Source organism: Cydia pomonella, unplaced genomic scaffold, assembly GCF_033807575.1.
Source record: "Cydia pomonella isolate Wapato2018A unplaced genomic scaffold, ilCydPomo1 PGA_scaffold_203, whole genome shotgun sequence".
Classification (NCBI taxonomy): Eukaryota; Metazoa; Arthropoda; class Insecta; order Lepidoptera; family Tortricidae; genus Cydia; species Cydia pomonella.
In genome coordinates, this window is record NW_026907843.1 from 1 (window position 1) to 531,687 (window position 531,687).

Consider the following 531,687-nt stretch of genomic DNA (forward strand, 5'->3'; position numbering starts at 1 on the left):
ATTCCGGCGGCGAGGCCTGACTCCAGTCGATCGGTAGGAATTATGTTTTTTTTATACTAGGTTGGTGGCAAGGCATACGGTTCGCCTGATGGTCGGCAGTCTCCGTAGCTTATGTACGCTAGCAACTCCAGAGGAGTAACATGTGCGTTGCCAAACTTAACACTGCGCACTCTCGTTGAGTTCTGGCAACCTTACTCACCGGCAGGAACACAACACTATGAGTAGGGTCTAGTGTTATTTGGCCGCGGTTTTCTGTAAGGTGGAGGCACTCCCCCAGTTGAGCTCCACTCTAGATCTGGAATGACATCCGCTGTGCTGTGCCCTACCACACAAAGCGAGATGACATTCACTATACCCATACCTCTCTTTTGGACGTAGTTTAAGGACATACCCAAGTCCAAAAGCACCTCACAAGTGTGCAAAACTTTGCACAATTTGAGTACCATCGTAGACTGCTTTTCCACTCAGGCGGAAATGAGAGTATATGAGATGAGATGCATGAGAATCAACCAATAGCATTGCTTCTCTTCTCCACTCCGCTGGATTATAACCACTCAACTCCGCCTGTCAAAAGGCAGCCCTCAGAGTTAGTGTATCTCGTGCTCGCTAAGTGATTGCAATGACACTCCTATTTTGGATCTAGTTTGGGTGTTTCTGTCAGCTTGTCTAGATAAATGGTAAGGTGTTGCGAACAGGGACTGAAAAGGTACCCTTAAAAACGGTTTTGACCGGTCTTTTTAAAGGGTACCCGACCGTTAAACTAGCATTTCGGTACCGATATCAACGCTTTGGGTATCCAAATAAGCTTCCGACCAAACGGTACCGTTAAATAAAAGTACCTTTAAAACCATTTTGAAACGGTACCCGACCGCTGAAATAGCATTACGGAAGCGGTATCAATACTTTAGGTATCCAAACAAGCTTCCGTTCAAACGGTACCCTTAGACTTTAAAACAATTTTGAAAGGGTACCCGACCGTTAAAATAGCATTCCGGAAGCGATATCAATACTTTGGGTATCCAAACAAGCTTCCGTCCAAACGTTACCCTTAAGTAAAAGTATCTTGCCACGCGATCGGATACCCCAATACAAACCGGTCACTCAATTTGAATGATCGTCCGCCATCTTGGATTTGGGCATATAAGCTCAGATTCAAATGTAAATCGATATCTGAGGATCCCAGAGGACCTTTATTATGATTCCGAGGTCAATTTTTTAGAAAACGCACGCCATTTTAAATTTCGGCATTTAAGCTCAGATTGAGATGAAAATCGATATCTGAGGATCCCAGAGGACCTTTATAATGATTCCGAGGTCAAATTTTTAGAAAACGCACGCCATTTTAAATTTCGGCATTTAAGCTCAGATTGAGATGAAAATCGATATCTGAGGATCCCAGAGGACCTTTATTATGATTCTGGGGTCAAATTTTTAGAAAACGCACGCCATTTTTGTTTTCGGCATTTAAGCTCAGATTGAGATGAAAATCGATATCTGAGGATCCCAGAGGACCTTTATTATGATTCCGAGGTCATTTTTTTAGAAAACGCACGCCATTTTAAATTTCGGCATTTAAGCTCAGATTGAGATGAAAATCGATATCTGAGGATCCCAGAGGACCTTTATAATGATTCCGAGGTCAAATTTTTAGAAAACGCACGCCATTTTAAATTTCGGCATTTAAGCTCAGATTGAGATGAAAATCGATATCTGAGGATCCCAGAGGACCGTTATTATGATTCCGAGGTCAAATTATTAGAAAACGCACGCCATTTTTGATTTCGGCATTTAAGCTCAGATTGAGATGAAAATCGATATCTGAGGATCCCTGAGGACCTTTATTATGATTCTGAAGTCAAATTTTTAGAAAACGCACGCCATTTTTGTTTTCGGCATTTAAGCTCAGATTGAGATGAAAATCGATATCTGAGGATCCCAGAGGACCTTTATTATGATTCTGAGGTCAAATTTTTAGAAAACGCACGCCATTTTTGTTTTCGGCATTTAAGCTCAGATTGAGATGAAAATCGATATCTGAGGATCCCAGAGGACCTTTATTATGATTCCGAGGTCAAATTTTTAGAAAACGCACGCCATTTTTGTTTTCGGCATTTAAGCTCAGATTGAGATGAAAATCGATATCTGAGGATCCCAGAGGACCTTTATTATGATTCTGAGCTCAAATTTTTAGAAAACGCACGCCATTTTTGTTTTCGGCATTTAAGCTCAGATTGAGATGAAAATCGATATCTGAGGATCCCAGAGGACCTTTATTATGATTCTGAGGTCAAATTTTTAGAAAACGCACGCCATTTTAAATTTCGGCATTTAAGCTCAGATTGAGATGAAAATCGATATCTGAGGATCCCAGAGGACCTTTATAATGATTCCGATTCCGAGGTCAAATTTTTAGAAAACGCACGCCATTTTAAATTTCGGCATTTAAGCTCAGATTGAGATGAAAATCGATATCTGAGGATCCCAGAGGACCTTTATTATGATTCTGAGGTCAAATTTTTAGAAAACGCACGCCATTTTTGTTTTCGGCATTTAAGCTCAGATTGAGATGAAAATCGATATCTGAGGATCCCAGAGGACCTTTATTATGATTCTGAGGTCAAATTTTTAGAAAACGCACGCCATTTTAAATTTCGGCATTTAAGCTCAGATTGAGATGAAAATCGATATCTGAGGATCCCTGAGGACCTTTATTATGATTCTGAAGTCAAATTTTTAGAAAACGCACGCCATTTTTGTTTTCGGCATTTAAGCTCAGATTGAGATGAAAATCGATATCTGAGGATCCCAGAGGACCTTTATTATGATTCTGAGGTCAAATTTTTAGAAAACGCACGCCATTTTTGTTTTCGGCATTTAAGCTCAGATTGAGATGAAAATCGATATCTGAGGATCCCAGAGGACCTTTATTATGATTCCGAGGTCAAATTTTTAGAAAACGCACGCCATTTTAAATTTCGGCATTTAAGCTCAGATTGAGATGAAAATCGATATCTGAGGATCCCAGAGGACCTTTATTATGATTCCGAGGTCAAATTTTTAGAAAACGCACGCCATTTTAAATTTCGGCATTTAAGCTCAGATTGAGATGAAAATCGATATCTGAGGATCCCAGAGGACCTTTATTATGATTCTGAGGTCAAATTTTTAGAAAACGCACGCCATTTTTGTTTTCGGCATTTAAGCTCAGATTGAGATGAAAATCGATATCTGAGGATCCCAGAGGACCTTTATTATGATTCCGAGGTCAAATTTTTAGAAAACGCACGCCATTTTAAATTTCGGCATTTAAGCTCAGATTGAGATGAAAATCGATATCTGAGGATCCCAGAGGACCTTTATTATGATTCTGAGGTCAAATTTTTAGAAAACGCACGCCATTTTTGTTTTCGGCATTTAAGCTCAGATTGAGATGAAAATCGATATCTGAGGATCCCAGAGGACCTTTATTATGATTCCGAGGTCAAATTTTTAGAAAACGCACGCCATTTTAAATTTCGGCATTTAAGCTCAGATTGAGATGAAAATCGATATCTGAGGATCCCAGAGGACCTTTATTATGATTCTGAGGTCAAATTTTTAGAAAACGCACGCCATTTTTGTTTTCGGTATTTAAGCTCAGATTGAGATGAAAATCGATATCTGAGGATCCCAGAGGACCTTTATTATGATTCCGAGGTCAAATTTTTAGAAAACGCACGCCATTTTAAATTTCGGCATTTAAGCTCAGATTGAGATGAAAATCGATATCTGAGGATCCCAGAGGACCTTTATTATGATTCCGAGGTCAAATTTTTAGAAAACGCACGCCATTTTTGTTTTCGGCATTTAAGCTCAGATTGAGATGAAAATCGATATCTGAGGATCCCAGAGGACCTTTATTATGATTCTGAGCTCAAATTTTTAGAAAACGCACGCCATTTTTGTTTTCGGCATTTAAGCTCAGATTGAGATGAAAATCGATATCTGAGGATCCCAGAGGACCTTTATTATGATTCTGAGGTCAAATTTTTAGAAAACGCACGCCATTTTTGTTTTCGGCATTTAAGCTCAGATTGAGATGAAAATCGATATCTGAGGATCCCAGAGGACCTTTATTATGATTCTGAGGTCAAATTTTTAGAAAACGCACGCCATTTTAAATTTCGGCATTTAAGCTCAGATTGAGATGAAAATCGATATCTGAGGATCCCTGAGGACCTTTATTATGATTCTGAAGTCAAATTTTTAGAAAACGCACGCCATTTTTGTTTTCGGCATTTAAGCTCAGATTGAGATGAAAATCGATATCTGAGGATCCCAGAGGACCTTTATTATGATTCTGAGGTCAAATTTTTAGAAAACGCACGCCATTTTTGTTTTCGGCATTTAAGCTCAGATTGAGATGAAAATCGATATCTGAGGATCCCAGAGGACCTTTATTATGATTCCGAGGTCAAATTTTTAGAAAACGCACGCCATTTTAAATTTCGGCATTTAAGCTCAGATTGAGATGAAAATCGATATCTGAGGATCCCAGAGGACCTTTATTATGATTCCGAGGTCAAATTTTTAGAAAACGCACGCCATTTTAAATTTCGGCATTTAAGCTCAGATTGAGATGAAAATCGATATCTGAGGATCCCAGAGGACCTTTATTATGATTCTGAGGTCAAATTTTTAGAAAACGCACGCCATTTTTGTTTTCGGCATTTAAGCTCAGATTGAGATGAAAATCGATATCTGAGGATCCCAGAGGACCTTTATTATGATTCCGAGGTCAAATTTTTAGAAAACGCACGCCATTTTAAATTTCGGCATTTAAGCTCAGATTGAGATGAAAATCGATATCTGAGGATCCCAGAGGACCTTTATTATGATTCTGAGGTCAAATTTTTAGAAAACGCACGCCATTTTGAATTTCGGCATTTAAGCTCAGATTGAGATAAAAATCGATATCTGAGGATCCCAGAGGACCTTTATTATGATTCCGAGGTCAAATTTTTAGAAAACGCACGCCATTTTTGATTTTGGCATTTAAGCTCAGATTGAGATGAAAATCGATATCTGAGGATCCCAGAGGACCTTTATTATGATTCCGAGGTCAAATTTTTAGAAAACGCACGCCATTTTAAATTTCGGCATTTAAGCTCAGATTGAGATGAAAATCGATATCTGAGGATCCCAGAGGACCTTTATTATGATTCCGAGGTCAAATTTTTAGAAAACGCACGCCATTTTTGATTTCGGCATTTAAGCTCAGATTGAGATGAAAATCGATATCTGAGGATCCCAGAGGACCTTTATTATGATTCTGAGGTCAAATTTTTAGAAAACGCACGCCATTTTAAATTTCGGCATTTAAGCTCAGATTGAGATGAAAATCGATATCTGAGGATCCCAGAGGACCTTTATTATGATTCTGAGGTCAAATTTTTAGAAAACGCACGCCATTTTGAATTTCGGCATTTAAGCTCAGATTGAGATAAAAATCGATATCTGAGGATCCCAGAGGACCTTTATTATGATTCCGAGGTCAAATTTTTAGAAAACGCACGCCATTTTTGATTTCGGCATTTAAGCTCAGATTGAGATGAAAATCGATATCTGAGTATCCCAGAGGACCTTTATTATGATTCTGAGGTCAAATTTTTAGAAAACGCACGCCATTTTTGTTTTCGGTATTTAAGCTCAGATTGAGATGAAAATCGATATCTGAGGATCCCAGAGGACCTTTATTATGATTCTGAGGTCAAATTTTTAGAAAACGCACGCCATTTTAAATTTCGGCATTTAAGCTCAGATTGAGATGAAAATCGATATCTGAGGATCCCAGAGGACCTTTATTATGATTCCGAGTTCAAATTTTTAGAAAACGCACGCCATTTTAAGTTTCGGCATTTAAGCTCAGATTAAGATGAAAATCGATATCTGAGTATCCCAGAGGACCTTTATTATGATTCTGAGGTCAATTTTTTAGAAAACGCACGCCATTTTGAATTTCGGCATTTAAGCTCAGATTGAGATAAAAATCGATATCTGAGGATCCCAGAGGACCTTTATTATGATTCTGAGGTCAAATTTTTAGAAAACGCACGCCATTTTTGTTTTCGGCATTTAAGCTCAGATTGAGATGAAAATCAATATCTGAGGATCCCAGAGGACCTATTTTATGAATATAACATAACTTACTTTTACTTTTCACTTTATCTAAATCCACGAATTCCATGGTGAATGTCTTGCACTCGCGTTTCAACTCTGGCCTTGTCGGTGTCAGTCTTACTCATGGGGCGACACTTAGAAATTTAGTTAACATTAGTTAAGATGGAGGCGATTTATATTAATTGAAGCGAGACATCTCTAACTTTTGCTTAAAGTCGACTTCCGATTATGCAAACTACGCCACCAGATGTCACTATAAAATTGATACAATTTAAATATGGAAGTCGGACGTAAGGAATACAATCTCCATGTACCTACCAAAAAATGACCGTCCGTCCGTCTCTAGTTAGGTGACAAAACGGCGCACGGTGGGCTGAAAATCGGCCTTCATAGAAATAGAAACCGAAGTCTTAAATTTGAACTTTTTTTATTGGAATAGCTTTTGTTGGGTTTTATTATGTCCCAAAATTAATCTATCGTAAGTAGCGTCTAAGAATATATTATTAAAAAATAAAAAATAAAAACTACATTAAAATATATCTTAAACAAAACTACATAAAGATAAAAAGGAAAAAGATTCAAAACTAAAACTACAACTAAAGTTATAAGTAAAAAGCGGCCAAGTGCGAGTCGGACTCGCGCATGAAGGGTTCCGTACCATTTAAGACGTATTAAAAAAAATCTACTTACTAGATCTTGTTCAACATTTTACCACTTTGGACACACATTTTACCACTTTGGAAGTGTCTCTCGCGCAAACTATTCAGTTTAGAAAAAAATGATATTAGGAACCTAAATATCATTTTTGAAGACCTATCCATAGATACCCCACACGTATGGGTTTGATGAAAATTTTTTTTTTTAATTTTATGACGTATTAAAAAAAAAACTACTCACTAGATCTCGTTCAAACCAATTTGGAAGGTGGAAGTTTGCATGGTAATGTTCTGCATTCTGTTATTTTAGAAGTTACAGGGGGGGGGGGGGGGGGGACACACATTTTACCACTTTGGAAGTGTCTCTCGCGCAAACTATTCATTTTAGAAAAAAATGATATTAGAAACCTCAATATCATTTTTGAAGACCGGTTTGATGAAAAAAGATTTTTTGAGTTTCAGTTCTAAGTATGGGGAACCCCCAAAATTTATTGTTTTTTTTCTATTTTTGTGTGAACATCTTAATGCGGATCATAGAATACATCCACTTACTAAGTTTCTTTGAACAATATAGCTCTTATAGTTTCGGAAAAAAGTGGCTGTGACAGAATCGGACAGAAAGACGGACATGACGAATCTATAAGGGTTCCGTTTTTTGCCATTTGGCTACGGAACCCTAAAAATTGGCTCCAGCTCGGTGCCTTGTGGCAAGGTGCCTAGAAGGCTGGCGGCATTGCCGCGCTGGACAGCAATGCCAATGCGTTGTGCGAGGTAAGAGCCAGCCCTCTTGTCACCCGTTGCCTACACGAGGCGCTTCGAAAGCTCTTTAAAAATGTTGTGAGCGCCAGGTCCCCACGGGCCAAGGGTTTCCACCCCAAAAGGCTCAAACATATAGCTCAAATCTTAGCTAATTTGGTTGGAAAAATAATTAGTTATATTTTTTTTTCAAAATCTTTGTATGGCGCGTATCAGAAAAATCGAGTTTTCTCCGAAAATAAAATTTTACCGTAATATCCTGACAGATGATTTTAAAACCAATTATTCTTGATTTTTCCACATAATTAGAATTTTCCTACGGGGTGCACTTTGTTTTAAATCGATTTTTTTTAATACGGTTATATTCGTTATTTTGACTACAAAAAATGAATTTGAGTTTGATCGAACCAATAACTTACGCGTAGTGAATGATGGATGTAATGGTTTTATTTTCAATTTTCTACTTGTAACTTGTGTGTTTATTATTTATCTACTTAATTAAAACAATGAGCAAAAGTTATTTCAGCATGAAAAAATAAGTTTTTTTTATTTTTTATTAGATAAGTGCATACGGTAGAAAAGTTCGCGTTATGTCAAAATATCCTTAATAATTGATACAAGGTTGGTACATCTGCAAGGATATTACGGTATACAATTAATTTTTGAAAAAAAAGAACCGTTTTACTCGTACGCTCCATACATTTGGTTAAAACAAAAATTCACTACGCGTAGATTATTGGTTCGATCAAACTCAAATTATTTTTTTGTAGTCAAAGTAACAAGTTTAACCGTATTACAATAAAAAAATACAAAAAAAAAATTAAAAAATTACATCGATTTAAAAAAAAAGTGCACCCCGTAGGAAAAATCTAATTATATGGAAAAATCAAGAATAATTGGTTTTAAAATCATCTGTCAGGATATTACGGTTAAATTTTATTTTCGGAGAAAACTCGATTTTTCTGATACGCGCCATACAAAGATTTTGAAAAAAAAAAAATATAATTAATTATTTCTCCAACCAAATTAGCTAAGATTAATTTTTGGACATAATAAAACCAAACAAAAGCTATTCCAATAAAAAAATTCAAAATTAATACTTCGGTTTCTATTTCTATGAAGGCCGATTTTCAGCCCACAGTGCGGCCGCCATCTTGGATTCCAAAATGGTCATCATTTTCGAAATCTGCACTCCCTAAAACCTATGAAACGATATCCATGACGACTTTTATGACAGTGCACGGCCGCCATCTTGGATTCCAAAATGGTCATCATTTTCGAAATCTGCACTCCCTAAAACCTATAAAACGATATCCATGACGACTTTTATGACAGAGTGCACGGCCGCCATCTTGGATTCCAAAATGGTCATCATTTTCGAAATCTGCACTCCCTAAAACCTATAAAACGATATCCATGACGACTTTTATGACAGATTGCACGGCCGCCATCTTGGATTCCAAAATGGTCATCAATTTCGAAATCTGCACTCCCTAAAACCTATAAAACGATATCCATGACGACTTTTATGACAGAGTGCACGGCCGCCATCTTGGATTCCAAAATGGTCATCATTTTCGAAATCTGCACTCCCTAAAACCTATAAAACGATATCCATGACGACTTTTATGACAGAGTGCACGGCTGCCATCTTGGATTCCAAAATGGTCAATATTTTCGAAATCTGCACTCCCTAAAACCTATAAAACGATATCCATGACGACTTTTATGACAGAATGCACGGCCGCCATCTTGGATTCCAAAATGGTCATCATTTTCGAAATCTGCACTCCCTAAAACCTATAAAACGATATCCATGACGACTTTTATGACAAGAGTGCACGGCCGCCATCTTGGATTCCAAAATGGTCATCATTTTCGAAATCTGCACTCCCTAAAACCTATAAAACGATATCCATGACGACTTTTATGACAGAGTGCACGGCTGCCATCTTGGATTCCAAAATGGTCAATATTTTCGAAATCTGCACTCCCTAAAACCTATAAAACGATATCCATGACGACTTTTATGACAGAATGCACGGCCGCCATCTTGGATTCCAAAATGGTCATCATTTTCGAAATCTGCACTCCCTAAAACCTATAAAACGATATCCATGACGACTTTTATGACAGAGTGCACGGCCGCCATCTTGGATTCCAAAATGGTCATCAATTTCGAAATCTGCACTCCCTAAAACCTATAAAACGATATCCATGACGACTTTTATGACGAGTGCACAGCCGCCATCTTGGATTCCAAAGTAGAAGTCTACTTGAAACGGTACCGTACGGTACCCTTTCAACTGTAGCGGTACCGTTTGAAAAATGTACCTATTACATTTTATTTATTCGGGTACCGTTACAGTTGTATAGCTTTTCAATTGATACCCTTAGTTTAGGTATCGGTCTTGTGCGATTTTATTCGGGTACCGTTAGCTTTGGATACCTATTCAATTGATACCCTTTGTGTAGGTATCGGTCGTTTGCGATTTTATTCGGGTACCGTTACAGTTCTATAGCTTTTCAATTGATACCCTTAGTTTAGGTATCGGTCTTGTGCGATTTTATTCGGGTACCGTTAGCTTTGGATACCTATTCAATTGATACCCTTATCTTAGGTATCGGTCTTTTGCGATTTTATTCGGGTACCCTTAGCTTTGGATACCTATTCAATTGATACCTTTATTTTAGGTTACCGGTCTTTTGCGGTTTTTCAGTCCCTGATACCTACATCTAAATAAATTCGTTATACTTCATTTTTTTTTAAATATGAGAAACAATGTTTGTATTTGTTCTAAGTAAGCTTACAGGTAGGCTTATCGGAGCGGCCAAGGTTATCAATATCTGAACACCCACTCTAGAGTGACGCTTTGATAATAGAGGCGTGTACAGATATTTGTGAGCACCTTGGCCGCTCCGATATATCTGATGGCGATCGTACAAGATGAGATTAACCCACGACCTCCAGTTGAATGGGTTATGGGTTAGTCCAGTTAACCTATTGGTTAAGAAATGCAATTACTGTCCATTAAGTAGGTTATCCCTTAACTACAGTAAAAAAAAATTGCATTAGAAAAAAGGTAAACAATCTTGACGTGTCTTTTTATTGAAACACGCTTATTTAAAATTAGTACAAATTAGGTACTTACGAAAGCAAAATAATGTAAATAATCGTATAATATTTATAATTGTTATTTTTCCAAAGTGTTTTACATAAAAAGACACGTCGAGATAGCTTGTCTTCTTTCTACTGCAAAAAAAAAACGAACTATAGGTAGGCCAGTGAACAGTGGATCTTATTACTTACCTATGTCTCTGTTACCTATGTTATCAATATCAATGATGTCAGTTAATAGCGTGGTACGACTACACAATATGGCACATGATCGCACCCCGCAGGGCGACGTTCACAATGTTTACATAACCGAGGCGCCGGCGCAGCGCACGGAAGGCGGATGTTTGCGGCGAAAGTACGGGAAGGCGCACTTTCCGCATTCCGCTCGTCGACTTGTTGCAATCAAATGTCTAGTCTAATTTAACCTTACTATGGACTGGATGAATCGGGCACAAGATCGACAGGTGTGGAAGAAGAGGGAAGAGGCCTACATCCAATATTGGATCACCAAAAGGGCACAATGATGATGGTTGTTATAATACCGATAAAGGTATTTAAAAAATTTAACAAATGTCGGTGACATTCTTTGTTTAGACATATTTAAAGGTTAAACAAGCAATATATGCCATATGTAACTAATATGATACGGGTATGACGAGTTGCAAAATTGCATGGAAACATAACGAATGAATTCATTCATATACAGAGTGTTTTTTTAGTCACCTGCAATATTTATTATTTGGGGACCGAGCCCGAAATCGCGAAAAAAAATTTACTCTCCCATACAAAATTTTAACATCAGCCAGCCAAAACATATGAAACAGAAATTCTTTTTTTTTTTGCGATTTCGGGTTTGCTTCTATAGTAAAAGTGGCTCAGTAAGGCCTATTATATTCACCACGTAAATTGAAAGGTTTGCAACAATACAGCCAACATAGTTACAATGGGGATTTCGCTGTCAAAGCAAGCCGTAGGTAGTTTCATAGTTTGACACCCAAGTCCCAACACGGAGCATTCGCTTTGCACTCTGAGTGCTGCAGTCAGCTATTTTGGGCGGATTAAGGTGGATTACCTTGTCTACTCTGTACGAGCTTACATGCGAGTTGAATGACGTTGTGCTAATACCTTTTTTAAATATTTCATACAGTCTTGATGTGCGTAGCGTTCCCACACAGTTTCCAAGTGTGAGAGTGATTCGCTTAAATTGATAGAGTCTATCTATTCTAACTTCGCGCCGATTTGAATAGAACATAGTGTGAAATTTGACAGTATTTACGACATTGTGTAAGCATCACAATAGTTAATATCCTGTATGTGTCTTTATACTGATAATAACGTGTAGTATGCACCTGGCTTTATACTTTTTGGTTGTTGTGTTTATGGTCATTTTAGTTTATATAGAGAATTGTCAGATTTTGGCGGAATGCCGTCGACCGATGTTACGAGTATGTACGATTTGATCTTATTTAGTTAATACGGTGTATCGATTTAATAAAAGAAATATTAACTGGATGCAGTGGTTTGTGTGCTAAACCCCATTTACTGAGCATTAAATCAATGGATGTTAACAATTGCCACACTTTATCATTGCAAATGCCATTCGACTCTAGGCACTTGTGATAGGTTTGTAAAATTGACGTGACATAAAGCTTTTTAAATTGTTGCAAACTGGTCCGGTAGCGAGAAACAAGGAGAGATATGTATGACTGGTTTTAGAAACTAGTAGCTCGTCAATTAGATTGTAGGTACACTAGGTACCTACATAAATGTGTTGAATAAAACTGACAGGAAGGCTATAACCGCTCACGTCGATCAAGCAACGACGTAAGCCAATTTTCCAACCCCACTAACTTTATTTCCCTGTTTTGCATCACGCCGGTGTTGTTCATTATTTATTCAGCATCGTGCACGGTATAGATTTTCTGCTACGCGCTTGCGTTATAAAAAACATTCGATCAAAGTAATTTCAAACTTGTTTTGAACAGGGTTAGCAGCGCCATCTTGTGACCAGACTCTGTACTGCAGAGAGCGCGCCATCTGTGTAACGGCGAAAAAATGTCGACGCGACGCGGTTGAGGTTCCAATTACATTCCGTAGATGGCGTGTTTTTACTTTTCAACTAAATATAAGCTCATAATTTTAGAATTGGAATAATGGGATCTGTTGGTAGATAACGCTAATTGATTTTAGCATTCTTTCACGACACTTTACTTCGCACTAGCATGTGAGGAGAGGATAGCGGGTTGGTCGTTTAATATATAGCCGCTAAATACCACATGCGGTACAAGTAAATACCTGCTCGAGAATACTTGCAAATTATTGCGAATACACTGACCTCAAGTAAGTGTATTATCTTAAAATTAAATTACCTATGCCTTTGTTGTTGTAATACTTATATGACTGTATTTCAGGCCAAACCAACCAAGTAACGCAGCCGTATCTAAGGGTAACTAGATAAGTAGATTATTATATTTATATCTTTTTGTGTTTTAATTTCTATTATTCATTCATTTATTTATATGTGTAGATTAACAATAACAAATCAGTATTTATTCAATAAAAAAATATATATATTCACATTTTATATCATTGACTTAAATATTTAAGGACTGACCTTACGGGCACTAAGAATGGCGCTAGTTCAGTGGTGTCACTCACAAATTCGAGCCAATCGTGCAGTCTAACGCAACTAGTTGCGACCAATCGCGCGCGTGATGCGAAGTCATCAACCAATCGCGTTGTGGCGTTCGACTGCACGATTGGCTCGAATTCGCGTACGTGACACCGTTGTACTGGCCCTATTCTGATTGCCCGTAAGGCCCGTCCTTAGATATATATGTCAATGATTTATATAGACTCTTTGGATCCTATTTGTAGCTACATATTTTAGGATTGTCAAAAATATTAAGTCCAAAGAAAAAACTATCCTTTCTCCATGTGGTATATGGCCCGGATGTAGGTAAGTACCTACACAGAATCGGATAGTACGTACTTACTGTTTTTTTTTGTATTCAAAATTTACCCCTATCACCGAGCAAGACCATCTTAGGATCATAGGAAACTAGAGAAAATGGTCCGAAATAGAAAAACTAGAGGACTGTGTCCCACTCGCAAAAAATTAACATAATGACTTATTGTAATAAGATAAGATACTTATACAATCAATGTTGGAATTATTGTCTAATGACGTCATTGCTCCCTTAATCAAAACGAGATGCGATGCGATCCTCTAGTTTGACTTCTCTTTCGCTCACACTTTTATGACGATGTACTCAGCAGTCCGGGTATACATGTCCGTGGTGGTATGACGGCCATGGTGCGTGGTCGATGGAATAACTATAACTTGCAACTACCCCGGGAGCGTGACGGACACAATCCGCTGCGCTCAGTTGCGCAATGTGCATTTCGCCCGTGACCTCACCTCGCCTCCCAAATGACGTATCTGACTGTAATGTACTACTACATGCACCTTTTCAGACGCAACCCTGTAAAATGCGCCGAGTTCAGTTGTAAGTTAAAGATGGTTAAGGAAATTGTAACTTATGTTCTTTAATTGTTTGATATACGAATATCAGCCGAATAGATTTTGGTAGCAACGCCAGGGTGACTGGTGCCTATGGTTCCCGGTAGTTTTGTATCGTCCTGCCGAATGTGCTTAATAAATCACATATGTTCCTTCGCATTAGTCTGATGCATTTTTAGTTCTACGGTTTCTGGTAGTTTCATCAATAGGAAACGCCACATATTTTCTTTTTCAAGTATAATCTAGCTTATAAAGCGAAGTTAATAAAAACTAACTATTGTTTCTCAGATAACCTATCATGATGCACAATGATCAACTCCTGAAGGTAAGCAATTGCTATCGATTAAGATTCAATATAAGCGAGGCCATCGCTTATTGTTGCACGCGACAATACAAAGCCATACAAAGCTGTTATAAGGATGTGTAGCTGTAGATATATAAGGATGCGCGATAAAAGGCGAGTTATGTACCAATAGCACATAGCGCCACGTACTGGCACGGCATGGCGTAAACAGTACCATGACTTCATACAACTTTGAAACGCGGACTTGGGACTCCGTTTTGAGACTGGTCAGACGTAGCTCAAAACAGGGACGAATGGAAGAGGAGGGAGGCCTTCTCCCAGTAGTGGGACACAATAGACTCACAATAAATAATAATTATAATAAAGATGCTTGCATAGCAACAGGTCAGTACGAGTAGAGCAGTTACTGTTATACTCGTACTTTGATGATTCTTTCTTTATAAGGATGGGATGATATAATTGATATATTAAACAATCATCCAATTATAATAATTATATTTTTGGACATACGAAACTGCATAAGGGGAAAGTGCGGGCGAAGTGTGCCTACCGTCTAAGTGCGCCTAACTTTCATAGATATATAGGTGTAGGCGCACTTCGCCCGCTTCATCTTATGATTTTCAACTTCTATAATTTTAGAATAACACCTTATTTTTGACTAAAAATTTAAGAAATATCCATCACGTAGGTAAAAATGACTATGCTCTTGTCGGTCGAATAAGGATTATACAAGGTATAAAACTCAGTGAAGAACAGTGATACAGTTATTGTCGTTATTGTTTACGAAACTTAAAGATATGGGAATCAGTTCCCTATATTGGGATTTAACCAGAAAGTATGTTTTTGTGTGTCGGCATGAGTCTGACATGAGTCCCTAATACCCTAAAATCTATTTGCATCCAACCAATTGAACAGTGTAATCGCTATCTTAGCTTGTTTAGAAGTTAGTCTTTTCCGCTCCGATGGGGATGGGGGTTTAGGCCCATACTTAAATAGGTACTTACTTAAAAAGTCTCGACCAGAAATTACGCTATTTAAATAGGTGTATATGGCCCTAATACGAATGAATTGAGAAGTTTCAATGCTACCCTAGCTTGTTAGACGCTAGCTAGGGCTAAATTTTCCTTACAATTGCTTTAGTAGTTTGTTATGGTGTTGCTCTAAGTAACTACGAAATAACCGCATAAAGATATGGGGAACCAATTACTCTACGTAGCGAGCGGTTTATGTCTACAATAACCAGAATTTAGACTTTTCCATATTCGTATCGAGCCTGATATTACAAGCAAATTCAGCAGTGTAAACGCCAAAAAGGATAATTATTATTGTAGCTTTCACAGTTTTCATGGAAATGAATGTAAACTAAAAATAGGGATATAAAACTGGAGGCAGTGTTTCTACTTCTATTTAGTCTTGTAAAAGCTATATGCATGCCAAGCCGCAGAAAGCATTAATCTTGGCAATGCCAAGTTACGTGCTTTCTGCCGGAAGGACCATAGCTGAAGCTAAGAAGCCGCACTATATCCAAACTTATTACTCTTATTAGACATTAAGGTTAAAAATGTCTACGTAAATAAATAAACTTGTTCTATTTGCTTCTCTTCTCTCAATACATCAAACGAAATTGACGCAGAACGAAAATATGGATATGGGAGAATGTCCTATGCTGCGCTTTATGCCCAACACAAGTAATAAGGAGCAGCTTATGCCCATAATGGCCAATATTTAGGCTTTTTTATGTCTTTATGACCCCAATACAAACGGAATGAGAAGTGTAAACGCCACGTTAGCTAGCTAAGGCTACTGATTACGATACTGCGTGCCGGCATGTAGCCCTGACACGGTTCGGCGCGGCTAGGATCCCTTACAGGCCATCGGACACGATAACGTTGTGACATCAGTGGCACGTGCTGTCATTGATACGATATGATTACTAATCTGTTTTTAAATTCCCGGGGGCCTAGCCAAGATGACAACCATATATCGACAAACGCCATACGAAAATGAAATACCTCAGTATCGGGATGACAGATGCTACGAAAAATCATGTGACATTTCGATACATTAATTCAATACACGGCGGGAAGAAGTTGATAACTCGAGATATACATACAATTAAAGAAATTTGAACTTAAAATACAAGGTTCAAATTTCTTCACTTGCGTATCGAGATACGCAATCAACTTCTTCCCGCCGCCGCCGGGTACCGATTTAAGGTTCGATTGGGGTTTTCTATCAACGATTGTCATCTTGGTTAGGCCACTGATACTAAAATGATGTATCAGCCAATTTACTACCTGTAGGGCTAAGATGGTCGGCTCTTTATCATTTGTCACCATGCCTGTCACGTTCTAACAAGTATGTAAACGCGAAAGTGACGGGCATAGTGACAAGTGATAAAAATGGAACCATGTTGCCACCGCTGGTCCCTTTTTTGTAGCAATTTTGTGCTGTAATGACAGAACAGCCGTAAAAATTGGGGCATAGAACTGTCGTTTTAGAATCTGGAATATAATAAAAACACAGCCTTTAATAATGATCGATTAATTTAGGTTTTGAGAGATGAGTTCCTAAAGTTGTACTAAAGGTAGACTCGGTGCCTAACATAAGTACCCATTTTACAAGCTTTTATTTACTTTCACCTGACCGTTGTCTGTTTGTAATCAAATCTTGCAAGTTAGATTTGATCCACTTCCCGGTTTCCGAGCTGAAAATTTGCATACATATGTAAGTCGGGTGACAATGTAATATTATGGTACCATCGAGCTGATCTGATGATGGAGACAAGAGGCGGACATGTATGTACTGTGATAAAACAACGCAACCTAATTGTGTTTGGGGTTTTTAGAATTTGCTCGATGAGTATTAGTGGAAAGAAAAGTACAGTCAGCGATAGAAGCTTGTACCAAAAAAGAAATTTTTGCCAAAAACTTATTTCTATACATCTTAGTATGATGACGTGGGTATAGGTACTTAAGTTGAGGCACTTCCTGTACATATATTATAGATGAAAGCTGGAACATGCTTTTGATGAAGATTATGAACAGCTCGATGTACTTACTCGTATTACTCGTTAGCTCTTTCGGTTGCATAGTCTAAAAAGGCCCGGTAGGCTATGCAATTGTGACATTTTTAACCTTTGCTCTGAAACTTAGTATTTACAATAGGATATTAAGGCACATCTATGCCTGTAATTATCTTCAGATACCATAGTTAAAAAATACAGCGAATTCAATTTTTCATACGAATCTTGTTTTTGCTCTATTTCGTTTGTTTTATGACTAAGCTGGAGCTATATAAACGAATTACACACATAGATATACTTCATGTCATTGTATATGCAAAGTTTCATTACAATCCAACACGTAGTTTTAAAATGAGAACGAAACTCCGTCTGTATGGGAAGATGAAATTCGGCCGAGCTTACTACGGACTCTTAAGCGACTGACGATTCATTTGGCCCTCCAACTCAAAGAGGAAACCAGATTTTGGTGGGGATAGGCCCATTTTCAGGGAATAATTAAACTAAGTAGATCGTCGTATCAGTAAACTTTATATAAATTATTACTGATCCCCCTGCGACTTGTTTCGCGTAGTGCTCGTCAAAGTGATCCCACCCCACCCCCTTGATATTACTCTCGTGCTAAATTGCAATTCCAACTGCATCCCCTTACAGAGTTAATTCCAGAATAAAGAATATCCTTTTCCAGGTTTAAAAATCTGTGTTGTAAAATAACAAGTGCCCTAATGTAAAAAGCGTTCATATTTATGAAATATTAGAAGGATAGAATTTTGTATACCTAAATGCAAGGCAACATATGAAATGTGGATTCCGCGAAGTCACTTATCCTCAATGATTTAGTAAGATAACGATTGACTAAGTGGTAAGTGGTCTTATGAATGACGCGTCCCAAGGCATCCCCAACTATTTCCGCAGCGCATACATATGACTAACACATTGAACGACGTGCAATCTCTACCTTACCTCTCTATTGCATCAGGTCTGCAGAGTCACACTTGCATTCCATAGATTAGTGTTATATTATACCATGATCGAAGTCTAAAAACACAACAAGCCTGATGATAACTGTGGTCTCTATTTTGTACGGTGATTTTTCCTCCTTAGGATGAAAAATTGCTTCGCTCTACCCCTGCCCTTAGGGCAAGCGACAAAGTGGGACGTTTTGCCGGCCGCGGTCACATATTTCGACAAGACTAAACAAATCGGCGGTATTCTCCGTATCTCTTCAACCGCTGACGTATCGGTGTCGTAACTGGCGGAAGCAGAGGCTACTTGGAGGGCAGATCATTCCGTCGATCTGGTCCCGGAGGAAAAGTCAAGCTAAGCGGCGTGGGACGTTATTAACGTTAAACTACGACACCAGCTCCTCGTGCGGGAATCCCGTGACCACCATGAGCGAGCTAGACTACGAGTACGAGTTTGCGGCGCTTGAAATGGAAACATTGGGTGCTTGGTCGACCGACAGCAAAAAAATTGTAAGGTAAGTGTCGGTTCGACTGGTAGGCGTCTCGGGCGACCCAAGAGCAGGCTCGTTCTTTTCCCAGATGCTAGGCTTGGCTATTCAGAGGGGGAATGTCGCTAGCATTTTGGGGAGTTTTCCGGAGGCGGGTGATTTTGGGGAGGTTTTTTTTATTTTTAGTTTATTTTTGTTTTTTTTTTAATATTTTCATTGTATCTAGTTATTGCTTGTTTAGTTTTATGATTAGTTGTAAGTTTGATTTGTGTTTGTTCTTTTTATTGTGTTCGTCTGTAAATTGTATAAGTACCCATGTAAATAAATAAATAGGTACAAGTAACAAACTAATGTTGGCGAAAATTAAAAGTCAAGCCTGTGGCGATTTACACGATTAAGAAAATCTTTCTTATTTATTTATAATAACCCTCATAAATAATTATTGTCACTTTCAACAAAATCCCTTGTAATGAAAATTCATGTAAGACTATGTTTATTTTATACATGCTATGGCGACACAGCCATGTTTGCTTAGGTATAGTTTTGACCAATGTATTTTTACGGTCGGCACCTACTTTATTGATATAAGAATAACATCCAGACATAGTTTTGTAAAGTATTCGGAATTCAGTTTTATCGTACGCCTCAAGCGTCCACATACCAGACATACTTAATGTAGTAAACATCCTCGTATTAAAAGATATGCCGATAACGCCATATTGAAAGGTCACAAGAAAAATCAGTCTTTAAACTGTTAACATTCCGGCTAACCATTAAAATGTATTTAAATAAAGCGTGGAAATTTGTGTAAGAAAAATGTAATTTGTATGTACAAACATAAACAAGTACAGACCGAGAGTCTTCATACAAAGTTGTGTTTGTCATCACGAGTAAATACATATACTGGTATGTAGAGACCAAATGAACGTGATCCATATACATGAAGGGAAGACCACTTCCGTCTAGTCACTTTTTTTTTCATTAAATGAGTTTTTAATTTCAATGAGCCATTACTTATATTTTCTGTCACCACTGCACAATGCACATTGTATAATATATGTTTTTTTTTTTTACTTTTAAAAGCCTGATCAGTCGGAATCAACGTACATTTTTACATGGATCCAAACTTAAGAAACACGATTACTTAAATGTTACTAAAGTAACTATTAGACATGTTCTTTCACATATTTTGTATTAAACTCCGATTAGAGCTCAAAATCGTAACGTAATCCATTTTTTCTTCCTTAGATAGTTTTTAGATTAGCATTTTTATAGCATATTTGAGGAGTCTCGACTTTGTATGGAGATTCAAAGTCTTTATTTTCAACTTGGCTCTGGTTAAGGCATTCCAACGTGTGTTAGAATGATCATGAACGGCTCAAATAATTTGGAGGTCGGTATCGTTAATATTGTGCATTCCAATCTTGTACTCGGACGTGCTAATGACTGTATTATACCTAAGGTTTCGTTGGGTAGTTTGATCCCAATTAAGGATTCATGCCATATGTGGAATATGTACTTATTATGATAAAACATACACTTATTCAGCATATTTAATCTAGTTCGAAGTCAATTAGTAACAACTGCGACTTGTAAGACGTCCCGAGTCCTCTGGGAACTTTCTAAAGCTTTTGATTGTGTAGATCACCTTAATAACCGCCGCCTGTTGTTACCTAATTGTAATTTGTGTTCTCTTTGTATTCTCCTTTTGGATATGTGGTGTACAATAAAGAATATTTATTATTATTCTCTTTATTCATTGCATATCTTAGATTAGGTTTTTTTATAATATGAATATAAAAGTAAAATATAAAAACACTTACAAAACAATACAAAATACATATAAACACATTATAAAAAACCAAACCTAGGGTGCCGCCAGCAGCGGGGCAGGGCCCAAGCTGCCGGTGGTCAGGGCCGCAGAGAGAGGAACCGACGTACTATACGCGTCGTGTCCAAGATCACCGCTTTCTGCATCTGATCCTTGATCCAACCACCTAGCGAGAGTCTCTCAAGGTGTTGGTCGAGACTCTTCGCTATGAGACCGTTCGCTGAAACGACTATCGGGACAACGATCGTCGAATCAACATCCCACATGGCGGTGATCTCGTGAGCCAAGTCTAAGTACTTACTGGACTTGTCCTTCTCGGCTTTCACGAGATTCTCATCGTGGGGGACGGTGATATCGACGAGCACAGCCCGGCGTTGCGATCGATCTATTAACACGATGTCAGGCTTATTGGCTACAATAGTCCTGTCAGTGATAATAGATCGATCCCAATAGAGCGTGGCACGACCATTTTCGAGAACTGATTATTATTATTGTATTATTAATAAGTGAACTTAGTAGTAAAATAATTTTTACCACACCAATTGGTAAAGACTCTCTTGATTGTTCATAAACAGATGAGAAAGTTACATTTTATCCAGATGCATAGTGATCAGATGCAAATTTTGAGTTGTTTCCTTGATTTTTTGAGCTGGTAGAATTGACTTTTAAATGATGATTTTGAATGATAATTCTTTATTAAGTTCATTTGGATTTGATTTGGTTTAATTTTTTTGATATTTCATAGTTAGCATTTTCCTCGCCTTGGTGAGGTGATTTTTTTTATGTTTCACTCGGAGGCAAAGTTTGTTTAACCCTCTTGCCTTGAAACCCTCGCAACGCTCAAGATTCCACATCTCGAACCACTCGCTACGCCCGTGGTTCAAATTTGGAATCTTTCGCTTGCTCGGGTATCAATATTAGCACGAGCGGTTAAACAACAACTTTGCCCCCTTGTAAAACAACAACTATACGTATTACATTGTATCCCGATACCCATAAATAATATAATTACTTTAATGAATATTTTACACCACAGAGAGAACGATATATCAAGTGGTATCAGAGAGCTGTTAGAACTGGAAATACTCCAAGGATCAATTTTAGGCCCATCCTTTTTCCTTTTTTTGTAATTAATTTGCGAAACAATGTAACATCTGATCAGACAACGTGCGACTAGCTAAAATATCCGTACTCTCACTTCGTCAACGAAATGGAATCCGTGGCTATTAGAAATTCTACGTGATGACTTCATTGGTATCGGGATGCCAGCGATGCGTGCGAGTGCCCGTGTCACCTGATCACGCCACCTCGCATTTTTGCTATCACACTGATCAATTGGCGAAGGAATTTACTAACGACAAGCTTTCATGTTTGAATTACGTTTTTGTGAACAATCCATATGACATGTTATTTGGTGAGGGAATGTGTGAGCAAAGATGTTAGCAAGACACGATGCTAGGTCGCGTAACTTGAAGATGTATCAGTCATGTTTGTCTCGTAACTCGTATGTGTGGCTAAAAACTATGTAGTGTTTCTGGACTGTGTGTCAAGTAAAACATTCTGCTTTCTTACCAAGCCCCATATAAGTGCATAAAAAAACTTCCCTTCTCTTCAAATCCCAAAACCTCCATAACTCGAAATGGACCCGGGTACGTCCTTAAACTACGACCAAAAGAAAGGTATGGGCATTGTGAATATCATCTCGCTTTGTATGGTAAGGCACAGCACAGCATTCCAGATCTCGAGCAGAGCCCAACTGGGGAAGTACCTCCACCTCACAGAAAACCGCAGCCAAATAACACTAGACCCTACTCATAGTGTTGTGTTCGCAGTCTACTCTACTACTCAGAGCTCAACGAGGATGCGGAGTGTTAGGGTGGGCAACGCGCATGTAACTCCTCTAGAGTTGCAGGCGTACATAGGCTACGGAGACTGCTTACCATCAGGCGGGCCGTATGCTTGTTTGCCACCGACGTAGTATAAACAAGAAAGGAAAAAAAAATACCTCATTAGGACGAAGTAACCAACGATGAGAATCGTTGGTTACTTCGTTCACGACTAACCAGTACAATGTTTATCTCTATGACTCGAAAAAATAGGCGCGTTGCGTTATCCCCTCTACCTAGAACCACGCTAGATTGCATTATACAAAGTAAAATGTACTCAGAAATAATAAATAAATATTATGTGACAATCTTACACAAATCGACCTTGCCCCTCAGTAAGCTCAATAAGACCTGTGTTGTGGATAACTTAGGAATAGGAACAAATATCTGTGATAAACACACAAATAAATGACCTTACCAGGATTTGAACCCGGGACCTCCTGCTTAGTAGGCAGGGTCACTACCGACTAGGCTAGGAGGCCGTTAATAATAGATATATTACTAGTATTTGGTTTCGATTCTTTTATTACATCGTCAAAACAGCTATTAGGTATCTTACTTCCGAAGCTCTGGAATTAGCCCTTGGAAATCCCTTTAAAGTTCTCCGCTGAAAGTTATGACAATGTTGATAATTTTTCACATCTCAACTTTATGATCAGTAAAGAGCGATTGCATGCCTGTGAATGCTCGTAACTGTAGTCGGCAAGTCGGCGCAACCTACATTCTGCATTCTTTCCGAAACCGTAACACGCCGTCTCTGCGTACCGGATATATATGTACATGCCACATTCAGTTCAATATCTTTCACAATAAAACTCACTTCTCTTACCATTTCCTACTCTGCCTAGAGAGTTATCGTGGTGTTTGGTCGATAAGGATATTGTTGATTAATTTGGTGAATCAATAGGTATTTGAATTGTCGTAAACAGATTTTGCAAAGGTTATGACCTCAAATTTGGCCTGAAATTTAGAGCTCATACTCATAGGATCGCAGGCATGGATTTATATCAGTGTTAGTTATTTGGTCCAAGTATTTATAACTTGAATAAAATATGACAAAAATATAATGACATTAAAATGCGTTTAAAGAAAGTGACAAAGCCAAAAACGAGAATGTCAATCTATCAAGTGATATGAGAGGGATAAATACTTCATTTCCTTGTCACTCGATAAAAGCGCCCAGGATTTTAAATAAATAAATATTATAAATAAATATTATAGGACATTATTACACAAATTGACTAAGTCCCACAGTAAGCTCAATAAGGCTTGTATTGAGGGCACTTAGACAACGATATATATAATATATAAATATTTATAAATACTTAAATACATAGAAAACACCCATGACTCAGGAACAAATATCCATGCTCATCACACGAATAAATGCCCTTACCAGGATTTGAACCCGGGACCTTCAGCTTTGTAGGCAGGGTCACTACCCACTAGGCCAAACCGGTCGTCATTTTATTACGAAGTTTCAAAATGATATTGAATTAAATACACAGAAACGAGTATATTAGGTATAGTCTCCCATTAGATGGTTAGATCAACGAAAAATACTCTCATTTATGTAAATTTACTCCAAGTATAGATCACCCAATGATGACCAAGATCCTCAAATCAATCTTGACATTCGTGACAAAACGACACGGAAAAATATTATTTTTATAGGATAATTTGGCAAATTTCGTCATAACTATCTATCAGATTCTTATTAAAAAACATTGTGAAATTGTGCCCATGTTCAACTCTGTGGGACGATGTGGCCCGACCAAATTCCTGAGCGCTTTCTCTGGCCGCGCACGAGCTATGCGCGCGCAACTAAACTAACGAAAGTGAGCGCCCGCGACGCGCCACTGTCATCGCGTTGCATAATTACTCGCAATCTGACCACTGTTTGTAAACACAAATAAGTGAGCACGTATCGCATGATCGTATTTGATAAGTTCATTATTTATGGGCGTAGTTGGGTTTTGATGAGAAGACGTGTAAATTTTTCAAAGATGAGGAGTTTTATTGTTTTCACATTAAGTGAAGCGTAGGTGCTATGTAAATAAAAGCAGCCAGCAGTAAGTTTATCTGCTGGAGAGTCCAAGTAAAAGGTCAGCTTGTGTAAAGGAAAAATATGAAGATTGCATATAATGTCCAAGTTAGGCTTGTACCTACTTGTTCACTACAAAGAACGCTCCGCTCTCGGTCAATCGGTCAAACGAACTAGTTCGGTCTTTTGGTTCCTTTAGTTCAGTTCGGTTGTTCAGAGCCAGGAACATTAGGAATCGGTTCAATCTTTGGTAAATGAATATAATTCAAGGTGCAAGATATATTAACTCACCTTAGTCATAACTCAATAAAAAAAATATATATGGAAAAATATTAGATTTTCCTTCATACTTTTCGGGCTTTGGCGTGTCTCGTCGTTCTTTCGTTCTTAGTTGAAGACCGACTCAAGCCTAGTCCAAGTGTTAATTTTGCCTCGGTGTTCCTAGTGCATGAACTTATTAAAAGAAGGAGAAGAGTGCAATTAATAGATTGCAACCTACCAATAAAATAAATAAATTGATTTTATTTCAGGCAAGCACCCATATATTATAAAATAAAGTGATACATAGAGAATTTACGATTTAAAATGACACAAAAGTGTAAAAAGTAAAATAACTGTAAAACAATATTATATATATATATTTTTAAATTACAATTTAAAATTCAAACTAAAATAAAATAGCATAAAATAACTACTTCCGGTTCGCATCTTGATGCAGAGACAGCCAAAACCTACAAATTGGACTGCAAATCCTCACTAATCTTGGCTAGAATACAGTTCTCAGAGCTGCGCAGCCTACTCCAAAAGGACGCTACTCTAGACCGAATTACGGCAAAGAAATCGGGGACACGCACGAGCCTCCGCAAACATACTCGACGCACTACACCACCTTGGCAACTTCATCAGGATTCTGAAGGCGTCGTTATATTGAACCCTTAGGGTGTTAATTGCTTTCCTGGTCAAGTTGGTCCAAAGTTGGCCTGTGTAGAAGCTTTGACAGTATGCTCTAAAAAGCGTCACTTTGACCTCGTCAGAGCATCTGCCAAACCTGCGCGCGAGCATGTTGCACCTTACTGATAAGGCTCTTCTCTCTCGCTCGATGTTTTTGTCGTCCTTCAGGTTTTCGGTTAGGATATGTCCGAGGTATTTAAACTGCTGCACCCTTCGAACAGGTAACCCGTTTCAAAACACGTCAAGTATCCTCTCCGGACCCTTTCCCGTTTTAAATACAAGGTATACAGTTTTAGAGCTATTATACTTCATTCCGTGAGAAATCGCATATTTCTCACAGAAATGAAGCAACCTCCTGAGGCCCTCAGCCGAGGGGCTGAGGAGCACCATGTCATCCGCATAGCTTAAACTATTAACGCAGACGCCACCTATGTGACATCCGACTCTGGTACTCCTCAACCCCACAATCAGGTCATTCACGTAGAGGTTGAAAAGGTCCGGAGAGGTTATTCCCCCCTGGCGAACACCGCATTCTAACCTATACTCCATAGAAGTCGCTTCGCCCCATTTTACGTAGTTCGTTTGGTTCTCGTACCAGTATCTCAACAGATTGGTGACCTCTGTAGGAACTGTAGTGTTCCTAAGTTTACTCCACAGTAAGTTATAATTTACCAAGTTAAAAGCCTTACTGAGGTCGAGAAAACATGCATACACTGATGTTTCTCGTGTAGTGTAATAGTTGACCGTGTGCTTTAGGCTCATTATGGCTGAATCCGTTGAGAGACCAGGACAAAAACCAAACTGAGCGTCATCTTTACACCCCTCCTGAATCAAAGGTTGCAGCAGCCGCTCAAACACTTTACCGACCACTGTACCTAGAGATATTGGACGATAATTGCTGGCAGATCCCAGGTTCCCGGTTTTGTTCTTAACAATAGGTTCGGCATAAAATTATACCGAATACACATATTAAACAAGCTGAATGGCCTAGTAGCAATCCACGGTCCTGCATGGAGAATGTGCTCAATACTTAAACCGTCGTATCCTGGTGACTTGCCTTTGGTCATCGCTTTTAAAACGCTAATAATATCATTAATACTGAATTGCTGAACATCTGTCCTTTTAAATATCTTGTCTTTTATACTAAGTTTGGGCACATTCTCCACGGTCAAGGGACTAACCCTGAATCTGTCCGCAAACATGTCCGCTATTTCCTTACCGTCCTGTAAGCCCTCCACTGAAAACGGTGACTTTTTAGTGAAATTTATTTTTTTAACAGAAGTAGAAAGTACCTAAGTAACTGTTAATACTTATACCTGTTAAGTAATTGTCCTAATGACCAATTGACCACGATAGAAAAAGCCTTTAGGCGTTAATTCCGCCGTTGGTATATTTTTTTATATTGAACTAGATCTCAAAATGAATCATGTTGGAATTTCAACAAAACTCATCCAAGATAATACGAGAAATTGAAAATATTAATGAGACGAAACAATAAACATATACGTGCAACGTTATTGGGCACTTTTTTCGCGCTGTTACTAATGTTGCTGATCTGAATTACTGCTTGTACAATAACTACTTGTAGAGACTAAGTCTATAGGAGATTCTCATCCAGGATGTTTATTCGTGCAGATCCGTAGAGGTAAAAGACATGTCAACAGGATGTCGCAGTTAGTAGGGCGGCGAAACGCACAAGGGAGCGCGGGACGCTCCGGCTCGCTTTCAGCTAGCTTTCTAGACAACATTTACTGCCATTGTTCAGAACAGAGAAAGGAAGGTACAGTGAGGAGCAAAGGGTTGTCACTTTTCCACTTTATTGTCATGCCGTTGTGGTTCAAAACATAAGTTAGGTATCCTAGACTGTACAAAGCGCATTCAGCTTCGCTGATCTGTTGTTCTTGCATTCATTTTCATGCACGTGTTTTAAATAATTTGCTATTATACCGAGTGTATTTTCAGTTATTGACACGCTTCAATCTAAACTCACTGTTGTTTTTGCTGCTAAAAATCTCCGTACGGAATTTATATCTACTTACTGAAATACGATATTTTCATTGAATAACTAGGTATTTGTTAGACTCAGTGAATTGGTTGCCTATATTGAGTATACAGACTATACATACTTTTAAAGAAAATTGTTAAGAGTTTTCGGTTTTCAAAAATTCCATTGATACGCTTTTGAACGCTCAATTCAGTTCGGTCTTCCGCGCATACGTAAATATTCCGTACCTATTGTAATTGTATTTCTTACGAGTAAGTATTTTAACTAAGTTTGATTTATCGCATTGTTTGCTAAAAGTCAGACAATTTTAAATAAGTTCAAATCGTCGCGAATTTCCTGTAATCCTGGCTCACTCGGATATATCGCTCGGCTGCGCATCGTCATATAAAAAAACAGCAAAAAAACGCGACGGTCATAATCCGGCAATAGAGATCGGCTGTGTTGCCAATGAAGCATTTCATCGTGAAACCAGTTCACAGCAACAATGGCGCATTGTTAAGAGCGGGAGTCGTGAACCCTGTCGAAGAAGCAGCTAGAGCCAATGTCTTTCACAACTGTGTATTATTCAGCGTCATCGGATTAAAATCAATTGCTGCTCATCACATAGGACACCTAAGTTCTTCGGCTATTAGATGCAGGGGCCTGGATGGCTTTTAGGTCCTATTCATTGATGTGTTCACCATCCCTAGACAGCAACATGCCGCCAATTTGCTTTCCAACACTGGCATGCCGTTATTACTGTTATCCATTCAGCTATGGAAGCTTCCACCATATGGAAGAGGTCTCTGCTTAATTTCTAGTTTTTAAACCAGATTTGTTTTTGTAGAAATATCAGAATCACGTGCTCTGCGACGCCCGCAGCGGGTAACTATCAAACAATACGAGATGGAATCTGGAATGTGACCCGCCTACAAGGCCGTATCGCATCTCAAACAAACTCCAATATCAGAAAACGCCGTATCTACATTCGAGTCTCAACTGGACAAAAGACGTTACCGTGGCGCGAGTAGGTAGATTCCATTGCCATACGGTAGCTGTTGAATTCCTAGACGATTCATTAGTGTTCGTTGATTAATCGATAGCATAATAGCCATGTTTAATGCATGAGGACAAGTCAATTCGGAATATGTAGCCGGAAAATATGCTACTGGAAAAATTACCCGACATTCTGCTACGCGGTTTAGACATGCGACTTAATGCTTTAATTACTTACCGAAGCCATCAGAGTCACTGGCTGGATACGCCGGGCATGGTTGCACCATAGTCGCAGCTCGGGACAATACGTCCAACGGGGATTCAATCTTCTCCATTTTATGTACCTGAAATGAGAGCGGGTTTTAAAACCATTGTCTTGAGCGAGTATTTAAAACATTCAGAAAACAAAACAAGCCAAATTGCCCGCCGATACTGACTCCTACTTTAATAATATAAAAATATTTGAGCATTGTTCGACTCGCACATCATAATATGCTGTCATTGTTTTGGGCTGTAAGTACGTCATTTGCTAAATATATTTGACACCACTGCTGTTCGGTAAGCTAAACAATGACTGCTTTAAACAAGGGGTCTTAGCGACCAGTATTATAAACTGAAACCGCTTTGATCGAGCGAAATATCCAAAGAATTTATCGGCAGACTTGTCTAATGGAGTATAAATATTTTTGGCGAAGGGGCAACGATGTCTATTATAGTATAAATATTTCTGGCGACAAAGCATTGCAAACATGTCGCAAAGGCCGCATGCAAATAGTTCGACGGCGGAAATTCCTAATCGCACGTAAACGACTAGACGGTGGACAGACGCGAGCCAAGCCGTACGAGCACTCACGTAAATAAGGCGTATCCTGGTAGCGCAACGTCGTATCTATTTATGTGTTAGAGGCATATGCGTCTTTATTCTCCCACGGGCAAGAGGAGGCAGATCGGATCAAACAAAGAGTTGTGAAACGTGGATCGACCGCATACCGTGGCGGGATCGGGAACGCGGCCAATGGTCCACGCTATGGCAGATAAGACATTCTCACTGCGTTGTAACGGATTTGATAGATGGTACGGTTGAACGGTTGAACACTATGGCTTTCTATTAAATTCCATATCGTTATTTTCTTCGAATGTGACAGTTTTGTTTTATTAATGTGGCAAATTAGTCGCTCCTCTAAGAACATATTAGTGTGTTGTACCTAATTGATTTGACAGAGTGTCGACGATCCATTTAAAAGAATATATTTTAATATTAAACAGAAAGCATTTAATCAAATAGACATGTAAAATTATTTGAATAGTTTGCTTCGATCAAAAATTAATATTTCATTTTGGCAATGTGTGGTAAGCTAGAGTAAATGAATAAATATCACAGAGTAAATTAACCAACTAGGTAGTAATGGATTTTTTTATCCAGTAAACATTAGGATAAACAACAACATCATTTATTATATTATCTCTTATACCGTGAGAATGCGAATTCAGACGATATTACAGATATGAGCACTGCAACAAACTGACCTTACTAAAAGATTCAGAGATTGAATTGTACGGAGCAATTACTATCATTATAGTAAATGAGTACGGTGGCAAAGTTACGGATACAATTGACCACCATGAAGTTCCCAAGCACACGACAGAGTTCGTATACAATAAGAAAGATAAAATTCCCATATACAATATAATCACAGATCTCATTTCACTAACTAAGAAAGCTAAAGGTAAATAAACTTTGAATATTCATAGCTAAATCAAAACGGGATTGTTAGTTCTTTACTGCATGATACTCGCCAAATATTGTGATAATAATAAACGAGATTCGCATGGTTAAATTGGCATACCACGCGAAATATTTCTGCGAGGGCCAAGCGAGGTGATAAATAAAGAAACATGCTTATTAAATGATTATCATTAGCTAAATCATTCAGTTTTACTGTTCACTTATTGTGTTAAGGCCCGAATAAAATATAATAAGTACTACGTTCTAGTAGTCTTGTCTTCATTCTGTCTATACGGGCCAAGATATTTTGAACCATTTGTTTCCTTTGTAGAAAACCACAACAGTAAAACATCTCGATTTTCGTTAGTTGTGAGCCTGAGAATCTTGAACCGTGTGGTGTGAGTGTCAGAACTTTCTTTTATCACATGTCAGCGACACTGCATGAAACGGTCTACGATTAAACGGATTCCACACATATCTGTAACATTTCAACGGATCCTGATGAATCATAATGAGCACAATAATGGATGTCAAATTCCTGGAACGCAGGATGACATTGAACTTACAGAAGTGGACATTCCTTTAGACAATCTTGGACAAATAAGAGGTTTGGATGAGTGCGGGTAAACAAGATTCTGGTATGACGAGTGATGGGTACGTTAATGATGAAGAATTTGGTTGATACATTAGGCACAATAGAATTTTTCTGGCCAGAGGCGAAGTCACGAATTGTGCGGGCACGCCGACTGAAGAATTTCGTTTCGACACATAAGTACCTAATGTTTTAGTTACAAGGCAAAATGAAACTTATAGTGCAGATAATAGTAACATAAAGGCCAGTGTAGATGGTCACGCAATTTTGGGGAAAAATGAATTAGAATGTAATTTTAATACGTCGCTAGGAAAGCATCAATCATTGGAAGTTTGACATCAACATTCAACAAGCGAATTAACAAAATGAAATTCATGATTTTAATTGATATTTATTCCTTACGTAGCACTCTTTAATTGAATGTCTAACAAATAAATGTGGGTTGATTATAATTAATTTAATTTGTTGACATTTCATACCTAGAGTCATTAACCGTTCCAGAAAACGGGGTGTATCCTGTAAACTAAATAACACTTAACTATTTAGATACCTATATTTTACAAATGCCTTCATCTTAAAGCTTTTAAGAAGTTCAAGTTCTTTCGATTTTATCTTATTTCCTCCACTAAGTATTTCCTGTATTAGGTAGGATAGGTGGTGTGTACATAACATATAATTTCCATTGCTTATTTCCATGAAATAAATTTTAATAACTTAAATTCTTTTATGACGACCGGTTTGGCCTAGTGGATAGTGACCCTACCTACGAAGCTGATGGTCCCGGGTTCAAATCCTGGTAAGGGCATGTATTTGTGTGATGAGCATGGATATTTGTTCCTGAGTCATGGGTGTTTTATATGTATTTATAAATATTTATATATTATATATATCGTTGTCTAAGTACCCTCAACACAAGCCTTATTGAGCTTACTGTGGGACTTAGTCAATTTCTGTAATAATGTCCTATAATATTTATTTATTTATTATTATTTATTATTTTATAATCAGTTGTTACATCTGAATGATATTTAGATACCGTGCGTCTTGGTCGCGCCAATACGTGTACACTTGTACAGATATCAGTGTAAATTCGAATTGGCCTGCCATTATGTTCGATTTAAAGGCAATAAAGATTAGTTGTAACTGAAAGGAATTTTAACATAGGGATATTCTACCTAACTGGGTGTAATTATGTGTGTTGTCTGTATAAGTGTGTGTTATTTTAAGTGCAAATGACAAAATATACAGTCAGCATTAAAAGCGTGTATAAAGATACAGAAACTTGGTTTGTAATATTTTGCAGTAATCAATATATCAAGTTAAGGAAATATCAGTTAGGCAAACTCGTGAATACCTAACTTAAAATCATGGGGAGGATAATATACAAATGGAATGTTAAGTTATAATAATATTTAGGTACTTTAAAGTAAGCACCTAGTTACCTAAGTACAGGTAGCGTGCCAGTGCGTAATTAGGGTTCCGCAGCCAAATGGCAAAAAACGGAACCCTTATAGATTCGTCATGTCCGTCTGTCTGTCCGTTTTTTTTTACAGCAAGCTGAAAGTAATTTGTCACTTTTTCCATGACCTGTCGTAAAAGCGCTCAACTGTTTTAAAATCAGGCAAGCCGATGGGTATTATTATTTTCTTACCTACACCATAATTATAAGCCCTGCTTGAACTGACGGTCGATTATGGTCGATATCCGCACCAAATTTGCGCGCATGGTTTTCTGATAAATTTCTACAAGAATGTCTTTTCAGGACAGATGTTCGTTTGCCTAAAGTTTACGTAAAACGTTATCACCTGCTAGTCTCCTGACGAAAACCACATGGTGGTCGAACCTTGACATTCCGAAAGTTAAAAATAATAATCATTCTCCTACTCCAGTCCGATGAAAATGCTACCTTATTGCCTTACATTTAGGTAGCATTTGCGTTGTTATCGGTAGTCTTATTAGGGCTAGCCCGCATTTTGGGGTGCGGTGCATTTACGCCGGTTGGTAGGCTACCCCTGCTGCGTAAGTGTTTAGTAGAGTAATGTCGTAAGTATTTTTAATTTTGTATTTTCATTCCACGTTTTCATTCTGAGATGGCAACGCGCACGTGGCCGGAGGGGCCGGCGGGAACGAGCAGATGTTCCCCTTGAAGTAGGGTTGCCTAAATTCTGTATAAGTAAGCATCCCTTTTATATCTGCATGGTCGCCTAGTAAGGTCTCAAATTAGATGGGTTGGTAACGCGAAAAATACATTCTAAAATGCTACTTTCGTAAACCACTTGCCATGTCCTGCAGTTTCAGTTTAATAAACTGTAATGTAGTTTGGCAGAAGAGTTGTTTTGTAAAATGGGGTATATTTATTCTAAATAAATGATTTTTTATTTTTTTATTTGTATAAATTAGTTGAATTACTCGTACTAATCACAGAATGCTGGTAAACTCATTCAAATGTTGCCTATAAGAAAAATATTGAATAAATAAAATATTATCCCTACTTACTTTTTTAAAATAAGGTGGTAAGTAGGAATAAGAATGTATTAATCCAAGAATTAATACCTACCTATGTTTAAGGAACGTAAATGAATTATATCGTAAACAACTAAAATAAAAATATCCCAAAAAACTTCAGTTATATTTGGGTTGCCAAATCGAAATACAAAGATATCTGGATGCATTTTCTAAATTTCTTGATTCTGGAGTCCATGGCAGGATCAAGAAAGGTTCTATGACAGGAATAATAAAGATTCTCGGCTTTAATACTTTCCCTTCCCAGACGCATTTATCGGGAGATTTTTATTTCTCGCCGGGAGGCAAACGCTGGGAGAGTTCAGACAAATCACAACCATCAGTTCTGCTGCTGAAAGTATGAGCAAGACGACATTCCACCGAGGTTTGCCAGATAGTCAAGAATCTGCTGAAATTTTGCGTGGTCTTCGATTCCAGGGTCCATGTATGTAACATATATTGGTATGCAAATAAAGATCTCTATGTCTAAAATATAATTAGGTATATTATATGGTATTGATATATGAATCTCCTTGATGGCAAGATCTATTGCAGATTTAGAAGATTTGTATGTTTAATACTAGATTCATAGATATTTAATTCCCGCGAAACTGACTCCAGCTGAACTTATATATTCTATCCTATATCCTATAGATATTTTGGGGCTTCCATCTAGCAATCCTAAAGGCGTGATCTATAAGTAATACGGCAGATGCGACCTAAGGCATATGGGAAATGAATCTGCCGGGTCACATTGGCTAATCAGGCGTTATCGACGCGTTATCTGCCAGTGCCACATGCGTTCGCACAGGCCGAGCATTCCAATTATACAAGCGAGTTCACGTTGTCCCCAGAACCAGTATATTGAAACCTCTAGAACCGTAACAACTATGCGAGGATCGGAGCGTGCTCTTATAATGGTTAGCATGAAAATTTTACTCTGTAAGCGATCGTAATGACACCCCTATTGGTCGCATTCCGCGCTATTATGTTCGCGAGATTCCACGCTCGAAAATAAGGCCATTACATGCTCCTTACAGCTTTGACATAAGGTCGTACTCGCATGAACATTTTTTTGCGGTAAGTAGCGGCGAATTTTTTGCTCGCACTCGCAAATCAAACCGGTAGGTAAGTACTAAGTACGTTGTGAGTTGTACAAGTAATGGAAATCAAAACAGTGGGCGACTTGATCTGATTATGGCGGCGTGTTATTGTAAAACATAGAAAAGTATTATCAAGTATAAAAATTCATGATTTTAAATGATTAAATTGTATATTATATTGAATAAGCAACAAGTATACGCTGCATAATTATACATTTTCAAGTAAACGCTATGTATTTTTGTATTGTATTTTTTCTTACAGGTGTTTTAAGCTTGGAAAATAACAGATTATCTACCAAAAGCTGTAAATACCAAATAATAAATAGATATGTATGAACATGGCAATCATAAACAAACATGGTCCTGAATAAATATGTGCCTATATCTTAGATATGAATTTAATCTATAATTGTTTAACTACTTCTTAATAAAGGTTGTAGAATGCAATAAAATCTGTATAAATCCATATCTGGCATAAATGTAAACATCAAGGAATTCAAGTAGGTAGAGAAGGTACTTACTTAATTTATTCCCAATTCGATATCCCGTCCTCGATAAGCACCACTTAACAATGTCCTCGCATAAATACAAAGAACAATACGTTAATCAACATTAGATTACGACCAGTAAAGTGTTTTAACTCGAATAAGTTAGGAAAAAGTTCATAACAGCGTAACAAAACCGGTGACGAACAAAAATCAATACGGCATTGCAAAAACTGTTTAGTTTCACACAACTCGCTACCAGTTCACTCGGCGCAAAAAAACACACTGGATCTTAACGTTGAACATCCATTTTACTTTAATTGCACTGCCGTATTATTTGTTGTTATTTCATAAAACCCAACTAGCGCGCCACGACACTGTTGACGAAATAATCGCGTTTGACATTTGAGCCGAGCCCACAGCTATAGGAATGCAGGGAATGTCAAATATTTTCAGTGCCGCCATCTATGCAATGGAATGTTTAACGTTACAACGGCGGCGCACTGGAGTGCTTGCTTCTTTGAGCATAAACGGCATACACTTATTACAAAGCCTGTTTTAAGCAAAAACATTGAGCAAAAACTGACAAAATTAATAAAACTATAATCTTATAATGGATAGCCGCAAGGTAGTACTAATATATATCACTGAATACAAAAGTAAAGTAGCACATTTGCGAATCTAATGGAATGCGACCAAGCTAAGGCCGCCGTTCCTACGTCACAGCCGCGCAGGCGTGATGTTAGTCCGTCTGCTGCAGGGTTATCGACACACGTTGGAAAGAACCAGGGTCAGGCTTCATTCCTCAGTGCACGTAGCATAGCGAATAAATGCTTGGTTTCGGTTCGGTACTTTAATAAACATTTATAAGCTGTAATTAAGTAGACAGATATTCTTAGAGTTTTGCTACGAATTTAAAAATGAAAACTGGCATGAAATATTCATGTAATTATTAGTCTCATTAATTTTCGGTACCAGTACCTGCTACTCACTAAAGTTCTTTTTGCAAGTTCATTAAGTAAAAAAAAAATGTGCTTGTAAGCATTTTACATTACGTTGTACTACCATTATAGTTTTTAGCGCCATCTGTTAGAAATATGTGATAATAGCAGCTAAACTTGGTAGCTTTTCTTACAAACATTGCTGATGACATTTATTTAATTCAATACTTTTTCTCGAGATGGCACTATAGACCGGCAAATATTTTTTTAAAATTCATAAAAGTTGAAAGTCGTTGGATAAATCAGTTTTACTTTAAAAAAAGTAACGTTTATAGTTTAATGTACTTATTTATTTCTGTTTAAAATATTTAATTTGATTGATTTAATAGCCGTTTAAAATATTTTAATACAATTTTTAATCGTGGCTGAATGCCGGATGGGTCTGTGCTTCGTTGCCACAGAAAACTTCGTTGCCAAAACTTGTCAAAAAATGACAATATGGCGGCCGAATGGTTGAAAACTGAAATGTCCCGTATTAAGAAAAAAATCGTTTAAAATTTAGTATTTTCATCGCAAATGTGACAAAAAACATTGTGTTCAACTCTGTTGTAAACTGAGTCTTTATTTCACGACAGTTGCAGGCTGGAGTGAATTGAGCCTAGGTCCGCTTGGCAAACTAATCCCGAGAATAGTCGTAAGCACTAGTTTTTAACTTTTTACGAAAGCACAACTGCCATCTGACTTTTCAACCCAGAGGGTAAACTAGGCTTTATTGGGATTAGTCCGGTTTCCTCACGATGTTTTCCTTCACCGAAAAGCGACTGGTAAATATCAAATGATATTTCGTACATAAGTTCCGCTAGGCCGGATTAATCCCATGCTCATTTTCTCTTGTAAGACCTATATTATTCAGTTCGATGATATTTAAATCATATTCAATTGGAACAGAGTTGCATTTGAATGTTTCTTTCAATTATCAAACAAAATAGAATCAACTCTATACCTTGCACCATGGGTTCCAATTTCAGTGGCAAATTTTGGATTTTTCATTCGTATGGCTGGACCTTAGGGGGGTATTAGACACTGTGGGTACTGTAGTCATATGAAATGAAAATCTTTATACATGACACAATATTTATTCCACCTAACAAAACACTCGTTATAAACCTCAGTACAAATCAACAGATTTTATCAACATAAAACAAGGGTATGGATATCTGCATCCCTACTCAACAACTGAAATATAGTGCATTTCAGTAACTAAATTCAAAAATATTTTAGATGAACATTATTTTACGAAATCTGTCATGGCCATTTATTTGATCGTTCTTACCTAGACAGTAAGGTTGATTTTATAATAGATTAAAAGGATTGGCCACGGCCGCTTTTCCATTCAGACGTAGTACCCATTTTTCTCTCTGGATATTGATATTATGGAAAAGGTTTTTTTTATGTTTTGATGTATACTAATATTACTAACCATAGCTACTGTGTAAAAATTATGAGCGAAAAACAGATTTCATACATTTTTTTTTACATATTCAACGCTGAGCGGTCATGGCTTTACGTCGTAGCCGATAACATAGGTTTCCCGGTACGTAGAGGAAATGCTTCGTACAGGCGAAACGACAACGTGTCGTGATAAGCGCTGAATGATTTAAATGATCCTAACTTTAATAATAATAAAAGATTCGAAAAAAATTAACATAGGGGCGTAGTTTGATATACAAAATATTATTTAATAATGTTGATATCTAGAGAGGAAAATGAGCACTACGTTTGTATGAAAAGGCGGTTTCGGGGTGGCTGTGGCGTATCTCTTAAGCGACTCGATTGACTAACCCTTTGCCGACTTGTAGGTACACCTACCTGTAAGTGCATGGCCACGTTATGAATGAGTTTCAGTATCGATACAGTGTCATCCACAATTTTGTTTTTGAATGGCGCGGTACGCGGTAGCATACCAATACGTGCGAGTGAGATGCCTTGTGACACGACTAGCAGCGCATTTCGCGCGCACAAATAAGCGCGAGCATTTTTATCATATCGAACTCCCGCCCTGCACCGCGCCGAACTGGGGGCCTAGCCAAGATGACAAACGTACATCTACAAATGCCGATCGAGAATAAAAAATGTAATATCGGGATCACAGATGATACATATACATGATTTCACTTCCAATTGGCGTTTTTTACCAACTACTGTCTAGGCCCCCAGACTCATGTCGCCCCGTTACTGCCAAGTTAAGGGATTAGTAATTTAAGGCCTGTGTCATAATGTCCAAGTAAAGTTCTGGATAAACTATTTGCCACTTATCTGACGAATAAAGTCATTGTTGGCGTTTGTCAATCTTCAAATAAGCTTAACTGGTAGATAAAGTGCTAAGTATTGCAGGAAGTTTTATTTGGCAGTAATACTTTAATTGGACATTGTGAAACAGGCCCTTAGTATATCTATGTTTTAATCGGACACTTTCTCCTACCTTGCTGCTAAGAAAACATATAGGTACCTTATATCTTACTCTGTCCCTCAACAAAGCGTCCTAAAAAGGATAGATGTTACCCCTTCAGCAAGGGCCTTATTCCGTTCTGTTCTGTTCACCTCAAATAATTTAGATCATAAATACACAATGTAAATAATGTTCATAATTTGATTTTCCGGAAGGTAAATAAAGTTTCTTGCTAATTAGCAACCTAGTAAAGATTTAAAAACCGAACGGATTAAAGCACCTAACCTAACAGTGTAAGTTACAATAATAGCTCATTGAAAAATTCGTTTTAAGACCTTACTCTGACTAAAGATTCAGTAAAATAAATCTGAGCATGATATCTGCCCGGATAGACCACAATTAAAAAATTTTACAATAGTGCAAAGGCGAATGAATAATTGATTTTCAAATCAAGCAGATATGTGTGCACTATTATGTAACTCCTTGAAAACGGGCCTATAAATCCCGGTGTTTTGATAGGCTTGCGTGGGGATATAGATCCACCACGTAGAGGCCTCTTGGAGAGCTTGAATGTCATGTAGAACGCCTGCTTGAACCCATTCACAGGCGCAACAATAGACATCCATATATCGGTCGCAGCAAGCATTGGGGCATTGTAGAAAAAGTGAACAGTATAACGGTCTATGGATTGATGATTGGGTGGACAATGAGACTGGGTTATTGCAGAGACGGCCGGACACCTGCCATAACAATGTTTTCACATCGAGGCAGGCGGTGACTCGCCGCCCACGAGATGGCCCCTGAAACTGCTGTCATGAAGACGACCAGGAGCAACACCGAAATTTGTTTTCATTGAAATATATGAAGGTTTTGTATTATTGTAATCACTAATTTTATCTCACGTTACTTCATCGTAGATTTAAGACTTTTACGGTGTTATCAATAAGAACTAAAAATGTAGGCCTTTTAATAGAAGCGTGTGAACATATAAAGTAACTTTAGTGAGAGAAAGGCCAGTTTTAAAGTAATGATCACATTCATATACTATTTTTTTTATTACATGTAAGTATATAATAAACATCTCACTTGGGATTCTTAATAACTATACTATACCTAAACTAATAATACTCGTAAATACATAAATAGGTATTTTTGGTAATAATTTGGTTCCGTTAGTTTATTCCAAAAATCGTAAGGTATAACAAAAACATTATTTAAATTAGAATTAAACAACATAGTGGACATGATTTATTAAATACTTAAGTAAAATTTAAGGGCTCTTATAAATAGTAATAACATGTAATTTGATATTTTTTATTCTATTTCACAGAAAAATACAGGGAGGTTTAGGCAATAATGATTTTGAATCATGGGTAGATATATTTATTTCATAAATATAGTATATTATATCCTTTCAACACATCCATAGGCATTCTCTAAGTATATGTATAAATAAGTTATAGGCAGATGAATAGATATCTTTAATCCATTACAAATGTAAATACAAATACCTATCAGAAATATATGCCTAATAAATTAAATTCTGTTATCAAACTAAATACCTTAGAAAAAAGTAAGTACCTACCGGAAAACAGTGAAAGGGTCCGAACCTTACGAAGTTATTGCAATGACGAGTTTTTAATGTTTGTACCTACCTCTTTTGCATAGTGGCGTAGCATGAACTAATCTAGCCGTGGGCATAGTCGCATCTGCGAGGCCCTTTTCATTCAATGTGTATTCCCAAGATAATGAAAAGAGTTGGCTCCCGCGAGGCCGTGGGCGAGCTACGCCACTGTTTGCTTCATTTCAAATGTTTAAAAAATTATGAACGGTAAGGGATTCAAGATATCATTCATGTCATGGGAACTTCTTAGGTATCACATTCATACGTTTTCTATCTAACTAAATACGTTTATCGTACTTTGTAAATAATCTCCATAGTTCTTACGTTACGTGCTCTATCATACTCCGGTTAACGTCCTACTTGTATATTTTACACTTATTTTAACTTGTAATACAATTGGGGGACGGTTCGTATCAAATTAAATATTTTACGATAACTTATATGGATTAGTATTAGTTAGATCCTGAGTTAGAGAACCTGTAATAGGTACGAAGTTAACAGGTTTCCTGAAGGCTTAAGAAGGATTTGTGCGGATGAGTCGAAACACTTTCAAATCAGTACTTAGGTATATTTAATATTAGGAAGGAATATTGAAGATTGTATTGAGCTCAAAATTATTCTAGTGAAAGGACAAATGTCTACAAAGCAAAAAAGGAGAAATGTGTAGTACGAAAATTTTGTTTTTGCATGAAAATCTTTTGTGAGGCGATTAAATGGCATTGGTTTGTATCTTGCTCTTTCTTTAGCATATTTTAGATGCTGGTGAGAGCTCCACATCTTCATCAATGCCATCGCCATTATTATTGAACTTGTTCGCCTTAAATGGATGCCGAAAAACGATAGGTAAGGTTGACGTCAAAAATATGTTTGTGAAAGTGTAAACATATAATTGACGTCGACTGTACCTACCTACCTAGTTCAACAAAACATTATTTAAGAGGCGACATGTAAATAATGTAAAAGTATGCAATTAACATGTTTATCGATGTAATCATAGGTTGCATTCCTAACTAGAAAGTTCTACATAGTCAAGTTGCTAGAAAAAAAACAAACATGCTACCACATATTAGGAACGCCATAGTTTATAGAATGGGCGACTATGAAACGTACGGTACCACTACAAGTAAGTGGTACCACATAGAGGCCAGAGACCACATACACACAGAGCCATGCTTGTTGGAGAAAAAAAAATCGGGCTTAGTTTATAACTTTCTGATAAAGGCTGGAGAGCCTTTTTACGATAACGACCACAGTAGCTGCTGCATTCATTCTGCTTCTCTGCTTAACTTTACGGAACTACCCCTTCCTTATTTTTTAATTAGTTATCATTACAGTGCATTAAAAAGGTTTTCAAACCCTGCGCAAAGGAGGTGCTGAGGACGTGTCGTGACCTATAGTGTATCTTTAGGTAATTCAATAAAATTCAATAAAATCTACCCTCACATGGCTCCTTAAGCCAGTTGAGGGTAGATCAAAACATTACATGATCATTTAATGAAGGTTAAAGTCAGGTCGTTCAGTCACAGATCCAGGCGGTTTTGTATTTGGTTGGTTAAGCAATAAAAGTTACATCTACCCGAAAATTTACAAATTGTTTGTTTACTTTTATTTAAATACCTAAAGATACGGAGTCATAGGTACAATTGGGGCACGACAAAATGTTCAGAAAAGCCGTTCTGTCAAATCTACCTACACATGACTCGGTAGTCAACCATTCCAAATCACACACATCGAGCAGGTAATCTAAATTATTTTAACACCAACATTCCGACATAAAGTCGTTGGGCGAAGGCCTATCTAGTGCTCCGGCTACCTGGTGCAGTCCACCCACTAAACTAAAGCTAATGAATATACCGATTTCATAAGCAAAACCGCAGCAATGGGACCTAGGATCACATTAAGTTCTATATTAACTATGTAATAAGCCAGCTTGTTTGACAGTAATTAAAAAGCCAGCTGATTCGTCTTTTCAATTTCAGTCAATAAATTGTTTCTAAGTAAGTAATATTGATATTATTGACCCATTTCATATTGGTATTAAAACCAGATGGTATTAAAATAAAGACGTAACTTTAAAGAGCATTGTAAAATTTGTAGGGTTCTCGCATTTAATTACCTACCTATACAAATACATTCTTTTTTGCCACTTTACCTCACTATATAAACTTTCGTTGTTAATCGCTCATTTAGGTAATTAGTCCTAAATCTCTAGAAAATTATGTTTTCAATAAAATTTTACTTTTGTCTATAGCAAGAACACAGAAGTATTATAATACCAAGTCCTTCTCTGTTTTCCTCTAGAATTAAAACAGCAACGTTGTATTATGTACCAGTTTGGCTAATGTTCAAGAATGTCGACCTACCGAGAGCGCAACTAACGTGAAACGTTCCGTTGAGATTTTGTCAAGACTTTTTTATAGAATATTTTATTTTATAGATAAAATCAGTAACCGGTAATAGATAATCGTTATTTAAGTTAATCGTATTACCTTGATTGGAATGTATTACGAAATTAATATCTTATTACGATAAATTAGTGTAAAAAACAACTCAAGATGCGAATTCAATTTATTGAATATACAGGATAACTTTATCTATTGCGCGTTGAGTTCAAAGATTATAGCGCAAATTCTAACTGTAGGTGTAGGTACTACGTATACAATAAATTTGCTTCCATCTTGTTAAACACGAGCTTACTTCATAATTCGTGTTTTCTCTTTGGGTCTTGGAAACTATGTGTTTCCTAAGATACCTACGGGTTGTTATTATTATTGACGATTTGTTAATTGTGTATCGGCAATGCCGGGCCAAACAGGCACGATTGAATACATCCCAACGTTACAGCATGGAACAAGTTTTAATAAATTACGTTAATATAATCTATGGACTGTTCTTGATAACTCTATTAGCTCCGGAATATGTGGACTTTTATTTTTTTATTTGAATGATGAATTGAATTTCTGTATCATTTAATTTGCAAATATTATGGTACAACGGGCATAAGTAACTGTTGTTAGGCTCAGCTTAGCATATTACATATTAACCCATTAAATTAAGCTACTGTGAAGTAGATGTAAACTTGGTTGTTATAAAATACATATTAATATATATATATATATATATAGCTTTATAAATGGGCCCGGATTCATATTAACTTTAAAATAGGTTTTGCTGTTCCTTATAATATATGTATCTCCATTCCTTAATTCATAATAAATGCTATAATTATATATTTAAATTTTACAAAACTTGTAAAGCAACAAAAATGTCTTTTAAATTAACCTTAACTTTACTCTAATTAATAACACCTTAGGTTATCACAATACATAATTAAGTAACTATAATAATTTTTAAAATGATATGTTACGAAAGTAATTAAATATAATCACGCATAAGTATATCATCTCCCTTTAGGTATAAATATAAAAATACAAGTTCGTAAATGTATGGCAGGTAAAAAATAACTCTGTATTGAAAAGAACGTATTTCACAAATAAATTAGTACTTAGGTCTCCAATTCAAACATTATCTAATTCTGCCAAATATGTGTAAGCTAAGAGGTTATCCCTCAATTAAGGGATCTATTTGCACAGTGTAACTAAATATACCTAACTAAATCTTTTGATGCCGATCTTTATCCTATTTCTAATCTAACGCGTATGTCTTTAACAAATAATGTAGGTATGCTACTGAATTAAAACTAATAACTGTCTGCACAATCTTCAACTTGATAACATGTCAAATTTTTTACCTTCCGCTTAAAAACGGGTACTTTCCATTTGTTCCATAGAACTACGGCAGCCTTAGAGTTTTAACTCGTACAAAAAGTCTTAGTCCTATAGCACTAATGAGAATTACCCCAATCGCATTGAGAAACCCTGCAAGCGCTCCGCCTAATTCCTACCTTACAGCACGTTGACCCCAATGCCGTAAACGTTATATAATAAAACTTTCCAAAAAAACAGCCTTAGTATTAATAAGGTTGCGATGCGATTAATATTAATTCGAAAACATTTCGGACAGAGGGGTGCTTCCCTATTTAAATAAAGAGTTGCCTAAAGAAAAGTAGAGGGCGTTCACGTGACATCAGAGGACGGTTGCCATCCCAGTCGAGATCGTCTTGCTCCTGAGCTGTGCCAGCACATGGCTTCATCTTTAATGGTCTAGTAGACGAGGAAGCTCCGCATCTTCGGCATTGAGCACGTCTAACGCCTAGAGGCCTGCGCCACCACCAATAACCTTCCATAGATTCTTCGTAAGCTTTATCAGAAGTTGAAGGTCTATCTTCGTACCGCTTATCAGAAGTGGAGGGGCCTTCGTACCGGGTGGTCGTCGCGCCCTCGTAGCGGGCGGTGGAGCTCGGCACCTCATAACGCGTGTCTGAGGTGGAGGGTAGTTCGTAGTACTGTCTCTCTCGGCTGGATGAGGCTCGGTCAGACCAGGTGGAGGTTTCGCTGTCGCAGGGGGTGACGGGAGCACTTTGTGTGGGTTTCGGAACGTAGAGCGTATGAGTTTCTTCGGTGAATGATCCGCGTTTCTAGAATTTGAAAAACCTAGTGTTAGTAAGTGGATTTTTACATACATCTTAATTCATTGCCATCTTATAGTATAATGATCTAGCCGTGGAATATTCTGAATTTTCTGAAGCGTCACATCTTCACGTCATCGTCACGTCCTTTACCAGATAAACGTCCATGCGGTTATATTAATATGTAATAATAATGGCTAAATAGCCTGAAGTCTTAAGGATAGTCTGTCGCTTCCTCTCTCTGCAGTCCTGACCACCGGCAGCTTTGGCACTGCCCTGCTGTTGATGGCAGCCTAGGTTAGGTTTTATGAAATATTTTTATTATTTTTGTATGTTTTATATGTATTTTTTTAATTTTGAAAACATGTTTAGCCTAAGATTAAAACTAAATAGAAAACGGGATCAACATACTGTCATGAAATCGTAGTATGATCTTCTGAAGCGTCACACCTCTTGTAGGAACTTGATCGGACACACGCCCTGACGGTTGTCGCCCGATCGGATCATGACCATGCCGTCAACCTCGTCGCCCACTTGGATCACGATCTGGTCTCGCAGGAGCATTAGACCATTGTCGCCGTCAGATACCTTCGAATTTATAAAACATTATTATTTAAGTAAACGAAAACTTTGTCACGAGAAAAGTGTAACATATTTTAGGATGTTTTTGAAAATTCCGTATAAATCTAACATGATCGTATTTATACCGGATTTACGATCTATTGAAAATTAGTATCTACATTTATATTAACCGTAAGATAAGAAAGGATATACGTTATTAATAAGAGAATATTATATATATTGGGCTCCATACACCACCGTGGCAACACCTGCTTGCTGCTGCAACACTGTCTTGTCATAACAATAAAATTTGTGGATCTCCAGGGTCTGATCATTATGCTCCATAATTATGCATATATATGGAAAGGTCCTTATGCACATTAAGCATAAGGATCCTTCTCTGGGCAAGCCACATTCAAGTGTCATACATATTTGTAAACATAGTATTTTATATGAATGTTTGGATCATGTGTTGCCTGTTGAAGCTCAGTGGCGCCCTCAATCGGTTTTAACAATTTCTCGTAGCATAATAGAGTCAGAACAAGACATGTCTGCAACGATTTTGATAGCACACGCAGTGCAAGCGTTATTTATACGTCATAATTTCATAGAAGTTTGATGTTACTTGCACTGCGTCTGCTATCAGAATCGTTGCAGACTTATTGTCTTGGTTTGACTCTAAGTCTGTTTTTATTAAAAAGAGGCATGAAACCTAGGTATACAGAAAATCTGAATATGTGGATCAAATCAAATTCTACATAATTTTCGAGTTCAATATTGGCATTGTAAAGGGTGCAAGCTTAAGATGGAAGTATACCACAATACTCGTCCATACAAAAAGAGCAAATGTTTTTCCACTTCTTAATGTTTTCCAATCTCCATGGTTTTTTAAATATGTTATTGACATATAAAAACTAGGTTTATTGGTTTTTCTTGTTTTTCAAAATTTGCAATACAAAAAAAAATGTTTTTGGAAGCGAAACCTATACCTAGAAAACATGCTGAAGCGACATCAAAATCAAAGTGATTTGTTAAGATTTAGTTAGTGGAAACTGTTTACTCCCAAAATGGAAATTTCATAGAAAAAGTACCGTTATTTCGTTAGGATCGTAAAGCTATTCTTCCCTCTTAACACTTAAGCTGTCACTGTGGATGTGGATCAGAATCTGGCAGGCGCCGTTTACTAAAGCAATAAATTACTTGTCATTTTCCTAACCGCTTTTTACTCGATCGAAAACTCGTCAAATTTAAGACAAAGACATTAACACGATTCTTAGTAACTATAAGTAATTAACAACTAAATACTTAAGCACATATATTAGTGAAATCCCATTGTTAGGAATCCGTAGCCAAATGGCAAAAAATGGAACCCTTATAGATTCGTCATGTCCGTCTGTCTGTCCGATTCTGTCACAGCCACTTTTTTCCGAAACTATAAAAGCTATACTGTTCAAACTTGGTAAGTAGATGTATTCTATGAACCGCATTATGATGTTTACACAAAAATAGAAAAAAAACAATAAATTTTGGGGGTTCCCCATACTTAGAACTGAAACTCAAAAAATCTTTTTTCATCCAACCCATACGAGTGGGGTATCTATGGATAGGTCTTTAAAAATGATATTGAGGTTTCTAATATCATTTTTTTCTAAAGTGAATAGTTTGCGCGAGAGACACTTCCAAAGTGGTAAAAAGTGTGTCCCCCTCCCCCCCCCCCCGTAACTTCTAAAATAACAGAATGAAAAATCTAAAAAAAATATATGATATACATTGCCATGCAAACTTCCACCGAAAATTGGTTCGAACGAGATCTAGTAAGTAGTTTTTTTTTATACGTCATAAAAATTTAAAAAAAAAATTTTTTTCATCAAACCCATACGTGTGGGGTATCTAAGGATAGGTCTTCAAAAATGATATTTAGGTTTCTAATATCATTTTTTTCTAAACTGAATAGTTTGCGCGAGAGACACTTCCAAAGTGAAAAAAAGTGTGTCCCCCCCCCCTGTAACTTCTAATATAACGGAATGAAAAATCTAAAAAAAATATATGATATACATTACCATGCAAACTTCCAACGAAAATTGGTTTGAACCAGATCTAGTAAGTAGTTTTTTTAATACGTCATAAATGGTACGGAACCCTTCATGGGCGAGTCCGACTCGCACTTGGCCGCTTTTTTAAAATAAGTTAGGTAAAAAAACTATACTAGTATCAATGTTTTCCTGTGAAGGCCATTTCAGCATGTTGGGCTATGCTCAGTGTAGGGTTCAGTAGTTACCCGTCCATCAAAATAGGCTGCCTTGAACGTGGATTATTAGTGGGTATCCTGTATTACATAACAAGCATAAGGCGGGCTTTGTAGCTTTTTTACTAAGAAAGGAAGACTTTGTAAAAACTCTAAAACGGCTTAACCGATCATATTTGCTATAGTTTTCCTTGAGTCTTTACTAAGCTTTACTTTCACGATTTCGTTCATATTTTTTCAAACCGTGGTACAAATGTTAGAGGGGAACAAGCATTTTTTCGGAGTTATTATTTCCGAAAATATTGTATGCAATATTGTTTATCTTTTTTTTAATTCACTTATTCAGCATAAATTGCAGTAGACAGACGGACATGGCGAAATTATAAGGGTTCCTAGTTGACTACGGAACCCTAGAATGGGGCTTATAACGTTACGTTTGCCTGACGATGGGTTACCTAGCAGTGTTTCTCTTAAACTTTTTTACCCCGCGTGCCCTTATCAATTTCTCAGATATCTCTGAACCACATGACGAATAAAATAACACCACTGTATTTTAAAAAGTGTGGTTATTCTAGTCGCTGTGTCAGCGAACCCCTTTACGATCGCTGGCGGTGGCGAACCCCTGGGGGTTCGCGTACCGGACTTTGGGAACCCCTGTCCTTGAGGTTATTAGCCGCGCAAACTGAATATGATGGTTTGTATCTCATCTCGTGCACTTTTTCGTTAGAGTATTTTGACATCAATTTCGTTCGAATCTCTGTAAGGACACAAATATTCTTCTTTGTTTTGCGTTTTTTACAAATACTCGTATTCGTTTTTATTTTTTAAGTCATGGAGTAATTTTTTTCTACATATCTATTTTTGTTACTTTATTAGACAATCGTAGATACTTTTGAGGCATAGTGTAAACTTTTAGTTTATAGTTACTTTTGACGACCGCCGATGGTCCCGGGTTTAAATCCTGGTAAGGGCACTTATTCGTGTGATGAACATGGATATTTGTTCCTGAGTCATGGATGTTTTCTATGTATTTAAGTATTTATAAATATGTATATATTATTATATATATCGTTGTCTACGTACCCGAAACACAAGCCTTATTGAGCTTACCGTGGGACTTAGTCAATTTGTGTAATAATGTCCTATAATATTTATTTATTATTATATATAGTTTGATCCGATACTTTTGATGCTGACTGTACAAGCTTTACTTAGCTCGGGACTTGGTCGATCTGTCTAATGTTGTCTATGCTTGTCCCCCAATATTTATTATATTTACAAACTGACCTGTAAATTATGCGTAACTTGCAGCGGCCGCTCCCCAGCCTGCAGCTTCGTGCAATATTTGGAGGGGAAGTAGCCGATCTTGCCCAGGCACTTGCCCTTCCACCAATCTGGGTCCGAGGTGTCGATGACCGTGACCTTGTACCCCGCCTTCAGATCGAGCTCGTCGGCGTGCCGCGATTTGAAGTTGTAGAGGATCACGTAGAGGTTGGTTGGTAGGAGGCGCTGATGCTTCTGGAAATGAGAGTTTTCTTTTTTAAGTGATCAGTAATGCACTTTTTTGACAGATGGAAAGTGGTAACAGAGCATAAGATGAAGTTTAGAGTCAGGAACAGACTAATGACTTATTAGATTTATGTTCTCATTTGATATTTACCACTCTCAATCCATTTTGGAGATAATCATTGATTTATATCTGATATTCTACGAGCGTGTACACTTGCCTTAGGGTCTGTTTACTTATTGATTAGTGTTTAGTATGAGTTCATACATTTGCTACTAAACACAAGTTCAGTACTATCTCGGACGATCGTTATTCGAAATGGTATTTATATGTCATAGTTTTCAATAGTTTGGTGGATTTAAACATAATGTCCGTGTTACAACAGCGCTATTAATCACTTTTTACAAAAAACTATAAAAATATAGATTATTTAAAATAAAATAAAAATACTATGCCATTCGGTTTCCTTAAATGTACATAGCTATTGTTAATACCCCAAAGTTAATGGAGTTTAAAAAACAAACACCGTTCTTATATTATAACACAAAAAAATTTTGTACATTTCAATCCACACTGCGTCGTAAACGAATAAACGTGTTAGATTACTTATCTAAAGGCTATATGCACAATTTTATTCGATCATGGTAGCTAAAATCACCATTGGAAATTCGACATCGACATCCAAACCTTTTCCAATTTATCAATCAGGATTAGCTACCCTAATCCTAAGTTATTGACGCAGGCACTAGTTTTCAATCACGAATACCGATGTAAAGAGGAAACTAGATTGAAACATTATTTGTAAAACAATTTGACTGTTAAAAATTATTATTCTAAGCGAAAACCTTTTGAATTTCTTGCAACAATTATTCAGAACTGATACGGGACAATGGGGTAGTGACGGATACGTTTTCACATGGCTTTAACTCACATAGGTGAGGAAGCAAGGTGGTTAAACAGAGAGGATTGTGACCATTTGTATATATACTCTTTGCGTATTATGCAGAGGTCTTGATATACGGGACGGGTAATAATACGGGATACTTAAATACGGCGACAGTCCCGTATTTACGGGACGTCTGGCAACCCTACCTATCCATAATCAACAATCGCTAAATATTGCACTATTTTTGCTGTATTTGTACCTACACCAAGCATAACAAAAGCTCATAGAAGCTGAAAACAATTTGCTTAGTAATACGCCAGTGAATTTTAAAACCTCGTTTCAGCCAGACGTTAAGCTTATTCCTTATTCCTAAAGTATATTTTGCAAAGTGCTAAGGAACTTGATATTCCGAAAGTAAAATTTTCTTATAGTTTTTGTAGTTAAGGGGCTGTCAACACCCAATTCGTGTAAGGTTGGTGTTACTTAAGCAGTTTTATAAGAAAAACTATTTGTTTACAGCAAAAAAGTTGATATTAATTATATTTTAAAGACCGTGGCCGTACTCGATACAATGATTGGACGAAATCGGCTCGATAGAAAGTAATTGCAAAGATTAGTCTTAAAGTCACCATTAAACGGTTCTATGTATGTCTTTATATTTTCCACTTATGGATCTGCAATTAAAAACACAATTTCAAAACTTACGAGTATGTACTGCTAACGAGTAATATTACACACATAATCCACTTTTTTTATTTTAATAGTTTTCTTTTTAATTCCCTTGCCCAGTGACAGTGATAGTGCTATCTCATTTACTCCGATACAAATTAAAAGCCTCTTAATATTATACCGGCAATATACTTATAGTAAATGGAACTATCACTTTTTCTTCCCTTACAAGCAGTTAGTATGGATGACCTTTAAATATGTAACAGCGATCGCAGGAGAGGGCTGCTATAAAAATCAGAAATCCTATGTATTTTATCATCATGAATCTAACAACTTTAGCGCATCGCTGCACACTAACTTATACCGACTGCACGTCAACTGCAACGTCGGCGTGCAGTTCCAATACAAGTCGCAGTCGGGTTGCAGCCCGTCTGTATCGTCCCTTAGTAGTATAGCCTGAAGGGTACAAGCTTAGGTACTTAAAGAATTTATATACAATTTCTTGTAAGTTGGTAATGTCGTTAATTGTGGTTAGGTCAATATGTGAGACGTTTGTGATTAATAATATTAACTGACAGTATTTTAAATACAATAATCGACATAGATTTCAGATAATGATACTAGCTACTGCGAGGATTGCGACTATGAAAAGACATGTAGTAAAAAGTTATTGACGTCGTATGTGAGTCGTGAAACACGTCAACGCTTATATACTAGTTATACACTTACACTAGTCTGCTTGACAGGCGACGGGCAAGGGCTCGCACTGTTCGACGAAAGACTCTTGTCAGGCTCATCGGGCAGTTCCACGCTACTCATTCTTCCCCCACGAGCGCTCAGCAGCCGCCTGCTATGCACCGGTGATGATGGCGCTACAATTCAGAACGAAAATCAAGAACCGCTTCCATTGTCACCACTAGCACAACTTTTTCATGCTATTCTTGCTGTTACTATTTCACACCAAGCTGTTCTAGCTAGATCATTGATGAGTTGCACAGACAGTAACATATTACCAAAGAGTTATTGCTTGTTATAAAAAGGTAAAGTCCAAAAAACGTGCCTCTCAAGTTTGACACCCGAAACTGGCAGAAACAGATGGCGATGGCGCTGTACAAACAGCAACACTCTTTAACTGTCCGTCGGTTTAACATGCCTTTTGTAATAAGGTCCACCGAATGGACAGTTAACAGTGTGGGCAATGATACTGCGGCGCTGTATTTCAATACATGTATTGTGGTTACTAAATTGTCAAACGTCAACATTTGATAATCAAAGTTACCTTATGATTTACGGAGCCGTATAGCAGTGAGAGTCAGAATGGCGGGTGTACCTAAATAAAATTAAATGAAAACCATACCATATTTTAGTACCTAATTTGTACTATTTAGCACCTCCTTTAAAAAAAATTGTACCTCACGGTACTTAAAGTTATCACCAAAAAAACAGGTCACCCGCCATCCTGACAGTCAGAATGGCGGGTGTACTTTATTACGCTATGTTCCCGTGGTTATTGATAAATTCTATAAAAGCCAAATTTTTGTACCTTTTTTGTACCTTCATATTCAATTATAATACGAGTCATTTTATTTTTGGTTTCCAAGTTTTACTCATTTTATATTTTGCTTGCTATTACAATTTTAAAGCGCTATAATTTTTCAAATTATCGATTTCAATTTTAAGAAAAAACGCTAAGGTACAATTATGTTTATTACGCCAGGATTTAGTACCTTTAATGTTTAATCTGTTAAGTTCAAATAACACAGTAAATCATGTCTTAAAGAAGGCTAGGCGCCAATTCAAAGAAATCTTCCTAAGAAAAATCATTTTTAAGACATGATTTTCTGAGCTATTAGAACTTAACAGATTAAACATTAAAGGTACTAAATCCTGGCGTAATAAAAATAATTGTACCTTAGCGTTAAAAAAGGCTAGGCGCTAATTCAAAGAAATCTTCCTAAGAAAAATCATTTTTAAGACATGATTTTCTGAGTTATTTGAACTTAACAGATTAAACATTAAAGGTACTAAATCCTGGCGTAATAAAAATAATTGTACCTTAGCGTTTTTTCTTAAAAATTAAATCGATAACTTGAAAAATTATAACGCCTGCAACATTGTAATAGCAAGCAAAATATAAAATGAGTAAAACTTGGAAAGCACAAATAAAATGACTCATATTATAATTGAATATGAAGGTACAAAAAAGGTACAAAAATTTGGCTTTTATAGAATTTATCAATAACCACGGGAACATAGCGTAATAAAGTACACCCGCCATTCTGACTGTCAGGATGGCGGGTGACCCGTTTTTTGATCATAACTTTACGTACCGTGAGGTACAATTTTTTTTAAACGAGGTACTAAATAGTACAAATTAGGTACAAAAATATGGTATGCTTTTCATTTGATTTTATTTAGGTACAACCCGCCATTCTGACTCTCACGTATAGCATCATCTCGTTTAGCTTTCAAATTCTAAGCACGAATTTATCTTTAGACTTTACACATCTTACACAATCAATAGATCTTTATTGGTATTATCTGCCTATGTGTAGTTAATTGGTATAAATTTAAATTGGAGCCGACTGAAATCTTTTGGTTCACATTACTTGAGAATTGTGACAAAGTTTTCTTACTTGATAATTTCTGTGCTGTGTGGCCATATGTTATTAAATGGGCATTGACGTTTAACAAAAGACTCTGCTGATTTTTTTATTTAAACACCGTAATTATTTTATAAATATGCTTATAGAATCAAAGACAAGAGAGTCCTTTGAATTTGAACGTACACATTACTTTGAACTTCAACAAATTACTTACTTTCATTACGATCAACAAATTTTACGATCTGCATTTGTCTAGGAGTTTCAATAAAATATCAGCATACTCGTATTATTTTTAATAAAGACATGCAATTAAAGTATGGAAATTATTAATTAGAGCTCATTTACATTACACATTTTTGAATGTTATCAGAATTTCACCCAAGTTTCAAGAAGTGTAGGTACGCAGCTACGCAGTATCGAGAGGATTGAGAATTGAAGACTCTAAAGGACTTATTTATGCTGAGAAGTTATAACGAGTTCTTCGCAAAATGTTTTATTAAATTTGAATTACGTGGAACCTGTAAATAAGCCCTTGTTAATGTGTGTATTGGTGCTAAATTCTGTCTTTCCTGTTCCAGAACTGTAAAATTATTATGTTGGTTTCACTTTTTTAGTTTATCGTGTCATTCAATTATCTCGCTCATATATACTTCTTAGCAAGTGACAACCACAACAGCCAACAGGTTACCTTGGGCCCAGATTTAAGTGGGAAGCGATTTTTTAGCGCATAAAAAAATAAATTCTTAGGTACCAGGTATTCCAGTGTTATCGAATTTTAGGAACAGAAGGGACAACATTTGCTTTTCTGTCTGTGTGACTAACTTTTATATTTTAGTTAAATACGATACATGCGGTGTTTAATATGAAAGATTATAAAATTTATAAAACTTAAGTGTCTTATGAGATTACGATTGCTTATCAATCTATTGTTCAATGGACAAACAATGTTGTATCAGTAAATCGATAGCCGACCGTTAATGAATACTTTCATCCTTGACTCGGGTTTCATATTGCCCGTGTACCTAATGAGTAACGTCAATAATGTCAATATGTTCTGATATTTTCTTCATTGCTGTTGGACTGGAAATGGTTGCTGATTTTTTCTCGTATCAAATTATCAGCAGATTAATATCGTTGTCTTATTATCAGTTGTTTAATGTAAACTATTGAGCACCTCTCAGATTTTTAGCTTACCCATTACTTACAGGTACGTGTTTTGTGTATGACAACTGTTTGAAATTAAAGGGGGTAAGAAAACTGTATGCACATGTAGTTTTTGTCCAGTTATTCGCCTTATCAGATGATCACAAAGCCATGATTCAGGACTTTTTCTGCGCAGGAAATTTAAAATTTTGCTTAACTTTTCTAGCGGCTTCAAACTTTTTAGTTTAATTTGTTTTGATCCAACAATTTGTGAATTATTTAAAATGTTATAAAAGTATGGAGACATTGAATAGATGTCGCCTATCGATTTACTTTTACAAGCGTTAGGAAACTAACATACACGATCGTGTGGTATAGTTATGTATCATATGCTTATTAATCTTAGTAAAGCCATGCCTCGTGCAAAGTGCCTTGCTCGAACCTAGAACCAAAAGAAGAATCAAAATGACATGCCCGTTAAACCAAATTGAATGTTGTGTAGAAATTTCGGACATATAAGTGAGAAATCATATAAAATGACATAAAGGTGTGATGATGACGATCGTATGGCAGTGATGAATAAGTTCGATCAACGAGGGTTTCAAGTTTATTTACAGCCAACCCGAACATGTTTTACGGAAAGGTAAAGCGAGGTGGCAATGTAAAACATAACCTCATTTTAATCATGGATGATTATCTATATGCAATGGTTAAAATGCAAGTACTAAGCACATTTATCGTTCCGTAAAATACAATTATTTTCGGGTTATTAATACAAAAATATATATTTTCTCGTTGATTACAATATGCTCATGATCGATTATCATCAATATAACATTATCGCAAAGCTCATTTCGTCCATCCACATTGTACAACAACAATGTACGCAATAACAGAACTTTTAACGTACAATATCGTGAATCACCTTAAAAACGTCGAATAACACCACATAGTAGTATATCTAAACAGTACAACAGTCATAAAGTTCTATACACACGCACACAAGCCAAGCTAGAGGGTAATCTGTAAGGATAACATCGCCTGTGCGAAAACATAGCTTGGTTGACATTTAAGTACATTTATAATTTTATACATTACCCGAGTCCAAAAATACCAAGAAATCACTAGTAACGTCAAGTTTGTAACAAATTCCTGTTTGCAAACATAGGCAGGTAGCAAAAGCGGGCAAAGAGAAGTATTTTGAAACAGTTACCCTTAGTACACAATTTTAGTTGCCAGCATAAGTTTATTCTAATAAGAAACCCCTAATATATTGTAGAAGAATTTTTTTATCGTCATTTTGCGTTGGTTTAAAAGAAATCAAATAACTTAAGTTATTGGAAGTTTGTAAATACAACATTAAAATATTTTAGATGTACATTTAAATTAAAATAAATCAATCTATTCGAAATTGATTCAGAATATAAATCACTTCTTTTTATTATTTTCATTTCTTTAAAAAAAGGAATACAGTACTGTTCATTTCATTCCAAGTTCTGATTTAGACGAGACTTATGCAAGCAACTATAGAAATCTCATTTATAGTTTCTAACAAAACTACTTATAAGGAATCTTTGATTTGCAGTAGGCAACATTAAGCACGCTTTACATTTCCCATGAAACCGCATAAAGTGGCTGAAAGCGGAGTTTATTTCTGCCGCCGAGAGCATGACAGCAATAAAATCTTAGAATGTTAAGATCTGGTGGATGTATTTGTACTGAAGGCATTAATATCAAGGTGATCGAATAATCTTTTACACCATATATAAGAGTGACAGAATTGTATTAGCTTAAATTTGACAGATCGGCTGCATAAAGGTTATTAAAAACAAAGGAGTACTTTCACCTCTCTTGCGTGAATCAGAGGATATGTAAGTAAGAGACGTCGTTCTGGTTGGTTGGACCCGGGCGTTTAGAGTACTCGGTGTGCGTACAGAGGACGCGGCTGCTTTGCGAGGGCTGGTCTCTCCCCGGTCGTCGCCGCAGTTCCCCGCACTCCGGAGAATCCAGCGACAGGCTCTTCATTCTAAGGTTCAACTTTTGACGTCTCGGCGAGTGCGGCGCTATAACAGTCACGCATGATGAGCACACTTACCCTTTGAGACGCTGGGGTAAACTAGCGTTACAGTGAATAAAAGGGTTTTGAGTAAGTAGGTTTAAGTAAATATACCTATTCAAACAACGATTGCTAATGTAATGTGGTTATTAGTAAGTGGGGCATAATTGGTTACGGGATTATTTTATGTTTTGATAGATAATGATAAATATAAATATTACAGTTAACACTTAAAATTTTATATGCAAAATGTGACTATTGAAAGATGTTATGTATTAAAAATATCACACGATAAGCAACAAATATAAAATAGTAAAATACAACAATCAAAAAATAATGTGCGTAAGCGTTGCAAACAATTTCAAATATCTAAAATGAAGTAAGAATAAGAGGAGAGAAAAGATAGATAATAGAAAATACATAAGAAAACGTATCAAAACCCTGCCTTATTGTTAGTTGAGCACTACTGCACCTAAGAACTAATTCTACTCTAATTTTCTACGGTTTTTACGGATGTAAGCATCCTACTTGAACGGACTATGGTTGCGGCGTAATCATAGCCCTATTACATAGTGAATGAAATCTATTAATCGGCCCGTCATCAGCAGCGTTCATTGGATAGAAACAAACAAATATGGCTTCGGATGAGGTAGCAAAATGCTCGTTGATGCAACGAATCTTCGAATGAACAAAGAAGTCAATCTACAGGGAATCGCTTAGATACGATGTCATTGTCGGTACCAGGTAATGGACTGGCGCGGTCGGCCTGCCTCAACATTTGGGCACTCTTCGAGTTCTTCATCGACCCTGTATGGACAAAGTAAACAGCAACCGTCTATAAGTGATCAACTACTGAGTTAACTCAATACCTCCGTACTGCCCTGTAAATAGGTAAGTAGTTGTAAAGTTTGTGAAAAGAATAAAAATAGTGATAGGAAGGTGTTAAGAAAGCCAACGAAACTAAATGTTAGTCGATTGGTTAGTCAAATAATGAGTGTTGAACTAGATACTCCGCTGGTGGCGTGAGGTGAGTTGCTCGCCGCGTGAACTAAGCTAAAGACAATTGTAAGTCACTCCGATTTCGCAAACAAGGAAGCAATCTTCGAGTCCTCGACTGTTATTTGTTCGTGCGTAAGTATAAGAAAGTAGGTAAGTTAGCGTTATCGTGTCAGATGTGTATCGACGATATAAAAACGCATGCAATCGTGAGCGCGCCGCCAAGCCATGCACCACTCATCTGCGGGTAACCAGAATAAAAGTAAGCTGCTCAGTTCTGATTTTTATTGTAACAAGTAACAATATACATATCACAGTACGCGGGGCGCTTCGGGGTTTGTAATAAGGGAGTCCGAGAAGCGGCTGAGAGCTACGTCGGGACTGTCGCCTATGCGATATGTCGAAATTGTCTGATCTCCGCGGGTCGTGAGTTAAGGAATCATTTTTTCTTGCGCACGCTGCCGGTGGACTTAAGGATGGAGGGCGGTGGATCACCGTTTTCGTTTGTGAAACAAAGAGGCTGTCCGAAAGGCCGGGAATGCGTCTCCTCCGATTCTGCAAAGACAACGGGCAAACAAAACAAAATAAATAAATATAAATAAATAAAGATACCATAAAATAAATTGTAATAAAATAATAAGGGGTTAATTACACAAATGCAAATAAAATTAATAACAGTTAGGTAGGGGGTTAAATTTGGAGTATTTGAATTAATGTCTTAATTATCTGATTTATCGTAAAACGATCAATCCAGTAAAGGATGGGTACAAGCATCTAAAGTGTATTGCCGAGCTTTGTCTATTTATGACTAAACTAACACAGCAAACGCAAAATAAAAGTACATAAGTTATAACATAAATGACGATCGAACACACATCGGATACGAGGCACTGTAATCCACTTAGAGGACAGGACAAACAAAGCTCATTTCGCAGCTGTGAGACAGTGAGAGAACGATGCGCTACGGCAGCCGTGGGCGCATACTTTCCGGTAGAGAAATGGACCGGTGCTGCGGCGAGCAGCGGCGCGAGCGCGAACCCCACATGGACAAACTCTTGACGCCGGCGAACAGGCGCCGCCGCATGCCGCCGTCGGGCCCGCGCGCCGCCTACGACAAGCACCGCTCAGTACCGCGCCCGACACCCCGCAACCCGCCCCCGCTTGCGCCCGCGACTATATTAAATGCGTGCAAAAAGAATTCGACACTACTGAAAACGAGTGATAATCTGAGTGAAGCTGCCGGTCGGCCGTCGCGCGCCTCGTCGGGGCGGAGCGGCGCGGCGGCCGGCGACCTACGGCGCGGCTCGAGCGGAGAAGCGAGCGAGCTCGGGTGCGGCGCAGACCTGAGCTGGAGGCGACGGGCTGCGGTGCCACGGCCAGCCCGGCCAGGCCCACGGCCGGCCGCGCCGGCGAGCGCGCGGGCGCCTCCTCGGGCGCCGCCGACACGCGCACTACCGGGCCCCCGCCACCCGGCTTCGCGATTTCGTTGGCTCGCTTCAGAACTTGGTAGGTCTGATCCACTTCCTCCTCTGAGCATCGAGCGAAATGCGGTTAGAGACAGATTGCGATCGCCACATCGACCGGGACAACATGAAACTCGTCATTTATAATAACACATGTGCGTTAGACTAGAATAGTATTATTTGTTAGTAGGTAATGTTTGTGGCAAACCTATTTGTGGTAAAAGATTTGGAATGTTAATGTTCTTGAATGCTCGGCTCAATAAGGTGCAGAGGGGTCACTCCTAACAGTTCAGATCATACTGTACCCTCGTCATAGTAGCTATCAAAATCATCATCGAACTCGACCGATCCCTTGAAGGAGATCTTGGTGAGCCTCTGTCCCGGTAGCCACCCGTCCACTGGTGAATAACGTGAAGTTAGCTTCAACTAAAACTTACAGTAGCAGTGTCGCATGTAGGTAGTGTAGCTTGGCAAGCTTTATGATAGTGTAAGCGTATTAAGTATGTGGATGTTATGTCGCATAAAGCTATACCTTTGAGATATGTTTAGCCAATCATAGTTATGGAGGTAATAACAATAGGTAAAATAATTTGCCTAACTAATATACTTACCATTGCTTCTGAAAGTCTGATCTGGGTTAGAATTAGTATAGAATATAAAAGAGATAAAACTACAAAGGTATCGTAGTTTTTTTTTTTTCAACATTTTTTCTGTGTGTATTTAGTTTAAATTAATTATGCGCTTTGTAAGTCTAGTACGACCATCTTGAAAAATTATCGTCTTAACATAAACGATAACGGTCCACTGTAGCCTAAATCCTAAAGCTTAGGTAATTCAAAGGTTCCAACAAACAAAACACAGAATTCATTTATTATACCACTTTAGGTTTCCTCACAAATTGCTTTTTAGTGTTAGTCTAACCAACAAGAATGGTTTTTATTCTTACATTATACACGTAACGCTTCAGAATTTTGACGTTAAGCTACACATTAAGTCCTCAATTAAGTCTTAGACGTATTTGCTGTTTGGTCAAATCGGGCATAAGTAGATCGTATTTATAATAAGTTCTTTTCAAAAGTGAATGCTTACTATCTTCATCGAAAGCGGCCTCCTGTACGCGGTGAGACTCGATCTCCGAGGTGCTCTTCTGGCGGCGCAGCAGGCGGGACTTGGTCTGACATTTGCCGACCTGCGGCATGCAGTCCGCGTGCACGTTGAGCTTGCACAGGCGACAGCGGAGCCCCTGGCGCGTGTGCCCTGTGGGAGAACAAGTTATCTGAAGGATCACATTCATCGCACATATAATATTTAAATAGTTTTTATAATAATAATAAATAATGAAATGTTTTATTGCAGGCATAAAAAAACCCATATATGTCTTTTATACTCGTAGTATTGCTCTTAATGCGGACGATCTAAGCTATAAGTCCGAACCCGTAAGTGTCAAAGCCAGAATAATCAGAAGCAGACATAGTTTAGTCGACCGAATAATGGAGCCAAGTTGAGGAAACGGAAAAAGGAAAGATCCCGTCGTAATAGATAGATACCCAACTGAATTATTAGTCTGACATAGGATAATGGACGGAAATCTAGGGCGGGTTGACGACACGGAGAAATTTTAAGATCAAGGGTCACGACCCGAGTAAGAACAAGCGGAATCCTACAAGCACTTTTAGATTTAGATTTCCATTCATCTTTCACGGTTGCATCTTGTACGAGCCCGGAGACTTTAGAAACCTTCGTATACTAGCTTGTGTGTTTTTTTTGTAACAAACCCAAATAACTTATTTGAAAGTATGCGAAGTATGTTATAGGTATCTTATACAACTCGTCTCTGTCTCTACCCTCTGGACATAGATGAATAGGGCGTGTCGATTAGGGTATTTCTAACCTATGTACAAAGTCTCATTCCAACGCCACAGTATTATAATGGAGAAATTAATGATTTACGATTTAATATACTGTACTTCGGAACAGACTGTATGTAGATACACGGTAATTAAAAAGTGTGGTATGTCACTAATGTCATGTCACTTTAATCTTATCGTCATTGCGAACGGCTAATATAGTATCCTCCTATTTATTGATGATTTATTTGTTGTAATTAACCTTTTAATATTTTTTTACGTTTATCTAATCAAATAATTTAACATATTAGAACATGCCTTAGAAGGTACTCTACTCGGGATCTCGGTCAATGTCCAGAGAGTAGAGACACGTTGTATATTTATGTAGATACGTTTATCAGTAAAAAGCAGTCGGTAGTCAGTATTGATTATTCCCTTCTATTTGACATGTTGTTTACCTTGTTACGATGAGCACAATTTGCCGTAGAACCATGCTACCCATTAGCTACAATCACCCCCAGACAATCTAGCATCAGTCGTAATCACTTATCCTCTGTTGAGGTTGAGACCAAGGTCAAACGCATTTAAATATCAGTAAAGCTTTAGCCACTAATTGCAGGAAAGATCATTAGGCTAACGATAGACCATCGGCGGTCACTGAATTTATATATTTCTAAGGCCCATAGGATTGATTTAACTTGTTTTAATGAAAGATGAAGATGGCACTCGTTTTACATTAATGTCAACAAAAGTAAAATAAAATTTTAAAAGCGGCAGGTGTATTATGGTTGACTTTATCCACGTGATAAAATAACCTGCACTTTTTAACACTGCGGGATAGAAAGTGACGGACATCGTTTTATCACGCTATCACTTAGACATAAACGACCGTCATATCCGTACAGGACTTAAGGATGACTCACGCTACACAGTGCCAGGGCCGGGCCGGGGCGGACCGGAGCCAGCCGTCACACGGACTTTCAGGAGCGCCACCGTCGCCGGACCGTTCCGGGGCCGGGGCGACCGGGCCATCATCTCTATATTATAGTATCTCTATGCGTTGACACTATCGTTGAGTCTCCGAGCGCGAGACAGGCCGGGAGTTTACACATAATATCAGCCAATAATTTGATTGTGATTTTTCGATAACACAAAAAAAAACAGTGTTGGTATTAAGGAAAAAGACAATCAAATGTACATATTTATGATATATATCCGCCATACTATCCGAGATTTCTGTAGGCTAAGATGCACAATTTACATAAATTTCATGATCGAATTTTATTGGAGCCTCACCACGTTTAATATAAAGTAGCGATAACAATTATTCAGTGGCTAAAGAAACAAATCCCATTTTAACTGAAGTCATTAATTAATGTGGTAAAAAAATTCACCATTAACGGTTAACACATTTATTTCCAGCATTGACTTACATCGTCACTGGGTGGGACGTATTCAAAGTTCCATATCGGTTTTCGGTTTAACGGCATGAGACAAAAGGTCTAACCTATGAAAGGCACAATGTGACGATTCAACATTTAGTTCTACCACGAACTCGTATAGAAATTGATTGAAGGTCGCGGTCGGCATTAACTCACTATGCAGTTAGTGGGTAGTGACACTAGTGACCCTGCCTATGAAGCCGATGGTCCCGAGTTCGAATCCCGGTAAGGGTGTGATGAACACAGATATTTGTTCCTGAGTCACGGGTGTTTTCTATGTATATTTATAATATATTTTCTATGTATGTATTTATCTGTTTACGTATGTATATCGTCGCCTAGTACCCATAGTAGTTACAAGCCTTGCTTATTTTGGGGCTAGGTCGATCTGTGTAAGATTGTTCCCACATATTTATCTAATTTTTTATTTTTTTGCACGTATTTACCTATAAATATAAATACTATTTTATTCCTTGCAACATAGTAGCTAACTGCAAAGCTATACGGCTACCACCAGTTTGACACTGATATATTCGATAGCATGCGCGTAACTTACTCTCTATGCAACTCGCTCGTACTCGCATATTAGTGCGAGCGAGACGGATAGACAGTAAGTTACGCAGACGTTACCGAATAGGTCAGTTCGACACTGCTAAGGCAGTCGTGGTAAGGCTACTGATGGTGCCTTCAAGTTACGTTGATGTTTGAAAATGATGATAAAAATAATAGAACATAACCGTTGTTCGATAAAATGTTTTTGGGCAAATGAAATGAATCATCAAGTGAGCCATGACGATTCATGGTGTTAGTCACGTAAACTATCACTTTTCCACTCATAAAAAGTATTACTAATGAAAACTTCTTTTATACGCTTTTCGCGAATTTGCTTCAATAAAATGTCGCGTGATTCACTATGACCCACTACAATTCATCGTTACTTTACTAGAATCATGAGATTAGCATTCTAAGCTACATACTAACTATGAAAGTCTTTCATGTCCTGAAAAGTGCTTACAAAAGATGCTTTCTGGGTCACAGTGATGACATTGCCGATAAAACCATATCCGAGGTTGGAATATATAATGAAGATATTGTAATTTGGCAAATATGATCCAGTTCCCCTTTGTAAAAAATAACAAGTATGGTATGACTCTGTTAATATTGTAATCAGAGTTTTAACTCGTCATCCCGTCAAACATAAAAAAAACGGTTAAACACTACCTACTGTATAAATGTACCTTTTATTGCAGGTAGAAGGCTAAATAAAACAACTAAGTGCAAGATGATATTTTTTACAATTAATATAAAATTAAAATAAATAAGTACTCATGACCATTTTGAAGTACTTAACCGTAAATTTACATAAATGAAAATATGATTTCTGCTTACTTTCAAGTTCACTTCAACTTTAAAATGAGTTTTAGTTTTAAGTTTTGATTTATTTCCTTTGGACATTGAACAAAGCAATACGCTCAATCTAAGTAAAGTCAACTGCAATAAAATGCTGGATTATATTCTGTAGACTTTAAGTTTTTAAAGAATGGGTATCGATACAAAGTAAGTAAGTAAGTAGTAAGTAACGAAAAGGCTTCGCATGCTTCGAAGCTCAAGTAATAGAATGCTACAGTTTTCTGTCATACTCGTATCTCAGGAACTTGAGACCTTTTTGAAATTAAGGGGTCAAAATAATGGTTCGTCGAACCTCAAGTCACGATCGTCGCGGCTGAGCAACAGTTCGTACGGGTTGGTGCGAGGTACCAGCAAAAAAAGTCTTTCTTTATAATGCCATTGTCGAGGTTAATCGCTTGTACGTGGCCACCAGAACGTCGGTAATCGCTAACGATATTGTAATTAGTCGACGAACCTCACTTTTATGGTTTAGCCGTAAAAAAATTAAAACTGGGTAGGTAAATAGGCGAGGCGCCAACTTTAAAAAAAAAATATTGCTTTTTTGTCTTATAATCTATTTACATCTGTTACAATCAACAATAAACATTAAAACTAAATTTAAAAAACTTGACAAACTTAATAAGACATTTACACAAAATACTTAAAATGATCTGTACCCCTAGTGTGAATTTATTCGATAGCGAGACGTGACGTACGCGTTTGCATTAAGTCCCATTTTGTACGGGATTTTGAGTTACCAAAACGTCCCGCTTGGCGCGCTGTTTCTAAATGCCATACTAAATGAGACTTAACACAAACGCGTACGTCACGTCTCGAAATCGAATAAATTTACACTAGGGGCTCTGAAGATGATATTTATCCGGTTAATTTTGACGACCGGTCTGGCCTAGTGAGTAGTCTAGTTAGTGACCCTGCCTATGAAGCCGATGGTCCTGGAATCCGAGTAAGGGTATTTGAGTGACGAGCACAGATATTTGTTCTTGAGTCATGGGTGTTTTTTTGTATTTAACTATTTGTATATTATATATCTGTCTGAGTACCCACATGACAAACCTTCTTGAGCTTGCCGTGGGATTTAGTCAATCTGTGTAAGAATGTCCTATAATATTTATTTATTTATATTTACGATAAAATAAAAAAATTAAATTAGATACAAAAAAAAATCATTACTAGAATTTAAATAACTGAGCATTTGATAGTTAATAAAAAAAATTAAATCATTTGAAACTTATACGTTATCATGAAAATACTGTAAATGTAGGTGTATAAAATATTGTCAGCAATCACAGTGACACTATATAATTTGTTAAGACATGACAAATGAAACTAGGCTGCCGTAGGGTAGACCAGGGACAATTGAAACATGTTATGATTTAAACAAGTCATATTTCTCGAAAACTAAAATAACTATACGCATATAGAGAGACGCCACCCTCAGGCCACGACATTGATTTAAGTGTAAAATTCGTGTCCACGTGTCGGCTAAGTGTACTTATAGGTATTAACTCCATTTTATTTATAGTATTTTGCCCTTACATAACTAGGTGATAAGCCTTTTTAGGGTTCCGTAGTCAACTAGGAACCCTTATAGTTTCGCCATGTCCGTCTGTCTGTCTGTCTGTCTGTCTGTCCGAGGCTTTGCTCCGTGGTCGTTAGTGCTAGAAAGCTGAAATTTGGCATGGATATATAAATCAATAAAGCCGACAAAGTCGTACAATAAAATCAAAAAATTGAAAAAAATCTTGGAAGTAGAGCTTAAGAAAGACATTAAATGAAAACTATAGCGGATATGATCAGTTTAGCTGTTTTTGAGTTATCGCAAAAAGTTTCCCCTTCATAGTAAAAAGACGTACACCCACAGTTCATCCCTTGGTTAACAATCTACCATACTTTAAGCTCCAGTTTAGCTCATTGTGACAGAAGAGTAACTACGAAACCCTACTCTGAACATGGCCCGACATGCTCTTGGCCGGTTTTTTAATAAATTGAATGACCTTTACCCTCGAGGATCTACTTTAAACCACGTTACGAACGTTTTTTGATGTTACATATTTCCTCTCTACTGTTAGTACCTACTAACAAAAAACTTACATGCCCTTTCTTGGCATCTTGTAATTCAATCAATTATTACCACCAGAAAATGTAAAAGCGAAAAATTCTTAGTTCGTTAAGTCGTTATCACAGTGTACTCACAATAGTCTTAGGCCCCAAATACCTTATTGGCGCTTAACTACTTTATGCCAATTTTCGCATTTTGAAAATTTTCAAAAAACTAGATCGACAAAAACAAAAATCATAGAATTTGGTCACATAATTTCACGAAAATCGTAGAATTGCGACCTGTAGAGGAAAGCATCCGGACATATGGCCAGGTCAAAACGGAGAGCTTCGCTAACGCTACGGTCAATTAGAAATAGTTGGGTAGAAATTTTAAGCAGGCATAGCATCAAACGTTCGATATTACGAAAATTATGAAAATGTTGATGAAATAACGGAGCATCATATACTCGTAATTCAACTTGCTTTAGTATCGCCCGAAAAGCGAAGCACTTAAGGCTTAATCTTCTAATTCGTCAAAATGAACAAATGTTAATAGTAGTACAGTGGAGCCCTAAACAACAGCAATTGGTTAATGAAGCAATAATAGGGTAAACTGGGGACAATTGAAACAATTTATGCTTAATGGCCTGTAACTATTTTATTTTTACAGTTAGAAAGACATATGCCTATGTTATCCAAGGTTATTTAGCCGAGAGGTGGACACGAAATCTACACTTAGATCAATGAGAATAAATGACGAAACATGTTGAAGAATCTTGCAGACTATGGAGTCTGTCAAACAATGCATTTTGCCAGTGTGATACTAAGTATTCAAGATCGGCAATATTCACTACACCCTTCTGATGAATATAAATATAAATGGTATACTTAAATATGAATATAAATATCACTTTTAAAAAATCTAAATGACTCAAAACAGTCTAGTAAAATATGTCTACAATATGTTTATTTAATATAAATTATTCTTTATTTCCTAGTTGTTAGATTTAGTTTTTTTTGTTCCATAATAAATTAAAAATACACACATATAAATATTCATATTATAAATTGCAGATTATGTCAATCTACAAGAATTCATATTATGATCATCAAAACAGGTATGAGTACAAAAATATAATCGATTATTTATCGATGAAAAAATTTAACATTTATAGAATAATACGATTTCAAAATAATGTCAAGATATCGCCTGTCTGTGGATTATCTAAATCTATAGATCGTTAGGTAAGTATGTTTTTGTATTTTGTTATTGAACGAGTTTGTATATTTTTTGTTTCATGGTCACTATCAGTAACGGATCAAATATAAGCAAATTTACCTCTAAGAACTTGCGAGCAGACATCGCAGGGCGTTATCTTCTTGTAAGTGTACTCCTGGAAGTTGTGCGCGTCTGAGTCACCGCGGAGAGCCTCTCTGCCCGCGCCGTTCCTCCTACAGTAACACGAATCCATTTAATACCTCGAAAGTGTGAGCATATTTCAAACATGACATATAAAGATTTGACTTTAAAACCTTTCAGATATTCTACAATAAAAAGGGCTCAGAAGGAAGACGCTGATAGACGAAAAATTATATGGTAATAAAATATGACGCAAACATGTTGCTTAAGTACAGGATATAAGTTGATATAGGGGCTAATAAAAATATTCCTTGAATATTCGCAAATTGTTTTTATTGAAATTGGGCGATGCCTTCAGTACTTTATCATTTGTACATCCCTCTATTTTACTAAAAGGACATAAGTAAAAGTTTATATAAGTTAATTTTTCACTGATTGCCTACCTTTGATTGGTAGCAACTCTAACAAACCATGTCCTATAGGTTTTTCATAAACCAATCAATTATTATTCAACTGCAGTTGTTATCAATCAAACCATGTATGCAGTCTGAGCCATTTACAACATCGCACTTCACTAAAGTGGTTATAATACGTCAAACATATTGATCGATGAAGTTCAAGGGCAGGGGGGCAGATAGATCAGACTGGGGTAGTCAATCTAATACTGATTTAACCCTTAATGACACCCATTTGTCTACCTTGACGTTAAAAAATATCAGGCAAGCAACAATCTTATAGAAAGTGTTTAATGACTAAAAGATAGGTTCGAGGTAATGGCGTTTTATATCCCCAGACAGAAAGCTGAAAGCGGTAGTATTGTGAAGCGAGTTTGCAGCTGCAGGATAGGAAGCAAGAATTAAGCTGGTGTTTGAAATCAAGCTATAATTATCTGAGTGCTTACTAACATTTGTTCTTTTAAACTAAGGATCCCAGAATAATTTTGCTAAGGAACTGCCCTAGCTGAAGCGCCATTCACGGCAACTCTATGCAGGTCAGCAAAAACCTCAACATTGATTGAATACATTTGTCACATAGTAATATTGTTATGTAGTTGTGTACCTAGATGAATTTGCAAAAGTGCATGGGTCGCTTTTGGCGCTCAGCTTGGACAACGGGTGAGAATTCTATCAGAACAAATGAGAAGCACTCGATTACGTGTATTAACTCTGTATTTATGTCATGCTGTTTATTGAATATCTGTACGAGACTACGTGTGAAGGGTCAGGCAGTATCCAACATGTTGACGGGTAACAGTAACACAGGGCACACCTACAGGGGCACATTTACCTCATCGCCATAATCGTCGACACCGCGTGGTACATTTGATTTTTTCTTTATTGATGCAAGAAGAGAGAAACATCAATATGAACACGGCTTTTGAATAGTGAACACACAATTAAAACAATGGATGTTAATGAACCTGTGATAGATTTTTATTTACACAAGCCAAAAGAATGCGAGTATCGAAATCGCAAAGCATGACGATGTATGATTACAATGTTTTTTTTAACAAAAACTTCTCGAGTAATTAAATTTTCTCATTCTCTTAAAAATCATTCAATAATACTTAAGCCGAGTGTATCTTTTTTGTTTGACGACAATCTTATTTCAAGCTGTGTATGATTCCTTTAAACTACACAAGTTCATGGAAAATGCAAACTTGGATTAACCAACCATAAGTATATGTTTAAGATAAACGTAGAATTTATCCTAAGTAACTGATATTAAGAAGATATAAATAACTGAAACTATATCATGAATTGCGATTTCAGCATGAAACCGTGTTTAATTCTACAAATATTTGATTGTCCGTAATTGTAAAGGTCTTTTACATAGAGCATTGAAGCGTATTATTCGTGGGCCTCTATCACAGATTGTATTTGTACAGGTGTAAATAATTCAATGTCAGAAAGCAAATTAACTACGACTTGAAAGCAGTAAAAGCCAATAGCTGTTTAATATTTCAACATGTATATTGAATAACTTACACCCAAAGCATTCAACTTAAATTTTAAAGGATGATGTGACAATACGATACGGCGTTAGACCTAAATGCGAACCGTTGTGAATATTGTGATAATAATGTACATGTTTGTGTATAAATTAGACTGCTGTACAATGGACGAGAAGAGCCTCCAGCGCTGAATATTCTGAAGTCGAGTGCATCTCGTTATCTCAGAAAACTACCTATATCAATATTTACCAAGCCGAGCGCTCCAAATTTGCAAGCCTCTGAAATTTCCTACATTTATTCACACTTACATTTTGTGACAAGTCACTGCCACTTCATACACTCAGATGAAGAAATCAATTTCTGAATAGTTGTTTTTCAGATACAGTGCCTTATTACTAAGGCAAACATTACTAAGTTTATTAAAAAGTTCCCGTCATATATGAATTCTTAGGAAAGAAAAATCTTCCAAAGAAATATATAACAAAGCAGTTTCTGTGAGTGCAGGTTTGAGTGGCTACCTACTTACGTTTGAAGAAGCCGTACCAAATACGTGCTGGGACCTATTTGCCATAATCTCATTTGCGAAAGACAACGAGGGTAAATATTCTTTGTCTAAATGGAACTTGAAACCCATTCTAAGTCAAATACTTTGTATATCTACGTTTTCTTTCCACTTGACTCTAGAGGGGAGCGAGTTGTTGGAGACATAACATTATAATAACAGACACGGAAACGTTAGTTACGACATGAATATGAATTTAATTTACGTAATGCGAAGCGTATTCATAAACGTAAAATATGATATAAACGTCATACAACGTGTTGTATTTTGATATCAAATTGAAGTCATAGTTTAGGCTTCTATTAAATACGCCTCTAGGTGTCGTAAGTAATCCTAATAATATATATGTTAAGTGGACAATATTGTTCAATTACTCCAGCATAACGTTATAGTGGTTAGAGTTTGGCTAAGATAAGTTGGTAGCGATTTTGACAGCCCAAACAGTGCATGTGTTATTTTAAACGTCACGTTCGATGAAATTATGACGTTTACTTAACAAGTGTTAAGTAAACGTCAATCTATCAAAATCGCTGCCAACAGCTTGATCTGAATTTAATTAATTATGGATACTGCAACCTGCATCCCAATACGTTTATTGCCATCAGTGTTGTACTATGAATTCTCTACTAACTTCATTCACCGATAAAACACTGGTTTACAAAAACTACATAACATAATACTGATTGACACCGGAGTCATAATATTTTAGGTGTCAATCATAGGCAATTAAATTTATTTTAAAATGCAAGTATAACGTAATAGTCTAAATTTATTACGATTAATATTATAACTGCGACTAAATTGCTAAATTGGATATGTAGTTGAAAATTATTGAATAAAGATAAATGATATAACACTACATAAGTATATGTTATATTGCCTACCTTTCATTTCTACCGGCTGGCCGCCCGGTGAGGACCTTGGAACGTGGTTGATACAATAATTACAACTGCACCTCTGGAGTTAATTGGAAACTGTGATGCTCTACACAATATTCTCGCTAACACGTTACATTACAACACCATATACTTAGCAAGGGTGAACGTGGCTGAGTAGGTATTTAATCAATTTCCTCTTGCAAACACATAGGAAGTTACCAATTGCCCTAAATAACAAAAGGTAGAAAAATTATTTTACAGCACGTGTTTTGAAAGCAATGTTAAGGATTTAAAGTCAGCTATAAAGCTAAAATGTAACCTCTTTGCTTAGTAACTACATTAACTTCGTAAGGCGCTTTACTGTGGCCGCGAATAAGTACATATTACTTAGTTAATCTGCTCTTGTTTGCAGCCATAACTTTTCATGCTTAAGTTTTGGAAAGTAGCTAAGTAAAACAGCTCTTATAACAATTATATTTATATAAAATTAAGAACAGTTGAATTCAAAAATAATAGTAGCCGAATTTCAAATAGCTTTACACTTAATAAAAAAAAATATATTTCAAATTGTTGGCTTCTTCCTTTATTTGGCACTGAAAATCTGGCAAGGGACAGTCTCGTCGTGTTTCTTTTGTTTGAGCGCATGTAGGTTAAATATCAATGGGGTGGAAGTGCGGCAAAATTGTGACCACTAATAGTGTAAGTTACCTAACAGTATACGAGTGGGTGTGATGTGTAAAAGTTAATATTTTCTAAAAGAAATCGAAGCTTTTCCAGGTAGGTAAATAATTAATCGACAAGCCGTAATCTCATTAAATGTGGCATTACACGTTATAACTTCGAATTTCTTCCATATTATCTAAACTTGCAATTAGCTTGGCACATGTAGTATTGAAATCTTACTTGTCTGGTGGCGCAGCATGGGGTGGGGGAGCGCTGGGGGGCTTCAGGCTGCGGAACGCTTTCAACCATTTATTCTTCATGCTGCCGGCGGATGACGAAGAGAGTTTGCGATCGACTGCCGCTGTCCCGCTATCTGCTTTCGCTGCGAATAGCTCTCTCTGTCAACAAAAAAAAACATGGTTAGCTAAAAGAAAGAGGGAAGGGGATGCGCTAAAAGTGAAATTTATTCCTTAACTGTGAGTTATGTCGGATGGTGAACCGAATTTATTTAGTTAAATTAGAATAGATTTCTTGTGCTTAATTACTGTTTTTTTTTAATAATATAAGAGTGTCAACACCAGTGGGGTTGCAAGTTGCAAGTGCGTGGCCGACATTTAAGATGAGAGTACGCTGTTTTCTTGAAGGTTTAAAAGTCGTATCGGTCCGGTAATGCCACGGGTGACAGTCATTCCACAGTTTAGCTGTGCGAGGAAGGATGTACAGTCAGCAAAACCATTAGCACCTATGCAAACAAATATGTATGCAGGGGTTCCAAGCCAATAGCTTAGCTGTTCGTGGGTAATACGTACTGAAAGTTTATATAATAAGCCTCATAAAAACCACGCAGTGAAAGAAAAAGTTTATTATTTGAAAATATCTCTTTATGTATTTTTTTAAGATACAGTTTATTTAGGTGTATACACTGTATGTATACAGCAATTTTAGGAATACTAGCAATATACAATTGTATGTTGAACGTTTTTATAATTGTAATCCCAGAAATGTATCAATTTGATAATGTTAGAATTTTATACGACATACGCCATTCTTATGAAGCCCATCTTTCGTGCGGCTGTTTGTAGTAGGCTTTATAATTTGTCTGTCAACAACGAGGCTCTAACTTAAAATAGTAGTTTTGTGCGGAATGACAAAAAGTTCCAAAAAGTATCTACTAAGTTTTACATACCATAAGTACGCGTTTTATAACACAATATGTAGAAACAGTCCTCAAGTCACTGCTATTTCGTGCAAAATACCTAACCTGCATACCGTTTCTGATATCAAGCGAGCACAACAATTCGATTTACACTATTATGCTAATCTCAAATGCAGGCTTGTAACAGCTTTGCAGCCCACACTGGCTATAATCTAGTTCCAGACTGACAACTTGACTACCACATCAACAAAGTTAGGTTAGGTTACAAATTACCGCCCCACAGAGAACAAATGGACTTTGACCTTCCCTTAACTTTTTATTTTGTGTGTGTAAGGTGACACAGCAAAAATATATAAAGCAGGGCTTAATGAATTGATAGGCCTCTTGGGTATGCACGGTTTGGTCAATTCGAGTGTCTGTATTGGCTTAGGATCAGGTGAGTAGAAACGTAAATGTACCTACCTAATGAATGTTGTGTCTACGCGTACCAATATATACATAAAATAAGATAACAATAGGTACGGCTGGAGGACAAATTAAAATCTTGATTTTACATTTTCTTAGCTCTGTATCTAATTAACTCATTATCAATTATTTATTTAGTGTTGCACAGCGACGAATATAAAATGAAACATAAATTAAGATTGTATTTAGACTGGTAAAATATCTGAGCTTCTTCGCAAGCTAATCTAAAAATTTACGGTTTCACTACAAGTTTAGTAAGCTTGATACGATCATGCAACTGCACTGTCCAAACCACATGATACTACTAAATACTAGGAAATACTAGATACTAGGTAATTCTAGTATCTACAAGTATAGTAAAACATACATTTTATTTCATCTTGGAGAGTACGCTGGAAACAACGACGGTAACGTCTCGTACAACAGTAATGCTTTTCGGCAGCGCTTTTGTTCTGAAGCGAAACTCGACTATTTATTTGGCAGTTTGGAATATTGTCATGATGTCATAAAATTCTATGAGTCAATCCATTTTAAATGCACATTCACGCTGTTTACAAAGCTTACTGTATTGGCTGTGTGCGCGACAGCGGCCTCCACTTGGCGGCATTGGACACATTGGCAGTTGACGTAAATATTATGAAAATTTGGGTCACGAAAGTTACCACATCATGCTCGATCTCCTTTTTTAGTTCCTATACCATGGACTTTGTTCATAGCTATATAGACAAATAATAAGCTATAATAGCCGAGTGGGTCAGGCGTTTTCAAACCAAAGGGCTAGCCGGTTTCAACTCCTTGTTCTTAAAATTCGAGGTTAAGGTGGTTGTCTAGGGATGTCACGCCAATTAGAGATCAAAAGTTGGTGCGAGTGTACACAAATTGTGGATTTTCACCGTTTCTCCTAAAACCCAAATATTTTCTTAAGATGTGTTGGTATTTGCGCAAACAATTAAGATCACTTTACAAATTTTTCACGTTTATTTTCCTGAAAACTAGGAAAAGGGTGTGTTTCATGAATTAAACCTAGTTACCTATATTTTCTAGTTTGCTTATTCATCGGACCCCATACTCGTAAACCCAGAAACGCCGCAACAAACATTTATAAGAATAACAGATGATGTGGCCAATGATGATGAGGTTATCCATAGATATTGTTAGGCATTATCGATTGATATTGTCACATCTGTGTTTGAAACTGATTTATTTATGTATTTTATTTATTTAAAGTTTTAGGAAACAAACACAACACATATAGTTTATTAGATGACATATTCACAAGCCACATAGTTTCCACTAATGAACTATAACAATTATGTTTCTCAGAAACTAACATTAATATAATTCAATTTAACAATACATATATTTTTAAACAAATTCTGCTCGTTGAATAGAGTGTTAATATCGTGATATTTTACTTATATTATTTAAATGTAGTTGGCAACGATTAAAAAAATACCAATGCTTCATATCGCGTGCACGATATATATTAAGGCAGCGTGATTTGGGCAAACATTGAGTAGGCATGCCTATTTGTACGCAGTTCATTTAGATTACATCGCAATTAATTAAAAAATTACATATAAATGATTTAGATTCTCAGTAGGTAAATAAGTTTATATAAGGTAAAAAAAAAATACGGAGAGAGAAATGCCGACAATTTAATATTCTGACAGGATGTAATTATTTTGAACTTATCTGTGTCTCATTTTTTTTTAAATTTAATCCGTTAAGTAGGTACTAGATATATCCCCATGCTTTTTGGTTAACTCTTTTTATGATTTTACGAGATACAACTTTTGGACGGGGCAAGTTATAATATAAATAGATTAGGAATGAAACAGAAACAAAACTTGCTTGCTTTTAATTATGAACAAAGTATTTTTAGGTCTTCAACTCTTCAGACCGGCTAGCATGAGTTGCGTTCTCGCGCGCGAGCCCATAGGTACTTGAAGTCGCACACGATGTACATATGTAGTCGCGCGCGAGAACGTTACTCATGCTAGCCGATCAGGATTAGGTTGCATTATTACATGAAGCCTATTTAAATAGGTTTCCGCGGCACCACGCGCTAGGTTTCCGCGGCACCACGCGCTTAATGATATCCTGCGGAGAGCGCTAGTTTCTACAAACGTCCCGTGCGTGCTGGAACCTCCGGGCCTCAGTCGCTCTGATGGGAAGAGACCTGATGGGTTGACGTTGGTTCCTTGGGAGAAGGGGAAATGTTTAGTGTGGGACGCAACGTGTGTCAGCACTTTCGCGGCGTCGCATATTGGCCGTACGGTGAGGATGGCAGGGGCAGCGGCCGAGTTGGCTGCGGTTCGCAAGCGGGAGAAATATGAGGTCCTTGCGAACTATTTATTTGTCCCGCTTGCTGTAGAAACCGCCGGGTGCTGGTGTGCCGAGGCCAAGGCCTTTTTCGAGGAAGTGGGGAGACGCATGCGAGAGAGAGGGTTGGATCCTCGCTCAGGGACCTTCCTGATGCAAAGATTATCCATAGCCGTTCAACGTGGGAACGCGGCGAGTGTCATGGGTACTTTTGCGTCGGGGGGGTCGTGGGGTGAATTTCTAGTATAGGGTGTTATTTAGGTTAGGTTAGTAGTAAAGACCTGAATTTTTTTTTAATTGTGTAATTAGTAATTGTTATAATATCGTCCTGTAATCTAGTATTAAGTTTCTTATGTTTTTTTTTACTTGTGTTTTGATTTTAGCACACTTGAAAGTTTATTCTAAGACGAAATGTATTTGTGTAATAATTGTAAAATAGAATTTATATTAAGTTAAATCTGTTACTTATGTCAATTTGTAATAAAGGTTTAATAAAAAAAAAAAAATATATATATATATATATATATATATATATATTAATAAATAAATAGTATATCATTTCTGTTTGCTGATATTTAATGACAAGAAATTACTAAGTATCTGAATATGCCCCCTAATGTTTTAAATACATAGGTATATTGATTTGAAGTGAAGTGCATTCAAATATGTATGATTTAATATAAGTTAAGAATAGAATTACAAAAAAAAACATAGTTAAGGCCTTCAATTAAGTTTTAAATAGTCTATAGTTGTAGTACATACATACTTATTTCGTTTATATTACTGTTACTAACACGTATATGTGTCATACCTGAAAAAAATAATTATTTACATTTATTGTATTATCTTGCATTGTATTTACATACACCTACAAGTTACCAGCTATCGTCAACACACTTACATGTAACTTAAAGAAAAGCTAGTTCATTTCGTAGGACAATGGAATCAATCCACTTGATACTAATCAAATATATATTTTTAAGTTCTTAACTACGAACTTTTTTTGTTTTTGATTTACCCAAAGATCAAATGGCATCAAAACAAAATATTTCTTCAAGCACGCTTCAAAGCCCTGTTTGACTACCGAACTCCAAAAACAATTTTGTGTAGGTGGCCATGGCGCTGGCGTGATAAATTTGTGATTGAATTTTGCCGGTTTGTTTGCACCCAATAATGATTAAAGTGGTATGAGTAAAGAATCAAGTGGAATTTGATGACGCAGGCAGATATTACCTATCTACTATTATAAAGAGTTTTACTTTAGAGGTATATTTGATTCAGTCTTTCGATTTCAGATGAGCAAATGTGGGCTTTTTAAAACCAGCCACCAGCTTCAGGGTGTCTCCAATGTAAACCGTACAAAAGATGGGAAGATGACTTTCCTCAAGACTGTGGAAGACTTTGATAAACCCACGAGAAAGGGCTAAGACAGACTAACAAAAATAAGAAACAAAAAAGCGGCCAAGTGCGAGTCGGACTCGCCCATGAAGGGTTCCTTTATGACGTATTAAAAAAAACTACTTAAACTACTAGATCTCGTTCAACATTTTACCACTTTGGACTTGGACACACATTTTACCACTTTGGTAGTGTCTCTCGCGTAAACTATTCACTTTAGAAAAAAATTATATTAGGAACCTAAATATCATTTTTGAAGACCTATCCATAGATACCCCACACGTATGGGTTTGACGAAAAAAATTTTTTTTTAATTTTATGACGTATTAAAAAAAAACTACTCACTAGATCTCGTTCAAACCAATTTTCGTTAGAAGTTTGCATCGTAATGTATATCATATATATTTTTTAGATTTTTCATTCTGTTATTTTAGAAGTTACAGGGGGGGGGGGACACACTTTTTTTCACTTTGGGAGGTTCTCTTGCGCAAACTATTCAGTTTAGAAAAAAATGATATTAGAAACCTTAATATCATTTTTGAAGACCTATCCATAGATACCCCACATGTATGGGTATGTTGAAAAAAAATTTTTTTTTTTAATTTCATGACGTATTAAAAAAAAACTACTTACCACATCTCGTTCAAACCAATTTTCGGTGGAAGTTTACATGGCAATGTATATCATATATTTTTTTTAGATTTTTCATTCTGTTATTTTAGAAGTTACGGGGGGGGGGGGACACACATTTTACCACTTTGGAAGTGTCTCTCGCGCAAACTATTCATTTTAGAAAAAGCGGCCAAGTGCGAGTCGGACTCGCCCATGAAGGGTTCCGTACCATTTATGACGTATTAAAAAAACTACTTACTAGATCTGGTTCAAACCAATTTTCGTTGGAAGTTTGCATGGTAATGTATATCATATATTTTTTTTAGATTTTTCATTCCGTTATTTTAGAAGTTACAGGGGGGGGGACACACTTTTTTTCACTTTGGAAGTGTCTCTCGCGCAAACTATTCAGTTTAGAAAAAAATGATATTAGAAACCTAAATATCATTTTTGAAGACCTATCCTTAGATACCCCACACGTATGGGTTTGATGAAAAAAAAATTTTTTTAAATTTTTTATGACGTATTAAAAAAAAACTACTTACTAGATCTCGTTCGAACCAATTTTCGGTGGAAGTTTGCATGGCAATGTATATCATATATTTTTTTTAAGATTTTTCATTCTGTTATTTTAGAAGTTACGGGGGGGGGGGACACACTTTTTACCACTTTGGAAGTGTCTCTCGCGCAAACTATTCAGTTTAAAAAAAAATGATATTAGAAACCTCAATATCATTTTTAAAGACCTATCCATAGATACCCCACACGTATGGGTTTGATGAAAAAAGATTTTTTGAGTTTCAGTTCTAAGTATGGGGAACCCCCAAAATTTATTGTTGTTTTTCTATTTTTGTGTAAACATCATAATGCGGTTCATAGAATACATCTACTTACCAAGTTTGAACAGTATAGCTTTTATAGTTTCGGAAAAAAGTGGCTGTGACAGAATCGGACAGACAGACGGACATGACGAATCTATAAGGGTTCCGTTTTTTGCCATTTGGCTACGGAACCCTAAAAAGTGGCTGTGACAGAATCGGACAGACAGACGGACATGACGAATCTATAAGGGTTCCGTTTTTTGCCATTTGGCTACGGAACCCTAAAAAATGATATTAGAAACCTCAATATCATTTTTGAAGACCTATCCATAGATACCCCACACGTATGGGTTTGATGAAAAAAGATTTTTTGAGTTTCAGTTCTAAGTATGGGGAACCCCCAAAATTTATTGTTTTTTTTTCTATTTTTGTGTGAAAATCTTAATGCGGTTCATAGAATACATCCACTTACTAAGTTTGAACAGTACAGCTCTTATAGTTTCGGAAAAAAGTGGCTGTGACAGAATCGGACAGACAGACGGACATGACGAATCTATAAGGGTTCCGTTTTTTGCCATTTGGCTACGGAACCCTAAAAAAGAGTAAAAACATAAATAAATAGATACTTGTATAACTGTAAATTTGTAAAAAGCTATGTCAAGAATAAAGGCTATTCCAATTTAAAAAAAGGTGGACTGTACCGACCGCATCTGGCGGATTATAAGGAAGCCACATAGTGTAAGTACATATTTAAACTATCCTAAACGTTAACCTAAGCGTTATGTGTGCAAACTACAATTTTCAAACTGCTAGAATTTGTATAATTCAATAATTCAGTATTGCACAATGAAGCATTTTCTATTCTAGCATCAAGAATTTGGTCGAACGAACGCCGGAAGTTTTTGGGATTGTGTTGATCCAAATATACCTTTTGGATTCCTGAAAAAACCTTTGCCAGGAAATTGCGGCTAAATTTGCTTTTCTCTTTAAGAACGCAACCATCACAAACCTATCCAAATACGCGCCACTACATCAGTCTATGTTCCAAACTTATTGCAAGTTAAAAGGATTGCTCGAAAAGTTGCATGTCTATCGCACACTTAGTTAATGAAATCCTGGCTTACCTATTTCTTAGTTCTCTGCCCACACTCAACTTGATCGTGAGGGAACTGTGGTATTTCTGTACATTGTTAACACTTAACTAATCTTTAAGTAAATGTGGAATGCTGAATGTACTTGTTGCTAAATTTAGCATACAATACGGTCTAAAAGTACCCAAATATTTTTATAAAGATTCATGAAAACTTGTAGGTTACCTACCTGCTTTGATTTAAATTCTTACACAAAATATCTACGTACACCTAAAAAAAAAACAAAGTATTCTTATATGCTAATCAGAAAAAAAACTTTCGTTACAAAGTTATTTAATTGTTCGTGAGTAAACATGAAAACTTATTACGTATGTAAAAATGCAACAAAACTAGGTAATGTCACTGCAAAAACTCAACGATCAAGATAAAGTCTGATTTGTGAAATGGAAACAAGGCCATGGCACGCGATTATGGCACAGCACAGAGTTACAAAAGTGTTAAAACTTGGCATCTTATAGAGGGCTAAGCAGTTTGGACACTATGTACGTATGCAAGCAACAGGGATATCATTAAATATTGAGAAACATGTGCGTTATGTTTGGACTCTGGCTCTTACTAATTCCTAGTAAAGTAACTTAATGTGTGGAATGACTTAAAAGCAAAGAAAATACGACATTGTTCACACATATATGACCCATTTTCAATCTTCTAGATTTTGAGACATAAGCTTTTCGATAAGATTAATGCTTTTTTTTAAAGTTCCATAGTTCAATGAGGAACACTTATTTTAAAACAAAAATAATATTTTGCTCATCCGCGAAAAGATAACGTGCTAGTCAATCAGAGAATCAACTCTTTTGAGTTTTGCCTTTTGGTGGTGGTTTGTTATATTTATTTGCGTATTTATTTTTGCGGTGGGAGGATGGCAACATTCATTGCATGTAAAAATACGCACTCAAAATCTTTGAGTTATTTACTTTTAGCGGTGATTTATTATATTTATTTTTGCGGTTAATTGCATGTAAAAATATGCTAGTATAACGGGCACTGATTGACTAGCACGTTATCTTTTCGCGGATTAGCAAAGTGATATTTTTTAAAATTAATACCTATAGATTTCCGAAAAGTAACGTCTGGCAGAGCGAGGATGTAACCAAGGAAATGCTTAGATAAGATAGAGGTGAAAGCATCCACATTGCAGCACTTTTATTACGTGAATAGTAGATATACTCATGTTTTAAATTTAGGAAAATGTAAATCTGCCTTTAGCGTTGGTGAAATCGTAGCATGACATTTTATTCCTTCTATTCAATTTAAGGGCCAAGCGAATAATATAATGCGTGACCGACCTAGATTCAATCGTGTGGCACTCAACTCAACTGTTCTTAGAATAGAGCATGTAATGTTGACTTGCTGGAGACGCAGGTTACGAATCGAATTGGACATTTTTTTACCCACTCATTTCTTATTATATTTGCGTAAAAGCCTAAAATCATTCCTACAATAAAATTAATGTTTGACGTAAGAACGAACGAAGTTGAATAACGAATTTTGGATAACATAGGTACCTGTCTCATTTATTTGTTTCATACATATTTACATAATAATAAATTTAGTCTCTTTTGTAATCGAGTCTCATTTCTGAAATAATTATCTCTCCAGATAATTCTAACAATCCATGCAGTCATCAATGCATGCATTGCTCAAGCGGTGCCCTCTCCAGAACCCGTTTGCTTCGGTTTGTTGATTATATGGCCGAAAAATGGTTCTGTTAGATTTTGTCTATTTTTATATTTGCTATTGGCTGCTGCCCGCAACTTCGTCTATATAGAATAATTTCTATACTGCTTCCATAGTAAGTTCCACCCCTCTTTTAACCAACTTTAGTGATGATTTCCGTCACAAAAACTAGGTATCCTATGTCTTATCACGGGACTCAAAATATTTCATACCAAATTTTAACTAAACCGATTCAGAGGTTAAAGCGTGAAGATATTAAAATTATTTTAAAAGGGTGTAAAGTGTGGATAGGTAAACATACAGTAAGACAAAGTTACGTTGGCATATATAATCAGTCATAAGTTATTTATTCATAAAGTTAATATGACATCAAATTATTTCTAATAATATAAAAATAAGAATTACTTGACATCCTTTTTGTGTTTAGGTGATCGTCACAATCATAATAATGTTTCACATGCCGCAGAAGATACCACATCAAAAGGACGCTCAGCCCGCAGCGGAGTCAGTAATTTGTTTCAGTTTCAACAAATTCGAGAAACGTAGAATTTTTCTGATTTTCACAGTTGTAAATTAGGTGTCCTCACGATGTCGCGACAAGTGGATACAAAGGATCCTGATTTGAGAATGTGATGAAAATTTCTTATGTCATCCGTTTCTACTTATTCAATGATAATCAAGAAATAGGTTAAGCATGCTATTTGATAAACATTAGCAAGCTTAACATATTTCTACCTATACTTATTGATATTGAATATTATGTACCTAACAATATACCCACCCTAAATTAAACAGCTAAATTGTAAACGTAATTAAAGCTGTTGTTTTAAAGTCCTATTAATATACTCAAAACAACCATGGCAGCCCTGGGAAATGATCAATAATGTATCAATCGGATTTCGACTATTTGGCATGCCTAACGCAACAACTGGGGATTCCCGAGGTACTGCCTTCTATGTCTTAACACGTCGTGTTATGTTTACGGGAAGTAGTGCCTCGTCAGGAATTTTACTTGGCAGTTACATATTCGTTTAAGGGCCTGTTTCACATGTCCAAGTAAAAGCATTGGATAGTTAATTAACAAATAAATACCTAATACGAAACTTAGCACTTTATCTACCAGTTAAGCTTTTTTGAAGATTGTGAAACGTCAACGATGACTTCATTCGTCAGATATTGTGAAACAGGCCCTAAGTGTCGAATTCTCCCACTAGTTGTGGTTTGGATCTTAGATGTTCTTGAATTTGTAACGTGGTATCAAAGACCAACCAAATTTATTAGAAAAAATATGAAAAAAGTCTCAAAGTAGTTTTTTCATCTATTTGAATTACAACAAAATTATTCATAAACGCGTTATGGCGGGACAGGGCGGGCATCAATGTTTGGGATTTTTGAAAGAAATCTGAGTATATGGTCCATTACATACGTTTTAAAGGACACATTTACACACAAATGTACTCCAATACTGAGTTTGTGAGTATATAGATTTTATCTTGGTAGGTATCGAATATGATAGATGCAATCTGAAACCCATTAATGTGAAAATCGCACATTTTACTGACGTGTTCAAGCTGCGTAGCGCTGTCGAGGCGCTTCAAACAATCGAACCAGATGAATGCCAAATGGAATGAAAAAAACGTTGATTGTTTTTAGTATACTTAGTTATTGTTGATGCTCCGTTGATGGACATGCTCCGTAAAAATACGCCACCTATATATATATATATATATATTTACCTATATATATATTTGAAATGTAAGTTAATATGGATCCTGTTCTTAGTAAAAATTAATAGGGATCGGTATTTGACATATTTTAACGAATACAAGATTCCTACTAAACTTTGGATGAAAGGCAACAATTTAGAATATGCATTAAAATGTCAAAATAGCGTTTCTATCTGTCTACAGCTGCAATTATACATATAATCCTAATCGTTAATTCTTCTCTTGCCTTAAGCCTTATTTACACATTGATTAGTGTTTAGTGCGAGTTCATATATAGACCACTTGGGATAACTAGCAAATGTATGAACTGGCACTTAACACTAATCAATGTGTATATGGGCCCTTACAGTGGGCGTTGGGGGTAAGAAAAACTAGTTATAAAATATGTTATAAAATGCAAGGTTCACAACTTTCACAAGACAGCATAGTCTTATCACGGTAAGACTAGGGAAAAGTTAGTTTACGAAAGTGAGCACGGATGTATTCATTCGAGGGGCGTAAGAGCGTGAACCCTAATGAACACTTCAACGTTGCCGCGATCCAGTATAATTCCCATGTGATACAAGGCACGAGGGCAAGTCAAGTTAGCAGGAAAAACAGCGTAGCCTGACCGAGTGATACGTAATAAACATAAGTAATCGTAAAACGCACTTAAAACTGGTTTTCTTGAACTTTCGAGTCGCTAATGCTTAGCAAGCGATTGTAATTTCGCTCTTGATGCTCATAATACTGGCCACACCTATAGTGAATCTGATTTAGAGAGATGCAGTAAGCAAAGATTCTATGCTTACTTTACGCGAATTTTCTATACAGTATAGCCAATAGAACTTCATCAAAAATATTTTGAAAACGATTGTTTATAGGAACAAATACTTACTAAAAAGATTGACGTATTTAAGTAAGTAATAACAATGTTTAACTACGACGACAATTGACGCATTAATGTTCGATGTTATTTGTAATTGAATGTATTTATCAAACAACAATATTTAACTAAGCCTGTAAATACCTAAATTGTTCATAATAACAATTTAAAACTAACTTCGGCAACGTAAATTTGAAGATCCCTATTTTAAAAGTAGGTACGTTTACGGTAGCAACAGCGAGAAAACTGAGGGATGCAAATTAACTCATTTACATGTCTTTCTATAGAGAGCTCCCTTTCAAGTTAGAGGGCCTATTTACCTGATATAAACTTTTTTTTCTTTTCGAACTCTTGTCGTATTATTATTTTACGTTCAATTGCTGATTGTCTAGATATTGGATTTAAATATTAAGCTGCGGCATTGACATTACATCGACAAGGTCAGCTCAGCTCATTGAAACAACACAGTTTCAAGGACTGACACTGGTTTTTATATAAGACTAGTGGACACCATGGTAGATATGCATCTCGGACGTGTTAGTATTTATGAGATCCGGTCTGTTGATTTACAGCAAGGACGCTGCTACCTGAAAAACTTTACGTTTGGTGCTTTATCAACTTCTTACTGACCCTAGGGATCTCAGATATGAAAAATTACTCCGAATGGTGAAAAAGGTATAAAATTTTCTTGTAAATAACGTATTTCAACTTTCAAGTGAAAGTTTAGACTTTTACAGAAATGTTTATTCCATTCATATTTATGATAATGTATTAAGCGTAATGTAAAAATTAAAACAAAAATATTACTTTGCTGATCCGTGAAAAGATAACGTGGTAGTCAATCAGTACCAAACTCAACTTATTGTTGTTGTTGTCTTTGAGTTTTGTACTTGGTGGTGGTTTGTTATATTTATTGGCGTGTTTATTTTTGTGGTGGGAGGGTGGGAATATTAATTTCATGCAAAAATACGCAAGTAAGTAGGTATAACGGGTTGGCACTGATTGACTAGCACGTTATCTTTTCATGGATTAGCAATATATTATTATTTGTATAGATTTCCGCAAAGTAACGCCTGATCCTATTCATTATTTCTCAAGGGAGATTAATCACCGACTTTTGTGAATATTATATTGCTAATAATATATAACTTTTACATTCTCCATTTATATGTATTCTCCAATAAATTTTAGTTCCTAATTTTCTTTTCCATGTTCTTAGTAAAAATTAAAAGAGAAAATGGTAAATATAAATAAAATGAGATTCATAAGATTATTTCCATATTGTAAAAGGAAAAAAAGGAAATTGTTAAAGGAAAAAGAGGAAAGGAAAAACTTAGTACATTTGCTTAGAGAAATGGCAATACGGATTGAACCTAACGGGCAAGCTCAAAGTAGTTCACTACCAGCAACCTAATAGGTTACTTACAGAGATTATAAATATAGAAAATTGCGGGGTTAAGAACGTATCAAGCCGTTAATAATTCTAGTATTTGGTGTATACAAGTTTGGGATATTTATTGGTAGATAGGTATGGATAAAACTCGACTGTGATTTACATGTTATTCACATCGAAACGATATAGCTGCACAATTTGTTGTAATTTGGCAATTACAAATATTCGTATTCGTGTCTGTCTGTTTGTCCGCAATAAACACAAAAACTATTGAACGGATTTTCATGCGGATTTCACCTACTACAATGATTCTTGAGGAAGGTTTAAGTGTATACTTTGTTAAAGTATACCCGTGCAAAGCCGGAGCGGGTCACTAGTGTAGGTAAGTATAAGTAGTACCTGCATACTAAGAGATTCCTGAAACGTTAACATGGTCAGAATCTCATATGAAATTGCTCCATTTGGAATATCACCCTTCAAGAATTCGGCCGCAACTGTTCACAGGAGGTATGAGATTTGTGGTGGGTAATACCCAGCGGAGACAACTCAAATTGGATTGCCTGTCTAACTAAAAAGCATTCCCGTTTTGACCGCTAGAAACGCCGATATTATTCTTCTCCACTAACTTTAAAGAGGAGTATGCCACATGCCGAATAAGTGATATTTTTGCTATGTATTTTCATCGTAATTAATTGTATTGAAGCAATAAGGCCAATATTTCATATACCTACCTTATAAATTAACATAAATATTACAAAATTAAAACTAAATACTATTTTGGCGACGGTGTGGCTCCATTGAAACGAAAGTGGAGGACCCGGACATTATTGAAAATATTTTGACACACTTCGTTGTATATCGACCACAGCTATGCCCCTATGTTTGATATTGATCGATTTTTTTAATTATTATAAGAGTAGAGCGTTTAAAAATTTGTACGAGAACTCTTTTTCGCTCCAAAATTTTACAATAACCAAAAAATCGACCAAAGTTAAACGTAGGGACATAGCTGTTATTAATTAATACACATTGATAGTCCGGTCTGGCATAGTGGGTAGTGACCCTGTCTACGAAGCTAATGGTCCCAGGTTCAAATCCTGGTAAGGGCATTTATTCGTGTGATGAGCATATTTGTTCCTGAGTCATGGGTGTTTCCTATGTATGTAAGTATTTATAAATATTTATATATTATATATATCGTTGTCTAAGTACCCACAACACAAGCTTTATTGAGCTTACTGTGGGACTTAGTCAATTTGTGTAATAATGTTCTACAATATTTATTTATTTAGATTTATTAAATTATGTTAAAACATTTTTCATAATGTCAATATCCAGAGAGGAAAATGGGGACTACGTTTGTATGGAGAAGCAGCCGTCCCCTTTCCTCTTAAATCGTTTGTTTTTGTGTAGGATTCGGCAGTTTTGCCCCGGAACCTCTGAAACACGACACCCTTCGGCAAGAATTCATCGCCCTCGATGGTCCCTTGCGGCGGTCGTGGCACGCGTACCACAAAAGAGTTGATGCTACGAAGTACTAAAAGTACCGAACTAGCCACACATGGAAACACTTTTACAGAATGTATACTTTAAGAATGGCTCAACGTTCTTTGTCAATTGCGCAACTATGTGCGATCACACAGTTTTTAAATATTTATAACGTAAATATCCGATAACGTGTCAGTCTCGTCTACTTTCCATCAAAATTAAGAAATGATGAAATCGAAGCAAGGAAGAGATAAACACAAGTGCATATTTATACATAGTAAGTCCTTTCAAAAACAGCATAAGTATTCATGAGCCTTTTCATCAAATCCGTCGACAAACATGGAAGACAACTGTAGTTTAAACTTCATTACATAACAATACAAACGACTCATATCCAATTTAACAAAGAGTTATCGAAACGAAATAGTTTTGGACAACCGACGAGATTGAAAAATAAATTGACTCAACTACACGAATAGACACAGACGTGTACATACACAAACCAAAGAAAGGTCGGAAAACTATCGCCTAATCTTTCGATTTTTGCATGTCTTAAGGGTCAATGGACTAGTTCTAAAGGCAGCGTGTCTAATACGTTTGGTAACTAAATCTACTTCTAAAAGCCACTTAACTAAGTACCTATTAACTTGCTTCAGGCAGGGTCTGACTCACTCGCCCGCCAAAGTATCTTAGTAGGTACCTATAGTATGAATTTTAATAAATGATTTTTGCAGCTGGGCCCTAATCTGGTAAAAAAAGCCTTTTCACGTCAGCGGCTCGAACAAGGGTAATTTTCTGCTTTAAAACAGTGAGAAAAATCGCATTTTGCTCACTGAGTGAGACAAAATAACATTCAAGTGACCTTTATGTTCGAATGTCATTTCAATGTGAGGGTCCTAATACAAGTTCGAAATATTTGGATTCTATTCTTTGTCCCTTTCACGTCATTAGCAAAAAAATACAACAAAAGTGCAAATGCAGTTTTTAAATTATAATAGACCCCCGAAATAAGTCAGTCCGCATCATTCCAACACACCCTACGAGTCTTCATTCGTAATAATGAATTAAAGAAATAAAAGCTTAAAATTTAATAATAACACCATATTTTACGTATTTCATTATAGGTACAATCAAAACAATGTACCTACTTAAAAAAATACGCAATTGTTACGCAAAGTAAATAATTCTAATTTTAACGATCTTTACTATAAGTTGCCAAATAGTTGTATCCGCAATTCAAACCGTGTATTACAAACTTTTTATTTAAAAAAAAGTTGTCTATTGAACTGTCAATTGATGTTCGTTATTTAATTATTTCCGTATTATATTATTGAATTTTTTTTCGTTTTGTTGTATTGCGGTCCTATATATATGGTTCAAATTCATCTTAAACCTCATTCTGTTACCTGACATGCCACACGTAGGCGACCGATCGTCCTACATTACCCAAACTCGTTATCTCCAAATGAGCTGTTACATAAATCTGAACCTTAATACTATTATGATAGTAGCTTTTTAACTACATCGTTGCTTTGGCGCGCCTAAGACGCCTCTTTATAAAATAAACAAAATTCATACCATTATGCGAAAATATTCATTTTGTCCATCACTTCATCCTGGGCACTTTTGTGTCACAAATAGAGTGTGGACGTTTAAGTACTTCCAATTTACAGTGTTCAAGTAGATCACAAATTCACCGCTGAGCTAGGGTCGTAGCGCTACGTCGTCGTTGCCGATATCATAGGTTTCCCGGTATGTAAAGGAAATGCTTCGTAGAGGCAAAACGACAACGTGTCGTGATTAGCGCTGAATATGTTAAATATCTAAAACTGTGGTACTAAGATATTTGTGAAAAATCTGCATTGCATATGCTTTTTTGCGAAGTAATTCGGAATAATAGTGTGGTTTTCCCAATCTGTGTGGGAACTGGTAGAGTTTAAACCCTCTTGTACAATGAGTGGAGGCCTGTGCCCAGCGTGGGTCGTATCTTTTACAGGGCTAGAATGGGCACTAACATATCTAACCTTAAGCTTATTTGAAATTGCAAACATAAGAGAACGTCACCATTGCAAATTGAAGGTATTTTTAATCGTTGCACGACTCGGTGAATCGGTGGCATTTTATAATAACCTATACTTATTTCATAGAAGGAGCAACGGTAAAATGAGGTAGGTATTAAAATATTATAAATAGTTTGAATAGCCAGACTCATATTCTTGCTCTTCCCTCATCTACTTCAAAATTTTATAATAGCTCTTTTACCTTCCGGGCTGTTCGGTTGTGGAATGGTTTGCCAGTAGAATTAAGATTACCTAAATGTCTCGTCATTTTCAAAAATCAGTTGAAACTGTACTTTCTATCTCTGCCTTAAGTTGCCATTTGATATATTGTATATATGTAAGTATAAATATATATTATATTATATATTTATTAGTGTATTAAGTATTGTGTTAATACTTATATAAATAGTATGTAGTATGTGTGTTTGTGTTTAATAGTCTCCATTTTTAGCTCCTTGCACTACCTGGCCGCGTAGCCAACGTGTCTACTGTTCACGCTCCGTGGCGAACGAAACGCAACTGTCACAGTCGCACTTATATGGAAGAGTGATGGAGAGAGATGACTACGCTACGCTACAGAGCGTTAACGATTGTAACGTTGGCTACGCGGCCTGTTGACTTTTGTATGAGTTCTACATTTCCTGCTATCTAAAGGTTGTCTGGAAGAGATTGCTTTTTAGCGATAAGACCGCCTGTTATTACCTGGGCCTATTTTCCTTTAAAATTTATTTGTGGTTTTACAATATGTTTGTAAAATGTATAATTGTTGGTGCAAAAAAGAATATTTATTTACTTACTTACTAATAGCCATAGTCTCGTAAATGGATAAGCTTATACACTGTTGCGTGCTTTCCTGCTTCCCCTGCGTGGCAGGCGTCTTGTGATAAGGCTTTACTATGTCACTACGGCGATTTATCGCAGCGTTTGGTATGCTTAACGATCCTTCTATATATTTTAAGTCGAAGATAGGTCGGAATGTCGTGTCGAGTAGAAATAAAACTTGGCCATAAAAGGCTGTTATCAAATGATGGGAAGCCGGTTATCTGATCCATCTTTTTATTCAAAGCCCCAAAGGAACTACCTTTTGGAAAGGCTATTTTGAGAATTATTCTAATTGGTGCGCCGGCTTTAAATTAAGTATAAGTATTACGTTATTTCGTAAAATAAGTATTAATTGCCTGATATTTAATCGTTGCCTTAGGTTACGAAGTAACGCGTGTAGACCGAAATATTAGCGCTAATAAGAACAGTATTATGTGTAATAAGGGTGTTATGTATTGAAGATGATCATGCTTCATTTTAGGTATTAATTTGAGTTTTATTTTATTCACGCAACCATCGTTTTTAAATTAAATAACTATTTTACGAATTTTATTTACATAAAAGGTAGAATTCCTCTATGATTATAAAAAGCGAATTCCGTGACTGTACCTTCGGCTACGCTCAGCTCAAGCTAATAACAAAATTGCCCCCTTAACGGGGTTAAAAATCGGTTGAAAGTTTGAATGGGAAATGTTAAAATTTTAGAGTTATTTTTTTATGCATCTACGGGTTAAAAATGTGTTTTAAGGTGGTTTAGGAAATACGAGTATGTAGGTAATTATAATATAAAGAAAGAGATCTGGATTTACGGCCAAGTGCATGGGTATTTAAATATTATCACAAACCAAAATATATACATATTTTTACATTTAGTTATTAATCTCTTAACAGGATTAATCCGTGACAACAAACGCAAGTTCAACAGTGTTTAATAAATTATACAACTTACATCATTAAAGTAAGCCTGTTCAAGTCGCTGCCTGGTTTTGTTGGCTTTGCTATATTCTGGAAGACTGGACTGCCGCCGCACGCGCAGCCTCTGTTCCCTCTCCATAGTCATCAAATCCGACTTCTGAGACAGCACCAAGTAATGCAACCGGTGCACTAGATCCATCTTGATACAATCTATATTGGAGTTATGCACGAAAATCCCGGCAAATCACTGTAGGTCGAGGTTGAGCGAAGGTTAAAGTTACACCGAGTTAATTACCTACTTCGGGTTGTTATGAAGTCAAGTGTCTGTTAAACGAACAAACGAAAGGCAGAACATTAAAAATATGGCCCGGCGGAATCGGTAGTTACAAAAACACATAAATTCACCGTAGTTGATTTCACTTTACAGTTAAAATATATTGTCTAAATTATAGAAATTGTCAGAGAATACTTTCATTTATTTTAAACTCTTGAAAAAAATACATCTTTCGAAAGATATATTGTCTAAAGTCAAAGATGAAAAGCACAACTTACTCAAATGGAACTGAAAAAACTATAACGACCACGAAATTACATTTTAACACTATTAAATACCGCCTTAAATTATCCTATTTTTTTCTAGTATAACAAACGCATATAAACATGAGTTCACGAATGTGTTATACTCGTACACAAAAGGAAAAGGACGTATGGTTTTCCGTTTTCCGTAGCAGTGCGTTGTATAAGGCGGGCGGAACGTGACTGAGGCTAGGCCTTGGGTTACAATCGCTCGAACGTTTGATTCAGGCGATTCAACGTAACCATTGACCTCTCAAGCCATAGCGACTATCATGTGATCGGAGATCACAATTATACTGGTTAGATTTAGGAGATCGCTTGCCTTATAACAGCCTAGGGCGGATAGAAGCGTGTCTCGAGTCTCGTGGCGTCGCGCGGCAACCGCTGGCAAACATCTCAACATGAATACTAAGTCAGAATTCGCCATAACTTTGAATATTAAATATGTACCTATATTTGTATGTATTTACGTTTAAAAAACAACTTGAATACCTGCTTACTAATCAATATAGTTCTTACAACAAAAAGTGACATACAATACGTTTACAATACGTTTTGTAATAGTCATATTAGCAAAGTAACATTTGCTTCTGAAAGTTGGCAACATTCGTGCTAATAAGAAAATGGAAATGCGCAGATTAGATATAATATAAATTTACATCAAATTTATTAATTGTTTTTCTATATATCAAATTAAGTATCTAAATAAAATATGTTTAAAGAAATTTGTAAATAGGTACATACGGCCCGATTCGAAAAATGACATATGATAACGATAAGTTCTGGTTTAGGTAAGTTCTCATTTAGGTATCGTTTGTATGTCGTATAATTGGCAGAAGCAGCTCGATCCGGCAACCAATGTCTCTTTGACGTTAGAAATATCGTAGATAGATCTTATTGGAATCAGAGCGGAATCGAAATAAACGTCAATTTTGACATGTCGTTTAGTTATCGATCTTTCCAAGATCTTAAACGTGTCTTAATCATTGTTCGAATCGGGCCGATTACTAGTGTTGGATGTTTCAGTAAGCTACATTTGGAATAATTTGGCCCATTTAAAAAAATCGGCCCAGAGCATGTCGGGCCATGCTAAGTGTAGGGTTCCATAGGTACCATTCTTTCAGAATAGTCTAAAAGTACTTTTGAGCTTCGCAGCTTTTTACTAAAAAGAGAAGACTTTTAGCAATAACTCAAAAACGGCTGGACCAATCATGTACGGTATAGTTTTCATTGAAAGTCTTTATTAAGGTTTACATTCATTATATTTTTCATATTTTTTGGACCCATGGCTCAAGAGGTAGGCGGGTCATTTTTTTTCCTTTCGGAGCGGTTATTTGCGAAAATAAACAATTTTTCAGAAACTGGTTGTTGGAGACCCTTATTCATTTTGATTGACCTATCCAACGATATCCCACATTATTGAGATAAAACGAAAACACAACTTCAAAACATGTATCAGGTACCATAAAAAAATTACAGGGTTTATTTTGCGACTTTTTCGGCTTTATTGATTTATACATGCCAAATTTCAGCTTTCTAGTGCAAACAGCGTGATTGTTAGCAAAGCCTCGGACAGAAAGACAGACGGACATGGCGAAACTATAAGGGTTCTTAGTTAACTACGGAACCCTAAAAATGGCTATTTGTTTTCACAAGTATTTAGGCATTTATTACTTACTTATTGATATTGATAGAATCATGGCATTTTTTTTATATATTTACTGAGATTTATGCGTGTTTGGACTATTAGGAAATATGGCGATGTATACAAATATCCACTTCAATAATTTCGTCCCTGTATAGTTTTGACAAAGTATAAAAATGTACACAAAAAAACTGAAGCTCGTAAAAGTTGAGTCTCGCAATAAAAGGAATAATAGTATTTTTTCTGCTCAATTTCCTGTAACATCAATAAATATTACTAATTATTCCGATAGGTATGCAATTTTCTATAGTCGAAAATATAAATGTAGCTTTTAAATTTGGCCAAGGCTGTATATTATTATGATCCTGGTAAGTAAAGAAAATAGACATGTTTATACATCGTCGTTTTTAGGGTTCCGTGGCCAAATGGCAAAAAACGGAACCCTTATAGATTCGTCATGTCCGTCTGTCTGTCCGATTATGTCACAGCCACTTTTTTCCGAAACTATAAGAGCTATACTATTCAAACTTGGTAAGTAGATGTATTCTATGAACCGCATTAAGATTTTTACACAAAAATAGAAAAAAACAATAAATTTTGGGGGTTCCCCATACTTAGAACTGAAACTCAAAAAAATTTTTTTATCAAACCAATACGTGTGGTGTATCTATGGATAGGTCTTCAAAAATTATATGGAGGTTTTAATATCATTTTTTTACTAAGCTGAATAGTTTGCGCGAGACACAATTCCAAAGTGGTAAAATGTCCCCCCCCCCCCCTGTAACGTCGAAAATAAGAGAATGATAAAACTAAAAAAAACATATGATGTACATTACCATGCAAATTTTCACCGAGAATTGGTTTGAACGGGATCTAGTAAGTAGTTTTTTTAATACGTCATAAATGGTACGTACCCTTCATGGGCGAGGTTTTTACAATAGTCCTACCCAATGCCTATTGCGACCAGTTCATGGGTGTCTATTGTTGCCCTGTGAACGGGTTCCAGCAGAAGTTCTACATCTCTCTAAGTGGCCTCTACGTGTTGGATCTATATCCCCACGCAAGCCTATCAAAAGACCGGAATTTATAGGCCCGTAAAATCCAAGGAGATACAAAGTATCGTAAAATGTTATAGTATATGAGTATTTTTTCACACCTCTGAAATAATTCTCATTTTACTATTATTACCCGTTATAATTATAAGCTTAAAAAAAACATTATTTTAGATGACTCGTAGAAAAAGTATTTACGTAAGTGATATAATCAACCTTTTCAATCTCGTACCTTACTTAGGCAACTCTGCAAGCTTCGTTGCCTAAACACGGTACTCGACTGAAAGCTCTCTATTATATCACGATTGTATAAAATCCTATTATCTGACAGATAGTTTTAACTGATTCCTGTGATGATTCTGAAATAGTAACCTCAACCTGAAAAACTTCCTGTCTTGACGATTTATCTGCTGTCTGAACTCAGAAGAATTATATGCCTTAACCTAAAAAACTTGGAGACTATAATTACTAATTTATAGCTGTCCTGGGTGCGTAGCCAACATGCCAATCGTTTAACAAGTCTCCGTAGCGAACAAAACGCAACTGTCACTATGGCACTAATATGATAGAGAGAGATGACTACGCTACGTTACGTAGTGTTAACGATTGGCATCTTGTCTACGCAGTCCCAGTCCACTTATTTATTTACCTACCTGTAAAACTTTTACAAATAAATTGCTTTCGATTTTTCTCGCCTCATAAGTAATTGCGTGAGGTAATGGATAAAATGTCTCCGTACGGAATGATGGATGCTACGCTTCAAGGTGAGCGCGACGTAATCAAGAAACTTTCTTAACCTATAACCGCCCAGATACATATTATCAAATTCCATTCGATTTAAAATTTTAATATTGACAAATCAAATTGCATTTATTGCAAATTGTATCTTAGCAAGTTTTGACGCGTGGGCGGTTAGAGGAGGTTGAAGTATTAGTACCACATAGGCGGCACCCAAACATATACAGCCCGCTCTTTGGCCCTCCAGACTCTCCAGAGAGGTGTATTGCCTTTTTTCCACCCCACACAAGAGTGAAAAGAGAATACCTAATGTTTTCCGAGTGGGTACTGTAAAAAGGCGCAAAAAGAAAAAGACCTCTTGTTGACTATACAATACAATCATTTAATTACAAGTAAGTACAACTGTTATAAAGGCGACAATACCGTAGCCGAGCCGAGTACCGGCCAGACGTCATGTTTCTCGGAAAAATCCTATGATTTTCAACACACGGTACAGCGATATCTAGCAGACAATTTGACAACTTAAATTAACTTCTTGCAAATAAAACTAAGAAATATACAGGGTGTTTGGAAACCGGATGCAAAGCCGAAAGTAGGAGATAGTCTAGGCCATGTAGAACATTTTTAGCCATACTTGTCTTAGACAAATGTTATTAGTTTTTTTTTTATTTAAATTTTAAGAACAAACAAAGCATAGGTTGGACAGGTACTGTAGGTAAAGTAGAAGTACTAGTGCTCGACGCTGCACTAGTTACCGACATGGGCACATAGAAATATAGATTAAATTTGAACAACCAAGATTTTTCTGTACCTATTCGAACTTAATCCTTGTCATTTTGACATAAAGTGCCCATGTCGAGTACTAGGTGCAGCGTCGAGCACTAGTACTTTTACCTTACGTTTAGTCTCACCAATTTAACAGTTTTTTTTTATTTTAGGCAAATTTGTGACAACATTATTCACCATATTAACGCGACAAAAATTCTTACGGTATAAAGTAAAATATCCAACAAAAACAAACAAAATATTCGAACATGTATCATTCAAAATTAACATTTAAAAGTCAATTCTACCAGCTAACATAAGGAAATAACTCAAAATTTGCATCAGATTACTTTGGCACACATGTAGTAACATACTCACCCCTTTTTAAACCATCAAGAGAACCTTTACCAGCGGGTGTGGTGAAAAATAATAAAAAGCTCCACATAATATAAAAGGTAAATAATGTATTTTCCAATCTTTCCAGAGTATATTAACTACTCTGTCGAGCAGCCTTTTACAGTTCGTTGGATAATTCACACTTATTGAACTAAACTGATAAGAATAGGTTGCTGGGTGGGCGGGCTGGTTACTATAGGTAAGTAACAGGTTTATTTTGTATAATTTATAGTATCTGGCTTTTTCTCAACTTTTTGCCACAGTTTATGGGAGCCTGGGGTCCGCTTGGCAACTTATCGCGAGAATTGATATAGGCACTAATTTTTACGAATGCGACTGCCATCTGACCTTCCAATCCAGAGGGGAAACTAGGCCTTATTGGGATTAGTCCGGTTTCCTCACGATGTTTTCCTTCACTGCAAGCGACTGGTAAATATCAAATTATATCTTTGCATAAGTTCCGAAATACCTATTGATATATATGAGCCAGGCTTTGAACCCGTGACCTGCGGAGTGAAAGTCGCACGCCCTGACCGCTAGGTTACCAACGATCTTTAGGGTTCCGTAGTCAACTAGGAACCCTATAAAGCGTTATTGACAACCTATTTTACTCGCCATGTCCGTCTGGCTGTATTTACGAGGCTTTGCTCCATGATGGTTAGTGCTAGATCTATCTAATTAGCCATGCCAAAAAAATATTTTTGTGGTTTGCTATTTAACGGTCAGTTATGCTAGCCCCGCTGGGCTACCATGGAATCATATTAAAATGACGAATATAGATGCTAAGGAAAAAAGTGACAGCACTCCAGTGGCGGAGGCCGGATTCGATGTCACCCATACGTACGAATTTACAAGTGCGACAGAGAAGCAACACGTTGAACGTGGTTCGCGGTAGGCCCTCTAGGCTACCCCATACCCATTTCTCTACTAAATGCCATCTTAGAAAGACTAAGCGTCTTTGACCTACTCTAAGGGCGAGTAGTATGTGCTTGCACCTCTTATATGAATCCCTTACGAGATTACACAACATATCGAGAGATGGTGCATAGGTATGGGAGCGTGCACGACTGTCACGCAACCTAGTGTCCGCAAGTCTAGGGGAAAACGTCAATTCACTACATCTTATAAAACTACTCCAAAACTAAAAACTACTGAACGGATTTTCATACGACTTTCATCTATTAATAGAGTGATTCTTGAGGAAGGCTTAAGTATATAACTTGTTAAGGTTTTGTGTAAATTGTTTGAAATATAACGATGTTGTCGGAAAAAGTCACGCTGGCTAGGAGCTTTAATCGAAAACGCTGCCTAATCCGTTTGAGCTATAATAACACATTGTATGGTGGGGTTGTTTCTCATTTATAGGTCTACAAAAAAGTCCGCGATGTTAAATGTCTATCTTTTAAGGATAACTTACTATATCCATTCTTAACTTCTAGAAAAAGATCACGTAATATGTGGCATTTGCAAAGCTATTTACATGGATACATTATTAACAATTATCAAAATAAATACGTTAGTTATATTAAGCATTTCATACAGATTACAATGGTCCCTTACACTATTCAATTTAAATGAATATTTCAGGAGTAATCGTAAATCAAAGTTTCATTTCGAGCCATATAATTGTACGAAATGTTAAAGACGCTATCCGCAGTTAGCTCAAATTTTTACCACCTTATGCGCTGGGATCGCTTTACTTACCCCCATCATGCACTTCGCACGGTCCCAATAGGAACAAATAAAATTATTTTATAATTTAGGTATATATAGTGTGTGTTACTATAAATCGAAAATAATTTGATTTGTTTCCAAAGTTGTATATATGTTTGTTAAGGTACTTTGGGGGGGGTGGAGGGTGTAGGTACGCCCAGGTATGCGACGCTGAGCTATTGGCCAACACCTCAAGTCCATCATACACGTCCCCGTCGTCCCTGTATCTGCCGCCGCGGATCAGGGGCGAACCCACCCAGGGTTTCATTGGTGGGTGGGTCGTCCCCCCCGGGCAATGCTAGTGGTCGGAACGGGCGTCGCTATTTTTACCAACTTACCCCGGACCACTAGTAGCTAAGTATGAGGGCCTCGCCTGGTGTGGGCCACGCCAAGTGATGTGGCATCCCCACCCGCCAGGTGTTCCTTTTCCTATCCTAGAATTCCAGTCTTAATCCTGTGTTCCAAGATGTCACTTCCAGTCTTCTATTCCCGTCTCACCTCTCCTTCTCCTGGGGTTTGCAGTCCGGAGCCTGAATGTGCGGAATGATATTTCGCACACTTGGGACCCGGAATGCAAACCCTAATAGGTTTCCTTTTACACCATTCCTATTCCACTCCAAGAGGAGACAACCTCTACTAAAAAACCCCAATCTAAGGTGGACCAATCGTGCCGAGAGATGCGTGGCTGAGGGGGAGCTCAGTCGCTAACGATGACCCTCGATACCGGGCAACCTCGAGGTGTATTTTGCCTTGTTCCGGCAAGCGGGGCTCTGCTGGAAACTGACCACATTTTTCCCTAGCTTCTCGTGGGATTTGTATGGAGAACGAAAACAAAAAAACTGAAGGTACCCTGGAAGACCTATGCCAGGAACTAATGCCCCTGATGGTAGGTGCGGAAAACTCTGCCCAAACATCGGAGCAAGCCATGGAGGGAGTGGAGAGCGCCGACACGGCTGAAAGGAGCGATACTCATTGCCCAAACAACCCAACGGAGGCTCCCAACCCTGAGACGCGTAAGTCCGTCAAGAAATTGACGGGCTCTGCGAAGGGCCGCTACAAAGCTCTTAGAGGACTAGGATTAGCGAACGAGGAAGCGCTACAACTGTCCGCAAAGAGCTTTGCGGAACTTAAGAAAATGGGGTACAAGTTCGGGCCCACACATTCCAGACCCGAGCCAAAACCGGCCAAACGGCCGCGCTCGGAGGAGACGTCGCCGCAGGGTAACATGTGTAAGAACCCAAGGGTGACTGTGACCCCCCCAACTCAACCCCAACCTTCACAACCTTACAACGAGGTCCTCAGCCAAGTCCGAGTCGGAATCAAGGATTCCAAGCCGATGAGTGTCGCGCAATTGGAGTCTCTCTGCAACAACATCTTGCTAAAGATTGCGACTCTGGAGATGGACGAGGGACCGAAGTTCAAAGGTTACGCTTACAAGCCAGGCTGGTTACTCATCACCTGTAGTGACCAAAGATCAAAAGCCTGGCTTGAACAAATAACACCTTCCCTAAAACCATGGCCGGAAGCCAACCTCGGGGTCATCCCTGAAAATGAGCTTCCCAAGCCGAACATAGGGATGGTGTTCATTCCAGAGATAGACGACTCCAAGGTAAAGCAGTCGCTATCTCTACTCTATGCACAGAATCAGGGGCTGTACACAGAGTACTGGAAGATTCTCCACACCAAAGTTGAGAAGAGCGGGGTTATGGTAACCCTGTCTCTAGACGACTTGTCTGTGGAGAATCTACAGAAAAAGGGCCTAAAGGCAAACTTAGGTTTCCGGGAGGTCCAGTTTCGGCTAAAGGGCCAACCAAAGACCCAACAGTCCGAAACTCAACCTACCCAAGACCCGCCACCGCAGGCTGCAAACCCTACCCCACCCACCACCTTATCCCAAAAGCCTGCCCGAAAGGTGCCTTCTGGTCCAAAACGGGCGGCTCCCTCAACCTCCAATCCCACTCCAGGACCATCGGGCATGCAGCGGTTTCTCGCCAACCGGGGAGGCTACAGGGGCAATAACCGCCCAAGGGGTAGTGGGGACCAAAGACGCCACCAAGGGCACACCAGTGCCCAGCGCGGTGCCAAGTAAAGATGACGCTCTAGAGGGTAGGGGGGTGAGGTTCCTGCAGGCCAATTTACACCACGCCATAGCGGCCACAGCAGTCGTGGAAAAACTTTTTGGCGAAAATGGCCTGGACATCGCCCTCATACAAGAACCATGGATCAACACTAAGTCCATGGCATCAGGACTGAACAGAGCAGGAAAGGTACTGATCTACGAAAAAGGTGCCAAACCGAGAGCCTGCATCGTATTTAACAAAAATATTAACTTCTTGCCTGTTACAGAACTATGCAGTGAAGACCAAGTAGCTGCCTACGTCGATCTCAAAGGGAGAGGAGCACTCAAGGTAATAGTCTGCTCCGCCTACCTGCCCGGAGAGAAGCAAGATCCCACAGAAGAACTGACTAAAGTGCTGGAGTACGCTCAAGCACAAAAGGCGGAACTTATTGTGGGATGTGACGCCAACGCCCACCACACCATCTGGGGGAGCACTGGAATCAACAAAAGGGGTGAGTTACTATCCCAATTCATCTTTACCAATTGTCTGCACTTGTTGAATAAGGGCAATACGCCCACCTTCGTAACTAGAGCTAGGCAAGAAGTATTAGATATTACCCTCGCTACTGGAAAGGCGGCAAGCTGCCTAGCCGACTGGCGTGTCAGCAGCGAAAATTCAATGTCGGACCACAGACATATTTTGTTCAGTGTTAAAGGCTCTCTAGATAGGGAACCACTTACGCGTAGAAATCCAAAAGAAACGTCATGGGAAGCCTATAAGGCTGACCTCGAAAAACGTCTAAAGGATGTCCCAAAATATGTCAAAACACCAGACTCTCTCAACATGGCAGTTAATTTAATATCTGAAGGCATAAGTAGGGCCTACGAACAAAGCTGTCCGCTGAAAGAGTCAAAAACTACTAACACAACGACGTGGTGGAACAAAAGGCTAGAAAACCTCCGTAGGTCTACACGTCGCATATTCAATCACTCGACCACACCGAATGAGTGGGGAAGGTATGGTAGAGCGTTGACTGAATATAATAAACAAATCAGGAAGGCAAAAAGAAGGTCATGGAGAAGGTTCTGCGAAGAGATTGCCCAAACTCACAAAGGAGCGAGAATTCACAAAATACTCTCCAAGACACCAACCAACTATCTCGGTCTCCTCAAAAGACCAGATGGCACATTTACGAACACAGAAGAGGAAACTCTGGACTTGCTCAGAGGCACCCACTTCCCCGGTTCGTATTCAACCAGTAATACACAGCGTTGCGCCCAAAGGAATCCTCAAATCCACAGGGCAAGCAATATCGACTGGAATTTGGCAACTAACATCTTTAGACCAAACAAAATTAAATGGGCATTGGAAAAATTTAAACCATTTAAATCAGCGGGAGAAGATGGAGTGTTTCCGGCGCTTTTACAGCAAGGACAGGAGCTCCTCCTCCCGCATCTGGCCAGAATATTCCGAGCAAGTTTCGCGTGGGGAATTATACCAGATAAATGGACTCGGGTCAAGGTACGATTTATACCGAAAGCAGGGAAAAAGGACTACTCACAGCCTAAATCCTTCAGACCTATCAGTCTAACATCGTTCCTACTAAAAACGATGGAAAGAATAGTCGATCAGCACATTAGAGGCAAATACCTGGTGGAAAGACCACTAAGCGTAAATCAACATGCTTACCAAAAGGGAAAATCTACGGAGACTGCCCTACTCGACCTGGTTGACAAGGTGCAGAAAACCCTAGAGGACAAGCAAACCGCTCTATGTGCGTTCCTTGATGTAGAGGGTGCTTTCGACAATACGCCCACAGAGACCATACTCAATGGTATGAAATCAAAGGGAGTTGACGAAACCACCACCAGATGGGTACATAACATGCTCTCGAACAGAGTAGCCACTCTGACCCTCAATACTATAGAGCATGAATTTTATACCACAAAAGGGTGCCCACAAGGAGGCGTTCTTTCCCCTCTATTATGGACCCTAGCAGTGGACCAACTTCTTGCGATTATGTCAGGCCAAGACTATGACACACAAGGATATGCCGACGACCTTGTAGTCATTATCAAAGGCCCTTGCCTCCACACGATATCCAACCTAATGCAAGGAGCTCTAAACACAATATTCAAATGGTGTAAAGAAAATGACTTGTCCATTAATCCGAGCAAGACTGTGATAGTACCATTCACAAGGAAACGAAAGCTCGGAAAACTCACAGAACCAAAACTTAATGGACAAATAATACCGTTCTCAGACGAGGTCAAGTACCTAGGGGTCACTTTTGACCAAAAGTTAACTTGGAACCCTCACCTGAGAAATATTACACAAAAAGCAAAAATGGCCATGTGGTCATGCTGTCGAATGGCAGGAGCAAGATGGGGCATAAGACCCAAAATTGCTATGTGGCTATACACAGCGGTAGTGAGGCCCATTATTACCTACGCCTCCGCAGTCTGGTGTAACAAAACCAGCCAAAAGACGGCAATAGAAACTCTAAACAGCCTGCAACGCACGGCTTGTTTAACAGCAACAGGTGCCTTCTCCTCGACACCGGGGGCGGCCCTAGACGCACTGCTAGACATTATACCACTCCACTTGCAAATGCAAAAGGAGGCCAAACAGTGCGTCTATAGAATATGCACGCTAAACAGGCCGAAATGGCGCTCTCAAGCATTAACCAAACTAAAGGCCTGGGTTTTTGCAAATAGAACCCTTAGCATGCCCACGGATGACACGCATACAGAATGTCATTTTACTAAACTGTACACAGTAGAAATTCCTCCTAGAGACAAATGGATTAACGACCAAATGTACGTCGAAGAGGGAAGCCATATTTGGTACACTGATGGTTCCAAGAAAGGCAGTGATATAGGATGTGGGATCTATGGTGAGAGACCTAAGTTCAGTGCTAGCGTCAGCATGGGCACACAGGCCTCAATCTTCCAGGCAGAAGTCTACGCCATCAACAAATGTGCGGAGATTAATCTGGATAGAAACCTAAGACACCAACATATCTACATCAACTCAGACAGCCAAGCTGCTCTTCTGGCACTAGAATCCCTGGAGTCAAACTCGAAACTAGTCCAGAACTGTAAAACTAACCTAAATGCACTGGCTAACTCCAACAAAGTCATACTTAGATGGGTACCAGGGCACTCCGACATTATCGGAAACGAAGAAGCGGACGAACTTGCTAGAAAGGGCGCAGACACACCCCTGGTCGGCCCAGAACCGTTCTGTGGAATCACAAAACGGGATGCATATTCTCTGCTCAGCAACTTAGAAAAAACAAGAGCAATCGATTGGTGGAAATTCGTCAAAGGACAAGAACACTCGAAAGCTCTAATCAAAGGGTTCAACAACAAATTTGCTAAGGAGCTCTTAGAGCTCAAAAGACATAAAACCTGCGCGGTGACCAGAATATTGACTGGACACTGTAAGTTGAACAAACACATGTTTCAAATTGGGAAGAAACAAGACGCGACATGCAGGTTCTGCCATGAGTCAGAGGAGACTGCAATGCACATTCTCTGCTCCTGTGGACCACTAATGTCAAAAAGAAGTACCCACTTAGGGCGGCACGTATTGCAACCCTATGAGGTACAGAACATTACGGCCCAAAGAATCTGGAATTTCCTGGATTCAACGGGCATCAGTAATGAACTTTAAAGGGCTGTCACAATAGATCACTACCTGGTCGAAGTGGCACTCAAAGGCCCGAAACCCCAATAATAATAATAAGGTACTTTGACATAGTTCTATGGTTTGCAAGTAGGTCTGCCATCTCGATTTTCGCCAAACCCGGACAAAGATTAAAAAAACCCGGACATTTGGCGTAAAACGCATTTTTTCCCCGGACGAGTCCGAAAATAATATTTAAAAAAAAATGTAGTTTTAATGTGCTTCCTTACATGAAAAGTGTGCGGGTTTTCCCCGGACACTTCTTGACGCCCCTCCCGGACGGCCTCCAAACTAGGACAAATCCGGGAAAACCCAGACGGATGGCAGCCCTATTTGCAAGGAATGCAAGGATTCCATTTAATTTACGAAAAATGTAACTAGGTTCTAACCAAGCTAACTCTATTTTGCAATAACAAAGTGGAAGTGTCACTATAAATGTCAAATTTCTATAAAAATATGTATTTAAAAGTATTACAGTGAAACCTCGTTAACACGAACCGAATGCTAGTACCCTTCCCTTCAAAGCCCAAAAAGTTCGTGGTAGTACTGGTAGGTATTCAAATAACATTTTTATTTATATTAACCGCATTAAGACGAAGCAACCAACGATGATTCCCTTCACAGCAACCCAGTACAAATTCAACTCCCATAAGTCATAACCCGAAACCAGAAATTTGACTTTATAACTCGAAAAAATAGACGTATTCTTATATTACCTCTATACTCGTTTTTAATTGGTATGTATGTGGAAATTATTTATCAACAAACCTCTGTAACTCGAAGAAAACTACCTAAGACCTTACATTTAATACGAAATTTTCATTCATTTTATCTCTGTAACTCAAAACCTCTTTAAGACGAATAAAAACTAATAAGAACTCCCCATGTCCAAACTATAAAACAAAAACTCCTTGCCACGAACTTTTTGTCGTTTTCCTTCAGATTCATGCTAGAGTTAGACCATGCTAAGTTGGACGCATTTGATAGCCCAGACTGTGTAAGTGTTATTTAAACTTCATAATTTCATAGAAGTTTGACGTTTAAGATACTTAACACTTGCAATCTGGGCTTTCAAAATCACTGCCAACTTAACTTGGTCTAACTCTATCGAGGTTCCACTGACATCCAGGCCACGCAGTCAGCTGATGGCGTTAGGTGTCAGATTAAAATAGAATATGTTTATTGTGTCACTAACACACTTTGTCACGTCAAAGTTTGTTTAAGTTGACGACGGTTTGGCCTAGTGGGTAGTGACCCTGCCTATGAAACCGATGGTCCTGGGTTCGAATCCCGGTAAGGGCTTTTATTTGTGTGATGAGCACAGATATATATTTATTCTTGGATGATTGGTGGTTTCTATGTATTTAAGTATTTGTATATTACATATACTCGTATCGTTGGCTGAGTACCCACAACACAAGAGCTTAGTCAATCTGTGTAAGAATGTCCTATAATATTTATTTATTTATTAATTTTAAGTGGGCGCAACTTAGATTGAGCCTACTGTCTCTGCTAGGTAAGTATGTTAAATAAAATAAATAATGTTGTTTAGTTCACAAAGTTTTATTTTTAAGGCAGAAATTCTTACCTTATAGGTACAATCTCGAATTTTAAAAATATGTATACCTAATATTAAACATAGAAACCGAGACTCAACTTAGTCATCGTTTCCGGCAAACAACAATCAGGTTTTGTAAATATGTAAATACTTTTCTTAATTGACAACTATATTAACACAATTTCATTACTTTTCTTATAACAGATATAGTTTCCTTTTCACTTTATTGTGCAGAAATGGAATCACAGAAAGTCCATTAATAACATTTAACTACCCCTTACACAATTTATGGACCGGGAAATAAATTTTGTCAAAAATCTGCTTTTTTTTAGTATTAATTACCCTACAACAATGATAGCATGAAAATCGTGGAAAACAATACACAAAAAAAAATAACCATAACATGTAAAGTTTCACCAAACGAAAAGTATAGATGACTTTTTACTTTTCATATTAATACTAAGTCATAGTCACCTTTCAAGTCTTAATAGGAACAAAAGTGACAATTACAAAAAGTTTGTGTCATTGAAAAATTATTCATAGACAAAGGAATGATTGACATACACAGTGCAACGATATTAACATAGGCCTGCCATATAAAATCGAAGTTTGCCCTTAATAATCTAGTTATCACAAAGCAAAGATACATTGATTGAGAAAGATGCGTCAAATCTAAGACAATTTCGTGCTTCGAATTTGACAGGTAAAGGCGATGGTGCTATACAGCTCTATACATTTTGCGGTAAATCTGACTGTCAAAAGTTGACATTTGACAATTCAGTGACCGAAAAATATATGGCCATCTGTTATGGATGTCAAACTAAGGGCACATTTGTTTCTTAGACTATAGCTCTCTATTACAATCAACCCGCTTTGTCACAAAGCGACCATACAACGCCATCTAGTTTAACTCTGAAACCTGTGCCTCACACTGTCTTATAATTCCATCAACTATGCATCTGGTGAAGCTTTACGTCTTTAGAAAATAAATACGACCAAAAAAATACATATAAGTAAGCAAAGCTTGTGCGTTGATAACTAAAATTTGTATGCACATAAAACTTAATTAGCTGAAATTTCTGTAACAGCACAAGAAAAATAACAATTAGCACAATAAACTTGATATGTAAGAAGGCTTACAACAACCAGAAATATGCAATATCTAGTAAATATACTAACATCATTCCATAAGTTCAATATATAGCACTCAGACAAGTAGTTTTTTTAATGAAAATATGTAACAAATAAATTAAACGTGAGACATGCATGACATTTCCTTGGATGTACTATGCCTTAAAAATAAATATTCAGTTTCTGTACTTATGAGTTATTATTTTTGTAATTTTTTTAAGTGTTACTTAGGATGGTATTCCACCTATCCAATTTCTTGTTCCAATGTGTATATGCAACCCACCTTTTGCTTAATGAGAGAGGGAGATACAATGCACATTAGACAAAGAAATTGGACAAGTGGAATACCATTCTTATATCAGTGACAACTCCTTATCACTACTCATATGTACAAGTACATACCATGTATAAATAGTTACCTTTAAACTACAAAATAATAAGGAAATGGAAATGTGACTGAACACAATATGTTACAATATTTGTTGTGTATACAAGGTGAGTTAATTTATAACTTATTAAAACTCTGTGAAAAACTATTATAATATTAAGAAAATTAGGCTTGTGCGAGTCACATTCAACAAATTCATTGGGATGTATGATCTTTGCTGGAAAGCAATTTACTTGAGCTAGTTGTTTATTATTATTGCACAAGTTCAGTCAAAGTAACATTATTTTTGTTAAACATTCCTTGCTTAACCCATGAGCGCCCACACCAACTTTTGGGTACCCACCATTTTTCAAATGCTAGGTTACAGAGTTAGAGTTACAGTAGAAAATCAAATCAAACACCATACCCCGGGTGTACCCAAGTGGGTACAATGGGCGGTAATGGGTTAAGTTAGTAAGTTTCTCTAAAACATTAATAATCAATTTCTTCAAACTCATTCATCATGTTAACTTAATTATACAAGGGTAACTCTTAAAATTAATTTTAAGATGCTATTGTTACTGTTCTAATATTTTATATTTACCATTCAACTTGGACAGTTGTCCTAACATGAGAACAGTATTAATTAAGTTTTCTGAGTAAATCCGTTGGTTGGTTTCCATTTTCCTTAACTTCTGAACTACATACTTCGAGAAGAATTCTAGATCATTTTCATTTCCTTGGGACCTGCCATCAGAGTCATCACTGCTGTGCTTGCGTTTTGTGCCTTTAGGACTGGTTTGAGTTGTTAATGAACGGGACTTCCTTTTAAACAAATCACTTGATTTGCTTTTAGTTATAGCATCTTGCTCAGTAATTGCTTGGTTTAAGTCCTCGCCAAGATCATTTGCCTCTTCTTCATTAAGATGGATAGTCAAGTCATCAGGCACAGTCACCATTGGTACATGGTTATCAGAGAACAACGGGGAAGGGAGAAATGATACCCGTTTGCGTACCTTCACAGCAGAGTTCTTCGGTTTATCATTTAACCTTTCATGAGATGACACGGCTACTGTGTGCCTGCGATTTGAGCTTTCTTTTTTTGCATCTGGTTTGCGCATACGGTTGAGAGATTGTTTGCTGCTCCAAAAGTTAACTTTGATTTTCTGTTTGGGTTTCTTATCTACTGCTAGATTTTTTACTAAAACTTTTGGAAACATGTATCGAATACCATCATCAGGTTCTACATTTTCTTGTTTCTTGTTTGGCTTTATTGCAGCCTTGTTAGTATTATTAAAGAACTCTGTATTCAGCTTGTACCGCACGGTATCGTCGTCAGACTGGTAGCCATTGCTCCTGGATGCCAATTTAGAAGAACTTTGTTTCATTATGATGCTACTGCTTCAAGGTTTCTTAGAGATGAAATATGTGGTTGTTTATATTAAAAGGTTGTTTAAGTTTTGTGTACCTGAAACATCCAAATAGACATTATTGAAGACACGTTCTGAGTGAAAAGGTTTTCCCGCCCAAATTACGCTAATGAATAAAATTAGCTAAAATTTACAGCGTTTTTAACAGAGAGATTATGACAACTGTTTAATTATCACAAATTAGGAAATTTACACTATTTAGATAAATATATTAATTAGAGCGGGACGTATTAGTGACTAATCAAGCGTTACGATAATATCGTTTGAGGTTATGCAGATAGTCACTGTAAACCAATAAGCGTGTAGATACACGTTACTGACACATTAAAATCAATACTTCGCAATCTTTAGCATTATTTTTCAAAGTATTCCATCTATAAAATGACTCTATCCAACAAAAATATGTCTCGTCATCATACACTTCTCGTATCTGTTAACAATTACATAATCAATATTTTTAATAAAGTAAAACATACCTGGTAATCTCTGCATTCTCATCCAATTAATTCACAATCACTGTATATTCCGATAAAAGCTGAAATATTACAATTTCGTACACAAACACGAGTCCACAGTACATAGATAGCCTTCATGACGCAAAGTAGTTCCAAATTTATCCGCAAGAGGCAGGGTAAACGCGCGGGAAACGTTATGGTTGCGTTCGTAAAAATGTAGGCGCGATGAAGTATTATTAATTACAGATTAAATTGCGTTTGCGTAGGTAGGTAATGCAAAAAATAATATTTTTACAGTACATATGGTGCTACTTTATCGCACTAGTGCGAAAATTAGCATATTACGTTACTGTGTCGAACATTTAAAGGGCCATATGTAGTTAGGTAGGTACTGTAAAACGTTGTACGATACATGTGCGAATAGGTAATTCAAACTCGTGTCGATTTAAAACAATCCCTTCGGTCGTGTTTTAATTTATCGCCACTCGTTTCGAATTTCCTATTTTTCGCACTTGTATCGTAATCTACTATTACAGTATAAGGTGCTACTTTTACGCACTAGTGCGATAATTAGCACTTTATATACGTGCCTATGTCGAAAACTTAAAGGGCCATATGTACTGTTGTACGATACACGTGAGAATAGGTAATCCGCAATTCGTGTCGATTTAAAACTCGCGTAAATTTATCGCCACTCGTTGCGAATTTCCTATTTTTAGCTCTTGTATCGTAATCGTACTATTTTCGTGTGTACCTACTATTCTCCAATATGCTCGGAAATGTTCACCTATTTGTAGCAAAATTAGTAAGGGAAGATCTTCATTAATTTCATTATGGAAAAACTTAAATTTTAAACTCAAAATCATCTTGGTACTAAGAGCCTACCGCCAACAACGAAAAATCGAAAATCGTGATCTGCTTCTCTATCGCTCTTGTGTGTGAGAGAGAGAAAGATAAGGTTTTTTATTTTTCGATGTTGGCGGTAGGCCCTAGAGGGTCTCCGGGCTAGAGCCTGTATAGCTTTATATCATCTTAAAACATAATTATATTGACAAAAAAAATCAATGCAAACAACCTCGTCTATAGCGAGCTACATGCTAAACTGAAATAGGGAGATCAATGTCCTTAGATGTCTCGTTCTTACAAGACTGTTGTGTTGTGTAACAGGCTAATTCGAAGGTGCACTGAAATGAAATCAAACCGATATTTGCATGATATCAGTTGGCTGTGATTCGCGCGGGCGTCTCGCTCGCTTATGCTCCGACTTGCTAATACTTGTTTGTGTTGACAAGACTAGAGAGTTAACTAATATGATTCCATTATCATTCAAATAATATATCGGTTTGATGTCAGTGGATGTAAAGTGGAATAATGTTAATATCATGACGTTATAATAAAAACTAGCCAAGTGCATTTTCTTTATAACTATACCATAGTTTATGTTTCATACATGACATGTTTATTCGTTTTAAAGATATATACCTATAACAAAATAAAATTTATAAGTTAGTGGGTCATACACAGCTGTGTAACTGCTATTAGGTTCACGTCTCTCCTGTAGGCAAACTACATTTTTTAAGTAATAGAAAATGTAACAAAAAGAATGGGGATCCGTTTGAGGCTCTACACATACATGCATAGCGCTGTCTCGCTTGTACATGTCATTGTAAGTCGTTTGTCGCATGTCGTCTGCGGCCAGTGTAACATATTCGGTATCGTGTTCTGATTAGTAAAAACGTAGAATAAAATTTTTTTTGACGGTAATTTTTTTTTTCTATGGGACGTCGTCCAAGTCGGCCAACCCTACATATAAAGGCCAACATTTTTTGGCGTCTACAAAATTTCTACCTATTTATTTAATGTACTTACTTACATGTAGCGATAATTAAATGGCACTAACAATATTGTATGGAATTTTAATACGAAATAAAGTTTTTTTTTTTCTAATCTGAACATGATAGATATCTAATATCCGGACAGGACAATGTATTGTATAGTTCTTATAAAGATCCCCACTATTTTTGTTACATCCTGTATAAAACCAATTTTTCTGCCTTTTCTATTGTGTGATAAAATCATTACTTATATGCTCATAAATGTAGGTATGACCCTTGTACCAAATAATCCCATACAGTATATTATTGTATTTTTTTACCACTGTTCTAGTAAACAAATACACTAGGTACTTGGCCTACTTATAGACACGAACTAGATTACTAACTACTGCGATTTGTGGTTAAAGATTTTTTTATTGATCTCAAAAGAAATATACATTTCACTTAATGACTACTGCGATTTTTTTAAATTCTGTGGCCCTCAAAAAACTGTCAGGCGGCTGTTTCACAACACTGACAAATTATTTATTGCCTGACATTGACAATTCACCGTACACTGCGGGTTGCGTATTCTGATTGTAATAACAGGCTAAAATTTTTTGTGGATTTATTAATGGATAGCCTGGAGTGGCCTGGATATGACCTGTCAGTCTCAAAAGTGACGTTTCCGGTTCAAGACATGTCAAATTCATAGCCTGTTATTACAATCAAATCAAAATGCGCCTCCTGGTCCAACAAGTCGGTCCCTACAATATGTAGCGTCGTTACCTACCCAGATCCAAAGGTATCCTTCCATACCCAGAGGGCCTCTTTCTTGCGGGCATCTTTCTCATTTACTCCAATTAAGGCATAATTAGGGTGACAGAGAAATATGCCAATTTGCGAACTTCGGTGTTCTCGGTAGTCGCCAGAAATATATGACATTGTTAGTGTCAGGTGTCAATTGTCAAGTTGTTAAATAAGCCCCTGGGAGTAAGTACTATAGTTTTTTTGGGTACTTACTATACCTGACGCGGCGAATGTTGACCCCTATGACAATTCCTCCAAGTCGATTTTGGATAGACTTAATTTAAAATATACATATAAAATTGGTTTTTACCGTACCTATTTTTATTAGGTGATTAACAGGTACCTAGTTGGTTTCATTTCTAAACAAAAAAATGTGTTAAAATACCAAAAAAAGTCAAACATTTGTCATCGACAGTTACTCCATATAAAAATGAACTGTCATATGGATCATCATTAGCCGCGTCAAGTACCGATAGGTATAACAGACTATTAAGTTTAAGGAACGGTAAGGATTTTTAAGTTCAAGGAACGGTTCGACAACTTAGGTATATTTCGGCTTTCATTTAAGTATTTTAAGTTCCCGAAGCTGAAGAAATTAAATTATTACGAAAAAGACACTGTCAGTTCAAATTACATCTAATGCCAGTGTTGTATGTATTATATATGTGCACAAAGTATAAAAACATTTTTTTTTAGAAGGAATGAGGCAAAAGTCAATTATCTCGCTATTTCGCGCCTCTTTAACACTCAGCTTAATTATTTATTTTCACTGATGTCGTAATGTCATTTTGTTACGGAATTTCTTTGTAAATTTAATTGTTTTCTCACTAGATGACAAAATGAAATGTAAAACTATACATGATAATTAACTTAAACAATCAATAAATTAATCCGATTATTCGTAATTCCGTATCTTTTAGAGAAATGAAGAGCGTTTTAGGTTATTTTTCATAAATATGCCTGTTGTTGCGGAATAAATAAAGTATGTCTAATAAATCAGTTGGTACCCTTTTTGTATAACCATGTAGTATATGTTGTTATTGAATAAAATATCGTTATATGAAATGTATTGATAGAAAAGTCTTAGTTACGAAAAACTTACCATATGATTCTTCATAGATATCCAGCCCATTTTGGCTCGGAATTTAATTTTTAGTTTATTTTCCGTGGTTGCTGAATATAACTGACGTTAAAGGACGGAAACACGTGTATTATAGATACTGGCGAGTGCTTTGTTATGTACACGGACAGCGTCGCAAGGTTATGTGTGCCTGCGAGATCTCTTCTCAGACTGAATGGGAGGCTGTGCGCAATGCGGCAATCGCACGTACGGAAAATATTAAATGTAATTGTTTTATCATACATTTGTTTACTTAATGGTATTAGTAATATAATTTTAATAAATAAGTCAGCAAAAAAATACATATTAAAAAATATTAAAAAATAACTAAGTTTTTTTTTTTAAATACCTATGGTAGTTTACTGTTTAACACTTACTTACCAGAGTTTGATGGTTGATCTAAATCGAAAACAGCAAGCACTAAAAAAAACTTCCTAACAGCTAAAGCTCCGCAAAAGAACTTTCAAGCACTGAATTAAAAGCGGGAAAAGTTGAAACTATTGATTCAAGCTGCCGGTTTCCTGCACATGTGCAAAAGGCTTTGGCGCTTGCGCTTTCGGCCCGAGCCCAGCAGCCTGTCGGAATGTAAACACTTAGAAGAAAGAGTAGTTGGCCAGCAACGAAATATTTTAGTAGCCGCCTCAGAAGCCTATAGTCTGATGTATATAGGTACTTTGAATGTACATACGGTAGAGTCTGTAGATTAGATGTACCTACAGACAGTGCATACAATATCAATTGTATAAAATGTAGCATTATATGTATTTTCTTATAGTAGATAGAGTAATTTGATAATGGCAATATAAAATATTGCAACATTTCAATTGTATGTACTTTGACGACGTCTGAAATCACGCCCTTAGCTGAAAAGTTGTCTGTTGTCTGGGGTTCCAGTTGGAATCATTATAGGTAGTTCGTGGTTTTTAACTTCATTGACAAAATTTCAAAATATATATTGAGAGCTAAACAGAGAACCAACTCGATTAATATGATGATTGTAAGTAAGACGACAATAGGGTACTTTTCTACTCAAATCGTTTCTTTTTTCAAACGGTCAAAACGATTAGCTCCTATGGAACTTATTTGAAAACTGAACTGTAAAGTCACGTCAAGTCACCATATTTGTTTAGTTCTATCCAACTTATTAAATAGAAATGGTGTCAAAAATATTTGCTCTCTACGTTTTTCCAATAATTATCTTGTGCTTTATTTCGTCCATGGTGTGAAATAATTTATTTTAAACACAGGAAACAACCTTATTGCGCCCAAGTGTAAACCGGAAGCGTTACGCTACTAGTGCTACTACAGCGCTTTAAAAGTTAAATAAATCCTGTGTACTGTTCATTTAAAAATATTATATTTTGATCACTTCCGGCTATCGATTTCAAAGATACTACAGTTATTGCTAGTGCCCAGATGTATGAAGTACTTACTGTAAAGGTTAATGAGACGTGTGTGCAGCTGCAGCAGTGGTTGTCTTGCTTGTGGTTGGACTGCTGAGAACTGTTCCCCGCCGTATGGCCTTAGCTCAAAAAAACCCTCGTGTGATAGGACCTACTTATTAACCTACGATATAAGAAGTGAACTGTGTGATCAGACATTATTTTGGTTGTCACCTAATGATATAATCACCTTAACCTGATAGGTAACAAGTGGTTTTAGCGTAACAAGGCTTGTGATTCCAAGAAAGATTTCATGGGTATGCTGCACCTGTGTTGCATCAACTTTTAATGTTGTATATGCACAGTAGGTAATCAATATCTAATTACTATAAAACCATGTTAATAGCGCACCGCCAACAAACTGTTATGCAGTTTGGTGAAATTTTTGTTACTGTTCATGTATTATGTGTTTTTTTTATAAACAATAAATTAAAAACAAAAAATGTCTATATGTGTTGACAACCCTGCAAAATTCTGTCCGAGAAAACTTCTTTAAATTCTTTTACTACAGCAGCCAGAGCGTGCGCGGGAGAAAATTCCTCTGAAACCACACAGTGCTCGAGGTTTCGGGATTTAGGGTATGAGGATGAACGCCCTTCCGAGAGCAAGCTGTACGATGGTAGAGAGCAGCCGTGGACATTATAAAGTGTAATTATTCTTCCGAGCAGTAACCATTATACTGCGAAACTAATATTCCTCAAGGAAGACTTTTCGCTGGACAATCTACGACGACACAATAAGACAATCATTTGGGGGACAAACTTAAACAGACCAAGCTATGAAATATAAAGGTACTTCCTCAGAAACATATCATACATTTTCGTGAAAATATAAATTTACATGAGTAGATAATTTATTTACCTCGTTTTTAATATTAATTATTAAGGAATAGGACTTACCCGAGCTCTTACTGCAGCTAGATAAAGCTGTGTCGCCCTGTCATATTTATGACCGAGGCGTTAGCGAAGATTATCGTTTTAATGTGTTCTCCTCTACTGGTCGTAATTGTTCTTAACCAATTCTCGTTAAATTTTGGGGCTTGATACTGAGAACTAAGTTTTTTTTGTCGATCCAGGTTTTTAGTATTTTTTTTTAATGCGGATATTGGCATGAGGACTTAAGCATCAATAGGGCCTATGGCGCTTGTGATAACGTTTACATATGTCCTAACGCGTAAGTCCTTGGACCCGGGTATGTCCTTAAACTACATCCAAAAGAGAGGTACGGGCACTGTCAATGTCATCTCGCTTTGTGTGGAAGGGTACAGCACAGCGGATGTCATTCCAGATCGAGCAGATCCCACTGGGGAAGTACCGCCACCTGACAGAAAACCGCAGCCAAATAACAACGGACCGGGTACTCATGTGATAGTGTTGTGTTCCTGCCGGTGAGTAAGGTTGCCAGAGCTCAACGAGGGTGCGGAGTTTTAGGGTCGGCAACGCGCATGTAACTACTCCGGAGTTGCAGGCGCAAGTACATATAGGTTACGGATACTGTTTACCATCAGACTGGCCGTATGCTTGTTTGCCACCGACGAGTATAAAAAAAAAAGAATTAATATGATTCACTTTTACATTTTCTAAGGTTAATCCGACTAGTTTCATACTTTTTCGCTAAGATATAATTTTTTATATACATGAGTAGATAATTTATTTATCTCCTTTTTATTATTAATTATTTAGCATCTGCGGGACTTACCTGAGCTCGTACTGCAGCAAGATGAAGCTGGGTCGCCCTGTAGTCATATTTTTTCATAGATATGTCCTCCTGCCAAAGTAAAAATATATATAAATCCCGTTTACCGATATAGTTCGTCTCATCCACGATGACGCGCCGATTTGTCAAATCTAACCTTTCATAACATAACATTATGAGTCAAGCTCGCGTCTTCGTGAATGACACAATCTATAGACGGGTGACAACATGAAACTAAATAATATAAAACTTAAAACCTAAAATATTTTTTTGACACTGACAGATAGGTATCGTATCGCTGTGACATCTTATAAGAATTGAGCCGTTAATCGTAACCTAAAACTTTTATACTTCGGGCTAGAGTGCTGCCCCCTAACGGTTTACGAACACTCCTTATAGCTCGCTACGGGTGGACATTGTTAGCTCAAGTTAATAATAAATTTGAGCACCCTTTAACAGATGGCGCTATTTTCAAAACTTTTAACCTAAATAATGTTAGTTGCAAAAGTCAGATGTCGCTTGAGTCTTGATCGTGATTTTGTGAAACAAACTTTTATAAGAAAAGTTTGAAAGCAGCTTGTGAACATGACTCATCATTTGGACCGTTTATGAAACATTAGGCTAAACTTAAAAAAAGTTCGTTTTATTAATCAAGCATTCTGATGCCTGCTTAGTGCTTGCCATACCAAAGTAAATTAAGAAAGTAGGACACCAAAATATTTTTTACTTGTTATAAACCGGATGCAAGCTGGACAGTCCTTAAGAACCGTGAGACCTAGTGGCTGGACCTAACATCATGGGAGAAAGTTCTCCTCAAAGCTCACACACTCCGTTGGTTGGGCCACCTTGAGAGAATGGATCAAGATCGGAATGCAAAAAGAGCGTATCTGGGTCGCCTAGCAGGAAAACGTCCTATCTGACGCCCTAGGTATCGCTGGAGCGACGTAGTGGAGGTGGATCTGCGCGAACTTCAAGTCAACAATTGGCGAGAAGTCGCACAGGACGAGAAAAGTGGCGCTGACTTGTGTCGGAGGCCAAGTCTTATTTTGGGTCGCTGAGCCATCGGAGTAAGTAAGTAAGTGTTATAGACACCTGCTGGGCTAAGATGGTCGGCTCTTTATCATTTGTCACCATACCTGTCACGTTCTAACAAATATGTAAGCGCGAAAGTGACGGACATAGTGACAAGTGATAAAAATGGAACCATGATACCGCCGCTGGTTTTTCTCTCTTATCATTACGAACAATACGAGTGTGTTACCAACAGTCTATTCGTAATGGTACCTACGTACGAATTACTATTCAAAAGAGGTACCGACCCATTTTAATTGAGTGTACATATTACAGGTTTTTGCATAATTCCGTTCGTGTTAACTAATTCCGCAAGCTATTATTTTCCGGAATATTTTAGGCCACCGCTTCAATAATCGGGCCAAGTTGTTTGTTTTAACCGCAAAATCAGACTGAGCGTGAATTTTTAATGATGTTCTACTACCAGCATTTGTTTTAGCTTATCCGTATTTAAACTAACGGTACCTACCTAAGTTTTTTTATAGAATTGAGAGGAACGAACGATGGATAAAGTTAAGTTTTTTTTGCTAAGAAACAAAACGTTTACAAAACAAAATTTAAGAGGGAAGAATAGCTTTGCGTTCCTAACGAAATAACGGTACTTTTTCTATGAAATTCCATTTCGGGAGAAAATGGTTTCCACTAACTGTAACGGTAACTAAATCTTAACAAATAACTTTGATTTTGAATTTTGAGGTCTGATGATAATAGGTTTATATATTTCGTGTTTTTCTAAAAAAAGGTTTCATTGTATTGAAAATTTTGAAAAAAAAGTAAAACCTATAAACCTAGTTTTTCATTTGTCAATAACATGCTAAACAAATATGGAGAATGGAAAATTATGTAGAAATGGAAAAACATTTTTTTCTTTTTGTATGGAAAAGCACGTATACTTCCCTCCTAACTAGGTGCTTTGGCATTTTTATAGCGACAGTCATTAAATATGCACTGTCTGAAAAACATTTTGGCACATAATAATTTGATGAGGTTTATCATAAACGTCATATAACTTACTAAGACACTTCAATATCAGTGCGTTACGCTCACACTAAGGTATAACTGCTTCTGACTTTCAAAAATATTCTCAAATCGTCGGTAGCTACTTATTATCAATTGTATTTATCCGTGGTTGTAAGCCATGATTTTAATTTACTTGTTAATAACAGATTGTAATTACGATGACTGCTTACGGTACGTACTTGTATCTCGTTGACTTTGCTGTACATGTTTGTCTCCAACCCGCGAGCCTGGTGCCGGGCGAGCACCTCCAATCCATCCTGTGGACAAAATCGTCTTGTAAGGCGGTTATTACACGATGCGGTTCCGCTACTTTTAATCTTGGACTTAGTTAATAGGAAATCATACACATATCGCAACTTAAGAGGCTGTCAATACCTAAAGCGCGCACACTGTCTATTTGTATCGGAGTAAATGAGATAGCACTGTCGCATGTTACTGGGCCTGGGCAAGGGAATAATAAGAAAAATATTTAAATAAAAAAAGTGGATTATTAGTGTAATATTTTACTCAACCACGGTTTAGATATAAATGTTTTGAAATTGTGATTTTAATTGCAGACCCATAAGTCAAAACAATAAAGACATAAAACCGTTTAATTGTGATTTTAAGACCAATCTTTGCAATTATTTTCTATCGAGCCGATTTCGTTCAATCGTGTATCGATCGAGTACAACCACGGTCTTCGAAATATAATTAATATGAACATATATTTTTCTTACTTGACTAAAACAAATAGTCTTTCTTAAAAAAACTGTTTAGGTAACATCAATTTCAAGGACATTGGGTGTTGACAGCCTGTTAAAGGTTTTTTTTGCAAAATGTAAAGCTTTAAAGGGGTTCTACATTGCACGTTTTACCTGCGCCTATCGCGCGACAAGGGATAGGGACTATATTGCAATAAAAAAATCACGTAGGTAGATTCTATTAGTTTTTTATACGTCTCGCGTCAAATGATGGTCTCCCTGACAGTACGAGTACCTTAGTCTCTTTTGCTTGGAGTTAATTTAATGTTGCATTCCTAAATAAATAAATGTGCTAAACTTCCGAAACATTTCTACAAACATGTTACGTAACAGAGCTATTCCATATAAAATTAACTGCCATAGAACGACTGCCACTGCCATACTACGAAATCATGCGCTGCAGCGATATTGTCGCGCGACTGAGCTAATATGGAAGCGTTCATAAATATTTTATTCGTCACATAATTTTTCATTTCTCTTCTTCGTAATAACATTGATTTAAAAATCAGTAAATGGGGTTTAGCACACAAATCACTACTTCCCGTAACATTTATTTTATTACATCGCGATATAACGTATTAAAAATAAGATCAAACGGGACATAGAGTCAGACCAACACAAGTCTGCAACGATTTTGATAGCACACGCAGTGCAAGTAATATTGTAATCCTCAAACTTCCATGAAATTATGACGTATAAATAGCACTTGCACTCGGTGTCCTATCAAAATCGTTGCAGACTTATCTTGGTCTAACTCTAACATCGGGCGACGGCGTCCCCTCAAATGTGACAGTTTTTTTTTTCTTTTTTTTTTTTATAACGATAGGCAAGCGTTTGACCACGATCTCACCTGATGGTGAGTTCTCTATACAAACTATAATGACCATAAACACAACACAATAACCAAAAAGTATAAAGCCTGGTGCATAATACATGTGATTATCAGTATAAGGGTGGTCTTATGCCGAATGTAAGTGTATGTGGATACACTTACATTCGGCATGCTAACTTTTCACATGTAGATAGTCGAGTTGAAAATAGCTTTTTTAATTTCTCAAGCTCTGAAAGTGCGTCATTGTATTATCTATGAAGCGGGTTGAAAGATATACCCTGTCCTGTCCCATAGGAAACTAGGTGAAAACAAATGGAAAAATATTGTCCTATTTCCCCGCCTGGATCAATTGGAAATAGTTCTAATTTCCCGCATTGGATATACATATTTTATAATAATAGTGTTTGTAAGTAGATTGTTCAAATAAATTATTTTGATATATATTTTTTGTTTAATTGTATCCACATCGAGATCATAAGGCGGGAATCAATAGTAGGTAATTCAACAAAAACATTGAGCAACGGCTGTAACTATACGACCACACTAAAACGTTTTTAAAACAGTATGTTTTTTTTTGTCAGTTATTTAACATCGCACTCAATAAGCTACTGGACATTTATAAATGAGAGATGTGCCTCAGGCACAATGCTAGTAGATTGTGTTTTGGGTAGTTAGAGGAAACCTTGCTTACTTTTTCCTGAATGCTTTGTTAATTAAATTTCACATAAGTTGGGCGCCGAAGGGAATTGGGTAAGTACAGAATGTACACATGGGACTGGTAAAGTTTGCATTTTACGAGTATGTTTTGAGAACAAGGGGGGTTAAGAAGTGGTTTTGTTGTAACAAACAAAAACATGGGTAAAGTTGTTCTAATTATAAGTATTTAATTAGTGTCAAAAGCATTCTATGTGCGTTGGATATAAACGTACACGTAAACGTACAGCTTTTGAGCAAAAAGAAACTGGGCTCGATCATCCTTAGAGGCTTTATATGTATTATTACAAAGGGTTTTTGATTTGCTTCAGTACTTAAAAGGTCAGTGAAGAGTTTTATTAGTTTATTTTTATTTTTACCATATTTATGTGGCTTGTAAGCAGGTCTCAATTATTTTTCAGTTTGACAACATGTACTAAAAAAAATTTTTTTGTTCATATTTAATTTTCTACCTTTGTTTATGAGAAACTAAACCTTTTCAATTACAGAGACGAGACGTATTCAAATTATAACGTAATTCCAAAACCTTTCGCCTTTCCCATCACGCGTCGCTTGTCGCAACGCAATTCATCCAGCGTAATGGAGGTTTCCGTTGAAGTGATTTACAGGGAAAATATTCGTCAGGAGCACGCCGCCCAGTCGCCCAAACAAGGCAGATTCAAGGAAACTCGCCTTTGTAGGAAATGTTGCTAGTAATTTTGTTTAACACAAGCAAATCGAGGATTTATATATTACGGTATTTCATTGTCAATTTGGTTGGTTAAATAATCTATCGGCTGAGCGAGCGGAATCGTTGAACTGGAAGTTATTAGTTACATATATATTCATTACAATCCACGCTCTAGAATTAATAGCTCACATTGACACAATCTATTGAAATATTTATAACAACCGTTTGACTAAATTACGCGGGAGCGGTCAGCCACCTCGTTATTCGAGTCACCTCGAGTAAGGACACACATATAGTTACTGTACAAGATATTGGAGCTAAAGTACCAATAGTTATTTGATCTGCATGTCCTTTCGCAGCTGCTCGTAGCTCACGTGCGTCTGGCCCCCGCTCATGCGGTCCAGCAGCATCTTCCCGCGCAACAGCGGTGTCATCTCCTGTGCGAGGTTACAGAGCTAACGTACCTGTAGTTGCTTGATCTGCATCTCCAGGTCTTGCGCATCCTTGCGCAGCTGCTCGTAGCTCATGCGCACCTGTACATCACCCATGTGATCCAGTAGAATCCCCCCACACAACACGGTGGCATCTCCTGTGGGAGGTTATAGAACTAACGTACCTGTAGTTGCTTGATCTGCATCTCCAGGTCTTGCGCATCCTTGCGCAGCTGCTCGTAGCTCATGCGCGCCTGTCCGCCGCCCATGCGATCCAGTAGCATTTCTCCACGCAACACCGGTGGCATCACCTCCTGTACACAATGTTCATATTTATTATATTATAACATGGTTTAGCAAAAACCTACATTTCGATTATTTTACTTCTTATTCCTAATGTATTGTAAAATCTACAAATCAACCAAAATATGCATTTTCTATAGTATGCATCATCCACTGACGTTGAATGTTGCTAATTGTGTTATATACGCAAGATAGTATGAACTACAAGTATCCGTACCACGAGTTTGACAATGACATGTTTCGCTAGCGAGTGCGTGCATCATAATGCATGTCCATCGTCCTGACATAAGCGCAAGCGAGATACACTGCGTTTATTGTTAGCGTGTCTATTTATGTATTCATACAAAATAATCAGATTACCTAGTCTTCCTATATTGCAAATTATAAGAGCTATGTCTTTTTCTCGACATATTCAAGGCGGGTTTACAGTTCTACACTTGGCGAACACATTATTAGACAGTGCTAAAAGTGTGACACTATCGACTTAATTTAGCAAATTAGTTTGAATTCAGTTTTAGCTGTTCAATATCCTTAATTCATACAATAGGCAGTCAAGACTTAATTCGGAATACATGTATTTAAGGGGCTTTGATTTAGTCTGCTATATGAGAGCCAATATTTATTAAAAAAAAAATTATTCATGAATATTATTTATTGGGGAACACGATTTCAAATTTTTCATTCAGTAGGTGAAATACCTAAATGTATATTTGACGAAAGTTTCAATATTTGATAGCTTTGTTGGTCTGTGGTTTGTTTGGTTACTGATTGATTCGAATTGGATATGGGCGTTATTTTATAAATAACTACCAGTTGTACATTGGCATGCAATTTCAATTTGACAGTACAAAAAATAGAATATGTTATTATTTATATTTAATTTTCTACCTTTCTTTAATAATTATCAAAACGGATTTGGCAGGCTGCATTTTCACATTATATACACGGTGTAACACGAGAAATCCGAAAGATTTTAACTACGCACTTTAGAAGCCAAAAGAAGAAAAGAATGTTATATAAGTACAGATGTATGGAGTGAGCAGTGAACACGCTGTTTACTTATTATTTCTCTATGTCAGAGTCTAGATATTCTTGCGTATCGATTTTTTCATGTCACTATTTTTATTGATCTACCTGTCTTTTATCGGTATTTAACTGGTTTAGTAATGTGATCTCGGCTCGACAAGTACGTTTATTATATCTGATGGTAGATCGGTTTGGATAAAAACAGGGTGTTTTCACTTATCCCGAAAGGGTCCGAGTGGCCGATCCTCGAGCGAATCTATTAGGACATTTAAATAGAATAGCCCGAAGATATATAGGGTCCAAATTGACCCCGTACGGTAGCTTCCGTGTGAATCTCTTTTAGGAGATCTCTCTATTTATTACAGTAAAAGTACGCTATATACTATACCTCCGCTTTTCCTGTTTTCAAATTTATTTAAACAGATTTTTAGTAAGTGCTTCCTCTTCATTTTCGGCATCGCCTTTTAAGCTATTATAATATTAATATTTTTTCTATGATAAACCATATGAGTGGTCTCCAGCTTCATCACGACAAACATAGATTTATCTATATATTGACGTCAAACATTGAACCCCTACATGTAAACGGCATCGATCATGGGACATTTAACAGAAAAAATCTACTGCTTTATGCGCTAAAAGTGTGTCCTATTCGTCCTTTATGTTTTCGATGTAGTTAAGTACTTCAGTTGGTTTCAATATTATTAATAATTAAAACTGTGGTTTTGCTCCAGTGATGGGATGTATGACGCCATTAATTTGAAAACTAACAAAAATCTATGAAAATTAAATCTTAAGCATCTCTACTATGGAAGGTAGAGGTAAGGGATAAAGACTGTATCGTTTATTATAAATACAGATTGAACCTGGTCTAACTGTTGACTTGTTTATTATTTTGTATTACTATATTCTTAGGGTATTTGTACGCCATATCCGATATAAGAAGGTTTTATATTTTGTTATTTTAGGGACTTTATGATGCTTTCAAAATCGTCTAGCAAAAATATTTCGAACAAGCCTATATCGAGCTTAATTTGAGACTATTTACCGACTCCTTGGTACGATTTAAAGAAACAAAAGGTTAATATGCTGCCAAAACATGTTATCAAGTGTCCTCTTCATGGTTGCTCAATTGAGCATCTGCGAAATAAATGTGGTGAATTTTTATTTTTACTTAAAAGCAATTTTTCACGCAACATTTTGGATTCCCGACTATTTCTGATGCAACCGAAATGAGGGAGACAGCTAAAAGAATCAGCTAAAAACCATCGCTAGAGCGGGTCGATAGAAACGCTCCATTATAGTTATATTGGATGTCAAAGTCGGAGTTGTCGTAAGTTACATGCCATTTTCTCTAAAAGGCCACATTGCACAGATCCTAAACTTTCTTTAAAACTAAAACATATGATTAGACTATGCCCAGATGTTTCGCTTTACAAATCATGTGTAATTGCGGTTCACATAGTACGATTTTTTTGTGTAATGTTGTCTTGTTCGCAATCCGTAATTTTTTTTGTAGTATTTGTCCGAAATCGTTATTGTTACTCGGGCGGATTGGGTAAATTCTGTCTAAACCATATGCTTTACGTCGAGCTCCAAAAGAGAAATGTGTACCTTATTAAAGCACTAATAAAACACTAAAGGTATTTTTTAAATAAAAATGTAATAAGTACCAAAAAAAACGGCTAAGTGAAGTTGTATTTTATAATAAACGATACAGTCTTTATAATCCTCATGTACCAAAAAGTGTCCGTTCAAAAACCTTAAATAGGTAGCGCTACAATACCTAGAATATTTGAAAAAAAAAGACAAATCATAGACAGCGCACTTCATTCCGTCAATAACGCCTACGATCTTAGCTACTCTAGCGCTACTCTGCTCTGGAGAGATTTGGAACTATTATTTATAGCTGACAGCTGGACACTTCTGCAACAGTTCTTTCTATGGAGATTGTATTCCTTACCTCTACCTTCCATAATCTCTACGGTTCTTAATTGAGTTATTTATGGTAAAATGTTACCAGAGTGCTTAAAAACTGATGATAAATACTTATTTTACAGGATTAGTCTATATATACCATTCCATTACTGGTGCCAGTTCCATTATAGCCATTATAGGGGTGGTTACTATAATGTCATTGCGTTCAAAGTTTTGTGTATAAAAGCAATTAGCATTGTAAAGCACAAAGCACCCACAATGAATTGTTAGAGGCATTGTATGTGGCACTATATCAAGCGTAAAGTTTTTGTTAAATACAAAATATTTTGCAAAATTTTATTGAAATAGGAATGGAATTGTAATATGGTCGTGAATGTTCCAGAACTCGCCTAAATCATTACCGAATTTTATTACTACACACAAAGTTTGCGCAGCGTCTGTTGTGTGTATGTATGTTCACGATAATTTCAAAAGCTACTTAACGGTTTCTCATGCCATTTTCACTTATCAGTAAAGTGATTATTGAGGAAGGTTTAGTTATATAACTTTTTAAGGTTTTGTGTAACCCGTGCGAATCGGGGTGGATCACTAGTTCTAACTAAATTGGAAAGAAACAAATTGCTGCGGAGCGGAGTAAATCCTCACAATAATGCACTTGTTACATATTCCTTTTCCACCTAAATTCTTCCTTTTTATATTTATATCCTATTGGATATCGTACTACATGTAAACTAGGTACTACGTGTATGCAGTCTAATATTAGGTTGCGACAGTTTTTACCTGAATAAATCCGAATTCAATATTTTTCGGGCGCATATGGCATAGACGAGATATGGAATATTACTAATGGAACAATAGGGAAAAAAGGAACAGTTTTAGTTTTGATTAGCTTCTGTCCGCGACTTCTTCCGCAAGATGATTTCGGTGGCAAAAACGGATCTAAACTACCTCCATACGGATTTTTCTCGAAATCGGTTAAACAGTTGAAGGGCGGTTTATATCTTCTACAGACATTGAGCATGCCAGCCACGTCCTGTGACAAAAAAATAATAATAGTCTACTATATAGTGTCTTTTAACTTTTTCATATTTATCGTTATACTGCCGCGCAAATACTGATACCGACAGACAATTATTTAGAAAAAAATATATATTTAGCATTTATAGAATCAGTTAGAATAGCTAATCTCGTATGCAAATGCAAGGCATCAACATAGATATTACTACATATAGAACTCTAGAGTTCCTAATACTATTATGTAGATAATCCTTCCTCACAAATTGAAATACCGGCGATGTAATAGAGAAATTCAATTTTACCGTAAACCTTTTCATTCGCTACGGAAAATTATTTCAGTTTCAAGTTAAAACTTTGATGAACTGTACGTTTTTTCCTTAGGGGATAAACTATTATCCGACGATCCAATTCCATTATACCCTTAGGAAGATTGATACTTTAATCCACATACATATACGAGTAAGTCTGCTTTTAGGCAGAGTCATAGTATAATACCTAAATTCATTACAAAAATAAAAAATAAAATATGTGACTGGAGCGCAAGAGAAGTGTAAGAACAACTTTTAATACAAAAATGTATGGTATGATATAAAAAAAGTTTCCTTACAATTAATATAATTATGCTTACATCTAAACTCAACGGGATATTGTAATCCCACAAACATTGATACAGTAAAAATCAATTTCTGGCTATATTTGATAAGCGCTATACAATGTCATATCGTGCCACTACAAATACGGCTGTATAGATCTTAATCCAACTCACCTGGCAAGACAAACAACACCCGAACTATAGTTTGTCTTTCTTGGAATGCGATAGTTCGCCTCCTGGGATTTAGATGCAGACCGCACTCCAACTGGGACTAACTTTGTTGCATTATAAAGTTAACTCAAGTTGGGCGGGAACTTGATGTTTGCCAAGTAACTTGCTTCGATGGGTCGATTTTAAGGTAATATGATCAACTATATATTTTTTTGCAATTAAAGCAAATATCCAGTATTGTGTATTAACATAGTTTAAGGTCTATGACCAATTCGTGGCAAAAGTTGACGTTTGATAATTCAGTACAGCGCCACCTGGTTCGGGTGTCAAAGTAGGAAGCATGTACGTATTTCTTTAACTTTACTTCTCTATTACAAATCACTGTTCGATTTAGATAGATGGGTAAAGAATATACGATCATGTAAGTGCTTATCGTGCCCTTAAGGGCCCCTTGCCGGAAGATATTGGCCTGTCAGATTCGTGATTGTCAGCTTTTGCGAAAAACTGACAGGCCGATATCGTCCGGCGAACTGGTAATCAGTGGGCCTCTTTACGTAAGTATATGTATAGCCGAACTCGCTCTCCATACAGGAACATATCGACTTATAAATTATAAGTTATGATATTATGAACCTACACCGTATTTTCTTTTGTTCGATCGTAAAACAACTAAATATTTACGATCCAAATTTGAATTTATTATTGCTTACCCGAGTTGTGTTCTTTGTAGCTCCTAAGCTCTGAAGTATATCCTTTCTTGGTAGCTATCGTTGTGTATTTGTAGGCACCTGGTAATAGGACAAAGACATTTTCCTGATGGGAATTCCCATTGGGACACGCGAACTGACTGCTGTATAGATAGATAGAGCTTACACGTGTTACTAGATCCGAATCTTTTCAATACGGAAGCCTATGTGTTAGGCGCTATCAGTGATATTGGTCGAAGCAGAATGTTCGCGTAGCGACACACTCAATATTGCGGTTTCCTGTCAATAATTTATAGTTTTATTTTATTTTAGAGTAGCTTGTGTTACGGTATTATTATGTTTTAATAACCCACATTCAACTCAAATAAACACTTTTACCAAACAAAACCGAACGTCTTTCCGTTGTGTCTGCTGAACGCCAACAATACCGCGGCAGGGTTCAGTGTTTAAGTACCTACCCATCTGATGTCCCAGACTTAGACCTGACGAAGATTGTATTGCTATTTTATTAAATTCACATGTCATGGCACGAAAGTTCATAAAGCCGGACTGAATCGTTATGGGTTCTAAAACTTATTTTGCATGCCATTTCTATGACCCGAAGGACACGGACCGCACGCTGCAAGCGTCACGAGCGTGCAAACTTGCTAACCACCAACAACGTTTTTTGCTGTCGCAATGTTTTCTTTCATTATTTATTTTAGGTGTAAAATTTAATGCCATTTGTCGCTAAACGTGTATTGCTACTTAATATTATTGTGATGATGATGATGTCCTCCCAGACGTATCCGTCGACGGCGATATCCTGACAAATAAAAGGGTCTTAACTATTACGTGCATGGGCGCGGACGTGGCTTGCGAATCCAAATTTTGTTTTAAAAGTCCGGCAACACGAGACACAGTAGAGCTGCCCAGATGCGTTGTATGTGTAATGGTAGGAGGGCTTGGGCCGAGTTTTTCGGAGTCCATCTTATGTATACCATGTTTATCGCAATAAAGTATTTCATTAATTACCGCAGCAACGTCGAGTGGCGGGTCATCAGGTTCAGGTGGGTACGGCGGCAAGAACTCGCGGCGGGGCGGGCGCGCCGGCGGTTGAGACGTCAGCAGAGCGCGCGCCAGGTGCGCGAGGTCCGCTGTACTCGACACTGCGCGAGCTTGCGCGCAGAGCGACTCGTAGCGCCGAAGCTGCTGGTTCGACTGCTCAGAAAGTTAAGTTGTTTAAAATAGCCGTACATGTAACGTTTTTTAAAGAGTTCCTCCGTAGGTACACTAACGAGTATGGCCAAAAGTACTGTCGAATGTGTTAATTTGGGATCCGTGTTTAGATCTGTTTATTTATTTAAACTTTATTCCACAATAAACATAAGTGCAAATAGCGGACTTGATGTCTTAAGGCATTCGCTCTACCAGTCAATCGTAAGGCAAACGCAAAACTGAAATTGTCGTGGGTGCAGTGAGAAAAATACATCAAATTAAAGCCGTCATGTTACTTGGGTCAAACTTAAAACTGTGTTCACGTCTTTCCTGTAGACATACCCAAAAGTTAAGGGCTATAATGGTTATTTTTCTTTTTTAACCCTTATCCACATGAAAAGGTACTCCTTTTATTTGGATAAGTGTGATAAAATCATTACCTACATGCCCACAAGCAGTTAACTATTGACGATAGGAGAACTGTACCCCTAGTGTAAATAAATTCGATTTCGAAACGTGACGTACGCGTTTGCGTTTAGTCTCATTTTGTATGTGATTTAGAAAGAGCGCGCCAAGCGGGACGTTTTGGAAACTCAAAATCCTATACAAACTGACACTTAACGCAAACGCGTTCGTCACGTTATGATGTCGATTAAATTTACACTAGGGGTACTGTACAGTTCAGACGAACACACAAGTTTTCTCTCCTCAGAAGTATCTTTTTATGTGGATAAGGGTTAAAAAATTAAATTAACCGTTATATCCTTTAACTTTTGGGCTAGTCTACAGGAAAGACGTGAACACAGTTTTGAGTTTGACCCTCTATGCTTATGACGTTACGCATTGGGAAGTGTATAAGCACTTTTGGTATTATCAACAGTGAAGTAAATGCATACTCGCATCTATGCCTACATACAGACATACTGAAATATCTAGGTCGGCTTAGTTTATATTTTCTGAAATGCTGCAAATATTATGTGAAAGCGTGTTTTCGTTTCAAAGTACTATGTTTTCATTGTTTTCATTCAAAACATACGAACCTTTTTTTTGTTAGAAACAAATTCATCTATCTGCTTCGGAACTAAGAGCTTTTGTTTTTCATTATATTTTTAATTCAAATGGGGGAATTCTGGGTTACATTTTTTATAGTTATAATTTAATTTAGTATTATATTTGTTTATATATTTTATGTTTATTTTCAATAAAAATACAGTTTACATAAATAAATAAATATATTGGGGACAGTCTTACACAGATAGCCTAGAGCTACTAGGCGATGAGGCGATGACATACATGCTTGTTATAAGTAGATACAATATGAATACAATACGAATAGATACACATTAAGTTTATTTGGAGTGTTAATAGACTTTACTAAATAAATCAATAAAAATTTACATTTAGATATATTTATTTGATTTTATTGGTCAATTTTGTGGTGAAGGCCATGACAACATGCTGTATCATAATGTCCATTATATACAGAACGAACACGATATCTGTATGAATTACCTACAATAAATTAGCTATTGTTGCTCCGTCGTATCGATTTACATTTGGTCGTTCATTAGGTATTTTCTCAATTACTTTTTCCTTAGTGTTATGCTCCCAAAATGATCAACGTTTGTTTGTTATTGCGATTCTCGTTAGTTGTGCAAAATACGAAAAAGTATTGAAGAACAGATACTTTCAAAATGTATCGGTAGTAACTATGAAGCAATATTCAATCAAAAGTTGTGAAAACCCGATGATTACTTAATAGCGGTAAACATGACAACGGAAGGTTCGTTATTGCATTTTCTGCAATCCACGTCATAGGGCTTACCGCGAAACACGAAAATCGAAATTACGTTATCTACCTCTCTATCAAACTTGCTTATTCGAGCGACAGAGAGCCGATAACGAAATTTTGATTTCCGTGTTTCGCGGCAGGCCCTCGTATCTTGACAGGGCTTATATCTTACCTTATCCGTGATAATCCCCCCTTCATTACAAATGGCCTCGCTGACTGCCGTGGTCACGTCCGTCAATATTTCCTCCAGGTCCTGAAATATTAAATATATATTTAGAGTATTTAGACCACGGCTGTTACTGTTACATACATATTAACAAAAAAAAGTGATTACGTACATATTAACAAAAGTAATATAATAAAAAAACGTAAGAATAGAATCCATAATTTCATATTCTACAACTACAACAACTACTACTACTATATGGGCATATAAAACATTTCTCATTAATAAAATGTTCAATGACAACCTTGTCATCATTTCCCCGAATCCCAGATTGTAATTAAGGGTTTTTACTCCGATAAGCTTAAAGTAAAGATAAAATTTAATTAAGTTTACATTGTAATGTAAATTAACATTAAATATTTCTAAAATGCCATTACTAAACCGTTATATAGTTACACACCCGTTTTCCGCATATATTTAATACTACTAAAATCTAGTTTTATTATGAATATGTATTGTAAGTGACATCTCCAGCATAACTCATCAGGCAGTTTAATTAAAACCAGACTTAGTACGGATGTCCGTTGAACAAGTCTCATGAATGGCAGGATTCCAATTTTAGGGTTGCCAACTAAATGCACCAATATAGGAAACGAAATATAGGTTCAAATTAAATGAACATCCGAAACTATGAGTATTTACGTAAAAATCGAGCTGTAGCTTTTATTTACATTTCATATTCGTAGCAACGTCTGTGTAAATTGAGAACATATTTCGGCACAATAGAGTTTTTAAACTGTGTTTAATCAGTGTTTCAATCAGAAAATCTGTTTTTCTTTTGTAAATAACATGACAATAAATTAAATGTCCCATAATAAAGAAATCTCATCAAGACTAACATGGTGTATACATAAGTGTCATAAGTGACGTTACGCATTGGGAAGTGTATAAGCACTTTTGGTATTATCAACAGTGAAGTAAATGCATACTCGCATCTATGCCTACATACAGACATACTGAAATATCTAGGTCGGCTTAGTTTATATTTTCTGAAATGCTGCAAATATTATGTAAAAGCGTGTTTTCGTTTCAAAGTACTATGTTTTCATTCAAAACATACGAACCTCTTTTTTGTTAGAAACAATAGGTATAATCAGTTTATACCTATCTGTTTATATCTGCTTCGGAACTAAGAGCTTTGGTTGTTTTTCATTATATTTTTAATTCAAATGGGGGCATTCTGGGTTACATTTTTTATACTTTTAATTTAATTTAGTATTATATTTGTTTATATATTTTATGTTTATTTTCAATAAAAATCCAGTTTAAATAAATAAATAAATATATTGGTGTTTAATCAGTGTTTCAATCAGAAAATCTGTTTTTCTTTTGTAAATAACATGACAATAAATTAAATGTCCCATAATAAAGAAATCTCATCAAGACTAACATGGTGGTGGTTGGTTGATTGAAAGAGGATAATATCACAGGTATATTTATGCAGCAACAGTTTTTAGCGGGCTTTAAGATCTAGTCGGCAATAGGAAATAGGCACCTAGCCGACCCGAACACATAAGGGATTAAAAGATTGGTAGTAAAGATCAGTTATATAACTTTGATTACGTGACTTTAGACTTATCTATATTCGAAAACAGCGCAAACGTCCCGCGGGCTCCAGAGAGCCATTTGACTTATTTCGCTGGTTATATTTACCCAACTCCATTCTATTTTTGTTACCTAAGCGAATATATCTTTTCGAGTGTCACGGGAATTGCAGCCCTAATCGACCTCGTTTCGTTTGAGGCTTGGTTTCATTTCGGTCCGTAGACAGCCAAGTACTAGGTGAAAACGTCGTATAGGCGATGGGCGATGATTGGTCATGTGCCTTTTTGGTTTATGATTGCAAGATAACCGTCCGTCTAGGCAAAGTTGGATGGGAACTACACAAAAGCCGGGAGTTTACCAACTTAGATTGAATACTCGTTCCTGAATTGCAGTAGAATGTTGTGACAGGTACGTCTCAATTGATTGATTAATGAACGGAAATCGAATTGCGACTGTGGAGTTTTACGACTATTCGAGTTTTGAAATTGCTGCTATTACTCCCTTAATTACACACCGATCAACCTCAATTGGATAGAAAATTGTTACTCGTAATATTTTCAATATCAACCTATAATAATTTAGGCAGAAACGTTTCTGGATTTAATTCAATGGTAGCAACGCATGATTTAATTACATTGCTAATACCGTCGTTCGTTCTTCCGTACGTCATCGTCTTCCGTTCTTCCGTCTTCCGTTCGTTGTTTCTTCACTTCGTTTATCCTGCCTTTGTTTGTAAGTATGAGCAGTCGTATGATTCGGAATACTTTAATTATATGAATTGCATATTGCAGGGTGATAAGGGAAACTATACCTGTAGTTGGGTGGTAATTCGCCTGTCCAATTTTTTGTTCCAATGTCTATTTCCGCTTCACAACTTGATTAATAAGAGAGTAAGAGAGTGAGACGCAATGCACAGTGTTACGCTTAGGCAAAACGTAGTGATATATCTTTGCATTGACCGGTCGTTGACTTGCTAGTTTCGTGTTCTCAGAAGTTACCAGACAAGTGAACCCGTATGTTTAATGTTCATACCACTTTTAATGAAATGAATATGTGTTTGTTTAAGTCTAATATATTCCCAACTAAAAGGAGCTTATGTAAGGTAAAGAGTTAGTAGTTTGGAGTAGGTACAACGTAGCAAGTTTGTTCTATTTGTAATCACCCTCTAGGGTATTTAGCTCTTCTGAGTCTGATGATTCTGAGTGTTTAATAAAATCTGTCTTTTAACGGAAATTTATTTGTGTGTCTGAAATTTATGTGGTTAATTCTTTTTGAAAAAAAAAAAAAAAAAATTACTCTTTTTACCGCTTAGAATTTTTCATCGAGCGTGCTCGTTTTGCCGCCGGTATTTATGGATTTAAGCATTATTCCGCAAAACATATTGAACGAGACATTTTCTACTAAACAATCTGGTTGCAAAGTAGGCAAGATTGTAGACTGATCATTTAACAATCAAACTGAAAGCAAAATAAAAAATCAGTAGGTACTGAGATTAGCACAAAACAAATAGTTAAGCTTAATTAAATTTTTTAAATATGACTTCTCAAGGTAAAATAAATTTGCCGTATAGATGGCCAATATATTTCCGTCTTTTCTGATATGTATTATTTCCAGGTGGCAAGAAATATAATTATATATTTAGGTGGTATATAGGTACTCACGTCACATATAGTCACGTTCAAGTCATACTTTAGGTTTCGAAGCATTGGATTTCAAAGATGTTTTTACGGGTTTTTCAATACAATTAACACAAAAAACTTTTTTCTTTAAGCGTGAAACACAAACAAGAATCTATTTTAGCTACGGAACCTTACAAGTTGAAAGCACAAAAAACCCAAAGGTAAATATAATATTACGCTACAATTTAATAAAAGCCAGTAAAAGCCTTGATGGTATAAAAGCCGTTAATTTGACAGGTTGATATTAAAAAGCCACTTTACTTATCGAAGAGAATTCCCACCACTTTGTGATTGATATTATTATTTTCCCCCTCACTCGACCGATACAAACCTGTGAAATAAATAAACTTGACGTTTCCATTTGCTAAATTATAATTTGTTCGATCATTTAGGATAAAATGTTTTTTTTTTTTTTTTATATAGAACATAATTTCTTAACGTTCTTCTTCCTCGCATTGTTTCGACATTTTTGCCACGGCTCATGAGAGTCTGGCGTTCTCTTGGTAACTAATCCCAATAATTGGCGTAGGCTCTAGTTTATACGAAAGCGACTGCGGGCTGACCTCCCAACCTAGAGGATAAACTAGGCCTTATCGGGATTAGTCCGGTTTCCTCATGATGTTTCTCTTCACCGAAAAGCGACTGGTAAATATTAAATGATATTTCGTACATCAAGTTCCGAAAAACTCATTGGTACGAAGACGGGGTTTGAAACTTTGAACCCGCGAGCTCGGGATTGAAACTTGCACGCTCTTACCGCTAGGCCACCAACGCTCATAATATAATTTCTTAACGTTATTTTTTTATAGATGTATATATTATGGATATACTTTATTGATACAACGAAATACAACTGGTAAACATAATAGAAATAAACATACAAAACAAAACAAACATATTAGAAAATGAACATATACTGTAATGGTAGCTTTATAATTCAACGAAGACCTAACGCCAATTCAAACTTACATTTTGATGTCAAAATTATATCTATATGATGTCATTGACCCGTGCGTCTCGCTTCCGCCAACTCATGTACGAACAAGTGCGAGCGAAATGCAGAATTTTATGCAGCGTACCTATATGCAGTGACGGATGGCGGACTTTGATCTTGAAGAAAGGCCAGGTCAAGAGCACCCTAAACCGTCCAGCGTGTATAAAGAATGTTATGAAAGTGAAGGAAGCGAAAGAGGTATGTCAGGATCGTAGCAAGTGGAAATCTGTGGTCTCTGTCTAGCCGTCCGGGAAATAAGCGTGATTATCCGCCTTATTCATAAACGTCTACTAAAGTTGACAAGCCGCTAATAATCGTTTGTCCCTTTCCGACGTATTGGCATGATGGAAATGGACAAAGGATTATTAGCGGCTTGTCAATTTTAGTAGACGATCATGAATAAGGGGGTATATGTATGTATGAATATAAACACTATTGATAGCTCTTACCTGTAATATAGTAGGTAGAGTGTATTTGTGGTACTGGTCCAGCATGGCGTTGGTGGCTGTCAGCTGCTGGACGTAGGTGTTGTGGGAGTCGTAGTAAGCGGCCAACGCGCTTGGACTCGGGCTGTTGCAGTAGTGCACGAACGCCGCGCGGTAGTCCTGCCGGCTCTGTGGAGAATTGATGGCTATATATAGTTCGTGTCATCTACGATGACGCGCAGATTTGTCAAATATAACCTTTAATAACATGGTATTACGAGTCAAGGCATGCGTTGTCGTGAATGACACGATCTATGTAATGTGTAAATTCAATACGGGCAAACCTTTAAACGGTGGTTACCAGGGGATCTAAGAGGTATGTTGAGATAACGTTTGCTTAGAAATACAATGAAAATATTAACCATACAAAATAATACGTCCCGCAATGTAAAGCAACACAAGTTAGATACGAGCTTTTTATAGTAACTGTCAACGCTTGTTAAGCTTGTATCTCGTTATGTCACGTTATGTCTCGTAATGTTTACATTAGATTGCTGCTCGGTAAATTTTATAAAATTAATTACGGGTCGTAATTAAGTGTAACTTAAAAAAAGCTTCTTAATTCATGATTACACGGTTAAAATTCCAATTCTGGTTTCTTTTATTGTCCGTATTGGATTTACACACTGTATATATAAAGTTAGATTAAATCCAAAGTGTTTTAATGTATATACATAATATAATACAATCGTAATAGAATTAATGGAATGAAAAACATATATAGTTACTTTCAATATAAATTTAGATTTATTTCCTGATAAAAAATACATTACAAATTTGCACCAATATAAAAATAAAAAATTTCACCACACCAACTGGTAAAAGCCCTCTTGATTGTTCAAAAACTAATGAAAAAGTTGTATTTTATCCTAATGTCGGGCAAAGTAATTAAATGAAAATTTTGCGTTGTTTCCTTATGTTTGCTGGTAGAATTGACTTTTAAAATGGTGATTTTGAATGGTAATTTACTTATTAGGTACGTTCATTTGGATTTAATTTGATTTGATTTTTTTGGTATTTTATTTTTCCTCGCGTTGGAATGGTAAATTTTTTTGTCGAAGGCAAATTTTGTATAAATACTTTTTTTTGCCTTGAAACCCTTGCAACGCTCCAGATTCCACTTCTCGAACGACCAGCGTAGCGAGAGATCAATTTTGTAATATTTCGCTTGCTCGAGTATCAATATTAGCACGAGTGGTTAAACAACAACTTTGCCCCCTTGTAAAACAAATAAATATTCATCATCCAAACATTACATCATTTAAAAATAAACATACACATACGGAGTGTTATAATTATAATACACTGGCGACTATTTGTCCCCCTCACGTTCGCAACATAGTATTTGGCAAAACAAACGAGGCGTGCCCGTCCACTCAACTTTAATGTTTCCATGTGTGCAAGAGCAGTAAAATGACGTTCACGCGAAATTTAAATGACTATTTTCGCCAGGATTATGGTTAATTTGAATTAATAGTCCGAGACATATAAAATCGTTTATTGGTCACAGCCGTTCAGTTACAGTGTATTAACGCCCCCATGAAAATCTTATTTGTTTGTGAGCTGTCGGTTCCGTTTTGCTGTCGTAATAGTTTTGTTACATGTTCTGTTTCAAAATATTGTGTGATATTATAACACAAACTATAATTCATCGTTAGCTAAGTGCGTTAGCAAATAGCAAAGTTTTTTATAAAAGGCATAACAAAATTCTAACCCCCTTATTCATAAACGTCTACTGAAGTTACGAAGCCGCTAATAATCGTTTGTCCCTTTCCGACGTATTGGTATGGTGGAAAGGGACAAACGATTATAAGCGGCATCGTTTTTTTTACATACTTGTGTAAGTTTTTTAGTACGTGTTTTAGTTCTTACATTCAACTTTGGACGTTATTTGTGTCAGTCCAAAACAAAAGGGACCTTATGGCGGTATTTTTAGGTGGGTTGACTGTTGTATTAATAGTTAGGTATAAGTTTCTAGATTTATATCCCTTAGAACCTTAGATAACTCAATTTCCGCCAAGGTCCCTTTTGTTTAGGACTGACACATATATGTACACTTTTGCAGTTGCTTTACGAGTTGTACCTCCCGGATATGATTATATAGGTAAATATATTTCGTACATAAATTCCGAAAACTCATTGGTACGAGCCTGGGTTTGAACCCGCGACCTTCGGATTGAATGTCGCACGCTCTTACCGCTAGGCCACCAGCGCTCTTCGCCGTAGATGCTTGTAATTTAGTTTAAAGTACGTACGATAAAAGTTCTTAAATAAATCAATTAATAAAGAAAAACGTACATTGCTTAATGAAACCATTAAGCATGCACAACTAAATTAAGTATAAATATTTAGTGAGAACATTACATATGCAGTGTCGTAGAACAAAAAGTTTATTTAAACTTTCAGCGACCGACCTGTAAAAGCGTCAACCGCCTACCACGAAATAGAAAATCGAAATTTCATCATGTGCCTCTCTATCACTCTTGCATATTCGAGCGATGGAGAGGCAGATAAAGAAATTTCGATTTTCGTATTTCCCGGTAGGCTCCCAGTTCACTATTCTGGTTTATAGCGTGTTCGCAGTTTAACGTGGCAATAAAAACTGCCGACTAGTGAATTGACGACAGTAGTTGGATTTGTTTGTAAACTTTTGGGTTGCAGTTAGTTAAAGTTTATTAGCTAGAGACGTGACAAAAGTGATACAGAGTAAATTTCGAAATAGTACTCGCTGGATATTTGATATGATTATATTGAGAGTTAGAGTTGGTTAAAGGCGCCTAGCCTTTCAAAGATAGTATTCACTAGAGTATTTAGGACGGGTACCGCTGTAGCCGGGTGGTTTAGTGGTCAGGACGTTAGCCGCGTAAGCTGAAGACGCGAGTTCGATTCCCGCCTCGGCCACCTGGACTTGGTCACATTTTCTTTAGTGTATGATAATGGTATGATACCTATTTCAGTTTATGATTATATTGATTGTTTTTAAATACTTAAATTAAGAAAGCAAGGAAGTATTTTGGAGTAATGACGATTGGGTATTCCTCGTGGCTACCATTGTAGTATGAAAACTGGTGCTACGCTTCTTAAATTAATTAAAGCTATACTTATTTTGTTACCGATTTTTTTGTAAATAAGCCTAAAACGTAATTATTTCTCGTTTGCTAGGGACAAATATCGTATCAATAGTCAGGCCAGCTAATTAATTAAGTACTATATGTATAAATACAACAACCCTAATATTATAAGTTAATCATATAATTTAGATTAAGGTACTATCGTTGAAAATGAGTGCCTCATTTCGCCGTTAAACGTAAGTTTGGCGAACCTAACACAAGTTTAAAATGTACCATACTATTTGTGAAATAAATTAAAAAAAACTACTTTATAACACGTAGATAATTGAATAAATTAACCTATAAAGTTACACAATAACCACTTTACTGGGTGAGGTCATTAAAAATACATTTGATACTTCAAAATACGCATGCGTGCCAACAAAAATTAAAAGGTAATAGCAACCAACCATGAAAGCAAAATAAGGAAACTACGGCACTTAAACAACTACCCAAATCATAATCAGTTAACTAATATGTTTTAAAATAATTATATTGCTGAATAATGTGAAACAATACTAGTCACGTCTAAAAATATTGATACGGACAATGTGCGAGAAATATGTATACACTATCTTAATATATAGACAATAATGTCGTGTATACATATTTCTGGCACATTGACCGTATTGATATTTTTAGACGTGGCTGTACCATATAATATGTTATACAACGAAGACTGAAAAAATATCTGACACGATCTTATTTGGAGAGCCATAAAAGCATGTCACATATTTTTGCGGCCTTCGAGTAGAGTAAAATATTATTTTTCAACACACTTGCTCTAAACGACGTTTTTATTCCACCGATTTTTGGCTCATAATCTTAGATATTAAACAAACGTGCTTTTTCAGTATATTATAACACTCGTGCTTTTTCATTATATTATCCGACTGAGTTAAGAAGGTAACTGATTGCTAATAATATGCATGGTAACGGAGCCTTTTTAATTTGGTTGAGCAATACATTTTTTTAACCAACTATTAGGTTTCAAATGTTAGTTCAAAGAGGTTTTATCACACCAAACATATTTTATAGATTAAATTATCTCGTAAATTACATTAATGAATAAATATGATATTTTATCGATTTGATATCCATCCGTCGAATTAGTACGGTCGCCAAATCTCAAAAGCCCTCTAGAAACACGATTTAATTGACTCGGCTCGGCCTTACCCACAACCGGTATCAATGTGTTCGGACAGTTCTCCTGATCACCGTACATGCGGTAGTAAAGCGGAAAAATGGTGGAGGGGATAGTAATGACGTCACAAAGATGGCGGCCGGACCTATTTTTTTGGCGGTGTATCTCGAAAACCACTTAACCGATTTTAATCATCGAGGTGTCAAATAATAGCTTATATTATGCAGATTATTTCCTTTTCTACAAACATTTACGTGAAACCTATAGGAAAAAAAATAATCACAAAAAACAGTTTTTTTATAATATTATTTTTTTTTATTTTGTAAAAATCTCCGTAAATATTAGCATTTCGCAAATTTTGTTTAATATAAAACATATTGCTTCATTATCAAGGAATATAATGAGCCTTAAAACATACAGATCGAGTAATAAACAATGAAGCTACACTCATTTATTTGCGCATGGGTAACGATAACTGGCTTTTACCGGTCGAAACTGTGGTGACTGTTACGATACGTATTGAATGGAATTTATAGAGTATCGGTTTTAATTACTGAAATTATAATGACAATTATAAAAACCAGACACAATAATGTTACCTTACTTCGACGTTTAGTCTCTTTTTTCGTCTTAATCATAGGTAGGTACATATTTCTTTTTGCTTAAAAATTTTATACAGGGTGAACTTTTAACCACCAGTCATACTCTGCGCAGCGACTTTATAGGTCATACTGAACAACTTTTACTATTAGTAGTCCCCAAGCCGCTCCGAGGCCAGATTTAATTGACTCAGCTCGGCCTTACCCACAACCGGTATCAATGTGTTCGGGCGTTTCTCCTGATCACCGTACATGCGGTAGTAAAGCGGAAAAATGGTGGGAGGGGATAGTAATGACGTCACAAAGATTGCGTCCGGACCTATTCTTTTTGGCGGTGTATCTCGAAAACCACTTAACCGATTGTATTCATCGAGGTGTCAACTAATAGCTTATATTATGGAGATTATTTCCTTTTTACAAACATTTACGTGAAACCTATAGGAAAATAATAATCACAAAAAACATTTTTTTTTATACATTTGGTTGGTAGGTTTGTCTTATGTTTTAAAGCAGTAAAATCTTTCAAGTCGAAACACAGTATAAATATACATTTTGTTGTCTAATCTAAAAGTATGATGTTCATTGTTTAAGACTGATTAGTGATTACTGAATTAAATAACATGCTATTTGTTATTTTTGTTTTATTTTTTAAATCAGGTATTAATTTATTCACTATGTATCACTATACAGGCAAAATGTGTATCATAGTTGGTCTGTAAGTACTTACTACTTGTGTCGAATATAGGTATAAGATGAAATTTTAACCACCAGCCATACTCTGCGCAGTGACTTTACAGGTCATACTGAACAACTTTTATTATGGGACCAATGCCGAATCACGCAAGAAAATTTGGATCTGGAATGACACCCACTGGCTGTGCCCTACCACACAAAGCGAGATGACATTCACAATGCCCATACCTCTCTTTTGGACGTAGTTTAAGGACGTACCCGGGTCCATGACGCATGCTCGCCACACCGCTGCTTAAAATAAGCTGACGCACCGTAAATTGAACTGCGTAAAAATCGCAAAAAATATTACACGGAGATCTTATGGCAGACACCGTACCGGTGACGTAAAAGACGCAACTGTTTTGCGAACAAAAAAGATTCGCGTGAAGCACGTCACTGCGATTCCGTACCGTCACCGTTTTTTAAACAGCGGTGTGGGGAGCATGCGTCAAAAACGGTACGCATACGACGCATCACTGCGATTCCGTATCGTGACCGTTTTTTAAGCTGCGGTCTGGTCGCACCTTGTATTGTATTGTATTGTATTGTATTCGGGCGATTTTTCCGCAACTCGACGACTTGCGCCTATTTTGCGTGATATGTTGGGGGTGGGCTAGTCCTGCCAGCCCAGCTCCTCGAGGAATCCTATCAAACCTTTGATGTTGAGTAGGACCTCGGGGAGGTCTCTCGGAGATCCGAGATGTTTAGCCCTGTATGGAGTCACTCCGCTGCATTCCAGCACCACGTGAGAGGCTGTTTCTTCTGTCTCCATGCAACCTCGGCACAGGGGACTGTCTGTGACACCTGTTGTGAAAAGATGTTTGTTAAATAGTCCATGACCTGTTATGACACTGGTTACCATACTCAGTCGGACCTTCCCTAGTTGCAGGAGCGCCCTTGTGAGTTTTCCGTTGATGCCAGGCATGGCTTCTTTTGCCTGTCTGCATCCAGTCTGGTTCAGCCAGTGTTCTGTGTGTAGTTTCCCTGTACGTGCCAGCAGCATTGAGCGTACCTTGCTAAATGGTATCGGAAGAATCGGTTCCGGACCAATCGCCCCCGCATTCGATCCTTGCCTGGCAAGCTCGTCCGCAGCATCGTTACCTCGGGATCCACTGTGTCCCTTGATCATTGTAGGGTGATCTTGTTATTATGACATACCTCCATTAGTCGTTCGTGGCATTCGTGTATAAGTTTGGATGTAACTATATGGCTATTTAGAGCCAATAAGACTGCTCTACTGTCGGAGAGTATGCGGATGGAGGATCCTACTACCTTCCTTGCAGTGATGGCAGCCGCCGCGTTTATGATGCCCATGCACTCAGCTTGGAATACCGAGTTATGGGCTCCTAGCGGAGTGGTGATCGACATGTTCAGGTCTTCTGAGAAGGTTCCAGAGCCCGATCCGCTGTCTGTTTTGGACCCATCAGTGAAGATTCTCAGCTCCCGGGGATTGAGTCCTTCATGAATGTCGTCCTCATATAACTGTATTTTGTACCTTTTATCGAAGATAGCTTGTTTGTGAATCCGGTCCGTGCCTGACCTAAGCACTGGAAATTCGTCATACACCTTTTCCAGGCATTTTGTGTGAAGAGCTCCTGTGATGTTAGACCATATCTTGAGGATTCGCAACCTTATCGCTGAGAGACTGGCCTCTTGCTGTATGTGTAGGTGCAGCGGTGGAAGGTTTAGCATGACCTCCATGGCTGCAGTCGGGGTAGACCTCGTGCAGCCAGTGGTGGCCGCGCATGCGAGCCTTTGAAGTCTTTGTAGTTTGTCTCGTACGTTGCCTAGGTTTGTTCTTGGCCACCAAACCAGAGCACCGTAACAGAGTAAGGGGCGGATTATCGTCTTATAGAGCCAGAGGGTAATTTTCGGGTTGAGTCCCCACCTCTTACCAATCATCCTTCTGCACTGCCAGAAGACAACTCCCGCCTTGTCTATCCGTTTGTTGATGTGGTTGTTCCAATTGAGTTTATTGTCGAGAGTTAGTCCTAAGTACTTAATTTCATCGGACAGCTGTAGCTCAGTTTGGAAAAGTGTTGGTCTGGTAAAGTTGGTCGCACCTTTATATGGGACAGTCAAAATTTTTTTCGCGATTTCGGAATTGGTCCCATAGTAAAAGTTGTTAAGTATGACCTATAAAGTCGCTGCGCAGAGTATGACTGGTGGTTAAAAGTTCATCCTGTATAAAATTTTTAAGTAAAAAGAAATATGTACCTACCTATGATTAAGACGAAAAAAGAGACTAAACGTCGAAGTAAGGTAACATTATTGTGTCTGGTTTTTATAATTTTAATTATAATTTCAGTAATTAAAACCGATACTCTATAAATTCCATTCAATACGTATCGTAACAGTCACCACAGTTTCGACCGGTAAAAGCCAGTTATCGTTACCCATGCGCAAATAAATGAGTGAAGCTTCATTGTTTATTACTCGATCTGTATGTTTTAAGGCTCATTATATTCCTTGATAATGAAGCAATATGTTTTATATAAAACAAAATTTGCGAAATGCTAATATTTACGGAGATTTTTACAAAATAAAAAATAATAATTTTATAAAAAAACTGTTTTTTGTGATTATTTTTTTTCCTATAGGTTTCACGTAAATTTTTGTAGAAAAGGAAATAATCTCCATAATATAAGCTATTATTTGACACCTCGATGATTAAAATCGGTTAAGTGGTTTTTGAGATACACCGCCAAAAAGAATAGGTCCGGCCGCCATCTTTGTGACGTCATTACTATCCCCTCCACCATTTTTCCGCTTTACTACCGCATGTACGGTGATCAGGAGAACTGTCCGAACACATTGATACCGGTTGTGGGTAAGGCCGAGCTGAGTCAATTAAATCTGGCCTCTGAGCGGCTTGGCGACCGTACTAAATAGAAATACGAAAATATTCGCTTTTTACATTTTTTTTAATTGGCTGTTCGTGTGTAATGATCAACTTAGCACACTTGTATCATAATGTTCTATTACGTGACACGTGACTGTACAGTCAAGGCATAAAGTATCGATACATATAAAGGGAAAAAATATCTATACGCTACCTTAATGTCTATTTTGTAGTCATTTTATAATTGTGTAAATAACTTTTTTACGATACAGGAGGCAAACGAACCAAACGAATCGCCCGATGGTAAGCGATTACAGTTGCCCATGGACACCCGCGACACCAGAGGGGTTGTATGTGCGTTGCCGGCATTTAAAATGGGAGTGCGCTCTTTTCTCTCCACTAGTCTTATTAATATTCAGCGCTGCATCTATTTACCCAATTGATGATATTATTCATGTATGCTAGGTAAAAATAAATGACAACAATAATTGTATCCCATATATAATAAATGACAACAATAACAGTAATTTTTAAAACTTAGGCGAATTGCGAATCGCATCCAGCAGCGGTATCATAGTCGTATTTTTTTTATCACTTGTTTCACTTTCGCACGTATATACTTGTTAGAACGTGACATGCATGGTGACAAATGATAAAGAGCCGAATATTATTAGCCCTGCAGTACGGATGTCGTTAACGTGATAATTTATCACGCTGTCTTGTAGACAATATCACTTCTCGTCTTGTAGATAAAACGGTGTCGGTCACTTTCTATCCCGCGGTGTTAAAGATAAAGATATTTTATTATTCCAGTAGGCATATTAAAATGCGCTTATGAACGTCAAATAAAGCTACACCGGTTCTAATCTCTGACCCGAGAAAATTTAAATCCCCCCTCAATTGGAGGAGGGTATCCCAACATGGATCGTCAAGAAATTCGGCGGGACACATCTTTTCAAAACATTACATCTTATAATTAACACGCATTAAATAAGAGACAATATAATTTAGATTACTATAGAAATCATGCGATTACATACAGTAGCTACTTTTTATTTATTTGCTATTTGCTTTAAATGTACGAGTAGTACAATTGTGGTGTTACAATGGTTGAGTGGGTGAACATTCAGACTTTAATAAGTCATGTCAATTATTTCCTTAATATCTAAATTTTCGTATATGTATCGCCATACAGCGGGGAAATACGGCCAGCCTTCTAGGCCCCTTGCCCATTGACGGCGATTTGGGCCAATTTTTTTATCTTTAGTTTAAGGTTGTTAGTAAGTTTTACTATGTATGTTTATTTCTTTGTTTTTGTATATTAAAAGTACCATTCAATGGTTATATAACTTATAATTACTATTTACATATTTAGCTTAATTTTTAACGATAATTACATGAACAAGGAAGAAAAAAAACCATTTTAAAAACTGAATTCAAAATTCTTTATTTTCTTTTTTATCGAATCCTTACAAAGGGAAAAATTAATAAAGAAATGAGAATGTACATTATATAAATCTGACTGATTGCTATACCTACATAAAATAAAGCATGACAGTTATTTTATCATGTAGATAAAGCCATCCATAATACGCCCGCAGGATAACCGCCTTACCGTCTAGTCTAAAATCTATATTAAAAAGTTATTATTCAATAATTGTCATAATTGTAATTGTAAACTACTATCAAAATGTAAATATAGTAAAACATTCAATTACATTCTGATGCGATATGGTAGCACAACTTGTGTACTGATACTACAAGTACATCCTTCGTTGGTAACAGGTTTCCATTTGTTTGAAAATCTCGTGCATGCGGAATAGAATTCAGTGGAAAATGGAGCGCCAGAGTGAGCACCAAAGCTAAGGACGACCTCTCACAGATACCGCACTATGACGTGTTTACGAAGATTTGCGATCAACACACTGTTGATCTGTTATCTAATATAGTCCGCCTCTAAGTGAGGAGGTGTAATTATGAACGTCATATTTTCATAGCACAGCCATGCAAAAGTGAGCTTGGTCTTGATATGATGACAATTCCACACTTTATAATTGCAAATACCATGCAAAGTGACTTTGGTCCGACTACAGATGTACATACGAGTAGTGCATCATAGTTTGCTATAGTATTTTCTCGGAAAAGTTCGTGTTTGTCATGTACTTCAGTCAACCTTAGTATTTACGGTGGCCTAAAATACGTTGACTACAAATTAAATTGACCATTGAATATTTATATATAACACACAAGTGTTTTTATGTATCAAACTTTTTAATTACACGGTGTCCTAAAATACGTTGACAAAAATTACTTACACGTATTTTACAAAATGTCATTAAATATTCTCAAAAAAATATTATTTGGCTACACAAACGCCAAGGTTTGTTGAAATTATCAATAGTATGCACATAAAAAAAGCTTAATTTAATAATAAATGTTATAACTTATTTTTGGGCCAACTGTATTATCTGGTTGTATCTAGCCTACGCTACGTGTTCCACCCGGCGTGAACACGTACCTAATTCGGTATCACACTTTAGATAAAATGCGATAAAGCACGGTATCGCGATAATATGTCGTTGGCTGTCATAAGATACGTCAACATAAAGGTCAGAGTTGATTGATTTACGCAAACTGTAGTGTGACCAAAGGTTTTTTTATTATTTATGAATTAATTGAAATAATAATAATAATACAATTCTTTTAAATCTAACATACTAGGTATACCTGTGGACTTAGCAAAGATGACATACATCTATTAACTCCAAACAAAAAGAAGCAATTTATCGAGACGACACATGCTACGAAAAGTCACGTGACTATTCCATATTCTTTAAGTTTTGATTGGCGTTTTTATCAAAGATTGCCATCTTGGCTAGGTACCGTCTTGTCCGCATTAAAATGTATGCATAACTTAATCTTCTTTTTATTAGAAGTATAAGTGCATCATTTAGAGTCGTTTAGAGTTCCGTAGCCACCTAGGAACCCTTATAATTTCGCCATGTCCGTCCGCGGCTTTGCTCCGTGATCTCTAATGCTAGAAAGCTGCAAATTAGCATGAATTACATAAATCATGCATGGCGACAGAACGGTATAATAAAAACTACAAATAATTTTTGGGTACTAACTCCCATAGAAAATGTTTTATTATTATTTTTGTTCGCTGTTACGCAATGGTGTACCGGTTCAGCCGTTTTTTGAGTTATTGCAAAAAGTCTTCTTAGTAAAAATACGTAGGTAAAAATCGCTGCGAAGGTATTATACCACATACCCTGTACCCTATACCCTTATGCTTACTGTAATGTCATAATCTTATCTAATACCTTTAAACGAGGAATTATTGTATATATATTTATATATTTCGGGATCTCGGAAACGGCTCTAACTATTTCGATGAAATTTGCTATATGCGGGTTCCGTTTTCGTTGGCGAAAAATCGATCTTATCTCTAGGAAAACGCGCATTTTCTATGGAAATTACTTTCAGGAATAAATTAATACCATTCATTCATTCATTCATTTTTGAGTTTGTAAAGGTTTTTTTATTTATTTACTTTATTGGGGAAAAAACAGATACAGGCTAAAAATATTTACAGGTATGATTTAAAAATGGTAGATATAGCCTACATCCTAAGACAATTCCCATTATGAGGTCTGAAAGTAGTTTTAGGACAGCATTGTGATCGGAACTAAATAAACAGACTTATACTATAATTACACTCATACTTCATAATAACGACATTTATCATTTCCAAATTGGTTTGTTTTCCGAGCAAAGCCTGGTCTCCCAGATATTATTAATTAGCCCGTTTAGGTCTACGGAACCCTACACTGAACATGGCCCGAAATGCACTTGTCCGATTTTTTATAATTATTTACTAGTTTTAAACATTTAATCGTTACACGATAGTTTAATGATTTTTAGTATTTTATTTATTTAATGTTTTATAGTTTTAAGATTTGGTATATACCCGAGTGCCTATGCTTCCACGTGTATCTGATATACGGTTTATATTTTAATTTAAGATTAAAATAAAGAAATAAAATAGCGCTATAGGGTAGGTACCTACTGTCATATAAAAAAGTGAACTTGAATAGTGAATATGTTAGTAAAGCTTTTCATAAATCAGATTTTTCGTATTAAAAAGTGGCGCATTAGTTATATGTCAAACAAAGTTTATTACTTGAATATATCTTTTTCGAAGAAATATGAAGGCTTATAATTATTTATTTGTTTGCTTAGGCTACACGAGTACGTGACCCGTTTATCTAAATAATGTGCGCCTAAAAGTTTGCTCAGTCGTTTGTTTGTAAGTATTTTACAAAGAAGATTAAAGTTTAATTTTCACTGGAAATTGGAAGATTAAATGTATCATAAATTTTATTAAATTATAATCTGCTTTGGTAAGCTTCATTTATAACCTGTGAATGGGTGAATTAACATTTTTTTTTGTGTAGTTATCCTGTCCCGTTGTCCAAGGGACAATACTGGCATACATTATTTGAAAAAATATACGGCCCGATTAGAAGAATGTGATATGGTAACTATAAGTTTTGGTTTAGATAAGTTCTTATTTAGATATCGTTTGTATGTCGTATAATTGACAGAAGCAGCCGATTCAGGCATCCAATTTCACTTTGACGTTAGAAATACCGTAGATGGATCTTATTGGGATCACAGCGGAATCAAAATAAACGTCAGTTTTGACATGTCGTTTATCTTTTAAAGATCTTTCCAAGACCTTAAACGTGTCTTAATCATTCTTCGAATCGGGCCGATCGTATGCGGTTCTATTAGCATCCTTACCCATAAAAATGTGCTCTAAAATACCCTATGATTATATGCGTATCAAACATAGACGCTGTATACATACTCGTACAGTCACCATCAGAGATATGGGAGCGGCCAGGGTGCTCAGAAATATCTGAACACGCCTCTATTGTCAAGGGGTTAGAGTAAGTGCCGCTCCGATATATTTAATGCTGACTGTACTTAACGCCGGTGCAGCCTGAATCCGAATGTTTACTCGTACTTGTGGCGTTATTCATAAACGCGTTACAGCCTTTGAATTAGCTATGAATCGTTTGTCTTTATCTGTTATTTTGACTTATGTATTTGCAAGAAAGGGATAAAACATAATTTAACTGATTCAGGCTCGAAAAATTTTATGAATAAAGGGGTTAAAATTTTAATTTTATTCATTTGACTTGATTTGTCTCGTATTGACTAAAACATTAACAAGTATTACTCGTATCAGAATCGTCATACACTAGTACTGTATTAGACCCGTCGTTTCACATAGCGCCTTGATGGAATTAAGGAATTTCCTTTACACTACTGATACCGGTGGATCACTAGAGCCTAAAATGAGCAGGCAAATTCGATTCCACATTGCCGTGGAGCGTTTGAGCCTCGGGCTTGTTCGATTAGGCTTGATCCGATTAGTTACGTTTATAATATTACTAATGCCTATAACGCTAATATATATAATGTATAAAATAGGTAAGCTTAAGTACAGAATAATCTATAGTATTATACATTTTTCATACAGTCTGGAAACACATCACCCCACGCAGAATAGAAATACCTCATCCGCGACAGCAGTCTGGCAGTTTAGTATGTTTGTCAATTTGAAGTAAATATCTACTTTTTTTTGTACAGTTACGGATTTTAATTGATGAGCCATTTAAGGTTTACTTTATATTGGAGATTTCATTGCGTTAGTATTGACAACCATATTAGCTAACATCATAGGAAACATCATAATCTATAATACCTATATTGTACTAGTTACGTATACACTGCCTATATTGTTCTTCACTTGTATGATGCCAAAAAAAGCATTTTAGATTTAGATTTTTAGTTTTATATAGTAGTTTAGTTAATTGTATTACTTATGTAATTTTTTTTATTAACTTGTCTATAAAATTGTATATGTTATTCCAATAAAAACTAAGTTTTCTTGTATGATTCTTTTTTATCTCCTTGAAACAATAGTACATTCTAGGAGAGGCCGGAAAATCGCAAGAAGATGGACAAGTGAGTTTAACGCCCATCTTTAACGTTTCCGGCCGAGGCATTACATAGTGCTGTTCACGACTACTGCGAGGAAATAAGAAAACATTTGCATAACTGTAAGTAGTTTAATAGAAATTAATATTTATATTGGCGTGAGGACAGTTGTTGAAAGAAAGCGACGTGTTCTGCCAGGATCATTTATATTTTCTTCACTAGAAGAACTCATTTTTATAGCGTAGATACGTGTTTCTTGTATTTTTTAGTCAAATACAATTTACACTATCCAATTCAGTAAGTATTTTCCGATCCCGCCTTTTTTACTTTTTTTAAGAGGCGTTTTCTTGTTGTTGCTTCAAACCGACTCTAAACTTAGAAGCGTTTTTGCTAAAAAACCACAAACAGCTACAAAAGTAAAAACGCCTCAAGCATGAACTGAATGGTTTTGACCTTTATTTTTTTTTTAATAAGTAATTGGTCCTATAAATAACCTTATTTTATTTTTGAAGGACCTTTTACCATTACCAATGACGGATCATGATAACAATGAAACATTGTAGTAGTGGTGCTACAGCTATTGCCTACTTTCCAGTTTGGTTTTAGACTATCTATTTCCGAGCAGTGGCGAGAAAAAATAAAAATAAAATGAGACCTTAAACGGCTCAACAATGAAAGTTCGTGACTGTACCATTACTTACGCCAAAATATTTTCAACTGACTACCTGCCCCTACCAGACATGACGTGAGCAAACATATACGGTAGAACCTCGATTATCCGAACCCTTAATTATGCGGACGTTCGCTTAGTTTATCCGAACCCTCAATTATTTGAACGCTTCAGTCGTTTGTCAGTAAAAAAATGACGATTTTATAAACAAAATATGTGTACAAAAAATTTCAGATTCTTTTTTATTAATCCAATTTTATTATACTTACTGTACTGTTTGGTGGTGTTATTGAATTGTGTAATCTCGTCAAAAAAAAATCGATTATCCGAATTGTTGACTACCTAATTCGGATATATAATTGAGTTTCTATTTATTACTGCGCTCAATCGAAGAAACGATATTTAATATAGCATGTACAGTCGACGTCATAGATAAGTTTACTTTTTTCGCCTCATTACAAAGGAGTATGATGCAATAGTTATTTACGATACAAGTGCAGAAAATAGGAAATTCGCAACAAGACGACCGAAGGGAATGTTTTAAATCGACACGAGTTGCGAATTACCTATTCGCAGGTGTATCGTACAACGTTTTACAGTACACACTTATGGCTCTTTAAAGTTTCGACATTTGCACGGAAAGTGCTCATACCCGCACGCGTGCGGGAAAGTAGCACCATATGTACTGTAAATATATATTCGACGTCGACTGTACGCCTAGTGGCTTAAGGTGTAAAGCGGAAACATAACTTGATTGAGCACTATTGATTAGCAATATTTGGACATGATATGAGGGCGCAATAATGTAGTCGGTGTTGGCAATAATAGGCGTAGTTGAAATAAAACGTAATGCAAATTAAAGGCAGGACGTGCGATTTTTCTGAATTTATTTAAATTCATATGAGACAGACTTGGGAACTAATGCTTAATTTGCAATGGTATCATCTCATCTTCTATTATATTTGAGGTAATTGTTTCGATTAACTGCAGACCGGGTACCATCCTGGTAATTTATGTAAGAAAAATTAGCTTTTCTGTTATTGAAGCTATACACATTTTTATTTATATCTTACGGTGACTTTTGTTACTGTACAATCGACAGCAGATATATTGCAACGGTCGAGGTGCTATCAAATATCTGAACACAACTTTATTATAAGAAATATGTATATTTCTGAACTCCTCGCCCGCTCCAATATCTCTGATGGTAACTGTAAGTGTTTGTTTGTTCCTAGCTAATTTTGGCTTAAATTCGGTAAATTACCACATTTTAAGTATTTACATTTTCGACAAATAGTCTCATCCGCTACCATTGACACTAACGGCCCGATTCGAAGAATGAAATACGATAACGATAAGTTCTGGTTTAGATAAGTTCTCATTTAGATAACGTTTCTATGTCGTATAATTGACAGAAGCAGCTTAATTCGGGCAACCAATGTCACTTTGACGATAGAAATATCGTAGATAGATCTCATTGGGATCACCGTGGAATCGAAATAAACGTCAATTTTAACATGTCGTTTAGCTATCGATCTTTTAAAGATCTTTCCAAGATCTTAAACGTGTCTTAATCATTCTTCGAATCGGGCCGTGAATGTGTGTACCTAAAATGAAGTTTACAGAAAATTGCCGCTGAAAATACAATTTACTTCAATAAATTAGTAATGTCGCACTTCTTAAGGACAATCACGATCTACAGTTTATCTATTTATATCAATTATTAGTTAAAATATATGTTAATTAGTAATATTTCACAGAAAAAAGTTTGGTTATATGTAGGGTAGGCATAATTACTAAGAACTGATACCAGGTTCAAATACGGGACGCGATCCTTTAATACGGTAATAGTCCCGTATATACGAGACGTATGGTAACCCTAGTTATATGTCAATTGCTATCAAAATCTGTCACGTTTGTTTACAATATTTGCTATTTCTATTGATCTCCGGTACACCAAATACATACTAAATGTAACTAAGTAACAAAAATATATTATATCAACAGTAAATAAAATAATTACTTTGTAGCTGTCTTTGGAGTTTCATTATAACATGCGCGATCCTACTGCAGGAAACTAGATTTATGATTTTCGAATGATCATATTTACTCGAACGATGGAAATAGCATTCCGAGTGACTCCCTCATTCTACATTTCCATTCCGTACTTTAAGAACCTCGTATCTCGCCGAGCGATATTATTGAACAAGCAGTCTTATCTTTCAAACGTTACGGTTCATTTTGAAATATCATAAAAGTTACATATGAGGTAGAGACAAGTAGCAGTCAGAATGCATTATGTAGGAGTCACTCAGAGTTTCTGCTCCTGAATTATTAAAGCCGTTGAGATTACGAAAATTATTAACTCTGAAGCGGGACGCTTGACATGCGAAATTAAATTTAAGACTTTGACGGATAATTAAATGCCTTTGTATTCCCTACAGTATAACTATTTGGATTTGGAAGTTAAAAACAAGGATGAATAAAAGTTGTGACAAAATTTATACAATTAAGCATGCCTCTGAATATAATATATTTAAATTAGAATAAAGTACCTACAATAAATAATAATTTTGATTCATTTGAAAGCCGGTTTAAAGTTCAAAACCTTCGCTTGTTTGGTGTGTCCAATGTCTGCTTACCAAATGAGAATATATTTCTTAACTATAACTCATGAGGGAGACGGGGCAAAAAGCCAGGAAATTAGAAGGGAACAAAAGATATGGCACTCCGCGCGATATAACCTCACCAACACTGAACACACCGTGGGCTGATAAAACCCGACGTATTTAAGCCACGCATTCCTGAGGTCATAAGGAGGAATAAATGTTATAGGAGTTTTGGCCAATCATTAAATTTTTTGGCATAAATATTTTTATTTTTTCGTATTTTCTGCACACAATATGTTACTTCTTACATCTTGGCAAAAAACAACATTACAACGAATAAGTTTTTTTTTACAAATTAAAATTGCAAGTTTCCTTTAAAACTTTAATATATGTCAGTAGGTATGTAACTAAACCAAGTCACATAGCGGCAGCGTCGCAGTCAAATGGACATTTTTCGCTATAAGTTCATACATAATCGAATTTTGACTAGAATTGTCACTATCTCTGAAACAAGACCGATTTCAGAAAACTTTGTATGGCATGTAAGTATCTAAATTCGGTCAAAAATATACCTTTAAAATCTGACGGGTTTGATCAGCCCACGGTGTATATTTCCTTGTGTTTTTCATGGCCTTGATTAAAACTTGTATAGATTCAATATAAAAACTATATATTTAAATATAGTATATAAAAACTGAAGCGCTGATGGCCTAGCGGTAAGAGCGTGCGATTTGCAATACGGAGGTCGCGGGTTCAAAGTGTTCAAACCCGGCTCGTACCAACGAGTTTTCGGAACTTATGTATGAAATATCATTTGATATTTACCAGTTGCTTTTCGGTGAAGGAAAACATCGTGAGGAAACCGGACTAATCCCAACCAGGCCTAGTTTACCCTCTGGGTTGGAAGGTCAGATGGCAGTCGCTTTCGTAAAAACTAGTGCCTACGCCAAATCTTGGGATTCATAGATTACTTTATATTTTTAAAATTTACAACAAATAAAAACTCAAAACATGATATCCTATAATATAAACTAAATATAGTTAAAAATTAAACACAAAATGTATACTTCTTGCTCAACCTGTACCTACAGGTGTAATGATTTAAATTTCAGAACGTCGCGCGAACCAACGTTAAAACACGTTTTGCGTCTAAGTAAATAATCCAACGAATTGAATGAACTCTCCATGCCATTACAGAGACCATCGCAGTTCTACAGTTTCAGCTTCAGTAATTCTCAAGTTATTTGATTTCCTGTTTCCCAGAGATTCTAAAAGCATAATTTTACTCCATTCATATCCGGTTTAGTATTTGATATAAAAGAGATCGCAAAAATCTAATTTTCTCATTTCCGGGTTTTCCGGGCTTTGGTCCCTACGAGCCAATAAAGGTTAGACGTAGAAAGCCCACCGCCTACATTGAAAAATCGAAAATCGTAATCTGTCTCTATCGCTCTTACATATTCGATTGATAGAGAGGTAGACAACAATTTTCGATTTTCTATGTCGCGGCAGGCCCTCATCAAAGGCTTATTGGGTATAAAAGGTATCGCGAAATATGTTAAGGAAAACTTTGGTCAGTTGTCAAAATATTTCGTCCTATTATCATCTTCCTCCCTAATTCCGTGGAATCACATCTATCAGCATAGAGCCACATTATATGTATGAGAAATCGCTCGTTGGTATGAAGATGCGTACGCATAGGCATGCTTTGAACAATTCCACTCTTACCTGAGGGCCTACCACAAACCACGTTCGTCGTGTTACCACTCTGTCGCACTTATAAATTCGTACGTAAGTGTTACAGGGAGGCAACACGTCGAACGTGGTTCGCGGTAGGCCCTCTGATGCATGCACGGAAAACTAATAACGCCGGCACTATTTTTTACGAAAGTTACTGCCACTTTTCAACCCGGAGCGAAAATTAGGCTTTATTAGGTTTCGTCCAATTTCATCAGGGTGGCTGCCTTCACCGGATACGGACTGGTCAAACATTAATTAGGTAAATTAGTTCTGAAAAATTCATTGGTCGAAGTTTGAACTATACAGTTTTTTCCTCCGACTATCAAATTCATCAGACTAAGAGAAAACTTAATTCTGAGTTGTTCGGCAGACCAGATGGTGTCTCCTTTTTCTTTTAATCGGATTACACCGAGTCCCATTTGTGTGTTGTTTGAATCTCCGGGCTAGGTATGTTTTTTGATCCCTGGTCTAATTGGTACGGGCAATTGATCAATGCAAAAATACACAAAACAAGAAAGACATGAGTAATGTTTACTCCAACCGTATAAAAACTTGGGTTTGATTTGTTAATCTCTTTTTCTTTTAATGCACTTAACCATTTTTTTTAATGCACATATAATTTACTTTTCTCGTATTCGATACGAGAAGTAGATTTTTTAACTCGTGTGAAAGGCACTATTTCATTCTCGGACTATTGGCGCTCTCACTACGTTCGCGCGCCAAACTACGAGTATCTCGACGGGAATGAGTGTCTTTCATCCCTTGTTTAACAATCTACTATTGTTCCCTAGTTGTACTCCAATGGTTATCAACTTATTGTGGAAAGTGGGCAAAATAAACATTGTTTATATGAATGGGCCGTAATATAATGGCATTTGCTAAATTAAAGAGACTCCCTAAATCGTCCGTCTCAAGCCTGAAAATTACTTCATTATTCATCTCGACAGTAATTTACTATTGTCATAACCGTCTAGAATTCGTGTCATCCACGATGACGAGCCGATTTGTCAAATCTAATCTTTTATAACATGACAATACGAGTCAAGGCATGTGGCTTCGTGTATGACACGATCTATACTTAATAATAATAAAACAACGAATAAATAGAATGCTGCGCTGCCTAATTTATCCTTTACTTAATGGATAATCGAATTTTGCCTTCAATGGTAATGTAACACCTGAAACATTTCAATCTAATAGTATTTTGTGTTCATGTATGTTTTTTAAAGTTATAATAATAGGTATAAAATAAATTTCCAAAGTAAACACGTTTGACCAACGGTAATATGGACAATTAAGAACACAAGGGGTAATTAGGAACGGTCTCCTTTCCGTTGTTCCTGATTACTTAAGGCTTCCATATTGATTGTAACGATATTTTTTGGTATAATAAGTGCCTACTTAAAATTTATGAGGTTGAAAAAAAAGTGTTATTGGATTATTAAAATTGGATTATTCTTTTAGATTTCTTTCAATTTACATTTATTTATTTTAAACATTATTGCACAAAAACAAGTAAAAAGTACAAAAGGCGGATTTAATGATATAATTGTCTTGAGGCATCGAGGTCTTGAAGCGTGATTGTCTAAAAAGTTTGATCCGTTGCCGAGCCTGTTGCCGAGAGTTGCCGTTGCAATTCTTTCTTTCGCGCACGGCAGACAATAAACGAGTTATTTTTGTACTTATACAAGTACATAGAAAAAAAACGCTAAAGTTCTACAACAAGAACAGTTTAAAAGTTAGTTAACTACAGACTTGCGAAATTATCTCTTAAGAGACTGGGGTAGTTAAATATTCATGGGCATTCTTATTCTCTTTATGAAACCTTTAGACGGGACTTCATGCAAAAACTAACTCGAAAATGTAATATCACTCTTCTGCAAGCAGCATATTTTTTGCGTTACAGTCTAGAAGGTTCTACGAGTAAAACGATAATCAATTTGCATTCTAAATATTGCGTAATAAGTACTTATTATAATTAATAGAATCAGGCGTTACTTTGCGGAAGTCCATGCCACCGCAAAAATAAATACGAAAGTAAATAAAACAACCCAAATTGCATGTAATACGCAAGTAAGTATAACGGGTTAGCACTGATTGACGAACACGTTTTTTTCTCGTGGATTAGCAAAGTAATATTTCTTGCTTTTATTTAGTACTAATTATTACAAATTATTTCGTGAAATTATATTTATACGTAAACCGTAAGCCTAACACACTCATTGTTATTATTCCGATAAGATAAAATAGAAAAATGCAATTAAGGTTAACTAAAATTGTTCAGACTTGAGGACACCAGATTTCGGATAATTATGTGTAAATAAGCAAATGTTGCATTCACATGGTAGTAAACAGCCAAAGTAAACGATATACAGGGCGCCCCCCATCCTTTGAGCGTTTTCACAGTGTCCGATCCGATAGCGGATATCGGATGGAAGTAAATTGTACCTCTACCTAAATCTAAACAATAACATAATTATGTGTTTTTCTGTATTCGTAAATTATTCGTTTCATAAATTTTGTTAAAAAAGCGACACCTTAGCGACTTTATTGCCAAAAATGTCGGACTTCGTGCTACAGGGCAATCTTTAACAGTTTTTGTTCACTTCACAGGTCATCTGAAATCCAATAACGGATTGTCACTTCCGATAATTTCAGACATATCGGGCCCTATTCAGTTATCGGACCGATCATTTTTATTTGTATGCGTAAATATGTAGGCATAATGTTTGCATAATGGTTGAGTGTGCATAACCGCTGAAGCACACGCGGCGCGCCATTGCAAGTACACCCCGCGGTCCGACGTTGCGGATGTGGGATCCTCGGATCATACATCTGATATCGGAGCGTATAATATGAAAACGCTCTTAAGCGGCAGAATGAGATTGCTTTATTATTATTTGCTGTTTACAACCATCATGTAAACTTAGGCCCAGTGGCGCCCTCAGTATCATCTATTTTTGTTCGCGCACTGTAATTAATTACAAACCAACGTTCATCGTAATAATATGTTGCCCCTTTGTTACTAAAGCGTCTATTTCTGGGCTGGATCGATATCAATGTCTATTCGAAATACTACATTAGTGACATCGTTATGTCTGTCAATTAGGTCAGTATTTAAAATATTACAACGACAACAAAAGAACAGTAGAATTGCACCTACATATATTAGGTAGTTTATTTCTGGTAATTTTGTGTCGTAATAAACAGAGGTCCTATTAATAATTATAAAAAAGCAGTTTTGATTGTGGGCTTGGTTAGAATTTAAACATTATTCCTTTTTTTAATAACAAAACTTCCGTGAGACACCGACAATATTTTAATCTCACTCACGTGTATAAAGTCGATAATGGACTTCTGTACCCCTAGTGTAAATAAATTCGATTTCGAAACGTGACGTACGCGTTTGCGTTTAGTCTCATTTTGTATTGGATTTAGAAAGAGCGCGCCAAGCGGGACGTTTTGGAAACTCAAAATCCTATACAAAATGAGACTTAACGCAAACGCGTTCGTCACGTTATGATGTCGATCAAATTTACACTAGGGGTACAGTATGTGACTCGACTTCGATGTCGACTTTATATACGTGAGTGACCCAGGTTAATATATTTAATATATCATTCCTCTGGTCCAAGATGTTATGGTACAAAGTGACAAACGTAACGTGTGAATAAATAAATAAATATTATAGGAAATTATTACACAAATTGACTAAGTCCCACAGTAAGCTCAATAAGGCTTAGGGTGTAGAATTTTAATTTAAAAATAATCAAACAGAACAATTTTAAGCATAATGGTTACAAAGTAGATATTTTCCTTCGGCTTAAACGTGGGTGTTCGTTTAATTATCTGACGATTAGCTTTCACAAATTATGTATCAAAATACAGAAATGGTTCTCTTAGCTGTTTTGGTATATTAATTTGGTAGGTATCTTATTCAAACAGTTCAAACAAGGGCATATACACTCATGCATAATCACATGATTGATGACTCAATTGACTTGTTATATATATTTTTTTATTTTTTTACTAAGTCCCACAGTAAGCTCAATACAGCTTAACTACGGTGAACTATGTACATGTATGTATTTTAAAATCAACCGAACTGATTAACCCACTAAATTAAGCTATCTCTCGATCATTTAATTAAGAAAAAATATTCCACGTGTTTAGACAGCAGAGTCACCTAGAAAATTAAGTGACGTCAGCGCCGTTAAACATTGTACGGTTTTGTACCCGAAAATCACTACTACCTAATTTAATATAATTATAAAACCTATAAAGTTAGTTTGATAACCCTATTGAGTAATGTTCTGTATCAGTATTACTTTTCTACTCAACTATTGTAATATGTAGTAATATTGTAAATTAACAGAAACTAGGCTTTTTTTAGTCTTTATTATTCTCAAATTGTACCTTAGTAAGTTGATCATCAGCCTTCGCCAGAATGACTTCGCATCCTTCTCGGTGCGCGAACAGCTTCCTGGCCTGCACCTTCATATGGAACGTGCGGTCCACCAGTGGCGCGGCGACGTTGCGTTCCAGCGCTGTTGCCGCATTGTTGTTGGCGATCACATCTGCTTCCACTTCTTGCAGTAGCGTTTCCCATGTGTGGAAGAGAGATGACGGGCATGATGCTCTGTGGACAATAGTGTTGGTTGGTAAAGGATGGTTGGAACTGTCGATTAAATAAGAGCGAGGAACAAGTAGTCTTTCTTTAGTTGTGCCATGTTGGCGCGGACACCTTTGGTGATGCCCAGCTTATAAATCAAATACCTTTGCAATAGGTAGGTACAGTCACGTCTGAAAATATCGATACGAAAAAAGTACCAAAATAATGTATTTAATATATGGGCAATAAAGTCGTGTATAAATATTTTGGGACTTTTTCGTATCGATACTTTCAGAAGTGACCGTACAACTCCCGGGGGTTTGTATGAAATTGTTATGAACTGGTTTTGATACGACCTTGACGATCGTCTTGGTGATTGGCGCGCGTCTCACGCACGACTTTCTCACCATTTCTCATGCATCCATTGGAACATGCGTTCTATTTTTATCACTTGGCACTATGCTCATCACTTTCGCGCTTATATACTTGTTAGAACGTGACAGGTATGGTGACAAATGATTAAGAGCCGACCATCTTAGCCCTACTTAGCAATGTTCAAGGTCGTGTCAAAATAATATCAAAACCGCAACAAATTGTTAAATCTGAATTGGGCTGATATTCGTACACGGCGGGAAGAAGTTGATGACCCGAGATAATCGAATCTTCAATTTTATGAAGACATTAAACCTGATCTACCTAATTATATTTTAAGTTAATTTTTTTTCAATTTTATATCTCGAACTATCCTTCTTCCTGCCGTGTACGGACATAGTTAGTGTAGTAATATGAGTAGTTACTTAGTTACTCGTTTTATTATTCTTCTATGTACCTACCACATTTTGTTTATATTAAACTAATTATTACTTTGGCCTTGTATACAGTGTAGCCGCACGTAAATTCATTAATGTGGACGCTTTAAACGCACATACCTTTTTAACACCTACACATTTCTAACTGTGGGTAAGTAAATGCAAACTACAATATCGTTTAATCATAATAACTGTGTAGGTGTTATAATATCATGAGCTTATGTGCTAGGGCTGCAATTTTTTACCTTGATATTTTTCAGAAGCATCACCCTATAAAATTGCCAATGATTGGAGAAAGGTTCATAATTATAAAGATAAAGTAGGTATTGCGCAGCTTTTAATATTCTTGATCACGAAATGGACCGCTTTTACACTCGGAGCCATCGGTGGAGACCCGTTTATTTGGCAGCCCTACTGAGGCAACCCCTCGAAATTGTGTCTAGTCAAGAAAATTAACCGCACCTCGTTTGTGTTCGCGTGACAAAATAAATAATGTTGAAAGACGACAAAATGTTATCCTATTTTTTTTGTAATAATTTGAATTCCAAATTACCTACGTTTGTATTAAGATATCTGTAGGTGTAGGACTGTAACTTGTCCCTCGTGTTACTTTGTATAAACTGTGTTTTAATTTTGCATAAAACACTCTGGCACGCATTAATGAACATAAAATAAATTCAAAACATTCGGGTACTAAATTGGCCAATATTTGCTCAACAAAGTGTTTCTATTTTGATACTATTTCAATAATTAAACGGTCGTGTATAACATCGATATCCAATTATAAACAGCACTAAACTTTTGATATTTAATAATTAATCATATTTTAATTGGCGGTTGGTTGCACTTGCAATATGGCGCCATTGTCCTTTACAGTTCACCCGATGCATTGAAATTATACACATGGCGCAGATCATATTTTAATAATGAGCGAAGCCACATCGACCATTATGCTTTTCATTATAATACAGTTAAGAGCTCAATTCTAGTCGATAAATAATTAGCCATACTAATAAATAGTTTCTTCGCTTCTGTAATAAACTGACGTTACATTAGATTGATCTTTGCACTGGGGGTTGATTTTTCAATTTCGAGCGAGCGCTCGAATTCGTCACTTGAAAATCTGTGGAAAATGGCGAATTGATATATTAGAAATACGGGCAATAGAAATTGGGAATCTAGTCAATTATATTAGTAGAATTTAAATGCCTAGGAGTGGAGATAAATTGAAGGGAATTACACGAAATCGAGCACTCGACATTCAAAAATCGGCCCCCAGATCGACAAATAATTCTACTTTTCTATTTTATCCTTTCTTCTAAGGGATAGTTTGACAAAGTCAGAGTAAAGTATTGGATAGCTTATTAACTAATAAATTAACCGTCAGATAAAACTTCCTGAAAAAATGAGCACTTTATTTACCAGTTAAGCTCATTTGAAAATTGTGAAATGCCAATGCATAATGACTTTCTTAGATAAGTAGCATAAATAGCTTATTTAGGACTTTACTTGGACATTGTGAAACAGACCCTAAATAATCTATCTATTGAATTATCATATCATAGCACCTCAGTAAGTACATCTTTTTTTCCATTTACGTACAATTGTTGTTAGCAAACATTTATTTTTGCAACATTAGAAAAAAAACCTGTCTTATTATTATTAAATTTTTGCTTAATTTGTGCTTTAGTTATAACAGACATATGGATAGGAGTAGTTAAATTTTTTTATTCAAATTGTGCGAGGTTGAATATAATGACTGCAAGATTTTGTACTTCACTATGATGATGGAGATTTTTATACCTCCGACTTTATCGCAATTTATGTATGCTTTATACGCGCCAACCAGCATGTGCATCCGAGGCACGCGACACCTTTAAGTCCGCTGCCAGGTGGTTCGACGACGGTGCCGCCCTTCCACAAATGGATTGAAACCCCCATTTCTACACTAAAATTTTTCAATTTGTATTTTTATCCTATTGCTTATATATTAAAGTAAGCAATTAAATTTGAGTAAGTACTTCTAGGGATAATGACGCTCATCCTATGTGCATTGAAGAAAACCAGTAATATGTACCGTAAAGAGGGGTTAAACTTTATCAATATCAGATAACGTGTAATAGGTAATATAGTGTCACCTGGCTTTTGACACCGCCTGACACCGATGTACAGCGGTTAAGTGGGTGGATTGTTGAAACGGGGTCACAGCGATATCATATCACCGATTTAGGGCATAGGAAATTGACATGTTAAGTAAAATTATCGTTTTTTTATCATGAATTACGGCTGCATATAGTGCTATCTGAAATGTATCACTTACCTACTGTTGAAACCGTATATTTTAATCTTATGGATTTCTGTCGTACTTCACAGTTTGACTTAATTCACCGATAGATGGCATTAGTAGAAGCAATATTGGAAATTTATTTTGTTTGTTTTTGGTGGCAATTAACACTATAATATTTGTAAAATTATTTAAAATAACGTATATGTAATATTTAAAGACACAGATTAGCAATTTCTTGTTAAAGATAATGAATTACCAAATAAGTCAAAAGATGGCACTTTGTTCCCAACGCGTGTTTTGTAGAACGCGGTGTTAAGATTTTTCCGGGTTTATATATAGGGTCCGAAGAACAACAGTTCGTCATATCCCCTGCCTGGTTTTTCCGGTCGACTCTGTTTTCCATGTTAAAAAAAATGTTCGTCAGTTCAAAATCAAATCATGAGTGTTGTAATTGTATATAGTGTGTAGTTTTAGTGTATATAGTTAATAATGTGGTGATTTTACAAAGTATAGTGTTATTTTTGGACCTCGCCGACTTACGTATTAATGAAAAATAATTATTAGAAAATACTTGGATCCTACTGGCGAAGGTGCGATACTTATTGTTTTGCCATTGTGTTTATATGTCTAGTGTATAGCTCGCCCAGCAGCTTAAATGGCTACATGTATTTTTTGCCTATTTTCATTAGATTGGCTGAAAATATACTTTTTTTATAAATACATATCACTATCTGCATAGCCCGCTTACTGGAATGGAGGTATGTATGTAACACTTAATCTTCTACATACATAGTTGTTACTGACTCTATTAAAGAATAAAAATACTCACATCTCGCTTTAACTATGTAGGGGCGAATAATATTAATATTAGGTTAAATTTAATATGTGAGTCCTACAGTTAGAAAAGTGATTATGAAAACACGAGACAATGGAGGGCTATGGCTTAATAGGTTGCGTGATGTTATGCTACAAATTGTGGGGATAAACCTATTACTATTTAGCAGAGATCTATAGCACAGTTAAACCAAGAAAGTGTATACTAGAAATTTATTCAGTGTTTACATGAGAACTGTTATTGACCGACTGACATACATAAAAGTAAACAAACAATTCATAGAACCGTTGCTACACAAATACAAATTTGACAGGGTTCCGTCTACTGCCAGTACGGTGGCCCCTTAAAATAGGCGTAACCAGATTCTACAAATATCACATTAACATAATATTTCAATACGCCCCCTTAATGTGCATATTCAAAATAAACGGTAACACAAATAAAACATATAAAACAAATCAAAGTGGTATCAAAGAACAACTATAAAAAAATAAACAATTAACAAGCAATGCCCAAACCGCGCATGCACATATAGTGCTTTTCTCTAGGCAGAGCCTTCGTTAATATGTCGGCGAGCATTGAGTCGGTCGGTAAGTACTTTAACTCAATACTCTTATTGTCCTTTAATACACTTCGTACAAAGTGGTACCTTATGTCAATGTGTTTACTCCGAGAATGAAACATTGGATCGTTCGCAAGGCAAATCGCCCCCTGATTATCTACATGTAAAGATAATGGTGCAAACTTACATAACCCAACTTCAGTAAGTAAGCTGTTCAAGTAGATAGCTTCCTTCATTGATGAGGCTAGACTTACATACTCTGATTGACAGCTTGAGGTGCTGACACATTTCTGCTTCTGCGACTTCCACGACACACATCCACCTCCTAACATGAAAACATAACCGGAATAAGAACGCCTATCTATCAAACATCCTCCCCAATCAGCATCCGAGTAACCATGCAAAGATTTACCTGTCTTTTTGTAAACAAGTCCATATTGTTTTGTATGCTTTAGGTATTGCAGTACACGCTTTGCAACATTCCAACATTCCTCATTAGGGCAATCCAAGAATTGACTCAATACAGCCACGGTATTCGTAATATCAGGTCTTGTTCCCGTAGAGAGATACATCAGTGAACCTATAATCTCACGATATGGGTACTGTTCACTGTCACTGCACTTATTTACAGATTTTTCAATCTTTTGCTTAACTTCCATAGGCGTAGATATTGGTTTACTTTTATCCATATTAAATTTGATTAATAAATCATCAATGTATTTTTCTTGTGACAATTTCATGCTTTTGTCACATCTGTCAAACTCTATGCCTAACATATATTTCACAATGCCATAATCTTTCAATTCAAACTTAGTGGCCAGTTCCTTTTTGAAATCTTCGATGCATTCACCTCTTTGCGAAGCGACGAGAATGTCATCCACGTAAACTAATACAAAGAGTTTAGTTTGCGAATCTATATTTTTAAAATAAAGACAAGGCTCATTTAAAGATGCTTGTAATCCCATGGACTTCAGCTGCTCGTCCAGTCTGATGTTCCATTGTCGACCGGCTTGTTTAAGCCCGTACAGCGATCTTTTGAGCCTGCACACACTGCCTCCAGACCTCAGGTCACATAACATCTTGCTAGCTCTTTCATGTATAAGTGAACCTGGCTGCTCCAATCGTGTTAGATCTTGCAAACATTCATCTAGGAGATCTGGCACCTTCATATATATCTCCTCTTCTAATAATCCATTTAAATATGCCGTATTAATGTCCAACTGATGAATTTTAAGATCCAGCTCCACTGCAAGTGCAACTAATAGTCTTATCGAGTCAAGCCTAGCGACTGGCGCAAAAGTTTTCTGATAATCGATGCCGTAACGTTGGCTAAAACCTTTTGCCACTAGTCTGGCTTTCTTCTTCTCAGTTCTATCGATATTCAACTTCTTTGTTAATATATATCGGCAACCAACAACATTTCGACCCATAGGTTTCTTGACAACATCAAAAGTATCGTTTTTGATTAAACTTTGAACTTCTGAAATTATTGCGTCTTTCCATCCTTTTCGTTCGTTACCGGATAAGGCCTCCTTTAGAGTTATTTCGGCGACTCCAACGAAATCCACACAGTCTTCATACTCTCCAGTCGACTCAACGCCTTCTTCCGTGGAAACCTGTGGCTCTACATCAACCATGTTGTATATCTTCCGTGGACGCCCAACATGACCTCGCTCCAGTCGTGGTCGCCCTGGACCTATCTTTACTATCCTCCCCCCATCAACATGAACATCGTCTTGATGATGATCGTGTTGAGATGGTCCCATGACAATATATGGATCGTCTGTCATTTGGCGGGTTTCAACGGGAACATCATCTCCTCCTTCAGGTTCTGTATCACGACTACTCGATGACTCGATGCACTCATCCTCGTGATTGGAGATATGTATTACCGGATTTTCACTAGTTTGAGTCGGATGGAACTCTACATCTACCGATACAGGTTGATTTTGAACATTTATCGATTCTCCCAAGTCGATTTCAAAGGGGTCAATCTTCAGGTTCACGTTTTCTTTACCTTCACTTTTTGCTTCGTGAAATTTCACATCTCTTGACATGATAACTTGTCGTTGTTTTGGCATCCATACTCTGTAACCCTTGCGATCTCTAGGATAGCCTACAAAGATTCCTTCCAGGCTTCTTGGTGCGAACTTATCTTTCCCGGTTGACTTGTCCAAGACGTGTACCTTAGATCCAAACTTGTGTAAGTAGTCTAACTTGACAGGTCGTTCAAACCATTTCTCAAAAGGTATCTCACCTTCAAGACTTCTGGTCGGACAACGATTTCTTACATGGCAAGCTGTTGCTACAGCATCTGCCCAGAAACCCGGAGAAAGTCCTGACGAAATCAGCATACATCTCGCCATTTCTAACAAGGTCCTGTTTTTTCTTTCCGCGACCGAGTTCTGCTGGGGTACTCCAGGAATTGTCAATCTTCTTGCTATTCCTTCTTTCTTCAGGAACTCGTCGAAATCCCGATTACAGTATTCGCCTCCGTTATCTGTATGGAGATAAGTTATTTTACGTCTGAATAGATTCTCTACGTGATTTTTATATACCTTGAATGTAGTGAAGACTTCACTTTTCTTGCTAAGAAAATATACTTCACACCATCTCGTATGATCGTCGATAAAGGTTACGAAATATTTCGCTCCATTTATTGACGTATGCCGCATGGGTCCTACGAGGTCAGAATGTATGATTCTCAACTTTTCATCGCATGGCCCACTCGATCTAGAAAAAGGCAACCCTACTCATTTTTCCTTTCGCACAAATATCACAATCGTACAACTCGGCTACATCTGTCATCTTTAAGTTCATGCCAGATTTTTTTAAGACTCGGACAAGATCTTTCGCATTTAAGTGACCTAAATACTCATGCCACGACCATACGTCAACCTTTCGCTCAGAAATCGCTGACACTCCATCAAAATGTTCCTCGACGTAATATAGATTACCTTTACGATTCGCGACAAGTTTAGTGTTACCATAGCTATCTTGAACACTAGCTATGTTTTTCTTGAACGTAACGCTATACCCTTGATCAGTAATTTTAGCTACTGAAATTAGGTTACATCGCAAATCAGGAACAAATAGAGTATTTGGCAGTTGCACTTCAGTTTTAGAACCATTATTACATGAAGAAAATCTTACTGTCCCCTTACCTTGTACGTTTGTGCTCGAATTTGTCGCTAAATTTAGCTTACCGGGCAACGGTAGTAATGTAGTACCAAATTTATCTGTATCGTTGCACAAATGTGACGTACACCCACTGTCAACGATCCAATTTCCATTCTCGTTGCAAACAGCATTAACTTCTGAAACACAATTGAATGTTACAAAATTGGAATCAACATCTGGTAATTCATTTAAGTTCGACACATACTTTGCACTATCATTACGTTGTACTTTCATCTTCTGTGTACACTCAGAGGCTTTATGTCCATGCTGGTGACATTTGAAACATTTATACTTAAATTTCAAATTAGCCTGCTCAGGGGCATCATATGCGTGTTGACGATGCTCTATTTGTTTCTTAGGCTTAGAAGATCTCTTTCCTTTTACAAGAAGTGCCTTATCTACACTTTCTTTAACATTTCTGGAATGTTCCTCTTCTAATATCTTAATTTTCAATGCGTCTGGTTTTGGCAATGCATCTCGAGATTCTATGGCACATCTAAAATTGTCAAAACTGGACGGCAAACTATACAGAAGCATTATAGAGATCAAATCATCATGCATTTCAATATCCATGTCCGCTAATTGGCTTACTACATCGAAAAATCGCATGACATGTTTTCTTAAGTCACCACCTTCATCCAATTTACGCAGTAACAACTCTTTTAATAGCGTAGCCTTTCTCGCAGGTCCCTTGGAAGCATGAATGTTCTGTAACTTTAACCATACGTCACGCGATGTCTTACAACCTCTCAAATGTCGTAATTCGCTCGGGGTTATGGATAAAATTAGGTCAGACTTAGCTTCAGAATCGCCAATTTCCCATTTTGCTGCTTCGGCTACCTCAGCTGGTTTCTTGATACTCCCATTAACGTATCCCCAGGCGTCGTTTTTTATTAACACTGCTTCAGCTTGGATCTTCCATGTTTCATAATTACTCTCGTTGAGTTGATCAATTTTTACAGTACTACTCATTTCCGCTGAAAATTTCTTTCTTTTACCGTTAATTAACACTATTCTTGAATCGTGCGTAGGCTACATAACCACTGTGGGGATAAACCTATTACTATTTAGCAGAGATCTATAGCACAGTTAAACCAAGAAAGTGTATACTAGAAATTTATTCAGTGTTTACATGAGAACTGTTATTGACCGACTGACATACATAAAAGTAAACAAACAATTCATAGAACCGTTGCTACACAAATACAAATTTGACAGGGTTCCGTCTACTGCCAGTACGGTGGCCCCTTAAAATAGGCGTAACCAGATTCTACAAATATCACATTAACATAATATTTCAATACAAATTATAATAAATGTTTATTGTTTATTGCAGCTGCACGCGTACATTATTGTGTTCAGGTCACGAAATAATGCAGAATGGACTGAGTTAAGATGATTTCACTGAACCAAACAAAGCTTATTGTGGCACTCTGGATTAGTGATGGGCAGCTTGAAAGTTTCCTAAGTGAAACTTACACTTAAATTTTATGTAAGTTTCTGTAAGTTTCAAATGGAATTTCTTTTAATTTTTCTTGGTTTTGGAGTTTTTAGCAAACAGACAGATAGACGGGGCGGGGCGACTTTGCTATATAATATGTCTAGATAAAGAATTTGTTAAAGCTCTGCCTGCTTTACTGTCTCAAAACTGTTCACAATTATTTTTATCGGAATGAACAGCATGCCAAATAAAATGAAACGTCAAGCGGAGTCTATAATGCTCAATAAAGACATTACGAATATTATGGTGTATTAGGTTAGGATAACGAATAAGAGAAAGTAAAATGAAATTTCATGTATGAGAGATTAAAATGAAACGAATGTAATATACACATACGAAACAAAGCAAATAGCAGATATGTATAAAAAATGAAAAAAAAAGGAATAAAGGCGCAGTGTACCTAACGTGGTCTTGAATTTCCGTCCATCGAATAACGACCGGGTACGATTACCCCATGATTACCCCTTAGCCACGCGTCTACTGTCACATATTGTCGAATTTTGCGATCACAATCCGTCCTACTGACGTTAGGCGTAGCGGAAAGGCTGCATGAAATTTAAGTGAAATTCATACGGTAACATTTCTATCAGAAAAATTTCCTGTCAACTATGCTTATATAATTTTCAACAGTTGAAATATGTCACCGTTAAGGAAATATGTGAAATGTTTCAGAAATTGCGCATCGCTACTCTGGATAGGCTTTAATTAATTTAAATGCATTCAGCAGCGGTTAAACGGACTGCGAGGATTTGCCGGGTGAGTTATATAGCCGGAGGCCTGTGTCTATAAGGTTATATGTATCTAAGTATATACATTTGAACATAGAAAGTATTTATTCCTCGTTGTATCGCACATGCGGATTCGTTTTGCGAGGAAGCCACCAGCCAGCTCTTCGGTCACCAGTTAGTCAACCAGACGCTTCGCAATTTCTGCAAAAAAGTTGTGCGCGCTGGGACCCCATGGACTTAGAGTTTCAACGCCAAATGGTACAAAATGGAGAAGGTGCCAGTACCAAGCTTAAGTTTACCTACTAAGTTTCGAGTGGCGTTTTCTATCTACACTTGTCATCTTGGCTAGGCTACCAGGTTATTCCTACAACCAGAAGTTTGACACTGACAGATTTTATCCATAACAAATCCAGGTCAAGTTTATCATCTGTTATTACAATCAGAAGCCACCACGACTGCCTTAGCAGTGTCAAACTGACATAAATATTCGCTAACGTCTTATTTCTATACATCTCGTTCGCACTAATATGCGAGTACGAGCGAGACGCATAAAAAGTAGCACGCAGTGTCGAAATGGTTGTACCTGTACTAATCCCGTTTTGAACACATGTTACATATTCACGGCGTAACCACATCCTTTAAAGTTGAATGGCGTAACATAAACAAAATATACATAATATAAAGTTTGTTATATATGTATGTACCTACTTGTAACGCGGATAAAAACTTTTTAAGTATAACAAGAAAAGTCTACAAAGGGATGGCAAAATGCGGGTGGAATCAAAGTTTGTTCCTTACATGTCATTAGCATAGGAGCTTTCTGAAATCTTCAATGGATTGAGAGAAAATTAACTTAATAAGTAGTTAATTATTTTGTTCAATTTAAGACGAACCCGTGCGAAATTGCCTTTCCATACAAACGTAGTCCTCATTTTCCTCTCTGGATATTAATATTATAGAATATATTTTGACTCAACCAAAGCTATGCCCCTACGTTTGACATTTTCGATTTTTTATTATTATTATAAGAGCATTTAAAAATGTGTATGAAATCTTTTTTCGCTCCTACTTTTTACAATAATCAAAAAATCGAAAATAGTCAAACGCAGGGGCATAGCTATGGTTAATATACATAAAATTATGTAAAAATATTTTTCAAGCGGTTTTCCTCTTAACAATGTAAAAGATTTCATTGTAATTTAACGGTATAAATGTATTTTCTTATCAACATGTCAACACATGTAATATTTTAAGAATATTATCAATAAATGAGTATGAGTATGAGTAAATATATCTGGGAATCGTCTTTGTAGGTAATAGGCATAATGACATATATAGTGATATATATTATATTAATATCTGGGTGACGATGGATCCGAGTAGTCAAAATTATATATTTATTTAATGGGGCTAATGATTATGATTAGGTATTTTGCTTGCTTGCTTTCACAGGAAAACCTTATTCATATGTCATATGGTAAATTATATGGGCACAAATATTTAAGGAATCTTCTCTGGTGGAAAGCCACATATATAGAGCTTTAATAGTGTTGGTTTATATTAGAAACGACGAGATATCGCGTTGAAACTATGTGGCAGAATTTTCGATGTAAATACTCATACACCGTCTTTTTATTTAATTCCGTTAACTTCGGGGTATGGGTAAATACGTTTAAGGAAACTCAATGGCATAGTTTATTGAATACTTTTATGTATAGTTTTATTTATAAAAGGTAATTATATGTTGCATTGCATATAACACAGCGTTTTTGTAGCATGGGCATTATACATTTAACTAAATCAAACAACTGAAAAATGTAACATATCAATGTCATTTCGAACATCGATCGTCCGAGATAGTACTTACGCCCAGTAGTAAATTTAAAAACTCGTACTAAATCGTACTAATAAATATGCAGACAGGCCCTAAGGCAAGTGTACAGGCTCGTAAGGGCCGTATCAGATAAAAATAAATTATTGATTATCTCGGAAATGGAGTGTCCTGTGTGACCGGTGTCTTTGAGAAAGTTAGTTAATTTAAGCTCAGGAATGCACCCTTGACATAAATGGAAATAAAATAAAAAATGGAGATTGCATCTACTTAGCTATTAACTTCACCCGTTCATACAAATAGCCATATATGTATAGTGTTTGCCATGAAAACAAGTTAAACCTAGCCTTTGGTCTACTCACGAGGGTACGCCCCGAACGTGCCGAAGTGGAAATTGGCCCGGCTTCAGATCTATCTTCAGCACTTCTAAAAACCTTTCAAACCCGATAACTTAGCTGTTATCTAAAACCACTCATCTATTATATCTTGGTAAATGACTCAATTATAAAATAAAAAGATTCCGTGTGTATAACGTCATTTACACTTTGTAAATGGCGATCCAACACGTCCCCAAGTTGTTATAAACTTGTTTGCATCAAAATGTAAAAAAAAATGCAAATGACTTTACAAAAACTCGTTTTCACAAAGTTTATACACGAGAGGACTATGTACTACGGGATGGCTAGTACCAACGATCCATATTCAATTTGAAACATTCATATTTAATATCTCAGCAGGATACTCAGTTTCTGTTAACATGTATTATTTATGAGTTTAATATTGAATGAGGTTTTTCCGCAGAGCAACGCCTCTAACTGGGTTAAAATTTATGTTTCACGCCTTAGGGGCCTAAACCGTGATTCAGTTTACCTACTCGCGCTATGCCCTTGCGCCATTTAACCAGCCGCAAAAAATATTTTCGTACAACATAAAACTATATACAAATTAAAAAACCGGACAAGTGCGATTAGGACTCGTCCACCAAGAGTTCGGTACTTTTTAGTATTTGTTGTTATAGCGGCAACAGAAATACATCATCTGTGAAAATTTCAACTGTCTACTTATCACGGTTTATGAGATACAGCCTGGTGACAGACGGACGGACAGCGGAGTCTTAGTAATAGGGTCCCGTTTTACCCTTTGGGTACGGAACCCTAGAAAACACAATAGGTGTAACATTGTAAATAATTTTGTCAATGTACAAAATTGCTTATAGTTGTTGCGTTTTCCGAAATGTTTTTCTCACTGCACCCACATTCGAGAATCTCTGTTTATCCCTATGGTTGACTGGTAGAGAATGTTTAGGCATTAAGTCCGCCATTTGTACTTAATATGATTTTACAATAAAGTAGTAATATAATATAATAGGTGTAACATTGTAAATAATATTGTCAATGTCCAAAATTGCTTATAGTTGTTACGTTTTCCGAAATGTTTTTCTCACTGCACCCATATTCAGAATCTGTGTTTTGCCCTATGGTTCACTGGTAGAAAATGAATTTAGGCATTAAGTCCGCCACTTGTACTTAATTTTATTATGCAATAAAGTTTATATAAATAAATAAAATTGCTTAGGAAAAATTTAACACTATTGTCCACATGTAATAAAAGTTGTAAAATGAAGGTTAAATGCACCTAAGTATACTGTGAAAGTCTTATTACCCGCTGGACGCATGATTTGTCGAGGTTGCTTGAGTTGTAGATTAAATAAAAAAAATATGCCCTGACTGCACTTTATGCGGTTATGAAATAGGTAACTATATTCTGCCCGCAACTTCGTTTGCGTGGCATGATGATGCATGATGATAATTAATAAAAACTATCCTATCTCAGGCCTCAAACTATATCTATACCAAATTACATCTAAGTCGGTTCAGCGGTTTAAGCTTTAAGAGGTAACAGAAAGACAGAGTTAATTGTGCATTTATAATTATATGTATACATATAGTTAGTAGCGATGTCGGTCAGAATATAAAAGTTATGGAAATGTACATTTCATAAGAATACAATGAAACCTTTATGCCCCTTTCCCCGGTGATGAAACTATTATTGCAAGACAATTCTGCACTTTCTGTAGTCTGCATAAAGTTGCCTTAAGTTAGTGCTTTTTACTAGAATTCCTAAAATCTTCTTGTATCGAAAGTTGAAAAATTCTCGTTACATAGACTTACTAATTGAAAATACAGCCTTTAAGATACGAGTAGAACGACCAATTATTTTTTCACGTTTTTAAAGTCACTTCATAAAACCACTTTGACTCAATTTATTACCAAATAGAGAAATATGTCAACCATTGTTATTATTAAGGCCATGTTACCCTCGGGTGTCTTGGATGTAAATTTTGTTAGCAAGGAGATGGCCGCTTCTCCATACAGACGTAGTCCCTATTTTCCTCACCGAATATTGACATTATAGAAAATATTTTTAGATAATTTGATGTATAATAACCATAGCTACTTATACTCGTATTATTCGAATAAAATCAAACGTAGGGATATAGCTGTGGTTGATATTCAACAAATTGTGTCAAAATATGTTCGTTAATATTGTCAATATCCAGAGGAAAATGAGGACTACTTTTGTATGAAAAGGCGATTTCGTACGGGTCCTCTACTTTCATCTTTGACTTTTAAAAACAGTTGTATCCATCTTACTGTAAATTGATAGATATATTTGAGGTTAAGGTGCATTGGATTACCCCATAAGTTGGATTGGATTACCATCGAAAGCAGGGTAATTTGAAAGTCACTAATAACTGCTTTTTAGGGTTTCGTAGTCACCTAGAAACCCTTATAGTTTCGCCATGTCCGTCTGTCCGTCCGTTCGCGCTTTGCTCCGTGATTGTTAGTCCTAGAAAGCTGCAATTTGACAGGGATACATGAATCATGCATGGCGATAGAACGGTAAAATAAGAAGTAGAAAAAAATATTTTTTTAATGTACTCCCATAAAAATATTTTTTATTTTTATTTTATTATTATTAATTTTCGCTTTAATGCAATAGTGTGGGGTATCGTTGGATAGGTCTTTCAAAACGAATGAGGGTTTCCGAAAACTATTTTAGCCGATAGCTCTGAAATAAAAAAAATGCCTCTCGAACTTTTGAACCATGGGTCCAAAAAATATGATAAAAATCGTGAAACAAAAACTTAGTAAATACTTTCAATGAAAACTATAGCAAACAGGATCGCTCCAGCAGTTTTTGGGTTATTGCAAAAAATCTTTTCTTCTTAGTAAAAAGACGTACAAAGCGCTGCAAAGGTACTCCCCTTAGTCCCTTATGCTTGTAATGTACATGATACTTAATAATAGTCCAAATTTGGCCTGTTTTGACAGAATGGTAACTACGAAACCCTACACTGACCGGGGCCCGACATGCTCTTAGCCGATTTTTAGTCTCTGGCAAGACTTACACTACTAGAACTCATACTAAGGCATTTTGTTTACTGTTGATACAGTAAAAAGTGCTTTGCAATTTTCAAAATTAACCCATTCTTCCAACAACTCCTTACAAAACCTTACATTTTTTTTCACGTAATTTATTCCTTACCATCCATAGGTCCATTACTCTACGGCCTATCTCCGCGTCGCTTAAACATCCGTCTGTCTTCTTAAGTGTCCGTCAGTCGGACGTGGGTCCGAGACTCCTGAATTAAGAGTATAAATAGGTTTGCAACGAGCTCGTGTTTTTCCGTCGTCGCTGTAATTTGTTTAGGTAAAGAGATTAACCTTTAATTCGACTGTAATGTAATTCTTCTTGATTGTTTTGGCTGGTTGATAAATATTGGAGGATAATGATTCTTCATTTCTCATTCCCTGAAAGTGGGTCGTTGTTGTTCTAAAAAGTATGCAGAAAATGATACCTTTTACTTTCCCAATACGTTTTTTAGGGTTTCGTACCCAAAGGATAAAACAGAACCCTATTACTAAGACTCCGCTGTCCGTCAGTCTGTCTGTCTGTCCATCTGTCACCAGGCTGTATCTCATGAACCGTGATTGCTAAATAGTTGAAATTTTCACAGATGATGTATTTCTGTAGCCGGTATAACAATAAATACTAAAAAAGTACGGAACCCTTGATGGGCGAGTCCGACTCGCACTTGTCCAACTTTTCATTTATACTAGAATAAGTAATTAAAATTTGATATTGAATTGATTTGATATACAATATCCATTGTAATATTTATAACCCCATTCTAAATTGTTAACGGAAAGTACCTTCAAGAAATACTATAAAAGTTTATACTTAGTCATGTATTTTTAAATACACATGTATTTCCTCGTATTCGAAGTTTACTTGGGTGAAAGGCACCATTTCAGTCTGGGCCTATTGGCGCTGTTACTGCGTTCGGGCGCTAAACTACCTCGACATAAATGAGTGCCTTACATCCCTTGGTTAAAACAATCTACTATTTGAGTGTACCTAATGTACCAGTTTGTTTCCTTCGCGCTCTGCAACTTCACAATTTTTAACATTAGTCATGTACTTACTGACGTGACGAACATCTTTAATGTATAAACATTACGTAGTAAATATAGTTTAGTAATATGTATTTTATTGTACATTTGTAAGTATCATCAGAGTGTATACTAGTAAATGTTTACTAGCCTATGCTATTGCCTCTACTTGGCAAGAGATCGATCAATCATTGACAGCCTGTTAAGGGGCGAACTTGAAACTAATCACCAGCCGAAAGGGCCCCAGATAGAAACTATTTATACTTCGGTAATAGCTTCAGTTATTGTTGATGAGTCCTTGTACTTGTCCTAAATTTGGAGGTGGATAATAGAGGCGGTTGAGGTAATACGTGTTAGAGTAAATGGTTTTAGTTGCCTTAGTTTAACGCTGGGTTTACCCTGGGTTCAGGTAAGAGCATACTCGTAACTTTTTAACATTAGCTTCTGGACATGTTAGTTATATGTAGTAAAAAATATATTGTTTCAAATACCTATACGGTGTTTTTTTAAAGTCCGTCGAGGTATGGTCAAGTATACATTTAAGGAAACTGAATGGCATAGTTAATATATATATATTTTTTTCGTAAAAAGTAATTAATAGGGTTGTGGTAACACGGACATTGAATTTTTAAATCCATCGAACAATTAAAAACTATGACATATCAATGCCATTTTGAATATCGATCTTCCGAGATAGTACTCGAGATATTAGCAAATGTAAACTCATGCTAAACACTAATTAATATGTAAACAGGTCCTAAGGCAAGTGTACACGCTCGTAGGGACCTTATCAGATAAAAATATATGACTGATTGTCTCCAAAATGGAGTCAATTAGAATACCTGTTTATTTGAGAAAGTTATTCATTTAAGCTCAGACACCTTTGAAAGTACCGGATTAAAAAAAACACCGTGTGAATTAAACGAAAAAAATCTGAAAATGTAAAAATACCCTTCCAGCAATTATAAATGTAGTAGTAAGGCTGCCTTTCTACTGAAGCGGAGATGAGAGGTAACTTGGAGGAATCAAGCAATAGTGTTGGGTGTAATCCACATCTCTTCGCTGCTCTGCTGGTACAACCCATGCTATTGGTTGATTCCCGCACGTCTTCTCACATGTCCACCTCAACGGAAAAATGTTTGTTTACAATTGAATGTTACATAACCTACTATTTATCAAAGAAAAGGTAAGCATTTAACCCCAATCTCACCTGATGATAAGTGATACAGTCGAGGATGGAGCATGTTAACTGAAAAGGTGTCCTTTCGCTTTAGATTTGAAAAGATCCAAGTTATAATGGGCTGATACCTTCGGTGGCCTTTGATATAAATTACTTACCTACCGACCTATTGAACGAGAATCACAATATCAAGAGAAATTCAAATGTCGACTAAACCGAGCCTGTCATAATCCCAATTAGATAGGAACATTAGCATCTAACTAGTTACTCCGCAGTTGCCACTCAATCTTCTCAATGTCTTAATTAATGGATTCCGGCATGTCATGTATGTAATAGTTCTAATACAATTCGACGATTTAACTGTCCTATTATTAATTGATACACATTAGAGGAATTAAGCCTGTAAGCTCATTAGAACTGCGAAATTCTCTAACAAAATTACATTCAATTTGATATCAATGTCAGTGCAACCTTCCCACATATGCACACTAGATCGAACCGAATTATGCATCCAATTTTCTTTTCATTTGTTTCAATACGTTAAATTTTCCATTTTCCAATGAAGGCCCTGTTCAGTGCGGACCGTTAATAGGATTTAGTTCGAGCCGATTTGCTTTTAACCACTAAATCGTCTGTCTGTATGTCTATATGATTATGTAGAGCAATGAATACGTATTATGTATAATGTGTGTTTTTAAAGTAGTTCGGCCCCTAAAGTAATTATAGTTAACCCCTTTAGTAAGTAGTTCAGTTTTCAGCCGTTCAAACAATGTATGAAACACACCATGAGCGGGCCCCGCGGTGCAGGCTTGCTAAGTGCGGGGTCCCCTAAATGTATTTAAAGTTTAGCCTAATATTCCTACTATTGCAAACTTCTCATTTCATGAACACTTATGTTTACCAACTTTTAGCATTGTAATTTATGCTCATCGTGTAACAAAGTTTTATTTTCATTGTTCATACTGTGTCAAGAAAAACTCACAAGAGTTAACACTCCTCTATGGTTTTGGGATGAGACCGCGTATATGTATATAACGATATAACTTAGATATTCCTAATATATTCAGGGCCCACGAAAATAATAAACTGATATTGTATTGTACCGTTAGGACCTTAATGTCCTTCCAGAATTAAGTACTAACCTTTATAATTGTAGACATGAACATAGATTTCCTTAATTGACTTGGATAATACTACGCAGCTATCTAATACCAATTAAACCCCTTTCCTTGTAAATCTTAGTTGAACTTTTTTTAACCCTTTCAATTCAAACGTTAATTATACTATAATTTATACTCAAGCCTCGAGAGTGACCCCTAAAACGGGTGATCTTATCGTCTGTCGCAGATAGCGCAGTGTTTATTTAGGCCAGACCATTTGGATCCATTTCCCTAGTGATGCCTAGTTGAGAAACTAATTTGTAGCGCAATAGTCCAACATGCATATTTCTCAAGCTAAATATTTAAAGTTTCATGAAAATTTAAAAATCATAAATATTCAGTCAGCAAAAAAACACTTCTAATTCATGAAATAACTATACCTCTTGGTGACTGTTATCTATTTGTGTTACTATAGCTAGACCTAAGGTTTCAATTCAATGTATAACTTAAACTTATATTTTAAAATTTACCCATAACATCGTCACAAAGTCTGAGGAGTTATTTAAGGCCCTCGGTAAGACCTAAACTAAAAGCATGTACGAGTATACAATAGAGTTACTATTTACTAAACGCGTGTTCCCGTGAGGGACAGAACATATAATGCGACGAAATTAAAAACACGTTTTAACGTAACTGACAACATACCGAACTCAAATTACGTAATTTAGTCGGGTTTATTGTTGCCCACCAAGCTTTGGTAGGGAACAACAAGACGTCTACCGTTTTACGTGGTACTTAGGACTTTTTAGTAATTAAATAATATTACTTTAACGACGAAAAACGAAAAAAGCGTTTTATCTGCTAATTTCTATTTAAAGTTCCATAAGACGATCCCGTTCGGAATTTGTATTACTTTGCCATCTCTGTGGAATATTTGCTTTTAGGTATAGAGTTATGGTACATATCTTGCAGTGCACCGTGTGGGCAGAGCTTCTCGACGACGAGCCGTCTAGACGGCGTGGGATTCATCACGATGCAACGCCTAAACATATTAAAGCTGTAATGAATTTTAAATCTGTTTCTAGGTATAATAATTTAATAATGCTTCCTAAAGCTAAAACTAGCTTTTCGAAGATTTAGTAACTAAGTCACCTGGGAAACTTCGAAAGGTGTATAACTTACTTAAGATAGATAATATACTACATGATTGTCCATACAAAAAATGAAAACGTTTTTCCACTTCTAAATATTTTCCATTCTCCATGATTTTTAATAGGTATATTTATTACAGGTCTTCCTTTTTTTCAAAACTTGCAAAACATTTTCTTTTTTCAAAAATGCGAAACGTATAAACCTAGATTAATAATCTATTATGCTGAAGCGTTCGCCATCAAAATTGAAGTGATTTGTTGAGATTTAAATAAATAAATAAAATAAAAATTAACTTAACATAATTACGTATCGGTTATTACTTTAGTGGTGACAGACACTCAGGACGCCCACTCAAGCGTTGGGCTGATGACATAAAGAAAACTGCCGGAATGGGGTGGCATTATCTAGCCCAAGATGGAGATGCATGGCAAAAACTGGAGGAGGCCTATACCCATAAGGGGATCCCAAAATAAAATAAATAAATAAATAAATCTCATGTACTATAATATTTTATTAACTATGTTTTTATATTTGAATACAGTTTATATGTTATACCTTGTAAGTGTTTAGCATGCAACACAGAAAGAAGAGGTCGCAAATAAAGGCTATTTTATTTTATTTTATTTATTACTTTAGTACTTTTGTGAAAATGTGAACAAAAATAACATATAATTACAACGTATTATTTGAAGTCATAATCATAATACAATGACCTGTGATCAATAACAGTATGTAATAACCACTCGGAAGTTTAAGTTTTAATATACATACGTATGCAAAAGCGGCTATAATTTTATTATTAATATTTATTATATCTACTAGTTGATGGAGGGTAGATTTAGTTTTTTTCTGCCAAGAAACTGTACTGCAGTTTGGCAGATTATTGTATTTTTTTTTAATTCAAATAAATTAAAAAAAGTATGATTACTGGCTAGATACTCAACTATTTTTAAATGATTGCACTCATAACTGTGCAAAACGTGTATCCACATTAATTTGTAATTTATAATTATGGCATATCTAATACATAACAAAAGCGTCGAATATCGGAAACTCATCTTTAAAAGTAAAGGGCAAAATCTTATAACAGGCCAATTCGAACATAGATTTTAATGTCACATATGTCACATGCATGCGCCTGTGCATTTCGCTTGCACTTGTCTGTACATGTATTGGTACAATCAAGACGCACGGGCGATAACAAAACAACATTATTAGGATATCATTTCATAATGTAAGTGTGAATTGGCTGCCAGGTTGTTTTAAAATGAATAAATACTCGTAAATAGATATATTTTTTAAATCGTATACATGTATTTTGTACCCATTGTAATGAAACAAAAAAATCTGCCGCGTATACACAGATAAAAAAAAAGTTTTCCGTTTCACGAGACCTTTAAGGCATTTTCGCAGAATGATAACAATAACGGTAACGACATCGCCCACGGCGAGTCGTGTCGTTGTCTCTAACAACCTACTCGGGCTATATTTACTCGCTCACTGGATGGTGGTAAGCGGCTAATGTGCATATAACGAGTGAGACAAAAATAAAAGATAAATATTATTAAATTACCGTCTTTTAACCTATGGTCTCACTGTTGGGCAAGGGCCTCCCCTCTTTTACTTCATGCGGCCCTGTCGTGTAGAATTCATCCACATCATCTCGCCATTTCCCCTTGTGGTCTGTCTTTTGTGGTGTTCTTGGGTCTCAATTGGTAGCCATTATGGCCCACATATCAGAGTGGATGCGGCAGACATACCAGATCAGTCCCACTTTAGTTCAGCGGCCTAGATGTGGGTATCTAACAATTAGAAATCAGGAGCACAGTTCTGTATTTCTGATTTGATCGATCCTTCGAACACACTATTTAAATGAGTCAAGTGTTCGATTTGAATATATATTGACGACTGCACCTGCGTACAATCGCCATTAAGATGTATGGGAGCGGCCAAAGTGCTCTAAAACATATGAATATTCACTTAAACGTCTTCTTAATTCCTTTTAAATAAATAAATAAATATTTTAATAAATAAATATTATAGGACATTATTACACAAATTGACTAAGTCCCACAGTAAGCTCAATAAGGCTTGTGTTGAGGGTACTTAGACAATGATATATATAATATATAAATATTTATAAATACTTAAATACATAGAAAATACCCATGACTCAGGAACAAATATCCATGCTCATCACACGAATAAATGCCCTTACCAGGATTTGAACCCGGGACCATCAGCTTCGTAGGCAGGGTCACTACCCACTAGGCCAAACCGGTCGTCGTACCTTTTACCTTTTAACAAAGGTGAACTTTTCTCCACTTTATTTAAAATTTAAATGTTTGTCATAACTTCTAGCAGCGCACCATACAAGAAAAAATACAGACAAAGTTTAATTAATGTTATTAGAAAATGGAATAAAATTTGTTTTGTTTTGACCCAGATAACCCTAAAATTAAAACTTACTCCTGGATTTTTTATGATTTTTCGATTTGGTATCAATTAACCACTACAAAAATCCAAAAATATAAAGCGGTGTTTATAACACCTGCAGCGGTATCATAGTCGCATTTTTATCACCTGTCATGTCATGCGTCACTTTCGCACTTACATACATGTTAAAACGTGACAGGCATCGTGACAAATGATAAAGAGCCGACGATCTAGCCCCTCTGCGGTGGAATCATGGTTCCATTTTTATCACTTGTCACTATGCCCGTCACTTTCGCACTTATATACTTGTTAGAACGTGACAGGCATGGTGACAAATGATAAGGAGCCGACCATCTTAGCCCTACTGGTAGGGTTAAATGGGTTAAAATCGATAGAAATAAAACAAAAGCAACTCTGTTCCATTTAATAATGATTCAAATTTAAGTAATGGTACTAGTATTAGGACGCTAGGACGCTATAAGGGTATCCAACACCCAATATGTTAATGGATGAAGGTCGAACCATTGTCTAAATAATTCTGTTATCCAAGCTGTATTAACAGCGACACACTTACTGAACATTGGTAGGCTTTAACTCCTTGCAATAAGTTTTACGACATGTCAATTAATTGTGTCAACGATGGTACAAGGAACCGGCATCCTTAATGGACATTAACCACAGCCGTTTGAGAGTCAGGATGGGGCCGTAAAATGTAATTCAGTTGTAATATAAATGACATACAGAGTAAAGTGGATTATGTTTATGTATATTGAATTAAAATCATATTTTTCACTGGTTCTTTATTATGTAAAATACGTTATTTTTGTAAAAATCTCAATCAAAATGTAAAACTATTTTTACATATTATTCAAATCTGGATAAAACGAATAAATTAAAGCGCTTAAAGCTTTTAGTATGGGACACAGAGAAGGCTCAAAATCAAATACCTACGTCCATTTTTTAGGGGAAAATGGCTGTAAGAACATAATAAGTTACCTAGTATATCTTTAAACAGTAGGTACTCTTGTGTATATTTTTATTATAACACTACACTAGTACCTACTAGTATGCAACTTACCGTAGAATGTACCAATTTGCTCCGTAATTCGAAATATAAATTAATTTTGTATTACTATATTGTGATAGGTATGTTGGTATACAGGGTGGAAAAAAAAGAGCCCTGGAGGGAAAGTGCCATAAAACCTTAAGTTAAGAGTGGAAAAAAATAATGCGGATTTTAAAATTTTTTGTAAATAAACAAAACTGCAATATAAGATTTTTTTTAATTCGCTTGTCTCGCCCGAGAATTGAACCGATAAAAAAAACACTACCTATTTAATTCCACTTGTCGATACAGTTCATATTAGTATTAAAATTTCTTCAAGATACATTAGGTCTTACACTCGTCTGTCATATAAAATATCCAAATAATTGAATATTTTTGTGATTTTTAGTCGGTTCGATACCCAAGCTAGACAAGCGAATTAAAAAACACATGAATGCAGTTTAGTTTCATTTCAAAAATAAAATAAGTTTAAGTAAAATGAGCTAACTTAAGGTTTTAGAGTACTTTCGCGCTTGGGCCCATTAATTTTTTCACACCGTATATACCCAACGGGGAGCAAAGTAAATAGGCACATTTTACGGTACTGTATAATGTTTTATTGTCGTTTTAATAAACCAATTCATAAATTGCTATTTTTAGCATATCAACTGATTGAATGTGCCGGGAATAGACACTAATCAATTTCACATTTTAATATAATACACATGGAATCTGCAGCGTAACCAACCACCTGACCTCACAGAGACAAAACACTTGAGTTTAAACCGTAACACTCATAACTTAAGACTTAAATTGGATAAAGAAGAGCTGAGTCGGTTACGTGTGCTTGAATTTGTAGCTGGTAATATCCAATTAAATTTTCATCTACCCACTGAAAGGAAGGAACCATCAATTCACTCAAACGATCAATTTTTATACTTGATTGATGTTTTCTGGAAGTATTCAATGCTTCTTTTTTATGAGACATGGTTGAGTAAAGATGGCGCGTAAATATATACAAGGGTTTAAAATTTAATTCGGTTGTTAAATATTAAGGTCAGGAATAAAAAAAATATCGATTTTGTAGTATCATGATGGTTGATCCGTATAGGTGTGGCAAATCTTTAGAAATTTCATCTCTTCTTCTTGCTTCCCTTAGTCCCAGTTTTATCTGAGGTCGGGCCTTCTTGTACGGCGGCGCCAGGACGCTCTATCCCGGGTTGACATAGGGGTTAGGTTCTGGGCTTTCATCTCCCTCTTGATATTGGACCACCATGTGTCGGGAGGCCTTCCTCGTCCCAGGGATTTTTAGGACAGGTTTAACTGAGAAACTATCATTATGAGGCCGTACCATCTAAGCCTGCTTTCCTTTACTTTGTCAATAATAGGAGCCACTCTGAAAGATCCTCTCACGTGTTCATTGCGTATTCTATCAAGACGGGTAACACCGCCTGCCCAGCGCAGCATCTTCATTTCCGCTGTATGCAACTGCTGTTCGTGCTTTTTTGTGTGTTCGGGCACAGGCACACAGAAGGGATGGCGGCGGAGGAGCCTAGTAGGGCCAACGGCGGCGCCCACATCTTGTGAAGATGAAAAACTTCAGCCAATCATTCTCCTTGTACAATGACAGCACAACTTAAAGATCTTTGGAAATTTCATATTAATAATAAAACTAAACCTAAAGCCCAATCGAATGAAGTTATAGTGAAAGTAGGTAGTAGTTATTTAGGTATATCTAAATTTAGATGTCTTTACGTTTGTATTTATTTATGTTGAGATAATTTTAGGTTTAGGTAAATAGTAAGTGTAAATTATAAACGTCATGTTGATGAAATATTATTGTTTCAATATTATTATTTCTCAAGGCATCTTAAGGCAGTTAATAGTTAGGCATAGTTTGGTCACTTTGATCAATTATATGGAAAAGGATTTTCCCAAGTTTCCAAGCACAAATTCGACCCGCGTCCCGCGCTCGTTTAGTATTTTCAATGGGAGCGCGGTGGCACGTGATTCGTATTTTTTTATAGTTGACTACAGCATATCGCAAGGAATCTTATAGTTGAGTGGGAGACTAAACATGAAAAGTACGCAATTATAGTTTGGTATACGAAATCTTAATTTAACCATTACAGTTGACGAGTAAAAAAAATATTTTATAAAATACTATTTTTCTTGTCTGTTTCAATTGCGAGAGCACGTATTTACCTTAGCAATGTAGCTCACGGCGAAACGGATTTAGTTATAGTCGAAGTTGCGCATTTATTTATATCGGTAGCTACACCACGCATAAAGAATTAGGTTACTTTAATGTTTAAATTATTTATTCAATCTGTAGTTCACAAAATAAACAAAATGTATAGTTTTTGCTAACTGATTTTACCTTAAAGTAAGTAAAGTAACAAATTGTTAAAATACCGCAACTTAAAAAAAAAAACGCTAAAATAGCTAAGTTTTATTTTTAATCGATATTTTTTCAAATGGAAATGATGGAGTTAAACTTGTCACCAACATAAGGGGAACACGGAAATTGCCAATAAGGCGGGGATCACAGCAGAAATTACACCATTAATTTTGTCAGACAAGTGTCACAATAATTGCTTTGGTGTCATTTAGGATTCAGACAATTACGTTTTCGGGTTTGATCATAAAATTAGAATCTTTTATTTCGCTTGTAATGTTAGTTACATATTAAATATTCTATTGTAGGATATTTTTTACGACAGACGAGTGTAAGACCTAATGTTTCTTGAAGAAATTTTAATACTAACATGAACTGTATCGACTAGTGGAATTAAATAGCGAGTGTTTTTTTAAAATTATTAGTCGGTTCAATTCTCGGGTGAGACAAGCGAGTAAAAATAAATCTTTGGTTGCAGTTTTATTTATTTATAAGAATAAAAAACGCATCATTTTTTTCACCCTTAACTTAAGTTTTTATGGTACTTTCCCTCAAGGGCCCATTATTGTTTTTCACCATATATACCAACATACATATCACGATATAATAATTTATTAAATTCATTAAAATTCCGAATTATTGAGCAAATTAGGCATATTTTACAGTAATTTGTATAAGATACACAAGAATACTTACCTACTGTTTAAAGATATATTTGATTAATAATGAATTACTGATAGACGTAACTTATTATATTATTATGTTCATACAGCCATTTTTTCCCTAAAATATGGACAAAGGTATTTGATTTTGAGCCTTCTCTGTGTTCGATATTAAAACCTTCAGGTGCTTTAATTCCTTCGTTTTTCTAGATTTGAATAATGACGTAAAAATAGTGTCACATTTTGATTGAGATCTTTACAAGCTTTCATTTAACTTGTAATGTAAAGTTCTATGTATGTTTGTACGGGTCAAATCTTGCAAGATAAATTTGACCCAATTCCCCGTTTCCGCTACAACTGAAAATTTGCATACATATGTAAGCCGGAGTCGAGTGACAGCAATATTATGGTACTACGAGCTGATCTGATGATGGAGACAGGAGGTATATAGCCATATGAACTGTGTGATAAAACAACGCAAGCTAATTATGTCTGGGGTTTTTAGAGTTTTCTCAACGGGTGTAAGTATGTGGAAAGAATATTACAGTCAGTAATAAAAGCTTGTACCAAAACTGAAATCTTTGCCATAAACTTATTGGTAAGATACGATGTGGTTTTATCTTTATCACGCACTTAAAAGCTTACACAGTATGCTCGCACCATTTTATTCCATGCTTAACTCGGTCGCCTCTTTCCTTTAGAAACCATTAAGTTAAAAGAAAAAAAAAATTAAACTCCATCCTTACAGGTGGGATACATTTTTTCAGTACTTGAGACTCAAATAAGAAACGTGTGATACATATATACAGTCGATAATAGTAGTCGAAATATAAGTAAGTACTTAATCCATCGCAATAAGGTGAACAAAATTAAATGTATACTTATATATTTATGAACTCGACTTTATGAATGCTTCTCCAAACAAACGTAGTCCCGATTTTCCTCCCTGGATACATAATGAAAAATATTTTTACACCTTTTTTCGTATTTTTAACCATAGCCATGCCTTTGTTTGATATTTTTTAAATTTTTCGAGTATTAAATATGACTTAGGAGCGAAAAACAAATTCCATACTTACAATGTTCAAAACCTGACTCTTATAAAAAAATCTAAACTCTTATAATAATGATAAAAATCGAGAAAAATCAAACTAAGGGGCATAGCTATTGTGAATACATCAAATTGCGCCAAAATATTTCCTTTAATGCTAATATCCAGAGAGGAAAATGGGGACTACATTTGTATGGAAAACGCGGTCACGTGACTTCGTCCAATTTCGTCTTTACTTTTGATCTTTTGTCCGCTTAAGTGACCTTTTCTGAAGTATGTTTAACCCGGTCAGACCTTCAATAAATATTGGTACCTATAAGATTTGAGCACGAGAAATACAGCAAGTCTTTTATAAGTTCAGATTTATAAAGAAACTCAATTTCCTGGGCCGGGTGAAGATGGCTTTAAATACACGTATCTAAGTTAAGATTACTCTTTGATTTAAAACTACGCTTTTACTCAAAAGCCGACATATAAAAGATGTACGTACCTATTTACTTGATAACCTTTGATATATGTTATGAAAAGTTTTGTAAAATGCCAGTGTTAGTAATGACGTTAAGCGGGAAAAAAATAACCTTTTGGTAGAATACATTACAAAGCAATTTCAAAGCAGGCTCAATGTATCATGTGCGGTTTAAAACTTTAAAGAGTGAGTACTATTAAATTGTCGCCATATCCATTAAACCTTACGAAACGAAACTAAGTAATTGATAACTCCTAATACTTTATTACAAGAAAGTTTATGATAAAATAGATCACCTAGAAATAAAGAATTGTTTTTCTAGAGCACGACGAGATAATTCTCGGACATAACACGAAAACGGTTACAAAAGGTGAACTTTTTTTACACTGGCATATACTGTCACTAAAGGAACTTTTTGGCGAATTTCTCCACTGACATGACTTTATCTGATTTATTAAGAATCGCAATGTTTCAAGAAAAAACATATTGGTTTCCTGGTATTGATTTAAAATCAGCCTTCCCATACGTTTCGCTATCAATAATTAAGCAGCCGTATTTTGAACCAACTACATAGGTGTCCAATGATCCATAAAGCTCCTTACTGCTCGATTGTACTGTTATATTGTTTTCTTTGGGTCTTTTTGCTTTTTGTTAGTAGTTATGCCGCACCTTTTTTTAGTTTTTTCCTAGATTGGCTTCGCAATATTTTTGAATACATCTGGAGAAGAGATCGACGGATTATTATTAAACAGCATACACACTTTGGTTTCTAATTTTCTGTTCCGTTTTTTTGAAGGCTGAACTTCTCGCTGTTTTCTATCAGTAGTTCCACCTTGCCTTCACTTTTTTTGGCCCTTTGCATCGTCCTCCAACTCGTGTTGTAAGTATTCACAAGCTCCGAAGTAAAAACATTGGAATAAAAAAAAAGTGTGCGATATTAATAAACTAACGCTTGTCTCTTTTGACGATATATTGACAGATAAAAACCAAAGTAATGTTTTTTTAACAAATACGTTAAAAAATATTGTAAATTATATATTCACCAGAGTAAACAAAAAGGTCGCGTGACAAAAAAAATTACATAAAAAATTTGACGACGATTTAATATTAGGTACTCATCTTTTATTTTGATATTCAAATAACATTTTTATGACAAAAAATATCGGCTTTATAGAAGTTAAATGTTATATTAACCGTCTTTTTTTTCGGCGAGTGAATTCCACCTTAAATGATGTTTTGCGTTATCTAAATAAGTCAGACATATCGTTTAATTGAATGAGCGTTAGCGAAGGTCTCCATTTCAGCTTGCGCAAAAATGCGTTTGTATGTCCGGATGTCTCTTCAGGCCGCATTTCTCAACCGATTCTCGTGAAATTTTGTGATCAGGTTTGGAAGTGAGATATCATTTTTCTATCGTCTTTTTGTAGGGATTTTTTTTAAATGGTGTAAATTGGCATAAAAGTGCCAGTAAGGTTTAAGGCACTTAAGGCTATTGTGAGAATGTGAGATCGCTGTGATAATGACTCAACGAAGTAGGTACCTAATTTTTTTAAATATATTGTTTTAAGCTTATGAAGCTTATCAAGTTATCACAGAGCCACTAGTAAAATAAGATATTGGTTAACTTTTGACAGGGGATCAAAATTGAATAATCAGGCCTTTGATGGGGCTTTTTCTAAGAAATCCGTTCAATATAAAGTATAACAATAGGCACTCTAAGCTACTGTTGTTAAGATATCTCTATGGTTGTTAACGATATCAATGAGGCATATTCAAATAATAAAAATAATCGAGTGCAATTTATTACAATAGCCGGTTTTTTATTAATCCTACTGTATTACCTTTTGCACCAATTTAGGTAGGTATCTATACGAATTAGGTGCACTAATTAAAATATATACGACTACCTATACTTCATGAAACTTTTTAAATATGAAGGTGACAATTTTGCCAGCACAGTAGACTCGCTAATCCGGACCCTCAAAACTCTCTAATCCGGTGATCGTCTCGACGCTCGGCACTCCCTTTTTGATAGTTACCAAATTTTGAAATTTATTCCCCGACTAAGAGTGCCTTCGAAATGAAGTGCAAAAACGTAAATCAGAGGGCTTACCGCGAACCACGTTCCACGTGTTGCCTCCCTATCACACTTACGTATGAATTTACTAGTACGACAGGGAGGCAACACGTCGAACGTGGTTCGTGGTAGGCCTTCAGAAACCTAAACTTAGCTGATTTTGTACTGCTAATTATTTTTTTTCCATAGTTTATGCGCTAAGTGCTTTTTATAGGTAGGAAGTATAAAAAATATAGATGATAACAACGACCAGTGTTTTGCCTGTCCGAATAGGAAGGTCCTACTACTGTCCATAATAACTATGGTAAACGAACAGATCACTTAGCTACATAACTTGTCAGAGATATTTCTCGCGCTCTAAGTCGATAATGCTGAGTGGTTCGCGTGTAATGAAGTCAGGCCGCGAGGTGACGAGACGGGGCTCCGGGATGCAGGCAACCAATTAAGCGCCTACTTCAATTCACCCTGTAGCGTCGAAACGAGGAATTTCGTAGTTATACGTCTCCGTGCCTAGAGATTTATATTTTTCTTTTTTTTCATGCCGCATAGCTGCAATTGTTGTGGTGTGATGAGCTTTCAAAGTTGTTAAAGATTTTTAATGTACAGTCGCCGTCAAATTTATCGGAGCGGCCAAGGTGCTCAAAATAGCTGAACACGACTTGAACGTCTTGATAATAGAGGCTGTGTGATCACCGGTATGTCTGATAGATATATATCGGAGCTGCCGAGGCGCTTACAAATATCTGAAAACGCCTCTCTATTGTCAATGTGCTAGAGTACGTGTTCAGATATTTTGCGCACCTTGTCCGCTTTGATATATCTGGTAGGTATTATAATTTTTTATCACTGAGTAAAACGTTAGCTACGTTCAACGGGCTTCACAAAAAGATAGACCGCCATTTCCGTACTAGCAAAGAGAATTTGAAATAGAGGTGTATAAAGAAAACTTTGTATGGCGCCACTTTTTGATATTTAACAAATTTAACGCATATCAATAAAAGAATAAGGATCAAAGTCAACTGGCGTTCTAAAAGTTTTAATCACGTGTCGAAAGATGGCAGTAAATTTATGTGGCTACAAAGTTTTCTTTGACAATACCCCTCTATTTCAACTTCTCTTTGGTACTAGCAATACCCGTGATAAAGTTTTTATAGCGTTTAACCGGTCTGATTTTTGAAAACTACATTTTGTATTTACAAATGACTTGAGATGACAAACCCCTTGCACGGCATCACAACATTTGGCGCTGGCAAACTGCATGCTGTACAGTCGTGTCGCTCGCGGTACAATACACGTGGGTTCATTTTTAAGCTTCGTTGTTGTTAGTTTAATAAGCATGGCTCATACATAATAAACTTGTTAGTTTGTTGATGTTGTTACATGAACCTAGAAAACTTAACATTTCTGGACATGTCTTCAGAGCATGGAAATAACAGGCAGAGGATTTAGCTACGTATTATATATACCTGCTCTGCCTTTAAGCGTTAAAAAAAGTCGAGTGGTTCTGGTTCCTTAAAAGCTGCTAGAGAGCTGCGGATTCCGTCGCTCGCGCTCGTCCCATTTCCGCACGTCGATATGGCCGCTAGCGCTGCTCTAGTTTTATTGCAAAAAGGCATATACTTAAAAGAAAAGTCTGACTTATATAAATAGTTACCTACCTATGATAAAATACCACAGAAATGGTACTTGAACTTTTTTGATTTACATATAACTTGCTGCTCCACGTTTGCAGGCATATAGATAGTTAGGTACCTACTTAAAGTAAAATAAATACAACATTCGATAAAATAAACAGACTACATAAATTCGAATGTAATGTATGTATTAAAAATCATTCGATGTTTTAAAATCAGATTTTTAATTTAAAGCGGAAATACATATTTAAGAAAATAGCTAAGAATAGAATGTGATAAAAGTCGGAAATTTTAGCGTGAAACTCAACAGTAACTTATTATGACAAAGTAGCTTATAATTTTATTTGTCTTAGATATTATTGCGCCAATTCGATGAAGATGATATTCGTATTCCATTTAGATTTGCAGTAATTGTATTCCATTCATAATATTTAGTTGACTCTAAAGAATTATAATTTACCTAAAATAACACTAAAATTCTACCCCTATAATACTTCTTTGAAAAACAAATGCTTAAACTTGAGACTTTAGCACTTTCAGTGCCAAACGCCCCATTTCCAATACAATATGAACACACTTAGTAAGTTACGCAACAGAAGAATAGAAAATAAAGACGGAACACCATTAAATTATTGACAAATCCGAATGTTATTATTAAATCCGAATAACGAAAATAAATAATGCTAGCCCTGCCAGAGACATCGAGGAACAATCAATACAATCATGCAAACGTACAAACTTTCACATCTGTAATATTTATTAGTAAATACATATATATATTCGGTATAATTGATGGAAATTGAGGAATATTTTAACAGACAATCATTCAGACAAACATAATTGGGTATATGAAAATCCGTGCAATGAAAATAAAATATGTTGTAGGCCCGATCTAAAATAATCGGCTATTCGTTACAATCGAGGAAAAAACGGTTTCTTTTTACATTGGCCAATATCGATACGGTATTGTTTGCAGACCATTAAGTTGTTTATTCAATTGGATCCTTAACGAGCTTGATCATTAGCAATTTGATTGACGTTGACTTTGTTAATTAAAAGCCCCGATATTCGAGATCTAGGGATCTATTATTTTAGCCAGCTATGGCCGTATTGCTTTGCATCAAATTCTATTCTACTATTGTTGAAATAACCAGCAAATGTTGTCATGGTATAACTAGAAACTTAAACAGTAGACGGCCGATCGTAAACATATACAACAATAGACTCGGTTTTATATGTCATCTTAGGTGATGAGATGAGAAGTCCCTATGACAGCTCAAAAATGCTACGAAAATTTCGGGCTCTGGTAATAAGTAACAATTCGAAATAAAATAAACGAATTAGGTGTCACCTAAGATGACATCGAATATAAAACCGAGCCTATTCGGCATGTTCGGCCGTCTACTGTTTACATTAAGTATGTAATGTAACGTAAGTACAAACGTGTAAATACATTGCGATTGTGCAAATACAAGTAGAAATGTTTTGTAGATGTTAACTAATCTTAAGTCTAATGAAATGGGCTCAACGCTTTAACGACAAACAATAACAAAGTTGAAATGTATTTATGCTGTTTGGTGAATACTCCAAGTAAAAGTGCATTTCCTAAATTTTCAATATCTAGATTTCTCTATAAACGCGGCGTGTACGTATTAAATAAATGCATTTTATATTAACATATCTTGTTTGGTAGTAAATCAGGTAAGATAGAAGTCTACAGAAACCACGAAAAAAATCCTGTATTCAAAAAAGTTTTGCTTCATGTAATTACTACCTATATGTATGGGCCCGATTCGAAATTTTTAGATACGTCAGACATTTGCTAAAGATACGTTTCTTCAAACAAAAACTTTTGTTTTCATTTGACACTGACATATCTAATTCTTATCGTATCTTTAGCAAATATTTGATGTACCTATCATAAAGTTCGAATCAGGCCGTATGCATGTATTAGACGACCGGTCTGACCTAGTCAGTAGTGATCCTGTCTATGAAGCTGTTGTTGGTCTTGGGTTTGAATCTCTGCGCAAAGGCATTTATTTGTGTACTGAACACAGATATTTGTTCATAAGTCATGGGTGTTTTCTATGTAGGTATAAAAGTATGTATTTTTCGATTTATGTATGTATATATCATCACCTAGTACTTTACTTTATATAATACCTTACAGCATTACTTACTTATTCTGTTCAATATTTTATAATGTTTTGGAGAATTACTGGTAGCCTGAATAAGTAAATACAAAGTTATCAATCGGGAAAACAATCGCTTAAGTCCAATTTACTTATCAAACACCAAAGTCCCTCATGAATTACAAACGCCTGACCCCAAGTTTCGCTGGAAGCATTCGGGTTTAACTTTTAATCCTTAGGGATATTAAGTTTTCTGAATCAATGCTCAGTTAGCCTGTGGAGTGTTATTGATCTGGGGTCTTATTCCATTGGCTTATGAGCGCAAGCGAGCCGAATGATCACGCAAAAACACCGGGAGGCAGCTGCCTCACAGACAGATAGTTATCTGTCAGAATAATATGGCAATGCTGCGGATATTTTCAGCGTATTGTTGTCTACGTCCAAAAAGTGTGACCAAAAGAGAAATTAAACTACATAGTTGCAGCTCGCTTTGATTACAGTATTATGGGATTATTTAACTTTAATTACCCCTTCTTCCTCGCGTTGTCCCGGCTTTTTGCCATAGCTCATGGGAGCCTGGGGTCCGCTTGACAACTAATCTCAAGATTTGGCATAGGCACTAGATTTTACGAAAGCGACTGCCATCTGACCTTACCAACCAACCCAGAGGGTAAACTAGCCCTTTTAGGGATTAGATTTCCTCACGATGTTTTCCTTCATCGAAAAGCGACTGGTAAATATCAAATGATATTTCGTTCCAAAAAACTCATTGGTTCGAGCCGAGGTTTGAACCCGCGACCTCCGGATTACAAGACGATTGCGGATTATTTAACTTTAATAACAACACAACAAAATCAACACTTATATCAAAGTAACGTGTGTAAGATCTTGAGTTTGAAACACTCTTCCGGACCACTTTTTTATCATCTCCTAGTTTCATCTATGTTGCTCGAAAAAATGGTTCAATATTCATTGTCAAAAAACTCCTACTCCTACTCCTTTATTACAGTTTAGACCAATATATTCATGGGAAATATCTACATTCACATTTAACTGTACAACTTTCTCAGTCTTGTCAATAGCATCCTGCCCTTAGAGGCCTGCAATCAGAACGGTGAATGGAAATGTTTTAGGAATTTTCAGCTTATATTGGATCCCAGCTTCGACTTATTCGCATTCGCCAAGCAAAGGAAATACACGTTTTGGGAGTCAATAAGTCAACGGTGGATAAAGCAGAAACCTTAACCAATAAATTTGAAACCAACGGACACTTGGATTGCTCTTGTGGTTGACTTGATAGATAACAAGTAGAATTCTTTAGGTTGCGATACAGATCGGGTTAGTTTGGGGTTAGTTTAACGTTGATTAATGTGTAAAGGAATAATCACTATAATCAGTAAGTTTACCCTTAAAATGTTGTTTGAAAATTGATATTTATAGAAAATAAAGGATTGCTGATACCGTTATTTTGTATGTCTGAGACGAGTAAAACTTATAAGTTGTTAATTAATTTGACGTACTTATGAACGTACTAATTGATATTTTCATCAAAACTTGCTAGTGTAAAATATTACCTACTATTAGTTTATTAAAAAAAACATTTTTACAATTTCCAGACGACTCAAAAATGCAAAAGAATATAGAGTAATAATTCATTTAAAATATATTACCTACCATTGGTTTGCGAATAAAGCTACAAAATGCTGCAGAATCTATGCGGCCTGCACATTTAAAGAATTTAAAATTCAAAAAGATATATTTTGCACCTATATAATATATATTTAACATTTCGCTTAGCTAAATCCAGATAGAGTGAAAATGTTATACAAGTATATAAATGATGTCCCAGAAGGGACGATTAAACGAAGATGGCTTATAAATAGTGTAGCTATACCTCATAATCCATCAGAATCATCCCGTCCCCTAATATTTTGTACTTTCGGAGATCTTGCCCATTTCATCCGAAACTTTTTCTTTATCTGTGTGCGCGTTACAATAAATCGTCTATTGTATTTAGGAGGAAAAATCAAAACCTATGTATAATATGTTGTTTTCTTACGTGATTTGTATTTTTAAAAATATTTTGACATACACACATGAAAACATATGCTAGTTTTATTCAGATATTTTTGACAAACAGACGGATTGATGGACCGGCAGAGATATAATATAACAGAATAATTAAAAGGGTTGTTCGCCTTTTGATTACGGAACCCTAGAAATGAAATCTTACGTAGAAATTTGAATGGGGGAGTTTTAAATTAAACCAAAAAATGGACCGAATTCGATAACAAAGAATTACTTCACGCAACAATTAACTTTTGATCAACTTTGCAGATTTATATTGTTTCCGGAAGTCTAAGGAAAAAGGAAGAAGTTACGAATTCAAGATTGCTTCTGAAGGTTGCAAGTAACGTAAACGAATGTTTCATGTTTATTTCTGCACAAAAAAGCAAGATTAACTACTGCTGGGAGCCATACATGTAATGACACGGTAGCAGGTTATGTCATAAATGCCAGCTGCTTTGACATTGGAAAAGGTTTTACCATGTTACAGGTACATACATACTCGTAGATGTTATATAACTTAAAATAATATTGACCTACCTAGTCCCAGATTGTATTCTGTACCTGATGTGTATGCATTTGTATAATTTCTGTCCTAAATTTCGCAGTGCATTAGTATATACTGTAATGCTGTGTAATTTTGTTGTTAAAAAAAAAAATGTCTATTTCAGTCTGCCAAAACGCTTCGGGACCCTATTAAATTAATTGTATGAAAGCGTAATTTGTAGTTGTATAGTCAAAGGTAAAATCAAAAAATAAACAAAATAATGTATACCTAACATTACAGTGGCAAGAAGATTGTGTTTAGGTCGTTTTGGTTACTTGGTTGCATCTTTCATCTTTAATATATTTCAGAATGTGGTGGTAACCAGATATAATTACTGACATCTCATATATCCACATAATCAAAGACAATTATGCAATTATTTTTGATAATACAGAAACAAGATGTATTGGGATAATTTAGCTCACCGTGTTGTAGACAATAACAGTAAATTATTGTCGAGGAAGGAGGCTATTGCTGGCTAGTCATTTTTTATTCTAGCAATACTCTTAGCTGTACTGAAAAATATGTATGTAGTATAAATAAACATAATATTTGTCATTCTTACACAAATTGACAAAGCCCCACAGCAAGCTCAATACGGCTTGTGATGTGGGTACTCAGAAAAACATATATATATTACATAAATACTTAAATACATAGAAAGCACCCATGAGTCAGGAACAAATATCCGTGCTCATCACACAAATAAATGCCCTTACCGGGGTCCGAACCCAGAACCATCGGCTTCATAGGCGGGGTGGTGAAAGGCCAGACCGGTCGTCAAACTACTCTTAAGTATACTACTGTTTTGTGATGTGGCTGTTATCCACCTAATTTCATAATTTTTCTTGCCAACCCCATTAGTCTTTATACTTACTACGAAAAAGAAAGCGAATGAAAATAAAACTCGCGAGCAATTGCTAACTAGTTCAACCAGAAACTCTGAAGAGATCCGAATCCCGTCTTTAGGTGCCATTCGGATGTCAACTATAGCTGCTTGCTTGCTGTGTTGATGTCCCCGCAGTATCCGTCAATTACCTTGATAAAATGAGTGAAGTTCGTCACCGCATTACTACCGTGATTATGACATTCAATCCGCCTCGTCACTCATTATCAAAGTAATTGACACATACAGTGGCGGGATCAACGTCGCCGCAGTTATGTCGCAACAGTAATACAGTGCAGGTGAAATACGAATGTTACTTTTGAAGTGACATTTGGATAACAAATGCAGTAGCGTTACTGTTGCGGAATTACTGTGGCGTTGATGCGAGCGTTGTCACCGTCAATTTCTTTGGTAAAAATAAGCGTAATTCGTTGCCGCATTTCTGGCGGGAAAATTTTCTATCCGTCACTCCTTTATTTATCATAATTTTTCCAATTGGCCTTCGTATTCCCTTAGGCATATTAGGACTTAAAATAGGAAGATTTTTAAAAATGGTGCCATAAAAAAAATATTTGATTTCAATTATATACTTAATCATACAGTGGTTGAAATGGTACCTAATATTATTTTAAATAATAATCATCAACATCTACCTACATAACAGTTATAGTTTATTTTTCAATCGTTGTTAATAAATGAGTTAAATGGTGTAAACTTGTAAAGTGAAGTAATGTAAGTATACATTAATTTCCCTTTGACGGACTCAATAATAATTTGACTGTTGAGTTGAACCTTATTAAATATTTTGTTGTTTCTTTTGTTTCCACTTTCCCGCAATACTCATTAACCATTTAGAGGCTTCTTTATCCGCTAAAGAAAACAATGAAGAAAGGTAAATATTTTCGTGGCACGAAACAAAAAAATATCTAGAGAATTATTTCCGACGTTTGTAGTCTTTGTGAAGATTGTCAATATAAAGAATGAGTGCGTGACGTTTCAAAGACGTATGGATTGCAATATGAATAATATAATACCTACTGAACGATCGGATATATCCTTCGTGAAACTAGCTTAAGCTAAATATAAAGGTACTATTATCATGTAAATTGAGGTGATATAACTAAAACAATCTAAATATAAGACGTGGTTAGTATTCCTTAAACAGGCCTGATGTATTTTTAAATTTGGTTACTGATTCCGGTAGATAATAGCGTTAAAAGGAAACTAATTTCTTTTTTTATCATTATTTTAATGAACAATTCCTGTGGTTTTTAATTTTTTATATGCCCACTGCGCGTTAGGGACGGTGGTATGTGGTACATACATATACAACCACGGCACTGCTAGCTAGCCATACATAGTAGTTTTAAGGGCTAGTCACGTCTTTACATATAATCGACGAAATAATAAAACCACAATGTAAATAAGAAAATACAGCCATCTCTAATACAGCAAAATAAGGTCTGTTATATACTTATGTTTCTAAAAAAACAAATGCCTGTTTTTGTTTCAGACAGCAAATCAAGTACAATAGAAGCGAAAAAACAAAGAAGTTCTGTATTGAACTTAAATTATTTTCGTTTGACTACATCACAATTGGTATGCTATAGCATTTTTCAACAGGGTTAAGACTGTTTTACTTGCGTCAAAAATACACTAAGTAACTACGGGCACCTGCTCGGCTCGCGCGGATTTCGTGGCTCGTAAGGTAAACCTTTGAACAAATATTAAATGTATAAACCAATGGTATTATTTTGTGAATATTGTACTAGAAGGTTTCATTCATAGTAATAAATAATCTTACCCTCAAATTCTGACATATACCTAAGCTCCCTGCAGGGCAGTAGCAACATCTTGTACGTGCCTCAAACGAGCAGAGGTTACATATGAACCTCAAACTTTTAGAGCGAATATTTTACCAAAAACAATAACTGTGATACATTATGACTTTAGTTAGTCATGTTTCGTAACACACTTTTATATCGAGAAAAACGTACAAAAACGGCCATTTAATGTCGATTTGAGCTTAACACCTAAAACGTCAAAGAAATTTCTTTTGACTCCTCCCATTTTAACCGTTCCGAAATCGCCCACTTTATAGACTTTACGCGAATGACATTTTGTAGTCGTTGTCTTTTCTCTGCCTGTCAAAAAATTCATTTGCTATGTAGTAGCTATCAGATCACCACCTGGTTAAGGAATAATTAACGGAAATGTTAGCCACATTTACATATACTTATGCAAATCAAATCGGGATAGCTTACTATTGTGTTATAAGTTCATAAAATATCGCATTTAATGCACCCTACAGGATATAAAAAACATGTGTCTCAGTAGTTCAACTTCACAAGAATAAAATGCATGCTTGAAATGCATTGACAAAGAATGTATCCGAACGGGAAAAATCAGATTCCTAACGCGAAAGTATGTCACTATCTACACATATCGAGAGAAAAATACATGTTCTATATTCCTCAAGTATGAGAAATATTCTTCGTATGTTCGTGAAAGACGACCGCAAAACCGTTAAATAGGTACGCTGCATTTTTCATGATGAAATTTAAAATGTACTTATAGAAACTAAAATTTTACTTAAAAAACTAGATAGCTGTCCGGTTTCTCATATGCGAAAACCAGTAATCATCAGTTTTCCCCCGTCGTAGCCTAGATTTTTAGATTCCATTAAGATCGAGATTGGCGAGCGGTATAACTGCGTGCACCTCATGACACGGATATATCCCCTACATGTACCCATCACATTTAATTAAATTGTTGACAGTGCCTCTACGTGTTGGCTTTTGTTCCACGCTGGCCTCCCAAATATCCGGAAATCATTGTCTAGTGCACGAGAGAGGTATACAAATAATAAACTAGTACCTGACGACCGACACACCTGGGCGACCGAGCTTTGCTCGGTTATAACTATTTATTGTAATTAAATTAATTAAAAATTAAAAATTATTTATTTTCAGATTCGTCCGATCCATAGATTGTTAGTTACAAGACACTTATAAAACTACATTAGTAAACTATCTTATATTACAGGTTTCACACAAATATCTATTTCTTAGGTCGTATGATATGGAGTTCGGTATAACGGCGGAGAATATCCGAATCCCACCTCTCTGCTATCATTCTCAGGATGCTGTTTGCGCTCCCCCTCATCCGCCTCACCACAGATGCCGTCTTCTTCCTCACTATAGCATAAAAGTCCTCTACAGCGGCATCGGCAAACATTCCAGAGGCGCTACAGAATCGAGGAAGCCCAAACAGCATTCTGAAAATGTTATTATATTGGATACGCAGGGTATTATAAGTCTTCAGCCTGAAACTGGCCCACAGGCCACACGTGTAAAAACTTTGACAGTAAGCTTTGAATAAAGTCAGCTTCACTTGGGCACTACAGCGTGTAATATGGTGGTCTACAGGTGATAATCTTAACTACATTTTTTTACTAAATTAAACTTGTCTAAAACAATAAAAATTAAAAAATTATATATAAACTTGAACATATAAAAAAAAACAAAAGTTAGTCACCGGGCGAGATTCGAACCCGTAACACTCGTTTAGCAGTCCGCGTCTTTACCCGCTGGACCAGACGGACAGCGGCTGGCAACACGAAATTAGCGACCATATTCTGCGTCGAAAGAAAAACGCATGAAAACTTGAAAACACGCGTTTTCCCAAACATAAGACTAATCTAGATCGATTGTATACCCCCAAAAACCCCCATATACCAAATTTCAGCGAAATCGTTAGAGCCGTTTCCGAGATCACAGAAATATATATATTTATATATATACAAGAATTGCTCGTTTAAAGGTATAAGATAAATTGTTTCGAAAGACATATAGGTACGAGTATGTTTCGATTCAAAAGCATTTTGACCACTTGTCTTAATCTTACAAAAAGTGGACACTAATCAACCTGGTATGTAAAGTCGATTGAACACTTTTGCATTGTATCATCTAATTTAATACAAGGTAAAATAATGAGAAACATTAATTTGTCAAAAGCACGTTACAAAAATAACAAAGTTATTAATGTCATTGACAAAAACGACAGAAAATAGAAACTATAACAAAAAATAAATACCTACTCAAAAATTCTATTTGAATAGATGAGTTGGCTAAATCAAATAGAATAGTCTTAAAAGTGATCACTGTAATTAATGGGTCAATCACCTCATGCAACAATTTTATTATTTTACTAATAAACAAGCGACTAGCATTACGAGGAAGCGAAGACCGCTCAATCGTTCCGTTCGTTCAACGTAATGCGTAAGCTGGATGCGAGCCAATAGACCCTGGCCCTGTATTTCTATATGTAGTTCACTGAGCATCGCCGAGTTTTCAATGTTTTCATCTTGGGTCTACCAGTGTAATTGGGATTCCAGAGAGGTGGGATCCTCTGCGGGATTCTGTTGAAATTATTCACAATCACAGTTAACACTTAAATTGGTTCGCTTCAGGCGAGAATTCGGTTTGACATCGCAATGACAGTTTTGCCATTGAAGCGTACCGAGGCCAAGGCGTCAGTGTCAACGAAGATTATGTTGCGATGTATTAATGGCAATGAAATCACATAATTAGAATAGATATGTAATAGGCAAACAGCCAACAACTTTTGGGGACAAATTCGACTTATTTCAATGAAAATACGTGACTCGACATTTGTGGCATGTCAGTCTCTAATCACATTGTGCAAAACACATAAAATAAAATTTAATGTAACATTTGATTAGAGACACAGGTGAACTTAAATACGGTGTAAGTAGAACAGTGTAACTTTAATTTCCACGGTTTTCCGATCTGAAAATAGAAAGCCTTCTAAGTCGCTTCTCAGGTTGCAATGCTCCTGAGAAAAGTGTTTCGTTGAAAAGCTTTTTGTGATCCAGGGAACGCTGCCGTCGCATCGTCTGATGTCTCTAAATGGCTTCTGTCAATTATCTTCTTAGTGCTTTACGCTACAGTAATGTTGGGTTGAAGGATTAGTACAGCTGGATTTGTAGTTAAACTCTTTTACTCGTAATATTACTGGAACTTATGTAAATGTGTTTAGGTTAAACTTTAACACCAACTTAAAAATTATGGGGAAAGCTAGATTTAAGCACATATTATACTGTTGCATAAATAAAGCTACCTTTTATTTCATAGAAACATTGACCGTAACAAGATCGTGTGTATTTCTGATTGAATCCCTAATAATGTAATAATATTATCAATGCAAAAGTAAAAACTCTGTTTGTCTGTCTCTCTATTATCAGTTCACGCTTAAGCCACTGAACCATTTAGATAGATGATTTAGTTTGAGGCTCGTTCCCCGAGGAAATATGATAGTTTTTAGGGTTCCGTACCCAAAGGGTCAAACGGGACCCTATTCCTGAGACTCCGCTGTCCGTCTGTCCGTCCGTCCGTCCGTCCGTCCGTCCGTCCGTCCGTCCGTCCGTCCGTCCGTCCGTCCGTCCGTCCGTCCGCCCGTCCGTCTGTCACCAGGCTGTATCTCATGAACCGTGATAGTTGGCCAGTTGAAATTTCTATAGATTATGTATTTCTGTTGCCTGTTGATTGGGTACTAAAACAGAATAAAATTAATATTTCTTTCCAATCTCGATGTTCTCATCCAATCACCGAAGTTATGCAACGTTAGGCGGGGTCAGTACTTGGATGGGTGACCGTTTTTATAGATAATGATACGGAACCCTTCCTGTGCGAATCCGACTCGCACTTTGCCGGTTTTATTTATAATCATCATCTTCCCACGCAGACAAAGTTGCGAGCATAAGTTAATTATTTAGTGACGTAAAAGATGAGATTTTAAGTAGTTTTGTCAGACGATCTACTTATTGATGTCCAGTGCATATTATTTACAAGCAAAAGTTCAAATATAAACTATGAATTACTCAGATCGTAACTATGTACACGCTATTAATCATATAATAACCTAATAATACTCCCCAAATCGAGTCGAAATAGGATACTACAGGTGAAGTTAATAGGCAAACACATGGTATCATTACATCACTATATTTCCTTTCATAGCGTCATTAAATAACCCTTAATTATTTTTGAATGTGGACTTTATGTTATACGCTATAAATATCATTTTCGGCTGACTTGATAGGGTAAGATACGCAGTTGGGGAAGTAAGGAGTTGATATTTCGGTATCGGCCGCAGTGCGCTGGGACCTGAATTCAGGGCTTGACCTCATCCATAATTCAGGACAACAGTCGCCGACACAAACTGGCTTATGTTTAAGACAAAAAAGCCAAGTGAAAGTAAAAAGCGTATATAAAAAGGTTACAAAAAATATGTTACGAATAAGTAATATTACAGGATTTATAAGTCATACGGTAGGTATACGTTTCACGTGTCAAGTATAAATCTTAGGGCCGTTTGCGCGTTTCAGGGTTAGCCAACTAACTTGGAGTTAACCGTTTAGGGTTAAAATTACTGTTAACTAAAAGTTTTAACGGTTAACTCTGAGTAAGTTGGATAACGCAGGAACATGTAAGTTGAGTGTATGTTTAGGGTTCCGTACCCAAAGGGTAAATCGGGACCCTATTACTAAGACTCCGCTGTCCGTCCGTCTGTCCGTCTGTCACCAGGCTGTATCTCATGAACCGTGATAGCTAGGCAGTTGAAATTTTCACAGATGATGTATTTCTGTTGCCGCTATAACAACAAATACTAAAAAGTACGGAACCCTCGGTGGGCGAGTCCGATTCGCACTTGTCCAGGTTTTTTACTGAGTTAATAATTTTAAAAGGGTAGGTTTGCAATATATTAATTTTTATATGTTTTTTTTAGACGCCGGGTCTATAGATCGATGTACATATACATATAAAATATGTTTAAAGTTGTTTGAGGACTTAATTTGTGTGTTCTTTATAGTGATAAGTAATATAGAAATACGTAAAAATTTCCTTCGAATAAAATAGGTATACCTACATTTGGTAAAGTCAAGCGACGCAGAAAGTGCTCTACTCAGAGTAGGTAATAAACACAGTTTGTGCTCTGAAGATTCCTGACATTTTAACGTTAAGTAATTAGATTTTTGAAATGCATTCTTTGACATAACAAAATATATAATTACGAGTAGTAAGAATTATTATTATTCAACATACTGGGTTTTATATTTGTATATGCTTATTTTTCATTACATTTAGTGAATCAAATGTATGTATGTATGTATGTCACTTTATTGCACATAAACAGGTTAACATAAAACAGACAAAACAAACAAAAAAAAAATGTTATGTACAAAGGCGAACTTTTCCCTAAAAATAGAACCTTCCCTCTTCCAACTATCCTTTGAGAAAATGCGAAAGGATCAAACACTGAAAGGTGAAAGACAAATCAATATTTACAGTAGTAATATGAGAATTTTGGATACATATAAAAGTAGCATGAGAGCAATAAATAATAATAAAATAAAAAGTAGACAACTCGTAGTATGAATACGCAAACTATGACATATACATAAATCTATAATGTGTCTATATATAAGATACATATTATAAATAAATATATGCATACATAAACATATTATATATGAATAAAAAGTACTCAGTTCTAATATCAGGAACCACAACTTTTTCAACTTCTTGAGTGAGGTAACAGATTGCGATTTCCTTACATCCACTGGTAGATCGTTCCACAGCTTAGCTGCGGAAACATACAAATATTTCAGCAATATAATAAAGAATATTGCGCACATATATGTTTTTGTAAATATTAAATATGTTTTTAACTGACTTCCAAACCAAAAAAGAGATTCATCCTATTCATGTTAGAAAATATGTTATTTTTTAATGTACAGTGAGCTGCAAAATTACATGGAGAAAGTATACTAACTTCCTGCTGTGCGCAGCGACCCGAAGTGGATCTTGGCCTCCGACACCAAATACCGCCATGCTTCTCTGTCCAAAACCGTTTCCGTCCAGTCGACGGCGCCAAGTTGGATGGAGAAAGTATGAATGATTTAATTGATAAAGGCGCCATGCACTTTTACGGCGGGTGGTATCATAGTACCTATGTTCACTGGTAATTTACTCTGTGCCATTGTCTGATTATTGCTCGGTCAGTAGTTGTATTTATTTAAGCGTCATTATTGACTACACCTAATCCACAGTACCGATGACAAGTAGACGCTGATGGTAGTGATGGAAACTAGCTACTAAAGTTTTAATAAAGCCAGGCACAAGGTTCTCTCTTTGAAAGAGAACAAACAGGTCCTCAGACATTAAACCAGTATAAAACGAAGTCAAGACTAGTAAATACTGTAAGTTATTGAAAATCACACAGCACATTCCATTAAAACGCCAGTAGAATAGAACATTAAAGCGAGTACAATATGTACCTATAACACCCCAATGACATGTAGGTACCCATGTCAACTGTGTATGCTCAGATAAAATAAATTAATGTGAATACGAGTACCTAATACGCCAACCGTGAAACATTTCTCTACTTGTCGCTTTACAATATAAATACTTAACGAGCGAACTACGGTAAAATTAAATCTACGTCTATTTTAATCTATACTCTATACCTATTATTATTATTATAGGTACTAAATGAATAGAAACTAATCCACTAAAATACAATGAAAAAAAAAAAAAAAACATTAAAATTGACTATAAACTAAACAGGAGTAAAAGTAAACAAAAAGAAAGACACAAATACAAAAATTAATCAAACAACCCGTCCCGAGCCCTCCCAGACGCAAAGGTGCCCATCACGCTCGCCGCGTTGCCACGCTGAATCGCGATAGACAGCCTCTGCATCAGGAATGACCCGGAACGAGGATCATGACCCCTCTCCCTCAACCGCCGCCCCAATTCGCCCAAGAAAATTTTGGCCTCGGCACACCAACACCCGGACGTCTCTACCGCTAACGGGACAAACATATATCTCGACAGCAGCGCCGAGTACTTATCGCGCTTTCGGAGTGCCGCAAATTCAGCCGCCGCTCCTGCCGTCCGGACAGTCCGGCCAATGTGCGAGGCGGCAAAAGTGCTGACACAAGTGGCATCCCAGAGAAGACACTTACCCCTTTCCCATGGTACAAGAGTCAGCCCGTCAGGTCTTTTGCCATCGGACCGGCTCAGTCCTGGAGGCTCCATCAAGCACGGTACATTTGCTGACAAAAGTGCTCTCCTTACAATATCATTTAGGGCATGGTGCCGTGGAAACCTCCCCACGCCCCGACAACAACTCAACGCATGGTGACCATTACTCTCAACCATAGTGCCGCAGATGCATATGTGAGGTTCGCAAACATCGCAGCCCAGGCGAAGAGCGACAGCCACCCGCATTGAGTTGTTGTCGAGAAGGGTACCCACATGTGGAGAGGGAAGTGCATGTAACCATGCCCCCGCCTCAGGCCTAGAAACAGCCATAAGCCTAGCCTTGTCTGTACCCACAGCGTTTTCCAGCAGGCCATCGAAAATTCGCCTCACGCCTATATCATCCCACATGCGCTGACGGTCCGGTTTATCTGGCATCTCTGCATTCGGATTGAGAGCCCTCCAAGCCTCCAGAGCATCAGACGCAAAAGGGATTGTGGCCCTGTCACCATCCAAAGATAAAATTTTAGTGACAAGGTCCACAACTCCCCCCGACGACGCCAAGAAGGCCGGCAGACTGATATCACGAGCACGCCGTATGCCCAAACCTCCGTTCCGTATGGGCAAAGATGCCAGAGACCACTGATCCGGATTGAGGGAGACATTTAGTAAACGCTCAACCGACTCCTTCAACACACAGTCGAAGAAGTCGATATGAGCGGGGAGCAACCAGACTGGTACGGTGCGCAAAAAGTAAATTATTTTAGGCACGGCAAAACAGACCCGCAAAAGAACCAAAGCTACGTGCGCCGAGAGATCCCTCAATTTCTCTACAGCCAACAGGAGAAGCTGCCTTCTCTCTTCGAAAGCTTCCGGAAACGCTTCTGAACAAATTGGAGAGCCCAATAGAGCGAACGACTGAGCAGACACCTCCTTGAGACCGGGGAGCAAACTACTGAAAATAGAGAAAGAAGCACGGGTCTCAGCACTGCAGGGGAAAAACTCGCATTTTTCAGGATTGACCTCTAGACCTAGAACCTGAAAACGTGGCAGGAGAGTAAGCAGATCCTGTTGCACATCCTCTGGCCTACCCCCGAGGGTACCATCATCCAGGTACCAGATGTTTAACGGGGACTTTAGCTCAGAAATTGCTTTCTGTATAGCAAGGCTGAAAACCAGAGGACCCAGAGGATCCCCCTGCTGCGCGCCTACCTGGGAAAGGACAACGGAGCCGTTGTAAAAAAGATTAGAAGGGGAGGAATAAACTTGAAAAAGGAAGGGATAGAGCGAAGGCACCTTCTCCCTGACCTCCGAGAGCAAAACATCGCGCTCGACCGAGTTAAATGCGTTCTTGATATCGACCTTAACTATAACACATTCCTTATTCCTAGAATCCTGCGTAAAAGCTCGAGTTGCGTGTATAGCAGCCTCACAACCCAATCTAATACCAAACCCTAATTGGAAAGGTCGCAGATAGGCCGCCATCTCTTCACGCACCGCTCGACACCCAAGCTTAGCCACCAATCGGCGAAATGTGCTACCAATTGCGATTGGTCTTAACCCGCCGCCCTTCTTCGAAAGCGCGCACAATGACGCTCCATAAATATAGGGGCAAACCTCTGGGTTTAACTGTCCACTTAGCAAAAAGTTACATAACTTCGCCAGGCAATCCAGCAACCGACAACCGCAATCACCCGCAGAGGCCGACACAAGCTCCTTTAAATGTACTGGACGGATTCCGTCCACGCCAGCGGCCGAACTGTTGTTAAAAGTTGCCAGTGCCTGCGCTACGTCCTCTGGAGTAACCGTCAAGGCAGTGAACGACCTGTCTGGCTCCTGAGGGAAGACCAAAGGCCGAGACGGGGCCGGATGCTTCGATTGTAAGATGGAAAGAGTCTCCGCGCTCGACGGGGCCACCCCATCGTCTGACATAAGCACCCGCACTGCACCTGTCAGGTCACCCTCGAACACCTTACACTCGACCGTCTTAAGCACTGAGGGTGGTCTTGAGGCCCCCGCCTCCGCAAATTCCCCAATAACACAACTGGTACACGCAGACTCGACATTCCGCTTAACTTTGGTAGTTAAATTGCCCGTATCTGTTGTTCCCGGTACTTTAAAAGCAGAATAGGCAAACGATAACAATTGAAACCACTCAGGTGTCCCATTGGAGTTAATACATTGGTCAATAATATTACATAATTTCCCTGCTGCTAGATTCCGCGCCCCTCTAGGGATGTGCCGCAATACCCGAACGGAACCTTTTAAAGAGGCCAGATCAACCAAACCCAGACCAGAGCCGTCCGTGCCAGCCTGCTGAGAAGTAGATGGAGCAGGACAAGGGGACGTCCGGAACACACTCTTGTGCATGCGCCCTATGTGCACTTTTAGACCATGAGCGGTAAAAGTCCGAGATGAATTAGGACAATGGGGGCACAATGACAACGAAGGAGAGGAAGACGAGTCACTCATTATTACAAATACTATCTATTACGTCATAAAAGTAAATAATAAAAAAGAAACAAACTTTTACACAATTCAACAAAAAGACAAACAATCTTGTAATCGACTGTAAAACTTAAATTTAAGATTCTACTCAGTTTGAATAATTAAAATATAACATATCAATTAGAAATAAATAAAATAACACAAGTTTCAATAAAAATATTAAAATTAAATTTCAGCAATTTAAGCCACGATCTACTTGACAAAAAATAATATCCTACGGTTAAAAAAATACATATGTTAATAATGCCTACATAAAAAGTATACAAAAAAAAAACATTTCACAATGAAACTAAAAAACATACAATCTGTTCACTCATAAAGAAAAGAAAAGAAAAAAAAAAAAAAAAACTTATTTAACAAAAAATACAGTCAGTCGGTAAAGCGTAAGCTAAAAAAAAAAAAGAATCATTTTAATAATAATTGATTACAAACATCATTAAAAAAATGCAACTGAATTATAATGGACTTCACAACTATATAATATATATATAAATTATTTAGGTCGAACAATTCAAATAACACATCAAACACATGTCAAAGGAATTAAATAAAAACAAAATCCATAGATTCGATAAAAAACTATTCAATGTCACATTGTAAAAATCAGGTAACTATCTACAAAAGTATAGCAGTGTTCCTTGAATTAAAAAAAAAAAAAAAAAAAACAAAGTCACAAACAAAGTACAAAAAAAACTGCAAGTTCTTCTAGTTAACGCGCTATGCCAGAAAACAGCCTGCCGGCTCCCTCTATCGACGCGTACCAAAGGATATAAATCATCGATGCCCTCACATTCGTACGGTCCTTGCCGATTATATGCAAAATAAATACAAAAAGTTCACCGTGGTTGAGGATCGAACTTGGGACCTACGTGTTCCACGCAACCAAAAGGAACACTGCGTGCCATTAGGCCAAACAGTTTGACATTTTGATGGCGAATTTTCGAGACTTATTGTTACGGTCTACAGAAGCTGCGCGTTGACGTGGTGCTGACCGTTATGGACCGAATTTAAGGTCACCCTCGAAAAAAAAAAGATATAATAAAAACGCACGAAACACTTCACTCAATAAACTGAACTCTGTTGCCAAATCGTATATCACAACACTTCACTTAATCTCCTCCAAAAACTCCCCCCGGTGTTGACTTTAGTGTATCTGCATAAAAAGCTCCGTGTTATGCTCCTCAACACTTCTTCTGTCGCCGTAACACTCCGGATTTTACTTAAGTTTTTCCTACTGATACACACATTTTCACTGCGAGATAACAATGTCACCAAAAAATAAAGTACTCTTCTTTAAGTTAAGCCCGCATTTAGCGAAAAGACAGTAGATTTACATTTTTAATAACTGATATTACTTGGAGCTGATGTGTTTATGTTGACAGCAGCGCCATCTCTATTATTATTATTGCATACCTATTCAGACATTCTAAGATCACATGGGTATGTTTTTTGTATGTTTTCGAAAAATTTTGTGGTAAGATGCTCCGTACCTAAAGCGTCCGTTCTTAATACAATGATGGTTGAAGTTAAGGTGTGGAATTGAGAAATTGGACATACTTATTTAATTTACGGTTCTTTCTTAAAAATTATATTTTTATACGAAATAGGGCTTACGCCAGCCTATGGTAAAATATCATGTACCAACTGTTATTATTATAGATTGAATAGACTATTTTCTTTTTCAGTGTCCACACTCTTCTACGTTTTTTAAGCTTATTGTATTTGTTTATGCGCCCTTGTGGGCAATTAAGTGCCTATTTGCAAAATACATTTTATTTTGGTAATTAAATAATAGACTACGCTTTAGGCCCTGAAATTTTACAAAAGAGTAAGTAAGTAAGTAAGTAAGTAAGTAAATATTCTTTATTGCACCAACAATTATACATTTTACATACATGTAAAACTACAAATGAATTTTAAAGGAAAATAGAACCAGGTAACAACAGGCGGTCTTATCGCTAAAAAGCGATCTCTTCCAGACAACCTTTAGGTAGCAGGAAATTTCGAACTCATACAAAAGTCAACAGGTAGTGCAAGGAGCTAAATATGGAGACTATTAAATACAAACACACATACTACTTATATAAGTATTAAAACAATACCTAATATACTAATCTATCCATCGCAATTCAACGCGGTAACGCAGCGAGTGTGATGGGCACCTTTGCGCCGGGAACAACTCGCGGGGGCCTCTTTGAGTAGTTTGTTAGTTTTAGTTTAGCTTAAGCTTAATTTGTACTGTATGACATCATTATCTATTGACGTAATATTTAGAGTGTATTTAAATAATATATTATTAAAATATTTAAGAGGGAATTATACTACATACTCGTCCATAAATAAAAAATGATTTTCCACTTAATATACTAATAAATATACAATATAATATAATACAATATATATATATATATATATATATATATATATATATATATATATATATATATATTTATACTTACACATATACAATATATAAATGGCAACTTAAGGTAGAGATAGAAAGTATAGTTTCAGCTGATTTTTGAAAATGGGGAGAGACTTAGCTAATCTTAATTCTACTGGCAGAGCATTCCATAACCGAACAGCCCGGAAGGTAAAAGAGCTATTATAAAATTTTGAAGTAGATAAGGGAGGAGCAAGAATATGAGTCTGAGAACATCTGATAGAAGAGAGATACTTGAAACGCTCTTTGAGATAAGGTGGTGTAAGAGATAAACAATCCTATTAAAAGTATTCTAACTCATTATAATTATTCAATAAAAAAATAATATGTATCAAAGAGTCGCATCATACTAAATATTTTAGCTTATAATTTTACCCAAATTGGTTTGTAAAGATAAACTTACTTGAATCAGATTTCAAAGACTTTTTACGTTATCTTACGCAAAAGTTGCGCAATTTATATTGTTCGAACGAAATTCTGCCCCAGGCTTTTGAATAAGTAAAGTTATCATTGTAACTTTCAACCATTCTATGTTTGCCAAAGAAAAGTAAATTTCGGCAAGATCAACACAAGACTTAGAAAAAAAGGTGTCTTGTCCTTTCTTAAATTAAAACAAATGTTATTACAAAGTTAAAATTATCTAAAGGTTTATTTAAAATTAATTTAGAAATCTTTACTAAGAAAACAATATCCCCAAAGTGGGCTGTAGTAAATTTTAAAGCCGGGATAAAGCTGAGAAGATGAAAACTCAAAAAGATAAGTATTAGTTACAATATATCATTTAATAATAGAATATATGATTAATATGGATAAAGTATAAGCTCATGAAATCATCGATATAATTTATTTTTACTTGGATGACGATAGCTTCATTTCATTGGCACGCCCGATTACACCGTTTGATGGATTGAACATATTATAAGGTATCATTGGATGTGTCTGCAATCTAAATTATACTTATAAAACAGTTTCTTTACGTACTACCAGATAAACGTTACCCTAGAAATTTGATTCATACATTATATTCTTCAAATGTTGTAGAACTGGACAAAGAAAGGTTTTTTTTTAATAGGTACGACCTTCAAACCGTCAAGAAAAACTTGCTTACTTATAACTCCTCTGGTGTTGCGGGTGTCCATGGGCGGTGGTAGTCGCTTATCATCAGGCGATCTGATTGCTCGTTTGTCTCGTATATCATAATAAATCCAATCCTTAAGAGGGTGAACATCGGGTTGACAGTTATTAATGATTGTGACGAACGGTCTGGCTTAGTGGGTAATGACCCTGCCTATGAAGCTGATGGTCCTGGGTTCGAATCCCGGTAAGGGCGTGTATCTATTTGTGTGATGAGTACATGCAGGTATTTGTTCCTGAGTCATGGATATTTTCTATGTATTGAAGTATTTCTATATTATATGTATCGTTGTCTGAGTACCCACAACACGAGCCTTCTTGAGCTTACCGTGGAACTTAGTGTCGCGATTTGTGTAAGAATGTCCCTATAATATTATTTTTTTATATATTTAACTTAAACGGAATTTAATGGCGTTTAATTAAGATTTAAATTTACCTCCGACGTTTGAAGACATGGTCTTTGTGGTTCAGGAGAAAGACTAAGTGAAGGCAACTTCAATATTTTATTCTAGCTGCGCGATTTTTTCGAAATACCTGGACTTGGTCTTATTTATTAACTTGGGCGTTACTATATGAACAAAGTCTCAATAGTACATTGTGCATCGAGGAGGGTAAGTGAAATTTTGGATACGAGGTTGATTATTCCCGACAGCCGCAGGCTGGAGCGAATTAAAGACCCGAGTTTGCAATATTCTTACCCCCGGAGTTACACACAACGTTTTTCATCACACTTGCGAAGAAAAAACTAAATTTTAAACGAAATAATTCTTAAATACGGTGACATATCAAACATTCGTCCGCCATTTTGTAATTTCTTGACAGGTTAGTATCGAGGGCACAGACCTCTTCGGCATTCAGCCACGATTAATAATTATTATGTAAAATATTTTAAACGGCTGTTAAATTAATCGAATTATTTAATTTTAAACATAAACAAAAATATTAAATTATAAACGTCAGTATTTTAAAAGTAAAACTCATTTATGTTACTTGGTTTGTATGAAAACGTGACATAATAAAATAAAAAAAACTATAACTGCCTAGGGAGTTATAGCTTTTTTTTCACAATCCATAACTCCCGCGGGAACAAAATAGGCCTTTGTCCTTCAGTACACCTGCATGAAATAAGAATTTTTTCGAGCAAGTGTGATAAAAAATATTAAGTATTAATTTTCATTGGTTAAATCAAGTAAAATAATGATACATCTTTATTAGATACATTTTAACAATGATAAATTACTTCAGATACCGTTTTGTTCATAAATAGAACTAAAGTTCGTTCTAAGAAAGTTTACGCCCGCACAGTACCAATTGAGTCTCAATTTTGATAGGTCACTGAATCGATTTAACTCCGCTATTTTGTTCAGTGATCGGCTGAAAATATGTCCATTGCGTCCGTCCAGTTCAATTGTATTTTCAAAGAGATTCGGATCATATTATACAAGGCCGAGGGATAAACCTATTATTTCCACTTATTGGATGGGATATGTTCATTTATGTATAGTTAATTCACTGTTTTATTTTCATATAGCAAAAATATAGGAGAATATTTAAGTATTTACTTAACTTAAGGGAGCTAAACTTGGGTACTTTATATACTCTTAGTAATGGTAAAAAAACGAGGTAAGTTCGTTGTAAGTAGATTAACTATAAAAGTTGCATTATTATTAGTAGCGTTCTGTAACTTAGCGCTACCAGGCCGTGTAGCCAACGTGCAAATCGCTTACGCTTCGTAGCGATCGAAACGCAACTGTCACTGTCGCACTAATGTGGAAGAGTGATAGAGAGACACAAAGCGTTTCGTTGTCGAAGCGATAGCGATTGTCACCTTGGCTAGGCTCTCTCTTAATCGTGTATCTTTTATCTACGAGATGTAACATTGATTATAATACAAAGTAATGTTTTCGGCTCAGTTGAGTTGCTAAGAATGCGGGTTTGCACTACAGACTTCCTACTCTTTTATTATATTATGACTAAAAAGGACTGGAGTCATATATGCTTAGTTAACTAGTCACCTGTTAAAGTGACCAGCTTAACTTGTTCAATGGGCACGGACATAAGACTCTGAGAGTTAATTTCCGCGGTAGTTACAACAGGAATAATATAGTTCAAAAACTAACAGGAACCCCTTGGTGAGCCTTTACGTTCTGTTTGCGTATTAACTACGGCACTAGCCTTGGTTTATTCCACGGCCGAGCGCTGTATAGATGAACAGTACACATGCTTATTCCGTTGATGTGCAGCTAAACGAATCACTGCGGCTCATTACTGGTTGCCTCAAAACTCTCCCAACATTCTTGCACGCAGCTCAAGCACGCGACGAAAAAAGTATGAACTCCGAGAGGCAATAAAAACGAAATATCAATCTACGCTGCTTATCCATAAAGATCTCACTGATAACGGAGAGAGACGAGTCAAGTCCCGCAACCCAAGCTCTTAGGATGGTGCATATTGACAACGAGTGGGACATACACAACGCATGGATGACCGAGTGGAGTACCCGACAATTACTTTAGGGTAAATAACCTTTCACAGAGGGTCAATGAGAATTTGAAGAATGTAAACCTCAATCTATAGATTAATTTTTATTAGTAACTGTAATGCTTTACGATTAATAATTAAATAAGTTATTCAGTATGCGGGATATGAATTAAAATGTTCTTTGACTAAGATTGGCTGAGATAATCAATCACTCCTTCTGGGTTGACGCGAGAAGAAAGAGGAAAAGTACTACCAATAATACTGTAGACCAGGGGGAAACTGTGGGTTTCTTTGATAATTAATATTAGCTTTTGCCCGCCACTTTGTTTGCGTAAAATGATGATGGATAAACATTAGGTATCCTATGTCATTCTCCGCCCCCAAACTGTCTCCATAACAAATATTAAGTAAAAGAGGATAAGCCTAGCGTAATCAGCACTTATCTTTCCTTCTTTCCAGAAATGCCGACGTTGTCATTAAGATATATAATATAGAATAGAAGAGTATGGTGGGACAATTTTAAAACCTTTAATCATAATTCTCAAGGAGGACTAGTGGTTAAAAAGTCCCGAAAGCAAGTCGCTGACAAGAAAATCTCCACAATGAAAACAAATTGGTGTTCCCGTTTAGTGTCTTTACGAGGTACCGCCTTTAATGGCCGCCACTCCACTTCCACTCATAAAATATCTGCGATCTATTGTAGATCTTGTTGAGGTTTTATTTTTTGACAATTATGGCGATGTTTGTCTAGAAGCAATTTTGTGGCACCGTATTGAGTTAAGGCCCCGTAGGCTCGTGTTCTTTTCTGTGCTCTCACTGAGCATGAGCGAGATGGATGTGAGTGCTCGGGACCGCGAATACACCTAATTTTTTTTTTTTTAAGATTTATAAGAAAAAAAAGTAATGACCGAGTTCACTCAAAAACAAAATTGAGCATTTATAGGAGCAATTTTTATATTCTTAGCATTTGTGTATAAATTGTCACAATTGTTTTAAGTGCGTTTTAGATTATATTTCTATCATTCGCTCGATAGAAATATAATCTAAAACGCACTTAAAACAATTGTGACAATTCCTAGAGAAAATACTCAAGATTTCTAATTAAATTTTTGGCAACCGTATCTAAAAAGCGATACTTACGATTTTACAAAAAACTCCGCTTTTTAAACCTACGGCACCTTAAAGTAATCATATAGGTTTGCCAGTTATCCAATAAAAATTAATAACGTTTACAAAGGCCTTAATTGTAGATCGTCTTTGATATTATTTTATGACGGTTACTTTAACTTAACAACACTGGCACGAAATTGCTACCCGACTAACGATCATAAGTTATTACTCGTTGATATTTTGATAAATATATAGAGAATTTCCCTGTTCTAGTGACTGTCTCTTTATGGGTAATCAAATCTAGCACGTCATGCCTATGCCTCTTGACCTATTTTTCGAATCTAAAATTTAAATAAACTCAGATTTAAAATTTTGATTTTAACGTTTTCTTCTTGCAGACACATTCTGTTTTAAAGTTGATTTGACTTTTCCGGTACCATGTGTTAAAAAACTATATAAATAAATAAAGACTAAGTCCCACAGTAGGCTCAATAAGGCTTGTGTTGAGGGTACTTAGAAAACTATATATATATATACGATATATAAAAATCAATGCAGTAGCTAAACGCAGCCGTCGGGCTCGGCTAGTAGTCGGAGGCTTTTCAAAAGCACCAATAGGAGCGCTCCATATATTTTCTAACGCGGCCAATTAAACGCACCTAAATTTAAACCACCTTTTGTAGGTACTGATCAAATATTGCAAATCACTCTTTCATCATCCTCCATACTATCAACACCCATTTTCTACAGTTAACCGTTTTGGCAAGAACCCTTCTAAACCAGTACCTTTTGGAAGATTATACTTCATTTTATTATCAATCGAAGTTTTATTTGAGTCGTAGAGATCCTGATCGGCACGGCGGCTACAATATATATATATATATAATATAAATATTTATAAAAATTTAAATACATAGTAAACACCCATGACTTAGGAAAAATATCCATACTCATCACACGAATAAATGCCCTTACAGGGATTCACTACCCACTAGGCCAATGTCAAATGTATATGTGCATTAAATGCCATTAACTAATTGGAATTTCTTGCACCTTTACAATGTAATTTAAAATTTTATCAAAGTTGACAACAGTTTTCGACTTTATTAATCTATTCCGTACTCAAATTACCTTACCTTGTTGGGTTCACAAAATAGGGCTGGTATGGATTTATAGGAAGGTTTCGATTGCAAGAAATAGGCGATAGATTTGTAACACAGATAGGCCGAAGAAAGGTATAATGCAAAGGACCGGTAGGGTCTGGGCGAAGGTCGCGAACTTAATCTTGGAAACTTTTCTAACTATGTAACCGATTTTGTTACCTGGTGTAAAAAAATTGTTTTAAAGGAAACGGTAAACGGTAAAAAACGGTGTATTAAAGTCATCTTAATTAACATACACATAGTAAAAAATTTTTTGGCGAGATAAATATTCCACGTATGAAATAACTTCATTTTTATCAGATCGCACAGAAAACGGATGGTCCGTGTCTAATCTTTACTATATATACCCTTTGTTATTAGAATCGTATTGAAGTAACTTCAGCCCAGTTTGTAGATTTTAAATTTAGAGTTTAATTTCTCCGCTACCTAAAGGTTGTCTGTAAGAGATCGCTCTTTAGCAATAAGACTGCCTTTTGTTTACTCCGTCTTTATGTATTATATTTGTTTCCTTGTAAACTTCTTTTGAGGTTGTGCGTTAAATAGAATATTGTAAAATTGAGAGTTATTTTCTGTTTAAAATCTAACACGTAGCATCGCAATTGTAACTCGACTTACAAAGATATACGATAGCAGAATGGTAACGAAAATCAGGATGTAATTTTTTATAAGAAACTCTGTTTCATTCAAGGAAGAATAGTAAACAGCGAATGAATTGATGAATGTTATTTGTTTACATTGTCAACTTTTCTTTAGTAGTGAACAATAAAGTTTATAGCTGTAGTTCTGTCGTATTGGTTTAGCTTATTTCTAATATTCTTACTCGTATCATTTGTTCGTTGCGATCATTCATAAAAACCTACAACTCGGTGTTCCGTCCGTTAGCCAAACAAATCGTCACCTACCTCTCTTTCTTGAGTTCGCCGTTCTTTTTCCGAAAATTGGCGACGAGCACTTGCAGCTCGGAGGAGTGCCGGTCGTAGATCTGCGACAGCTGCGTCGTGAAGTCTGCCACTGGAACAACATTACGTTTTTATTGTACACTATTAATTGTAAGCGATAAAAGGCGAGTATCTACGAAGGCAAGGCATCCATTTTCATGGGTGCACATACTGATGTGCTGTTGGAATATTTCCTATTACGATAATTATGCATATAATACTGACGGCCACTTCGCCTAGTCGGTTGTGAACTGTCTAAAAAGCTGGAGGTCCCGAGTTCAAATCCTAGGAAACACATTTATTTGTGTGTGTGTTTGAGTGTTTTCTATTTATCGAAGTATGTATTTATCTATTTAAATATATATGGATCGTCGTACTAGACCAATAGTTTAAGCGTCGCTTAGTTTGGGACTAAGTTGATCTGTGTAAAATTGTCCCCGAATATCTATCCAGGGGTTCAGGGTATGATTTTATCGATCATCAAACAAATGGGCTTTCTACAACCTAATTGATTAGTCACTAAAATAATAGATCTGTCACCAAACCATGTTCAAACAATAAAAAATGTATATATGCAAGAATTGTGTTCCTCGATACGACCTAAATTAACTTTCATGCAATCGATTGTAAAATATACGAATGAAAATTGTCGAGTCTTGTGTACTATAGAAAGTTCGACATAACTTTCCATTAACCAAAATCCTATTTTGGCACCCGTACATTACGTTTTAATTAATTTAGACAAAGTGCATAACAATCTATCAAGAGCTAACCAATTGCTTTTCAATTTAGTTTAGAATTTTAGACGCGGAATACTTTTCCTAAAATTGATATCGAAAGCGAGAAACCTGCCAATAACAGTGATATCCAATATTCTCCCGAAAATGTATAAATACCAAGAACAAGCTCAATAAACCTCAACTTACGAGTTACGATTAAAAAAATTTGCAATTTAAAGATTGTAATATGGTACGTCCCACAATAAAAAGAAAACAATATTTACATTTAAAACTAATAAATATAGCTGTCTTGGCACCAACTAAGAATTCGTAGCTTTTGGTGTCGAGGCACTTGGTCCGTGGGGCTAAGGCTCTTCAGGGAGCTTGGGGAAACGATTGAGCTAGGCAACGGGAGACCCTCGTGCAGGCAACTTTCTCGCGCTAAGCGATACAGCGCGGGATTGCTGCCTGCGTGATGGGCACCCTGCCAAGAGGCCAGGGTTTGTTTTAGGTACTTATTTTTATTTTTTCTAGGTAGGTTTAATTTTATTTTATAAGTAGTCATAATTTTGACGACCGGTCTGGCCTAGTGGGTAGTGACCCTGCCTACGAAGCCGATGGTCCCGGGTTCAAATCCTGGTAAGGGCATTTATTCGTGTGATGAGCATAGTTATTTATTCCTGAGTCATGGGTGTTTTCTATGTATTTATAAATATGTATATATTATATATATCGTTGTCTAAGTACCCTCAACACAAGCCTTATTGAGCTTACTGTGGGACTTAGTCAATTTGTGTAATAATGTCCTATAATATTTATTTATTAATTTAATTTAATTTTATTCAATTAATGTATCCTCATTTCATTGAAATCATATTTACATTTAGGTTACGATTAGTTAACGCTAATAACGCAAGACAACTTGCTTTGTATTTTTTACGTGCGTATGATTCTATTTTACCTCAAAATGTACGAATATTTTGTACAATAACACGCCTAAATATCGTGGTAATATTGTGAAAGTTTGCAAACAAGCTCCACGGCTCACTGGTTACGTGCGTGTAAACAGCCTATTAGGCTTTTCAGTCGGTCCGTTTACCAAACGTTTCAATGAGAGTTATAATTGGAGTAAATTGAATTTACTCTTGTGTAAAATTTGAAATGGTTATAATCAAAGGAATAGTTATTTATTAATATAACTATTACCTATTATTCATATCCAATATCATCTCACTTGTTTAGGATTCAATTAAATTTGGATAAATAATTCATATATTCGATTATACTAAAACATACTACAAATTTAAATACTGGGTGATTTTTTGTCATCAACACGGGGTCCGCTTTTGGTTTATCTAATTACAAATTTATACTTGATTGGCCTTTTTGGTAAGCGACTGCCATCAGGGCTGGAATACATAATAAAATACAAGCTAAATACTATTAGTGATTTTACATACAACATCACTATTAGCTTGTATTTTATTAATGTTTTTTTTAGAACAATAATAACTGCATCAATAAATTGCTCTGATATTTAGATTAAGATGATATTTGTAAAATTTGACGATTTAAAAGTGCTTGTTGCTAGGCCTATTTGAATAAAGAATATTTTGACTTGACTTGACTTGACTTATTATGCAATAAGCCACTCATTCTCTAACATATGTAAATTGGAGACTGGCCCTTCATTGGACTTGTCCAGTTCCTATACAGGGTTTAAACAACCTCCTGTTTGTAATGCCTTACTACCAAATCAAAACATACGATATCACTGTAGAGTAAAAAAAAAACCGGGAATGATATGGACTTTATAACTACAATGAATACAACTACTTCATCAACTTGTCAAAAAAAATCTTATATCATGCAGGTATATTGAAAGACAAAGGCATGTATTTATTGTTCCGAAAAAAAAAGCTATAACTCCCTAAGTTAAGTAGGTCAATATACAAATGTGTTTAACATTTCAAACACTGGCGTTTCTAATTTATTTTGAAAATTTAAGTTTAAAATATTTTATTTGATAATTTAATAGCCGTTTAAAACATTTTTATAGAATATTGACTCGTGGCTAAATGCTGGATAGGTCTGTGCCTTTGATCCCTAACCTGTCAAAGAATGACAATATGGCGGACGAATATTTGAAATGTCACCGTATTTAAGAATTATTTCGAGTCAAATTTAGTTTTTTTCTTAGCAAGTGTGATGAAAAACATTGTGTGTAACTCCGGGGGTAAGAATATTACAAACTCGAGTATTTAATGTACGACAGCCGCATTTAACCTCGTTTGCAAAATTTCACTTACCCCCCCTCATTGCACAATGTACTATTGATTTCTAGAGTTCCCAATATTTCTGCACAGTTACGTCAGTTACACATACCATTTTCTCGGAGTTACTGGTACGGTAGTGATCTATCCTCTCTTGAATCCATTTTTTTATACCTCGTCGGTGGCAAACAAGCACGATGTCATTGCTACTACTATCGCCCGCGTTCTCGAAGTACGTACCATGGTACCTTCCCCAGTCATTCATAGTATTTATTAATATTATCAATAATTGTATCGTATAATATGGACAAAGGAAGCGTTTCCAACCAGGCGAAGTTGAAAAGTTGCATAATTAGTAGATAACATTATATTGCCAATAAACCCTAAAGCACACTAATGAGCGTGCTCCGTATAAAAGTTACGCAGCACATTTTCTATACTAATAATGATCGGAGGTGTCGACCAACTCCTCATAAATCTTACACAACGTGAGTTTTACGGTGAAAACTTTGCCCACAAGCCTGTACTCAAGTTAAACGTGTTTTTAAGCTGTATTTTTTACAGAAACTTATAAGAATAAATTGACCTTTGGTAACTGTTGTAAAGTAATTTTATAAAATCAAGTATTAAAAAAATCCATTTTGCATGAATCACGTATCATTTTGATAAAGTTGTATTATATTGATTTGATTTCAATTTGTATATTACTTGCAAGACTCTGAGAAATTAGGATACGCACTAGTGATTTGCAAAAAAAATGTTTTACGAATATTTAATCAGAAATAAGTAGGTTTATATTGGCGATTATTTGTCGAGTAGAATGAGTGTTCAATCAATATCCTGACCGGAAAGGCTATTTAACGAAAAGCCAAAAGCGTGCGGGATTATTTTTATTTTGAAGATATATATATATATATATATATATATATATATATATATACAACCGATTTGTTCTTTCAGAGTGTGTTAGTATAATTAACGTGGTTTGTATAAGTATATTGTATGTAAATTATTTATTCTATTTTCGTTCCGTAAAATTATGGCTGATCCATTATTACAAAAAAAAAAACCGATACCTACCGGAAAACTGAATACAAAATTAACCCTATCCCTTTTTGTTTCCGCTCATGTTTTATGCAGGCTATATTATGCAGCAAGTGTCCGGATTTACGATGTCGAGTCGAGAGAACACAAATGTTGAAGTGTTGTTAGTGCTCGCAAGGGCTTGTTATATTTAGGCGTCTGCTTTTATGGTAAGTAATATGCAAGGTTGCTATTCGTATTCCCAAGAAACGTACTGGGGCATTACCATTTTTACTAGCATTTCCTTTTTTATGGATATTAAAGGTAAGATGTGTAGAAAAGATAGGTATTAGGTGGCTTATATATCATGTACGGTCAAACCCACACAAATACAATGGCTCCCAGCCCTAAGTCACATCCCTCCACCTCATCTTAGATGACAGCTGGCACTGGTAAAAAAAGCGAACAAATTCACAGCGATACGAATCTGCCGATCCACCAGGAATTCCTTAATCCACCCAGCATCATCTGGTCTCAACAACCGCCCCATCAAACCGCTCAAAATCTGACGCACGTTGGATTCAATATGTATAAAAGACGCTTGGAAAGATGAGTGGAAATCTAACTTGCCGAAGCCCAGCCTAAATACCTACGACCGTAACAAAACGCCGTATGGCTTTTCAGCATCTAGGAAGGAATGGTGCCAACTAAACAGACTCCGCACCGAACAATTTGTTGGCAATGCGTGTGACACCCCTAAAGTAACATACGTCCATAGACTAAGACGATCACATACCATCAGGCAGACCCCATGCTTATTTGCCACCGAATTGTTGAAAGAAAAAGTATTGCATAAATTTTATAATACAAGCGTATAAATAGACATTTACCTGTTTGTCGGCTACATACGTACAGAATACAGATCTTATAACTATCTGGTACATGTATGTTTAATTATATTTCTTATACAGTAAATACGTCAATGGCAAACAAGTACACAGCTTGTAACTCCTAGGATATTAAAAACCCGGACACTCCTTTTCGGCTGACAGTTTATTTCACATCCAGAGCGAAAAGGTAAAGTGGATTCCATGACATATTAAAAAGAAATATAAATTTCACTTACCTACAATCAAGCTTAACAAAGCTTTTAAGCAAATTCGAAGAACAATCAGTCTTAAAAAGGTGTCCCTCTTTAGCCAGCTTTGCAAGAAGAAAGTTCTTCTCTAACCTTGTAGTTTAAAAGTAATTAAAAGTACTCACAGGGTTCATTAGGAACTGTTTAAATTCGAAGTTGAGGGCACAAAGTTTCTACCTTTTAAGGAACGCGGTCACAGAACTAAAATAGGTCATAAAATTAAAGTATGTGTATAAGTTAGGCCTCGAGTGTTTTATATAAGGTAGCTTACCTACTCATTTACTTTAGATATATTAATGGGATTGAACATAATGGTTAATGTGTCGAATACTCTTTAGAAAGGCACACCTCAGTAAAAAGGTACAAAAGAAAAAAGGAAAGAAACAATTGATTAAATGTAAAGGCAGACAACAGGCGGTCTTATCGCTCATCGTCATCCGTAACATAAATTAAATATTAAATATTTTCTGTTTAGGTATTATGTAAATGATATCTTATATTTGATTTATCATTTCAATATATTTTATTTATACTACTTAATTGTAATAGATGGCTCATTTTCTATCTATTTAACTAGATTATTTTTCATAGGTCAATATTCGCATTTTAAAGATGCTCTAAACGTTTATATAATGAAACACCTAAATATCTTAATATTCAATTATAATAAAATTTTAAGAAACCAACGATATCTATCTTCTAGCGTTAAGTTCAAATCTATTAAGAAAAGTGCTCAATTTAAAAGTTATGCGACCAGCGTTTATGAATAGTTTACGCGGACCGATCGACCGAACAAACTCCGGAACTTTGCGGAAGTTAGGATGAACTGTGTTAGAAAAGCTATAAATTTTTAATGGCCTTTTAATCACCAACACTAAGTACTTAGCTTTCCTTGGAATCTATTTACGTTTAATTGATCACATTGAAATGTTTTTTTTCATTTCGTAGTGCACGTTCAGAACTCTCCCTTATTCAATATTACCCACTGAACTGAACTTACAGGCCGATTCAAACGTATACTAATATTATCAGACTGACATGTGACTGATGTCATTCAAATATAGTGCATTTCGCTCGTACTTGTCCGTAAGTGTATTGGTGCGGGCGAGACGCACGATAACTAAATAATATGATTCAAATATCATTTAAATTGAAATATAAAGCCAATTCGAATTCGTTTTATTAGGTGAGCGCAAATCAATCAAAAAAATATGACCTATCAAGATTAATTCAACTTTTAGCTAACCTAAATGAAGTAATTCATAAGGACAGAGTATTCTTCACCCCCCCCCCCCCCCCCCCCCAGCTATCAAACATTTTGCCTGGCCTAGGAACATCGGACCCATTTTTTTGCGGCTTAAGGGCAAACAAAGCGCAACACAAGATAAGCAAATACAACCTATAATATAAGCAAAAAACCGTTGGAATAACAATTTTGCTCGTAGGTAATAGACATTGTAACAAGACAATCTCAGAAGAAAAATGAGAGGGGAGAAAATATAATTGTGAAATCTAAAGAGTACTGAAGTACACAACACAAGCATGAGAATATATGTAATACAGCGGTGGCAGCATTGTTCCATTGTTATCACTTGTCACTATGCCTGTCACTTTCGCGCTTACATACTTGTTAGAACGTGACAGGCATGGTAGCAAATAATAAAGAGCCAACCATCTTACTCCTACAGGAAATTTGTCAAATCAAAATGATACCTTTATCATCTCTAAGCAGGCCATAGGAAATAATTGTAATTTAAAGTGTTGTGAGTCATATAGCTAGGATGTTTCAGGAGATGTGAGCAGGATCAACCCTGCGGTTCAGTAAATAATAAGCAACTGTTCGGTCGGTAAAAGTTATAGGTCCAACTGAGTATGGTAACCAGGGTCATAACAGGTCATGGAATATTTAACAAACATCTTTTTATAACCGGTGTTACAGACAGTCCCCTATGCCGAGGATGCATGGACAGAAGAAACAACGTGGTGCTGGAATGCAACGGAGCATGTCTCATGACTCATGAATTACCCTGTATTTGACTAATTTTAAGGTTTACTGACGTATTTTAGCGCGACATTTTTCGCGCGTTTAGTTTAAGGTCAAGAATTACATTAACAATTATTGAACGTTTTAAAATCATATTAAGTAAGTAAGTCAGTAAGTAACAAAAACTTTATTGTACAAAAAATATTGGTTACAGCAGATAATACATATAATGATGTAGTACACAGGCAATCTTATCATATTTCGACGACCGGTTTGGCCTAGTGGGTAGTGACCCTGCCTACGAAGCCGATGGTCCCGGGTTCAAATCCTGGTAAAGGCATGTATTTGTGTGATGAGCATGGATATTTGTTCCTGAGTCATGGGTGTTTTCTATGTATTTAAGTATTTATAAATATTTGTATATTATATATATCGTTGTCTAAGTGCCCTCAACACAAGCCTTATTGAGCTTACTGTGGGACTTAGTCAATTTGTGTAATAATGTCCTATAATATTTATTATTTATATTTAGAATAAATAGGTACAATACATTGTTCGTACGACAAAAGTTGCGATTGGACCTTGGTTACCTAACTTTAATTTATGTATTAGAGATTCGTTAACTCATGTAATCAATGATCTTAATTAAAATAATATAAAAACGGACACTTCAGATAAATCGCTATACCTAATAAAAACAACCTCATTATTCATACTGAATCCTTATTTTTTCCTCAGAACGTTATTATTCAGCTGCGGATGATTCTCATCTCATTTCCGTGAGCATTCTGATTGTGCCAATGCTTGTGTTCGTTGAATACGATTTGAAAAAGCGAATCGAATATTACAGAAAAGTAAATTCGACGGCATTTATACTTGTAATTTGATTCTGTAGCATTGCAAATGTTTTTTCAACACACTTGCTCAAAACGACGTTTTTATTCCACCGATTTTTGGCTCATAATCCTAGATATTAAACACGCGTGCTTTTTCAGTATATTATAACACTCGCGCTTTTTCATTATATTATTTGACTGAGTTAAGAAGATAACTGATTGCTAATACTATGCATGGGAACGGAGCCTTCTTAATTTGGTCGAGTAATATATTTTTTTTAAACAACTATTTATTTTTATTTATTTATTTTTTTAGATTTCAGATGTTAGTTCAAAGAGGTTTTATCACACCAAACATAATTTATGGATTAAATTTTCTCGTAAATTACATTAATGAATAAACATGACATTTTGTCAATTTGATCTCCATCCGTCGAATAGAAATACGAAAATATTCGCTACTTCATTTTTTTAAATGGCTGTTTGTCGATTTCGTTCGCGCCTTTGCCTTGCGCGCGCATTGCAATCGTGAGTAAAAAAAATAACGCGCCAGCCATTTTCCGTATTTGTCATATAATAGGAATAGTTTTGCATGTTTTTAGTTTATATATTGAAGAAAATGTCATTTTCAAGCATTGAAAATGAAGAACACATAAAATTGACGCTGCCAGTAATACTAATAGAGGCAAGAGCCGAGAACGATAGCCTTTTACCATCAAAATCGGGTGAAAAATAATTGGCGGTATATGAAACTTTTATTCACTAGAAAACCAGCAAAAACGCCCAGTCTTTCTTGGAAAACGTGTTGGTAGCTTACTTCAATGAGCTAGCGAATAAGTGCCTACAAGCCCAGCACGCTTTGGTGCAATTATTCGATGTTTAAACTGTAAGTCACCTTTTTGAAAATTGTACTTTTACTGATTTGGCAAAAAATATCTATTTTATAAGTTTTGTTTTGTGTGTGTTAAAAAACGTCGTATGAAACGTGTGTGCATTGGTCATTACACACATCGGCTTTCTTATTGCGTGCTCGCTTACAGCTCGCGCGCATAATATCGCCTCGTGTGTAATGACCAACTTAGCACACTTGTATCATAATGTACTATTAAAAACCATCTTGTATGTAGGCATACAAGATGTTGATAAGAGTGAGAAATTTCATACAAATAGGTATTACCCGTTCGCTTCAAGTTGGCAGTTATCTCCCCGCCCGCTTCCCCGCGTCACCCCTTCTAACGCCCTCCACTCGGCCACCACAGCAGCTTTACAACTACTTTTATTACTTACACTTAATACAAAATAAAAAATACATAAAAATAGTACTTGTGACATTATCATGTAACGGTCGCCGAACTGCCAACTTGACGGGAACGAGTACTTAGTATAAACCTTTGATTCTTTTATTCTTGGGGTAAATACAGAACGCGCTTAAAAATTAATGTGTGTGATGTAGACGGTTATTTAGGTTCAGAAATCCGTTAATAATTTTAAGTGCTATCCACATCAAAGAAAGGTACATCGAAACAAAAACACTGTGTATCAGAATGACCCGGCTCGGTAAAATCTACCGACATAGTGGCTTTCTGAAAAACAAAAACAGTTGGTGAACTTTCATTTGAGTCCTTTGATCCATTGTAATCTTAATTAATATTGACAGTTAAGTCTGAGCGTCGGCGTCTAGTCACCGCTATGGAAAATGGCATCGCTGCGCAGTTGCGCCAAGGTTGCGTCCAGCAGCCACAGAGTTGAGTAGACGCCGACGCTCGGGAGACGCTAGTGTTTGGTAGCCCTAACGCGGCCGGTACACTTGTAAGTTTTACTTACATAAGTAGGGACACAGCTATACTATAGAGTGAGAGATGAATATCATTATCTCATTCTAACAAATAGCTTTGTCCTTACTTACGTAAGTAAAACTTACAAGTGTACCGGCCGCCTTAGATACTCTCATATGAGTTAATGTCACATGACATTACATTACTACCAATTTATTTGTTTGCAATGTTTTTTATTATTATTTGTTATTTACTTAAACCTTATTATATGATATAAACCGGCGGACTTAATGCCTTAACATATTCTCTACAAACAATAATTAGGTCAAATAGAACCTTGTAGGTAATGCAGGATTGTAGGGGCTTAACGAAAATCATAATAGATAGATAGAATACTCTTTATTAATAATAATAATAATAATAAATAAATAAATAAATATTATAGGACATTATTACACAAATTGACAAAGTCCCACAGTAAGCTCAATAAGGCTTGTGTTGAGGGTACTTAGACAACGATATATATAATATATAAATACATAGAAAACACCCATGACTCAGGAACAAATATCCATGCTCATCACACGAATAAATGCCCTTACCAGGATTTGAACCCGGGACCATCAGCTTCGTAGGCAGGGTCACTACCCACTAGGCCAAACCGGTCGTCTTTATTGGCACACCTCAGTAAAAATATACAAGAAAAATAAACAATTGATTAAATTTAGAGGCAGACAACAGGCGGTAATACTTACCTAAAAATATTTATGTAAATATGAACGTTATTACTGAATAAAGAGCAACTGTCGGAATCTCCACACAAGAAATTCTCGTTGGTCGACATGTAGCACATGTAGAGATACGACAAATAAACAGCGGACTACTCCTTGCGCCAGATGTGGAACTTAGCACTTACTAACAAGTTAGAAACCGGCAATGTTCTACCCTTCGTGTTCTCGAAGGTCCTAATTCGGGTGATGTTTCTACCTAGATATATAGAACTACAGTCTCTTAGACAAAAGTCTGTACAGCTGTTGGGGTTACGCCATTATTAATTTATAGTAATAAGGGTCGTGTAGTTCGGCTATAATTTATTTTGTTTGTCAAGTTTGAAGTTTTTGACGTATCTTAAAGTTCGAATCGGGCCGTGTCCCTAAATAACTCCAAAGAGTCTTAGTTAATTTACGTAGATATATTAAATTATAAATTTCTGTACGGCTATCATGAGCTGACACTTGACGTTTACGCTAGCGAATGCGTCAGCACGATCGCAGTTGATCTCGCTCGCATTGCTGTATTGGTGCGATCGAGAGGGAACGCGATCGAGATCACGCAGTCGCTAGCGTAAAAGTCAAATGCCAACTCATGGTAGCCGTGTTGGTAGGCGTAAGTAAACAAGCTTACGTGTAGAACAAGTCATTCTGATGTCCTTCACATAGACTAGTAATTATTGAGTGTCTTAACGCGCTTGAGGCATGCCAAATTTTTTATTGCTGTTATGAAAAAAATAACTTCAGTTGTTCTTGCGTGGACGTCATTAATTACGAGTAGCTTCGCTGTAACTGGATTCGTTACAAAACGAAATTTTTCGTTGAATTCAGTGATATCGATATAAATTGGTATCTGTTGTGATATGACTGTTTTTACTGCTTTGTTCTGTGGAATGACTGTACAATGTAAATAATTATAGCAACACATAGTTAATAACCATAAATAATAAATAAATATGATAGGACATTATTACACAAATTGACTAAGTCCCACAGTAAGCTCAATAAGGCTTGTGTTGAGGGTACTTAGAAAACGATATATATAATATATAAATATTTATAAATACTTAAATACATAGAAAACACCCATGACTCAGGAACAAATATCCATGCTCATCACACGAATAAATGCCCTTACCAGGATTTGAACCCGTGGCCATCAGCTTCGTAGGCAGGGTCACTAGACCAAACTGGTCGTCAACCATACATCGGGGTTTTCGGTGCGGGAATGTTTTCGTGTATTTATAACTTTGTTTATTGTAAAATTACCAAATTATGAATTAAAAATAGACAGTAAACTCCAAATGCGCTTAGAAATATTAAAATAGTATCGGTTTTCATAGTTTTTACCTGTTTTTTGGCTAGTGTAAAACATTCTCGCACTAAAAACCCCGATGTATATTAATAACCTAAACTTAACCAGTTATGTGGCTCGCGGTTGATATCAGTGAAATCGGCTTTTTTGCCCTGGAGAGTAAATTTGTCCTTTGAAGAATCATGGGCCAAATATTTACAGAATGTAAAAAAAATTGTTTTATGATTCATAGTAATAGTTGACAATTTACACAGCCCTATTTTGCTTAATACGTAGATTTTTGTGGGTTGGCAACATTTACACTTTAGAACAAAATTGGTTATGTTATAGATAACTTACTAAATTAGACTTATCATTTTAGCACAATTTTATTTACTACGAGTACTGCACACATTGCTTGAAGGTTTAAAATTGCCTCAGATAGCATAAGTTCCTAAAACTTACAAAAACAGATAGGAACTAAGCAGCGAGTGAGAAAAAGTGAAAAAAGGATAATACATATTTTACATAAACGACTTATCCAGAAAAAATACGGAAAGGGATGTTATAAGTTTTTACCTCTGACAGGCTGTTAGAAACAAACTTTCCGGGTAGATACACACTACCAGTGTTTTTAGTTTGAAACTGTTCTTAGGAGGTTTGGTGCAGCTGTTTGAATTACTAGCATAAAAAATACTTGCGAGTTAACTGCGAAAAAAACACAATTAAGGCAAGTTGTTGTCAGATTATCCCAAAGCCGCTTTGGTAATAATTGGTAATCCTTTATCGCATTGGCATGCATATTTTGCGGAGTTACTTCAACTAAGGGCCACCCCACACTAGCGTCTTTTGACCGTCGGTGTCTAGTCAGCGCTATGGAAAATGGCGTCGCTGCGCAGTTGCGCCAACGTTGCGTCGAGCAGCAGCCATAGAGTTGCTAGATACCGACGCTCGAAAGACGCCAGTGTGGGGCCTCTAAATTGATCTTCCGTCGAAACTTGAACCCTCTCAGATACCAAGCTACGGTATCATCGCTACTCAGATTATCCAAACATACAACTGTTGCTGTTATTACTTAGGTATAGTCTGCCTTGCATGCAGATTAGGCATCTGCTGAGTATAATATCTAGAACTGATATTGATTTTTGTGACAGAATACAAAACAACAGAATGAGCATCGTCCAAATTGCGTCATTAGTCCATTTCTAAACCGCCTAATGGTAAAACTCACCCATTAGCTTAATAATGTAATGTAGCACGGTAGAAAAGCCGAAACTTTTCAGACTACTCCCACACTCCCACGTTGTTTACAAAAGGCTAATGTTTTTGTGTAATAAAGAAGGGTAGACAGAACGTTGGTAATTTCTTTCTAATTCACTTCGCCTTTTTGATGAAATATATGGGTTGCACCTTTTTCTAAATTTCCGAAAGAAAAAAGGCAAAGCATGTTGAGACAGAATTTCTTCGTATAATATCCTACCGGGTTAGTGATGAAAACTAATACTTGTACCAGTATTTTAACTTTATTTGTCTCTTACAAAAATAATTATAACCTATTTACAATACAATACAATACAAATACTCTTTATTGCACACCTCGATACAGAATCAGTACAAATAATACAACACATAAAGAAGAGGTAAACAACAGGCAGTCTTATCGCTAAAAAGCGATCTCTTCCAGACAACCTTATTTATTTACAATAAAGACGACGTCCTCACTATATTATATTATAACTTGTCCGTAATCGAACGGACCACTTGTCACTGCATACCCGTCTTTTTACAACAAACAAGGTCCTTACATTCGTTTTTTTGCAAGTAATACACATGTTTTTGAATATTTACTACTATTTAAGGCATGCTAACTATGTGCAGCCTCCAAGCACTCAAATACCCTAGGGTTTAGAATTAAAATACACTTAGATTGGGAAATTGTCTTTATTGATTTAGATAATAATAATTATAAGAGGTTTGTTAATTAGTAGAGACTTAATAATTAGAAACTTAATCAGTTGGCTCATCGGCTTCTTTCCAACAGTGAACAACACTTCAGGGCAATGAAATGCCGTCACTATGTAATTCTTAAAAAGTGACCCGTTTTCGTTGCTCACGAGAAAAAATGTAGGATGAGTATTTCATAAATCTCAGATGTTTTGAACGGATATCGTCAAAAAATATTTTCTTAAAATATTCCATTATAGTTTAATTTTCTTACATTCTTCTGTTAAAATGAAAGTATGTAAGTTAGTTGAATTTGTAATTTAAAAATATTGCAGCATTTTTATCTAAGTATATTTGGAAATCTTATCACAAAAGACTAGACAATTTATAAAAAAAATAGTGTGGATATAACAATAAAAAAATCGAATAGTCAAGTGAGCAGAGACCGATTTCCGAAATTTTTATCCGATTTTGTTATTAATAGAACTTCAAGTAATCCTCCACTTGAAACAAAATGTCACTAAAACTTGTGAAATTTCACAAATCAGTCTGAGATGTGAAATAGACTTATAATTTTCCATCTGCTAAGAATATATTTTTCCGGAAGGAAAAAAAAAATAAGCACAGAAGGCCAGAAAAATATTATACCCATTCTGTGTTGCGTCTAAATGCTTAGTACATTTTTGTAAGTACTCAGGGTTTGTCACCAAAGCTTGAAACAGCCTTTTAGATATTAGAATTAAATTTTTCAGATAAACTGCTTACATTCGCAGGCAAATGTAAAGGGATCTATCTGCCCGCGTAGCCAACATGCCATTCATTAACGCTCAGTATCGTAGCGTAGTCATCACTCTCTATCACTCTTCCATATTAGTGCGACAGTGACATTTGCGTTTCGTTCGCTACAGAGCTTTATCGATTGGCATGTGGGCTACGCGGGCCGATGCGAAAGTTATTTATCAACGCAAGCAAATTAAGAATGTACGTAGAATAATAGACGCAACGAAATTAGATATTGTGATAAATATGATTTAATTATAATACTGGTTCAATTTCAAGTATAGTTTGGATAATTTTAATCAGGTATTTGGGTTATTCTACTTTTTACTGTCGGTTTTTGTGTCCCCAAAAGAAAATATTTGATTTTTATGTTTATAAGTGATGTAGTTTTTCAAATGTTTAAATTAATTTTTATAAAGCACATTTTAATATATATATATATTTATAGTAACAAAATTGTCATTATGAGTAAAAGAGCTGGGACGGTAACATAGTTGTATATTTGCATACTCCACGCTATAAATTCAAAAAAAACAAGGGTCGAATATTGATGTTTATTTGTGCTTGTTCAGTTTTAAGTAGTTAGTGTAAGTTAAAAATCATTACGAATATTAAAATTTAAAGGTTCTTTGAAATCATAAAAACCTGCCGTGAAAAGTAGAATGACCCATTTAAAATACATATGTTGGCTTTAGGTATCGGTGAGTGTACAGTATAAGTTAATAAATATAAACTGTTATAACTTTGTTTGTCGAATATCTAGCCGTAACAACAACTGGTGCCTTCTTATTTGGGAACTAACACCAAACAAAGTGTTTCATGACTATCAAAAACCCTTAATTCTTATACTTCCATCGCTTAAAGCAAAGATAATAAAAAACTTCAACTATAGATAATAGAGAACCGCCAAAGCAGAGACCGAAGCTGTTTCCAATCGCGACTACGAGGTCGAGCGTCGTGCGGGCAACCTGCCGGGTGATCCGTTCATAGGGTCGGTTACTCAAAGAAAATTTTGCGCTCCTCGCTTTCACGTTTTCTTCAGGCTCAAAAAAATCTTTAGCAACCACGTTAAAATCCGGTTCTTCACAAGACGGTAAACAGTCACAAATTAAGCCCGTTTCATTCATCCCAGGCACTCTTAGTTTTCTTAATATTCTAAAGTTGTTTGATAGGCATTTCAATCCTTCCAAATCACAATACCGTTCCTCGTATATTTGAGGAGAAAAGTGATGAGTGCAGTTGCAGAGTTCCAACTGAGCATCAATACGACATTGGCTAATACAACCAGAATAACTGTAGTATTTATAAGCTATATAATTTTCTGGAACTTCATTTGGGAATCTACATTGACGAATTTCTGGAGATAGCAAAGACACTTCTGGTTCATTCACGACATTCGTTATAGAATATGTCACGTTAGCTTCTGCACCAAATAGAACTGTCAACCTCCGATCGTATTCCATGTTCCAGAATGGGATGTCTTCTGGTGCGTGCAGGAATGCTTCATAATCTTGAGACGCCACAATTTCTATTGAAGCTTGCCTATCTTTATTTGATGTTTGGTAAACAGGTGACTTCTTGGGACCATGCACATTATTCATTGAATAACACGTGCCGTATTCCGTTATTATTGGCTGGAAACTGCTGCAACATTCGAAAGGTATTCCATTCCATTTGCAGCTTAATAACAAATCTTTGCATTCTGAACGAACAGCCAGACTTAGTTGACCAAAATCTGTGGGACAGAGAGGTTCGTTGTCGCAGAGAGCAAAACAACTGTGACATAAACCGTTGAAAAATCCAATTTCCCCGATGAATCGGTCAAGCTTACCTTTATCTCCAGGATTGATTTCCTGGCTAAGCATATATATTTTGTCAACGTTGGGTATTTCACAAAGGGTTATCGATGCAAAAGTTGTGTTCCAATCTAGATAATCCGTTCTCGTCGTAAACCGAATTGTGTTCTCTTGGTAGTGGTTGTAGTATCTGCGAATCGTGGCTACGGCAGCAATCCACACATGGACGTAAATAATAAAGTAAATTAACCTGTATATAAAATGCACATCTTTCCGCATGAAAAAACTTGGTCCGTGAACTGTCAGATGTTCGCAAGTATGTTGGAATCGTCGGTAAAATACTAAGACGTGGCCCTTAATTTTAGACCACATTTTCAGTCGCTTTACGACCGTGCCGTTCCTGTGAGCGGCGAAGTGAGAATGAATCAAAGGGATCCACGTCGTTTGGTTAAATAAGGTACGCATAAAGCACATCTAAAAGGTTTCCATTTAGATAATGTTTTGTAAGCGGTATCATTGTCCGAAAAGTGTAATATACCTTCAATAAATGCTATAAAACAACGGCGATACAAAGATTAAAAGCTTTTGATAAAAGCACAATCTATTATCTAGATAAATTATAATAGGTATAAAATATATCGTCACAGTAGTAATGATGTTTCTATTACACTTGATCATACGGTGTTATTCTACACCGCCTGAGTATCAGAGAGTAATAGCCGATATTTTCATATTGCTTATGATGTTTTTGTGATATCCAGAGCCCGTACATTTTATGCCGTTGACAGAAAAATGACGTCACGCTACATAGAGTGATTCAAATTAGTATTTTCGTAATAATTAATCATTTGTCAACCTCTTTAGGTAACTGATACATATACTTGACAATCAGTATAGAAACGTCTAACTGACTTTCGTTTTATTGTCACACAAATAAATAATAGATTATTAATTTATGAAATATTTTTGGTTTTTAACAGCGTAACAAGCTTTTATTCACGTAACAAGTATTTATTATGATACTCATCAATAAGTAAGTAACCTAAATTTGTAGTAACTCCCTGTATGTTAAATTACGTCATTTTTGCGTCAACGGAATGAAAAGTATGGGCCCTGGTGATGTCCAATAGACCTTAAAAGCAAAACACTTAAGACAAATATTTATAATATTTAGATAAGGAGACTTCAGTAGGTACGTATTTGGAGTAAATTGCAAAAAAATACGTAGTTTAATAACTGTAAATCGTTAAAGATAGTTGATTCCATTGTGTATTGACAATTAAGCAGTTTACAGTTAGGTGCAAAAGTAAGTCGAATGTAGTACCTTAGTAGTATGCAGATATATTTATAATAGTTAGGCATTATTTAAATGTTTAAAACACAATTTGTAGATTATGAAAGGCTGTCACAATCAATCCACAAATGATCTAGGCTAAACTGTGAAATTCTTACTTTGTTACAACCCCGATATTTACCGAACCTCTGTATATAGGAAATACTCAAAATTATTAAATCAGGGAATGGATAACTGTATACGACAAGTAAATAACAGATTGGCTCATATATTTTTTATAGAAAACTATTGTGAATAAAGAGTGTATTGCAAAACTGAATCATTGAAATTATATATTTTTTCTATGATATAGGAGGCAAACGAGCAGACGGATTGCCTGATAGTAAGCGATTACCGCCGCCATGCACACCAAAGGGGTTGCAAGTTGTCGGCATTTATATGGAGCGAACCACTAATCCACTTTTGCGCCAATAATATAGGTAGAGAGTGGTTTAAAACTGGGTCAAAGGTAATGACATTTTAAATATAATTTCAATAATCTATCTAGAGTATCCTTAAGTATCCTTTGTGAATAATATAGATTTTAAGTTAATTTTACTAACCATATATGGACTTCTGGGTCTGAAATAAAGATTTATTAATTAATTTATTTATTTATTTAAGAGGGGACGGCCGTTTCTCCATACAAACTTAGTTCCCATTTTCCTCTCTGGATATTGATATAATGGAAAGTATTTTACATAATTTGATGTATATTAACAATAGCTATTTCCTTACGTTTGACTATTTTCGATTTTTTGATTATTGTAAAAACTAGGAGAGAACAGTTGTCATAAAAAAATTAAATGCTCCTAACTCGTATAATTTTAAAATACTAAAACATCAATATATCGGTCGATATATAAGAAATTGTGTCAAAGTATTTTCAATAATGTTAATATCCAGAGAGGAAAATGAGGACTACGTTTGTATGAAAAGGCGATTTCGCGCGGGTCCTCCACTTTCGTCTATAGGAAAGCTACTTAAAAAGTCAGTGAAAACTTTTATTAGTATTTTATTTATTTTTACTATATGTACCTATGTGGCTTGTAAGCAGGACTTCTGGAAGAATAAACATAATTAAATATGTGTCTCAATTGTTTCTGAATTTGACATGTACAAAAAAAAATAGATTCATATGTATGTTAACGAGAAATAATTTACTGCTAACATAATTACTTACCAATTTCATATTAATTTAAGATTCATCTTTAAGTAGTAAGTACAATGCCATTCAGCTTTGCATCTAACAATATTTATTTATTTAAGTTACATATCCACATAAAAACGTGTTAGCGTATGCTTTATACAAATTTATATGTGTATGAAATAAGTGCAATAAAAACAATAGGTACAGTCAGCATCAATAGTAGCGGATGAAACAACGCGCCAAAAGTATCTGACATCTCAGATAACTTTTCCAAATATAGATAAATTTCTAAAATTCATGTTCCAAAGTATATCCTTTACAGTCTCAGTTGTTCTATAATAAAGACATCAGTTTTTATTAAGCGGTTATAGAATGGTAGATACTTATGAAGCGTTATTTGATCCGGTTTTTTGATGCTGACTGTACAATACGATTTCCATGGTTAATTTCCGTAGCAGAATTGGATCAATTAACTTAGATTATTTACAGGTCGTTTATGCTTAATTATGTAAAAACACCTAAAAAACACCTAATTAGGTACCAGTTTTATTCAAATGTGATACCGACTATACCGCTATAATGCCTGAAATCAACAAAAAATTGCGTCACACGTCATATACATTGGTAAATATAAGTACCTAAGGCTGTAACATAACATAATATTGGCTGGAAATCTGTCTCCCTGTTGAACATAATCCGACATATTGCTCTCAGCCACCCTGCGGTTGACGGTATAACACCTAGTAACGCGCTCTGAGAAATACAGAGTATTTGTCTTTACCACGAGTTTACACTGTGACTACATCCACTTAAGCCAAATTTCATGTGTGTGCGGAAGTTAACGAGGTCAATTTCATATAATAATTATAGTACGATAAAAATATTTTTGTACATTATTTCCTTATATTTGTATATTTATTAATGACTAAAACTGCTCGTATTTATAATCATAAATATCAGTAATTTTTATTTCAGTAACACTTACTATCTATCTATACATAAATGCTTGTGTCGCGACTGACTGACTGACTGATTCATCAACACAGAGTCGAAACCACAAAAGCTAGAAAGTTTAAATTTGCACACTAGGTTGCATTTATATAGTGTACAAGAGATAAGAAGCGATTTTGTAAAATTAATTTATATAAATATATTTAATTAATTTATCTTATTAATTTTATTAACAGCTTTGAATAAAATGTACTTCACAATAAAAACGACACCCTGCCCTTGTTATGGAGATATATCATAACTAAATAATCAGAAATCGAATTTGTATACAATGTGCACCGAGCCATTTCTACTTAAATGATTACTACTTAAAAGCAGTGGAATTTGTAATTGAATTAGGCGACGTTAGAGGCTCAAACCGCGTTCCTAGTGTCATCGCGACCTACTTACCCAATCCGTACACATTTCACAATCGGCTAATTAGGTTACAGAGAATTATGCGATATGAATATTAATACTAACAAAGTTATAGAGCACGGTACCATCGCCCACACTGTTAACTGTCCATCGGTGGACCTTATTACAAAAGGCATAAGCTCCACCAATGGACAGTTAAGAGTGTTGCTGTTTTTACTATATGCTGTTATTTAGGGAAAGGTAATAGAAGTAAAACGAGAAATAAATATTGTAAAATTGAGAAACATAATTTAATTAAAACAGTAGTTTAGCTAGTTATACTAAAACTATCTATGGCAGTGTTGCCAGAGCGCTTACAGCTTAATGTACGTTCATACGTCAAAAAAGGTACGATTTGGGTAAAAAAAGTACGGTTTTTTTTTATTGTTCAAATTCCTTAAAGAAACAATATTTACATTGAACACATCTTTGTAACTGTCACAAATTAGTGTATTGACGTCATATTTAACCAATTTTGTTTCACATTGAGAAAATCACTCTCAAATCGAATCATTGACTCAGTCGCAATCCACGAAGTAACTTCTGTACAAAAAAATTTTTTTGTTATAATAGGGTTGTTTCCAATTTTTTGAAACGCTCGTATTACGTTCTATATTAACTAAAAGTTGCCCTAAAATTCAACTTTATACTAAAAACGGCTTTAAATATGTTAAATGAACAAAATATATTTTGACGGATGCTTTCGCGCCCAAAACGCTCTTTGAAAATTGAGTGACGTCACAGTTTACGGTTTGACACATAACTACATACACACGTAGAAGATACGAGCTGTCAAACGACATTTGTCATTTGTTGTCTATCGCCTAACTGTCAACAGTGTCAATCCGCGAGTTGTGACGTCATCAAAATCTTCAAAGACGTTTCGAGTTTGGTTACGTGACGTGTGCCAAAAGATATTTTAAATTCAATATTTACAAAAATATGGTCAGGAAAGATTACAAACTCCCCTAAAAGTAGTTTAACATGTTCTTATAATCCAAAAGAATTTATTGGGATACAATTCTGCCCTAAGATTTGTAGGTGGAAACAACCCTATTACAATGTTTGATTGTGAAAATTAACGGTTTGTAATTTTTCCGACGATTTTATCTAAGGTGTTAACGTCAACGCTTGGATAGTACTTCAAATGTGTTCGCCCAAGTGTGTAGTACGCCTGCTGTCACTGTCAGCTTGACTTGACATTGACATTGAGTACCTCTTGTGTCGATGTCAAAATTAGTGCTTACTGGGGTAAAATCAGGATCCCTAGTTAGTCTAGGGATCCTGATAGTAGGGGTGACAGGACTGATAAGATTAGGAACCACTAGTATAACCTACTACTAGTAGTAGAGAGCTTATTTGGGACAACCGACTGGTCGCCGTCCAGTGGGTCGGCCCAGATACCGCTGGAGCGACAGTGTACAGGCGGATCTGTGCCAACTCAAAGCCGACAACTGGCAGGAAGTGGCACAGGATCGGGACAGGTGGCATTCTCTCGTTTTGGAGGCCAAGACCCTCTTTGGATCACTGCGCCACAATAGTTAGTTAGTTAGTTAGTATAACCTATGCATATAACTTTGTTATTCCGGATTCTAAAAAGGTTATAAATCAGCATCAACTTTTGTCTACATTTTGCGATTGCAATTTGCAATAAAGAAAAAAACTATGTATTTTAAAGTACAAAATACAACTCATTTGTTTTAAGTATTTGTCTCAGGACAGTAATTAAATTCTAACATAGCAAAGTTAAATTTTATATACATGAAAAATAAAGTGGCTGGCCGAATTTTGACTGAGTTTTGTAATCTGGATAAAACAAAGTACACGCAGATGACTTAGTAACTTTCTCCCGGATATGCAAATGTATATAAATTAAAAATAAATACATTTGAATAAGGTAACCACCTTACAAGATAAACAAACATGATTTATTTACCTGATACCCCAACCCTGACCCTGACTTACCTGATAGCCCATGAGCAAAATTAAATTCTCTCTCAGCTTTTTTTACTTTTAGACTTTTTTATTTTTCTTCAAACAACTGCAGCGGAAGCAATCAGTGAGCAAGTAATTTGCAATATTATTTTTAAAGTTTTCAAACTAGGAAACGAAGGCAAGAAAAGACAAAACTGAACATTGGTTGAACGAACCCGCGCATTTCCATTTTCTTTCCTAGCTTGAAAAAAATAGAGATCACAGGTAAGACACAACTGCCGACTGAAACTTGTACGTAGTTTGGACGTGTGTTGTCTATAGTACTCTTTTTATGTTGGCACTGTCAGATTAGGAATTTTGCCCTGAACCAACATAACGAAAAATTTTTTTTTTGTTAAACAAATAAAACAATCATACATCAAACTGTACGATTTTAGTACGATGTACGCTGCATACAAAAAAGGTACGCAAGGGTCCAAAAAAAGTACGTAAAACCGTACTAAAAGGTACGATTTGGCAACACTGATCTATGGGCGTTCACTTTTTCGTCCGCTAACGAAAAATAGTATGATCAACGCTAACTGGCGCGGAAACGTGCGACGGAATTTACCTACAATGGCACCCGCGTGCGTGCGCCCGCTACGTGCACCCGTGCCAGCTAGCGGACGGCCTGCTTGGTATAATGACATTAATCACACAGCTCATGGCTGGCTCCTTCGAGCAACGCCGGGAAGGGGACGGCAGGCATTCATAATATTTTCCCTCTACCGAAGCATAGGTACAACTGTACCTATAACGGTTCATGTTGTGACTCGTCCGTACACAAAAAGAGATCGAGGTGTGCAAGATTTGTCTTTGACGTGTGTCATTTTCTATGTATTTGTGTTGTCATTACAGATTAGACTTTGTATGTAATTAGTGAGAAGTGCGACTGTGGGCACGTTTCCCCCCACAAAAAATAGCAGAATGATTTTTTTCAGTAAGATATCGCTTAGGCTCCTCCCTTCCGACGTTTCGGAAGCCGGTGTTGCTCGAAGGCTGGCTCAGTGGATCATTATTTAAAAACAATTAATTAGAGTATCGCAGCCATTTCAGGTGATTAAATACAGACAGTGCATCCCTTCACAACCAATTCAAGCCCATAAACTGCAGTTATAATATTAGTAAACGAATTTTATAATTGTGTGTATAATAAAGTAAACAATAATAATATTACCGCTCGCGTTTTGCAAGTTTTACGAATCATACATTTTCTTTAGACAACATGATCAAAGGCATAACTTTTATGGAGGGACTCTGTATATAACAGATACAAATATACTACACATATCAGTTAGGTATATTAATAACTATTGCGATTTTGCTTACTATCTTATTATTTATTTTAAGTAGATTCTTATATAGGTAGGTCCTCAATAGTTTTATAAACTCCATTCAGGAGGATAAAATGTCTCAAGCTTAGATCATATAAAAATTTTAATGAAATAAAGCACTGAAATTAAATTAAATTATTCATTTAGAAAGATTAATTAAATAAAACAAAAGCGAATCAAGTGAAATAAAGGAATAATTTTGTTATACGGATTTAGTCGTTCGCTGTTCATAATTCAAGCGACGGCGACTTAGTCACAATCACAAAGTTACATGATTTATATACAGTACTTTAACTACGCTACATTATATATTTACTACGTTTACATACATACATACATATAATCACGCCTATTTCCCGAAGGGGTAGGCAGAGACCACGGATTTCCACTTGCTACGATCCTGACATACTACGTTTACATGTATTAAAAAATATAGATACCTATCTAATATTGATACAGTTTAAAAAAAGCAAGTCGATGGAAATCGTGTTCTGGTGACTACCCCGGTACTGAGTAAAATAAGCAGCGATTTGGTTCAAAATTACATCTCAAAACTTTTTTTGTAGTAGAAGAACTGCGTTGCAATTTGCGAAACATGCATCTTTTTATGGATTCCAGAAATCTTTTTTTCTTATTAAAAGGACGTAACAGCCGGTAAGATACGTTGTTATTGCTGGAATAGCTTTTTATATTTTATGAAGGTACGGAACCCTCCATTATGCATGTTTTTTAAAGGTACACCTAACATATCTAACAATAAGCTGTCTCGCAGAAAATTGTGTTATAGACTAGATTATTTGGCGACGAAAAACGGACAGGAAGTTACGGTACTGATTATTAAGTATTGTGTGATGATAACTTTATTGTTAGTTCTCCGGAGCTGAGTTTTGAATTATTAAGCTGGAACTGGCGCTCGTTGTATACAAGAATTCAGTTTGTACCGAACATAGTTCGTACGAAGTGCTATCTAACTCATAGACTACATCAGCCCGTGTAAATAATAAAACAACACATTGCAGGTAGTTTGCTATAGGCTGTGAATGTTTATAGGTCGTTTTTTTTGCATTAGAAATATAATCTTTTTTTTATTATAAAAGCACTTTAGAAAAATAAGTCACAGCAAATATGTAACAACTAGAAATCATATACGATTATTTACATTATTTTGCTTTCGTAAGTAATATAAACTAATTTTTAAAAACGCTTTCTTAATAATTTTCTATAACAAGACACGTCAATATTGTTTACCTTTTTTTCTATTACTAAAACAACGAAGCATACAAAGTTAATTTGGATACGTACTTCAATTGTTACTTAGATATACAGCATGTAGTAATATTTTATGCACAAGATGTTACCTCTATCGTTACCAGCCCTTTCCTTAACTTATATTTATTTATTCCATTAATTCTCTAAAATTAGGATTTATTCCACTTTGTGATGCACTATAAATAATATACAGTGTCCATCGATTGTCAAGTATTAACACGTGGCTTCGCTGCCGGTAGTGTGTGTTGAAGTTTTGACAGTTAATTTGAAGTATGGTAATATTTTCCTATGATCCGCATCCTGTTTATACCGTGATATATACAGCATCATATGCATACAATTCACATTGCATGGGTCTTACAAATTTTAAAGTATGCTCAACTTGTTCGCGTCTTTTCTGTAGAAATCTAAGTTAAATTCATCTAAAGAAAATTTTTACGCTGCACTCACTCAAATAAGAAATATGTAGTCGCTAACTTTTAATGTTTTGTCCACAAAAGTGACCTTTTTCGAAAATGTGCTTGACCCATAAAATTAGTCATATTAATTTTAATCCAAATAAAATGAGCCCGACATGGCCGTATGATTCAAAGTGATACTTTTTTAACCACGTCGGCAGCAAGCTAGTATAAGCAGTTACCGTAGCCTATTTGCTATGGACGCTTGGAACTTCAAAGGTTTCTCTGCGCGTTTCCAATCCTTTATAAACCCGTACACTCCTTCCTCTCTTTGACCCCATACTGCGAACAAACCTCGGGGACTTCATTCGATATACTTGTAAAAAAAAACTGAATTTATGCATTACTAATCTGGCTTTTTGATTAGTGTATTTTATGAAATTCATATTCGCTTATAAGAAGTGTTGTTGCACACGATGCGCTTGTTATCTATGCCACCTCTGTTTTTGTATGAAATCTATGTTGACTGAATTTTTGAATTTATTCCGTGACCATAGAGATTCAGACTCTGAATTTTTGAAAAAAAAACAGCTCGTGTGTGTTGTGCCTTAAAACCCAACTTGCATAGTTGGCGAAACACGTGGCGTTGACCGGATGTAGTAAGCTATTATAATAATTTATTATGCATGTAGTATGCAAAGGACGATATTTTAGTGCCTATTTATGTAATAATGTGGTTAATGTCGTACAAATTAATAATTAATGAGCACCCAGCATTAACCGAAAGAAAATCAATGTTATTAAGCTTGAGGTTCATCAACCAAACAAAACGCTAAACAGTGAAGGCCTTTAACCCTTGCTAAAATAATGGTTAGAAAATCAGCCGTGTTGGTTCTTTATTGTATGGATTTCTGAATGCCACTTAACTTACCGACAAGGTGTTACATATGAAACTGTAGCCACCGTGCAGGCCAGGATCTCGACGACTCAGATAAAAAACTTCAATTTGTATTATTAAATAGATATAATCCAAAGATACTGGTTTACTGGGTTATTGCCGGTTAAATGTAGAAATTGGTGGTTGATAGTATGGAGGGTGATAAAAAAGTGATTCAGCAACATTTTACAATAAAAAAGGTGGTTTCAATTTAGGTGCCTCTAATTGGTACTTTTGAAAAAGCCTCCGAATACTAGCCTAGACCGGCTGCATTAGCAACTGCATTAGGGATATATTGATATTATAGAAATCAAAAGATCCGTTCCCAACAAAAACTATCAAGATAGCAGAGCGGACTTAGAAATTTATTTTATATAATAAAACATTCAGTACTTTTACTTCAGATATTACCAATACATAGTAGAATCGGGCCGGGCGGGGGCTGCATGAACAGAAGGGGTCCGTTGATTGTTAATGTGAGGGGTAAACAGTGTAAACGCAGCTCTTCGCCATTACTGCCATTAGTAACCCAGGAAAAAAATCTTTTTACGCATAATTTACGAGATTGGTGGGAATGAATAACTAAGTTTACAGAGGGTCGGTTTTTTCACCCAAGTATTTAGCAATCAAGATAAGAAATGGATTCCGATTAGAGTTTCTGTTTAAAAAATATTTCATCAACTGAAAATTAGAACGACTGGACGGATATTATGAAAGACTTTAGAACATTACAATCATGTGGGCCAATTGTACCCAGCGGGTAAGTATACGCATTGCAGTTTTAGCGGCTCTCGTTGTCGACAACTGATGTAAACCTTATACATTTTGTTTACATTTGAGAGTCAAGTAACAAGTACTACGGCGCATATTAGTAGCGCAAATGATGTGGATACTTCCGTGACGATTTAGTTTTTGCTCCATTTTAATCATTATTTTGTTCAAATTCGTAAGGAGGTATGGTAAAAGCTAATGAGAAATCAAAGTGACTATCGATAAGTGGTCTAAAGCAGCGCTTATTTGTGCTTTTTAGATTTCTTTAATGGGATCTTTTATATTCATGTTCATGCCTGATGCATGCCTATCAATGTTTCAACGTGCATTTACTTTAATCGTTATGCATATAATTAATCAAAAGCATGCGGACACTTACTCGACGATACGGGCAAGTATCCGCAGTTTCCTTGTTAATTAAAAAGTTTAATAATTATAACAATTGTCATTAAAATTATATTATTTGTTACGATCTGATATTGATCACAAAGGTTTATTAAATTAAAATAAAGTTTATCCATTAATCAAATAAGAATTTTATGCCAGAAGTACTCGTATTTTTCTAAAAACTGCGTTGCAAATGGATTAAATGGAACTTTAATTTTTGGTTTGAAATTCTCATTTATTTAGGATTATTCTAAGTATCACCGGTGATCACTGCAAATACAGCAATATTGTACATTTATTGGACAGTCTTATCACGTATTATGTTCTCAAAAGTAGTTCCATGAGTATCGTTGCACAAAAATGGCTGTGTGCAATGCTTTAAGTCCTCTAAGCCCTTTTATATGAACTCAGTCGTATTCACCTACTTAGTTGCTGTGAGATAAATTATTGGCTTCTGCGATAAAGCCGCTACCGACAACGCTGAAACGAAGTTTTACCACGGAGAATGGCTTTATAGTGGATAAAACCGAAAAGCGGTTCGATGCACAATGTGCTTCGCTTTTGCGGCGTTGTCGGTCATGCTGCGGTTACGCTTCCACAGCTGAAGTAAAAACAGTAACTAAAATTTACCCTCATATTCACAAAACTTATCACACCTATGTTTAATATTTTTCCTTTTGAATAAAAAAAGAATCTAAATGTCGGTCAGGCACAGACGATTATCAACAGAACTGACAGGATTGAAAGACATTTATGAATAACGATATAAATTGTACTGTGTACTGTCCACCAGTAAGAGCAGTAGGTAACAATGTTTGTATATTCATTTTTATTAATAATAACCATAGTCCTTTTGACTTGTTTTTTTTTTTAATTATTATATTAGTTACGAGCGATAACCAAAATTCATACAAATTATTAAAAGCTCCTAACTCCTATAATGATAAAAATTTAAAAAATCATACGAAGGTGCATAGTTATGTTTAATGCACATCAAATTGCGTAAAATAAAAATATCGTTTATGTTAATCCTGAAAAATGGGGGCAAGCGGTCAAGTGACGTCGTGCCCTTTCATTTCAAAACTGATTTTTATTTTTATACTCGATAGCATAAAAAATCTTATATTTCATGCAGTGTAAACTATTCACAAAGAAATACTTTATGTAAGAGAATTAGAAATGAGATAATATCTACTTTGTTATCAACAAAATGAACTTTTCATTTTTGGCTTAGATGTTCTCAATGAGCTTGATTTCAGTAGGAATATCCAGTGATATTTATTATTACTCATACTGCCACACTTTTACTGCGCCATGTTGTAGGTCACCGTTATTGTGGAGTTACAACGTAGAAAGCTTGTATCGCGCCACTAAAACAAGATTCACCCGCAAATGGTTCTCTTCGCTCATTTAATAAATCCATCGAGCACTTTAGCTGCAAGTTTCACTCATGTAATTTGTATAGCTCTGAAACTCTGTTTAACTTTTCGACAGTATTCTCGATACATTTGGGATTTGTTGAAATAAATCACTTACTGTTGTATATCGTTCCAATAGTGAAGTAAAGTTTTAGGTGCCGTACAACTGGAAATTAATTTCTAAGTACACAGAGTGTCAGACGCCTCTAGTCTGCAGCTGAGTGAACATGGGCGCGAGTAAGTAACTACGAAATCGAAATCATAAGTATCTATACCTATAGTATTCTCCATACTCGACGGATACGATGAAAGATGTCATCTCAATACAATTTTGCAAGATTTGGATTTTTAGGTTATAAATTATATGGAGATGACACCTGTCACCCAACCCATCGAGTTTGAATAATAATTTAAGTTTATATAAGTCCCGTTAATATTTATAATAAACCTCTTTTCGGGAAACAAATGGATACTATTACACTTGGTTTTTATTGTTTATATTGTTTATATTTTATTCTATTGTAAATACAGATTTTTCATAAGTAACGTTCATAAGCGAATCGTGAGTCTACAAATCGGCTTTCGTTCTTTCATCAAGACTTGATTCATTTGTTAACCTGTTCGAAGCGAGCCGATCAAATATTTCAATATTGTAATACCTAAATAAGTATTTGCACAAGAACATTAATATTAAAATCTAGCATCGACGTTGGCATACTATAGGTACGAGTATAATACCGCCTTTGTTACCGTGCTCCCTACCTACTAAATTAGGAATCTGTTCAATAAAGCTCCTCTGCTCCCAGTTTAAGCTACGAACATGAATGATTGGTATCCATAATACCTTTGGGGAATTTGATAGCAAACTATTGATACGAATAAAAATGCACGATGACACGTATATATGTATATATAAGAATCCGTAACTTGGATTAACATACAATACTTACTAATACTAATAGCATACAGGGTTCAAATTACATAGATTTTATAACACAAACGGCTTAATTCGACGAAGTTTTAATCACATTTCATACGTTTGTTTTATAAAAAGTATGTAAAAAAAAAATATAAATCGAAACCTACAAACCTAGAACATATTATGCGAAACCGTATTCTTCCGAAATGGAAATTTCATCAAACACGTATGTACGTTCGATTAGGATCGCAAAGCTATTATTTTCTCTTAAAATGTGAGTAAAAATTAGGAAATAAGCGTCAAATTAAAAACTTCCGACAGACTACTGTAGACAAAAACAAAACATTGCAAGTAATTTTGCAGTAAAAACCAACAGTTATTTTTATAAATAATTATGTAGATCAGCGTTAAAACATACCTGTCCTATCGAAGTAGGTCATCCAGGTAATTCTCGTTTTTGAATTCGCGTGTTAAAACAATGACCGCTGCCATGAGTGCCATGTACATGAAAAGTTCAAAGGATTCGTTGCTAACGGCAGATTCATTTTTTTTCTCTAGTTCAGCTCTGTTAAAATGGAAATCCACAAAAAGGTGTTAAAAGATTTTAGATAATTCAGTGTAGTAATAGAGTGAAAGTTTTCAACAATAGCTTTGCCAACACATTTAATATTAAAATACTGAATATATTTATACCCGTTATTATATTAGGCATGTAGTAAAAAGCCAAAGTAACAAAGTTAAATTATCTTAAATTTATCTAAAGCTTTTAATGCATAACGTTTCAACAATATCAATTTAAGTAAATTCCACTTAAGCTATTTTTCGATATTATATTTTATCGAGTTTCTCTAAAAGTTTATGATTAAATTGAAAGCATACATACTAAATACTTAAGTATGATGGGACAATGTCACACAAATCAACCCAACCCCAAAAGGTAAACCTAAGAAGGTGTCTTTTATTTACATTACATTAGGGTGGTTCGCGTTTGTATGGAAAAAATTCAAACTCTAGCTAGAATCATCCCCTTATTTTGTTACAATTATTATGTTGATAAAATACGCCAAGTTTTATAACTTTATCTCAACTACGAGGGACCACTACCACTTTGAATTTATTGAACGGCATATGAATTCCAAAAAAAATAAAAATAACATTTTTTAGATTTTTATTTAACTGATTGTTATCAAATTACTTGAATACGTGATTTAAATTTTAAGTTATTAAGTAAAAAAAAAAACTATTTTTAGTTGAAATTAAAAAAAAAACTTATGAAAAATTATAAAAAATATTATTAATAATGTTTATCTACTTATAAATTACATGTTCGAATAGTGTGGAATCAGATACTTGAATAAAAATCCGTAAAATAAATACTTTTTTTTTGGATATCATACAACATAAAAAAAATCAAAGTGGTCCAGCACGCCCTTGCAATTGAGATAAAGTTACAAAACTTGGTGTTTTTATCAGCATAATAAGTGTAACAAAATAAGGGATTGCCCATTCCGAAAAAAAAAGGTTTTTGAACCACTCCATTATACTTATAGATTCAACTTTGAATCTTAAATATTAAATAGGTATGTCAATGCCTACAATAGAGTCCAGGGGCTTGTTTAAATAGTACTAAGTATATGATTTTTCTCATTGAGTATCAATAAAAGGTTAAAGAATTTAAAAATATACGATAGAACCGTGACATTTCAGAGAACTTATTTCAATTTGCAACGAATGGTTGTTGAAGCGTTGGTGTGAATTTATTATTCGTGGAATTACCATTCGACAAAGTATCTCTTAAGTGGCACAAAGGAAAACCGTAAACTATATTTTATGTTAGTTGCCTTCAGGGATTTTGTGGCATTATGGTAAATAATTATGGTGGAGCACATTGTGCTTGACATGACAACGTGATACAGTTCAGGGGGGGCTACCGCGAAAACCGAAATTCGCAAATTGCGGGGATCTTTCTCTTTTAATCTCACTAAGACGTAATTAGAGTGACAGAGAAAAATGCCCGCAATTGACGAATTACGATTTTCCCTGTAGCCGCCCAGGTCACTGTCTGACATTGTGTATTAGTTAATAAGAGCGCTATATTAAAACTTAATACTTCTATTATATCTGTATGTTGTAATTATATAGCATACCATATTATAAGGTTGAATCATTGAGTTATTACTATAGAGGAGCCATACTGAACAATGAAATTGTCGCAGTCGCTACTTGTACCACGGGACCAAAAAAATCGTAAGCACCGTAAAAATCATGGAGCTTACGCGTTTAGATCGCGAGATTTACGCTCCGCTTCTATGGTTTGTGATCATAACAACAACTCATGGCGCAAAATTCTCTGTGTCGGTTCTATACGTAATCGAGATAATCGCTCCGAAATAAATAAAAAAATGTTTCCCCCCCCTCCTCTAACTACCATAGGTCCAAACAATATGAAAAAAATATCGTGGAAATAGAGCTTAAGAAAGAAATTAAATGAAAACTATAGCGTACATGGTCAGTTTATTGAGCTATCGCAAAAAGACTCCCTTTCATAGTAAAAAGACGTAAGTACATCCATAGTTAAATGTTTTTACGACATTATATAGGTTGTTAAAGTTATTTAGCATTATTAATATAAATAAGCTAATATTTAAGATAAAAATTGCTTATTTTTGTCATTCTATTTTTATTTCATATTTAATTTCTCTAAAACAGTTTCATTAGCTGTATGAGAAATGCTGTTCGACTATTAGCAGTTTTAGAACGAAAGAGTATAAAATTTAAAAGCGGCCAAGTGCGAGTCGGACTCGCCCATGAAGGGTTCCGTACCATTTATGACGTATTAAAAAAAAGCGGCCAAGTGCGAGTCGGACTCGCCCATGAAGGGTTCCGTACCATTTATGACGTATTAAAAAAAACTAGATCTCGTTCAAACCAATTTTCGGTGGAAGTTTGCATGGCAATGTATATCATATTTTTTTTTAGATTTTTCATTCTGTTATTTTAGAAGTTACGGAGGGAGGGGGGGACATTTTACCACTTTAGAAGTGTCTCTCGCGCAAACTATTCAATTTAGAAAAAAATGATATTAGAAACCTTAATATAATTTTTAAAGACCTATCCATAGAGTTTCAGTTCTAAGTATTGGGGAACCCCCAAATTTATTGTTTTTTTTTTCAATTTTTGTGTAAAAATCTTAATGCGGTTCATAGAATACATCTACTTACCAAGTTTGAACAGTATAGCTCTTATGGTTTCGGAAACAAGTGGCTGTGACATAATCGGACAGACAGATGGACATGACGAATCTATAAGAGTTCCATTTTTTGCCATTTGGCTACGGAACCCTAAAAACTACTTACTAGATCTCGTTAAAACCAATTTTCGGTGGAAGTATGCATGGCAATGTTTATCATATATTTTTTTTGACTTTTCATTCTGTTATTTTAGAAGTTACAGGGGGGGGGGACAGACATTTTACCACTTTGGAAGTGTCTCTCGCGCAAACTATTCAGTTTCGAAAAAAAAAAAATATTAGAAACCTCAATATCATTTTTAAAGCAGGGACCAGACAACCCTATCCGCGATAAAAGCCTTTCAATGGGCGTCCCATAAACATGGCTAACACATTGAAAGACTGTCGAGTTTGAACTGCAAGCCCATTTATTTGACTAGCCACGACTAGACACGTATGGGTTTGATGAAAAAAGATTTTTTGAGTTTCAGTTCTAAGTATGGGGAACCCCCAATTTTTTTTTCTATTTTTGTGTAAAAATCTTAATGCGGTTCATAGAATACATCTACTTACCAAGTTTGAACAGTATAGCTCTTATAATTTCGGAAAAAAGTGGCTGTGACATAATCGGACAGACAGACGGACATGACGAATCTATAAGCGTTCCGTTTTTTGCCATTTGGCTACGGAACCCTAAAAAGTAAGTAATCTCGCACCCATTTTAATATTCATATTTATGTATTGCACTCACTTTTACTTTGTCATACTCTACTGAACAAAATCATTTCAAAATTACTGCAATTTACTACAATATGTGTTGATTCATTTGTATAGGAATCAAAAATGTATTTCGCTATGGGATATTTATTTTTAGACATGCAAAGCTCCGATAGCAAGTAAGTTCTAAGGAAAAAATCATGGCCATACGTCTATTACATTCATCAGGTACTGATTATGAAAATTTGGCCATTTGGTTAACAATCTACTATACTAATAGCTTCAGTTTAGCCTATTGTATTGTGACGGAAGGATAACTACGGAAACCTACACTGAGCATAATACGACATGCTCTTTGCTGGTTTTATTTTTTAGAAACTATTCGGTCACTTACCTGTTTTGACTAGCTTGAATGTAACTTGCTGTTGGTTCTTGAGCTGCTCGTTGTGTGCGGGGTGCGTCAGCTCCCGCAGAGCCATGTCTATGGACTGCTGCTGCATTACTGTGCGAGGCTGCATCGGTTCAGACTCGGTCTTAGCACGACTCAGCCTTCGAAAGAAACTAACTTTCTTCGGTTTTGTATTTGAACCTGTCAATAAAAACACAGCAATGAAATTTCGAAACATCTCAATATGTTGGTTATGACCAACGTTACTGCGCCATACATAAATTCAATCAAAAAAATACGACAAACAACTCACATAAAACATGATAAACAACCAAAATGAAGATGACTTGATTGTAGTGAAGCTTTAGCCGTTATTATTGCGAAATAACATGCGCTATGGATGTGATCGGTTAGTCAGTCGCCAGGCATTCCAAACCACTCTCGTTCAAAACCTTCAAAAGACGATCGTTGAGGCGATGGTGAAGGCGTCGAGGTTCTGAAGGAAAACGGCGAAGGACTAGGCGCGGAGTTGGGGCGCGGAGGGAGAAGGCTGAGTGAAGATGTGGCCGGGGAGGGAAAGTGCGCCGCTGACACATCAGACCGGCGATCCGGCTCTGGAGTGGTGACGCGGATCTTAGCAGTGAATTGTGGCGAGTTCGCCACTTCAAACAGTGCATCGAAATCACGGTCGAATATATTCTTCCGCGAGAAAGCGGGAGTCGGCAGCGGGGCAGGAAGCTCGAATTCATCAGGAGCGGGGGTTCTAACTATTTTTCCGAATTCGTTGTCCTCATGACGGCCGAGTTTTTTGAGCAGTTTGCTCGCTTTGGTGCGCTCGCGCAGCTTAGCCGGCCGCTCGATAGAGGGCGTCGGCGAGGCCGGCGCGCGGTCCGCGGGCTCCGGGGGCGCCGTTTTGGGGAGGGACGCGGCGCGGGGGGGCGGGGGGCTGGGGGCCAAGGGAGGGTCCGCGCGGGACGGCGCGGGCGGCGGCGGCCCGAAGAGGACGTCAAGCGTGGGACGCTGCCGGGGCCTGGGCAGCGAGTGTGTGCCGTAAGATTGGGTAACTACTTCGTCCGCGGGATATATTACGTACATCCCTGGTGAGACCGCATCGCGCCGGCCTCTCGCGCCCTCCGAAGAGGTTCACGCGCGTATTTATCTACCACTTTTCTTAATCTAACAGTCTCAACGTTGTTTTTTTCGCTCTTAATAGAGGTTTGATTTCACAAAGTATAGAAGAAGACGAAAACCGTGGAATGTTTTAAACGTATTCTATATTGGTTATGAAATAGAGGAAAGAAGGAATGTTTAATGGGAGGGTAACTGAGCCATAGGATCTTTGATCTAGGAATTGTCTTCGGGCCACTTCAGCTTCAAGTCCACACAAGGCATCTTCATCCTGAGTAAAAATAAAACATTTTATTTCTAAAATAAAAACAGAAATTATTCCGTAAAATTATACAAATTCATAGTTGAATTATTTTTATCTTTTATGAACCAATGAAACTATGATTGAAAAAAAAAAACAAAACTTTATCTCGCAATTGTATCGAGTATCAACAAACAATAACCGTGATTCTTGTAAGTAACACTCTCATATATTATAAATAGCATCCGTAGCCATTTTGCAGCGGATTACCAAGCTGGTGACTTGTTGACCTAGGCTATAGTACTTATTGTATAATATTAAAACCAGACACACTCTTTTCATACTCTTAAATCCTTTGTAAGACTTAAACATTAACTTGAATACCTATGCTTACAGTCCGTAAGCAGGGTAATTCCACGAGACTGTACCGTCAGTTACCAATTCTTTCGTGTGTTCTTACATTAATAAAGAAATAAACGATGTCTATGCTATCTAACAATAAAATTCCCGTGAGACTCGGAACTTATTGAAAACGGGTTACTCACGTATTATTAACGTATATAATTCTAATACGATGTCTATGATATAAGTGTTCCGTGAACAAAGTTTTGTACGGAACACTTAGAAAAACGTTATTTTCATCTAGCTCATTGAGAAGACAAAGAGTCTTTTTCACTACACCAGTTTTAAATGTTGATGTTATATAAGGTACGGTACAAAAATTATTACATTATTTTATTGCTGTTTCGAACACAACTTTAAGTAAGTACTGAAGTACTTAGATATTGTAATACTTTAAAACATATCCAAGCTATTTGGCCATAATGTTGGCGAGTATTTTAAAGTTAATATACTAGCTAATTGAGATAAAATGCTAAAAATGTGGTTTGTAGCCGGCATACCCTGGCTCGAGACAATCGGGTCAAGTATCACACAATAGCTGAATGAGGCGCCTCTAGCCTCGGCTTCTCAAAGCTGGCTACACGACTCAGCGTTTTTTAACAAGCGGCTTTATCCTTATACCTAATATTGCTTTTTGATTACGCATTGTTAAGGCATAGTGTTCCCGCTAAGTATAGAATTCAACTGTCATAAATGGTTACCTAGTAATGATTAGTAAACATTTAGTTACCTATTATAGTGACCTCATAAAGATTAGAGATATTTAATATTAGAATGTTAAACAAGGGATGAAAGGCACTCATTCCTGTGGAGGTAGTTTGGAACTCGAACGCAGTGTAAGGGTCAATTAGTCCGAGACTGAAATGGTGCTTTACACCCGAGTTTAACACTCAATTTTCATTTTGAATATGAGGAAAGTAAAATACATGTGTATTAAAAACCACGACTAAGTATTAATTTACCTAGTACGTCTTAAGGGTACTTCCAATTAACATTATAGGTAAAAGTATCGTTATTTATGGAATGGGGAGTAAAATATCAGACTGGAAATTGTCCTACAAATGCATTTAAAACCAAGTTTTAATTGCTTATCGTAAAGAAAAAAGGTAAGTACTGTAAAATGCTTTAGTGCCGAAACGTATCACTTTCTGCACTCCTCATTAGAACAACAATGACCCACTTTTATTTCATGTGAAATGAAAATAAATGAAATCACTTGAGGCCCATTTTATTAATATTTTGATCGAAAGTGGCTCAGTAAGCGTTTTCGGAAAGCGCTAAATCAGCTAAATTAAATTTATCGAATTACAGGGTATTTTCACCTTTCTTATTTTCCGGAAACCGCATCGGCTCATTTCATTTTGAATCGGAAAATTAAGCAAATATTTTGCACTCGAACTGTAACGAAATTTTCAATAACCGATGACGCAAGCATTGAAAAATATTTGTGGGAGTATTTGTAAGAACCTAAATGAGAATGTGGCTGGATTTAATTTCCATTAAAAATCTAAAATGATCACTATAAATGAGCCAAAATATTTAAAGAAATATAACAATATTAAGCTATTAAGCGATAAGACCGCCTGTTGTTACCTCTATCAAATTGTCTTTGTTTGTTTCTGTGCATTTATTGTAAACTATGTGAGGTGTGCAATAAAGAGTATTGTATTGTAATATTTTGAACATTAAAAAAAAAGTGTATGTACACTATGCTGCTTAAATTAACCAATTTCGATCATTATTTTAGGTACTTATTACCAAATAAACAAAATAGAAGCCTAACAAAATGCAACTCTCGTAAACGTCGCAGTTAATTTTCAAGTTAGGTAGTACCTAACGTATCTTGGTCATACCAATAATTGCGGCACAGACACTGTCCTGTCAAAAAAATTCGTATCTAAATCAATATTCCTTAGCATTGAAATGGGCCAGAAACTATCCAAACTAGAGCCTACGCTAATTCTAGGGATTAGTTGCGAAGCGGACCCCAGGCTCCCATGAGCCGTGGCATAAATGCCGGGATAACGCGAGTAAAAAGAAGAAATGCGTTAGTAATTTTCGCCAATATACCTACTTCTCTAATGATGAATAGAATCAGGCGTTAATTTGCGAAAATCCATACTAATTAAAAGAAAGAATATTACTTTGCTAATCTGCGAAAAGATAACGTGCTAGTCAATCAGTGCTAACCCGTTATTCTTGCGTATTTTAACATGCAATTAATGTTCCCACCCTCCCACCTCAAAAATAAATACATTAATTGCATGTAAAAATACGCAAGTAAGTATAACGGGTTAGCACTGATTGACTAGCACGTTATCTTTTCGCGGACTAGCCAAGTAATATTTTTTGTTTTAATTACCTACATATCTACTTAGTTACGACAACTAACCATAACACCACTTACGGGTTATAGGACCATAGGCAGGATGGATAAAGGCTAAGCAAACCAGATTAATGCTCTCTCCGATTATACATAGCTGTTACGGATCTCTAGTTCACGCCATACGGGTTTATTCGATTCGCTGGCGCTCAAACTAAGTGGGATGAACGGTTTGATTGCATTAAACCCTTTTCAATCAGAGGCTTAGACGTATTAATAAGGTCAAATTGTTTCATTGTTTGGATAGATAATCTATATCTCATAGACGTTGGAAGGGTTAAAACGCGTGTGTAAATTGCTGTCTTGAAGACACAAGTCGATCTATCTTCCTAGATATATATAGGGTTTTAAAATGAGATATAACATATAATATACGGTCTCAAACTATAACATATTTATTTAAAATAGGTATAACTTAAGTTTTATAAATAACGGAGTGTATCATAAGATATTTATTAGTTCGAACAAACGGAGGTGCTGACGACGTGATACCTATGAGTTTTTTTGTGGTCCACCCACATAATAATATAACGATGTACCATTTATCTGATCGTTGTTTCGTCTCTGAATTTAATTCAATATGATTACTTTTCTAACACATATCATTCATAAAATCAATTCAGGCAATCAAATAATAAACAAAAAAAAACATAAATAACAGTTTGTATGGAATAACACAGAACATAATTATCAAATTATATTTATGGAAAATATCCCGATACAACATTTGAGAAATTTAAGAAAAAATAATTAGTTTGACGATTTATTTAATTTAATATTTACGAAGTTTTCGTATTAATGTAAATACGTAATTGGTGTCACTTTTTGGATGCACATTTTTCACGACATGAGCTTTGAGCTTTTGTAATAGATACGTTTATTATTTACTAAGTATACCTACATGTATTATAGCTATTATAATGCCTCGAAACTTCGGCTCAGAAAAATTCACATTGTTATTTCTCTCACTTAACCTTTTGCGTAGTCTTAGCTTAGCGTTTAATTTATTAAAACAATACCATTAGAGTCTTTTTTTGTCTTAAGCAGAAACGTTTTTATATGATACTAATGCTTAGTGGGTAATAAAGGAAAGAGGAAAAAAATCACCTCTCGAAGTTTGAGTCTCGGCCGAGAGAGTGAATTTTAACTTTTCTCTAAGCACTATAGTCTGTTTCATATTACAATTTTTTTTCTTACATGCTAGTCTGTGCCAAGTGGATTCTTAGGTAAATCTGAGCAGTCAAATCCTGTGGCCTACTTCAGGTGTTTAATTGCACATAAACACGACCCAGACTTACAATCCTTGCCAATGCCACTATACATAGTTACTTCTAGTTACACCGTATTATTAAGCGTTTATTAAAAGTACGAGGTCACCACATATAGGTGCAATTTTATTTTTAAAATGGTACGATTCAAGCAGCACAACTGAGTTATATTATATACCAATTTACTGTAACAACCCCGGTAACCCAGGCTACCTGAAGCCTAAACTTAGGCTTTCAACCTAGGTAAAGCGTAATTTTTGTAGATATATTTAATTTACATGTGTACTAGACTAGTCATAATTGTGGACGCAACTGTAATAAGCGGTCGCACTCCCATACTTTTGTACGAGAATGCTTATGTGTGGTGACCTCGATTGCCTGTGTTCCGGCTAGTAGTTGAAATGGTCTGCGTTCAAGTACGAGTGCCAGCTAGCTGATCTATTGTAGTTTGCTATCCTTACTGATATTAAAGTCATTTCTTAAAATGTTCATAATGCCATCGCTATGAACATTTTAACGAATAGCTTCTTGGTACTGAGTCACGTTGCCCGCAATGCTGCTGATAATCTGGAACCTCAGAGGGTAATGAAAGTAAAAGATTAAATTATTGCATAGGGCAAAAATTGGACAGCATTTTCTTAACACAAGTAAATTTAATAACGACACCAAAAAATGGTTTATATTCCAGTGTTTTATAAAATAACTATTTAATTGTTATTTTAATTGTTATTATGAATACTTGATTTCTATGGTAAATTCTCTAAAATCATAAACTCTCTCCTAAAATCTCCAAATGGGGAGGAATTATTCTTTCATCTCTCTTGCAAACGGTATCAAGTTAACTAGGTAAAATAACAATTACTTCATAAGAAATGCAAAGAAACGTGGACGTCAATCTCTGACAACGACCCTTGACATAAGAATCCAGTGAGAGGTTTCAGCTACCCACTTCAAATTGTTTGATTAAAGTCAAGGAATCCGTGACACCATCTTAAACCATTAAGGGGCTAAGGCTAAATTTTCATAGCCTTATTGCTTTTAATTGTTTGGTATCGGAGGCTAGAGGGATATCTGAAATTATGAATATCTGGCAGTTAATTAAATTTTTAATTGGTAATCAAGAGAGTAAATTTTGATTTTAATATTATTACGTGATTAAAGCAAAGTTAACTATACTCACTGCTAGTGTAATCAAGACGAAAGCATAATATGCTAGCTATAAATTTGATATATATGATAGCTATGATATATAAATATGCTGAGTAGTCTTGTAAGATGGTCATATTAAACAAAGTCCCGAAAAAAAAATCTAATGATTACTTTGAGGGCCTGAAGTAGATGAAACATATGGACCCATTGGTATACTTTATTCATGATTTTCATATCTGTACTATTTTTACCCAACTATTTTGCTCAATAGCATGTCGTTAGAGGTAGTTGATTGGTTTTGCTACCTAGGTTCGACAATAACCGACAATTTTTCTCTCGACGCAGAGGTTGACGTTCGCATCGGTAAGGCAGCTACTACGTTCGGGAAGCTTAGTACTCGTGTGTGGCAAAACAGACTCCTGACTACTAGCACCAAGATGCTCTTCTGATGTCTTTCAGGCTTCTGTGTCGAGCATACTCTTGTACGGAGCTGAGACCTGGCCCACGTATGCCAAAATCGAACGCCGCGTCAACTCCTTCTATATGCGCTGCCTACGAAAGATCTTGGGCATATCATGGCAAGACAGGGTGACAAACCAAAGGGTTCTAGAAGATGCACAGCTGCCCAGCCTGACCGCGCTTCTCAAACACAGGCGTCTGCGTTGGCTGGGGCATGTGCATAGGATGGAACTTTCTCGACTGCCACGCCGTGTTCTTCTGGGTGCAGTAGCGAATGCGAAAAGAGATGTTGGGAGGCCATTGCTTCGCTTTAAAGACTGCGCCAAGAGGGATATGGCAGCCTTTATAAGTTAACTTATGGATAAGTTTGCGGAGAAGCGAACGGAGTGGCGCAAGTGCGTTGGAGATGGTTGCAAGTTCTGCGCCGAGGCCTGGTTTGCGGCACTGGTAGACAAAAGGGAAAAAAGGTACCGTAGCGAAACGTCGCAATCCGTCGCGAACTTCCCGTGCCAGCTCTGTGGCAAAGTATGCCGCTCTCGCCAGTCTATTCAGCCACCAAAAAATGTTTTTCGGACATTGCACCATAGATCGTCTGAGATAGACGCTGAGGCCAGTAACATATCAGTTCCATGGGAAACCTTGTTTAGTATGACCATCTTTCGATATCAAGTAACATGCGAAATTTACATTTTATACATTTGGGATCACGAATTTTATAGTATATGTACCTATTTAAAATTGCAAAATTCATTCATATTGGGCACACCAAGACTATTTTCATAAAAGCTACTTGACAAGTGACCACGTTAATTTTTATTTACTTTTTAAATAGAGGTACTAAATGTTGAAATATCAAACGATGTTTTGCAATAATTCATTTGAAAAGGGGGGCACTTAATCCGAGTAAATCGGTGGGAGGAATTAATTTGACAAGCCACTTGACGCAAATATTACGAATATTTCTTTTAAAATTAATCGCAATTAGTAGGTATATTGAGTAAAATAGATGATCAGTTTAAACTTCTGGCGTACATTTGTGAATACTTAGTACATTTGCTCAAAAATTAAGGTCTTATATTGCTTGCTAGAGGTCGTTGGAGTAAAAGTTGCCAAAACCATAAAGACAGTATACAAAATAATTCATAAGCTTACTTAAATTCCATACACTGGAAATATAAATAACCATAAATTAAAAACCTATTTGTCGCTGGAATCAATTCAAATCCTCCGTAAATGCGATTTAAAGGCAAGAAAAATACTTTTCTTTTTCAGAAAGCCCACAAAGGCTCTGAAAAATATCAATCATCCGGATGGACATTGGCACTTTGCTAATAGGGTTCCTTTTTCGTCGCTGCTACAAAATAAAACGATAAGTTTATCGTATTTTTATTTCGGTAAACGGTTCCATTGAGCCGCGAAAGAATAAAGTGGATTTCAACACAAATATTGAATTCTACTTTATTGGGTTTCCAATCTCGAAATAAGACCATGAAAATAGCAGATTCTGTTTATTTTAAAAGGTGGACGAAACTTTGCCGGTTGCATTATTTTGGCTTCGCGCACGTGTCGCGCTGGCTTCCTGACCTGGGTCTATATTCATCTTTGTAAATAAGTCAGACGTCACGTTTTTCATTTATTTATAACCTGTTATACAAATTAAAAATGCTCAGTTGGATTTATGATCTATGACCTTGTGGAGTGTATATAATTCAGAACTTACTACTATTTTAGGATTCCGTAACTAGAAGAGTTTAATTTTCATAAATAAATAATAAGGTATCTATCGATCTTCAGAGATGGTAAGACGAGCTTGACGCCTTTTGCTTGTCGTTTTTAATTTTAATGATATATTAAAAAAATCTTGTTAACTATTGCAACACGAACAAAGTTTAATAAGAAAAAAATAAATTTTATGATCATTATTTTATGTTAATAACTTCAAGCTTGTGGTATTTAAAGTATAATGAAAAACACGATTGTTTCCTGGATAATGGTCGTAATTTATTTCTTAGCTAATTTTCCGCAACGTTAATGAGGAACCGAGGTGGGCACGGGCAAGGCATTGTCGAGGCACTCGACCTCCTTATGCCGTCTGTGAGCCCTCTAGAAGCGCGGGTCACTCGGGCCATGTTATACACAGACTAAGTTAAATTGTGTACATATTTTATACCCTGATACAATAGAATAAGATGAAAAAATATTTAAATATATTTCAAGAAATGTAAAGTTTGTATTAACTTGAAATGCATTGTGAATAGGTACCACTATAGGGATACCAAAGCTAAACAATGTATATTGTTTAGCTTTCGTAAAAATGAAGGGTTGCAGCATGAGGGTATTATATTCGCTCGATATTGCAAATAACTAAGTAAATATCCGACTGTCACATATTTTTGATGTTTGATCTTAGTAGTCTTTGATAGCCGTTATAATAGCTACCTATAAGGTAACTTATAGATCCGGCTTTGGCAAGTTCATCTGCATTTCCATTGCCTAAGAATCCCTCGTGATCCTGGGATACCAGTTGCACCTTGTTTTCCCTTCCAAGCTTGTTCAGAGCTTGGACGCCATTGTATATTATTCTGGAGTTCACTTTATTCCTTACTTTATTATATAGTAGCTGTGCTCGCAACGCCACTCGCCTGGATTTCTACTTGTTTCGCCAGTGTAAGTATAAAAATATATTAGAGTTAGACCAAGCTAACTTGGCAACGATTTTGATAGCACAGACTGTGCAAGTGTTATTTTAAATATTATAATTTTATAGAAGTCTAAATTTAGACACTTAAATGGAATTGTAAAATAATGATACGATAATAATACGATAAGTTTTGACTCTTTTGCTGATTTAAATCACGGTGAAGAAATGTTATTATTAATACTAATATTGTGTGAAAATCATTTTAGTGTCATGTGCGAACGACATTCTGTGTACGCTGCGCTGACAATTTGTGTGTAAGTTGCTTAGGACAGTCAGTCACTGTGTATAAAAAACTCGTTGCCATGTATTCCATGGGTGATGCCAATGAGTTACAAGAAGTTAACCCAAATAATAACTATTTACCTTCTTTGAATGACGACATGAGAGATTGAGGAGAACAAACACTAACGGCCCGATTCGAAGAATAAGATACGATAACGATAAGTTCTGGTTTAGATAAGTTCTCATTTAGATATCGTTTGTAACTATGTCGTATAATTGACAGAAGCAGCTCGATTCGGGAAACTAATGTCACTTTGACGTTAGAAATATCGTAGATAGATCTTACTGGGATCATAGCGGAATCGAAATAAACGTCAATTTTGAGATGTCGTTTAGCTATCGATCTTTTAACGATCTTTCTAAGATCCTAAACGTGTTTTAATCATTATTCGAATCGGGCCATATATCAAACTAAATAAGTTACATTATATTGTCAATACTTCAAAAATATTAAACTTTCAAAAAACATTATTTTCCGTTACTATTTCTGTCATTCCATAATTCCAATCATTTTTCTGACAATATCGTCATTACTCCAATACTGAAGCAAGATTTTACACTAAGTCCATTATTTACCATCATTCCTTCATTTCAATGACTGACACTAGTAATGTTATTTCTTAAAATTAATGTCATTAATCATGATAGTGTCTTGCCTGTATTAGGGTTAGGTATTATTCTCGGCAGGCGACTATGCACGGTATTAAAATATAGCGCTCCAAATCAGGTCGATTTTTCAGGAAACTTCTTAAGCCAGGGATAAAGTAGGCGACAAATGTTCCACGACACGTGTCGTCAGGGACGTCGGACAGGGTTGCCGAACGTCGCTCGACATGGCAATATAATGTGGCGCCGACGTCGACTTCACCCGACATCACTGGCGACAAGTGTCGTGGAACGTTCATCGCCTAGTCTATATCTCTGGCTTTAACTGGCTGATTTTTTTAAATTTTATTAGAGACAATATTGAAATTACGAACTGATATTACACACCAATTCCTACCAGTTTTATTGTACCTATAAAACGTACGTAATTTCACTAGTACGATCCAGTTAAGAATATTTGTCAGCTCAAGATCGGTGTCTAAGATAATAAATACAACCACTAAGATAATAAACGTCCCTCCGTAATTTATGTTTATTACAATGGTACCCACCATGATATAATAATTTCGTTTGAAGGTAAAGATGTTTCATACCTATTTAATTATTTTTATAGTAAACTGTGCTACTAAATATTATTTCACTATTAATAGGTAGTATTACTAGCTTTTGTTATCTACCGTTGGGAAATAAACCTCTTATTTTTTACAAGTTTAATCATATTCATTAGTATTGCTTCATAAGTTTGGTTTTTTACAAAATCATTTTATAAGTAATATAAGATAAAGATAACATAAGGAATAATTTATTGACACATGACATTACGATGCAAGATGGTATATTAAAAAAAAAAACTAGTGCAGTCATTATCAATAGTAGCGGATGAAACAACGCACCAACAGTATCTGACTTAGTTGATCTTAGTTATTATATATTAAAGACATCACTTTTTGTTAAGCCGTTACAGAATGGTAGATACTAATGAAACGTTATTTGATCCGCTACTTTTGATGCTGAATGTACATAGTAGTACATAGTAGTAGTTGTACAAAAATGAAAACGAAACAGGAAAAAAACATAATATTGTTTAAAAATGAGAAAATAGAAACGCACCAGTTAACATTACACCAGAACCCCTAGTGTAAATTTATTCGATAGCGTGACGTGACGTACGCGTTTGCGTAAAGTCTCATTTTGTATGGGATTTAGAAACAGCGCGCCAAGTGGGACGTTTTGCAAACACAAAATACTCAGAACCTCGTACTTCACGTCACGCTATCGAATACATTTACACTAGGGGTACAGATTATTTTTATTTTCATCTGTATAATGTATGTCGGCGGCCGTAAGATCAGGCAGATCGTAATTCTCCTGTGTATTTTTTTGACGATAGTCACATTCAATCAATAAATAGGTAGGACAGGTTCGTAAATCCTTAGGTTGCTTCAGATGCTCGAAGGGCAAACTGTCTAGAAATTACGTGGGGCTCTGTCGACTCAGGGAATGAGACAAAGATTTTCACGTTTACAAATCAAAAATACAGATTCAAATGAAATAAAAAATACAATGTCAATTTAATAGTAACACAATATTTTAATATCCAAAACTTTCTCATAATTGATTCTAAATAAACTTCTACCTTCTAAACACGTACCTTACTATATTTGATCTCGTGCTAATTGTTTCAGAGCACTATTGTTCTCCACATCGTTGGGTGGCTCAATTAGATTCCGTGAGCAGAAAAATGAATGCTCCGAGCTTCCATTGTCGTGGCATTTTCAATATACTAGTTACGTGAGTGCAGTCAAATTATCGGGAGCCGTATTCGACTTTGTTCTTGGGTGGCACAACTATTTCTTGTCCCTCGTTGACATGGTTACGATCGCCTGAGTCACTCTTAAAATCCTGGTTTTATAGTATTAAAAATAACCAAATAGATTAACTGGGTCAAAATTGATAACAATTTTAGAAACGACAACCACACATAATAATATGTTACGTAAATATTCATGTAAAATCAGAATGTCGTTTTAATGAGAGCGTAATTTATTCGAAACTTATTCAAATTCCATTTTCATTAGATATGGATGTGACTCTCCAGTGCATATTTTACATACGGATTAGTGAAATCAAATGCTGGGCGCAAATCAATACGTTATTCATCTCAGCCTAATACTTTAATAATCCCCAATTCCCCATGTTTGTAATTAAATCTGAAATGTATATATATATATATATATATATATATATATATATATATACAGATATATATGAGTAAAGAATTATTTATGTTTGTGTTGCAATAAATACACATATTGAAGTACCAGTGGGAGTGACCATTTTGCATAATTAATGACCCCAATGTTGTCATTACGTTTCGCCCATGAGAATACCTACAGAGTCATTAAATGGAATTACATTCGATTCGAACAACGAAATAACCTTATCTAACCTAACACCACACAGTAAAAAATATTGTAAAACGGGGTAACCACATACCTATTTCAATACGCTGACACTTAACGCTAGGGTTTGCAATCTCGATCCGAAATGTATGAAATTATCCGGATCTGGATCCGGATCCGCGGATCTCCCCATATATTTCAGATTCGTCATGTAAACCCTACCTGATGCTGACAATTTAATAAATTAATAAATTTAAGCGTTAATACATACATAATTACTTCTTAGATCACCAATGTACAATCAAAGAATTTAATTTCCTACCCATTTCGTACCTTGTCACAGTGACAATAGAATGAGGTCTCTAGCGAGTTTCATGTTGTTTGTCACTGTGACAAGGTACGAAATGGGTAGGAAATTAAATTCCTTGACCGTACGGCAAACCGTGAAATAGGGACAGACAAAACCCTATTCAGTGGTGGGCCGTTACTAGCAATTTTTAACTTGTAGAATATTCTTAAAATTTCCGCATTTTCTAGAAACTTTCATGAGAAAATTCTCAGGCAAGTTTCCACTTTTAAAAAGTTCCCGCTCAGATAAGCGTTTACTACTCAATGTTCTTAATGTTGATGACTGTTTTATTTAACATTTAAGTTCGGTCATCCACGATGACGCGCAGATTTGTCAAATTTAACCTTTAATATCATGACAATACGAATCAATGCACGCGTCGTCGTCACTCAATGGCGTCTATTTCATATGTCATAGAAATTGAAACTAACTAACTTTAAGAAGCTTTGGCAATAAAGACGCAGAAAAAATACCGTAAACATTTCATGGGAGTTTTGCAATTTTTGATAATTATCTTTGGCACATTGCTAGGCGTTACCATGTCCACAAGGCAAACTGGAGCTTATCTAGTTACACTTGGACAAGTACAGTTTTTTTTAGCTCATATAATATAGAAATTAGCAAGCTAATGGGAATCCAGTCCTAGGGATGCAGCGACTTTTGTGTATGAATGAACCAGTAATTGATAAAACAATCGCCTAGCTTAGATTAAATTCTCCATTTATTTGCCACATCGAGTTATATGTTTGACGACCGGTTTGGCCTAGTGGGTATCACCCTGCCTATGAAGCCGATGGTCCCGGGTTCGAATCCCGGTAAGGGCATTTATTTATGTGATGAACACAGATATTTGTTCCTGAGTCATGAGTGTTTTCTATGTATTTATCTACGTATGTATATCGTCGCCTACTACTCATAGTACAAGCTTTGCTTAGTTTGGGGCTAGGTCAATCTGTATAAGATTGTTCTCAAAAATATTTAAAATGTTTGTTTGGTCCTATTTTATGGTGGTTTCATATAATTAATTAATTACGTTGATACATTTCCTCTCCTATTAAGTTTATTATAATAAATATAATGTCAATGTGATAGTTCTTCCTCAATGATAGTCTTCCCAATCAAATGTGCCCACATATATTTACCTTAGTAAAAATTCTCGTACTCATAGTTTCTAAGAGCTACGTCTTTTGACAGTCACCTCTCGGGTGTTATTAATGAATGGAGTTCCCTTTGTGGCTGAATCCTCCATTCCATTTGCTATCCTTTAACCCGAAAAATATTTAATTTCTATCAAACAACCCTAACGTGTGGTGCCGTCATTAATGGATTTTTGCTACATACTCGTATTTCGTTACAAGTACATAATATAAGTTTATGTAACGCGTATATTGTGTAATGCCTTATTAAGCCAGAGAATATGATGTGGAAAATTCGCTTCAGCTGAAGGTTAATGTGGTGGAAGTTTTAATTACCTTATGAATCTTGCAAGAAGGCACGATTTTACTTGTAAGTCTAAGTACCTACTCGTTACTCGTAGAACATAATATAATATTTTGAACCTGATCCTTCATTTCCCGCGCTTTAATTTGGTACGTGTCTAATGGTTTTGCTTGATTTGGGCATCATAAGATCTCATAAAGACATCATGTGAATAATATTAATACTGTTTGGCGCATTTTTTCAGTCCTCCGTCTATATGCCTTATTTTGTCTAAAATAGTTAATTTTGACTAAGATATTTTGGAACGAGGGCAGATAGTAGGAAAGTTTTGTGAGATATATAAATTTGCTAGCTGCATGAAAAATGCGTGTTTTGTAAAAAAGCTTGTTCTGACCCGATAGTAAAAAAGCTTGTTCTGACCCGATAGTTTGAAGTCATTTCCTTCATAAGGTGCATAAAACTCCTTATCCATTTGTACAGAATATTATTGATGTCATTAGAAGTCGTGAGTGCAATTCCTAGAAGTAATTTCCCGCGGAACGATCGTTTGAACGATTGAAGTGAGTAATCTAAACCGAGGAAGCGAGCAAGTTAAATGAGACGTTGATAAATCTCACAGTTTTATCCGTCTAAGTGATGCCAGGCAACTGCTAGTCCATCTTGTCGTATGGTGGAGTGCTTTAAATCTTGATTTTATGGCAAGTAAATTTTTATTTACTACCTTACTGGTGAAAAAGTGGGATTAATGTTTTATGATTTGCATTTAAATAATATTCCTTATAGGTACACAGTGCTTTTAATTCCGTTAATTTAAAGGGTGCATTCCTGACTTAAATTAAGTTACTTACTCAAAGACACCGAACTCGTGTCATTTCAATTGTTTGGTTGAGTTAAATAATAATGCCCGTATTACAACAACGCTATATGCAGCATTTAATTATTTTTCATGAACAATCAATGGGATGCTAAAAAAAGTTTTTAAAAATAACTATGCTATTTAGTTTCCTAAAACGTACTTAGGTATACCCCGAAGTTCACAGAATTCAATAAAAACAGGGCGTATAGTTTTTAATAAAACATACTTTTACAATAACTACTACAACAATCTAAACATAATGGCTCGTATACTCCTGCAACTGATTTAACAAGCAAGGTGTAGTAGTAGGTACTATATTATTATATATGCAATTTTAGGAAATTGAGGCAATGGCGATATTTTTCCTGGAAGGTATTGAATGCTTTGAAACTCATCAAGGTGTTTGGGTGACAAAAAATAACTTACTGGTAGTCAAAGCGTTAGGGATAGAAAATGCGACTTCCTGAAGGTTTATAATTTAGTTTCCCTTGCATTTTCCCATCCCAATTTTTATTGCTGTCATAAAATGAAAATAAAATTCCGGTTATCTCCGTTTCTAAACATTTTATAGGCACTAAATTTTTTAATTTAACTGATCCGTCGATTTACTCACTTAAATAATTTGTTATCAAACTACTTACATACGTATAGATGTATCCTTTAAATTTAGACAGAGTCATTCACGAAGACGCGCGTCTTTACTCGTATTGTCATGTTATTAAAGGTGAGATTTGACAAATCTGCGCGTCATCGTGGATGACACGAACCTCCATTTATAAAACTGGCGATTATGTTAGTAATAGGAAATGAATATGTAGGTAGAAAACTTTTAGTCGCTTGTCGTAAAACGTCGAATTGTTACGAGGTAATAATAATTATGTTTCTATAAATAACTGGGTCGACTAGAATATTCCAGCCATAATTAACGGCTTAGAATATTTTATCGAGTAGTTATTTTCTACGTCCATTATCATTGGTCGTTAGACGTAATAGTATTTGTTTATGAAGAAGAATAAAACACGTTTGGTTATGAATTGTCACGTACCTCTCGTTGGTTATTATGATACTGAACTGTTTGCCTAATAGTAACTTACATGGTATGAAACAGCCTGCCCTAAAAGAAGGAATAGTTTAACAATTACCTATACATTTAATCAAAATGATATTTAATTTTAATCGAATGATATTTTTCACAAAAACGTGGCATGTAGAATTGGTAGCAGAACAGAATCTAATATTACACCTATACAAAGACGTTAAAGTGCATGTGCAGATATTTTTGAGCACCTTGGACGGTCCGATATATCTGACACAATTAGAAAAAATGCTTGCACAGCTTTCGGAGGTTGTGTTATCGGTACGGTTATATATCAAATAAACGTTGTTCGACAGCAAATTCGTGAGTAGAGCTGTCACTGTCCAAAGAAACTAACGAACAAACGTCAGCCATCACTCTCTCTATTTACCCTTTTTGTTAGCTTTTGACGGTTTTTTAATTTTTTTTCATCACACTTGCTCGTGAACGGTGCTATTGTATGTTAGCATACTGAGATGGAATGATGCCCACGGGCGTAATAGGTTTTTTTTAATTAATTACTCCCGCCCACTGACATATTGGGCATGATGTTTTTTTCACGTAGGTATGAGTGTTGCTTTTAAAATACTGACGTTAATAATGTTGTTTTGTATGTTTATTAATATTTAATTTGATTAATTATATAGCCGTTTAAAATATATTTACCCAATTTTCAATCGTGGCTAAATGTCAGACAGGTCTATGCCTTCGATGCCTAACCTGTCAAAAATGATGGACGAATGTTTGAAATGTCACTATTCTTAAATACAAGAACAAATGGTATATCGTACAAAGTTCCGAAAAACGCATTGGTAAGCCGGGGTTTGAACCCGCAACCTCCGAATTGCAATTCGCACGCTCTTACCGCCCCGCTTGTTTGATATTTAATACCTCACAATTATTATTTTGGCGTTGAACCGTTTACGGGTGGGAGTCGGTTGATCAAAGGAAAATCTTATAAAATGGGTCATCGTACCCGAGAATTCAAGCGCCGAATGTTCTTACGGATCATATCAGACGATGCAGCACATGACAATGTGCCCTCTATGCCCTGTCACCTGCACTACCGATGATCTCCTTAAAGCAACTTCCTGAGGAATACAAGTGGCAAAACATTGGACGAACATAATTTAGGAAATTGAATCACCTTTACACGATAAGAAGAATTATTATTATTTTTACACAAATATTTAGGAACAATCTTACACAAACTGACCTAATAGTGCCACGTAACTCAAGAATACTCGAAAATATTACTAGGATTCGAACCCAGGACATCTAGCTTCATAGGGTCACTATCGGTTAAGGGGCCCACTGCTTGACAGTCCACCGGACGATATCGGCCTTTCAGTTGTTCGGAACTGACAACTTTTTGTTCTAACTGACAGGCCGATATCTTCCGGCGGACTGTTAATCAATGGGCTCTTTATACATATACTTTGCTTGCTAGATAAGTAAGGTTCTTTATAAAGTTTATTTTAATTTAGTCATGCTTATTAACTTTCTGTTTGGCAACTCCATTAAAATAGTGACACTGAAAGTAATTCTACGAATTAACACATAATTACACTAGACCAACGTTCCCGGCAAGGCCAAAGAATCCCGAGAGATGGCCCGCATTAGGTAACGCAAATTGCTAACTACTACCCGTTAAATGTGCCCATTTAAATACAGTGTGTCGAGGCCTGCGAGTGAGGCGAAAACAGTAAATTGTGCAACGAGGGAGGAAAGTGAAAGCCTGAAGCTGTCGTGCATCTAAAGACCTCGTTTGCAATATTCTTACCGCTAGAGTTACACATTGTTGTGTAGCTAGGGTGTTGTGAGTGAAACGAGATTTAGAGATGTAATGAATATTTATTTAGGTAACCGTGTTACTTATATACTAATTTGTAGACATGCAACAAACATACTGAGCACATAAGAAAGAAAGAAACAGAATGTAAGTATGCTGGATAAAGGGTACTTGAGATTAACATAATTTAGATCGACCTACCTATAAAAATAACAAATGGTTTTCATAAGAGAGACAGAGACAGAGCAATAACATAAACTAAATGAGTAGTTTGGAATGAGCTGATTTAGGTTTACCCTTCACTGAAATCATGATAATATAGAAAGAGACAGAATAAATATATGCAAAAATATATGAAAAGGGTATTTGGGAACGAGCGTATTTCAGTTTACCTCACACTTTACATATCACTCGTGTGTAGATATTTATGCGGCCACACACATAATGTTTTTTATCACACTTGCGAAGAAAAAACTTAAGCATAATAAGCGAAATAATTCTTAAATACGGTGACATTTGGAACATTCGTCCACCATATTGTCATTCTATGACAGATTAGACATCGAAGGCACAGACCTATCCGGCATTCAGCCACGATTGAAAATTCTGTGAAAATGTTTTAAACAGCTACCTGTTAAATTTATCATTTTATTATTATTATTTAATATAAACATTAAAAATAAATTAAAAACGTCCGTATTTTAAAAGTAAAACTCATTTATACCTACTTGATTCGTTAGAATAAGTGACACAAAAAAAAGCTATACCTCCCTCGAGGGTTATACCTTTTTTTTACAGTCCATAACTCCCGCGGGAACCTTTGTTCTTCAAGTGTGATGAAAATTAACTTTCCAACGTCTTATCAATATTTAATATTTACCGTAGTTCATAAGCAATATGGCTGATGTATGATCGCTATGATTGAACTGATTTCACAACACGCCGATTTGCTCGAGTTATGTATATATTTACCATTCGAGGCTGAGCTATCAAAGGTTCAAACTCAATGTGATAATGTGTATGTGCAAAATCGGTTTATTATAAAGTCATAATTTTCACGTGACTGCACAAAAAGGAGTGTTTTGTGTTTAAAGCGACGTCAACTCTGGTTTTATCAAGATATCGTTACGACGGTGCTGGTGAAACTATTATGTGTATTTCGAGGATATTTTAGGTAAATAGCTCGATAAGTCAACGGGCAGTGGACTAAAAACCCTTTCTGTTTTTCTACGTGTTAATGACTAACTGACTGACTGAATGCTTTGGCTCAGCGATCCAAAAAGAAAAAAAATAAAAAAAAAATAATAATAATAATATTTATACACTGTATGACTGTAATAAACTCAATATAGTTGAGAAGGTATTAATTGTTTTATTTTTAATTGAAAAGAATAGCACCAAGTTATGTACTTACTATGTAATTATACTAATTATTCAACTATATATGGTAAGCCACACCTTTTCTATGCTTACTTTTTTACCCACGTATTCATAAAACTTTATGGGCCTGATTTAGTTAAATTATGTTCTATGCCTTTCTTACAAATACATAAGTTTGAATGACAAATAAAGACTAACGATTCATAGCTAATTCAGGCGAGTATTGCGTTTATGAATAACGCCATTATCTCTAAAAAACAAAAAGTAAAAAGTAACAAAGCCTCGTTCGTAATTCAAGTGTTGTTGCCATAGCAACCCTTTCAAACTAGCAACTTTGTAATTTCTGTTGTAAAGTTGCTAATTGGCATCAGGCGGCCTCTTTTCAAAACTTGCAAGTCATAAGTACAGTCAGCAGCAGAAGTAGCTAAGTGTGTGATATCTTCAATATAATCTACACACTTTTTCAATAATAAAGATGTTTTCAACGTATGCATGATAAAATTGGATACAGTGTTAATAGGCTGGCCTCCCATTTTTCATTCAATGGATAGCTCAATTTGAGCCCATCCTTTACAACGGTCCTAGTACATTTTCAATTCTATTAACTACTTCGGTTCCGCGCACGCCTGTTAAACATCCGACATAGGGATTTTTCCGTATCGTAGGTGAACGTTGTTTTTAGACTAATACCCGTACCATGACTCACTAACAATGTCAAAACTGACATATACACTATCGAGAACGTAATTTCCTTTCTGTACATCTCTCTTGCACTTATATGCGAGTACGAGCGGGATGCATAGAAAGTAAGTTATATTCTCAATAGCATTTATGCCAGTGCCGAACTGGTGGTAGCCACATAGGGCGGCGATTTATGAATTTCGACCGCTCGATTTCCTGTAGCTGCCTTCAATGCTATCTCCACTACTAGGCATTGAAATTCTACTAATAGAATTGAAAACGTTTTGCCGTTTTCTACAGATTTTCGAGTGACGAAATCGAGCGCTCGAAATTCAATGGTCGGTTGTTAGTAGGCTACCTAGTAAAAAAATATTTAAAAAAAACTAATACTAGATATAAGAAAAACAGCGTAAAAATGTATAACTTAATTTTATATTCGGAACAGCGCTCGGCTAAAGTGAAACATAATTAATTCCAGTCACTTATACTTACGCAAAATATTTTTCTTGTACCTGTGCAACCTTATGACTTAATTAAAATGTAGGTAAGGTAATTCCGTACACGGTCGGAAGAAGTTCATAAGTCGAGATATAAATTGGTCACTGACGCATAAATATGGAAGAGTGATAGAGTGATACGCTACGCTACGGAGCGTTAACGATTGGCATGTTGGCTACACGAGCTGGCGAGAAAAGAAGTAAAATGTTAAACTTAATCGGTCTTCTCACGACACATAATTGATGGATCACCCGCCTATTGACGATAGCGACAGTCTAGAAGAAATTGCTAATAACCAAGAGACAACCTGTTGGTGTCGATTGTAAATGTTTATAATGTATAATAGTTATACGTCATAATTTCATAGAAGTTCAACTTCATTTAAAATAACACTTGCACTGTCTGTGCTAGCAAAATCTGTTGTTTAACCCCTCGTGCTAAAATTGATACCTGAGCAAGCAAGTTTCCAAAATTGGACAACGATCGTAGTGGATGGTTCGAAAAGGGGAATCTTGAGCGCTACGGGGGTTTTTAGGTGCGAGGCTTAAGTAAACATTTTTTAACACACCATCGCGAGGAAAATACTAACTGTACAAAATTACAAATAAAATCCAAATGAAGCATTGATTAAATATGTAGGTATCATTCAGAATCATCATTTTAAAGTTAATATCACCAGCCGACATGAGGAAACTTTGTGGATATGCAACTTTCTCATCAATATATATTAAGGGCATTTATTTGTGTGATCAACACCGATATTTGTTCCTGAGTCATGGGTGTTTTCTATATACGTATGTATGTCGTCGCCTAGTACCAATAGTACAAGCTTTGCCAGGTTTGGGGCTAGGTCGATCTGTGAAAGATTGTCCTCAATTATTTATTGTTTAATATTCAAGAATAAAGAGATCCTTTACGAGCTTATGTGTTGAAATAATATCCGTTTACTAACATTACCTGGGCTGGACATGTCTGCCGCATGCACCCGGAAAGGTGGGCCAAAATGGTTACTGAGTGGGACTCACGGAACACCATAGACGGTGCAGGACGGGGTGCAGGCAGACCGAAAAGGAGATGGCGGGATGACTTGTACGCATTCTACCCAAATTGGTGGGAAGCTATAGTATAGCAGCAGTGGGACACTATAGTAGGCTATTCAAAAAAAAACATTACCTTAGTATAGTTACGCAGTAAAATGAACAGTGGTAAAGTTTACATTTGCGTCCCGAGTGCGCTGAGGCCGCCGCTAGCGTTCCAAATTACACAATAGCACAGCCCCTGACGCGGTCCATAAGATTAATAATTAACATGTGACACGTATTCAGTTCATTCATAACCTATTAGCGATGCGGCTTTTCCGTAGCGACTAGCACCGCGGAACCCACAAGTAGCCTATTAGTATCCCCGTTAATAGACTGTTAGCATCAGGGATACTACTCGTAATAGGCTACTTGTGGTTGTCATGCGCTCTAACCTGGGCTGCGAACGGTCGTGTTTAATGAAATAATTATCCTATCAAAACCATTTTCATGTAGTGTTGCCAAGAAACATATTTTGACTAAGGTGTAGAATTTGTGAAGTTGGGCTTGTAGAGTTTGAGGCTTAGCCCTACAAGAGATCTGATAACTTTTTGGCAACATTTTACATGAAAATGATTTTGATGGAATTTCACTTATTTTTGTAAGTTGCTTATGACAATCTTCAATCCCCTAATTTAAAGAGTTGGGGGTGATTTACTATTAAAAATCCTAAAATACGTATTTGGGGGCATCTTTTATACAATCTGCTTTTTTTACTGATTGCCCATACAAACTTCAACCACTTTTTCCCCCTAACGCCCTTTTCCTCCCTCTTTTGACACTTGGGGTTGAAAACTGTTTTATATCCTTCCGCATAACACAAACTAACATACCAAATTTCAACTTACGGCCCGATTCGAAGAATGAGATACGATAAGTTCTCATTTAGATATCGTTTGTATGTCGTATAGTTATCAGAAGCAGCTTGATTCGGGCAACCAATGTCACTTTAACGTTAGATAGATCTTATTGTGATCAAAGCGGAATCAAAATAAACTTCAATTTTGACACGTTTAGTTATTGATTTTTAAAGATATTTCCAAGATCTTAGACGTGTCTTAATTATTCTTCGAATCGGGCCGTAAATCGGTTCAGCGTTTATTGATTCCCCATACAAAATTCCACCCTCCTTTCACCCCCTTGGAAGAAAAAAAAATAAGTATTTTATTTGTTTGCGTACTAATACTATTCTACATACCAAATTTCAGCTTCCTTCAGGAAGTACCCTAATTGTTTTGATGATCACATGATCATCAGCGAGTGAGTCAGTGACGAAACGGTTTTATTAGATAGATATCAATAAAATCTAAAGTATGAGAATATGCAATAAAAAAAATATGCTTGATAAATCCACTATTGATTACATCACAAAAATTTTGTTTATTATCACAACAATCTGCATGGCCCAGTCAATTCATTTCTATCACATATTCATTCTTATTAATTTGCGCCAACTTTCACACATTGAATTCTTGTCCATACTCCAATGGATTAATTTCTTAGTATCTAGTATCATCCGTCAAAACATTTATCTAATCCCCTCCATGCGTACCCTTGTCAGGACTCCAGAAGCCTAAGTAATAATATTCAACGTAATCTTCGTGCAATCCGCAACGGAAGTAGCTGCGCAGAACAACATGTTTGTCATGGTCTGCATAAGCTGCTTATATTGTATGCTATTTGAATAATTTCGAACACTTCTGCGTAGGTTCTGCTACTGACTGTACATTGTAGTAGTTATATTGCAGTCACGTTAGATCGAAATTAAATGAAAACAGGGGGCCTACCGCAAACAATGAATTTCGCAAATTGCGGGCATCTTTCTTTTTACTCCAATTAAGACGTGATTAGAGTGGAAGACATAGATTCTTCGGTTTTCGCGGTAGGCCCTCAAACCGCAATTACGTTAATGTAATGTGCCCACGTGAAAATAAACAACAAGTTTCTATTTCATTGTAGTAACTTAAGGAAATAACTGTTGACAATACAATATTAATGTACTAACTACGTTTAAAGTAAATTAAAAATTATAAAGCAGATTTAATATGATTTTGAACTTTGTTTCAAAGTGATAGGGTTCAATTTTGCATAATTTCTGACACCCTTATGTCTTACAAAAGGTGTGTGACTGTTGTTTTCTAATAACTGTAGTCACAATTGATGTCTTTGATAAATAAAGCCAGCCAGAAAGCTATAGCAGTTCAAATCTCTGCAGAACCCCGAAGTCCTCGAACAAACATGTTCGTAAGTCCCACTCTAGTAGCAATGCAGATTTAAGCCCATCTCCAAATAACTCGTCCAAAATTTTAAAGATGGAACAAATTACTACCAAATTAGAAAATGAGTTGTCGGCGTCCAAACAAGAAATAATCGACCTAAAACTTATAATCCAGGATCTTAAACGAAAACTGCGGCTTACTTCACTATCAGAGGAGTCAGAAACTCCTGAATCTGTTCAACAAACGCACGAGGCAATTGTTACACCACAGGATGCGTGTACCTCAAAATCGAAGCTTTACCTCGTGAGTAGTAATAATAGTAATCATGTGTTAAAACTGGCGGAATCCGTGTTCGAAACACATGAAATATGCCACTTTATTACCCCGCACGGCGGAGTTGAACAACTACTGCAAGGAATTGAAACAAAATTGCTACACTTCACTCACAACGATTACTGTTTTATCTTCATTGGGAGCGTGGACTTCAATACCACAAATGATTACAATAAAATAGTCGCCCTTATAAGAAACAAACTTCAAAATACACAGCATACCAATGTAATATTATGTACCCCAAACTTTAGATACTCAATTTATAATGACTTATATAATAGACGCATTGAATTATTCAACCATTTATTATATGAAGATATTTGTATGTATGAGTATGCCTACTTATTTGATACAAATAAGAACTTACAATATTCTTACAACATGTTCTGTAGTTTTACGGGTAAATTAAATGACAAGGGGTTTCTCAAAATCTTAAGGGATCTGTATGCTTCGGTAACTCATCTAAAACATGCCTTGACTTGTGATTCTAACCTTGAAATTGTGAAACATGAATTGCCGAAGACACACACGAGCACTCCATACTTGAACAATGAAATTTCTGACTCGTCAGATATAGAACTGGATTGTGTAATTTGTGATGAATTACCGCAGGCTCACACGAGCACTTCATGTTCGCAAATTGGAACCTCTAACGTCTTAGATTCAAACCATGAAATTGTATGTGATGTAGAATCGCCGAAGGAAGACACTGAAACCATATCTTCGGAAAATGTAATCCCTGACGTCGCTTTTTTAGACCAAACTCTCCAAGGTCATCCACCACCTCTCTAAACTCTAAGTTAAATATATTCTATCAAAATGTTTGTGGGATATCCAATAAAAAATATGAGTTGGAACTTTACCTGCAAAATCTCTCTAATGTGCAACACTATATTTGTATAACTGAGCATTTTCTGAACGCTACATCTGCACCTCTTTTTAGCTTGGCGGAACATAAGATTGCCACATTTAACGTTAGGTCTAAAAAAATTAGGGGTGGCTCTCTGATTTTGAGCCTTGGGAATAGAAAATTTGAGGAACTTTCCGTTTGTAAAAAGTGGTACAAAGATGAATGCTTTGAAGTTTGCGGCATCACGGATAAGGAAACAAATGTAAACTTAATGTGTTTGTATCGTACTCCAAATACTGCAAATTTGGACATATTTTTCAAAAAACTCGAACTACTTTTTCAGCACTTCTTTAACAAGAAATGTGTAATATGTGGTGACTTTAATATTAACTTGTTAAAGGAGGATAATAGGACTGAGGAATTCTTGTCATTGCTCACATGTTACAATTTCAAATGTCTCGTAAAATCAGTAACCTTCAAAAGAAATAATTCAGAGTCCTGTTTGGATAATATTCTTACTAATGTCTCGGAAAATGACATAATTGTTCCTTTGGTTGATCATAACGGCCTAGCTGATGGCCATGCCGCCCTTCTTGTTTCTTTTGCTGTAAACGGAGACAAAAAAAATAAGGTGGCAAAGAAATATATTTGGAAGGAGGTAAGAAAATTCAGTCGCTCAGAGAATATGAAATTTAGACAAAAAATATTGACTGAAAATTGGGCACACTTTGGTGTGAATACATTTATTGCAAAGTTCAACTTAATATTTAGAGAATGTTTTAAAAAGAAAAAGATAAGAATAGACATATCAAAGGGGAACCATATTAAGTGGATCACCAATGGGATTAAGGTTTCAAGTTGCATGAAGCGCGTTTTGACGGCCGGTAAAAATTCTGGATCTGAATCAATAGCACGTTACGCAAAGAATTACCTAAATATTTACAGGCGTGTTATCAGGCATGCCAGGAAATTGGCGGTGCAGACTCAAATAAAAAAAGCAGAGAACTCATCAAAACAGATTTGGAAAGTAGTTAACAGACACCGCAACAAAAGTACCGGTAAATCGCCCGAAAATATGCTATTAAAAAATGAAGATCCAAATGGGCAATCCTCAATTGTAAACTGTCCCAGCGCTATTTGTACAATGTTCCTGGAGCAATTCTGTGAAGAAAGTGTTTCAGATACCACTGGTAATCTTGCTCTGTCAATACTTCGTACACACGTTGAAAGAGTAGAAAATGACATGGTGTTTGAGCAGGTGAACCCACAGGAAATTATCGTGATGGTCAAGAAACTAAAATCCAAGACATCGAGCGGGTATGATGGTATCCCAATCACGATTATCAAAGATAATATTGATATCCTAGCGGGTCCACTAGCAAATCTTTTTAATCAGTGCGTTGAAAATTCTGTCTTTCCAGACCAATTCAAGATAGCTAAAATTTTACCAGTGCACAAAAAGGGTTCGAAAGCTGATCAGAAAAACTATAGGCCCATATCACTTTTACCTATACTATCTAAGCTGCTTGAAAGGGTCATGAAGGACAGGCTCACTAGGCATCTATATATGAATAAAATCATAAATGAGAGACAGTTCGGGTATCAGAAGAGTAGAGGCACAAATGACGCGATTAGCACTCTCATTGCTGATGTAGTTGGCCAACTTAACCACAAGAAAAAAGTGGCGGGAGTTCTGCTGGATCTTAGCTCCGCTTTTGATATGGTCAACCACAACATACTGCTATTGAAGCTGGAGCACTATGGAGTCAGAGGCAACTCGCTGGCCCTATTTCAGGCGTATTTAACAAACAGAAAGCTCTTTGTAGAAATACAGTGGAACCATGATCAACATGAAAAAGTCCACAGATCACGCATTGCTAACGCACACAGAGGGGTTCCACAGGGCTCCATATTAGGCCCTACTTTCTTCATTGTTTTTACAAATGATCTTATTAATTACATTGAAGATAATGTCCCCGACACCACCTTAGTTGTTTTTGCGGATGATACGAATGCCGTTATATCTGGAAGTAGCATACCAGAATTAAACATTAAGGTTAATTATGCTCTGGGAACATTCACGAGGTGGTTTCAGGCTAATAATTTGAAACTAAATGCCAAAAAGACCAATGTAATGTTATTTAGAACCACAGCCAAAAATAAAGATGCATTGCAGATTTCCCTTGAGGGCGATAAGATAGAGCAGGTGGAGGCTGCCAAATTTTTAGGGGTGTATATTGATTCCTATTTAAATTGGAAGCCTGAATTATCTGCTGTGATAAACGCAGTAAATTGCGCATGCTATGCACTCAGAAGTCTTAGGGATGAGTTGCAACAGACTCAACTGAGAATGGTTTACCATGCACTGGTCGAATCCAAATTGCGTTATAGTATCCAACTCTGGGGCAATAGTTACAAATATAATGTACATGCTGCTTTCATTGCGCAGAAAAGAGCTATTAGAGTAATGGCAAGGGTACCACAGGAGACTCCATGTAAACCTTACTTTTTAGACTTCAGAATCTTAACTGTTCCCAGCCTATATATACTGATTATACTCACGGACTTGGTTAAAAAATTGCACTTGATTGAAACTATAGAACAGAGGGATAGACGTTTAGCTTCAAGGCGAAGAGACTTACCTCAGATCGTGAGTACCAGACTCAAAGTAGTCAAGCACGCTGCAGGGTACCAGGCTACTGTACTATTTAATAGGTTACCTGTTGAGTTAAAGTCAGTCACAAATAGCCAAATTTTCAAAAATAAGTTGAAGTCTTTCTTGGTAGAGAAGTGCTACTATTCGGTAGAGGAATTTGTGAATTAACTAAATTTTTAACATATAAAATTATAATAGTGTTTTCATTTTCTAAATTTACAATTTGACATTCTACATTTATATTGTAATTAATTCCTAATTCCCATTTTGTTACTTTTCGTGTTTTTGTTTTAATTTTAATATTAGTTGCATGTTTGTTGTTTTCGTTCATGTAGTTTTAAGTAGTTTTATAATAATTATAATTCAAAATTCAAACACAATGTAAATATTGTTTATGAATAAATAAATAATAATAATAATAATAATAACCCGCGGGGGCAGCTTGTGGCGAGCTGACGGTGAGTGGCGACACCGCGGACCCCTATTCCAGAGGGCCCTTTTATTTGGCCCTCGCCACTGCGCTTGCCTTCACCGGCCGGCCAGAGTGGAGTCGCAAGAGCGGGACCTATGCTCCAGGTTGGAAGTGTAAAATGTCATAACGCCGGCGGCCTGCTGAACGGATTACCGGGATCTGGCTTCCGCAGACTCACCTCTCGACAACCTCACAGCCGCTCCAAAGTGTTGCCCTGTTGTCGCACTGTGCGTGCGGCCGTTGTGGGGCCCACTCAATGAGCTGGCGAGTCACCGCCTGTCTTACACAATTCCGAGACTGATTGTCACGGCAGGTGTCCGCTAGTCTCCTGCCATAGCCTATTATCCAGTCCATCCAACTTTCAAATCAATAGCCTTATGACCTTAGATCCCATCGCAGCACAAAAGTGCTGCACTGCAATAGTCTTTGCACCTGGCGGGGACCATCTCCGGATGTATCATATTGTGCGCTCGCTGAGATGGTATCCGCCACGTGTATCCCTTGCTTGTAGATTAATTTGTCTTAAAGGGCCTCTGCGCTGTTGGCTTCGGCCCCACGCATGCCTCCCAAAGGTCCGGGACCCCATGGTCCCGAGATATGGTAAGACAGACAAATAATAATAATAATAATAATATAAAAAATATCACAATTGTAATTCAGCGAAAAAAATAATTTAGGCCATGAAAGGACATTGTAATAAAGTAGATTCTGATTTTAGTTTGAACGAAAACACAAAAAGTTACGAAACTTGATTGAAGAATTGCGTTTTAACTACAGCAATATATAATATGATAAAACATTGTGGGTACCTATGTGAATTTATATTTTCAAGGTCGCTTCACTTTAAATATACATTTTCTAAAAACGGTAATTCCTGAAAAGACATTCTTTTCAGAATAAAATAAAAAGTCAGTTGCATGAAGAATGTATGTATATTAACCTAACCAATTTTGATAAAGATGTATGTAGGCTTTCACCGTCTGTTGACATCCTTGTTACTGGTAAACAATATTTTATTACGTCAAAAGGTCAAACGTTTTAATAATTCTCAACGCAATTCAAACTCGCATTTTGATATCAAAATGGTGCCTTTATAAATGATCTAATTTTGTTATTATTCGGACCTGCGTCTCGCTCGCGCCAATACATGGACTGACAAATACGACCGAAATGTACATGCAAATTACAACAAAATGACGACCTTTAGATATCAATTTTGATGACAAAAGGTAAGTTTGAATTGGGTATAGATTGTATTCGATAGTGCAAAATAGTAATGCTGCATATATTTTGTATACTAAAACATAAAATAAAAATAATAAAAGTGATGAATTTGCCTTACTAAGCTGAATAATCTCAACCCTCATTATAAATAATTGTCCCTGGCGGAACCCTCATATTGTGGAGTTAGGTTCTCTTAATTAACTTTTCACTAATTGCGACTGGAAGAAATATTTTAGGAGAATCCTGCAATAAGATTTATGGTTGATATCATTTTATAATTTCTGAATTTTGTTGAATTTTTGGTTCATCATCTGCGATTCCGTATTCAAATTTAGTTACCTACTTAACGCAAACTACAATATACAAAAAAAAGTATTCATATTTTTCTATACAGGACTATTGTGAATTCACTTGTATACAAATTAATTTTATATACGGATGATTTTCAAATGTATAACCCAAACACAATGTATGAAGAGTCGTGACAAGTAGACGTGACCGCAGCCATATTCTCAGAGAATGACCCACAAAATGATTCTATGAAACATCAGTGACAAAGACGACCAAAGTGGTCATACATATCGTAACAGACCTTTGTTGCCATAGAAATAAGGAAGTGTTCTGTGAGCACTTTTGCCGCCACTATACAACGTGTCTCTAGTGTCTGTACTCTCTGGACATTGACCGAGAACCCGAGTAGAGTTCCTTCTCAGGAATATAAATATGATAAATTATTTAATAATATAAACATTTAAAAAATATTAAAGTTAAATTGATTCAAATAAATTATCAATAAATAGGAGGGTATTAGTCGTTTACAATGACGATAAGATTAAAGTGACACTAGTGACATGACATATTCTTTAATTACCGTGTATGTACATACAGGCTGTTCCGATGTCTTAAACCGTAAATCATTAATTTCTCCATTAATACTTTGGCGTTTGGAATGAGACTTTGTACATAGGTTTGAGATATCCTAATCAACACGTCCTATTCATCTAAGTCCAGAGGGGTAAAGACACGTGGTGTAACTATTTAATGCTGATTGTAAATAAAACTTGAAAGTTATAATTAGCAGCGTTTTATTATCTCTTATAAAATAACGTCGTCGTGAACTTTGGCTAAAAATAAGTATAAAAGACAGTTCTCAGGACGGACGCTAATCCTGATAGTATCACATAAAGCGTTTAAAAGATCATTCTCAGCAGCGGAGATAAATCGTCGCCAGCGCACGTGCCAGTGCTGTCAGGTATTTTTACTCTTTAATTCGTCACATCCGCTTAAACAAGTCAAAAATATTTGCACAGAATTCAAACTGCACTATATATTATATACTGTAATGTACTTGAGTTTGAATACCGTTTAGGCTTGCTAGTGTTAGCGGTACGCCAAAAAACGCTGCAAATTATGTTAAAAGCATGAAAATAGGTACGATTGATATTAGTTCAATTGAATAAATTTGACCAGTAGAACCGAAAAAAAATGGAGAGAAGTTATGAGTCATATTTTTTTATATGGTATTAAATTAATGGGCTTTTTGAGCCTATTCTAAATTATATCAAATCAATACATTCCAGTCTTTTCTTTATTATAATAAAAATAATTTTCAAAACATACCAAGTTTGGACTTCTCCAGATAAATATCGTTCAATTTTTTTTTGTAAAATTTACCTCATACATATTATACCTAATATCTAACCCTAAGAAAGCAATTTTGAAAATATTTAAATTTAGTTTTTTTTTTTTTTTTAATTTTCGTTATGCTAAGTGTCATCTACAAGTAATGAATATTTAAAAATATATTGCTATATGGAGATTATTTTTTGTTATTTTTTTAATTTCAGTTAAACCATTTGTTTACATTATGCACTTGTTACATAACAGTAGTTATTGCTTGGCCAACAATTTGTCTCGGGCCTTGGCGCGTAGTGACAATGAACGCGACTCAGCGCTAAATATATTCGGCGACCCACCTGCGGCCGGGATTCATACTGCTACAGGAAACACAGACACAGCAGGGATACAAATATAATTTATAGATGAAATGTTATTGTTGTTTCATAATTATGACATATATTTTTGGAAGTAAAGTACACTCTTGAGCATAAAATGGTACAATAGTTACTTACAATTTCTACATTAAGTATGTACTTTATATATGTTACCGTAAAAAGCCGTTTTAGTGAAAACGCGTTATTAAACCTAAAACGTGTTTTCACTAGTTTTAGTCTGGCATTTTTTAGTCAAAACTAATTTTCGCAAAATGCCTTATTGAAAACTGGTTTTGACTCATGATTCATATTTATTTTACTGATGAAAACTATGTAGTTTTGATTAGACGATACGCATAACACAAAAATAGGTTTCTTTTTCAAAGTTAACATAATAAAATATATTATAAAGTCAGTTCTGGCGCTCCTGGCCGCTGCCGAAGCACGCTCGCTTCGCTCGCTCGGAATCGCGCGTTATTTGGTTACGAGTTTTTAAGATAACATATTTATATACACCGTGTTTTTATTGAGTTCCGTTAACTTAGGGGTATGGGTAAGTACGTTTAAGGAAACTAAATGTCATAGTTAATTTTTCTTAAAATAATATGATTTTTTTAAAGTAATTAAAGGTTGCATATAGCGTTGTTGTAATACGGGCATTACATTTAATTCAACCAAAAAAATCCGATATAGAACTTAACTTTAGTTGCAAAAAAACTCGTACTAAACACTAATCAATATGTAATAAACAGGCCCTAATTGTACACGCTCGTAAAGGCCTTATAAGAGAAAACTAAATTATTGATTATCTCCAAAATGGAGTTAATTAGAAATCAGAATACCGGTGTCTTTGAGAAAGTTACTTATTTTAAGCTCAGGAATGCACCCTTGAAATTAACGAAAAAAAAAACACGATGTATTTATTTATACAGGTAAATAATAGCAATTGTGTTCGATCTGAAAACATGAAAAATATGTCTGAGAATAGAAACTAAGAGGAAGTTACTCTCGTTTCTTTGCCAATGAAAATACTTCCTCAAGGTGGTGGCGAAAAAAAAATTTCTTTATCAAGTAACTGAAACGAAACGAGGTAAATACTTTATTAGCCTAGAGTGCGATAACATTATAGAATACAAAAATTGATAACTGGGATTTTAATATTATAGTTGTTTGATGATCCCGTCTGTAAAGTTCGTGGACCAGGGTTGGATGTAAAATATTTTTTCATGAAGGATAATTATATATTTACGAAAGAATATTTTATTTTAAGGCTTATTTAAAAGAACGCGACCTTGCAAGATTGGCCTTGTAAGTTTTTGGTTAATATTTTTAAAGCCTATTTTATTACGTAGACGAGTTTGCAAAATGAATATAGGTTATTAAGACTTTAATGTGTAGGATAAAAAAAAATAGGTACATCGATAAAATTCAGATGACACAAGGCATTACTTACTAAAAATTGTCATTAAAATATTACTTCTATTAACTGATTTATGTGATTCATATTTGAAATATATATCACAACCGAGTAAATAACGGCCAGTCTCTCTGCAAATCACCTCGTTATTTATAGTTGGCCTGCTGTCTAATCCGCTCATCGCTCAGCTGTTAGCGACTTCCTCAAAGTCCGACCTTTGAATTTTTATAAACGGTTTGCGGCCTTCCGGACTGACACCGTGCTGCCGGAATTTATACAACTCGTTTTAAAATTAATACAAACTGTATTCAATAAGTGTTTCTGACATCTGAAGTCCACCGCTTACGACGGCTTTTGTAAACGATTTATTTATTGTACTAATCTCATAGCAGATATTTTTGAATTTAATTGTCACTGCGAATTTATGTTGTACTGATTGCTTGTTTTGTTTTATTTATGGTACATTTGTTTCATTATAAACAAGTTTTTGTTCTATTTTGATGTTCAAATGAATATCGTTCAATGGTAACTAAAGGCCCGGCCACACCCGCTGCGTGTGCGTAGACGTGCAAATGTTCGAATCATACACGGAAACGTCACGCAAGCGATGTGGCGTCTCTCATAAGGATTTGGGTATTACAACGCGCACGAGCACGCCGGTAAGCACAAGCCTTAAACCTCCACAGTAGAGCTTTTTCTCAAACAATGCTATATACATAGTAGACGGTACTAAGCGGGTAAAGTGTAAAATAATCTGCACAAGTTATTATTCCATAAGCAATAAACGAGAGCTTAGGTCATTTTGAACACTCTACCAGTGTAGCGACTTCAGCTAATGACTGAAGAGTCAGCATCAATATTAGCAGATGAAACAACTCTCCAAGTACCTATCTGCCACCCTGATATACTTTTCCAAATAGAGATAAATCTCTACAGTTCGAATTGAAAAGTATATGTTCTAGGCTATTCTATATACAGAAACGTATCTCTTTGTGTTATGGATAGTTCGTTCTTTTTAGCAAAGAGGTAAACAATATTGACATATCTTTTTATTTATACGCTTTGACAAAACGCTTTTTAAAAATCAGTACTTAATTATTACTTATGAAAACATAAGAAAGCAAATGATGGTATATTATTTATAATTGTCACATATTTGCCGTGACTTATTTTCCAAAAGTGTTTTTCAATAAAAAATATAAATAAATAATAATTAATCTTTATTGCTTTAAACCTTACATTACAATTATATTATTTAATTACTTACAATACAACAAATACGCAACAAAAGCGCATACCTTCCTTTAATGCAAAAAAACGACCTATAGTTTAATCCGCTACTTTTGATGTTGACTGTACAACCGCTCTGTTCTACTTGTCTGACTAATTTTCTTACTGCTTTCACAATATTAAAGGGTACTCAAGGATCCTCCCAGCGGACACATATATCCACTATATCCAGAGACATGAGAGACAGCTCGGTAAGGTTCGTAGAGCTGTCATTTACATATCGGAGTAGTGCACCTGCGATTCACTTGGGAGAAAAAGTACGGAACATCTAAAGAAGGGAGAATGTTAGTAGATTATACCCGTTTGAAACGTCTTTCTCGACTTTTAGAGAATAGAATTTTAGTGCGACACTATTTCGTCAGGTAGCAGAGAGAGTATTCCTACTATTGTTCCTTTTTACAGATAAAAGGACTTTTTCTTTGAAGTAGCTGATAATACATTATTGAGTGATAAGATAAGAAATAGATGCCCGGTGGTATGTTAATAATGATTGCACCTGTAATAAAATATCCAAAAATATGTTTATGCAAATATTTTTATGTGATCATATTATTATTAAATGGCGATTAATTTAAAGTTGTATAAATGTATACTACACTTTTTTAATATTTAGGAATTTTTATATTATTACTCTTCAAAATCACGAGCTTTGAGTAGACATAACATTAAAATTCCAAGCAAGTGTAGTGTAACTACAACTTTAAACAAAAAAAAACAATATTTTTATGTAGCCTTCCACTTGTTTATAATCTATATAAAGTTCGGGCGTGCAGAAATTTAGATACATCCCATGACTAAACGTCACTTTGTCTCCTTATAACATAATATTGAAATAACAGGTGTTAAGACGATATTGGAGGACCCGCGCGAAATCGCCTTTTCATACAAACTTAGTCCTCATTTTCCTCTCTGGGTATTAATATTATAGAAAATATTTTGACACAATTTGTATATCAACCACAGCTATGCCCCTATGTTAGATTTTTTCGAATTTTTAATTTACTAGTGAAAGGCCTAAAAATTGTTATTCATATTTTTTGGCAACCGTATTATGATCTGATAAAAGCTCTACGATTTTTCAAAAACTATGCTAGCTGTACCTCCTGCTCCTTAAGTGTCGAGCACAAATAATATTTAGCAATAAGTTCACCTATCGATCGTCGTAGCTTCGAAATACTTGGTTCATACATCAGTAATATGAAAACAGAAATAAAACGAAGGACATATTGTCTAATATGTATTAATTATCTACTTACTAATATTATGGTAGCAGACATAAAGTTACAATATTATCTGTTCGAAAAGCTAAATTATAGATAGTATTGCTGACAGTCTGACACGTCGTGCTAAAAGGAATATTCTACGTTGTCTGGTTCCAAGTTATTAAGAACTTTGAATTCACAAAGGTACACAATTTATTTAAGGACACCTAACTCCATCACAAAATTAGAAAGGCAAAGATCCAATACCATAATAATAGTAGGTAGGTCTGCCTTTACTGTTCTGAGCTATATTCTTGCCCTGGGCTCCACGGAAGACCAGCGCTGTAGCATATATATGTTAGAGCATATGCTTAGTGGTGTCCATTTGTAGCCTCTATTGCAGCATCATCACTGTAACTATTGCATGTTATTGTAGTATAAGTTACAAGTAGTTATAACTGTTTAGTGTATTAGGGCTTCTTTCTTTTTAGGGTTCCGTAGCCAAATGGCAAAAAACGGAACCCTTATAGATTCGTCATGTCCGTCTGTCTGTCCGATTCTGTCACAGCCACTTTTTTCCGAAACTATAAGAGCTGTACTGTTCAAACTTGGTAAGTAGATGTATTCTATGAACCGCATTAGGATGTTTACACAAAAATAGAAAAAAAACAATAAATTTTGGGGGTTCCCCATACTTAGAACTGAAACTCAAAAAATCTTTTTTCATCAAACCCATACGTGTGGGGTATCTATGGATAGGTCTTCAAAAATGATATTGAGGTTTCTAATATCATTTTTTTCTAAAATGAATAGTTTGCGCGAGAGACACTTCCAAAGTGGTAAAATGTGTGTCCCCCCCCCCCCCCCCCCCCGTAACTTCTAAAATAACAGAATGAAAAATCTAAAAAAAATATATGATATACATTGCCATGTAAACTTCCACCGAAAATTGGTTTGAACGAGATCTAGTAAGTAGTTTTTTTTTAATACGTCATGAAATTAAAAAAAAATTTTTTTTTTCATCATACCCATACGTGTGGGGTATTTATGGATAGGTCTTCAAAAATGATATTAATGTTTCTAATATCATTTTTTTCTAAACTGAATAGTTTGCGCGAGAGAACCTTCCAAAGTGAAAGAAAGTGTGTCCCCCCCCCTGTAACTTCTAAAATAACAGAATGAAAAATCTAAAAAAAATATATGATATACATTGCCATGTAAACTTCCACCGAAAATTGGTTTGAACGAGATCTAGTAAGTAGTTTTTTTTTAATACGTCATGAAATAAAAAAAAAAATATTTTTTTCATCATACCCATACGTGTGGGGTATCTATGGATAGGTCTTCAAAAATGATATTAATGTTTCTAATATCATTTTTTTCTACACTGAATAGTTTGCGCGAGAGAACCTTCCAAAGTGAAAAAAAGCGTGTCCCCCCCCCTGTAACTTCTAAAATAACAGAATGAAAAATCTAAAAAAAATATATGATATACATTACCATGCAAACTTCCACCGAAAATTGTTTTGAACGAGATCTAGTGAGTAGTTTTTTTTTTAATACGTCATAAAATTTAAAAAAAAATTTTTTCATCAAACATATACGTGTAATGTATCTATGGATAGGTCTTCAAAAATGATAGTTAGGTTCCTAATATCATTTTTTTCTAAACTGAATAGTTTGCGCGAGAGACACTTCCAAAGTGGTAAAATGTGTGTCCAAAGTGGTAAAATGTTGAACAAGATCTAGTAAGAAGATTTTTTTTTAATACGTCTTAAATTGTACGGAACCCTTCATGCGCGAGTCCGACTCGCACTTGGCCGCTTTTTTATTCTTATGTGGTGCTGTTTGTAGATGGTTTTGGATTAAACGTTTTTCTATTCTATTCTTTTTCAATACTACAGTTGATTAAGCAATGAATGCAAGGTAAAATAAGACATTATACTTTTAATAGCATCGTTCGCAGACGTTTTTGCTTGTTAAAATTAATTTAGTATGGGTAGCACATCATTACTGGTGAATTTCCAATATGACTTTGAACTCCGGTAGCCGTCTAAGAAGTGTAACGTTCTTACGGTAGATGTCGCTAGGGTCCCCTAGACCCATATGGTGGAAAATTTGCTGCCTATGGATGAGGTCTTGGTGGCTCAGATGGCAGAACGATGGAGTATCGATCCAGAGGCCGTGAGTTCAAGTCTCACCCAAGACAGTATTTTTTCCACTTTTAAATGTATTCTAAGCTTGATAGCATCATTCGCAGACGTTTCTGCTTGTTAAAATTAATTATAGTTTTAGTTCTATTTTTTTAACTTATTAAAAATATCATAGACAACCATTATTTACTTTTGTTCCATAAAAATTCTAGCTTACTCATTTTGAAGCCATTTTACTGGATTATTTTAAATAACTAACATCACGCTATGACGCTGCTGTCAACATAAACACATCAGCTCCACTTAACATAAGTGAACAGCTTTAAATGTTCAATTAGTAAATATATACACTAGTCCTACATTTAAAATGCGTGTTGGCAAGGGTAAATTGTTTTTTTTTTTTATAGAGTCGGCTGGAAAGTTATTTTTTCTGTACAAAACTCACACATCTTTCCATTTGCCTCTCACTTTTTTATTTCCACAATTGCTTTCTGCACTTTATTTCATTGCAATCACAAATTGCACTCTTGTGTTGCTTACGCTTCGCTTTCATGATTGACCGATCTTAGCGAAGGAAAAAAAAACATTATTTCTTTAGAATACCACTGAGGCCAGCCAATAATAACATTATAAAAGTGAAATAACAATACTTTGCTTGCACTTTTGCTTTTAAAAGACACCTATTGTTTATTTCTTAAACTTGTAAATAATTAATCTATGGTATTTAACATTACAGAAGATACAAAAAACACTGTTTCTCGCCGCTAGGAACACAATTTAACACGTTCCTCTGAGTACTATTTAGTCCACCTTTTTGAGCAAGCACTCAACAACTAGATAATTCAGTAAATAAACTATGAGCCTTGGACTTCACGTAATGCCCGACCCGTGGTAAATATTTTATTTTAGGATATATACTTACTTATGTTTTGTTAATACGATCGTTTTCTAGGTGGTCACGTATTTGTAGGGGCGTATTTATTTTAAGCGTCCGTTGGGGATTCTGCTTTTTACGACACTCTGAAAATGTCATTTATAGAAATATTATCTTATACCTTTAAACGAGCAATTCTTGTATATATATTTATATATATATATTTCCGGGATCTCGGAAACGGCTCTAACGATTTTGCTGAAATTTGGTATATGGGGGTTTTTGGGGGTAAACAATCGATCTAGATTAGTCTTATGTTTCGGAAAACGCGTGTTTTCGAGTTTTCATGCGTTTTTCTTTCGATTTCGTGTTGCCGGCCACTGTCCGTCTGGTCCAGCGGGTTAAGACGCGGACTGCTAAACGTGTGTTACGGGTTCGAATCTCGCCAGGTGACTAACTTTTGTTTTTTTTTTTATATGTTCAATTTTATATATAATTTTTTATAATTTTTATTGTTTTAGACAAGTTTAATTTAGTAAAAAAATGTAGTTAAGATTATCACCTATACATATTACAATAAAAAGTTATAACCGAGCAAAGATCGGTCGCCCAGGTACTTAGGAGAAAGACTTATCAACTACGTTGCTGCATTTCTATTTACAATTTACATATATGTAGTATTTGAAACGCCATAAAAGTTTTAAAACTACCGTACTACATGTCGTGTCAACTATATGTGGGACTTATTACAAGAATTTATATATAACATTCACATAAACTTCGGCTCTTGACCGTCAAATCAACTTGCGTTGATTGCGTCTCCTCAAAGCCGATCGGTGTCAAATGACACGCTCTGCGAAAATGCCACTCAAACACACTCTGCCCATCGTGTTTGATGAGAACAAGTGACCCAAGCCCTGGACACTGTGCAAAATCTTTGACACTCTGCCAAAACTCGAACACAAAACCAAAAAGGATTAACAACATAAGAGCTGCGTATTCTTAAGAGCTTTTCTTTATCAAGCGAGGAAACAACTCGAGCAAATATACTTGTAAATACAATCTCGCGGTAGCGACAAATTTGCGGTGCGTATAAGATGGACCAAACACTATTCAATAGCTAGCAGATTATATAATTTGTAGTAATCTACGAACGATTAAAGTTAAACAGCGAAGAAGTGTTGAAACGTTTTCGACGTAGGTAATTTTTTTTTTGTCTTTTTAGGTGTGAATATAAGAAAAGGCAACACCTTCATATTGATGTTTTTTTCGGGCGCAGCTATTTTGTGAACACAAAAGTAGAATCATTTAGCCATTATTTTTCGAACCGTGACAGAAAACATGTAAAAGACAGATGTAGGAAGTCATAAATTTGTCGAAAACTTACAGGCCAATTTGACTGTATAGATGAATTCCCCAAAATTTTGTTTCTCCGATATTTTTAGTTCCTTTCGCGTTTTTCCCCATTTTCTTTATTTTCTATACGTTATTTCTACCTATAGATAACTCCGTCTAACGCATTTTTTTCTACTCGTTATTTTTGCTACACACATCTTAACCAATGCAATTTTTCACCAATCTGTTTTACCCGTAAAATATATTTCCACTGGTTTATTTTTGTCACACGTTTTAATATCTAATCTTTTTTTCGCGAGATGCATCCTTACCATGTTTTAGCTTGAATACTATGCTGGCTAGGCTCGCGCAAAAGCTATTAGTTGTAACTGATCCCACCAAAACATTTTCATGTAAAATATTGCAAAAACGTGACCATTTGGCTATGTAAAAAGTTATCAGATGTTAAGAAAAGCTTCTAAATATATGTATACCTACGCCCTAACACTAAAAGCCCTAATCCTACACTTTTGTGAACTTATGTGTCCTGTATCGCTGCCATCACTTTTCTATTATACCGTAGCAAGAACTAAGTATACACCGTGTTTTTTTCCCGTTAATTTCAAGGGTGCATTCCTGAGTTTAAATGAAGTAACTTTCTCAAAGACACCGGTATTCTAATTTACTCCATTTCTGAGATAATCAATCATTCATTTTTATCTTATATGGCCCTTACGAGCGCGTACACTTGCCTTAGGGCCTGTTTACATATTGATTAGTGTTTAGTGCAACTTCATACATTTGCTACTAAACGTAAGTACTATCTCGGACGATCGATGTTCGAAATGACATTGATATGTCACAGTTTTCAATTGTTTGGTTGAGTTTAATGTAATGCTCGTGTTACAACAACGCTATATGCAACATCTAATTACGTTTTATAAAAATAAAAATAGTTAAAAAAATAACAAAAAAAATTGTATTAAAATTAACTGTGCCATTTAGTTTCCTTAAACGTACTTACCGATACCCCGAACTTTCGCGAAATTCAATAAAAACACTGTGTACATTTGTCGCATAACGCTGATTTTTGGAATGCTTAATCCTAAAACAAATGATTTGAACTCTTCGAAGTCGTAAAAACTCGCAGGTATTTCTTAGTTTTGGTTGAAAGAAGACTGCCGAAATGTAATTGGATAAATATGAATCCCGTACATGTTGCTCTACATATAAGTATATATTCCAAATGAGTTTATTGTAGGTTTGAAGTAAATAGATCGTGGCTAACTAAATAAGATTAGTTACAAGTTTAGGCACTCAGTGATAATTAGTCTAGACATAATTAAATATTCCTGAGCCTATGTAATTAAAGGTATTCTAAACATTTAGATATGGAAGATAAATGTTTACTTTTTAGCGTGAAATTAACTGCAAAGTCGAATGAAGTTTACTAAAAGCAGTCAAATTCTAACTAAGCCATACCCGTTTTTTTTACATATCCACTGAAATCTTTTTTAAATCTTAATCCTAAGTAAATGATATAAAATATTATTAAAAAAACTTTTGGGAGTTTTGTTACTCAGTAACAATTTAGCGTAGGTCACGAAAAACCACGCGTATTTTACGAATTTATAACTTTTCTTACTTAAATTTTTTTTAATTGCAATCATTTTCAGGACAGCTTTAAAGATCTCATTAGTGTTCCATGTTGCAGCTGTTTTAAAGTAGGTAAGTACTTCGAAATATTATAATTGTGCATTTAATGAAATATTGGATTTAATGATTGATATAAGCCATTTGGGGCACTTGCATGATTGGGCTCTGACAAACCTACTCACAATATTTGTTTCGTTGTTTATTATACACCGTGGGCTGGTAAGACCCAGCAGTTTTCAAAGACACTAAAATGTCAAATTTTGGAAATTTTCAATCATCATCAATTCTTGTGAAAATTTGTTTTTGTAATAACTTAGTGAAAAACGCCATTGTTTTTTTGGAAATCTTCAATCATCATCAATTCTTGTGAAAATTTGTTTTTGTAATAACTTAATGAAAAACGCTATTTTGGCTGCGACGTTGCCACTATGTGACTGGTTTAGACATACCTACTGACAGACATTAAAGTTTTAAAGGAAACCGCAATCTGTGAATAAAAAAATACTTTACTTATGCGTTGTAATATTTTTTTTCAAGATGTAAAAATAAATAACGTTTTGTGAGCGTAAAGCGCAAAAAAAAATTTTTGAACATAAAAAAAAATATTTTGCTGACTTTAATCAAAACTCATATTATATTTTTTGCTCCCTATGACCTCAGAAATGCGTATTTATCTGTCGGATTTTATCAACCCACGGTGTATATATCGCGAGGAATTAAAGAATATCATATTTACAGGCCAACATATACATAATAATAATAAATAAATAATCTTTATTTACTTGAAACCTAATACAGTATGTGAGCCTTCCACTAAATTACAAAATAAAACTTATATTAGATTTGTAACAGTTCCATTAGGATTGAGCCTCTGTTTCCTGAACTAGGACAAAGCCTGTGACTCAGGATTCAGTGATTCCTCCGGAGAAATTGGTACAGGTTGTTTTAACTTAAGTAATTTAAGAAGTAAAAAAATACTAAGATAGAATGATATTGGAATCAAATCAGTTAGGTGTCATTCGGGCAGGCGTTTCGCTTGCATTAATGCGTGGTCGGATACATCTACAGCCCTCTCCCTCGCACAAAATTGTGCGGATAAGTCTGAGCGAAATGACAGCATGAAACACATCTAACTGATATGATTCGAATAGGTATGTAAATACTTTCTGAGACATAAAGCAAATGACTGTAGGCAAAAGCATCTAGCATAGATATATGTAAATATTTCATTTAGAAACACGAAATGAGTTTCTTTGCGACTTTTACATCTCAGCTAGAGAGAGATAATTTATGTTTACTAAATAAATGTCAATATGCATAAGTTAGTAAACCATGGCTCATAAGCTAGTGTTCAAACTCGAATGATAATGAAATGTTTATTACTTGAACTACTACTAAAACTATTTAACCATCATTAATAATGAATATAATGATTATTTGAAGAATTACAACAACTTTTTTACACTGTCGGAAAAATCATGAAAGCTAAATTTGAACCACACCTGACGTCTAAACGTTGAGTCCGAATTTTGGATACTTATAAAAGACCGGTAAACAATAAAAATTATGATGACACTGAGCTGGTTAAACGATGGATACCGAAGGTGACCACAGGAACTAGGCAAATTCACTCTATTTGGAACGGAATGATCACCATAACATTAAAACTGCAATTTGTTTATTTTTTTATAGCTTGGTCATCAACTCATTCGATTCCGAGTTGATGACCGAGCCGAGCTATAGAATCAATTTTTTTTATTTAAACATAATGATAAAGGTATAAAAACAAGTTAATTTGAAGCGCCTGCGGCCTAGCGGTAAGGGTGTGCAACTTGCAATCCGGAGGATGCGGGTTTAAACCGCGGCCCCGGCGGCGAGTTTTTCGTTATGTACGAAATATCATTTGATATTTACCAGTCTCTTTTCTGTCAAGGAAGACATCGTGAGGAAACTGGACTGATCCCAATAAAACCTAGCCCTCTGGCTTGGAAGGTCAGATGGCAGCCGCTTTCGTAAAAAATAGTGCCTACGCTAATTCTTGGGTTAAGTTGCCAAGCGGACCCCAGGCTCCCAAGAGCCGTGGCAAAATGTTGAGACAATGTCAGGAAGATGATGTATAAAAACAGGTCAATTTGAGCTGAAGTCTCCATACAAAATGATATATACTTTGTAGTAGTAGTAACAGTAGTAGTAGTAAAACACTTTAATGCATAGTACAAGTATATAACAAGGGAGATTACACTTAATGTGTACAAAAAATAACTTATCTCCTTACGCGATCTCTTCCAGCTATCCTTTAAGCAACTGAGAGAAGTAAATTCGAGGTGAATCCAACTAAAATGTGCATATGACGGCAAGACTTAATAGAAGTAGCTAACCATAAAATCATAAGTAAATAAGATGCATTAGGTGTAACGCCATACATAAATATACAAAAATTGACATATTTGTAAAAACAATAATACATTCTTATAAATACATCCATATATAAAAGTTTATAAGCGCACAATCTACCTAAGTTTTTTCCGTTTCTTGGTTTGATAGCCATAACCTTTTTAATTTTGCCTTCAGCGACGCTACATCTTGACTCGTACGTGCTCAATTTTATTGTATAAATATTTAATGTCAATATAACTGTCATAAACTGGGCTCTTAAACGTCGTACATTATCTTGTAATTTTATTTGACCCGAGTGAATTGCTGTTTATTTCAGGACGTTACGCTCCCTTGCACAGCATAACGTCGTGTAAGGCTCGTATTAAAGCTTCATTTGCCCAATTCACAGCACTACCTGCAATATTATCAAGTAAAATTACTTACGGAAAATAATTGTTGTAGCACATTAATTATTAATATGATATGTAGGTAGCAGTCATATGAGCGCTTTGTAAAAAAAATGCTTTAAAAATAATCATTAGCTAGAAGTGAAGTAGATATACACATATACGCATATATGTATATATAAACTTTAAACATACGTTATATACAAAACAGTGACCAAGACCTCCAGTGCCCAGGGTTGCGAATAACTATGTATACTAGTGTTCATATTTACAATAACACAAATTAAAATTTGTTTTTGAAATAATTTGACTTGTTTCACATGTATGTCGAGAATATTACATGAAAGCGGAGGGTGTGGCTGGCATTCGCCAGCAACCGTATAAAGCACATTTTCTTACAGCTGCTAACGAGTTAAGATCTAAGAAAAAGTTGTATTTATCTTGCTTTTAAAACGCCTAACGTAAATACACGAAAGTTTTTGAAGACGGCTAGATCTTTTCAGATGCCTAAGTTTCGAGATACTTACATCTTGATTAAATAAACAAGCCAAGTTGAGTGCTTTTTACTTACTTATATTTATATCAGTTCAGTCAATCTAATAATATATTTATTGATATTCAGAAAACAACAATAGCTCCCCACTTTCTCAATTAGGCATCCGTGAAGGCAATTTCGCTACGCCGTAGACCTCGTAGAGGTTTGTAGCACATTTCGTAGCAATGTGAAACCTATTTCGATACTTTTAGATATGAAACAAAAAATATTATACAGGAGTGGCATTCAAATTTTAAAATTCTCAACTTGATTAGCTATTTGACTTTACTAACAGTGTATCTGCCCGTACAAACTTCAAATGCATATAAATAAATAAATACAGTCGAATAGATATACGTTTAGATTAGATGATAAAACATCAAATGCAGCTTTAGGACACATAAAATTGTTATTTTATTGGTTTTTTGATCGAGAAAAATAATCAACAAAAACCTTTAGAATATACTATAGGTTCTGTATAAGTACTTTACATACATCTACGGTACGTAATATGCTATTTGTATTCGGAGATTTTCCACGATATATTTTTTAAGCTAGATGTTATAAAGCCAGCTTGCTCTATAAATATTCACTTTAAAGGTAAGTATTTCTTTAATATTGTACACGTATAAGTGATTAAAAAACAACCTTGTGAACCCTCTTGTCTTGTTGAAGATTAAATTCTTGGTAAGGCGCAAACACATAACATTGCAGTAAACTTAATATTTTGTTTCGTTATACAAAATGTAGAATTGGTAACAAACGAAATAAATAATGATTCATTACTTAAAAAACATATATGTGTGATGATCTAATAATAAACAAATATTTGATTGAGCTGTAGATGTTTGTTCTTTAAGAATTTCCTTTCATTCTTCGTCTTGCACATGTTGAAAAAATACTCAGAAAACATATGGGTTAAGTAGGTAACCTAAACTTTTTTATATGTATGTACGTACAGTTACGTCTGGAAATATCGGTACGAAAAATGTGCCAAAAATATGTAAACACTACCTCAATATTTGGGCAATAAAGTCGTGTAAAAGTATAAATATTTTTGGCACTTTTTTCGTATCGATATTTTCAGACGTGACCGTACCTGCACACTTTTATTGTTCTGAAATATATGCAACAGATATTAACGCGTACAAACCAAGATCATTGACCTTTGTAAAGTTACATTCGTAATGATTCAAAAATAACATAAATCGACTCACCGTTTTCAGTATATAGCACGCTAATACACAATCCACACAAAGACACACACTATAGTCTATTATTAAAGTTTAGAACTAGTTCCTAATGGCACACTTAATTTGTTTTTAACACTTGAGACAAAACCACACACTAGGTATTTAAATTCTAGATAATTCCACACGCACTATTACTATTATTTTATTTATTTTTAATGTCTTTGGTCACACTTAACTTTTCTTAAAGGTCTTTGGACCAGTTAAAGGGGATAAAGAAATGTCTAAAACCATTTATAAAACAGTGTAAATAGTTTTATAAATTCTGTGTATAGTTTTCAAAGGTTGCAAGTAGAAAGTTTCAGTCGCTTCTTGTGTATAAATAGGTTTTGGTAAAATGTTCCTTTGAGTTGCATGGTGAAGAAAGAAAACAATGTCAAGCAGGATCAACGGTGAGGAGCATAGGATATGTCAATCGTTAGTGAGCTGCGTGTTCGAAAGTCGGTAAAAGTTCTCTAAACTGACTGACTACAATCATTTTATTTAATCTCGCGATTCGGTAACTCGTTCCGATATGGTTTCGATTTTAAGAGAAGTAGAAAGATTAGAAATGTGGAGATACGCGTGTTCGTTTGGTCGATCGTAGTCCATGGGCGCGGCGCGGCGCGCGAGCGGCGAGCGCGGTGGTTGACGGAGGACTGAAGCCGAGCCAGCACCGAGCACCAACGTCGTCCGCCAACCTGCGTGCACACCAGTATGCAAACATACTATGCAATTACCATGGCCTACCGTGACACGACACTTGTATCACAGTTAGCGTTACTAACCCAGTTACGTCAATCATAATTTCGGTTACAATGCAGTAGGTAACTAAAACATAATATATTATATTATATGGGTATAGCACAAAAAACTCCGATGTAGCCAATTAATTAATTAAAGTGCTTGCAAATCAATTAGTTCATTAAGCCTTGAACGCGCTGCTGTAAATTTTCGGCGTTGAAATTCCAAGTGCTGACCCAATTGCCACCATATTGTTCAATTGTTATCAAAATGTCAGTGTGTACAAAGTATGTTCCGTGTTTCTATTTTATACGTTCAAAACACGCCACATCACGCTTCAGTAAGAATGACCTAAATGACCACCGCTATTACTGAAAGTAATTGTCCTGAGAATATTATTTTAACTTTTGACTAATCCATTAGTTAATACTTCTTAATAAAAAGTGACAATAGGTATCTTACGTTTTTTTTTTAATGTGCATAATTCCTCAAGTTCGTAGTTATAAAAACACATTCGAAGCTGGAAACAAAAATATGCGTCATATTCAGTAAAGTAACTTAACGTTTAAAATAGTATTATTAAGTTAACGTATTAAAAATTGCAATTTCAAGAAAATGACAGTTTTAAAGTCTGCTTTCGGAAGGAAGAGAGAAGAATAACGAAAACTATTAAACGGGGTAATAAAAGAAAATTTTATTTCTCCCGAACCGTCTGGTTTTTATATGACAACTATTAAATTTTAAGTTGACATGTCGGTTATTACAATCGTTTCTCTCAAAAATATGTTATATAATCTTATAGAGTACAGTCAAGTGTAAAAATATGGGTGTACACATCTTACTCAAAAATATGTCCCATAGCATCTTATTCCAGTGTAATAAGAGCGTAGTACCATATTTATGAGACGATTCTTTCGATACCTACATATTTTTGCACTTGACTGTACACAAATATATGAATATAGTAATATAGGCTTAGCAGAAAGCAAGAAACTGTAATAATATTAGTTAAATATTAAAGCAGGAAAGCGTGCGACTTCCTAACTGGAGGACACTGGTATGTCCAGCATTGCATTTAAGCATTTTCATACATTGTAGTCATAAATTACCTACTATGTATAAGTTATTTTAGTTACATAACTTGAGACTGACGACCCCACAGTCAAACTCATTGTTGAGTTTTGTGGGGCTACGACTATATTTAAGAATAGCACTGTATTTTAATAAGTAAATAAACTGGTGGTTAGAGCAATTATGACGATGTCTTTTTGTATATTACTGACTGACCAATGATTGTCCCTATTCACAACTGATGAAAAATAAATAGATATAAGCAAGTACAAATATAAAACACCACAATTTAATAAATAACCTAGTATCGTATTTGACAAAGATCAAAAAGTACTAAATCCCACCCTTTAGCCGTTTACTCGTACATGAGGCCATATTCTATTTTCTATAAACTTTATCTATCAATTGACCATTTAGAAGTATTGTTTGTTCGGAACTTTAACTAATTCGACGAAGTCAGATCAAGGAAAGTTCGATAAAAATTAACATAATTAGTTACTCCTGGCACTCGCACGGTACAAAGAAAATCATAACACCCCTGGTTAATTAGTATCTTCCAGTCAAAACGCCCATCAACAGTCGTAATTCCATAGCGGTAAATGATTTAATAATTAGTTATGCTCATGCGCATCGTGACATCATGGTGACGTCACGCACGCCTGTCGCCAAGTCCCGACGCAAAGTCTATTCTCGTCGCGCGAACGTCGAGCGACACTGAAAATATTTCCGACCACTCAAAGGTCAATCGTACACATCCATAATATGATATGTCACTAAATACTTGAAAGAAATCCATACTGAATAGTTTCAAGGACAGCTCGAGTGAAACGACTATTGTCATTTATTTATTTATTTAGCCATACGATTAAATAAATAACTATTGTTAACCCTTGAGAGGAAAACAATGATAAATTTATTCGCTGTCTTGTGTAAAACATAAACAGTATAAACACATTTTATGATCCTTAATTTACTTCATACTTTTAGTTAGGTTATAAATATCAAACAGAGACCCCATTTTCGCTAAAACTGGCAATGTTACTGACTTGCTCTCAAGTAATTTCCTGTAGAAATGCAGTAATAAATAAACAGTTAAAGTAAACAAATATTACTAAGTTCGTTATCTATATATTATCTACCGTAAAATGGTCTACCGGTCCGGTACCGGTACCGGTTAATTAATTACCGGTAAATCTACCGGTAATTAATTGTGCTCCAATAGTTTTAATATATGAAAACTATATCAGATTCCTGTTTAAGTGTTACAACATGATAGTGAAAATAGAGAAAGGTATGTTGAGATCGTTTGGATACGTGGAAAAAATGAGTAAAAGAAGGCTAACAAAGAGAGTGTATAAGGGAGAAATAGAAGAGGGAGCTGGAAGGGGTAAACCTTGGCGGAGTTTCTCTAATCAAATCGGGTAAATCTTGAAAAAAAAGCCAGGTCAAGAACACTCTTAACTAGCGAGTGAGTATGAGGAATGTTATGAAAGTGAAGGAAGCGAAATACGTAAGTATATCAGATCGTATGGATATTTTTAAAATATAAATTTTATATTTTTCGTATGATATCCATAAATTATGATTCGCGTACGTCTCGGTATGGCGAGACGTGTCAACCACCAAAATCATAAAAACTTATTTTTTTGTACCTAAATATCTCATTATGCTACTGTTACTCAATTATCCCAGTCAAAATATTCTTCTGTCACGGTCGCCGTTTCCATATTTTTTGAAACACTATATAATCCCAAATGAGTGATGCGTAGCCAATATGCAAATAGCTAACGCTCCGTAGCGAATGGCACGCAACTGTCACTGTCGCACTAATATGGAAGATATAGAGAGAGATATGATAGAGAGAGATGACTACGCTACGCTACGAAGCGTTAACGATTGGCACGTTGTGTAAAGCACCCAGGAGTTGTCATAAAAATAATGCCGAATAGCGCTCCATTCGTTGATTTCCATCTGGTGATGAGTTAATGATGTATTTGAAACGAGAAACATTTATGCGGATAGGTTTATGGTCGTCGGTTTGAGTGCTGTTCAGTATTTACGTTGTGATTCGAGGTATATATTTGAACCAATTGTAGTAAATTAGAGCAATGACCCATGTTTTTCGCTAGCAAACAATTTATTTACGAAATATATACAATCATGGATTATTTTTATTTTCTTTATTTACTTCGATCACATTTGCTCATAATAGTACATTGTAAAACGAGGGGGGTAAGTGAAATATTATACGAGAGTCTATATAATCGCAACAGCTGCAGGCTGGAGTGAATTAAAGACTTGAAGTAACAAATTGATACCCCAAATAAATAAATAAAAAAAATATATTCTTATGTCCGGAGTTAGACACAATATTTTTTATCATACTTGCGAAGAAAAAACTAAATTTTTAGCCGAGTAATTCTTAAATACAGTGATATTTCAAACATTAGTCCGCCAAATAAACAAATAAACAAATATTGTCATGTTTTGACAGTTTAGGCATCGCAGGCACAGACCTATCCGACGTTCAGCCACTATTGAAAATTGTATAAAAATATTTTAACAGCTATTAAATTAATCAAATTTAAATATTTTTAAACATGAACATAATACTAAATTATAAACGTAAATACATATTTTAAAAGATGAACTCATTTATAACAAAATTATAACATACATAATATTCTCATACCCACTTTTCTCCAATCTCTCAATCCTGCACCAAACTAACTGTCTCTGTTTAACCTAATGTTTGACTGGTAGAGAATGCCTTAAGGTGTTAAGCCCGCCATTTGTATCCTTTTTTTGTAAATTTGTGCAATAAAGTTTAAATACATAAATAATATATGTAACAAAATTTAAAAAAACCCCTCCCAGGGAGTAATATTTTTTTTTTACAATCCATAACTCCCACGGGAACAATATAGGCCTTTGTCCTTCAGTGCACGATTTTACACATCTTACTGACTCAACGTATATGTGATGTTAGTAGAAACAGATATGCACATACTAATACAATTGCTATTTAAACACTAATTTGTATTTTTACAAATGAAATAGAACGGTCTGAGACCAAATGAGAAATATATACAGGCTTTTTTTAGTCTCCTGCAATACTTTACGGGGTGAATAATGTACATATATAGGTCATAGCAACTTTGAAAGTTGCTTGTTTACTAAGTGACCAATAACGAAATCGCAAAACAAGAAAGTGTTTTTTTTTTTGTAGGTCGTCTACTAAAACAGGGTTGACGTGCACGGGTATTTATCTTTTTGTGTACACCATTACTCAAGGTACATGAGTTCATTTTTAGAAAAATACACCATGCCACACATGAAATTATTTATTTACTGTACGTTTAGATAATTTAAGTCACCTAATACCGAATCATAATGAACTTAGGGTCCATTAATGAAACAATCCATCAATCACGGCGATCTTTCCTGACACAGAGCATAGTAATATTCTTTTTCTCAAACTTGTAATGAAATGTTGACATGACTTACTTCAAATTAGGTCGGGAAATAGTACATATCAGGTGCGATGAGTGATGATGATATGTAAAGGAATTTCATACAGCCTTACACACCTAGGCCTTTTTAAATTTTTAAATAATCAAATTTTCGTTCCCCTTTCGGTAACAAAAAAAAAACACAAAAAAGAAAAAAGAAAGAAAAAAGCGTAATGGCGTGCGTGATGGTAGCGCCAAAATAGTTACATTTTTGTTCCCCTTCAATACCCCACGCACTGAATAACCTATCACATTAGGACATGAAACAATCATCATCATCATCATCCTATTTTTTTAAAATTATTTCATTGCAAGTTTGAGAAAAGCACTATACAAATCTCGGCGGGAAACGGGGTTGCCGGCCGCGTCTCCCTATCTGACCTCGCTACGCTCGGCCGTCTATATCTACTTGGCCTGCAACCCTTCGTTTCCCGTCCTCGATAGTAATGTACTATTTAATACAGTTGCTCAAAAAGTGCTATTTTACGTAGCTGTTTAGCGTGCGGAAAGTTGGATTTCACGAACTAGTGCTTTTTACTTTTCCACGTGTTTTTCACAATTCATGACTACTTATTGATGAGTGTTAATGTTAGTTTCCTTTAAAAGTCGTAATCAACATAAAAACCTACTGTTCACTTTGTGAATTTGCAATAAAATATTGAGTATTGAAGAAAATAAAATAAAAAACTCAACGAATTATTTTAGTAGGTAGGTAAGTAACTAAAAAAAAATTGGCGTCACAGCAGTCGTTGTTGTGTCACGTTTCTTCACACAAAAACGTCACTTTTGACACTGACATATCCGATCCCTATCGTATCTAGACCTAATAATTTACGCATCTTAAAGTTGGAATCGGGCCGTTTATCCCAAATCTGAACTTCGGGTATTACCTTGAGAATCCGTTAAATCTGGAGATGATGGGTTTCTGTTATTTGCTTGTCCTTATACTGTATTTACAAAGGATTCTAGAATATATAGAATAGGTAAATTTGTTCTGCAAAAGTGTTTTTAATCATATTATCGCACGGGTGTTTTTTTAATGATATTTGAAATACAGTACTTTTACGAATTAAAAAATTAAGAATATTTTTTTCTTTTCTTAAAATTACTATTTTTTTTTCTAGTTATGTGATTTTTACTTAAAATAATGACTTAATATATTTGACTTCTGACCTTGTTTCCTTGTTAACACCATGGCGTTGATTTCATTAATATCTTACCTTCCAGATATCCATTGTAAGGCCTGCAGGATTTTTATAATATAAAAATAAGTTTTTATTTATCATTGAAATCAACTAGGCCATCTTATCCGTTACCAAAAACTTATAGGTATATATAAAAAAAACAAACTAAAAGTCTAGGTCCATGGGGTCCCAGCGCGCACAAGTTTTTCGGAGAAATCGCGAAACGTCTGGTTGACGTAACTGGTGACCGAAGAGCTGGCGGCTTCCTCGCACAACGTATCAGTATTGCGATACAACCAGGAAATGCCGCCAGCATCCTTGGTACAATGCCTCAAGGGCGTATTTTAGATATAAGCTAGTTATAGTAATCATCTGTATATATCCATTATGTATATTGATATATAAATATATTCTGATGTTATTTAGTAATGTGATATGACTTTACAAACCTTGAACTATATAATACTGGATGCTGTGACACAGGCTCATCAGCTAATTACATATTAATAATAATTCTGTTTGATTGTTTTTTAAGTGTTTTAAAAACCAACCTAAAGAAGAAAAATGAATAAAAGACATAATAATAATAATATTTCATAAAAAAAAATCGGAAACGGATAAAGATTTTTTAAATGAACTAACGTAATTATTTTTAAAAGCATTACTCTTTAATGAGAGAGTTAGGTGCGTACAACCTTCACACGTGATTTATGACGGTGGCTTTTAACGTAAATTAGTCATTACATTATACTAGACATGTTTTTTTAAAAGGATTCTGGGTCGTGGAAAAGGGAATAACTACTTTGGGTCTCGTGTGATGAAAACTCTCGTGTTTTTTTTTTTTCAAATACCACACATTAACTTGTACCGAGTAACGTATCAGAATGAATACAGGCCTTTATTCAAACTAAAAACTCTAGTTGGGCTAAGAAATAGCTACATCGCTTTTATTTCCGTTATCATTTATTTCCTAAGCAAATCAGGTAGGTAACTGTATTTAAATAAGAAACAAAACAGATGCGTTTCACCATCATTTTCCTCGCATTGTCCCGGCATTTTTTCCCACGGCTCCTGGGAGCCTGGAGTCCGCTTGGCAACTAATCCTTGGAATTGGAGTAAGTACTAGTTTTTACGAAAGCGCTCCATCTGACCTTCCAACCGAGAGGATAAAATAGGCCTTACTGGGATTAGTCCGGTTTCCTCACGATGTATTCCTTCACCGAAAAGTGACTGGTAAATATCAAATCATATTTCGTACTTAAGTTCCCTCTTTGGTACGAGCTAGGGTTTGAACCCTCGATCTCCGGATTGCAAGTCGCACGTTCTTACCGCTAGGCCACCAAACCTTTTTTTCGTTTGCATTTCGTTTCCGTTACAAGTCCATAACGTCAATATAAAATCCACTTACAAAATAGTATTTTATACAATCGTGATATATTAGAGAGCTTTTCAGTCGAGTACCGTGTTTAGGCAACGAAGCTTGCTGAGTTGCCTAAGTGAGGTACGAGATTGAAAAGCTTGATTACTTCCTTCCTTTGTTTGTTCCTTTCTTATATAATGTAATAGTAATAGTGCCCTGAGTATCATATATAAAAATCAAGAGTGAGAATGTAAGTAAAGTTACAATATTTTTTGACAGCTTTATAGAATCTGGTTATAGTTACCTGCGGCGGAAATGGTCTGGCAATGATGAGTATAAATTTTTAACAATATTTTCTAAAACACACATAAAAATTAGCTGTAAGAATTTAAGAAAAGTTAGTAATATTTTTACCTAACTTTAGCACTTTGTACATGACAAATGGACATCGGGCTAATATAGTAAGTATGCAGACATTAAAAGTACACACTAACACTATATTATCCCATACATTTTATTCATGAGAAAATAAGTAAGGTCTGGCGGCTCTAGGATCTTGCTCTATTAAATCAAATACACTGTATAGGCTCAATGGCTGACTGAATTTTATTGTATCTCTTACAGAAGTCCAATTGCATTTTTTCATTTCCATTTCCTTTTCATGGACTGGGTCAAATAATCCCCGTGGATAAAGGACTTGGCATATATTTTTAATTCTTTTGCAGGTGTATTCAGGTCACATTTTCCCCGGGTTTGTCAATAAAACGGTTCGGCATGAGCGAATTGGTTGAAGAAATACACATTTTACATCAAAAGGAAGTCAAATAAACGCCGAGTTTGGGGGTGGTCGGTAACATGTATAACATATTATTTTTATGCTGATCTCACATAAAGTAATATTATTTCAGGTGCTTATCCCTTGTACTTTGTTGAAAAGAAACAGAAAGTAACGTGGAGTTTATTAGAAATGGCAAATAATGTAGAGAAATATGACAGATTCTGTTAGCATTTGACATGTATGTAACCTAACATTTTTACGAAGGTTGTTTTCACACAAATATTAATACCTAATTATTATGTGTTTAACTAGAAATAAAATCTAAACTACAAAACTTAAAACCTAGGTCTAAAAATATATAATACTAGTCTTAAAATAAAATACTAAAAACTATCCCCGTGAGGCATGATGCCGTAGATACAGCATTTCCTCGCTGTATCGCAAGACTAATTCTTTGAGCGAGGAAGCTGCCAGCTCTGCGGTCACCGGTGACCTCTCCAATCCTCTTCGATAGTTCCTTAAACAGGTTAAGGGCGCTCGGACCCCACGGACCAAGGGTCTCGACGCCAAATGTACGAAATTGTAGTCGACGCCGAGACCCCTATATTTAGGCTTTTTTTAATTTTTCGGCCGCCTCTGCCGCCGCGCCAGCCTTAGCAGAAGTGCCATGGAGATAAGACGGGGCTAGGGTATCTACACAGGTGGCGTCCCACACTAGCACCCATCCCATCTTCCACGGAATTAGTGTCATTCCATCCGGTCACCATCAACTCTTATAATGCCGGGGGGTCGAGTAGAGCTGGCACGTTGACGCTGGCAAGAGACTGGCGGAGAATGTCGTTTGTCGTTTTCTAGTATTATTTATTTCTAGACCTAGGTTTTAAGTTTTTTAGTTTAGTTTTTAGTGTAAGTACATTTTAAGTATTTTTTTTTTTGCATATTAATATTAAATTGTAATTGAATCTTATCAAAATATCGCGTGACGCTAAATAAAATAGCGCATATTATTTAATTCTTAATGCCACAAGACAACACCAGAAATTGATATACATAAAATATTTAAGTATATAAACTGTTAATAGGATCATGATTTTCCTAAAAGGTTACTAGATTACGAAGTAAGTAATGAAGATAAATTGGATTGTTTGTTTCATTATTTGCCATTTATATGATACATTTTTAGATAAGGTATAATGTTAATGAATGTCACTGTTAAATCAAACAATGAGATATATAATTATAATATATACTTATAAAATTATTTTCAACATATTTCGATGCCACACCTAGATGTTTTCTAACACTTACGGTCACCGAGCGTCGGCGTTAGGGAGTTCTCCCGGTACTGGATTTCTATGCAAATACAGTACCGGAACCGCTCGCTATACAAAGCCAGTACTTACCGAGAGAATCTCGTAGTCGGCGTCTTGCCAACTCTAATATGGCTGCTGCTCGACGCAATGTTGGCGCAACTACGCAGCGACGCCATTTTCCATAGCACTGACTAGACGCCGACGCTCAAAAGATGCTAAAGTCAGACCAAGATAAGTAGATAGCGATTTTGACAGCCCATACAGTGCAAGTGCAGATTGGGCTATCAAAATCGTTGCTAACTTAGCTTGGTCTGACACTAGTTTGGGGTAGCCTTTAGACTATGTGTACTTTTTTATACACTACAGCACACGCCAGATTTATTGAATGGAACTGTAAAGCTCTTACAGTTAAAAACAATAAAAAGATCGTCCCTCTAAATAGTTCAAGCCAAGTAACTCCATTTCCATTGTAACAAAAATCATTGATAACGAACTTTTCTTACAAGTCCATTTTAACAATCCAACCTAGAAAAGAAGACAAGCACTCGTTAAATTTCCGATAAAAATAGAGTTAGTGTTGGACAATGACGAGAAATGGATAAAGGATTTTATGAGAGAGCTTTTTATAAAAACACCCTCCATTTAGTACCGGCTAATAGCTACGAACATATCACACGGAAACTACAAAGCGTAGAAAAACCAATATTTTCGAAGGTTATTTGTTTTTCAGTCACATGAAATATTTATTATGGATACATTAGAGTTCCCCTAGTCATGATGAACAATGATGTCAATGATACAATACAATAGAGCCATTCTATCGTTTAAGGAGCTACTAAGAAGTGCACATTATAATTTTAGATTAAAAACAAACAATAGAGGAGATTCAGTGGTCAGAAATACTAAATAACCTATATTTCCAGTAGGTGCGAAACGTCTTTAAGTAAGCCAGTAAAGTACCCTCAACACAAGCCTTATTGAGCTTACTATGGGACTTAGTCAATTTGTGTAATAATGTCCTATAATATTTATTTATTTATTTACATATTTAAACTTGATACAAAATACTTAACTACCAAAGAAACTTTATTTAGACTCTGCACGTTTTCTTTCTTCCTCCTTCCCAAGCAACCTTAACTTTAACATAATAAAATACATTTGATTTATTGTTTATTTGCCATACTTTTTCTCTTTGTATATTTTCTTTACTGGAAACCAAACAACAAAATATGTATAGTAGATCTAGACGAATCGGGTCATAGAGTGAATCGAATCGGATTAAAAAAGAAATTGATACTTATTTAAAATATTTTCTATGACTGGCATCGCACTCTAAGAGGATAGACGTACGGTGAAATTTTAGTGTGCTCACATCAATGCAATTTTTCAAATATCAACGGATATCTAATCCTGATCCGATTCACCTCGGTCTACGCTAGGTTAAATAGGACACTAAAATTAGCGCTGTATGGGTAGAATTTGCCCTTACTACACATAAGGTAGATAGAGGAATTCGTAGGCACCCCTAAATATATTGAATTCAGGCTCAAATTATTCGATATTACAACTACAAAATACTTTATAAGCTACGTTCGGCAAAAATACATATACATAGAAAAATACTATATCATATACAATAAACCATAGGAACAAAAAGAGACGCTCGCTATGTGCACGACTGTCACGCAACCTAGCGTCCACAAGTCTAGGGGAAAACGTCAATTCACTACATCTTATAAAACTACTCCAAAACTAAAAACTACTGAACGGATTTTAATACGACTTTCATCTATTAATAGAGTGATTTTGTCTAAATTGGTTAATATAACGATGTTGTCGGAAAAAATCACGCTGCTTAGGAACTTTAATCGAAAACACTGCCTCATCCGGTTGATATATAACAAACCAATGTGTGTTGCGGTTGTCTCTCTTTCATGGGTCTACAAAAAAGTTTGAATGTCTATCTTTTAAGGTTAACTTACTATACCCATTCTTAGCATCTAGAAAAAGATTACATAGTATGTGGCATTTGCAAAGCTATTTACACGGATACAGTATTCATAATTATCAAATTACTTAAATACGTTACTTATATTAAGCATTTCATACTAATTATAATGGTCCCTTACACCATACAATTTATGCCATTTCAAGCCATATCACTTGTATGAAATGTTAAAGACGCTATCCGCAGTTAGTTCTAATTTTTACCACCTTATGCGCTGGGATCGCTTTACTTACCCCCACCATGCACTTCGCATGGTCCCAATATTCTACATATAACGCCATCTTTAGGCCTAACCAAGCTTCATCTTCTATTCCACGGGAGTTATCATCCCTTTTAAATTACAACTCGACGTAGCAGTATAGTTCAAACATTTTTACTTAGATGGCGTTTACGAAGTTTTTGTTTCATTTTCATTATTTCTCTTTTTAATCTTGAATTTAAATTTGTATTGTTTTTTCGTAGGAATATTTTTGTTTTTATAACTTTGCAAGTTTCGTAAACTGTAAATACATTTTAAGATATTAAATATGTTACCTATACCCATAAGGTCTAGGGTCACTCACGTAGGTATTTTAAGTCGAAAACGAGGTCACGTATTTTATGTCGAGTGATCCGTTGTAACATATTTAATATGTCTATGTCTAACGGAAGTTTTATTGTTATTAAAACATTTTAAGATATATATTTTCATTTAACAAATTTGAGTGAGCGTTGCTCACAACTATTATTTGCTAAGTATATAATTACATAGGTATTAAGAAGTTTAAAAAAAAAAAGCGTAGGTAACCGAAAATCGAGTAAAACCGATCGGTGTTAACAGTCAGGTAAGGTAACAGCCTACCGAGAATCCTTAGGAATTATTCATAAATTCGTTTTTTCTTTCGAGGGTTAAGTTCAAGCCATATTTTATCATTATTCGACTTCGTCTTGAATATTTATATGCACCTTCATCAGTTGAAAGATTATATGTGAATGATAATAGATGTTGTGACGTATACACAATAAAGGCGCAATGTCAAAATACCCGCTAGCTAGCTCACATTGTTGAGGAGTGTCAGATTTTTTATGTGACATTTCGACGACTAGCGTCTATTTTGCGTGTTGTTATTGTGTTTTATTCTAAACTAGCGACTCGCCCCGGTTTTGTACTGGTTACACAAAACCTTAACAAATTATGCACCTAAACCTTCCTCAAGAATCACCCTTTTGATAAATGAAAATTGCATGAAAATTCGGTCAATAGTTTTTGAGTTTTTCGTAACATACATACACACAGACAGACGCGGCGGATGACTTTGTTTTATAAGGTAAAATACGGAAAGTTTACCCAATTGCTCGCTAGATGGCGCTAGCGTCGAGTTAGATCGCGCAAGCCTTAGTCTTTCTCAGTTTCATCGCATTTGTTAGACATTAGCATGCAAAACGATTTCTAGATGGCGGTGGCGTCGAGATAGAACGCGCAAGCGTTTGTCTTCCATATAATAGTTAAGTTCTATTCTAAATTTGAGTTATATGTATTTGATAATTCCCCTCTGTGTACTTGCTTGGAGATAAGTGAGGTAACTGGTGCTTTGTTTCGTGTTGAGAGTGATTACAGCTGCTCCTGCATGCTCTTGTGGGTCTGCGCCTCTAAGCGCGCGTGAACGAGGTGGTTACCTTTTCTTCTCACCTATGTATAAGGTTTTAAGAATTTAACTACTTGTCGTTAACACTGTCTTTTGTTGATTACTTAGAACGCTCCATCGATCCTGCCACTTACAGTAATTATATTATCCAGGTTATACACAGTGTAACATGACGAAATTGTTTTTATTGTAACTTAGTGCAAAACGACTTTTTGATGGTGATGATGGCATTATGGGGCGTAGTCTAAATATCCTTATTGATAGATGTCAAAAAGTGACAAATAACCTTTGCAAAAACAACATTCTACAAAAAAATCGTAAAAATTCATTTCCAGTGCCAGTTTTACCATTAACTTTTTATGTGCATGTACACATTAAAACATTAAATTAAAAAAAAAAACAAAAAAAAGTTTTTTGTGCGAAATTTACTTAAACTTTTTTTTTTCTTTCTTCTGGCCACAGAAGTAAGTGATTAAAATCTTTCGGTTTCCTCATGTTACACCGTGTATGTATATATTTACCCATTTAGACAAATGACAAATATCCGGAGAGAATGAACCAATTCAGTCGACATCAGCCCACGTTAAATTAGGTCGGAGGTCAAGGGTTTTAGGATAAGAACACCCACCGTATTGTTTGTTACTATTTATCAATTGAAATACTTTTGGATGCATTTTATTTCTGACCTAGCCTCCGTCCTCGACTTCGAATGCGTAGACGTCGTTAAAATGTTCAACCCCATTTTAATTCCCTTTTCAACAAATTCGTACTTAGTGAAATGATATCAAACATTATATGTGTTCTTCAAATTTAATAATGTAATTATATTTGAAGAAAGGTGATAAGACGAAGGTATCTAACTATAGACCGATATCTATTTTTTCTAAGGTCTTCGAGTGCATAATCTGTAAAAAACTGGTTTGGCATGTTAAAGAAAGAATTTTTCCTTTGCAGCACGGTTTCAAAAGCTCCAAGTCCACTTCTACAAATTTGCTTTGCTACGTGAGCGATGTTGGTACAGCTATTGACTCAGGTCACCAAGTAGACGCCATCTACACCGATTTTAGTAGCGTTTTTGACAAAGTGGATCACAGTATCCTCATGCAGAAACTTCTCTACCAGTTTAACGTCACAGGCGAGATGTGGAGATGGTTTTGCTCGTATCTGTCTAACAGACGGCTACGGGTAGTGAAAGACGGATACTTTTCAAACACGTACTTGGCAACTTCGGCGGTTCCTCAAGGTAAAAAGCCTCGAACTGTTTGAGTGTTGTTGCACACCTGTTATTGGTGCATAGATATTATACGTGTTCACTATACTTGTTACTTTACTAGCTTTGTTTATGTACTGTGGTGTGTCTTATAAAAAAAAAGTAAAAAAAAAATATATGAATCTTCTTCTAACTTTAATTGTTTAAACTGTCGGCCCGATTCATCACGTATTTTTTCTAAATGTTCAATATGGATTGGATGTGTCAGTGTCAAAAGTGACTTTTTTGTTTGAAGAAACGTTCCTTTTGACACTGATATATCTAATCTATATCGTATCTTTAGCAAATGTTTGACGTATCTTAATGTTCGAATGTGTGTTGTCTGTCAGTATCTAAGTAAGGGGACTATTTTATACTCGTATATATTATAGATTAAGAAGGGTGAATCCCGCAACATATCTCCGACTATTTTAAGAATTTAGTTATGAGGCGGAATATTTTAACCTAAATCAAAAATATTTGTGTTAAATAGCTTAGAATTTATCCCTAAGTTGTTTTTTAATTATTTTAAAATAGTTTTTTTTAGCTGCGAAATTAAGCCGTCATCATTTGTAATGAGAAAACTTTCATGATTGATATTTAATTAAAAAAGTGTAATTATTCTAAATACGAGTACGGTTTTATATACCTTTCCTACATATGAGCATAGAGTGTTTTTTATACTAGGAAAAAATATTATAAACTTAATATTATTTTTTAATAGACCCTTAATGATTAACGATTTTGGTCATAAAGTTTTTTCTAGCACAACGTATTTTTTAAAATCTTAAATGCAATAACAATGCAAAAAATTAAAGGAAGGTACGTAGTTGCGTGCAACTGGGTCATGGGACTCATGGGTCAAGGCTTCAGTCAAGGGCTGTACGACTGACCCGGCGGCAGCTTTGCTTCTCGGTCTACTTGAGTCCCGGGAAATTTTGTTTTCTTTGTTTTACCAAAAAAAAAATTGAGTCAGGATCAATTTTCTCGTTTAAAAAAAGTGTTACCGACTTAATCAAACAACCTATCTAAATCTAAAAACAATCATATAGGTACTTAAGTAGATATCTGTAGGTCTGTAAATATTAATAGGTTTTAGCCAATTTCAAATTAATTTAATAAATCTAGTATGAAGTTACTCAAGTCTACCATGTAAATTTAGGTAAAACGGTAAATTTCCACCCACTCGAAGCGGATAATAAAATTTCCTTGAAATCAGGATTTCACCTTTGTAGATAAGTATGCAGATAAATCTAATAGCTGCCGCCTGCGAAGATGCCTGCTTCCAAAAATAGCCTCTCAGTGCCCCGTGAATTCCATACATCTTAAAATATAACAATATGTAATTATATTGCTGTCTCGACATGACGACAATTTTTTGGATTAATTGAACAATTGGTCGACCTGATAATGTTTATAAAGTTCTTGTTTTTCTTGTATCTACTAGCTGAATTGAATATTATTCTAAATAAAATAAATATAATAATTATCTAAGTGATTAAAGTGTATGTTTATAATAAATTGGTAAATTTTATCAAGGTGATTATGAAGCATTTGAATCCGGATTTGTTTGATGGGTAGTTTGACAGACTGCTCGGGCGGGCGCCGTGCGCGCGCAATAATCCGCCATCTTGAATTTTCTCCCCATGTCATAGGGAACTCGGCGGACGTAACAGCTGTGAGTGCGTCTCACTGCTTATTCCTAACTCTTTTTTTAAACATTTAATAGTTTGGACACAAACACACATTTATTATACAAAATAAAAATAAAACATTTCGCGAGCACCGCTTTAGCAAGTGTGTAAAAACAAGTGAGTTACGACATAAAATTATCAAGTTATCGATTTTATAATATTTCAATTCGCTGAATTTGTTAGTGCCGTGTTCAAGATTATAATTGTTGTAGTTACTTCATTATTGTAGAATATTTTATAAAGTGAGGAGAGTGGGACGAGGCGGGAAATCAATAAGCCGTTGGAGATACGTCGGGTGGTGCGAAAGTTACAGCTGCGGATTACTGTTACACTAAGTCGTTCACAGTGAAATAAAAAATAGTAATATTACCTTTTACTGCAGAACTAATACAAGGTTTGTAATGACGGTCTGGAGCATCTTAAATATGTTTTTTAAATGTAGGATTTTTTCAGACTGAAGTTTAAAGTAAAATGTGTTGAAATATACAAAATATTATTTATATAAGGCATGAGATTTTTTTATATAATAAATCATGGTAATTATTTCAATTATATACTTATATTGAGCGGGCTTATTTCTGGGTACGTACATGATAAGCATAAACGTATTTTTGCTGACTTTAGAATAATAACTATAAATAAATACCTACGTAAAATGAATCAAGTGAACGAAGCAAGCTTACTACGAGTAATTAAACTTAGTTATTATTACTGACGTCAGAAATAATGACTGCGCGCTGTCTGAGATATTTACATAAAATACAGACAAATTAAAAAGTCTTTCATTCTATTTATAGAAAACGCCAGGGCTAATTGTGACTCGTTCCTAATTTACATCTTGAACGGAACTATTAATTATCATATACAAGTTACGATGACTGACTCAGTTTACTTAGACAAAGATAAGCAACGAATAGCCTAAAATATTGAATATAACGCCTTACAATTGGACACAATTAATATTCTTCGATAGTTGCAAAGGTTTGAAAAGTAGGCTGCAAGAAAAGTTTTTTTTTAAATACAATCGCTAAGTTGCCGAAAATTCGTTTTTAACTATATTAAGCAAAGAAGTACCAAGTGGAAGCTAGCACATTCTAAAAAATGACTGCCTTGTTTTTATCAATAATTATCATATATAATTAAATACGATATGATTCCGACCTTTGTTAAATAAACTTATAATATTTATTTTATATTTTATTTTTAGTTAATAATCTCCTATTTTATTAAGTCTTACAATCACCTACCTTATTTTTTTTTATTAAACTAACATTTTTTTTATAGAACATTATTACACAAATTGACTAAGTCCCACAGTAAGCTCAATAAGGCTTGTGTTGAGGGTACTTAGGCGACGATATATATAATATATAAATATTTATAAATACTTAAATACATAGAAAACGCCCATGACTCAGGAACAAATATCCATGCTCATCACACGAATAAATGCCCTGACCAGGATTTGAACCCGGAACCATCGGCTTCGTAGGCAGGGTCACTATCCACTAGGCCAAACTGGTCGTCAAAGATTATTTATAGGTAAATGAAAAAAAAAAATGGATTTAACAGTTTAGAAACATATTTGATCTCATATTAGTTAATATCTTTTCATTACCTCTTTAAGTTATAAAGATTATTTTTGTTATATACCTACGCAAAAAAAAAAATACTTACAGTTAGTGAGACATTCTGTTTACGCCAAAATAAATTGCGCCCATATCGCAAAGGATGTGACGACACTTTTATTATCTGCGATTCTGGCAAAGGTATTTCATTCTCACTTATATCGAGTACACGTTTAGACTAATCTAGTCTTTGTGCACAGGTCGTAGAAATATTTTTTCTACAACGTTTTTTAGAGACAAGGCGTTTTGTTAGTGTCAAACAAATGTTCCGCCGATGTGGGCTTATTTGAATGTTAATGCTACGGCTAATAAAGTTGCGTTTTACTTAATGATGCCTTTGTATAGGCATGGGTAACGGGTTATGTTCTGAACTTGTGTTTAGTAGGACATAAACAGTTGAAGTGGTGGTACAATTTATCATTCGGTACAATGTATGCAAAAATTATTGACGAGCACGAGATTGTTGGAGAGGTGTTAACCTTTTGACATTTGTATTGTTTTTTTTTGTAAAATGTGTTATCGATCGATAGGTTTTTAACAATCGACCTTATTCGTCAATGAATCATGACGGTTGTCTGCTAACACTAAACTTCAAATGTTAAGTAAAACCTCATGTGAATAAAGTAGTGCAGTATTAGGATAAAATTCAAATTCAAAGTGTTTGCTAATGAAAAAAAAAAAAAAAATAATTAATTCTAACCTAAGAATCCATTTGTAACTTAAAACATGTACTAATAACATTAAACATAAATAGATTAAATAATATAACTGAATTAAACACAATTATTATGCATTATTATAGACTTTACACAATTATATACGAGAGCAGCTTTTTCATGTACCTATCTCAAAAACAAACAAATAATAATTAATTTAGCTTGAGGTTTAAAATTGCGAAAAGTAGTGCCAGAATAATAAATATTCTATATACAATCTACTAAGCATAAAATTGTTACTTAAACAACTGCCGTGTTCTATAGAGGTTTTTTTTTTCAGATGGCTGGTGGTGGAGACCCGAAATGGCAGAAAGATGCGTCGGATCAGAATTTCGACTACATGTTCAAACTCCTCATCATTGGCAACAGTTCTGTAGGAAAAACCAGGTAAGACGAATCTTAAACTAACACGAACCCAATTAGACTAAATTATAAGTACACATCCAAAGCATGTTTAACAGATACACCTACTCATATCAAGTAGGTACTCTTACCTATTACTACATATGTATAACTAGGTAAAACTGCTCTAAGTTACGCTTTGTGTTACCAAATACACAGATAAATATACCTGCGGGGTAAGTGTGGCTTGCCTTCACATTGGGGCCTGTTTACACATTGATAAGTATTTATTACCAGTTCATAAATTTGCCACTAAATAGAAGTAGCAAGTAGCGTATGTATGAAGTCGCAATAACTAATCAATGTGCAAGCAGGTCCCGATTTGTCGGCCAGCCCGTATGCTACGGCTCAATTTGAACAATGCTGATAAGTACAACTATAAAGTGACATTTGTTCAACCAAAAACGTCACTGTTCACACTGACAGATCGATATCGTGTCGCTGTGACATATTTTAAGCGTTGTTGAAATTGGGCCACTACTCGTAGTTATTGACCTTATATTATACACCAATTAGGATTACCCCACCAATTATTTGTCTGTCAATCATCTAAATACAGCATATACTGTAAAACATAAGTTATTATAAATTGTAGTTCCCACGATTTTTAATGGCTGCATTTTGTATTTAACTTTTTTCAGTTTTCTATTCCGTTACGCGGATGACTCGTTCACATCAGCATTCGTATCGACGGTGGGGATCGATTTCAAGGTGAAGACGGTCTTTCGCCACGACAAACGCGTTAAACTTCAGATATGGGTGAGTTGCGACTAGGAAATAAATCAATAGCAGATTGTTAATCAAAGTATAAAAGGCTTCCATTTCTGTCAAGATAATTTGGCGCTCGATCAAGTTAAAGACTAAATACTTTTCATTTGGAATACGAGGAAAGTAAAATTACGTAACATGACTAAGTACTAATTGAGGTAACATTCATTAGAAAATTGTTAGTAAAAGGATTATTTTGGAATCGGCAGTTAAATATCAAAGAACCCTTTCAAAGCACGAGAAATGAAATTTATTTTTAATAAATTATTTTGGTTGTGTAAGTCACACTTCTATACCTAAATTATTAAATAATGTTAGAATGCATCTAGCTAGTCTTAAAAAGCTTGCATATATTAGAAAAACTAAGACGGGTAGGTACTGCCGTGACTGTGTGGTCCAAAGGAGCCACGTAACCTTGGAAGATATAACTCACGTAACCTTAAGACATCGGTTCTATATTGGGCTCGGACAATAAAGGCTTTCACTTTTTCTTCGCGTGTATTTATCGTACAGAACACATAAAGATACAAATATGGAAAACGATAGGCAGTACAATAGCGAATTTATCTTTAAGATGTCTCTTCAAGTTACATATATTTCAGTTTCAGACTCGTATTGTAAACCATCGATACAGTTGACTGACCTTTCGTAATTCTCATTGTCATGAGGTTATTAGGTCTACCAACTGATCATTTTTTTAAATTTATCTGACAAGAATAAAAATATAGTAGAAATTGATCAATTAAATGTGTTGTTGTTAGTTATGTAACTATGGTTTAGTAAACATCTGTAATACCATGGTTGCAACGAATAAATGAAATGAAATGAAACATATAAGCACTCCAATGATTAAGAAACTATAAGCTTAAGTTATCTGAAGCAACTAAGCAAAGTGTTCAAAATAATCAGCATAAATGATGATCCTATTGGTGTGTTTAGATCATTTTGAATATCAAGACCGCTTAGCTGAATCTACAGCAGACTACATAACAAAAGGAAATAACTTATTAATTCGTTATAGCCAAAGATTGTAACTGTACCCATAAAAAATGATACTAATTTAAATAATAAAATTCCGGGACAACACGAGGAAGAAGATGTAATAATGATATATCAATATGAAAATTTTAAAAAATTCAATTCAGAATGTATTTTAATTTTTAATTAACAAGTAATAAATTTCATCAATATTCTTCCAGGATACTGCAGGACAAGAGCGTTACCGAACTATTACAACGGCATACTATCGAGGAGCCATGGGTTTTATCCTCATGTACGATATTACCAATGAGGAAAGTTTCAACAGTGTGCAAGATTGGTGAGTCACGTTTTACAAGTATGACTTTTATCAACCCGGGATTCAGATTACACATTAATTAATCTTGCTTACGAGTTTCCGTTTTTTTTTTTATAAATACATAATAATGGTATCGATCTCAAAGATATTTAAATAATATAGCATTTTATAACACCGCTTGACTACGAGTATTATGGATCATCATAAAAAAGGCCTTTTCCGATTTTTGTACTGATATTTTAAATCAGATTTTTACGTCATACTTGAGGCCTGGGAAGCCGAGGGCTTTTACTTTAGTCATGAAGTACCCAAGTACTTACCTAATTACTGGCAAATTATAGACAGCTTGTCAGGATGTCGTAGACCAATTCTGATCAGTGCAGTTATGTATATTTTGATATGATTATATCTTTCGTTTCTGGTCAAGAAGAGCACAGATATTATTACTTAGGAAGAAAGACCATTAACTGATTTGACTTAGACTTAGGTACACATTTCTTTCATGAATTAATTTCGATGTTCAGGTATATCTGGTTATTTACAAACTTTATTATATTTTCAGGGTGACGCAAATAAAGACGTATTCATGGGACAATGCGCAAGTGATCCTGGTGGGTAACAAGTGCGACATGGAAGAGGAGCGTGTGGTGAGCGCCGAGCGCGGGCGGCAGTTAGCTGAGCAACTAGGCGTCGAGTTCTACGAGACCAGTGCTAAGGAGAACATCAATGTTAAGGTACCCTTCAGTTTTATTTCTTCGTTTTTATGGTTTTATTCTTAGAACCTGTAATTTTTTATTTATGATAATTACGACCATTTGCATTTTGCTCTACATGCAGCCCGGTTCTTTAAATAATGGACGTCCAGTTAGAGGCTACATGAAGAGCCCTCTTGATTGTGTCGCTTATTAGTTTATTCGTGCACATGATTTTAACGTTTTCCAGATGTACATCATTATTATCATTATAATGCCATGTTTTTTTTTTTTTTGGATAATATTGTTTTAATCACAAAATTACTTCACCAGTCTGTGTTCGAGCGCCTGGTGGACATAATCTGTGACAAAATGTCAGAGAGCTTGGACTCTGAGCCGGCCATGCTTGCCGGAGGAGCCCGTGGCCAGCGCCTCACGGAGCAGCCTCAAGGGAACACGAACAGCAACTGTAACTGTTAATGTACTGTCAATTTTAACTGGGCTACGGCTTGTGAAGGAGCTGTTGAATCTGTAGCGTTTAGCACTCGTGGTAGACGCGGTGACGCGGTCGTAAAACTAATACGTCAATATAATATCATCTTGCACAAAATCCAATTTGTATTGAACCGATACATTAACGAGGTGTCTGGCGACCGCTTAGTCGTTTGCCTGTTAAAGCGAATATTTATTCTGACGGCATCTAGAAGTTATCGATCAGAATGTAACTCTCACGACCTTGGTCAGGCAATAGGACCAATGAATCACTCGTTAGTTTTGTTTCATATCGTTATAGCATTTTTTAGCACCGTTGATTCTGTAAACGCTTTTCGTATGTTACACATATTCTGCTACGAGTGCTTTGTCCGCTGAGTTGTTTAAAGCTGCCTCCAAAAAGTAAATCAATATTGAGGAGAGAATAAATAAAATATAGTAAATTTAATAATCAATGTTATACATTTCTGTAATTCCTAAATTGAAATAAATAACCCCCTTACAGTTCCATAAATATGTTGTTTTTAACCACATACGAGTACCATAGAAAAACACTTATTTGAACGAAAAATATTATTAATACAAATGTTAAACTTATGTGTATCTATATAATATTATTGATTATCTATATAGGTGTTAGGTAGCTATATCTATTGTGAGCTGGAGTAGGGATCTGATACTTCTTATAGCTAGTTGTTAACCGCCTGATGTTTCCCTTCAATTAGTTCTGCTCTCGTTGACTATGTCTCTTTATGTTTAGCTCGTATTAAATGTTGTGTATGGCGAAGTAACATTGTTTTTAAAGATATACAAATTACAACGAGAATAAAACAATTAGGGATTTGAAAAATGATTTATATTAACATCAATCACTATCAAATAAATCAACTGATAGCCTATCCGCTTGGAGCAATAAGCGTAACTCCGAAACAGGTGGCGGATTCATTGTACTATGGACAAATATTAAACCCAAAATTGTAACTTTCATTTAAGGTATTAGCAATTGTTAGTAAACATATATTAAAATTTTGCTGATGCTTATTTTTTCAACCAGTATTCAGTTGGAGCCATGAACATAGCTACTTTATTCAACAATCAAGTATATATAAGTAGCTAAATTAGTTGTTGACTTTGTTGTAGCTAAATTTTATTTTGGCCTGCTATCGAATCGTAATTCGGTACATACTGCTTGTACTTAGCGTTTCACTTTGTAAATACGTTAACCAGTGTATAAAATAATCTACTGTATAGTATTATACCTACGTACTATATAAATCTGTTTGTATTCTTGTTACTACGCTATGTTAATACTAAGTATAGGTGTTTATTTAACCACTGACGTTAGGATAAGGCATGTTTTATTTGTGTCCTTTATTTTCACTGCGTAAGTTAGAATCATACTAATTAAAACCGTCTATAACGACTGTTTATAAGAAATATAATATGTATTTTTCAAGGATTATAGAGTACAGATTTCAAATTACAAAATATGTAATCATTAACATTACAATTAGTGATTTATTGAACATTACAAAGCATATTGAACAACGCACTTTTTTTTTGCAGTTGCGGCATCATTTATGGTTGTTCGTCTAACATTAAGTTAGCTTTCCGTGTCTGTTTTATAACAAAGTTTTCTTATAATCAATGATCGGCTCCCGATAGCAATTTTTCGACGAAAGTATTACATGGATATGATTCTATTTAAATTTAATGCACAATAATATAAAAATGTATGCAGTTTCTTATTATCGAATTACAATTTTATCACGAATTTGTTAGAAGCTTGAATACAAACGATACAATGTCGGTTTACAATCTGTTGATGTAGAAATGTAATTCTCTTTATATAAATGAATACTCAATTTTAAAAGGGATCGATTAACAATTACATACAAAGAAAAAAATTAAATATGATAATTTACTATAGGTAACAAATTAAATTCAGTGCGTGTTTAACAATATACATGTATATATGGTTTTATTTTTGACATCACAGACTTATCCATATTAGTCACATGAAATGCTAACGGTCGCCGATCACTGCTTATAATGTACTTAACCATATTGTCGTTATGGGCGGACCCCACAGTATTGTGTAGGTATATGTATTCGGCGTGTTTCCTTCATGTGAAAATTACAACTAGGTGTATCTGTAGACGACATAGACAATACGATTTATATCAAGTTATGTTGAAACATGAGCACATTTATTTTTTTAGATACTAATTATGTATTGTTTAGATATTAATTAAGAATAAGTCATCAATTTTTTTGATGTGGTAAAACCGAACTATTAAAAATACGTACCTACTTCATTAGATGACTATATTGCAATTGCTTGAAGAAAAAAAAATATTTGTAAAAAATAAACACATATGACGTCGCCAAATTTATTAAAAGTACAATAGAGATTGTCTAAAGCAGAATTAAATTTATTAAAAACTATCATGAAATCTCATCTTATGATTCTTATGAATTATCAATAGATTAAAAAAAAAATGTAATAACAAAATCTGCCATCAGTTTGAAACACCAGCGGTAGCATCATGGTTGCTTTTTTATTGCTTGTCACTTTCGCATTTTCTTGTTAGAATGTGACAGGCATGGTGACAGATGATAAAAAAGCAACCGTGCTGCAGCTGCTGAGTTTTAGAAATATTGCTTAATCAATTACCTACCAATAAACTACGATGGGAAACATTATCAAAAAAGGTGCTCATGAGACCTAAGAAATCGTCATTTTAAAGGTCAATCGCTGGTGAGTTTACTTTGTTATGAAAAAACTACAGCTATTTCCACACGTTATTCATGCGTGGCGTGGCCGGTGGGAACGGGCTTAATATAACAGTAGACGTATCGTATCTAGCAGTGTGTGTGAGTCCTGTAGCAGGACGTGAGAGGCATATCGTAGTCACGGGCTTTAGTAGATTGTGTTGTTTAGCAAATAATAATTAAATTATCTCATTTTAACTATTTTAAGTATTATTTGCAGTATATAAACTTAATGAACGTTTTTCCTACGTTGTATCACACAAATTTTGGCTCGATAAGCTGCAGGAAAGAATTAAACTAGTAGTATTCATAATTGTAAGTTATATAATATTTGTTGTGTGTTAAAGGAATTATTTAAAGATACACCCGTGTAAAAGATTCACGAATATAATTATATAAATTATTAAATATTCAGATGTTTCTCTGATTATTTATTATTGTGTACAGGCATTTCATTATCCTTAAGAACATATTTTCGGCGAACAGTTCTTATATGGTAGATTGGTATGAACTTGAGGCCAAAACTCATAACGTATTCGTATTGATGAAATAGTAAGGGAAAGAAAAACATATATTACAGCTAACGACACACATCACATGCGTCCCCTTTATGTCTGTCTAGGCCTGCCATGACGCCGCACTCTGTTTTGGGATGTCAGATGTAACAAAACCAGTCCCTCTAACGCTTCCCTATCCTGATCATTTTATCATTTCCTATATAATGGATTATAAAGTTAACCTAGCATTTAATACAAGCACCTATCATATTTTTATGCCAATGAAAACACTGAGAGACATGTTCTAAGAAAAAACACTACAGTTAAGGTAAGGTGGTTTGGCATACCCCAAACAGACGGGGGCAATTTAGGTTTGATAATAGTTCAAAGGCAAATGAAAGTTACACTATTGTCAAACTTAAATTACCCCCGTCTGTCCGGGGTATGACATCACTGATTTCAAACCCAAAAAGTGTGTTTAGTCAGATAAAGACGATATAAACCAGAAATGTATCTCAGACTGATGTTACAATAACTAGGTCGCAAAGTGCGATCGATTGGGTCAAGGATGCTCTCAAATGAAGGTTGAAGTTCAGTCTACAATGAAAAGGAGAGAGGGTTTATGTCGCGTTAACATCCCCAGATAACAACTGCTACATCACTACCATTTTCTTTGTGAGAACTATAGAAAAAGCGGCCAAGTGCGAGTCGGACTCGCCCATGAAGGGTTCCGTACCATTTATGACGTATTAAAAAAAAACTACTTACTAGATCTCGTTCAAACCATTTTTCGGTGGAAGTTTGCAATGTTTGCATGGTAATGTATATCATTTTTTTTTTCATTCTGTTATTTTAGAAGTTACGGGGGGGGGGCACATTTAACCACTTTGGAAGTGTCTCTCGCGCAAACTATTCAGTTTTATTTTTGTGTAAAAATCTTAATGCGGTTCATAGAATACGTCTACTTACCAAGTATGAACAGTATAACTCTTATAGTTTCGGAAAAAAGTGGCTGTAACATAATCGGACAGACAGACGGACATGACGAATCTATAAGGGTTCCGTTTTTTGCCATTTGGCTACGGAACCCTAAAAATGATATTGACTTTTACCACTTTGGAAGTGTGTCTCGCGCAAACTATTCAGTTTAGGAAAAAAATATATTAGAAACCTAAATATCATTTTTGAAGACCTATGCCTAGATACCCCACGCGTATAGGTTTGATGAAAAAAAAATTTTTTTTTTAGATTTAATGACGTTAAAAAAAAGACTACTTACTAGATCTCGTTCAAACCTATTTTTGGTGGAAGTTTGCATGGTAATGTATATCATATATTTTTTATAGATTTTTCATTCTGTTATTTTAGAAGTTACAGGGGGACGGGGGGACGATGACACACATTTTACCACTTTGGAAGTGTCTCTCGCGCAAACTATTCAGTTTAGAAAAAAATTATATTAGAAACCTAAATATCATTTTTGAAGACCTATCCAGAGGTACTCCACACATTGATGATTTTTTAATTTTTTTTATTTTTTATTTTATGCCGTATTAAAAAAAACTACTTACTAGATCTCGTTTAAACCCATTTTCGGTGGAAGTTTGCATGGTAATGTACATCATATATTTTTTTTAGTTTTATCATTCTCTTATTTTAGAAGTTACAGGGGGGACGGGGGGACGACGACACACATTTTACCACTTTGGAAGTGTCTCTCGCGCAAACTATTCAGTTTAGAAACCTCAATATCATTTTTGAAGACCGATACCCCACACGTATGGGTTTGATAAAAAAGATTTTTTGAGTTTCAGTTCTAAGTATGGGGAACCCTCAAAATTTATTGTTTTTTTCTATTTTTGTATAGAAATCTTAATGCGGTTCATAGAATACATCTACTTACCAAGTTTGAACAGTATAGCTCTTATAGTTTCGAAAAAAAGTGGCTGTGACATAAACGGTCAGACAGATGGACATGACGAATCTATAAAGGTTCCGTTTTTTGCCATTTGGCTACGGAACCCTAAAAAAGGCCTACCGCGATATATTGTCATACTGCAAGAATTAACTATAAAATTTCTGGGAAAATGTTGTAAGCAGGTAAAGTTAGTCAGAGTCTGGTAGGTACCTGAAATATTTTAGGCGCAATACCATATTTATATTCTGGTTTTGGTAGTCAACTAGGAAGGAACCCTTATAGTTTCGCCATGTCTGCCTGTCTGCCCATCCGAGGCTTTGTCCGTGATCGTTAGTGCTAGAAAACAAAAATTTGGCACTGATATATAAATCAATCAATAAAGAGGTAAAATAAAAATCTGAAAATTATTGGGGATTAAAAGTGGGGATGAAATCTTTTTTAACCCTATGGTGTAGGATGACGTTAGAGGCCTTTTAAAACGAATAGGGGTTTTCAATAACCATTTTAGGTAAGTAAAGTGATTTCGATAGTAATCGCTCCGAAAGAAAAACAATGTGTCTCCCCCCCCCCCCCCCCCCCCAACGAAGAAACAATCCTAAAAAGAGGAAGCTTAATAAAGATATTCAACGAAAATTATAGCGAATATGGTCACTTAAGAGCAATTTTTGTCATAAAAATTATTCACTTCATAGTAAAGACGTATAAAGCGCTGTTTTTTTTTTTAATACTACGTCGGTGGCAAACAGGCATACGGCCCGCCTGATGGTAGGCAGTCTCCGTAGCCTATGTACGCCTGCAACTCCAGAGGAGTTACATGCGCGTTGCCGATCCTAACCCCCCCATCCTAACCCTCGTACTTCCTTTTCCTACATACATGATACTTACCTCTACTTACCCCGTTCAAGGCAGCCTATAGTGACGGACGACGGATAACTACGGAACCCTTCACTGGGCATGGCACGACCTACTCTTAGCCGGTTTTCAACAAAACGATTTGAACTGTTTTTCCGATCATTAACCAACAATAATTGAATATTTTTTTTCATAATAACCCTATTTTTTCGAGGTTTTCCCGAGTATAGGGTTCTTCAAAAAAGGAGTGCTCAGGTTTTGAAAGGGTCAGCAACGGGCATGTCACATCTGGAGTTGCAGGCATCCATAGCCTGCGGTGACTGCTTACCATCAAGCGGGCCGAATGCTTGTTTGCCACCAAACGGGTATTAAAAAAATATTTAATGCAATATATATAGTCCCCAGCAGGCGTAGAAAAGTGGGTATTTTCTAAAAAAATAATATGTTTGTAGTTCATTTTGAACACCTTGCCTGCTTACCAACTTTTGCTGCTGAATGTGTAAATTTTGATACATTAGTAAATTTACATATTTTATTTATTAGTAAGTAACTAGCGCGTATGAACGGCATCTCGCGGGACAGTGCTTGAACAACAACCTCGACTGTTGGCTTAGAAGAACTGTAACAGAGTCATATTGTCAAGAAATTCAGAACACCTAAGTTCAATTTAGTACAACATTTTTTAAATAGATGGCGTTAAAATAAAATATCTCAAAGAGTAGTACAGTCATATCTACAATTCTCTAACAGCTTAATAAAACGTGATGTCTTTAATATAGAACGATTAAGACTGTAAAAGATATATTTTAGAACGCGAATTTTAGAAAATTATCTACATTTGGAAAAGTTATACGGAATATCAGATACTTTTGGCGCGTTGTTGCTGACTTTACATTATAAAATTTATAAATATTCAAAACCATTTTCCGGTTTCTGTTGAGTATGAGTGTTGAGCTCGCAAGCCAAAAATGTAAAAAAACACAGCTCGAGACAATTTCGTGTAGTTTCTTCTGCGTAGTTTTTCACCTGACTAAAAACGCTGTAAAGGGTTCAAATCGTCGGGATGTATTTTAAATGAATTATACGCAACATAATCCATCTAAATAGTTTTATTTATGTAGTTTAGGACCTTATGTTACTAGAATATAAAGGTTAATAGCTTATTGAACATCAGGTTAATTTGTGTTGTGACTACCACTGCTAGTATAACCCATTACACAGCAGTTTACCTTATCACCCTTGTGGGATTATAGGTCACGTTAAGTGTTCAAAAGGTCTCTCGTCTGTATACTTTAGCAACCTCGTATATGTTTAACAAATTACAATTAAATTTCATTCACTCCACGTCAACTTTGCTTCTCTGTTTGGTTCAAAGGTTGACTAGCATGGCATTACCAACTTTTGTAATTGTACATTTTTACTGCGCAATAAAGTTTTTAATATATAAATATTTACACAACAAGTCTCTGAAGAAAATTGTACCGCCAAGCGTAAATTTATGTTATTTTGTTTCTTATGTAACCTATTTACATTATCAATATTTTTATAAACAGACTCGCGCTTCTTGTTTCTGCCATACCATACCAAATACATATAAATTAATAAATGAAATACTTATTAAATCCTATCAGATATGGCTAAGGTTATACGTAAATATAGAACATAAAAGTAGCTTCTAATTAAAAACCTTTTTATTTGAAGTGAGAACAAACTAAAATTTTGATTACGATCACCTTAAATAAAAAGGTATAGGTACATAAAATTGTTCTTCAATGTAAAAACCTGATAACGCAAATTGGGATTCCGTATTTTTGACGAGCAAGAGTTTAGTCAAATTATTCGTTCTCATTTTAAGTGAGTAAGAACTACAAATTAGTTGATAGAAAAACAAAAACATTTCTGGCTCCACTTTCAATCTCGAACAAATCACTCAATTTATCAACTCTACTCTCGTACATCGCGTCTAATAAAACATACATAAAATTTTCATTCAATGTAAAAAGCTGATAACGCGAATTGGGATTCCGTGTTTTTGTCGAGCGTTCCATTTGACGCGTGACGAAGGCAACCGAGGTAATCAGTATGTGTCACTCAGTCGGGTCTGTACTAATGCGAAAACGTATACATGAATTATACGGGTTACTATTAAATGCCGGAGGCGTGTTTAGATTTTTTAAACAATTCGTTGTTTTGATATTAATCCCGTTGGCCTCTGACATAAATACATGAATTTGTTAGATATCTATTATTAGTATAAGAAATGAAAATGACGTCATGCTCTCTGGTAACCTCACATTGCTTTTTGGCATTAATATATATATATTATAAATAAATTGTATGATGATTTAGTACACAATAGGTAATTAATTTCAAGTTACTACAAAATAAATGTACCTCTTTAGTTTGGGAGTAAATGACGATGCCGAAGACCGGGTAAAGTGGAGAAGATTGAGAAGGAAAGTGGACCCTGGCACTAGGCCGGGAAAACGCTACTACAAAACCTAATGACATGATAAGCCATTCTTACGGTTTTGATTTTATTTTGTTTCGGCGTTGAAAATCGCTCACGCTGTTTGGCGCATGCGAAATGAAGTGAAAGTCATGCATGAGATGCGCGCCAATCACCAAGACAATCCTCAAGGGCGTATCAAAACCATATCAAATTGGTAAATTGAAATCGACCTACTTAGCTGAAATACACCACGCCGATGACAACGTATTCAGTAGCAACGGCAATATTATTGTGTTTAATTAACTACCTATCAAATTACACAAGTGCGTTTTAATCTAGCTTGGAGATCAATTCTGTTATTTGTTGGTTTTATTTTTTTATCATAGTTTTTTTGTGTAGTTTGACATTTAGAGACAGTATACATCTCTAATAAAGTATTTATTATTTCATCGATTCCATATTTGTAATTGTTTTTTGTAATTTTTATTGTTTGTAAAAATGGACATGTAAAAGTGCCTCTGTGGCCTATTTGCTGAATAAATGTTTGACATTTGATATTTGACTGCTCTGACAGATTAGTAGTTGCTCTGAAACTTAGCTGTAATTAAATAGTAGCTGTAGCCTAGAAGAAGAAACAGCGAATTTAATATTTTCATACAAAGCTTATTTTTGCTCTATTTTGTTTGTTTTTAAGGTGGAGCAATATAAACTAATTTCAGCCCTAGATATACCTCATGTCATTGTACTCGTATGTGCAAAGTTTCATTACAATCCAACACGTAGTTTTAAAATGAGAACTAAACTCCCCGTTTGTATGGGAAGGTGAAATTCGGCTCAACTGTGTTTATCAGAGTCATATAATTAAATCGAAACTTGTTAGAGACCAGAGTCTTTTGTAGAGACTGTAATACTTTTCAGAAAACTCACATTAAAAATGCATTGTTTTCAGAAAGAATTCATGGGTAAGGTACATCATACAGTAACGCGTTTCTTTTTTATTACTACTAGTATTTTGGTAAAACCTACAAAATATTTGACATACTTAATCTTTATTCAGAGGCTCGAGCTGCTACAAACACTTAGTCTATGCCCGAAAAAAAGCACTTGATAATCTACTCTCATGTACGCACATCGCACAATGTGGCCTGTAACGGAAAGTGATCAAGTTAATGAAACGATTAAAGTAATTTTAACAAAAAAACGCAGAATTCAGTAATAAAGATACAGCCATCCATGTTTCAGATCTCACTTGGCTATTTTATTTAAAGTTGTACCTAAGTATTAAAATCTATATTCTCTTTGGTACCTACAACTTTAAATATAATAAACTCAGTTATACGTAGTTAATTCGTATGAATAAGTAAGTAACAATTTTTTTTACAAGTGCAGAAAATAGGAAACTCCCAACGAGTGGTGATAAATTAAAATACGACCAAAGGGAGTGTTTTAAGTCGACACGAGTTATGAATTACCTATTTGCACGTGTATCGTACAACGTTTTACAGTACATATGATTCTTTGAAGTTTCGATATATGTACTGTAATAGTAGTCTATGTGACTGCTACATAATACTCGTAAAAGGCATTAAAATACACGAGTGTGGGTGGGAAGAAACGACCGAAGTGAGTACCCATGTACTCTCGTGTAGTTTTCGTAGATTGAACTACCGTATTAACACTTGTTAATAAGAGATACGTATGGCATATGGTTTATTGTGTATTACGTAATTACACAATTAGGTGAGTCCGGTTGGAAAGGATTGATTTATATGGGATTATCCAGGACAAAGCCTGACTAATGTAAACGAGGCGTCAGTCGGGCGAATTCATTTGAGACTCGATAGCTGAATCGAGCCTAAGCCTGACTTGTGAATGGTTTAATTACAATACAGGCTTCAGTGTCGAATAACTAGCATTGAAAATGGGTCAGCAAATTCCTGATTGTGTTCAATACTACTACTAATCTAGTCCTACAAAATTGGAGCGTTTTTGTCTCCTACTTAATTTCTTTGGAAAAAATTTTCGTTAAAAAACAACATTTTGATAGTATTTGTGCTTGCTTGGTAGATGCTCCTGAGTACTAACTAGCAACGAAATATCATGAAAACATATAAACACTTAATCAAAAAAATTGTGAAAAATGTGTGAAAATGGCTGCGAATTTATAAAAATTGTAAGGGGTCCTAATAGAGCTAGCGGGAAAATTGCACTACATTACAGTCTGGCAACTTGGGAATTATAGAAGCTTGAGAACTCTGAGAACTGAGAGTGAGAAAACGATTTTCTGAAGAGCAAACTATGGCGCTATAGTTTTAAAAATCTCAACCTAAATCATGCTTACTTCATGAATTATTGAAGGACATGAAGGAAGACGTTAGCCGCGTAAGCTGAAGATGCGTGTTCGATCTCCCCTTGGCCACTTATGGACTTGGTCACTTTTTCTTTAGTATATGATATATTTCGGTTTAACATGAATTATTATGAGTTATAAATTATAATTCATGAGTCATATCTTTGCTTCTATAATTTATTTAATTTTATTTAGATATCTCTGTACTAAAACTGCTACATCGTATTGCAAATATTGTCAATAAAAGTACGATAAATATACGTAATGGGTGTTAATCTCAGATTCAGCTGTAACCAAGCTTTAAAGTTAACAGTCGTAAACTTGAACGAATCCATCTTTAACCTCTATAAAACTGCGAGCATTAAGTACCCTCACTTACTTGTGAGCTCGTTATGCGAATGGCTAGACCGATTTTAATGCAGAATTATAAACATTTCGGTTTATCGAATTGCTTTTAGTGCCTATAAAGCATATATAAATGTTACTGTCAAATTCAAAAAATGTTTGTCATGAAAATATTAGTATTTGCTCACGAGTTAAATAAAAAGGTGAAAAACATACATCTATTCAAAATTACCCATATGAAGTGTCGCTCATGTGTTTTTTCGAGCTTAAGTCTCAACACACTGATAAACCAAAAAGTGAGTTGTTAATCAATAAATATAAATAATCAAACTAAGCAACTATTAGAGGTAACGATTTACATACTTTTACACCGTGGGCGAGTAAGCCCCAACAGATTTTAACCACGCATTCCTGAGGTCATAAAAAATGGTATATGAGTTTTGGTCAAACTCAGCAATTTTTTTGAATAATGCTTAAATAAATTGTTTTTTTTTTTTTTTGCGTTTTCGGCACACACGACACGATACGACACGTTCTTTCTTTGAACATCTTGTCGAAAAAAACATTACAACGAGCAAGTAAATTTTTTTAATGTCCGTCTAAAAGGCGTTTTTCACTAAGTTATAACAGGAACAAAATTTCACAAGAATTGTTGTTATTTCTAAAACAAGACCGATTTCAGAAAACTTTGTACGACATTTTAGTCTCTAAAATACACCTTTAAAAATCTGTCTGGTTTTACCAGCCTACGGTGTATAGATAAATGCATACATAGATAACAACCATAAGTTGGGACGAAATATTCGTGATGTACATGTCGCAGGAAAATGACTAAAACAGAGATTGGAACAAATCTCTAAGAGATATGATCAAATCACGCAGGATGTTAAAATGGCGAATCCATATCATCATTTCCCTAGAAAAAATCAGTCATTTGACCAAATCACTGACTCTATTTAGTGAAAAGACAAAATTGGCCAAAAAACGCGACACGCTTTTCATTTCACTAGACTTGTTAAGGAATTTGACAAAATCCCTAACCACAACCACGACAGTAAGTTGACGAAATTAACTCAAAAAGTCAACTAGTTTTATCATTTCACTAAACAAGTTTAGTGAAATGATAAAGTCTCAACTGGAAGATGTTATATGGTGATTTGATGAAATCTCTGAACTGGTCTATTGAAATGACGAAAACAAGTACCCAATACGACATTTTACTCTACAATTAAGATTTGATCAAATATTTGACTAGATTATTTAAGTAAAATGAAATGTCAAAAGTAGGTATCAAAATTGTTTATTGAACCAGCTATTTTAATCAAATACAAGAATAGGTGGTTGTAAACAGAAACATAATTATTTAATTTAATTTCGCTAAACTTGTTTAGCGAAATGATAAAACTAGTTGACTTTTTGAGTTCGTTTCATCAACTTACTGTCGTGGTTAGGGATTTTGTCAATGTCCTAAACAAATCTAGTGAGATGAAAAATCGTGTCGCGGTTATTGGCCGATTTTGTCTTTTCACTAAACAAAGTCAGTGACTTGGTCAAATGACTGAATTATTCTAGGGAAATGATGATATGGGTTCGTCATTTTAACATCCTGCGTGATTTGATCATATCCTTTAGAGATTCGTTCAAATCTCTATTTTAATAATTTTCTGCGACATACACACAAATAAATATACAGAGAAAGTAAGAAAACTAAGATATAAAGTCTGTTTATTTTTTATGATGTGCACAGGAAAGATGCATAACCTTAAGTCTGAAAATGTTTCTGACCCACTTGAGCGCTACGATGTAATAAATATGAACGTAGGTAGCTTTAGTTTATAATGCGAGTTAATAAAAGAATACGAACGTGACAAAGTAACAACAATACAAGTTCGTGTGGGTACACAAAAACTCTCAGGTTGCAACCACTTCTATGTAACGTAAAATAAATTTTCAAGTTTTTATAGGAAAAGTGTCGACGACGCGACGTCTGTCGGCTGCTTATTAAGTTATGTATGCAAAATGAATACGCAAACACCACTGCTCTTTGACCAAAATATTTAGCTTAAAAGCTGTCATAGTTTGTCGCGTGAAATATTTTGCATTAAGGACTATTTTGGTGTTACAATTCTACTTGGTCATTCAAACCAAATTTAAACGCAAAAAACGTCAGTGGCGCGTTTGACGAGTGTAAATAGTGAATAGTGGTGGATAAATACAGAGGTATTATAACTGGCTAAAATCTAAAATAGGCCCTTCAAGCATTGTACCAAGGATGCTGGCGGCATTTCCTCGTTGTACATTAAGTTGTGTAAAACTACATAGTTTAAAGAACAAGTTTGTTGACTCAGTGTCCGATCGAGCTAGTAGAGTTAAAAGAAATAAAATATTAAAAGCTTACTTTTTACAAGCAGATAAAATTGTACGGAGTTTTAAAGCGGGGACGCCAAGACATTTGTAATTTTTGTCATTTTCTAGGAAACTTTTAGTTTTCTTTATACCAGTCGTTTATTTTCCGCTAGTTTTTGCAACATATAAAAATAACGTTTTAAATTTTTAGCCTACAAAAACAGTAAATGCTTAGTAGAAATAAAGTCTCAAGAAGAAGATGAAGAACCGGAACCCAGTGTCAAATTGTACAAGAGACCATGGTTATTCCAGGTTTAACTGGTTAACCCCAGGTTAGTGGGAAGGTGCAAGTGGCGCTAATAGGGTTTAATTTTGTAATATTACTCATATATACGTAATATTACGTAACTTGCTTTGTAAATTCGGACTAGTGTAGTTTTGGCTGAGTTTGACTTTGATTAGTGAATCAGCCAGTACAAACCATTTTCAATAATGTACTTATGGAAAAAATGAAGTGATCATTTAAATTATTTAGTAATTTTAGTTTACGCAGGTTACAAACGGTGACTCAACTACAGACTTATTTATATATTTCATATTTTCTTCGGATTGATTAAGTTAAGTGGCAAACTTAATATGATAAGAATGCACGAATACTTCGAGCAACACCGGTTTCCGACACGCCGGAAGGCAGGAGCCCAAGCGATATTTTACCGTACAAAACGTTCTGCCATTTTTTGCGGGGGAAACGTGCACAGTGTCGCACAAAATCCACACGCGTCAAAGTCAAATCTTGCACACCTCGATCTCTTTTTGTGTACGGACGAGTTATTCACCGCGCTATGCCCAGTTGGACATGTGCTTTGGCAGAGGGGAAATAGTGCGAATGCCGACTACCTTCCCGGTGTTTCTCGAAGCAAGAATACATAGGCACATAGTATCCAAAATGTATTAATCCTGCCCTTTCACTAAATGCTTACAATTTGGTAAAATGGAACGTGCATAAACTGTAGGGGGAAGCACAGGAGATGTCTGATCTTTGGCACGAGGTGTAAATGTAAAGTTTTTGCTTCCAATGTATCCCACAAGATGGCACAAGAAAACGTAGGAGAACGGTAGATGGCAGCACTTGCTTTGACGTGAAATGTCAATGTACATGTTTATGTTTCCAATTCAGGCGACAAGATGGCAGACCTTCCAACACGCGCGGTCCCTATATCGTAAAAAAGTTCCCAATAAATTCACGATATATCAAGTTTTCATCTCTCACTGATCCGGTTGAAGTAGGTATAAAACCGTACGTAAAAACGTTCCGTACAAATTTAATTCTTTTTTTACTAATTAATAGGTCCAGATTTTTCCCTGTACTTCATAGGTTTTAGGGCAACGAAAATTACTCTATTAATTTTGATTCCCTTGAGAGTGTTGAAATGTACGTTTTTTGTGGCATTAACGGCCGTTTCTTTTTTTATTATGTTAACTTAGAAGTTTGATTTTTTCACAGCTTTCAGGGACTGTAGACCTGTAGAGTAACTTAAACTCGATACAAAAAAGTAATCCTATAGGTATAAGGGTTTCGTTTTTTTCCTTTTGAGCTACGGAGCCCTAAAATTGCCATCTCAGATCTCTGATAACTCAGATCCGTAGAAAGTAGGGTTACCAGTTTACTTGATATTCTCCGAAAATCAAATATCAAATGACATTATGTTTCAAATAACTAATTGTTACGATGCTAGTTTAGAACCCTCAATTACTGATTTATATGCCGCACGCAAGCATAAGCAATCCCATTTGGCATTTTATGGATTGCATATCACATGATTTAAAGCGAAGTTTTACTAGTATATATATTATATGTTCCTTTATCGCGCAATAAATGCGTCAATAATAAGCACACAGACGGCAGCACGTACATAAGCTTGATAAATGCGTTAAGATTTTTGTATTTAGATAGGCCGGTTGTATAAGGCGCCATATAGCTGAGAAAGTGAATTAATTATGAGCGAAGGTGACACTTACCTTCAAGAATGCTAGCTATGGATGTCGTAGATGATTTTCCTGTCTTCGTAGTTTTTAGCAGCACTTTTTACTTACTGGTTAAATCACTTTATAAATTAAAATCAAGCTTGCTATCTTTTTATCCGCAATTTTCACTTTCAAGTTCTAAATTGTGTCAATATATATAAAACTTTTTTATTTAATATGACATGACACTTATAGACGTAACAAATTATACTGACTTTTCTTTTTCTGATTGTCTCAGTCTTACTGTTTGTATTTTCAGCCGGTTAAGAGCAAAAGTTTACGTGCTTTTTTTGTATATAGTATGTGAATTTAATACGGCCGAATATTAAAATGGTGGTTAGCAGAGGACCTTAGAAGTATCTTGAGATAAATTTAGTTCAGAAATACAATGAAAATAATAAGCATACACACGACAAAGCAACCCACAAGTCACAATAAACGATTTTTTTATAGTAACTATAAAAATCTCGTATCTTGTAAGTTGCAGGTCTACACGCTGGATATAACTTATGAAACTACGCCAGATATTGTAATATTATACAATACTACAATATCTGGCACCACACAACAAACAAACCTTACTACAACACAACAAACCTTATTTTATATATTTGTGTAACAGTCTTATTGCCAATGTCAATTGAAAATTTGATTACCTATCTTTTCCATGTCATCTTATAAACAACAAGGTAGAAATATGTGTTATTTTTTTTTAAATAACATATATGATATGGCATAGCATTATATTAATTTAGGGTGACGCAGCTCAAGCGATATGGTATGAAATTTGGTATATGTATTGGTCTTAAGCAAACATGATCATGACCTTTGTCCTCTAATAACCGAGCCGGTTTGGATCGTTAAAGACAAGACGTTGCTGATCTCATTCCTTGAAAGTTTTTGGTACGACCTTTGTTAGCTTAATGTTAAATCATTTTCCTCAAATGGCGTTATATTTTTGAAACGAAATTCCTTATCGGTCGATTGGCGGATGGGGGCTATGATTCGGTCAAATTATGTTTTTTGAAAAACAACTTATATCCAAATTGAAACTAATGCAGTGTGACACCTTTGGGTTGCCTTTGGGTAAGGTGCTTTACGTACACTAGCGTCCCCTCCCCTGACGCAACCCCCCCTTTTCATAAAAAATATGTCCCGGTTGACAGTTTTTTTTTTTTTGGGAATAATAGATAATATTGAATAAATAGACACAAACACCTATACTGACTTGATGTGTCTACGAGTATACACATAGAGACATAAATACTCAAATTGACTAAGCCCCACAGTAAGCTCAAGAAGGCTTGTGTTGTGGGTACCTACTCAGACAACGATATACATAGAAAACATACATGAGTCAGGAACAAATATCTATGCTCATCACACAAATAGGTACATGCCCTCACCGGAATTTGAACCCGAGACTGGTTGCTTCATAGGCAGGGTCACTACCCACTAGGCCGGACCGCTCATCAAATAATAAAATGTGGATAAAAGAAAAAAACATTTTTCGACATTCTATTTTGCAAAAGTTACGTACAAAGTATGTTAAAACTTTGGAAATCATAAGAAAACAATAAGAGGTTTTCATTTTTGGGTTGCTACCCCTATTACCGCCTATTTAATTACAAATCTATGAAAACATATTAAATTCCTATTAGTGGTACCATTTGAAAATGTAAAATACTGTAATATATAGAGAATTAAGTACTTAATGCGTTTTAAGTAAAGACACAATAGTCATAAACTCTGTAAACGATTTCCAGTTCTATGAACCCATCCTAGAATTTCTTAGAATGATGTCTGGACATTTCCAGTGAATTCCCTAGACAGCTTGAGCTTTATATTCGTAAGTACGGAGTTATAAGTTAGAAGCGAACTCTTTATTATCGGAATTTTATTTTAAAGTAGTATTAAGTGCATTCAGAACGTTTACAAGTGGTTATTTTTATTTTAACATCAAAAGGGACATAAAAACGGTTCAATACTGAGATAAAACGTTTTATATTTCATATAATATGGATACTTAATTATTTTTCATGCTCTGAAAGAGGTTCATTGTTGTTCTAAAAAGTGTGCAGAAAGTGATACGTTTCTGCACGAGAGAATTTTACTTTCAAAGTATGATTTTTTTTTACGATAGTCACTTGAAATTGAAATTGAAATAGACTTGTTACATACAATTTTCATTCCGATATATAACTCCCCATTCCATAAATAATGATATTTTTATCTAAATTATTATATAATGAAGCGCTCGAGTCCCTTAGTTATCAATCTGATATTGTTACACTCCATGTCTTAAAAGGGAAAAATCGGAGCTCAGAAAGATAGACTTATAAGTACTCATAAATGTTTAATCTAGTATTTATTTTATCAAATCAATGTTCTCATATTGTTTCTTTTATTAAGGTCTGTATGCTAAATAATGATGGACCTTATTTTAAAGCAGTTGTCTTATTATTAGACGTAGTCTCACGAAATGGACTGAGTAATTTTTCGAATTCCGCCCAAGAGCAAATTCCTCCTTCGCAAACTGATCGTATCGGCTCTTCATTCATGTAGAACATGACGTGGTAGTCACTGGACTTCTTAAACGCACATCTAAAATCAGAACATTAAGGTATATACATGAACAATATGGTCAAAAATACGTCAATAGGTACATTTCAATTTTAAACAACTAGATATATGTATTTAATGATTTATACGTACTTGTTTAAAACCATGACAATATTTGCTGCATGAGGATTGTTTCGGCTGGTTCTCCAATATCGATCTCGTTTTTTATCAGCTGCTGTAATAGGCTTGCTATCTTTGAACCAACCGAGAGCTGTATAGACCATATCCATTATTCTGGAGTGCGTAAAATATGCCGTTATTATTCTACCTTTACCAGCTTTTGCCAATTGAAAACTCTCTAGTAGATCTGCTAAGGGTATTTGACCGTTCATCTCTGCGTTTTGACGCCCATAACCATATTTGTAGTAATGTTCTAAGTCTCCGATGTATTCTAAAACTTTGAGGTCCTCGGTCGTAAATAGGGCACACCAAGGACTGGCCTTGTTGTTCAGTCCCGACCAAGAATACCGACATAAATCATATACAGCAGTTATGTTGTCGCTGGTTAGGCTAAATTCGATACCCAGTCGCCTTTGGATCCTATCTTTCGCCTATAATAAAAATAGGATATATTAAAAACTTGGTTAGCAAGACTTTTTATTCAAATGAATGTAATTTTATTAGTTATAAATAAAGTAAAAAATAACTATTTGGAGAAGTGTTATATATATTTTTAGTTATTATTTGTTATTATTAAAAAATAAAAGTAGTCGCATTACAATATATTTAGTTAGTTTATCTGAATATAAATAAATGTGACATATTCAAATTAACTGTATTATGTTACACTTTTTAACATCTAAACTCTTTTAAAGCCGGACCTAAGGCTAAGATGGTAGGCTCTTTATCATTTGTCACCATGCCTGTCACGTTCTAACAATTATGTAAGTGCGAAAGTGACCAGCATAGTGGCAGGAATATATGATCATTGTCAAGAGGGCGCTGTTATTCTCATGTATAGGGTGACAGTTCAGTTTAGTATGAAAAAAATTGTTCCAGTGAAATTCCGCAACATGGCGCGGGATCATATACTGGTCAGGCTTTACATTGCTATAAATATCGTTATGAGACTAGTTAGAATTTTTATGGGAAAAAATATATATATATTACTTTTTCACTCAATAAAATAAGGGAGTAAATACAACGAGACAAAAGTACTTACTGCTAGATAGTCTGAGGAAATTTTATATTTGTTCGTTTCTTTGTTCCAAGCGGGATCTTCTTCGGAATCAGATTTGATCGGCTGTAAATTTTATAAAACAATATCAATCTAATTTGTTAAATTTTTACTATGTTATTAGCTAGGCACATGCCTACACATACATATATGTACGCACATTGTTTTTGGACCCGGGTATGTCCTTAAACTACGTCCAAAAGAGAGGTATGGGCAATGTGAATGTCATCTCGCCTTGTGTGGTAGGGCACAGCACAGCAGATGTCATTCCAGATCTAGAGCAGAGCCCAACTGGGGAAGTACCTCCACCTTACAGAAAACCGCAGCCAAATAACACTTGACCCTACTCATAGTGTTGTGTTCCTGCCGGTGAGTAAGGTTGCCAGAGCTCAACGAGGGGGGTGGGGTTAGGGTCGGCAACGCGCATGTAACGCCTCTGGAGTTGCAGGTGTACATAGGCTACGGAGACTGCTTACCATCCGGCAGGCCGTATGCTTGTTTGCCACCGACGTAGTATAAAAAAAAAAAAAAACAATACGTCCGTTAGATTTTTCTAGCAGACGTATTTGGCTGATACATCTGTTAAGCACTTACATCCATAAGATCATCCATTACTACATTTTTGCTTCCAAGCCCCTCCAAAAAGGCTTTAGCACTTTCTTTAACCCAATGATGATGAGTTGGTGTGAATCTGTAATTAGCTCCTTCTAGTTCGTTCAGCTTAGAATAAACCTGTTTCAATCTGCTAGCGATACTAAACATTTCCTGGCGCGCCTCATCATGTAAAGCGCTTGTTTTATCAAACATATTGTTATCAATGACCCAGTCTCGAAGATTGTCGATATCTTGAGCGCAAAGTGAACACCTGCCGTTTTCGTAACTTGAGACAACGAGGTCACGAATAGCGATTGCTTCCTTCATCCTTATGGCTGATTTTGGATCAGGGTATGTTTTACCGTTGCGAAATATGCCCCAGATACTGATCGGTTCACATTCTGTTAAAAATATTATAAAAATTAGTTGATTAACATTTATAAGTCACTTCGAATTCTTATCTTATTAATGAGCAATTCTTGTATATATGTATATATATTTATATATTACAGAGATCTCGGAAACGGCTGTAAATATTTCGATTAAATTTGCTATATGGGGATTTCGGGGGTGTAAAATCGATCTTGCTAAGTCTTATCTCTGGATAAAATCGCATTTTTGGGTTTTTTTATGTTTTCTGAGCAAAGTTCGGTCTCTCAGAAATTTCTTATAATATAAAAAAAAATATTCATTGCCCGTCCAAAGAAAACAACCGGCCAAATGCGTTTCGAACAAGTTAATCAACAAACAAAAAGTCACCACTAATATAATTAATTTAAATTTATAAATTATAAATAAATATTTGTGGCCTATCCTACACAGATAAACCTAGCCCCCAACTATGCAAAGCTTTTACTAGGGGTAGGAGGCGACGATATAGGTAAATACCGACGTAAATAAATACATACCTAGTTACATTGATAACATCCACAACACGGGAACAAATATTCGTGATTAACACACAAATAAATGCCCTTTCCTGGATTGCAACCCGGGAGCTTCTGCTTCGTAGGCAGTCGCTATACTATCGACTAGGTTAGGTAGTAGGTATGTATGTAGGTAGGTACGCCATTAAAAAATGTGCTCTTAACAGAAACCGTAGAATCCATAAAATTTACAATCAACAAAGAAAACTCTACTTGTTGTCTTATTATAGCGAGCGGGATACATATTTTTACCTTTGGAAGCGACTATTTATAATATGGTGAGAACACAGTTTTAGGTTTTATAGGAGTCGCGATAGTGTTCTACTGATATGACAAATCTTAAGATATAATCTAATTATATCTTAAGATTGCTGCATGAGGCATGCATTTTAATCCCTAGTACACCTGTGATTTACATCAATATGTAAATTAAAAGAAGGATTTCAATTTTGTTTTTGCACCCAGTATAAGCCTTCTTAATTCATGCACATTTTAATTCATTTTATTTTGTTACTAAATTTAGTAAAATTACTGGTATAACTGTAGGAAATTTTGGTAGGTTCGACCAATGGGACCAATTAAATAAAACTGTTTAAAGTTCTTAACTATGAAAAATAAAAAAAAAATCAAGGTCAAGGGTAAAAATTTGGGTGCACGTAGTTGCTCAAAAATATGTCCCATAACTCTGAAGACGATGAAGTACAACTTATAGGACTTATTTTTGAGTAAGTTGTGTGAACCCATATTTTCACAGTTGACTGTACCAAAATTTTTATAAAAATCACATGTATAATACATAATTACACAACAGTATAATAAATAAGTATACTTGCCTGGTATATTTATGACGGAGTCCCGTATATCACCTCGTACTGCATTGTAAGGAGTTTGTGTCGAAAAATATCTATAAGAACATGCCGTGTTCCAATAACAAAATGACGATAACGCAATATCTGCGTATAGATACAAAATAAACACTATTAAATTAAATTTTACTGGCATCATATTTTCAATGGTTCACAAAAACACGTTATTTCTGGGCTCTGCCTCTGCTCAATGACGAGCGAGTGCACAATAACAAAGTTATATGACATTTTAGTAGGCCAAAAGACTGGTTTGACTTGTGTATCCTAATTAATCCTAATATAAATTCAGGCATCTTTTTTTTCTTACCAGGCAAAATGTGTTATTATTTGACGACCTCTCTGGCCTGGTGGGGTGTCTTGCGTGCCTATGAAGCCGATGGTCCTGGGTTTGAATCCCGGCAAGGGCATTTATTTGTGTGATGAACACAGATATTTGTTCCTGGGTCATGGATGCTTTCTATGTATTTATATCGTTATCTGAGTCGTGTCTGTTATATTATCGTTGTGTTATTATCTTTGTCTCAGTACCCACAACACAAACCTTCTATAGCTTACCGTGGAACTTAGTCAATTTGTGTAAAAATGCCCGTAAAATATTTTTTATTTATTTTATCAGTTGGTATGTACACCGTATTTGTATCTAAATAATGAATTTGACACAATGTTACGGTCAACTATATACCTAATAATATGAACAACATAATGTAACAACAACAATTGTAACAACAAAAATATGATGAATGAAACAAAACAAACTACTTTTATTTGTAATGATTACAATCATTACAAATTTTAACCCGTCCTGTGTACAACAAAGTGTGTACATACATTTAGTAAAATGTTTTTTATCAAGCGAAGGCAAAGGTCTCCGATTCAGCTTGGTCAACTATTCTTTCATATGTCCGGATGTTCTCGTCTACCGGGCGCATTTTTCAACAGATTCTCGTGAAATTTGGTGATTACTTTTATATATTGAAATAAGAGCCCGAATTAATGAATCAGCTTTATTCAATATACATATTTTTGGCAGAGAAAAATAATTATTGGTAATTGGTATCGTTCGTGTCATAGAGCGGGGAAAACTTTCCATTCCTCACAAGTACTTAGGTTGGATAGTTATACGAGGTGTAACAAAATAGTGCGGATCCGTTTACGGGCATCTTCGGTATCGTGTTCTGATTAGGAAAAAGTATTAAAAAAACATATTTGACGTTAATAAGTTGGCCTTTGTATGGAGAGTTGGCCGACTTGGACGACATGCATCATAGAAAACATTTTTTTTTTCAGAAATCAGAAATTATTTATTTGCATCGATACAGTATGGTAATGTTATACAGTATTACAGTTCATGTATCTAACTTGCATGTAAGCGTGCAAAATTATAATCAGTGAAATCACGAAAAAAAATATTTTTAGTTAATATAAAATGTCAAATTGAAATAATAATGAAAATTTAACATAATAGGCATATCACAAGTAATACAACTCTTCTACCACTTCTACTTTTCTTCTACTTTTTCCCAATCACTGAATATGCCCTTAAACGGATCCCCACAATTTTTGTTACATCATGTATCTTTTTTTTCGATTCTGTTTTTGATTTTTTTTCAAAATGGCAGTCATGGGAGTTCGCGACGTCTACAGCTCACTGAGCCACTAGTTTTATCACTATTTATTCTACAATCGAATTTTCCCAGCCGAGTAATGGAAAAATGGGTATCTTTGTATTTGTTTGTGTGAACCTGGACTTCCCCGCCACACATATCAACCGTATGTTATATTGGAAAACCAGTTTGAACATATTATTGTATTACATATATAGCGCGAGAATAACAGGCTAATACGAAGCTGACATCACAACGATAACTAAATGATGTCAATTAGGCATCATTCACGCTTTAATCTCGCTTGGAGTCCGTACATGTATTAGTGCGAGCGAGACGCACGCACGAATGATAACTTATTGACATGATTCACATATCATTTTGATGTCAGGTGCGCATTCAAATTGGCCTGTACGGTAAAAAATTGATTGAATTTTAGAATATCACATTGAGCTGTCATGCGTAGTGGGGTAGAATAATAGTTATATACATATTGTATAATCATCTGCAGAGAGAGGTGCCCCCCCTGCATACAGTCAGTTTATGCAGGAGGGTTACTTTTCTCTGCATCTAACTGTACCTCTACATATGCCTGCTTGCCTGGAATTCCTGTGAATCCGTTTTTGTCACAGCAAACATGTATAGGTAGGTATTACACACTTCTTTTAAAGTTCATACTACTTACTAAGCCGTTTGATGTATAACACTAGGTAACCATCATTAATATCACCTGCCAAATCATACGCCGAGTCAGACGATGCTACGTAGTCACGCTGTTACGTGGTCGCCCAAATGCAATGTTTAAATTGTATTTTGTTATTATTTGTGTTTTCTCGTACCAAGCTTTGTATATATGTTTTGTAGTTCGCAGTGCCTATGTAGTAATACTACTGTAATGCTGTGTAACTGATTTAATAATAAAATAAAAATAAATTATGTAATGTACATTCAGCACCAAATAGGCAGTGATAACACTGATAACTGAAGGCATACTACACATACAATGCAACACACCATTTATTTTTATATCTGGCCACTATTGGACGTCACTCCTTATTTGAAACTAGCTGTACCATGTCTGTTTATTGTATATTATTTAGTCAACAGACATCTACTTAAAATTAAAAATAAAACAATGATTATTGGCACAAATAGTTTATTTTCGCAACTATCATCACCATTGTTTCAATTAGTTATGCAGTAAATATAATATTTATTTCATATTTTGTTTTTACATAATAGGATAGATTTTATAATCATAATTCATAACTCAACATAAAATTTTAAAACATTTCTTTTTTGTGATAAGTCTTTGCAATATCTCTAAGAGTTATTAACCTTTTTTGAATTATTTCAAGAAAACTAAACACTAATTGGAAATTGACAATTTTATTTAACTAAAAATAATAGATATCACTGTAACCAAAGACAACATTCTATATGATATATATGCACAAAATTATAAATTTTCTATAATTATGTGCATGTTATATCAATAAACATATAAATATTCTTATTTAAAAAAACGGCCTAAATGTTTGAAGGTGCCTAGAAAAAATAAAATCATAAAGCCTGACCAGTAATATATGATCACGCGCCATATTGCGGAATTTCATTGGAACTAAATTTTTCATACTAAACTGAACTGTCACCCTATACATGAGAATAAAAGCGCCCCCTTGACAATGATCATATATTTCTGGTCGGGCTTTACCTACATCATGGTTTTGTGTTAAACGTACAAAATATTAAAATTAGTTTCTTCACAAGAAATAACAAAAATACTTCTTGAAAATAAATTTAGTTGCATATAATTTTCCTAAGACGATGCGATTTGACGCTATTTCAAAAGTCTTATTTACAGTAATATACAAATAAATTTTCAAAGTCCACTGCGACACGTAAACTCTAAATACAATATTGGCGTTTTAAAAATTCTATAACTAGCAACATTCAGGGCAATTAACGCCCTGCCCGTGAAATGGAAAAGCAAATGCTTCTGTATAATTATTTCAATAATATTTTATTATGTTAATTTAATGGCAGATTCTAACAGATGTATTTCAATTCCTTATCGTTATTTTTTATTTATTAAAACTAACATTTGTTATGGAAAAAACGGTATGATTAATAAAAGGACAATTTCTTACTAAAATAGTAAAATAATAATTCAATTCATAATTAGATGGGTATTTGTTATGCTTATGAACTTAGAATAAATTAGAATACGTTTACACACTCAAATGTGCATTGAACTAAGTCTTTAAATAATAAAATCTTATACAATAATATCATTTTTTGCAATACTTAAGTGTCTATATACAATATGTTTTATTTATTTTCAATCTACTTTATATTTCATGTTTTGTCTATTCCCATATCTAAGTATAGAGCATAATATTAATCATTAGAGAGAGAAATGCATAAGACTTCAAATATCACTAGATGACTCACATCCAATAGAATTTGTAAGTAATTAATTATTACAAATAAAATTTGGTCCAACATTGTAATAATAACATTGGATTGCAGCTGTTTATCGGTAAGTAACATATGTAGGCACTATTTTCTGAAAATTATGAAAAAGTGAGAGCCAGCTTAAATTTTTTAGGGTTTGTAATAGTGGTTCTAGATATTAGTTTCACACAAACCCAGAAATTAAAAGACAATGTCTTAGTATGCGTTAGGAATGTGATTTGTGGGTCATACATAAATATAAAAAAGTTGTCGCTCCTGTGGGCAATAGTTGACAGCTTGTGTACAATTAGGTAAGTAATAGTTTTATCAGACTATGAAAGGTAGAGGTAAGTAACACAATCTCCATATACCAAAAAGTGTCCGACAAAAAACCATAAATAGGTGGCGCTAGAATACCTAGAATACTTGAGAAAAAAATCTAATCATAGACAGCGTACTTCACTCCGTCAATAACGCCTGGGTTCTTAGCTACTCTAGCGCTTCTCTGGAGAGATTTGGAACTATTATTTATAGGTGATAGCTGGACACTTATGCAACAAGTCTGCCTGAGGAGTTTCTGTTCCTTGCCTCTACCTTACATACATCAGACAATAAACAAGGAGTACCCCTATGTGGGTTCAATTTAAAAAATAATCTTTATAGAACCATTGTGATAGATATGCCTATGTAAATCTACGTAATTTTTTTGTATGTCTCTTTTATTTCTTGTAAATAGAAATATGGAGGAAGGAGCTACGAGTAATTAAACGCTTATAGGTGGAATTTAAATTTCGAATGGAAGGTCGCGACCTTCTTATATAACTTGTTGACATGTATATTCTGCTTGTCCTAAACTACGGTACCCCAAAATGGTCGCTTACGGAGACCCAGATATCCAAATTCAATGATTACCAGCGAGCAATGGAGTGCAGCATTCTAGATGCCACGGGGACGCATTGCAGTCGGAACACTACTCTGCGCTCCAAAATACGCATTGCTGACGTAGGAGAGAAGACTGCCAGGCTGAAGTGAGAATGGGCCAGCCACGTCTGCAGCATGCATCTGGATAGGTGAGCTAGTATAGAGGATACCGCAAAATAACCGCGGATGGGACAGACCCAAATGGGGATGGCGGGATAACATTGATGCCTTCCTCAGTAACTTGCCAGAAAAAGTACATCAACGGGAGTCGTGAAGGTCAAGGGGAAAGCCAGCAGTGAGACATTTTAATAGGCTAAGTAAAAGAAAGTTTTCTAATCTATTTGCAAAATCATTTTGTTTATCGCCATCTTACTTCCGCTTACAGTTTTTAATTTTTTTTTATTAAACAGAAATATATCGGTAAAAAAGTCATGGTAATCAGTATCAGCATAAATTGAGAACAATAATTATGATTACATGCTTTTAAGATGTCATTTTATTTCTGGCATTGGAATGTTAAATTTCAAGTATATACGACCCTTAACTTTATTCATCGCGTTATTCATAGGCAAAAAAAATTTACCAGAAAAACTACCGTTTCCGATAAAGGATATTTTTATATAAGAAGTAATTATTATTTCTGTAGGAGTAGCGGCTATACTAATACATATTAAACAATATGTAAGGGAGGATCTCTTGCAAAACTTCACATAATAATTAACACATTATTTTAAGTACAATAACACACAAAACTAACCAAATAAGTCTAAGGGCACAGTAATGGACTCAATGTGTTCTAAATATTGCTCATAGGTATTCTTATTATATTATATCAACTCTACTGAACACTTTGACCGCTTTGATTTGAATGACACTGACAGTTTAAACAAGCAAACACCACAAACTTGTGAAAAGCTGGGCTAGTGATAAATAGGTCAAATTGATATAGTAATTTGTAAAGAGAAAATCTAAACTAAAATCTAGGGTGCAAGTCTAGGAAGAAAGTGTATTAATTCTTATAAACTATCTACTAAAATATAGTTGGCAGTTTTGATTTTCGTTATTTCGAACTTATATTAACGTAATTGTAAGATGATATATCTAAATGGCACATTATATTTCAGTACAAGTAATAGTATACTGAACTTCCACGAAGTATCTAAATACATTATAGAGAATGAATGAAGTTGACATTTGTGTGGGCATTTTGAACGAAAACATGATATATATATTTTACAAATAAAAAACAAAAGTAGTTGAGACTAGGAAAAAGGACAATTTAAATGTTTGTACGGCTTTAACTTAAAACTAGGAACAATAAATTTTTCGTATAAGACATACCTATATAAATAACTCGTAGTTATTTAATATTATAAATCCTTTCTATTACATTTCAAGTAAGAGTTTAACCTGAAAGAACGTTTAAGACATATCTACATAACACTATTTATCTAATCAATTAAACTTTCTAACTTGAAGAGTTATTGATTAGATCATGCTTATGCCATGAAAATATAATAACGTGTATATTTATTTTATAAATGAAAATATCTACCATTCACTAGGCTATAGAATAAAGCACTTTGAATCGTCTGGTCACAGCTATAATGTAATATACTTACACTACATACACAATTATTCTTCTTTAGAATTAAATTTAAACGTATATATTTCTACTAAATGCTTAAATTGATTTTCTGGACGTTAACTTCTTTGCCGAGTACCCTATTTAGATTGTTTGAGGCGGATCAAAAAGTAAGAGGCAATAACGATAAAATAAGGCAGCCTCTAACTTGATAGTCATATCAAGACACTGAAATGAACACCGATTATCTAACGCCTGCCAGATAGGTCCGCATCAAACAATTTAAAAAGGCACTAACATAACAACTTAGATCGTTCTCTTTCCGCACCCAATGCTTTCACGCAAAGTGATCCAACCAGAATGAGAATTCATCAAACATACGCCTTTCAGATGTATTTCAAAAGTTCACGTGTAGCTCCTTCATCCTGGATCTTGTTTTGGATCTAAGTTCGCCCGTCTTTCTTGCAATGCTGCTAGCAGTGCCTCTCTCACTTCTCTTTCCGAACTTCGCCATAATCTAATGAGTTCTTCTTCCGACAATTGTGAAAGCTCTGATCTTCCTCCGGTCGGAGACACTCTAGGGTATGGTGGCGCTGGAGGCACGTCTTGTTCTTCAGATACTAAAATTTCTACGCTAGCTCGCGAACGCGGTCCGTCAGAGCTTAAATACCTTTCTGATTTTTCTGATACATCTTGATACGACCTTGTAGATGATCCCTCGGCACGTCGTACCATTGGTGATGGTGTTCGCAACCGGGTATTTATATCAGGAGGAGAACTAGTCAAGCAGCTGACGTCACGACTTAGTCTTCTTCCTATATTAAGACTTGTCCGCTCATAAATTGATCCTGAATCAGACCCTAGAACCGAATCAGTGCTGAATCTCCTCACATTAAGTCCGGCCAAACTACACCTTTTTCGTCTTCCTCGTGGAGAGCGAAGCTGTCGAGGAGATCGACCCGGTCGAGGCGAGCGAGAGGGTACTTCAGGTGAAGGGGAGAGGAACTTTGACTCCGTCAATTCTTCAGAAACTTCAGAGGTTTCTACAGCCACGTGCTCCTTTATAGAATCCAATGACTGATCACGTCCTTGTTGAACCCTGCGAATATTATGAAAAATATTAACAGAGAAATAAACTTAGTGAAGCCAATTGGGTTTTTGATGTTGAATCCTACACACCTTCGAATTTCTTGAATCATTTCAAAAAACTGCGCTTTACTCCGTCTTCTTCTACGCTGTTCGTGTTCCTTCTGAAACAAATGTGCTTCCTGATGTAATCTAGAAATAACAGATTAATCTAAAAACATAATTGAATAAATTATTACCCTTTTAACACTTTTCTGGAAAAGCGACGTAAAGTGCCCCTGCCGTATAGTGTTTACTAGTTCTCGCGCGGCGTGATGTGGCGACACAAGTTCTACACAGTTAATAAATCTGTAGAGTTTCTGTAAAGAAAAGAAAATATTTAAGATTTAGAAATGACTAAAATGACATAAGTTTTAATATTAAGACTTTATTTCAGACTTAGGATTTCTTACTAAGTTACAACATATGTAGTACGTTTTGAAAGGACAATTTTATCAGCTTTAAATATTAAGTAAGCTGATAAAATGGGATGTATAAACAATCAAATTATTAAAGAAATGAACCATTGTTGCAATAAATTGCAACAGTACTGGAGTCCAACAATAACTAATTCATTTTGTAAAGCAATTCAATACAGTACGACTTATACGACCCGTCTTTGCTCTTTACTGTAATTTTAATTCACTGTTTTGTCTATTAGAATAAACTAAACCAATCCACGTTCCCCGTTCGCAACAGTTCTCTATAATCATGAATTCATGATATCGGAATATTAAAGGCAATGCAGACACAAAGTAATTCAAGGAGATTATGCCCCGTCTGAAGTGCTCGTTCAGTGTTAAAAGCCGCGATGAACTCGTCCGCGCGTAATCCAACCAGGCAGGCTACTGCAAACATCAAAGTTCAAAAATAGTCTATACGCGTCCCTGTTACTCGAATAATGCAGGAGCGATAGAGATGGATATAGACTTTTTTCGAAGCTACATTTTCGCAGTAACCGTACAGATCTCACAAGCAACAAATTTTGGTTTCACATAGTATTGGCCCACGATTGTGCCCGCGTTCCCTTTGTTTCCAATCCTAGACTGAACCTTCATACAATTTGGATTGCTCGCCTATCACATGCCGTATTTACAGACACGACTGACTTCTGAGGTGTGGTTTGAATCTACGAGGGCGGTTTGAGAAATCAGTGACTTTATGTAAAACAAAAATCATTTTAACATACAAACTTTTTAATTACAATTCTGAACTCTTTGGTAGCTGGCAGTTTTTTTTAAAAGGCGGGGCAATAAAAAAGTTGTTGAGGCATATGTCAAATACGATCGGAATAATGTTGGAAAATGGAGAAAAGCGAATTTCGTGTGTTAATTAAACATTACTTTTTACGTGGAAAAACTATTAAAGAAACTGTTTAAAAAAATATTGTGGGCAATCTGCTCCATCTCATGGAATGGTACATAAGTGGTTTCCAGAATTTCGTTCTGGACGTACCACTACCAATGACGCATAAGGCCGATTGAAGTGACCACTGATGATGTCGTAAATAAAGTTCACGATATTGTTTTGGATGACCGTCGAGTGAAGATTCGTGAGATAGCTGAGACTGTACACATTTCATCTGAACGAGTTTTTCATATCTTGCATAATATTTTGAATATGAAAAAGCTTTCCGCAAGATGGGTGCCGCGTTTGCTGATAGCCGATCAAAAACGACTTCGTGAAACAAGTTCAATGCTTAGCCCAATTTAAGCGTAATCCTAATGAATTTTTACGTCGATTTGTGACGGTCAGTGATCGGAACTATGGGAATAAAACTTTAACAAAACTTATCAAGCGGACGTAAAAAGAGTGCTTATAGCCTTAAAAATATTCGAATATCTACGAATGTAAATATTTTGTGGGCTGTATGCACTATTTTATGTCCGCTTAAGAAGTTTTGTTAAAGTTTTACTCCCATAGTTCCGATCACTGGTGATGGTAGATAAATAAATAAATAAACATTATAGGACATTATTACACAAATTGACTAAGTCCCACAGTAAGGCTCAATAAGGCTTGTGTTGTGGGTACTTAGACAACGATATATATAATATATAAATACTTAAATACATAGAAAACACCCATGACTCAGAACCAAATATTCATGCTCATCACACAAATAAATGCCCTTACCAGGATTTGAACCCGGGACCATCAGCTTCATAGGCAGGGTCACTACCCACTAGGCCAAACCGGTCGCCGGTGGATGAAACATGGATCCACCATTATACACCAGAGACGAAAAATCAGTCAAAACAGTGGAGTTCTGCTAACGAACGGGCCCCAAAGAAAGCGAAGACCGTTAATTCGGCAGGAAAGGTAATGGCCACTATTTTTTGGGACAGCCAAGGGGTTATTTATATAGATTATTTAGAGAAAGGTAAAACAATAAATGGCCCTTATTATGCTACTTTGTTGGAAAGATTTAAGGCAGAAGTTGTGAAAAAACGGCCACATCTGGCAAAGAAGAAAATCCTTTTCCACCACGACAATGCTCCTGCACACTCGTCAGCAGTCGCAACAGCCAAATTAGTAGAATTGCGTTACGAAATACTGCCCCACCCACCTTATTCTCCAGATTTGGCCCCATGTGATTTCTTTATTCCCAAACATGAAGAAAGGGCTCGGTGGGAAAAGATTTTCATCAAATGAGGAAGTCATAGCTGAAAATGAAGCATATTTTTCAGGGTTTGACAAAAAAAATTTTTTGGAGGGGTTGAAAAAACTGGAACATCGTTGGATGAAGTGTATGGAGTTGAAAGGAGATTATGTAGAGAAATAAAACTAAAAAAGGTGAAAAAGTTTTTTTTTTGCAAAAAGTCACTGACATATCAAACTACCCTTACTTGGTTATGCGAATTACGTACAAGTTTAATATTTGTGAATCGGTTAACAATGAGCGGGATATAGCGTGGATCAATAGGTATAAAATATAGCGAATCGAATCAGACATTACAAGTACCTATAAAGAAAGTAAGCACGTAGGTACGATTGTAATGAATTACCTATCTTTCTAATTAATTTGTATTTAGTATTTAAGGTTATTATTGTACTTTGTTCATAAGATTTTTTGTGGCAATAAATATTTTCTCATTCTCATTCTCTCATTCTTTAGTATGTCTTTATAACGCGTCCCTCGTGGCCACTTTAAAAGCTCTGCGGGCCAGAATCAAACTAAACTTCTTTTTTTATAGCTTCGTTACATAATTTCGCTTATAGAGATAATAAGACTTTAAATATCTAAGATACCTACAGAACTACACGTTTAGACTTTTTAAATATTATCTAGTGCTCTTCAAGAGTAATTCCTTATGCCACAACATAAATTAATCCACCGGAACGTAACTGAACTCCCCTCAATCGGATTAAACTGAGCGAGTCGAAATAAATCCTTTCCTCAGAGAATTCTTCCTGGCTGAAAAACCATGTTCCCAATTCTGCAAATAGCACTATTCGATTTGACAGATACCTCGACTTTCAGGCAATTATGTAAAATTAAGCGTTGTCTTGTCCCTTTAACGCTCAGACAAGTATCAGAAATATATACGGAAAATTGAACCCAGTTATTTTGAAATGAAGTTATAGGTTAGATTAGTTATAGGTTAGGTGTTATAGGTTGCTTATTTTTGCCATATAAAATCGAAGTTTCTCCGTTAAAGGGTAGTACTTGTAACTTATTATGACAAAGTAACTTTCGGTCATTAGATAAGTTCATGTTATGTCAATCGTATATTTGTAAGAATAGTCTTCAATGAAACCTTTTAATTCGATCTTTTACAATGTAACTCTTACCTGACTGAAAAACATAACATTTCGGCTCCTCCAAACAGCATCTTTTGGTTGATGTCGCAAAACAGGCAACGTGTATTTATAGAATAAGTGTTCCAGAATCAATATGAGGAAGCCAACAATCATCCCCACGAGGAGCAGGAGGAACACGCCCGCCACAGCCGCTACACCTACAAATGGATATTACTGGTTATTTAGGGCGGACAAATATTTAGTAAGCTGTTGTTTGTTTATACTAATTATATTAGAAATGTAAATAACAAGGGTTCGTATTTGAACTCTTTCACATCCCAGATACTAAAATCAGATCCCTTTGTTTGACATAATTATTGAAAGTCATAATGTAGTGATTGTCAGATTATCAATAGGCATAATTCTGAAACCGTCTGAATCTTATAGATAGGTTAGGTTAAGTTAGGTTTGTTTTATGGAAATCCTGAAAAGTTACGCGTTACGGAGAAAAACCAAAATATGACTAACGAAAATGCGGACAAACAATACATTGTGACTTAAAACTTTATGGGAAATAATAGATAACCCTATTAAAATAATACCACTACCTAGATACTTTCTGTTTGACCCAGTGGTTGACTGGTAGAGATTTCCTCAAGGAATTAAATCCGCCTATTGTACTTTTTACTTGTATTTGTGCAATAAAGTTTAAATAAATAAATCAATAAAAATAAATATTGCCTAATTCATTACCCTAATTGTTTAGATTTATACAACAATTACAGTTCGGTGGAGCCTAACAGCGCTTATTTATTTAATAAGGTTTTGTTTATTATACCAACTGTTAATTAGCAGAAAATAATTATATAGTACATTACGATACAAGTGCGAAAAATTGGAACTCGTGTCGTGTTTTAATTTATCGCCACTCGTTGCGAATTACCTTTTCGCACGTGTATTGTACAACGTTTTACAGTTAAATTTATGACATACGCACATATAGGGCTAGTTACCATACTAGGGCGATAAAATAGCACCATATGTACTGTAAAATAATTATTGCCTTGCTTCGTACGTTCTTACTTATGCCAATAATAGATACTGTTTAAACTTTCAATAGTATTAAGTTACCTTAACCGTTGATTTAACCAGTAGACACTATACCTTTAACACGTGCTTTATTAATATAAAATAAAAAAGGTCGGATAAATAATTAAGTCGCTCTCTTTGGAAGTGCATAAAATATAACAACGGTGTCATTTTATACATACGCAATACTTGTATTCACATACACACAAAATATCAAGTGTACCTGATGTGTATAAATGTGTATAGTGTGTATATTTATAGTCAGGGATACAACGGGACTATCCTTCTGCGTAATAGACTCATTTCCGATGCCCCGCGATGTATAGCTCCCATTACACAATCCATCAGATTGCCAATTTGTAAGATGTCCAATTGAGCGATTGTTAAACTTGATTGATTGCTTAATTTGCTTGTGGATTTTTCATTGGCTTAGTTGATCTTGCTCATTTGAGTAAAATTTTATAGTTGCGTTGTAAAAGTAAGATGCGGAAAATCGTACATATAAGTACAAGATAGCTAATTCAAATTGGGCGGTAAGGAAAAATCACAGATAATGAGATAACTTTTAATCTTAGGTACCACCAGATAAAACCTTGAAAATACCCGTAAAATTAATTTAGAATTAAGCGGTATTACTTAATCGCATATAATTCAGTTTTAAAATTACCTCCCACGTTTCGAGGACGGCATTTAACCGTGGTTTTGGAGAAAGACCGGATAAAATTAACATCAACAGCTTTTAGCTGCGCGAGTTTTTCGAACTACCCGCACTGGATCTTGTTTATCAACTTGAAAGTTTTGTGCAATTAACTTGCAATTAAATCCCGTTTTCAACATTGTCATTAATAATGTGTAAATAAAATATATAATCTTAATTAAAAAGGTATTTGTGGTCAATATAAACTGCCAAATTTACCTGCCTTACATCAAGGACAGTCGATTCATTTTCATAAAAAAAAATTTTTATTGAAAATCGTTGAATGCAGTTAAAAGATGGTTTTTAAAAAGAAAGTTGCTTGAAACGAATCCCGTATTTTCGAGCGCAACTGAACAACAACAAACAAAGTATAAAGTTCTACAACTATAAACCAAAAGCACATACATATTCACAACAATTTTGTATTTGATATTTCTCATCCTGTAATTTAATAAACATATCATAATTTCCAATTTAACACAATATAACTTTTATATCTGATAACATGCCGCAAGTTGGGCAAGATACAACCACCAAACTTGTTAACAATGTCTAAACTATTTGACCAAGAAACCGTAATCGCCTTTATTAATGGGCTTGATATCGGTCCATGAGAGTTAGTTAAATACCTGTAGTACCTGTAGTATGGCTGTTCAAATGATAATAGTTATGAAGCAATAATATTTATGAACATCAACCACTCTTAATTGAAATAAAAAACTTACTAGCAACATTATAATCCATAACTTATAATATATACGTCATTTTTGATTATAGTATCTTGCCAGATGCTATTTTGCGACTATACGTCATCAATTTAAGGCGTCAAGGTTTTTTTAGCCTAGTATAAGAATATTTATCATTCAATATTGAATGGGTATAAATTAAAATAACATTTACCTCATTTCATTCCTTGATTCTAGAAGCCTAGACTCGTTTGCACGCCGCAGCGGTTTTATAAATGTGGATCTGAAGGAAACTAATCCCCAGACCCCTTCCAGACGTAAGGATGCTTTTTATTCGCCTCGTAAATATTTGTCGCTGGGCGGAAATCGAACCCGAGACCCTTTCATTGATTGGCGAATACATTCACCTTTCATATCGAATGGATGGAAAAATGGGAAGTAATTGAGTGTTTTCTGGCTGGAATACCAATCAGAAAGGTGATCGCGTAACGCCATTTTTGTATTAACATCAATTAACTGACGTTTCTACCTCCAACTCAAATAAATTACACGTTTAACATTTATGCCTCAGGCAATTTAGCTCCGAGATGGATGCCTACATAATTACGTTTTTCTTAAATTAAAATTATTAAAAAGAGAGGCTGATCGAAATTGACTCTTCTGTAAGTCTTCATTTGAAAACATGATTCAAAGCAAGCAGATATTTCTAGAAATCTGGAAAAAAATAATAGAATCACTTTGCGGTAATCCATATTAATCAAAACAAACGTATTGCTGTGCTAATCCGCGAAATAATATAATAATTAGTGCTAATCCGTTACTTACGTATTTTTTGCACGTAGTTAATGTTCGCGCTGGTGGCCTAGCGGTAAAAGCGTGCGACTTGCAAACCGGAGGTAGCGGGTTCAAACCGCGGCTCGTACCAATGACACTTAAATTATAGTACCTGGGCGACCGAGCTTTGCTCGGCTATAACTATTTATTGTAATATGGTGGTGTATAGGTGATAATCTTAACTACATTTTTTTACTAAATGAAACTTGTCTAAAACAATAAAAATTAAAAAATTATATATAAAATTGAACATATAAAAAAAAACAAAAGTTAGTCACCGGGCGAGATTCGAACCCGTAACACTCGTTTAGCAGTCCGCGTCTTAACCCGCTGGACCAGACGGACAGTGGCCGGCAACACGAAATTAGCAACCATATTCTGCGTCGAAAGAAAAACGCATGAAAACTCGAAATCACGCGTTTTCCCAAACATAAGACTAATCTAGATCGATTGTTTACCCCCAAAAACCCCCATATACCAAATTTCAGCAAAATCGTTAGAGCCGTTTCCGAGATCCCGGAAATATATATATATATATATATATATATATATATATATAATATATATATATATATATATATATACAAGAATTGCTCGTTTAAAGGTATAAGATATATCCACTTAAATCGACCGGTATATAAACCGTGATTACCTTTTATATTGTTTTGATTGAGCTCCCGATAAACTACTAACTGTTATAAAACTGTTATCTACGAAATATCATTTGATATTTATCAGTTGCTTTTCGGTGAAGGAAAACATCGTGAGGAAACCGGACTAATCCCAACAAGGCCTAGTTTACCCTCTGGGTTGGAAGGTCAGATGGCAGTCGCTTTCTTAAAAACCAAACCCACGCCAATTCTTGGGATTAGTTGTCAAGCGGACCCCAGGTTCAATGAGCCGTGGAAAATTGCCGGGACAACGCGAGGAAGAAGTTAATGTTCACACTATTTGACTAACACGTTATTATGTCGCGGAATACTACACTATACTTTTCTTTTGATTACTCGTAATCTGGAAGAATACCTGAAAGTGATATTTTGCGTAGCGAATATTTTGTTATGGTCATTATTAAACCGGTTACTTATTTACAACAACCTCGATGTCAAGTTACTCAAACATCATTGAATGACCTATAATCTCGTTGCACTAAATGGTTATATTATGTTACCTTAGTTATTGTATATTTATTTTTTACCTTTCCCTATACATCAATTGTTCTACACGTAATTATTGGTAGAAATGGCATGAATTGCTTCGCAAAATGACGTCGATTTCTAAAACTGTGATGAATTCGATGCTGAAAGCTGTAAGAACAGTCTCTTTATATTTGAATATTCATCTAAGCTAACCCGGTTCAATTGGTAAGTAGCTATTATTAGCCCTAGAGTCTCAGGTAAAAACTGGAGCTCACATTTTAGAATATGGACATGTTTAAAAATATGAAAAATCGCTAGTAAAGCGGATTTAACCAGGAGTGGCATTCAAAAGAAAATTCTGCTACGTATTTATTACCGATATATTAAAGCTCGTAGGGTACCTCGCTCATGGTAATAAATAAGTAGAGATACACCGGCCTCCAGACGGATTTTCGTGACCGCAGCAAGAGCACTTGATTCGCTTATGCACTATAGCTATAGAACTGACACCCCCGCGCTCTCGCTATGCCTGAACTGCGAACATTGAGGGAAAACTGGGGGAAAAGTTCACGATACCGATCAAACAAGTTCCAACATGTTCGTAGTTATTGACAAGCGCTATCTTTGTCGATTTGGACTTGTTTATTGTCTGTAGATACAACATACTAAGAAAACAGATTTGTTATATAACTTTTTATATAATTTATAACTAATAAACTCATCTCATTTCATGAATAAACATAATTATTATGTATTTTATGATACCTTGTACGGTTAAAAAGTTACCTAATGCACAGGATAATTAGAGAGAATGAAGCGAGGTGTTTTAATTACTCAATTATAAGTTTTAAAACTGACTACTCGGTAACCTGCAATTTAACTAGGTCAATTAGTATTTGACTATATTATTTTGTTTTAGTTTTCAAAAATAATCCATTTTTGGATATATCATAATGTAAATTATTGGAATATAGGTACCTACTAATTCCTAATTAAATACATGTATAAATATGCTAGTGCTATTGCTATTAATATGAATATTACCAGCTACATAAGATAAAAAAACCTTCACTTAATGTTATTTGGAGCCTCGTCTGCCAACAAACCATACTCTGGTTTGGCGGAAGTTGTGATTTAGTTTTAAGGTTTGTCTTTTGAATAAACATTTATTTCATTTATTTCATTTCATATTTATAGACCTATACAATACGTTGTGAATGTCAACTACACATTCTGTTGTATTCTGCAGTGCTTCGGTTCTGTTTTTATGTTCTGTGTTTTACGTGTCAATGGGTACAATGAATATCAGCGTCGTAACACTACTCATGTGCTACGACACATGCTGAGTGTTATCCTTTTCTGGAACCACCAGCAGCACTGTAACTTCTAAACTACCTACATTTAAGCCTATTTTAATGTTGTTGTGTATGTGTGTTTCGAATAAAAGCATTATTCATTCATTCATTCAAAAGCAAAGCAAAATATAACAAAATAATAAGCAGTTGCTCTTTAGGTAAAACTTTCACTGATAATTCACAAGTTTCACAACATCGTAAGCTTATTATTGGAATGCGAATACTGACGTAAATACAAAGCGTTACTAAGTATAATTTAACGGCCCATTTTTCCTCTTCGTGCAATTATGTATTACTTGCGCAGAATACAAAAGGTAGCCGAAATACTAACATCACGTTCGACCCATTTCATACATTTTTATAGAGGGCACAGTGGATCCACGCCATATTCGAATTCGGACATTAACAATTTTCTGTTTCTCAACAATGTTTTTTATTGTATTAACAAGAAGGTTTGAAATCTGGGAAGAATGTTGAATCAAAATTGTAAAGACAATAAAAAAGTTTCCGTCAAAAATCAGGAAATTTACATGTCCCACTCAAAGTATCGAGTCGATCCTCTGCGCAGCTTGGCAAGTTATAAAATTATTTAGCAAATAATAAATAGGTATAAAGGTATTCAGTTACCTACTGAATTAAGTTACTGTACAAATCTTAATGGACAAAATCAAAAAAGTCAAACTAGGCTGGACAAAATTGAGAAACAAAAATGTATAATTTAAAATCTAGAAGATACAAATGCAGCACCACGGTGGTACGTAACGTAATAGTGACCACATAAAGTGCTTATGTAAGTACTCACTTTGATGAATGTGAGAAGTTATTTTTATTCTATTTAATTATTTTTAAGGATATCTAAATATGAACCACAGGAATTCAGTGTTGGGTAGTCATATAATTTATTGGCTAGTCATACAGGCCAATTCGAACGTTACAGTACCAGTGTGTCTTGTCAGTACATCAGAACATCATTATTATTATTTGAATCATGTTATTTACTTATCGTGCATCTCGCCCGCGCCAATACTTTTACAGACAAGTACGAGCGAAATGCACGATAACTGAATGACATTAGTTAGATGTGATTCTGATATCAGTGTTGTGTGTTCGAATTGGCCTATTACATGGTGATATGTCTCCCATGCATAATGTCATTTTGAGCACCTCTTTACAAAACAAACAGGAAATAAGCACGAGAGTGAGCGATTCTTTTTTTAACGATAAATCCTATGTTTAATCTTTTAGGTCGCCTGGCGGTTCCCCTCCCCCCTCCCGCTGAGGGGTCGGATTAACGCGGGTGGCGATAAATTCTAATGAAATTTCCGCCAGAGACGAGCCAGCTGACTGCGTGGATGTAGCGAACACGCATAAAATAGTGATATACGACACCATTCCCAACTAGCCTGTGATAATTCACGAGCTCTCTCGAACAAATTGCTTACAACTGATTTACGTTAAATACTAACAGAATAACTTATTAATTGGAAACTTACCAAGCGGTTTTGGCTGAATTCCATAGTCTTGGCTCAATTTGAAACATGGTAATCCTCCATACCACTTATCAGTTAATATATCCATATACCCATTCGTTGAATACTTGGCTATCGCCGCTGATATACTTTTCTGTAACAATTGAAATTATATCTTTATAATAAGCTCAGCCATATTTACATGAAAATAATGATCGATGGTTCCGGGTTCAAATCCTGGTAAGGGTTTTTATTCGGGTGATGAGCACGTATATTTGTTCCTGAATCATGGGTATTTTTTATGTATTTAATTATTTATACATTAATATGTATACATTATATACTTATATCGTTGTCTAAGTACCCACTACACAAGCCTATTGAGCTTACTGTGGGACTTTTTTTTTTTTTTTTTTTTTTTTGACGGAGTGGGAATGCATTTACGCACAGTGTGTGGGACTCGCCGCTCCTTTCCCCTCTCCTGGCAAGAGGGGGGGGAGAATTGGCCCTACCCACTAAACCCACTCCGGCGTTTCACCCACTTTGCCGTTTATGAGGGCGCACTGGGATCGATGACATTCCACCACTGCGCCCTCCGTTACTGTGGGACTAAGTATTGAATAACATAATATTAATGTCTTATGATATTTATTTATTTCAATAATAGTAAAGTCATAACCTTTGCTTTTCTATCGACTGGGAGCGAATTGAAAATAATATTGAAAACGTTCTCTCACGAATTGAAACAAACGCTGTACGATGCGTTGATTTATGTCGTTGAACGCGTAAACCTCAGAGGTTTATTGAACGATGTCATGATAAAATGACGTATAATCGTCTAAGCCAGCGCGACACGACACCCCGCTATCGATCATACCATTAGCAGTTCGCGTGCGTCATCTATCAATCTTTCACGATCCGAAAGTCTTTTTCACGAGTCCTTCTTGCGACTATGTGGATACTTTACATGTGTGTGATATATAGTATACACTCATATCATTGGTTTGTCTATTTATTGCTCCTGTTACAGGAAACACCCGGTATATTGTATGAGATATTTAGTAAGAACTATTATTTCGACAAACAATAACTAAAGATAAATATTTATTCTCGCGTATTCAGCTACTGTAAGGAGCGGCATGAATGTAATCTTATGAGTGAGTCAGACAAGAAATTTAGAATAACTTTGCATCATTAAATTATTATTAGAAATATGAAAGAGTTCTTTGTATTTGTTTATATTTACACGGTGTTTCAAGTCCGTAAATTTCAAGGGTGCATTCCTAAGCTTAAATTAAGTAACTTACTCAAAGATTGTTTGATGTTTTATTTTTATCTGATAAGCCCGTTACGAGTATGTACACTTGCCTTAGGGCCTATTTACATATTGGTTAGTGTTTAGATTTACATTTTAGCCATTCAGTCCTTAAAAGTACTTAGCCATACACCGAAGTTAACGGAGTTAAAAAAACACCGTGTATATGGCAATCACGCCGGGTGGATTGATCCCGCCCACTTTAACTTCCCTAGCGTTCGGAACTGATACAAATGAGATGCTTACGAGTTAAGCTCACATATAATTTCCTGTGCTTCGAGCAATAAATACGTAAATTAGGACGTAGAAGTTGAATTCTTAACGTCTCGTGCTATTGTTAGACTTCGGCAAGACGAGTAGATATTTTATATTACCGTTCATTTTTCATTCACCCGTAATTAATTAATAATAATACCCGTAATTTTTTTTTGTAATGCCCGCAATACCTCTGTTCACTTTTTAGTCACGTGTAATGCCCGCAATACTAATATGGTGTACATGAAAAATGATATAGCCCTTTCTTGTAACTCTACAAATAGGTACTCGTATAATAACTTTCCTCCACTACTTTATACATCTGACACAGTAACTTTCATTCATCTTTAAATTTAAAAAAAAAAAGCGGGATTTTATTAAAAATATTATCTGACACAAAAAAACGTAAACATTACAACATTTTTCTAACTTATGTAGAATTATGGCATTTGGTTCCCGTTATTCACGAAATAAAAAAAATTACTTAACGGTTTATGTGTCCAAATCTTTGTTTCCTGGTACATTTTACATCGGCAGCAAACGTAAACTAACTTTTCTGCTGGTATCTTAACAAAATAGTTACCTATCTTCTTATTCCTGCCCTATGTGCCTGCCCTTCCCATGTTATATGGAGTCGGCACAACATGTTATTCTCTTCCATTCTCTATTTTTAATCACCTCAGCACTCACTCTTTTCTTTTCATATCCTCTTTCACACAATCCATCCATCGTTTCTTGGATCTACCATCCGCTCTCCGACCATCAACATTCATCTCTAATCACAGTCTCTAACATTATTTTCCTATATGGCATCCAACCCTCCTTATTACATGCCCATACCGCGCTAGCCTACAACTCCTTGTCTTCTCTGCTACCGGTGCTACTTTCAAACTTCCCCTTATATACACATTCTTAATCCAATCCTTCTCTCAATTTATTTCCGCTGCGTGCACTCTTCTTTCATCCGTCACTTTCGTTGCCCAGCATTTTAGTAGTGGCACAATTAGGTTGATAAAGTAATTTAATTTGAGTTTATTATGCTTATTCAGACAACATAAGAGTGTTTGAAAACTAAGACTATATAACAAGACGGAGAACCACATTCAAAATATACCTGTAAAGGAAATCCCTTGGCCATTCCTATTGCATAAGTGTCTTCTATGAAAGCGTGGTCTCCTACCCGCTGCAGCTTGCAGCCGTGATCAGTGGCGCGGTAGTAGTCTAAAACAGGAGTATCTGCTATCAAAAGGTCCAACGTTCGATTCCTGAAATACACAAATACCATATATGAAAGTACCATCAAATTACATGATAATCATCATATAAGCACGCTAAACATTATTACGGGCCGTGAATATAAATACCGTGGCCTGCCTCATAAACACGAAGTGCGAAAATAAAACCCGAGTGAAACCTTAAAACTCGAAATGGAAAGTAAAATAAACTCCAACGCCAGGATACGACGATTACGGAAAAAATAGACCAATCCTATTAAGAATAAGGTGTTGTTTTCCGGAGCCGCGCGCAACCTACACGACTTTATAATAACGAGTGGAATGTTTGTTTCAGTACCCTTCCCGTAGAATAAAAGTTAATAGATCTGAATGGATGTTTATGGTGCTAATTGTTCAAATGCAGATGCAGGCGCTGAATCAGAAAATAAAATAAAACCTACTGAATCATATAAAGTGCCTGACTGATAAATCCACAGTACACTGAATCAGAAAGTTTTATGATTCCATATAACCACTGCTAGGTACTTATTTTTAAAATATCTATAAGCGATTTAAATATGTACGAGTATATGAGCTCAAATAAAAGCCTTTATAAAAACGAAAGATTACCCATTAGTCAGATATTCCGTAATCGTATACCAAATATTTATATCATACCTCAATCGTTGAATGCCTTCTTCAATGTTCTGAAGTGCGTAGCCTCTCATCCTTTGTGCCAATTGTGGATTGCCTCTTTGAACGTAGTACTCCGATATGGATGATTTTGCTGTACCCACTCGCAAAGAAAGCCACTAAAACAAAATGTTCACATATTTATGTTATCAAATTTAAAACATTAGTACACAATATAAGTGTGTATTACATACGTTATTTCGTCCTTGATAGTCATCAACAGCATTGTGAAAAAATAATCCTGCTATTAGAGCGGCAATATTGGCAGTGTAACTGGCAACGAATATCACAGAAAAGCCACCCCAGACATTTATAAGGAACTTATTAGGCCAACTCTTAGGAGCTTTAAATGCTACTAAATGTCCACATAAAAGACCCCACATCACCCATAGCGCGCTAGAAAGGCTAAAGTTCTTTGACCTTTGTCGGCCCCAAGGATTTAAACCAAAAGGTGACAGCCATTCGTATATAGCAACCGCGATGGCGGTCACATTTAGAGACAAAAATATGGCAATCCATAATTCAGTTGAAAATGGCAGTAGAAACGCTAATAATGGTATATCGGCCTTTTGGTTCGGAGCTGCTAAAAGTGATATGCCGCTATAAAAATAAGGTTGACTGAAGTCAATCACTTCCGCGCGTGCCGCAGACACGCTGAGTGCCGCGAAAGACATGTGGGCGGATCCAGATACTAAATCTCCGACAATTCCATTCCATTTCTGGCTCTCTTCGTCTATATTATCATCATAATTTGGATCACTATATTGTTCTTTACTATTGGCTTTGAAACCATTCCGAAACTGAGCTCGATAATTAAGGTGTTCTGACATAGTAAACATGGGCTCATCATTCAAAAAGTTTGTGAACTCATGCAGTTTACTAAAGGATCTCACTAGCTTACGAGATCCATAAAGTCCATCTTCGACTAGATATAGATGAAAATCAAATTCCAATTCCTGGGCAATATTTTCTAATAAATCCATCGCTAGTCCATAGCAACAGTGAGTAGCCATTTTCGGAAGAATCGTAGGTTTCGGTGTAGGAAAGAAAAAATCTGTAGGTTGATGGTCATCATCATCTCTTTCCAAATCATTAAAAGCCAGGGTGAGGTTGTCTTTATCGGAAGTTTGTGGTCGATGGCAGGGGAGTCCTCTTAAGCATTGACCGTCTTCGTCTAGTTCTCCTTCCATTACAAATGGTGGTGCTAAGGCTGTGACGATGCGGTATATGGTGCGGGCGCCCGAAGACTGGCCATGCGCTACAAGTTGACCACCGGGCCACACTATGGTGTGGAGCCTCACCATGCGCCCATGAATATGGCCTACTTGTCTCCAAACATTACCCCCTGTGGGTCCGGGCACCAAGTTGAAAAAACTAAACGAAGACGTCAACGCGGGCTCTGGTCGCTCCGTGCCTCCGGCAAGTGCCGCTGCTGATGTAATCCGGGTTTCTCTGTGGACAAGACACAATTATTTATTTATATAGCTTAAAAGTTAAAAAAGAGAAGAGAGGGATAGGAAGAAAGGAGAGGGTCCTTTTCGTGCATGAGAGGTCTGTCATCTGTCATGATGCTTGTCACGTTCTAATAAGCGTGTAAGTGCGAAAGTGATGCATGACATAACAAGTGATAAAAATGCGACCATGATACCGCCGCTGGTGTTAAACAGTTGGATATACATAAATAGATAAAAAATATTATTACCGATGGTAAAAAAAAATCAGTTTAGAGGAAGTCATATCTAATTTTATTTCACATTTCCCGAGAGGAAAGCTGATTGATATGCAAATAAATTTCTTATACCTACGAATAACGATTTTCTTTTCCAAAAACATTCACCTCTTCTAATTATCTAACCAGATTTTTAAGGCTCTACGAGAATGTAACTTATGGTAATTATATTAAACTAAATTAGGATGAAACAACACGCCAAAAGTACCTACCTGCCATCAGGGAATACTCTTCCAAAGACAGATATAATATTTCTACAGTCTAGAACTTAATACGTCAAATAGGTCTAGGTAAGATATGAATCGGATATGTCAGTGTCAAAAGTTTATCCATTTTATCATATTTCATAAATTCATCAACGTGAGATTCGAATACTTATTTTAGAATTGCCAGTCCAACGCATTACGAATTCGGCGCGGAATCAGCACTTCTTTGTAATAGACATCTATATTTACAATTTATAAAGTAAAGTGTGTAAAGTAAGTACTACTAGAATTGTATAAAGTTTCAGAAAAACCTCGTAGATTTAGCCGCTTGCTACTTAGCCGTAATTCCGGCAAACAAGTCCTAAGTTTACAACTTTGCAAATTCTATGTAACTTAGCTTTTAGTAACGCTTAGGCAAACAAGTTTTAGAGCATTCCGAATGTTTATCTGTTACCTTGTTATTCCTGCATTAGCATTATATTACAAGATATTTTATAGCTAGCTTACGCTGTGACTATGGCCGCCTAAAGTTGGGTAAAAGTTTTCAACACTCGATGTTTATAGGTTTTAAATATTATTAAATCCTACTTAAAGAAGCTTTGAAGAAGATGCGTCTCATTTTTTTATACCACGATGGTGGCAAGCAAGCATACGGCCCGTCTGATGGCAAGCAGTCACCGTAGCCTATGGACGCCTGCAAGTCCGTAGGTGTTACATGCGCGTTGCCGACCCTTTAAAAATCTGTACACTCCTTTTTTGAAGAACCTCATACTGTAGACCCTCGGGAAAACCTCGGGAGGTAGTTCATTCCACAACCGGAGCGTGCGCGGTAGGAAGTTCCTCTTAAACCGGACAGTGCGTGACTATTTAGGTTCTAGGGTGTGAGGATGAACACCCTGCCGACGGCGGGCAGTGAGGTGATAGAAAGTAGCCGTGGGCATCATGTCAAACAATTATTTGATTATCTTTTAATTATAAACACAAGTACAAAATAAATTATTATTAAATGTATTTGAGTATTGATATATTGTAATTAAAGCCTCTCATATTTGTGCATATTTTATTAAATCTCAGGGAATACTTGCACTAATTGCATTCCAGAAGCGAGCTTATACCTCAATATGAAATAAATTAAATAAGTAGGCGGTACTGTATTCCATACCAAGTAAGTACTTTTAAATATTTCAGATTAATTATAAGAACGTTTGTGATCATTATCAATGCAATAATAAATTGGTAGGTATTCATTTCAGTAGGGAGAATTTAAATGAATTAATCTTATTTTCTGTAAATTATTATACCAGGTGAGTGCCGTTCATTGCTAGATAAGTAGTTGCAGCGAGAGGTAGTTGAATTTGCTCACATCCAAGTGTAAGTATAAAACAGGCTCGTACATATATTTAGGGTAAACCGTTGAAATTTAAAACAAAGATTCTTTTAATGTTGAAGAGTTAAAATAACAAGGATTTTTTTTTTTTTTTAATACTACGTCGGTGGCAAACAAGCATACGGCCCGCCTGATGGTAAGCAGTCTCCGTAGCCTATGTACGCCTGCAACTCCAGAGGATTTACATGCGCGTTGCCCACCCTAAACCCGCCCCCCTCGTTGAGCTCTGGCAACCTTACTCACCGGCAGGAACACAACACTATGAGTAGGGTCTAGTGTTATTTGGCTGCTGTTTTCTGTAAGGTGGAGGTACTTCCCCAGTTGGGCTCTGCTCTAGATCTGGAATGACATCCACTGGCTGTGCCCTACCACACAAAGCGAGATGACATTCACAATGCCCATACCTCTCTTATGGACGTAGTTTAAGGACGTACCCGGGTCCTATTTTTTAAGAAGTGAAAATTAGGATGATAATGATTTAATGTCTTCTACGCAGACGAAGTGGTAGGCGGAGGCGACATGCAAATTTTAAAAATATGTATATCTCATACAATTATTTAGTAGGTACCTATTAAGAGGAAAGGAGACAAAGTCACGTGCCCTTTTCTCCATACAAACGTATTCCTCGTTCTCCTCTCTGAATATTAAAATTTAAGGAAATATTTTTAAGCAATTTGATGTACATATATTATATTAACTACAGCTATTAAATTATTTTAAGAGTTAGGAACTTTGAAAATTTTTGATAGAAATTCTTTTTCGTTCATTACTTTTGATATTAATCATTAATCAAAAACTCGAAAGAAGTCAAACGATGGGGCATAGATAATGTTGGGTAAAATATTTTCCATAAAGTCAATATCTAGCAAGGAAAATGGTGACTACGTTTGTATGGAAAAGCCGTCGTCCACTATCGTGTTAACTAAATAATTCTTCGCAGATACCTTGCTAATATTTGTGGTATTTTCTCGACACCACAAACTTACACGAGATTTAATCTTGAAATTTTCCTGCAAAGTTACTTAGTTGTGTAATAGTTAGGCGACCGAGGGATTGAGCGCGCTCTGGGTAAATAAAGCCGCTTGTCTCATTTTCGCTTTAGATAATAACATTTTTAAAAGAAACTTAAGACAAAGGGGTTATCAAGTTACCTTAAAACCGATTTAACCCTTTGCTCTTCTATGTGTATTACAAGGATTAACATAAGTAATCTGAATTTCGGAATATTTTTACGGAAAGCTTTTTCAGAATATTTATACTCTCTTACGCTTGGCTTTTAATATTCAAAGCAAACCATTGTCACAATAAAATTCGTAGAGTAAATTGGCCAGGTGTGTCACGAAATATAGCCACAGCATCGTCGGCATACTAAACATAATTCTGGGCTCCGCGGGAGTGTGAACGTGCAATATCCGAGCCTACGGTCGATCCCGCTTGCATTTAATTTCCATGTGGATGTATCAATAAGTAAAACATTATGGCGGCGCCCCATTCGATGATAGACTTATTAAGTAATGAATGACAAATTTAAATAAAAGACAAATCTTATTTCTTTTTATATATTTGTTACGTGAGTATGTATGTATATATGTCACTTTTTGCACATAAATACAAAATAAAACAAAAAAAAATATTTTTATGTACAAAGGCAAAATTATCCCTAAAAGGGATCACTTCCAGGTAACCTTTGAAAAAATGCGAAAGGATTAAACACTAACAGGTGGAAGACAAATCAATATGGACAGTATAGGTAGCAATATGAAAATTTTGGATACACATAAAAGTAGGAAGAGAACAATAAATAATAAAGTAAAATAAAAAGTACAAACCCAGTAGTATGACGCAAACTATAACATACACATAAATATAAAATAGTCATTAAAATACATATATATGTATTTTTAATATTAATGCACTCAAAAATTATACATAATACCTATTGTTTTAATTGTTTGTGATTTTGGGTTATAGTTTATTTTAGAATTACTTTTAGTATGCCAGCAAACCATTTGCTAAGGTTTGATTTAACCTAAACTGTCGGTCAACTAAACACTCATTTAAAAATGTGACGCTTGGTAGATAAGCGTGTTAATTAAAAGTATCATTTCCCAAGTTCCCAAAGTATCCTCAGCTATTTTAGTGACATTTCGTGCCGAAATCCGACAACCGTGATAGGCTTCTTGTGATAGACAAAGTTGAGGGGAGAATATCCGCGAATTTCTAGTTTTTCCGTTTAATTCGCTTAAAAGAAGGAAAAGCTTAAATAAAATAGAAACACAAATAGGACAGACCTGTTTATTAAAAAAATGGCAATGAGTTAGTTATATGTAGGTACACTTAAGAATGAGAGCAATGATTAATACGCAAGTAAATTATGAAAAAAGAATATAAAACCTTACTAATTAGGAACGTAAAACGTGTCAATTATATTCAATCACATAACTTGTTGGTATAGTTTTCAACTTTTTCTTTATCATTATTAGTAAAAAAAAACATTTTTCTTAATACTACCTACTGCCAATCAGTGCGATGAAAATTAAAAGGGTGAAATAAACGTCAAAGGCATCTTTTCTATGATAAAACGATCAATCAGTTCAATCGTTTATTATTTCCGCCCCGTCAGGTTTGTTAAAACCTGCCAGGGTGCCGATTTTTCCACTTCGCTGACCTAGTGAATCGCTAAGTTGCACAATTCTGAAGGGTCTCCGAATGCTTGCGTCAAGTCATGTCAACGGGAGCCATCATTTTGTAGAATCAGCTTGCAGCCTGGCCGCCCGCCAACGAGCCGCCGTGCACTCCCGCCCGATTTATGATAATGCGATTGACTTGGGTTTAGCCCAACACAATAATAAAACAATCCGTTGTTACAACTATAAATAAATAAAACTGAAGTAAATTTTATGCAATGTCTTGAAATTACTTAATCTCAGCTCGCGTTAAAACAACATACTTTTATTCCGTAACAGAAAATAATTATCCTTGTGATGATGCCTACGCATTGTTGTTAATTGTTTTACAAATTTATAACACATAAGTTGCACACTTGCTTTTGATCACTGTAAAAAAATAAGCCATTTATAAAATTAAGTTAATTAAATTTACGAAACACTATCCGAACTGGGGGCCTAGCCAAGATGCTAATCGTTTGCACCGTAGAGTACGAGACGCTAATGTCTCGGCACTGATATGGAAGAGTGAGAGAGACATTACCGTTTCGTTCGTTACAGCGCAATCGATTAGCATCTTGGCTATGTCCTTGGCCAGGCCCTCTGGAATTCTGTGTGTTTTTTTTACTTTAAAATATATGAGGTTTGTTTTTTTTTATATTTCCTTATTGCGTGTGAATTTTATAGCATTTTACTTTTCATTACATGTAGGGTTAGATCTCGCTTCAGGGCAAATGTTTGCAAGTAAAAAAGTAAACAAGAGTGGCAAGTGCTCGGACTTTAACTTTTTCGCTGTTGTTTTTATAGTAGATTCTAATAGAGGAAAACAAAAACATTAGTTAAAATTTAGCGAATCTTTTAACGGTGACAGATAAACCGACTGTAACCGACCCTGAATTTGTAAATTGTGAATCACAAAATTGTTTAGATTGTTATGAAATCATGCAAATAATACTTCCTAAAATATATACTAAATTTGAAAATTTGGTTCTTAAATGGTTTTGGGTGACCGAAGAGCTGGCAGCTTCCACGCACAACGTATCAGTATTGCGATACAACGAGGAAATGCCGCGAGCATTCTTGGTAAAATGCCTCAAGGGCCTATTTTAGATTTATGCTAGTTAGAGTACGCATGACTACATCCTTGTGTATTTTTATTGTAAATAAAAACTTTTATACCCACATTGAAAAATAGTTTTACCAAAAAATATAAAACATAGAAAAAAAACATACTAGTGTCGTGAATACAATTTACAAAAACTATATAAACGGATTATATCGCGTATAAGAAATATAAAATACATCCTGAAGTTTAAAACTCTTCACAGTGTTCGTGGTCAGCAGGAGTGCAAGTTACTATGTGCAAAACTATTACTCACAATTTACAATGTTTGCACATACCAAACTTTAACATAAAAAAACTTTAGGTTTTAAGGCTGGATGTAAATAAATAAATAAATATTTTGGGGACAATCTTACCTAGACCTAGCCCCACTCTAAGCAAAGCTTTTACTACCTATACATATATAACATCCATAACTCAGGAACAAACATTCGTGACAAAACTGATGAACACACAAATAAATGCCCTTACCAGGATTCGAACCCGGGAACTCCTGCTTCGTAGACAGGGCACTACCGAAAAGGTTAGAAAGGCGTAGCCTTAAAATTAGTTCCAACAGATATAATCCATTCACACATATTTATTTCAGGATTAACTATCGCACTAATCAAAGACAATAAAATTAAGGAGTTCCTATTTTCCCATAGTAAACACACACAATCACGTTCCTCACCAATTTCTTCCTGGAAAATCCTTGAAACATAATTCTTAAAAAACAAGTCTCCGTCAAGTTTGTCCTGAATCTGAAATGCAGTTAAACTGAAAAGTTTCTCGTTTAAAAATTGTTTAGATAGCCGCGAAGTTGGCAACTAATTTAAGTGCCAGTTAGGACGGCGGGCGCCATTAGTCACACGTCCGGAACTCGCAATCACAAATCTGGCAAGTAATTTTTTACAACTTAAGTTACTGCCTTAAACATATCGGCACGACGGTGCGTACCTTTCTCGTTTATCACTGTGAAAACGTATTTGTTACATTCTGGCATAAATGCGAAAGTGCTTATATTTATCTATAGTAAGTAAGCAACAAGCAAGAAAACAAAGGGATCGTAATAATAAGCAAGTACAGCTGAGTGAGTACGAGTATGTGTAATCTGTTAAGTAATAATTTTTAATAATTGTAATGTACTGTCGCTAGCAAATATATTGGAGAGGCCAAGGTGATCACAAATACTGAAAACAACACACGTCTTTTATGTTAAGTCCATTATCCAGTCCAGTCCAGTACACGATGTTAAGTCCATGTTCAGTCAATTTCAAATTGTCTTGCTTTCAATTAATTAATTAATTGGTAATCAAACTTCCGGAAATCCAAGGAAAATGTTAAAATAATACAGTTACTAGTACTAAGTACGTTAATACACTGTAATAGTGTAAGTACGTTAATACACCACACAAGTCAATACCGATATACTATTACCAGGATGAATTTTACAAAAGCTTCTTTCTGACACCTGACCTAGTCGACTAGTAGTACCTATTACGAATAACCATGAAGTATTTTTTTGTACAGATCATGGGAATTCTAAGAATGTTTTTCTTGTTCTTCAATTAAATGTCTATATTCATCTAGCTTCTGCCCGTGACTTCGTTTGCGTAGAATGACGACTTTCTTGATGATTTTGTGGTGGTAATTTTAGATATATTTGTAAAAGGCTGTTTGTTTTCATAAAAGAAAAAAAACTATATATATATATATATATATATGTCCTTCACCAGGAGTAAGACTAAGACATAGGTACCAAGTTTCAAGAGGTGTAGATCGTGTTATTCCCGAAGGCGCGGGCCTTGAATCGTATTGTCATGTTATTAAAGGTTAGATTTGACAAATCTGCGTGTCATCGTGGATGACATAGACACATAGAGAGAGACAAAGTTAATTACCGAGACCGCATTAATATTATAATACAAGACATTGGCACAAAAAGCATTTCCCTAGTGTCAATTAATAATAAAATCTCAATTATAATATAGTGAGCGTATACAAAAATAATGGCAATCGCGTTTTCATGACCAAACCAATTCAAAAGCGATGAACCAATATAACAGTACGGTATCCATCATCATGGAATATTCAGCGTTTATACACGGGAGCCGGAACACATACGCACGCCGATCACGTATTTTATTGAATAACGCTTTGAAGACCGTGCCTCTCGGTGCCACTATTAAAGGGGTCAAGAGCAACTCCCTAAATCTTTCATTCCGAGACCATGAGGGGTTTATGGAACCTTTTTTCCAATAAAATACCACTCTTAAAAACTTTACAAAAGCATTAGTGATATTTAAACTGGATGTTAATTTTGCGCCGTCATATCAAAGTAAAGCTTTATTCCTATTTGACAAAATGAATTATCTACTAATGTAATTAATTTTAAGGGAAACCGTTATAATCACGAAACCAAATTTGGTAAGACTACGATTGTGGAGTTGAGCGTCACAAATTTGAATTTGAAGCGTAAGCCCACAAAACCGGGGTAATGTTCTGTCTTCCACTTTGACTCGTTGGCAAATAGCGCTCAAAATGCGTATTGAATTTTCTCGGTGAAGGCTACCTTTGTCGAGAAAAATGACCTTGTTTTATTGTGAAAGATACAGGAATTGACAATGAACTTTAAGACGAAGTAGATCAAACGCGCGTGCTGTTTTTAAGCGCAGCATACGGTTGAGTTGTTATTTGATAAGCAAAACAAGATACATTGATAAGTTGTTACATATTTTAAGTTAGGTAGTTTCATGAAAATTGCCCAAAAAATATTTTTGTAAGCGTCCATTATATCAGTTTCATTGCAGAGAAAATAAAATATTAAATAAATAGTAAAAGTAAAATAATATAGCTAAGCAATATGATATGGGACATATCAGTACGGAAAGTTGAAGGATGTTCCTTAGCATAAAAAAAAAACAGCTGAAAATGTCTATTAACAGATAAATTTATTCCATAAGAATCTATCCATGCATGAAGATTAGCTTGAATTCAATATTTATGATTTTTTCAACACGACTTCGTATACTCGTATAGAGTGTGTAAGTCCAATATATGGGCAATAAATTAAATCAGACATAGCAGTAATTAGTTAAGAGACGCAATAATTAATTAAGAGTTTTTTTACGTTACTCTTATTTATAATAATACTAATTCAGCCTATATACGTCCCACTACTGTGCACAGGCCTCCTCTCATGTGCGAGAGGGCTTGGGCTATAGTCCCCAATGCGGATTGAAGACTTCGCATACACCTTTGAATTTATCTGCAGGTGTATGCAGGTTTCCACAAGATGTTTTCCTTTAACGAAAAGCTAGTGGTAAATATCAAATGATGTTTCGTACATAAGTTCCGAAAAACTCATAGATACGAGCCAGGATTTGAGCCCGCGACCTCCGGATTGAAAGTCGGATGTCATATCCACTCGGCCATCACCGCTTTTAATTATGACTCAATAATATTTTTTTGAAAATGTAACTAGCAGCAATGTTCTGCAAACATGGATGCCATCTCAGAATAGCCATCTAAAGCGATCCCTGCTTAGTAACAAACGATTATTTAAGATGTGCACAAACAACGCCGCGTCAACTCCTTCTATACGCGCTGCTTATATCTTGGGCATATCTTTTTTTTTTTATACTACGTCGGTGGCAAACAAGCATACGGCCTGCCTGATGGTAAGCAGTATCCGTAGCCTATGTACGCCTGCAACTCCAGAGGAGTTACATGCGCGTTGCCGACCCTAACCCCCTCCCACCCTCGTTGAGCTCTGGCAACCTTACTCACCGGCAGGAACACAACACTATGAGTAGGGTCTAGTGTTATTTGGCTGCGATTTTCTGTAAGGTGGAGGTACTTCCCCAGTTGGGCTCTGCTCTAGATCTGGAATGACATCCGCTGTGCTGTGCCCTACCACACAGAGCGAGATGACATTCACAATACCCATACCTCTCTTGTGGACGTAGTTTAAGGACATACCCAGGTCCAAATCATATCAGTCATATCATGGCAGGACAGGGTGACAAACCAAAAGGTTCTAGAAATCGCACAGCTGCCCAGCCTGACCGCGCTTCTTAAACAGAGGCGACTGCGTTGGCTGGGGCATGTGTACAGGATGGAACCTTCTCGACTGCCACGCCGTGTTCTTCTAGGTGCGGTAGCGAATGCAAAAAGAGATGTTGGGAGGCCATTGCTTCGCTTTATAGACTGCGCCAAGAGGGATATGGCAGCTTTTAAGATCGACCACCGAAACTGGGAGAAGCGAACGGAGTGGCGCAAGTGCGTTGGAGATAGTCGCAAGTTCTGCGACGAGGCCTGGTTTGCGGCACTGGCAGACAAAAGGGTAAAAAGGGACCGTAGCGAAACGTCACAGTCCGTCGCGAACTTCCCTTGCCAGTTCTGTGGCAAAGTATGCCGCTCTCGCATCGGTCTTTTCAGTCACCAAAAAAGATGTTTTGCGGACATTGCACTATAGATCGTCTGAAATAGACGCTAAGGCCAGTATGTGCACAAACAATCGCATTAGTATTACACTGCGTTTAATGTTTTAAATCGAGTGTGTTGCATTACATTACAGGCTGAATTACTTTGTATAGATAACATTTTAATAGTAATTTTAAGCATAATTTATCTAAATATACTTCTGAAGTATATCCATTGCTAACCACCGTTAAGAGATTTGCCCGTATTAGATTAACACACGGTATGTATTTTTTAATAGGTGCCTACATTTTTGATCAATTTATATATTGTTTTGTAACAACCAGTAAGAGTTGTACGACGAATAAAAGCACATAAAAAAATAGTTAGGTATACCATTAACGAGCAAAAAATTTAAATAGGAATAAAATCCTAAGCGTTACGAGGGTTTCAAGTCACGAGAGGGAAACAAACTACATTTAAAGGCTTTTATGTAAGTACGGTTGAATAATTTGTATTCTAAATCAGAGTTGAAAAGTCCGTTCTAATTAACATAAACTTACAATTTGCATAAAATTACTTTTTCCGATTTTAAAGAATAAAGGAATAGCTCTCCTAACTGATGAGTTGTTTTTGTTTTAATAAATATTCAGTACCCCTAGTGTAAATTTTATCGGCATCATAACGTGACGAACGCGTTTGCGTTAAGTCTCATTTTGTATAGGATTTTGAGTTTCCAAAACGTCCCGCTTGGCACGCTCTTTCTAAATCCAATACAAAATGAGACTAAACGCAAACGCGTACGTCACGTTTCAAAATCGAATTTATTTACACTAGGCGTACAGGTATAGGTAAAAAACTTAAGTAACTCAAGTTTTTTACCTATAATACATTTATCAATTTTGTCACCTTACGCCAGATAAGCTGGTTCTGATCATAGCACAAGTTCAGTAGTCGTCTAAATAGATTATGTTAATGACTTTGCTTAAGTATCGTATTTAGAGCACTTCCAGCTTAGTTAAATATCGGTTACCGCAGGGTAGTCTCGAGCCACCCTCGTCACTGTCGGTGTGACACTACGCGAACACCGCAGGCCGCAACCGTAAATATACGAGTACCTAAGCGTTACTGCTACAATTAATTTCTTTCCAGTTCAAAGAGTTAAAGAATTCCGGGAATTCGAGGCTTGACGTGACGCGCAGTGATGTACGGGGGACGCGTTGAATGTATAATGAACTGTGCCTTCAGATCCTTTTTAAAACATGTTTTTTCCTTTTTCAGTAAAACTGCCTTGATTTAGTGACTACATGCATTTAACTATTGTTAAGACTGAAGATTTTGTTCTATTTAAGAACCAAACATAATCTTTACTCGAGACTAAATTGTATAGGTAAATCAATAGCGGGAAATCGCTCAGAGTTTAATTCCGAGTGTGATACGAATTTTTAATACGTAGAAAAAAAATACTACTGGGACTTATTTTTTTAAATACTAACTGCAGTACGATTTATGGACAACACATAGCCTTAGCAACACATAGTTAATTTTTCTTGTGTGATTCAAAATTAAGAGACTGTATACATCTCTAATAAAATATCTAATATTTCATGGATTTTATATTTGTAATTGTATTTTGTTACGTTTATTGATTGTAAAAAAATTACATGTAAAAGTGCCCCTGTGGCCTATTTGCTGAATAAATGTTTGTTCGTTTATTTGAATTTGATTTTAGTTGACCGGAACTTTGAACTTTAGTTTTTATAGGTATTTAACGTTTCAATAATATTCGGATATAACTATACTTTATACCTATTATGTAATGAATTACTATTTAATTTTGCTTTGATATCAAAAATTAATTTTAAAATAACAAAATTAAATAGAAAATAATAATAATCACCCGATGTATTCCTGAGATGTGGCTGTCACGTACGGTAACTTTAAATTTTGAACTAGGGTTACTTTATTATAACTAGCATAATATTTTATCATAAACTGGTTTTATTAATTGAAACACAAATATTTAAATATTTTACCTAAAATGTAATAGAAATTAAAATTTTGCGTAGGTATTATCCCATTTTCAAATAATGTTTTATACAAATTTCGTTTATTTCAGTTGAAATGTACCTAGTTTGGTAACTTCGCTTTGATTGGTGTGTCTATATAAATAAATATAAATCGTTATGTTAAAATGCCATCGGAGAATAAGGTATCTGCAATAAAGTAAATTACGGTCAGGTTTACAAACAAATTAAAAAACAATCTAAAAGAAATAGGGCACACAATATCTGCTACACAAGCCTATTTATTATAACAATGTTATAATTTAAATATATTCAAAAAAATTAAGTCAAAATGTATGGTTCAAGAAAAATAATTCGCCGCAAAACTCTTGGCAAAGTGTAGAATCGCGCCAGTGTGACCAGCACCGAGATAAGGTTTTATGTAGCGTAATGCGGGCCCGATATACACCGCAAGCTCGCCTTTTAGATAGAAGGGCGTAAAAGTAATCTTGCCCCGTTGTCGGACGCGCTAGTCAATTTACTTTTACGATGATGCTCTACGCTTGTTACCATTCTATTATCGTCCTTAGTTGCAATCCAGCGCGTTCAAACTTTGACTTTTTCATGCTTAATACAATATTGCAAAATGCTGAGTAGATAAACTAGATACTGACTTAGGTGTACTAGGTGCATATTGTTTTTTTTAAATTATGTTAGAAGCTGTTAATTAAAGAGAACAACTTTGATATTAATATTAGAAGCAAGAAGCAGCATGTCAGCATAATGAAAATGAAAATGAAAAATGATTTATAATATGAGCCGATTTTTATTTTTTTGTTCATTGTTTTGGATAAAATTTGGCTGGATTGAAGAGCTCCTCATTCTGGATGGAATAAATACGAAATTTGCGATAATAAATGTAAGAAATGTTTTCCTAACTCAGTGGAAGATTTCGTACGACATAAATTGCGCTTATGTTGTAAATATCATAATATATTTTTGTCCGAAGCGTTAAGGTCTCCGTTTTAACTTGGGCCAAATGCTTTCGTATGTCCGGATGTTCTCCTCTACAGGTCGCAATTCTCATCCGATTCGCGTGAAATTTAGCGACCAGATTCCATGATTAAATTGATTTTGACATTTTTGTTGATCCTGAAATTTTTCAAAATGCGGAAATTGGCGTAAAGGACTTAAGCGCTAATAACGTCTATGTCACTTAAGACCATTGTGAGTACACTGTGATCAAGACTCAACGAACTAAGTGTTTTTCACTTTTACATTTTCTAAGCTTATCGCGAGATCTACAGCTCACAGAGCCACTAATTATAATATAGTTTAACTTATGACATGAAATAAAGCACTAGAAGCATTAGAGATATTTATTATATTCATTTTTAAGTTACATATTATTATCACCGTCATAGAACTATACGTTTCCTAGTAAAATGTTCGTAAATGAAATTATCACAATGTACTTAATGCAGTCTAAGAAAAACACTAACCCCCTTATTCATAAACGTGTACTAAAGTTACGCTGCCGCTGATCATCGTTTGTCCTTTTCCGACGTATTGGTATAAGTGTTGTGAATTTTGGATATTTGTTAAATTAGCTCGTTTAAAATATCGGCCTCACCGCCACTGCTCAAAGCGTTCATGCACCGTTAACGCAGCCCAATTTATGACAAAAACGTAACACATAACACATGTCACTGCATAACGCTTGCGTAAAGTTTAGGGGCTGGCACACAGGCACAGTACCTCGTTTTCACGCAAAATAGGCACAATGGTTGTCGATTTGTGGAAAATGCCGCTATAATACGCGCATGGCGTTGTCTCGCTCAAACTTCTGAGCGACGTACGAATCGGACGCAGTGTACCATGCCCCTTAGGTGCGGCTTTACAGCTACCATGAGTTGACACTTGACATTTACGCTAGCAACAGCGTGAACTCGATTGCAGTTCATCTTGCTCACACTGATGTATTGCTGCGCTGCTATCGAGAGGGAATGCGATCGAGTTCACGCAGTCACTAACGTTTATGTCAAATGACAACTCATGGTAGCCATGCTGTTTTTTAATCTTATTGCTTTTGATCTCCTAATCTTGACAATTAAAGTAAAGAAATCTGTGAAAATAAAACATAAAATAAAGCATAAATTTAATGCAGCTCGCTGGTTATTCATAATTTTAGGTACCTAAGTACCGCTTACGACTCATAAGTCAAATTTATATGAAAATAATTTCACAAACAACGCGGACATCGACGGAAAAGGAACAAAAAAGAAAATAAATTAAACATTTCGTTTGCAGGATGATCCGCACAATCCATTCGTTGGGATCTACAGTTACGGAGGGCAACGTTCCCTGTTACGGCAAGTATTTTAATAAGATGCCGCAATGAGGGAGATCCATCACGGCCAAGGACGGTATCACTCACTGGTGCCTCAACACTATAGGCCCTGGTTTCCTCCCAGAAGGTCATTAACTGAACACAACTTTTGAGGATAACAAAGAACATTTTCACTAAACTTTGGCTTTGTGTCAACTTTTCCAATAATTGTCACTTAAAAAGTTACAGCCGATGCCGATAAGCTTTATTCGAGTGATTTATAGCTTTCACGATAGATTGGAAATGAATTTTCCTTTTATCAAAAAGAGAACCAGGATATAACGTTACAAGCAAACTGACTTAAATAAACATATTGAATGAACATTATTCATACTTATAGGTAATCAAAGTTTAATGTCAACATGACCTCTTGGTTCCTACATACCTATTAGTTAATCGTAGACAAAAGCAAACACCCGGGTGCCTAACTACTTGGGGCCAAAGTTTACGTAACGTTTGAGGGCTCTATTTCTCAGAGCATCGCGGCAGACCCGTGGCTTGCACTCAAGGCGGAAACTTTCGATAGTCGTTCAAAGTTGAGCATTGTCTGGTAAATTCAAACTAACGGTAAACTATTCTGGTGCTAGGGAAAATATTTCTTAGTAATGTTTTATTTATATCTATTTTTCTTTTGCAAGCCAAGATCAAAGTTAGAAAAACAGTATTAAAAAAACCATTTTTATCAAGCCGAACCTGTTTAACTGATTCAGTAATAAGTATAGGTATGTCAAATCTTAAGAAGCTAAAGTTATGTTATACCTACCCGACATTTGTAGTATAACTTACTGTTTATGGTATTTAGTATGGTATGGCTGTTTGTAGTATAATTTACTATACCACTTACCTGACAAAATCAGCAGAGAAGTCGGCGGCAGCGTCACTGGGCTCCTCCCAACAGGAGGCTGCGGCATCGCTAAGGAACTGCGCTTGGGCCGACCACGCGTCGCACGCACGCAAAACGCGCCGCAACGCACCCACCGCCATGCGCACTGCCGCTCGAATGAATGAGCGATCTACAACATTTATTACCTACGCTTTAACAATCATATCACTTTATACAGATTGCAAATGAACGTGCAATGTATAGGTACATTATTATAGTTTTATGTGTTCTGCTTACCAATTTTCATTGGCTGGGGATGTAAAGCTAATAGTCCAATAGGAAGACTGTCAATTATAGTAGTAATGTTGTCTTTCATTGCTTCAGATCTATCATCAATGTCGTATTCTTTGTTGAGTTTTTCTCCTCGCTTTTCAATCGATTCCCTTAATTTATACGTGGAGGTCTGCACCGTGGGATTCATTAAGAAATCACTAGTATCACTTGTGAGTGCTAACCTATGCCTTAAATGTACATCTTCTTCTGTATTTATATCTCTTTGCAATAATGTTTTCATTTCATTATATACGTTATTTTTATTTATACTATTTACATATTTGTTAAAAGATTCATTTTTCATTTTGCTATAACTATTACGTCTACCGTTATTTCTTACATGGAAGGACAGTTTATCCTTCTCGATAGAATTGTTTTCAATTTTAGAAGTTTCAACGCCTTTGCTATTTACATTATTATTTTTTACACTCTCCATACTAATATTGCGCCTACTTTCATACGATTGACTAAAACTTATATTTAATATTTTCTTGTTATTACTGTGCGCTTTTGATTTATTTTTATTCCTACTTAAATAATGAAAAAACGAATTTCTTGAACTATTATTTACTAAAAGTCGATTTTCGTCATTTGAACTTCCATTCAAAACCTCGTCAAGGTATTTCGCAGGAACGTGATCGTTAATATTTTTTAACAAATTATTGTCTACTTCACCGCGTTTACTGCGTTCGAATTCCTCGCTTCTTAGTGCTTCTTCCTTATCTATTACGCTATCAAAGTCTAAATTGTCGGCATCGCTGTACTGTGTTCTATTTCCGATGTTGCGGAAGACATCGATCTCTCGGGATGCGTCAATCCATAACCAAAAAAAATGACCATCAAGCATGTTAAAACGTTTAGCCTCATCCATAACAAGCTTAGCGTAATGGATATCACATATCAGTACGACAACGCCCCGAGTCAGCCTGGATATCTTAGCGAGCCTCCTGCACAAATAAAAGTAAGATTTAATACGTATTCGTTAACTAGATACAAATACAGACATTAAACGATTCTAGTAATGAAAAAACACATACCGAAAAATAGCATGTTGTGAAAACTTTGAAGGTAGAAAAAGCCAATTTGGATCCAATGGTTGGGAGTCTAGTATCGAGGAGAGATCTTTTCGCAGTTTTAAAGTAGAATATATGTCTTCCTCAGCAAGTACAGTAAAAGTATGCCAGTGAGTATGCAGAAGAGTAGCCCTGAAATTAAAAGCAATAATTTTAAAGAATGTATTTTATAGCCATGACAAACTATATTCAATTTTAGACATTTTATTACTTGATCCGTACCTGAGTGCGTTTAAAGTTTCCCTTGCTGTAATTTCTAAACGGATTTCCATTGGGAGTATTTCCTGCAAACAAAAATAAACTATTTGTACGCGTATTATAATTATAACAACAGATATTAGTGCAATTTTAGCCGAAAATTTTGTAAGGCAACAATTACATATTTATTTCGTACGAGGCGGTATTATTTTACGTCACTATCTAATCGCCGCTAAAGTGGATAACAAATGACTATAATTTTCCATGACACCCAACTCATGATCACCTTGCGGGCAAAAAGAAATGCGAATATTTCACGACAAATCGTCTAGAAACGTTTCACAGGACAAAAACGTGAAATAAATTGTCCCCGAATAAAACTACGAAATGGAGAGAATTGCTCCAATAAATGCGGTGAAAACTTGATTATGAACTCTTTGTAGGTTATTTGTATAACTGACCAGCTGATATAGGTACAGAAAAAAGCGGTATTTAATTGTTACAGCATAGTTTGAAATGCCTTTTATATTATAGTATCTCAGTTTAGTAAACTGAGATACTATAAATACTAGTCGCTTCATACTAACCTATTACATCATTACAACATTATAACATAAGACAGAAATGTAAATAAATAAAAAATAAATAAGCCTTCTAGAGAATCAAAATTTTAAAGTTTTTTCTACTTCCCTAAAGGTCCGCTTCTCATAATCAGGGCCCGTACATTTCATGCCGTAGACGGAAAAATGACGTCACGTTACATATAGCATGATTCCAATTAGAATTTTCGTAATAATTAATAATTTGTCAACCTCTTTAGTTAACTGATATAGATTCTTGAGCATCAGTACAGAAACGTCTAACTGACTTTCATCTTATTGTCACTGAACTAAATAATAGATTATTAGTTTATTAAATATATTTTTGATTTTTAACAGTTTATTTTACGTAACAAGTATTTATTTTTCTACGCGTCAATAAATTAGTTATCTAAATTTGTTGTGTTTTAATAAAAATTCCCTGTATGTTAAATTACGTCATTTTTGCGTCAACGGCATGAAATTTACGGGCCCTGCTCATAATCAATATTCTTCAGGACAGCTATTTTTTTATCAATTGAGTTTTATTTAAATTACCACACGAATATTTATTTCACCAGCAGGACGTAATAGTATGGGGTAAGATAAAACGTGTATAATGTGTACTTATTATCAAATATTTTTTTTCTTTTTTAATCACTCATGATGTCTACTATTTTTTTTTAATCTCTATATAGTATTTTAATTAATCGTTTAGTATGATTTATTTGATAATAAGTTATTTTAGTTGGAGTGCAATAACGTTTTTTTTAAGTTTACGTGCATTTTCAACATTTATTTACAGTTTTATAGCTTGATGAAAAAATATAAGACAACGTGACAAGGCCCGTCACGTCCCAGCATAATTTTATGGCGTTCCAGCTTTTATCGCGGTTAATAGCCGTGCACGGACGAAATCGTCGGTGAACCACTAACAACATGATTTCATGTGTACTATATATTGAAGTTAAATCGAAGCAGTTTAAAGTATATATACCATCTTATATTTGCATCGTGAATACAAATATTGATAATGGTTTGTTTGTAGATTGAACATTTTATCTGTGGCGGCGCGTACAAATTATTTCTGTTTGCAATGTCATTATCATCATCTTCCTAGAGTGGTCTCGCTCATGGGAGCCTCGCGTGCATTCTGCAGCTGCAATATCATTAGGTATAGGTAAGATTTTAATTACAAAGATTTCGTGACCGATTTTACTCGCAATTTAATATGCCATTATAAAATGCGTATAACAATTATTTTATTCATATTCAATATCTAATTTATCCAACTGCTTTCTTTATCAAATATTATATACACAGCTATGTTTATAATCTTACACATGTATCTCTATTACGTGAATAAAATATATTGTTCTAAAATTAATCCGTTCTAACCTCAATTAAAAAAAACGAATTTAACCAGTTTTCAAGACCGAAGTGATTCCATAAGTGTTCCGTGAATAAAGTTTTGTACGGAACACTAAAAATGAGGGATGATTGAGTGGCATTTTAAGTTTTCATATACATGTAAACCACAAAATTAAAGACCAAGTGTTAACAGTTTCTTCCATTTCCTTCTTAGATTTTATTACGTTAGGTAATACTAGTAAACGCATTTATCACACTATTGTCCTGTAACTGGCAGTATTGTTTTCATTCCGCGATAATAGTGTGGTTTCTTTCTCCGACTTGTAACAACAGTGACAGATTTATTGTAGCTGAGGCAGCCTCGGGGCTCTCGCATTACTTTTATTGCTTTTATTTTTTCTGGCACCTAGTTTAACTATAACTTTTTTCACAATTACCGATTTAAGCTCTAGCAAGCTCTTTTAAATTTTATGCGTGGGCATAGTGTTTTATTTTTATGCATTTGAATTGTACTTACGGTAGGGATTCTTTATTGAATACTTTGTATTTATACAGCTTATACGATGTCATTAGTAGTCAATCAATGTAGGTAACTATTGACATAAATATTAATAATTTTAATTTTGGGGGTCTTTCTACGTTCAATCTTATGGCGTAAGATTAGTTCAAGCGGCTGCCGCTGGTATTAATGTGCGACATTCCATAAGATTACGTGTGTTTGTGACAACTGGCTCTACTTCTCCCTCCACCGACTTCGCCCGTGCCAATGGTCATTTCTATTTAAAATTGTACCAATTTTGTTTTGTGTTAGAATTGGGAATGTTGATATTATTTCTACTCAGAATCACGAGCCTATTCTATTTTTACTAATAAAAAAATGTCTTCAAACTTGTTGGACCGTTTTATTACGATTTTCAAGACAACCCCAACCTATGACCGTAACAAAACCGTAAAAAAATGGAATGAAATTTTGGGGACACTTTTTTTTCTCGTATAGGATCAAAAGAGCTCGTGATTCTGAGTGGTAACAATAAAAATTCTTAAATTAAAAAGCAAGTTGGGGGTACAACTTAAAATAAAAATTCCCCAATATAATTTCACGGTTTTGTGATTACAAGTACTATCTAATAGTTGTTAGTTTCACTATACATATTATAATCAGGTATTCATTTACATTATAATGCTGATTGCTGGAAAATATACACCTAATGATACTTTACAAATGTAAGATAAATAAATAAATAAAATCATTTATTGCAGACAACATTGATTCATATACATATAACGTTTATAAAAAGAATTAAAATATAATATATATTAACTAAATGCTTAATTAAGTAAATTTTAACGTCTACTTTTGAATTGTTTTTAATTTTATCACATTTTAGTAAAATTTTCAATTTTATTTTATTTTAATTCTTTTTATAAATGTTATATATGTAGATAAGATTATTTTTCTACCTTAACTTTCCAGTAAACATAAGGGGCACTCGCAAGATGTTTCACTTAATTTAGTTAGCGAGTGTCTAGTTCATTTAAGTGCAGTGCTGCCGACTCTTTGCTTACATAAATCTAGATGCATATTATGAATCCTGTCCTTTGTGCCGTTTCATTTCAATGAACGGGTACATTTAGTTAATGCTTTTTTATATTCAGCACCCTTATGAATAATTTAAATTTATAGTAGCTAGTTTAATAAATTTGAGTTTATGTTTTATAATTTTTTCTACATATTCGGTATTTTTTTTACCGTTATATCAAGATAAATGGATTTCTTTAAAAGGTATGACACGATCTATACTTAGCCCGATTTAATTTCACAAAACACATATTATAGCAGCCAATAAAAACTTCCAAGATGTGGATCTTAGCCTGCATTTAGATATTTATTAATAAAATAGAACATCACTCATAAATCGTGTCCTTCACGGCGACTCGTATTGTCATGTTATTAAAGGTTAGATTTGACAAATCTGCGCGTCATTGTGGATAACACAAACTATACTGGTGCTTACACTATCTTGTTACACTCCAAACTTGACGCTATTTAAACTCAGTGTATCCTGTTATAGAGCGAACGAACATCTTGAAAAGGCAAACGATGCGACAGTCACAGAACAAGTGAACACGGTTACTTGACCGCCCTTTTCTTGTAAAAAGCTTTAGGAAAAACCGCAAATGCTTTCAACGCAACTACAACGTACAAAAGTTAGGAGCTTGGAATGGTTGCATCGCAAAAAATAGAAGTACCTACTCGCAGCGGGCCACAACTATTATTAAGGGTAAAAATGTATTTAAATTTTTCTAGCAACAAATTGCGAAATTCTATGAAAACTATGGATTAGAATGGAAATTGCTCATTTTCTGCACACTTTTTAGAACAATAATGACCCACTTTCAGAGCATGATAATTTTAAATATTTTTCTTGGAATTGGTTAAATATTATACGAATTTTATTTGCGCAAAAATACATCGCGTGCACATTTATCATTTTATATATTATAACACCTGAGGTACCTATTTAATTTGGTGTCGCAGCTGAGCGTCCAACACGTAGTACGTTTAAGGTGATATTCGGATGTCAACTGGGGCTGCATTGCTGTTATGATGTCGATGTTGCCGCCGCTGCATCTGTCGATTTCCTTGTAAATTAAGTGACGGAATGAACGTCATAATCGCGGCAGTAATGCGGCGACGTACGTCACTTATTTTATCAAGGAAATTGACACATACCGCGGCGTCAAGAACGTCACTGCAACAGTCACTGATGCATATCTGCTGTTGATACCGAACGTCACCATCAACCGTCAACCGATATTTGAATGATATTGAAATCATACCAGTTTGCTGTCAGTCGTGCTTTCATATCGCTCTGACGAGTGGATTAGTGCGAGCGAGACACCTGCGCGAATGACAGCTAACTCAATAGCACAATATGTCAGGTGCACGTTAAATTGGCCTGTACCTGTCGTGTAAAGACGACAGTAACAAGCACGCAGACGAGGTTCCCTCTCATCACCACCGATGCCGCCGTTGACTATCACCGCAGCGTTGCCGAGCGCCGACCGCCCCGTGGCGTCATAATTTTAAGAGGATATATCAACTGGCAAATATCTCCATCGCACTGTCGGAGACGGCTCCTAATATTAGTGCGATAAGGACAACTGCAGCTCAGACGAAAAATCTCAGAAATCGAGGTTTCGTTCTCGACATTTTCTTCCTCCAAAACCTAACCAATCATAACGAAATTTTCGGAACGGAATAATAGAAATAATTCTGTGTCTGACCGTTATAATTTTTGCGTTTATTGTTGCAAAATTGGTCTGTTTACTGCTTATTTATTTGGCCGTTTTAGCGCCGTTTGAAATAACCTAGTTCTTATAAAAACCAGAATATAAAAAAAAAAACACAGAGATACGAGTAATATTGAACTCACATAAAAAATGTATTAATCTAGGGCCAAAACCAGAGAGGAAAATGTCGAGAACGTTTGTATGGAGAAATGACCTCTTAAGTACCTACAACGCGCTCTAAACCTTCCTTACGTTGGCGATAGTATAAGAGAGATGCAGGTGTGAAGGCGAGGCTCTCAGCACCGGTACGCCGGCGCGCGCTGCCGCCGTCACGACGGCCGCCGCCGCCGCGCCGCCGCCGACCACGAGCAGCGTCGCCACGCGCCGACCTCCCAACGCGTGGCACGTACGCTCGAGCATTCGCGCACTGAACCTGGTAAAAAAATGGCATGTTAATCGTGAGTACATTGCAATTGAGAGAATGAGATATTTCTTACTTTTTTAATACTAATTAAATGACTTATTGTGTTATTAACATTTATTTATCCACCTTATCGAAGTATACAAAAGATAGACACCGGGAGAGGAGAAATTAGATAAACCAGTATCAAGTAAAGCTAATATAAAAAAACTGATATTTATGTAAGTGATACTCTTCAAACTGCTAAATCGATTTCTATTAAAGACAGCTAAGAACCGCAGCGAGGAAATTCGCTTTCACGTAAAAAAAAACCGTATCGATATCGGTCCATCGGTTAGAGAGCTACGATGCCACAGGCGGATACTGGCGTCAAACATATTACACTCCTCTTTTTGCGTCAGGGGTAAAAAATATACATTAGGTACCTTAGAAAGTAAAGCACAGGAAAGACTAATTGTCGCCATCTTGCCTGAGGGGCGTCCGCTTCGCTACTTTTTCGTTGGAATTGTTTTATTTCATTAATTACGTTAGAAAATCCTGGTTTTGCTCACAATGTCGCAAAAATTTGAAATAAAATCCATTAGCTACTGTTGCTTTTTTATATTTTTTTTACACAACACTCAGCATTAATTTGAGGTCTAGTAAACCTACTATTATTATTAAAGTTAATGAGAGCCCGTACTTTACGTGCCGTTGACGCAAAAATTACGTAATTTAACATACAGGGAGTTGTTTTACAATACTACAAATTTAGATAACTTACTTATTGACGGGTATCAAAATAAATACTTGTTACGAGAATAAAAGCTTGTTAAGCTGTTAAAAATCAAAAATATTTATTATTTAATAAATTAATAATCTTTTATTTATTTGAGTGTGACGAGTGAAAGTGAGACGCTTCTGTACTGATTGTCAAGTATATGTATAACTTACCTAAAGAGGTTGATAAATGATTAATTATTACGAAAATATTAATTGGAATCATACTCTATGTAGCGTGACGTAATTTTTCTGTCAACGGCATGAAAAGTACGGGCCCTGTTAATGACGCTTGCAACATTAAAACCTGCACTACGAGAGAAGTTGAAATTATCACCTACAATTTGTTAAGCACTTTAAATTATTAGGAAACAGAAACCATAATCAAATAAATAGATCACCTACACATTCTTAACTAACATACACTAAGACACACATACACACACACACACACTTTCACACTCCTTTATCTAAGAGTACCATTTCATAAATCATTTAAATATAATCAATTGTTTAATTGCTTCTGTAAATAATTCTGTTACTTACTTATTTAATTTCTTAATTCTTTAGCGTTGATCATTCAGAATCTTTTGTCAATCGTAATTGTGTCAGCCTACGATACAGACCTAGCCTAGTGTAGCAAATTACCCGTGACCCCTACTCACGTAAACATATATATATATATATATATATATATATATATATATATATCTTATACCTTTAAACGAGCAATTCTTGTATATATATATATGTATATATATTTCTGTGATCTCGGAAACGGCTCTAACAATTTCGCTGAAATTTAGTATATGGGGGTTTTTGGGGGTATACAATCTATCTAGATTAGTCTTATGTTTGGGAAAACGCGTGTATTCGAGTTTTCATGCGTTTTTCTTTCGACGCAGAATATGGTCGCTAATTTCGTGTTGCCGGCCACTGTCCGTCTGGTCTAGCGGGTTAAGACGCGGACTGCTAAACCAGTGATACGGGTTCGAATCTCGCCCGGTGACTAACTTTTGTTTTTTTTTAAACATTTACTCATTTAAAAGTCACATAAACAATTTTTAAACACACACAAGTAAATTATTAAAAACTAAACAAAACAAACCTTAAAATAAAATAAAAAACTTAAAAATAAAATTAATTATACGCTTAGCCTAAAATAACCCCCCCCCCTGCATTGCACCTGGCCCAAAGGTCCCCATAATGCCTGCAGCATTCCCCCGCTGAACTGCTATGGAGACCTGTTGGACCAAGTACGACCCAGAACGAGGATCACCACCCCTGTGCCGCCCCTGTCCTGTCCTGTTTTTTTTTTATATGTTCTAGTTTATATATAATTTTTTAATTTTTATTGTTTTAGATAAGTTTAATTTAGTAAAAAAATGTAGTTAAGATTATCACCTATACACCACCATATTACAATAAATAGTTATAACCGAGCATCGCTCGGTCGCCCAGGTACTAAGTATATGATAAGTCTTATAGAGTTGTATAAACCTGGAAAATGAAACACTTTTGTTTTTTTTCTTTATATATATCTGTAAATGAGAAAGTCTCTATGAATGGATATTTTGATATTTTAATTATGGAAGTCATGAACTGGCAACGATCGTCAAGTTAGCGAAAGTAAAATTATCCTTCTCACAGTTTCATTTTCTTTCTATCAGTATTGATAATTAAACACATTAACCAATAATTGGGAAATGAACAATTCTAGACGCACATTAGACGGACATTATTTAAATCTTAAATAAACGCTTAGGCAAAAATTATGCGATAATTCTTTGATGTGACAGAACGTTGACAGATGGCACCGGCCTGCTTGATTGCCAAAAACGGCAGCAAGGATTTAGATTACATTTTGCGATGCAATAGTCTATGATGTCCTGGATTAAAAAAAATTAAGAAGCACAGTATATAGCGCGTTTTAGGTTTGGGTAATAACTAAACAAAAAAAAAGATAAAGCATAAAACTGTAAGCCACAGATTTAAATTTGAGACAAACACAATAGTTATTTGTTTTACAAGAGGGCAAATTGTTGTTAAACCGCTCGAGTGATAATATTGATACCCGAGCAAGTGAAAGATCCCGAAATTGAACCGATTGACAAATGGAATCTTGAGGATTGCGAGGGTTTACAAACTTTGCCTCCGAGTGAAACACAAAAATTTTCAGTACAACAACGCGAGGAAAAAAAACAAATCAAATCCAAATGAACGCTATAAAAAGTATACCATGCAAAATCATCCTTTAAAAGTCCATTCTACCAGCTAACATAAGGAAAGAACTCAAAATTTGCATCTCATTACTTTGCCCCCCATGTGGATAAAATGCAACTTTCTCATTTTTTTTCAACAATCAAGAGGGCCTTTACCAATTGGTGTGCTGAAAAATATCTTTAAAACGATAGAACCGATAGTATGCATAATGTCAATACGCAGGGAGGAAAATGGGGACTACATTTGCATGGAGAACCGATCGTCCCTTTTCCTCTTAGAAGCGCATGGAATTCGGTACCTCCATTTATAATTTTATAATATAAAGAAAAATTACATGTGATCATTAGAACTGAAACTTAAGAAATCATACTTCACTCCCGTTGTGACTAACTACACCTTGTTTAAATGACTTCTAACCTTTATTTTCTATTACGTACACTTAACCCCTCGAACGCCCTTGTCAAAAATTTGCTACTAAATTAATAACCTTTCAACTGTTCATTACAGTCCAAATTGTCTGGGACGTATACGGGACAAGCGTTTGAGGAGCTTATGCTTCACTCCCAATTCTCATTAACTAATTAATCGAGCTTTTGAAAATATTTATTTATTTAAACTTTATTGCACAAACAAAGAAAAATGTACAAATAGCGGACTTAATGCCAAAAGGCATTCTCTACCAGTCAACCATTGGGTCAAACAGAGACAGATAACAGCATACTCGTAACATCTGTAGTGAGAATTATCCTATCCCATACGAAACAGGAGAAATTTTGTATGCGTGACAGCCTCCGGGTTTCCAACAACCAACTTTCGGCCACCACGTACACAATCACCCGTATTCCAGTCGTAACGGAAAAACTTAGGTTACGTATATATATTTAAACTTATATATGTTAAGCATCATGTCAATCGCTTTCGCTTCTCTTACAAATGAATCAACAGTCTTTTCACGTCTGTACTGATACGCACATAAAAAGGGTAGTACTTGGAAACGACATGTTAGTACGGTCGCCAAGCCGCTCCGAGGCCAGATTTAATTGACTCAGCTCGGCCTTACCCACAACCGGTATCAATGTGTTCGGACAGTTCTCCTGATCACCGTACATGCGGTAGTAAAGCGGAAAAATGGTGGAGGGGATAGTAATGACGTCACAAAGATGGCGGCCGGACCTATTCTTTTTGGCGGTGTATCTCGAAAACCACTTAACCGATTTTAATCATCGAGGTGTCAAATAATAGCTTATATTATGGAGATTATTTCCTTTTTTACAAACATTTACGTGAAACCTATAGGAAAAAAAATAATCACAAAAAACAGTTTTTTTATAAAATTATTATTTTTTATTTTGTAAAAATCTCCGTAAATATTAGCATTTCGCAAATTTTGTTTAATATAAAACATATTGCTTCATTATCAAGGAATATAATGAGCCTTAAAACATACAGATCGAGTAATAAACAATGAAGCTACACTCATTTATTTGCGCATGGGTAACGATAACTGGCTTTTACCGGTCGAAACTGTGGTGACTGTTACGATACGTATTGAATGGAATTTATAGAGTATCGGTTTTAATTACTGAAATTATAATGACAATTATAAAAACCAGACACAATAATGTTACCTTACTTCGACGTTTAGTCTCTTTTTTCGTCTTAATCATAGGTAGGTACATATTTCTTTTTACTTAAAAATTTTATACAGGGTGAACTTTTAACCACCAGTCATACTCTGCGCAGCGACTTTATAGGTCATACTTAACAACTTTTACTATGGGACCAATTCCGAAATCGCGAAAAAAATTTTGACTGTCCCATATAAAGGTGCGACCAACTTTACCAGACCAACACTTTTCCAAACTGAGCTACAGCTGTCCGATGAAGTTAAGTACTTAGGACTAACTCTCGACAATAAACTCAATTGGAACAACCACATCAACAAACGGATAGACAAGGCGGGAGTTGTCTTCTGGCAGTGCAGAAGGATGATTGGTAAGAGGTGGGGACTCAACCCGAAAATTACCCTCTGGCTCTATAAGACGATAATCCGCCCCTTACTCTGTTACGGTGCTCTGGTTTGGTGGCCAAGAACAAACCTAGGCAACGTACGAGACAAACTACAAAGACTTCAAAGGCTCGCATGCGCGGCCACCACTGGCTGCACGAGGTCTACCCCGACTGCAGCCATGGAGGTCATCGCTGCACCTACACATACAGCAAGAGGCCAGTCTCTCAGCGGTAAGGTTGCGAACCCTCAAGATATGGTCTAACATCACAGGAGCTCTTCACACAAAATGCCTGGAAAAGGTGTATGACGAATTTCCAGTGCTTAGGTCAGGCACGGACCGGATTCACAAACAAGCTATCTTCGATAAAAGGTACAAAATACAGTTATATGAGGACGACAATCATGAAGGACTCAATCCCCGGGAGCTGAGAATCTTCACTGATGGGTCCAAAACAGACAGCGGATCGGGCTCTGGAACCTTCTCAGAAGACCTGAACATGTCGATCACCACTCCGCTAGGAGCCCATAACTCGGTATTCCAAGCTGAGTGCATGGGCATCATAAACGCGGCGGCTGCCATCACTGCAAGGAAGGTAGTAGGATCCTCCATCCGCATACTCTCCGACAGTAGAGCAGTCTTAATGGCTCTAAATAGCCATATAGTTACATCCAAACTTATACACGAATGCCACGAACGACTAATGGAGGTATGTCATAATAACAAGATCACCCTACAATGGATCAAGGGACACAGTGGATCCCGAGGTAACGATGCTGCGGACGAGCTTGCCAGGCAAGGATCGAATGCGGGGGCGATTGGTCCGGAACCGATTCTTCCGATACCATTTAGCAAGGTACGCTCAATGCTGCTGGCACGTACAGGGAAACTACACACAGAACACTGGCTGAACCAGACTGGATGCAGACAGGCAAAAGAAGCCATGCCTGGCATCAACGGAAAACTCACAAGGGCGCTCCTGCAACTAGGGAAGGTCCGACTGAGTATGGTAACCAGTGTCATAACAGGTCATGGACTATTTGGGTGAATCAACTTTTTTTGTTTTGTTATCCTGTCCCGTTGTCCAAGGGACAACAGTGGCACAGTTTGTTTGAAGAGACGTTGCATGCCGTTCTATTAACATGCTTAGTAGGGGGCCCATTATGGACATTGGTTATAACGACCACAAAAACGCAAGTTTAATACATTGAAATACCATAAAATCAGTATTTCAATGAACTTTTGTCCCCTGGACAACTAATCGTAACCATGGCAACGAGTGACGCTAAAAAGTTGATTCTCCCATTTAACAAACATCTTTTCACAATAGGTGTCACAGACAGTCCCCTGTGCCGAGGTTGCATGGAGACAGAAGAAACAGCCTCTCACGTGGTGCTGGAATGCAGCGGAGTGACTCCATACAGGGCTAAACATCTCGGATCTCCGAGAGACCTCCCCGAGGTCCTACTCAACATCAAAGGTTTGATAGGATTCCTCGAGGAGCTGGGCTGGCAGGACTAGCCCACCCCCAACATATCACGCAAAATAGGCGCAAGTCGTCGAGTTGCGGAAAAATCGCCCGAATACAATACAATACAATACAATACAAGGTGCGACCAGACCGCAGCTTAAAAACGGTCACGATACGGAATCGCAGTGACGCGTCGTATGCGTACCGTTTTTGACGCATGCTCCCCACACCGCTGTTTAAAAAACGGTGACGGTACGGAATCGCAGTGACGTGCTTCACGCGAATCTTTTTTGTTCGCAAAACAGTTGCGTCTTTTACGTCACCGGTACGGTGTCTGCCATAAGATCTCCGTGTAATATTTTTTGCGATTTTTACGCAGTTCAATTTACGGTGAGTCAGCTTATTTTAAGCAGCGGTGTGGCGAGCATGCGTCATGGACCCGGGTACGTCCTTAAACTACGTCCAAAAGAGAGGTATGGGCATTGTGAATGTCATCTCGCTTTGTGTGGTAGGGCACAGCCAGTGGGTGTCATTCCAGATCCAAATTTTCTTGCGTGATTCGGCATTGGTCCCATAATAAAAGTTGTTCAGTATGACCTGTAAAGTCACTGCGCAGAGTATGGCTGGTGGTTAAAATTTCATCTTATACCTATATTCGACACAAGTAGTAAGTACTTACAGACCAACTATGATACACATTTTGCCTGTATAGTGATACATAGTGAATAAATTAATACCTGATTTAAAAAATAAAACAAAAATAACAAATAGCATGTTGTTTAATTCAGTAATCACTAATCAGTCTTAAACAATGAACATCATACTTTTAGATTAGACAACAAAATGTATATTTATACTGTGTTTCGACTTGAAAGATTTTACTGCTTTAAAACATAAGACAAACCTACCAAATGTAGAAAAAAAAAAAGGTTTTTTGTGATTATTATTTTCCTATAGGTTTCACGTAAATGTTTGTAAAAAGGAAATAATCTCCATAATATAAGCTATTAGTTGACACCTCGATGAATACAATCGGTTAAGTGGTTTTCGAGATACACCGCCAAAAAGAATAGGTCCGGACGCCATCTTTGTGACGTCATTACTATCCCCTCCCACCATTTTTCCGCTTTACTACCGCATGTATGGTGATCAGGAGAAACGCCCGAACACATTGATACCGGTTGTGGGTAAGGCCGAGCTGAGTCAATTAAATCTGGCCTCGGAGCGGCTTGGGGACTACTAATAGTAAAAGTTGTTCAGTATGACCTATAAAGTCGCTGCGCAGAGTATGACTGGTGGTTAAAAGTTCACCCTGTATAAAATTTTTAAGTAAAAAGAAATATGTACCTACCTATGATTAAGACGAAAAAAGAGACTAAAAGTCGAAGTAAGGTAACATTATTGTGTCTGGTTTTTATAATTGTCATTATAATTTCAGTAATTAAAACCGATACTCTATAAATTCCATTCAATACGTATCGTAACAGTCACCACAGTTTCGACCGGTAAAAGCCAGTTATCGTTACCCATGCGCAAATAAATGAGTGTAGCTTCATTGTTTATTACTCGATCTGTATGTTTTAAGGCTCATTATATTCCTTGATAATGAAGCAATATGTTTTATATTAAACAAAATTTGCGAAATGCTAATATTTACGGAGATTTTTACAAAATAAAAAATAATAATTTTATAAAAAAACTGTTTTTTGTGATTATTTTTTTTCCTATAGGTTTCACGTAAATGTTTGTAGAAAAGGAAATAATCTCCATAATATAAGCTATTATTTGACACCTCGATGATTAAAATCGGTTAAGTGGTTTTCGAGATACACCGCCAAAAAGAATAGGTCCGGCCGCCATCTTTGTGACGTCATTACTATCCCTTCCACCATTTTTCCGCTTTACTACCGCATGTACGGTGATCAGGAGAACTGTCCGAACACATTGATACCGGTTGTGGGTAAGGCCGAGCCGAGTCAATTAAATCGTGTTTCTAGAGGGCTTTTGAGATTTGGCGACCGTACTATGTGATTCCCCCACCTGTGCTGAACGGGGATCGAGTCAAATGTAGTGATGTGCTTTCTCCAAATAGGTTACATTGAATTTGCGATTACATCCTTAAAATAAAAATTCACAGTATATTTTACATTTTTTTTCTTGTATTTAAACTGACAGTCCACGCTTTAATTATTATTTTATACAAAAACCAATGCTTGATATGAGACCTCCGCCCACCTACCTCTATCGAAACTCTTTATAGTAAGAGGGAATTTTCAATGAGCACATGTTTAAATATTAATTACTTACATTTATTTAAAATAAATTACTTAACTTTGAACATCACTTCATTAGACTAACGATGGTTAATATTTACCAAAATTTCTGCCTAGAAAATATTGCTGGGTACGGCACATCACTAGTCCCTGAGCCTCGAACTGTGATTAATAGAGCTATTTGTCCTCCGTGGTGTGTGTTTTACGCGCCGCAGCACCCGTTGTGCCGTAAGCTCGTAAGCGTCTGTGCGATTAGCCAGCTTGAATTAGGAACCAACTTGCTTTTGTTATTCTTGTTACGCACTCTTGTGAGTTTGAGGGTTTGAGTTTGGTTAACAAGACGGGTACCTGCCGAACAAGTTCTTTCTTCTTGCTTATTTGTGTCTATTTTTACAAGTAAACGTTAAATGTCAGATTTCTCGTATTTCGGGTTGGTCAAATTGGAATCTGATATTATAATTATTATGTTCCTAAATAAAATATGGAAGTCGTTAGCATCATTCTGAAATGATGCCATTTAGTGGCTCTTTCTTCTTCCTATATTTTCATAACTTTCTCTTTTCTGTGTATGTTTACAAATAAGTATTATAATTTCGTATTGTATCCTTATCTTATAAATCTGTAAGTAAAATGAGGTGACGAATTGCTCACAGCAAAGTTGTGAAATGCGTTGCCACTTCCTCTGTGACAGTGCCAATCAGTGTCGTCGCTAAAGGCGAAATTGAAAAAGTTATGGCTCTCCGACCCGATTCAAATGAAAGTTGGGTAGATGTGTGCATACTTATATATTGCAATGTTTATGTGTACATGCATATTCATGTTTATACCAATAACACAGAATGCCTACTCGATTTCCCTCAGCTGCTAAGATGTTAGTTGCCTCAAAAGAATGATTGTTTCTGTAGGCATTGCCATCATAATAATTGTATATCCTTATTGCTGTGTACTTATACTGCTAACATCTCGAAATAGAATGATAATTCCAAGAAATACTACTTAATTTCAATATTTTTGCACTGTCGTGCAATGAAAAATTATGAATTATTGCACAGCAATGTAACAAATATCGTATTATTTGACGACTTGTTCAAGTGGGTAGTGACCCTGCTTATGAAGCCGATGGTCCCGGGTTTAAATCCTGATAAGAGCATTTATTTGTGTAATGAGCATAGATATTTATTCCTGAGTCATGTGTGTTTTTTATCTATTTAAGTATTTATTAATATTTATATATTATATATATCGTTGTCTAAGTACCCACAACACAAGCCTGAATAATGGATGGAGAATGTCCTATAATATTTATTATTATTTATAGTAGTCTCTAACTACGAGAACGATATGATAGTGTACCTATAAAATTCCCACCAACATACGGTTCGTGAGTTACAGTGCTGTACAGTGCGATTCATTTAGGTAAGTACCACAGCATAGTGTGCGCCTAGCACCTTCATAAAATATGCATAAATTTGTGCTCTCACCAAGATAAATGGAACTGGAAATGTGGGAGCCAGAAGGAACGCAATTGAAATAACTCAGTGACGCGTTCCAATGGTACATAACCACAATTGGATCGCTTACATCGCTCGGATCAGAATGCGCCACAACCACTTGGCTGCTTAAGTATCGATGGTACAGCTAGATCTTTATTTTATTAGTACGAGATAGATAGTATTTCGAGGGTGGAGAAAGCATTTTTGTTACTAGGGCATTCGTTTAAAGAAAAACATTTTTTTACAATCGTATGATATCACTGATAGATAAATACAGTACCTACTTGTTGTTGACTAATAAAACAATATATCTCTCCATTTGTATACTGGAGAATCAGATGTATTCCAAATTCCAATAACTCTCATTAGCCACACCCCGTTGAATCAGAGCAACCAGAGACAACTCCACACGTAGCCTGATGGAGCGAATTTTCACCAATATACGGATTCAAGGAAAACCATTACGTGTCCTACAAAAAGAGGCACATTATACTTGTACATACAGATCGTTTGAATAAAAGTTCAAAGGCAAGGAGATATTCGAAATCAAACGGAAACCAGGAAATTCTTCGCTTAGCTAGGTTTACAAACTAGGCAATATTTACCTACATGTTAAGCATTATGTACTAAGATTATACAGTCAGCAATAGCACCTTTGCATACAAACTTCCATGCAAAGGGGGAGGGATCATTTTTCTTTGCAGCTGACTCTACGTAGGAACCTCCTTAGGCTATTCTTTATTTTTGGTATTATGTACGTAAGTATCAAAATAAGACCGAATGCGTAATATTTGAATAATAAACATTTTTAAAGATTTATAATCCAAGCTCTCTTATTCATGAGAGAAGGCATGTGGTCCAGCAGTGGGACTTATATACGCTGAATTATTATTATTTGTATGTCTTTACCTATCACAAAACAATGGTGTTCCAGACAAGTGGGAGGCGTGCGCAGAGCCGAAACCAACACGAAGAGTCCATTTTGAATTTAATGACAAGTAAAGAATATAAAGAGCAGATTACTGTTATTGTTATCTATGTTTCTGTCTTTATTTATGTATCCTAGTGGAGGAATTTTTACTTTCGTATTCGCGAGAAGAATATTGTTATTATAGAAAATTTAATGCTCTTTATAAAATGTTAATCTTAGCTTATCACTACATTCTTGATAAGAATCCAATTGTCTATGCCTACTTATAGTTTTTCCCAATGGGATTTAAAAAAATATTATGAGCAAGTGTAAATCAACCTGTTTGTGGGAACCATCTTATAACAACAAATCTAGTTATACACCGCAACTTATAAACCGCAAGTAGCACAAACCAAGCTCATACAGAATACAATCCAGTCCCGTTCCGTGCACTCAATGTCTCAGAAGTCGTTTTAAATTTAAAGCCTAAAAAGCATTTCTTCATTTTACATTGTCTAGCAATTTAAGCCAATGTCTTCCCGCGAATATCCTAAGGTATGGGACCGTTTCGAGCGAACAGTTGACGGTGGGACGATGAAATTCGTAGTTGAGGATGTATCTGAAGCTATGTGGAGCACCGCAGTCGAGTTCATGTTGGGAAATTATATTAAGGAAGATGTTTGGTGGAGCACGGCGGGTAAGTTATGAATAGTGCATTAGAGAAATTCACTGGTAACGTCACAATTTCATGACACGATGTGTGCATTTTGCCAAACATATTATTTATTTTGATGTAACATCGCAATTTACCTACTAGTAAACTGCATTTCGCTTTGTAAAGCGAACTTAACTGCATTCGAAGTACTACATTATCTAATTACTCGGCTTTAGAATGTTCGAATCATTATGTTTATTAGTTAAATACTGTATTTTGAGCTCAACATACTCGTTCGCTCGGTCATATAATAAATGCAAAATATAATTGTAATGAAAAAAAAAAAAAATCAGTAACAACAAAAAGTTTACAAATTGTTATACATACTTACTAAGTATTAATTTTCAGCTTTAGGAGTATTAGTTTAAATATGCAGCCCTCACACAGGGTAACAGCACTTCCGCGCCTTGTTACAACAACTGTTGTTTTTTACTTTTATTCCGCAAATTTAAAGACCAGTTAACACTTGTACTCTTAGAACATTTAACCAACTGGAGACGCCTTGTCTATAATTTTCTGTACAAAACAGTGCCGATTTTGCGGGAAAGGGCACGTCAAATGTATGGCTATTTGTACGCCGTGAGTATGACCATTGGCCGAGGTTTTCGATAAACGGGTAAACTCTTAAAGGTGACTCCGGTTGGTTAAATGCTCTAAGCTTGTAGTTAATGAATAAGAATACTTAAGCAAGTGCTATTTACAGAAATTAGTAGTTACCTTTTTCATAAATCACCGGTATTAATTACGAGTGATAATTTACAATGTTCACGTACACAATGTGTTTATTAAAAGTTCATACATTATATTGTAGTTTACATCATAATTTTCCGAACTCCGGCCGACAAAGTAACTTTCATAACACCTTAATCGTTGTAGGTAACTTTTTGAACGTTTGCTCTGACCCCAATCAGACTTTACCTAATTAGGGCCAATCTTTTTTTCTGATTAAGTACATACTCATACATACATCTACATTTGGAAGTAAGCAGTATTTTTTATACCACGACGGTGGCAAACAAGCAATTAAAACAATAATCGTATGTAGTTATCCTACTGTAAATGAAATATGGGTATATTTGATTTTTACAAGGGGCAAAGTTATTGTTTAACTCTTCGTGTTAATTATTACTGATATTCTAGCAAGTGAAATATTCTAAAATCGAACCACGAGTATAGCGATTGGTTCGTAAAGTGTAATTTTGTGCGTTGCGTAAGTTTCAAGGCACGATGGTTAAACAAATTTTGCTACCGAGTGAAACACAACATTTTTCACCACACTAACGCGAGGAAAATACGAACTCCCAAAGTCCCATAATATACATTTACATTCCTCTTTCTTTTCAAACTGTATACATTTCACTACCATGCATAGTTCTCGTGAACAAAAAAAATAAAAATACGATAAACGCCGTAATTGAATCACAGTTAATAAAAGACTTCACATTAATTAACCGCATACTTTCAGCGGCTGCGGGCGCAACACTTTTTGCAATTAACAGAATCCCTTCTTATGGCGGCGAACATTTTCTCACGCAAGAAAATAAGTCATTAGCCTTATTCGGTGGCACAGATTACTTTACTTAGATCGATTATATAAGACAACTCGCGCTCACGACACTCTTTGGTACTATTGTAAGGGAAGCAACCGCTCATTTCAGCTAAAGTTGAATTCTAGTGATAAACATAGGTTCATAGTTTCTAATTTCAGAATTAAATGGCAATCAGCAAAAAATATTACTTTTCTAGTAATTAGTACCTATAGAATGTAAAATCTCACTCTTTTCTCACTTTCTCCTCTCAACTACTCAAAGGCTACCTGACAGAAATCCCTTCTAATTGGAATTTACCTCTATTTTGTAGTATTGTACAAAAAAGTTTAGTAGTACCTACTATTAAAATGAGCGGTTCGGGTAATTATTTACAAACGCATATGTACAGTCAGCGAAACTATTAGCTTAGCACCCGTGCATAAAAATGTGTATGCAGGGATGCCAAGCTATTAGATTTGCTGACTGTACATATTGTGACTGCAAATATTGGTAAACGCGTAACAATATTGCTCAGTCTGTAGAGGGTAGTCTATGTTTAGTGGCGACCGCCGCCCACCGCCCAATTATCCCGAGGCTGGGGTTCGCCCTAATGTGGTGCCATTACCCTTCTGCGCGTCCTCGGATACCTTCCCAAATTATAACTTTATTGTGCACTTCCCGCGTACTCGTAATCCAATGTAAATTATAAACAGAAATTTAGGTTAAACAAACTGTGCCTAAATTACATATCCTTAATTATACTACAGCACTGATTACTTTTGATTTTTGCCTATGAATACTTATTCACCTTTAAACACTCTTGATTATTATTTAACTTTAAACACTCTTGATTTTCAATTTATAAAGTTACACCGTATGGGGTCCGTAACAGTAGCAAATGTTTTTAAAATCTTCAGTTAAAAAGAAAAGAAAGAAAGAAAATACATTTATTTAACGCCACAACACATTACATTTGGGAAAAGAAGACATACAGAGATAAAAAAAAACATTGGACGCGAAAATAGGATCTCCACTCGGCATAATGCCGCGGCAATCCGTGTTACTTTCTGATGGTCCTCATGTTTTAAAATATTCGCGTTAAAGTCTAAATATCATAGCTCGTTAGCTTAAACTCACCTTATTATTCCATATGGCAATAAAATACAGAAAGCTAACTCGATTTTAAGTAGTAGCAAAACACTTTATTGTACAAAAAGAAACATAAAACAGGAAAGAACACACATCATTTGTACAAAGGCGAACTAATACCTTTCGGGGATCTCTTCCAGTTAACTTTTGAGCGATTGAGGAAGACGTTCTCCGAAGTAGAGATCAAAATTGTACTAAACGTCATAAAATAAATTATTTAATTTCCTAAAAATTGGTAAACCTACTCGTATAAGTCCTATAACCTACAACATATAAATGGGATTTTATTATGTATCCACGGTGTTTATGTACTATATTTAATGCATTCAAATAAAATGACTGATTTTTCTAGCAAATATTTCTAATTGGATTAATAATCTGCTTTTAAAAAGTAGATATTACGAGCATTCCTGTATTTTATTCAATTAGTTTTCTGGCTTTGAAGAAATTATAACGGTCAAATTCCATTTAGGAAAATTAGTTAGGATAATAACTCCCAGAAAACAGACGTCAAATAACAAGCCCATTTCACGTCGGGACTGATTAAGATTGGAAATTTTCCAATTGATTTGTATGGGTATTAATCGAGTCGGAATTTAATGTGGGTCGTGGATGATTAATTGACTGTCCACCTTTGAATAGGTACGGCGAGGGACCCCGATGCCGTGCAGGAGTACCGTGTGCTGCTGACATCGATCATTAGGCAGAAGATGTCGCTTGCCTGCTTTCTGGCTGACGGAGATGGAACGGGGCATACTTTGGTTGGTGTGAATCTTTGCATGCCTCAGGTCAAGGGAGAGTTTGTGGGTCATAATCCGGTGATTATTATTTTGTATTGTTTTTATATTTATTTGCACTCAAGTTGGTATTATTATTAATGTCAAGTTACGTTTTGATATTATTTATCTGCAAAGCCAGGGAAGCCTGTGATAAAAACCCTCGCTAGACGTAAAAAATAGTATTAAAACAACAAGGAAGTAATTGCTTATATGGTTTATTTAAATACGCTCCATAATCGTGAAAGGATATTGTTCTCTTACGATTACTTGTTTAGAAACTTTTACTTTCTTTGCTGAAATCGAAGTGATAATCATAATGATTTGACAGTATAAACATATTCAGAGGGCCCTGACCACTCTAGTATATCCGATGACAAGTTTTAAAAGATATTAACTATTTGGCTTTATTGCAATATTCATTATTAAATTTTATATTACAGAAAAAATTAACATGTCACAATAATTCGGTACCATAAAATTAGATAATTATAGTCCTAGCTTTCAACTATAGTCCAAACTTTAAGCACTTATACATAGTATTTTTATACGAAGCCTGCCTTTGGCTTTTAATGCATATCAGTAATCTGACTCAAAAGAAACCGTACTGTTTCTGACTTAAGCACATTCCAATATTGAAATCTAATTCTTAAGAGGATACGGGAGCTGAGATTTAAATATTTTAGGTGAATATATTCGTCTCGCTAACGGAAGCAGCTCCTAAAACTAGTGCGGTAAGGACAACACCAGGTTAGGCGAACAATCCTGAGTAAAAAACTCAAAAAACGATGTTTCGTATTCGACTGTTTCCTCCTTCAAAACTTAACCGAATGTAATGAAATTTTGAGATCTAAATGGTAATAAAATTGTCTGTGTGGGACCGTTTTGATTTTTAGGCTAATTAATGTCACTTTTTAATACCAAGCTTCTCTTTGCAGCCTAGTAAATTAGGCCGTTTTTGCCTTAAGAACCAAAAATATCAAAAAAGCAAAACAGTCCGACACAGATATTATTAATAATAATAATCTGTGTTGAAAAAAGAATTGTACTACATATGGAGAAATGACCACTCCTGTTGCCTCTTAATAAATGGCCTTCAATCTTCAGATAAGTACCGATTTTCAATTTGATCAGAGCAAAATGCAGAAATTCATAATGGCGGCCGATTCTTTTTTCAATGTTGACCTCAGATTTATTTAATATTTGAGGACAATCTTACACAAATTTACCTATGCTAAGCTTGGGGCCTAGGCGACGAAATGCGTATTTTTTCAGATTTTCATCTTGATCAAAGCAAAAATGCGGAAATTCAAGATAGAGTTACCAAATCATTCAATTTCCGAATGTTTTATTAATATGTCTTTCATTTCTGAATGCACCCATAAATTTCGAACCGTCAATTATAATCCGACCGGACGACCGGGATGACCATCAAATATTTGGCAGATAGGAACAATTGGTATGGAAAAACAATTTCGTTGTTTTTACAATTTTTCTCGCAATTCTTTCGCATTTTCTAACCGCTTAAACCTTCCTTGGACTTTCACAAATATTTCAATAACAAAATTAGCTAAAGTGGACCAGATGTTCTCGAGTTTTAGGGAACTTAACGAACAGCAATAGATTTTTATATACCGTGGGCTCAAGTAACAGATTTCAACCACGCATTCCTGACTGACTTTTGGTAAATTTCAGCAAAAAAATGAAAAACAATTGAGTATGCGTATGTCTTCTATACACGAAACGTTATTTATTTTTTAATCATGGAAAAAAAAGAGACGTGAAGTTTATTTACAGATAAATTTTGCGAGATTCCTTTAAACTTTAATGTCTGTCAGTAGGTATGTATAAACCAAGTCACATAGTGGCAACGTCGCAGGCGTTCATTGAGTTATTACAGATACAAAGCACTGTCATTATCTCTAAAACATGACCGATTTCAGAAAACTTAATATAAAATTTTAGTCTCTAAATGCGGTCAAGAATTACAGCTTTAATATTTGTCAGGTACGCAGGTTATTCGAGCCCATAATGTATATACAAGGTATAAGACTTCTCCCTCTCGTGCTTATTCTGACAACCCTGAGTCAATCGTACGCACTTGTTAGTATAAATTTATTTTAATTCTGCTTTTATCAATTACTTAAGACACTGGATGCCAATACAAACATAAACGTGCCAAGTGTGCCAAGGTTTCCATGTTTCATTTGTTTTATATAGTACTGCGGCGGATTCATGGTCGCATTTTTATCATTTGTCATGTCATGTGTCACTTTCACACTTACATAATTGTAAGAACGTGATAGGCATAATGACAGGTGGTAAAAAACCGACCATCTTAGCCCTACCGCGGCGATGGGGTCGGCTCTCCTTGTCTGCCTTTTCCACTGTTCCCGATGATCGGCCTAAAAGGTCTTAGCACCGAGCTTATAAATTCTTCTGACATTATTAAGAAGTAGGAATGGTTGTAAAGTATAGTACCGGACAATATAAATAAGGCCCAAATGCCAAACATAATTTCGATATTGTGAACATCATTTCAGCGTTTGTCAAACTTTCAATAAATATTTTATTAAAGAGAATAACAGAATAAGCCCGAGTCCGTCTCATTCCGCTGCCCCATTTCGTCTGAGCTTTACGCCGATCGCCGTTCCGCCCTAACCCTGGAACCGCTCCCGTTTATTCTTCCATTACTATTCGAGGCCGACCTAGTTTAAGCCCTTAGGGACTTAAGAACAGTATTATCTATATTACATGCTATCAGTTTATCATTAATTTAGAATCATGTAATCTTTTTCCTACCTAGTTTTAATATTTGATTTAGGATTAGGAACATTATAAAAGATTTGTTAAGGCGGGATTCCACCGGTATGCGGCACAAGCATATTCACTACAAAAATGCTTGTGCCTCACAGTGACGCACACTGGTGGAATTCCGCCTTAAGACGTCACTGAAGCATTAACAAAATCGAAAAATTAATAACTTTTAAAGTTCAATATATTTATAGGTATTACTTAAGGTAGTTAGTTGAACTATCATTCGAATACTGCAAGATAAATTCTCTATTTTGAGTCAATTAAATAATATTCATACACATTGATTTAACAATTTGCCCCTTACTAGTGATTAACAACACGAGCTACATAATAATATTATTTTATTTCCTTCCACAGCCAAAAACCGAAGCCGGCCTATTATCCCTACGCATGTTCGCAGAGGCGATGAAAGTGCCTGTAATTTATGATAAATACGGAGTTGGTGAATACCTAATGGGCGCCGGCCTCTCCGTAGCCCCGGAGTACAGGAGATTGGGCATCGCCACCAAATTACTCACGGCGAGGTAAGTCTTAATCACATCGTGTTATACCGAAATCTGTTGGTGCGGAAATCTATTCATGAAACAAGCTCACGCCACAGGTATTTCAATACGGTGACTATTGACAGATTATAATTATGTTAGGTTGCATTGAAAATGTTATTTCAATTGCTATACAAAAGGTAATCAAGAATCAAATGTACCTAGCTTATGGTTCGTGAAGTTTGACATTAGTACAAATTCAAACAAATTAAATAGTTATTCGATGACTCTTGATCCTATTTATAATCTGTCAAGTCATTTCCGTCAGTAGAAAAAAGCGGAAAATTTTAAAACTGTAGGTGCGAATATTCTCCTCCCATAGAAAATTTTAATTTCGCTCCTTTTTCTACTGACAAAATTGTTTGACCGGCTATACTTTTAAAATTAACCTGTCTGAACATTAACTGAAGAACTTATTATGATTGAAGTTGGTGATTTAATTTAAATCATTCTTTACATTTAAATTGTTAATATTAATAATGACTGTTTATAAATATTACAATTATCTGACGTCGGTCAGTTGGTGACGTCGCGATTTTTGCTAAATAGGGCTTACAACATTTTGTTTGTAAGGTTCCTATTTCTGTAAAATAACCATTTAAGTCATTTTATTCCTCTTGTAGTTATACTTGTAACTTGAAAACTCCATTGTAGTAAACCAGTCTCACTTGCATTATTACTCGTATCACTGTGCAACTAAGTTAGCACATGTTTTAATTTACGGTGCACAACTTGGTGCGATCTCACATCGTAACATTTAGGTACGTAGAACTAAGTTACAATTCACATCAACATAGTGTTTAAGTCCTACCTGAGTATATCTTATTAAAATTTGGTATCTGTATAACGACTACAATAAATATTCGCTAATACAAAAATTACAACCGCTACAAAGTTCCAAACAAAACAACACAATATTTTTGGAATGATATAATAAAAGTAAAATTGTAATTCATGCCTCAACAGCATATAATATTTTGTGTTCTGCAATATTCATAAACGCATTACATTACAAGCCTGAATTACCATGAATAGTTTGTCTTTATATCATTTTGACTTATGTATTTGTATAATGTATTTATTGTATACATGGACAGTACAGTGATGCATCAGGATACATAGTGTTAAATATAATTTCTTAGGAATAGTACTTGCTACCCTTGGAAGGCATTACAATGCCTTATTTCTATAGGTACTTATTTATGTTATAGTTTGTCCATCTTATTCAGGAGTAAAGTAAAGTTTTATGAATAAGGGGGATACTAATCAATTACAGATTTAATGATATTGTTGCATAGTTTTGTTATTCATTACATTATTAACTTATACAAATGCTTAATTCAATTTAACAAAATCATATTATAACGTAGGTACATTTTCTACGTACTTACTTTTTAACGTTATATATTTATTTATTAAATTTACTACAAGTAAATATATCAATTTAAAAAACACCGTAAGATACATTGATAATTAAATATTTTTCAATGCTATCCATAGAGTCCGGACCTCATTTCCACTAACGGGGGTAAGCTGGCAACGCCAATTATTGTTCTTCATTCTCTTTATTTAGCAACCAAAACTTAAGGCACTTGGGTTCTCCTATATTAACGATGCTGTTCCAGGAACCTAACTTACTTTTTACATACAGTACCTACTTCACTTCACCTCGACTTAGCGTTGAACGTATCTCCAGTGTCTCCTAAATGTGTCCCGTAATTAGATCGGTGGGACCTGACCTCTCTGCCCATACGCAACGGAGGACTCGGTGAACTTTCCGGCCTCGGCATCCGTACTTGCGTCGGCGGCTGAAGTTGTGAAACTTGTCATTAAAATTGTGTCTTTAGGTGATGCCAAGATAAGAAGCATAATACCTTTTGCTTCCGATGCTTTCTCAGCCTGGACGGGTATTACCTCGGGTCGGGTGCACCTGTATCTGAAAAACCTTATAGGCATCATTTATGGGACGATGTAGGGGTAAAGCGGCTATTCGATAGTCTTATGCCAGCCGCTGCAGGTTCTGACAGAGCCGGTTTGATCAAGGCTTCGAGACCGGAATCCGGAGTTTATAGTTACACGGCCTAATGAACTGATGCGAGTAGCCGTTGCTCTCCGCCTGGGTCGAGTTTCGCTCGGCACCACGCTTTAAACGACATCATACGAAAGGCCTGGCAAGAAAAGGGGCTTTTACCCTCGTTCCGGGTTATTCCAACGAGATCAATCCAACGCGGCAACGCAGCGAGTGTGATGGGCGCCTTGGCGTCGGGTTACTGCTGCAGTTACTTATTTAGGCGGGTTACATGTTAGGTTTATTTTTTAGTGTTGTTAAAGTTTAGTTTATAATAAGGTGATCCGTCTGCTCGTTTGCCTCCTCTATCATATATATATATGGTTTATAATATTTAAGTATATTTTTGAACCGTAAAATTTAAGACGTTGAAGTCTGTACAATAAAATAAAAACTTTCAAATTGCTGCTCAAACTAATGTTGACATAACAAAAGGAACGCACTACAATTTAACTGCAAGGAGCTAACCAAATGATGACAGCCTTCCATTATTGTTAACTTGCTGAGTTTCCGCTTATACCTACATAGTGCAATTGGATTCAACTTGGCACCGGTACCAACTTCGCTTTCAACTATTCTCAATTACTATTGGTTTTGGCAAACCCGTTTGGATGCATAACATTTGAATTACTGAATTGCGTAAGATACCCAATATTGACGTTTACGCTTAGTTTGCGAAAAGGTAGAACCGAATTAGACCTTGCTCGCGAGCTTTTAAGAAAAAAAAAAGTTTTTTTTTAATTAGTCTTAAAGTACAGAAATTGTAACTAAATGTTTACTCTGAATATATATATATATATTTATTTAAATATGAAACAAACGGTCATACAAAAAATATTATTACAGTTTCTTCTCTTCATCTAGACCTATAGTTTCCATTTTTGTTAAACATATCTTTATATAGAAGCACGTAAAGCACCTATCTTCTTTTAGGTTCAGCTATATTAGTACAAGACACATTAAAATTCAGTCATTTTGTAATATATCCAACACATTTTTATTAAATCTAAAGCAGCCAAAACCAATGTAACTACTCGTATGTCTCACAGTATGGACGGTTTATTCAATCTTCATCGAAATCAAATTTCGAAGAAATCGTATAAAGAAGTGTTTTTTTACATAGTGTTTTTTCAGCCCTCAGCCAAATTTTGCGATATTTATGTATGGGTTACACTGGGCAACTTACACTATAGGACAAAATCGTGTAAAAGGAAAACATAGGCTTCAACCAATATCTATGCATTCCGCATACATTTTTAACAATGATTTCGAGGTTGGCTCAAATTAAACGTTGCTTAGTATATATTCCTATATATTCATCTCACAAAATATGGCTAAGGATTGACTAAAATCTCCTTGTACGTAGAACTATTATTTTCTAATAATGCATTTTTTTCTTAGAATCGCACTATCCAAGAGCCTGGGATTTCGAGCAACTGGCGGCATCTTCACCAGTGAACACGGTCAACAAGCTGCTGAAAAAGCCAATTACGAGTGTCTTTACACAGTTCCGTACAAAAAGTTTGGGAAACGCTGCAACATCATCTTTAACAGTAGCACGCAAGACTTAAAGATATATGCTATTAAAACTGAATGAAACATTACTGGGACTAAGGACAGTTATTAGGTCCTTAAGCCACCTTCATTTTATAGCAACAAGCTTGTTAAAGCCATATTTTATGTAAGCTAGTATATTGCAAAAACAACGCCTGATTTATTTAAGGCTAATAAATGATTTGATCATGTTTTTTCCAATACTACTTCGCTTTGCATCTCTTTTCGGTTTAACTAAAAATTGGTCCACAAATAAAATAACACTCAAATTAGTAATTTTAAATAGGTTTCATACAGATTTTTGGACATGGCAGAATTAAAAAGAATTCGTTTTTAGGGTTCCGTAGCCAAATGGCAATAAACGGAACCCTTATAGATTCGTCATGTCCGTCTGTCTGTCCGATTATGTCACAGCCACTTTTTTCCGAAACTATAAGAGCAATACTGTTTAAACTTAGTAAATGGATGTATTCTATGAACCGCATTAAGATGTTCACACAAAAATAGAAAAAAAAAAAAAATTGTGGGTTCCCTTAGAACTGAAACTCAAAAAAGTTTTTTTCATCAAACCCATACGTGTGGGGTATCTATGGATAGGTCTTCAAAAATGATATTTAGGTTTCTAATATAATTTTTTTCTAAACTGAATAGTTTGCGCGAGAGACACTTCCAAAGTGAAAAAAGTGTGTCCCCCCCCCCCCTGTAACTTCTAAAATAACAGAATGAAAAATCTAAAAAAAATATATGATATACATTACCATGCAAACTTCCACCGAAAATTGGTTTGAACGAGATCTAGTGAGTAGTTTTTTTTAATACGTCATAAAATTTAAAAAAAAAAATTCATCAAACTCATACGTGTGGGGTATCTATGGATAGGTCTTCAAAAATGATATTTAGGTTCCTAATATAATTTTTTTCTAAACTGAATAGTTTGCGCGAGAGACACTTCCAAAGTGAAAAAATGTGTCCCCCCCCCCCCCCTGTAACTTCTAAAATAACAGAAAGAAAAATCTAAAAAAAAAATGTGATATACATTACCATGCAAACTTTCACCGAAAATTGGTTTGAACGAGATCTAGTAAGTAGTTTTTTTAATAAGTCATAAAATAATATTTTTTTTTTTTCATTAAACCCATACGTGTGGGGTATCTACGGATAGGTTTTCAAAATGATATTGAGGTTTCTAATATCATTTTTTTCTAAACTGAATAGTTTGCGCGAGAGACACTTCCAAAGTGGTAAAATGTGTGTCCAAAGTGGTAAAATGTTGAACAAGATCTAGTAATTAGATTTTTTTTTAATACGTCTTAAATGGTACGGAACCCTTCATGCGCGAGTCCGACTCGCACTTGTTGATATTTGGATACGACACACTAAATATAGAAGACCAATACTTCTGTGTTGCTGTTCTGGTTTTAAATAATGTCTCGGAAAATTTCTGATCAAAATAAGTAATTTTCACTCTTAATTGGATTCCCGTTTTAATTTCAATCTTATGTAACTACGTTATCACAACGAGAACCCATTATTAAAAACAAATATAGAAAGCTTTGTTTCAAGGAATTTTGTCAACTTACAATGTGCCCGGAAATTACTTTGCCAAATTATTTCCAGAACTCGAAATCCGGCATTAATTTATAACGTGAAGGTGAGAACAGACAAAGATAATTAAGGTTTAATTGCGTTTTCAATCTCAATAAATTTTCACTTATAATAAGTGCATTCAATAATGAATAATGAATCTGGATTTCCAAATAATTTCATGTAGGTATTATCACTCTATATTAAAACAGACAAATCTGTCATTACTCTTTGACGTCCGAATGAAATCGGTACCAAGCTCTATACTTGTCCTTTGTCCTATAATGGCTATAACTTTACGCTAATGTAGATCTGACATTAAGTATAGCGAGTAAAATGGGTCCCTAGATTTTTTATGGACTATGCTTCTTAGTACACGGTCGTATCCAAAATATATTTCTCCAGTTAACAGTTGGTAATGAAAAAAAGAAGCCGCTATAATTCAAGATAAAATGAATGCCTACGTAGGTGATTATTTAAATTTCGAGACAAAAATATATGGAGCTCAACGAGGGGGGGGGGGGGCGGGTTTAGGGTCGGCAACGCGCATGTAACTCCTCTGGAGTTGCAGGCGTACATACGCTAAGGAGACTGCTTACCATCAGGCGGGCCGTATGCTTGTTTGCCACCGACGTGGTATAAAAAAATATATAGACATGAACCTTGTCATTGACATAGAATAGTTAGAAGTAGGTACCTATTCATACATTTTAGACCATCTTAATATATTGTACTTAGTAAAAATTGTGCCAGTAGTTGACATAAATAAGTAAGTGAAAAAGATTCACAATTGTTAATCTAAATCGTATTACACATGTTTTTTTCTGACGTTTAAATGTAAAATTATTAAGTAATAAGTCTAATTTACAAGAATGCTATTTAATATCTGTATTATTTTAGATATAAAATATTATGTGCAATACTAAATTATAATACGTACAAATATGAAACACACATGTGCATTTTATTCAATAATCTACGTAATAACAGCTGGCTCCGATTGCCCGCAAAACCTGCAATTAAATAAAAACCCAACAGAAACAAATAACGATGAATTTTGCCATAATACATAACACTCACTAAAATAACTATGGCTCTCAGACGAAGAACCTACTGACAGGTAGGAAGATGTGTGCGGTCATTATATATATTTATTCATATATGTATATAAATATTTATTTAAATATCGTCTAAAGTACGTAATAATATATATATATAATTACTTTAGTCATAGTTTTTAATTACTCTTTTAGGTGAGGAAGAGATCCCTCTTAGGGATAAGTTCGCCTTTGTACTATCCAATTATTTTCTATCTGATGTAATCAATATTTATTTTGCTCGTACAATAAAGTATTTACTTACTTACTTACACATTAATAAACCTACTTGTTAAACCAAGTCAGTTTTTACACACAGCGTTTCATAAATAACTAAAATAAAATTATCCTCGTGATATTAATTTTGAAATGTAGAAATCAGTTTTTTCACAATAATTAAAATTTCAAATTATAATCAATTTTGTAGCAATTTTTGGGTTCTGAGGTATTTCCTCCCGCAAAAGCTCTACATGGGTGTAGTAGGGCCACCCCACACAAGCGTCTTTTGAGCATCGGCATCTAGTCAGCGTTATGGAAAATGGCATCGCTGCGTCAACGTTGCGTCGAGTAGCAGCATAGATATAAGAAGTAAGGAGATTTATAACGAAGCATAATTTCAACGAGTCTCGCTGTCTCCAACTGTCCCCCACCACATCATTAAAGGCGTGGCCAGACAACCAACTCACGCGCTGTGATTGGCCAAACCGCGCGGTGTAGGAGCCTAGAGCGGCGGCACTAGAGTGAGGACAATTCGATAGAGCTATCGATATTTTACATGTTCTGAACATGACCTTAGAGTTTTGACATTTTTGTTTTAAGTAATAATTGCCATAGACTTAATTTATATTCCTTTAAATTTTTGACCTTATTTACGAGCTAAGAATTTTAAGGTACGTGTAAGGTATATTAGTTGATCCATAAGTTCTCTCACAAAGGTTTTTATTGATAAAATGTAATACAAAGCTTTTAATTTAAAAAAAAAAACATGTACCATGATGCGAAAGCTTGTTTATGCTTAACTAATCAAATTGGTTTAAATTTTAGTCATTATTTGATGTAATGTTTGTTTAAATTGTTTACTTTGGGATTGTCGTTAGACGCGAGCGCTTCATTAAAAAAATAGTTTCAGTTTATTATAGCATATTTCGTCACCAATTGAAAGCAATTCCAGCATGTTACATAGAGTTATGAAGAACTGCGAAAGCAAGTTATAGTAAATTATATTGTAAGTATAATGCACCATTAAATAAGCTTTTAAATCATATGTACGAATAATAAGGAAAGAGTAATCATAATTATCAGTAAAAATCTTTCTGATAGAACTTTTGGATCGACTAAGTATACAATATACTATTATTTTAAACATATTTATATTCTATCCTTATATAAATGAGGCGAAGTGTATCTGGAATCATTTTTCTTGAAAATGATCCGAACAAATAACACTTTTCTCGCTCGTAAACCAGTTAGGGCCTTCTAACTGTAGCATCTATCCATTTTTCTTTAATACTGGGATTTTTCGGGAAACTGCAATCATGAACATATTTGATTATAACTAGTGCAGTTATTCGAATCGTTGCTAAGAACCTGAATAAAATATACTTATAGGTATAAACTATAATGTTATAAATATATTGTACTTAATTAAATTAGTTTATTTTTTGGCTTACCTATTCGATTATTAATCCAAATTAATAAGTATTAAATTAAACATTAGGTGCATATAAAATAATTGTAAAATTTTACTTGAAAAATAATAACTTTCATACACACTATATCCAAACATTTTTATCGATAACGCTCAAAGATCAATTATATGCACGAGCACCACTCTACTTCGCGGCGTCAGTGAAGGGAGCGGTTGGCGGTCGTACCAAGAAACAATAATGCCCCTGTGAATATCGTTAGCGGTTTAATGCATTGCGCCGTTGCTAAGGACACTACAAATAGTTTTCCATGCCAAAGCGTCAATGTAGGATGCATAGACAAATTGCCACGCGTTTGTATGACAACATGGTCTGACTCAGAAAAATCATATGTCACTGGATTTATTTGTTAAAATTTGTGGTTTTATTGACTAATACGTGAAAAAAAATGTACTCACATGTGGTATGTAACTCCATGATCCTTATAGTTTTTGGATGCACTCCTATTTCGACACAAAATAACGCTATAATTCGGCATTTCAATAAAATTGACGCGCACATTGTTCATGACAGCTAATTTGCTACTGTCTTACGGCGGGCCGGTATGGCCACGATGTGGCCATGTCGCGGCGATACGCGCCACGCCTCCGTCAGCCATCTAGTACTTTCTATGATCTGAGAGTAGCAGCCATTGAGTTGACTAGACGCCGCCGCTCGGGAGACGTTAGTGTGGGGTGGCTCTAATATTCAAGTCGTACTATAAACTTATAAGTATGTCTATCTATGAATTACTTAAGTACGACAAAAACAATACAATTTACATGGTTAATTTTCGTAACACAATGGAAACATTTAACTTAAAACTAATCACAGGTCCTTAACTACGCTTAACTGCGTAAACTGTTTTCAATTCACCCCAATAACCTATTTTCAATAGCATTTATAGTGTGATATGACCCTGTTTGCTTCAATTTTATAGTTCCGAATCACCTCTTAATCAATAGTGTTTATAGTGGATGTCGGGTGGTTGTGAAAATAATCCATATTTCCATCATAACAGATTCGGAGTTAATTAACATTTGAAAGGAATTCGATACTACCCGAATACTTCTCGAATACACCAAAAGGTTCTGTACCCCTAGTGTAAATTTATTCGATGGCGTAACGTGACGTACGCGTTTGCGTTAAGTCTCATTTTGTATGGGATTCTGAGTTTCCAAAACGACGCGCTTGGCGCGCTGTTTCTAAATCCCATTCAAAATAAGACTTAACGCAAACGCGTACGTCACGTTTCGCTATCGAATAAATTTACACTAGGGGTTCTGATACCCCTAGAGTTCCAAACGTCTTTTACCTTACCATAATAGAGGTTTAATGTTATTTTACCACCGGTCCTGTAGAAACCTTCAATGAATAGAATTAGCATTCGGTGTTGTTCGATAACATATGAAACAATGTAATGCGAATATTTGAGTTTAATGGCCGCAACCACGACTGTCATTAGCACTGCTAATACAGTTAATGGTGTATTTACGCAACTCATTTCACTTTGAATTGCGTGGCAAAATTTATATGTCATGTTTTCATTATCGAATCAATATGGATTATAGGAAAATGATAAAGCTAATTGTTCTGTAAATTTACTAAATGTTGGTACAGAGACTGATGGTTGACTGAATATTAAAAACTACTATTAATTCAGATAGTACTTTCTTTGGCCTGTACAGTTCTACTGCAGCTGTCTACGGTGATGATGCCGTTTGACCTTTTACTTACAAGAAATTACTATGTGAATAGATCCCCTATTCTAAAATGTAGATCATTGATCCTACTATAACATTTATCGAAACAAAACAAGCATGGGCTATAAAAGCAGCAAAAGTTTTACATATTATATTGAATAAAACAGTACCTGCACAGTAACAAGGATAACATGTTCGAACTACATAAGTATACAAAACCATATACAGCATGTTAACTCCCTGTGGGGTTCGTCAGCATGTTTGGAACATTGCTGCTCGGGAAAAGTGCTGGGTACTGTCGTAGGCACTTTTTGTATAGAACTGTAGTATAGAAAAGTTTCTACAAAATGAGAAAATAGTACTACAGGAAGAGAAAGTTTTTGTTGTATATTGAGATTTTTAGATCCCCAGTGGAAACAAGTATATGACCGGCCTTTCGGATATTACACATACATGACACCTTTATTGAAAATACTACGTGTAGATTATAGAAAATCAGGTAGTCAGAAACGTTGAAGTCAATCATGATGATAAATATTAAAATAAAATAAAAATTTTGGTACAAACTTTTATCGCTTACTGAACTTTTCATGCCACATGCAACTATGTAATACTCATCGAGACAATTCTAAAAACCCCAAATACAATTAGGTTGCGTTGTTTATCACAGTGTTCCCATGGTCAATGGCCACCTCCTGTCTCAATTATCAGATCAGCTCAATGGTACCATAATATAACATGGTGTAAATAAATTTTAATTCAACACGAAGCTGTTTTTTTTTTGCACAATCCGCAAACTCATTTAATTTGTAGAAATTAATAATACATACTCGTATTATTATTATGATACTTTTCTATTATTTTATTTAAAAAATGATTATAATTATTCTTAAGATGATTTTCTATTCAAATTTACATCTATAAAAAAATCTAAAACATAATATTATAAATTAATTTCAACTTAAACCCTCTCATTTTATGGTAAAACGAAAAGCTTCAACCTGAGATTATAAAGTCCAACCTTCCGACGGCAAACAAAAAGACACCCTTTTAACGTAAAAACAAAAGCGCAGCGTGGAAGGGGGCACTTTATTAATGGTCAAGACATAAGTTGACAATGGATAACTGTACGGTAGGCTTCTCGACAATGCGTTGGCGCCAGCGTCATTAGAAGACCAACGGCGTAGCGTTATTAAAGCGGAACCAAAGGCATTAGCTTAAGAGCATCTACTTATATCATGCGATTATCTTAGAGATGAAAGGAATTTTAAACAAAGTTGTTGAAGAGTTTCAGAATTAAATATTTGTTTTTATGATATCTCGACATGACTTGAAAAAATCAAGAATAAAAAACTGCTTATACATGTTTACCATTTCGCGATAGGTAATTCCTAAGATGCTTGAATATTAAAATTGATACTGAATATATATTCAGTAAATATAATTCCTCACAAGAATATTGGAAAAAGCTCATAGCGTATTTACTTTTTATTCGGGACAGGAAGTTATTTCAATGTTTGTTACTCGTTCACGAAGAAATTTGACAAGGACAAGGGGGTAAAAGTTAAATTACGAAAGTACAGTGTGAACTCCATATAACGTCACTCCATATAACGATTCGCTCCCTATAACGTCGACATTTTCTGGCTATATTTGCTTTCTCTCTATATAACGCTGTACACATTAACCTTGGCTTGTGCTGTAGGTAGGCACATGTGTGTGTAAATTTTTTATAAGTGAGAACCTGTAATTGGCTCTGGCTATATAATAAAATCTAAAATAAAATAAGTAAGTTATGAAATTTATTAATAATTTATCTGGAGTACATTCTTTGCAATTTTTGTATAAATTAAATAACACATTAAAGTAGTGGAAGAACCTTCCTTTCATTATACACCTAACTGTATGGGTGTGTCTTATTCTTTGAGCACTGTGCGCTGCCCACATATATGAAATAGTAACACGAGTCCAAAATCCGTATTAAAACGTATGTATGCTTCAAACGATAAATTATGGAGTCGTTGAATAATGTCAACGTACTTAAGTATAAGGAGAAAATGTGAACCTGCTATAGTAGTATAATTCTATAGAATTATTCATTGTTGATCAAGATCAACAATGAATAATTCAACATCTGATATATTTTACTGTATGTTCTTTTTTCTTTCGAACTTTGAGACCTCAATTATTCTGGGCGCTAATGAACTAAGTGTTTCCGAACCTAGGGTCTATTTTAATGGCTTCTATGTATTTTCATTTTCAATTGTGTTTTTGTTTTTTTCTCACTTTGTACGCATGTGTGTGTGCGTCAGTGTTAGCATTTTTTTATATACTTTGTAATTACTTGTGAGTTCCTGTAATTGGCTCTCTGTCTTCAATCTTGTTGTTCTATTGTAAGTTTAAAGCTGTTGGTTCTCCTGAACATAAATAAATAAATAAATAAATAACATATTGGCTTCTAATGCAGGGGCTAAGAAGATCGAATCTATTTTTTGGCGCCATTCTGCCAGCTTAACTAAAGTAGCAAATTTCCGGTAAATTGTAGTTTGACAAAATATTTTGAAAGTTTTAATTGCCTGGTCGATTTGTGAGAGCCATGGATGCTCTAAAAATACAATGAATAAATTCCGCAGCTATGAATTGAAAGACAATTAAGAAATCAATATCTTTAGGCCAATAATATGTTTTTGTTTAACATAAATATTAGAACTAATACAGAACTAACCTCATAACTACGTACTTAGGCAAACCTGTGTCGTGTACTCGTTTATGAGAATGATTGAAAAATGTACTTTTCCAAACTTTTTGCTGTACTATAATGAGTATCATCTTTTATTTAAACACAATACGCATTACGGTAAACGTTACAAATGAAAATTCTGATCCCCGGCGCATAAAATCTTTTTAAAAGTGTCATAAACAAAAGTGTTTTACGGAATCACCCCCACCGGCTAACAAAAGCACTTAAAGGGATTGACATCAATTCGAACAAGGTTTCTTTCTGGGCGCTATCTCGGCCAGATATGAAATTGATATCTTATGGTTTTTTTGGCTATAGTGCACATGTTACAAAGAATATTGTTTTCAATGCAAGTAATAAATCAAAGATTTGTCATCACTCCAGACTTTACAAAAATTAAAGTTTGCAAATGCAAGCAATGTTGTAAAATATGACAAATCCACAAATAAATTGTAAATTTTTATCATTTGAAGCTGAAGAAAAGTAATCTCATCTTTCATTGTCTCTTGAGATCCTTTTGACATGTCTGAAATCATTTTACATCTACTTATCTATACTTTAGACACTAAAAACGCCCTCCTACTCTCGCCGCAAGCGAGACAAATACATAGAATTGATTAAGAAAGAAAAATTGATGAATAAGCTTTCCGAGCTTTGCTCGGGAAACATATAAAAACTCAGAATGCGCGATTTTCCAAAGATAAGACCTAGCTAGATCGATGCATCGCCACCGAAAACCCCCATATAGCAAGTTTCATCAAAATAGTTACAGCCGTTTCCGAGATCTCCGAAATATATATATATATATATATATATATATATATATATATATATATATACTCGTTTAAAGGTATAGGATAAATAATAATAGAAGAATAAAGAAGAAGATTGATATATGAGCATTCAAAAATATATAAATCCCCAAGTTTGCAGACACCTCGCCCCGCATCAAACTACGAAACTACGCCTCATCGCGCAGAACACGTTCCGATCGAAATAGAAACAACTTCAACAATATCTATAAAGTACCAAACAAACGTGTATTGCTTGTTTGGCTTGTTTGCAGCCGAAACTTGAAAAGGTACTCAGGCGATAGCTGTCGGTATCAATATTCTTATTGTGGGATCAGTGCGGTAGATAGATATGTGATTTTTACTTTTTGAGGAAATCGAAGGATTTGCATTTTCAATACGTGTCGGCAAGTGCCGTTTGCAAATACAGAGCCAAAGGCTTGAAAGGCTCTATATAAGTCGGAAGAACCAGATTGGTAACTTGGTGTATTTTTTTACCATCAGACACCAAGCTAATTATTAAGACTATCAGTACATTACTACAGAGGCCGGGACATAAGAGATTGTCGGAGAAGTAGTTACAGCAGGATAGCAGCGCCGAAGTATATATAGGAGTATAAAGCCGAAGTATTTTCTCCAACTTGATGTTTCGCAGTCTATTATGATGCACGCAAAAACAATATTTTCACGCATAAGGAAGTAATCATTAATATGTATGACAAATAATAGGTAACGCTACATTTTGTTTGTACGCTGAAGTAAACCCTTCCATGACATGTTTTAGACACGATACAGTTGGGAATTTTTTTCTCCAAGCAAAAAATTTATCATAGTGTCGGTTATCCATATCCATCTTAGGTCAATATCAATTTTCTAACGGACGGCACCTATCTCGAACGAGGGCTGAGTGCTCTCCCCCGATGCGACCCATAAGTTGGCTCTCTATAACTGCTAAATTAGTTTAAGACAAGATTTTACGTACCATACTCGTAAAACGTCGTCGTCACGTTTTAGTTAATGTTGGTAAGTATCATAACTTTAATTTGAAAGGCTTGCAATTATTATGTATTATTATTTTATTGTAGTAAATTTCATATACGATACTTAAAAACAATTATGAAATCGGGCTGTAATGCAAATTTTTCGATTTTATAACAGACAATCTGCCATAGAGGTATAGCTAAACACCATAGCTTATAGGTACATGCGCCATCAGATACATCGGAGCGGCCAATGTGTTCACAAATATCTGAGCAAAGCCTCATGCACAAGACGTTAAAGGGCATACACATATTTCGCCAAGATGTAAAAAAATAACGTGTCGTGTGCAAAAAACATAAAAAATATTTTTGCCGAATATAACCAAAATCATACCTATAACATTTTTTGCCCCTTATGACCCCAGGAATGCGTATCTGTCGGGTTTAACTAGCCCACGGTGTATATATTCTCATCCCATGACATACAGGGTAACATCTATTTAGATATTTAAGAAGCGGGTACTAGGGTTGATTTGCGACAAAAAAGTTTCTATGAACCTGGGTAGTTAAAGGTCATATATTATATAAATAGGACACAGGATAAAACAAAACTTTTTTAACAGCAAACAAATTTTAAACATTGTAGTGCTAAATACCAAAATTGAGTCTTCATTCTTTAATCACAGCAATAAAGATAACGAACGCGCTATCAATTATTAACTTATGTAATTTAATTTCCTCGTAAATAGAGTAGATATACTCTAGCCGCTAGTAGTAGGTAGGCAGGTAGCTAACCAGAGATTGTTTATAGACTTTAAGTAATGCCATGCGTAGATTATTTCTATAAACTTCGTTGGTACATACGGATCAGTGAAATTTAAACTTGATATTGGAATACAATTACGCAATACGCTACAGAGGTACCAGCACAATAATCTTGCAAACCCTTTAGCTTATTGTGTTGAGGCTTGGAGTGTATACGAAGTTCCTCAAAAGCCTTTGGCGTCTCTCACAAAGGCCAAATTAATGCCAATCTATATTCACGGGATCAGGATCCTTCTGTGACAACCTATATAAATGAAACTAACAGCGTATCCTAATTTCTGTTATCCATATACTGTCATTAAAATTAGAATACGCCTGTGTGGCTGTCAGTTAGACGGTAGATCTTAGCTTCATATATACAGGGTGTTTATTGAGTCACCTGCAATAATTTACGGGGTTAAAATATAGGTCACACTGAGTAACTTTTACTATGGGACCAACCCCGAAATCACGAAAAAAATAATTTACTCTGTCATAGAAAATGTCAAAGTCAGACAGCCAAAATGTATGGAACAGCCAAAATTTCTTTCGCGATTTCGGGGTTGGTCCAATAGTAAAAGTTGTTCAGTAGGTCATATATTCACCCCGTAAATTATTGCAGGTGACTAAATAAACATCCTGTATGAGGGTCAATTCACAAACCAATAATCTTTCTCTCTCCATAATCTCTCTGCTTTGCCTTAAGGTTCACTGGTAAAGAATGTATTTAAGCATTAAGGCCGCCTTTTGTGTGATAAGTTTTTCTTTTGTACAATAAAGTTTAAATAAATAAATCATTTGTCCCTGTCATTGTGACATTTCCGTTTATTCGAAAGAGACAAAATGTTTTAATTTTTATGAATAAGGGGGTAGGAGTTTAGTCATAAATATTTGTACACAGCACATGACGCAGCGGTAGCACAGGACGGGTGTGGCAGTATCTCGCCCGCGAGACAGACTACCCATCCTTTTCTTACTGTGTTCTCACCACGGTTGCATAAAAGACTATTTTCATATTTACATGTCCCATGATGTCTTATTTATGAAGGAAATCACGCCTACATCTTAATGCGCCATTAAATAACTCACCTTTCATCTTCGGGCAACTCGATGTATAGCGGCAGCAGGGTGATATTGCGGAGATGCAGCGGATAGTCGCCGGCGAGGTAGGTCTGCGAGATCTCCGCGAGGCTCTTGTTAAAGGCGCGCACGACGGCGGCGGCCGAGGGCGGCGCGGCGATGCCCACGTAGAAAGCGGCGCGCGCGTCCGCCTGCAGCACGCGCAACTCGCCCGACGCCAGCGCGCATGCGCACAACGCCGCCCACACGGCCCAAGCGCCCGCGCGCATCGCGCCCCCCGCCGCCCGTCTCACCGCCGCGCGCGCCCGGACCGCCGCCCGCGCGCCGCCATGCCCGCCGCCCCACCAACACCATCCACCCTCACACAACTAGTCCCGTATTCAATTGTTCCAACATTTAACACTATCAGCCGATTTCGAGGCCGATTTTAATTTTTTTACTTATAACCACTTTATTCTGGTTTCACTTGAATGGACGGCATTTGATGTTACGCACAGACACAATTACTTCTGCGAATTTTGGTTGTTGCTCTCAGCAGTTGATATCTGTAACAAGGAATACAAATACATATGTTTACAACCAACTGAAAATGGCTTCGTAATTGAAATATTACATAAAAAATTACCTTTGGTAACCTCTTGTTTTGTAATCTTATATGTATTTGAATTTCTAAGCCGATCCGAGATTAAAAATAGCAATTATATATGGTTAGGTTATGCGTCCAAACCATTTGAACCTTAAATAATGTTACTTAATAAAAAACACACCATTCAGTCATTCGGCCAAAGAGTAACAACATAAGATTAAATACAACATCTATGGAATCATATTATAATCATTGACCGGTCAAATGAATCACGTTTTTTTATTCTTTTTAAAATTCAATGGAATCCAAAACTGAAAGCCAAAAAATATCAGCGAATTGATTGAATTTTGGCAAATGACTAGACGGAAATTAGTAACAGTAGAAATTTCTAGTGACTACCTAAGTACATTGTAACGAAGGATATCTACTTAAGTAGGTTATGACCAAATTCGTATGACGGATGGAATATACCCTTGTCATAACTCAGTCACCCATCGGAGCTAATTGAAAATGACTTGTGTATCCGAGCCATCCGCCTCGATTTTGACAGTTAATTCATTACAAGCGTCACCTTTATCTGAATGATACCTTTTTAATTTTTTTCTTGTTTCATCTTTAACTTTCTACCTACCTACTTGGCATTGTTCATTCACATCCGTGATGGTATCCTGGAACCTTTATTAGATAAATTGCTTTTATAATACAGATATACGTTCGCAGGAGAGGAATCACATTTTCGTGGCTGACTAATATCGGTAACCATGGGATTCTATGAAATAGTATAGTGGATTGTTAATCAAGGATTGAAATGATGCCTTTCACCCAAGTTGAACACTCTATATTTCATTTCGAATACGAGGATAGTAAAATACATGTGTTTTGTTATAAACATGGACTAAGTATCATTTTCAGTTCTTGGGGGTACTTTCAATAAACCATTTCGGTCAAAGTTTCGATATTTAATGAAAGAGAAGTTAAATGTCAGAATGGAAATTATATAATAAATCCACTTAAACCTAATTTCAATTGCTAAATCTAAAAACATGAAAAAATTACGTATTACTTTCGGCTCACTTTTTAGAACAACAATGACCCTCTTTCAGAACATGAAAAATGAAAAATTAATATGAATGTGACTGGTAAATTATTAATTTGTAGTTTCATTTGTGTTCTGAAATACGATTCATTATTAATTTCCTTGTAAGTCAATAGAATTGACAACATTTCATATTTTTAAGTGCTACTTTTTATTGTCTACATCGAAAGAACGCAATAATTTAAGGTACCCGTATTTTTTTTATTTTGCGTAAGTCCTATATTTTGGTCATAAAATCTATTTATATTGTTACTTGAAACAAAAGGGCGTATGTAACAAACGTCATTTGTGAGAATCGTGACGTCACGGATCTGTTTCATTAATTAACACTGGAAAAAACGTTGAATTAATTTACGTTTGAGCAACAGTGCGAGTGACATAACCTCAAACGTTAAAAATAAAATCACAAATTAACAAGTGTCACAAACGTCAAAACTCAAGTCAAACGATGGTTTTCATCCTGTTTTCAATGACAATGACAATGTCAACCCAATCGGAAGTCATTTTTTTGCTTGTAGTGGCAGAACTGAAGGAGCTGGGTGACGTCAATTTCCGTTTTAACTATTTTTAGAGATTTTGAATACAAAAATTCGTAAAAAATATATAAAATTTATTTTTTTGTAATCTACAGGAGCCCCTCTCGAAATGGTTTTCGATTTAGGGATATTGAAAATTATGAAATGTTGTCAATTCAACTTTAATCGAAAGCAGTTAAAAACCGCAGAAAGTCAGTCCTTACTTGCATCAATATAATTCCAATAGCGCTTGAAAGCAGCAACTTTCGTGTTCGTGCTGAGCGCAGCTAACAGCTAACTTTCCCGTCAGTTGCAACATAACCACTACTATTTCCTTTTCAATTCACTAGCTTCTCGTAATTCACAAGCAGCTTTATTCTTCGCCTTATGGATTTTACAATTAACGATTCTTTGACAAAAATCATAAATCGCTAATTCTACTTTATCTCTACTACAATTTTGCCAAGCGTGTTCTTACATATAACATGGGATTTGTCATTTTTACTCTTGTTTATACCGTATCGTATGTCAAAGCGATTTTACAGACGCAAATAAATACTGCACTTGTCTCCAACGGGCTATAAAAAAGAAACTGGGGGTCCTAACAAGTATTTGTCCCTACCTTGTTAACATTTTATGAAATTAACCCGAACTTAAGAATTTGTAATTTACTTGCTAACAACGTAACAAGTTTTGCCGCTAGCAGGACGCCACACTGCAAAACCTCATTTTTATGGACAACAGGCACCGGGAGAGAAAACTTCGTCTAAATTCCTTGGAAACAAAAACGTTAAACGTACTCAGGTATCTACAATTTGTTGGGTTTAGCTACTTGGATTTAATTCAGTGTTTTTAATAAAGCCTCACATGTTTTGGGCACGACGAAGCATAAAAAAAGGAAGCAAATATGACAAGTTTTGCATTAAACGATATTTGTTCTTACGATAACTTTTGTTTTTCTTGGCCGGGCTTTTTAATACGACCTTGTTCTACGGAAACAAGGAGATTTTATTTCAACTGTCTAATCAGGACACATCGAAGCCATGCGTGTTGTTGACAAAAAAAACTCAAATTATATTTGGTTTATATTTGGTTTGGTATTTTTAATATTTTAATTGTACGAGTACGACGAGGACAGGGTCGTTGAAAGTTTTTTTTTAAATAAAACATAATTATTTAATTATTAACGTAAGAACTTTAAAAACTTGATGCTGATTGAACTTACACTTTAATATTCATTTGGTAGGTTTTAAACTGTACCTAAAATCAATACCTAGGTACTTATATAGATTATATACCTACACAGAATTTCATCCATTAGTTAGGTATTAAGCTCTATTATAAGTATTAGAACAAATTAAATTATTTTCAGAAAATATTTTAATTTGTTTTTATTTAAGTAGTTTATATTTTAAGCACTTAGAAAAATTTGTTTCATGTCTACAGTAATGTTCTCGTACATAATTATTTTATATAACAAGAGCTGAGCAAATTCACCCGGTTCATTACATAAACAGCGATTTCCTCTCATGCTTCCGCGTATTATGCGTTATGAGTACTAGTTAGGAATACAAATACTGCTGAGTATACTCGCTGTCAGCGCTAATGACGTATCTGTACTCGGTTAACCCTGAACAATAAAGTGCTACCATATCCATCTATATTATGTAGCTTTGAATTCCCCTTAACTACTCGTATCTTGTATTGTGCAGAAGACAAAGTTAAAGGTAGATAGACTATACGTATAACAGTCAGTAGATTGTGATATGTTAGATATGTATGGGCTCAAAAAATGTATTCAAGCCAATTAGGCACAATTCAGATAGAATTTAGAACTTTTAAGGAATTGAAAAAAAAACTAAATTCAAACTGAAAGACAAACATAAAACTTAGAAGGTCAAATGTTTGTAAATTGTAAATCTTATCTTTTGCAAATAAGTAAGTAAAAAAAAGACAGACAGAATGTGATTTTAAGAAAATATTAAATCATACAATTCTGCTAGTAGGCTTCAAGAGTTTTTTCACATGTCCATAACAATACATGAAATAAGTTAGTTGAGGCATACATATAAGGCCCGGCGGGCAACAGGGTCCAGCATTCAAAAATATCTGTTGCACTAGTATTATATTTTGTTCAGTACGTCACGCACACTATAGAAGTAGCAGATATAACGAGCTGGCAACAGCGCTCGTCTTCACAAACGCCGCTACTTTCTCAGTAGTAAATCAAGAAAATCGATAAAACCAAATTTTTTTTTCGTAAATAAAAACAAAAACGGCTGCGCTTGATGTTATTTTACGGATACGAAATTTGGTTTTATCGAGTTTTGGTTTATTCGATGTTTTAATACTTTTAATGTATATGGGTGCTAATAGAATTTGTGGGTGAGGGAAAATTCATAATATGGGAATATATTCAATATAAATACGAATATATTTATATTGAATATAAAAATAATAATAAAATTCTTTATTGTGCACTACTAAAGAAAAGCTCATATTACAAACAAAGACAGGACTTAAATTAGTAGGTAACAACAGGCGGACTTATCGCGGCGGGAATATATTCCCTATTATTCTTGAACTTCTACTAGGGACAAGAAGGCTCTCTCACTGTCAGTGAGGGTAACAAGGCCCAATCCGGGCTTTAGTAGACGTATGAGATGAAATAGTAAATTTACACAGACAGAAGCAGCTCGATTTGGGTAACCAATGTCACTTTGACGTTAGAAATATAGTAGATAGATCTTATTGTGATCACGTCAATTTTGACATGTCGTTTAGTTATCGATCTTATAAAGATCTTTCCAAGATCTTAAACGTGTCTTTATCATTCTTCGAATCGGGCCGCCAGCCAGTGTTGCGTAGACCTAAATGTACGTAACGGGTAAACGCCGAATACAAATTAATGTTCTTTAAATTTTCGATCTTTACTCAAAAGACTTGGGTAATTATTAGTTATACCAGGGTAAACTTGAGTTTCATTAAACTTCTAACATTACCCATAACATATATATATATATACTCAATTACTGGATCGTCAGATGGTGAATGCTTTACATTACGTTTATTTCAAGCTCGTGTGGCTCATAAAATGTTACTTATGCACAATAAAACTTAAAAGCTATAAGCTATGTTAGTAACAATAAACATCTAAACTAAAATCACAATAATTCACCGTTACTGGGCTTGTGAAGCTCACAACAGTGCATAATGTACGGACAGTCAATCCTATCCGCAATCCAATTGTCATAAGTCTCAAAGTGTCTAATTTTATTATCTCTTCAACGTCAAAAACGGACTTTGGTGCATATATATGTTTATAAAAGTGTTTATTTTATAAATGAACAACAATGAACTAAAATCTCAACAACCACATCATGAACTGATACGTATATTATACTGAACTTATAGAGGTTATATTTTCTGGAGGGTCTTTATTTTATAAAATACAGCGACGCCTTTATACCGGTGAGTTACGGTAAACGGTTTTAGTCGACACCTACAATGTACTACAAAAGCACTCTGTTTCATCGTCTGAAGTTAGACGTGGATAAAGAAACGTAAAGTATACATATATTACCAGTACGACATTTCTTTTTTTACCAGACTGCATTAGAAGGGTAATGTTTTTCGAGCGTATGTATGTATTTACCCGACTGTGTTAGAAGGAGACTAATGTTTTTCGAGCGCATGCATGTATGTCCATTTCTTTGGCGCCCCAGCCCAAACGGTAGGTGGTTTTTAGGGTTCCGTACCCAAAGGGTAAAACGGAACCCTATTACTAAGGCTCCGCTGTCCGTCCGTCCGACCATCTGTCCATCTGTCACCAGGCTGTATCTTATGAACCGTGATAGTTAGACAGTTGACATTTTCACAGATGATGTATTTCTGTTGTCGCTATAACAACAAATACTAAGAAGTACGGAACCCTCGGTGGGCGAGTCCAACTCGCACTTGTCCGGTTTTAATAATAATAATAAAATTCTTTATTGTGCACTACTAAAGAAAAGGTCATATTACAAACAAAGACAGAACTTAAATTAATAGGTAACAACAGGCGTACTTATCGCTATAAAGCGATTTTATTGACTATAGGCTATATAAATTTTGAAAATGGCGCCTGCAAATGAATTAAAGCGGGGGGGGGGGGGCTATGCTATCTTACCAATCTTGCCATAGCAATATGGGTATCAAATGAAACCTAGTGAAAAGGCCATTTCAAAAATATACGTAGCTACAGTTTTTTGTTTTAAGAACATCTATAAGTAATTTAAATTTCTTTTTATTCTGACACATGATTGGCCGTAGTAAGTAAGTATTTTAAATAGTAGCAACGATACAAACGTTTTACATATATGTAGGTATAATCAACATTCTTAAGATGGAAATATATAAAAAAGTTTTCTTGAAAAAGTGACGCCAATTTTAACAAGCATCAAAACATCCTTATTTATAATGTTAACAAAGGTGTGTTACGATATATACTTCGTGTCATACACGACGACGCGCAAAGTTGTCTAAGCTAACCTTTAATGACATCATATTACGAGTCAAGTCACGCGTCCTCGTGAATGACACGATCTATATTTGACCTCTGCATACTCGAGCCCCCATGCCTTAGCCGGTCGGATGGTAGGCCTGACGGTTTGACGCTGGTGCCTTGGCAGAAAGGAAAGTGCATGCTTTGGGACGCTACATGAGTCAGCACTTTTGCTGCATTGCACATTGGCCGCACTATGCACTGTAAGGGCAGCAGGGGCAGCTGCTGAAGTGGCAGCGCTGAGAAAACGAGAGAAGTACGCGGGGTTGGACGGCTATGTGTTTGTGCCTCTAGCGGTTGAAACGGCTGGCTCTTGGTGCTTAGGGGCTAGAGAGTTCATCAAGGACGTTGGGAACCGTTTACGAAATAGAGGCCTTGATCCCCACTCCGGGTCATTCTTGGTGCAGAGGTTATCCATCGCCATCCAACGTGGTAATGCGGCGAGCGTTTTGGGCACCTTTGCGCCTGGGTGGGATTTTTGACTGACGGCTTTATTTTGGATTAGTGTTTTAATTATTTGTTTTATACTTTTTTTTTGTATTATAATAATTATGTGACTTTAATAATTTATTTCAATGTATTGTTTGACCACTATCTATTTGTTGCTGACTGTACTATGTAGGTGGGTCACGGATGAATCCCAGACGCACTCTTGTTTTATTGGCTATCAGGGTTCCAGCACCCGGTTATTTTAACGATCTGCCGGAAACGGTAAAGCACTGTCGGTTTATTTGCATGCATATCAGATCACGTTAATGGCGCTTCTGTCCTATTTTACATTATATAAAGGAAGTTTCTAAGGCAATTTAATTTGATGAGTTGTCGTTGTAGTTTATTGAGTGTGATTGTCGTTGAAAAGTATAAATTGGAATTGCGAGGACAAAATGATGCTTATTTTTTGTTATTTACTCATTTTAGGGTGAATTCTATAATATAATATGGCTTGTGCGCTCAAATATTATAGAGTCAGTTCAAGCTAAGTTGGTAGCGATTTCGATATCCCAGCCTGGACAAGTGTTTAGTAAACGTCATCATTTAACTGCACAAAATACATCTGCACTGTCTAGGATGTCAAAATCGCTGCCAACTTATCTTGGTTTGAATAATATATCAGTAAAATAGGAAAACTTGTTCGTAGTTTGTTTATGATGTACAACGCCAGTGAATTGAATTGCAAGTTAGACATTAATTATTTAAAATAACGAAGCTTGCCTTTATCCGCAGCCTCTTGGTACCTACAGATGCAGTGTTGCTTTTTGAACCAGTAATATACTGAGATTAGCTTTCACTTTATCCTTTTGTTTTTTGAATGTATGCTTCAGTACCCCTAGTGTAAATAAATTCGATTTCGAAACGTGACGTACGCGTTTGCGTTTAGTCTCATTTTGTATTGGATTTAGAAAGAGCGCGCCAAGCGGGACGTTTTGGAAGCTTAAAATCCTATACAAAATGAGACTTAACGCAAACGCGTTCGTCACGTTATGATGTCGATCAAATTTACACTGTATGTATAGGGGTACTGATCTGTTTCGTAACTTAGTTATTATTATTCCATTCTATTTTGCCAGACGTAATATAAAAAGAAAAATAACGTAAAAGTGACAATTATATTTAACTAAGCACTCAATTTCCCAGTCTCTAGGGTAGCAAAAATGCGAACTTATATAAAGTAAATTGTTGGCTTTAGTGAGAATTTCAGTAGTTCATCGTTCAGCCGGGCCGTCCCAGGAGAGCTAGCTAAAAGCGCGACGGCCTACGGCGAATGACAAGCTGCTAAAATGTCTTCCATTATATTTGCCGTTACGAAGTGAGTTGTGGGGAATTGTTTTAGTTTATATCGTAGGGACTGGGAATGATTGAGTGTAATTAAACAGGAATAACCCTTGTCCGACAAATTTTAGGCAGGTTGAGTATTCCTTTGGCTTCTTCATAATAACTATTATCGCCATTGTTCCTGACGTTAAGTTGAAAGCCAGTGCAGATTACTCTACTACTATTTGATTTACTACATATCTTGAAATACATATTATATTATTTATAACAAGGGACATAATATATAGGGACTCCTATATACATTTTCAGACATAGCACCAAAATTTGCGAAAGTCTCATTTAAGGGGTACAGGGAAAAAAGTCCCAAATTTAAGATTTCTTTTATTGTTAGGTACTAATACTAGCTTACATAGCAAATTTCAGCTTTCTAGGAATTCAGAAAGTACCCTAAGAGTTTTGATGATAATCAGTGAGTGAGTCAGTGACGAAATCGGTTTTATTAGATGTCAATGAAATCTAAAGTATAAGATCTATGTAATTGAAACGTTCTATGCTTAATAATTCTACTAATGACATTATATCCCGAGAACTTTGTTTATCTGATATAATCCAAACCAAAGTTATGAGGTTTCAGAAAAACGACGAAGCGCTTCGAGAAAAGGTAGGTAGTGCCCTTACGCTTCACTTGGCTAGGGCACTGCCGTGCCCCAGATGAAACACATGTAGTACAGAAATGTCTCCATTGACAGCAGACAGATCATCTTCATAACCGTTTCATAATACGAGTAATAAATTAAAATCTGCATCAAGGTAACGGTCTTAAAAATTGACAGTGACATCGCCCATATCCTGCAGTCATATTCCGAATGTAACATTTACTGTCGAAACTTACTCCATTAGCCCGGAGCATTCACCATGACATTTAACCGAGATGCAATTCAAGTTAACATATTCAAGAAATCAAATTACCTTGTGACGTGTAGGTAATATGATTCCTGTTCGTTTACCACTAGTTTGAGACTAGTCGCGGTAAGGCTTCTTATGGCAATATTTAATGTAAGTTTCGAAGACCAGGTATGTTTATAACCAAGTAAATTACTCAAAATGTTCGAGCGTTGGGAAAGTTCTACCACAACTCTCTGTAACACATTTTCTCGTAATTAATCTTACGTTGTGTAACATTATTTTCCACTTAGTTTCTTTAAGTTATAAATATGTCTGTACATGACATCTCTTTTATGTATTAAAAGGAAAACCTTTTATGAAAACTCAATTTAGAATTTTTCTAATATCCAATTAATTCGATCAAATCTGTGCGCAGTGCGTGCCATTTTCCTTCTAGGATCGTTTGTACTACAAATAATACTTTTTAACACTGTTAACCTTAATAGTCCCATAGAATGTTGAAAAAAGACCAAAGTTAGTCAATAATATTTATTGATAGGTACTAAAAAGATGAAGATGATTTTGAAAAAATGTGTGTCCCGCCGAGTTTCTTGCCGGTCCATATTGGGATACCCTCAATTGAGGGGAGATTTAAATCTTCTCGGGTCAGAAGTGTAGTTAGAGACAGTGTAGCTTTATTTGATGTTTATGAGCGCATTTTAATATGCCTACTTGAGTAATAAACAATCTTTATCTTTATTTTATCTTAATAATGGTAGGTAAAATAAGCTTTCCAAAACTAAACAATTAAGTCAACAGATAGCATGAGTATATGTGCCATCAACCGAAAAACCGCAACAATTCATAATTTTTCCATGCAATATCGCAGTTCACTGTACATTTCGTGCACTATTAAATTAAACGCTAATGTATAACATAATTTAACAGCCTTTAATACACTGTTACATCCTCAAGATTATTTCTTAATGCCAAAAGAGCACTTTCTCATTTTAAATTATCAATTTTCGTTCAGCACATAATTCTCCAAAGTTCCAATATGCGCAAACAGTACCGCAGCAATCATTATCATTAATCTTTCACAAGCATTTACAAACAGGAAAAGTTCCGTCTCAATTTTTTTATAGAATATTTTGTAAGTCGCGTAGTAACTAATTTTACTGGGGTAAAAGTGGACAGTTAATTAAATGTAATTTCTAATTTGAGAGTCTCTGACAAGGTATTCTCATCTAAATGAAAGGACAGACTTTATTAACTAAAACGGTACTTAATCGTGTTTACTTGAAAAACCGTTTATACCGTTTAACGTTTACGATACCGTTTATCACAATTATTAGTAATATAAACCTTTTTTTTTACTTAATATTATACCTTATAAAACAAAGTCACCCGCCGCGTCTGTCTGTATGTTAACGATAACGATAAACTTAAAAACTACTGAACGGATTTTCTTGCCGTTTTCACATGTCAATAGATCCATTCCTGGGGAAGGTTTATGTGTATATTATTTGTTAAGATTTACCCGTGCGAAGCCGGGTCGGGTCGCTAGTACACACAACATGACAGGAAAATTAATTTCATACACATCTTGAAGTTGATCTCGATATTGTATTCTAGTAAATGAAAAAGTCTGGTAAAAGTAGTTTTGCTTCTAAATGAAAACTGTAACCGTTTCTTATACACCTATTCCAAACAAAATGTTTAATGGTTAGTCTCTCTCTAAACGCTAAACGCTAAACTCTAAACTTACACTTTATGTAATATCCAGTATCCCGGGTTACTATCCAAAAATGTCGTAGTTCGTGTAGTAATCTCATTTTATTTTACGAAGAGAGATTATATAAATCGAGGTTAGGTTAGGTTTACCATAAAAGATCCACTTAAAGTATAATGTTTATCCGGCCGGTCATTATCCCTAATTAATCACACACTCGGACTGACCGCACCCCGATCGTTAGATAACAATGAGATACTTAAGCTTTGGTGATGCGCTCGTGGCCTTGTGCCACCATATTGTTGTATAGGTACGGTCACGTCTGAAAATATCGATACGGACAAAGTGCCAAAAATATGTATACACTACCCTAATATATGGGCCATAAGGTCGTGTATATATTTTTTTGGGACTTCGATCGTGTCGATGTTATCAGACGTGACTCTACCTAATTTGTAAATGGGTCCTCAAAAACTGCTTACATAATTTTTATGGAATACGCGATAGGACGAATAATATAAACTACATTTTTTACTTAGAAAAAAAAAATGTGTAGTTATGTAGACATGCGTGTATATTATGAAAACCATTTGTGTCCTCGTGCGTATTACCTATCTCGTAAAATAATTATTTAATCTACTACTTTTTTTTGTCTTTGGATTAAAAAAGCAATCGGTACGTTGAATTTTCTTGCCCCAAAAACAGCATCAAAATTAAATAGCTTTTGGTACTTGAAAGTACAAGTACAACGCACGGTAGGTGCGAGTGGGAGTTTTTTCATGAGCCCTATAAAATAACGAAACTTTTTGGGAATAAGGGTTGGGGGGGGGCAATGGTATTTTTGAATAAAAAATAAAATATGAACATATTTTCCTTAATATTTTTGTAATTGACCTAGTCACTAGACTTTAAAAATTCGCACGCTCTTCATATTGGGCATTTTCTATAGTTAATAATAAAAATTATACTTTCAATGTGTCCGGGTTAGCGTTGTTAATAACTATTCCAAATTTCAAATCGATAGCTTAAGTGGTTGTCGAGATATTTAGCGATGTGACAGACAGACAGACGGCCGGACATAGTCGCGCCATAAGGATTTCTTTTTGTACCTTTTTGGTACGGAACCCTAAAAAGGCAAATAAAATTAAAATATATACATCTCGAAATGAACGTCCTCCTTCTTCATGAGGTAAGAAAAGGTATTTTAAAATAAGTCCATATTAGTTAAACTGTACGAGAAGCTCATTTTGAGAACGGACAGATAACCAAGAATTCGTCCAAATCGCTATCAAAGCAATTATTTTCAGTTAATTAAATTCTTAGCAGACAGCTTTACTTAATCCGGCTTCACTTGAGTCTACAAAAATGCAAAAAATCTACCGACGCCATGAAAACGAAAAACGGCGTTATAGTAAGGGTTAGAGCACTACCATTTTTTTATTTTTCATTTCTCATGCCACTCGTGCTCTAAGAGTGTGTCATTGCTGATCTAAAAAGTGTGCAGAAATTAATAATTTTCTGCTCTATAGCGTTTTATTATGATAAACAATTTTAATTTGGTTTTGAAAGGATCACGTCCTTGATGTACAGTCGCAATCAGATATATTGGAGCGGCCGAAGTGCTCAAAAATATCTGAACAAGCACTTTAACGCCTTAACAATAGAGGCGTGTTCACATATTGGTATATTGGTGAGTGCCTTGCCGCTCGGATATATCTGATGGCGACTATACACTTTCAATTCTGATTATTATCTCCCCAATTATAAGCATATATTGTTCAAGCTTAGTCCTAAAACTATAACAATTGAATAAATAAAAATATTACACAATAAATTAATATTATAGGAAATTATAACACAAATTCCTTTTTTATTTATTTCTATTTACTCGTTTATTTGTAATTAATATGATTTTGTATATATGTTTTGACATGTTTTTTCCATGTCCTGGCGTTTGGCCTCTGCTATGAGCCGGACATGTGTTTGAAAATAAATAAATAATAAAAAATTAATAAACCCCACAGTAAGCTCAAGATCACTTGTGTTGTGGATACTCAAACAAGGAATGTCGGCGGCCGATCGCAAAAAAACAGGCAGATCGTAAAACTCCTATTAGGCATATCGCGAAACGTGGAAATCTTGGTCTAGTTCCCTGAGTCGACGGAGCCCGCTACGCGGGTCTCTTATTTCTGAACAGTTTACCTTGCGGGCATCTGAAGTAACCTAACGAACCTATCCTACCTATAGTACAGTCGCCAACAGATATATCGGCGCGGCCAAGGTGCTCACAAATATCTGAACCCGCCTGTAATGTCAAGGCGTTAGAATGCGTGTTCAGATATTTTTGAGCACCTCCGCCGCTCCGATATATTTGATGGTGACTGTACCTATACCTATCAATTGGTTTAATGTGACTACCGTCATAACATTACAATCTGCCTGATCTTACGATCGGCCGCCGACATATATAAATGTTTAAAAATACATAGAACACACCCAAGACTCAGAAACAATCACAGCACACAAATAAATGTCCTTAACGGGATTTGAACCCAGAACAATAGTGCTGATCCTTTAAGGTGGTTCGTTTTCTATAAATAACGTTTTTTGCGTGATTTCTGTATGAAACGAAGTTCAATCAATTTAGCGCAAATGAATATTCGAAAGTAGATAAATGCGCACATATTTATGTAGTAATAGTGTGTAATGACTTAATAAAAGGCAATTTGTTTTTGGTATGGAAAGCGAACCGCCTTAACTATCTGACAGGATAATATTGGATAAGCTTAATTGGCTTTACGTCACTGCGAACCATTCTCTTTTATTTACCAGCCAGTGTTACAGTGCGAGCCAGATAAATACTTTCTACACATGTGTACTGTGTAGTAGACGGTAGTGTAGTGGGATGTATTTATTGAGTTAATGATAGAATACACTCTTTACTTAAACGACGACTTCATATGATTTTGTGATATATTTTTGAGTTGAATAAGAATATAAGGACTACTTCTTAGGTAGGTAGATGTACAGTCACGTCTGAAAATATCGATACGAAAAATGTGCCAACAATATATATACATGACTTTATTGCCCATATATTATGGTAGTGTATACATATTTTTGGCACATTTTTCGTATCGATATTTTTAGGCGTGACTGTACATTTAATAATAATCTTCTTTAAATAGTTGAAATTATATACCAATGGTATTATAATATAACAAACTTAAGTACAACGACGCATTCATAATCGTTCTTGTAACAATTCAGAAAGTATATCTACTATATTCGGATTTTGACAGTATTGTCCCCATAGTTTCAACCCACGACATGGCGTTCCAAACATGCAGTGCCTAATAATACCGATACACGTTTATTAGAAAACACAATTCTCCCAATGAGGACGCCACTGGACTGTCAAACAGCCCTAAACTGTAAATCTGACAGAAGCCAGTTACTATTATTCAGGTAGCTACCTCCTTGTTAATATCTGCTGAGCCCACTGGCCTTGTTAAGAACAGTGGGCCTTGTTAGCACCACTTAGGACGTTCTTGAACACTTCAATTAGTAGTAAATCTTTGTCGATATTTTAACTAGAGCATCGCCTTCGAGAAATTGTCAGAAAATTGTATTAGTTAGTTATATAATAAACCAATTAGCGTTTGAAACGTGGTTTTAATGATGCAATTAAAAATACCTATTCACGTTGCCATTCGTGAGGATAAAATGAATAAAATATTTATGCGCTATTCATTGAAAACTGCCGACTGCTACTTTTTATAATGTTTTTAGCTTAGTTGTTGACGAGTGATGAGTGAACATAGTGCTCATTTAATATTTCACGTCACTTAATGCACTCATTTATGAACTGAATTTTAATATTATTTTTATTACTACATATAAACAAATAAATACCTGACAGCATTAATTTAGTTGAATACATATAATGATATTTATAATCTTAAATTTTCGTTGGCAATAGGTTAGGGAATGCATCTAAATTCTTGCATTGATTTCAGCCTGATAAAGTATTTGCTCATACCGATGTCCGAGTAATACTCACATGACAATAAATAAGTTCAATTGTGCAGTAATTATTAAAATTGATGAAACCAATATAAAAGTTGCGTCATGAAAAGGAACCTTTCTTTGTATTGAATACTAACCCAGAAAATTTGGTTATATATTGAATCGTAAAACTAGTTTATCGAAAGTTTTATCGCCACTAAAGCCAGACATCTTCATAGTTATCGCAGATCGCAGGTGGCTTTTACGAAGCAACGTCGATGCAGCACAATGGTGTCTCCGCTTGACAAGTCACAATGCCCGCGCATCCTCGATGCACGCTGTGTTGAGCACGAACCTCACGTGAGACAATGACTAGTCTAGAATGATGTTGCGGGGAGAAATACTGCTAAGAGAAAGGGGAAAACTTTATTCTTTTGTTTTAAAGTAAGTATTCAACCCTTTGTCAGATGTTATATAAAATTTTAGAGTCGTTGAAATTTCAACTTTCTGTAAATTAAATTATTTTAAATAGACAATCTCGCTGAGTGAGTTTGCCAGACAAATGTTTCATACTATAATAATATAACTTGTATCATCTTATATTCGTTTGAACGTTATGGTGAACACGTTATTACCTATATTCCTACTTTATTTATGTGTTTTCGAAGACTGCCAACACTACTTTTTATTCGGCTTTACAACATGAAAAGGCTCTACAACGATGTACGTGTATAGCCAGTTGTGAACATTTCTAAAACGTTAGTTCTTGATTTCGTCAAAACATTCAGAGAAAAATGACAGCACAAAATGTGAACAAGAGCTAAACCGGTGCGGCATCCCATCTCCGGCAAGAGCAGTGAAGTGCGCTACACGGCGGATTAAACTGTTACATCGGTTGAAACGTCGCATCGAGTGCTCGCCGATCTGTGCAACGTTTAGCCCTATTCAACCTCCAATTATATCGTACAATGTTATATATATAATATGTACTCCAACTAAAAGATTGTAGGTTTTAGTAATGTTTCAAATTAAACCAGATACTAGTTGAGAAAAATGCAAAGAAACCGATAGCAAGTTTCAACGTAACTTTAAAATTTTAAAATCTGAACTGGTTTTCAGTCATTCAAACATACCTATATATTAAATTTAACTTTTTTGATAGTAATAAAAAATATTTATCAACTTCAGAAATTTTACTCTTACACTTTCCTAAGCTCTTGTAGCGAAAATTATGCTTACGTTGACCTAACATTTTACGTGCGTACGCGTACTCTCGTAGTAATGGAAAGGGTTTAGTGATGTAATCGATTCTACGCACGAGCTACGGCGTAGAATCTTTTCAAACTGTCGTAGCTTCAACTTCTCACAAAGATAACAAGCTACGACGTGTACAAACGAACTATCTTTTGATTGGAATAATAACAAGCATTGGATATACAGCAGTCACAAATGTCAACAACAACAGCTTAACTTGAGTGCTTCATTGTCTCCTACTTTCATGTGATAAGATCTTAGATGCGGCCTATCTTTAAACATGACGTTAACATTATATAAAATAAATGCAATATAGCCCTAAATAAACCGTCTAAGAACGACGAAATACACAATGTTCTAGTATGAATTATTTGAGATGATTTTTTCGCCTCAAACCCTAAATACCTTACATAAATTTAAACCATATGATGTAGAAAGCTATAATTGTCCTTTAATCGGACCTTATCCCGCTCACTTATGAGAAATTAGGTAGGCACCGCAATGCACAAAAGAAACAACCTTTTGTTTAACAGTTTAGAAATTGAGGCGAAGTCATAGGCTCAAAATATTTTCAACTATACCAAACTAATAATAAATTACTGTACCAATTACAGTTGATTCAGATTGTTAATAAAGTTGACCCGAAGAGATCGCTTTTTAATGACAAAATCGTATGTTGCCAGCCTCTATCTTTTGTAAAGCCATTTTTTTCTGTACTATTCTTCTTTTTCTATTGAGGTGTGTGAAGTGCATTTGTCTATTTTCATGTTTCATTTTGCGACTTTTGCAATATCTTATGTTGCTCAATTCTCTAACTCAATCGAGATGTCTATTCAAGACTGTATAAAAGCGAAGATGGCGTTCCAATGTACATATATTATAATAGATATATGCGTTTCTATTGAGAACAGGGCCAAGATCTACTGTACAACTGGACTTAACAAGAACACTTCAGAATCACAAGCGACATATATACATCGGAAACATAACGTACTCATATAGACAATGGACAGTCAATACAGATTGACGTCACTAACGGACCGATCTAGAAATGCTCCTGTTACGAGTGTTCTAATATTGCCTACGCCACCTATATACGAAACCGCGGCAAACGATGTAACGGAATGGGTCAACTGGTTCAGAATGGAACCCACAAAACGATGTACATTTAACCGCTGTCACGGTAATCTGCCGAATTATCACTGTAGTTTAATTCAACAAGGACTTTGAATATGTATGTTTAGTGCGGAAGTTCAATATTACCGAATACTCTTACTATTAATTTATATTAAATGATAGTTATCATGGAACCAGCTAAATCCATACAAAATAATTGGGCCTGCAATATTTGTTAAATATTGGATTCAGCGGGGTTCGCAGTTTTATCCTATCCTAACAGATTTTTCTCGGGAACTTGATATAATTATATCATGACTAGTTATAACTTATATGTTTTATAGTATGTGATAATTATAGCAGTGTGTATAAGGCGAAATGTAAATATACCCTATGAACATTATATCAAGAACAACATTATTCAGGTCGGATTAGTTAATATAAAGGTATGCCATATGTATATTACATTATTCCAAGTAACGGTTGAAAGTATAATATATGAAAAGTAATTATATAAAATGTAATGCACCCAGTTTATGTATAGGTATACTTAACTACTTATCCTCGTAAGGCCCAAGGTCCTACCTATAGGACTTATTCAGTTTGATGAAATTTAAATCATATTCAATTAGGACAGAGTTGCATTTGTTTTGTTTCGTGCGATTCTCAAACAAAATAAAATCTACTGTATTCCGTGCACTATAGGTTCAAATTCCAGTGGCAAATTTTGGATTTTTCATTTCTATGGCTGGGCCTTAAGAGGTTATTATAAACTTTGCAATGTAACAAAATACCCTCCCAGCTAGATTGATAGTTTTCCTCCAGTCATGCGTGGATTTTTATGTCAAGCGTTTATTTTTAAAGGTTTTGTCTAAATCATCAAACCCTTTTTGAACATCGATTTGTTAAATACTGTAATGAAGGTAAGCCGCATTTCATACAATGCCCCTAGTGGCGGTCAGACGATCCTCAATTGATTAGAAATATTCGACATCCATTCGTTTCAGGTGTTGGGCACCGGGATATAAGTTCCATTGTTTTGCAAGCCGCAGAAACCTCCAAACGAAAATATAAGAGGGTTTTTCCATGAAAGTTGTTTAAGGGGAGAAAACAATATATGCCATCTTGCAGACGATATATTGTATCTTGATGGCCGATACCGAGGCTATTAAATTGAAATTAGGGTGCTAAATTCAATATCGATTGGCCGAAGACAGGCAAACCGCTACAAGCTGAGCAATATTGGAACAAAATATCATGTTCCAAACATTTTTCCAATTAAGTGAATGGACAATAAATCACAAAAGGGCACACGCGAAACCTTTGTTCCCATTGAACAATAAACCTGTCCAGTCCTTTCAAATTTGGAAATTCGCAGAGCGTATCCGCGGTGGCAGCAGTGGCGTTTCACTTGAACGATTGAGCAAGGTTGACTGCGCTGGGGCCGTCGAGATACTTTGAGCTTGATTTGTTGGTTTTCTAACAATAATAATCTCATAGCGTAGCGCCACGATGACTATAGCTACTACATTATTAAAGTCACATTGATATTTAGTTACCAAGGTGCCTGGCCAAGGTGACAATCATTTGCGTTAAACATAACGAAACGCTTTGTGTATCTCTATCACTCTTCCATATTAGTGCGACAGTGACAATTGTGTTTTCTTCGCTACGAAGCGTAAACGATTGGCATGTTGGCGCAGCCAGTTTTCTTATAACTTGTGGTCTTTATGAATGATTTTCGTTAGTCAGCGAGTAGATCCCTGTGTTCGCCAAATCAGTTTTTACTACCACTTTTATGCCACCACCATTGCATCTGGCTAATACATTGCAAATTTAATAAAAACGGACCTTCACCAGCTAAAGCTCATTGTAACAATAACACAGGTATGATCCTATTTGAATTTAAAATTTCTTCAACCTTTACTTCAGAACTATGTTAAAAGTTAAACTGTCAGTCCGAAGTTATTCAGCGAGCGCAGAGTGTAAGTTAAATGAAAACTTTATTCGTTTCCAGTCCAGATAAATTCAATCTCTACATTTGCAAAATAAACTCATAGAACAGACCCAACAAATTAGTTACTATCAGGTTAATATTTTGGAAAGGGATTTAACTTTATGTTGAAAATGATAAGAGAAAAAGTTTGGATGGATTTTCCGTTAAGAAAATAAACATAACACTTCAATTTAATTTTCTGGGTTTAGGCATCGTTGATATATTATGAATGAGCGCAGCAGAAGTATTTTTACCAAAAAAGCTTTAACAATTGCACTTTTGATTATCAAATCCACAAAAAAAAAATACAATTTACATCAATACTCGTACAGTACGACAAAACTTGAGCTGTTTTTTTTTGTGGAATATTATTATGGGCGATTCAATAAACTCATTTATACCGATACACTGCAAATGTTAGTGTAAACTCCATATTTATGTATGTATGCATTACATACGTATAAACTCTTTATTGTACAAAAGACAAAATATAAATATGGCACAGATAAGATGGCAGTACAAAGGCGAACTTATCCCTTTAAGGGATTTCTTCCAGTTAACCTTTGAGTAGATGAGAGTTGATGAAGAATGGTAGACAAATATAGCACTGAGTACAATAGACTAGAGGAAAGTCGATAAAAATATTAAAGAGGGCGAAAAAAATTAAAAAAATCTAAAATCTAAAAATGTATCTGACCTCTCTCTGCCTTTCGCTATGGTCGTCAGCATTAGGAGAAGGTATGTAAGCTTTGATCAAATGTTTAGACAATTACTGTCTGGTATTTTGCGTCCCATGGCAATACATTGCATAAAATAAGAAAAATATTTTTGCTGTTTTCAGAATAAGCCCATTTCTGGTTAAAAAAAAACCAGAATCCAATCACAAACTTTACTCTCAACTCTCTCAAATACATATAGGAATGCACATTTTTAACACATACACAAACATCAAAAAGGCTACGAATTTCAATGAAGTTCATTTTGTCAACAGTTGGTTGTCCCTTTTTGTCAAATGGCATATTTACAAATGCCAGGAGAAAGAAGAGATACTAGTTGACTGCGCGTAGTTGAAGTTGGGGCCTTGGGCGCTGCACTGTTCATGATTGTAGAAAAAAACATAATTTTTAATTCTTAATTATGTTAAAACATTCATTGCAATTTGCATTATCTTTCATTAAACATGTTGAAAACATAAAAGAGAATACGGCACTCAACTTTTTAACTCGCTAACGGCCCGATTCGAACTTTAAGATACGATAAATATTAGGTCTAGATACGATATGGATCGGATATGCATAAGCACTAAGGACACCTTTGTACATACATATTCTTGCGAATAACTTATTCTATTCTATTCTATGTCAGTGTCAAAAGTGACGTTTTTGTTTGAAAACGGTTATCAGTGAAATATCAAAAATACTTGTCACTGATATTTAATATGTTTACTTAATTATTTATACTAATAACTGTTGGGAGATGGCACAGGATCGAGACAATTGGCTCGACCTACTCATGTCGGAGGCCAAGACTAATTTTGGGTCTCTGCGCCATTAAGCCCACTTACATCATCCCACTTACCCGGGATTAACCGGTTAAACCGTCAACCCAGTGTCAAATTGTACAGGTAACCGTAGTAACTCCAGGTTTAACTGGTTAACCCCGGGTTAGTAAGATGGTGCAAGTGGCCTTAAGTAGTAGTAGTAGTAGTAGTAGTAGTATTATTTATTTACCTTTTAATGGTAAACATGCATGTGTGTGAACAAGGAGCGTTAGTTTTATAAACACTCAATGGACCTCTTGTCTCTGTTAATGCGATCCTCACAATTATAAAGACGCTCGCACGGCTATAGACTGGCCTGTAACGGCGACCATTAGACGCTCTCTAATGGAACGACATCCGAAACTGCGCACTCCGTAAAGTGACGCGTTTCCGACTCTCAGGTTTACTAAAATACTTATGTGGAAAGATGTTTATCTATAATGGATGCTGCCTTTGCCTGGAAACTATATAATTCTGACGACCAGTCTGGTCAAGTGGGTCAGTGACCATGCCTATGAAGCCGATGTTTCTGAGTTCTAATCCCAATAAGGCCATTTATTTGTGTGATGAGCACAGATATTTGTTCCTGAGTCATGGATGTTTTCTATATATTTAAGGATTTTATATTATATATATCGTCGTCTGAATACCCATAGCACAAGCTTTCTTGAGCTTACTGTGGGATTTAGTCAAACTGTGTAAGAATGTCCTAAGCCCTTGCAAAGATACCATAAGATTAAACTTGTAAAGCGCGGAACCGGTCATTGATAATTATTTACCCTCTCGAGACGATTAGGGGTATTATGGGATCAAATTTGGGATAACTGGTAGTAAACTTTATCTAAGTTCTACTTGTGTAATTTAGTTATGCTAGTTGATAACTTTGACTAACGACAACACGATTATGAAATTATTAGTTCGCTCGATGAAGTTTTAACTGGAACACCCTCGATTAAGGTCTCGTCAATTCTCATTAGATTTTAAAGTAAATATATAAGGTGTGGTGTTATTACTATATGTAATCGAGCGAGTTTAAGGCCTGTACCGAAAAAATAAACTGTAAATTTCAAGTTGGTTTAATTTTGTTACTAAGCAAGATTACTACGGCTTTCTTACCGCAATAAAAAGTCTTATTATTATATTATATATTCCAATATAAATAATTCTGGTTTTACGCTGTTCGACTTTAAACTAGCAAATAGAAGAGATCACTGAAAATTGGTCTTTTCCAAATGGCAAGAAAATTTGCAACATCCTACATGCCTAATTTCGAAACACTTAAAATTACCTCGAAGTTTCGTATATTTCATAATAAATAACTAATTTAGTATGTTGTCTCTTGAACAGAGGCTTCGAAGCGATAGATCTCTAGGAACAAGTGACCCTGTGCCCATCACAAAGATTGCTAATAGAATTTGCGATAACGAAGCATACCTGTCATAAATTATAACTCATAATTATCTTAAAACTGGGGTAGATATGCGGCTTAAGAGCAACGAACTACAATAAAAGTCAGTTCAGTTATTCTTACGAAGGCTTGGATAGCTAAAGTTACAGAAAATGTGTGTTACTTAATCCTAGGCCAAGTCGAAAATCATACAATTTCCTTCGTACGAAAATCGCATTTGGCGGTTGACATAGAATAGACTAAGATCTCCAAACGTCCTGCGGTGCCGTTCTCTCAACTATTATTGGGCTCAAATCAAAAGTGTATTAAAATAGAAGAATAAAACAGCCAAAAAACATTAACAATTCCACCAGGTAATGGGCTGATGCAGGCAAATATGAAAAACGGGTCCGTAAAAAGCTGCCACTGACTGCGCTAGGAAGAAGCTGCCTATTACTCCTTCAGTACAAATAATAAATAAATAAAAAAAACTGACAGTTAAAAGTCGCTTTTTATTGTAGTTATTCTGAAAACCTTAGTTTGTTCTCAATTTTCATTGTAGTTATCTTAAAAACATTAGTTTGTTCTCAATCGCATTATTTTTTTCATTTGATTTTTACAGTTTTTTTTTTCGGTACACCCTAAGGGATGTAACAAAGTAAGCTTTGTACTATTACACAGTTAAAATGTGTTCTTCCATTTTCACAGCTCTTGTTATAAATACCTCTTCTTTAATTTAAGAGCAGGGCTCATGTCGGTGCAGCTTGATGAAGTTGTCTCCACTTTGGTCGAACCAAAGCCAGCCCTTTAGTGCCCTGATACGACACGGCCACTACATGTTCCTTTACTTGGCTCGTATAACTTGTCTTCCCCTCCCTCTCCTTCCATTTGTTATAATATAATATTCTTTATTTGCTTAAAATATGGTACAATGAGATGGCAAGGATAACATATATCAGTACAAAAACATATTTTGCTAGTTTAGCATGCAAATGTACACTTAACTTAATAACTATCTAACTTATACTTAATATTACGTATCTAACATGCAAAACAGGTCATCTGTAGTATAAAACATCTTTGTTTTCAGCCAACGATATAGTTGTGCTTTAAATGAATTAAGAGGGAGATCCTTAACATTATCTGGAAGAGCATTAAATATTCGTATACACATATAATAACTACTTTTCATGAAAAGGGCACTACTGGGAACAAAATCAATTACAAGTCGGTTCGGGTTTCTTGTGTTTCTATAATATACATCTTTAGCTTTTTTGAAAAGATACGGGCATTTTTTTACAAAAACAGCTGCTTCAAAAATATACATACATGGTAATGTCAAAATTTCATACTTTGCAAATAGTGGTCTACATGATTCCCGTTGAGGTATCCCACACATTGCCCTTAAGCACTTTTTGGTGCTATAAAAGCCCTAACCACGTCACTGGAAATTCCCCATAAAAGGAGTCCATATCTTAACTGAGACGCAACATATCCGTGATACGCCATTAGTACTGTGTTCCAACCAGATATGTTGCGAAGTCGATTCAGAACATATGCAAATTTCAACAGCTTGTCACACACTGTGTCTATATGGTTTTTCCAACTACAATTCATGTCTAAAGTGATTCCTAAGAATTTTACAGTATCAACTTCCTTAATTTGTGTGTTCTTGTGTCGGACATCTAACAACTTTCCATTGTTTCTCACACTACGGAATTGGATAAATTGAGTTTTACTAAGATTTATAGATAAATTATTGAATTCAAGCCATTCTATTATGAATTGTATAGTATTATTAATGTCATTATTGTATTGCATTTCATCATTACATGTTACTAGAATTGATATGTCGTCAGCAAATAGCGTACATTGATGTGTAGTTATATCTGGTAGGTCATTAATATATAGCAGGAAAAGGAGTGGTCCTAGTACACTACCCTGCGGCACTCCTTGGCTAATTTCCATGTACGAAGACCTATGATGAACTATGGTTGAGTTTACAGAGCTTCTTATCTCAACACATTGCTGTCGGTTACTTAAGTATGACTTGAGCCATTGTAGAGCCGGCCCTCTCATCCCAAGATTATGAAGCTTTTTAATTAGTAGGTCATGTGTTTTCCCTTCTATGATGTTTTTGATGAAGTGGTCGTGTCGTAAGAGGTGGCCGAACATTTTTCCTCTTCTATTTTTAACAATGCTCATTAATCTTCTATTTTCCTTCACTCTATCAAATTTTAAATATTAACATTATTTTTTCTAAAGTTGAAATTTATTGAGTTATGTGTTAACTAACTTTTTCGTACATTATTACTACACTGTTTTCTGTTTTTTTTATCCAACTCATTCTAAATACTTACAAATAAAGATGTTGAATTGGTTCTGAAATTGGCGTGGTCAAAGATAACGCTTATAATACAGCGTTGAAAAATTATGACACTTTACAAATTGATGTTTTTATCGGTGGCGGACGACAATGAAATTTATTAGACTCAAAATGAAATTACAGTATATTTTCATCATGACGGACACAGAACAATTACTTACGGAAGAGGTTTCCCCAATTCATCATCGTGATGGGGTAATTAGTGGTCCAGCCACTAATTCAGATTAATCAGTCTTCAATGGGCTCCGTATTTTTTATTCATTCAGTAATTTACTCGTGACTTCGCAGAAGCATTGATTACGTAAGGCAAAAAACAGATGTAAAATAGAAATTTAATTACGATTTTTTTTACTTTTTTGTAAAGGTAAAAGTGATGTTGGCATAAAGTGGGGAATATTTATGATTGTTACGCGTACCTAACTTTATTCTACTTTATCATTAACAATTTCGACGCCAACGACGGATATATCCGAACCGCAGATTCAACGCCAACGACGCAACGACGGATTAATCCGTCACAGGGGGCCTACCGCGAAAATTGAAATTCGCAAATTGCGATGATCTTTCTCGTTTACTCTCACTATGACGTCATTAGAGTGACAAAGAAAAATGCCCGCAATTGACGAACTTCGATTTTCGCGGCTATCCTAGACCACATAACAACGACCTACGTGCATATGCATAAAGTTTAATTTTAGTTTTAACACTTCGGTCACGTGGCGTTCGAGTGAAACATTGTAGGAGAGGCCGGAAAACCGGTCAAAGATGGACGAGTGAGTTTGATAATACGAGTCCTTTTTTAGCGTTTCTGGCCGAGGTTTTTCTTTTCACGTCTACTGCGATGAAATGAGATAACATTTGCATAACTATAAGTACTTTAATAGAAATTAATATTTATATTGGCGTGAGGATAATTGTTAAAAGATAGCGATGTATTTTTGCCAGGAACATTTATATTTTTTTCACTAGAAGAACTCATTTTTATAGCGTAGATACGTGTTTCTTGTATTTTTTAGTCAAACACAATGTACACTATCCAATTCAGTAAGTATTTTCCGATCCCGCCTTTTTTTACTTTTTTTGTCACTTTTAACAGACGTTTTTCTGTTATTTGCTTCAAACCGACTCTAAACTTAGAAGCGTTTTTGCTAAAAAAACACAAACAGCTACAAAAGTAAAAACGCCTTAAGCGTGAATTGAATGGTTGGCTTATAGGACTCGCATCCAGGCCATAATTGTAAAAAAAAAATTAAATAGTTTTGACACTTTTTTTTTACAAGTAATTGGTCCTACAAATAACCTAATTTTATTTTTGAAAGAAAAAGTTACGCCAAAAGAATACCTTTTACCATCACCAAGATGATGATAACAATGATGACCAATGACAGATTATAATAACAATGAAACATTGTAGTAGTGGTCGTTCAGGTGCTACAGCTATTGCCTACTTTCGAGCTTGAACCCGCAACCTTCGGATTGAAACTTTCTTTCTTCAATAATGTCAACACTATTTCTAAAAATATATTTAAGTATTTGAGATATTTACATCAACAAGAGTAGTTATGTCACAAGATATTGTTTCTTACTTTTATTTACACTCCAAAAGTGGCCCACTATTAAACGCCATCGGCCATCAAATTACATTGCTTTGCAACCAAATTTCAACTGCCTAGTAGTTTCAACCAATCGACAGATATACGCACTTTTGAGTAACAGAACCCTAAAAATAAGTTAATCTACGGGTGCACTGGAGCAAAGAGGAAAATTACCGCAGTAAACCCAAAAACAGATTTGCGTTTTGCTCCGATAAAGAAAATAAACGAAAAATACTTTTAACTTGTCATAGATTTAATGGGCCTGCTTAAATTACGATGAGATTAACCAATGTAAATGTTGAAAATTGTCGCCGGTTGTTGGATAAATCAGGTCGTTATGGTTCAGTGGCAACGCTCCCTCGGGTCCCGGCCACTAACTTATGGGCCTACTTTGGCTTAATAATTAAATTTTCAATGCATACCTATTATCTCTTTTGATTTTGAAACCTTTGGTCTATATGTAAATATGTGAATATATTGTAATATATGCACCTCAAAGTAAAATATTTGAAAAGAAAAAACAAACAGACATATAGTTAAAAAGCGTTGTTTCCCGGAGAAACTTTAGTTTAGTGGGAAGGTAAACTTTGCCTGGGAGGTAGGTCCTTTAAAACATACGCAAACGAAACGGTAGGTATCGATGCAAAATAAAATCGAATAATATATAAAACTCAAATATAAATAATACAGGTTTTAATTTAATGGAGGTTTTAGTGGATGGAACAACGCGCAAAAAGTATCTGACATCCGGGATATTTTTTTCTGAATATTGATAAATGCCTAAAATTTACATTCAATGTATATCTTTCACAGTTTTAATTATTCTACATATAAAGACAACACACTATTACAAAATGGTAAATACTCTTGACGCGTTAGTTAGTTAGTTAGTTAGTGCTTCTGGGCATTTTCCGCAAATCGACAACCATTGTGCCTATTTTGCGTGAAATCGAGGTAGCGCTACTCTAACCACCCCAGCTCCTCCATGAAGCCTAGCAAGGCTTTCATGTTGCTAACTGCCTCCTTTAGTGTGCATCTCTTGATGCGTTGTGTGATCTGCTACTTTTGATGCGGACTGTACAGTAGAGTTCAAAAGTGCATGGACAAGTTATGAATGAAATCATTCATACATTTTCCATGCAAATTTGAACCTTATGGTACATGTGCGACGTACGAGTAAGTTATCTTTTATAAGTACATAATATATATTTTACCATTATAGCATTTCCGTTTAATGGCTTTGAGATTTGTAATCGCATTTATTAAATTGGCGGTCTTACACCTACGGACTGTTAGTGGCATAGGTTAATAAGTGGCATAGGTGCTCGCTGTGCTCTGCAATACGTTGACTCGTAGGTTTGCGCGATGTACCGAAAAGGTGAGGCTACGCTTTTAAAGCATATTGCCAGTCCTTCTATACGTGCAGCCTATGCATCAGCCATACACGCGAGCATACAGGACTCTGCGGGTACAGTACAACAATGCGTACAGGGTGGTGTTCGGGCTGCCGCGACATTGTAGCGCCTCGGGTATGTTCGCGGACGGACGGATCGACGATCATGAGGAAGCGATGTAGCTCGCTGTTGAGGCGGTGGCGCGTCAGCTCGAATACCATCCCGTACACGTTGGCCGACCGGTGGGACTCACCGTGGCTGGAGCACTGAGTGCAGCTACATGTCCCATTATGTAAGAATTTGTATAAAGGTCATTTTATACGAACCCTAGATTTAAATATTAGTATGTTACTAAAACGATATGGACCTAGTCCGAAATAAATGATTTTTGATTTGATTTGATTAGATTAATAGAAATTAGGAAAAACCAGTTTAGGCCATTTTAGCCGAGGTAAAACAACAATAAAATTGTGAACCTAAATACTATGGACGGATAATTGAGCGTAGTCTATAGATTAGAACGCCAGATACAAAAAGTTAGGTATTTCAGAAATAGATTCAGTCAACAGCATTAAGCTGAACACTTGAGTGAGCCGACCGAGTGATTATGGAAATCAACGCCCGGGATTAGCCGGTCCGCTGAATACTGATGATAATTCCATGAAAATATTATTATATGGCGCTCTAATTCCCGCTTCATTGTAAAGAATATCGCCGCAATAAAGGCACGCGACTGTTTCTCTTCGCCAAGTGCTGTTAAGTACTTCGCGACACCTGCGCTTCGTTATATTTTTAAATTTTGCGAATAAGTCTAGCCTAGCTGTTCTGTTTTTTTTTTATGGAAGTCGCTGTTGCCCAGCGAATTCAGGTCCGGTTTTATATTCAAGCAGTCTTTTCGCTGTCATTTCTACTTATTTTACTCCAAAATGCGTGATGACCATTTAGTAGTGAAATTGCCTGGATGATGATGAAATAAATAATGAAAAAAATGTTCATCTCGGCCTTATATTATTTTAACGGGTCTAAATCAAAAATAAAGTGGAAATTTAGGTAGTCCTAAAACTATTGATACTTATTCGCTGTGATTATTTAAGCAACATTTCATATTCAAATTATCAAAAGTACATCAAACGGACATCTTTTTCACTGTTTTATAAGAACAAGATCTCGTGAATTTACTTACAATATCCTTCTTCAAAGAAAGCTACGTCAGCTTGAACTGGGAGCTGTCTTGTCCTTATTACTCAAGAAGGTCCTATGATATTCAAATATTGTTAACAGTGAAGTCTATCCAGTACGGAAAGCCGCCTGTAGAAATTATAAATAGCCTCGAGATATTAAATAAGGAAGACGTGAGATGGATTCTTGGAAAATGCTTATTGGTGAAATGAGGCAACTTAAAATATTGTGATTTCTTAAGGTTCAGCTCAAGTTTAGCAAGTATATAACTACTTCAAAAACTGTTTTTTTTGGTTGTAGAATGTCATTAGTAGTTGGGCTACGAGTATCGCTTCCGAATATATTTCTGCATCTGCGTTCCTTGCATCAAACTAGGCCTTCCATGGACTATCACTAAGTATGAAATTATACAGGTATGTATAGGTAAGTATATATAATTAGGGATTGTATATTCTATAACTATCGTAATCAATGACATAATGAAATTAGATTATACTGAACTGTACAAACATCTCCCAATACATCTAGATCGAATTGAGATACTTACCGACATTTTATGAATATAAACTTCTGTAACAAATCACAAGCTGACGATAGAAAATCCAAATATGAAACTGTATTTAATGTAGATAGGCAAAAAGTAGAGAATAACTTAGCATAAAACAAGAAAGTGTATCTCTTAGAAACAGGATAGCTAAGTAGACTGCCGATGCCACTGGCGTCCTATTTCAAACGTCTGGACTTTTGGAGAATAAATTCTAAATACGTACTTAAACTTATATATTCTTGTCTGTTCAACTATGAACTATCTGTGATTTATTTTAAGTTGTTTTAATCTCCCTACAGTATAATATTTGGGACATGCTATAAGTCTGGAACGTTGTGTATATCTATGTATCTCTCTAACCTTCAAATTAATTTAGTCATTATAGATTTGAGACATCTGTATATATAGGTACATTACTCTTTAGAATATCTGGTAATATTACGAATGCAAAAGTAACTCTGTCTGTCTATTTATCTGTCTGCCACTCTGTTGCCTCTTCACACTTAAACCGCTGAACCGTTTTGATGAAACATGGTATGGAGAAAGTTTAAGACCCAAGAAAAGACATAGGATATATTTTGTTAATCATCATCATCGTCCTACGCAGACGGTGTCGCGGGCGGAAGCTAGTAGACATAAACATTTGAATTAGACATGTTTATTTATGAACTTTACTATAGTAGATTGTTAACAAAGGGATGAAATGGTGCTTTTCGTGTTAGACATTCTACTTTTCATTTCGAATACGAGGAAATTAAATACATGTGCATTGAAATAAACACGGCTAAGTATACACTTCAGTAGTATTTCTTGAGGGTACTTTTAATTAACAATTTAGATAAATATATCGTTATTTATTTTATGGGATGAGGAGTTCATTATCATGAAAATCATATTTATTTTTTAAGAAATCTATGCACATTATATACAGTTATACATAAGGGTCCAATAAGTAACTACTAGAATACACCGTGTTTTTTTGATTTCCTTTAATTTCAAGGGTGGATTCCTGAGCATAAATTAAGTAACTTTCTCTAAGACATCGGTATCCTAATTAACTCCATTTCGGAGATAATCAATAATTAGAAAATTCATTTTATTATGAAATTACAAAAAGTTACATTTCTAAATAAATACAACATGACATATTAAAATTAAATAGAAATAAAATAACATTTAATCTACAAACTAAAAAACTAAATCTAAAATAATCCCCCCCTGGATCGTACCTGGCTCGAAGGTCCCCATTATTCCCGCTGCGTTTCCTCGCTGAACCGCAATGCAGACCTGCTGAACCAGATACGACCCAGAGCGAGGATTGCAGCCACTCTCTCGCAAGCGACGCCCTAACTCCCTGAAAAAGGAGCGAGCCTCTGAACCCCAAGGCCCCGCTGTCGTGCTTAGACTTTGCTGCCGAATGAAAATTGTACAACAAAACTATTTAAAACCAAAATTTTAGTTTCTTATCGTAATAAAAAAATAAAATATGTACTTAGAAAATACAATGCTCTAGAGCATATATGTATCATTTTCTGCACACTATTTAGAACAACAACGACCCACTTTCAGAACATGAGAAGAGGAAAAGTTATTGTTGAGTGTTAGTATATTGAACTAACTCAATAGACCACCGTTGTTGTACGTATTATATTAATCAATAACTACTAGACACTACACAAGCTTTCACTTATTAATTTACTTGATAGGTCTTGTTTGTTCTATCTTGTTTGTTTACTTTGGTTTCAGATCCCTGTATTAACCACTGAATAACTTGATTTCCGGACTTTGTGAATAAGGGAGAGGCTGAACAGTAGTTGTATAAAAGCAATATGAATAGTTTTATAGGTTCTCTACAGAAAAAAACATACATAATGCGTTTTATTAGGAACGAAGTTCCTTATCGGACGATTGGCGGATGGGGGCTAGGCGAATAAAAGTCATGGCCCTGTTTTGTTTAAATTATTTCTCGAGAAAAATTAGCCTATAGTGGCGCAGTTGGCAAACAGCCGCTAAGAAACTGGTGGTAACAGCGACGATCTGGGTTCCATTCCAACCCAACGTGTATGTAGATATTACTTTTTATATTTTTTCACACTTGAACTTCACATTTTTGATTGACTAAGTGAGTGCGAAGCTCGATCTAAGCGCATTAGTTTCAGCTTGTACAAAAATGTTTTCATATGTTTGGTTGTTCTCCCTGGCTGTAAGTCGCATTTCTGAACTGATTTGTGAAATTTTATAAGCAGATTCGATAATTATTATTTTGTCGATGAAGTTTGTTTTTGTATTTATTAATCATTAATATAATACGTTTATCAATAATAATATACTTCGTTCCAACCGTGTTTCACGACACTCACGCATTTGTTTACTCATTATGTATAATTTCTTGGCTATAATATAGGGGTAAATATGAAATAGGAAATGAATGTAAGGTTGATTTTAATATAAACAACTGGGGGCGTAGTCAACATGTCAATCGATTATCAATAAACGCCAAACGAAAAGTAAAAATGTATTGGAATAACAGTACCCCTAGTGTAAATAAATTCGATTTCGAAACGTGACGTACGCGTTTGCGTTTAGTCTCATTTTGTATTGGATTTAGAAAGAGCGCGCCAAGCGGGACGTTTTGGAAACTCAAAATCCTATACAAAATGAGACTTAACGCAAACGCGTTCGTCACGTTATGATGTCGATCAAATTTACACTAGGGGTACTGATGCCACGAACTTGAACCTGAATATTTGAATACTTTATTTAACTTTCAATTGGCGTTTTCTATTAATGACTTTCATCTTAGCTATGCTTCTAAAACCTCAGAAATCTAAGGAGTAGCTCGATTTTGGTTATTGTTTAACGCAAAACTGTTTAAACACAAACTCGTCACAAAAAAGAAACGAAATGTTTTAGTATTATTTTATACGATAATCTAAGTATCATTTTAACAAGGTACGCTTTCAAATTCGTAATGAAAACACGCCTAAACCATCTAAATTATGTAGGCACTTTTTCTGATTGCCCACCAGCATTTGCTCAAGAAGGCCTAAGCTGTAAATCGAGTCTAAAAAGAATATATGTGTCGTTGTGGCTTCTATTCAGTTAGGACCGTTTAGCCTAAAAGCGTATTGAGCCCGGAGACCCGTCATGCATATTCAAGGGAGAGTCTGAGCCAAGTGGCTCTATGTTACTCTGGCCACTAAACTTCCATTTTACCTGACGATAATTTTCCACTAATATGTGCCCATTTATGTAAGCCAAGTACTTTTTTATCCTTTTTAACTTGCCTACATACCTTTATATCAGCACATGAAAGATTTTACAGTTAAATAGTTTAATAACTTATTAATAATAACAATATACATAATGGATAGATACAGAGGATTACTATAATTAGCTTAAATCACAAATAGACCCCTGAGAAGTATGCTCGCGACATTTCCTCGTTGTATCGCAATACGTATCAGACGTTGTGCAAGGAAGCCGCCAGCTCTTTGCTCACTAGTTACGTCAACCAGACGCTTAGTTGATAACTATATTTGGCATATCTGCTTGTTATATAGCTATTAAATTGAATTATTTTACCAAAAGTAATTTTATTATTATTTATTTAATCTTTATTGCACAATACATGAAGGTACAAATGGCGGACTTAATGCCTTAAGGCATTCTCTACCAGTCAACCAATACTATTTACTATTTTATACTTATATTATATAAAAATATTTTAGCCAACTTTAAAACAAAATGATGCTATTTTGTTTAATATAAAACCAAACTTATTCACAATTTTAACAGATGTCCATCCATTTTAATAAAGAAAAAAATATTTGAATTCAATTTAAACAAAACCCGCAATATAAAATATCATGATTTAATGCAAAAGTTCAGCATATAAACGTGTATAGACATTGAAAACAGACGCTACATAGAAAAGATTGGGCCCATAATTCAATAGTTCATCGCAGAAACGCAATAAAAGGCATATTTCCCTTACGTGCCGCGCACATAAATTTCCACATGGAAACGAAAAACAAGTTTCCTTTTCGAATTAAGGACGGTTCTTTAGTACAAAAATACACGAGAAGATAATTAACGAATCATTTGCGCCATTGGTTATTGTAATGACATTAAAAATTAATTATTAAAAATTTGGATTAATCCAAACTAGTTTTTTTTATAATGTCATAATTTAATTCCGGTCCATCATAGTTCAGTAAAACAAAAACAGATATGTATAATATTTATATGATATGTGATGAATGCGCTTAAGCGATTAAAAAACAGCTTACTCGCACCGGGTTTTAATAGTTTTCCCATTGCATCGCCGCTGTGATTTATAGTTAAATAATACTTTTAACGCGAAAAAACGTTTTATTTTTACGCTACAAAGTATATTGTATCATTCAATGCCCAATTTGAGAAATAAGTTTTAGTTTTAAATTCTAAAGTGGCACAGGGCGCCGATTTTTTAATTTCGAATGCTCGATTTCGTGTAATTCCCTTTAATTTATCTCAACTACTAGGCATTTAAATTCTACTAATACAATTGAAAAAAAATCCCAATTTCTGTTGCTCGTATTTCAAAAATATCAATTCGCCGTTTTCCACAGATTTTCGAGTGACAAATTCGAGCGCTCGAAATTCAAAAATCAGACCCCAGGACTATTTTTAACTGACTTCTAAAAAAGGAGGAGGTTGTCAATTTGACAGTTCAAATTTTTTTCAATAACGTCAATATCTAGAGAGGAAAATGAGGACTTCGTTTGTATGAAAAGGAGATTTCGCACGGGTCCTCCAATTTCGTCTTAAAGATATGACTTGCCACCGAATTTAAACATATTTTTTAACTTATTATAAACTAAATACTCATTAAATGCAAGACTCATAGAACTACTAACTTTGCAACCATTTGAACAGAAAAAAGTAAAACAAAAATCATTAAAAAAGACACAATAAAAAAATTAGCTTTAGTTATGACACTGCCATAATTTGTCATTGCAAATTTCATGCAGAGTTAGCTTGGTCCGACTCCAACTATGTTGGACAAGTTTGTTTGTGAAAGACAACATTTGTTGATAAAGTTTTGGAATACTACCAACACCTTGCTAATTGATTTTAATCACAGTCAGAGTGCTAGTCCAGCCAAGTCACTAGTTAGCGGAAACAAACGAGTTGGGACTCGAGCCAGGTACACGTAACTATAGTACACACCTTTATTCCAAATGGTTGTATCATCCCGTAAATGTCTCTACAGTTACGCCTGTCCGTATCTGCGGAGTATTGGAGGTCAGTCGGACATCCAAACAGTGATATTAGTGCGAGCGTGAATCAAATAGGTGTTGTACAAATCTAGCTATGCTTGGAATGTTTGGAAAGTTACACTCAGAATACGATTATATATACTAAATTACTAATACACGGTCTGAAAGGCTATTTTTTGTAATGTGTAATAAAATCGAATGTAAACTGTTGTCAGACATCCTATCATTACACTAATTCTACGGATTCCACTCAAGTGTTTTTAATCACTCGCGCAACATGTTTCGGAGAGCCTTGGTCTCCTTTCTCCAGTCCTTACAACGCGAATCACGGCCGTCGTGAACGCTGCTCGCACTGTTAGTGCTTGAGAAAGGAGAACTAGGACTCGCACGACTGACTAAAAACACGTGAGTGGAATTCGTAGAATTAGCTTAATGTATAATAAAAGTTAAATTATACTTTGAGAATATTCCCCCATCTGGAATTCTGGACAATAAACGTGACATCCGACCTCGTTACGAGTATGCCAAGCAAATCCTAGTTATATAGCACTTAGAACTCTAAAGCTAAAACAATACAGACGGTTCTTGGAGTCCAAATACGCATTTTATACAGTTTGCTACGTTGAAGCACAGATAAAAATGTCCATAGATTAGTATTCAGGCGTAATGAAACGGATACGGGACCCGCAGCCCTTTTGGCTAGCTCAGTTTATTACAATGACTTACTTTCGAAACCTCATATCCTCGTTCGTTATTTCGAAAAGTGAACTTTATTGTATGCCGATCAAGGGATCTGATCCAATCATACAATGGAATAAAAGGAGGTTGAGGGGAACAATTGCTATTGTAAGCTTCGCTGTCTCACACCAAAATATATTCGCTAGAGATAAGTTATTCTTTGCGGAAACAAACGATTTCTTATCCATAAGGAATACTGGGAAAACTCATGTGGCGGAAGGGAGAAAATACTACATAAACGTATATAGAATTCTGTTAATAAGTAGGCTAGCACGATTTCACACAAACAACCGGGTTGATGGATACAGGGACAGTATATAGTCCTCCTCATCGATTTCGATGACGGCGACCTCAGCAATTACGGATTACGCCGATTATGGGCCTTAATGTGGCTGGCCAGGCCGAACTTGGTCTTAAAGACTCTTTTGCAGGTGTTACAATAGAGTTGGCCAGACGCGTTGTATGTATACGTGTAAGAGGGCTTCGGTCTCTCTTTACGTTGTTGGCGTTTGGTATCTAAGGCATTGAGGCGGTTTTTCATATTGTATTATGAACGCTTAGGATGCCAGAGGTGATTTATCAAATTCTATTAATACGCAATAGCTCAATGCTCTCGAGGATGCAATGTCTTGATTGTTGAAGAGATATGCCTTTTTTCTATGACCAGTGCATACTTGGGAGATCTCATCTAGTACTTAACCTTATCAGGGATAGAGTAACAGGCCAATTTGAACGTCCACTGACATAAAAAATGTATATCTACGTGATGTAATTTAGTTATCGTGCGTCTCGCTCGCACCAATACGTGTACGGACAAGTCCGAGCGAAATGAACGCGCGAATGATAACCAACTTACATCATTTAGATATGTTTGATGTCTACGTAATAAGATAGATAAGTATTCATTACAAGCTCTCTGTAGTTAATAGTTATTTGGAAGTAGGGCTGATGAGACGATGAACCCTATTTTGCTTTATAAAGATGACATTCGGATTTCAACTACAACGGATTTCAGCTATCAAATAAATTGTCCGAAACACAGAATAAGTAATAGTACAGTCAAGTGTAAAAATATGGGTGTACACATCTTAATCAAAAATATGTCCCATAGCATCTTATTCCAGTCTAATAAGAGCGTAGTATCATATTTATGAGACGGTTTATTCGATACATATTTTTGCACTTGACTGTACTACCGTGCAGAAAAGAAATTTCTTACAAAACCGAAGTTTGACAGCGATTCAGGGACGAATCATGCTATCACTTTCTAATGTATCGCACTATCCCTTCCGGCTATATAGGGTTGTCAAAATTTAAGTATTTATCTTATCTGTGGTTCTGCACGCAAATGGACGTCAAGTTGTACCAACCCTAATAATTACTCGGAGCAATGCTGAGCTGAACGGAGCCGAGAATGCCCGAAAGGATCAGTTTCGCCCCCCTGCAGAAACAGCGGCGCCATCAACGCAGTCGTAGTAATGCATGTCACCTTAAATTCTAAAGGGTATCATCTTAATTATTCTTAAACAGGTAGTGAAATGTCTACGAGATCTAATTGTGTTCAAACTCGTATAGCATTTCAGGAAAATTATATTTTAACTATCAGCAACACACTTCATTGGTTGTCTGGAAGAGATCGCTTTTTAGCGATAAGACCGCCTGTTGTCTGCCTATGTATTTAATCAATTGTTTATTTTTTGTAACTTGACAATAAAGAGTATACTATTCTATTCATTGAAGATTGATAAGCGTTATCTCATTGCAATAAGATCTACGAGATGGTCAGTTATGTGACGACGTAGGAACAATGTAGCTAGTCTCATAAGGGATATCAAGTTGGGTATGTGTAATCACAGGGCTTAGGAGTTAACCGTAGTCATGTAGGGGCACGGTTAACTTGAAGCCCTGTGATTAAACTTACACAAGAATATATTTATATTTATAACGGTACGAAACGAAACTACGCTATAAATATTTCGGATTTAAAGTGTAACGCAGAAAGTGGAATTCGGTTATGATAAATCGTAGCGCTTTTTAGATTACCCTATATGTTTGTCAAAAATCCAGTTAGCACAATCTTGAGTCCTTTCTCTAGTAACTTCATCAATCCGAAATCCGATTTCTTGACTTTCACTAGATAAAAAGTCGTCAGCCCATAGCTCATCCAGTCTCATAGGAAAAATCCTACGAACAAACTGTGAGGCTACGGGCTTGGCTGATGCCAAAAATGCTTGGCCAGTTGCTGGCCCCGGTCAAAATTTTCCCGAACACCCGAAATCTCAAAGGAGCTGGGACGACATTGCATGTAAATTTACCATATCTTCTTTACTAAATGAATACGACACCGAGAGACGAGCCAGACTCTTAGCTGCAGGAACACGGGAAGCTGGATACTGGCTCCATGCGCACCCTCCCCAAATTTAGGCACTTTCTAAATCCCGACACACTTCGTATTGCAGTTTGCCTTCGTCTCGGGGTCCCGGTCTGCGCCCGCTGACCTGCCATCGCTGCCCCTGCGGAAGTGAAGTTGACCAACTAGGGCACCACGGACTTTCCTGCCAACGAAGCGCTGGCTGCTTTTCAAGACATGCTGCCCTCAATGACATCATCCGCTGGTCTCTAGCCTCAGTTAATGTGCCGGCTCTTTTAGAGCCGACCGGCATATCCAGAACAGACGGCAAGAGACCGGACGGGATGTCCCTGATTCCGTGGAGTATGGGACGGGTGCTGGTATGGGATGCAACGTGTGTAGACACACTAGCCCCGTCACATCTCCACTGAACTTCCGTGAGGGCAGCGACAGCGGCAGAGGCGGCGGAGAACGCCAAGGTAGGAAAATACAGGGGTATCGGCGCCGAGTACAATTTGGTTCCAATCGGTGTCGAGACCCTTGGTCCGTGGGGCCCTGGCGCTCTGAGTCTCTTCAAAGATCTGTCTAAGAGACTCAGAGACGCCACAGGAGATCAAAGAGCTGGCAGCTTCCTCGCTCAACGCATCAGTCTAACGATCCAGCGAGGAAATGCTGCCAGCGTTTTCGGGACTATGCCGCAGGGACCAATTTTAGATTTATTTTAGATTGATTTTAGTTTTCGTTTACATTATTAATAGTAATAATTACTTTTAAAATTCATTTGATATTACTTTTCACGAAAGATTAAAACTGTGAACTACATAAAAACAATCACAAACATAGGTTAAAAACGCATTTTATAAATTTATAACCATTTCTGCACATAAGCTGAAAAAGTGTGAAAATTGCTTCTAAAAATGCGAATTTTTATTTTAGTCGATCATCGATTTTTTTGTTGCTACTTACAAAAAAATTCATAAACATGATATCCGAGACGCTGTGTACGCACAGCTAATACAGCTATCCCCATTCCCCGCTCATGCTTACACTCATTGAGAGTGAGAGAAGAACCTGAACCCACGGGGCATTAAGACGTCCAATTAATTACAATAGCAATAAAAGTAGAGTAAATATCCAGTTATATTAAGCCCAATAACATGACTGATTCTCAATTATTAATCCAATTAATAGCGCTATTCGAAATGCCGCAACACAATAATAATTACCAAAGACAATAATGGCTTCGGCATGGTTGTTATTCCCACACTTTAGTAGGCGAGCGTTCGCTTTCGACAAACATTTAGTAGACTAAAGATAGCCCAGGAAATTGGTACTTAACGATTACTTGAGCATCGAAACCTGTCTACTTAGTTTGCTATGCTATCCCTATTTCTTCTATCCTATCTTGCCATCCTCCGTCTAACAGCTGTTTATTGGTGAAGGTCAAAAATTATAGCCACAGCAGTTTTAACTGCTTTAGAAATGATTAACCATTTTCTGGGGCTGCTCTACATCTTAAAGTGTGTACTCTAGATTCGTAGCGACTATGCGTTATTGAAGATTGCACTTACACTGGAGTATCTGATGCGATGGCTCGCTTGCGGTCAAAAAGAGATGAAAATACTCCTGCACATTATTCAGGGTCCGTAGTGAAAGTGACGCAAATGTCACTGTCGTATTAATATGGAAGAGTGATAGAGAGAGATGACTAATAATAAATAAATAAAAATTGTTTATTTCGGACCATAATCCATAGAAATTGGTTAGTAATTTAGCTTCTTAAAAAAATCTATGTTAGTCTTACAGGGAACTTAACCTAGTAGGTATTGGGAATAGTCTTACCCTATTTATCCCTCCCAATAATCACATCAACCCAGTATTTTGTGAGCGGGCAGTCGAGGCGATCGACCAACGTCCTTAGCATGCTGTTGCTGCTTCCGCGCACTCTCCCAGGCAGTGAGGCAATTCTTTTTCGCCTTATGGCAAAGAAGTCGTCGGTTCTAGCCTCGGCGAACATACCTGATGCGCTGCAGTGTTTAGGCCGCCTCAACAGCATTCTAAGGACGTTGTTGTATTGCACACGCAGTGTATTGTAAGCCTTCTGTGTAAATCTCACCCACAGGCTGCACGTGTAAAACGTCTGGCAATAAGCCTTAAAAAGTGTCAGTTTTACTTCCTCGTTACAGCGTGCGAACCTGCGGGCGAGCATATTACCTCGTACTGCCAAAGCTCTCCTCTCTCTTTCCACATCCATATCATCACTGAGCTCCCTCGTAATTATATGCCCTAAATATTTAAATTTATCAACTATTTTGAGAGCCACTCCCCCCAGCATGATCTCAGGCAGGGTCTTAGTGTTATACTTACGAGCCTTTAAGATAACGACCTCGCTTTTGCTTGCATTGTAACTAAGACCATGCTGTTGCGCGTAGCTCTCACACAGTCTAACAAGATGTTTGACAGCACTGATTGACGGTCCCAGCACGACCATGTCGTCCGCGTAACTTATATTGTAGAAACACGTTTCGCCTATGTGACATCCGACATGCTCCTTGCTAAGACACTCAATTAGTTCGTTAACATAGAGGTTAAACCGGATTGGGGATGATAATACCCCCTTTCTAACTCCACACTGCAGTCTATACTCGTCCGAGTCAACCCCCGCCCATCTCACCCTATTGACCTGGTTGTTGTACCAATGTACTCTCTGCGTAGACTGGTCCTTTCCAGCTTGCTCCATAGCTTATCATAAACAACCAGGTCAAAAGCTTTGGACAGATCCAGAAAGCATGCGTATATCGGGGTGTCTCTGTCCAAGTAGTACTTGACAGCCTGCTTAAGGCACAAAATTGCACTCTCTGTCGACTAAGCTACGGATCGTTAACGATCGCCATGTTGGCTAAGCAGTAAGCACCCAGAGTCGGCACACCGCGTAGTGGAATCGTAATGAGAGTCACATATGCTGCGACTACTGTTCTGATTTTAAGGGGGTCGTTTAGCAACGAGCTGCAAAATAATTGCTGAAAATAGAGCTAATTTTTCATTAGAGATGCATGAGTTAGCTTGAACGGTGAGTGAGGTCAAAATTAAGCTACGAGATAGTAAACTGATGAATGGTATTGGCAGAGCATGTGAGGTAAGAGTGCGTTCGTTATTCGACATCTAGATTTTTACCAGACTGACTCTGTTTTACTTTACTTCAACTGTTTGAATACGTAGTTATTGATATTTCTATTCCGCACCCACTCATGCGACTTTGCAGCCGTTGTAGTGCGAATTTAACACGTTTGTCGGCCCGATTAGAACTTTAAAATTTGTTAAATATTAGGTCTAGATACGATATGGATCGGATATGTCAGGCGTTTCTTCAAACAAAAACGTGACTTTTAACCTAATATTTAACGTAACTTAAAGTTCGAATCGGGTCGTTTGTCGTTACATTAATTTTTTTCTTAATAGCAACTGTAAATAGACTAGAAAAAAAAATAGCAATTAATAATCTTAATTTCACTAATATTTACATCATAGTCTATAATTAACCTAAGAAAAGAACGGTAACTTAATTAACGTGCTGGAATAATAATTATCAAAGACAATAACGGTAGAGGAGGTCGGTCGACAGAATGGCAATGAGAGTCACGTATGTCGCAACTGGCTCTGATTTTAAAAGGGCTGTTTTACGACTACCCGCAGTCTTAGATCAAAACCAAGTAAGTCTTATTATTTCATGATTAAGCAAACTTGCTTTTCGGGTTGCGAGTTCGTGGTGAATTGTTAAAGGTCCGGGGAGTGGTAGCAAAATCATTGAGGTATAGTACTAGAGTCGGCATCTACAACAAAATGATTCCACACCTCATTGAAGTGCCGGCACTTCATTGCGTTTGTACGTCTCCGATTACTGGCGAGATGCCACGAAAATTTAAAAAATAACAAAAATTTGAAATTCCTTTATGCGTTATGATAATGTATTCTAATAAAATAATATCTTTTAGTATTTGTTGTTATAGCTGCAACAGAAATACATCATCTGTGAAAATTTTCAACTATCTAGCTATCACGGTTCATGAGACAGGCGGACGGACGAACAGCGAAGTCTCAGTAATAGGGTCCCGTTCGACCCTTTGGGTACGGAACCCTTAAAATGATATATTAATTGTCATCTTGCAATTTTTTGAAGTGTTTTTATTATATTTAAAGAATATATTATGTTATAAGCGCGATTTGATTAAAATTGCTATGAGTTCGAGAGTCAAACACAAAAGGTTTTAAGATTATTTTAAAAATTTTAATATCGGCAGTGTCACAAAAGGAACAAAAATCATTACACTTTAATGAAAATAAATAAATTTTAATTTTTTCTTTACAGTACGTATTTAGGCAGAAAATGAACAGTTGTCATAACAGTTTCGCCTCTGAATAGCTTATTATTCTTAAGCTTAATAGTGACAGACGTCAAACGCCGAAAATGGCGGATACAAGTTGTTCTCGATGGCGTGTCTAGTATGTAGTACATTTGCGTCAATGAGCAAAATGTTTATTGTTGTACAATGCAAAGGTAAGTTATAGAAATGTTGTGAAATAATGTAAGTAAAAATAGTTAATGTTAGATGTTGAATCGAATGTACCCAGTCACGGTGGTCGCAAAAATTAAACTGAAAGTAATAAGTTCATTGTAAATTGTTGGGACACTGCGTTTTATACTGACTAATAGACGCATACGCCGCACAAGGCTTTTTACGAGAACATTATCTTCAAATATTGCTAAACGCTAATGTTTAAGGAAATTTAAATTCTCAAGAAAATGCTTTATAGTAAAATTTACCACTCCGGTTAATATTGTGTTTATTTTTATGTAGTTTCTATCTGTCTTTACGCACAAGGCGGTTGAAACCTTTACTCGGGTTCCATTTCCATAAGAGGCATATCATCATTTATCAACTGCTGACATATTGACAACCCCGAATCTAACCAAGAAAATTAAATTAATCATTCCAGTTTTTGTGTGATATTGAAGAGGCAAGGAAATCGATACGGCCGAGAGAACGATGGCATTTGAGATAGGAGGATAACACCAAAACGTTATCTAAATCGAACAGGGATCCAGTAGCTAAAATTAGAATGAAGTGACAAATATGATAAACATTAAAACCACCTAGTAATTTTTTTAGGGCAATAGAGAGGAATAGAAGAGAGAAAATAAGCCTTTTAAATTTTAATCCCCTGCTGAAACTCTATGCAAATTCATAATATAGAATCATACGATCCATATGGACAAGTACAAGGTTTTAACATAAATCAGCGGCTAGTGTTATTTACACAGAACCCGACGAAAAGGAATGAAACCCGAACACTTGGACCCTTAATCTCGATTTATGGCAGGGAAGTTTGAATGTACAAATACAACTGTTTGTAAAGCTATTATTGGCCCTCGGGTCCGATTTCTTGTTAAGATTAGAAGAGGATTGTTTGCCAAAGGTAGGGACGTAGACGATGCTTACTGCGAAGGCGTGATCAGCCTATTTATAGTCATTTTCGGAGTGGTTTATTTTAAGAAAGCGGTTGAAATTGATAATGTGAATGATCTCACGCAACGTCAAAGGTCTCAATTTAATATCTTATTATTAAATATTAGTAGCGTCTTATTCATTAACGTCTAACCAGTTCCTTGAAAATGACATGGTTTAACAAATTATTTTTCATGATTTACTGACATCAGATTGATGAAGGTTTCGGGTGTTCGCTGGATGTGATTGGCAAGGATCAATCATATTTACGGAGATAGATATGATATATATATTTTTTTAGTGAAGTCTAGTTTTGACTAAACCATAGACATAACACATAAGCCACCACCACCACCAGCACCACCAAGTACTGCACCACCACCAGGAAATCGTCAAGTACTACACCGATAGCAAAATGCCTGTCTTTGTCTGCCCATCGATCAGTGTGCTTGTCAAGCTGCTGAAGATATATGAAGAGTATGCTAGGGCACATTGACTAAGGTACAACACCAGCAAGAGTGAGCTTTTTGTTTTAAAAGCAGGAAGTAAGTCCCTAGACATGTTACTAGACGTTTTTATTCTTTATTATATTCCAGTCATGCTCATTATCAGAGAGCGAAACTTTGATGCCAATGACAGACGTATGACGTCAAGCTAAATACAGAGTGTTGTTATCTAGATTATAGATACTTAATCAAATACATAACAACTTATTAGTCTCTTTAGTTTACTGATATTGAAACTTAAGCTGAGAGTTTTTATACGTACTGCGGCGGTATCATGGTTCCATTTTTATCACTTGTCACTATGCCCGTCACTTTCGCGCTTACATACTTATTAGAACGTGACAGGTATGGTGACAAATGATAAAGAGCCGACCATCTTAGCCCTACTGGCCACGTGTAAAAACATAACTAACTGTCTTTGTCATGTTAAAAACAAGTTTGTTGGAAATGACAACCAATTTCTGTTTACTTATTTTTTTATTAGTAAAGTATAACCGTAATATTATTATTTGTATTAGTTTATGCAGCCGTATTTGCAGAAATTTCCTTTTCTGATTGTAAAAAATGAAAAAATGTACTGCTCTTGCTGTGACCAAAATTTAACAGCAAAATCAAGCAACATAGAGAAACATTTGAAAACAACAAAGCATATTGAACGAGAAGGAGAGAAAATGACACAATATGATTTTAACTTGGATTTAACAAATTTTATGATAGTTTCGAATTCGAATTTTATGATAGTTTGAATAACACATTTTTCCCTAGTCAAGAAAGTTTGAACTAAAATTAATGTTGAATACCTAATTAGTGAAAACTGGTTTTCGCCAAGGCACTTTACGAAAACTAGTTTTGACTGTAAAATCTTAGTTAAAACTAGGTTACACTAAGGCACTGCGAAAACTAGTTTTAACTAGTGAAAACGCGTTTTCACTGAGGCGATAAGAAGACTAGTTTTAAATAGAGAAAACGCATTTTCAATTAAATCTGGTTTTTACGATAACACATAATTATAATTACAGTATACTCAAAAATATCTTCATAGATAACGAATAACTCCCGAAGAAAGAATAAATCGGATGCATAATCATGATGCAATTTCGCTGCTAAAGCAGCTCTTCTATCGAGAAACTTCAGCACTGCATGCATAATCAAGGTTAAACAGGTATAGTCTACTGAACAAATTTAACTTAAAAATAGCGAAAGGTCCACCTTATTCTCATAGTTTTACGAACGAAGTTGCAAGTTTCTACAAGATTATTGCACTGGAATTCTTAAGGTTTTGAAAGGAATTGAAATACGATCTTTACAGCGGTAGGATCGTGGCTAATGATTGCGCTTGTCAAAGCTGCAAGCATTCGTCACTTTAATTATATGAAAATAAATGCATTTTTTTCACAATACTTTGCGAGTCTGAATTAGTATTTTCAACAATGAAAGAAAATTCTTTGGCAAATTTTTCATAATAAATCTTTACTATAATATTGTTCTGAAGCGTCTATTATAGTAACAGCAACTAACAAAAAAATAATATAGGTACCTATTTATATTCAGGAAGTATTTAATTTTGTTCAGTTTGTAATTTCTTCAATACGAAATATCCGCAATACAATACAACTTACCTCATAAATTCTAGTCTATTTTACCTGCCAAATAGAGTTGAAACTCAATTTGTAAGAGGAAGGATGTGTAAAGAATCCCCACGGACCATACCACCGCTAGTGTTGTTAATCTTCAATGTTCGCTGAGGTGTTGTAAGTTTTTGTGGATAAAAAAGTATGGTGAAAATATAAGAAAAGAGTCTTACAAATTAAATAGCATATATGCTTTTATATTATAATTTAATTTAATTGATCTTGCTTACCTAATGCTATAGTCGTGGTGATGTTTTATAATACTGTCAGAGTTTCCGAAATTACACTTTATTGACACGTTCAATCCTTGTATGTCTACCAAACCCCTATAGTGTCAGCTAACCACCACGTGGGCATTTTTGGGCCGTACAATTAGCTTCATGCATAATTTTGTTGATGGCAATCGAATTTACCTCCCAGATTCAAATATTCCTAATAAACTCTGTCTGTTGTACCCCTAAAACTTACAAATTGCCAAAAGTAAATGTGGCTCAGGGCTGCGCCAAATTGTTTGTAAAAATTAATCGTAAATAATAAGCTTTTCGCTGTTTACGCCGTAAAAAAAAACGAGTTTAAGTGATATAGTTGGTATACTTTTTTTCTCTCCTTTTAACACTAGGAATCTGTTAAATGAGTTAAATGTTAATATACATTACGGCAATAAAAAATATATTATATTATAATTAGAATTTTGCGTTTTTAACTCGAATATCTTCACAAAAATGTTACACAAAATTGCGGATTTCACATTCGTAGATTACTTTCGTGTTGTTGAAAGAGATTATTTAAAAAAAATACAAATGTCTGCTGTTAATAAGTTGATTGAAATCAGTCCACTATAAGTAATTAAAGAAGTAAAATTTTAAAAGCATTCCGTACGAGAACCTACTACCTGAAGTCAAAGTACCATAATGGCTTTACGTATAGATACGACCATCCATTTCAGCGAAGCAACGGCTGGAATGCTCTTATAAACTTCCAAGAAATAATTATTCTCACTATAAGATATGCTACCTAGCCCGTTTGCAGGAGCTTTTGAGGAATTTTCGTGAGAAACGATATTTATTGCATATTAAATAAAAACGTACAAAAAAACTGGTCTAGTAACATTAAGCAAATAAATAAAGTAAGTACATATTCTTTATTGCTCGAATAACAGTACATTTTACATGTAAGATTACAATGAAAATTTAGAATAAAATTATAACTAGGAAACAATAGGTAATCTCTTCCAACCAACCTTTGGGTAGCGGGAAAAGAAAAACTCATAATCAAAAATCAACAGGTAGTTCAAGGAGCTACAAACAGAGAAAAAATACCACACAGCATATATGTACACTAATACTCATAAAACAAATAGGTACATATAAATTAAAACCTAAATATAAACCTCATATAGAGATTTTCGAGGCGCTCAAGTTTATTCAAATAGTCCCCCGTAACGTCTTTATAGGTAGCAGGTGTCGGCATAATCTAAAATATGTAGGGATAAAAAATAAAAGTACCTGCCTACATATAAATAAGGAATCAAATAGTTACAAAATAAAACGTACTCCTATTTAGCAATATCCATATTTGCATATTGTCCTTTTTCTATAGACAATTTTCGTTTAAATTTTTCGAGATTTAGTTTCTATTTCAAGACGTTGAAACAAAATAAAAAGAAACTGCCTGTGTTAGTCTGGGAATAGTTGATTAGAGAAACAAAAACGTTTCACCCCGCAAGACCCAATGGAGTTTAAAGCGAAGCGCGCTAATCAAGCGTGTGGCTTATGCTCAAAGGATTGTTAACCAAGGGCAGGTTTGTTTTTGTTGTTTTATTAAAGTTTATAAATTGGCAACTATGTATGTTTGTGTACTATGTACAGCTAAATTATATATTCAACACACTTGCTCAAAACGGCGTTTATATTGTACCGATTTTTGGCTCATAATCCTAGATATTAAACTCGCGTGCTTTTTCAGTATATTATAACCCTCGTGCTTCTCATTATATTATCCGAGTGAGTTAATTATTAGGTAACTGATTGCTAATAAAATGTATGGAAACGGAGCCTTCTTAAATTGGTCGAATAGATTTTACATCGTGGACTGGCGGGCGCCGGCGCCGGCAGCGGGGCGAGGGGCGGCAGGCAGTATGACAGATGCAAAACTGCATACTTACCGATTTAACAATTAAAATTTGGTTAATATGAAAGTTTCTTTTTTCCTCGTAAATGTGTTGAAAAACGTCCGATGAAACGCGTGTGCTATGGCATTACACACGTCGGCTTTCTTATTGCACTATATCGCCTCGTGTGTAATAACCAACTTAGCACTCTTGTATCACAATGTACTATTACGCGCACCTTAGAATGAACCCGATTTGATTTATTTTATTTATCTATTTAAGTATGTCTTTAATAAATACTTATTTATTTTATTTATCCTGTCATGCATAGGCGGAGGAGTCAAAAAAGGAGCATTGCTATGGGTAACTGGTATACAATAAATTGTGTCAAACTATTTCCCATATATACTTTAAATTTCCGGTCTACTATCCTCTAAAATGTGTAGCTACATAGTTGAACCTAGTAACTTTTCAGAAAGTTATATATCCAGTAAACGTTGGCAAATGGTTTTATTACAAAAACTTGGTTTCACTCATTAAAACTAATTTAGAGCAACAAAGTTCAAACTATTGTAAAACTCACTGCAGTACTAGTTTAGTAAGCGCTAAGGTTTTTGCAATTTTCCAACAATTGGCACATTTTCTATCTATTCCTCTCGAGTGCAGCATGGTAACTGGGTGGTATGTATATCAAGACAGCAATTTCTTGTTATCAAACGGCTGTCGGAATGAGATTTCTTTAATTAGAAATCTCACTTTTGACAGCTGACAAAACACATCCATAACCGTTTCAGCAGGGAATTACATATATATCTACGCATATAACGGAATTAAATTCACGTTATGTACATACGAGAAAGATGAGGATTAGAGTTGTAATCGTGACAGACTTAGGTAATGATTGGAATTGAATTGAAAGGAATTTCAAATCAGATAATACCTACCAAAACATATGATATTTATATCTAAAGAATCTAAACGACCATGTAATTTCTGTGACAAGAAATATACAATAGGGTTCACCACACATGGTGCTATATTTATATTATACTTAACAACACAAAAGTAAGGAGTTCAGAATGTGTATTTTATTTTCATTTATTGTAACATGCAGTCACGAATTCCAGTTAAATTGTATTATGTATCTGCTGTGCACGTACCTTAAATTATAGATATTAGGAAAAATAATTTAAAAAGATTCAAACAATGATGAAATGGCTTGGAGGCAGAATCATGAATTTAAATGAGGGAATCTAAATTCAGTGATTGTTCTCGTTTCCGCGTTTGAAATGTAAAACTGAACGTTGGGCTATTGGCTTCTGCTTATTTGCTCGTTTACATCTGCTCGAAACGAGTGTCGCGTGCTATCGAAGTACTGTTTGTTCAAATCGAAAAATGTTAACGGAAAGAAAGTATAAAATTAAAAGCTACTTACTGGTTTTATTATTAAATTGATCCTGCAATTTGAACTGATTTTCAGTAAAGGAAAAGATCGTGAGGAAACCGGACTACTCTCAAAATAAGGCCTAATTTTCCTCTCCGAGTTGGGGGGTCAGATAGCAGCCGCTTTTGTGAAAACTAATTTTTTTTTTTGTGCGTGGGTTGCTGAACATTTAGAACAAAGCTAAGAGGATGATGGAACTGTAATTTCAATCACAAAAATAAAGCTTATCATAATTTTGAGTCTCAATCAGTTTGATTGTTACTTAGATACTAAAAACGTATTTATTTTTTATTTTAAGACTGGATTTGTAGTTTGGATATTATAAAGTTTAAATAATTGCTGATTTTGACTACCTAGTCTTTCTTATCTGTAAGGAAGGACAAAATGAATATCGTAATATGCGATGCCTGCGGTAAGTTATACATTCATACTTACTAAACATCAACGCTTTTGCTCGTGTATCGTGTAACAGGCAAGCATTCGTATAACGTTATATATTTTTATAAGGGAAATTATTCCGGGAAACAAAAGAGCGCGTTATGTGAACCTGACTTTTATTCCACAGATGCGTGCAACCACATCCAACATTATATCTTCCTATCTCGTAAAACTAAGAACGTGTGAGAGAGAAACAATGACAATAACGATACTGCAACGTCTCTCTACAGGATTATGTTATATGGTCGACCTTTTTTCCCAATTTTAATATTCAGGGTTTATCTATTGGGTATCACAGTCGTTGTATTTATGCATACACGCCTTATATACACAATTTTTATCACGGACTACATCTCAAAATGTAAATCTAAATGTAACAATAGTTACTTATAACAGTAGCAAGATACGCAATTTATGTTAAGCCCTTTTTATATGTTTGGATGTCGTTTTTTTTTTCGCTCTTAATTATTATAATAATAAAAACATCGAAAAAAAATGCAATCAATTGTGTAAAAATATTTTCCATAATGTCAATATCCAGGAAGGAAAATGGAGACTACGTTTGTATGGATAAGCAGTCGTCCACTATCATACAGGTTAACTCAGGACAAAATTCACTTTGAATTCATCATACATGATGCTCAACTCAATCAATGCCGTAAGCCAATTTTTCGTTTGAGATATCGTAAGTAAAGTGAGCAGGGTGAGCGCGCCTGGAATATGTCAAGTTTGGTTACACGTACAGACCGTCATTCTTTTTCTTTGAATTCACTCAGTACCGTCGCTTTTGATAAAAATACCGTAGAAATAGTTAAATTAATTGTTGTTTTCCTCTTCTGACTATCGCCTTATTCAATACACAAAACTCGGGATCTAAGATTTAGGTAGTGGTATTTCGGACGCCATTATTATCTGCCTTTCCAGCCCAGCTGAGTAACTAGGCCTCGTTGGGACAAGTTTGTTTGACCGTAAATCAGACGGTAAGTATCAAACGATCCATTTATAGACCTGAGAAACTCACGAACACGACCGCAGTTGAACTAATTATATCCGTATTGAAAGTTACGAGCTCAAACCATACCGTACACACACTTAATATAACAATAATTATTTAACTAGAAATTTATAATTATAAAGAATTGGTAGGACCAATATTTTTTGTGTATACTTTACCTAACGGTAAGTACACAGTGGTAGTTTTTTGCGAGTTTACAGTAATGAAAGTATGTACTACCTACTAAGTCGGAAATCCGGAGGTAGCGAGTTCAATCAAATCCCGGCTCGTACCAATGAGTTTTTCGGCACTTACCTATGTACGAAATGTCATTCGATTAGAATTACCAGTCGCTTTTTCGGTGAAGGAAAGTATCGTGAAAAACCAGAGTAATCCCAATAAGGCTTTGTTTTCCCTCGTTAAATCTAGTGCCTATGCCAATTCTTACGATCAGTTGTCAAAGCGGACCTTTAGACTCCCATGAACCGTGGCAAAAGGCAGTCAATGCTAGGAAGATGATGACACGAGCATTAAGTACATTTACTATTTTTTTTAAATGCATAACAACATTTTGTAATCCTAATCTTCGTTGCAAGTAAATAAAATATAAAACCTATAAATATTTGATTTATCAGAGAAATTACATGACTTATTACGTCTGACTGAAAGACGTCTATGGCAGACTTATCGTTTCAGAGGGTTTCCGCTCCGTCTTTGCATTAGAATGCCATGCTAATGTTAATGGGGAACTTCTCGGGGTAGAGCTGTATGTACTCCTAATTCGTTCAAAAAGGGCGCACTTTACTAATGAAGTATTGACTATGGAAATAAACAACCTGTCAAAACAATCCCAAATTCCATCCAATTTTTTTTCTTGGATACGACTAGATACTTATACCGAATTTTCATTAACTATCTCCTTTTTTAGAAAAGTAGTTTATCATGACCAAAACTTAAACATAATACAAACGGACGGACGAGAACAAGAGCTTTTAAGAATGTTCGCATGTTTAAACAACCACTTTATACCGAATGAATAATATAATATGATATAGGCAACTATAACATAATAATTATATTATAGTTTGTAATGAGTGAAAATCATTTTTTTTCTTGGATAGGTACTTATACCGAATTTTCATTAACTATCTCCTTCTTTTTTAGAAAAATAATTTATCTTAGAAGAATTATTTCCGGATATTATACACAGGAACGTGAGTATAGTTAATGAGAGCCGCCGCTCCGGGCTGGAGCTAAAGAATGTTCGCGACCTAAAAACTCTTTCAGCCACATTCAAGTATCGACGCTCGAACTTATCTTCATTAATCAAACAACTTCGCCCAAGGCCCTCCCGCAAACATATACAGCGATTGTGCGGGAAGCCTTGCAAGTTTTATAGTTTGTGATTAGTGAAGACAGCTATCATTAGCTTAATGCGAGTAAATAAAATGTTTGTATTTGATACCTACTTTGTTTTATTTACCAAAACCTTAAGGTAAGTTTAAAGAAAACGCAACTTTAAAATATATCATTCTCTAAGAAGTCATTTTCATTTTCATCCGACAAAAATGTGGCCAAGCATTATCACTACTTAGTATAAAACTAAGTCGTTTTCCGTTGTCTGTCTACCTTATGTCTGCTTAGATCTTTAAAACCAGGCAATGGATTTTGATGCGGTTTTTTTTTTAATAGATAGAGTGATTCAATAAGAAGGTTTATATGTATAATACATGCCCGAACAAAGACGGGGCGGGTCGCTAGTCTGACTTAATTAGACTTATATTCTCGTTTTCACATTAATTTTCTTTACGCCTTGGTAGGTATCGACAGCTGGGTAAAGATTAAAATCATTCAAAAAACTAAACAAAGATAAAATTCTGGTCAAATGATGGTAATAAAAGCAATCAAACTAAAATGTAGTAGGAAAAAATACTTTCTATCAATAAATTTCACATATAATATAATATGTGGTCGTCTTATGGTAGGTTTTGTAGCATCTGTGAATTATGGAGTAAGTACAGTAATTCATTTTTATTGGGAGCTGGGAGCATAAATGCTGCCCTAATGCTAAAGATGGCATTTTTTGTGAAAAAGTAGAAATAGTATAACCATTTTAGATGAAATTTAAGAATAGACATTTCAATAAGCGGGGGAAATTATGCTACTTACGCAAAATAGGTTGATAATTGTTTAAGTAAATTAATATGGCTGTTTCATTTGATGTGTAAATGTTAGTGTAAATTTATATCGATAGCGTGACGTGACGTACGGCGTTTGCGTTAAGTCTTATTTTGTATGGGATTTAGAAACAGCGCGCCAAGCGGGACGTTTTGGAAACTCAAAATCCCCTACAAAATTAGACTTAACGCAAACACGTACGTCACGTTTCGCTATCGAATAAATTTACACTAGGGGTACAGGAGTGTCAGGACGTTAGCCGCGTAAACTGAATACTGAGGCCGGAATCGACCTGTTCGATCGCCGGAGCCACCGGAAAGCTTTTATCACATTTTCTGTAGTATATGACATATATTTGAGTTATAATTTATATATAGTAGTGTGACATAAAAACAGTTTTTTTTTAATAAAATTATTTTCTTTAAGACTACATACCTACTTATACCCACATTCTATAAACCTAATGACGAAATTATACTCACAAATAAACACCACTCTGTTACTTGAATCTTAAAACAACCGTTCACCATTTCATACCTGAAAATAATAAGTAATATATTTAGTACTAATAAATTATGCACCTACAGCTCTGCAATTTTTACAGCAGTTTTTATATGTAAGTTTCGCAATAAATTGTATGTTACAGTACACATGTAAATTAAAGAAACGAACCTCCCTGTTACAAAAAGCTTCCTGTACTAAAGTATCATATATGTACATATTATAAACCTACGTATTTTTGCTTTCATAAAACGAGTTCACGCACTCTTTTGTACGACTTTAAGAGCAAAAGGAGACGGCCGCTTCTCCAAACAAACGTAGAGAGGAAAATGAGGACCACGTTTGTATGAAAAGGCGATTTCGCGCGGGTCCTCCACTTTTGTCTGAATATTAAAGCATCGCATATCGAAATATAATAAGTAGGTATGAGTATTAGGTACTATAAAGAAACAATAAATTGAACGATAGGTAAGTTTGTATTCTAATTTATATGGTAAAAATAGACCATTCTAACAACCCCAAACACAATTAGTTTGCGTTGTTTTAACACAGAGTTCCCATGGCCACCTCCTATCTCCATCGTCAGATCAACTCCATGTCATCATAATATTGTATTGCCATCCGATTTACACATGTATACGAATTTTAAGGTCAATCAAATTCAGCTTCCAAGATTTGATCCACACTAACAAAATTACGTACTAACTGGACAAGATAAATAAAAGCATGTAAAAAACATATTAAATTATATACATTAAATTCAAAATCAAATACGTAACAAAAATATTTCGCTGCTTCTTAAACATACAATATATTATTAAGTCTCCGCGCGAATGAAAATATTTGTTAAGTGAAAGTAGGTAGCGCATACTTTTTATTATTACATTATTCCATTATGTACCTACGAAGTAAGCACACCTAAGCTATGTAGTATATATGTTACTAAGTACGAAAAATATATCTACAATAAACGACGTTCCATCATCTCTCCACTATTGATTTTATCGCGGCCAAACTTCGGTTTTATGCTGCCTGAACTTTTCTTAAAAAGACATTATGTCGTTAATCTAAATCTATAAGAAGGTATATATATGAGTGCGCACATTATATAGACATGGCAGCTCTTGCTGAGTCATGAAAGCTAAGGAACATTAATTTTAGAAGCCACATTACGTCGGAGGGCATAATATTTACGCAAGCTTTGCCTTAATATTGGTTTGAACTTAGGCCTAGTTAATTCGAATAAAACATATATTTGCACCAGGTTAAAGAAATATATAATATAGCGTATTAATAGTAACGTGAATATATCGATTGCTCTGAGTGTACAACACATGCCCCTAGGTAGACGACCTGTCTGGCCTAGTAGGTTGTGACCCTGCTGCCTATTTGTTTCATATGATTCGATCCTGGTAAGGGCATTTATTTGTGTGATAAGCATGAATATTTGGTCCTGAGTCATGGATGTTTTCATATGTATTTAAGTATTTATAAATATATTATATTATTATATATCGCTGTCTAAGTACCCACAACACAAGCCTTTTTGAGTTTATTGTAAGACTTAGTCAATTTTTGTAATAATGTCCTATGTTTTATTTGACTACGTGAATTTAATTCTTTATCGTGCTTATTTTTATCAGATTTTAGTTTTATGACTTAAAATGTTTAGTCATCATTTACTAAAAGGCAATAAACAGTCTGCATTCAAAATAAAATAAAGACCACCATATTTACAGTCGATAAATTTTATCACTCCCATTTGAGAATATAATTGGCGTTACTAAACCAGACCGGAGCGTAAAACATTTCAACATACCAGTTTAATAAGGGCCATCAGTTTTATTTTTCCACGAGTCCTGCATATAATGGCATCTTAAACTTAATTTCGTAACTACGTACGTAACAAGCGTACTGGAAAATCAAAATAATAAATAGCTCTCGGTAAAAATACCAAGAACAATAAAGCAACTTATCTTTACGATTACAACATCCTTTAAAGATTTATATTTCATCGTAAAAAATTGATAATGCGTTACATTTCTAGCGCATTTCTTGCAGGTACTAGTAAAGTATAAAAAGTATGAATAGATACTGATTGCCAGCGTACCGTGTGAGCGTTTAGAGTGACAAAAGGTTCCGAGAGGTTCATATTAGCATACGCAGTGGCTCCATAAAAGCTTGATCCTGTGTCGTGGCAAGTGCATATTGCTTTTCTGGGATCCCTGATTAAAGCATGAATGGGCAATGAATTGCAACCCTGGTGCTTACGAGCGGTTTCTTTTTCACATCTTGATAGGTTTAAACGTGTCAAAAATCAAATACCGAGGTAATCTTAAAAGTACTTACCTATCGCGGTTAGTTAATAGTGGCAGTTAGGATAGAAAACAATAATATAGAATACGAGTATAAATCATTTATTCGTGAGTACAAACACAAAAGAGAAAATTATACAAAACAGAAAACATACGAAGGAGAAAGCGCTGCAAAATGGTCTCAGCTCAGCATGATGCTGGCGACTTCCAGCGCTGATCTTCCGATGAGACAATCCCGACAAGTAACAAAATATAAGAGAAAACATACAACAGAAAGAATAGTAATAAATTAACATATGGTGATCTAAAGATTAGATAAATGTATACAAAATAATGCGACATAAAGAAAAGAGAAGACACATATATATACAAGTATCAAAAATAGTTACGTATTGACCAAAATAAAATGTTATTAGGACAGTTTTACAAAAAATAATATTAATATTATAATTAAACAAGAATTACTCATATAAGTTTAAAATAAGAAGAAAATCCATTACATTCTTTATCATGGCATGGTATCTACAATCTATATTTGTGCAAAGTTATGGTAGATACGAGTATACCTTATATGCCTACCGTTGTATCCTTTGTACTAACACAATATTTTTGCTCACTGCGTATTTCACATCCTATTTTAACGAGACGTACGGCGTTGGCTGACGAGTAAATAGATACCTACAGGAAATTACACAAACCTCATCTTCTAGGGTACTCTACAGATATTTGTTTTTTTTGCCTTATTTATTACAATCGAATGTGGTACAGAACTGAAAATGTATCTTTAATGTCGCCTGAATAAATAGGTAAAAATACTCCAACACTCATTAAGGACATTGATATACTATTTTTATGCATACAAATGGCTTGTTTTCCAAAAGGGAAACATTCATATGTTAATGTTCATATTCAGACGTCCTTAATGGCATAAGCATATATTCGGAAACGTGGCTCAAACATGAATTATTTGCAATATAATATACTGAATAACGACCAAAAATAGTGCAAAAGTATCGATTTCAATAATATAAATATAATTTATTCACACCACAAAAATACACTTAGAAATATGCCATCATCATCTACAAAATTGCTGATCATTGGACCGCTTGACTGCTTTTCAATGTAAAAATAATCAGATCAGCCTCTTTTGATGGCCCTCCTAGTCAAGTGTTTATATTGACTGGAGTGTTCATAATTAAGTTTTGAGTTTCGGAGGTTTACTAGCTTGGAGTTTTAGGGTGAAAGAGTTCAGGAATTTATTTCATCCGTTCAATTTCCTCATACAATTAACCATACAATAAGTATATTTCTATTCCTATAAATAACCTAATTGACAAACCTCATAAACAACAAAAGCCTTGCATGCATAATAAACAACCGACAAAAATAAAAGCGTATATACTATTTATATTAAGAATTGTCTGTTTCAAAGCAATAAACCTACATGTAGGTATTCGAAAATGCTTAATAAAAAACGTAGAGTAGGTTAATCAATAAAAGACGAAAAGAGAGAAAAGGAATCCCAATTTACCGTAAATCACAAAACGGAAAATCTCATTTTCACGTAACATACGGACTAAAATCACCCTTAGAAAGAAATTGCCCACAATATATCATCAGTAGCTACACTTACGATTCAAGGCCCTTATACGCAGTAAGGGATCAAACCTCAATTATCTAAGATAAATATCAATATCTACAGTATAAGTTAAAACCAAATAAATCGACTTAAGGTAGGTGTTAAGAAGCCTATTCGAACGAGTACAAGGTACGTGATACTTCATTTAAAAAGTGAATATGTTGTCAATATCTGGATCATAATATATAAGTATATTAATTACTAAACGAATATTTTTTTCGGATGTAAAACTTCTAAATTATATTTTTATTATGACCAATGCTTTTATGGTTTTATGGTTTCATCTCAAAAATACATTTTTATAATTTCAAAATGTATCTTTGCAAAGCTGAGTTTGTATATTGTTTATACGACACAGCGATATTGAAAGCCATGGAAATCCGTACCCGGACGCAATAACTGGTTGAAACCCCAACGGGCAAAAACGTCGGTCAACTTTTTATCAACTATCAGCTATGCTAAACCGTGTCACAAAAAGCTTTGGGGGGCTTTTAGTCTTTATGCAAATAAAAACAGCAAGCAATTTTTCTGGATCAAATTGTGCACACACGTTTTATTTATTTTCACCTGCTCGAGGGTTTGTAATCAAATTTTATACGTTTTTTGTGTATATGTTAAATTTAGTCCACATCCCTTTGAACTATGGTTTGAACTATGTAAATAATAGAAACAGGCGTTACTATGCGTTTACGGAAATCTATATAACTAAAACAAACATATTGCTTAGCTAAGCCGCGATTAAATAATAACGTGTTACTCAATCCCTTATACACTTGCGTATTTTTTGCATGAATTTAATTCCATCCTCCCACCGTGAAACTAAATACGCAAATAAATATACGAGTAACAAATCGTTGCCATACTTACTCAAACTCGTATCTGATGTACTCTTATCCAATATATAAATACGAGGTTGAGTAAGTTGGTAAGTATAGCGACGAAACAGTACAAAGATCGACACATGTTTCGTCGTTCTAGATATTAGGCATTAATGGTGCTGGAGATCGGTTTTCCGAACATAAATTGTATGAGAAAAATACGCAAGTAGTTAACACCTAGGCACACCTTCTATGTATTAACGATAAAACTCTACAGGAGGAGGGTATTGTGTAACTTCTGTCAGTGCGTAAGTAATAAAAATCATAGGAACATCCCTTATATTATTTTGTTACATACCTAAATCCGATTTAGCCTGTGCCGAAATTCCGCAAATAAAACCACAGGGAAGGGCGAGTAATAAATACAAAAATTAGGGCATGCTGTTAGCGCCGGTCCATAGTTTAACGACAGTGGTTTTATGTCGCCATTCTGTCCTCCGTGCCTAATATAAGTATACCTATTCGTTTATAGACAGAGCGTTAGTGGAAACATACTAGGTACTCCCCATTTTCGTTAGCGCGATATTTGGGTGATATATATTACTTTGGTCCAAAAAAAAAATTAAGCCTTTATTCTAAATTGCCAGTCATGCCCTTTATGATTAACTGCGTAGGTAGTTTTTAAATTTATATTGCCCTAGCAAAGGAAGAGATTGTTAGACAAATATTATTTTTATAATAGTTTGATAGCCGTAATCATTTTAAACAAGGGCTGCTTAAATATCAAAGTTCCTTTATAAGATTTATATACCATATCATTCATGGCCAGTGTCCATACTTTATCTTAATCCTAAATAAATAAAATGTATAGGTTTTTCAACATGAAAATTGCTTCTAAAAAAAGTCATATCTGCAATCTCTTATCTTTAGAATCTTTGCAGATACATTAACTATTTTGTGTCTTCTGTAAAATATTACCGTTTACCGATTACCACTACATACTTTTAAGTTTCTCATTATTGAGGTGTGCAATATAAAGCATTGTTGTAACGTTATTACCAAAAACCAAAGTAAATATATTTGTGTAGTTTTAAGTGAATTGTCAAATTCTTAGTGAAAATAAAGAATCTTAACCCTAAAAATCAATTAAATGCGAATCTACATTATACTACTATGCAACGTAGATTATATTGTGAAAACTTACTCGCATATCGTATGACTAACAAAAACTAACGTCGATACCCGCATATCGAGAATGCGGCGCCAGTCATTTACCTATAGGAAAACTGACACTGCTATTAGGGAACAGAGACGCCGCAACAAATTGTTTCCTCGCCAGATTGTTTTATGTTAAGGATACAGGCACCAACGTAGCCTAATTTAAATGAACACAGTTGTTTCTGGTAATTTCTCCTGAAGTAATATTGAGTAAATATAAGTGCTAATTTGGAATTTCGGGGATTTTTTATATAAACGAGTAAATATTATGAAAAGTATTATATAAGCAATCAAATACTGGATACAAAGACATTTTTTTGAGGCATAAGAACTTATAGATAAACCTAGAAAAATACAATAGAAGTAATAATAAATGTCATAATTTTTTATACCTATTTAAGAATATAAGAAGATTTTACATGTTATTAGGTGGAAAATAAATTCGCAAGTGAAATAAAAGATAAATATGTTTAATTTGGAAATAATATCACCGAACTTGTTGATTTCTAGTTTTTCAAAGTAGACGGGTTTATTTTATAAACACATACTTTTGATTGTAATGATCACTTTACAATCAAAGTGTGTATGTAATTTACTGTACCTAACTACTAAACTGTAAACGGGCTTGCCTGATAAACTAGCTTCGAAACCATAGTTGGTTAAGCTCTGACGAAGCTTTATTTATTAACAACACCTCATCGCACCACTACATTCCTGCATCCTTGCTCGCTCACGAGTTTAATCTCTAGCTGCTATAATTTACTCAGTGCCACACTTTATATTAATAGCTGTCACGTATGTTATGAGATCAGGCAGCATGTTAGAGCCTACACTGGTGAATTGGGTCGTCAAGATAAAAGGTAGATTTTATCGTAGTATACATTTGGCTTTCCGTTAAAAAGGAAAATATACTTGTTACACTTTTTTTATTATAGTACGTCGGTGGCAAACAAGCATACGGCCCGCATGATGGTAAACAGTTTTCGTAGCCTATGTACGCCTGCAACTCCAGAGGAGTTATATGCGCGTTGACGACCCTAACACGCGGAGTGTTAGGGTCGTCAACGCTACCCTCGTTGAGCTCTGGCAACCTTACTCACCGGCAGGAACACAACACTGTAAGTAGGGTCTAGTGTTATTTGGCTGCGGTTTTCTGTAAGGTGGACATGCTTCCCCAGTTGGGCTCTGATGTAGATCTGGAATGACATCCACTGTACTGTGCCCTAACACACAAAGAGAGATGATATTCATAGTGCTCGTACCTCTCTTTTGTACGTAGTTTAAAGACATAGCCGGTCTAGCAACAGTACAGAGTACTAGCAACAAAAACTAAATTATGAATACGCAGGTATTCAACCTTCTTGTAAATATACATCTCTAAGTCGTCGACATCATCAGCCTTCACACGTCTCACATACGAAAGGCGTTGTGAAAGGATCTTATAATCACCGACCACGATTAAATTTTCAACTGAATATTAACGGTACACTAGTGGTATTACGGTACCCTCAAAACCCTTAAAGAAGCTGTCTTATTTGAACAGTGTATGTGCCGGAGAGTGGTATTATCGACTATCTTACAATTTAATGAACTTGTATGATAAACGCATTAGTCTAAACACTTTACTTTGTATGGAGCGCTTATTAAACATAATGTATTATGAAATAAGAGAGTATCGAGAGAGAAATTGTATTTCACGCATTAGGTCATTGGTCAGATTAATATCTCGCATATCATGTCATGTCATGCCATTACCTAAAACAGTGTCTGTCTGCCTATGTCAACCCATCTTGGCAAATAGCCATCATACACTGCTACGTCTAAATAAATAATAACTATTTGCTCACTTATCAGCCAGGCTAGCTCATGATTGGCACGACAGTATATCGCGGCGAGATAGACTACCTATCCCTCTTTAACTAACATACTTAGAAAAATACGGGTAGTCTATCTCGCCGCGAGATACTGTCGCGCCAATCACAAGCTAGGCCTTATGATATCCTTATAACTCCTACAAGTAACATGAATCTATCGAAATCACACACTTAAATTTGTATAACGCCTTGGTTTTACTTACGGCCCGATTCGGAAAGATGTGTTAAAAATTTCCTAAAGATACGATATGGATTAGATATGTCAGTGTCAAAAGTGACGTTTTTCAAACAAAAATGATACTTTGACACTGACATATCCAATCCATATCGTATATTTAGGAATTTTTTGACATATCTTAAAGTTCGAACCGGGTTGTTAGTTCACGTTTAAAACTTTTTAAGCATTGTAACGTTATGTTAATAGTTTGACTATCAAATAATATTAAATTAGTGCATCACATAACAACAGCTCTCGTCATATAGCCACTTCATCTTGCTATAAAACGTGCGTGCTTAATCTTTTGCAGCGATATTTTACTTAGTGCCACGCTATATAAATAGCTGCCTTCACACATATGTGATCAGATACACTGCGTAAGAGCCTACGACAAATTGTGTTATAATGAAGACAGAGTGCTCCCAGCCTTCGTAGCACGTGAATAATGAAACAACAGTCTTATCTACTCGCCACAGAGGCTACATTTGTCTAGAGACAATCGTGAACATATACATTGTTCAAGGGAACGTGATTGAACATCGTAATTGGAGACAATATTTTGTTGTGCGTTTAACTCAAGTACTATTAAGTTCTTCGTCATGATTACATTAATTTGCAATAACGGTTGTCAAAATTGATTGCCCAAGTAAAAAAACGTAGTTCTTGAAATTAGCTAAATATAAAATGAAATATTTATTGAGAAACTCCAAAAGCATCTAAATAGAATAGGCATGTACGCCGCAGGCAGGTATTTTTTTTAAATATTTACGTAAAATAATTTATATATATTTTGTATTGTCTATTGTGAGCACATAGATTTCAGCAGTTAATATGGAATGTAATAGTGCATACCTATTATACAAACACTCAAATATTTACATACATAATCTTTAAATATTTGTTCAAACCTAAAATTAACGAGTTTTCGAAAAAAAATACACATACGACTGGAAAAACCATGAAAAGTTGTTCGTATACACATTATGATCGCAAAAACCGGCGACACTCACGGTTTAAAAGATCTATTCACTCCGGGGGCCGGCGCTCCATGACAGACGAATAAAAACGAGACTCCATTGTTACCAAATACACCAAAACTTGTGCTTTCATCTTGTTCTTGTTTCAAACGTTACTTTTTTATACTGACAGTAGCTTTCAATTATGCTTTAATGTTCAAAAGGGCACGGTTAAATTTATGCTTTTGATGTGATTCTATAATAATATTTCTATACGTGAAATCCAAAAGGAATAAGCAAAGAATATTGTCGGACATATTTTTCTTTCAACCATAAAATTTATATATTTTTCTACAGACAGCAGCTGACTTTAATTGTAATTATGAATACGAGTTTCAACTAAAATATTATAAATCCCTATTTTTTTAGAAACGGAGAGGATAATAACTGAGAACTTCACTAAGAGCATTGGATAAGCCGAGGGCATTTTAAATAATGAAATACGAGATAAAGTCGTCGCCGTGCAAACGGGGGCTACTCGCATATGCAAAGGCATAATTTCACAGGAAAATAAAGCTACGTCATTTGTAGGGAGATGCGTCGGTCGTTACCGTGCTGTGCGTGCAGAAGACGAGCAATTTTTTACATGACGGCCTACACAAGTCGTCGACAAGTCTATTTATCCGTGCCATAATCTTGGTAACGTAAGAGGTACGCGAAACATGGAATAAAATTGCTTATCTTTCTTCCTTGAATAAAATCCAGGGAGGCATTATGTGCGCGGAAGTAAACATTATTTAAAAAGAAACCTCGTAAAACCTTATTTAAATAAATTCAAGTATTAATGCCCTGTCCTTACAAGAAATTGTTTGATACCTAAATACACGAATGCTCCATAATAGAGACGTTGGATTTTATGTTGAGAAAGAAAGATTTTACTACCTACTATCATGATACCTACTTACCTACATAAACTATTTGAAGAAAAAATCACTCAATTTTAAAGAAAAAATTATAATAAATTTTGTTTTGAGAAAAAAATACTTATTATATTTTTTCCTATAATTATTACAATATTCCATGCTAACTACCATTAATAACCGTTTTATTACATCTTATATTACATTTATTTCAACTAGTGTCATAAAAGTGAATTGTTATTTCAACCAGCTAGCTAGAATGTATACGCATAGAGCATTCATCAAAATAAATCACCGCTGTAGAAATGGGCACCCGCGTCATTTCTAGCAGGCATCCTGTTTGCTGCGATCCCTCGGGAGCTCGTTGTTTTGGCCAACGAAATTTAGTTAAAACGAACAGTTCAGTATCGACTTATCCTTTTTATTTCGTCATTCCATTACTCAATTCAATTTATTACCAAAATACAGAAATATATATATACAAATAGTATCTTCCAGTACATTTCTCGATGCAAAGGGATTTAAGCAAAATTAATAAATGGATGTGTGCAAACGGGGTTAAATAATCATGACGTAATCAGCTCTATCTTTTTGATAAAAAAAATAATAGAAATAGTTAATGTTATTGGCTGTTTCCAACTAAGTTATATAATAATAATGATATTTGCCGTTCCAACGAAGAGGAAGCTTAAATTATCAGTTAGTAGTATAACGCTTTATTGCACAAAACAAGGACATAGCACGGAGGAAATACAAGAAATGTGTCCAAAGGCAACTGTCTTTGGACACATTTCTTGTGTTTCTGGTTGCCGTCAAACTAGTCAACCATTTGGCCAAAAATACGATTTTAAACAAATGCGTTCATGTAGCCAAATGTATAAGAGTTGTGTTATTACCTAGTTCTGCTTCCAGTGATATTGAAAATGTATGTATGTATATATTTAATTGTTTTCCAGGACATACTAAACATTATCTTAAAACTTTCTCTATCTCGATGGTACAGAAATCTAACGACATGTTTGAATCAGGCCTGTCGTTTAAAAGCAATAAAAACCAATCGGTTACAAGATTTGTTTGCCTCGAAGACGTCCATTTAATTAATTATGACCCAAACCAGTTTTTACCCTCGCCGCGACTTCATACGCGTATAAGTCGTCATAAACTAACAACTTAATTTTCATTTCCCCTGGGGTTGAAATTAAAAAAATATATATATTGAGGCTGGGTATTGTCTGTTAGTATCTTTTTTTATGGAGGATAGGCAGGCGTTTGACCACGATCACACATCATAACTCTTTACTGATATTAGGATAACCAAATTTAATTTATTTGTTTCTATTGCCTAAGCTGCCTAAAAATAAATTATATTTTATTTAATTAAGTAAAACAAATTTAAATAAATTTATTATGCGCCCTAAATATAAAGAGAAAATTATTCTAACAACATTTGTAACAGTAACTAGGTTGGTTTAACATACCTACTTTATCATAAATTAAATTTAGATTATAAATAATGTCGACAAAGAAGGATATTGATAAAAAGCGCAGAATAATGTTCAAACCATGTTAAACCGACACGGTAAACAGCAAAATTTCCCGGAACAGTTAAGAGCTCCAGTGGGAATACTTAAGTGCGTTGGCAATATGATATTCTGAGACTCGGCGCCGGGACGAGATTGACTAAAAAGTTTGCTGAAAGTGAATATGACCTACTTTCTGTATTGTGTCCTATTAAATGTGCTCAATGCAAAGGGTTAATCTCAAGTAACGCCCTCGTTGAAGTCACACCAAACTGAATACCTTTTGTATCATATTTCGTATGTTTCATATGTTGTTTTTTTCCGGTGATGTACTTAAATAATATGTAATCATATTTTAAAATATTTGTATAGGTAACGTGTAAATGCGTGTATTTATATAGGTTGTGATCTCGGTTCCTGCTGCTTTTGTATGATTGTATGAGTTGTCATAATTTTTCGGTAACGGGATCATATATATATGTACCTACCTAGCTGCCTGCCTTAGCAGGTATGATAGATTGATGAATGATAGACTAGTTTTATGGTAGTTAAGGTCAATATGTTGCTATTTTATGAGTATATTATAGGTATAACCACGAGAGTTGAGGGGAATGATTACACACAGGGCTACACAGAGAACTAATCGCAAAAACAGATGTGAATTAATAAATGAGTGAATGTGACTTAAGCGCACGATATTAAGCCAAAAAAACCGGCCAAGTGCGAGTCGGACTCGCGCACCGAGGGTTCCGTACAAACCTGTAGGTATATATTATTATATGATGTAACTAAAAATTGAGGGTTTTCGTAATTTTCCCTTTATCTGTGCTATAAAACGTTGCTTCGTACCAAATTTCAAGATTCTGAATTCACGGTGTAGGTTTTGATTCCCTTGCGAGTGTCGAAAATTTGCGGAAATTGCGGCATAAACAGCTGTATCTTTTGATATCATTGGCTTAGAAGTTTGATATTTTCACAGCTTTAAGGGACAGTAGATCTAAGTATTTGATATAAATTCCAGCTTGATAGCTCCACGCGTTCCTGAGAAAAAGGGTCTTGACAGACAGGCAGACGGATGGACAACAAAGTGATCCTTTTGGACCCGGGTACGTCCTTAAACTACGTCCAAAAGAGAGTTAAACATTGTGAATGTCATCTTGCTTTGTGTGGTAGGGCACAGCGCAGCGGATGTCATTCCAGATCTAGAGTAGAGCCCAACTGGGGAAGTACCTCCACCTTACAGAAAACCGCAGCCAAAAACACTAGACCCTACTCATAGTGTTGTGTTCCTGCCGGTGAGTAAGGTTGCCAGAGCTCAACGAGGGGTGGAGGGGGGTTTGGGTCGGCAACGCGCATGTAACTCCTCTGGAGTTGCAGGCGTACATAGGCTTCGGAGACTGCTTACCATCTGGCGGGCCGTATGCTTGTTTGCCACCGACGTAGTATAAAATAAAAATAATTTTTAGCAAATCTTGCAGTTGGCGGTTTAACTTGATATCGGTACGAAAAATGCATAGGTACATATTTCATAATCTCGCTGTTATTGTTATTACATGATTTGTTGTCGTGTGCGTAACTCAACTCTCGTGCCCATACCTATATTATTTATACCTATAATTATCACCGTCGTCTCGCGTACCTATCGAAACCGAATAGAAATATCTATCGATTTAACTTTATCCTAGAATGCGACACGTATCAATGCCAAGTTGGGGGCTTTGTTAAAAAGTTGAAAGCCTCCAGGAGCATAGGATAAGGCGAAAAATATGCGGGTCAAGAACCGCTCGGAAACGTTTTTCACTATTCTTCTTTTGTACGCAGAGCGTCGACGTAAAAAATGCGAATTCTCTCTTGTACCAATCAACCCTCTAAATTGAGTTCTTATTCCTTTCTCCATTTTTATTGTAGTAACACTGCATTTTCGTGAGTATTTTTTCGTAAGGGTTGGGTTAAATAAATGGACGTTGTGTTTGGCTTCCGAAACCCTAAAGTTATTTTAGCTGTTTACATTTAAATCATACAGATACAAAGTTTACTTTCATATGATAAATAAAATTTCATGAAACAAAAGTAAATTATACCGTTAATTTTGTCTTCGCTACTATCGGGAATATATTAATATTATGCATTCATTAAAATACGTAAAATCAATATGAGATCATGACGTTTTATTTTTTATTCCACACTAAGATTTAACCGTTTTTTAACCATGCTTCAATTATTAAATTATGTTTTAAATGCTCTATGAAATATTGGCTAGGAATGATAATTTACCGAACTATATATACACGATAACCGCAAATCTGTTCGGCTTTATTAATTAATATTGACATTGCGATTACTGACACACCAACTAATTACATAACATAGTAACGTGTTAATTATATGTATAAAAAGCGCTTTATTTATTTTACAGTACATATGGCCCTCCTTTACCGCACTATAAATAAATAAATATTATAGGACACTATTACACAAATTGACTAAGTCCCACAGTAAGCTCAATAAGGCTTGTGTTGAGGGTACTTAGACAACGAATATAAATATTTTATAAATACTTAAATACATAGAAAACACCCATGACTCGGGAAAAATATCCGTGCTTATCACACGAATAAGCCCTTACCAGGATTTGAACCCGGGACCATCAGCTTCATAGGCAGGGTCACTACCCACTAGGCCAAACCGGTCGTCAATTAGCTAGTGTGATAATTAGCACTTTACGTAACTGCCTATGTTGAAAATTTTAAGGACCTGTATATATGTACTGTAAAATGTTGTACTCGTACGATAATCAAACAGGTATTTCACGGGGGTAATAAGCTTAATTAAAGATAACAAAGATTAGACCTATAAGAAAGACTATTGATGATTATTGGGAGCAGGGGGTAATATCAGGATCCCTAGTTAGTCTTAGGGGTGACAGGACTGAAAAGGTTAGGGGCCACTGGGATAGGCGATTCGCAACTCGTGTCGATTTAAAACACTCCCTTTGGTCGTGTTTTAATTTATCCCAACTTGTTGCGAATTTCCTATTGTGACACAATCTGTATAATAAATGGTAAAAGTAAAGCAGATGACGGCGTCCCAAGACTTCGTAAATATTTTGACAAATATTCCCCCCGGAGTTCCTACTCCAAGTTTATCCGTCCAGAGCCAAGCAAAGTTGACTTATTTCCATGGAATAACACGTCTGTTATTCTGAAAAATTCACCCCCAATGACTCGTTAGTGACAGGTTATATGAAAAAAATAGTTTCCATTTTGTTGTTAGCGAATTGAATTTGTATGCTAAATGAACGCTTCAATTTTAGATTGATTTAAAGAATGAGTTCGAAAAAAGAAGTTTAGTACAATAGATAATTATTTCCCCTACTAACGGGGAAATAATTATCTACTAAACTTAACAATACGGTTAACAATAAATAATTACAATGTTCCAGGACTAAAAGTAAATTTAAAACACGTTTCCTTTTTTGCATTTGGAGTAATTATATACAAATTTTGCACGGTATTTGAATGTTACTTGAACTGTGAGAAGAAATAAATTAATAATAACTTTATATGTCACTATTATAAATGGCAATCCAGATTAAAAGTTACATTTAAAGATTTTTTTTATGCGACAGCGTTTATCATCTCACGTCACGTCACAGGTGTTGTATTTTTCATGGATATCTGCTGTGCGGGTCAAGTGCGGTTTGACCTAAAATAGGGGAAAACAAACAAACGTAATGAGTGCCTGTACGCTATAGAGACGTGATTTATGTTATGGCAACCATGATAAGCATTTGTTTTATTTTGTTATTTGCTCCATATGTATACGTATATGAATGTAATTTTGCAACTTAGTTAATTTTATGTCATCATATTTTTTACCTAATAGAATATAGGTATTAGACGTAGTGTTGTATTGTAGGTATATACAATACAACACTACGTCATTTTGTTACAAGCTTTTATGATTGACTGTAAGTACTTTTCTTTCAACAGGGAACTATTATCAACTCATCCAGACAATTCTAAAAACCCCTCACACAATAACTTAAGGTTGCGTTGTTTTATCAGTTGTATCCATCATCAGATCAGCTAAATGGTACCATAATATTACATTGTCATCCAACTTACATATGACGTAGTGATTATATTCTGTTTGAACGTACATACATACCAACATTGCATTTTGAAATAATAGTTTTTTCCATGAGGGCTTTGATTGATTGATTATTTATTGGTAAAATCTTTGTTTTACAGGTCTATTGATGATATATATATTTAATTCAACATCATGTTTAGTTACTTGACCAACTAAAATCATGCCAATAAAAATAATCAATGGCATTCAAAAAGGCTAAGAATAAAAATGCACACTTATGAATAAAACAAAGACCAGAAAAGCAATTAAAAAGCGTGTTTTAGTGAAAATAAAGAACTGGCGACAGTTGTGGCGCGCGTTGTCCCGTTGAGCTTCATATTTTAATTAAGTTTTTCGCTCACCTCAAATTTGCTCTCGAAATTCCTCGACGTGAAATAACAGTAGTAACCATCCCAAACAGCAATATTTAATATTATATGTTGACGATATTGAGTGCAATTTATTAAGTAATAAAGCCTAGATTTTATTCATTAAAGCTCAGGTCTAACGCAGTATAATATATTAATCGAAAATGGTTACCTACATGAACCATATGTTTGGATAAGAAAGAAAAGAAAATATTTATCGCTTACATCATTGCAGGTCGGTTTGTAAACATGCAAAGCATAATAAATAATTGACACATCATTATTGTGTACCTATATCATACTTATTCAATAATAAATAATTTAGATATTATATTTTATACAAATATTTTAAGAATATGGTGACATATACTATTTACACTTATACATAAGTATCGTTTTGTTTATCCCACAATAAAAAAAACTAAGTTTCGCTCTCTGATGGGTAGTTATAACCTTTGTTTATTCATCAAGATCAGTTATTACTTCCGTATCGATATTGAACACACTTTTCGCACGAAATAGAAAACAATTTCAAACTTATTTATTATTCAACGTCAGAATTGTTTTCCCCTGAAAATATCGTCGTCGAAGTAATTCGACCTTAGCCCGCCTGTCGAACTTATTTTCTGTATTTGTTTTCTATTGCACAAGAAAGCAATCTCTCTCAATATCAATCAATATATATAACTAAAGCAGTTACAAATCTCACTGAAGTTTTATTGAAGAGCATCTTTAATGTCAGTCGTATTTACTGTTATTAATTTACGCGAACCTCATCTAATCAAATTTGTTTTCATCGCACGTCTTGCTCATAAAGGGTGGTATTTCATGAATTGTGTATAATACGGGAGGTAGTGTTAAAATTGTAAACCCGAGTCATAAACGCCCTTTGCAATCCGCGCATCGTGTTTCTATTGACTCTCGTTAACATTATTTTTCACTACGATGGGACTTAATCGCGTAAAATTAAGTTTTAGTAAGTGTGCAAAACGTTCAAATTGATAAATAAGACCAAGTGTAGCTCGAAAAACTCACGTTTCTCCGAGACCACGGGGACAACGCCGTCCTCGAAACGTCGGAGGTAAATTTAAAAACATAATTATATGCGATTAAGTCCCGTTGTAGTGAAAAATGAGTAAAATCGTGAGAGTTTAAATCAGTGTCTCGTCGAAAAAAATCCCATATCTCCCTTACCCCATAACTTTAAACGTTATTGTATGTCTGTCTGTTACCTCTTTACGCTTAAACCGCGGAACCGATTAAGATGAAATTTTGTATGGAGATATTTTGAGACCCGAGGAGGGACATAGGATATTTTTTTATAAATTATCATTATCATTTCACGCTGACGAAGTCACGGACAGAAGCTAGTAAAAGAATAAAGTATGCACTGGGGAACCATCAGCCCAAACAAAAACAGTAGTCTAAGAACTTGAATAGGTATCAGAAAAAAGACATGCTTCAATCATTAACGTACCTTAACGTTTATGCAGGTTAATGTAAATATTCGAAACAACAGAAGTTATGGAAGTTATATTCATGAGTGGGAAATCCGTAATGAATTCAAGCTTACAATGACAAATTAATATTGCGTAAATAATTGCATCGATACCTATCAGTCGTCGATCGCTTAGCCAATTTTCAGCTAATAACGCAGGGGTTTGGAGAAAAACTCGAACTATACTACTTAAATTAACGATTGATTAAAATCCCATTTTGACATCACTCGAAGTGCAATCTCTCTTACTTACATCGGTGCGTGTGTAATGGGCTGCGGGTGATGTCAAAATTAGTTCAATTTAAATCAATTTGTAAATGTTCGAATGCTGCTCCAGGATGAGAGCCCTCTTATTAAACGAAATAACCCTTTTGAGAAGGTCATTTAAATTGGTGTCGATTTACAGTTATTTGAAACATAATGTTGTTTTAGGATTTCTCCCTAATTGCTCATTTTTGCACACACTCCCAGAATTCTAAAGGTCATATACATATGAAGCACGAAAACCGATATCAGTATTGAATATTACTTCAGCTTCACTTCACTACATTTAATCAAAGTAAGTAATAGCACCACGTTATACGTCGTATAACGTATAACAATGCATTTAATAAATGAAACAAAAAAGTACGAGTAGGTATCACAAGTCAATTTCGATAAATTTCATTGCTTTCAATTAAAATTGTATTACCATCTATTGGACCAACCTTCACTACGAGACCGATTATTAAGGTTTACGTTTTGTTTTGATACGAGCTCGGCGGTCGCTCACCGAGATAGGTGCTAGCGAAATGCAATCAGAGACGTGACATTAGACGTTTAGCTGCACTTTTAGTGCGCGTGAAATGCCTAACTCAAGGTCTTATCAAAACAAGATGAAAAGCTTAACAAAATGTTAAATCATAATCTATCTCTATATCAGCCAAAAAACTGACTAGTAAAAAGAACTCACTGATGACAAAAAAAATGCTACGTGAAAAATATAATGATTTAATGCTTCGTTTTCAGTCGCCGTTCGACGTCGTCGTCGAAGTTCGTGTCGGTTCCACCCAGATGACGTGGAACGTGACTGGACTGTCTTGCCCACACAATATTTACACGACGCCATGTTTCAACAAAAACTTGTCTCCTTTCATTTTTTGCGTATTTTTTTTTTGATTAACGATACAAGCAATAAAAGTATGGTTCTAAAGAATAGCCCAATCAAATTCGCTTTTTTCGTAGAGTTCATTCCCAGTTAGTTGGCAATCGTTTTAATATGTAAATCGATTTAGTCATAAATGCGTGTAATCCGAGTTTGCGAAATCCCAAAGAATGATACATATACTTTTGCTCTTTTTCAGATTTTTCGTTTAGATCGAAAACGGTACACCGTACGTCCAACGGAAAATTTGTTCTAATCTTGATAAAAATTGATATCTGAGGATCCGAAAGGTACCGTAATAGGAATCGTAGTCATGCAAAGTTGTAAAAAAGGCCGCCATTTTTTATTTCTTTATTTTTGGTGTGATGTGGTGTGATCATGTTAAAAATCCGAAAACGCCTAACCTTGCTGGTAGTGCCATTGATGTTGATGGTGGGTTCCTTCTACATCAAGTGGTCCAAGGAAAAAATTATCTCCTAGGGCTTCCAAAATTTGTACACATCTCCTCCTCCCAAATATACTTGTACACATTTGTGTACAAGTATATTTAGGATATCAAAAAAAGGAAAAATCTCAGTATAGTATAAATATACTATACTGAGATTTTTCCTTTTTTTTATTTGACTGAGTATTATTTCAAATGCTTACTATGACAAACATTTTTTTTTCGTCTTAATCACTCAACTATCCTAGTATCCTACGCATAAGCTTTGTTAGTTTGACTTGTTAACTCTATTGCGGCTTTAATACGACTAAATATAAATTGTTATTTAATTACAAATTATTGAAAGCTTGCAAATGGAGTTAAATATAAAATGCTTTTATATTTCTCGGAACAATTACTTTATATCAAACGCAGAGTTTAAACAAGAGCGAGAAAGAACAAACTAAAGTAATAATATAATAATATTAAAACCGGGCAAGTGCGAATCGGTCTCGCGCACGAAGGGTTCCGTACCATTATTTATAAATACGGCAAAAAAATTATGTTTGTTGTATGGGAGCCCCCCTTAAATATTTATTTTATTCTGTTTTTAGTATTTTTTGTTATAGCGGCAACACTATGACGGTTCATGAGATACAGCCTGGTGACAGACGGACGAACAGACGGACGGACAGCGAAGTCTCAGTAATAGGGTCCCGTTTGACCCTTTGGGTACGGAACCCTAATTATATTATATTTACAAACGCTCCACATGCCATTTACAAACTATCCGCCTAGTTTTCGGGAAATGGAAACTGTTAATTGGTTAATTGAATCCTGTATAAATACATAAAATTACCCGCCGAACCCAGCCCATTTAATGGCAACGCTTCAAAAAGTTATGCAAATCGCCCCAATGCGTCCAATCGAAACAGAACTTAAAATAAAGCTACGCTCAATCGAATTGGACGCTTTTCGTATTAGGTTCGCATAATCTATAAAAATCGTACGTACGAAATAATCAGATCCCTTCAACGATACACATAAAAATATAAAACACTCAGACGGTCCCACGATCAGATTCTTAAAATATATCGCATAAAAAAGCGTAGGCACACACCCGTCTTGTCTGCATTTCCTTAAACGACAGACGGCGTATCACGGATATTTATGCATTGGAATACTTTCACTTGTAATCGGTACTTATTTTATTCTTCCCAGTTTCTTCTTCGACTAGCCCTATCGATTCTATCGAACCTCGATTCCCTTCTGATTTATGGTATCCTCCAACAGGCGGGCTGAAATTATCGGGCCTCGGTGAAAATACAACGCAAACTTCTGATTCCGATTCCAATCTTCTTTGAAATATTGATGAAACGAAGCTTATTATTAAGACAGTAAGAAAAGAGGTCATTTCCACAGTCCAGTTGGGATTTAGGTCTCACTACTAGTGACGTAAATGAACGTCGCGCAAACATTAAAAATTATCTGCATCCATCATCCATAAAGCCGTGAGCCGTGAATAAGGTCTCAACGACATTATAGAACCGCTTTCGTATCATATTAGGCTTCATCAGAACAATACCTTTATTTAATTAGCATTAGCGTGACAATAAAATAAACACGTAAAACAAAGTCTGCGACCTTATTAAGCCCCGATATTGAATCATTGATATTTACGGACTATTAACGGGGTTTGTTGAGTAAATTTTGTTTAGTATTATTTGAAACATGAAATTAATAACGTTGCTTATATTACGGGCTGATTTTAAGAGGCAGCTAAAATTCAATGTTTAGGCTTAGCCTGTAATTTGCATATTATTGTCGACAGTGTCCGTGCAGAGACGGGTTTACTGTATCATAAATAATCCATGATAGCATAATTCTGAGGGCTGTTTGTTTCGCGAGCCAACATAATGCCACACAAACCTAACGCGTAATTATACATATGACTTCATCATGAAATTATCACGTCCTTTCATACTACTTATTTGTGAAACAAGATGGCTAATAGCACTTATATTCATATTTTATGATTTAATTCTATTATAATAATATATATATTGCACAGAATAACCTTTATTTCGGAAAAAAGGTCAAGCGATTGATAAAAACAGATAGATTACGTACTAAAAACTGACATGCATAAAAGATTAAGCGTTCGAGAAATGAATACATGAAACGTGCCAAATCTAAAATACCTAATAGGCCAATTCGAGTTTTAGTTCGTTGATCTGTTTCGGATATGATACTGATCTGTCAAACTCGAATTGGCCTATAATAGAAAAGTGCTAAATTTGAGAATGGCAACTTAGTTTTAGCTTCAACTACTACTGTAGAGCGCGCTCAGCGCCCGTAGCATTACTACGAAATTTCGTAGTAAGTACTTACCAAAGTTCTCCGAGTTTGAGCTATCGGTATTGTATGGAACTATTTAAGCGGTAGTGCATGCTACTAAAATAGAGGGTTAGTTCAGATTTATCTTTAATCAAAATTTTCGTTGACAGAATAAATTTGGAATAGTTTTGGCGGCGTATGCACTGATATTAATTTAATACCAAATGTATTTAATATTTTAAAATCCGAATGCACTTTTTTTTTTTTTTTTTTTTTAATCTGATTTTTATTGAGGCTTTGGACACTCTAGGTGAACATGTCAGCCTCATGGGTGCTTTCATAGTTCCCTACGCAAGGGAGAGATCAATAAAGTGGTATACGCTGATTGCTATGTCTGATAAAGGCTCTGCCAACCAACAATTGATCTGTCCATTGTGCATGGAGCCCAAACTACTAAATATCCTTTTTCTCAAGTCCGAATTCCGGACGCAGTCCAACAATACGTGAGACAAGTCATCAGGCTTCTGACAGTCTACACACAGTGGTGACGGTTTAACACCCATCATACATAGAAACTTATTTGTAGGGATGTGTCCGGACCGGACTCGGAAAGCTGAGACTAACACTTTTCGAGCGAGGTTGGCAGAATCAAACCAGGGTATCCACAAGGGTCTAGCTTGGATTGTTCTGTACCAGATTCCTACATCTCTTGATAAAGATTGTTCTCCAAAATGGTATTCCCATTTTTGTAAACATCTTTTTTTAATTCTAGGAATGACTTCACTTGTATATGGTATAGAATCTAGTACAGAGCCACCCATTACAGCGGTTTTAGCAAGCTTGTCTACTGCCTCGTTTCCTACTAACCCTACGTGGGAAGGAATCCACTGAATTTTGACAACCTTATCATTACAAGTAAACTCATGAATTAACTGGAGAGCTTCATATGCAATAGGCATGCCTCTTTGTCCGTAAACACAACGATTAAGGTGTTGAAGTGCACTCCTTGAGTCAGATAGTATCACAACTGGAGCACTATTCGGTAGCTTATTTGCATAACTCAAAGCTTCTTTGATAGCAACCAGTTCAGCTCGCATAACGCACACGTCATCATGCAGCTTCCACATGAGTGAAACATTACACTGGGGATCAAACAGAGCTGCTCCAACACCTTGTGCACACTTCGAGCCATCTGTGTATATTTTATAAAATTGGATATACTGCTCAGTAAAAAACCTCAATGTGGAATTTCTCAACTCCTCATTCTGTTGATGCCGCTTAGGAACATCAATATAATCAATGCTATCCATTATACATGATCTGGAGTCGATCGAGGACACCCACGTATTCAAAGAGTACATACCCAATTTGTCACAGTGATACACAGGTAAATCTTTCGATTCCTCATAAATGTTTGCTAACAAAGGAAATTTTTTATCAGTAAATAGATTACGTTTAGTCAAAATGCTCTGTAACGCTGAAATAATGGGGCTGTTTGATCTCGATCTTATTCTTAGTAAAAATCTACAACCCAACCAATAACGACGCACAGCCAGAGGAGGAATGGAGAGCTCACTTTCCATAGCTATAATAGGAGTGCTGCGTATAAAACCTCCGCACACACGCAAAGCTCTATTTTGCAAAATATCTATTTTCTTTAAATGACAAATAGCACAGTTTCCATAAATGAAACTACCATAGTCCAGGCGACTTCTTATTAGAGATAAGTATAGGCGCCTAAGATGTTTAGGGTGAACTCCCCAAGACCTACCTGCTAGAACCTTTAAAAGATTAATATGTTTGTAATTTCTTTCACAGAGCTCCTTAACGTGGACCCCCCATCTCAAGGGTGAATCGAGCCATAGCCCTAAATACTTAACTCTACGAACAACCTCGAGAGAGTTGCCATTAACAACTATGTTAACATTAACATCTTTTCGTGATCTTTTAAACACACATATTTTTGATTTAGTCTCTGAGATATACAAGCCAACTTTTTCTAGACAACCAATCAAACTATCAATAGAGAATTGAAGAACATTAACTGTATCTAAAGTGCGCCCTCTTTCCACTGTTTTATACAACACAAAATCATCAGCGTATTGTGAAATACAAACATTATTAATACTATTACCTATTTCCATGGTTGCAATATTAAATAAGAGAGGAGAAATGGGATCTCCTTGGGCTAATCCTTGGTGTGTATGTCTAATTAAAGGGCTACCTCCACAATTTAGGAAAATTCTACAGCGTCTATCGGAAAGGAAATTCCATAGATATTTACATATCTTATTACCTATGCTTATGTTTTGTAAAATGTTAATTAATGATCTTACATTTATGTTATTATATGCATTATCGATGTCGATAAAGCAAGCAACTGTAGGTTGTTTATTACCAAATCCTTGCTGAATATCAGATGTAAGTAGAGCTAAATTATCTAAACAAGACTGAGACCGTCTGAAACCAGTCGATGAGCCGGGAAGGAGACCCTGACTCTCCACAAACCATTCAATTCTCTTCATAAGAATCAAGTGTAAAATTTTACATGGACATGACATTAAAGAAATCGGACGTAATGAAGATGGTAAGCTGGGGTCCCTCCCCGGCTTAAGTATAGGGACTATTTGGACATCTCTCCACTGATCCGGGACAACTCCAGTCTGGATTATGAGATTAAATATTTTTAACAACATTAATTTACCATTGTTTGAAAGATTAAAAATCATAGAATAAGATATGTTATCAACCCCTGGAGACGTATCTTTCTTTTTTAAACAATTTAGTAATTCAGGGAGAGTAATTGGGATTTCTAACACAGAAGATTGTACACTAGAAAAGGATGGGACGGGTTCAGCAACACTATCCGGGGTCAACGAGTGAAGCAGATTCCTGGCGTTGTCGGGATCGACACCAGCCCGGCCTCCAGAGTTTCCTTTCATCCATCTCATTTTCCTCCACATGATAGTAGCTGATGATTCATGGTCGATGCTCGTACAGAAATCTTTCCACGCTTTTGAGCTAGCCCTTTTTATTAGTTCATTGGCTTTTGACACCTTGGTTTGCCAGCATGAAAGATTTGAAGGAGTAGGATTACGTCGAACCTTTGCTAGGGCTAGACGTCTTTCTGCCACGGCTTTGGATATTTCTGAATTCCAATAATGTTTGGGTCGAAATTTTGATGAAGGGTCCTCACTTGTTTTGATCCAAGGGATGTGTTTATCAGCTAATGTTTGGATGCTTTTTATAAATAAATCATAATTAGTTTGAACGTTATCACTCACTGAAACGTCAAACACTATTTCTGCTTCTTTATTGTACTCTGCCCAGTTAGCCTCTTTATAATTCCTCTTCTTGGTAAACATTTTAGATCGGATATAACCACAGGTCATCTTTAATATCACATGATCACTACCTAAATTTTCATTACAAGTCTGCCAGCTAACATTAGTAGCAATGTCCGTTGAAGCGAAAGAGATGTCAGGTGAAGATTTCTGCAGGCTGCCATTAACCCATTTAATGCGAGTGTGTGAACCATCGTTTAGACACACGAAATCATTTTCAAACATAGCTTTGTAGATAGCCTCTCCTCTTCGATCGGATTTACACGACCATAGGGCATGATGAGCATTCATATCACCAAATATTAGACACTCTGACTTACCAAAACTGAAGATTGAGTCCCAATCATGCTGATTAGTGGTTACGGAGGGAGGGCAATATATAGATATAATATGTTTAAGGCCAGGGATATTAAATATTTCAATAATCATAACTTGCATTTGAGAATTAGTTACATTATTAGGCCTATGTGAAAATTTTATTGATCTGTGTATGATAGCGCACAAGCCGCCATAAGAGTCGTCCCTGTCTGCTCTTACTACGTTATATCCACTAAACTTGAGAATAGTTTGAGTAGAAAGCCAAGTCTCACTCACAAATGCCATATGGATTTTATCTTGTAGTAATAAAAGTTCAAAGTTGCGAGCTTTAGGTTTTAAACTATTAGCATTCCATTGGTAGATACTTATCGAATCCTTGTTTGTTGTGTTACTACCCATTATTGTGATTTCCAAATAGCTTAAGCAACATCTCTATAGTGATATATTTCTGAACAAAATTCTTAACCTCACTCCAAATGAATTCCATAAATACCTTAATTTTATTTCCAAAATCTCCCTCGGTTGACATTGCTTCTTTTATCTTGTCTAAAAACCTATCTATTAAGGACTTTCTTTCTTTGCGAGTTTTCCGAGATTGCTGAGTGGAGGCTACGTCAATTGGAGGAAGAATAATACTTTCTGTTTCGGATGATTCATCGGCACTCACATTATGTTTCTCGCTTCTCCTCGATTTGCGAAGTTTTTTGTCACGTTGCTTTTTATTTTTGCTTTCAATACACTTCTCTTGATGTACACTTTCTTCTAATCTTCTTTCAGGATGCTCTTCTTCAAAATTGATATTACTAATTGAAGTCCCAGCACATACATCTCTACAAAGAAGTTTCGAGGATTCCTCGGTACAAAATAATGAGGGATTCGGATTCAGTAGCAGAGTTTCTCTCGCCTGGAAGCCACTGCTTACATCATTATTCTGTTTTTTTTCCTCGTTGATTTTCTTTAAGGCTACTTTATATGTGCAATTGTTTTGCCCCATGAATATACGAATGGATCTCTCTTTTAGAAATGCAGGACATACGCTTTTCATCAAGGATAAATGGTTCCCCTTGCAGTTCACACATTGGAACTTCTTTGTTTCACAATTTTCATGCTTTTCTCCACATTTAGGACAGATTTGTACCTTGGATGGACAAAAATTAATGACATGGCCAAATCGCCAACATTTCGAGCATTGTGTGACTGGGTACATATACGAGTCTACTGCCATACGACATCCATACGCCTTAACGTAAGTTGGCAGAATTGATCCTTGAAAACAAACACGAACGGTTTCACTCTTTACCCACTTACCCTGCTCATTTCTTTTGTTTAAACGTTTGACATCTAAAATCTTTGTATCTGAATCACACACAAAAATATCTTTTAGCTCCTTTTCATCAACATCAAAATCTATATCTCTAACTACCCCGTAGCAGAATGGCAACTCATTAGTGTTTCTACAAATCCATTCATATTTCTTCGCAACCTCACTCTCCAGGAAACTGTTTGCGTTAATACTGGTGTTAAAACTGATCAGTAATTTGAACGGACTCTTATATTTTACTCTCAAAACACCCTGCACCTTATGACTCGACAAAATCTTTGCAAATCCCAGTTGTTTCGGGAGAACATTTTTGGAACTTACTGAAATCTCGTAGACTACGTCAGATATATCGTCAGACTTCGGTAGTGGACTAATCGAAGGGGGGGTGCGGCGTACAACTCTTCGTTTATTCCTGGATACGACCGTAAACCCATCATCATCATCATCACCACCTTCCCCCTCCTCTAACCGTCGCTTATCGCCTCGCTGCTCTGCAGAGTCTGCCTCGGGTTCTACGGCGCGTTGGTTACCGACATTCATATCTCCGTCATCCCATTGCAAGTCCATCTCACCATCTCCTTGAAGGAAGGAACCTTCGGAGCCCATGATAATCTTCCTGATTGATTCTGGGGACATCTCAGCACAAGAGGCCGGCTCCGGGGCCTGCTCCTCGCTCAACCCACTCATAATCACAAATTGAGGGTAGTTCCACAAAACCACTGATAATGTGATTACACGAACAGAAACCACTAATTAACTTAGTTTGTCACGTATTATCAATACTAAAGCCATTATAAACAATTTCTACACACTCAGAATTATAAGACTCGTAACAAAACACAAAAAATCAGTATTACGAAAAGGTAAACAAAGGAACGCGTCCTAACGCAATCACTGCGCACGCCAGACTGACGAATGCACTTATAAGCCAATTATGCAAGTACAGAGTGTATGCAAATTCATAGTTACGAGTACATATGTAATAATATTGATATGGCTTAACTAGCGAGTCGGCAGACTCTATTTAATTATTCATCAAGCAGCGAACGAAATCCTCACGCTAATCCTTGTTTGTACACATTGGTCGCGTTCCACGGAGTGACGAGTGCTATTTCACAGCGTCCATCATATAAACAGTAGCAAAAAGTATACCATTTGGCTGGGTAGAAAGAAAAAGAGTCTTTTCAGTCTTGGCTGCATAGTATTAATATGTATCATGTTAGTTAAAATAAATACAAAAAATTTGCTCCACTAGAAAATCTCAACGCAACTACTGTCAACCATTACCAACTGGAAATAAGTGGCCAGCCTATACGCCATATTGCATTATAATGCGATATAAAAGTTTCACTTGCTCTAATTTCCTAATATACAGCTATTAATCACATGTAGAATGACGTTTCACGGTAGCCTATTTTAACAAATAGAATATTTAAATTGAGTTTTCAAAATCGATATACATACGAGGGGTGGCTGAAAAGTAATCTACCCAGACTATGTATAAAAACGTCAAGGTGTACGTATTCGTCAAGGTGTATGTAGCAATTTCAACATAGTTTGTTTCATTGCGGCTTTCTTGTTCGGAATTTAAATTGTTTATGATTTTATTTTTATTTTAGTGAGAGTTTATGTTTTTATTTTAGTATAAAAAAAATGAAAGCATGTTTGATTAATCGATCATTAATTTTGTGGCAAACTTTATTTCGTATAATTTTTACTACTTTTATAGGTTTCAAGCTGGAGGCTTGTTCGGATTTATCTAACATTTTCTGACACTACTAATACTGTTCACAGATGTTAGATCACAACTATAATCCAGATTAAGTTTCCTGTTTTGAATATTCCTACTATGTCAGAGCTTTGTTTTAAAACAAATCTGACGGCTTCGGATGGATAACCCAGATTTACGGAAAACGGAAATAAATCTTTGTCTATGTAGAAAATTTGTTGCGCCAATCGTCGACTGGATTTGTCGCTGTCTTACAGCTTAGAGCAACGGGACTTCGTCATTAGTCTTATTAAGAATTTATGTAAATCAGTTTAGGCAGTTTTTGACATGTTGTCATAGTATTTAACTAAGCGAGGTTCACATCAGTAGTATTCCAACATTACAGCCAGCTATTTAGTTTACATTAAAAAGTTTGGTATATATTTCAGGGGATATCTAATTATTTGATCAGATTCATCGTTAGCCTTTGTGTTTCACATTTTTATCATTTCTAATCGCAAACAACAACAACAATACAATACAAACAATACAATATAATATATGATGATGATGAATATTTTGTAGATACTTAATCAGACACAAAGTACGACTGTCAAATATACAACGTTAATTGTATTTGTCGTCATCTACTTACATATTATATTCAACATTTGAGTTACCATAATATTTTTGGTTCTAATCTGATGATGGAATCCATGAGGAATTAAGGGAACTCTTTAGTTTTTGTATGGTGATTTGACTATATTCTTAAACAACTCAAGCATTTCCTCTTGAAAACTACCAATTTGACGTAGTGCAACTGTAGTCTTACCACGAGTTTGACTCGATTTGCGGGCGCGACGTATGATCGACGCGCCCACTGAGATGAAGGGGTGATCTATTCCCCACGAGTCGAGTTCGAGCCCGGACGGCCGCTGGCGAGGTTGCGGAAGAGTACTTCGGCGTTCCTGGGACCTCGCCCTATAGCACGGAGGCGGCAACAGAGGGGTTTTAGTGGGTAAACTATGGGTCTCATCAGCCTATATGGGAGTCCCACATAACCATCCCAGGCCCGTCCCCGCCCCCCCTCCATTGTGAGGGTGCCCTGGCGTTAAGCTGGGGCTGCCGGAGGGCGCCGTGGTGAATGTCATCATCGATCCCAGTGCGCCCTCATTAACGGCAAAGAGGGTGAAACGCCGGAGTGGGTTTAGTGGGTAGGGCTAAATTCTCCCCCCCCTCTTCCCTGGAGAGGGGAAAGGAGTGGCGAGTCCCACACACCGTGCGTAAATGCATTCCCACTCCGTCAACAAAAAAAAAAAAAAAAAGGCCCGTCCCCGCGCCTGGGTGGTATGCAAAAAGCATTTCCCCTCTTAAAAAAAAAAATAGTCGGGGTTTGAGAGGTTAGTGGGTTGAGGGGGCGGTAAGTTGATGGGTTGGGGACTGAGGGGTTGGAAGTTGAGGAATCGGGGTGTAGGAGATGAGTGGTCGTGGGTTGGAAGTTAAGGAATTGGGGGTTAGGATTAGGAGCTAAATGGTCTGGGGTTGAGTGGTCGGGGAAGGGCGGTTGAAGGTTTGGTGGTTCAGGGTCAAGGCTTACAATGATCAAGGGTTGATGTGTTGTGAGGTTGACTGATCGGAAATTTGAGGGATTGGGTCAGTGGCGGGGCGGAGGCTAGATTTAGAGTAGTGGCAGAAATGATTTCCCAGCCGGACTAGAGGAAAGTCCTGATTATTTATTAAAGTTAACGAATTAAGTGTTAAGCATGATTGTATTTTCCATTCATGTGTCACGCGTATTCATTAGCTCTTAACAATGCCTTCAAACTAAAAATGGAAAAATAAATCTTTCTACAAAAAAAGTAAACTGACTTAAAAAACGGTTAAAATAAAATATTATCCTTTTTAAGCACATACTTCAACCATATCAGTTGGTAACGCATATACCTAAAACAGGATAAAAATATATTTTATCCTTTTTGAAGTCGGTTTACTTTTTTGTAAAAAGTTTTTATTAATTCAAATTGTCGTTCACCGCCGCATTTGTACTAGAAGAGAGTAGAGAGATCAAAATATCCCCTTCTACATGGCCCTGACCCCAACATCAAACTTGAATGACTGAGATCCACAACAGAATCAATGCCCTCTTTATATAATAGATACGGGGTAAACCGATTGAACCCAAAATCCATTTATATACAGCAAGTTCCATTGAGCCAATTACTTGAACTTTTTGGCCTTTATAAGTAATTGGTTTGTCACTAGGGACATTTCGTTCAATTCACTTTCGCTTTCAAGTTTGTCGTTCATATCCTCTTAAGTGTGTCTCTCTCATATACATTTTACCTTTAATATTAAAATAAAAATAAGAATAACAAATAACCTATTAACATTTGACGCTTAAGTGTATTGAGATTGAAATAATTCCCTATAGAAGTAATTCCGAAAATTCTAAATAGCTCTAAGATACGTTATAAGAAATTGTTTACGGAAACTACAACACTTACTTAATTACTTTTTTTGGTTCGATTATATATATTGATATAATAAACAATTAAGTAACACAAGAAAAAAGTTAAAAAAAGTCCGTTCGTATGCAATTTTACTAAGCCAGTTATTTGCAATAATTGTGTCAATGTGAATATTACTAGTATCATTTATTTCTTATAACAAATAAATAACAGATGAGTAAAGTGTCCCACTATATAATTCAGAGACCAGTTTTATAGTAAATCATTTTATCTATCTGTAAGTCACAGCAAGTCGTCCACTCGTCACTTTTAAAATGAAGCCGTTCAGTCACTAAAAGCTTTGATACAAGTAGATAAACGTTAAATTTCGAAGAGACCTCTGTTTGAATGTGTATCAATTTTTAAGGTTCCGTACCCAAAGGGTAAAACGGGACCTTATTACTAAGACTCCTCTGTCCATCCATCTGTCCGTCTGTCACCAGGCTGTGTCTCATGAACCGTGATAGTTAGACAGTTGAAATTTTCACAGATGATGTATTTCTGTTGCCGCTATAACAACAAATACTAATACATAGAATAAAATAAATATTTAAGGGTCTCCCGTACGACAAACGTGATTTTTTTGCCGTTTTTATAGATATATTTTCCTGAGACTCGCACTTAGCCGGTTTTTAATATTTTATTTGTCTGAGTACAACGTTAATAAGAGAAAGCCATATTTCATCTTAACATGTTCGCGAGCTCAGGTAGAAATTATTTAACGGCGTTACTAATCTGCGGTTCAGCGCCCACGCTAATATGAAGGCCTGTCGCAGCGTGAGGCTCAACTTTATTGAGCTAAAAGTTGCCTGCTTTAGTGCTTAACTTATTAGTGGAATGCTTTAGTCTGGTTTGAAGTGGTAGGATGAATGCTGGTAGACTTAATTGCTCGAGCACTGAACCAGACAACTATTGCCCTAGAAGTAAGTTTTCCTCAAAATTTATAATAATATGACTCTACTACTACTAGTTCATTTCTATTTAATATTATTTAAATTGTTTACCCTGCTACTAGCTGCTTCAAATTCAAACCTTCAAGAAAAGAGCGAACTTCCATCTTAAAGTCCGGCAACGCACTTACAACCCCTCTGGTGTTGCAGGTGTCCATGGGCGGCGGCAATCGCTTACCATCAGGTGATCCATCTGCTCGTTTGCCTGCTCTACAATAAAAAAATTACATTTAATTTTTTTTTTAAATGATTCATATACACCGTGTTTTTTTTTTATTTCCGTTAATTTCAAGGGTGCATCTCTAAGCTTAAATTCAGTAACTTTCTTCAAGACACTGGTATTCTAATTAACTCCATTTCGGAGATAATCTATATTTAATTTTTATCTTATGTTCACGCCGCTTCGCTACGTTTACCATTAATTATATGTTTATTCTGAGTTCAACCTTGTTTACACTACACAGAGCACATATTCGCATTGTATCGAGCCGCACCCAATCATAACACCTGAATATCGCGTGATATGTATAATTAGCCAATCACAGCTCCGCATCCTCACGACACATATGCCGGAGCCTTCAGCTCCCTACACTTCCTATCGCCACACAAACCACACTATTCAAAGCTATCTTAAAAACTGTAATTAAACAGTACTTATTATATTTGATTTGTGGTTTGCTTTCTAAAATATCTAAATCCTTGTTCCTATCCGGAACACTTATAAGGCCCTTACGAGCGTGACTTGCCTTAGGGCCTGTTTACATATTGATTAGTGTTTAGTATGAGATAATACATTTGCTACTAAACGTAAATACTATTTCGGACGATTAATGTTCGAAATGACAGTGATATGTCACAGTATTCAATTGTTTTGGTGAGTTAAATGTAATGCCCATGTTACAAAAACGCTATATGCAACATTTGATTACTTTTTATAAAAATAATAATAATTAATTTTTTTTTTTTAAAGTTCTTTTTTTAAATTTAACTATGCCATTTAGTTTCCCTTAACGTTCTTACTGATACTCCGAAGTTAACGGAATTCAATAAAAATACGGTGTATATTTAATTTTGTTAAATACTTATGAATTTTTTACAATTATACAGGTCAAACAAAATAAATAATAAGTCAAATAAAAGTAAATGGAGAAATATACTGGCACTGGCATTGTGGCTTTAATATACGTCAATGGCTTAAAATGCAAATCGAATTTCGATGGTATTTTTAATTTAAAAGAGTGCGTGGCTTGGATGGTGTAAGGTCGCCGTAATAATGGAGAGCTCTTAGAGTTTTCAAATTGGCACGTGCATTAAAAGAGTACAAACTTTTTAAAAGTAAGTAAGCCTGGTTAAATTTAGTCCGGACCGCTAAGTCAGAGTCATTAACAATATGGCACGGACTTGGTTAACTTTAGATTAGCTGATATCCTTTTAATAATTATATAGTTGCTTAAACTTCGGCACAAGTAACACGGACAATGTATGTGTGCGACAATTTGGGATAAACTCAATTGGAGATTTGACAGGCAGATTTTTTTATACTACATCGGTGGCAAATAATACGGTCCGCCTAATGGTAAGCAGTCTCCGTTGCCTATGAACGCCTGTAACTCCTGTTACATGCGCGTTGCTGACCCTAACACTCCGCACCCTCGTTGAGCTCTGGTAACCTTACTCACCTGCAGGAACACAACACTATGAGACTATGATTGTATAGAAGACTAACGGCCCGATTTGAATTTGAAGATACGTCAAATATTAGGTCTAGATACGATATGGATGTCAGTGTCAAAAGTGACGTTTCTTCAAACAAAAATTTTACTGTCCATATCGTATCTAGACCTAATATTTGACCTATCTTAAAGTTTTAAAGTTCGAATCGGGCCGCCTATCCACAATTATGCCGCTTTAATATATCTATATGCTAGGTAACAAATAAAGCTTCTTTATGTAACTAACATTAATATATATTTTCCTTTAATATCGATAAAATTGTATTTTCTTTCTTCCGAAGTAAACAAGGCAAAGTTTATTTCGCAGCGTAGAGTTCCCAGTAAGAAATCTAAATGAAACAAAAGATAAACAACGTGAATAAAACAAAAGAAAATTAAACGAGAAAGCTACTTAGGCTTCAAGTAAGTTACTAGGTCAACTACCTTTCAACTAGGAATTACCAGGGGAAATAAATGGAACAAACCTAACGATTTATCCTGTCTCTTGATCCGTGTTGACACACCTAACAACTTCGCTATAGTCCCTGCTTAATGGATTGTCGCTATGAAAAATGGTCGTAACTTACCCAGGACATCCTGTCATGGATTTGTTGTTGGGATTGTGCTCACGAGTGGAAATGAACGCAACATTTCATTTCGAATGAATACTAAAAAGTTCACCTCATTATGTTATTTTAAATGATAACTACCTCGTGTAATTGTGTTTTTATTTTTTTATTATAAGCATGTTTAAAAATACGTCCATATTAAGTTCAAAAGTATAACTAAACTACAAAACTTAAAAACCAAAATTTAAAAATAAATAATACTAAACTTAAAATTAAGTAGGTATAGAAAATAACAAAGGAAAAATAAAAATATACTCACCTACAAAATAATTAATAAACCCAATCACAAGGAGAACAACCCGTATAAAATACGTGCGAAATAATCCAGAATATGATGTATTTTTGTTTTTAGGGTTCCGTAGCCAAATGGCAAAAAACGGAACCCTTATAGATTCGTCATGTCCGTCTGTCGGCCCGATTATTGTTGTTGTGTTAGATCTGCGCAAGGGGGTGCTACGGGAGGGTGCACGACCATCAAACAAGCGAGCCAGTTTAACACTGATTTATTATAATGCATTCCAGAACAGGTTACAAACACAGCGGCGCGCACTCACACATGCATACATATCTAACATCCCTCCCTCTTATAGCTAGAAATATACCGTAGTACAATTACAATGACCTTAACCTAAATCTAATTACTCGGTATCATAATTAGAATCCTGCACTTGGGGAGGAGTGGCGAACTGAGGGCTCATTGCATATCGTCGCCTAGCGACGTAGTCCACAGTTGGTGTCGTCGGACCTCCGGTCTGGGCCGGGTCTTGGTCTAGTGGTCTGGCAGTTACATCCAGTCTCTCTCCCTCTTCGGGCTGTGATGGTGGCTGCTCGCCAGCAGCAGGCGTTGCAGCGCAAGGGCTCGTAGTCGCGGGCGCGACCGTAGCGGCCAGCGCGACGGCTTCAGACGACGACGACGGTATGTCTGGCACGACGTCGGGATCCCACTGCGAGTTGTGGCTTTGTATAGGGAATGGATGAGCCCTTAGTTGATCAATGTGTCTGGTTACCTCGCAATCCAGTTGTGGTATATAAATTTGGTACATAACTTTCCCAATCTGTTTCTTTACGATACCTTCGATCCAAGTGATTTTTTTATTATTATTTGTGTATTTAGTTAACCACACGTTATCATTAATTTTAAAATTAGGTCGTTGAACTCCTTTATAATATTTAGCCTGTAAGGACTGATGTTGTTCCACATTTTCAATGAGGTCTGTGGACGAAGGAGACGGTGCGAACGGATTAATCAAATCTAGCCTCGATCGTAACTCTCGGCCGTATACTAACTCCGCGGGTGATTTACCTGTGGTACTATTTTTGGAGTTCCTGTAATCAAATAAAAATTTGCATATTTTTCCCTGTATAGGTTTATTATTTTGACTGCTTAACATAATACCTTTAAGACCCTTTTTGACTATTTTAACAAAAGATTCCGCTTGCCCATTGCTCGATGCATGATAAACAGGTGATAACACATGTTTAATACCGTTAACGGCGCAAAACAATTTGAAGTCTTGTGAAGTAAAAGAAGTGCCATTGTCGCTCACTAGTGTGTGAGGTATGCCAAATCGTGACATAAAATCACATAGCCGCTCAATAACCGCTTTCGTCCCATGTGACGAAAACATATTGTAACATTCAACCCATTTGCTATACGCGTCAACAACAACTAGGTAAACGTGATTATTGAACGGCCCCAAAAAATCAATATGAACTCGATAAAATGGGTGCGGGGGCACCGGCCAGCTCGCCAGCGGTGCGTGCGGCGGCGCGCCGCGTAGCGCGGCGCACACGGCGCACGCGCCCGCCAGCCGCTCCAGCGCAGCATCCACGCCATGAACCACAGTCTCTTACGCGCCTCGGCTTTCATCTTCACTATACCGAAGTGAGAGCTGTGTAATTCATTACAAATACCAACCCTTAATGACGAAGGAATGACAACCTTATGCCCTCGCATTAAACATCCATTTTCGTACGATAACTGAGATCGACAATAAAAATATGGTTTTAATTCTTTATAATTTGTCTTCCTAGGCCAGCCATTCATAACATAACGCTTGACCGTGCTAAGTACCTTATCGCGATCGGTTTCGCGCTGCAGGTCGGCCAGCGTCACGGGCAAGCTACCCTCTACTACGAAATTGACGTAAGCGGTTCTTACCTCACATTCCTCAGTATCGGCTTGGCCCGCCTCCCCTGTTTCCCCCGCCCCTGCCGCCGTCCGCGTCGGAAGGTACGCTCGCGACAGATAATCAGCACTGTTTTGTTTACTCGTTATATATTCAATAGTATAATTATAGGCTGATAAAAATATCGCATAGCGTTGCAGTCTGTTAGCGGATATTTCGGGGATCCCTTTATGGGGACCGAATATTGAGAGTAGTGGTTTGTGGTCCGTTCGCAATACAAACGGAACTGACCGACCATATAAGTACTGGTGGAAACGCCTTATTCCAAAAATAATGGCAGTGGCTTCCTTCTGAATTTGCGCATACTTTTTTTCTGCTGACGTAAGCGTTCGGGAAGCGTATGATATTGGCCTTTCCACTCCGTCGGGACCAAATTGTGAAAGAATGGACCCCAAGCCCACAGGTGATGCGTCTACCGTCAAAATCAAAGTAGCATTGGGGTCAAAATGGGCTAAAGTACTATCTGAGGAAAGAATATTTTTTACTTTATTAAACGCGCTATCATGGATAGACGTCCAGTCCCATTTTGCATTCTTTTTTAATAATTCGTACAATGGACTTAAAACTGAAGATGCCGACGGTACAAAATTGCGGTAATAATTGGCTAGACCTAAGAAAGATTGTAGCTGAGCTACGTTCAAGGGTTTAGGCGCCTCTAAAATAGCCTTAACCTTATCCGGGGACTTCCTTACCCCGTGTTTATCTATGACGTGCCCCAGATAAGCAACTTCGTCCTTGAAGAATTCGCACTTGCTCATTTGGACAGTTAATTGCGCGTCTTCTAAACGTTGTAACACCGCGGTTAACCTTTCTTTATGCTGGGTTTTATTCGTGCCCGTAATTAGGATATCATCCAATAAAAAAATTATTCCATCTATACCCGCCAGTACGCATTCCATGGCGCGCTGGAATATAGCAGGTGCACAAGCCAACCCAAAAACTAACCTGGTATATTTAAATAACCCGCGGTGTGTATTAATACATGTCAGACCCTGAGACTTTTCGCCAAGGACGAATTGGTTATACGCCATAGATAAATCTATCTTACTAAATTGGACGCCCCCGTGTAGTTTGGATAATAAATCGTTAACAGAAGGCAAAGGATATTGATCTATTAATAATTGTTTATTAATAGTGACGGAGTAGTCAGCACATAACCTTATGCTACCGTCTTTCTTCAAAGCTGGTACAATCGGTGACGCATATTCTGAGTGTTGAACGGGTTCTAAAATTCCTAACCCAATTAACCTATCTAACTCTTTATCTATCTTTTCCTTTAAAGCATAGGGCACCTGTCTAGCTTTGAAGAAGATCGGTTTAGCGTCCGGTTTTAGGTGCAAATCGACGGTATACTTATTAAATCTCCCTAGATTGCCTGAAAAGACCTGAGGGAACTTTAACGACAATTCTTCAATAATGTCTTGGTCACAATGTTGCTCATTGTGCCCAAGCGGCGCGGCTATGGCGTTCACGGCATGCATGGCGCGGTTCGCCCGCGCCAGCTCCAAGTTAAATGCGCGAATAAAATTCCTGCCAAGAATAGGTGGCCCCCCATTCCTAACCACATATATGGATATCAAATGTGTTTCTTCGATATACGAAATAGGTACTGTAATAACACCTAACGTTCTAATAATATGGCCCGAATAATTAAATAATTTTTTGCTTGAGTTCGACAATGGCAATTCTTTAAAATGGGAATTATAAAAACTTTCAGTTATAACATAACGCTTACCGCTGCCCCACTATCTATTTCGAACTCCAAAAACAGATCACCGACCCGGACCCGCTCCGTCATGGGCCTGCCCTTTACGCACCGAATATTGAAAAATTGCTTACCGTCGTCTCCTTCGTCCTCATACCCTTCTTCGACGAATTTCACTGCGTCCTTGAACGTGCACATTTTACGTAAATGTCCCTTTCTATTACATTTTTTGCACTTATAGTTTTTGTAGCCGCATTGATTAGATTTATGATTGGTAAACCCGCAAACATTGCACTTCTCTTTTTTGGAGATATTGAACACGGAGTCCGGGCCCGCCACCGCCACGTCAGCGCCGGCGCCCGCTGCGCTCGCCCCCGGAGCCTGCGCGGCGGTGGCGCGGCGCGCGCACCGTACGCTCTCTGCCAAGTCGACAGCCTTGGCCAGGGTCAGCTCCTGTTGATTCTGTGCGAACAGCTTATCCTTTTCGTGTCCCGCCGCCATGCCCATGATAAATTTATCTAGCAAAGCTTCTTCCAAATTCTTAAACCCGCAATGTGCCGCCAACCCTCTAATCCTGGCTGCCCATTGAGTGTGACTTTCACCTGGCCGTTGCGTTGCCGAATAAAAGGTAGATTTCTCCGCGAAGCTGAGTCGCTTTGGAGTAAAGTGGTCATCGAGGATTTTAATTATTTTTGCGTACTCCAATTCCTCCACTTTATTGGGCAATGCCAGGTCACTAGCTAACTTAAACGATGATTCACTTAATGCACTTAACAAAATCGCTCTTCGCTTGACCGCGGACTTGTCGGTCTGCTCATGTATGTCGTTGGCAATAAACCATTGACTTAGCCGAGATTTGTAGCTGATCCAGTCCTGCGAAATGTGATCAAATGTCGAAAGAACGCCAAACGTTGCTCCCGTGGCCATAATTATTTTTTAAACGCGAGTCCGAACGTCGCCACGTGTTAGATCTGCGCAAGGGGGTGCTACGGGAGGGTGCACGACCATCAAACAAGCGAGCCAGTTTACCACTGATTTATTATAATGCATTCCAGAACAGGTTACAAACACAGCGGCGCGCACTCACACATGCATACATATCTAACAATTGTGATGATTTTATTACATCTCTTTCACAAGTTTTTCTTCGATTGATGGTAGTTTGGCAATCTTTAGTACCTATGGTGTTTCTAAGTTATCTAAATATTATTATGAAATTTGATTTAAAAGTATATTATTATTATTTCCTTTATTTATTTGTTTTCTTAGATCAGGAAGTTTTTACAATAATTATATATAAAAAAATACTAAAACAATACAAAATGCTTATAAACATATTATTAAAAAATTATAAGTAACCTAAGTTTTAGTAACTCATTTACTTTAACATTATTTTTCCTATACATTCGTTTAATATAATTTTTTCATATTTTCCCACTTGTTGTATAGTCAGCATCGATAGTAGCGGATGAAACAACGCACCAAAAGTATCTGATATTCCGGATAACTTTTCCAAATATAGATAAATCTCTCAAATTTACGTTCAAAAGTATATCATGTATAGTCTTAATTGTTCTACATATACAACTATCACTTTTTGTTAAGCTGTTACAGAATGGTAGATACTTTTGAAACTTCGTTTGATCCGCTACTTTTGATGCTGACTGTACAAGTAAAAAATTTACCCAGAAGTCCATTTGACTCGCAAGAAAATCAATGCAGGTTACCTTGTTTCTCGACCAAATAGATACTGTTTCCAAAATGACGAGTGCTTGTAAATTAAACTAATTAACTTCTTGATTAATGAGCTAGCAAATGTTGAAAGTTTACAATCACCCCGAGCTGTAAGAAACAGTCGTGAAAACGACAACAGCAATCTCGTTACGGCATTGTCCAAATGGAATTTATGCAAATTACTGTAGATACTTCGTACAAAATTGCTAAATAACTTTACTAAAATATACAAAATATTATTTACTTTTACCCCTTACTTAGGTATTAGGTATTTTTGCTTTTTGCTTTAGCTAGGATGGTTATTTTTAATATCTTAAATTATCATTGTTACTTGTCTGCAGATAGCATAACTTTCCGCAATACGCGCGACGTCGTACATATAATTTAAATTTATTTTGCTTTAGGTTCCCATTTTTTGATAGGAAAATAGGTACTATAAGTACTTAAGTTATTTTTATGAACGATCATACCTTAGATTCGATTATTGTATAAGTAAACACCATTTTGGTCTCCATTTAAAGTAGTAATTAAATATTTCAAAGTCAAGTCTTGCCATCGAACCCCTATAGTAAATAGAGTACTGAAACCCGCCGCAAGAATTTCACAGGCGCCGCAAAATCTCTTCGAATAAATTTCGTGGTCGTCCAATCAAGTGTGGCTTACAGCTGCGAGTTGAATGCAGCGACCGAACCCGAATACTGACTTTTGCATTTCACGCATGACTAGCCACCAATCTCTCTCAGTTATCACGTTCGAATGATTCGACACTTTGCATCTAAACGCAAGATTTTATTGTGACGAGAAAATCAAACAATTTCTCAATTCATCTTATTACCACGTGCAGTCATGCACCCATCACGTGAGTTTGACAATCGGTATCGGGGGCGTTTAGCAAATTTGCTAGCAATCTTTGGTTATTCTCAGACGGTATCATATACGATCACGGATTTACGACACGTAATTTTACCTAGAGAGACCTATTCGGACTTAAGTGTCTCAATTTCATTTCATAGCGAAGATTAGAGAGAATAGATTTGAAATTACTCGCATTGAATCTTTATTGAGTGTTGGGATAGGCTTCCAGATACGGAACACTTAAGACTCTTATTATATACTTAGCCAAATCAGGATACGAGATAGTACCTATTATTTCTATGTAGTAATATTATTAAGTTTTAATAATCTAGGCGGCATCCAACCGATCGTTAGCAGTTTTATTGAATCTAATGTATATATTGAGCTTTAAGAAACAATTATGTAAATGAATATTCGGATCACGGCTTTAGTCCAAATGTCCACTAATAGTTGACTAGAATTAAAATGACCAGTTTATTGCTATTAGGACGGTCAATGGCCAAAATTAGGTTCTTGCTAGAGATAAACGTTGGCCTAAAATCTCTTGGCATCCAGTCCTAATTAGTTTAAGGACGTTTTCCCCGACTTACGTGTCGCAAACGAGATAATTAGAGCTTTGCATCGTCGGATAATATTCACGCTAAGATGAGGCCAAAATGTACGAACTTAATATAAAACTTTAGTGTTATTTTTAAGCCATATAAGCCTTAGGTCAGCCGAGCTGGCAGACATTGAATAAAATTGTTTTCTGCTATGCATCCAATAACAGATTATACTCAACTGAGAAGAGAAGAAGATATCACTAATGTTATATTAAACTTAGATTGTTGTTAAAAATGTAATTTATTAATATTAAAAAGGCTTCTTCTTCTTATTCGTGTAAAGGGATCAAACTTTTTAAATTAAATTTTTGGTGATTAAAAAGGCGATGTGGTAAGTTAAAGTTGCATTGACAGTCGACACGGTTAATTTTATAAAAATCTATCACGTGAATCAGAAAAATTAAATTTAAACAACTTACCTACTTCTCGGGTGCCGGCTACTAACGTCATGCCGCTCTCAACGGCATCCTGAGGAGAGCACACTTTAACGCCAACGTTCCTGCGGCTCTGGAGCCCCACCCAGATCGCAAGTGATGATGGTAAGCGCCCTGACGGGATGTCGCTATCCCCCTGGCGGATGGTCCGTGCACTGGTGTGGGACGCCACCTACGCGGACACGTTGGCGGCGTCCGACTTCTCACCTACCGACACACAGGCCGGGGCGGCGGCTGACGTCCGAGAACGCTCCAAAACCAGTAAATATACTTAGTTGTGTTCGTAGCCTTTGGCGTGGAGACACTAGGTCTGAGGGGTAGGGGGGCACGGAGGCTCCATAAGGCACTCAGCAAACGTTTGAGGGAGTCACAGGTGACCCTCGCGCGAGCGGCATTCTCGCGCAAAGATTGTCAATCCAGTGGGAGTGCCGCCTGCTTGATGGGCACTTTGCCTAGGGTGCAAAATTTAGAAAGTTCTTTTAGGTAGGTCTTTTTAAGTTAATTTTATTGGTTTTATTTTTAGTATTATTAATTAATTAAGTTTGAAATCGGCAGTGGTGGCCGAGTGGATATGGCGACTTTCAATCCAGAGGTCGCGGGTTCAAATCCTGGCTCGTACCAATGAGTTTTTCGGAACTTATGTACGAAATGTCATTTGATATTTACCTCTAGCTTTTCGGTGAAGGAAAACATCGTGAGGAAACCTGCATACATCTGCGAAGAAATTCAAAGGTGTATGTGAAGTCCCCAATCCGCATTGGACTAGCGTGGGGACTATAGCCCGAGCCCTCTCGCACATGAGAGGAGGCCTGTACCCAGCAGTGGGACGTATATAGGCTGAATTATTATTATATAAGTTTGAAATATCTCTGCAAATAAGAAAATCTAGTAATAAACTCACAAACATTCCTAAGTTTGGTGCTGAGCTAATTATTCTTTTAAATGGGTAAGTTCCCAAGTTTAATTTGGGTAACAAATCAAGCTGATCGCGAATGAAGTTTAGACACTGACCGCGGTTGAGGTCGCGGGACTGCAAGTTCGAGCCCGCACTCGGGGAACTCTCGGCAGCAATCAATTCTTGGAATCAAGAAACATGAGATACGGAATGTAGTGAAAAAACATGCCAGTTAGACTTACTATAACAATGAAATACAATTTCTATTTAGTATGCCTTAATGCACAATGCAAATTGAGCAAAAAAGAGTACCTAGTGTATTGTATTGTACAAGGTAGTATAAATCGCGGCCAGTCAACGTCAATCGTTTTGCGAAAGATTGCAAAAGTGAACCCCAAGCGTAGCGAGTGGTTTGAAAAGTGGAATCTTGAGCGTTGCGAGGGTTTCAAGGCACGAGGGTTAAACTAATTTTGACATAGAGTGAAATACTTTTTTTTTTCAGTACACCAACGCGAGGAAAGTTCTCACTATAAAATATCAAACAAAAACAAACCAAAAAAATCTAAATAAATATAATTAAATATTTATCACCCAAAAACATCATTTAAAAGTTAATTCAACCAGACAACATAAGGAAACTACCTATTCAAAATTACTTTGCCACACATATGGATAAAATGCAACATTAGCCTTTACCAGCAGGTGTGGTGAAAATAAATATTACATAGATCGACCTAGTTCCAAATGAGCTCAATAAGGCTTGTGTTGTAGGTACTAGTTATACGACGATATATTTAATATAAAGTTATATATAAATACTAACATACATAGAAAACATCTATAAGTTCGGAACAAACATAGGTGATATACACACAAATAAATGCAATCACCAGGATTCGAACGCGGGACCTCTTGCTTCGCAGGTAGGGTCACTATCGACTAGGCAAATAGTCCTTTATTGGACTAAAACTCTTTACGCCTCAAAAATAATAATCTTTGTATGATGACTTTGATAATTCATGAATTTCTCGAAACCGTTCTCCAAAATCCTTCTCAGATAATCATATAGAATACCAACATAATTCAGATATTAACTATTGAAAGTGTTGTTACATTAAGAGTGTTATTTCGGCTTTGGTTCTCGGATTGATGATTAATACTTCTTAAGGACTGGGGCTCGGTTTCTTTAATCTTCCCTAATGAAAATGCGATAGATCGAACTTTTAAGAGCATTAGCGTTGTCAACACTTTAAACTTAGACCCTGCGCGGTGCTGCGAACATCGAAAATATAAATTTCGTTATCTGCCTCTCCATTGTTCTTGCGTATTCGAGTAAAAGAGAAGCAGATCATTTTAGCATGATTCTTGAAAACACACACACATAAACATACTTTCAATTGATAAACATCAGAAGAAATTTTGCATCATATTTCTCACGCATCTCATCAAGTCTGGTTATTATATTGTATTCAGAGATAAACCCGTGATTAACTAACAACAAAGCACTAACAACAGAACAGTGCGGGCTAGTGGGCGGTAATCAGTTAACGCATGAAATTAAGCCAATAATATAGCCTCCCAAATAAGTAAAGACCCAATAATATGTTACACAACAAAGGCCGCAAAAATACCTGACACGATCTTATTTGTAGAGCCATAAGAGCATGTCGCATATTTTTGTGGCCTTCGAAGAGTAAGATATTATTGCAGGTGACTGTACCTGCACCAACAATCAAGAAAGGCATTTAAACCTTTGGGAACTTTGTTTTATAAGGTTTAGCGCGCCTTATAAAACAAAGTTCCCACCGCGTTTGTTTGTGTGTTTGTATGTTCGCGATAAACTCGAATAAATCGCGATAAATTCTCATCCTGGAAATTCGGATTCGTATTCGCGAATCGCAAATGTGAAGAATGCGATATTGGGGACATCCCTGGTTTAGATGTATAATTTGTCAACCCGTGGCGGGGCGGGTTGGTAGTAATTTATAATGTAGCATCGCTAGCATATTGCCACAGGCCAGCTTCAGAAATGGACTCTTAGTGTTATAGGATTTTTAAGAAAGTTAATTTTAACCGACCGCCTGTTGTTACCTGCGGTGGCAGCATGGTTTCATTTTTATCACCTGTCCTTATGCCCGTCGTAGAACGTGACAGGCATGGTGACAAAAGACAAAGAGCCGATCATCTTAGCCCTACAGGTAAGGAAAATAGTTTCCTTTCAAATTTATTTGTAGTTTTACATGTATGTAAAATGTCTAATTGTTGGTGCAATAAAGAATATTTACTTTTTTACGTTAATTTATGCAACTTATATTAAATCTAATGTATATAGTTTACTTATTAAGCTTGGTTTGTACACATGGTGTAATGTTTTTTAAAGAAAATTCTACCATTACTATAATAAAGTTCCAGTTCCCTCATGTAATACGAAAGTACCGGCCTAAATATATTTTCATAATTTAGTAAGTTGTATTAGTACGCTTGATTATTAATAAATATGTCTACCGATAATAAACAAGTTTCCTCCCATTACTCTGACAAAGCTAAGTACGATTAGCTTTAATCCTTGAAAATCCTTGAAAATCCTCTTCTATCTAATGTTCATTCTTCCTTTTCATTATGTTCCCAGAAACGTTATAGTTTGTTTTACAAAATAGACTGGTCTCTGAAATAATTATCTGCTAATTGGACTGTTTTGTAGTTTCTTCCTAATCTTTATCAGTTTCTTGTAATAAATGTTCTAACGCAAATTACTGATAAAGGATAACGCTCTTCTATGATTATAACTTCAAATTACCTATATGAACAGTCGATAACAACACGTTAAGTATATTTATTACACTCAACTGGATACATTTGTTCCAATTTTAATTTGTTCACATTTTTTGTAGTTTCGCTTATCCAGGCATGTGGGTCACCTAAAAATATTTAATAAAATTGTACCTACAAATCGAATCACTCATAAACCATTGTTGATCCAGACCCCTTACTTAGCTTCGCAGACAGATTGCCTGTTCCATCACTGCCTCGTCGCCGACGTAACGTGAAATGACGTACAAACATATTATAAAAACTTGGCGGCGCGCTAAGCGTCAGGCGCTTTTAATTTATACCTAAGACAATGTCATAACATCACAAAAGTGTTCTTAACTTTGCTAAAGTGCGCATAGCCTCTGGATGTTACATACCTATTGAATAACAGCTCTGCTTTTTTGATTAAAAATATGATGAGATTTTGCTGTCATCGCAAACTTCATAATTTGATCATCAGCCTGCCAATATTTGAATATTAGAACGACATTGACATAGATATTCTGCGGCTTTGTTTAAACATTTTGGCTTGTCTAATTTGTAGGTATATAACAGTTTCATTTGCATTACGGAAATAAGACCAGGAGCCCAACAAAGTATGATATCTTTATCAGTACCCCATTTATGGGTCTGTATAAATAGAGACCCATCTTCGGGGCGCGGGACTGCGCTGGGACCAATAACTGCAAAAGGTTTCTCGTATTGGAAGCTTTAGGAATTTGAAAACGCTTTAGTCTTACAAATAATATTTGAATTTAAAAAAGTGGACCTTAATGCTACAAGGCATTCTCTGCTTTTCTTGTCTCGGGTTAAAATTAATTTAGGTTCGGGAAATGTTTACGACATCATAAGAAGTTTAAAAAATAATCATTTTTTACTTGAATAAACAAATAAGTATTAAGCTATCCTCCACCCGCGACTTCCTCCTCCTGGACGTCTTGAAACACTTTCAACCCCATTTACACCTACGATTTACTTATAGGCTCTGTATGGTCTGTCGGGATCTAAAACATACTATTTTATATTATATTGACTACTTAGCATATTTTTATTTACAAATCCAATATATATATCACTGCAATTAAATCCCTTTAAAATTAATAAACTTGACAAAAGCCCAGTTCCCATGCAGTAAAGCCGCAGAATGCCTTCGGGACGCAGTTACTCCGGAATGTTCCGTGGAATGAGATGGAAATACAATTTGCTCCCTACAATGCATAACTGCCATCGACAGCTCTTGATGTTATGTACTTTATTATTCGTATTGAGACTCTTCCGAATTTAGTGAATAGGAGACAACTTACAAATAAATTGTATCGTGTATTATCCTATCGTTATTTAGCTCAACCTATATCTATAATACAGTGTCAGAACTGCATTAAATTTTATAAAAAATGTGTAATGTACCCACTTAGTAGCAAACACCTAAATACTAACTACCTAGATAACCGAGTTCTTTATAGACCTATCAGAAACTCACTATTAATATTCCAACTAGACGAGCCATTACAGGGCAGAATTAAAATACTTACAGATAACTACTTACTTTTAATTATAGTCCGGTCATGTAGATTGCAACATAATTTAACTTAAGCCTACGACTGAAAGCATATTTTTGAACGAATCATAGCAAAATATAAATATGTCATATTTTATTATTTCAAAGTAGGCAACAATTTCTCTCGTTTACACAACGTCGGTCTAGGTCATCATCCGCAAGGCTGACCGCGATTTTCCATCATAAAGGGGTAATAACGCAGCGCCTAGCGTTAACTAGCTTATCCTCACCGATCGAGTAAATGTCGACGTGATTCTCGCGTTGCAAAATTTCATTCTTAATGAAATATGTGCCAACGCTTTAGAGCAGAGCTCAGATTAAACCTGCTAATGTCTCAATTTAAAAAACAAGCTTTAAAAATGTGTTTCATTCGGAGCCTTTTAAACTGACGCTTTTCAGTTATTCACGGTTCGTACATTTGAAAACGATATGGAATTACCTGAAAATGTGGTACAAAAATAAAAATACGAAAACTGTGGTTACAGTAGTTAGTTAGGGGTTCATTTATATTTACTGATGTAGAAGATCAGCCTTAACTAATCCTCGTATTGGCGGGAATTTTAAAAAGCTTGTTTATTTAGTATTCTGGAGTTATAAACATGGGAGCATTTTATTCTTGTTTCTAAGAAATAGAATAAAACAATTTCTAACCCAAATATGACAATATGGAAACACAGATTTGCTTACTAAAACATTTTTAAAATTGCTTCAATTTCTGAATATATGTTTTGACATCAACAATCTTCATAAATATATTGGTCATGTATAGATATTAGCTAGGTCCCTAGTATTATAAATAAATAAGTTGAACGGTCGTCCAGTAATATTTTTAAATTTCAAAGTATCAAATCGAATATTACAAGATGCGATGCAGCGAAGACTCTAATTGAGGTTAAGTTGCTTGTGCTGATACCGCACTCTGTGTAGGCATTCAGTGGACCAGAAAAAGGGACAAAATTGGGAACGCGATCCAGTGTTTTCTTTTCTACTTTTTAAACGGCACAATACTTTACACTTACAACGTGTTAAAATGTGGCTACGTTACGCTTTCGGGGATTTTATAGACTTCGTTCTAGTAGGAAATTAATGAATTTTGACAACTGCATTATCAGTTTGTTATTTTCTAAGATAAGTCCTTAATGTATTACAGTTACGCAAGAAGGTAAAATGGCGCTTTTTCAACTTAATTCTTTGGCTTTTTTTTTTCGCACTATGTAATATGCTAATATGAAATATGAGTATATAATCATGGTCATCTGCGTATCAGATAATTAGCGTTTCTGGCAGTATGCGTCGGATTCGCTCAGATGTGGACCACTGTATTAAACAACTGTCTCGTCTTAAATACAGGCAAATAATAAAGGTTACAGATAATCGTAATACAAGCGATAAGTCAGACATAAATACAAAAAAAAATCATTGGGCTCGATAATTAATGTAATTAGCAATTACTAAAAATATTAATTATGCCTTAGTTACATTTGTTAGGTATATTTGACAAGATTAGCTAAAATCATCGATAACACAAAATTTACTTAGAAAAAGAATTGCTTGTTACGATGAAATAGAAAAATAATCAAAACTGTTGTTTAAGCTATATTTTATTCTAATCAAGTAATGGCCTTGAAAAATATAGAAACATCAAATTTGTTGATATAGCTAATAAGTAAGGAATATTTGTCAAATGGAAATATTACATAGCTAAAGCTATAGCCGCTAGACTAGATCATAAGTATCATGACCTACACAGCAACAATAAATGCATAAGAATATGTAGAAATAACTAAGTATTATACATATAATTCTACTAATTTAATGAAAATAGTTTTTGTAATTTTTTTCCGTTGATATGGAAGGCTTAACGAGTAGTCAGTCGGCTCACCCACGCATCAATCATTTAGTGAAGTCAGACATGCCCGTGGAAATAGTTCAGTGGAAAAATACAAACAATGTAGAATGCAATCATTTCATTATGTTGCACATTTTTTTTAGACCAACAAATTTCTGAACGCTTTGTAAAACATACATTTTCAGTTGTGTTTTTTTTTCTTCTTATGGTGACTATGAACGGAAGGTTCAATTTGACAATACGTTACATGGTTCAGGAACAAAACGATATCACGTGGAAACCAAATATAATAACTATAATGGCTCGTAAGTTTTGTAAGTTAAGTACCCACCCACCGTATTTTAAGTACCGTGAGTCCAACAATATTTGCTCTAAAATATAAATAAAATTAAACAGGATACATTTTTCCGTTAATAAATCATGGACTTAACAGATAAAAGATAACGGCTTCCACGCACAACGTATCAGCATTGCGATACAACGAGGAAATGCCGCCAGCATCCTTGGTGCAATGCCTATTTTAAGCTAGTTATAGCCTTTGTATATTGCAATTATGCATATCGTTATTCTAGTTAAAATTTTATTTATCACAGATAAAATTAAATTTATTTGTTTAGTTTAGTATAAATATAAAGTTCTTTGCTTTATATTTGTTTGTGTATATACACAAAAATTGGAAATATTTCGAATTCAAAAGAAAAAGTGTCTTAAATCTTGGTTGGATTATTGCTTACAAACCGTTTACACAAACCAGACCCATTACGCACTTAAAACTTATTTGGTAAGCAGCGCCCTTTACCCTCCAGGGCAAAGTTGGACGGTTTCATCGTACACTGCTGGTTTGTTACAATACAGTAAAATCAATCCACCTCACCAGCTCATAAAAAAGGCTCTCTTCAAAACTGATAAGAAAGTTTATTTTTATCCACATGTATGGCAAAGTAATTAGATGCAAATTGTGAGTTGTTAAATATTTAATAATGTTAATTTTTGATTTGATTTTGTTTGATGTTTTATAGTTTGTATAATTGTGAGTTTCACTCCGTGACAAAAATTGTTTCACCCTCTTACATTGAAAACTCGATACGCTCGTGGTTCAATTTTGGAATTATTCACTTGCTCGGGTATCAATATACCACGACACGAGCGCGGGCACGAGCAGAGCGGAAAATCAACAATGTTGCCCCCTTGTAAAACAAATAACTATTTATCATACACATTGTGATCACTGTAAAGAAACTTCATGAACATTAAATAGAAACCGAGTGACCGATATTAGTGTCAAGAAAACCCTGAAATGACGTTGCAACATTTCGACAAAGTAGCAACCAGGGACTGTGTTTAATCTAAAAGCCGATGCCACTGTAATGTTTTGTAGCTGGTTTTGAAAGTACCACCCTAGGGAGCGCCCGAGCTCTGCCACCATGCAATCCCAAAAGTCATATTCAACTATGAAACCATGAAAGACATACGACTCTTTTACTAATGAGTTACTATTGTAAATAGGTTATTTAGTTCATAATTTCTCATTTGTTCCACGCTTCACTAGTCTTCACTTTCACTTTAAAATACAAAAATAATTGAAATATGAAATGAGAATAGATTTTGTATCTATATTATATTTGGCTTTTAGCTTTTTGCAAATCAATTGCAAAACTGTAATATGTATCATGCACTTTGGTAAATTGATCAGTGTCGCAGCCATAATGAAAAATTTATTTATTAATTCATTTAAACTTTATTACACAACTTTACAAAAAGAGTACAAATGGCGCACTTAACGCCTTGAGGCATTCTCTACCAGTCAACCATTGGGCTAAACAGAAATATGTATTGATATAAATAGATGTTATAAATATGAATTAATTAATGTTTACATTAGCCCATCACACATTTTTCATGTTATATTTCATTATTATTTGCCATAAAGTAGCTATAGGTATTGTAGTCGTTTAACTGTACTGCTATTTCTTTAAAGTAAAAATAAGAGACAATTTCTCTTAGAATAGAGAACAAACCAAACTTACTCGTGAAAAACTTGATGGAGAATCTACCAAACACAAATATTACAAGGCTGAAGAGAAGAACACTTCAAGATCTTAATACAAATAAATAAATAGTAGTTAATGTGACTGCTACATAATGAAAAGCATTAAAATACGAGTGTGGATTTATGAAACGACTGAAATGAGTTTCATAAAAGGATCACAAGAGTATCTTAATATCCCATTATATACAGTTACATACACTGCTTTATCTATATCCTTGCTTTTAGAAAAGGTACAGAAAGCTTTTCTCCGCTTCTTGTATAAAAAAGCATACGGGTATTACCCCTTTTTATACCCTACCAAATTTTTACTGGGTATGCTAGGCTTCAACTCCCTTGAGAAAAGGCGTAATGTTAACCTTATGTCTGCTACATCTCGAATATTAAGAGGGGAGTCTGACTGCTTGGACTTGATGGCAAAGGCGACTACCTTTTTTGTTCCCGATAACTACTTACGTGGTCGTAACCATCGCCTCCTAGCGAATGGAACCTTTCACACGTTAGCATACCAGTATTCTCCAATCGTCCGCTCCCGGACACTCCTCAACCATTTTTTATTTTTTGTACCTGACTGCGACTTGTTTGCTGACAAAATTCATAAACTTTTTAAAGATTTTTTACGTTATTGTGAATCAGCTTTTTAATTATTGTTATATTTATCATATAATTTTATTACCTAGCTTATAGCTCTAATACTACTTAATTTTACAGCGCATTGGCGCCCCTTAGCTGTAATGCTGTAAAATTGTATTTCAATAAATAAATAAATATCATAAGCTTCAACAAAATAAATTAGTTTCATACTTAAAAACTAACTAAAAGATAAACAAATCATCAAATGGCAGTAAATGAAATATTATATTAATAAAACGTCATCTCGACTGATACTAAAAACGAAGTCAAATCAATTTCCTTTGTTTCTCTTCATCTCTAGAGATGTTCTAAATTTGAATGTAATTAAAATATCGGCGCTATCGATAACGTAAAGTAAAATTTACGATTCAACTACAGATGAGAGTTTGTTAATATAGGCCATTAGTTTATCGTGTTTGAACATATCATAGGGAAGTTATGATATGGAAATAGATCAAGATTTTTATGAAATGGTAATTGGAATTTTTTTATAAAGAATACAGGCACGCACCTGCAGCAAAATACCAAAAACAGACAGCTTGCAGAATTGAAATAGAAATTAAAAAAAATCGTTACAGTGCTACGTGAAATAGATTACAGAGGAGTAAAAAGCTGAGGTATATCAATGTGAATACGCTTTTGAATTACGATACTATTCGCCAAAAGGGCATCTCGCTCGCACCAACACATGAGTAAGAACAAGAGGATCTGCGGTTGATATCTACATACCTAAGATCAAAATGTAATGTTCGATTGCCGCTCCAAGAGGGTATAAGCTCGTAAAGATACTGAGACGGGACCCAATTGGACTTTGCTTGAGTAATCGCTCCGCTCAATTATCCCGACCTGATGTAATTTCACTTTAGGAGCTTAGCTAATTGGAAATAATTGAATACAGATACAAGTAGGTATCGAGTTCTGGCTTGAATGTGCTAGAATTTAAATCTCTTCACGTGTTTTCCTACCTATTCAATTGATTTCTTTCCACATATTTACTTACCTTGAACTTAAAATCAAGGTTTGAAACCGGTTTTTTTTTAATTCGATTATTTCGGATTTACTAATCGATTGTTTCGGGTTATTTTGAGAATTCGTTCATTTTAAGATATTTTTTACCGAAAAGGGAGAAAGATGGCGCTATTGTTTAAAAAATTATTTGATTGTTCTAATCCGGTTAATATATTGAAAATAAGAAACTTATCATAATTCATAACACTTTTCAAAAAACCTTTCAACAGAAATGGTTTTTAACAACGAAACCAAAATAACCAGATTTTACGTCTAAAACATGTAAGTGCTTTGAACATTGTTCTATTTCAATGTAATCGATATTATAATCGAGCCTTACGAAATATACTTGTATTGAAAAGAATTGCCCAGAAATCTTCTGCAAATCACAATCAAATTAACCTTCAGCACAGAGAAAAACTATATTATATATCTACAAACTAGTCGTTGTATCATTATCCTTTTTAAACTTTACCGTTACAAAGTGTTAAAGTATGCAATTTGCTTTCAACTTGCATATTGTGAAATGAACTCCTTTCTCGGCTGCTTCATCACAGTACAGAAATTGTATGACAAGCTTGTGAATGACCTATTTAGACTACAGTTCCTAACAGGTATATCATTAACATCGATGTCACAGAATAGTCCGTTACCGTCAATGACGACATCAAATTATGTCGTAATAATAATTAGTTTGATATCGGTAATAATAATAATATTAATTTGCAGCTACCAAAGGGCTTATGTATGATTTTTGGTTCGTGTCCAACTCCGATATAACGATTAGCGTCACATTCAAGTGATGCAGTAGCTTCCAAGTCATGTGCCAAATTCGACTCTTTGTAGGTTAGCGACAATTCTGTAATCGATTTCATATACACAAATTGAAAATTATATTTTAGAATTCCATTTGACATAAGAAAAAGCTAGAGATCAGGTAGTAAGTAGTCAACAATAAATCACGTTACATTTAGGCATTTAGTATTATGTAGATTAGATTATATTATATTAAATTTTATATCTACAGATTAAATGATTAGTAATTTTTTTTTCGTAGATGTACGAGTATGCAGGTTTCCTCACGATGTTCCCCTTCACCAAATATCAAATGACGTTTCGTACATCAATTCCTAAAAACTCATTGGTACGAGCCGGGATTTGAACCCGCGACCTCCGGATTGAAAATCGGACGTCATATCCACTCAGCCACCACCGTTCAAAGGTGTATGTGAAGTCCCCATCCGCATTGGGCTAGCGTGGGGACTATAGCCCAAGCCTGAGGCCTGTGCTCAGCAGTGGAACGTATATGTGTAGGCTGAATTACTATTGTTATTTATTAAGTATTTTTTTGTATTTATTTATTATAAATGATCGACTTAGGTACCGAAAACTACAGATATTCGGCTACAATATGGTCTTTGCAAGATTCCCTACCCAATTTCAACAATTTCTATCAGTAGTTCTACTTCATAATATTTTCGTCTCAGTGTATATGATTAAAGTTGACCTTATCCGTGTCCACACCTCAAACCTAACATGTTAAAACTGTCAACAAGTTTCGGTGTGAATGTCGATATTCATGATCGGCTTACGGCGCCGCTGCCAAACACGCGTTAGCTTAAGCATTATTGACCAAAATTTGCTGTTGTAGAAACAAATTTGCTATCTGATATTGGCCAAATAATTTTAGTTATTTTTAAAGTGAAAACTTCTTAAGCGGCGCTGTGCACTTTTTGTGATGGGGAAAAAATGTTAAACTCGCGTCAGGATCACGTGACCGTCAGATTGAAAATTCGTAAGACGGACACGTGACATTATGGTGACGTGCAAATTGAATGTCATCGAAGCCTGGTTGCTTTTGAAATATCGTATCTCATTCAAGTGTGACATTTTATTTTCTTCATAATCAAAGTGCTGTCATAACGGTTAAAGAGGTTTAATATTTGTTAATTGTGTTGTATTGTATCTTTGTGTTGTTGGGTGTCCATGATTGTAAATACTCAAATTTTTCCTTGACCTAGAAGTTAAATAATAGAAAAGAAGCGTGATTGTTTTACTTAATATGATGATGAACGATTCATTAACATTTACTGATTGTGTAGGCTGTAGTCCTGCTCACGTCTCATGATTGTTATATATTAACATTAAAATTCGCATTTCATCTTCCACACTTAAATTTATTTAGGTATATTTATCAAGTTTTCACTTCTGCCGGCACTCCCGGAGTGCAATCCGATTTTTTTTACATGTATGTTATAACCTATACTTTGTATCTTTAGGTATATAAAGAAAAGTAAACAAACATTTTTTTTACACTTTCGGGTAGTTATAACATTTATTGGTTAACCAACCAAATTTAATACAAAACCCTCAATTGGTTTAAGGAGCCATTTGAGGGTAGATTTTGTCTACTTTTATTTAAATACCTAAAGATACAGAGTATAGATAGAAAAGGTTTTTTTTAATTTTTCAGTATTTTCCTCTCAAAGCGTTATCATACAAATTATAACTCGTTCTAACCTGTATAACTGCAAGGTGAGGAAGCTAACTAGGTATTATAAATACAGGTCTTACTATCAAAACTCCTTTTCCAATTTTGTCTTAAATCAAAATAAATTTTGCTAAGCTCTGAGTCTGTTTGTTGGATTTCCAGTAATTCATAAATAGGCATGCATTGACAAGTGAAGTAAAGTGAATTAGCTACGAATGGGAGCTGGTACGTAAAGCAATTAAATTGCAAGTCTATCACCATGGTATTTCGTTTGCACGAGTAGGTAAGTCAATTTTCTGAAATTCGATTTGCCTGTATTTTCTATTAACATTCAAAGCGGTTAAATTTTCTCCTTAAACTGAAAATAGTATGCCTGACATAAAATTCATGTGATTAGAGGAAACAATATTAAGAAAAATAAATACGTTATACATTTTAAATAAATAGTACATTACGATACAAGTGCGAAAAATATGAAATTCGAACCGAGTGGCAATAAATTAAAACACTACTGAAGGGAGTATTTTAAATCGGCCCGAGTTGCGAGTTAGCTATTCACACATGAATCGTACAATACAACGTTTTACAGCACATATGGCCCTTTCAATATTCGACATAGTTATGCAATGTGCTAATTATCGCACTATAGTGCGGTAAAGTAGCATCATAAGTACTGTAAATATTTTAACATTAGGGCAGTGTATTTATTAAATATCTATTTATTTTTATTTTCTATCTGTTTCCAATCAGAATGCTGCTATTATATTTGAAGTAATTCATTAATAGCTTGGCTAAATGAAAGTTTATACATGACCTAAATATATATGGTTTTTAGGAAAGTTATATGTAACCTTAAAACGATTCAATAAATTGCAGAAATGTATTTACACACTAATTTTTCCAATTCCAATATCATTCCATACAGTATGCGGCCTCTGAATGTAAACTATTCAGCAACATCGGCAGCATAAGCTCACTCCATTCATAAAACGCTCCAATACCACAAAAAATCCAAGAGAATGATCCCACCATTCGAAAACGTACGATAAATCCTCAAAAGCAAAACTAACTCTACTCGGCTCCCAATAGATACCAGCAGATTTATTGCCTCCGGGTACAGACATGCGCATGAAAAAATGCCAATTTGCCATGCCTAGTAAGAGAAATGTGGGATTCCAGACCGTGTTAAGAAGAAAATAATCTAACCTCCACTTTTATAGTTGTTGTAATTTTATAAGTGTGGAATTATTCGTCAACGTCTGTCAGATCTAAAATGCTTTCGATAATCGAAATCGAATTTCGAAATCGTCGTATGTTTTTTTGTCATTTTGACATTTCTGTCTGTTAAAGTAAATTCCGTAATGCAATTTAATCTCTCTAATAAAACTTCTCAAGCCTCTATTAAATAGGGTACTTTCCTAATAGTCAAATCAGTTTCTTTTTACGAACTCTCAAAAACGATTAACCACTATGAAACTCAAATCAAAACTGAACTCTAACGTTATGGTTAAGTCACCTACTTTTTTAGTTATATCTGATTTATTAAATAGAAATTGTGTCCAAACAATCTGCACTATTCGTTTTTCAAAAAAAAATATTGTGCTTTATTTTGTCCATGGTGTAAAATAATTTATTTTAAACACATGAAACTTCCATATTCTCTTTCTAACAGAAATATCAAAATGACAGATAGGAAATAACGATTACCAACAATATTTTAGGTCTGAAAGTATTTACTGTGACAAAGTGTAAGTAAGATTACCCTTAAACCAGCGAATCTATAACCGGCACAACCAAAACTAAAAAATAAATGAAATTAGTAACATGTGTCCCGGTTTAACTGAATAAGATATCTCGCCAGCCGGAGTGAGAGCGTCGTTGTGATTCACATTTAACCCTTTTAAGGGCAGACGAGTATCAGAAATGACGAAAAATTTAACCCTGTCATTTTGAAATGAAGTTTAAAATTATTGTTTGTTGTTCCGTTGCATCCAGATTATTAAAATATGCTTTTTTTATATCTCAGTGAATCTATCGCTTTTTATTGGTGATATTGTGTTTATTTTGATTATCATTTAGTTACAATGGCTTAATTTGTAATGGACGTATTTATATATAGCAGATGACTTATTATATAAAAGGTTTGGATAGAGACAATAAATTCAATATATCCCAATATTAGTTATACATTATATATTATGTTTTCAATATTCTCTTTGACATACAGGAAAACCTTATCTGCCGCTTATAAAACATCGCTTGTTGTTAAAATTATAATAAAAATGACGGTAATCCGAAACCTTCACTAGAGCAGAAATAACTCGAAATTTATTGGACGATTCAAAAAATCATTCTTATTATTGTTATGAACAAGGAGACCCTTGGTATTTACGTATTTTTTGTTTCAATTTCTAAAGCAAAATCTGATATTCAACAACGCCGATAGTGCTCACTGAAACTCCACCTGTGTTCGACAATTTTATTACCTATTTCCTTTCTTGAATGAAACTATAGGTAAGGTTAAATAAAAATAGTGCACATTACTGCAATGAAAACTATTTTTTTTAAACAGTGTGATTAGATTAGGGAAAATTATGACAGTTGGTTTTGCGGACAATCTATGGCATATAGGCGCGCGCGCGTTGATGTTTTTTAACCGTAGTCACAGTTCAAATTTCAACGGAATTTTAATAGACTGTTTCTAATAAACATTTTTTGATTAGGCTTTAAAGTATTCTTTAATAAACTAGGACATGAAACAGTTAATTAAGACAGCGGGAGGTCACAAATCCGATCTCGGCGCATCCAGTTACGCAATCACCAAATTCAGTGCAACTCGTTCTATCTCTTACTCACCATACTTACGAGCGCTAATTTTCAAAATTTCCAAATC

At 35.7% G+C, this 531,687-nt stretch overlaps 10 protein-coding genes, 1 long non-coding RNA gene and 1 other non-coding gene across 19 annotated transcripts; 5 read left to right on the plus strand and 7 right to left on the minus strand.

Moving 5' to 3' along the window:
- Window positions 1-44,434: 44,434 nt before the first annotated feature.
- Window positions 44,435-296,435, minus strand: LOC133533775 (uncharacterized). 5 transcript variants are annotated; one of them, XM_061872820.1, is made up of 20 exons: window positions 295,695-296,429; window positions 249,766-250,712; window positions 249,320-249,514; window positions 215,315-215,423; window positions 157,284-157,506; window positions 133,374-133,538; window positions 128,653-128,733; window positions 126,506-126,691; window positions 119,923-120,051; window positions 116,527-116,604; window positions 114,260-114,328; window positions 71,162-71,319; window positions 66,844-66,956; window positions 59,855-60,022; window positions 57,048-57,113; window positions 54,612-54,692; window positions 51,231-51,373; window positions 48,727-48,957; window positions 45,045-45,221; window positions 44,438-44,642 (listed from the first exon to the last, which is right to left on the minus strand). In XM_061872820.1, exons 2-19 carry the CDS (start codon window positions 250,406-250,408, stop codon window positions 45,078-45,080), a joined length of 2,982 nt encoding a protein of 993 aa, XP_061728804.1. In that variant the 5' UTR covers window positions 250,409-250,712; window positions 295,695-296,429; the 3' UTR covers window positions 44,438-44,642; window positions 45,045-45,077. The 5 variants fall into 5 exon arrangements, with proteins under 5 accessions (XP_061728809.1, XP_061728804.1, XP_061728805.1 ...); XM_061872825.1 differs by lacking the exon at window positions 249,766-250,712 and having other exon boundaries at window positions 44,435-44,642; window positions 295,695-296,435; XM_061872821.1 differs by lacking the exon at window positions 54,612-54,692 and having other exon boundaries at window positions 44,439-44,642; window positions 295,695-296,426.
- Window positions 98,922-102,483, plus strand: LOC133533774 (uncharacterized). Its single transcript, XM_061872819.1, has 2 exons — window positions 98,922-99,238; window positions 101,858-102,483. The coding sequence occupies exons 1-2, from the start codon at window positions 98,922-98,924 to the stop codon at window positions 102,420-102,422; spliced, it is 882 nt and encodes a 293-aa protein (XP_061728803.1). The 3' UTR covers window positions 102,423-102,483.
- On the minus strand, window positions 104,811-106,933 carry LOC133533778 (uncharacterized). The gene has a single exon (XM_061872828.1). It carries the CDS (start codon window positions 106,876-106,878, stop codon window positions 106,069-106,071), a length of 810 nt encoding a protein of 269 aa, XP_061728812.1. The 5' UTR covers window positions 106,879-106,933; the 3' UTR covers window positions 104,811-106,068.
- Trnat-cgu (transfer RNA threonine (anticodon CGU)) lies at window positions 136,239-136,310 on the plus strand. Its single transcript has one exon. It is a non-coding gene; the product is annotated as a tRNA-Thr (tRNA).
- On the minus strand, window positions 230,055-232,333 carry LOC133533776 (sodium channel protein Nach-like). Its single transcript, XM_061872826.1, has one exon. It carries the CDS (start codon window positions 232,154-232,156, stop codon window positions 230,723-230,725), a length of 1,434 nt encoding a protein of 477 aa, XP_061728810.1. The 5' UTR covers window positions 232,157-232,333; the 3' UTR covers window positions 230,055-230,722.
- Window positions 296,436-312,157: 15,722 nt separating the features above from the next.
- On the plus strand, window positions 312,158-319,269 carry LOC133533772 (ras-related protein Rab-3). Of its 3 annotated transcripts, XM_061872816.1 has the most exons (7): window positions 312,158-312,361; window positions 312,474-312,638; window positions 314,869-314,975; window positions 315,632-315,749; window positions 316,958-317,076; window positions 317,618-317,789; window positions 318,081-319,269. In XM_061872816.1, exons 3-7 carry the CDS (start codon window positions 314,869-314,871, stop codon window positions 318,225-318,227), a joined length of 663 nt encoding a protein of 220 aa, XP_061728800.1. In that variant the 5' UTR covers window positions 312,158-312,361; window positions 312,474-312,638; the 3' UTR covers window positions 318,228-319,269. The 3 variants fall into 3 exon arrangements, with proteins under 3 accessions (XP_061728800.1, XP_061728801.1, XP_061728799.1); XM_061872817.1 differs by lacking the exon at window positions 312,474-312,638; XM_061872815.1 differs by lacking the exons at window positions 312,158-312,361; window positions 312,474-312,638 and adding an exon at window positions 314,323-314,343.
- Window positions 319,270-336,222: 16,953 nt separating this feature from the next.
- Window positions 336,223-340,128, minus strand: LOC133533779 (multiple inositol polyphosphate phosphatase 1-like). The gene is made up of 5 exons (XM_061872829.1): window positions 339,952-340,128; window positions 338,193-338,593; window positions 337,584-337,664; window positions 336,515-336,972; window positions 336,223-336,403 (listed from the first exon to the last, which is right to left on the minus strand). The coding sequence occupies exons 1-5, from the start codon at window positions 340,121-340,123 to the stop codon at window positions 336,238-336,240; spliced, it is 1,278 nt and encodes a 425-aa protein (XP_061728813.1). The 5' UTR covers window positions 340,124-340,128; the 3' UTR covers window positions 336,223-336,237.
- A 3,648-nt stretch (window positions 340,129-343,776) lies between these two features.
- LOC133533769 (uncharacterized) lies at window positions 343,777-421,448 on the minus strand. The gene is made up of 14 exons (XM_061872811.1): window positions 420,929-421,448; window positions 385,999-386,179; window positions 380,528-380,589; window positions 380,270-380,437; window positions 379,197-380,179; window positions 378,921-379,089; window positions 362,361-363,618; window positions 362,152-362,285; window positions 361,374-361,524; window positions 358,714-358,843; window positions 351,472-351,638; window positions 347,877-347,996; window positions 347,731-347,801; window positions 343,777-347,650 (listed from the first exon to the last, which is right to left on the minus strand). The coding sequence occupies exons 1-14, from the start codon at window positions 421,186-421,188 to the stop codon at window positions 346,972-346,974; spliced, it is 4,533 nt and encodes a 1,510-aa protein (XP_061728795.1). The 5' UTR covers window positions 421,189-421,448; the 3' UTR covers window positions 343,777-346,971.
- LOC133533771 (uncharacterized) lies at window positions 395,118-397,371 on the plus strand. The gene is made up of 3 exons (XR_009801922.1): window positions 395,118-395,138; window positions 396,221-396,318; window positions 397,330-397,371. It is a non-coding gene; the product is annotated as an uncharacterized LOC133533771 (long non-coding RNA).
- LOC133533770 (uncharacterized) lies at window positions 397,685-408,658 on the plus strand. 2 transcript variants are annotated; one of them, XM_061872813.1, is made up of 4 exons: window positions 397,685-398,002; window positions 401,341-401,459; window positions 404,649-404,815; window positions 408,303-408,658. In XM_061872813.1, exons 1-4 carry the CDS (start codon window positions 397,837-397,839, stop codon window positions 408,496-408,498), a joined length of 648 nt encoding a protein of 215 aa, XP_061728797.1. In that variant the 5' UTR covers window positions 397,685-397,836; the 3' UTR covers window positions 408,499-408,658. The 2 variants fall into 2 exon arrangements, with proteins under 2 accessions (XP_061728797.1, XP_061728796.1); XM_061872812.1 differs by having other exon boundaries at window positions 397,692-398,002; window positions 401,341-401,516.
- Window positions 421,449-460,646: 39,198 nt separating the features above from the next.
- On the minus strand, window positions 460,647-461,543 carry LOC133533773 (uncharacterized). The gene has a single exon (XM_061872818.1). It carries the CDS (start codon window positions 461,541-461,543, stop codon window positions 460,647-460,649), a length of 897 nt encoding a protein of 298 aa, XP_061728802.1.
- Window positions 461,544-508,470: 46,927 nt separating this feature from the next.
- LOC133533777 (uncharacterized) lies at window positions 508,471-512,983 on the minus strand. Its single transcript, XM_061872827.1, has 2 exons — window positions 512,012-512,983; window positions 508,471-509,167 (listed from the first exon to the last, which is right to left on the minus strand). Exons 1-2 carry the CDS (start codon window positions 512,802-512,804, stop codon window positions 509,154-509,156), a joined length of 807 nt encoding a protein of 268 aa, XP_061728811.1. The 5' UTR covers window positions 512,805-512,983; the 3' UTR covers window positions 508,471-509,153.
- Window positions 512,984-531,687: the final 18,704 nt, after the last annotated feature.

Excerpts from the sequence above, each read along its gene's own strand:
- LOC133533770 (XM_061872812.1), top strand. The coding sequence starts at position 397,837 with ATGTCTTCCCGCGAATATCCTAAGGTATGGGACCGTTTCGAGCGAACA. Across the intron at positions 398,003-401,340 it reads TGTTTGGTGGAGCACGGCGG|GTACGGCGAGGGACCCCGAT; the intron begins GTAAGTTATGAA and ends ACCTTTGAATAG. Across the intron at positions 404,816-408,302 it reads ACCAAATTACTCACGGCGAG|AATCGCACTATCCAAGAGCC; the intron begins GTAAGTCTTAAT and ends TTTTTTTCTTAG.
- LOC133533779 (XM_061872829.1), bottom strand. The coding sequence starts at position 340,123 with ATGATGCCAGTAAAATTTAATTTAATAGTGTTTATTTTGTATCTATAC. Across the intron at positions 337,665-338,192 it reads TAATGGATGATCTTATGGAT|CCGATCAAATCTGATTCCGA; the intron begins GTAAGTGCTTAA and ends TAAAATTTACAG. Across the intron at positions 336,973-337,583 it reads TTTCCTCAGACTATCTAGCA|GCGAAAGATAGGATCCAAAG; the intron begins GTAAGTACTTTT and ends TTTTTATTATAG.
- LOC133533772 (XM_061872816.1), top strand. The coding sequence starts at position 314,869 with ATGGCTGGTGGTGGAGACCCGAAATGGCAGAAAGATGCGTCGGATCAG. Across the intron at positions 314,976-315,631 it reads AGTTCTGTAGGAAAAACCAG|TTTTCTATTCCGTTACGCGG; the intron begins GTAAGACGAATC and ends AACTTTTTTCAG. Across the intron at positions 315,750-316,957 it reads GCGTTAAACTTCAGATATGG|GATACTGCAGGACAAGAGCG; the intron begins GTGAGTTGCGAC and ends ATATTCTTCCAG.
- LOC133533769 (XM_061872811.1), bottom strand. The coding sequence starts at position 421,188 with ATGCGCGCGGGCGCTTGGGCCGTGTGGGCGGCGTTGTGCGCATGCGCG. Across the intron at positions 380,590-385,998 it reads TCTCTTATACTATCGCCAAC|GAAATACTCCCAATGGAAAT; the intron begins GTAAGGAAGGTT and ends TTTTGTTTGCAG. Across the intron at positions 380,438-380,527 it reads GAAACTTTAAACGCACTCAG|GGCTACTCTTCTGCATACTC; the intron begins GTACGGATCAAG and ends TTTTAATTTCAG.
- LOC133533775 (XM_061872820.1), bottom strand. The coding sequence starts at position 250,408 with ATGTACGTAATATATCCCGCGGACGAAGTAGTTACCCAATCTTACGGC. Across the intron at positions 249,515-249,765 it reads TCAACGATCGTCTTTTGAAG|GTTCAAATACAAAACCGAAG; the intron begins GTTTTGAACGAG and ends TTTTATTGACAG. Across the intron at positions 51,374-54,611 it reads TAACTATACCACACGATCGT|CGCCATCATCACCGGTGCAT; the intron begins GTATGTTAGTTT and ends TCTGAATTGTAG.
- LOC133533776 (XM_061872826.1), bottom strand. The coding sequence starts at position 232,156 with ATGTGCTTTATGCGTACCTTATTTAACCAAACGACGTGGATCCCTTTG.
- LOC133533774 (XM_061872819.1), top strand. The coding sequence starts at position 98,922 with ATGGCATCAGGACTGAACAGAGCAGGAAAGGTACTGATCTACGAAAAA. Across the intron at positions 99,239-101,857 it reads CACACCATCTGGGGGAGCAC|AAATGCACTGGCTAACTCCA; the intron begins TGGAATCAACAA and ends TAAAACTAACCT.
- LOC133533773 (XM_061872818.1), bottom strand. The coding sequence starts at position 461,543 with ATGGAGCAAGCTGGAAAGGACCAGTCTACGCAGAGAGTACATTGGTAC.
- LOC133533778 (XM_061872828.1), bottom strand. The coding sequence starts at position 106,878 with ATGAAACAAAGTTCTTCTAAATTGGCATCCAGGAGCAATGGCTACCAG.
- LOC133533777 (XM_061872827.1), bottom strand. The coding sequence starts at position 512,804 with ATGGCCACGGGAGCAACGTTTGGCGTTCTTTCGACATTTGATCACATT.